General features: G+C 36.8%; 1 protein-coding gene across 1 annotated transcript; it reads left to right on the forward strand.

Annotated features, from left to right (window-relative positions):
• Positions 1–22,618: 22,618 nt before the first annotated feature.
• Positions 22,619–426,019, forward strand: KCNH8 (potassium voltage-gated channel subfamily H member 8). Its single transcript, XM_033212772.1, has 16 exons — positions 22,619–22,960; positions 137,834–138,067; positions 165,668–165,799; positions 231,124–231,251; positions 236,263–236,503; positions 277,939–278,096; positions 282,680–282,887; positions 332,484–332,681; positions 344,558–344,757; positions 345,911–346,160; positions 351,487–351,701; positions 400,081–400,119; positions 404,643–404,998; positions 407,004–407,110; positions 409,662–409,738; positions 423,767–426,019. The coding sequence occupies exons 1-16, from the start codon at positions 22,885–22,887 to the stop codon at positions 424,469–424,471; spliced, it is 3,324 nt and encodes a 1,107-aa protein (XP_033068663.1). The 5' UTR covers positions 22,619–22,884; the 3' UTR covers positions 424,472–426,019.
• The last annotated feature ends 150,697 nt before the right edge of the window (positions 426,020–576,716 follow it).

A 576,716-nucleotide genomic window follows, 5' to 3' on the forward strand; every position in this document is an offset into this window, starting at 1 on the left:
CCTGTATTAGTCCCTTTTCACACTGATATAAAGAAATACCAAAGACCGGGTAATTTATAAAGCAAAGAGATTTAATTGACTCACAGTTCCACAGAGTTGGGGAGGCCTCAGGACACTTCATGGTGGAAGGTGAAGGGGAAGCAAAGACCTTCTTCACATGGCAGCAGGAGACAGAAGTAAAATTAGGGAAAATGACAAACACTTATAAAACCATCAGATCTCATGAGAACTCACTATCATGAGAACAGCATGGGGGAAATGGCCTTCATGATCCAATCACCTCCTTCCTTCAAAACATGGGGATTACAATTTGAGATGACATTTGGGTGGGGACACAGATCCAACCATATCAGGGCCATTAACTTTCTTCCTCTTCTGTCCTGTTGCATAGGTGGACAAAGGGTTTTGGAGACCAAAAATGCCCTCAGGCAAAGACATGCAGGTGCTAGCAGTTGGAATTCAGGCCCAAGAGCTCTGATACTTTTGATAATATGGGAATTAACAAGCCTGCCATACTTGGTAAATAAAAGAATTTATCATTTGTGATTGCTTTCCTTGCATCCATTTCCTATCTTTTTATTCTTGTACAAGAATTTCCTATTACTTTTAGGGACCAAAGGGTGGATCGGGCAACTTATGCTGGTCCAAAAAGAGTTATATGTTAACATTTTCTGGATCTCTGGGAGAAGTCCCCACTTTATCCTGATGAATGTAGAAAAAGAAGCCTGTAGCCCCAGCAACTGTTGGAGTCATGTTGACATTATAAAAGAAGATAAACTGAAGATGAAGCTCATAAAGTGGAAGATAGAATGGGAACACAAAACCAGTTTCTCAATGACATTATTAATCCCTGGCTGAAGACTTACCCGAAACAACCTGAAAAACTTGACTTTATGATTAAGTAAAATAATTGATTCCCTTTGGTGTTTAAGCAAGTTGGAATCTCTTATGTTTTCACTTACAGTGAAACAATTCTAACACAAAATATATGTAATCTAAAATAGTGTTCATTTAAAGAAGCATTATCATTTTATATACTACTGAGGAAAAAATACTTCCAATTAAACTAAGAATCAGTGACTTACAATCCCTAAGGTTTTGAAAATTTTTTACTTTTTGAAAGATCTCTGTTAGACATTTTTAGATGTAGATTTTTAAAATGTAAGTTTTGGGGGTATTCATCAGAAAGAGTATATGGGTGAGAGTCAAATATGCTAGTTAAGAGAATCCTACAATGTGTTTCCATTCAGAGTCCAACTCTTCTCAAATCATTTCAATCGTGAGCATCATCAGTGCTCATATGTTCTTAGTGCACCTTCCTTGGCAACATAGCTTTTCTTAAATTGAAAAACAGGAAACCGATCTGTTTTCTGTTATTACAGAAATCTAGAAATGTTGAAATTCTAGCATTTAATATAAATGGAATAATAATACACTATGTACTCTGGTTTCTTTATGTACATTTCTAAGATGTTCCATGTTGTCACATGTAGCAGTAATTCATTTTTTTTTTTTATTACTGAGTAGTACTATATTGTATGTTTATAGTTTTCTATCCATTCATCCAGTTTGGAGCTCTTGTGATTATACCCACTATAAGCATTTGTGTACAAGATTTTGTGTAGACATGTATTTTATCTCTATTAGGTAAATATCTAGGGATGGAACTGATACGTCATATAGGAAGTATATGCTTAACTTCAACATTACTGCAAAATTTATTCCAAAGTGCTTATATATTGCCACTAGTGTGTATGAGACTTTTAGTTGCCCAATTTTCTTCCCAACATGTGATCTTTTAAAAAACAATTTTGCCTTTCAGGTGAGTGTATAGTTATATCTCATTATTTTATTATGTGTGTTCCTGATAATTAATAATGTGCTTATTAGTTGTTTATATGTCTTATTTTGTGAAATGTCTGTTCAAATATTTTGCCCATCTTTTTTTAATTGGGTGCTTGCCTTTCTATTATTGAGTAATGAAAGTTTTAATGTTTACTGGAGATTTCTCTCTATCAGATATTTGTACTGTATTTTTTTTTCCAATTAGTGGCTTTTCTTTTGCTTCCATATTAACGCCTTTCAAAGAAGTTTCTTTTTTTATTTTGATTATATTTAATTTATAATTTTTTCTTATATTGTTGGTACTTTTGTAACCTATCTAAGAAATCTTCTTTTTAACTCTATATTAACAAAGATTTTCTCTTTGTTGCCTTTAAGAAATTTTGTAGTATCAGCTTTTATGTTTAGGTCTATGGTCCATTTTGCATTATTTTTGTGTGTGGTGTGCAATAAAGGTAAAGACTTTTTTTTTTTTCCCAAAGAAATTTCCAGTTTCAGAATTGTTAGTAAAAGATTATACTCTCCCTGTTGAAATATTTAGGTACTTGTATTAGTCAGGGTTCTCTAGAGGAACAGGACTAATATGATAGATGTATATAGGGAGTTTATTAAGAAGTATCGACTCACACGATCACACGGTGAAGTCCCACAATAGGCCATCTGCAAGCTGAGGGGCAAGGACGCCAGTCTGAGTCCCCAAACCTCAAAAGTAGAGAAGCTGACAGTGCAGCCTTCAGTCTGTGGCTGAAGACATGAGATCCCCTGGCAAACCACTGGTGTAGGCCCAACAGTCCTAAACTCTGAAGAACTTGGAGTCTAGTGTTTAAGGGCAGGAAGCATCCAGCACGGGAAAAGATGGAGGCCAGAAGACTTAGTCTAGTCCTTCCACATCCTTCTGCCTGCTTTTATCTTAGCTGCACTGGCAGCTGATTAAATTGTGCCCACCTAGATTGAGGGAGAATCTGCCTCTTCTAGTCCACTGACTCAAATGTTAGTGTCCTTTGGCAACACCCTCACAGACACACCCAGGAACAGTACTTTAAATTCTTCAATCCATTCGAGGTGACATTCAGTATTAACTATCACAGTACTATAAACCAAAAATTAAATGAATGTCCTCCAACCTCTGGATGGACTTCCTCCTCAGCTAGGGCTCTTTTAAAATTTAACTTGAGAGATTGGTTCAAGGCATGACAGAAGTGGGGGTTGGACATGCCTCTTTATACCTCTCCGGCATTAACGTCAACACAGACTTTAAGTCTGATAAGAGACATTTTACAACCTGTTCTCTGAAGCCTGTTACATGGAGGCTTCATCTGCAATGATAAAACTTTGGTCTCCAGGGCCTCTTATCTCAACTCAGACATACCTTTCTATTGATCCCAGGTCTTTGGATAAACTAAATCAATTGTCAACCAGAAAATGTTTAAATCTACCTATAAGCTGGACCCCACTCCCCTTCAAGTTGTCCCACCTTTCTGGATCAAACCAATGTTTTTCTTAAATGTAGTTGATTTAAGTCCTACGCCTCCCTAAAATGTATAAAACCATCCTGAATTCCCAACCGCCTTCGCACAAGTTCTCAGGACCTCCTGTGTCACAGGCCATGGATCATATTTGGCTCAGAATAAATTTCTCCAGATATTTTACAGAGTTTGATGCCTTTCATGGACAGTACAAATATTAGAATTTAATTAACCTTATATAAATGGTTCTATTTCAGTAGTCTGTATTTTGTTTCTTTCATTTTTATGTCTGCCTTTACATCAGCTTTATACTGGATTATTGGAACCATATACCCTTGGGAGGGGTCCTGGGTGATGGGCCATATCCATATGATAGCTTCCATTTAAAATGCCTTGAAGAGCTAAGATTTAAAAATCCTTGAATAACTAATGTGAAGGTACTCTGCAATACATAAGGGACTGTATTTTGAAGAAAAACAGAATTTAGTTTAGAGTTACCGAAGTTTACATGTAGGATACAAAATGTATACTTAGTATACAAAAGAGAGACTGTGTGGTCTCTTTTTTGCCATCTAGTGGAAAGCTACTGTGATTCACTTCTATTTGAGGTCTGTATTTGAAAACTGGAAGGAATCTCAGTTACTCTGTAGTAAAGCAGTTCTCAAACCTGGGTTTGCATTGCCTAGGGAAGTATATATTTCCCAATAATCAGGCATTCTCCACCATTTAAACATATTTTTTACTTTATTATTACCTATCATATTTATACTAATAATGTGTATAGCCTTTTAAAAATCAATTTAAAAAGTTATAGGTAGGTAGATAGACATGAGCGGGGCAGGAGTGGTCTCTCCCCTCACCCACTAGAAACATCAGGTGATGGTTCAGCAGTTAATCTCATTGCCTCTCTAAAAGTGATAAATTGGCAGCCAGTGCCAGGGAGAGGCCATTTCCTGATGATTCATACCTGTGAACATTAAAGTGTTAATTAAAGGCAGACCCCAGGGAGAAGCAACTTCCTGGGCATGCACATTAGAGACAAAATGGCGAAGTACAATCTTCTGGGTACTCTCCACTGGAAAAAGGGAAGAAAGCCTCAGATGGGCATGTATGTAACTCCCTAAACTCACTGAGTATGTTCAGTTCCCAAGGGTAGGAGAGCACTGCACATGAGGAAAGCTGACCCTAAGAGACGAATCATGGGAAAGAGGTGAGCCTAAGAAGTCCTAGGATCAAAGGTTAAACATTCTTCTTTTTTCTCTCTTGGGCCTCGGTGCCCATTTGGATCTCTTCCAAGAGTTCTTTCCTCTCTTTCCTGTTCTAAAGCCTTTTTAATAAATTTCCACTTCTGCTCTGGAACTTGTCTTAGTCTCTTTTTCTGCTTTATGCCCCTCAGTGAAATTCTTTCTTCTGAGGAGGCAAAAATCGAAGTTGCTGCAATACCTACAGATTCGTCCCTAGTAACTTGGGGTAACTCAGATCTCTTCTACCGCTAACAAAAGAATGTAAACATTAAATAATATTTTAATCATTAATAAAATAGGAAAATATTTTTCTAATATGTATTTTAATAATGGATAAATGTTAAATAATGTCATCTTGATATAACCTGAACTCATCCTCCAAACAACTCATAGTATCATACTCTGAAAAATACTGCACTAGAGACCTATAAAACTATGTTGCATGTCCTTACGGGAAATTACCACAGAAAAGTGAGCAATATTGAATCTAGTCAGTAAGTTTCTTTTTGGATATCAAAGATTTTGAATGTTTATGATATGATTTACGTGTCCTAAGAGTTCAAGACTTGGACTGAAAGTCAAGTCCCTTGATTCCAAGTCCAGTGATTTTCCAATTATACATTGGAAAAGGTTCCAATGTTTGGAAACCTCTTTTCTCTGTTTACCTTCTGAAACACGTATATTCAAATTATTATACATAGTTTGTATAAGAAGGGAGCCATTATCCATACTAATATAATAGTGTGAAAAAATCCAATTGTAAGTTATGTTTTTGGTTTTGTAAATTTATAATCCGCAAAAATCAGCAAACTTTGTTTATTTTTGTCATGTTTCAGGAAGCAATTAAATGAAACTTGAAACTTTGTATAAGACAAAATAAATTTTTAACTTAATGACTAATTAAAATATTAATTTAATTATTAGCTTTTAACTTCTAATTTTACCTGAATGCAATCAATGTGACTAAGTACTATTTATCCTTTAAATATATTAATATACATTTAAGTAAGCCATTCAAGGGCTTATTTTTAAAAGACCTAATCCTTTTAAAAAAATTAAAAAGGATAGGAAATAGTGGTGATTCTAGCTACTGTCCCCAAAACTCTTCTGCATATGCTTAAATAACCATTTAACAGCAATTAGAATAAAACTGATAGTTGTTCTTTTTTTTTTTGTTTTATATATATATATGTATGTGTGTGTGTGTGTTTATTTGTTTTTGGCAAAGAAGAATGAGTAAGCTTACAAAATGCTATCAAGGGAAGTGTTTAACTGTTGAAACTGAACTTAATATAAAGGATCTACACTGTGGGCTTGTTGATAAAAAAAAAAATCTTTATTTCCAAAATTCAAATAAACTCACACTTCTGCACCATACTCTACAGAAGCAAATAACACATTGAGTCAAAGGACCAGCTGCTTCATCAAGCAGTACTTGACTCCACTCCTTCATTCATTCATACATTCACTCATTCCTCATTGAGGCAATCACATCTCTGTGGTACCTGAATAATTTCATGAATTGTTTTAATTTTGAATTATTTTGTACATTAAGCATACCCGTGATATTGATCTTTGTGTACTTTTTAATGGAAAGAATAAGCCATTACATCCTCACCCTATCAAATATATTTTAGTATTTCCAATGATTTGTATAAGTTGTTTCTTTGGATCTACTCTCTCACTTCCCAAAAATCATTGTTACTGTCACATAAAATGATCAGCTAAAAGAAAGAAAGGACTAGTGAAAAGTTAACTGTGAATTATATTCTTTTAAAATGTATCACTATTTTGGAAAATAATGTCTCTAAAATCTCTTCCCTATAATGTGAAAGTGTTGACTTTTTTATTTTTAAAAAATCCATAAGCTTAAAGAAAAAAATTCTAATAATTTTATTATTTCATTGACTTCATTATTTGAATGTTTTCGTTTTTCCTTTTGAGTAAAACTCAAATGTGATTGATTTATCTTTAATGTTATATTTTATGTGTGTCTCTCTTAGAAAGAATAAGACAGCATACAGAATCAGATAATTGTATAATAGAATGATCAATTAATGTGCATGTAGAAGCTACTGAGCTTTTAATTCTTGTTCTTATTACAAACTATGTGCATAATAGGCTTTATTGAACTTTCCATCTGTTTTCTCTCACATCTGTAACTTAAAATGAAAGCTTTTGTTAAAGAAACCCAGAATTGTTCTTTTCTAATTTTTCTTAGAGCTTAAAATATTATCAAAGTGTTGTAACTTCTAAATTCCTTGATACTATTTTGTCATATCTGGATTTGCATATTTCCTAAGGCAGAATCTTCGAATCCTCCAACTTTACAGTCTCAATAACTCTTTGTCATCCTTACTATATATTCTACATTTAACAGGCAACAAGTATGTATATGCTCCATACTTAGTTAAATGGTAGGTGACACAAATAATAAGATTGATAGAAAGTGAAGGTTAAACAACAGGTTATGTAATAACCCCAGGTAGTTTTATAAACTGATGTTGCAGATACTCTGCAATTCACTAGATATTGTAACATTCTCTACTTCAATTTTTCTTCTTGAGTTCTGCTAACCTCAAGGTAGCCTGAATGCATATACCAGGGAGAATGATCTGAAGTGACAGCCATAACTTTGAATTTTTAAAAAATTCCTTTATTAAAAGGAATATATCACCATACTTTAATACAAAAATGAAGTTTCCGGAATATGTGCCTTATCTTGTATCTTTAGAAATAACTTTACCACATACCATGAATTATCAAAGGCACATATATGCCAGTTTGAGAAGCACTGAAGGTGGTCTACCAAAGATTAACTGCCATAAATATTTTATCAGAATAATTTAACTCAAAAGAAAAGAAGGAAATTAACCTTCCATGGGCACATTAGAGATTGTGCATCAAGAAGTACACCATGTTAATAGTCTCAAAAATATTGATCCAGGAAAAAGAGCTACAAAAGCAAAGTCACAAGAGTATTCTACTAAGACAATTTAGATCTAAGTACTCTCTCTTTACTTGGCTGCTCGACTTTGGAAAAGTCACAGTCTTTTTTAGTGTCCCATCCCTCCCCTGCTGGAGTCATTGCATAGCTTCTACAGTCTTCTCTAGTTTTGTCATCCTGTGAGTCTAAAATGTACTGAATTTCTTATCATTTTACAACATTTCACTGTGAATTAACAAACACAGTAGAGTGGCAATGTTCCCTAACTGCCAACCTCATCACCAGAAAGTGTTTTGGCAGTGTAATTTTAAAACACGTTTTGACTGCCTGCTATTTTGAGGCTGCTGCAAAGAGAAGAAAACAGCATTTATTGAGCTACTATCATTTGCCACTCACTGTATACTCAGCAATAAAAAAGAAATGACCCAAGACTGCTCCTTCCACTTTATTTAGAAGCAGTATTTTTAGGGGGAAATTAGAAACATTTCAAGATGGCAGCAACAAAGGAAACACTAAATATTCAAGATTTAAGTCATTTCAAGTTAAAGTGATGTTCAAAGTGGAAAAAAATTAAATGTAGAAGACTTTTTTTTTTTTTTTTGAGATGGAGTCTCGCTCTGTTGCCCAGGGTGGAGTGCAATGGTGAGATCTCGGCTCACTGCAAGCTCCACTTCCCAGGTTCACGCCACTCTCCTGCCTCAGCCTCCCGAGTAGCTAGGACTACAGATGCCCGCCACCACGCCTGGCTAATTTTTTGTATTTTCAGTAGAGACGGGGTTTCACGGTGTTAGCCAGGATGGCCTTGATCTCCTGACCTTGTGATCTGCCCGCCTCGGCCTCCCAAAGCACTAGGATTACAGATGTGAGCCACCACGCTTGGCCTAAAAGTAGAAGATTTTTAAAGCAGGTGAATTTTCGCAAAATCTGGAAAAGAAGATGGTAGCTAAATAATAAAAAGAAGAAAAGAAAGAAGGGATTGAGTTGAAGAAGTAACAAAAAATGTAGTTGAAATGAATCTGCAGTTCAAAGATTTTCAATTAAATATTAGAATGAAGAAAGTGGCAATATGGAGGCCCTAGCTAAGTTCACCTCATCAATACACACTACCTAAGTAACCCAGCATGTGCAGAGAATACAAGTCTGTATTGAAAACCTATAAAGAACACTGGTTCAGGACAGGTACTATGAAAGGTAGAAAGAATCTAAAATGTAATCCTTGCCCTAAGTTAGCTCTGGTCTAGTAGGAGACCTAACATGTGCAGCATTGGAAAATAATGAAACTATATTTTACAGAATGAAGTCAAGACATCAAAAGAAGATATGCCTTGATATTGCATGAGACATTACCAGACAGAGAATTTGGGTAGTGCTACTATAATTCTGAAAAGAAAGAGATCATTGAGCTAGTACCATGAGTTAATAAAAAAGAAGTGGATAGCATGATGTCTGACCACTAAGAACTTACAGTTTTTAAACATCTACTTCATCAACACTTAGAACTGCTCACATTCCCTCCCCTTGATTTCTTTTTTCTTTTAGCTGAGTGATGACGGCATTGCCATTTACATCAGCACTGAGTATCTATTCTCGTCTTCTGCTAAAACATTTGGTTTAAATACATACAAAGGAGCAGCAGGAGACTTAGAAAAGACTGACTTTATATATATATATATATATTGCTTGTGTGAAAGTCTAAAAACAGAAACCGGGGTAGAATCTAGGGAAGAAAAGGAGAGTATGAGAGTCACTCTTTTAATCTTTAATGCACTAGGAAAAACTCTGAATTGTCTTTATCTGTATGTGAGCAAAGAGATACAGTTTTTCTTTGAAGTTCTCAAGGTCAGCAAGGATTATTGCTGGGGTTCAATTTTCAAATGAAACGAAGTAGCTCCCAATCTTATTTTGAAAATTTCTATCTGGACATGGATCATATTATATTAAAGCCAAAGGGACTTTAGAAATCTGAACTTACTCTTCTGTCTTTCTTCCTCCATATGAATTTCTGAAATGTTAAGTGATTTGTTTAAGGTCTCAAAATTAGTTAACAATATGCTTGGAGTAGAGAACTTGAGTTTTCATGTCTGGTATTTTGCTATTTCAATAAAAACAAGTGAGAGTTTTTTCTTGAAACTTACTACCAGGAAATGTTTTGATCTCATCCAAATAATCAAGATGCTAATTTTAACTAGACCATTTTTCTTCCTTTTTTTTTTCCTGAGATGGAGTCTTGCTCAGTCGCCCAGGCTGGAGTGCAGTGGTGCGATCTCGGCTCACTGCAGCCTCTGCCTCCCGGGTTCAAGAGATTCTCCTGTCTCAGCCTCCAGAGTAGCTGGGATTACAGGCGCCCGCCACCAAGCCTGGCTAATTTTTGTATTTTTGGTAGAGACAGGGTTTCACCACGTTGGCCAGGCTGGTCTCGAACTGCTGACCTTGTGATCTGCCTGCCTCAGCCTCCCAAAGTGCTGGGATTACAGGCATGAGCCACCACGTCCGGCCATCACTAGGCCATTTTTTACTCTCTATTTAGGTGAGAGCTTAATTTAATACTCAGGTGAGTAAACCACATTCCTTGTACAATAAATTGTTCCTGCCTTTATACTTCCTGATTTTTTCTGTTTTTTTCCAATGTATTTTGAATTTCATTTTTAAAATAATGTATACTCATTATAGAAAATTTGCACAACATGTCCGAATATAAATAAGTAAAAATGTCTTATAATCTTATCAGTTCATATTACTTTACTTGAAATAATTTCTATATATGTTTTGATTGTAAGCTGCCTTGAAATAGTTTACGAAATAGAAAGAGGTTACTTTACAGATAAATTGATTTTCTTCAGCAGAACTTACATCACCTCACTTTTCACAAATATCCATCCATTTATTAATATGCATAGTTCATTTAGCTTAACAGGCATCCAACAAATGGGGGCCTTTTGAAAAATACATTTATATTGGGTCAGATGCAGTGGCTCATGCCTGTAATGCCAGCATTTTGGGAGGCCAAGGTGGGAGGATTGTTTGACCCCAAGAGTTCAAGATCAGCCTGGGCAACATAGTAAGATTCTGTCTCTATAAAAACAAAATCAAAGAATTAGCCAGGCATGGTGGCATACACCTATAGTCCCACCTACTCAGAAGGTTAAGGTGGAAGGATCACTTGAGCCTGGGAGGTTGAGGGTGCAGTGAGCTATGACTGCCGCTGCACTCCAACCTGGGCAAAAGAGCAAGACCGTGTTTCTTAAAACAAACGAACAAACAACAACAACAACAACAACAAATATATATATATATATACACATATATATATATATACACACACACACATATATATATATATATATATATGTCATGATGAGGTTGAAGCCCCAGTACAGGACATGGGCATGGGAGCTTGGACTCATAGTGAATAGTTGCAGATTTAAGAAAGATTCTATAGCGTTAAAATGTTGTGATTTAAAGAACACACATTAATAGAAAGTGCCTAATTTGAATGAGGAAGTTTGGATCATATACCAACTCCTTGATGCATTTTTTTTGCATGTAAATGATCAACTCAGCAGTATGGGGAAAAATGGTTGAGATATTATTTTAATTTCACATTCGCATGATTCATAAATCAATAAGTAAAATTTACACACCTTCACATGTACATATACTCCTACATTCAGGGTATCAATAAACCAAGGGAAAAAGAGATTGTATAGAAAAGAGAATTGTAATAAAAGAGACATAAAGCCAATGTTGACACTTGCTCCAGAATAAGACATGCTGTAGATTAATTCTATTATTCTATATATTTGTTTCTAATTCATTAAACATTGTCTAATACATCCTGTGTTGTAGATAACCTTAAGTAAAGGTTGGACAGGATAAGATAATAAACCATATGAAGTTCAGGGAGATAAGCTAATAAATATAAAGCAATGTGGTGGTGAAATGATTGAGATAATAATTATGTTAACTAACTTTTTTTAAACAAATATTTATGTGCCTACAATGTACCAGGGATTATGTTAGCCACTGGGGATACAATGGTGAACAAACAGTGGATACTGTACTAATCATTTTATCTACATTATTTCATTTATCCCTCACAGCTGCCCTGTGAAATGTGTGTTATTATAATCCCTATGAAACTAAGAAAAGGCTTGCCTAAAACTGCACAGATAAAACTAGGTCAGAAGATATACAACATCTATTATGAAAGCAAATGCTTCTATTTTGAGTGGCATTCAAATTAGGCTGAAGTGGAAAGTGGCTATGTGTGTGTTAGTCATGCAAAGAAGGTCTGGGAAGCACTTTCTGTGAAGTGAGGCTATCATAATCAAAGTCATAGTCTCTAGAGGAGCACTGTGTATTTTGGGAACTTCTAGGAATTGTGTTTTACTTGAGTATAAATTTTGAGGATGGTGAGAAATGAGCCATGGTAGATAAGAAGGGCTCATAATTCCAGAGGCAAAATGAAGGGTGACATACTCAGATTTGCCTTTTATTAAGATCATGCTAGCTACATTGTAAAGAAAGGCTTAGAGGCCAAGCAAGGTGGTTCACACCTGTACTCTCAGTGATTTGGGAGGCCAACGCAGGAGGATCATTTGAGGGCAGGAGTTTAAGACCAGAATAGGTAATATATCAAAGATTCTCTCTCTCTCTCTTAATATATATATATTAAGATATATATATATTATATACATATTATATATATATATATAATAGCTAGGTGTGTGGTGCATGCTTGTAGTCCTAGCTACTTAGCAAGCTAAGGTGGGAGGATCACCTGAGCTCAGGAGTTAGAGGTTACAGGGAGCTATGATTGCACCACTGCACTCCAGTCTGGGCAACAGACTGGAGCAAAATATGGCTCTTAGATATAAGAATAAGGACTACTTGGAATCTCACATAGATTACTTGGTGGTATACACAGGAGTTTATGTAAAATAAACAGTTCAGGAGTAATATCAAGAGCACAATTAGGTATTGTCAGAAGCTTAGAGGGTTTCAGATAAAGATCAGGAAAATGTTCTCAGAGAGGAAATATTTAAAATATGACAGTAACTGAGATGTAGAGTTTAGTGGCCCAGTTTATGGAGTTTTGAGGGAGACTAGAATATAAAGATTGGCTAAGGGAAGAGGGTTTTTTATTCTTTTTTCAAAGATACCCGACCACTCAACAGAAAAAGACTCTTTCTGTTAAAAACAATAAAGTTTTCTATTTCAGAAATTTAGGAAGTTTTAAGAAGGAATTGACAGAGTCAAAGAAAACAAAAAATTAGGAATATATGGATTGAAAATGTCCATTGTTTTAGAAAATTAAGTCATTATTGACTTTGATAAGAGACATCTTTTCAGAATGGTTGAAGAAGCAACAAGATCAGAATAATTTTAGATGGATTTTCAGGAACTTTACACATAAAAGAAATGTGAAAGATCAGATAGATCAGGAAATATATGTCTCACGATTAGAATAGCTGGAATATTTATATGTTGAGATAACAAACAAGTAGAGGCCGGGCGCGGTGGCTCAAGCCTGTAATCCCAGCACTTTGGGAGGCCGAGACGGGCGGATCGCGAGGTCAGGAGATCGAGACCATCCTGGCTAACACGGTGAAACCCCGTCTCTACTAAAAATACAAAAACTAGCCGGGCGAGATGGCAGGCGCCTGTAGTCCCAGCTACTCGGGAGGCTGAGGCAGGAGAATGGCGTAAACCCGGGAGGCGGAGCTTGCAGTGAGCTGAGATCCGGCCACTGTACTCCAGTCTGGGCAACAGAGCGAGACTCCGCCTCAAAAAAAAAAAAAAAAAAAAAAAAAAAGTAGAGAGAGAAAAAGAGACAGAAATAAAGATATAGAAGAGAAGGGGAGGACAAATGGAACATGATTCTGGAAACAGACGATGAAAATTTCAGGTGGCTGTGTATTACTTTTGGAGAGAACACCTAATCTTCTGGAAGAAAAGAAAGTAGGATGAGTAGGATGGACATAGTTATAAATACACTGGTAGAGGAGAGAACAAAAATGGAAGGTATTTACCATTAAGGTCTGATGAGACTGGGATTCCAATGTTTGTGTGAGAAGCCTATTGAAAATTGGATAGGCACTGAGGCACATTTGTTTCCTGTGACAGGACATTTTCAAAGCAAGAGAAAGATGGTGAGATTAAATAAATAAATAAGCAGTATTCTCTCCACTTTTCACCTTCCACCCTTCCAAAGAGGCTCAGATTCACTGAATGACAGTAAGATATGGAATGTATTCCTCATTATGTAACTTGACCACTGTGAAAATTTGCCAAGAGTTGAGAATACTATTGGTTGAAGCCATGTACCTCTTGGAATCTACTACTCAACTATTGCCCAAGGTCTGTTGCACTGACCTGAATTCTGAAGGTGGGAGTATATGCAGAATTACCTAAAATAGTAACACCTCGCATTTATTGAGCTATTACTGTAATGTGGTCATTATTCTGTCTGTTTTATATTATTCACTCATTTAACCAACACAAAAAGTCTGAGTTGGTGGTATTGTCATTTATTTTTATAGAGGGGATTTGGCAGAGTACTTTCAGGGTGCTCTTTCTCATAGGTGAGTAAAAGCACATGAGTAATTCTGGTCAGTAAGCATTAGGAAGAGGTGATTTGTATAATTTCTGGGTTGAATCAAAGGATAAGCAGGTGAGTTTTCTGTCCAATGATCACGATGGAGGCCTCCGTTTCTGGATGTACAACTATAACATGGATGAGTATCCACCAGCCTGAGTACCCTGAGTAATTGCGTAAAGTAAGGGCTCCCTCTGTTGCTCTATAAGTGATAATTACATTTTGGTGGTTAATTTACTTAAACTTGAGGTGACAATATAATCTAACATAGTCTGACTAACAAGTGATCAAAATGAGAGACATAGCACGTATCACAGGATAAGTAAGTACTTCTTCACTTTCCTCTGAAATGGAGAGATGGGGACAAATATGGTTCTTAAGAATCTGCTACACAGCTAACAGCTCCAGGTCTACTGCAGTGATCTGAATCCCTAAGATTTTCCACTATGCCCATGGTAGACATTACCAATTGTTCTTCAACTGTCTCTTGATAAGTCTGGGAGTCATCTAGGAATTATTTTCAATACAGAAAGCCAAGTAGTTTCTGTTAATTTTTAGAATTGAAGTGTATATAAAACCTGCATGTCATCCATATTACGGACATTTGTTTATGTCACACCTTGTTTATAACTGCCTTTGAATTTTTTTTTTTTTTTTTTTGAGACGGCGTCTCACTCTGTCGCCCAAGCTGGATTGCAGTGGCACGATCTCAGTTCACTGGCTCACTGCAAGCTCTGCCTCCCGGGTTTACGCCATTCTCCTGCCTCAGCCTCCCTAGTAGCTGGGACTACAGGCGCCCGCCGCCACCACGCCCTGCTAACTTTTGTATTTTTAGTAGAGACGGGGTTTCACCGTATTAGCCAGGATGGTCTCGATCTCCTGACCTCATGATCCGCCCGCCTCGGCCTCCCAAAGTGCTGGGATTACAGGCTTGAGCCACCACGCCCAGCCCACACTCACTCTTAAACTGTTAGACCTTGCTTGCTTCTTTTATAAATCCTGGGTAATTAAGTTAACTAATCACTTCCACATTCTTTTTGTAGTTAAAGACGTCTCTATTGCACAGTGTTAGCTAATGAGAAATGGCAGAAATGTTCTGAGAGGCAAGGAGTTTTTCCCAAGGAAGTTTTAACTTTTCGTAATAAAAAGAGCTGGTTTCAGCCAGCATTACCTGCTCCTCACTTCTGATAGCAAGCCAAAGAAGTACTGGATGGAACTTCAGCAGTCATCTTGCAACTATGAGGAAAAGGTCAAGATAAACAGAAATAATGATTGATATTGTTGCGCTTTTGAATTTATATCTGCAGCTAACCACCCCATGACCACTTATTTTAGAGAAGAAGAACCCTGTTTGTTTAAGCCACTCTTACCCACTTTAAGGCAAGTATTCTGTTACTAGCAGACAAGCAGAATGCTAGTTAATATAAGGCACTTATGTAGATATTCAGGCACATACCTGTGCCTGCAAAGTAAGGGTTATAACAGAGGCATACACGAGTTACTATAGGGACACAAAATGAGTACTTAAGTTGATTAGAAAATTCAAAGGTTTCGGCCGGGCGCGGTGGCTCAAGCCTGTAATCCCAGCACTTTGGGAGGCCGAGACGGGTGGATCACGAGGTCAGGAGATCGAGACCATCCTGGGTAACACGGTGAAACCCCGTCTCTACTAAAAAATACAAAAAACTAGCCGGGCAAGATGGCGGGCGCCTGTAGTCCCAGCTACTCGGGAGGCTGAGGCAGGAGAATGGCGTAAACCCGGTAGGCGGAGCTTGCAGTGAGCTGAGATCCGGCCACTGCACTCCAGCCTGGGCGACACAGCGAGACTCCGTCTCAAAAAAAAAAAAAAGAAAAGAAAAAGAAAATTCAAAGGTTTCACTGGAAGTGATGTTAAAGATAATCTTTGAGTCATGAGTTCAACTGGTGAGGAAAGTTAGCAAGTATGAGATAGTCATTTGAAATAAGGGTGACAGCGTTAAAGAGATGGAGGCCTGAAAGAAGACATCATGTTCTGGGAATTGTACATAATTGAGTAAGTGTCAAATATAAAATGATGGAGGAGTTAATTTGCTATGTACATAAAAAATAAGGCTGGAGGGCTATGTAGAGGCCAGTTCTTGAATGGCTTTAATTGATAGGTGATATACTTTTGCTCTGTCCTCAAAGATACAAAGATTTTAAGGAAGGAGTACATGATTAATTTATATTACAGAAAAACACCATGCTGGCTGCAGTATAAAGGATGAATTCAAGAAGAATGGTTTGTGGCAGGAAGACCAGTTAAGAAAAATAGTTATAGTAAGAAATAATAAGTATATCGATTAAAAGTGTGACAGCAGAACATGGAAAAAGGACAGACTCTACAGATTTTATGAAGTTAGAGGTAATAGAAACTAGGGATAGATGATGTATTTTAATGTAAGAAGAGGATAATCAAGATTGGTTACCAGATTGTATTTTGGGCTAGTGGCGAATCACGGATGAAAAATAGGCAGCAAAGGAAAAGGACGTGCTGGAGTGAAGGCAACGAAGACATATGTGAGGTGTTTTTTGTTTGTTTATTTGTTTTCAAGATTCTTTATTAGCTGTAGAATTTAGTAAATGGGCTCATGGTTCTTTCCTCTCAGAAAACCTCCCTGATACGCCAGGGTCAATCTGGATCCTCCATCAAGCAGACACCAAGACAGAAGTAGATACTGAAGAAAGAGCATGTGAAGGATAAAGGTAGGCAGAGGGGCAGGAAGAGTTTTCAAACTGTGATCCAGAGTTGACACCTGGGAAGGAGAGGGAAGGAACAGTGGGTAGGAAGAATGGTGCACTACTGAGAAAGTCTTTGTCAAGCTAATGAGGAATCCTGGCACAGAGATTACCTATTAGAAGAGCCCCACACAGGATAGAAAGGGCTGAGCTTTACTATTGGCATCACGTTTAGCCATCGGCTGGCATGGACAGTGTGGCAGATTTGAAGATGTGGCAGCTGAAGACTGTCATCAGCAACACTTCTCCCACCAGGTTCTCTTGACATGAGATCCGAACAGTGTACCTCCATTGCTACCAAATGTCAGTTCTTGAATATTCCAGAGTTCCTTTTCTTTGAGGGCAAGCTTTGGATTGTATTTGACCACCTCTTTAAAATTAGGATGGCCATATGACTTATTTTGGTCATTAAGTTGTAAGTGGAAGTTTGATAAAATAGCATATGCTTTGCCAGATTATCTTTTTCTCTTCAAAGAAAATACCTTTTGAGCAGAACTTCCATCAATCTGGGCCCTAATAATGAGCAGGCTCTTGCCAACTCAGGTGGGACATGTAGACTGAGCGAGAAATAGCATTATTGTAATAAACCATTGAGATATTATGTTTTTTATTGAGGCATAACCTAGATTACTCTGACTGAAACCATAGCTTTGGAGATTGCGCTGGAGTATTTTAGTTTCTACATACACTGCGAAATAGGCAGTGACCATTGGGGAACAGGAGGCAGTGAACGCTGGGGAGCAGGAGGCAGAGAGCATACCACTGGAAACCAGCTTGGTTGGATATTAGAGCAGAATGATTTGAAAGCATTAGTCAAAGAAATGAACTAGCTTGATTTTCCTTCTGAGCTTCTAAAGTCATTCAGATTTGGAAGGAAAAGCTCACAAATCATAGGCTGTAACAAATTATTAATACATAAATGTGTTTTAACAGGACCATAAATTGTAATAGTTGGTCAACAATATTTATTGTGGATAAACAACTTGTATTAGATATGTTAGGACACAAAAAAAGAGAACGATGATTATTATCATCTGTTTTATTGTATACCACATATTATGAGATTCAAAGGCTTTCACAAATATTTTCTTCTACTCAGTGGAGGAAGTAGGGAAAATATTATTATTCCAGTTTTACAGTTAAGGAAATGGAAACTCACAAAGTTTAAATGAAAAGGGGATAAGTGGTTGAAACAAAATTGGAACTCAATACGTCTGAGTAGATGCCTGTAAATTAAAATATTTCCTTATGAAGGCTAAAATTCTTGCTGCCAGAAAAAGTTTAAGAATATGTTCAGTGCCTACAGTCAAATACATATGCATCAATAGGTATTTGCAGCTATTTTGTGTCATGGTATTGGATGAATGCTATAATTAGAAAATACACATGAAGTGGACCTAAAACCATCACACTAATATGGAGAGCCCTGAAACTCTTTCCAGTTCCATTCAGTCTGAAAAGACAACATCAAATGCTAATGAGTCAGTCTTAAAGAAAATAATAATAAAAATTGTTTTATCTGTGGCTTATAACTCTTAAATGAATTTAATGTGTATTTTCTCTTTTGTGTATTATACTTTCCCTATAAGGAATTATAGAGTTGAACCCAGATCTTGTACCCTTAAATCTCAAATGCTTATGGAGACATAAAGAATAGGTAAAAATGGATTTTTAATCACATTAACGAATGCTACTATGATGTAATTTCCTTTGAAACTCGAAATACTAACAAATTGATGGGAAGATTTTAAAACATGGCTCCATTTTATCTGATACTTGTTCCATCTAAAGGTTGGACTTTTCACCCTTTCTGATTAACCTGGGTTCTGTGCCTGCTTTCAATCTGGCCGTTTCTACATCAGGCCTTAAGAAACTGGCAGTTCCTACTTCCTGTCTTTTCAGACACTCTCGAAACCACCATGCTGTGAGGAAGCCCAAGTAGTTCCTGGAGCGATCCACACCAATAACTGAAGTCCCAAGGCTCTAGCACTGGCTGAGCTCCCAGCTGACAGCCAGCACCAAATTTCCATCACTTCGAGTGAACCTATCTTAGAAGAGTATTTTCCAGTTCCAGGTTAAGTGTACTCAGAAATAACCTGCCACATTGATCCCTGTAAAAACTGGAGATCTGAAAGCAAAATACAATATTGTCATTTTAAGTCAATAGGGTTTGGGGTGGTTTATTATATAAGTGAACTTTGCTTAGGTTGGTTTTACCTAAAGAGGTCTTCTGTAGTACATAATAGAGTACCTTGGTCTGGATATAGGGATTTTGTGCCTTCCTTTACATTTTAAAGTCAAAGAAAATGATCTTTTCTGTGCACATGAATTTTTTTTTTTTTTTTTTGAGACGGAGTCTCGCTGTGTTGCCCAGGCTGGAGTGCAGTGGCACCATCTCAGCTCACTGCAAGCTCCGCCTCCCAGGTTCCCGCCATTCTCCTGCCTCAGCCTCCTGAGTAGCTGGGACTACAGGAGCCCACAACCACGCCCAGCTAATTTTTTGTATTTTTAGTAGAGGCAGGGTTTCACAGTGTTAGCCAGGATGGTCTCGATCTCCCGACCTCATGATCTGCCCTCCTTGGCCTCCCAAAGTGCTGGGATTACAGGCGTGAGCCACCGTGCCCGGCCAAGAATTTTTTATTATTAGGGTACATGTGCACAATGTGTAGGTTTGTTACATCGGTATACATGTGCCATGTTGGTTTGCTGCACCCATCGACATTAGGTATTTCTCCTAATACTATCCCTCCAAAGCCCCCAAAATATTCATGTTAAAAACATCAATTTTTTAATGAGGGCAGTAAGTTTACTCTATTATGTGGTTATCCTATATTCTTGTAGCATTGTCTGGTTTAGGCCATAGAGAAAGATCACATCCCTGTAGTGGAGAAGGAATCTGCAATAAAATGAGTTGGGGTTTTTTTGTGTCAATAAGTGGGGACAGTGGGCAAATTTCCTCTAAGGAAAGCCCATGAGATTTGGTGATTTGGGGCAGATGACAGTGAAAACTCTAGACTCCCATGGTGCTTCTTTCATGGCCTTTGATTTCTAGGTGGCAAAACATGTTTAAAGGGATTTAATATACTTAAACTTGGATGGAGGTCATGTTCTGATGGTACAATTTAGCCTCATCGATGCCACAAACCCTCAAGATGAACGTTAGGTTTTCCGGCCAGAGCTTAAAGAGGGCCTGGAACTCAAGACCAGAGTAGTGATGGCAGTCTTCATTAAGAAAGATTTCTTGAGCCGGGCGCGGTGGCTCAAGCCTGTAATCCCAGAACTTTGGGAGGCCGAGACGGGCGGACCACGAGGTCAAGAGTTCGAGACCATCCTGGCTAACACGGTGAAACCCCGTCTCTACTAAAAAAACAATACAAAAAGCTAGCCGGGCGAGGTGGCTGGCGCCTGTAGTCCCAGCTACTCGGGAGGCTGAGGCAGGAGAATGGCGTAAACCCGGGAGGCGGAGCTTGCAGTGAGCTGAGATCCGGCCACTGCACTCCAGGCCGGGCGACAGAGCGAGACTCCGTCTCAAAAAAAAAAAAAAAAAAGAAAGATTTCTTGGTGGGCAAAGGATATAAGAGATAGTGAGGTCCATCTACTGCAGTTCAGTAGGAATTTAGGGCAGGGATCTTGCCATGCCTAGCATAGTTTCTGACACATAATAGGTGTTGGAGGGGAGACAGTGAATGATAAATGCCAGGCTCCTTTTGCCATGAAACTGGGGCTTTCTTTTGAGTTGTCATCTTTAATCCCCTCTGTGGCTTGCTTCTTGCAGTGATTTCATACATTAGGCAACATAGACCGGGGCCACAAGGAAACAATTTTTACACACACGGCGCTACAGTGCAAACTGTATGAACCCGAGTCATGGCTCACAACTAATGCATTTCATCCTGAACTTCAAGCCAATTCACGGGTGGCGTTTATCTCCGTTTTACATCGGCAGTAACAGCCTGAATTTTCTGGGACACGATGCACCACCCAAACACCAGGGACTCCCTCATCTTTTTCTCCCCAGCTCCGCCCCAGACGGAGCCACATAGCCACCCGCAGTTGTGATCGGCTCGCCGCGTGGGGGACTTCACCCGCGTGAGTTCGGTTTCCGAAAAGCGAAGCTGGGTTGGGACACAAGGATTGAGGGGAGGACAGGGATGGACCTGCGGCAGAAACAGGGTCCAGCTGGGCGAGGAACCCCACGTTGATGGCTCCTCTTCTGGGATGGCCGTCCCGCGCCGCCCACTCCGGAATCCCCTCCCCTCTCCGGCGCGCCCCCGCGCAGCTAGCCCAGAGCCTCTGCCGGATCTTCTCGAATTTCAACACAAAGGGAATCCTCGGCCGCAGGAAGTGCATCACGAGAAAGGGGGCCTGGGGGCGGGGAGACGGAGATGCCGCCTCTCTCTCTCCACCCCCTCCCTCCCGGAGCCCAGGGCAGACGTGATGAAACCCGCGGGGTCCCCCCCGAAGCCCCAACGGCCGAGGGAATTGAAACAAGAAACCCCCTTACCCACAGTAAAGGGGGGTGGGCGCTCGCTCCCTCCTGTCACGCTCGAGTCCCTGGAGATCAGAGCTGCCCTCTCCGCGGCTCTGACACCTGTTTGCTTTCCCCCTCCTTTCCTTCCGGGTGCACTAGCACCTGGGCTTAACGTTTGTTTTTCTACCCTGGGGCTCTCAACTTCCCGTCCACACCCCGCCTCCCTTGCAGAGTTTTCTGTAAAGTTCAGGCTTGGGGTGTCCTCTTGCACTCCCCACAGGGCTGTGCCGCAGGCTTGGGCGACTTTCCTCGCAGAACGTCTGCCAAGAGGGAGTACCTGCGGGGGCCAGGGGAGAGGACTGGGAGAGACCACTTTGGTTTTCTGAGACGCCTTCAGTTCCTGGCCGACCGCCAGGCTTTCTTCTTGGAGGTGTCAGTCTTGGGGAGTGGGGCCTGGGGAAAGGGGGACAGGCTAGGGGATTTGTGTTTGAAACTATTTTTGGAAGGCAGCCTTACTGTTTTTACTTACGTGGTATTTTGCAAATTAATTAAAAATAGCAAACTTTTCTAGAAATGCTTTATTCACATTTTACCGGAGAATGAGAAACCATCCATTGTTCGTTTAAAAGGCTTTTTTTTTTTTTTTTTTTTAAAGTTTGGGATGGCTTGGGGAGGCCAATGGCAATTTGGGGAGAAGGGCTGAAGCACCCCTTTTTGGAGCTCGGGGCCAGTTTCCCGGACTAAAAGACCCTGGTGACTGGGGATGGGCCTCACAACTAACTCGGGTTGCCCTGCCCCTGTCGCGTGGGCTCTCAATGGCAGGTGCTCCGGAAGGGGGCCACCTCCCCGTGGGGCTCCTGGCTGCCTCTGCTCCCTTGGACACCACTGGGGGGCCTCCCCCTCCTAAGTTGTAGGCTGAGGCCGGCTACCTGCCCCGACCTGTCTCCTCCCTTTCTCCAATACCACACCCACGGGACTCCAGTCTCCCCGGGAGTGGGACGGAGAGGGAACAAAGGGGTCTTTGTTCACTGGCTCCCGGGGGGTGGGAGTTGCGCTAGCTCTCATTTCCTGGCGCCCCTTGGAGACCGGGAGGCTCAGAGCCTCTCCCAGCTCTCAGCGCTGCCCTCCCAGACCCCAGAGACGTCGGTCAGGGCGCGGCGCCCCGGGCCACTGCCGGCTCTTTCCGGGCGGGCGAGGTGGGGGGCGAGGCACCGCGCGGCGGCGCCTGGCGGGCACTGTTGCCCGCGGAGGGACTGTGGGGGGGTTTCAGCAGCTGGCGGGGGTGGAGGGGGCGGGAGAGGGAGCCTGCGCCGGGCTGAGCCTGGAGGTGCGGGGCGGGCTCGGGGAGCGCTCTCGGGGCTGCTCTTGCCACAGCCAGGGCGGCTGGAACTCTCTCCTTCTCTCCTTCCATCCTTCCACTTCCCCTGGTCGGCCCCGCCGTCAGGCCGGGTCCCCCTTCCCTGCCGTCATCAGGTTCCCCTTCTCCCTTCTTGGCACTTTCCTTTCGAACCATCCTTCTGGACAAACTTTGATGGAGAATTTCACACCACGCTGGAAAAATGCCGGTTATGAAAGGATTACTGGCGCCGCAAAACACCTTCCTGGACACCATCGCCACCCGTTTTGACGGAACACGTAAGTCTTACACTTGGACGAGTGGTATGTCATTTTCTGAGACTGATTTTTCTGGTACACATTACTTTTGCTCCCACCTTCCCTTTTGCACCAGCAGAGTGAATTTTCTTCTGTTCTTGCCAAGGTATCTTTTGTGGAGAGAAATTTGTACCCTCATGGTTTGGTGTAGTATTAACACTTCGTATTGGTGTAATAGTTGGCTGTCTTGAGTTCTTGGGTTTGTAAGAACTGAAACGTAGCCTGAGGAAAGACCGACGCCCGTATTCACTATGGGACCTGCATTTTGGTGTATCTTTAGGGAATTGGTTGTAATTTTCTGAGGTGAAAATGGGAATATCGATGTACCTTACCTTTCTAGAGTTTAAGTCTCCCTAGATTGAAAGGAGAGCTTGGCGTGCTCTTTTTTGGAGCTTCATTCCGTGATATCTTTCGGATAGGTATGATTTACTGAGTTTAAGAAATGCAGGATTGCCAAGTGTGAGCTTTCTGTAGAATTTTAAGTGTTGTGAGTTTGTCAGAACCTTGATTCCTGCTTTTGAGCTAAAATAGCGTATCTCTTAATCTTGAAATGAGCCTAACACTCAAGCAGAGGCTGTTCAGGAAGGACATGAATAAAGACTGATTTGGTGATAAAAGAAAGTTTTTAGTTTTTTTGAGGACGAATATTATTGGACATTTAGCTCATTTAAGCTACAGTAGGAAAAAAACACATAGGATGTTGTGTGGTTGCTAGCAGACGGTTCAGTATCATCTGCAAGTTGTTCTCTTTCAGGACCACGGTCAGGTCCCCACTCCTTCTCAGGCTTCTCAAGCTCTCTGCTTGACCCTGTGGATCTTCCCAGCTGGCTTTAACCCTGTAATTAGGAGTCTGCACTACCAAGCCTAACAAATACTCTCAGTTGGTTTCACTACGAATATCCTCATCTTTTTTTCTAGATTATCCTGCCTCTGTGCACTGTCTTCCATTTTTCTGTTATTTGAGACTCAGAGAAACTCATTTATCCTAAAGTCCTTCTTAGTGGTTCCAGTGTCATTGTTTTTATTCTGTATATTTCTTGGAGCTGATATGGGAGAGTAATGCTAATATCATTTCCTCTCCAGTAGTCTAAATACACAATCTTATCTTTGGGTGGGAACCAAGTCTTGGACTTTTATTTTTCAGAGATAGTTGGAAAAGTTTACATGAGAGAGAAATGAATCACTTACTTTAGTTTTGTTCAGTTTTTATTTTTGACATCTAGCCTAATCATGGTAGCTGGTGTGGGTATTTGGTCACTTCTTAAGTGTTTTATCTTTACATCTAGCCATTCTTTCTTTCCCCTTTTATATTCTAAATGTGTTAGATGTTATGTATGAGGTGTAATGTTGTTACTTATGTCTTTTTTAGATGATAGTAATTAATGTTGTAGGAAAACTTCAAGTCCCTGCCATTGCCACTACCACACCACTGAAGCTCCACACAAAATCACCACTGCTGTGTTTCACCCTGCATGATTGTGGGTACTACTATTCATTACCTGAGCTACTGATCAGTTTCATGTGGATGTTTTTTCTTGAAGTTGAACATCCAAAACTAAAAGGCTGTAGACATTGACCCTGAATGTGTCTATTGAAAATGGGGTAATTGGCAAATGGTAATTGTTTATCTCATTGCCATTTAAAGTTGAATGAGGTGTAATGTGTAGCGAATCATCCCAGCACAGTAATTCCCCCCCCCCACCGCCCGTGGGAATTACTACAGTGTTACATTCAGATACCAATTGCAAATGAGAGGGGCTTTAAATAATCAGCATGGAAATATCTTGGCCTCTGACTCTGACTACAGTGATATGCATGATAAGCAGGAGGGCATGTAGGTAGAGATGGATGTACTTGTGAATAGTTCATTTTCTGTGTTGGCTACACATTAATGTTAATAAGATAGGTAAGATACTTTAAACCCTTATTTTAGAAGACCATCCTGACATACTTGTATTTAGTATAGTAAGAATCAAAAAGTCTTTTGGAGACCATGCTTGGTCTGTGCTCCACAGCGTCTGGGGGATTCCAGGAGGGAACCAGTTTGCATGAAATCTGACAATCAGAGAAGGAAATTTGAAGGTGATAAGTAATGTAAAGGTTGACTTTGGCAAGATTTTGTTTACAACATTTGGTGAACACCTCTCCTCCCAAGAAACCCCACTCAATTCAAGAGGGTTTTCTTTTCTCATTTTATTTTCCTTTTTTTTTTTTTTTTTTCTTTTTGAATTTCAGGATGACTTGAATAATCTGAAACTTAAAATACCTTAAACAAAATTTTAGCCACAAATTTTGGTATATCTAGAATCATGGGCATACCATTTTTCCAGCTAGCTATTTACTTTATCTTCTTATGCCATCGTTTCTTGTTGATAAAGTTTTGTAATTACTATATCTGAAACTATTTTCCTATGATAATCCTTCCTACTCTTGATTTTTAGAGCTGGTGTCATTTATTTTCTTTTGCAGAGTAAAACTATTTACAAATTTTAAATTTACAAAATTGCCACCTACTCAAAAACTGCTGGAAAATGAATAATGTTAATTATACTCAATATGTAATATACTGAGTTGGTATAATTTTTACCTCATTTGTGAAATATGTTTTACAGTCATCCTAATTTCTTATTTTATTTTGGACAATTTTTATGAAAAAAATTAGAGAGCAAACAACAACCCTGGCAAACTGCCTTGCTAACGTACCCAACATGCAGTATTATTATTAGCCTTATTGATTTATTTTATTGTAAAATAATAAAACAATGTAAGACATCATCTGAAAATCCTCCCAGGAAAAATAAATATATGACAACATAAAACTCTATAATATACTCCTACTATTTATCAGTTGAGATATTATCACAAGGCAACATAACAGGAGTTAATAATACATATTATAACTTAGTGACACTTTATGATTTTACATATTATAATATTTCTTCTCTTTAATATTTAAAAAGGGAGCTCTGTCAGGATTGAAAGACATTTGTGGATTATTAATTGAAGCTATTTTTTCTGATATGCAATGTAATTTGCAACCATTATTGAAAAATAAAAATATTTTTATATAAAATTACCACTAAATATATTTACTCTTGAAATATATTCTATGGTTTGTATTTAACTGAAGTGTAATGAGACTTAGAAAAACTAAGAACCTTAGAAATCTTAAAAACGTACACCCTATTTAGGGGGAAAAAGTAAAAGTAACTCCAAAGAATATCTTTGAATTATTACATATAGCAAAAACCACTCACTTATACCACTTAAGACATACACACACACACATATACACTACACACACACTCCTAATGATATGGCCTGCAACTAGTTCACTTCTACATAGTTTTTTTTTTTTTTTTTTAACATATTTACTGTAATTTAAGAAATCTTTTCTGTTTAGACTTTTGCTTTAAGTAAATAAATATTAATTTGGACAAAGTATGATAAGGGAACACATTGGCATATATTTGAAAAAAATACCAATATATTTATATTTGAAAAAAATAGTGCTTTTAGTACAGTTGTTTGTCGCAGGATACCATTTGAGAAAAACAGCTTTTTAAAAAAGATACAAAACTTTCAGAGGGAAGTATCCATTTTCAAACATAATGGTGGATTAGCCTACATTTTCTAGGCGTATCAAAATATGGCCAGACTACTTCTTCCCTTTTGGGTTACTAAGACACAAATTTAAGTTTTAAAAGAAGTTTGTAGCCCCATGGACTCCATCAAGAAGATTCCAATCAAAGTATTCAAAGTAATAGTTGTTTAGAAACTCATTAATATTTGCATATATTTTATGCACTTGTATATAGCCTGTTTGAAATGGTCCAAAGAAATTTGTTAAAATTGATGCTGGGCGCAATGGCTCACTCTTGCAGTCCTAGCATTTTGGGAGGCTGAAGCGGGCAGATCACTTGAGGCTAGCAGTTTGAGACCAGCCTGGCAGACATGGTGAAATCCCATTTCTACTAAAAATACAAAAATTAGCCGGTGCGGTGGCATGCGCCTGTAATCCCAGCTACTTGGGAGGCTGAGGCAGGAGAATCCCTTGAGCCCAGGAGGCAGAGGCTGCAGTGAGTTGAGATCATGTCACTGCACTCCAGCCTGGGTGACAGAGTGAGACTCTGTCTCAAAGAAAAAAAAAAGAAAAAAGAAATTTGTTAAAATTGAGATACTTCCTCTACAGAGGAAATTCTCAGTGGTTTTTGTCTTTTTATCTTTTTACTTTCATCAAGGTACATAGACCTCTTAATGTTAGAAGCATAGGGAGAAGGATAATGTACCCATTATCATACTCTTGACTTTGTAGATGAATTTTGTGCCTTCTAAAGGACTTATCATAGGGGTTCTCATAACTTCACTACAATGAAGAAAGTGTTCGAATTACAGGAATTGGATTTATGTCTTTACCGAAATGATTTTCTTTTGCTTCGTGAGATACACAAATAATAAGAAAAGTTGTATTGCATAGTCTTAAAAGCTAACATCAGATGATTTTGGCATTATTATATAGAGAAAATGGATATGTAATATGCTGAAAATTGAAATTATGTCCATGATATATTATTTCTAGGCTCTAACATTTTTCATTACTTTCATTCCAAAGGCTGTGGCATGAGACCTCTTCTGGCCAATGAGACTGGCAAAGGACAAAAAGTCTTTACAGAAGCATATTGAGGATCCTGAGTTACTAGTTTCTGAGATATCCTAGACTCAACATACTTCTGGAAGAGGCACAGTCTCTCTAAAGAAATGTGTACTTTATTCATTCATTCAATCATGTTCCTTTTTCTTTTCTTTTTTTTTTTTTTAAGACGAGTCTCGCTCTGTCGCCCAGGCTGGAGTGTAGTGGCGCGATCTCGGCTCACTGAAACCTCTGCCTCCTGGGTTCAAGCAATTCTCTGTCTCAGCCTCCTGAGTGGCTGGGATTACAGACGCCCGCCACCACGCCTGCCTAATTTTTGTGCATTTTTAGTAGAGACGGGGTTTCACCACCTTGGCCAGGCTGGTCTTGAACTCCTGACCTCGTGATCCACCTGCCTTAGCCTCCCAAAGTGCTGCGATTACAGGCGTGAGCCACTGCACCTGGCCCAATCATCTTTCTAATAATATTCAATGAATACTGACTATACACAAAGCCATTATGCTAGGATCTTTGGAATAAATCAGGACTATCTTTTTCTTAAATGGGGCAATGTAACATGCACGAATTACCATAATATAGATTAGAGAAAGATAAGTGTAATTTGGAAGGTGCAGACAAAGGGCTATGCACATTTGGGTGAGGGAGGAATAGTTTCTATGCAGGAATCATCTGAAAGGGCTTCATATAATAAATAACTTTGGGTGGGAATGATCGTGTCATATATGATAGGTGCAAAAACAATATTCTATTTAATTTGCCAGTTTGTACAGTAGTTGTCATGGAGGCTAGAAAGAGCCTTTAGTGAGAATAACAGGCATTTTAAAGGGTGTTAAGGGGTCAATGTAGAGGTAAGAGGGCAATGGAAAGTAGGTTAGACCAGCCATAAAAGATCTTTAAACCCAGAGTGTTTGGTCATAATAAGCCATTGGAAGTGATAGATCAATATTTTGGTAAAAAACTATGGTGCCATCTATGTCTGGTTAAAAAACTCCCCAAACGCTCAACCTTCCCATGTTCTACAGTCTAAAGCACACTACAGTAGATGTCAACTTTAGACTTGGAATGTTTCTTTTCACTATTTCTTCTAATGATGCTTTTTAAAATAAAGGTTCCATAGAATGCAGTGGAGTTGATGTATTCATTTTCTTAGGAATGTTTCTTTCTCCCAGGGAGTTAACTTTCTGTTAGGGAAGTGATAGATTTATTTCTCACCACATAGCTGACCACTCTGCTCCTTCAGGACAGTTTACCCCTGTGTTACTCTAGAGTTATGCCTGTGGTCAAGAAAAAGAATTGAGGGTTTGCTGGAATTAGTGCCGGTGAAGTTGGTTGGAGAAATCCCAACAGTAAAAGGTAAAGAGTTGAAACTGCTGCAAAGATAGTATACTTCATCCTGGCAATGTATATTTGCTGATCTTGTCTAAATGCTGTGTTTAAAATCCAAAATCCAAACATCAAAGATGAGACTTCAACTTTACCTATGACATAGTTCATATTTAGCAACTGGAGCAATTGAAGAGCTTTCTCAGTAAACAGTCAAATATAGTTATTGTATTATAAATTCCCTGAAAGATATATTTTGCTTTCCTTTATGATTGTTAATACAACCATCTTTGTCACATAAACCCTTCAAACTCCACATGCCCCCAAATGAACTAATAATCTTTTCTAGCCTTTGAAACCTATTTGTTTTCTTACATTTTCCAGCCTCATTATTGGCATCACCACCCATCCAGTTCTTCAAGCTGGAAATCTGAATTGGCCTTGACGGCCTACACATCTAATTAATTATCAAATTTTTAATATTTTACTGCAGAAATGCTCTAATTTGGTCTAATATATAAATAAAATTTTCATATTTTAATACTCAACCATGAACTCCTTGAAGCCTCAATTCCCTCTTTATTGCTTCTGTTTTAATTTTGATCCTCTTTTTCTTATCTCCACAATTGCAGCCTTTCTCTACCTAGACCACTGTGACCATCAGTCCCTTCTTCCACTGCCACTTGTTCAGTTTCCATTGTTCCCAGAGTGATTTCCATTAAAAACAATATTACCACTTAATCATGTAACACTCCTGCTTAGAGCCATCCATTGGCTCCCTGCTACCTTTTGGATAATGTCCAATGTCCTTAGCATCATCTGACCCCAAGATGATTCTGCGGAATCTTTTCCAACCACTGTCTCCTAGACTACACATACACTCATTCTAAATTACCTGCTCTTTCATGGTTTTGGGACTCTGCTTTTCACTTGAAGAACAAGATGTTTTTTGTTCGAGATCCATCCTAAAGATTACATTCTATCAAACTCCTTCTCTGAGGTTCCCAGCAAAGTTACATGACATTTCCTCTATACTTCCACATGGCCTTGCCCATTCCTGTAATCAGCTTTTATATGTGGTATAATTATATGCTTTCATATTTTAATACTCAACCATGAACTCCTTGAAGCCTTAACTATGTCATTATTCCCATTGCTTAGACTTATAGCTGAAATGGTCTTTGCTCAATAAATATTTCTTTGAGTAAAAGAATTTCAACTTCTTTGAAGGCCAGGGCTGTATATTAATTATCTTTATCTCCCGTTAGTGGTACCTGGTGTTCCTTTTATTCACTATTGCATGATTACCTTTAGTTTGAGAGATAATATGGACTGTCTTCCACCCTCTTATTTTCACGTGGTTCAAGCACAACTTTCTTTTACAAACTCTAGTGATAGTAGTGTCTATCATCTTGAACATGTCTACATGCATACTGTGTACGGTGCTGGTCCTTTTTCTGTTCCTATGACAACGCAATAACCCAGCAAGGTGGAAGGCAACACCCACTTTTTGAGTCAAAGATGACAAAATTCAAACTCAGAATTCTACTATATCCTATTAGCCCATGATTTTTCTGCTATATCATACTGCCTCTAAAATGTGCTTCTATAGCAAGTGTAAACAGACTAGGGTGGTTTGTGGTATTGTTTCTAGTTTCTAGCTCTTGCAAAGAAGAAGAAATTTATTTAAATATTTTAGCCATTTCTAGTTTATATGCTGTTTGTTCCCCTTTGGATGTATTATGCTTTAAATACTTGTCATTTAAATGAAGTTTTAAAATTGGTATTTAAGACTCATAACTGGAACTATTAAATGCATTCACTGTGCAAAGCAGTTTTGCTCATCAAAGAAAATCTACTGTCCTTTTTTTTAAAAAAGGAAATCCATTTTCTTTGAGATTTTTCTGCTTAGAATTTGCTGACTTTATTACTCTCTTGTGATTTCTTTTTGCTGTGAGGTTAATCTCTCTGTGAAAATATTCTAATTCTCATAGCTATTACAGTGATGTCATTTTGGATATTTACCTTGTTAGGGTCATATAGAGGACATTCTTCCATGTATTTTGAGTCTGCTTTTATTGGAAGAATATATTTTCCAGTGTCAGGTACTGTTGACGTCTTTTAACAGGAATAGTTTACCTTTTCTCCCCAATGAACTTACAGGAAGAAGTAAGGGTAGTTAGCCCTCCAGCTCTCAAGTCTTTTAAAGCCTTTTTTCTTTTTTTATAAAGAGATTTTCTTTTGTTCTATTAAGTGTTTTGGACAGACATCTTTATTGTATTTGTCAGTCCAAATGAATCTCTTATTCCAGTTATTGAACTAAAGGGAACAGAGACCAGAGCACTTACCAGTCTTACTATGTTTTATTTGATTTTCTGGAAAAAAGGATCCACATGAGAAGTTCAGATTTTATTGAAATGTCAAATATCCAGTTTGACAAGAAGTAGATGGCTCTTACCCGTGGTATTCTGGCTATTCCTTCAATGGAGGGAATAAAGTAGAAGGTAAAATTGGGCAAGGCTTTTACCTTAACGTCTGGATAAATGTTTTTCTGTGATTCGATGAGTTATGGAAAAGAAGGAGGATATTGGGCCTGGGGCAATGAGAAGGAGCTTTTGTGTTGTATTAATTTGGTACAATTTTGGTTAGGCTACATCTCAGTCATCTGAAAATGAGCCTGTCCTTCTCTCTCAACAAATGTGTAGTTTTAGGTTTTAGGATACATCATTGATAAAAACCTAGGCCTCTTGTTTATCTGTACAGTACTCATATTATATGTTATATTACTGGTTCTAGCAAGTCAAAAGTTATACAATTATTTGGTAGATATTAATAATGACTAATATTTGTATAGCTTTTCAGCATTCTTTATGTCATCACTTGAATTGTTTTTAAATTAATGGATGAAAAGTGGTTTCTTGTGATTGTTAATGTACATTTGTTTACTATAATTGAAGTTTAGAATTGTTTAATATGTTTAAGAGATATTTAAGTGCTTTATTGAGCATTACTTATTTATATTTATTGTCTCTTGTTAATTGACAAGAGACAATGAATTGTTTTTCCCTTTTTTGACATATTTGAGCCATTTATATAGTTTTAAAAATGGAACACTTTATTAGTAATATGAATTGTATAAATTTTCCCAGTTTTGGTTGGTCTTTTGATTTTTATATAGATGAATTAATAAATTTCTCTGTTATGATATTTAGATTTTGTGTCATACTTAGAGAGGCATTCCCTATTTTGAAATTACTATTATTATTTCTAGTTTTTCATTTTTGTGAGTACATAGTAGGTGTATAATTTTTAAAACATATCCTATATGTTCTACTATAGTTTTATTTTAAGTATTCAATTTTTTTTCTTCCATTAATAAGTTCTGTAATTTAATCTCCTGAGTGTAATACAGGGATCAAAATTATATTAGTTTCAAATTCCTATCCTAAGAGTTTATAGACTTGAGAGTTGGACAGATTTCCTAACAGTGTTATTCAGCAATTCATTTTCTTTATGTTAATTTGAAATGTCTAGTTTATCATGTTTTATATTCTCTATGTAATTCTATTTCTTGACTTTCTATCCTATTATATTAACTGATCTTTTTCTGTCTATTTTAGTACCACAATTTTAATTATAGAATATTTGTGATATGTTCTTAAAATTCTTATTCCATTATTTGTTCTCAGAATTTTACTTGACTAATTGTACTTATTTGGAAGTCTATATGACTTTAAGTATCAAATTTTCTAGTTGAAAAAAATCCTGATGGTATTTTTAATGGACTAATCTATAGCAAATATAATATTTTTTTGATGTTGAAAATTCATATTCTAAAACTTACTAGGTAGTTTTATTGTTTACACCTTTTGAGAGAGTTCTCAGTAAAACATTTTGTACTTATAATATTCCTAGTAATTTTATCTTTGCAAATTCTATGTAAAATAGAAAGTTTTCTTTCACTGTTTTGCTTTTTCTAATTCAATCATATTTGTTTATTTGAAGGAAATTAACTCCTATATGTTACTAATTTTTTTAACCAGCCAACTTACTGACATTCTCCTATCCTTTGTAGTAATTTTAGTGTTGGATTATTGAAGTTTTCAGATAAGAAATAATACTGGTCTTAAATAATAAAAATTTTGCCTTTTGTTTCTAATTTTTGCAACTCTTACTTTTTCCCTTTTGTTTAATTGTTTTGGCATTTTTAGATCAACGTTAAAACATGGTGGCCATAAAGAAAACCCTTCTCCTTCTTAACTTTAAGGGGAATTATTTTATTGTTTTTCTAATGAGTGTTGTCTGGCTTGTCATTTGAGAGGTAAATATTTTATTATATATTTGTGCTTTATTAAAAGACTTCGTAATGTATTCTTATTTCGTTAAGTCTTTTTAATCAATTGCCTTTTTTATTTTCTATCAAGGCTATTCTTTCTGTGTTATTGAATCAATTAATATAATGAATTCAACAGGTTTTATAATATTGAACTATCTTTGCATCCTTTCAATAAAAGTTACTTGGTATGTTGCTGGACTTTCCCTCCATTAATAGGACTTTTATGCTGAATATATATAGAGAGAGATATATGTAAAAATATATGTACACACAACTATAATATAGTGTATATATAATATGGTATATATGTATATATATGTGATATGATGTGCATATGTGTATCATATTGGAATTTATATTCTTTTCTTGGACGTGTATATTATTTGACTTTGGTAGGGAAACTACACACCCATATTTGTGCCAATTATAAGGTAATTCTATCTGGTTTAGCATTTGTGCAGATTTTTCATATTGTAATAAGGCATTATTATTCATTGTTGCATGAAAACAGAGCCAAGATTGGTTGGCTTATAGTTTTGGCTATGGCCTTATCTAATAGTGTCTCAGATGTTTGTGTAGTGAATATAGTTTTTACTTCAATGTGTGTTTAAATCTGAAATACGCCCAGCAATATCACATATTTTTCAGATACAAAACATTTGTACCTGAACAATTTTCAGTTACAAAACATATGTATCTATATCTGTATCTATATCTATCATCTCCTTTCCTATAACAACATGCACATTGTACACGAACTAGTAATGTCTCATAGTTTGTGAGAGGCCTAAGGTTACCAGCCCACAAGTTAGTGGAGTCAGATGGAAATATGGGAAATTATAGTATATGTATACATGCAATATATTTAGAATTTATCAGTATCTTTGGTATTAAAAAAATCCTACAATAAACCTTTTTGGCCTCAATGACCTCACAAAGATGAAAAATAAGTTTAATGAATTATTGCATTCTCGTTTCTAAGAAAATTGATGATGCATAGATAACTGGGAGAAAATGCTGACATTTACATTTGTCATGGGTGCCCACATTGACTAGATTAAAATCACTTGACTACATTAAAATCAGAATGCATAAATCTGCTGAATAAGCATCAGCATTTTTTTAAAAACTAGTAATCGATTTAAGAAAACTGAACCGAAAAATTATGATTCATTCTGTAGAAGGTATCTTGGACATATTTTGTGAAGCATGACTTTTCATTTAGATCAAAGGACTGCTCTTCCAAATGAATTTCATTTATTCATTTTTTTTGGTAAGGGTTTGTAATCATATAATTTACATATATTAAATCACTCCTTTTAAGTGTACAGTTCATTGAATTTTGCAAAATATATGCAATCAGGTAACCACTTTTCATTTAGATCAAAGGACTGCTCTTCCAAATGAATTTCATTTATTCATTTTTTTGGTAAAGGTTTGTAATCATATAATTTACATATATTAAATCACTCCTTTTAAGTGTACAGTGCATTGAATTTTGCAAAATATATGCAGTCATGTAACCACCACCACAGTCAAGATTTAGAACAGCGTCCTCAGCCCCAAAGGTCAATACCCTCCTCCCACTTCCAGTACATAGCAGCTACTAATCTATTTTTATGCCTACAATTTTCCTTTTTTTAATATGTAGTATTAATGAAATCATACAGTACCTGACCCCTTAATAAGCAGCTTTGCTTTCCATGATTTCAATTATGTTCAGTGAGCTTAGTCCCAAAAATATTAAATGGAAAATTCCACAAATAAACAATTCATAAGATTTAAATTGCACACCCTTCTGAGTAGGGTGATGATATCTCATGCTATCCCACTCCATCCCACCCAGGATGTGAAGTATCTCTTTATGCAGAGTATCCATGCTGTACAGGCTACCTGTCCATTAGTCACATAGTAGGCATTTGGGTTATCTCATCAACCGTTGCAGTTTCACAGTGCTTGTATTCAAGTAAACCTTATTTTACTTAATAATGGACCTAAAGCACAAGAGTGGTGATGCTGGTGATTAGGCATCACCAAAAAGAAGTCATAAAGTGCTTCCTTTAAGTAAAAAAGTGAAAGTTCCCAACATAATGAGAAGAGGAAAAAAATATGCTGGGGTTGCTAAGATCCACAGTATGAATAAACCTATCTGTGAAATTGTGAAGGAAAAAAAAATTGTGCTAGTTTTGCTGTCACACCTCAAACTGCACAAGTTACAGCCACAATGCATAAGTGATTAGTTAAGATGAAAAAGGCATTACATCTGTGGGTAGAATACATGAACAGAAACATATTCCAATTGAGGGCAATTGGATTTGGTACTACTGTCGGTTTTAGGCATCCACCAGGTGGTCTTGGAACATATCCCTCTCAGGTAAAGGGGGATTACTGTATGTAGCATTATTTGTCTGCCTTCTTTCACTTAGATAAATGATTTTGCAATTTATTCCTCTTTTTGAGGGAAGCAGTAGTTTGTTCTGTTTTATTGTTGAAAATTTTGTTCATTTTGATTCCAAGTTTTCTTCTGTGTGTAGAAAAAAATGAAGCACCAGTGATTAATGTGTTGTTATTAGTAAAAGCACTTGGCAAGTATTCATGTCATGAGGGTTTCCAATGGAAAACCAGTTAACTTTAATAATGGTTGAGTTTTTGTATCTAATTGAATTGAAGTAAAGCTTTTCAAAGTTTGTTCTGTAGGTGAATTATATTTCTCTGTAAATGTTGTTGTAAATTCAGTTTAAAAGGTCATTAAAGATAAAGTTATTAATTTTATGGTGACAAAGCAAATGTAAATTTTGGTACATTAATTTCTAAATAAAATGTATGAAGCATAAATGTTCTTGGACTTGATGTAGTGTACACATAATTCACTTTTGTGTTAATCACTATAGAAGTTGGATTGGTCAAAATTACCACGTTTTTATATGTGGAGAATTAGGTACAGTAATTATACTATGTGATTAGATACATTAAATACAGAAAAACTATTTGACATGACACTACATGATTTCTTTTTTTAATGCTTGTTGTCAGAGTTTTGAAATATCTGAGTCTTTGAATTATTACTTGTAAACAGTCTAAGTGTTCAACAAAGTTATTAGTCTTTTCTAAATGAGCCTTTTATATTTTCTTTTCATTTTGTTTGAAATCACTTGAGAATATTTAACCAAGGTTTTTAATTAAAACACTAAAAACTTCAGCTTTTAAACATTTTAACAAATAGCAACTTTTTAAAAACAAAACTTGCAGATAGAAGTACATTGAAATGTATTACTGAAGGCTGGGTGTGGTGGCTCACACCTACAATCCCAGCACTTTGGGATACCAAAGCGGGTGGATTGCTTGAGGCCAGGAGTTCGAGACCAGCCTGGGCAACATGGTGAAAACCCATCTCTACTAAAAATACAAAAAAAAAAAGAAAAAAGTTTAGCTGGGCATGGTGGTGCATGTCTGTGACTGAGGCATGGGAATCACTTGAACCTGGGAGGCGGAGGTTGCAGTGAGCCAAGATCACGCCACTGCACTCCAGCCTGGGCGACAGAGTGAGACTCCTTCTCAAAGAAAAACAAAAAGAAAAAAATAAATATATTACTAGATAAGGGAAAAATATTAAACATTGAGAGCTCAAACTATTTACTAGACTTAAAGTTATTTAGTTTTTCTTTGAGATATTTTAACTTAGAAAATATTTTGGTGGAATTTGTTTTTAATTAGATAAATTTGTGTTCTGTACTGATTTTGCAATCTCTGTATCTGGAACAATATTACAAAGAATCATACAGACACCTATTATGATAAATTTTTATATTACAAAAATGTTTTTGAAGGTAAAAACAAAAACATGAGGTAAAATAAGAGGTAATATCTGGACTGAAATGTTTGAACTTTCCAATATAAAAAAATATATAATTCAGAATATTCTTAGTATAGCAAAATTTAGGGGAAAATTAGAATTTAAAATATCCTCTATTTAGCAAAATTTGCTGTATGCCTACAGGTTATTTTAGCAACCACAGATAATATTTTTTCAATTAAAATTTTTATGGTCTGTTGTGAATAGTTAATTGGAGATGTCAACAATTTCAAATTTATTAACTGTGAAATGCACCTTTGAGGAAAATTACAGGCAATTTTATGAAAAAAATAAAAATAATGACACTACATAGAGGAAAAGCAAAAACATAGTCTTCAGAATAACACCAACAACTTGGCATAAGAGACAGATACGGCTAAATACATGGTTTAAATATGAAAAAATACAATAAAATATTATTGTGTTTAGTGTACTGTTTTATTTTGTGATAATGTATATATATATAACAGAAATAATTTTATGTTTTAAAATATTTTTGCAAAAAATAAATTTTATAGGTTTATCAATATAATAAAACTAGTCAAAACTAAAACCAAATGCTTATACAATTACATTATTTTATTTTTTAATTCTTACTTTCACTCTAAAGCAGTCCCTAACTTATACCTTATGTTATACTCACTTCATAAAATCATTTTCAAAGCCATTTGAACTAGGCAGGGGTTTTGGGTGTGCCTCAGATTGCCAAGCACAAATTTCCAAAAAGTAGACTTTTAAAATAATTTAATTTTTATATTATCTTCTGAGGTAGATTGATGAAATTGGAAACAATTATTCCACAATTTTAATTGTTAATACACAGTTGACTGTTGAACAACAGAGGTCTGAATTGCATGACTCCACTTAGACAAGGATTTTCTTCCACCTCTGCCTCCTCCCATGAGACAAGACCAACCCCTCCTCTTCCTGTTCTTCCTCCAGTCTACTCAGTGTGAAGATAAGGATGAAGACCTTTATGATTATCCACTTCCATTAAATGAATAGTAAATCTATTGTCCCTTCTTTATAACTTTCGTATTAACATTTTCTTTTCTCTAGCTTAGTGTATTGTAAGAATACAGTGTATAGTACATATAACACACAAAATACAGCAGGCTACTAGTAGTTAAGTTTTGGGAGAGTCAAAAGTTATATGCAGATTTTCTACTGGAGGGAGGTGCCCCTAGTTCAAGGGTCAGCAGTAAATATTAAATATTCAACAATTGATATAACACTGATATCTCTTTAATTTTTATATGCTAGAAACATTGACATGCAGATGACATGTGTCTCCTTTGGCCTGTCATTGCTCCTAGACATGTTTATTGTGCTCACTTTAGAGACAAGGAGCCAGAGAACCCTAAAGAGGCTAAGTACTTTTGTCTCAAAGCTAGAACAGGAGAAGACTTGGCTGTTATTCTCCTCTTAATTGCAAACCCATGCTCTTCCTTCAACTTTATTTTGCTTTTAGTTTGAAAAGAAGAAAAGGGAAGAGAACTGACATTTAATAAGCAAATTTGGACCTAATGCTGTACTTAGTATTTTCACCTTCGTTAGTTAATTTAATCTCAACAACAATGCAAGTTAGATGTTTCTGTTCTGACTTCATGGATTGGGAAACTGAAGCCTAGACAGGTTTGATAAATTGTCAAAAGTCACGCATTTTATAAGTAGTGAAGCTGGAATCTATACACATGGTTTTGACAATAGCAGACCGTGCTTAATAAAAGGCAAAAATTGGATCTCAAGTGTAAGGCATTAAATTTATGATTAAGAACTTGATGATCATACGTGACTTCACTGTGAGATACTTACAAGCTATTTTTATGCTTTTTAAGAAGTCATTATCTGGGAACCTCAACCCATAAAGTTGCCAACTGGCAATGTTTTATAAACAGTATTTAGTGGGTTACTCAGGAATTTACCTTTCTTGTTAGAATAAAGTACCCAGAAGGCTGTTTTTACCTCAGGAGTGATAACCCACTGGTGTTGGAGACTTGAGAGCTCTGCCATAAGTCCAGAGCTTGTTAATATTATAATATATTCAGAATTATCTGTAAAACAATGTCACACTAACTTGAATTTTAAAATGCTTCTGGCTCATCAGTGGTTCTTTAGGGGTGGGGGTCAGGGTCAAGAGTGGTAGAATTATAAAAAGACGTGAGGAAACTTTTGGGGGTGATGGATAGGGTCACTGTCTTGATTGTGGTGATGTTTTGGGCGTATACATCCGTTAAAGTTATCAAATTGTACACTCTGTGCAATTTATTGTACATGAATTGTACTTCAAAAATGCTGTTAAAAATGATTTCTGGGGTGGGAGAGAGATGGGTAGAGTTAAAACTACAGCACTATTAGATTGGTGCAAAAGTAATGGCAAAAACAGCAATTACTTTCACACCAACCTAACAGAATGACACGTCCTCTGCATTCAATTTTCTCAACTCTGATGAGCAGCCATTTCTGGAATACTATTGTTTGTGCGGATACAAACTATTGAATATATAAGACTTGAGAAACAAATAATGTTAGCAATGAACATAGTCAAATTAATAATACAAACTTATTCTAACAGTAAAATTAGATTAAAGTTAGTGTTGATTTTTTTTCGTCAATACTGTAGACTTGTTTTCTATATTAGTTACCTACTCACTTGTTTATGAGTTGACTGGGGAGTAATCTAATCCAAGCTGGGCTTAGCTGGGTTGCTCTGGGATCTTGGCTGAACTCACTCATGTGTATGTAGATTGTCTACAGGCTCTGCTCCTGTGTGGGCTTGGCTGGGGAACCTTAACTAGGGCATTTCTCCTCCAGATGTCGCTCCTGAAATGCTGAGCATGACCCTGTGGGCAGAAGTAGAACAAAGCCAGCCCAGTAACACAAATGATTTTCAAGATTTTGCTTGTGTAATGTTTGTTAATATCCCATTGGCTAAAGTAAGTCACATGGACAAGCATAGGCATGGGAATGATGCCCTCCCACAGTTAGTGGGCACTGAAAGTTATGTTTCAAAGGATAATTGGAGTACATAATAAAATCCATCATATTTGCCTTATTATTATTATCTTTGGGGAAAAAACACGTTTCAAAAACTAAAAGCTATTTTAAAAAAGGTTAGACAACTCTTTTTTTGTAAAATGAGAGTTTTGTATCTTAAAATGGCTTTTTTATTTCCTCACATACATGTGCAGTTAATGTTTAAAATGAATGCCATGGAATACAAAATCTATGATGCTACCTGAGATACATAAAAATGTTATCAAAAAGGAGAGAGTTCTAATATTTTAATATGATTAAAAACTGCACATGCAAAAAATATACACTTTTGCATAATGCTTTGCACAGTCAGCCTACTTTTACAAGAATGTAAGCTAAAAAGGATGGCAGTCACCTCAATCCTGTTGACAGTGTATGCCTTGCCCCCAGCATTGTTGGTAGTACACAGTCCAAACTTCAAATATGTGTTGGATGACTGAATTTGTAAAATATGAAAAAAAAAAAAAATCTGCCTGCCTCATTGGAAGCTTTCATGAAGTGAAGAACTTTTCTAGTTACATGGAGCCAAATTTGATCAAATTGTTGGAATGCTATCCAAAAATGGAAAGTAGACTTGAGGACAACAATAAGAAAATCAGTAGATTATTTGAAAGTCAAATCAAGGATAGTGATGGTATGTTATCTTAAATTCTATGCTGAACTATAAAGCAACAGGGATATCTAGTACCCTTAAAGCAAGTTTTACAGATTTGTCCACTGAATAATAAATTTTTAATGTTCTTTGACAAAAGTCGTCAATGTGGCCGGGCGTGGTGGCTCAAGCCTGTAATCCCAGCACTTTGGGAGGCCGAGACGGGCGGATCACAAGGTCAGGAGATCGAGACCATCCTGGCTAACACGGTGAAACCCCGTCTCTATTAAAAATATAAAAAACTAGCCGGGCGAGGTGGCGGCGCCTGTAGTCCCAGCTACTCGGGAGGCTGAGGCAGGAGAATGGCGTAAACCCGGGAGGCGGAGCTTGCAGTGAGCTGAGATCCGGCCACTGCACTCCAGCCTGGGTGACAGAGCGAGACTCCGTCTCAAAAAAAAAAAAAAAAAAAAAAAAAAAAAGTCGTCAATGTGAGCTATTTGACCCAAGGTGACGAGACCACTAATGGTTAGTATGCTAGGATTGCAGTTCTGTTTAAAGCATCTCAGTTGCGGTGCTGGAATGTCTGCTGTTAATAACTAGCTGAGATGATATCCAGCCTCTTGCATGTATTAGATATTGTGGTATGTTTGCATACTATTTCCAAATGTTCTGTGTTATAAGTGTCTCTTTTATTTGTTCTTCATAGCAAAATGAGAGAGACATGGAAGATATTTTATCCCCATTCTACAGATGAGGAAATTCAACCTTATTTGGTTTATAGTCATTAGCAGGTAAACGACACAGACAACACTGGGGCCAGTTGTCCTAATTGTCAGGCCTGTGTTTTAAGTTGTATCATATTGCTACCAAAAAGGGTTGATAAGGGAATTGAAAAGATTTAAATAATTGAAATCTTATAGGCATTGAAGCAATGTTGGTTTTGCTAACATAGATGTGTCGTAGTTTATTCAAAACGTTTCTTCTTGTAAATCCAAACTTTTGTAAGATTTCCCCCATTTAGATGTGAATCATTTTATAAAATGAAGATTCCTCTTTCAATTTATAAACTGAAAATTTATCAATAGGAAGATTATCTATTGAATCATATTTTTTTGTAAATCTGAGACCAAGGAATATGATTCTACTTTCCCTCTCAAAATAAGGTATTCCTGCATAGTTTTTTAGTACTTTTTACAAGTCAATATCTTCTTATTAATGAAAATACTTAAGGCACAAGAATCTTAAAAGCGAGTGGCAATCCAGTTACTGTACACAGATTCTGGTATTTTTCTATTCTACTTTTTATAGATAACTATAGATTCACATACAGTTGTAAGAAATAGAAATTACAGATGCCCTGCATCCAGTGTCTTCCAGGGTATTCAATTGTAACACAGTATCACAACCAGAAATTTAACATTGAAACAATTCACCTACCTTATTCAGATTTCACCAGTTTTACATGGAATCATTTGTATGTGTTTGTGTGTGAGTGTATGTGTTTGTATTTAGTTCTGTGTCATTTTATTATATGTGTAGTTTTGTGGAGTAACTGCCAAGGTCAAGAACAATTTCATGACAAGAATCCCTCTCTCCACTTCTTTTTTTTTTTTCAGATGGAGTTTCGCTATTGTCGCCCAGGCTGGAGTGCAGTGGCACAATCTTGGCTCACTGCAACCTCTGCCTCCAGGGTTCAAGCGATTCTCCTTTGTCAGCCTCCCAAGTAGCCGGAATTACAGGTGCCTGCCGCCACGCCCAGCTAACTTTTAAAAAATTTTTTATTTATTTTTTGTATTTTTAGTACAGACGGGGTTTCGTTATGTTGGGTAGGCTGGTCACTAACTCCTGGCCTCAGGTGATCTGCTGGCCTCAGCCTCCCAAAGTGCTGGGATTACAGGTGTGAGCCACCGCGCCGGGCCCTCTGTTCTCCACTTCCATAATTCTGTCATTTCAAGAACATCATATAAATGGAATCATATAGTAAGTAGTTTTTGAAGTTGACTTTTCCACTAAACATCGTTTCCTTGAGATTCATCCAAGTTGATATGTGCCTATGTCAATAGTTAATTGCTGAGTTGTATTCTATCCATTCATTTTTATCTCCAGTTTCGTCCTCTGTAAATTGTATGGAATGGGCTGTCAGGACTTGCAGGTCTCGAGGGCTAAGATGATTTGTCTGAGCAAATGGTGATGCACCCCAAAAGAGCCAACAGACTTGGGTAAATGTGAGCAGCTATAAACCTTAGAATGAGGGCATGTGCCACCTGAGTGTTTGAATGTCTTCCCAGTGGTGTAACTATCATTTTCGAATATGAAAGATGAAGAATAACAGCTTTCAGGAAGTGTTTAAAGGATTAAAAGTGTTTAAAGTACTAAAGTTCATTATGAAATATCCTCAGAAAAATCTGTGGAACTACTGAATTTTCATCACTCCAATAAAAAAATTAAAATATAATTATGAATCCAAAAGCCTAGGTGTTGAAGACATTATCTCAGGGTCAGTTTTCAAACTATCCTTCAGTGTCCTTAGGGGCCTGCCACATACCTCCCCTGATTTTCCTCCTCACCATCCCTCCCCAAACAGGAGTAAGGCTGGGATCATTAGTTTTCCTTTGAGGAAGGAGTTCTGTGGCTGAAATTTCAAAACATCGAATCTGTCACCTAAACATTATATAATTGTAACTGTTTTATTAAATGAGCACCCAATGACCCAACTGTCTGCTCAAACTCATTTTTATGGAGCCAGTCCTTTCCTTCTACTTGGATGACATCTAGGCCAAGTTTCATGACCTGCCTCTTAGAAACTCCAGCCTAAATCTCTGAATCTCACTCTTTTCTCGTTCTTTCTCTCTCTTTCCTTTGCTTCATTTTTTTTTTAGACGGAGTCTCCCTCTGTTGCCCAGCCTGGAGTGCAGTGGAGCGATCTCCGCTCACTGCAAGCTCCAGCCCAAGGCAAGCTCCGCTTCCCGGGTTCACGCCATTCTCCTGCCGCAGCCTCTAGAGTAGCTGGGACTACCGGCATCCACCACCACGCTCGGCTAATTTTTTGTATTTTTAGTAGAGATGGGGTTTCATCGTGTTAGCCAGGATGCCTTCGATTTCCTGACCTCGTGATCCACCCGCCCCGGCCTCCCAAAGTGCTGGGATTACAAGAGTGAGCCACCATGCCCGGCCTAATCTCACTCTTTTCTAACATTGGAATGAAAGAAGCATTAAGAGAATGCATAACTGGGCCGGGCGCGGTGGCTCAAACCTGTAATCCCAGCACTTTGGGAGGCCGAGACGGGCGGATCACAAGGTCAGGAGATCGAGACCATCCTGGCTAACACGGTGAAACCCCGTCTCTACTAAAAATACAAAAAACTAGCCGGACGAGGTGGCGGGCGCCTGTAGTCCCAGCTACTCAGGAGGCTGAGCCAGGAGAATGGCGGGAACCCGGGAGGCGGGGCTTGCAGTGAGCTGAGATCCGCCCACTGCACTCGAGGTGGAGGGCGCCTGTAGTCCCAGCTACTCGGGAGGCTGAGCCAGGAGAATGGCGGGAACCCGGGAGGCGGGGCTTGCAGTGAGCTGAGATCCGGCCACTGCACTCCAGCCTGGGTGACAGAGCGAGACTCCGTCTCAAAAAAAAAAAAAGGTATGCATAATTGGTTTTTGTTTACCTCATCTGAAAATCCTGTGTGTTATTTCTCACCTCCCTTTGGACCCTGGAGGCGTTAGCACCTAGTGTTTTCAGACCTCAACAAAAATGGAAACTGAAATAGATACATTATATTATCCTGTTTTATAACAAAGATAACCTAGCATATAATTGTCCCTGAATAAATGGATAGCTCCAGCCAAAGTGAATTTTTTGAAACCTATCAAGGATCCATACATATTCTTCTAATGACTGAGAAGTTGTATATCATATTTTTTTGTTTTGTTTTCAAGGATCTCAACATGATTTTATTATCAGTAAGATTACATTCAACGCTTTGTTACAAAAAAAGAAACCACTTATTATCTTATTTATTTTTCACAAGTACCGACTCGTTTGGGAAGGAATCATATATGTTCCCATTTGAGATCTATGGAGGAGATCCGCATCCCTGTGTTCCAGCCTTATATCCTTCATTCTTCCCTTATTTCACTTTATGTTAATAGTTCATGCTATCAAATTTTTGTGACACATTTAAAGAAATGGCATCATTCACATTTTACACATGTGAATATTGAGGAAAAGAGCATTCTAAGTATGTCTCTAAAATTGTCCTAAGTAAATTTATTGTTTTGTTTTTCACGTCCTATATTTACCCCTTTCTTAACAGTTCCATAAGCTCTATGTTTAACACACACGAATGTATACATACACTTGCACATGTATCCACACATGCACACAGCTATATAAAACATATTACTACTTCAATTGAATGTTCATTGCACCCGAAGTGTTATATGTGATGTAATAGTGTCTCAAGCTTACAGAATTTAGAACATTTTACAGTATCAGAGAGTTACATAGGGAAGAGATTTGGGGCACAATGTGAGACTGATCATGAGTGTTCCTTACACAGGCTTAAGGATTTTCGAACTTCAGTGTTCAGCCTTCCTTAAGTAAGTGCCCAACTTCTTGGGGCATATATTTTAAGTAAAGATAATATCCTTGGTCACATAGTCTCTTTCTTATTCTTACTTGCTCTTATTTCCTCATTTATGTATCTTTTAAAATTATATATATTTTGTGAGCAATATGAGTAATTTCTTTTCTGGAACAATTAATCATATAAATAAACATACGTTTTAAAAAATCAATTTTTCTACTTTCTGAAAAACGTTCTCACTTGCCGAGTTTTCTAGGTTAAATTAGGTTCCTTGGAGAATACAGCTTATATTTTTGCTCCTATTCATTTATCTCTCTATATCTATTTATTGCTCAGTGACTGGAGGTATAAAAACTAAGATTCAGAAAAAATGAATGATCTGTGCTTACAATCCATTTTTTCAACTTGTCTTCTGTTAAGGGTTGATGCACATGGTAGAAGTATGTGGCTTTTCTTCAATTCTTCAGTTTTCGAGTAGATATTCATTAGCTCGACTCTATAAATAAGTTTGCCTACCAAGACCAAGATGCTGTGAATGACAGCTCTGCTCCTCTGATTACTAGATCCACTTAAATGGTCTCACGTATACTTTTAAAATTAGTATCTGTGACATTTTTGAAGGGAGCAAGGAAACATACTAATTACCTTCACTTCTAAGTTTATAGATAAAATGAAAACTATCTCATTAATCCAGAGTGAGACATGGCCCTGGGTTGACGATATAAGGTGAGAAACTGAGATTAGTTTTGAAAACAAGTCACATGCAATTTTACTATATTGGTGTTGGTTCGCTTGTTAGGTTTTCTTTGCTTACTCAGTTGTCAAGGATCTTCATTTTGAATGAGGATAAGAACTTGACAGTGTTTGCATTCATTGTGTGACAATGGGGTAATCTCATCTGAGTACAGTGAATCCCTTTCTCAATCATGTAGGAGGGAGTGCAAAAGACTCCCACTGTGTAGATAGTTGCTGTCTGTCAGTGGATTTTCTGGGCAAAAATGTCTTTTTCTTCTGACATGTTACTTCCCAATAATGGGAATACTTTGACTACCTTCCTGGGTTGTGCAAGTAATAAAAGAGCAAATATTATTGTAAATTTTGCTACCTCTTAGTATCTAGGTTATCTTTACAAAAATTGCACTTGGAACTATATATACCTCAGAGAAAGAGGAGGGCCTTGTTTGTACTCATTATGGCATTACTTTGGTATTATTATTTTTACTTATATACCTCTCTTCTCCATAAGAATTACATACCCCTTAAAGACAATCTTGTCTTTTTAATGATTTTTTTTCTCCAATGCCTTGCAGAGTGTCAAAACACAGTAGACATAAAAAAATAAGTTTTTAACCTGATAAGTGTGAAAGAAGAATGATAGAAAGTGTTTTTCTATTTAACTACCTAGAGTTTATAAAACTCCTTGATCGCTTACATTCAGGAGTCATCATTACCAGCATTGTTGTTTTCATCACTGTTGTCATCTTTGTCATCATCTCACTTCCCATTTATTGGTCTCTAATTAAGTACCAGTCTCTCTGTTAAGCAAGTTTTATACATAACCTCATTTAATCCACACAACAGTCTTATGAGATACTGACCTCAGCTCCATTTTAAAAGTGAAGAAACTGAGGTATGGAGAAGGCAAGCAATTTGTCACAGCTGAACAAGTAGCAGAGTCATGATTTAAACTGTGTACTTGTCTTATTTTAGGTTCAAACTCTTATCTACCTTGTGCTTGTGGTAAAGTTACCTTTCCCCTTCCCCCCACCAGTCTTCTTGATTGTACAATAAAGTTTTTGTTAGTGTTTTAATTGCTTTAATGCCATCTCCTGCTATCTGCTTACCTACATGCCTCCTTGGATGTATGCTATTGAAAAGAAAAAAAAAAAAATCTGAGTTAGGTTAATTAAAGGAATAAAAGTATGTGTGTGTATATATATATATACAATCCTAGATATGGAGATTCATTTCATTCTAGGTGACTCTCAACTCAGGCTACATGTCAGAATTGCTTAATAAGTTTTTGAAAACTGCAGATTCCCAGGCTCTGTCCAAAAACTGCTGAGTCAGAATCCCTTAGGAGAGATCCTGGCGTCTCATTAAAACAAAAACAAATGCCATGCTGTATTTCTTATGTGTAGCCTGGTTAGCAAATCAGGGCTTAGGTCTGTGAGACAGTGACTTGAAGAAGTGATTTCTCCCTGGGCACTGGACCATCAATGTGAGTGCCTTGGGCAATGGTGGTGGTGCCTTGAGCAAGGGATGCCTGGACAGTGCCCAGATTTTTCCTAGTTGTTTTTTTCAATAAATATTTATTGAGTATCTACTATGTGCCATACAATGTGCAAGAGCTTACACTTCTGCAAGTGTAAAAACAGGAAATAATTCAACCAATATAACTATTTAATTTTTCTTTATAATTAAAATTTTGAAGTATATCCACTTTGTTCACAACATGCTCAGCTCTAATGTCTTAGTTCGGTGCCCAGTTTGTAGGTTTCATAGAGTAAGGGATTTAGAGAAGTCAGTGCAAGAGAGAAAGGCATAAAACTACACACACACACACACACACACACACACACACACAAATAAAACAGAGAACACACTAAATCATTAATACAAGCTACTCATAATTTATTATTTATGAGAAAAATGAGAGAACATTTAGACCACAATTTAAATAAATTCACATAAGAACAAAGGAGTTATGACTATGATTCTCTTGCTCATTGCATATTCTACGTCTTCATATTTATCCTCAAAGTAAATAATTATCTTTGTGTCCCCAGGTCTCATCCAAGCATAAATTCTTGGTAACTGTGCTTATCAGGTTTGACTTTGACATCTGACTGTTCTCACAGGTGTCTTTATAGATTTTTTAAATCTGTTCTAGTGTCTAGTATCTGTGTGTTATAATCACATTCCTTTTTTTCTCCCCTACTACCACTCTGACCTTGCCTCCCCAGCTCACCACCCCCAGCACTTGGCCACTCCTACTCTACACCACTTCATTCTGTCTTTTGACTCCTTTACTGCTAAAAAAAAGTAAGAAAAAGATACCCTGTGGCAGGGAACGTTTTCCCCCTTGCTCTTCCTGCAGCTCACCACTAAGCCCCATATCTACATGAAATGGGCTTCTTCCCTTTTTTCGGTAATGTTCTGGCATCTGTACTTCTTACATTAGCTCCAGGCCTTGGCGAGCAACTGTATTTTTAGGGATTTCATTTTTCTGAATATTTTCAAATACATTTGAATAAAATAAAAATTTCAAACACAAATATGGTAGTTTCCTCTAAAATAGTATTAAAAATGTCTCCAAAGGATCATAGGGACCTTAAGAATTATGTTTATGCAGTTGTCTTGACAAGTCCACAAATCTTAGTATTCTGTCTCTTTAGGAAAATGGAAAAATAAATAGAATGGGGTCAAGCAAGCTAGTGAATAGTCAAGGATTCATTTTTAAAGTTCTAACTTGGACCTCATTCAAGTTAAGAATGAATATTAATTATATTTTACATTCTCAATCTTAAGAACTAAATTAAAACTGAACTTCCATGTTTTTAGTGAGATTATTTTCGCATTGTGTCTGAAAACATGTTCTTTATTCAGTTAGTCTGACATCTACTACATGCTTTTGGATATAATTATAAAAGTAAAAAATAAATAGTCACTATTCTCCTAGTGGTGTCTAGCATAGGAGATGGATGTGACTGTTAAAGTCTGGAGGGTTAAAAAGAAGAAATATATACAATTTAAAGTATTTTTATTTCTGAATAGTTAATAGTATGTGCCTGTTTTGTTTCAGAAAAGGAATACTTGAGTCCATCCATAGTTGTTTTGTTTCTATTAATGAAAATCATTGCAAATGAAAGGAAGAAATATGCCCTTTTGAATTAGGCACTAATAATTTTGTTTTATTATGCAAAATCTCTGACCAATTAGTCAGAATATAAGGTATTTTTTAATTAATGAATTTGGCCTCTTAACCTTGGATGAAGTGGCATGAGTTTTAGAGGATAGTTTCACACCAGAAACCAGTATTTTCTGAGTCCAGACTTTTACTAATAGTTTGCCTTTGTCTAAATATAGTAATATAGAGATACTCTGTTTATATTTACACATTTCTCTAAGAAGTTGTTGACTTGAAACCTGCACAATAACTGTTTTGTAATTTTATGGGTCATGCTTTTTTGTACTCTTTCATTTCAAATTGCTCCAGTTCTTATACACTTCCTTGTATGTTTCTTCTGGAAATACTGTCAAATCACTTCCTTTTCACAGCTTCTAAAATGCAATTTGATTTGTCATCTTGATTCTTCTGTTGATCATATATTTATTCAATTAAGTGTAAAGGCTGAATATAAACTGGGTCTCCTAATACTCTCTCTGACATTTCAGAGGGGCTAAAAAAAATCCGTGAGCTATTTATATTTAGATTTGAATGCAAGTCCAAATTCCCGTAGGCACTCAGATTTCACATTTTCGTCAAGTAATAAATTTCCAGTAGCTGTATGGGAGTTTAGGATCAATTTAGCTACACTAGCTTGTTAGAAATAATGCATACCAAAATGATAAAAATTCAAATTATGATGCCAGTACTGTCTCTAGACTTATATCCTGTTGTTAGAATTTTCTCAGAAAATAGGTCCAGCTGAGTTTGAGGTGAAATATTTGTTCACCTCTTGTCCTTTAATATTTTACTCCAGTTTTACTCTCAAGTAGATTCAGGATGCATTTTTTGCTAACACTCTGAAAGAGACTTGAATAATTACCTTATTCAGCTTCTTATTTGAAGGTAAGGAAACTGGAGGCTTAGGGAGGCACAGCTGTTTAGGATAGAGGCCATTGTCTATATTGTGCCCTTACTCTACTGAAAATATTCAGATAAAGAGTATGAGGCTCTATAAACATAAGGTAAGAGTATTCTCATTCAACGGAGACCTTTCTAGTTTAAGTAAGAACATTACCCAGATGGAAAGTGTTGGAAATATCTGAAAATGCTATGAGAGTGTGGTTAGTAGTGCATTCAGCATAATTTTAATATGGAAGACACATTCTTTTTTTCCTAAGATTCTTTTAAGACTATATTTCATCTTTAAAATTATCACAGAAGTTAATAGAAATATTTTCTTCCTTTAACTGAGAATATATACTCAGTTCGACCAGAAAATTGATTTTGAGCAGGCAGTGTTATATAGTTGAAAAAAGTAGTTTTTCTGGCCGGGCGCGGTGGCTCAAGCCTGTAATCCCAGCACTTTGGGAGGCCGAGACGGGCGGATCACGAGGTCAGGAGATCGAGACCATACTGGCTAACATGGTGAAACCCCGTCTCTACTAAAAAATACAAAAAAAAAAAAAAAAACTAGCCGGGCGAGGTGGTGGGCGCCTGTAGTCCCAGCTACTCGGGAGGCTGAGGCAGGAGAATGGCGTAAACCCGGGAGGCGGAGCTTGCAGTGAGCTGAGATCGGTCACTGCACTCCAGCCTGGGCGACAGAGCGAGACTCCGTCTCAAAAAAAAAAAAAAAATAGTTTTTCTGACATTACCTATCTTTTGATTAATTTCATAACTTTTTATCAGAATATTCTATTGCATGTATGGTTTTGTGTGTATATGATATACAGTTGATTCTCATTATTTGTGTTATGCACTATAAAATTGTATAAACACTGAATTAGCAAATACTTGACCATTTCTCCTAAAGGAGATATAGGAGTTAAGTTCTTGTGAGCTTCTGGTCACAATAATTTTGTGAAACAATCAATATATAACATTGTTTTATGTGTATTTCTATTTAAGGCAACTTTAATATATATTTTTGATTTATTACCAGTGAACTTACAACCAATGGCACTATAACTCATGCCTGAACGAAGCTTATCTAACATATGTGCTTTCTCCATAAGTCACATCACAGTCTTGCTCTTAGCAACGCTAGACAGTACTTCAGCATTATACTTCTGAGCCAATTTAAAAAAGAAAATTACCAACAAAAAGCACAAAAATGCAAAAAACGCAGCACTAAATAGAACACAAAAAAAGACATTTGTTTTTACAGTATGAAAGCTAAACCAAGAAGGCAGAGCATCACTTTGTTCAGCCACAGGTGGGAATGTGTCAGGTAATTCAAGTATTTTAATGCTTTGTGTGCGTCTGCAAATAATTGTAGAAGATTCATAAGTACTGATTTTGTGGTTATAAATACATTTTAATGAGTAGCCAAATTCACAAATAAGGCACCCAGAAATAATGATTATCATGCATCTATGACATGTTTTGGTTAATATACAATAAGAATTATTTTCTATTATGTTTTATCTTTTCATTCAAAACACTTGGTAGACAGCAGACTCCCCCATTCTGTGCTTCTACTTATTATTGGTTTTAGGGAAATATCTCTTTGTGTAATATTTATTATCTTTTAAATATATATGTATTAAAACTTGAGTATTTAAATGCATGTATATCTAAATACATGTGTATTATTTTTTATACATCTACAGAGACAAAGTGAGAAAGAAAGAAGGAGAGAGAACAAGGATGTGTTGATGTGCAAAAGAAAGTCATTTTTTTTTTTTTTGAGACGGAGTCTTGCTCTGCCACCCAGGCTGGAGTGCAGTGGCCGGATCTCAGCTCACTGCAAGCTCCGCCTCCCGGGTTTACGCCATTCTCCTGCCTCAGCCTCCCGAGTAGCTGGGACTACAGGCGCCCGCCTCGTCGCCCGGCTAGTTTTTTGTATTTTTTTAAGTAGAGACAGGGTTTCACCGTATTAGCCAGGATGGTCTCGATCTCCTGACCTCGTGATCCGCCCGTCTCGGCCTCCCAAAGTGCTGGGATTACAGGCTTGAGCCACCGCGCCCGGCCAGAAAGTCATTTTAAAGAATCATGAATGAACTAATTATTCATGTGTCAGTGTAGCAGCCTGCTTAAAAATTACTTGATGTACATAAAATTGACTTAACCTGTTCTGTTTATAGACAATTAAAATGAAAAGCCTTCATAATTAATTCAGTTTTAACACTATTTTAAAATGCAGTTAATGGGAAGTCATCCATCTTTTGACATAATTCAGTTTTTGCCACACTTCTAGCTACTAAATTTGAAAGTGTCATTATATATTAGAAGGTGATGCTTTGCTTCACTTTTTTTTTCTTAATATTAAAGTCAGTGGAACATTTGTTTAGTATATTACCAACTCAGTTCTTCATTCATTTATCAAAATTAATTTATGCCTTCTGGCAACACTGAATAGCACAGGGAAGCAAATGCAGTAATTGGGTTGCCAATTCCAGAAAATTCTGCATTTGATTGTTAATAAGATTTAGAATTGAGGCTTCTGAAATTAAAAAAAAAAAGTACTGATTTGTTTTATATTTTGTACCTGGAGATTTTTTTTATTGCTCTGTCTTTGGAGAACAGAAATCATTAGTCATTTTAACTTTTTGTTCATTAAAAAAATTGTGAATAGGAAATAAAGGGTTAGTGCTCTCTTTCAGTCTCTTAATCTTCAGGCCCTAACTCAGTACTGAAAACGTAAGTTCAAAAATTACTCTGCAAATCATTGTGTTACATATTGCTAAGGGAGCTGCTTCAATAGAAGGATGAATATTTCTTTTCCTCAAGATGCACTACAGAAAGAGAGGGAAGACTGGCATTACTATAATACAGTGTCAAATGGAAAGGTTATACAAAAACTAACAGCAAAGAATATGAGTGGGGCAAATGGAAAGCCTGCTTCATAAGGAGAATAGGGAAAGGAGAATTTAGACTGAGATTTGAATTCCAAGTAGAATCTGTTGGCTAGAAGGGAAGTGTGGTCATTCAGCAGGTTTTACTGGAGCAGGAAATTCTTGAAGACAAACATAGGGAGGCAAATTTCAGGAAGGCTGGAATGGTAATTTGGACTTGTGGTTCAGGTCTTGCATGTTAAGTAATATGGTTAGATTTTAATAAATAGATAACTGGAGCTATTACAAAATATTGAACTGGCAGGGAGTCTTGCTTTTAAGAAGAAGTTGTGTGTTGGCTGAGCATTCTGTTCTCAGGCTCACTTCTGAGGCAGGAGGCTGTGCATTAGATGGATTAGGTAAGATGCAACATTAAAAGCAAAGAAGCAAGTTAGGAATTGTGTTCGTAGTATTGCTGAACCAGAGTGGGAAATTTGAATTAGGAAGTTGGGGATAAATTTGAGTTACATTGTTGAGAAAGGATATATTTTTAGTGTAATAAACATTTTTTTCTTGGCTGAGAGATTATTTACCCAAAACTAGAATTCTTTAGTTTTTGCAGATAATTTACTCCTGCTAAATTATTGTTTTTGTTGTTGATCTGGTTTTATTTGGGGTATGAGGATGTTTATTATTTGTTTCTCTAACGTTTGCCAAACACACATATCTGTGGTAATAGTAAAATACCATATATAAATGATCCATTTTGAGTAATAAAGACAAAATATTTGGCTTAATCCTAAAAATCTAAGTTGATTAATATTTAATCTTTATTGGTCATTTGAAAGATAATTAATATCATGGGCCTTACTGTCAACATTAAGAATATCAGTTATGGTATGTTTTTGTTGTGGTTATTTCTCTCCAAGATGAATGTTAACAGGGACAATTAAAATACTTCTGGCAGATATTTTAGTTAAAAGTAGAAACATTCTAACTCATCTCAGGGGCTTGAAAGATTTGGTGGTATTTCAGAACAAATTTTGTAAGAAAGATTTAAAATATACGTATTTTTTAATAAGATTTGCAGAAAGTTTAACAGAGTGAAATAACAGTAACAGCTACAATAAAATCATTCTCTTTATTGCTTCCAGTGAAATACAATAATAGATAGTGTTATTTAAGTAAAGTCATAGGGGAAACAGGGTATTAATGCTTGTTGAAAGATGCTGAAACTCTAGGTAGAGGAGAAGTGTGTATACATACACGTTGGACTCTGTATTCTTGCTCTAATCTCAGCAGGGAAGATTATAAAGATGGAAATTATGTAAATGACATTCATGGTGGTTTTGCAGTAGAGTTGGTAAGTAGGAAGAGAAGGACTTTTTGAAAAGACACCTTAGTAAAAGTATGATTATTTAATAAAATACAGAAGGGCAGGTCTTCTGATGTAAGATTGATGCTTTTAAACATGGCCAGAATGAGAGTACACAGGAAAAACAGAGAAGCTTTCGTAATAAGAAGTTTTCTTAAATTTGTACTGATTACTAAAGATTGAAACCTAAAAACATTTAAAAGTCAAAATCATGCTTCAGAATCAACATTTTCTGATGAAAAGTTTAGAGAGAATAGGCTAGGATAGCCTAGAATGTATTATAAAACTATTTCAACACTTTACCTACTTTGAGAGTTTTGTGAAGGCGATCTGGCATGACCTACATTTGTTCACAGGGCCAAGACAGACTTTTCCAACCAGAGCTGAAGGAATTTTGAAGTATTTATTTCAAAGTATTCACAGAGACATGCTTCTTGTTGAAACAATTATGAAAGTTACTATTGAACTGCCTCATATTTATCATGGAATAAACAGAAGGCTGTCAAAATGGAAGATTAGCTTTAACTTTAGGAATATTACACGTTTGGAGATTAGCAATTGCCAACATTATAAGAAGAATAAGCCATTAGCAATTTCATTAAGTTTGACTCTTCTAAAGGTTGCCTTATTTTGGGCGGGTTCATGTATTTTCTGAACTTGACTTGAGGCATTCAAAATTGCTATTGTGGCTTTACAATCTGGTTCATTATACTTACAAAGCAAATCAGTACAAAGTTGTACGGTTTTGTTCGTTTAATTTTTGTTTGGTTTGATCTTTTAAATCTCCCCCAAAAGACTATTTGATAGGCTATGAGGATATACTCTGTAAAATATTTCTTTTTTTTTTTTTTTGAGACGGAGTCTCGCTCTGTCGCCCGGGCTGGAGTGCAGTGGCCGGATCTCAGCTCACTGCAAGCTCCGCCTCCCAGGTTTATGCCATTCTCCTGCCTCAGCCTCCCGAGTAGCTGGGACTACAGGCACCCGCCACCTTGCCCGGCTAGTTTTTTGTATTTTTTAGTAGAGACGGGGTTTCACCGTGTTAGCCAGGATGGTCTCGATTTCCTGACCTCGTGATCCGCCCATCTCGGCCTCCCAAAGTGCTGGGATTACAGGCTTGAGCCACCGCGCCCGGCCTACTCTGTAAAATATTTCAGTGAGAGCATATTTTTAGATGATTACACAAAGTTTAAAAAAATATATTCCATCTGATAATTCTGCTGACAAGTAATTGTTATATCTAATTGCATAAGGTGATCACAGAGAAAGGATATTGGTCAGAGGAAATAAAATAAAATAGAAATTAAGTTATTTTGGTAGAATAGAGACACAAATATAACATGGTAATATAAAAAAGCATGCAATTTTCAAGATGGCCTGAATATTATCATAACAAATATAAACTGTTTTAGAGAGGATTAACATTTTTATGAAGTTGCATTTCTTTCCAGTAACATGATACATTTTTGTCAAAGCTTATTTTTGTGGCAAGACATTTTTAGTCATACTAATACTGAAAGAGTTTATCCCCAATAAACATTCAGAAAATAATTTTTAAAAGATATACTTTATCAAGAGGAAAACTGAGCCCAGAAGGGTTGTGTGCTGGTCTTTGCAGTTTCCTCTCAGATCTATTCCTTGCCCTTCTGCTGCTTTGTTCTATATTTCATTTCACTCCAGAAGTTAGAAAAAGAAAAATGGAATAAAATTAAATAAAGTAGTAGAAAGAAAGGAGGAGGAACAAAGATAGATCAGAAATGTTCAATATAAGGGAAAGAAAGAGATGAACGACAAAACAAGTTTGAGTTTCTGAATAAATTAATGATATGTAAATATCTGTCAAGATTAACATAAAAAAGAGGAAAGAGATAAAGAAATGAATTTGTAATAAAAAGGGGAACAGATATTTTTAACACCCTATGATTACCGTGAGCAAATTTAAGCCAGTATAATAACTTATATGTAATAGATGAATATCTATAAAATTATAAATTTCCAAAATTGACTCAAAAAATAGAAAAGTTGAATAAGCAAATAGCAAACAAATGAATTTTGAAAAATCAATCAACTCAAAAATGTTTGTAGTTTGTCCTCATTGTCCCCTGTCTTGCACAGACAACAGAAAGATGAGCACTCATATTCAATGAACTGATGATTCCTTATCTGGGCTGACAGTTTCAGCAAACAGAGAAAGAGTGAAATATCCTTGATCTAGAAATCTTGTTACGAAACTAGACAAGAATAGTAATAAAAATAAAATCAGGGGCCAATCCTTTTTGCATATACAAACATATATAATACTAAGAAAGTGAATTCACTGTTGTGTGTGACATTTGTATAGAAAAGAAAATGACCAAATTCCTGGGTATCTGTAACATACCCAGGACCATACTGTAAAGTATGGTTTCTCATCAGAAAAAAAAAAAAAAAAAAAAAAAACCAAAAACCGTTTTTATATACTATACTAAAAAAGAGACTGGATTGTGAGTAGAGGGCATATATTCTTTGTTATTCCCATCAAGAGATGGAATCTGCTTCTCTATGCCTTGAATCTGGATTCAGCTGTGTGACTTGCTTTGGCCAATGGAACACTAGCAAATCTTACTAAAGAAGAGGATTGGGACCAGGCGCGGTGGCTCACGCCTGTAATCCCAGCACTTTGGGAGGCTGAGGCGGGCGGATCACGAGGTCAGGAGATCGAGACCATCCTGGCCAATATGGTGAAACTCCGTCTCTACTAAAAATACAAGAAGTTAGCCAGGCGTGGTGGCGGGCGCCTGTAGTCCCAGCTACTCGGGAAGGGTGAGGCAGGAGAATGGCATGAACCTGGGAGGCGGAGCTTGCAGTGAGCTGAGATTGCTCCACTGCCCTCCAGCCTGGGCGACAGAGCGAGACTCCGTCTCAAACAAAACAAACAAAAAAAAGGGATTGGCTGGGTGCGGTGGCTCACGCCTGTAATCCCAGCACTGTGGGAGGCCGAGGCGGGCGGATCACGAGGTCAGGAGCTCTAGACTATCTTGGCTAACATGGTGAAACCCCGTCTCTACTAAAAAAAGTAAAAATAAAAAATAAATTAGCCAGTCGTGGTAGCAGGCGCCTGTAGTCCCAGCTACTCGAGAGGTTGACGCAGGGGAATGGCATGAACCCGGGAGGAGGAGCTTGCAGTGAGCTAAGATCGCGCCACTGCAGCCTGGGCAACACAGCGAGACTCTGTCTCAAAAGAAAAAAAAAGAAAGAAAGAAAAGAAAAGAAGAGGCTTAAAAAGTGGTTGTGCATCAAGCTTTCTGCTTTTTTTCTGCCCAGAGCCCTGATATAATCCTGTGAAAAAGCATGGACTAGACTCTAGCACGGTGAAAAGACAAATAGGGAAAAGAGGCCCCAGTAGTACTAGCTGAGTCCTAGTAGGCCTGTTTACTGAATATATTCTGCCTTTTGAGTGAGCGTAAGTGAGAACAGAATGCTCGACCAACACACAACTATTTTTTTTCGTGAGAAATGCATTTGAAAAATACTAAGAAAAAAATAATCGTTTTAAGCCACAACTGTCTTGGGCATTTTGTTACATTTAGCAAAGGCTAAATGACACATTAATGAATGATCTTGGATACAGAAAACATTTAAATAGTTTTCAATGCTTCTTCATTATAAAACATCATAGCAAAATAATAGAAGTGTCTCAACCTGATTAAAGGTATTTTAACTGTAAAATGTACAATTAATATATTTAGTAGTGAAACTTCAGGCATTCCCATTAAAATTTGGGAGCAGTGAAGAATTCTGCTATTACCTCTCCTATTTAATGTTGTACTGGAAGTTCTAACCAATGTGATATAATAATAAAAAAGGAAATGAGATATACAAATCAGAAAAAAATAGTATTCTTGTTTGTAGATGATATCATTGTCTATGTAGAAAGCCCTGGAGAATGTAAATGCTGTTAGAACAAAAAAACACTCTAAAGATAATGTTAAAGAATAACAAGGTGTGGAGACCAACTCTACCAGATGGCAAGATTTATTACACATTAAATTACAATAAGTAGATAATAAGGTATCATGCATGCATGGAACAATGACAATGGAATAGAATATAGAGCCAATAAACAGAATTATATATTTATAAAAACTGATATGGGGAGAGTTAACTTTACAAATGAGTTGGGAAAAGATGAAATAGCTATTCCGAGTCGACTAAAGACTTAAATAAACAAACAACTTTAAAAGTTGACAAACTATAAAGGAAAGATTTACAAATGCCATTAAATCATAATTTTAAAAGTATTTAACAACCACAACAATACCTGTGATAAACGTATTTGAAATGGAAGATGCAGACTGGAAGTAGATATTTGTCACACATGCGGCTGACAAAAGATGGCATACAGAATTTTAAAAGAACTTCTGGTTAGTCTAAAAGAGAAACGGACAAAGGCAAATCACAGAGGAGGAAACTCTAATGGTAAATCAGCATAAGAAAGAAACAGAAAGATGCTCAGCCTCATTAGCAACCAGGGAAATGCATATTAAAACATTTCACATTTATATGGCCAATGTGTTTTTAAAAGTTTCAACATAACATTTACAGTATTGGCAAGAATTTAGAGAAACGGATTTTAAACATGCTTATGTTCATATGAATTGAAACAGCCACTCTGGGAGAGCAATTTGTCAAGTTACAGTAAACTTGAACATAAGCATGCTCTTTGACAGAACAATTCTGCTTTTAGAAACACGTTCTAGAAATCCATCCACTACAAGTACACAAGAAGATATGTTCATAGTGCTTGTTGCATCATTATTTATGCAAATTTTACTATAAATTGGATAAGTAAATTATCAATATAATCATATAATTAAATACTAAGCCCTTATGAAAGGGCTATAACATGGCACCTATAACATGGCAGAATCTCAAAAACATAATTTTGAGAGAAAAATACAAGTATGTCACTGCTTAGCTAAAGTTTTAGAGCATATTAAAAGCACTGTATACTATTTATAGACATAGCTATGTGATAACAGTATAAAAAGAAGCATAGTAATAATAAACACCAGCTTAGGATAGTGGATCAGCTGGAAAAAAGGATGAAATTTTGATACATAAGCATTTCAAATGTATATGTAATATTTCTAATTTAAAATATAAAGAAAAACTGAAAAATCAACATTTAATAAGGCTGGCTGACAAATAAAAATACATTCTTTATAACTTTATGGATGATAATGAGATTTCGTTTTAAAATAGTGTTAAAATTAAATTCTATTGTAGCTGATGTTGGATTTCTCAGACCTTAGGATGCACTGTGACTCTCTAAAAGGTAAAAGTAGTATTTGGCATTTTTCAAATGCATTTGATCAGGGAATGAATTTTGAGGATATCTATGGAGACACTAGATTATTGCAGAACAAGTGGGAGAAATGCAAATCTAGAAATAAAAAAAGATGTGAAATTATTTTTTAATGCAAGTGCCTGAGGTCTAGACCATCATCTTTTCTGAATACTTCATACATAGAGAATCATACAATATGTAGTCTTTTATATCTAGTTTATTTCATGTAACATAACATTTTGAAGTTCTTCCATGTTGTAGGATGTATCAATATTTTGTTATTTTATATTGGCAAATATGCATTATACGGATATACCATATTTGGTTTATCCATATGCCAGTTGTTGATTATTTGAATTGCTCACAATTTTTGGCTACTATGAATAATGCTGCTATGAACATTTTTTGTAGAAGACTTTTGTAGAGAGGTGTTTTTTATTTCTCTTGGGTGGATTCATAGAAGTGAAATTGTTGGATCATTGTAAGCTCATGTTTAACTTTCTGAAGTCCTGCCAAATTATTTTTTAGAGTGGCAATACAATTTTACATTTCTACCAGTAATATTTTCAGTTTCTCTACCTCCTTGCCAAAACTTTTCATCATCTATGTTTTGATTATAGTCATTCAGGTGCGTGTATAGTGTTATTTCATTGTGGTTTTAATATGCATTCTTCTAAAGATAAATGATGTTGAACACTTTTCATGTTCTTATTAGCTCTTTGATGTCTTCTTTGATGAAATGTTTGTTCAAGTCTTTTGCCATATTTTAAACTGGATGATGATGATGATGATGATTTACTGAGTTATGAGAGTTCTAATCTGAATGAGTCCTTTACCAAATGTAGGATTTGCAAATATTTTCTTCCTGTAAGAAATAATAAAATTTTAAGTGGGGCTTGATTTTCATGTATTTCATATCTCTCACATGATATTACTTTGGACAGAAAGTACTGCTGTGAAGATGATTTACAAGAGGACCATTTATCACTGTAATTGATAATTTAGGTAGTTAGCATGCTTATGCTCCTATGATTTATTTGCTGGGGATTTAAATCTTATGAAAAATGCTAATTCAAATGTATTAGAATTCCTACATTCTAATTACTGGTAATTCTGTCAAAGCAGTGGTCTTATATTTACTTTCCACATTTGTTCCCCTAAAGTAAATATTGTTTAAAACATTCTTTAAAGTTTTCTTCGTGATTTGTATTCTGAGTGAGTGGTAAACCTGTGCATTCAATGCACATACACACATGCACACACATTCATTTTCTCTGCCTCAAAATATGAGTTAATATTTTGCCAGTTGCAGATGTTACCCTCATAGTTGTTGGACAGACTTTAGTTGGTAAGATTAGTGTCTCATGGAAAATAGGGATTTAGTTAAAAAACAATAAAAATTATTACTAAGTATGCTTTTGAAAACAGCAGTAAGAAACAATTTTAAAAGTCAAATGCTTCCACGGGAACTAGATTAATCAGCATTAAAACCTTCTAGAATAGGTAAGTCTTCTGAATCACTTCTCTGATTGTCTAGGAGACATTGCTGCAATGCACAATTCACCGGAGTTCATTCTTCCATAGCTTTATTTTATGTGGAATGCTCCTCTTTAAAAAATGTAAAAAAAATTGCAACCCACCCTTAGCTTGAAATGAATGTCCTTTACACTTGCATATGCTTTTTGTTTCATTTTCAAAAGTCTTTCCAAAAGAAAACCTTGTTTAAACACCTGGCATTTCACAAATTATTGTGCTGCTTAAGGGCTCTTTTTCTGGCCCTTGTCTTTTATTCATATATTGAAAGGACAGAGCATAAACAGATCACCTTTCTGTGCTCTGCCCTCACATGATATAAGAGGTGGAGGCAGGGAGAATAAGACATGTTCTTTGATGTGTTTCTTTGTTTTGTTGAGAGACAAATTTTAAAAAAGAAAAATCATAACTTTCTTACAGATATAAAATAAGCATGTTAAAGATTTTGTTTAATTCATTATTAAAAAGGGAACTAGGCCGATGTTACAAAGTTCAAAGGAGAAGCGAATGAATCCCAAGTTTTTGTGGAGCAAAGTAATGTAATCAGTGTACAAAAGGAGATAAAACTGACTTTTCCATTAGAGAGAGGGGTGAAGGAGGACAATGTGTAGTTTTTCACTGGAGACACCTAGTAATGTTTTCTCCTTCTCAAGCAAGGATTGTCAAACATTTTCTGTAACATGCCAGATAGCAAATATTTTAGGTTTTGTGGGCTTTATGGTCTCCCATTCAATTCAGCTGTTGTAGCATGAAAGCAGCCACAGATAATGCATAAACAAATGGGCATAATTCTGTCTGAATAAAACTTTATTTATGGACATTGAAATTCAAGTTTCATATTATTTTCATGTTACAAAATATTCTTTTTGTTTTTTGTTTTTCAAACATTTAAAAATCTAAGACTAGTCCTTGCTGTGAACCATACAAAAACAGCCTGCAAGGCATATTTGATTAACATTTAATCAACAGAGAATATACTGAAAAACTCATAACTAAAATCAGCACAGATTTGCAAAGTATAAGATTTATAGAAATAAGTAGTCATACATAATAAATGTAATATTGTTACATATGTACATAGTAAATATGCATAGATATATATACTTATGTACATACATATCTATCTGTGCATATATATAATATAAATAAATAATTGTCATAAAATAACAATAACAGAGCCTATGCTAAAAATGTTGGAAAAACCAAGGTTGTCTAAGTAGAGATTACCATACCTTGTTAACGTGTATCACTGGGATTATATACCTCAGCTGATCACCCACTTTACTCATAAGACTAACCCGACCTGATGGAGTAAAAAATACTATTTTGTGATCAGTTACCCAGAAGTATTCTCTTTCACAATTGGTTTACCAAACGCATATGGAATTCCAAGCATATTTGAAACAGACAGCTTTCCTTGAGTGCATGAGGAGCATAAGAAAACTTACAACCTGGGTGTTAACAAATGCATAAGATATAGAGCCTCTTTATATAAGTAAACTATGTAAATATGAGTATTTTCATTTTATTAAATATGTTTTAAATTGTACATATAATGTAATAGTTTTCCAGATAGCTTTAAAAAGTCCTTGTGAACAAACTTTTATTAGCCGTCATGTACTTGTTGGCTGAATACATTGGTAAGATTTCATGAATTGGGTACAGGTACAAAATTATCTCTTTAATATTTTTATTGTTATATTACTTATTACTGTGTTTTGTAACCACTATACATGTACCAGGGTCATCAGATATATTCTTAGGGTCCATGAGCACTCTAAGGTCTTCAAATGTGCATTTTTATTTTTATGAATTAACTGGACGTAATCAACCCATCACATGATTTTGCTAATAAAGTTTTCCTGGAAAATAGCCCTACTCATTTGTTTACATATTGTCTATGGATTCCCACTTTATGACCAAATATTGCTGAACAATTTTTGTTTTTGTAATTGTGTTCCTTTAGTGGGCTTTAGATGAGCTTTAAAATGTAACTTTTATGATAATATTTGTCTACCTGTGATAGTTGGCCTCTTGTTCTAGAGTATGCAAATATATTCTAAAGCAGAGATATTGACAATCTTTCTGTAAATTACCAGAAAGTAAATATTCTAGCCTTTGCAGGCCATAGAATTCAATCATAACCACGCAACTCGGCAGTTGTAGCATGAAAGCAGCCATAGACAATATGTAAACAAATGAATGTGGTTAGTTTGCAATAAAACTTTATTAACAAAAACATATGGTGGGGTGATTATGTCCAGAGGGCCTTAGTTTGCTAACTCTTGTTGTAGAACGTCTGATAATTCTCAAAAATTTAATGCAAATCAATTTATAAATATATACTATTTAACAAATGATTCTATAAAGCATCACATTTGCAGAGGTCAATTAGGAAGCCATTATTTGCTTAGCTATATAATCCTTCCATTATACAAATACAATATAAAATTACATTATTATGAATGTTTTATGTTAAAGAACTAGGTTTTTAAAGTTTTTCAAAAACTAAATAGCATATTCTTGAAGAAAACCAGACTGTATTCTACACGTGTTTGTTTGTTTGTTTGATTTTGTTTTTAGAGACGGGGTCTTGCTATGTTGCCCAGACTGGATTCAAACTCCTGGGTTCAAGTGATACTCCCACTTCATTCTCCCAAGTAGCTGACTGCAGACATGCATCACTGCTTCCAGCTCACAAGTTTTGTTTTGTTTTTTAACACAAATTATGGGTAGTTTTCCTTTTTGACTTATAGCCATAACCCATATACGTATTTGAGTTACTAAATAAACTGCTTCTAAAACCCTAGATATTGGTCAGAACTTTTCATCTTCATCTTACAAGTGCAGGATTTTTAGATGTCAGCTAAATCAAAGGTGTCTGGTCGAAGAAACTACAACAGTTAAAATACAATGATAAATCATTCTCTGACAGGCCAGAAAGGAAGTTTAAAAACTGATGAGCAAAACTCTAATTGTTCTTGAACATATTCAATGAATATTCAATACTGAGTTAATTTTTATGAATACATTTATAAATGTATTGTTTTGTTTAGTATTTTAAGTGAATCTTACAAATGTTTCATATGAGAATTGGTATATAGTGATCTCTTTCAAATTCTTTTAAAAGTCGAGTAACATTGATTAGGTTTATTGTAATTATTTATAATTATATAGCAGTTCATATTGTGGGACTAAATTAATGGTTTCTTAAAATTTCTGTAAGTTTCAATGTTTTGGTCTTTTTGGTCTTCATAGCAATATTTTAAATAATTAGTTTTTTGAAAGAGAATTTTTAGAAGGTCATAGTATGACAGTTTTCTTAGGAAAAATTTCTCACTTAATATTCAGAAATATGTGATTCATTTTCAGTAACCAAAATTTAGAATAAGATTTAGCATCCCAAATCTGACCTATAATCACCTTCAGAAACATAGCTTTATCTAGAAACACATTAATATCAAATGTTAATGATCTTCCTATTAATTACAAAATTATGACTGATATGCCATTTGGTGAAATGATGACAAACTTATATGAAATAGTAAAGAATGTGTGCAAACTGAAAACAGCCCAAAACAATTCCATCACATATCAATTGCTGAGACTTTACATTTTAATTGCTATAAATACAAAAATAAAGCTGATGCAACTTAAATAGATTCATTAAAAATATATAGCTATTGACTATAATTTAAAAATTCATTGACATACTGCTTATGAGTTGATACATTTGGTAAATGTTGGTGATTATTTGATCAATTGATTTTGGGCAAAATTGATCTAGTGCTAGCAGAGATGGTCTAGTTAAGGGAGACAGAATACCTTTGCTTGCTGAGGGGGAATACTTAAGGTGTGACATCACAATCAATATGTTTCTAAAGTCCAGTAGTTAAGTAAACGTGTTAAAACTGGTATTCACAGGTTTTCCATTGATTCAAGAAACTATGGAAACTGATAAACGATTTCTTTCATTTTTGTTCACTTAACAGAAGTTCTAAGAGAAAAATTTTATTAACTGCCTTTTTATTGTATCAGCAGCTGTTCCTGGTAACAAAACAACTTCCCTTTAGTTCTCTGAGGAGATCCAAGGTCTTGCCAAGAGCAGAAGTTGAACAGATGCCTCACTAAATGTAGTTCTATTCTTGGTTAGTCAAGGTCACTTGTCTTCAGCAGATTGAGTTTTTTATTGTTTTTGTATTTTATTTTATCCTAGAAATATTTTGAAAGCTGTGAACAGCCCAGGTGAAATTAATTTGACTGTTGATGAGTTATAAGGAATAAAATATATAAACCTGCCTCCTTTGATGGAATATTTTTCCTATAATAGTTTTGTGGGAATAATATATGTCCAGTGTATTTATAGGCAAAGAAAAATTAGCTGCATGGACAAGAAGCCTGATGGATTTAATGTCAAAGAAAATAGGATGCTGTTGGAAGTTAGCTAATTTACTAAAGCAACAAGTGGGATTGACAACGTGGCAATAAATTGGCTTTCACGATATGTAATGGATGGTAGAGTTTAGGACTGTGCACAGGAAGAAGTATTTATTTGTAGCTTCCTGTCTCAGACTTCCACTTAAAATCCCTCAAACATGAATCTCACGAAGGTAGAGTAGCTTCTATAAGTTTGCATGGCCTTATTTCAAGTATGCTGTGTTAGTTTCCTTTTAAAGGAAATGAACATATGTAATACTGCTTTTGATATGTATTACTGTAGTAAAGTGTTGGTCACATACTTTAATTGTTCTTAATTTTGTAAGATTACTTTCATCAACCTTTTGAACTAGATTATTTTGAGGAATTGACTTTAAGATGCTTAACGTCAGTTTAAGATGATCACATCTTAAAACTTTCAAAGAAACTTTTATCTTTTTTGTTTTAAAAAATGCTGCCATAAACCTATGTTTATACATTGTAGAATATGTGTGTACTTCCACAAGATAGAGCCCTACAAATGGAGTCGATGGGTCAAAATATATTCACAATTAATATTTTAATACATTCTTTAACTTTCCTGCTAAATTAATCATTATCCCACTCTAGCTGTGTGAGAACATCTATTCCCCATAAGCTTGTCAGCGTTGCATTTTATCAACCTTCTAAATATTTGTTAATATTATGAACAAAAAATGATATGTTGTTATGATTTTGATATATCTGATTAGTAATGAAATTTAACATCTTTCACATGTTAATTGTGTAATTAGCCTAGTTCTTATCAGTTTAAGAATTAACTAATGGGCAGATTTTGTCTCTTTATTTGTATGCATGAATTTTATTTTATAGAGGCTAAGGCTTAGGGAAATTTTCCTTTTTGTTTGTTTACTATGATTATTTCTTTTTCTCTGTTACCTCTCTCTAGAACTCCTATTAGATGCATGTTAGCTTTTCAATATCTAATCAATACACCTTTTGACTTTGCTCTCTCACACTGTTAAACTTTTTGTCCTCTACTGTCCAACCCTAGTCCACTGTTTTGACTGGGGAGGTCCCAATGCTCTGTCTTCCAGATTCCCAGTTTTTATCAAGGTTCATCCTGCTATTTAGCTCTTGATGTATTTTGTTTTAATTTTAGTTTTGGTGTTTATGATTTTTATAATAACCTATTTATGTGGTTGTATAATTTTTGGTTTTTTGTTTATTCTCACTATCCTCTTGGATATTCATGATTAGGGCCTTAGTTCTACCCATTTTTAATCTTTCTTTTAATTTTTTTTTGGTCTGTTTATTCAAATTTCCTTGGGGTAGATCAGTACCTCCTTTACGAGTTGATGGTTTCCTCCACTGGTCTCAGGTTATACAGTCTTAGTAGCTTCAGTATAGTTCCACAGACTGGTTGATATGCCTTATTTGACAGCAAATGCAAGTTCTAAAGACAGGAATTTTCCCTCTTATTATTGTTTGGGGGGAACAATAACCTTCAACTAGTTTATAGTTTTCTTGCATGTCCTAGAAAATGTGTTACCTAGGATTTTGTCTCATATTTCTGGCACTTTTGCCCACTCTTAAAGTCTCTCATGTAAGAAGTCTTGCTTTGATAGAATGTACTAATGTTTGTTTTCTTTTTTTTTTTTTTTTTTTTGAGACGGAGTCTCGCTCTGTCGCCCAGGCTGGAGTGCAGTGGCCGGATCTCAGCTCACTGCAAGCTCCGCCTCCCGGGTTCACGCCATTCTCCTGCCTCAGCCTCCGGAGTAGCTGGGACTACAGGCGCCCACCACCTCGCCCGGCTAGTTTTTTTGTATTTTTTAGTAGAGACGGGGTTTCACCGTGTTAGCCAGGATGGTCTCGATCTCCTGACCTCGTGATCCGCCCGTCTCGGCCTCCCAAAGTGCTGGGATTACAGGCTTGAGCCACCGCGCCCGGCCTTGTTTTCATTTTTTGAGGTAGCAAACATAATAATTACCAATCTTAAGAGTAAGCTACTCTCACTGGGGTTCCAACATGCTTTTATTTTTCTCTTGACTGATTGTCATCCAATCTTTCTCCAAGGAATGCCTTTATCTTGGGATTAAGGCCTTCTCTGACTGAGATAGTCTTAATTCAATTGAATTTTGATATTAGTCTATTTCCATCTGCTTTATATCTTCCAGGAAATTCACAGTTGTCCCATATTACCAGTGCTCTTTTGTATTTACTTTTGTTTTTTCACTTGTCCCTTTCAAAGGTATTTGGGAAGTCAGGATATTTGCTCAGTCAGTAATCTTCTATTTGAACTAAGAAGACCACAGTTCTTTTATTACTGACATAAAATGTCTCTAGTTAAACAAATAGTATTGTCATTTTGAGTAACTGATTATATTTTTTTCAAGTTATTCCTTTTAAGCTTCCTATGGAGTTAGCTTGAATTTGTGTTTAAATTTGATCCCATTATATTTATTTTCACTCAGTCTGATTCCAGTAAAAGAGATGACTACTTATCTTGCTTCTTTGAAATTCTTGTAGCAGGTATATTTAGAAAAGGTCTACAAACTTACTGGAAATTTAACCCAATCAAATATTACTAGAAGCATTAGTCTTCTTTTAAGTGCAGGATTGTCAGCGATTTAACATTTTTGCATAAATTTTTAGAAAGATTCATTTATAGATGCATTGAAACTTTCTTATTTTAAAACATCAGTAATGAGAGAGTTTAATTTGAAAGCTGAAACTGATCCCATCCAAAGATTATTTACATTTTTTATTAGACTTAAGTTCTAGATTTTCAAATATATGCCATTAAAAAATATTAAAGTAAACATTTTTTATTGCCAATATTTAATAAGTTCTTTCTTTCTATAACCTGTAATTTGGTGTGTAAGAATTAACTATGAATGTAAGTTAGCAAAGTTTCTGCATAGATAAAATAAGAACAATCTTCTTATTTCCATGGACACTAATATTTCCTTGTCTTTCAGTCATACCGTTCTCTCCCTTTTCTCCTTGCCTCTCTTCATTTTGTTCTTTTATGTTTAATTTAACAAACATTTATGCAGTATTTTATATGTGCCTGGCACTGTGTTAGACCCAAGAGATACAATGGATAAGACATGATGAATAGATAAGACATGATTTTTACCTCATATTTTCACCTTTGTTTCTGTGCAGAGATCAAATGAGAAAGGTATAAAAATATTCTGTAAAATTGTCTTATAATAGAAGATGTTGTAAAAGGTACAGGCAGATATACAATATCAATTTAAATTTTGAATAGGGGAAAATGCTATAAAATTAGGCTTAAAAACTTTCAGATTGTTGTCTTAAGTACAAGTGTTAAATTGGAGGTAATATATTGCCGAAGGAGACTCCTCAAAGCAAGCATTGTTTCACAGAAGAAATTTCTTTTTAACTTGAAAGCTTCAAACATCTTGGGAAGCTGATTAAGTATTAGCACTTCTCTCTTGTAGTTTTTGTTTGTGTGTGTGCAAAAATAAATGAGACAGTAGGTATGAATGTTTTTTTGTAAACCGCAAAGTACTTCATAAATATAAGGTGCCATTATTGTGAAGGGAGGTGATATTGAGAGACTATGAAACCATTTTGATAAAGTGTAGAACAGAGCATATTTGGAAAGGAAAAGACAGTAAATTTTAAGCAAAATTATAACTACCTAAATGATGTATTTTGAAGCATGCTCGAATGGACTTCATTTCCAGAAATATCTTCTGTCTACAAGTTGTTATGGCATTTAAAATTCTGCTAGAGAAACTGCTTTTGTTTGATGCTAATAGTAGGTAATAGTATGCATTCAAAAATAGTATTTTTTAAAATGCAGTAGTTTCACATTTGAAAGTACTTTGCTGTATTTTTATTGGCTCTTGATAACATGTTGTGCTAGCTGTTGGTGATGGTATTGTTATCTTCATCATCTTTATTCCTTTTCTTTATTTGAGCAAGTGTTAGTAGATATTGTTCCTTTTTTATTGGCGAGGAAGTAAGGATCAAAGAGTTGTATGAATTATTTATCCAATTTCCAATGAGTGACAGGCTTAACCCACACTATCTTACTTTTGTTTTCTTTCTACTCTACCATGATTAAATTCTTAATGAAAGAAGTGTTTATTAGGCACCTATTATAGGGCTGGGATATTTCAAAGTCAGATAGTACAATTTCTCCATAGGGCACACAAGTTAATTGGAGATATAAATCTTACGGGTTAGAAACAATAGACAATGGGGACTATTACAGGGGGAAGAGAAGGAGGGGGTAGGGGTTGAAAACTACTTATTGGGTATTAGGTTCATTACCTGGGTGATGGGATCAATCTTACCCCAAACTTCAGCATCATACAATATATTCGTGTAACAAATCTGCACATATATCCTCTGAATCTAAAATATAAGCTAAAAAATGAGAGAAGGTCATAATACAGTGTTTCACTTTAAATACTAAGTGGTGTGATAAAAGCTTTGATTATTTAGACAATGGAGGAAACAATATGGGTTGATTTAGGTCTAGGAATGGTTTGTTAAGAGGTGGAATTGCCCAATTATCTAAAAGCTACAAAATATAGTTAGATAAGGAGTAGAAAGCCCTCTCAGGGTAGGTTAAAAGCATTATGAGCAAGACATCATAACTGAAGTGACAGAAAAAAATGATTAATAAGACATGATATGTTTTAGGGGAAAATACCAATAACTTCTACAATCACATGTTTCCCTGAGCCTTAGCTATAGTATAGGAACACTTGAAAAAAATCTCTTTTGCCAGCTTGAGGCTTGCCGGGAGTCTCATAACCCCATTTTTCTGCTGTCATTATCTACATCTGTGCCTTAATCCCTGTTCCACTCATGAGCTTTGCCTGGGCTTCCTGAGGTTCCAAGATGCCAGTGTGTTCATTCCCCTTGCTGGTTGTCAGATTCTTCCTGTCTGTATTCTATTCTGACTTTTTAGAAGGGATCACACAGCAGAAATTCTTGGCTCTGGTATCATAGGCTTTTCATTTTCTTGATTCACATAGCCCCTTTTTCCCCTCACAGTATATTCATGTTGACAGGGGAGATGAATCAGAGAGGAATACATGTCTCATCTCTCCATACCCAACAGATAACTTCTTGGGTCTCAACACCTGACAGTTCTGGATATCTGCTTTATCACTTAACAATGGAACATCTTTTACTCCCTTTATATTTTAGCAGAATTTGGCCCTGTGTATAGGATTGGCATGCTGAAGTTTTTCGCCTGTCACTACGAAAGCAGAGGAGAAGATATTCCATCAACTTGATAATTACCCAGGAGTCAGAGCAAGGCCTGTGACCCAACCTCAGCCAATCAGATGTTTCATCCTGGAACTGATTCTAAAGCAAGTGACTCAAGAAATAAAGATCAGTTAGAAGCTATTGGTAGTGAATGATGTAGCTTCGATGTCAGTGGTTTCTAGTACTGGTCCTTTCTTTCAGAATCATCAGTCTTGTAACTGGATATTCCTGTTCCTTGGTCCTCCAGCTAACATCTTTCCTGTGTCCTGGTCTTTTTTCAGTTTGCATCTTCTTCTAGCCTTCTTGCAGATTCTGCGAATCTAATATCTGTCTATCAACTTCCTGAGTGTGTTTTGTTCATTTGCTTTTTCAAAAAAATTAAAATAGCCCAAGTTAGTTTATTTTTCTTACAAGAAAGTACTTTGTCTGAAGCTCAAAACCCTGTTGCCAAGTCTGGCTTATTAGTCCAGGCCCGATGTCTCTTTTCTTGTGCCAGATTCTCCTTAAGAGACTCAAGCCTCTCCTTTGTTCAGTTATTGTCTTCCTCTACCGCTCCGAAAGTGGCCAGGATACTTGCATATGCCTAAACCTCATAAAAGAAATAGCTCTACTCTTTTTCTGAATCTTCTAGTTCACATATATATTGATAAAATGATTAGGTACTATTTAAGAGGTGAGGAGAGGAAAAGTGACATCTAATCCCATGTGTTAGAAAGTTTCAAATTTCTGCTCTAATTCAGTATCACTGATATTATCAGTTAATGCTCAGCACCAATATAATGAGATGGGTACTTTTACCCAGTGAAAGACTGAAAAAAAAAAAAAAAAAGATGTTTGGCTCTGGTGGAAAGCTAGGTTTTCTTTAGCACATCCTTCCTGGTTATGTTTATATGGAGGTCTCTGTACTGTTTATTGTCTTTAAAATAATTACATCTCTGTAAATGTGGAAAGTGGATAGAAGTACACACGATTATTGTCTGTGGATATGTGAATACATCCTGCTTGGTGGAGGCTAAATTGACTTCCTTTCTCGGCCGTGGAGGAACGCAGTTTTTAGTCTATTTGTGTGGTTCTCTGGATTCTCCTTGGAGAATCCAAAAGAATTCAGCTAGTTGACTGATTATCTTATGAATTAATAAGTTAAATAAAATGTTTGATACCTACATGCTTTATGTTTGTTTGAGAGATTTTATCTTTTTAAAAAATTATCCTTTAACAACTTGATTTTACCAAATAGGAAATATTACACTTTTAGTGTCCAGTAACGTAAACGGAGCTAATGAATAGCAGAGGTGGAATTTAAATACAGATTTTCCAACTTCAAATTCAGAATTTTCTGAATTCAAATTTACATAGGAAAGAAGTGATAGGTAAAACAGGAGTCCTATTACTTCTGTCCAACTCTGTACGTTAGTGTTCAAGTGAGCTCATTTTCTCCAATCTGTTGCCTTTGATTTTTGCTTTACAAGTTACTGAGAGATTATTATTCTGATAAAATGCTTTATTTCTCTTTGTCCTTCCCCTCAGTGACTTCCATAGTCAGTTAAAAATATTTTGAACTATTGATTCCAGAATTTAATCCACCCACAACAATTTTGCTCTCTGTACCCTCCAATATTATCTCATAAGCAACACACATTATTCTTACTCATCTTTGTTTTCTCAGATTTAATTTTCTTGTTATGAGGCCTTCTTGTACTCTGATTTGCTGAACCTAATAAACCCTGAAAAATCAATTTCAGTGAATTTTGTACCTCTTCCATAAAGTTTCCCCAAATCTATCTGGTATTGGAGCCATTGTTGCCTCCTCTAAAAGTTAGCCCGTGTCTGTTTAGACATTTAGCAGTTAATCTTAACAATTGTTTTTGGGGTATGTAAGCATTTTGTGCATCATGTCCTTAAAGGCAATTTAGTTCAGTAGTTAAGAATATAGGTTTTGGAGCTGGACTTCCTGGCTTCAGATCCCAGCTTTGCCACTTCCTTTCTCTGTAACCTTGGGCAAGTTATATAAATTCTCGGTGGTTTGGTTTCTTTATCTCTAGCAGGACCATGAGAGTTCCTATGTAACTGAATTGTTGTTGGAATTACGTAAGTTAATACATGTCAAGTCCTTACAGATATATTTGTTTCAAAGTTGTATAAAATTTTACTGTTACTATGGATATTATTTCTATTTTACTATTTCTTGGCTTACTGTTTTCCAACTAAATTTTAAGTTAGTTGTGGAAAGAAATAATTTTTTAAAATTTGTGCGGTACTTTTTACAAATCTGATGCTTAGTCATTGGGTAAAGAGGAGCTACTGACAAATGCTTTTGAGCAGGGTTTTGTGTATCAAAGGTAGTGTTTAAACAGTTTGCAGCAAGGTATGGGAAAGGTTTTTGGAAAGGTTGGATTAAGGACTGCTGCAATAATTCTAACATGTTATTTTTTTTAAATTTAAGTTCTAGGGTACATGTGCACGATGTGCAGGTTTGTTACATATGTATACATGTGCCATGTTGGTGTGCTGCACCCATTAACCTGTCCTTTACATTAGGTGTATCTCCTAATGCTATCTCTCTCCCCTCCCCACAATAGGACCCGGTGTGTGATGTTCCCCTTCCTGTGTCCAAGTGATCTCATTGTTCAATTCCCACCTATGAGTGAGAACATGCGGTATTTGGTTTTCTGTTCTTGCGATAGTTTGCTGAGAATGATGGTCTCCAGCTGCATCCATGTCCCTACAAAGGACATGAACTCATCCTTTTTTATGGCTGTGTAGTATTCCATGGTGTATATGTGCCTCATTTGCTTAATCCAATCTGTCACTTATGGGCATTTGGGTTGATTCCAAGTCTTTGCTATTGTGAATAGTGCCACAATCAACATACGTGTGCATGTGTCTCTATAGCAGCATGACTTATAATCCTTATATCCCCAGTAATGGGATGACTGGGTCAAATGATATTTCTAGTTCTAGATCCTTGAGGAATCGCCACACAGTTTTCCACAATGGTTGAACTAGTTTACAGTCCCACCAACAGTGTAAAAGTGTTACTGTTTCTCCACATCCTCTCCAGCAACTGTTGTTTCCTGATTTTTTAATGATTGCCATTCTAACTGGTGTGAGATGGTATCTCATTGTGGTTTTGATTTGCATTTCTCTGATGGCGAGTGATGATGAGCATTTTTTCATGTGTCTGTTGGCCATATGAATGTCTTCTTTTGACAAGTGTCTGTTCATATCCTTTGCCCACTTTTTGATGATTTTTTTTTTGGTTTTTTTCTTGTAAATTTGATTGAGTTCTTTATAGGTTCTGGATATTAGCCCTTTGTCAGATGAGTAGATTGCAAAAATTTTCTCCGATTCTGTAGGTTGCCTGTTCACTCTGATGGTAGTTTCTTTTGCTGTGCAGAAGCTATTTAGTTTAATTAGATCCTATTTGCCAATTTTGGCTTTTGTTGCCATTGCTTTTGGTGTTTTAGACATGAAGTCCTTGCCCATGCCTATGTCCTGAATGGTATTACCTAGGTTTTCTTCTAGGGTTTTTATGGTTTTAGGTCTAACATTTAAGTCTCTCATCCATCTTGAATTTGCAAACATTTATTGAGTATTCGTCATCTGCCTGACATAGAGATAAAACCTGTTGATTCATAATGGACAAATAACCATTCCAATCTTCAGAGCATTTAACACCCAGTACAGAAAAATTAATAAATGAATTAAGAGGGGCAATCAATTGCTGAACTTTATGTATAGGGACAGGATGCAGAGGGAGAGTAAGATAGTGGTGGTTTCTTGTAGGAAGTAATGCTTAACTGGAGAAATTGGGAGGTAAAAATGGGGTACTGTTCCAACCAAGCGAGTAGAGCAAACAAGGTGGAACCAACATTGCAGTGCAAGACAACTGAATGGGTTCAGGTTTGGCTGTGGCACAAAATAAAGCTGGAGAAGTCACAGAAGTCCATCCTGCCATTAAAAAAAAAAAAAAAAAAGATTTGGACTCTTTCCTACAGTTAATAGAGAATGTGTGCAGATTTGAGTTTCTAAAATAAGTCATCAATAATGTTTTCAGACTATTGTGATTCTGTTTTGATTCATTTTAATATTAATAGAAGTAAGGATATATTTTGCATGGACACAATTAATGTGATAGTGACTCTTCCTTACCGCAAGAACAAATAAATTTTCCAAACAACAATTATAACAACCAATGCCAATACCCATTCCCCATTGATGTTTTCAAATTTTTCTTAATACAAAGGAGTACACTATATTTAGTTTCTAGGGTATCTCTTAGAATGTTGAATTCCATTAAGTATGCCACAGCTTTTGAGATGAATTAGCTGTCTTACTAAGAACAGGATCTGCAGAAACGAGATACATGTTAGTAAATATAGAAAGAGGATAGATGAGAAAAGAGGGGTTTCAAACAAGGCCACTGCCTGGAAGAGCCACAAACTAACCAGAGCCTCAAACAGTGGCAGGCGTCAGGTGAACAGATGATAAAGACTGACTGGCTGGCCAAGAAGTGCCCATATCAGCTTCATGTTTATGGAAGAACATTGTAAAATAGAAAATACGCTGTGAGAAGAGATAGCTTGATATTTTCAAAGCTGTTTTTAGCTTCCCCTCAAATATTTAACGTTTACCATGCTGCATATTATCACGCTCATAGCACTGTGTCATCCTACTAATATATAAAGTCTGATAGTTATTTGTGACTAATCACATTTAAATAAATCATGATATGTGTTGAACTGAACTTAATTCTACCCTTTGTTTTTCATCTCACATGGTGCTTTTAGAACAGTAAGTTCCACAAAAGTCAGAGCACAAACTTTCATTATAGAAGCTATTCGCTAATGTTACATAAATTGTAATCAGAAACAAAGGCCATCATGTCCTAAGAGGCATCCTTTTAAATCATGTAACAAAATGATTTTAATCATGTAACAAAATGATTACCCTCGATTTGTAAATATGTATTTCATCTTGTAATACCAGAAATTCTTGTAGTGACAAAAACTGCTGGACAAAAACTGCTATTCATGTAATTCATGCAGCAGAAATGTACTTTGATCACTAATTGCTAGAATCAATTCATATATAATCATTATATATTTAAATTTTATATAAATAAAAATATATGATGTATTATATATTTTTGTTATGTACATATAAATATATATGTACATAATGATATATGTTTTTAAATGTCTTAGCAATGAGTACCTAAATTTTCTTTTCTTTTTTTTTTTTTTTTGACGGAGTTTTGCTCTGTCACCCAGGATGGAGTGCAATGGCAGGATCTTGACTCACTGCAACCTCCGCCTCCTTAGTTCAAGCGATTCTCCTGCCTCAGCCTCCCGAGTAGCTGGGATTACAGGTGTGCATCACCACTGCTGGCTAATTTTTGTATTTTTAGTAGAGATGGGGTTTCACTATGTTGGTCAGGCGGGTTTCACCATGTTGGTCAGGCTGGTCTTGAACTCCTGACCTTGTGATCCACCCACCTCTGTCTCCCAAAGTGCTGGGATTACAGGTGTGAGCCACCGTGCCTGGCTGAGTACCTAAATTTTCTAATTATAAGGGACTGTCTCTTATCCTTATAAACAAGATGTTTCTTTTGGATATATTGAGTAAAATATGTAAATCACTGAGAATTATATTGATAAATGGTAGATGATGTTACTGAAACACGGTAATATGTGACATAAATATTACTGTTTTAGTTTAAAAAGTGAGTTGTCCTTTCTATCCATATGACCTGGGTTTTATTCAGCAAATTTCCTGATCTAATGCCACAGTTCATTATGAAGAAGTTCATAGTAGGATTTCTTTTTAAACTGCTCTGATATAGATTCCCATGTGACGTGAATATCTTGGTATAAGTTTTTATTGTGATACTGAAGCATATAATACCTTGTTCAATGAATTCTTAAGCCTGGCATTATAAAAAAAATTTTAAGTAAATTAATCAAATTATTGTTCACATCATTCCAGAAACTGATATGAGGCAGCTTTCCAAGATACAAATAAGTGATTAAATATAAAATTTACTTTTATTAAATGATTAAAAATAAAATTTGATTTTTATGTGATTAAATTTTTTTCTACAAAAAAATAAAACGAGAAAAAATGAGTGGAAGTAAGAGTGGTGAAAAACGTAAAGTTAAAAAATAAGATGAGTTCCAAGACAATGTTGACATAAAAGATGATCTTGGGAAGTTGCTAAATGTGGTTGACAATGTATTCAGACCAAAACATAAGCATAAATAACTGGTAGTTTATTTTTATGTCTGTTTTTAAAGAGAATTTAAAAATAACTAATAATAGTCTATTAAATGAATAATTAAAGTTTATAAAATTTTATATTGTAAAACAAAATTGGCATGTCTTTAAAATTTACTGAAAGTCCTGAATATTATGCCACCCAACCAAAATTGTGAAGCTCTTACTACATAGACAGTTGGATTTCCACCTTTTTTTTTCCTGGCACAATGTTTTATTATCAGGGCATAAGCAGTGTGATCTTTAACTAACTATGGTTTTCAATTTTACCTATTTTTAAAAAAATCTTTTAAATGAACATTAGTTCAGCTTCATCTTTATTAACTAATTTTTGTAAAGATTTGATACCTTCCTATGGTATATACTATTGTCAGTTTATAGCAGTGGTAGCTTTGACCTATGAATCTCCCAAAATCAGACTTTGATCAAACTTTAATACATGAAGTTCTCCCAAACCATTACTTTTACTGTGAGAGTTCATTAGTAAATTTCTGTCCTTAAAGTTGTGCTGTTTTGTTAATTTTGAATGTATTCTCAGGATAAGCATACTAAATCATTGGGATATTTTCAAGCATGTAAAGAAATTATATATAAGCAGTTATTCTCTTAAAATTATAGTAAATACGGCCGGGCGCCGTGGCTCATACCTGTAATCCCAGCACTTTGGGAGGCCGAGATGGGCGGATCACCTGAGGTCAGGAGTTAGTGACCAGCCTGGCCAACATGGTGAAACCCTGTCTCTGCTAAAGATACAAAAATTAGCTGGGCATGGGGGCGGGCACCTGTTATCCCAGCTACTAGGAAGGCTGAGGCATGAGAATCCTTTGAACCTGGAAGGTGGAGGTTGCAGTGAGCTGAGATCACACCATTACACTCCAGCCTGGGTGAAGTAGCAAGACTGCCTCAAAAAAAAAAAACAGAAAAAAAAAAAAAAAGAAAAGAAAAAGAAATTACAGTAAATACTCATATATGCTGCTAACATTTTTATCACAACATGTTTATTTTGTTTCTTTTTAAGTTTTTGTTTTCATCTAGTTATTTTTTAACATTCAAAAAATTTAACAGATGTTTTTAAAAGGTCAATTATGTGCCATTGTGCCATTTAATCTCACAGTCTTCTCTCTTCCAAGGATGCTGTATGTCTGTTTTACACATAAGAAAATTGTGGTTTAGCAATGAGAAAGGATCATAGTAAGTGACAGAGTGGGGGTACTTGAACATACTTTTTTTGACTTTTTTAATATTCTACTCCACCAACTGCTACACAGCTCAGTGCCCCTTAGCTATGACCTTAATGAATGCCCTATTTAAATCTGATTTTTTTCTGTCACTAACCTGGGCCCCTTACCCTTATTTAATAATCTCCTGGGTACCTTGAAGAGCTACCCATACTGGCATTATCCATTGAATTATCAGTCCAAGACAGAATAAGTACGTGGTATCTCAGTTCACTCACATGAAGACATGAGTTTTTGCTTTACTAAGTTCCATTCTAATTTATCTTTAAATGTTTTATTAATACTTATGTTATTACTAGGCAGATAATAAGTTGATGGCTTTCACATTTCAGATCGAAACCATTAGATGTTAATTTCTACTGTTCTGAAAACAATGTACTAATTTCCTTTTCATTCTAAAAACAAAATAACACTAAAAAGTAAAACATAAGGTCAATTGATTGAGTTTGGCAGATATCTCACTTATTTTAGAAATAAAATCCAACAGCATCACTTCATAAATGTATTTGCAGCACCAAATTAGTTGAGTTAGGAGAGTTAGGTTTAAAAATGTCCCTCTTAAGTTAGGGCTGGCAGTGCAAAGGGACTTCATGAGGAGTATAATCATATGCCCTGGTTTGCTTAGGCCAGTCCTGGCTTATGCCTTATTATCCCAGCATTTTATCTGGTTTAGCAAGTATTTGAAGTTTTTGGTTTTTAAGGACAAGTTATTATTATTTATTTTATTAAGATGAACTGGGTTGAGTTTGATATATTTCTACTTTGTTTGCATCTCCTGCCGTAATTTGAACTAGTAGTTTGTGATTCCCATGTGCAATGAAGACATTTCTAATTTTAACATGCGGTTAAATCTGATAGACAATGCCCAGCCTGTCCCTCTATTCTCAACCCTTTCCAACTCCAGTCTCCCTTCAAAGACTATGTGAATTGTGTTTGCCGATAATACAAAGACCTCTCAGTCCTCAGGGGCTGAGAACAGCCAACTCCTGTGCCAGATGCACAAAGCTGCCAAGCTTCCAATGATTGCAGTTATGAAGAAATATGAGAAATTATGCTTTTGGTATGGGAAATATGTATGGAAAAGAGAGGATGCATGGTCCTGTTCTATAGAGAGTAGTCTGTAACTTTTTGTTATTACTTGTATGTTTAAGTCTACAACTATATTGCATTGTTTGGAAAACCTTTTTTATTTTGGAATCGACCCTTTTGGCTTCAATAACAACAACAACAAAAAAGAAATGTGTTTATTGAAATGTTAGGTACTAATTTTATAGTTATTAAAAAATGTTGATGACAACATGTAACATGCGCAAAAAGTTTGTTGACATTTACCACCCATTATGGGGACTATACACTTATCACAAACCACCTGACCACCAGAAGATACAAATTTGCTGAAGAAGCATCAGTGTCTACTTCAAATACTGTATGCGTTTTGTTCAAAATGAGTTAGAAATTTAGGACTAAAGTATTCAAATAATGGAGTAGCAATATAGTCGTATTTTGAATATGTAATAAGCTATAATTATTGTGAACAATTCATGCAAATAAGAGCATATTAAAATGGATCATTACAAAAGGAGAAGCTAAGCAAATAAATAATGAGAGCCCCACTTGTGTAGAAGACTTAATTTGAAAGTCTATAATTGCACTTTAAAATATCTTGAGTTATGGGTAGGATGTTTTTTTAGAGCTCCCTTCTTTCATTGAGTTACTCATATATTTGAAGCACTTAAATTTGGCTAAAGATTCAAAATAATCAGAATAGAGACAAATTGTTGATGCTTTTTTTGTTATAGAATGTTTGTCAAAGGAAGTTATTCTAAATAAAAGTAAAAAAGTCTATAAGAATATTTACATATTTGAATATAGAAATATTAAAATTGAGAATATATTTTATGTAGCATAATTTGCTTTTTGCTTACCAGACAACTCAAAGAAAACATACTTTTTCAGTTAAAAATTTTATGGTTTACAAAAAATGTAAATTGAAAATGTTCACAATTTCTAATATGTTATTCATAAAAATGCATTTTTGAAGAAGTTTGCAGGTAGTTTTATAAAAAAGCAAACATAATATCACCAATTGAAATAACATATAAATAATATTGGTAACATGGTAGTAGGGATAGAAATAGATAAACTCTTCAAAATACATAAAGGTATGCAAAAATGTTTCCTCTGTTTATGTTTTTTCTAGGCTAATTTCTTACACTGTATTTTAAAAGGCTTTACAATGCTTTTCAATATTTTCTAAATATTTTAGCATTCTTAAACTCTAAAATATCTTTGATAAAATCAATGCAATTACTAGAAGCAGAAAGTGACTACTATGCTATATTTATTGTTCAGATAAGATTTCAGAAGTATTTTAATGTTAGTGTACTATGTAAAATAAGTACCAATTTTATTTTTAGAAAGAATATCATTTTGAGAATAGGTATGGAATAGTACATTTTATTGCTTCACCAATATATTTTAAACCAAAATTTTCAATTTTTAATCATTTCAAAAATTATACCGTTTATTTGCATTGCTCACATTCACTGTTAAATATCATCTGATTTGGATGATAAATCACATGGCCTTCCTGCTCATAATGGCTTGGACCAGGAACTTGATTCTACTGTCAACTGAAGCTACTACTTTCTGTCTTTGTCTTTCCTCTGTCATAAGCATGTGTGATCTTGGGAATGAATTACATAGACTAATGTGTCTGTGAGAGCCCATTTCTCTATAATGGAATGGTTCTTAGAGGTGGCTGGATAAGAACCCCTACACAGCTGTCTACTGCTAATTGATTTGAAGATGAAAATAATAGCTTTAAACTATGGTACTCTCTCTTGCTGGGGGTGGGGGGTGGGGAGAGAGAGAGAGAGAGAGAGAGAGAGAGAATCTGTGTGTGTGTGTTCTGAACGCGATTTAAAAATAAACAGACCTGGGCCGGGCGCGGTGGCTCAAGCCTGTAATCCCAGCACTTTGGGAGGCCGAGACGGGCGGATCACGAGGTCAGGAGATCGAGACCATCCTGGCTAACACGGTGAAACCCCGTCTCTACTAAAAGAATACAAAAAAAAAAAAAAAAAACTAGCCGGGCGAGGTGGCCTGCGCCTGTAGTCCCAGCTACTCGGGAGGCTGAGGCAGGAGAATGGCGTGAACCCAGGAGGCGGAGCTTGCAGTGAGCTGAGATCCGGCCACTGCACTCCAGCCTGGGCGACAGAGCGAGACTCCGTCTCAAAAAATAAAAATAAAAATAAACAGACCTGGTTTCAGGTAGGTGGTTATCAGTTTTTCTTTCCTTCTAAGATTCATATTTTAGCCAAAATAGTTTTTTAAAAGCATATAACAAAAACATTTTAAACAAGTTGAGAGAAAAAAATATCAAGGTTGGGGAGGGAACCATAACATATTGTAAATGAAGGACCTAAAGAGATCTTAGCTCCATTCATTATAAATGAAATCAAGATGCTTTTAATGAACTCTAAACATTGAAGTATTCATTCAGATGTTCTCAGCAATCTTTGCGCTTGATCTTTCTGAGTCTTGTCAACATGGAGGACAAATACATAGACAAGGATGTCAAATAAAGAAGTACAAAGAGTGTTTCGTATACCTATTAGGTGGCAGATGGTCATAAAAAAGAAACCAAAATAGAGATCAAAAGAATACAGTGTTTATGCTATCTATTTGCTCATTCATCCACCCACCCACCTACCAAACCAGTCATCTATTTACCTACTCATTCAACTACCCATCCACCCACCCAACTATCTGTTTACCTATCCATCCACTCACTCTTTCGTATATCTAACTAATAGTTGATAAATGCGTAGTTTTAATATATTTCAATGGCAAAAAAATGAGAACGAGGCCCTGATCTTAAGTCATTTATAGTCTCATGTAGAGATTTGATACCAAAAAATGTATTTCAATATAGCTAGATTTCTGCTTGTATTCCAATGCTTTGGGCAAGATGAGTTCTTTTCCGAGAATTTAGAAAATATCTTAGAGTTACTCTTTATGCTAATAAAGTTCTGATCCTCAGGTGTATATAGTTCGTCAAACTCTACTTAACTATTCCAGTTAATTTTAACAAATATTTATTGAATACTTATAAGCCAGGCACTGGGATACGGAGAAAACTGATAAAACACCACCCTTACACTCAAGCAAGGGGGTATAGGTACATATGGATTTGTTGAAAACCACCCCACTGATTTTCTGATAGAAACATGCTCAGTGTACTATAGGAATACATAGAAGTGGCATCCACCTTCATCTGAGGTGGTGGGGAGCAGTAATAGTATCAAGGAAGATCTCTGTGAAAAGTCTGAAAATATGTATGAAATTAACCAAATAGAAGGGAGGGAAGGGCATTCCAGGAGGCACAAAAAGTATGAGCAGAGGCATAAAGGTGACAGGCATTCCAGGAGGCACAAAAATATGACTAGAGGCCTAAAGGTGACAAACAGCGTGATGGGAAATTATTATTAATTGTTTTTATTTCCATAGGTTTTGGGGGAACAGGAGGTATTTGGTAACTTGAGTAAGTTCTTTCGTGGTGATTTGTGAGATATTTATTGCACCTAGTACCTAAGCAGTATGCACTGAATTATCTGTCACCCCCTTTCCACCCTTTCCTCTGAGTCCCCGTAGTCCATTGTGTAATTCTTATGCCTTTGCATCCTCATAGCTTAGCTCCCACTTAGGAGTGAGAACATAGGATGTTTGGTTTGCCATTCCTGAGTTACTTCACTTAGGATAATAGTCTCCAGTCCGATCCAGATTGCTGTGAATGTGTGAATGTCATGAATTCATTCCTTTTTATGGCTGAGTAGTATTCCATCATATATATATATATATATATGATGTATATATGATGTATATGATATATGATGTATATGATGTATATACGATATATATGATGTGTATATGATATATATATATGATGTATATACGATGTATATATACACATACACACACACATATACATACACACACACACACACGCACACATATGTTTCTTTATCCTCTCATTGATTCATGGGCATTTGGGCTGCTTCCACATTTTTGCATTTGCAAATTGTGCTGCTATAAACATGTGTGTGCAGGTATCTGGGCTGCAAAGGCATAAGTGGAAAGGCATCCTGGGCAGTAGATGAACTGGAGTGGAAAGCTGGGATCTATCATGCAAGGACTTTTATGAAATTTCAAGAAGCTTGAAAGACCACTGAAATGGTTTTAAGTGGTGGGGATGACAATGACATGGTTAGTTTTTATTCTAGATAAGGTTTTTCAACCTTAGCCCTATTGACCAGATAATTATTTGTCATCTTTTGGGGGCTGGGGTGTTATCCTGTATATTATAGGATTTTGAGCAATATTTCCAGTCTATACCCTGTAGATAAGAGTAGCATTACCCAGTTGTGACATTCAAAAATGTCCTGGACATTGTCATTGTCCCCTGAGGAGCAAAATTGCCCTAAGTTGAGAACCGGTGTTTTGGATGAATCACCCAGGGGATGAATTGAAGAAAGAAAGACAAGTGGTGAAATCAGAACCAAATGCAGAAAGAATTTAGAGATTAAAGCCCGCCAGATATGGCAGATAATTTGAGAGATACTGAGATGGAAAATATCAGAAGAAGAGAAAGAGCAAGGCAAAGACAGGGAGACTGGAAGAAATCATGGGTTTGGTTTTTGAACTTGAAAATTCAGGGTGCCTGAGTTACCTCCAGGCAAATGGGTCTGGCAATCAGTGGAGTATACATACCTGAAACTCCATGAAGTTTGATCTTGAAAAAAAAGATTTAGATGTTGTTAATAAAAGTAAGGAAGGAGGTGTATAGAAAAGCAAAACAAGTGGGCTGGCAATTGAACTTTTGGGAACATAAGTAGAAGAGCATACAGCAGGAGAGAAACTTATCAAAGACAACGAAGGGTCAGGGGTAAGAAAAGAGCTGGGAGTATTATCTCAAGCTTTTTGGGAAGGAAGTGTCTTAGTAACAATCGTAAAGAAAGGGGTATTCAAATAGGAAATAAAAAATATTTTTGGAGAGAGCAGTTTGAGCGGAAAATACAAAGCTAAATGAAGACTTATTTTCTTTTGTAGATTTGGTGGCTGACACATAGTGTGTATTCAAAAAATGTTTGCTAGATGAATGAAAGAATAAATAAATGAATCATAATGAATTATACTGAATAAAGGACCTCTTTTAAGAAAATAAAAGTGGGCCTGTGGGCATGGATTATTCAGTAGTCTTTGATTATATTATATCAATACCATACCTAAGGAAATGGACATAATTAATGCTTCTTTTTTGATCACTTTGTGATAATACAAAATAATCTGTTAATATATATGAAGTCTTTTGAGACTCTCACACATAGACATTCCAGGGATATATTTTTATGATGTTCCTTTTCATAGCAGTATGCACAAATAGATAGCTGAATTAAGCCACTGACAAAATAAGTGCAATGTGTAATTGGACTCATTTAATTTATAAATGATCATTTGTGTGTCTTGAAATATGCCAAGTTGTGTCTGGAAGACTGTGAACAGCTGTCTCATACAGTTTATGGCTTTTCTCACCAAAAATGTAAAACATGGGTATTATATTCATCACCAACAGGATGTATTCTGGATATCAAAGAGGGAAAAAATGTTTTCTTGTGTGAAATTTTAATGTAATTGGTATGGATTTCAAGATTTTTTAAAAAATGTATATCAGGGTGCTCAGTTTAGTTAGTATCGATTGGCAATTCTACTAAGAATTATTAAAATAAGGTGCTAGTTTCAGTTGAATTAATAAAACTCTAGTACTTATAGCCTTTGCCTGTTTATCTGCTTATTCCACAAGTTGAGAGTGTCGAATGCTAAATACTACAGAAATTCATTTCCCAAGATTCAAGCACAATTTAAAGAAATTAGTCATGTACTCCTCTTGTCTTTGTTGGGAAAAAGGAGCTAAGCAAAATGTTGGCAATTTGCAAAATACTGCATTATGTTTTATTCATAAGAAGACATTTATTATTTGTATTTACTATCAGAAAGTACACATTTAACATTTCAAATGTTATTATGTTTATTTCTATTGTACATCTTCAATATATAATAAAATATATGTAATCTGTTCAGAAGTTGTCTGGGTCTTATCAAAGAATAAATTCACTCTTTTTTGTAATTAAATTAACATCCTAACTCCATTTGGATATATGTTTTCAACAACTTAAAAAATTGAAAAGAGTGGTGTGTGATTCTCAATCAAACTAGTATGATTTGATACTATTAATCAAATAATATTAATACACCACCGGCTACCATAAGGCACAAATAACAAAGTATAGTCCTTATGCTCAGATATTTCCAAGCCTGTTGGTGAGAAGGTGCCCTATATAAATTAATAAGAGGACAAGTAAATGCTGAGCACCATTAAGTTCAGTGCAGATGTGGAAAGCATTTAAGGAAAGGAGAGATCCATGGGAATTAAGGAAGCCAAAAGAGACTTATGGCAGATATGGTCTTCTTTCAATTTTTTTTGATGTTGTTAATACTCCAAAGAGAAATTTTTCCTCTTTATGGGTAGGAAAGAGAGGAAAAGGGGAATTGAACTTCCCTTTCAGAGTAGCCCAGTGTTATAGCAAGGGGTGAGGAGATGTCAGGTCTTTAATATTTCTGGATCCCAGGGATATTTTTCATACTTTCCTTATTCAGTCAACAAAATCACAAGGCTATATCTGTATCTATCAGTATCTATCTCTCCTCTATCTATATATAGTATATAAATATAGAATACACACTTCACATATATATTCATATTATTATATTCATAAATTTATGTGTGCAAAGTATAAATAATATAGGTATAGCTGTAAAGGAGTAAATAAACACATAAAATATATATTACACCTTCTCAATTCCTATCCTTAGCTGCTTTTAAAGCCATATGCATTTTTTACTTAAAAAGATTCACTATGATTGCCCTCACATGCAAACCATATCTTTTTAATGCTTAGAAGTTACTAGTGAAAATGAATCACTGAAACATGCTTTCCTCATTTAGGAAAATAATTTCTACTTCTTGGGGAAAATGTTATTTTACTTTCTGAGGCCAAGGAGGTATGTTTATCTAGAAAGTAATGCTGATAAATTTAAGAAAATACCTGGATCATTTTAAAATAAAGTAGGTTCTTCTAAACAAAGCTAATTTAGTCTTTGGGATTTTTGTAGGGTTTCTAACACTTACTCAGAGATTGACTATTACATTGCAAAGCATTCAAACTAGTCATGTGGACTACCTTATATTATCCAAGGTATTTGAATTCCCCTGCAGAATTAAGCAAATGATTGTGCCTTCACATCTGCTATGAATACACAGCACAGCTCCCTTTACTGGATTCTGAACAAAAATCAGCTTTGCATATAGGGAGGTGTATTGTCAATGGTAGCATGAAACTTAACAAGGAGGCACTGCCTGTTCACTCCATTTGCCAAGAAGAGAAGTCGGACAGGATTCATGTGCTTTTTAAAGATCTGGCAGGACCATTCCTGGGAGAGTTATAGGTACCTGTTGAGTTATCCTTCATCAGTGTATGTGTAGTCCCTAGGTAAGCCCTCAGGTGGGCTTCGGGAAGAGATTTTTTTCTTTTTTTTTTTTTTTACGGCGGAGATACTGCATAAACCAAGGCTAGCTATTTGGTTTGAGAGGCCTGCATTTCAGAGCTCCCTTTGCCAAAATTGTCTAAGTGATCTTAGACAATTTATGTACTCTTTTCTGGTCTTTTCTTCGTACAATGTGAAGTTTAAGTTAGGCAATCTCCAAGATCTCTTCCCATTCTAATAAAAGGTTATTTAGAATTTCTTATTTATTTCTAGGAAAGCCTTTTAATTTCCATTTATTTCTAGGAAACATTTTGTGAGTGAAGAGATTTGCCATCACGTTTTAAAATTAAGAGAGAAAGGTCAGAGATGGACCAGCAGCACAAAGCTCTCAATGATGTTTTTTTTTCTTCTCCCTTTTTTCTTTTTCAATTACGTGATTCTCTCCGAAGTGATATTACCCAAATTCACAAAATGAAATTGTATCCTTTAAATTGTATACCTAGCTGTGGGATGATTAACATCCTAATTATTACATAGGGCTTAGTAAGAAAATAACACAAAAACCCTACTACCAGGATGAATAAGGTCTTCTTTTTGGTGCTTCAATCTCATTTGAAGTGTAAGATGTAAGAGAATTCATTTTCATATTTTATCTTCTTCTGTATCACACTTTGAGTGCCCATTTAAAAAAAAATACTGCTTTCATCAAGATTGTCCTTTTACTCCTGAAATTCTGCTGTGGAGGGTTCTGACACGTTGTAAAATGGTTGCTTTAGTGCCATAGCAGGTTAAGTTTCATAAACCTATCAGTAAAAAAATTTTTTTGATTAGAAAAACTGGGCTGTCACATATATTCAAATAGGAGTCATTCATATTTCCTCGTGGGTCAAATGAGAGATAAAAATGAAGGATGATGGCGAGAATACAAAGTAGATTCCTCTGACAGCACCATCTGGGCAGAGTCCTGTTAATATTGGACCCTGAAAGTATGATGACCTTTTTGCATTAGTGCTGACAGCTTCCTTCTTCACATCCATATGAAACTGAAATTAGGTCAGGAAGATGTTTCCATACTACCCAATATTCAAATATTTTTATTTCAATAATGCCTAGTTGATGCCACTATCCTTAGCCTTCATCTAGATCGTTTCAGTTCTCCAATACAGTCATAAATACATGATGTCCTATTGACCACATATTTTCATTAGTTTTCTACATATGTTTATTATATGCTTATCATTTTTTAAAGTACATGAGAGAAAGGTATTGTGGGTGAAAAGAAAAGACATAGTTTCCGCCTATAATGACTTACACTGGGGAGGCAGAAGAAAAACATAGACAATGATAAAAATGCAAGAGCAAAGTGTGAGTACCACAGACAAAGAACAGATGCCATGTAGAAGTGCATGATTTATTTCCAAATAGGTTTGCTAAACACCAAGTACTTTGATTTAAAAGAATGGAGAGCCTATTGTTTGTTGATTGGAATAGTCATGGCAGGCTTCATGAAAGAAGTGGGGCTGGGAGAAACATTGAAAGATGTGAAGGATTGGGATAAACTAAGGAGGCAGGATGGTGTGAATCAAGGCAGTATTTCTCAAAGCATAGTCTCTGTACCATTGCTGATATGCACAGTAGACAGATGTAACACTAAATAATGTTGAACCTTTAGTGAGAAAGTTTTCTCTTTCCAATTGTCTTCAAAACTTCTTTTACTCAGGAAAAAAATAGACCTCAGTCTGATATTTTAACTCCTTGCATTACTTGCTAGCTAGCCAGTTCCTCCTCATTCCCCCTATTCTTTAACACATAGCCAGCAGGCCTCAGGCTCCAAGACTGTGTCAAACAACAGTAACTACAATAAAATTGATTTCAGATTGCATTTGTTTTTTAGTTCTCTTAATCTTATAGAAAGTCATGCTGGATTTCCATTTAAAATTGTGATATGAAATGTTTTAATCAAATAAATGTGTTTAAGGAAAACCTTAGGCAACTTAAGGAAAAGTAGAGACAAATAATAGTACTAGTGTTAGGAGAAAATTTGTTTGGGTGGTATGTTAATGACTGAATTTGGGAGAACACTGAGGATGGCAGGTAGCTCCATGCGATAACAAGGAGAGTCATGATGGAAAGTAGCCAGAATAAGATTAGAAAGATTGGTTGGTTGTGAATAGGTCAGAATATCAGGGAATGCTAGACTCATGAGCTTTATTCATGGTTTTCTTTCTCTTGGGATTATATTATCAGCTCTTTTATCCAGATAGTAATAGCTGTGGTTTATTGATTCCTTCTCAGATTCCATATATTTATTAAGCAGCTTAAATATAATTATTACATGTTTCATCACAACTACTTTAAGAGAAAGGTATTAGCTTGATTTTAAGAGTGAATAATCTCACCAAAGGTCTCACAGCTAATAGAATAGAGCTGGGTTTGGAACCCAGACCCACTTGACTCCTAAACTATTCTCCATCATACCTGGCAACCTTCTTTATCTTCAAGTCCCAACGTGAATACCAGCTTTTTCTGTGTGAGCCCCGCTTTCCAGCGGATGGTTGATGTCCTTTTTGGCCTTCATGCAGCCAGCACTATGTATTTCTGGGTAGTAATTTATTCTTCTCTTCATTAGAATTTACCTGGCCATCTACTGACTGGTTATAAATCCTGAAAAGGCCTGTTCAGATGTCTCAAGGCATTTAGCACTGTACTTGTCTCATGGTTGGGGCTCATATTGTTTGAATTGAGCTAAATTTTCTTCTTTTACCTTAGCTTATCACAGAAGTACAGCTGCACCACCTCGGAGTGGAAGTGGGAACAGGAGCTCTGGCACAGATAATTCAGGAACTACCTGGAAAGGATTTGCCTTTGTCAGACTCCAATAATCTAATTAATTAATTTTGAGCATATCAGCAATTCTTCAGTTAAGTCACTTTGTATTTTTTCTATAGCTGGGTTTTGTAACATCTGGGTTAAGTAGCACAAAAATGGATGCCTAATAATTATAGACTTTTGGGTCTCACAAGAGAATCTGAAAGAATATCTCATCCAACTCCTTCATTTTTTCAACGAGAAAACTGAAGACTAAGGGAGTTTCATAATTTGATAAAGCCACAGAGCAAGTTTAGGGCAGGTTTTTAATTAAAAGTATCTCAATTTCTCATCAATTATCTTCTATATTGATGACTTTGAGCATGGAGATCACAGACTCCTTCTTTATACCCAATGTAGGAATCTCTACAGCATCCTTTACTGATGTCAACAGGTGCTGCTTGTGCACATGGAACAGGAACTCATTGCCTTTACGAGTAATATATTTCTCTTAAATTAAAGAGGGTATTTCCTCTGTTAAACCCAGGAGAACATTGCAATACTATGTGTTTTAATAGAGGTATTCTAGGACTGTTTTTGAACTTCTCCCCTTTTCCATCCATATGCACCTCATTCTGTGATCCCATCAGTCTCAAGCCTTTACATCTCTAAACTGAGGACTTTGAAATTTGTATCTCTGGAACAGCCTCTTCTCTTTTGAACTCGAGACCCATGTATAATGGCCCATGTACAACTCGAGGCCCCCCTAGAATGTCTAGTAGGTATTTCTGATTAATATCAAAAAGCAAAGCCTTGATTTCTCTTTCCCACCAAAATGCTTCCCCCATACCCCAGTTTTCTTCAGCTCTTGAATTGAGACTTTAGTTTTTCTAGTTGTTTGGACCAAAAAGCAGAAGTCATCTTGATGTGTCTTTATTGGCCCGGGGTACTATTTCAGTCATCTGTTTATTTCATCTCAGCTCAAAATGCACTCCTCACTATATGCTCAGTGATAATGGAATTCCTTTAAGTCTTTTTCCCCTTTAAAGAGAGCATAATGTTAGTCGTTCTCAGTAGAGGGTGCTAGAGGGACACTAGAGGAGGAAAAGGCTTTGCTGCCTTTTTCAGAATGGTCCTGGTATTGGCCATGTGGGTAGGAGGACATCTAGTGAAGTCCACTCCAGTATCAAGCTCAAAACACAGTCCCTCTGCAAGCCTGTGGCTTCAGCATGGCCATAGCCTTTCTTCTGCCTTCTTGACACAGAAACCAGAGGTAGGCATGGCTAGCTCCCACTGAAGTGTTCCTATTGCTGACAGCACCTGGGCTTCTACCACCCACGCCTGTCTGTGGAATTATTTGTTGATCATCTGCTCTGCGCTGGCACTCAGCACTCTAGAGGGTGATAGCCTATTGCTGGCCCAGCAACTCCAGACCACCTCTGGCCTGGCCATACCTATGTAATTCTCTATGATGTTGGGAGCTGAACTGCACTTTCTCTAAGTTTTCCCTTCCTTGGATTTTTTCCCTGAATTCTAGGATAATATATAGCTACTCTTTTATCAGAGTTAATAATTCTCTATATTAAATTTTGTCTGCTTAATTTACCATGTGATATCTTTATCCGGATTGGATCCAGATTTCTATAGGACCATCCCATAGCTGCTAGGAGCATTGGCCACAAAACACATAGCTGTCCCCTTCCTTGGATAATTGCCCTTCATTAGTGGGAGCTGCCAAGCTCAGGAGGTTAGCCACCTTTTCCTCCTCCCCCACCTATGGGCCAGAGCCAATGACTAACCGTTAAAAGCCAGCTCCTTTGACTTAAGGCAAGGACAATTCTGTGGGTACACTTTGCCTCCCAGAGTTCTCTTGTGGATCAGGCCAAGGCTAAACTTTGCCAGAAACCATGTCTTTTCTCAGTTCTCTCTCCCCTTCTCAATCCTACTTCCCTTATTCTCTTATGTGTCTTTCCTGAGAGTATTCACTCAATAAACTGTGTATATCCTAGTCTTTGCCTCAGACTCTGCATTTGGGGAACCTGACCTTAGACATGTACCAAGAACACAGTGCTAGAAGATAGTGAAGTTAGTAATTATACTAGATCCATCTAACTCCACATCTTGTGCTCTCTAACCAGCATTGTCTCATAGTTGAGGTAATCTTGCACCTTCAACATGTTCTCCCTAATCCAGTATGTTTTCCATGCTGAGCCACCTTGGCCTGGAGAAAGTTCTGCCATTAGATCAGACTGAAATGTGTGATTATTGATGCAACAATATCTAAGGCCTGTGCCCACTGTTGCCGTAGGTCCGCATGCCCATTATCTATTTCGTGGAGGCTTACACATCCCCTGCTGTTAGTGGATTAGGCCCATATCTCTTCCCTAGAATGTGGGCCAGCATTCTAATTGGAACTCTGCCTTCCCAGTTCCTTGAAGTGAGTATACATGTCTAGCTAAATCACACTGCTGTTCTCCAGTCAGGTTTATTTGGAGTAGACTAGTCTCCATTTCCTGGTAATTGTGCACTGGCATTTACTAAGGTACAGAAACTAAGATGATATCTTGACACTTGAATGCCTTTTAGGTAAATAATCTATGAGTGGGGGCCGTAACAGTGGGTGTATTTATGATTTCTGGCACCATACACTAGCACTTATCGGGGAACGGGGTGGAGGCAATTGAAGCATTGCTCAGGGACCTGGGAGAACCATGAAGACCTAGATTTATGAGAGATTGAAAGATAATTGGTCCAACACTATGTGAGAACAGCTTCTTTCAACCCATTCTATTTTCAGATGCTCTAAAATACAGTGAAAGATTCAGCAGACAAGTCAACAGGTCTTGGATCTAATTGTCTCTTTTCCATGATCCCAGCTTATATTTTGATTTTGTGGTTTGTTTTTGACTGTTGCATGCAAATCCCTTTGGGGATTTCTTAGCCTAGTCAATGCTGCCTACTAGAGTATGACTCCAAATTTCCCATATGACTCCAATTACTTGACAGCCCACAACTTTTTTTCTCCCTTTCTCAAAAAACAAGCAAACCCATAAATGAAAAGCTGGTATTCTTGCTAGTAAGCTCTCCTTTCTGCAGAGAGACTATTTACCCATGTCATAAAGGTGATTACACTCTCTTCAGCATTGCCATGCTTTCTTTGTGGCTGGATGAAGTACATCTGTAGCTAATTCAGTCATAGTTTTAGTGTCCAACACTTTTTTTTTTTTTTGAGACGGAGTCTGGCTCTGTCGCCCAGGCTGGAGTGCGGTGGCCGGATCTCAGCTCACTGCAAGCTCCGCCTCCCAGGTTCACGCCATTCTCCTGCCTCCGCCTCCCAAGTAGCTGGGACTACAGGCGCCCGCCTCGTCGCCCGGCTAGTTTTTTGTATTCTTTAGTAGAGACGGGGTTTCACCGTATTAGCCAGGATGGTCTCGATCTCCTGACCTTGTGATCCGCCCGTCTCGGCCTCCCAAAGTGCTGGGATTACAGGCTTGAGCCACTGCGCCCGGCCGTGTCCAACACTTAGATGAAATTATTAGCCATTTCTACAGTGTCGGCAACTGCAAATAGAAACGTGCCTTTGAAGGCAACTAGATCCAACTGGGAACTGAAAAATTAATAGGAATTTAGAAAAAATGGGCATGTTTGCAATGAACCATTTATGGATTCAAGAAACCTAGTTCCTCTGGTAATTTGAATAGGCAGTTTTGCTAACAAAGTTTGTCTATTAAGTGAACCTGCTGGATGTACCTGTCATTCACAAACAACTCGAATTATCACTTTCCAATTAAATTTTACCCTTTCCCCTTAGCTTGCTGGTTTGTGAAGTTGATTCTCTCCATTCTAGGCAGGGAATGGAGAGAGAGAAAAAATAGAAACAACTTACACTGCTAGCAGAGGCAGGCTGGCCTACATCTCCATCAGGGACGAAGAGTGTTTGTGTTACACACGTAAGTTTGGATGAAATTCATGTATATTGTGCAGGTAACTTTGGACAAAATTCAAGTGGTGCCACATTTATTTGAAATGGCAGATATTCTCAATAGAAATTCTCAGTTACGATCAATATCTACTAGTAGTTCTTGATCCCTCTTCTTAATAGATCTCCTATCATGATTCCCACCCCTCTGAGCATAATGGATTTTAACTTCAGGAAAATAAGCAGGTGTCACCAGCAGCTTCAAAATGTTTGTAATCAAAATGATTCCTCATACTAGTAAAATGTGTTACAGTGTCCTTGCCACCTTTATTTATGTGATTTTAGTCCCTTCGATGTAACTTCCTTTTCCCCAGTGGAAATGTGTGTCCCTCAAGGAAATTCAGTGTGCTGCTCACTTATTGATACATCAGGAACCCCTTTTATGTTCTCTTCAGTTTTGTAGCAGTTAGAGCACTGTTCTCAAGGAGACAGTTATCAACAGGATTGATGTTTCCATTTCACTCTGAGATTGCAGCAGTATGGCAACAGACCAGATCCAGGGTGCTGATGCTTGCCAGGAAGGGTGAGGAAGGAGCCAGGGATCTCAGAGATCAGGTTGAGCAATCTGAGAGCATGACTTTAGTGCAAATGAAGCAGCATACATTTTAGCTGGTGTGAAGGTAGAGAAGATATTTAACCTCTTTGAGATTGTTTCTTCATCTTTCTATAGAGGATGATAACAAGATCCACCTCATGAGGTTATTGGAAGGATTAACGGAGGCATTCATGTGAAGTCTGAGCACAGTCCCTGTGCAAGACTAACATTTTTGGTTGCATACACTGATCATCACTGCTAATTCAAGTTGAGGAGAAAGCCATCTGTTTTGCTTGGAAAGTGTTCTATTTCAGTTTATTTAGATACATGGCTTAAGAAATTTCACCTTACATTTCTACAGTTTATAAAAATCTGTTATGTCCAAACTTTCAAAGTAGGTGACCCATTGTGTGAGCAGGTGCACATACAGGCATAGTTATGAGTAGTTATGATTAGCATACATATTGTTTTCTGGAGGCAAACATTTTAAGAACCTGAAAAGTTTGTCTTTAATATATGAAGTTTCTTCCTTTTTAGCCATTTTTATATTTTTTATTTGCTCATCAATACCCTTTCCTAGGAAATATGTAATTATGCCTTCAACAAACACCTACATAATATTTACAGAGTGCCAAGCATTTCTTAGGCCTATTACAAATATTAATTAATGTAATCCTTATGAAGTTGGTTCTATTATTATTCCTGTGGTTACAGATATGTAAACTGAGGAACAAAGTAATTAAGTAAGTTGCTCAAGATCTCATAGATAGTAAACTGTCCAGCCAGGATTCTAATCCAGGCCAGCTGGCTTCAGAGTCTGTACTTACAGGTATGAGGCTAGATCAATCTAGCCCATTTGTATGGTGGCAGCTTTTGAATAACTGGATTTGGGATTATTTAACTTGTTCTGTGTGTCAGTACGTCTAGGCTTTCTGAGTTAACTTAGAGTTACCTTATTTAGTTTGTTTGGGACTGTGGTACTAACTATAAATTTCCCTTTTGCATAAGTCATACAGGTAAGGAGTTTAGGGATGCAGGGGGATGCCAGGGAGTGGTGTTAAGGACTTCCTCTAAAGGAACTGTGTCACATAAACTAGGCGCCATGGATTTGACTGACTTAAACTCTTTTCTCAATCCAAACTAGATTCTGAGACCGCCATCATTTTAAATTATCTTAGGAATCCCTTCTTAGTAATTCAAAGTAGTTCTATTCAGCACAAATAGAAGACCTATGCACTGAGACCAGAATTTTTATTATTTTTTTATTTTCTTGCGAATAAATTAACTCTTAATGTTAAGACATTTTAAAACTCCACTAACCATAATGAACCCTATGAATTTAAGAAATTTTTTAAATTTTTCAACTAGTTTGTGTTTGCTTTTGAAGAAGTTAGTGACTTGTTTGATTTCCCTCTTAGTACTTGTCCCTGATCCACCAGCGGTGGTCTGCTTTTATAATACCAACTGACCATATTTTTAGTTTGAAAAACACCATGAGCGAGCGTTCTTTGCTGTACATGCTCCTGGTTTCCTGCCACATCGCTGGTAGCTCCTTTGCCATGTCCACCTATGTTCTGCGACTTCATAAAGTCAAACTGCTCCAGAACTCAGACTTTAGTCAGATCATAACACTCCTTCACTCAAAATGCTGTAATGACTTCTTGTTTAAAGTCCCTGTAGTAAGACTCTTTAGCATCTAGTCCTTCACTCTCTCTCTGGCCTGATTGCCTATTCATTACTTTGCTATCACTGCTGGAACAATGTACCACAAACTTAAATGGTTTAAACAACAAAAAATTGTCTCACGGTTCCAGAAGCTGAAGTCTGAGATCAAGGTGTCAGCAGGCCTTGCTCCCTCTGTCGGTGCTAGGGAAGGGCCTGTTCCTAGCTCCTCTCCTAGCTTCTGGTAGCTCCTTGACTGGCAGAACAACTTCAGTCTTCATATGGAATTCTCCTTGTGAGCATGTCTATCTCTGTGTCCAAATTTCCTCTTTTTATAAGGACACAGTCATATTGGATTAGGGGCCCACCTTATTCCAGTATAACCTCATTTTAACTAATGGCATCTTCAATTACTCTATTTCCAAATCAGGTCACATTCTGCAGTACTAGGGGTTGGGACTTCAACATATGAATTTGGGACGCAATTCATTCTATAACACCTACTATGCTTCTTCCTGCTAACTGTGGGGTAGCCATACTACTTTCTTTGAGGTTTTTTGAGTACTTGAATGTGCTCCTGCCTTAAAGTCTTTGCCTTATCTGTTCCCTCTGCCTAGAACACTCCCAGCCTCACCACCACTGTCCTCATGGATTACAAACTCCTTTCTTTAAGTATGTCTTCAAATATGCCCTCCTCAGTAATGCCTGCCCAGATCACCCTCTTTAAAATCTTACCCCAGCTCCTCCTCATGTCCCTCAGACCCTCTTGCCTGTTCCTTTTCTTTTTTCCATAGTATTTCTAACCTTATAACTAAAATATTTTTTGTTTGTCTTCTGATCCTGATACTGGAGTGTAAGCCCACTGAGGGGCCTGTGTCTTTTTTTATTCGATGTAATCCAAGCACCTAGAACTGAAATTGTGTGTAGCACTCCCATTTTTCTTTGTTGGTTTAGTTTGAGAGATGAAACCCTTTAATATATTGGAGTAAGGCAGGCGGGAGAAAAGCAAAACATATCTGAAACAAGTTTCTTGCACACTGTGACATGGCTTTTCCATGGCATACATTCAAGGCTTTTAGCTAAATGCCATCTTCATGATGACTGCAAATCGTTGTGGGTGCTTGCCATGGCTCCCTTCTGAGAGCTCAAAGCATTCTCTTCCTACAGAGAGGAATCAAACTCTTCCAGAGATGGGAGAGGCCTCATTTGACTTGCTTCTGCCATCATTTAGCATATGGAGAAGCAATCACTGAGGCTTCTAGAAGGGACCTATTGCTGAAGTCAGGAACTCAGGCATCATGACTTGCTGTCATTTTCCCACTGACATCAAAAGCAAAAAGCTCCTGAAGTAACCACAAAGTACTCTGAGAGACATTTCTCTGGCTTCACTGGAGTAGATAAGGTTTAAAGGGCCACAGATGTTACATCCACTTGCCTTAATAATCACATCAAGGTCTCTCATGGTTCTCTGGTAGCCAGTGTAAGGAGAGATTCCCAGCAGAACTGCTAAGCTAGCCAAGCCAACATTTTATGTTAAAATTGTCTATTTGTTATTAGCTTCTACCTCATAGAATGTGGAGTATAATGAGGGCAAGCATGTCTTGCCTATTGTTGATTTTCATCCTGGCGCCCAGCATAGATACTGTATATAGAAAATGCTTGGAAAATCCTTCTTAAACGCCAGCTGAAGTACAGTCTCAGAGCTCAGCCCACACAATCTCATGGAGGTTGCATCACCACCCAGCTACCTGGGTTAGGTATCACGGTGGCATGGTCCATGCCTTTGTTCTTTGGTTTAGTTTCTCGTTAAACTCATGAATAACTTGCAAAAATAAATTCTGAAACACTGCTTAAGGAGTTCTTCTTGCAGGGGTAAGATTGGTGACCTGTAGGAGAGCCTGAAAGGGTGTTCTGAGGTCATGTGGCCCAGGTGGTGAAACCTGTCAACAGTGCATCTAAAATGAATGAGTCTTCAAAGAGGAAGAACTGCCTATACAGATGTGGGAAACGTGACATTGATTTTTTTTTCAGCCATGCTCTTTCAGGGATGGCAACATTATCCATGACTAACCATAAAACAGGAGTGGTATCAAGAGTCATCATTGACCAAAGCAGCACATTTGATCCCTCAATCCACAGGTAATAAACCCATCTTATTCCTTATTTGGCCATACATCGTATACTTCCTGAACATTGGCAGCTTTTGTTTTTTTTTTTTTTCTCGTCCTATCGGTGCTATCTACATTAAATCCATTTAAAAGAAAAGGCTAGGCATGTTTTAGTGCAGAGGTAGTTCCTTTTGATGAGGATGGATTCTTTCTGCAGACAAAGCTTTATCAAGAACCTAATGAAGCCTATGCTTTGGGGCCTTCTACTTCCCCTAGTGGGAGCCTTACCATGTGCCACAATCAGTTTTGTTTGTAAAATTTTCAAAAGGAATGTATTTTAAACACAATAGGTTTGTTGTACTTTCTCTCACCATTCTGATTTCCCTTCTGCCACACTTATCTTCATATGGCTGCAGGCAATTTTGAGGTTCAGCTAAAAGGGAATGTTGAATTGAGAATGCATTTATTTAGGTTAGATTGAGCAGAATATATTTACATAGTTTGCACTAATTTCTTTTTCTTAATTTTTTATTATACTTTAAGTTCTAGGGTACATGTGCACAATGTGCAGGTTTGTTACATATGTATACATGTGCCATGTCGGTGTGCTGCACCCATTAACTTGTCATTTACATTAGGTATATCTCCTAATGCTCTCTCTCCCACCTCTCTCCACCCCATGACATGCCCCAGTGTGTGATGTTCCCCTTCCTGTGACCAAGTGTCCTCGTTGTTCAATTCCCGCCTGAGTGAGAACATGTGGTGTTTGGTTTTCTGTTCTTGTGATAGTTTGCTGAGAATGATAGTTTCCAGCTGTATCCATGTCCCTACAAAGGACATGAACTCATCCTTTTCGATGGCTGCATGGTATTCCATGGTGTATATGTGCAACATTTTCTTAGTCTGTCATTGATGGACATTTGGGTGGGTTCCAAGTCTTTGCTATTGTGAATAGTGCCGCAATAAACATACGTGTGCATGTGTCTTTATAGCAGCATGACTTATAATCCTTTGGTTATATATAGTGGGATGGCTGGGTCAAATGGTACATCTAGTTCTAGATTCTTGAGGAATCGCCACACTGTCTTTCACAATGGTTGAACTAGTTTACAATCCCACCAACAGTGTAAAAGTGTTCCTATTTCTCCACATCCTCTCCAGCACCTGTTGTTTCCTGACTTTTTAATGATTGCCATTCTAACTGGTGTGAGATGGTATCTCATTGTGGTTTTGATTTGCATTTCTCTGATAACCAGTGATGATGAGCATTTTTTCATGTGTCTGTTGGCTGTATGAATATCTTCTTTTGAGAAATGTCTGTTCATATCCTTTCCCCACTTTTTGATGGGATTTTTTGTTTTTTTCTTGTAAATTTGTTTGAGTTCTTTGTAGGTTCTGGATATTAGCCCTTTGTCAGATGAGTAGATTGCAAAAATTTTCTCCCATTCTGTAGGCTGCCTATTCACTCTGACGGTAGTTTCTTTTGCTGTGCAGAAGCTCTTTAGTTTAACTAGATCCCATTTATCAATTTTGGCTTTTGTTGCTGTTGCTTTTGGTGTTTTAGACATAAAGTCCTTGCCCATGCCTATGTCCTGAATGGTATTGCCTCGGTTTTCTTCTAGGGTTTTTATGGTTTTAGGTCTAACATTTAAGTCTCTCATCCATCTTGAATTAATTTTCATATAAGGTGTAAGGAAGAGATCCAGTTTCAGCTTTCTACATATGGCTAGCCAGTTTTTCCAGCACCATTTATTACATAGGGAATCCTTTCCCTATTTCTTGTTTTTGTCAGTTTTGTCAAAGATCAGATGGTTGTAGATGTGTGGTAACATTTCTGGGGGCTCTGTTCTGTTCCGTTGGTCTATATCTCTGTTTTGGTACCAGGACCATGCTGTTTTGGTTACTGTCACCTTGAAGTATAGTTTGAAGTCAGGTAGCATGATGCCTCCAGCTTTGTTCTTCTGGCTTAGGATTGTTTTGGCAATAGGGCTCTTTTTTGGTTCCATATGAACTTTAAAGTAGTTTTTTTTTTCCAATTCTGTGAAGAAAGTCATTGGTAGCTTGATGGGGATGGCATTGAATCTGTAAATTACCTTGGGCAGTATGGTCATTTTCACGATATTGATTCTTCATATTCATGAGGATGGAATGTTCTTCCATTTGTTTGTGTCCTCTTTTATTTCACTGAGCAGTGGTTTGTAGTTCTCTGTGAAGAGGTCCTTCACATCCCTTGTAAGTTGGATTCCTAGGTATTTTATTCTCTTTGAAGCAGTTGTGAATGGGAGTCCACTCTTGATTGGGCTCTTCGTTTGTCTGTTATTGCTGTAGAAGAATACTTGTGATTTTTGCACATTGATTTTGTATCCTGAGACTTTGCTGAAGTTGCTTATCAGCTTAAAAAGATTTTTAGCTGAGATGATGGGGTTTTCTAAATATAAAATCATGTCATCTGCAAACAGGGACAATTTGACTTCCTCTCTTCCTAATTGAATGCCCTTTATTTCTTTCTCCTGCCTGATTGCCCTGGCCAGAACTTCCAACACTATGTTGAATAGGAGTGGTGAGAGAGGACATCCGTGTCTTGTGCCAGTTTTCAAAGGGAATACTTCCAGTTTTTGCCCATTCAGTATGATATTGGCTGTGGGTTTGTCATAAATAGCTCTTATTATTTTGAGATACATCCCATCAATACCTAGTTTATTGAGAGTTTTTAGCATGAAGGGCTGTTGAATTTTGTCAAAAGCCTTTTCTGCATCTATTGAGATAATCATGTGGTTTTTGTCTTTGGTTCTGTTTATCTGCTGGATTACATTTATTGATTTGCATATATTGAACCAGCCTTGCATCCTAAGCATGAAGCCAACTTGATCATGGTGGGTAAGCTTTTTGATGTGCTGTTGGATTCGGTTTGCCAGTATTTTATTGAGGATTTTTGCATTGATGTTCATCAGGGATATTGGTCTAAAATTCTCTTTTTTTTGTTGTGTCTCTGCCAGGCTTTGGTATCAGGATGATGTTGGCCTCATAAAATGAGTTAGTTAGGAATCTTTCTTTTTCTATTGATTGGAATGGTTTCAGAAGGAATGGTACCAGCTCCTCTTTGTACCTCTGGTAGAATTCGGCTGTGAATCCGTCTGGTCCTGGACTTTTTTTGGTTGGTAGGCTATTAATTATTGCCTCAATTTCAGAGCGTGTTATTGGTCTATTCAGGGATTCAGCTTCCTCCTGGTTTAGCCTTGGGTGAGTGTATGTGTCCAGGAATTTATCCATTTCTTCTAGGTTTTCTGGTTTATTTGTGTAGAGGTCTTTATAGTTTTCTCTGATGGTAGTTCGTATTTCTGTGGAGTCGGTGGTGATATCCCCTTTATCATTTTTTATTGCATCTATTTGATTCTTCTCTCATCTTTATTAGTCTTGCTAGTGGTCTATCAATTTTGTTGATCTTTTCAAGAAACCAGTTCCTGGATTCATTTATTTATTGAAGGGTTTTTTGTGTCTCTATCTCCTTCAGTTCTGTTCTGATCTTAGTTATTTCTTGCCTTCTGCTAGCTTTTGAATGTGTTTGCTCTTGCTTCTCTAGTTCTTTTAATTGTGATGTTAGGGTGTCAATTTTTAGATCTTCCCTGCTTTCTCTTGTGGGCATTTAGTGCTATAAATTTCCCTCTACACACTGCTTTAAATGTGTCCCAGAGATTCTGGTATGTTGTATCTTTGTTCTCACTGATTTCAAAGAACATCTTTATTTCTGCCTTTATTTTATTATGTACCCAGTAGTCATTCAGGAGCAGGTTGTTCAGTTTCCATGTAGTTGAGTGGTTTTGAGTGAGTTTCTTAATCCTGAGTTCTAGTTTGATTGCACTGTAGTCTGAGAGATAGTTTGTTTTAATTTCTGTTCTTTTACATTTGCTGAGGAATGCTTTATTTCCAACTATGTGGTCAATTTTGGAGTAAATGTGATGTGGTGATGAGAAGAATGTATATTCTGTTGATTTGGGGTGGAGAGTTCTGTAGATATTTCTTAGGTCCGGTTGGTGCAGAGCTGAGTTCAATTCCTGGATATCCTTTTTAACTTTCTGTCTCATTGATGTAATTTTGACAGTGGGGTGTTAAAGTCTCCCATTATTATTGTGTTGGAGTCTAAATCTCTTTGTAAGTCTCTAATAACTTGCTTTATGAATCTGGGTGTTCCTGTATTGGGTGTATGTATATTTAGGATAGTTAGCTCTTATTGTTGAATTGATTCCTTTACTATTACGTAATGGCCTTCTTTGTCTCTTTTGATCTCTGTTGCTTTAAAGTCTGTTTTATCAGAGACTAGGATTGCAACCCCTGCCTCTTTTTGTTTTCCATTTACTTGGTAGATCTTCCTCCATCCCTTTTTTTGAACCTATGTGTGTCTCTGCGCATGAGATGGGTCTCCTGAACACAGCACACTGATGGGTCTTGACTCTTTATCCAATTTGCCAGTCTTTGTTTTTTAATTGGAGCATTTAGCCCATTTGCATTTAAGGTTAATATTGTTATGTGTGAATTTGATCCTGTCATTATGATGTTAGCTGGTTATTTTGCTCATTAGTTGATCCAGTTTCTTCCTAGTATTGACGGTTTTTACATTTTGGCATGTGTTTGCAGTGGCTGGTACCGTTTGTTCCTTTCCATGTTTAGTGCTTCCTTCAGGATCTCTTGTAGGGCAGGCCTGGTGGTGACAAAATCTCTCAGCATTTGCTTGTCTGTAAATGATTTTATTTCTCCTTCACTTATGAAGTTTAGTTTGGCTGGATATGAAATTCTAGGTTGAAAATTGTTTTCTTTAACAATGTTGAATATTGGCCCCCACTCTCTTCTGGCCTGTAGAGTTTCTGCCGAGAGATCCGCTCTTAGTCTGATGGGCTTCCCTTTGTGGGTAATCCGACCTTTCTCTCTGGCTGTCCTTAACATTTTTTCCTTCATTTCAACTTTAGTGAATCTGACAATTATGTGTCTTGGAGTTGCTCTTCTCGAGGAGTATCTTTGTGGCATTTTCTGTATTTACTGAATTTGAATGTTGGCCTGCCTTGCGAGGTTGGGGAAGTTCTCCTGGATAATATCCTACAGAGTGTTTTCCAACTTGGTTCCATTCTCCCCGTCACTTTCAGGTACACCAGTCAGACATAGATTTGGTCTTTTCACATAGTCCCATATTTCTTGGAGGCTTTGTTCATTTCTTTTTACTCTTTTTTCTCTACACTTCTCTTCTCGCTTCATTTCGTTCATTTGATCTTCAGTTACTGATACCCTTTCTTCCAGTTGATCGAATCGGTTACTGAAGCTTGTGCATGCGTCACGTAGTTCTCGTGCCATGGTTTTCAGCTCTGTCAGGTCATTTAAGGACTTCTCTATATTGGTTATTCTAATTAGCCATTCATCTAAGCTTTTTTCAAGGTTCTTAGTTTCTTTGCGATGGGTTCGAATATCCTCCTTTAGCTCGGAGAAGTTTGATTGTCAAGCCTTCTCTCAACTCGTCGAAGTCACTCTCTGTCCAACTTTGTTCCATTGCTGGAGAGGAGCTGCATTCCTTTGTTGGGGGAGAGGTGCTCTGATTTTTAGAATTTTCAGCTTTTCTGCTCTGTTTTTTCCCCATCTTTGTGGTTTTATCTATCTTTGGTCTTTGATGATGGTGACGTACAGATGGGGTTTTGGTGTGGATGTCCTGTCTGTTTGTTAGTTTTCCTTCTAACCGTCAGGACCCTCAGCTGTAAGTTTGTTGGAGTTTGCTCGAGGTTCACTCCAGACCCTGTTTGCCTGGGTATCAGCAGCGGAGGCTGCAGAAGAGTGAATATTGCTGAACAGCAAATGTTGCTGCCTGATTGTTCCTCTGGAAGCTTCGTCTCATAGGGGTACCCGGCCGTGTGAGGTGTGAGGTATCAGTCTGCTCTACTGGGGGGTGCCTCCCAGTTAAGCTACTAGCAGGTCAGGGACCCACCGGAGGAGGCAGTCTGCCCGTTCTCAGATCTCAAACTCTATGCTGGGAGAACCACTATTCTCTTCAAAACTGTCAGACAGGGACATTTAAATCTGCAGAGGTTTCTGTTGCCTTTGGTTTGGCTATGCCTGGTCCCCAGAAGTGGAGTCTACAGAGGAAAGCAGGCCTCCTTGAGTTGTGGTGAGCTCCACCCAGTTCAAGCTTCCAGGCTGCTTTGTTTACCTACTCAAGCCTCAGCAATGATGGGCTCTCCTCCCCCAGCCTCACTGCCACCTTGCAGTTAGATCTCAGACTGCTGTGCTAGCCATGAGGGAGGCCCTATGGGCGTGGGACCCTCTAAGCCAAGGTGCAGGATATAATCTTCTGGTATGCCATTTGCTAAGACCCTTGGAAAAGCACAGTATTAGAGTGGGAGTGACCCGATTTTCCACGTGCTCTATCTCACAGTTTCCCTTATCTAGGAAAAGGAATTCCTTACCCTTGTGCTTCCTGGGTGAGGCAATGCCTCGCCCTGTTTCACTTCTCACTCAGTGGGCTGCACCCACTGTCCTGTACCCACTGTCCGACACGTCCCAGTGACATGAACCCAGTACCTCAGTTGGAAATGCAGAAATCACCCATCTTCTGTGTTGCTCACGCTGAGAGCCGTAGCCTGGAGCTGTTCCTATTCGGCCATCTTGGAACTGCGGCACCAATTTCCAAGTATAGCTGTTGCTAGTCATCCTGGTATAGGAATACATGGGCTTGCAGGAATACTTGAGTTACCTGCTCCATGACTCACTGAGTGTTAGGACACTACGGTGCAGGGCCTGACATCTTGTGCTAGGATGGATAGCTCCTACAGTGCATTACACCAGAATTGTGCGAATGGGGAAGTTGAAAGAAGGCCTGAAATAGCCAAAAACAGATCTGTGGAAAAGTATTATAAGAGATACATTTGGCAGTCAGTGATTAATAAAGCCATCGTGTTATTTTTCTGGATTTCTTGTGTTTGTCGCCTTTTTGTAATTTGTCACTTGGGTGATTTTTTTCTCATCTTAAATGAATATTCATCTTTACTCCTAATTTGTTTGTAATTTTTTTCTTATAGCACTTTTCTTATTTTAAAAAAAGCATTAAGACTTCCAAAACATGGATCGTCCCTTCTATGGCCTTATCAATTTTCTTTAATTTGTTAAATTTTGACAGGTTCTCTGGGTCCTAATGTATGAAAATGTCATATAAAGTTTAATGTCATTTGGTGGTTATTATTAGTAATTTGACTGCCCTCAACAACTTCTAAAACATGCAGATATTAGATAACTAGTCCTTATCAAGTCTCTAAGTGCAAGAAAAAAATAACACTAGCATCCTTTTTTTTTTTTTTTCTTGAGGCAGAGTCTCATTCTGTTGCCCAGGCTGGAGTGCAATGGCATGATGTTGGCTCAATGCAACCTCTGCCTTCCAGGTTCAAGTGATTCTCCTGCCTCAGCCTTCTGAGTATCTGGGACTACAGGCACATGCCACCATGCCAGGCTAATTTTTAAAAATATTTTTAGTAGAGATGGAGTTTCACCATGTTAGCCAGGATAGTCTTGATCTCCTGACCTCGTGATCCTCCCACCTCAGCCTCCCAAAATGCTGGGATTACAGGTGTGAGCCACCGTGCCCAGCCTAGCATCCTATTTTTATAGAATAGTGGAGTTCTGCAATATGAGTAGATTTTCATAGCTAAAAACCTCTATGAATTACCCAGAGTTTTTGTCTTTTTGCCTTCTACATAAGGCTATGCCCTTCTAAATAAAACATGTTTTCTTTTTCCTAATTATTTGCAGATAGTTTGAGAGAATTCCTAAATGTTATTTTTGCTGAATGCTTTTATTCTACATATATAATACATACTTCAGTGAAAAATGAATGTTTTAGGTAGCCACAATGTTCTCAAATTTTGTGTGAGGAAAGATGGTAATGAAACGTTTAAGCATTTCTACTTGAACTAGAGTTGACTAATTAGAACAGGTCAAAGCATGTGCATTTGTGTACAGCGGATAATTTTGTTTGGCGTTTCCAGTCATCAATCTAACTGCAGTAATGGATTTAGAAGATATCAGTAAAGCTTTGAAACCTGTAGTGTGACAAATAATACAAGCTCACCCTTTAAATAAATTGTACCACCAAGAAATAGAGTGATAATAAGTTTTGATAAAAGTAATTCAAAACTTTCCAGATCGAGTGTAAGCCAGTTGTAGAGCCTTTGAAATCTTCGGAATTTCTGTTTTGACCACAGATAAATCACTAATATCTGGTTCATTTCAGGATATTTTTTAGGACGAAGCCTATAGGAGAAGTGAAAGAAAGCCTCTACATCGTACTTTACTAGTGAAGAAGTATTTGCATTTCCTGTCCTTAGAGATGTACCAAGTACTCTAAGGTGCCGAATCCCATGCTAAATGTAGACCTTGACCAAATCCTTTAAGTCCTTTAGAGCTCAGTTGCCTTATTTTATATATTTTGAGCTCTCGCAGAAATATTCTGTGGTGTTTTGTCTTTATTCATATATTAAGTGGGTCAGATTCATAATAGAGTAGAAGAGTAATTAGCACTCTAGGTATAACAGAGTACTATGGGAGTTGACGATATCACTGAAGCCCTTAGGATTCCACTGAGTTATTGCTTAATACTTGGGCAAGAGTTACTAGAGGGGATAATTCTGGTGTGAGGTCAGCAACTCTAAATTTGGGCATTCGAACAGAGTCATGCATTATTCAACAACTCTGTACTAAAGTCTCAACATAAAATTAAATTTGCATATGGTCAAAATTACCTACCACTCTCCTTTATGAAGTAAGTCTGTTGCAGACTGACATTTTTGTCTTTCGTTAATGCAGTCAGATTTTCCCTAGTATTGAATAGGTAACTAACTCTTGAATTCAGCCTCTAATTAAATAGTTGCCCTATGTTTTGGAGACATATTATATATTTTTAAAAATAAAGTTTATCTTTAAACCATTCCAACGATTTTCCTCTCTTTTTAATTATTTGCTTACTTATCTATGTGTTCATGCTGAGCTTGTATATTAAGTTTGTGTAAGTTAAATGTGCTTATTTGGGCCTGGATTCCACTGTGCTTTCAGGGTTTACTGCTAATAATGAAGATTTCTCTCAGACATTCATTACTAAATCACATTACTAGAGTGGACCATTTCTGTGACATCGTCTTTGTCTCCTCTTCTTATTTTACCATTTGAGACTGTAAAACCACTAACTTCTGGCCCAATTCCTCAGTGCTTTATCATTGACTCCACTTGCCATTTTCTTCTATTTTGGGGGGAAAATTTAAAAAGTAATAGCTGCCTTTTTAAAGGTCATATAGATATTTTGCTTTCTAATTTTATCTTAAAGATTTTAATTTTTAATATGTTTTTCTGAGATAAAAATGTATTCAATGTCAGGGAGGGAAAGATGTAAAATAAGTTATTTGAAATCATATTTGGTATGTACAGAGGAATAAATACAGACAGATTAAGATCTATAGTGACACATCTTATATTGATTTGTGCTTCCCTATAAGAGAATGCATGTGCATCTTAAAAGACAGAGCCAAGATTTCTGTTAAGATTAATTGGCATGGACTGGTTTTTCTCTTAGTGATTTCAAAGTAAAGTTTTTTTTCCTATTTTTGGCATATGAAATAGAGTAGCCTAACTCAAACAGATCAACTTTTCTTGAACATTAAATAAAGACAAATTCTGACATTTTAAAATAATGAGTACATTGCATGTTCCAACTTAGAAAATATTTAACCTTATTTCAGTCATTAGGTTTTTTGGAGCACTTGAAAATGTAATGTATTAAAACTTGCCATGGAGCCTGTGAAAAATTAGTCTAGTGATGGTTATTTTGTTTACCTAAACCATACTTGCTTTGAAAATTATGAAACCTAAATAGTCTATGTTTGAAGAGAAATAAACCATTTTTAATGATTTGAAGTTTCATTTATTTCTCCCTCCTTTCCAATAATGTATTCCTACAACGTTGAGAGGAACTGACTTTTGTTAAGAAGGATGTACTTTGTTTTGAACTCTTTTTTTTTTTTTTTTTTTTTTTGAGATGGGCTGGAGTGCAGTGGCATGATTGTAGCTTACTGTAACCTCGAACTCCTGGGCTCAAACCATCTTCCCACTTTGATCTCCCAAAGCGCTGGAATTACAGGCATGAGCCACCTCACCCAGCCTGATTTGGTTTTTGATGAAATGTGTCATTGATTAAACTGGAATCAGGTCTTTTGCTGTTTTCTGTTACCAAGAGTAGAATTACCAGTAATTCCCAAGGATATATTTTGGATCAGGTGTTAATGAATACTGTACAAACAGATGACACCTTGCATAAAGCCCAGCCTCTAATATGTAGGGGCTTGTAGTAACAACAGACATACAGAATTCTAACACAGAGATGACTTTGGCAGATGCTAGAATGAATAAAACACTTGAGTTGAAGAAGAGGAAAGAAAAACAAAGGCAACCATGATGAAGACTGACAAAGAAAAAGGACATGAATGGGGATGTTGATATGGTTTCAGGAATAGAATGAGTTAAAAATTAAGACAAAGGTTGTAGTCAAAACATGGGATACATTGAATACTAACCTGAGGGATTTAGACTTTGTTCTCAATACCTGAAATCTAAGCTAATATGAAGGAAGACTTGTAGAGACATAATAGAGTAACAATACTGTAATATGGATTGGGTTTTTATGGACCCACAAAAATCAGAACTCTACTATGGAAGGATCCATAGAAGTCCAATCCATTATTTTACACATAAGGAAACTGAGGCACAGAAGTGACTTTTGGAAGTGAGTTACCAAAGGTTGCATACATTATCAGTAGCTTAGTTGGACCAAAAACCCAAACCTGCTGACTTCCAGCCTAGAAATCTTTTGATCACATTAGGCTATACTGGGCTATTCAAGGTCAAAGTCCTCAGCAGTTATTACTTCTAAAATATGTAGAGATAGGCCTAGTTGTCATTGTTTTTTAATAGCTGTTCTTCTCCTATGAGCTTCTAAGAATGAGAACTTTCTCCTGGACATATGAATGTGGTGTGTATGCTAATATATTTGGCCTTCATATAAAAATTCTTATAATTCTCCTTTTTAGAAAATTATTGACTCACTCCATGACTTGTGGAAGGTGGTGCGTTTTGTTCATGTGAACTTGACAGTTTCTTGTAACATTTATTCTTTAGAACTTGGCTTTTCTATCTACTCTGGGAGTTATTTTATTTCTTGGTTTCTCTCATTCATAGATGGCTGATTTGGATAATGTTTTTGTCCACAATATGGGTCTAAAATTTGCAAAAATTAAATGTATTCATTTAGAATATTAGTCAGTGATATTTTCCTCCATAAGCTATTTTGGCTGGTGTGCTAGGTCAGGTATACATACATGCCAGTGATTTCAGAAGTAAGTCTTATATTTTTAGGTGTTTATTATGAATGTAGTGTTTATGAAAAGTGATATCATTAGCAGAGCACATTGTTAGGAACTGAAAATATGTATTTTGAAGTAATTCTTTTGATATGAAGTTCCTCTTGACCATATGGGCCTTACCCCAGTCTTAGATGTATATTCCAATAGAATAAATATTGAATGCTTGTCTTGTAAGGCATAATTTGAAAAATGTTCAGGCCTTTATGTTGAGAATACAAATTCTATTGAGCAGTGCTTCAACTGCCAGCAGGGTTGGCAAAATAGCTTTGAGCAATAGCAGTGTCTACTATAGTTAGCTATTTTATATGATGTCCACACATATTTGATATAATTATATATGTTTGTATGTGTTTACATGTGGATAAAATTTTCCATTCTGAGCCCTACAAAAGGTAGTTTTGATCATTAGTAGTAGTAGTTAATAGAGATTCTCTTCCGTGAACCCTACAAGGGCATGCTTGGTATTTCCTGAATGATAAACAAGGTCATTAGAAGAAAGTGTGGTTTCTATAATCCTTGTCATGGTAAGGTCTTGACACTAAGAGATGGAGTTACGTTTTGCAGGCATCATACTTCTTTGGCATCAAAGTATTTGCTCTACCATCTCTCTCTCTCTCTTAGTCTCTCTCTCTCTCTCTCTCTCTGTCTCTCTGTCTCTCTTTCACACACACATACACACACACACACACACACACACACACGGGAAAATTCACTCTGCAGGAAAGGCAGCTGTTAACTTACTGATGTTTAGGCTATTCAGGCTGTGCTCTGCAAAGCTCAGTTGGGTGCCATTCACAAAAGACCCCCTAGGATATGGTGCCTATAGTTGGAATTGGTGCCTTCTGGGGCTCTGCAGTGCTCTTCAAGAGCAGGACATGTCTTAAAATATTTCCAAAAGATTTTCAATAATAGGAAAAAACACCCATATACATTAGATCTATGGTTTGTGTACAATTCTGGAAATCCACAATTTCCCAGTCTCTTATCTCTGACTAGTCCACTAGACCTCAAGACTTAGGGTCTATTTTTGGAGCTGTGTCCCAAGTCTTCACCTGGATTCTTCACTGGACTTCTTTTGCCTGGGTAGGTCCAGTGACACTTTCATATCACTGCAATCACTGGAATTTGTTGTTTATATTCAGGCATAAGTATGGGAAATATCATTGTTACTCTCTAGAGCCAACATTACTCTTTGGGCACCTCAACCTGGTTTTCCTTTTAATCTTGAAAACCAGACAAGACATCTGCTTCCCTCTGTGCTTTCTTCTTTAGCAAGTCAGTTGTCCTTAATCCCTCCTTTCACTCATTTCTTTCCACCTTGGGCCAAGTTGCTATTTTCCATAGTGTTATTAATCTGTACATCAAATGAGCCAGTAGTTTATCCTATTCAGATATCTCAGAGAAGCGGGATGATGGGGAGTAAGATAGTAATACATGACATTTTTCTCTTATTGAGAACTTTTATTCCTCGAGGTGACCCATTGGCTAGATCAAAGATCAAAATATACAAGAGAACTCAAGAATTCCCAACATCACTGTGGATTATATTTGAATATTGGTGCTTTCTCTCTGTGAAAGTGTTCTCAGTCCAGAGCTCAGGAAGGAGTATATACACACAGAGGGACACATAGGTCATAAATGATACAAAGATGTAAGACATATCAACTACCTATGCCCTATGAAGAATAAGAAAACGAGTTTAGTACAAAACAAAAATAACCAGAATTTTTGAACATCTTGTTTATGCTATAGATTCAGGGAAACACTTAGTATCTGTTATGAACCAGGCTGTCACAGCAATTGTGAAGTACAGATAATGTTGTAGGCCAAGTGAGCGGCAACAAGGCTCAAAGTTGGTGGTCATGATTTGGGTGCAAGTCTATCTAACTTCAAGGATCTTGTGTTTCCACTATACATGATGCCTGTGAAAATAAAGATGTTTCCAGGGGAAAGGAACCACCCTTTTGGTGGTTATACATGTGCTCTTCATGTATAATGTTATGCACTTTCATATATTCCTCACTGAGACCACATAATAATCATGTAAGTGAGGTATAGGTTATCTTTCCTACTTAGATTCCAGAGCCGAGAGAGGAGGCAGGATCGCATAACCACAAAGGCATAAACCAGAATTGGAATACAAACAGTACGACTCTAGGGCTGTACCCTGTGCATACCCTGTGGGCCCTACCTGGCTCACCTCCTGTTTTTTTGAACAGTTGAGCTAAGAACAATAGTTATATTAATAAATGTTGAAAAGAATAATATTATTATTTAATGACAATAATTGTTTATATATTTTCTGTGGCTGCTTTCATACTATGAACATTGAGTATTTGTGACAGACAGTATTTGTGACAGGTACAGGCATTGGGTCAATACAGCCATTCCAAATGGGAGAAATTGACCAAAACAAAGGGATTACATGGCCCATGCAAGTCCAAAATCTGGTGGGGCAGTCAAATTCTAAAGTTCCAAAATGATCTCCATTGACTCCATGTCTTACATCCAGGTCAAGCTGATGCAAGAAGTGGGTTCCCATGGTCTTGGGCAGCTCTGCCCCTGTGGCTTTGCAGGGTACAGCCTCCCTCCAGCTGTTTTCATGGGCTGGTGTTGAGTGTCTGCAGCTTTGCCAGGTGCACGGTGCAAGCTGTTCGTGGATCTGCCATTCTGGGGTCTGGAGGACAGTGGCCCTCTTCTCACAGCTCCACTAGGTGGTGCCCCAGTAGGGACTCTGTTGGGGGGATCCAACACCGAATTTCCCTTCCATGCCCTAGCAGAAGTTCTCCATGAGTGCCCTAGCCCCGCAGTAAGCTTCTGCCTGGCCGTCCACGCATTTCCATATATCTTCTGAAACCTACGCAGAGGTTCCCAAACCTCAATTCTTGACTTCTGTGCACTTACAAGCTCAGCATCACATGGAAGCTGCCAAGGCTAGGGGCTTGCACCCTCTGAAGCCAGGGCTCGAGATCTACATTGGCTCCTTTCAGCCACTGCTGGATCAGCTGGGACACAGGGCACCAAGTCCCTAGGCTGCACACAGCATTCAGACCCTGGGCCCAGCCCAAGAATCGTTTTCTCCTAGGCCTCTGGGCTGTGATGGGAGGGGCTGTGACATGCCCTGGAGACATTTTCCCCGTTGTTTTAGGATTAACATTCAGCTCCTCATTACTTATGCAGATTTCTGCAGCAGGCTTGAATTTCTACTCAAAAAAGGGATTTTTATTTTCTATCGCATTGTCAGGCTGCAAATTTTTCAAATATTTATGCTGTTTCTTTTTTAAAACTGAATGCTTTTAACAGCACCCAAGTCACATCTTGAATGCTTAGAATTTTTTTCCACCACTTACCCTAAATCATCTTTCTCAAGTTCAAAGTTCCACAAATCTCTAGGGCAGTGGCAAAATGCTGTCAGTCTCTTTGCTAAAACATGACAAGAGTCACATTTTCTCCAGTTCCCAACAAGTTCCTCATCTCCATCTGAGACCACCTCAGCCTGGATCTTATTGTTCATATCACTGTCAGCATTTTTGTCAAAGCAATACAAGTTTCTAGGAAGTTCCCAATTTTCCCACATTTTCCTGCCTTCTTCTGAGCCCTTCAAACTGTTCCAACCTCTGCCTGTTACCCAGTTCCAAAGTTGCCTCCACATTTTTGGGTATTTTTTCAGCAATGCCCCACTCTACTGGTACCAATTTACTGTATTAGCCAATTTTCATGCTGCTGATAAAGACATACCTGAGACTGGGAAGAAAAAGAAGTTTAATTGGACTTAACAGTTCCACATAGTTGGGGAGGCCTCAGAATCATGGCAGAAGGTGAAAGGCACTTCTTACATGGTGGCAGCAAGAGAAAATGAGGACGATGCAAAAACGGAAACCCCTGATAAGACCGTCAGAGCTCATGAGACTTATTCACTACCACAATAAGAGTATGGGAAAAATACCCCCATGATTCAGATTATCTCAGGGTAATTATGGGAGTGGTAATTATAGGAGTACAACTCAAGATGAAACTTGGTTGGGGACACAAAGCCAAACCATGTCAGATGTTAAGCAAAAATAACTTGTTTTAATAATTCAAGGGTTTCAATAAATCGTATTCCAAGTTTATATAAAAGTTGGAGAGATGACTTTCTTAATTTCCAACCACTCATTTTTTGGTGGTTATCTAGATTTTACAGTTGCGAACAGTAAACATAGAAGTTTAATAAAATCTAAATAAGCAGCAGACTCTTTTGTCTTGCTCAGAACCAGATAGCATAAATACCAGACTTGATAATAAGAGAAGATAAAGATCTGCTACTATGCTATCTTGAAAGATAGTTTTAGATATTTGTGATAAATGGTTATAGGGAAAATGCATACTATGTCATTGGTTACATAATACCAAAGCTGTACCATAAAAAACTTTGAAATAGGTATTTTTTACATTAAGGCAAAATCAGTTATCATCTTTAACTCTTTATGTACTGTAAACATTTATTCACTTGTTCTCAAGAAAAAACATATTGTTTGCACTTAGAAAACTTACAAACTGAAGAAAACAAGGACAGTGTGATTTATGAATGTGTACTTGTGTATCTTTCATAAGGTTCCATCCCTGGTGGGCATGGAATTTGGCACAATGCTTTTGTTCTTTGGAACGCAAATTTGCAATATGTGCCAAGAGTTTTGGAAATGTTCTTAACATTTGAATCAAAACTTTTAACTTCTAGGAATTTGCCTTAAGGAAGATGTAAAGTACATTCATCATCATGTTAGATATGAGTGAAAAATTTTAAATAATCTGAACAAATAAGTGTAAGAAAATGGCTAACATGCTATATCCAATTATGTTACTATAGTATAGTAATTATAGTATATCCAAGTTGTGGGCTATTTTGCAATCAGTAACATGATGTTAAAATGTATATCTGCTATCTTGGGGGAACATATTACATTAACTGAAAAAGAGGAACTATTTTCTTAAAAATTTGATTATATTAATATATAGCATATATACCTCTATACCTCTATGACAACACTGATTAAAATGTATTACATTTTCCTTTTTATTTATGCATGTTCCCCACTACACCAAAGAAATCCAAGGAAAGGATTGTGTCATTTACTGGTGTAGTGTCCTTGTTGTGCATAATGCTCAGTATGTTGTAGATAAACTGTAACTTCTTTGGAATAAATAAGAACGGAGAGAAAATCTGGTGGTCTTTATATAATAGAATTATACTTTTTTATATTTTATATTTTATTTAGTACTTTCTTATTTATATAATCAGAACAGACAATTTAAAAAGTAATAGTAAATTTACATATTGAAAAAGAGAGATGGTATCTTTTCTCCAAAACTGCTGGCTTAGATATATAGTGTTGAAATGGTTCTTTCTAATTTGGCTCTAGTTTAAATAACCCTCTCTTAATGGGCCAACCTACAAGATCATATCTGTTGCTTGGCTTCCTTTCTACCCTGTGGTATTCTTTTGCAGAATGAAGTATCCAACAGTGCAATGCTTAATCATTATTAGCTCTAATTTGGGAAATTGAGCCTTGAAGTAATAAGTGTTTGGGGTCTGAATCTGTGAATGCTACTCACTCTCAGCTTTCCTTTCATCAAAGGAGCTTGTCTTCATTTGCAAACATTTCTTTTCTCTTCAAAACATCTTCCACAGTGCCTTTGCCAGGTAAATACATTCCTCCCTGAAATATTAAATCAATACATCAAATTAATTGCCACGAGTTTTGAGACCTGACACCAAAAGAGAATACACAGCCTCTAGCTCAGTTCAGAGGTCACTATACTGAATTGCTTTTACAATCTTTGAATTATGCATTTGAAATGCTTGCTGCTGTATCTTGATTGGAATGTATTTTTAGTGTGAAAATAATTGACAGGAATTAGTGGTTTTTTTCCTTTTCAAAGAAAAATCCAGGGTCAAATGGAAGCCTCTTGCACGATCAACAAACAAGACACACCTTCCAGATTTATTTACTTCGATCAATAGATCGCAAATGTCCTAATGTAACTTGAATACGTCATCTCTGTTTGGTTGCCAAGAAGATAATCTGACTCTTAGTTTTATTTCCTCAACCATATCCTTCACTGAGAATCTGGAGAAAATCCCTCAACATTTTCATCAAAGGGATGTTTGATGTAGAAAATCTGAGCTATGAGAAAACCAAGGATCCAAGACAACAAAGGAGAGTTTCTATTTGCACGTATTACAGAGGTTCAGCCCACTGTTTTCTTACCCAGCTAATCTTATACTTTAATTGTCCAAGCTTGTATAGAATTCAAAAAAAGATCAGCAATTAGCCTATAGGATGCTTTTGTAAAAATTAGAAAAGGACACTCCTGGTGGACAGATCAGTTAGGAAAAAGAACCTCCTTGGATGAATCCTGGGGTGCAAGGTTAGTCACCGGCACCCTGTTTCCCGTTTGGCTTAGATTCTTTGTGAAATACACAAATGCACAACCCAGGATAGCAGCCCTTGGTTAAAGGATGAGTGAATGAGAATTGTATGAAGCATCTGAGAGGTATGGTATGAAAGATGCCCTATAGCACCTGGGAACACATCCAAATCTCAGTTGGCATGGGTCACGTGTAGTGGTGGCTACAGGTCTCAGAAATAGTTCTTGGCCATTTCAGAGAATACCGTTCATGCTATTGCCAAATTCAAAGCATGAGGAACAGCTGATTTTTATATATTGCTGATGTTTGACACACAAAATGGCAATTTTCTATGATTCAACCTAAATAAGTCTCCTATTAGTAGTGCTTGGCCATTTTCCAATGTTTTGATTAAAATACTATTTGTCTCTTATTCTTACATCTCAATGTCTTGATATTCTTCCCCCTCCACCACTACATAAACTGAACTATTATCTTAAATGGGAGCCATCTCTGTATGAAGCTGTTAACTCTTGATAATGTTGAAAATAACTTTGATTTGATCTTATTGCTACTGTCAGCACACTGAGGGGGTGCCAGTTTCAGGACACAATAGTAGGTTAGGGACTTTTTAATCAATGAAAAGTTTGTAGCGGAAGAATCACTAGTACTGCTTGTTAAATATGCCTAGAAACATGAAACAATTGGAATTGTTTCTGGACAAATATTCTACAAAATGCATGTAGTGTTTTTGTAGGTTATAATGCTTATAGTGAGCTTCAAGAAATTCTAGAACTTATGCTTCTGTGTTTTGCTGCTTTGTTTATTATAGGGAAAGAAAAGGAAGGAAGGAAAGAAGTTAAATATTCTTTCATGAATGGATAAAATGTGGTATATGCCTACAGCTGAGTAGTTCAAATGGAGCAAATAGATGTACAGCATATCCTTGAATAATATTGTTTCATTCAAGTCATTTATTATAACATTGATGAGAAAAAAACATCGGTTCCCAGCGTGGGCCACTGTCTGTGTGGAGTTGGCATGTTCCCTTGTGTGGATTTTCTCTGGGTACCCTGGTTTCCTCTCACATGTCAAAGATGTATACACTAGGTGATTTGACCTGCATACATGGTCCCAGTCTGAGTGAGTGTGGGTATGTGTGAATGCACCCTGCAATAGAATGATACCCTGTCCAACACGGGTTTCTGCCTTGCACCCTAAACTTCTGGAATAGGTTCACTCTGGCCAGTCTATGACACTGAACTTAAGTAACTGGGTAAATAATTATCTTCCTTGTTTTTATTAACCTTTCTTAAATGTATGTATAGTTTTCACTTATCTCAGTGTTTAATATTAGAAGTGTGTTGGATTTTATTTAGAAGTTTGGTGACATTAGGAGAAATATGCCATGGGAACTTAACTCTTGTTTATATCAATTAGTCTATGGTAAAATTGGTTTTATTATACCTTGCTTTGCTTAAAGTCACAGCTTCCAAGAACCTATCAATGACGTTAGGTGAGTCTTACTATATAGTTATCAATGTGATAGATTTCAAAAACAAAGTTCATTGGGAGGGATTAACTTCAAAATAATCCATATAGAATGATACAATTTATGTAAATTTTACAAACACATAAAACATTGTAAAATGCTGTTTATATACACAAAAATATGATGAAAGTTTAAAACAAAGGTGAGTAGATTACGTGTGCACTCCAGAATTATGTGTGCCTCTGGGGCATACATATGTATCCTCTGGGGAAAGATGAGAGGGACTAAAATTGAGGAAACAATGTTGGCTGCATCTGGAATATTATCAAATTAGAAATAAATATGGAAATATGTTAATATTTGTTAATTCTGGACAATAGGCCGTGATTGTTGGTCACATTACTTCCTTCAATTTTTATGTTTGAATACTTAAGAATAAAGATATAACAATGATCATCTGTGTAAGTCTGTTTTACGTGGAAAATTTAAATATTAACAAATTAGTGGATTTTTCTTTAAAAATGCAGATGCTGTTACCTTTTTAATGCCATCAGAGGGTATCAGGCACTTCAGATTCACAGAGTTACAGCGATCTAAGGTTCTGAGTGAAAGACATCCTCGTTGAAATGACTTGATTTTCTTAAACAATTATTTTAGAAAAATGGCCAAAATTGAAATCAGGAAAACTGACTTTCAGCATAGATTTGATTATCCTTACTTGGAAAACAGCCATTGCATATTTGTTTGATAAAACAGATTTCAACGTAGGGCCTTGTAGTTAGATATAATTTTTAGGTAATGTCATTGAATAAATGATAGTTTTACATAACTGTGTATATATAGTTTTATGAGATTGGGGAAGGCAGGCAAAAGCTTGGTAGTATAGTCTCAGACCTTTAAATAGTATGTAAAAGGCTCCACAGATTCATCTCCATTGCTCCACAGTACCAATAACCAGTGCAGAATGCCAGGGCTGAAAGAAACTTCATTGAAGTTGTTAGTCTGTCTTTGAATCCTGGAAGAAGTCTTCATTTGAGTCTTTGAAAAAGTCTTCATCTGAGTCTTCCCCTGTGTGGAGATAGGTACATGCAGCTTTTTGGTTAACAACAGAAACAACAAAAATGTGGACAGTCATTATCTAGATAAATTATATACTCTCTCTTCTCTTCTTACGTCGTCGTGTACTGCCTCCCTTCTTCAACCTGTTCATATGCTTGAGATGAATGACTCCAGTGTCTTTCACGGGGAGGGAGGTAAGCAGGAAAACCCTGGTATGTACACTGCGTGGTGTATATTTTTGAGAGTTGAAGGTGGAGTAAGAGGGCACTGGTTCAAATATTAAAATTTGTTATTCTTGTACTATTAGGTGGAACTGTGACACTCTAACCATTTTATATACCCTTTCCTCAGAATCTGGCAAAGGAAGATGTGATATAAGTTTAAGATGAAACAAGGCATAAAATTATTCACTCAAGTTGCAGCCTTAGAATGGTATAGAGTCCAATAGTAGACATCCATGTAGGACATGTGTGAATGAAGATATCTAAGACAAGAAAAATAAAAGATGAAGGAGTAGATTTTAAACACAGGAATTATTAACACCTTTCTGTAATACTCTAGGTTTCAACATCCTATGTGCCATACATATATTATGCTAAAATATTTTAATGCCATTGTCAAAAACATTAGTTGGTTAAAAAACCCATTTGAACTTGACTTTATTATTCTGTTTTGACCTAATTCCTTTGGAAGTCACTTAGTTTATTTATATGTTAATGTTTTTATCTGTAGTATAAAATGGTATGAGATTGTAGGAGGTAAATACAGTTCTCATGGTCAAATTAAATGGCAATACATGTTAATGCAGCAACAAACAGCATAAACTTTTTTGCTTTTTTTCTTTTTGAACTTCGTATTTATAAATCCCTTAGGAAGAACCACTTGATAGGAGGTCACAGGTAGCATCTGTAGATGTTTCTAATTGGTGTTTTCGTTGTTGAGTAATGGAAGAGTCTTCAGATATTATTCAGTCAGTCTGTTGTTCTCAGAGCTGCCCATGGTCTGTGTGGGAATTAGACAAAGGCATCTTTCCTTCAGTGGACATGGCCCAGTGTTAGGGCTCATGGCTTGGTGAATGAGTGCAGGCTGGATTTCAGTCCTCATTCAGCCCTTTAGCTGGGCACTCTTGTTCAAAATAGGACCTACTCAAATGTACGTGCCAGCCCTGGTGGTGGTTCTCCAAAATCCGTGGTGGTTTCTAAAACCCTCTCTTCACATTAGTACAGGGAATACACACCTGAGTATTAAAGGGCAACTGCAGTGGGCACATGCATTGAATATTAGTGTGTTCCTTGAGTTCAGTGATTTACCGTAATCTGTACAGAGGCAAACACAAATGAATAATTAGGATCACGTAAATGTAGACAGTGAAGACCCTGTGCTTTACACACTGAACTTGGAGCAAGTGAAAATGGCAAGACTGAGAAATCTGTGCAATTGTATATCAGCTCTGATTCACTAAAGTATATGAACCACTGAGGGACCAGAACAGAATCAAAGGATAATGTATATGCAGGGCACACATGTGCACAAGCATGTGTATGTCTTTTGTTTCAAAGCAATTTTTATCCAAATTGCATATCCATTGCTCAAGAAAAAATGTGATTCAAAGGTTCGTTTTGAAACTATTGGCTAAGGGATAAATATACTTATATAAAATTTATATATGTCCTATAAATTTTATGAAGAGATGTTTAGCAGTTGGATTTGGAGTATATTTCAAAATAAAGATCTTCAGAATTTAGGGCTTGGTTTGGGGACACAACCCAAAAAGCATGGCAAGATTATTTCTTAGATTTTTCAAATGGCCTCAGAAGTCATGTAGGCCGTTTCTGCACCTCATGGTAGTCTGCTTTCAGTTGCATTTGTGCGAGTCATCCACGCTAGTGTTAGTTCTTTTGGTAACAGGGATATCACCATATTTAAGGTAGTTTGTGACCTTTTGGATAGCCTTAGTTACTAGACAGAGTTATATGGTCATACTGAGATCTTTTCCTTATAATGTCCATCAGTGGGCTCTACTTCTGTTTCCTGGACAAACCTAGAATAAGACTGCTCTCTCTTCTATGTGACAACGCTGCAGCTATATGAAATGGTATAATTTCCTTGTCTCAAGACTGAGAAAATAGTAGACTAGACAATAGTAAAACAAACTGAAAAAGAAAAAAGTATCCAGGAAGTGGTGGAGAGATTATTCCAAGTCTTTGTTTTTGCAGACACTTGCAGCCCTTGATGAGAATTTATTGGTATAGAACAATAACTCTCTTTTTGTGATTTAATAACCACATGCTGAGGAAATACATTTTGCTTTCCAAATTGTGGATGAATAACAATGCCAGAAGAGCATTTACAAAGGCAAAAGAACCAATTACTTGTCCTCCTTGCTTCTAATATTGCAGTCTCATACAAAGTAGAGGGGAATAAATGGAGCTTACTACGATGTTACTTCTTAGCATGTGTTAGCATACGTTTATATCATAAAGTACACGTTTTGGGTTTTTTTCCTCGATGAGCTTTTGTTGAAAATTTTAGAATTTGGTACAAGTCTTCAAGGTCATTTGGTACCAAGTGTCTAGCAGTGAGCAGGAGAAACGTATCTTACAGTCTTTTTAATTCCAGAGGATGTTCCAAATACTAGCTTTAATTTTTACTCACACTAAAATTTTAAAGGAGCAAACCTAGAAAGTTCCCAGAAAACATATGTAATTATTAGAATACAGGACTAGCTAAGTAATTTTTGATATATTGATTCTTACATCACCATTCAAATTGTAGTTATAAAGACAGGAATAAATAGGGAAATACTCATGATATTGTGTGTTTCAGTTAGGAACGCTTTCAGCTTAAAATACCAGAGAACCCAAATATCAGTGGTTTAAACAAATAGGACTTTTTTTTTTCACCTAATAAAACATCTGGCTATAGGCTTTTGCTGGCCTATTTTACTATTAAATGATATTATCAAAAATCCAGGATTTTTTCCATCCTTTGGTTATGCCATATCCAGGCATGTCTCCTCAAGGTCACAAGATAACTAGTACAGGCCTGGACACCACAATCACATTACAAGGCAGGCATGAGGGGCAGAAAAGGTAGAAGAGCACAATGGCCTGGATGGTGAGAACATTTCTCTTCTCATAGCTCTCTTTTAATAGAAATGAAAATATTTTAACCTAGATACTTTCAAACCTACTTATGCAAATATCTCACTGGACAGCACTTGTTAACTTGACCACATAATGGCAAGTGAAAATATCAGTTTCACAATTATGGCTATGCTATGATAATATGTATTTAAAATATTAATGGGGAAAAATTTTAGAAACTAGTCTAAAATGATTACCAGTAGCTGAGAAATGTAGCATGATGGGATCTAACCATCTACCTACCTACCTACCTACCTAAGCTGTCTATCTAATCTAGTTTCCTAATGCTTTATAATGTGGCTACCTTAGGTAACTAAATCACGCATTTATAATAAAATTAAATGTATTTAACCTTAAAGATATTAGACTTCAACTTGACCGATTCATTGCTTTATCAAGTATCTCATATGACATCACATCCACACATCTATACTTAACCAAAGCAGGGAAAGGAGCAGGGAAGCCATGCTGGTATCTTTTAGCTAGAGCACATTCAGTATCATAACCAATGCCTTCCCCAGTGTTTATGGACTCAAAACATGATTACATTGATTTCTTTAAAAATCTATACTGCAAATCATATTTAAACATAAAATATACTTAGTATTGGCATGGAAACATTGCGATTAGTTTCATCTAGTTTCATGAGCTCCCTCTTTACTCACTTTCTGCTTTCTTGGCTACTCTTTTCAGGCTCATTTGATGGTTTCTCCTGATTTTTTTCAACCTTTGACAGTTGAAGTTTTCTGGATTCAGTATTCAGACTTTATTTTTGCTCTGTTTTTACTTACTCTCTAAATTATCCAATTTCTCCTAACTCCAAATTTCTGTCTAAGCATAGCTATCATCCTTAAACTTCAGACACTAGGCCAGGCGCAGTGGCTCATGCCTGTAATCCCATCACTTTGGGAGGCTGAGGTGGGCGGATCACCTGAGGTCGGGAGTTCAAGAGGAGCCTGACCAACATGGAGAAACCCTGTCTCTATTAAAAATACAAAATTAACCGGGCGTGGTGGCATGCGCCTGTAACCCCAGCTACTCGGGAGGCTGAGGCGGAAGAATTGCTTGAATCATGGAGGTGGAGGTTGCAGTGGGCCGAGATCGCGCCACTCTACTCCAGCCTGGGCAACAAGAGCGAAACTCTGTCTCAAAAAACAAACAAACAAAAAAACTTCAGACTCTATTCAACATCATACTTTATATCTCCTCTTGGATGCTATATATAAACAGCATATAGAAGACCAAACTGTCCCAAAATTACCCAGACCTGCCAGGTTTTTGTTCCACCTCATAAAATACACCTCTACCTTTCTAGTTATTAAGGCAAAAGCATTGACATCGTTCTTGAATTCCTTTTTTTTTTTTTTTTTATCTCCAACTGCAGTGGAATCCATAGGCAAATTTTTCAGCTCTTCTAAAAATGTCTCAGATATGACTGCTTCTCACCACGTTCATTGATATCGCTCTGGTCCAAAATCACCTCATATTTTTTGTGGACTGTCATGATAACCCTCTACTGGTCTTCCCAGTCTGGCCTTTGTTCTTCTATAGCCCATCCTATTTTGTTGAGTGGAAGAAATTTAGGGTTGACATATTTCATGCTAATTAAGATGCTTCTGCTGGATGTTAATATTCAAGCTGTTTTCCTTTTGTCTGTTTGTATTTGTCTTTTTTCTTTCTTTCCTCTCTCCCTCTCTTCTTTTCTTCCTTCCTTTTATTCTTAAGATTAAAACTGTATGCAGTTTTTACATTGTTCATTATAGTCATTAAGTTCTAGTCACTGTTCACACATAACTGTTTTGTTTTTTCTGAGACCACCAGATCGGGCGCTAAGGAACCAGCGACTAGGCAAGGGTAGGAGCAAAACTGCAAGTTTATTTTGGTCACCTAAGGTGTGGGGAAGAGGTCTGTCGGCCTCCGGCAAAGAAGGCCGACAGAGTGCCCCCGTGGGGCTCTCGGACGGCGTTCCTGGAGTCCTGACATCCCGATAGGAGTAAAGGACTGAGGAAGGCCGCGGGTGGCACTCCTCCAGAGCGGCTTTTCTGGGAGTGGGAGGGCGATAGGCGGGGCACGGGCGTGTCCGGGGGCGTTCCGCAGGTGCAACCAGGTAAATCTTGGTCTCTTCAGATTGACGTCACCTGGCGCATGCCCAGTTGGTCTGCACCTTCCCGGGCGTCGGCTGCATTTTCGCGCGCCCGGGAAAAGTTGGGGGGGATGAAGAACCCGGAAGTGCGCCATCTTGCCTCCGTTCGTCCAAACAGTCCAACCTTTTATTGGTAATAGTGATAAAGGGGCGCCGTGGTCTGTCTGGCTACTTCCTGCTGTTAAGGGGCGTCGTTAAGGTCGGGGCCCATGGTTGGCATTTGGACGTACGGATGAAGAATAAAATAAGGCACAGTATTAGTATAGGAACGAGGTATGGAAGCATTTGTCGGAATATGGGCAAAACCCAGAAGGAAGGTCCCGGCAAGGTTGGGGTGTTAAGGTTTTGTATCTCAGTTTTTTATTTTATTGAGGGTTTGAATGTTAGTGTCTACTAGGCCTGACTTGCTAACATAATAGCACTCTTCTCCAAGGAAGAGACAAGTGCCTCCTTTTTCAGCTGTAAGCAAGTCTAGGGCTCGCCTGTTTTGGGCAGCTACTTAGGCTATTGAGGTAGTTCGGGGCTGCAGGGAGGCCAGGCTTTCAGCTGATTCCAATAACTAGAGGGAGGAAAACAGCCCGTTTTTTTTTTAGGGGGGTGGCGTAGTGGCATGGAAAGTTGCTGGAAAAGCTCTGCTACTTCTGCCTGGCTGTATAAAGTTAGACTGGGGACCAAGGACACGGGGACATAGAGGGATCAGTTAATGGCTGTATGGTTAAGAGTTTTAGAGAGAGATCAGTTGCACGAGAAATAGCCTTCAATGGGGGCTGTGTGGCCTCCATTGGGTGCCTGAGTATGATTACCTCAGGATGAATTTGGAGTTGAATAACGGAAAGGAAGAATTGGGCAGTTTGGACGAGAAATAGCCTTCAATGGGGGCTGTGTGGCCTCCATTGGGTGCCTGAGTATGATTACCTCAGGATGAATTTGGAGTTGAGTAACGGAAAGGAAGAATTGGGCAGTTTGGATTTCTGGTATAGTGGCGCCTGGAGTGTAAGTGAATTGTGGGATGTTTGACCAGTTGTGTTGAAGGCCATGGGCAGGGGGCTGCCACTAGGTGGGGGCCTTCTAAAGCCTCACAGAGGAAACAGTGGGAGAGATTGGTTATATTCACAGTGTAGGTTAAGTCTAGCCTTTGGCAGATAAGTGCGAGCCATGCGAAAGGGGTCTCTATTGTGTGGAGAGAAGTTTGATAGCCTTAAGGAAGACAACTGGCAAAACTATGTACTACTGAGTGTGTTCGGCAAAACTGCAAGTTTATTTTGGTCACCTAAGGTGTGGGGAAGAGGTCTGTCGGCCTCCGGCAAAGAAGGCCGACAGAGTCCCCCCGTGGGGCTCTCGGACGGCGTTCCTGGAGTCCTGACATCCCGATAGGAGTAAAGGACTGAGGAAGGCCGCGCGTGGCACTCCTCCAGAGCGGCTTTTCTGGGAGTGGGAGGGCGATAGGCGGGGCACGGGCGTGTCCGGGGGCGTTCCGCAGGTGCGACCAGGTAAATCTTGGTCTCTTCAGATTGACGTCACCTGGCGCATGCCCAGTTGGTCTGCACCTTCCCGGGCGTCGGCTGCATTTTCGCGCGGGGGAAAAGTTGGGGGGGGGATGAAGAACCCAGAAGTGCGCCATCTTGCCTCCGTTCGTCCAAACAATAACCACTGTATCCATATGGGAAGTATCCATAATTCATTGACTCACCACCTGTTTGAGATAGAAAGGATCTTGGAGATCATATGATACAACTACCTCACCTTACACATGAGACAGGTAAGATCCAGAGAGGGGAGGTGACTTTAGCATGATCATACAGTTTTTTATTGACTGAATTGAAACCCAATTCTAAGATATCTCATGTGTAGACTAGTGTTTTTCCAAAGTAGAAAATATCTACTAGATATAGTATATCTAATATGTAAACCTCCTCATGACTTACGTCTAAAAGGTGCTCACTCCACAATCTTATCAGCAACAGAAATGAGTTTTCTCATGAAAACACAATCTTGTAAATTGCAGATTAGGTGGCTGCCATGGTGTCATATCAGCATAACTCAGGTGTATTGACAGCATTGCCTTGGAAAAATGTGTGTATGTGTGTCTCAGGTAATATTCAGTTATAAAAATACACACACACACACGCATGCTTGATAGAAGAGAAACCATTCGTGATGGAGCAAGTATATAGTTGAGTGTGCCTTTATAATTTTGTGTATAAGGGACTCAGGTATGTGTGGCTAACAAATCATAAATAACTTAACTACAATGTTGAAAATTGTAATAGTCTTAATTAAAAAATAGGCCATGATGATAGAGAATAGTTGAGGGAGGGACCTACTTAGAGAAGATGATCAGGGAAGGACTCTGAGAAGTGTACATTTAATCCACGACCTGAAGTGTGTAAAACGGGGAGAAGAAACTGCATGGGCAAAAGCCTTGAAAGTGGAAAGAGCTGGGAAGAACATTCTTGAGTGTAAGATATCAGGTGTGAGGACTGAGTGAAGTTTTAGGCAGGGTATTCCAAGCCATGAAAGAGGTAGTTTAGATCTCATTCCAAGTGCAATGGAAAATCTTTAAAGAATATAAAACAGGAGGGTGATATGCGTGATTTTTCTGCAAAGATTTCTAGGTAGTAAAACCAAAAGCAGGTGTTAAATCCACATGTGGGTTAGGTGAGTACCCTTCACAGTCATACCATAGACATCACTAATGAGAGAGTGAGAACCCCATCACTAGGGTACTGGTGCAGAGGAGGCTGGGCAACCACTTTATGGGAATATGATAGAGGGGGATTAAAGGATTATAGGTGCATGAAGTTATGTATTGACCTTTATGATCCTCTCCAAACTTTAAGCTTCTATAGTTCTATCAACTAAGCTAATTATTGAAAATTTCTTTTTAAGAATAAAAGAAAACCATAAGATCAAAGGGGTTATTCTTCAGAAGGGAATTCCCACCCTCCCCCCAAACCATAGAAATCAAGTTTATACTTATCTAGAAAGGTGGTATCCCCCTTCCTACATTGGAGCTGTGGAATATAATCTGAACCCCCTTCCATTAGAGCAGGTCTTATTTTTGTGTGTGATATCTCTCACTGAGTAATCTTGTTTAAAATGAAGATCACCAGGTCCTATACCCTGGAGATTCTGTTTCAGTAGACCTGAGGTAAGGTTTGTGAAACTGCAAATGTAATAAGCAAACCAGGAGATTCCAATAGATGAGGTGGATGAAGTGAACAAGGACTGTACTTTGAGAAACAGTGGGCTTCGTGACAACAAAAGAAAAAACAAAACAAAACCCATTTAGACCCTAGCTGTAGTTCACCTCTAGCCATCCTCCACTGAACTCAGGAGTATTACAGCTGTAAGGATAGTTTAACTTGCATTGTTAGGTTATGCAACCTTTCTGAGCCAAAGTTTCTTCATCTGTAATGACACTTACCGTAATATGCTATTGTGAGGGCCACAGATTCAAAATACAGAATGCTGACCTGAGCATCTGGCACATCACAGCTGCTTAATAAACAAAAGCTATTATCTGCTTTATTTCAGCCTAATTTATTTAGCTTCCTTCTTACTACTCATCTCTATTCTGTCATGCAGAGTCAGCATCCACCTGTGTTGGTTTGTTTCTCAACTATTGCCTTCTTCTTGCCTTGACCTCTCTTGCAGACTCCTAGAGGCTTGCCTTAAGCAAGTATCACCTTAATTAAAGTTTTTTTTCCATCTCTGCATTATTATAATGACTCTAGAAGAAAACTCCGATGTTACAGCCATGGAATAGCTATGACCATCAAATTAGTTTAGTCTTGTGTTTCCTGTTACTTAACTTACAATTATCTCTTGTAAATCTACTCATCTTTCCTGTTTAATCTAACGTGAGTACTGCAAAGCAGAAAAAACTATGCAGGAGATAGATGAGGTTCTGGAAAATGCTACCAAATTATGGAAAACATTTGAATACCATTATCTTTTGCAGAATATAAACAAAACTTAAATGGAGAAAGGTCGGTCCACTCTGATGGATTGGGCATACTAATTTGCATATGTTGTCTTCAAAAATTCAAATTTAAAAGACCTATAAGGGTAAAAGTAATAAAACGACTAAAACATGGCTGAATTAACCATTTTTTTTCCTCAAAGCCTCATGTATGCTTGAAGTAAAGAGGCTGTTCCAGTCTATTTGAAATTAAAAATAAATATTCTTTGAATTAAATATAATTGCAAGTAAAGTCTAGACTGTGTTTCGGGAGAATCAGGGGACAAGTTAAATTAAATGTTTTGGGAATCTTAGTATTCATAGAATATGGCTAGTTTCATTTGCTAGATTCCACTTAACTTGCCTTTCAGTAGGCCAAAAAAGATGTCAAGATAAATAACTATGTTTTTCCAGTAAAAATATTGTCTTGTGGTCTTATTTTGTTTTTAAATAAACTTCTAAAAGAAATTTTTTAAAAGGTATACAATTAAAGTCCCACTTAGCCACATAAACCTATGTTTATTTAAGAGAATAAAATTTCAGTAAATGAAAATTGTCCTAGAAAATCCAGGCCCTGTCATTTTCTCCTTAACTCTTCACCTTTCCTTTACCTCTGGGTTGGGAAGTTACAATTTTTATCTACTATTCATTTGTGTATGTTGAAAGGGGGAAGCTATGGTGAAGAATAAGCTTTCTCCTTCTTGCTCTCTGCAAAGGCAGGGGAAAAGTTTGACCACATTTTCTTTACCCAGTCTACCATAGATGGGCCCCTAGGTTGATTCCGTGTCTTTGCTATAGTGCATAGCACTGTGATGAACATATGAGTGCATGGGGTTTTTTTTTGTTTTTTGTGGGGTTTTTTTGTTATAATGATCTATTTTCCTTTGTGTATACACCCAGTAATGGGATTGCTGGGTTGAATGGTAGTTCTGTTTTATATTCTTTGAGAAATCTCCAAACTGCTTTCCACAGTGGCTGAGCTAATCTACATTCCAACCAACAATGTATAAGCATTCCCTTTTCTTCACAGCTTAACCAGCATCTGTTATTTGACTTTTTAATAGTAGCCACTCTGACCAGTTTGAGATGATATCTCGTTGTGGGTTTTGATTTGCATTTCTCTGATGATTAGTGATGATGAATATTTTTTCATATTTTTATTGGCCACTTGTATGTCTTCTTTTGAGAAGTGTCTGTTCGTGTCCTTTGCCCATTTGTAATAGGGTTTTTTGTTTGTTTGTTTGTTGATTTGTTTAAGTTTCACATAGATTCTGAATATTAGATTTTGTCAGATGCATAGTTTGAAAATATCTTCTTTCATTCTGCAGGTTGTCTGTTTACTCTAGTTTATTTTGCTCCGGAAAAGCTTTTTAGTTCAATTACATCCCACTTGTCAATTTTTATTTTTGTTGTAATTCCTTTTGGGGACTTAGCCAGAAATTCTTTGCCAAGGCCAATGTTGAGAAGGCTATTCCCTAAGTTTTCTTCAGGATTTTTATAGTGTGAAGTCTTACATTTAAATCTTGAATCCATCTTGAGTTAACTTTTGTATATGGTGACTGGTAGGGGTACAATTTCATTCTTCTGCATATGGCTAAACAGTTATCTTAGCACCATTTATTAAATAGGGGAGTCCCTTTCCCATTGCTTGTTTTTGTTGATCTTGTCAAATATCATATGGTTGTAAGTGTGTGGCTTTATTTCTGAGTTTTCTATTCTGTTCCATTGGTTTATGTGTCTGTTTTTGTACCAGTACTGTGCTGTTTTAGTTACTGTAGGCTCATAGCATACTTTGAAGTTGGGTAGTGTGATACCCCTGGCTTTGTTCTTTATGCTTAAGATTGTTTTGGTTATTTGAGCTATATTTTGATTCCATATGAATTCTAGAATATTTTATTCTAATTCTGTGAAGGATGATGCTGGTATTTTCATCCGAATAGTGTTGAATCTGTAAATTCTTTTTGATGGTATGGAGAGATACTGATTTTTTCAATCCATAAGCATGGACTGTTTTTCCATTTATTTATATCATCTCTGATTTCTTTCAGCCATGTTTTATGGTAGAGTTTTTTTTTTTAACTCTTTGGTTAGCTGTATTCATAGGTGTTTTATTTTCTTTGTGGCTATTGTAAATGGGATTATGTTCTTGATTTGACAGTCAGCCTGGACATTGGTGTATAGAAATGTTACTCATTTTTGTACATCTATTTTGTATCCCGAAACCATACTGAAAGTGTTTATCAGTTCTAGCAGCCTTTTGGCAGAGTCTTTAGGGTTTTCTAGGTATAGAGTAATATCATTAGCAAAGGAGATAGTTTGACTTATTTTCCCATTTGAATAACTCTTTATGTTTCTCTTCCATTATTTTCCAATATGAAACTTATTTATTGAACTCTAAGAGACAATAAACCTGACAAAAATTAGTACAATTCAACAGTAAAGCTCATACAGGTAGAAAAGTGAAATTTACAAAATTTGTTGATGATTTTGCTAATTCTAAATTATGAAAGAGTATATAAATTTGCTTCAAGTTTGTTTATCTTAATGAGCTTTCACCTTTGTTTAGTGAAAGTTTTAAAATTTGTTAATATAGGGTTTTTTCTTCAATAAGATTGCTGTTTTTAAAATTATTTTTATTAAGCCATTCAAATGAATGATTACATAACTTTAAGAATATTTTGTTTTGTTTTGTTTTGCTTTTTTGTTTTGTTTTTTTTCTTTTAGATGGAGTCTCACTCTGTCGCCAGGCTGGAGTGCAGTGGTGCGATCTCAGCTCACTGCAACCTCTGCCTCCCAGGTTCAAGCGATTCTCCTGCCTCAGCCTCCTGAGTAGCTGGGACTACAGGCACACACCACCATGCCCAGCTAATTTTTGTATTTTTAATAGAGACAGAGCTTCACTGTGTTGGCCAGGATGGTCTCGATCTCTTGATCTCATGATCCGCCTGACTCGGCCTCCCAAAGTGCTGAGATTACAGGCATGAGTCACTGTACCTGGCCAAGAAGATATTTTTGAGTACGTATGACATGCATATGACAGAAAATTCAAAAGTTAAAGTGGGTATACAATGAAAATAAGTCTCTCATTTTTTTTATCTTCAGCCATATAGTTACTTCCCTTTAATCATTTACTGTCACTAGGTTCTTGTAGATCTTTCCAGTGCTATTATAAAGAATCATCTCAAACTTTAATGTGTACATGAATCTTGTTAAAATGTGGGTTAAGATTCAGTGGGTCTGGAGTGAAGCTTAAGATTCTGAATTTCCACCTCCTGAAGCTGATGTTGCTGGCCCAGGACTATGCACCCAATGGCAAGGTTGTGAAGGACATTTGTTTCTATTTGTCTCTCTGTTTGTTTGTTTATTGGACTGAAGGGAGCAAGATAGTCTCATAAACAGATGCAGTTTTCTGCTTTCTACTACTACCTCAGCACTAGAGTTCCAGCTTTGAGCTTTACATTGTTACAAAGCTTTCTTCCAATCTTTGTCTTAAGTGATAATCTATACAGTATTTAAAAAATCAAAGCGTAATTGAAGAATGAAACATAGCAATATGAAGCCTGATACTGGATGATGTATAAATTACAAGGACTATGAGAAATCTTTTTTACAAATTTTTAATCTACTATTTAAACAAGGTTAGAAAAGTTACCAAATGAAGATAACCTCCTAAATTTTGGCAGAAGGTATGCTGTAAACTTTAGCTTGGAGCCTGTACTATTAATCTAATAAAGATGCTATCATACTTGGAAATGATGCAGTTAAGCTCCCTGAAATCAATATAAAGTACAAAGATCATTTAAATATTTTAAAGTCATAAACATTAATATTCTATCTTCCTATACAAAGTAGTCTCCAGAAATGACTGTATTCAATATCACAAGGGATACAAACGTTGTCTTTGAAAGGTAATTCTGAAAGCATGGGGGGCAACTCCCAAAACAATGTCAAAAGTTCCTGTTTGTTTCTTGCTCTGTGCAGGAAAGTGAAGAATGGAGGACTTACATTTGTCCACCTTCCTTGTCAACAGCGCATGTTACTATGAGTACTTGCTAACCCAATACAAGGTTTCTTTTTACAAAGAGAACCAATATCAAAGATACTCTTCAGAAATAAAGATTTGAACTATAAATGTCTCAATTTCTGCATAATTGGCAGAAAGAGCCAGGAGAATACAGGTTTCTGTATGATGCCAAGTCAGTGTGTATCAATGACCCCATTGCTTTGAATGACTCCAGGGATCTGCCATATGGAGAGTTATTTCGCTCGGTGCTGAGATGGTTATTTTTAAATATTTGAGGCTACAAAGGGAGAATGGTTTGTATCTACTTAATCTTCTTGAGCACACACTATTCTACTTAGAGTTGTGATTCTCAAACCTAAATTATGTAGTGGTATACTAAATGATATGCACAAGTCATAGTAGAAACAGCACAACCTTTCAAAGTTTCAATTGAATTAAACGTTTTACAGGCCCATATCAAAACAAAATAACACTACAACAAGCGATAATTTATGAAAGGGTATAATGAAAAATTCTGATGAACTTTTAAGTTAAACGTAAGATTTGAAAATAATATCAGGCGTAGGAGTATGCTTTTAGTCCCTGTGGAATACAGATTTATTGGCCAGTAGGAGGATATGTCAGTGGGAAACTTTTTGAAGTACTGAGAAATACATTAAAAGCATGTGAGATTAGAGACCAGATTATTTGAGTAGAAACGACATTTCTGTGCTGCCTATGAGACTCCAGAGTGGCTGTATGCAAAACATTTTGAGACCACAGAAGTTACTGTCCTATTTCTGCAATACTGATTTTCTGCATGAAATTAGGAAGTGACATAGAGTTTGCTAACACATCCAGACTGGCTTAGGAGATGTCATCAATGAATTTTTAACGTATAATCTGTACAGAGAAAAATCCGTGTCTTTGGGTTTTATGGAGACTGAAATAGGTAAAAACATTTTTCTACAATTTGCCCATTTCTCCTGCTAGTAGGGAGCAAGTCACTTCTTTACAGAATGCGTGGCATAGTAAAATAAGTCACATAGACTGAGTTTTAATCTTCAGCATTGGATCTTAGACAGGAAACTAAAGTTCTCTAGGTCTGTGTTCTCTGAAAAGTGGGACAAGTACAAAGATGAAAGAAGCTAATAGTGGATCAATGTTTATGTTCTTCTCTCTTTTTTATTTTCATCTTTTATACCTTCCCATTCCTACCCCCTTCTCTTTGGGCTTAAGAAGTTAACAATAAACAGTACATCTTCATTTGAAAGGGAAAGTGGTGCTCTGTATTAGGAGATCAGACTCAGTGACCTGGGTGTTTACCAATCATGAGATTCTCTCTGAAGATTCATGAAAGCTTTTTGCTAAGAAAGCATTTAGAGAAATAGTCAACTACCTAGTGTATAAGTACATTTATATCTTACTGTTTACCGTCACTTTCAAACTGAATATATATACAAAAGTGACCTAGAAACAAGCAGAGAAAAGCCATGTGGCATTTAGATGCATATCGCATATGCATAATTGATTTCTTAAAAGGTTAAATACCCTTAGCATATGTGTGGATAGTGATATACCCATGATGAGCCCGTAAGTATTATGGCAGTGGCTTTGTTTTACATAATTCTAAAGTAAATGTCATGTTTCTTCTTCAGGGATTCCAGGACTGGGATTCAGAAAAGCATATGTTTCCAAGTAGATAGCTGGGCAAGAGAGGCTGCTTTCCCAAATATAAGGACCATTCATGTAGCTAGTACACTGAGATTTATGAAGCTCAGGCTGCCACTAAATTCTCTTTAGAATTGAAATGCAATTACATATCGAGGACAAGTGCTAAATATAAACAGAAAAGACCAAATACATGCCTTTATTTTTTCCTTTGTTTTTGCAGTATATTTGCAGAAAGAATTAACCACCTCAAAGACACTGTAATCCTTAATTGAAACACACAGATCAGTCAACTTGGTGAATCCTTCAGCATCTTTTGTCGAAAGTTTGTAGCAGCTCTGAAGGACTGGTCTTTTCTTATATTCATAAATAATTATAAAGATGCTAAGGAAATTAATAAATGAAGCAAGTAACTAAGAAGTATACCAAATGAAGTATCATTAAATATGTCCTGAATTTTAAAAACAGGCACTATGTTGCATGAGGATACATAAGTAAGGGGTGAAAACTACATAAATGTGAGTGATTGTTACAAAAATTCAAATTATGAGCTTCTTCTTTGGGGAAGGAAGGAAATACAATTTGTATGGTATACACAGGGGTTTTCACTGCATGCATGATCTACATGTATTTATTATTGTTTAATAATATTATACAATCTTTACGGGGTATCCCATATTTCCTAATTTTTTAAAGTGGCAAAAGCAAGCTGGGTATGGTGTCTCAGGCCTGTAAACCAGCAAGGCCAAGGTGAGTGAATCACTTGAGCTCAGGATACAAGACCAGGCTGGGCAACATGACAAAACCTCATCTCTACAAAAATTAGCCAAGTGTGAATTTTTAATGTATAATCTGTATAGAGAAAATTCTGTGTGGTAGTGTGTGCCTTTAATCCCAGCTACTCTAGTGGTTGAGGTGGGAGGATCGATCAATCAATTGAGGCTGCAGCGAGCTGTGATTGTGTTACTGCACTCCAACCTTTCTTTCAAAAAAAGAAAAATAGAAAAGACAAAATGACAAAACATAGTGAAGAGAATGCAAAAATTAAGTTGGTAAAAAAATCCAATGTAATATAATTATAATAATAAAAGTAAATATATGAATCTTAGGTTGAAGAATGTATTTTTCTATTATACTTAAAAAAAACTTGATATATGCCATGTGCAAGATACAACTAAAACATAAGTCCCTGAAAATAGGAATATAGGAAAAGATATGCTAGACAAATATTAACAAAGAAAGCTGTTGTATCTATATAAATAGTTTAAGAACTGGACTTTAGGATAAAATGCAATGTTTATTCTCCCTGCAATTCTTTTTTCCTTATTCATTCTCTGAGCCTACTTCATCCAAGCATCTGCTTCTAACATTCTAGGACTTATGATAGGCCATCTTAATGTATTTTTGTCTTATTCCAACCTAATCATTTCAAAGCCCAAGATGTTTGATCTCTCAACTCTAGTAGTACCTATTATTTGTGTACCACTGATTTGGTACTTATATGATGTGTTTTAGTGTTATTTATGTACATGCATTTCTTTAATTAAATTACAATATCTTAGAGCTAGAGATCATGCTTATTCTTCTTTAAACACCTCCTGTCACCTCACCCCAGGACTTGCCATCTGGTAAAATTGTGTTATCTGGTATTATCGTATAATAGAAAGTTAATAAACATATCAGCAGTCAACTGAAAAATGGCTTCTGAAAGTGCATTAAAAGCTTTTTTTAGGACGTTTAGTACTTTGTCAATGCTATGTATTTACATTTTCTAAGTAATCTTCCAGCCAAAATTTCAAAATGGAGTTGAGGAGAGACACACACTATTGTTAAAGTGACCCAAAGCTGTGCCGAGTTGATGAGACTGAGACTATCCCCTAGTAGGAGGGTACCCCCGTGTGGAGACTCCCACAGGTTTATGACTATGTGATTGTTAAGGACTGGGACCACATCTAATGACCTTTTTACATCCACATCTGAAACAAAGTCCAACATACAATGTATAGTCAATAAGTGATTCAGCAAGGTGTGAAAGAATTAATTATGAGTCTAGGGTAATGTAATTCACTCCTGTGGCTTCAAAACAATGTATAATGGGAGTTTCTCAGTGTGTGTCTCTAGCTCATGCTTTCAGAGGGAGAGAGTGGCTGGGAAGGCGGAAAAGCCAGCTGGGTGAAGGTGGGATGCTGATGCTTACACTACAGTTGGTACTCTGGGGTTAGGCACTGATTGGAGCAAAGCTGAGTAGAGTGGATTTGATTTTGCCAGCCGATGGTGGACCATGTTTGGAAACAAACAACAAAAGCTTAAAAGGAAATGGAGAAACAAATGGAAAAGATTTTCAGTGCTTCTCCTGCTGGCCATCAAGAAGTAGCTGGAGTACCTTCTTCCGCATGGCAGGAAAGATAGTCTGTCCGCTGCAAACCTTGTTTAAACTTACTGTTTTGTGAATAGGCAATATATAAAGCATGTGGGATGAAATTCAAAAGGTACAGTAGGGTGTATGGGAAAATAAGTGTTTTCCTACCTCTGCCTATAGTTGCTCTGTCTAGAGACAACAGAATTACTAGATTCCATTTATTTTTAGGTATACAAAAGCATTTCATGTTTGGTATGCATGCACATGTGCATATATATATATTTATTTCAGATAAATAGCTCATATAATAACATACTATACTGAATCTTGCTTTTTAACAAATTAACAGCTTATACTGTAGTTTTTCCATTTTTATCTTTATCTTTAAAATCCCCGTCTCTAACACTGTTGGTATACCAGTGTCCAACATTTGTTTCATGTATGAATGATTAATTTGATAATAGTATCTAATTCATTCATAGTGAACTTAAAAGTCACCCACCAACACATTTTATGAATGCCTTATCTTAAACCCCATCTCCAACATGCATCTTTTCTTTTCTCCCTGTTGACATTATATTCGAATTAAATCTCAAAAAATTTATCCCATGGAAACCTTCTCTGAATATTGACTGTCTCTCCCCCCGGAGTTATTTCTAAGCACTTAATAATAGTTTACTCTTACTGATTACTTAATAGTTTACTATTTTGATTGTCCTCTAAGTCTTTTGTGTTAATATTATAACCATAAATATGTGAATAGCACTCTTTTTTTTTTTTCTTTTTGAGATAGAATTTCACTCTTGTTGCCCAGGCTGGAGTGCAGTGGCACAATGTTGACTCACTGCAACCTTCACCTTCCAGTTTCAAGCGATTCTCCTGTCTCAGCCTCCCAAGTATCTGGGATTACAGGGGCCCATGACCATGCTTGGCTGATTTTTGTATTTTTAGTAGAGATGGGGTTTCACCATGTTGGCCAGGCTGGTTTCGAACTCCTGACCTCATGATCCACCTACCACGGCCTCCCAAAGTGCTGGAATTACAGGTGTGAGCCACCACGCCTAGCCTGAATAGCACTCTTAACAATAATTTTTTATTAAGTAGTTGTTTGTGCCAGACACTTCACTAAGCACATAATATGCATGATCTCATTAATTCCTACAACTCACCTATGAAGTAAATAACATTATTATTATTGTAGCATACCGGTCATTGCCCTGCCAATGTCACCTTGACTCACTTGGTGATCGTATCCAGACCATTTCTTTATATGCCACTGTTTTCTGGCATCTTTCTGCCAGAGTGATCTCTGGAGAGTGCACTTAGCTCAAGTGGGTAGGTCAGAAGTGCCAACATATTGACATCCCAGGAGTGAACTTTAACCAATTATGTGTGGACATTAGTGGGTAAATACTTCTGCTTTCTCTCCTCTTTGTGTGACAACCTTTAGTTGTACTCCTCACAATTATTTCAGGACCCATATATTTTGTATTTTGCCTACAGCAGTGAACCCCTTTTTAACTTACTCTTTATTTTCTTTCATCTCTTCCCTATCTCAATTTACTACTTGCTTTCTTCCTGGAATCACCTCCCAAATAAACTAATTATGCTCAAATCTTAGTCTCAGGATTTGCTTTTGGGGAAAGCAGATCTAAGGAAATTGAGGTTTAGAGTTCTTGAGTAACTTTTTCAAGTTCACCTATACATTACATGGCAGATTCAGTATATGAAGCCAGAAGCCATGATCAAAAGCATCATCGCTTACTGCCAACTAGATGGTAGGTGCCACAAAGCAGACCAGTGAACACGTATGTTTCTTCCACAGTGTGTTTCGAAATGCAAGCCTAAGTCAGAACTTAATGCATACTTCTGCTGGTCAAGTCCATTTTATGTTTTGGAGTGTCTCTTTTCCACTGCTGCACATCAGAACGTGCCTTTTGGCAGTTAGCTAAACACATATGCTGGTAATTTATACAGGAATTGTATATAAATTCTCATACTTATCTAGTTGCTGAGTATCTTCTCCTTGTTTTTCTACAGATAGCAACTTCATCCTCGCCAATGCCCAGGTGGCTAAGGGTTTCCCTATAGTCTACTGTTCTGATGGCTTCTGCGAGCTTGCGGGATTTGCCCGAACTGAAGTCATGCAGAAGAGTTGTAGCTGCAAGTTCTTATTTGGGGTTGAAACCAATGAGCAACTGATGCTTCAAATAGAAAAGTCACTGGAGGAGAAAACAGAATTCAAAGGAGAAATTATATTCTACAAGAAAAATGGTGAGTTGGCTTTCTTTGGTGCTCACTGGAGAGTAGTGAAAGGCTGTCTTCTTTCAACCTAGTAATTGCTCCACAACTCCATTAAGGCTTAATGGCATTTCATATACATGCAGCCTGTTATAGAAGTTTCACAAATGACTTGGATGATAGCCTTGTTTTTACCATTAGTAGCATAAACTGCCTAGAAATTTTGAATTAGAATTATAGCTATTCAATGTCAATGAATAGTTAACGTATATTAACTGAGTTAATATATGTTAAAATAAAGTATGTTACTATTATATTTTGGTAATTCTTAAAATATATGTTATGTATAATAGTTATTTGTATATTAACAACTTTTATCCAGAAGTTTTTCCCAAATTTTATGCCTTAAAGAGCTACATCTCAATTACAGTCATTAAAGACAGAGATCCGCGTGTTCCCTGCAAAAAAGGAAGTCAGTTAAAAAAAAAAAATCGGCATATGCATTTTCTTTTCCAGTTACCTAGCCACAGAGCCTTTCTCACTATTCTCTTAAATTCTAAACACAAAACAGGAGACACATAGCATCTCATGTTAGAGTAAATTTTCCTGGGCTCCAAACTGCCCCTGGGAAATACTAGGTATTTTCTCTTTTTTTTTTTTTTTTTTTTTGAAACGGAGTCTTGCTCTGTCCCCCAGGCTGGAGTGCAGTGGCCAGATCTCAGCTCACTGCAAGCTCTGCCTCCCAGGTTTACGCCATTCTCCTGCCTCAGCCTCCCCAGTAGCTGGGACTATAGGCGCCCGCCAGCTCACCCGGCTAGTTTTTTGTATTTTTTGAGTAGAGACGGGGTTTCATCGGGTTAGCCAGGAAGGTCTCGATCTCCTGACCTCGTGATCCGCCCGTCTCGGCCTCCCAAAGTGCTGGAATTATAGGCTTGAGCCACCGCGCCCGGCCAATACTAGGTATTTTCTTGTGGCTTTTAAATGAAAGAGGATCTAGGGGTGTGTAAGGCGTCTGCAGTCCTTGGGTTCTATGTAGGAATACATATCATTAGCAAATGGGCCCTGGTACTTCGGGTAAATTAAAGAGAGAGAAATGGGAGAAATGCTAGATCAAAAATTAGAACAAACTAATATTTTATCAATATCCAAAATTCTCATTTTTTCTTTAATAGCTTTCCTTTTCCCTTGTAGTAACATAATCCTCTGAGTTTTAGCTAGTGCATGGCTACCAAACTAGAAAAAATATTTCCCAGTCTTATTTGTAATTGGGTTGCGCTTCTGACTCAGTTTTAGGCCAAGATATATGAGAAGGAATATTTTGTGCAATCTCTGGGTAAAATACCTGAAAGGGAAATTGTTTGTTCTCTAATTTATCTCCTTTCCCTTTCCCATGTTGTGGACAGAACTGTGCTCTAGAAAGTACATATATTGAAGTCATAACCCCAAAATGATTGTATTTGGAGATAGGGCCTTTAAAAAGATAATTAGTGTTAAATGAGGCCGTAAAAGTGGGGACCTAATCCAATATGACTAGAGTCCTCATAGGAAGCAGAAGAGGCACTGAGGGTGTGCACACACAAAAGAAAGACCACATGAAAATGCAGCAGGAAGGCAGCTATCTGCAAGCCAAGAAGAGAGGCCTCAGAAGAAACCAAACTGTCAGCCCCGTGATCTTGGACATCTAGCTTCCAGAGCTGTGATAAAATAAATTTCTATTGTTTAAGCTACCTAGTCCATGTTATTTTCTTATGGCAGCCCAAGCAAACTAATATGCATATGCTAAAAAGTTAAGACAGCTTAAGAAACTTTTGGGCTGAGACAATGGGATTTTCTAGATATAGGGTCATGTCACGTGCAAACAGAGGCAGGTTGACGTCCTTTTTTCCTGTTTGAATACCCTGTATTTCTTTCTCTTGCCTGATTGCCCTGGCCAGAACTTCCAATATTATGTTGAATAGGAGTGGTAAGAGAGGGCATCCTTGTCTTGTGCTGGTGTTCAAGAGGAATGCTTCACTGATAGGTGCAGCAAACCACCATGGCACACGTTTACCTATGTAACAAACCTGCACATCCTGCACATGTATCCTGGAACTTAAAATGAAATAAACTTAAATTAAAAGAAGAAAAGGAATTGTATATTTGAAATAGAAACAATAATGGCTAAGATGTTGCTAAAGTTTATTTACTGGCTCTAAAAAAAAAAAGGTAGTTCCACCTTTTATTCATTATAACAATATTACAATAATGTTTACTCCTTCCCTTCAAAAGAAAAAGTTAAGACAAGGCTGGAAAGCCAGTTTCAATCATTTGACAAGGACAATAACATAATGAAATGCCGAGCAACAAGACAGAAGGAACCTGGGTATGTTTACAGATCCACTTTCCACTCCAGACAACAAAATTTCTATCTTGCTTTGTTGCATTTCTATCTTGTTTGAGTCACTTATTTTGGGGTCTTTGTGTAACAATATTTAAATTGTACTCTAAATCAGGGTTTCTCAGACTTGCCACTGTTGACATTTTGGGCCAGTAATTCTTGTGGTAGAAGGCTGTCCTGTGCAGTGTAGACGCTTAGCACCATCCCTGGCTTCTATATCTTACTCTCATTACTTTGAGGTATTGAGATCAATGTCAAGAAGAGCCTGCATATGGAAATTTCATCCCCTTTTGTAAGTTATTTTTCCTTGGAGGATATTCCCTGATGATGTGAATTTTGGATATACAGTAGTTATGAAGTATTGGAGACTATCTCTTTGGGACAGGATACCTCAATTCTTTGGCACTGGTAACACAGTTCAGACCATTGTGTCCTTCCCAGTGTCAATACATGAGGCCTACATAGCAAATATGATAAAACAAAAGGATTCCAGCTCTATGTAATTATACCATAATCATTGAAAGGAGGCCTGAGATAAAAGAAAATGGAGGATGTTGCTGAGAATGCAGACTGGCAGGGAGTGATAAAGCTGCCATCCGGTGGAACAAAGAGGAAAGGATTTCCTTTGTCTGAAATATCCGCTGACTGCAGACTTGTCCTTCTTAAGATAGGCGCCTTGTGTAGGTCACTCCAAATCCATATGAGTATTTTCCTTTTTAAGCCTCTTCACAATATCCAAATCTAGGTGTCAGGACCAAACAATGGAGACTTATAGGCTAGATAGGTAGAAAGTATGGCGTACAGGATGGGAGCAAGAATTTCTTGAGCCCAGTTTTTTAATAAGATGTCTCTGCAACCTTAGACACACTTGGGTAGAAATCATTAAAGGCACCAATTCCCTTTAAGCTAGTCACCATGGGGAATTGTCTGACATTCCAAGAAAACTAATTGATCCAGTTACTAGACTGAAAATTGCCATCTACCCTAGGCTAATCATACTGCATTATAACTATTTATATAAATTTCTGTCTGTAAATGCAGTTGTGAGCTTTTGAAGGCACACTTCTACATACCCAGTGCCTGGAGCCTGGGGTTTCAGCATTCTTCAGATGGTAGTTTCTTAGCAAATACTTGCTGAAGGGAATTGAAATTGATTATTAACCTATGGGTACTTTAAAATATGTCTGGATTTCTGGTTTTAAAAAATATGCTTATGACTTAAAGTGTCCTCCTTCCTTTTTTCAAGGATCATTTTCTTTTAATATGCTTTAGAAAGCAGATGCTTATCTTATCCTACCCAGATACATTTTGACATTCTGTGATTGTGCTGCCTTGCCTATTTGTTCCTTAATGCTATGATTGCTCTCCTGACCTTACAGAAAAAGTGATAGGGAAAAGCTATCCAACACAATTTCTCAGTGCTTCAGAGCTATAAAACCACATAGTGGGAGATCATCTCTGGTTTTCCCTGTTCTTTCTTGTTATCCTTCAAGCTGAGAATGGACACGCTGAGATGTCATGTCCTATTTGTTTTCTTCCTCACTCTAGCTTGTTGGCAGAACTTTAATATCAACGAGTTGTGTCTTCTCTAATAGCATGAAAGACCGTCATGATTGGACCTACCAGCCTTAGCTTTTATATGTTTATCTTAACATATCTATCCTCTCTACAGAAAGCTTATTTTTTCTAATCTATTTGCATATTAGTAGGTCCAATATCATCAGTTTCCTGGAAAGAAAAACGTAGAGAACAAAGATTTAAGGTGGTTATTTAAAGATTTAAGGTTGTTCTTAGGATAATATTGCCAATTTTGCAAAAATATTATTGTGGTGTATTAGTTTGTTAGGATTACCATTATAAAGTACCACAAACTGAGTGACTTAAACAACAGAAATCTGTTATCTCATAGTTCTGGAAGCTAGTAGCCCATCTAGATGTTAGCTGGGTTGGTTTCTTCTGAGGGATATGACGAAGAATCTGTCCCATGCCTCTCACTTCGCTGCTGGTGGTTTGCTGGAAACCTTTCGTGATCCTTGGCCTGTAGAGTGTCACCCAGATCTCTGCCTTCACCTTTACATACAGGTCTCCCTATGTGATGGTCTGTGTCTAAATTTTCCCTTTTAAATGAGGACATCAGCCACATTGGATTTGGTCCTACTCTAATGACCTCCTTTTAACTTACCTCTATAAAGACCCTATCCTCAAAAAGATCCCATTTTGAGGTACTGGGGATTAGACTGCAACATATCTTTTGGGGAAGACAAAATTCAACCTAAAACGTCTAGTTACATTTATATTGAATAGATTAGGAATTAAGTCATTTGCCCAAGATTACAAACTAGTAAATAAAAAAGCCCAAATGCATAAACATTCTTGCTTGACTTCAAGGTCCTTGCTCTTAAGCCACTGATTCTCTGTGGAGGCGGAAATGCTGCCATCTCCCAGGAGAAGTTTGCAAATCTCTGGAGGTTTTTGACTCAGTAATTAGGAGAATGCTTTTGTCATTTATTGGGCAAGATTGAGTTGCTAAATATACTGTAATGTGTGGAATGATCTTGCAATTGAAGAATTGTCCAGTTTCTTGCATAACTGTCTAATGCCCAGTCAGACTTTCCAGGAGGTGAAACACTGGTTTCTAATTACCTGAATCCTGAACTTAACATACAGAGTGCTTTTTGAAAGGATTTATTTCCCACTGAATTTTCAAGAATGAAACCGTAGTGTAAGTGAGTGAAGACTGAATTTTATCACGTTCAGAATTTCACCATGTAAGAAAATCTTATTAGTGGCTCACAGCACTTGTTGGTCTGATGGAGCAGATATTTAGGTGTTCTGCACTCAGAGGCATAGCATTTGCAGTGATTCTACATACTGGTCCAATTATGCAACTGTTTTATTGTATCTTCTGCTCTAGTTGGTCATACCTGAGCATTTCTTGTTGAGATATATATTATCAGAGTAAATAACTTCATTATTATTTTCTGTTTCTCTCTCTCTCTCTCTTTTTCTGTGTGTGTGTGTGTGTGTGTGTGTGTGTGTGTGTATCTGAAAATAATGTGTGTGGGTAGGCAAGTTTTATTATGATGATTTTTATTTCTAGATAGTAAAAAGGGAAATACAGCTATTTAAAAGAGAATCTTGGGTTTTGATAAGGTTGTGGATAACTCTTTACTCACAAACGCTTGCATTCTCACGTCACCATCAAGGTTTGCCATTTCTGTGTGTATACCTCCTGAGCTATTGCTTATTTGATGTTTGTCTTTATTCTGATTCACTGTTTTATTTTACTTAAATAAATTGTAAGCAAAAGAAAACTAAGCCCCTACCCTGAATACAAAACCAGGATCACTAATTTCAAATAGAAGGCAAACACAAATAAATATTAAATGAAAACACTGGTTTTAAGCTTTTTAAAATCAGAAAAGTAAAAAGTATACTGGAAATCCAAGTAATAATAGACCTAATCAATTTTATTATGCCAACCAGCATGTATGTTATTTTATTTAATTTTCCCAGTAACCCTTCAAATAAATATAGGTTATTTCCCATTTACAGATGAGGAAACTATGATGTAGAAAATGGCTTAAACACAGGTCTAAATGTTATGTCATGAACAGGTCCCAATTTGTTGCTCCAGTCATTGTTCCTTATTTTATTTACAGATTGATTTATTTACAAATTGATGCACTTCAATTTATTTATTTTTACATTTTAAAATTTAATTATCTGAGGACATAGTAAAATGCCCCAAAAAGCCCATTCTTTTTAACATGTTAGGTTTTCAATTGTTTGTGATATATGGATACGTATACATATACATATATATAGTATGTATATATATGCCCATATGTATGTGTGTTTACACATGCACACGTAAACACACACACACTTGTTAAAACAAAAACAATTCTTTTATAATTAATTGCTTTTTTTTAAAGGGAGAATGTTTCCAAAGAGGGAACCTCTGTTTACAAGCAAATTTCAAGCTGAACTAAGCTGTTGAATAAACAAAAACTGGTGTATGGAAATAGGGAAGGCTGAAGAGGCTTCTTTAGCATGGGGATGGGTAGAGGAAAAGAAGGAGGAATCGCGACAGATAGGAAGAAAAGAGGAGAAAAGGGGAGCGAGCAAGGGAAATAAATGGGGAAACATCTGGTGATCTGGTGGTATTTTATCCACCAACATGTCTAAAGGTAAGTTTTATATGCTAGCTGCATAGTTTAGCTTCAAATACACATTTTCACTAATACGTACATATTCAAATGTAAGATATTTATGTTTTCCACTTAAAACAATCTTGTGTACCACCAGAAGTATTCATACTGCTCTTTGGGCAACATGCTGTGTTCACGCAAGCATACACATAAGCTGTCTGAATCAGGTATATTCACAGTCTTACGATTTCAGATCGTGATAAAAGTGAAAAGGAAGCAATTTTCTTCATGACCTCCCTCTTTTACAATGAGCTATTCATGACAAACAATTACAGTAAGAAACATTACTTAAAAAAATTATTGTGTATATTTAATATATATATGACACTATAGGATATGTGTATATATAGTAAAATGGTTACTGGGTGGAACAGGTTAACATATCCATTATCTCACATAGTTATCCACTTCCACCCCTGTGGCAAGAGCAGCTATAATCTACTTATTTAGCAAAAATCCCAAGTACAACACACTATTATTAACTATAGTCTTCTTGTTGTACATTAGATCTTTCAACTTGTTCATGCTGCATATTTGCTGTTTTCTATCCTTTGAACTACATCTCCCCAAATTCTTCTCCCCACCCCAATGTTAACCACTGTTTTATTCTTTGTCTTTATGTGTTTGATCTGTTTTTCACCTTATGATTCCATATATAAGTGAGATAATGCAAGTTTTCTTTCTGTGTCTGGCTTATTTCTCTTAGTATCATATTCTCCAAGTCACATCTGTGTTGTGACAAATGGCAGGATGTCCTCCTTTTTTAAGGCTGAATAATATTCATATATGTGTTTGTGTGTGTGTGTGTGTGTGTGTGTGTGTGTGTATTTCTGGGTCATATGGCAGTTCTATTTTTAATTTATTTAGGAACCCCCATACTGTTTTTCATAATGGCTTCACCAATCTACATTCCTGCCAACAGTTTGCAAGGGTTCCCTTTTCTCTGCACCCCTGCCAACACTTGTTATCTCCTGTCTTTTTGATAGTAACTGTCCTAATGGTGTGAGATGATATTCCATAGTGGTTTTAATTTGCATTTCCCTGATGATTAGTGATGTGGCACACCATTTTATATATCTATTGGTCATTTTTATGTCACCTTTGGAGAAGTATTTATTCAAGTCCTTTGCTTATTTTTTATTTGTGTTATATATTTTCTTGACATTGAGTTGTACATGTGCTTTATCAATCTTGGATATTGACCTCTTATCCGATGTATGGTTTGCAATTCTTTTTTTCTCAATTTGTAGGTTACCTTTTCATTTTGTTGACTGTTTCCCTTGCTATGCAGAAGGTTTTTAGTTTGATGTAGTCCTGTTTATTTAATTTTTGCTTTTGTAGACTGAACTTTTGGTGTGAGATTCAAGAAATCATTGCCAAGACCAATGTCTTGGAGAGGAGCTTTTCCTCCTCTATGTTTTCTTCTAAGCGTTTTACAGTTTCAGGTCTTATGTTTAGTTTTTTTATTGATTTTGAGTTGAATTTTGTGTATGGTATATGATATGGATCCAATTTTATTCTTTGGAATGTGGAAGTCCAGTTTTTTTCCCAGTACCATTTATTGAAGAAATTTTCCTTATCCTGTTGTGTCTTTTTGACGTCCTTGTCAAAATTAGGTTCACTGTATATGTTTGGATTTATATCTGGACTTTCTATTCTGTCTCTCTGTTCTTTGTCTGTTTTTAATGCCTACATTATTACTTTTTTGTTACTATAGCTTTATAATATAATTTTAAGTCAGGAAGTCAGATGCTTGCAACCTTTTTTTTTTCCTTTAATCAGAATCATTTTGACTATTTTGGGTCTTTGGTGGTTCCATATGAATTTTAGGATTATTTTTCGTCTGTAAATTGTCATTGAGATTTTAATAGGAATTGCATTGAATCTATATATTGTGTTGGGTAGTGTGGACCTTTTAACAATATTAATTCTTCCAATCCATGAGCATGGACTATCTTTCCATTATTTGTCTCCTCTTCAGTGTCTTTCGTCAGTGTTGTATAGCTTTAAGTGTAGATATCTTTCTCATCCATTATTTTGCTTCTAACACTAAGAAGATATTCTCAATGAGTTCTTTTACACTTAGTTATTCAATATGACTCTGGAGGATTTTTAGAATATTTGATTATGTCATCTAGTTATTTCAGAATTGGAACTCAAAATAGGAAAAGAGACAATGATTTGGGCTGTAAAATTTCAGAGTATTGCCATAATAACAATTTTAAATTTGAAGCACATATGACTTCCCCATTTGGCTGTTAAGTAGTGGGTTTGTAGCATAGAATATGGAATGTTTTCATGTAACATACAAATTTCAGAGCAAAAGATGTCATGCCCACCCATTTAATAAATGAACAACAGCAAGAATGTACTTTTAAATAGAATGTGTTGTATCCAAATGAATGTTTTTGTGAATACCAGAGTTCCCAGCATGGACAACACTTGTAGTTGCTTTAGAATTTCACCACGTCTAAAGAACCAATAATTATTTTATCAAAAGCTAGTGAAACCAGGCTTGAGATCACACAAAAATAAAAAGATAGTTTATTCTAAGATTGAGTGAGACCTGGGGAGAAAGGAAAGATCATTCTGAGCAAAACAAAATTATCTTCTCACCTAGCCCTCCCATTGATTCAAACCACAGTCCAAGATGAGGGAAAGGCAATACAACAGCACAAGTGCAATATTTTTTTATAAAGTTCTCCTCAGGCTGTTGAGAATCTTAAAGTCATTAGCACCGTGGGCATTAGGCTTATATAAATGGTAGCCTTGGCAGCAACTGAAAGCATCCAAGTGAGCCTGGAGGACAGTATAAAACTTAGATTCTTACTTCTTTGGAAGCCAAGAGGACTGGATTATAAGGACTTTTCCTCTGAGTGTTAGAAGTATTTGTGAAGATCCCCAAGGAGACTTGGTTTCCTGAATGTGAGACCTTGTAATATTTTTCCTGTGTAATATATATGACCATATTTTTACTCACTGAGTTGTAGAGTCAAGGAAACTCAAAACAGTTTGTCTAGTGTTCCAGTTATGACAAACTACATTAGGACCTAGCAACTTAAAATAACAATAACTATATCCTACAATTTTGTGGGTCAGGAATTTAAGTTGGCCATGGGTGGCTAATTCTCCTTCCATGTGGAGTCAGCAGAGGTTGGAATTTGGTGGTGTTCAGTGGGGAAATGTACTTGTTTGGAAGGTATAAGATGGCTTCACTCATGTATGGCATCTTGAAAGGCTGAGACCAGTTGAGACCATGAACCAAAGTGCCTGCCAATGTCCTCTTCAGCATAGTGGGTTTGGGTAGTCACTAGTCTGGTAGTCTAGTGTTTCATGAACCAGGCAGAAACTGCAAGAATTTTTGTGATCTCATCTAAGAAGTTACATAGCATAACTTCTGCCATACCATATTGAGTGGAGCAGCCACAGGTCCACTCAGATTCATGGAAAGGAGATCAAAATTCTACCTCTTGATAAGAAGAGTGTCAAAGAATGTGCAGTTGTGTTGTACAACTTCAATGTCTAGTTTCATAGAAACACATTTGGGGATGAGTGTGTGTATAGCAACAGGCAAGAGAGCATTTGGTTCTGACGCTTGTAAAATTTGCAGTTTTTGTAAAGTCTATGGGGCCACCAAACAGTTACCATGCTTCCTTCAACTAAGTGTATTTGAAAACATTGGGTCAGATTATTGTGACTGTTCTGAGTTGCTTTCTCCAGCTTGATTCATCTGAAGCCTTACTGAGACTTTGCATGCCCTCAAATAGAAAGCATGCATTGTTCTTTATGTTTTGGCAAAAGATTTTATGAAGATTCTCCAATATATCTTTTCAGTCTTGATAAGAGATTAATATTTTATATTTGCCTCTTAGGCCTTTTGTATTCAAGAGGTGAATCTCACAAATGCATTTATGGAAGACAACTTCAAAGTCATGGTAGAAGGAAGACAAAGGGTTCAGAAAGTATGTGCACTGAAGGTAGCACATGCAGCTTGTATGGAGAGTCTGCCTTGCAGTTTATCTTTCTGTTTGCACATCAGCTTTGTATTTGTAAATGTAGGCAGTCTTTCTTTTCCTCTTTTCATTTATCTGAACAAGCTACTCTGAGAGAGCCTGTTCTTTTTCTATGGTCATGACTAAAGTTGCATTGTTTAATCAATGAGCAGGGGTTTTATGTAAGTCCAGTTTTTGAAATGTTCTTCACTGACCCACACTCTGCAGCCAGAATGATGAGAAGAAAGTGAGACAAACGTAGAGATCAGGTTGCAGTGCATTCATCAGAAACTGCTTAGCTTAGCTTGTTCTGCTTAGATTTAGTGTTCAGCGATACTACCTAACTAGATTCCTCCATACTTTCACTTCTTCAGAGTCAGCCTCAGCACCTTCCTGACTTAGCACAGACAACTTCATAAAATAGGAACAGCTGACATTTACTGAGCGTTCACTGTGGGCCAAGTTCTGTGCTCTGCTCTTTGCCTGTGTTGTTGCTTCAATTTAATCCTCTCCTCAACCCTTTGAGGTATATCCTATTACTATCGTATTTCACAGTTAAAGATACTGATTCACAGAGAAGTTAAGTGGGAGGGCTGGGATCCAAGTCCTGGCAGTTCTGACTCCTGACCCCTTGTACTCTGAAATACTAAGTCATGCTCATGCACCTGGCAAACCTAAGCTTTCCACCTAGGAAGCCCTTAGTCTATGGCAGTGGATGGTAGGCATGCCAGGCACTATACATACCCCTTGGGGTAAGTGACTGACAAACTATCAAGGAAGGACTAGCTCAATAATAGCTAGAATCAGAAAGTTTTGGAGTAGAATCTCAGCCCTCTACCATTCAGTAAGTATGTATTGTAGTTCAGTGACTTTGCTTGTTTGAGCCTCAGCTTGATCTTCTCTAAAATAGAGATCCAGTATCATCCTCATAGATGTCTTATGAATGACCAAATGAGATAACCACTTTTCATCGCACATTATCAGGAACAGCCACATAATGTGCAGGGACCATTGCAAAATGAAAGTGCAGGTGCCTTTGTTAAAAATTTGCTAAAAATTTCAAGACAGCACCAGCAGAGCGTTAAATGAAAGCATGGGGCCCTTCTAAGCATGGGGTCTATGTGACTGCGCAGACCACATGCCCATGAGGGTGGCCTTGTACATCATAGCCATTTAATGAATATTCTTTCCACCCCTGACATTCTTCCCACCAGAAGAACCTGCCTACTCCCATTTCCCAGAGTTCTAGATCCTCAGAACTTCACATTAAGGAGCCTGGAATCTAATGCTTGGCCCTTGGCTAACTCTGCACCCTGGCCTGTGGGCTGGTTTCTAGTTTTCCCTTACCTTATCAGAAAGCCATGAATATCTGTCCATCTTCAACGAGATCCCACAAAATTTCTGTGAGGTCTTAGCCAAGAGGATCTATGTCTCTTGAGTTGAACAGGAATTATAAAATCAACACAAAAAGTTACATCATTTACACATGCTTAAACTATGCTAGCAGCATGGATAATTATATAATATTGACTGGCTACAATTATATTAAAATAGTGCTTTATTTTTCAGTGATGAGCCTTTACTCTACGTCATCCATCAAATTTACACAATCACTGGCACCAGAAATCCATCCTTCCTGACACTGTCTTAGGTCAGACCCTCACAATTTTGGTACAGAGCTATAATAACTCCTCCCAATCTGTAGACCCACCTCCAGTTCTGCACCCTCAAGTCTTTTCTCCTCACTGTCTCCAAAGTTGTCTTGCTAAAGTGTGTCCTGCAATCCCCAAGTGTGCCTCTCCACAAAACACATGCTACTGTCTTATGACAGAGCCTTCAGGGGGTCCTCATTGCCTTTCAGGATAAATAAAAACTCTTCACTCTGGCATATAAAGCCGCTCATGAACTAGTCCCAGCGTATAATATCTTTAAACTCATCCTTCCCTTTTTCTATCCTCCCTGTTCCCTTCATTTCTCATCATTCCCATGTCAGCATATCCCAGACTTCAGCCTAATTATTTTATAGTTTTGTTTTTTAAAAGATCTTCCATATCCTAACTTGCCTTGTGCCTTTGTACTCAGTGTTCCCCCTGCCAGGAGTGCTACTCCCCACTCCCAAATTCCATCCTCATATTAAGCTAATAAAACTATGAGATTCAATTCAAGCCTGTTTCATCTGTGAGGCTTTCAACTATGACCTTCTGTTTCACACGATGTTTCCATGCATCACAGTAGGCACCACCTTGTGTTATAACTTTCTCTTTGTACATCTCTGTTTCATTATGCATGTTTGAGGGTGACATTGGTACCATATTAATCTTGTTATCTACAGTGCCTAGAATAGTTCCTGATATATAGTAAATGCTATTTGCTGAATGGGCAAATGAATAAATAGTTTTTCTTGCTGTTTCAATTGAAGCCCTATACTGCTTCCATGTTAGAATAGCCTTGAGATGTTGTGTACAGCTCTCTATATTCTCACATAAACTCATTTTGCTTTTCTGTTTCAACTTTACAGTTACCTTTCCTCCCAAGAAAGACTTCTGACGTCACCCTTCACTTTTCTTTCTGTTTCTAGACATTAATTCCTTTGCTGGAATATTTTCTTTTTCTCTACTTAGAAAACATATTTCAATTCTCTGTCTTACACAGAGAGAGGGATTGGTGTTCTGGAGTTTTCTGCTGGGTTGATAAATTAACATCTGTTTGCATGGGAAGTGACCGGGTTGTTCTATGGCATTTTAATTCCGGCATGAGGACGGCGGTCTGAAGAGTTATTCATTGACATCTCTCTGCTCTGCCTCAGTCCTGGCTGTCACAGCTGCCTCTGGGAGGTTGGGCCAATAAAGTCAGAGAGGAGGTAAACAAAAAAGGCAGCTGAGAGAAGTGAGTGTGTCCCCTGAGCATGCTGGCAAGAAAAGGCCAGGGGAAAGCACCTGAGAAGACAGCCGATAGAATGCAGCTGATGCCAGCAACTTGCACACAACTCAGAAATCCCCGTGCCTGATGACGGAGACAATGGGACCTCTCTGAATGTGAAAAGAATAAGTATTTTACTCTACCTAGAAACTTTGGCGTGTAAATATCTCTGAAGGCTGAAAGAGCTCTCTAAGAAGTAGTCCAATGTTGGCCTTCAGCAACTTTGCAGGATGTTTGAAGGAATTCACATTTTCAGAGGCATATTTGAGAAGAAAAATGTAGTAAAAATTATCTTAGAAAGCATTTTTTACCATTTCTAGCCGGTTAGATTGGAAAAAATTATGACCTTTGTGTGCGAAGACTCGAGTTTGAGTCCTTGTACAGTCACCAAGGTGCTGTAGGTGATCTTAGCCAAGCTGTTTAACCCTACAATATCTAATCTTGCCTGTAAGAGGCAAGCAGAAATATTTAGCTCTTAAAAGCATTCAAGAGAATCAGATAAAGAAAGTAAACTATAGAAAATATAAAGAAACCCATAAATGCTTGTTGTATTGACTCTCAGAGTCTGCATTCATATCTACCAGACCAAAAGGCTTCTGTCCCTTATGAACTATGTAATGTTGAGCAATTAACTTCAACTTCCCGGGCCTCAGTTTTCTCTTCTTTAATATGGCAATAACAGTAATATCATCTGTTTCATAGGCTTAAGTGAAGTGTAAAGTGCCTTGCACAGTGTCTGACACATAATATGTGCTCAGTAAATTTTAAATGTCACTCTTGTAACCAATAGCATTACTGTTGCAAAGTTTGAATTCATCTTACAGTAATTTAGTTCAGTATCTGAACACAGAGTTTAGAGTACCTGTTATGTTTGGGTCAGGCCGTCTGTTTTGCACATAAGAGAGTACAAGAAAAGGGAAAATATAAACCTTGCGGTCCTGTACCTTATAGTCTATTAACAGAGAAGGGCTAATCAAATAATCACACAAACATATTCAGTAGTTTGAAGGCAAGTTGCAGGCTGCTGTGGTAGACAATAACAGGGGGATCTGACCAAATATGAAGTTCAAGGAAACCTTCAGCAAGGAAATGATATTTGAGTTGACTTTTCCAGGATGAGTAGAAATTGACTACATGGAGGAAAGAATGAAAGCATTATAGTCAAAGAGAGCCATGTATGCAAAGTTCTTGGGAGAGAGAGACTGTCTTTTTTGAGACGTGGAGAGAAGGCCAGTTTAGCTGGAGGGCAGATAGCTGTGTATCACATAGGAGAAGGTAGGTAAACCAAGTTAGATCACTTGGGATTTTGTCAACTATGCTCAGGCTATTGAGAGTCAACTTAGTGCAGTCAAGGTGTTTTAAGCAGGAAAGTCACATGATGAAAATATCATTTAACAAAGAAAATTTTTGCTCCATATAAGTAATCCACATAAGAGATGATGGTCATTAAGGCAGGTCCTACTCAAAGTGTGATCTGAAGACCAGCAGCATCAGCATACCCTGGAATTTATTGAGTGCCACCCAGACCTACAAATCAAATCTGGAAATGGGGCCCAGCACTCAAGTGTTTTCACAAGCACTCCAGGTGATTCTGATGCTCACTAAAGGTTGAGAAGCTCTGGCTTGGTCTAGGGTGTAGCCAGTGAAGACCGAAGAGTGAATGCATTTAAAACCAATTTTAGAGGTTTAGCTACTAGAATTGAAAAGATTTGACAACATCTTTACTTTGGGGAATGAGAAAGAAGGAAGCATGAAGAATGACTCTAAATTGTGCATCTAAAGAAACCATCTAATCTGACTTTTTATACTTTGTTGTGTGTGTAGCTATATCTGTTTTGAGATTAGAGAAGATAAAGGACTAGGGTGTGGATTTTGGTTTACATGTGTTTGTTTGTTTAAGCATGTGCTAATCCACAGAGCACTGTTGATAAGATATAAGAAGCATCATTATAAAAAATGACTTTAGGTGAAAAAAATAACTTATAACTTGGACCATCTTAACCAATTGGCAATATAAGCAAGTTATCACTGGAGAGCTGATATCCTCTATGATAAGGAGAGCTATTTTTCTTGAAGTCTTTACTTTCCCAAAATTTCGCAATTTTGAGTCCCCTAGATTATTTTTTGAAACATCATGTTCCACTATTTAAAAAAAAAATACCTTTTCAGAACTACACTAGGAGTGAAACAGTGAAAGAAATCTTGTTAAAAATGCTACTAAGATAATATACTATTGAAAGGAGAAACATTAAACTCAGAATGTGTTTTGAGGTTAAAAAAATCGCTGACCGCCTAAGATTGTTACACTCTGTATAACGTCTGCAATGATTTTTTAAAAGTACCTATTCTTTTTCACGCATATAAGAGATAGCCAGAGTGGACATTTCTCACGTTTTTAACATTCTAGTTGCTTTGATCTGACTCTGGATAGACTCAGACCAATATCTCCATTTCACTTCTTTAGACTCCTGATTTACATATCTTTGCTTTGTAATGCAGCTCAGAAAGCTCCTACTCAGTGCCATAATTCCCAAAACAGCTTCCACTCATGAATTTCGAAGTAAAAGCCTTATCAGAGATCCCTCTAGGCCATTGATGGCCAACGCTATTTTTCAAGTGAAGGATAGTTACTTACATGCTCAATATCAAATTGGAAAGCAAATGACTAGCCTTTATGTAGGAAAACAGTGTTGTCTGATTGGACGATCTTTTACAAGACACCACTATGACATAGTCTAGGCTCCTTCTCAAGAAAAACTGTCTATATGATTTTTACACTAACAAATAGTGCTTCTTTAATACTTTGGTAGTATACAGTCTTCTTAAATCTCTGAAGAATCAAGAATTAACTCCCAGCATACAGTAATCTTTAGGCTTCTACATCAAATATTGGCAAATTATGACCTGTATCTGGCAGGATGCCTGCTTTTCTAAATGAAGTTTTACTGGTAAACAGCCATGCTCATTTTTTAATGTATTGTCTGTTACTCCAAAAGCAAAGTTGAGTAGTTGAGATAGAGACCATATGCGCTGTAAAACCAAAAATATTTACTCTCTGGTCCTTTATAGAACAAGTTTGCTGACCTTTGAAGATGAGTAACCAAATCTGTTAGGTTGCATACCCAATTGGAACCCTCACAGTTTAGAAGGATTCTGAATTTTCATTTCTTAATGGCACATATGGTCTCAAAATGTATTTTTTTTCTGTTGTAGAAAAATGCCTATAATCATATGGGAAAATATTTTGCACAAATTTATTTTTCACAAAATGATTTCTGTGTTCGAGCAGATATCCGGTGAGTAATGCAAGGATAAGCTTATTGGTGCTGATACCTCACCTAAGTAGTCTGAGTACAGTGACGCCTACCTGGGCACCGGGTTTTGGCCTCATGTTCTGGTGAGGTGTCCACTTTATTTTGGGAGAGAAGCAGTAAGTTGAGGAAGATGTCTGTTTTGCTTCACATGTCTGCCAAGTTGTGACTCAGGGCAATCTGGCACAGTGTTCACAAGTCTTCGTTAAGAGTTGAGTTTGCACAATGGAAGAAATGTTCAGTATGTTTGTTGTCTGCATATTCTTGGAAAGTGCTAAATTGCCACCTAAAACTGTAATCATATATTTATACACTGGAGAATTGTCATGAGATCCTTAACCATTTCTTTTACTTCTTTTCCTATTTCCAAATTCTCATCTCAGTGTTTCTGCTTTCTTACATAGGATGTATTTTTCATTCATTTCAGTGTATTTGTCTAATCTTTTAAACACAAATTCTAATGCTGAAACTAATTTCTTAAAAAGGACTTGATCAAAGTTGAATTTGTTACATGTCCTAGCTTATGCTATCAATAAAATAATAGCAATATATAGAAGTATAGTTTTTCCTTTTTAATATATCAAAAATAGATAATTCACTCCTGTGATAATGATTCCTTTGGTAATTTCTTTTAACATATGTTGAAATGCACTGTGTTTTCACAAGAAAGCTTGTGAAACTGGGAGTCATATGATTTTAGGTCTAGTCCCAACTCTTACAACAATTAACATCTTTGACTTCAGTTTACTGGGACACTCTGAACTCATGATTTTCATCTTTATAATAAACAGTTCCATCTCATCATCTTTAAGATCTTTTTTAACTCAAGCAATCTGAAATACCTTTGTATGTTTCAACTTAGTATTATATTAGATGTTCAAAGAAACACTGAATTCTCCATTTTTAAAGTGTATATATGATATGGGTTTCCTTCATTTAACAATGAAATGTTTCATACATACACAAAAGAGAAATTATTGCAACAAATATCCACTTTACATTGCCACCTAACTTTAAGATATATTAAAACTAAGCCATAATTGTCCATGATTGTTTTTATGGTTAAATAAATAAAGCATTACATATACAGGTAAAGCCCTTACTTTATATAACTATTTAAAATGCATATAATACTTCAAAGCTCTTAACCCCAACCTCCTCAGAGCTCTTAACCATGAGAGTTAGCCATATATCCAGTATGCAGATGTGGTATGAACAGGTGTAAAATTATACCTGAGAATATTCAGCAAGTAAATGGCAAAGTAACTGTTATTTCCAGTCTTAGAAGATGAATCCAGGGACTTGACCATGTGCAACGCCATCTAAATCCTGCATGTTCCTGTTACATCTTGACTCTTCTTTTCTAAAGATACAGTTTTGTATATAGTGTTCTTTGGAAGTAACACAAATTGGTTCTGATCATATTAAGCAAAAATAATAATTTAATGAAAAATATATGCCATAACTTATTGAATCAAAGAAGTTAATGAGAATCTAAGCCTTGAAAAAGACAAAAAGCAGTAGTTCTGTAAGGTCTAGGTAGCAAAAATAATTGGAAAGCTTTTTCCAGGCTTCATTATTGAATGAACATAATTTCTTCATTTTTGATTTTGGATTCATGAAATCAAGATTAAAATTACCAGAAGAGAAAGACTGATTGCTTCATTTTGGATGATTTGCCCATTCCTCCAGTGAGGGTTTGCAGAGCATCAGATGGTTCTACCAAGGCTGCAAGCAGAAAGGAGGTTTGGCTCCCAGTAAAATTTCAAGGTGCAATGACAAGAGGAAGGGGGCACAGATGATATTCTGCCAAAAATATGAGAGGTAAACTATACTAATTGTGTCAACTCAGAATGTGCCTCAGGTGTCTCTGATTACAGGAGAGTAATTGGCTGATGGCCCCAGCTGCGGTGCTCTGAAACACATCACCTGATCAGCCAAAGTTTTATTGGACTGCTTCCAGCCAATGACTGAAAGAGGCAGGGTTGCTAAGACAGGTCTGTTCCTGGGCAATGAGGAACTGCTTAGAACTGTGCTGCAATCTAGACACTTCCTTTCATCCAGTTTTTCTTCCTTCTTCTCTCCTTCACTTGACATCAAAACCACACCATGGTCTTCTCATAGTTTGCTTCTAAGAAGACCTGGAATAACACACAAATAGTTCATTAATATTCAAAAGCAACATTAAGTAGCATTTTCATGAATAATTCTTTAAGAATGTCATGCTGCAATTCTACAGCCTGATCTCCCACACTTTCCTACATTTCTCCTTTTACCCTGCTCTCCTTTTTCTTTTTTCCTATAGCATTTAAGACCTTCTAATAAACTATGCAATCTGCTTATATATTGCATTTATAATTTATTGTTTTTCACTCCAATTAGAATATCAGTTCTTTCAGGGATAAGACAGAGATCTATTCTGTTTTGTTCACTGATATATCCAAACAGTTAACAACAGTGCCTGCCATTGCAGGCACTCAATAAATATCCACTGAATAAATGAATAACTTTATTTCCAATTGCTTGCAATATAATTTCCAAATGTTTTCTTTTGGATCCTAAACTAGATAATCCCAGAGTCCCAGATCCTCATAATACTGCTGAGTTCATACAGACATTATGTTTATTGGCACCAACAATTATTCTCATTGCTCTGCAAAAGCCATAGATTTCTCTGACTAAAGCCTTGTGCCATTAGAGAGGGTTAACTCAATCCTCAAATTCTCATTTAAAGCAAGTTCTTTCTCACTGAACAATTGCAAGTTTGAAGAAATCTTAAATTGCTTTTCTTAAAGAAAAGTATCAAGAGAGTGGGTTTGGGTTTCAGTGCCTTGTTCTCACAAAGAAGTGGCTTACAAGTAGCAATCATGAAACCAAACCTGTCAGATGAGACATTTTTCTGCTCACTACCAATTGTCCATCACATGTGGCCTTCTTTTCTCCAAAGGATCATTGAAAAGATAGAGCCATGACTCAGATGTTAATTGGGGCTCAGTTCTCTTTACTATTTCCAGTCTTAGCAGATGAATCCAGGGGATATTGCTCTGCATCCTATACAGAAGTGCCATGGTATACAGATCACCATTTCTGAAACTTCCCAAGACGGCAAGAAGCCAAAACATACTGGAAGGCAGAAGCATGCAGAAGCTTTGTGAATGAGGTCAGAATATGGTGCCTTGTGTGTTAGCAACTTAGGTAACTATACTTAGATACTGTAATCACAAAGCTTGTATAAGTACATTTTCTCTGTCTCAACCTGGGACTGGCAGCAGCACCAATGGTGTTTTTCTGATCCCAGTCTCATTGGATACTCAAGCAAATTTAAAAATTAACACCACATATACCTTAATGAAGGATGTTTTTCAGTCTTGAACTAAAATAGCTGAATCTTGTTTTAAATAGTGGTTCTACTCTTATTCTTGGTTTGAGAGTGAAATTCTTTTTATTATAAAGAGACTTTACTGCACTTTTTTCACTTAAAATAGGATATTTTTTAGAGCATATGTGTAATCATGTCCTATAGTATGTGTAGAACAGGGAATTAAATTGACTCCAAACTCAATGTTTAAAACATTGTCCATAGAAGAGGATCATTCCCAGAATATTACATTAATAGTAAGGCAAAATTAGAAAATCAAACTGAGACTTGTGTTTAAATTCCAGTTCTTCACAGGACTGTTTTGTGACCTAAAGAAAATGCTACACATCTCAGTCTCATAATTGTAAAATATAGCTCAGTGCAGTAAAATGTTGATCAGGTTGATCAGTGGGAAATTCGGATATAATACATGCAAGACGTGTTGCACAATGTTAGCACATAATACACTCTTCACAGAATACAGCAACCACCAGGTCCTTGCTGTGTGTGTTGTTTTCAGGGCCTCTTTATCTCCATTTCTCATTGGACTATACCCAGTTTTTCCATTTCCTACTATAAAACTATTGCTGCTGAATCTGTGTTTAACTGTACATGGAAACTCCTTTCAATTGTAGGTAAGAATTATCTGTGTTTACCATGGGAACAAATTTGGTTTTCTTAAAGCAAGTATTAGTTCTACTGGTCAATAACCCCAGTTAATTTATTGAGCAAGGATGTTGGACATATTGACTAAATCATGTCTAGGGGATATTTTTGTACCTGGAGTTTCCAGGCTCCTCTTGCTCCTAATTATTAGAGATTTCTGAGCAGTGGCTATACATACACCTGGGAAATGAATAAAGTACTTTTATTTAAGGAGAAAGGTAACTTGGATCAAAATTGGCACATTTAACTCTGTTAGGCATAACTTGATTTCCCTTCCCTTCCCTTCCCTTCCCTTCCCTTCCCTTCCCTTCCCTTCCCTTCCCTTCCCTTCCCTTCCCCTCTCTCTCTGTCAGATATTCTGACTCAACATAGCACTCTTCTCAAAAGTTTGAAATGGAAGTATCCATTAAAACTTGTTTTTGAAATTATCAATATATGAAAAATTATTCCCCAGAAATATGACCTCATCATTCTTATTACCCCAGTCTTGAACTGTTTACATCTCTACCTCAAATCACTGGAGTTGACAGAATCCCACTATATATTTCTTCATGCTTATTCTAGAATACCTGAAAATAAAGATGCTGAGAAGAAAAGGAAATTAAACCATAATTCACAATCCACCATTGTAGATTTTACGTGTATTCTGCCAGTCTTTTTTCAACTCAGTATTGTATGTGCATTCTACCCATCTTTTCTTTAACACAAAAAGAAATTTAAAACCCATTGTGTTTTATTTTTCATTAAACATTGAAATGAAGGGTGTCCTTAGCCACCGCCCAGTTCAGGGAGCTCTCCAGCTGTCTCAGTTCATCTCCTGTCTACCCCCAAGCTGCCCTCCACTGTTACACAAGAGGTCAGGGCACCGGTGCCATTTACTTTGGCTCACTAGTATCCTAGGGCATTTGGAGGAGGGGTATTGACTCAACATAAATTCAGTGAGGACTGAGCAGAGACTTACAGCCTATGTGGGCTGCACTGTAAATAGATGGTCCCTGGAAGAAATATTCACTGCAGATAAGGTGAAGCTTTTACCTCATATTTTCTAAAGAACCATTACTTTCATCTCTTAATGTAGTACAAACATCAGGAAGAGCTGGTGAGGATGCTGTAGAGACTTATTTGCCAAGCAGCTTTGTGTATTCCAGGAAACATTCCCCTCCTTTTTAACATGACACCTTTTTTTAGTTTACCTCTTTGCACTGTCCATCACATTCCTGTATTTTCTATTCCCTTGAAATACACTTTCCATATAGATTAGAGTCTGGAATGTGTGCTGATTTGAGCATAGTGAAAAGCTGTCAGGTGTTTTTAATCAGGATCCTGTGTTTTCAAAGGTTGTTGGCAGTAGCATGGGAGGAAGACTAGAGGCAGAAAGAGTACTTTGGAAAAGTGGGCAGGAGATGACTGAAACCAGAACAAAACAGTAGCAAATATGATAAAGAGGAGGGGCAACTTGGAGCTTTCTGGTAGATTCAGTTAGGACTGAATTACTGCCCAACTCTTTCTGCTGAAGAAATGAGTGTCCCTTCACCCAGCCACAATTCATAGCAGCCTTGTTTACTCAACTGCAGCTCTTCCCCACTCCCACCCCAATATGTATATGTATATGTGTGTGTGTGTGTATATATGTGTATATATGTATCTATATATGTGTATATATTTTATATATTTATGTGTGTATATATATAATACATATATATATATGTATTTTCTCTGGACTAATTTCTAAAAACTGGCAAGCCTGTTATTTTATCATTAAGTAGCACTGAGACAATTGTTGTAGAGAATAAGATTCATCAGACTTTATGTGAACTAGGAGGAATGCCTGAAAATGTTTAGGTCACATAACGCTGATGCTCTTAACCCTTGGGATATTATATTGTTCCTATAATTTCAAAAAATAAAGATGTTATGTATTTATCATTAAAAATTTATTCAAAATCCTGCTTCATATTAGAAAAAAGAGAACATCAAATGTGTCCATATCTCACTTTGACCTACTGTGTTATATTGAGCAATGCAGTTATTTCCCATCATGACAGCACAGTCACTAAAGAGAATGGGACCACTCGCAACTCAATTTTCCTTATACCTGCTTGTATTAAGTTACTAGGTTATTATTATTATTATTATTATTATTTTTGAGACGGAGTCTTGCTCTGCTGCCCAGGCTGGAGTGCAGTGGCCTGATCTCAGCTCACTGCAAGCTCCGCCTCCTGGGTTCACCCCATTCTCCTGTCTCAGCCTCCCGAGTAGCTGGGACTACAGGCGCCCGCCACCGCGCCCGGCTAGTTTTTTGTATTTTTTAGTAGAGATGGTGTTTCACCGTGTTAGCCAGGTTGGTCTCGATCTCCTGACCTCGTGATCCGCCCGTCTCGGCCTCCCAAAGTGCTGGGATTATAGGCAAGTTACTAGGTTATTAAGTTACTAAACCATGAACCCATACTAGAAACATTATTTTTAGTTAGCTATTATCAGTTTTTATCTGTGGTCAAGTATATTTCAGTGGCGTCTGGAAAGCATATGAGTTCTCTAATACTTATAAATATTAGCAAAAATTGGTATAGCCACTATGAAGAAAAGTATGGAATGGTCCTCAAAAACCCACAGATAAAACTTCCATGTAATCCAGCAATTCCATTACCAGGTATATATCAAAAAGAAAGGAAATCAATATATGAAAGATATCTGCACTGCTGTATTTGTTGCAGCACTACTCACAATATCCAAGTTATGGAATCAACCCAAGTGCCCACCAAGGGATGGATAGATAAAGTGTGGTATATATACATAATGGAATATTATCTGGCCATATAAAAGAATGAATTTCTGTCATTTGCAGAAACATTGATGGAACTGGAGGCCCTTATGTTGAGTGACAGAAGCCAAGCACAGAAAGACAAATATTGCATGTTCTCATTCATATTTGAGAACTAAAAAAGTGTATCTTATGAAGACAGAGAGTAGATTGTTGGTTACCCTAGACTAGGAAGGGGAGGCAGGGGGGTGAAGGGAAAAATATCTATAAAGATATTTATTACCACTGAACTGTACATTTAAAAATGGTAAAGATGGGCTGCACATGGTGGCTTATGCCTGTAATTCAAGCGCTTTGAGAGGCCAAGGTGGGAGGATCCCTTGAGGCCCGGAGTTTAAGACCAGCCTGGGAAACATAGTGAGACCCCCATCTCTACAAAAAAATTTAAAACTAGCCAGGCATGGTGGTTCACATCTGTAGTCCTAGCTGCTTGGAAGGTGGCAGGATTGTTTGACTCTAAAGTAGGCTGTGATCATGCCACTGCACTCCTACCTGTGTGACAGAGTAAGAGTTTCTCTTAAAAAACACGAAGGCACAGGTGGTAAACTATGTATGTATGTTTTACCTCAATAAAAAGAAATAAACAACAAAAATATTAGCAAGTCAAGTTATCCTGCATCCTTGTTTCCCAATGAAGAAAAAGAAAGTACCAAAATGGAGACAAGGGACATTCCACCGGATTTGAGCTTTTGTGTAACTATTCAGTTCCAAAAGTAGATTTTCCCATATAAGGTAAAAACCTTGTTTTCTCTCCATGATTGTATTTATCCATAGAAATTAAAGGTGTCATTAACCTAAATCCTGTCAGAGTCTCATCTGTGTTGGCACTCTCCAACCCACATGGTAATTACTGCTGCTATATAAAGAAGGAGTTGAAATTTTCATGAAGTGTCTGCCCTCTAACTCTGCTCTTATAAATCGTTTACATCTCTGAATTTGAGGCTGAGGGACTTGCAGCCTCCCACCTTAACCTTAAGAGAGATTTGTTACACTGGGCTTGAATTGCTCTTGACTGAGAGAGTTGATCATCATTGTGCCCACAGGTAAGAGAGGAAGAGCCAGATCCTGGAGAATAGCCTTGAATTATTGCATTCATAAGAGATAGAAAGTGTCATTAGAAATCCAGGGTGGAGTACTTGCTTGAAAGATTTAGGAAAGCAGAGAAGCAGAGAATAAGAGAGCATGCTCAGTATAAAGGGTCTTGCATTGAACATGAGTGGGAGAAGGAAGGAAGGGAGCGAGGGAGGAAGGGAGGAAGGAAGGGAGGGAGGGAGGGAGGAAGGAAGGGAGGGAGGGAGGGAGGGAGGGAGGAAGGAAACAGTTTTTATGCCCTTTACACTGTTTCCTTCATAAGCTTTTCTGTCATATAGGCACTGGGAAGGTAGACGTCAGCCTAGTTTATGTAAAATCATTCCAAAACTTGAATTTAGAAAGATCTGAATTAATGAAGTTTTCTTGAATTTATAAAATGTCAGTGATATTTAAGTTATCACTTAAATACCAAAATATCAAAATATTAAAATATTAAATGTAAGTTAAAAGACAAATCTCAAAGTAAGCTTTCAGTTCTTCTAGAATATAATGTGAAATGATGGCTGTGCCTCAAAGGCTGATCAGTGAATATTGCTATATTAACAGCTATTTCCTTGGCTTTCACCTCATGCTGTGGTTTTGGCTCTCTCCAAAATACTTTGGTGCATGTATGCAAAGGCTCTTTGGAGACAGTAATGATACTTGTCTGAGTACACAGATAAAATATTCTCAGGAAAATTAACAGCCTTGGTTATGATTTGGTGATGTTCTTGCAAGAGAGAGGTGTAATTGAGAGAGAGGTGCTTTAAAATTTCAACCACAATGTCAGATTCATACCATTCTTTGTATTCCCACTATTACTTTCTCTAAGATCTGATTATTAGTTTAGCCCGATGGTCTTTTTGTTTCTATCATAGCTACAGCATTGAAAAAGGCTCCCAATCTGAAATGGTGACCACGGATAAAATTTCAATTAAGAACCATTCTGGGATGATGAGGATAGCAGTGTTTGGCTATGGGTATGGTTTATTTTTGAGGCTTCTCCATGAATCACAAACACTTGAGTTGATTTATTGTCTCAGCATTTTTGGGGTCACTGTATTCACTACTGGAGTGAAGGATGTGAGAATGTTACAATGAAGGGAACCAAGTTCCAGATGGGTTAATTGACTTCCCTATCGTTTCATGGCTAGTGTTAGAACCATGGTTAGATCCCAGGTCTTCTAGAGCCTGGTGATGAGCTGTTGAAATGAGATTGCCATGGCATAGACACTGGGGCAGATGAATGAAATGGGATACCATAGGGAAAAAAAAAAAAAAGGAGGAAATCATGACTCAAACTATTGGAAGAATATAGAAGAGCAAGCATATTTTATTATATTTCATGTGTAACTTATGAGAGCAGCACATCATACATAATCCAACCATTCTTTTAAACAAATACAGCAGCAGCTACAATAAAATAGACTTTTATATCAGATGGCTCCTAAATATAAATTAATGGCTTCACCTGGTGTTTAACTGCAGAAAAGAATGATAGATCCCAAGGCTGGATGAATACATCAGCTGTGTTGGAAATTATGAGATCTAATACAGTGTATGCAAAACAACTCAAAATATCAAGGATATTTCTGACCCTCTTATATTTTTGTCTTGTACCCTGACTTTGAAATCAACACCCAAATAAGATGAGAATTCAGAGAATTGAAGTCTTTTTCCCCTCATGAAAAGATGATGAAGGAAAATTATTTATAAATAGATTAATTGTTTAGTTTTTAAGCAACAACAACTTTATCATCATTTTCAAATATCCCTGTCCAAAATGCCTTTCAGTAGGAAACAGTGCCAAGATTTTTTACGTATTTCTAAAATACATATTTTAAAATATATTTAAAACTTGAAAATATAAACTTTAGGCAATACCATTTGGTTACTATATTTTGAACTTGAATCTTAATGATATTTCTCATGGTTTTTTGCTCAAAAATTGAATTGAATTTGATTATTTCTTCTTCAAATATTTTTTGAAATGTAACATACTTACTGAAAAATACATGTAAGCATTTGAGAACTGAACACGCCTATGTAAACAACATAAAGATCATGTAACAAAACTTGACCAGCATCCTACAACTCCCAGACCTGAATGCCTTTCTAATCACAATTTCCCTAAAGTAACCATAAACCTGACGTTTAACATCATAAATTAGTTCTGCCTGTTTTTGTACTTAATGTAAACAAATTCTTACTGCATTCTACTCATTTGTGTTTAGGTATTTTACTCAACATTATATTAGTGATACTCATCCATTTGGTTTCAAATGATTGTAAGTCCTACTCATTCACGCTGATGTATAATGTAGTATTGTGAGATTAAATTTTAATACTACCTGTGTTTAAAGTGGATGTATTAATTTGCAACCAGCCAGCAATGTATGAGAGTTTAAGTGGCTATGCATGCTTCCCCAAACTTGGTATTTTTCATTTTTTTATTTTAGCATTCTGTTGTACAAGCTTTGATTTTTAAATTGACTATATAAACCTCTGGCAAACTCATACCAAACAAAAGTCTTTGTTGAAGAAAACTGTGTGCTGGGGGTGGAAAGGGGCAATCTCTCATAAAGTGGAATGCTTCAACATCAACAAGTCCAAAGAAGAAATGCAGTTTGAATAATGTAAGCAGAAATGTCTCAGCACAGACAAGTATTTTTGTTTAAAATACTTCTTTATTTTCAGAAAAAGCATTTCCTTTGGAATGAAGAGAGATGCATATAGGATAGAAATTTATGGAATCTGAAAACTGACATTTTTAAGATGGAGGGAGTTGTGGGATTGAAGAAAACACTAAGGGCTTTATTTTTATTAATGATTGAGATTTCCATAGAAATAACACAAGGCAATGGTTGATTTGTATTTTTTGTTTTTTTGTTTTTACTGTTGCAGGGTCTCCATTTTGGTGCCTACTGGATATTGTTCCCATAAAGAATGAAAAAGGAGATGTAGTACTTTTTCTGGCCTCATTCAAAGATATAACAGATACAAAAGTGAAGATTACTCCAGAAGATAAAAAAGAAGGTTTGTACCGTTTTCAGAAAACATTGACAGATGGAGTAACATTTTGAAATTGTTTACTTCAAAACTCTTGGAGAAAAAAATGCATTTTTAATAACAGCAACTGATAAATATTCATAACTGTTAGCAGTCAGTATTTGGTGCATATTCCAAAATCACAGAGACTCACATGCATTTACATTCTATCATCTTTATAATAAAGACTCACTTGACAGGAACTAAAAGTCCATATTCCTATGTTAATAGGATGAGGATGAGAAAACAGTTTATCACAATGTAAGGATTAACACCACTTCATTGTATTAGTCAAAAATTAATGGATGGGATAAGTAACGTTAGGAGGATGTGATTAAAAATACATCTCTCCATTTCCTCTAGATTGCTGTAGCTCAAACTTAGATGTGCAAAGTGTAATTATGTACAAAGGTAAGAAGTCTAGCTTAGTGGTTGTTAGAATAGAATGTTGCAAACAAATGTGAATCCTGTACCTTATTGTATATAAAAATATAATACTTTGTTTTAAGACATAAACAAGCTTTTCAGTTATCTTTAAAGGAGTCTAAGAATTTGTGTTGTTTACCTTGTATCTTCTGATTATAATTTATTTAGAAATTCTTTGCATATTATATAAGCTGACATAAGTTAACACTGAAACCTGCTGATATTATTTGTTTTAAACAGCAGTAGGATTCTAGTCACCAGAGAAAAAGCAATTATCCTTTGTGGATTTCCTATGTAGTAAGTTCTTTTTTAGAATCAGCTACTTGACATTTCAACAGCTATGTCTTTTTAAGAATGGACTCTTTTATTCCAGTTCTTTTCAAAAATGTGTGTGATTGTTTTCAATACATTATGTCTCTTGAAATAACAACCCAAATGAACAGACATCATAGTTTGGTGCTCTCACTTCCAGCATTTGAAAGCCTTGCAAATGCATGTCTGTTTTGTTGTATATTGGCATAACTAAATTCTGTGGTTTATTTTACATATGCAAGGGAAGAGACATCTTAAAATTAAAGTTACTTGAATTTTAGAGCAAGTGTAGTACCTGTCCAATGTAAGTTCCACAAAGTATGGAAATTGGTGTGTACAGTTTTTGCTTTTAATATTTTCTTTGTAAGATAGAAACACAAAGGGTAAGGATCCTTTGAATAAAATTATTCAAACATATAAATATATATTGATATTATGTACATTCACAAATATGTGTGGATAAATAGAAATATAACACAATCCTTAGAAAGAAATACATGACTTTTTTTTTTGCTTGAAAGAAGGTAGTTTTATTAACCTTTAACTGACTTGTTTTGAATATGAGGACCATGCCTAATGGTATTATACAAATTCCTTAATTATCTTTGTCTTATGTTCCTTATGTCTCTTGATAGGGGAGAAATCCCCATCTTGGTGGACTGCAATGAATAAAAGCGGTGAAGTATACTTTTTCATTTGGAGTTTGAGAGAGCTGGCCGGGCGCGGTGGCTTAAGCCTGTAATCCCAGCACTTTGGGAGGCCGAGACGGGCGGATCACGAGGTCAGGAGATCGAGACCATCCTGGCTAACACGGTGAAACCCCGTCTCTACTAAAAATACAAAATCTAGCCGGGCGAGGTGGCAGGCGCCTGTAGTCCCAGCTACTCGGGAGGCTGAGGCAGGAGAATGGTGTGAACCCGGGAGGCGGAGCTTGCAGTGAGCTGAGATCCGGCCACCGCACTCCAGTCCGGGCGACAGAGCGAGACTCCGCCTCAAAAAAAAAAAAAAAAAAAAAAAGAGAGAGAGAGAGCTCAATAAAAATACTCACTTTTGCCATCCACGTTCTGAATCAACTGAAAAAGAAAAATGAGAAATGAGTAGATTGGAAACCAAATGTCACCTCTATTTCTGATGACACTAATAAAGGAAAACACGAAATATCTCTACCTCCAAGTGGGCTTCCTTCTAGTGAGCTCTAGTTTTAGGCAAAGTTGCCCCTCAGTCACAAAGCTGGACTGAGGCCAAAGCAGAGCCTCTCACTATGTAACTTAATGTCTGGAGAACCAGAGCAGAATAGTTGGTCCCTAAAGAGAGGGAAGACAAAGGGGCTATCCTATACACGTCCATATCACCTTCCCAACTTAATCGAATTGTATTCTTCTTCTTTCCCTTGAAATAGCTAAGTTAAGGAGCAGAGAGAGACTAACATGTCACACTAGTAGAGCTGCTGGCACTTGAAAGATTACATCTGTCGTTTGGAAGTGAAGGACATCCATTTGAACACTGTCAATCAGTAACAAACTTATCCAAAGTTCTATCTTAAAAATGAGTTTTACATTTGTATTTAAATACATATATTAAATTGTGCTCAATAATATTCTCATTTTGTTTAGGGAACATGTGCAATATAAATACCATCTCTTGCAAGATTTAAATAAAAAATAGCAAAACACTTTTAACATTAATTATATTATGCAAAATATGATTTAATTTTTTGAAATATTTGTTAGTAAGTCCCTAGATATTTTTATCTCAACATTATCTCATATGAAAATATTACTTCTAATATATGCTGAACATTCAAGAACAGTTTTTTCTATTGCTACCTTATTATAAATGTCCCATAAAAGTATGTAGTATTTTTAGAAAGACAGAGTAACTATTGTAAGTAACCATGGTTATAAAATGATAATTTAAAAATAACCAACAATCTGGGAGGCCAAGACAAGAGGACTGCTTGAGACCAGAAGTTTGATAGCAGCTTGGGCAGCATAGGAAGACTCTGTCTTTACCAAAAATAAAAAATAATAAAGAATAAATTAAAAATCACCCAGGTCATGGTGGTGCACACTTGTAGTCCCAGCTATTTGGGAGGTTGAGGTGGAAGGATTGCTTGAGCCCAGGAGGTGAATGCTGCAGTGACTGGTGATCACACTCCTGCACTGTAGCCTGGGTGACAGAGTGAGATCCTGTCTCAAAAAGAAAAAGAAAAAGAAAAAGAAAAAGAAAATATTTTTATCTGCACTTAATGGAGTAAAACACATTGAAATTCAGCAATTGATGGCATGTCTTGCAGGAAAGGCACACCTTAACATATGATATTTTTAAAACTTCCAAATAAGTGTTTGATTATTAAAATGTCACCATGTAACTGTAGCAGTATTGTGTCATAACATTAAAAAAACTAAATGAGTGCATGACATGACCCAGTGTTGCATCTTCTGCAAATGCATCACTGAAGTTCATCTAAGTTGTAGAAATAAGGTTCATATTAATTAAATTAATTAATACTGAGGTTCATATGATGGGTTTCATTTAAGAGATATAAATGGCATGGACTTCTATTAAAAGTACTTTAATTATTTATCTATGTTTTGAGGGAGTTTATTTAAATGAGGAAGAACCTGTTTTATAGAAGAGGCTAACAAGGTGTGGAATATAATGTAGGCCTTTTGTCAATGAACAGCATTAGTAGAAGATGAGCACAAAATTCAAACTACTATTTGTATGTACAGTAGCTTTCAGCTGGTGCATCTGCTGGTGTGTGTGTGTGTGTGTGTGTCTGAGAGAGAGAGAGAGAGGGAGAGAGAGAGCGCGCGAGCCTTCAGCAGAAATCTGATGATTTTTGTCACCTTTAAAACTACCTTCCTTTTTGGCACATATTTTACTTCTATTCCAAAAATAATGTGTACACCACTTACTTCTGTGTTCATGTCAAGCGTTACTTATGGAGTGAATTTAATACGAGGCCCTGTTTATGTCTTTCTGTATCAGTTAGACATACTTTGATATAAAATTTGGATTTATATGTCAATCAGCTTGGCAATTGAGGTTCTTTTGTTGCTGATCAAAAATCTTGGCTGGCAGTTAAATATGTCCTTTTTATTAAAAAAAAGGAAAGAAAAGGAAAGAAAGGAAGGAAGGAAGGAAAAGAAAGAAAGAAAAGAAAGAAAGAAAGAAGAAAGAAAGAAAAGAAAGAAAGAAAGAACGAAAAGGAGGAAGAGGAGGAGGAGGAGGAGGAGGGAGGGGAGGGAAGAGGAGGGAAGGGGAGGAGAGGAGAGGGAATGTCTGCTTAGTACAATAAGCCAGGGTAGGCAAAGTCTTTTTGGACACCAGGTCCTCAATGGTGGGAAAGGATTAGGAAAAACATTTACAAGACTGAGAACAGAGGGCCTTTGGATGGAGTGGTTCAGAGGGAATTGTTTCCTTTGAGTGAAGGAAAATAGCCTCAGCAGGAGGCTTTAATTTTTTTAGTTAATTAAAATCAAATTAATTTAATTAAATTAGTTTTTAAAATTATATTTAAAATTTAATGTAAATTTAAAAGTGGATTAATAATGTATTAAGTCATTTAAAAAATATTCATTGAGCACCCACTCTGACCCCAGCATTGCATTAGCATTTGGAGATGTCAAAATGGAGACAATATGCTTGGAAACATCTTAAGCCTCAGCTTAAATCCTTTCCACTAAATTTTAGCTATTAGTCCTTCCAGAAGCTGCTTACTGTCTCAGGAACTGAGTTTCTTCATCTATAAAAGGAGGTACTCATACGTTATCTCCTACATTTGTTATAGGTTTATAATAGATAATATATGCAATTCGCATAGCACAGGGCATATAGAATATGCTCAATAAAAGATGTGGTCATGGTTGTTATATTCTATAGGTTTTATAAAAATAGCTAGCTCTCATTGAGTCTCTGCTTCATGCTAAGTGCTTCACATAGATGACTTCATTTACTTCTCATAACTCTGTGAAATAAGTATTATTCCTATTCCCATTTATTGATGAATTTAAGTGACTTGACAAAATTGACATAGTTTAAAAAAAAAAAAAAAAAGGTAACCTAGGATTTACATTCATGCAGCCAAACCTCAGAGCCTACATTATGTTTTTTCTCCCTCACTTGCCCTCTGCAAAGTGCTCATAATCTTCTGGTGGACACAGATCCAATTTTGTAATATAGTATGTTCAGCGATAGTAGAATGACAGAAATAATAAATTCTTCTCAGACAAGGAAACAAGATAGAGTGGGTCAGCAAGAGGTAGAGCAGAGTCAAGAAGAACTTCACAGGAGAAATAATATTGAAGCAAATCTTGAAAGATGATTTGTGTGTAGAGTAAGACTGAAAGGAAAGAATGTTAATTTTAGGTGATGAAACAGCAAGCAGTTGACCTTTTTTCATAAGAAAAGCCATGAAGTTGAAGTTCAACCCTAAGGAGTTTAGGTGGTATGCAGATATATTTCAGAGTTAGAACAGGTTGGCCTTGACATAAGAGATAAAGGAAAAGGAGATCTTTTGGAATCCTCTTTCTGGTTTAAGGGCTGTTATGAACTGATTCATGTCACTCACAAATTTATATGTTGAAGCCTTAACTGTATTTGGAGATGAGGCTTTTGAATAATTAAGTTAAAATGAAGTTGTTAGGGTTGCCCCTAATCCACTCTGACTCTTATAAGAAGAGATTAGAACAGACACCAGGGGTGTGAATGCACAGAGGGACTGCTGACCATGGAAACAGAGCAGCCATATGCAAACCAAGGAGAGTCCTCAGGAAACCAACTTGCCAAACCAACCTTAATCTTGAATCTCTAGGCTCCAGAACTGTAAGAAAATACATTTCTGTTGTTTAAGCCACTCAGTCTGAGGCACAGTCTCCCTTGGTGTCATTGGATTGGTTCCACTACATCCTGAGGATACCATAATCCACTGATGCTTAAGTTCCTCATATAAAATGATGTAATATTCTGCACATCCTCCCATATGCTTTAAAAAAATCTCTAGATTACTTATGATGCCCAATGCAATATTAATGCTATGAAAATGGTTTTTGTGTTGTATTGTTTAGGGAATAATGACAAGAAAAAAGCCTATACATGTTTAGTGCAAATGAACCCATCCATTATTTTTCTGAATATTTTTGATCCACACGTAGTTGAATCCGTGGATGTGGAACCTGCACATACAGAGGGCTGACTGCAGTTTGTTGTAGTAGCCCTAGAAAATATGATTAATGACTTTAATCCAGATGGTAAATGCAGAAGAGAAATAAGTGTCTGAGGAATATTAATGAACTCAGTATCGGGTCTACTGTTTGATGTTTCTATGCATGTCTTGTAGGCACATAGACATGAGGGTCAGGTGATCAAGACAGCGTTATGGACTGAAGGCATAGATTTGACAGCCATCAATATATTGATGGTAATGTAAAAAAAAAAAAGATCATAGGTGAGATTCTTTAGGAATACTAAAGAGAGCTTCAACAGGAGGGAGGAAAGAAGTATGTCAAGGGTAGGACCCTGGATCATACTAACATTTGAGGAACCAGGAGGAGAGTATCAGTAAAGGAGATAGATTAATAATGGTGAGACATTAGAGAAAAACGGAGCCAGACGTCATAGAGAAATTAAGTCAGATGAGGACAGAGATGTGCCCATTGGGTTTTTTAATTGAAAGATTATAGGATTGCTGCTAAAAGCAGTTTCAATTGAGAGCTGGCAGAGAAAGCCAATAATGAGAATCTTACTAACTTACCAACACTTTGGGCCATCACATTATTAAAATTAAGGAGACACAATTGTAGCACTTTCTTATATGCTCTTAGCTCATGTAAGTAGATTTTAGTTCAAATTACTTAAGAATCAGCTTATTAAGCTCCCCACAGTCCACTTTATTTTTTTCTTTCTTTTTTTTTTTTGAAACGGAGTCTCACTGTGTTGCCAGGCTGGAGTGCAGTGGCATAATCTCGGCTCACTGCAGCCTCCACCTCCCGGGTTCAAGTGATTCTCCTGCCTCAGCCTCCTGAGTAACTGGGACTACAGGGATGCGCCACCACGCCCAGCTAATTTTTGTATTTTTAGTAGAGATGGGGTTTCACCATGTTGGCCAGGATGGTCTCGATCTTGTGACCTCGTGATCCACCTGCCTCGGCCTCCCGAAGTGTTAGAATTACAAGCGTGAGCCACCACACCTGGCCCCACACTCCACTTACTAGCTACCATTTCACCTTCTAACTTTTTTGAAACTTGGGGACAAGTCAAGCTGGCCTGTTCATTTTCAGCTCACACTCTTATTTCTCCTTACCCAGGAGAATTTTCCCTCACTTGGAATGTATCTTTGTCACCTTATTAATCATGAAAATCCCACTTGTTTTCTGTATAGTCAGATTTTCCCTATCTACTTTAGCTCATAGTAAGTGTCCTTCCCTTAAAATACTCTCTTCCTTGCTGCTGGAGTCATCTTTCTAAACCTTCTGGCACCGGTGTATCAAACTTCTGTTATCTTGTCATTCCCAAATCATTATGGGCCTTGAAATTGGCCTACAGCTTCATTCTTTGCATTTCCTACATTGCCTTAAACATAATAGAAACTGAGTAAATACTTGCTTATTAATTTATTGTATTCAATGGCCCTCACCTGTGTGACAATGGTAAATGTCTTTTAAAAGTGCCTTTCCTCTACACTGAGTTGCATTTGTGTCAGTTTTCCAAACATTTTTCACAGCATTTCATTCATTATATTAATTTGGTTTTCCATTCAAACCAGTTGAGTATAATACTACATGCCTTGTTTTTCCAGGCACAGAGCCCAGTGAAATTATTTTTGTTTATTTCTTGTTCAGTGTCCCAGATTTGCTTTGGAATGTTGGTTGATGCTGGCTTATTCATTATGTGGTAACAACATCAGTTATCATAGAATGAGGGGATTTCAATTATAATTTCTAAAAAATGAGCACTTCAAATTTGTTTTGAGAATTTAGGGGTTGATGTGTGAAGCCTTTCACGTTATCTTTAGTGGTAATACAAATCAAGATTCCAATGCAGTGGCATTTCTTGGTAGTCTAAGTGGCAAGCTGCAGCAGGTTGGCATTGTTAATTACACTGACAAAAGTTTTGTGTTGCACATACCATTGCCCATTACTAAGTGACTTCAGAAGAAATAAAATAATAAACAGCTATTCTAAACAATTAGATATGCATTGCCTTTAGCTACAAGAATGTGCAAACCTAACTAACACAAGATTAAACAGCAAAGGCTTATTTTCCTCATATTTCAAAGAGCATGGGACTGAGCAGCCCGTGTCTCATATTTCAAAGAGACACTATAATACTGGTGGGCACTCAGGCTCTTTTGGCCTTTCTGTTCTGCTGTCCTTTATGTGCTGTTTTTCTTCATCTTGCTTATCACCTGATGGTTGCAAGATGCATGCTGCACCTTTAGAACTCATTTTTGTGGTGCAGACAATAAGAAGAGTGATGGACAAAAGGCAAGTGCCTCTTTCTATGAGGATTCTCCTTTGTTTGTAGGAAGGAATGTCTTTCCCCTTGCCTCTCTCTCCTGCCAGGGATTTCTGTCAACACGTCATTTACCGTAACTTTGTCACATGGCCATGGCCCATTTCTAGCTCCAAGGAATGCCAATAAATCAAGGTTTGGGGTTTTTTTTCTAAGCTTTTATATCTCAAAAATAGAAATAGTCAAAAGAGAAAGAGTCTTGGAATGAGACTGGGTCAGGCATCCTAGAGTGTCTATCAAAGTATCATTTACTGATTATTTTCTATATGCCAGACATATTATCCCAGGATCCTACAGTGTAGAAGAATGAGACTTAGAGTGAAAAGTGAACTGCCCAAGGCCTCAGTGCTGTGAAGAGGTGGAGATAGGGTAAAGCCCAGGACCATCTGGTCTCAGAGCTTATATATTTCCACTAACAAGGGGACCGCCAATGAAACAAGTGAGAGGAAACTGGAAATGAGGTGGAAAGAAAGCTGGACTTATCTCAGTTTCTTCCCCAAACCCCTACAAGTAATTATTATTGAAATGGAGCTCCTGTCTCAATTATTTTTACCATTCTCATTTCTTATTTAAAATCCTTAGTATTCAAAGTGTAGTCTGAGGGACTGACACATCAGCATCACCTGGGAGCTCGTTGGAAATGCAGAATCTCTGGTCCTAGGTTAGACCTTTTGATCAGAATCTGCATTTCAGTGAGCTCAGGTGACTCACATGCCTATCCAAGTTTGAGAAGCCCTGTGACGTACACATTTCTTAGAAGGCTTCCCCGACCATCCATATTAAACTAATCCATCTTCAGCCATTCCATTACATTGTTTTATAGCAACATTATTTTATAGCATGTATGCCTATCTGACACAATATTACTCAAAAGGTGGTTTTAATTGTAAGTGTTTTCTCTTCTACTAAAATTTAGGTTTCGTCAGGGAATAGACTTTGCTTTTGTTGAGGATCTTCTCTCTAACACTTACAGATAGATTGTCTGACACATAGTAAGCGCTCAATAGATATTTGATAGATGAATGATAAGTATATGAATTCATAAATGATGTTTAATTTAGGATACTTGGCTCTTCAGAGATAGATAACAACATAGCATTCTTGCTGTTTCAAAATAAACAGATCATAATTACCAAAGCTGCATGTCTCAGGTGCACATTCTGATCACTGTATTGTTTGGCTTTGTTCTGCTTGATTTAATTCAAAGACGATTTTTCATGTATTTACCTTAGTCTTAACTTCTCTAAATGTGTTCTTACTGCTGATATTGAATAGCCCTTTGGCTTTGAATAGAATCTCTGTTGTTGGTTGATTTTTTGTTCTCGTTAACTCTTCTGTTGTTAAGTTTCCAAGAATCTCAATTTGGTCAACATTTTGAAGATAATTGAAGTTATTTGTTATAAAAAATAAAAAGTTACCAAAAGGAAAGACATTAAGCGACTGATCAGATGTTAATTAAATCTAAGATGGTTGTTATGTACCTCGAATATTTTAATTTTCAATGTGGAACATTGCAATAATGTTCCTTCCACTTGCTGAAGTATTCTGCCTGATTTTCTTTTGTTTGCATAATGGAGAAAACACACGCAAAATTTCTAATAAAGAGAAGTTGCCTGATGAGAGAATTATTATAAAAATTGATACTTTATCCCAGGAAATAGATTTCTGCCTCAGGGACATCTATACCAACTCTTTATCAGATATGTGATGACATTGGAACTGAAGAGCTCATATAGATGCTTGAAGTGATTTAAAAATTTTAAGCACATCTATATTTTATTTTATTACCTGTGTTTAAAAAATGATCTTTGGAGTTTCTACACATATTCGCTAATGTCTTTTTTCTCCCAAAACCTTTTAAAGACAAATAATGCAAACTAGGGTTCATAAATTAGGTTGCCTTTAGAGACCATGGTATGATGTAATGAGAAAGATATTGCCACAGTCTGTGGTAAGGACTAGGCGTAATAGTCATGGCATGCTTCACCAAGTCATTCCATTTGAAAGAAAAATTTAAAATATCTGCAGCCACCAAAATAGTCTCGTGGATTGCATTTGTTCTGATGGTGAGTAGTTTGTGATCCTTGGACAAAACTTTCTGAAGCTATTATCTCATTAACCTTATTTTTTATACAGTATATTTCTAGTTTTATTACTTTAAGATTAAAACATGGTTTTTGCCCCTTTTTGGAATTTAATATTAAAAAACATTTTGCAATTAAATGATCAATTCATTGAAACACGAGGCAAATATGGTATGAAGAAGATTAAGGCAGTGACTTACACCTGTAATCCCACTTTGGGTGGCTGAGGCAGGAGGATTGCTTGAGCCTAGGATTAGCCTGGGGAAGACAGGGAGACACTATCTCTACAAAAACATGGAAAAAAAAAATTTAACCTGGTGTGGTGGTGCATACCTGTGGTCCCAGTTCCTCAGGGAGCTGAGGTGGGATAATTGCTTGAGTTCAGGAGGTAGAGGCTGCAGTGACCTGTGAGCGTGCCACTGTGCTCCAACCTGGGTGACATAGAGAGATCCTGTCTCAAATAAATAAATAAATAATAAATAAGTTCAGGCTGAGAGCTACAACAGTCAGAGCCGTATAACTTGACCCCCTGTATGGGTATACATTCTTGACGATGTTCACTATATCCAGCAGTATTTGCCTAGACATTGTTATTAAGGAATATTCCCAGTTTGGGGATTACAGCTGTCATGATACCATCCTGGATGATAACAGTGTCACTGAGGACAGGCTGGAGACCTACAGAAAGGTCTATAGGTAACGTTTATTTGGCCTCCTGGCATTTTCTTTTTTTTTTTCCAGAAAGTTTTTTGATTTATTCAGATTTTCTACATATACAATCATATTATCTGCAAATAAAGACAGTTTTATTGCTTTCTTCCCAATATGTATACCTTTTATTTTTTTCTTGTCTAATTGCGTTAGCTAGGACATTCAATAAGATGTTGAAAAGGAGTGGTGTGAGGGGAACATTCTTTTTTTATTATTATTATCATTATTATTATTATTATTATACTTTAAGTTCTAGGGTACATGTGCATGACATGCAGGTTTGTTACATATGTATCCTTGTGCCATATTGGTGTGCTGCACCCATCAACTCACCAGTACCCATCCACTCGTCATTTACATCAGGTATAACTCTCAATTGAATCCCTACCCCCTACCCCCTCCCTATGATAGGCCCCAGTGTGTGATGTTCACCCTTCCCAAGTCCAAGCGATCTCATTGTTCAGTTCCCACCTATGAGTGAGAACATGCAGTGTTTGGTTTTCTGTTCTTGCAATAGTTTGCCGAGAATGATGGTTTCCAGCTGCATCCATGTCCCTACAAAGGAAACAAACTCATCCTTTTTTATGGCTGCATAGTATTCCATGATGTATAAGTGCCACATTTTCTTAATCCAGTCTGTCACTGATGGACATTTGGGTTGATTCCAAGTCTTTGCTATTGTGAATAGTGCCGCAATAAACATATGTGTGCGTGTGTCTTTATAGCAGCATGATTTATAATCTTTTGGGTATATAGCCAGTAATGGGATGGCTGGGTCATATGGTACTTCTAGTTCTAGATCCTTGAGGAATCACCACACTGTCTTCCACAATTGTTGAACTAGTTTACAGTCCCACCAACAGTGTAAAAGTGTTCCTATTTCTCCACATCCTCTCCAGCACCTGTTGTTTCCTGACTTTTTAATGATTGACATTCTAACTGGTGTGAGATGGTACTTCAATATGGTTTTGATTTGCATTTCTCTGATGGCGAGTGATGATGAGCATTTTTTCATGTGTCTGTTGGCTGTATGAATGTCTTCTTTTGAGAAATGTCTGTTCATATCCTTTGCCCACTTTTTGATGGGTTTTTTTTTTTTTTTTTTTTTTTTTTTTTTTTTTTTTTTGAGACGGAGTCTCGCTCTGTCACCCAAGCTGGAGTGCACTGGCCAGATCTCAGCTCACTGCAAGCTCCGCCTCCTGGTTCACGCCATTCTCCTGCCTCAGCCTCCCGAGTAGCTGGGACTACAGGCGCCCGCCACCTCGCCCGGCTAGTTTTTTGTATTTTTTAGTAGAGACGGGGTTTCACCGTGTTAGCCAGGATGGTCTCGATCTCCTGACCTTGTGATCCGCCCGCCTCGGCCTCCCAAAGTGCTGGGATTACAGGCTTGAGCCACCGCGCCCGGCCATTTGTTTTTTTCTCGTAAATTTGTTTGAGTTCTTTGTAGGTTCTGGATATTAGCCCTTTGTCAGATGAGTAGATTGCAAAAATTTTCTCCCATTCTGTAGGTTGCCTGTTCACTCTGATGGTAGTTTCTTTTGCTGTGCAGAAGCTCTTTAGTTTAATTAGATCCCATTTGTCAATTTTGGCTTTTGTTGCCATTGCTTTTGGTGTTTTAGACATGAAGTCCTTGCCCATGCCTATGTCCTGAATGGTATTACCTAGGTTTTCTTCTAGAGTTTTTATGGTATTAGGTCTGACATTTAAGTCTCTAATCCATCTTGAATTAATTTTCGTATAAGGAGTAAGGAAAGGATCCAGTTTCAGCTTTCTACTTATGGCTAGCCAATTTTCCCAGCACCATTTATTAAATAGGGAATCCTTTCCCCATTTCTTGTTTTTGTCAGTTTTGTCAAAGATCAGATGGCTGTAGATGTGTGGTATTATTTCTGAGGACTCTGTTCTGTTCCATTGGTCTATATATCTGCTTTGGTACCACTACCATGCTGTTTTCGTTACTGTAGCCTTGTAGTATAGTTTGAAGTCAGGTAGTGTGATGCCTCCAGCTTTGTTCTTTTGACTTAGGATTGTCTTCGCAATGCAGGGTCTTTTTTGGTTCCATATGAACTTTAAAGCAGTTTTTTCCAATTCTGTGAAGAAAGTCATTGGTAGCTTGATGGGGATGGCATTGAATCTATAAATTACCTTGGGCAGTATGGCCATTTTCACAATACTGATTCTTCCTATCCATGAGCATGGTATGTTCTTCCATTTGTTTGTGTCCTCTTTTATTTCACTGAGCAGTGGTTTGTAGTTCTCCTTGAAGAGGTCCTTTACATCCCTTCTAAGTTGGATTCCTAGGTATTTTATTCTCTTTGAAGCTATTGTGAATGGGAGTTCATTCATGATTTGGCTCTCTGTTTGTCTGTTAATGGTGTATAAGAATGCTTGTGATTTTTGCACATTAATTTTGTATCCTGAGACTTTGCTGAAGTTGCTTATCAGCTTAAGGAGATTTTGGACTGAGACAATGAGGTTTTCTAAATATACGATCATGTCATCTGCAAACAGGGACAATTTGACTTCTTCTTTTCCTAACTGAATACCCTTTATTTTTGTCTCTTTCCTGATTGCCCTAGCCAGAATTCCAAAACTATATTGAATAGGAGTGGTGAGAGAGGGCATCCCTGTCTTGCGCCAGTTTTCAAAGGGAATTCTTCCAGTTTTTGCCCATTCAGTTTGATATTGGCTGTGGGTTTGTCATAAATAGCTCTTATTATTTTGAGATACGTTCCATCAATACTGAATTTATTGAGCGTTTTTAGCATGAAGGGCTGTTGAATTTTGTCAAAGGCCTTTTCTGCATCTATTGAGATAATCATGTGGTTTTTGTCTTTGGTTCTGTTTATATGCTGGATTACGTTTATTGATTTGCGAATGTTGAACCAGCCTTGCATCCCAGGGATGAAGCCCACTTGATCATGGTGGATAAGCTTTTTGATGTGCTGCTGGATCCGGTTTGCCAGTATTTTTTTTTTTTTTTTTTGAGACGGAGTCTCGCGCTGTCACCCAGGCTGGAGTGCTGTGGCCGGATCTCAGCTCACTGCAAGCTCCGCCTCCCGGGTTCACGCCATTCTCCTGCCTCAGCCTCCCGAGTAGCTGGGACTACAGGCGCCGCCACCTCGCCCGGCTAGTTTTTTGTAGTTTTTAGTAGAGACGGGGTTTCACCGTGTTAGTCAGGATGGTCTCGATCTCCTGACCTCGTGATCCGCCCGTCTCGGCCTCCCAAAGTGCTAGGATTACAGGCTTGAGCCACCGCGCCCGGCCCGGTTTGCCAATATTTTATTGAGGATTTTTGCATCAATGTTCATCAGGGATATTGGTCTAAAATTCTCTTTTTCTGTTGTGTCTGTGCGAGGCTTTGGTATCAGGGTGATGTTGGCCTCATAAAATGAGTTAGGGAGGATTCCCTCTTTTTCTATTGATTGGAATATTTTCAGAAGGAATGGTACCAGCTCCTCCTTGTACCTCCGGTACAATTCAGCTGTGAATCCATCTGGTCCTGTACTTTTTTTGGTGGGTAGGCTATTAATTGTTGCCTCAATTTCAGAGCCTGCTATTGGTCTATTCAGGGATTCAGCTTCTTCCTGGTTTAGTCTTGGGAGAGTGTAAGTGCCCAGGAAATTTTCCATTTCTTCTAGATTTTCCAGTTGATTTGCGTAGAGGTGTTTATAGTATTCTCTGATGGTAGTTTGTATTTCTGTGGGTTGAGTGGTGATATCCCCTTTATCATTTTTTATTGCATCTATTTGATTCTTCTCTCTTTTCTTCTTTATTAGTCTTGCTAGCGGTCTATCAATTTTTTTGATCTTTTCAAAAAACCAACTCCTGGATTCATTGATCTTTTGGAGGGTTTTTTGTGTCTCTATCTCCTTCAGTTCTGCTCTGATCTTAGTTATTTCTTTCCTTCTGCTAGCTTTTGAATGTGTTTGCTTTTGCTTCTCTAGTTCTTTTAATTGTGATGTTAGAGTGTCCATTTTAGATCTTTCCAACTTTCTCTTGTGGGCATTTGGTGCTATAAATTTCCCTCTACACACTGCTTTAAATGTTTCCCAGAGATTCTGGTATATTGTATCTTTGTTCTCATTTGTTTCAAAGAACATCTTTATTTCTGCCTTCATTTCGTTAGGTACCCAGTAGTCATTCAGGAGCAGGTTATTCAGTTTCCATGTAGTTGAGCGGTTTTGACTGAGTTTCTCAGTCCTGAGTTCTAGTTTGATTTCACTGTGGTCTGAGAGACAGTTTGTTATAATTTCTGTTCTTTTACATTTGCTGAGGAGTGCTTTACTTCCAATTATGTGGTCAATTTTGGAACAAGTGTGATGTGGTGCTGAGAAGAATATATATTCTGTTGATTTGGGGTGGAGAGTTCTGTAGATGTCTATTAGGTCTGCTTGCTGCAGAGTTGAGTTCAATTTCTGGATATCCTTGTTAACTTTCTGTCTCATTGATCTGTCTAATGTTGACAGTGGGGTGTTGAAATCTCCCATTATTATTGTATGGGAGTCTAAGTCTCTTTTTAAGTCTCTGAGGACCTGCTTTATGAATCTGGGTGCTCCTGTATTGGGTGCATATATATTTAGGATAGTTAGTTCTTCCTGTTGAATTGATCCCTTTACCATTATGTAATGGCCTTCTTTGTCTCTTTTGAGCTTTGATGGTTTAAAGTCTGTTTTATCAGAGACTAGGATTGCAACCCCTGCTTTTTTTTTGTTGTCCATTTGCTTGGTAGATCTTCCTCCATCCCTTTATTTTGAGCCTATGTGTGTCTCTGCATGCGAGATGGGTCTCCTGAATACAGCAAACTGATGGATCTTGACTCTTTATCCAGTTTGCCAATCTGTGTCTTTTAATTGGACCATTTAGTCCATTTACATTTAAGGTTGATATTGTTATGTGTGAACTTGATCCTGCCATTATGATATTAACTGGTTATTTTGCTCGTTAGTTGATGCAGTTTCTTCCTAGCATTGATGGTCTTTACATTTTGGCATGTTTTTGCAGTGGCTGGTACCAGTTGTTCCTCTCCATGTTTAGTGCTTCCTTCAGGATCTCTTGTAAGGCAGGCCTGGTGGTGACAAAATTTCTAAGCATTTGCTTATCTGTAAAGGATTTTATTTCTCCTTCACTGATGAAACTTAGTTTGGCTGGATATGAAATTCTGGGTTTAAAATTATTTTCTTTAAGAATGTTGAATATTGGCCCCCACTCTCTTCTGGCTTGTAAAGTTTCTGCCGAGAGATCTGCTGTTAGTCTGATGGGCTTCCTTTTGTGGGTAACCCGACCTTTCTCTCTGGCTGCCCTTAGGATTTTTTCCTTCATTTCAACTTTGGTGAATCTGGCAATTATGTGTCTTGGAATTGCTCTTCTGGAGGAGTATCTTTGTGGCGTTCTCTGTATTTCCTGAATTTGAATGTTGGCCTGCCCTACTAGGTTGGGGAAGTTCTCCTGGATGATATCCTGAAGAGTGTTTTCCAACTTGTTTCCATTTTCCCCTCACTTTCAGGCACCCCAATCAGACGTAGATTTGGTCTTTTTACATAATCCCATACTTCTTGCAGGCTCTGTTCATTTCTTTTTCTTCTTTTTTCTTTAGTTTTCTCTTCTCACTTCATTTCATTCATTTGATCCTCAATCACTGATACTCTTTCTTCCAGTTGATTGAGTCAGTTACTGAAGCTTGTGCATTTGTCACGTATTTCTTGTGTCATGGTTTTCTTCTCTGTCAGTTCGTTTATGGCCTTCTCTGCGTTAATTATTCTAGTTATCAATTCTTCCACTCTTTTTTCAAGATTTTTAGTTTCTTTGCACTGGATATGTAATTCCTCCTTTTAGCTCTGAGAAGTTTGATGGACAGAAGCCTTCTTCTCTCATCTCGTCAAAGTCATTCTCTGTCCAGCTTTGATCTGTTGCTGGCGATGAGCTTCGCTCCTTTGCAGGGGAGATGTGCTCTTATTTTTTGAATTTCCAGCTTTTCTGCCCTGCTTTTTCCCCATCTTTGTGGTTTTATCTGCCTCTGGTCTTTGATGATGGTGACGTACTGATGGGGTTTTGGTGTGGGTGTCCTTCCTGTTTGATAGTTTTCCTTCTAACAGTCAGGACCCTCAGCTCAGCTGTAGGACTGTTGGAGATTGCTTGAGGTCCACTCCAGACCCTGTTTGCCTGGGTATCAGCAGCAGAGGCTGCAGAAGATAGAATATTGCTGAACAGCGAGTGTACCTGTCTGATTCTTCCTTTGGAAGCTTCCTCTCAGGGGTGTACTCCACTGTGTGAGGTGTGTGTGTCGGTCTGCCCCTAGTGGGGGATGTCTCCCAGTTAGGCTACTCAGGGGTCAGGGACCCACTTGAGCAGGCAGTCTGTCCATTCTCAGATCTCAACCTCCGTGTTGGGAGATCCACTGCTCTCTTCAAAGTTGTCAGACAGAGTCGTTTGCATCTGCAGAGGTTTCTGCTCCTTTGTTGTTGTTGTTGTTGTTGTTGTTGTTTAGCTGTGCCCTGTCCCCAGAGGTGGAGTCTACAGAGACAGGCAGGCCTCCTTGAGCTGCTGTGAGCTCCACCCAGTTAGAGCTTCTGAGGGGCTTTGTTTACCTACTTAAGCCTCAGCAATGGCAGGCGCCCCTCCCCCAGCCTGGCTGCCTCCTTGCCCTTAGATCGCAGACTGCTGTGTTAGCAATGAGGGAGGCTCCGTGGGCGTGTGACCCTCCTGGCCAGGTGTGGGATATAATCTCCTGGTGTGCCCGTTTGCTAAGACCCTTGGTAAAGCACAGTATTGGGGTGGGAGTTACCCGATTTTCCAGGTGTTGTGTGTCTAGTTCCTCTGGCTAGGAAAAGGGATTCCCTTCTCCCTTGCGCTTCCCAGGTGAGGCAATGCCTCGCCCTGCTTCAGCTCTAGTTGGTTGGGCTGCAGCCGCTGACCAGCAGGGATTGTCCGGCACTCCCTAGTAAGATGAACCTAATACCTCAGTTGAAAATGCAGAAATCACCTGTCTTCTGTGTTGCTCGCGCTGGGAGCTGGCGACTGGAGCTGTTTTATTCGGCCATCTTGCTCCCAGAATCCCTCCTGGCATTTTCTGTGGAAACATTCTGGGGAATGGCAGAAAATATTGTGGGTTTGTACTTCAATGAGTGGTATAGCTAGTGTGGAGCTTTTTCCTTTTTTGCCAAGTTTTTATATGGGGTTATTGAGGTAGTGACTTTGCCAGTGAGAAAAAAACAGACTATTTGGTACCAAGAGCATAGGTGCCAATTATTTGGAGAAGTGACTGGGAAACACTCGGTGCCCTGAATGGGAAATATAGGGTTCCCAGTTTTGGGGGATTTTGAGTCTAGTTTCTGCTCCATGCTTCAGTAAAAATAAGCTTTGCATCCCAGTTTGCTTGTTTTCATACAGTAGGAAAAAATGTCCAGGAGTCACTATGTGTCAATCCTGCTTACCTCCCCAGTGAGCCTCTCCAAAATTCCATGATGTTTTACATATATTTATACATATATGTATTTGACGCTTTGTGTGGGGGAACAATTTGACTCATGGATAATATAGAAGCTTCAAAGGCAAATGTCTACTGAAATGTTCACATAGTTTCTTCAATCTTTTAATATTATATAGCAATTCAGTTTTATTTGATCTACTTCAAAAATACATCTTCGCATTCATGAGAAAAACTACATGCAAACATAATTAGGAGACTGCTCCCCAATTTGGAGAATGAAAATTTTGCCCAAGTATTAATTTCTCAAAGCAGACATTCATGTTAAGAATGCTTATGCAATGTGGGAGGTAAGCTGAGCAAATGTTAAGTAGAAAGCTGCTAAAATGACTGATTGCACTGATGAAAACTTCAGAACTTATAAATGGTGCTTATGAGCACACTGGTTTGTGCTGTAGTTTTTTCATGTGTTCCTTTCCTCTTCTAGACTATCAGCTCTGTGAAAACAGATGTCATGTCTGATTCACTTTTGATCCCAGTAATTTAGGCTAAGATGTGAGGAGTTAATTGAGTGGCATTAAAAGATTCAGAAGTCTTGTGGTTATTTGTAATAAACTATGAGAATGCAAAAGCATTAAAATGATATAATGAACTTTGGGGACTTGGAGGAAAGGGTAGGAAGAGAGTGAGGGATAAAAGACTACAAATTGGGTACAGTGTATACTACTCAGGTGATGGGTGCACCAAAATCTCACAAGTCGCCACTAAAGAACTTATTCATGTAACCAGACACCACCTGTTACCCCAAAACCTATGAAAATTAAATGTATATTTTTCTTAAAAAAAAAGACATGAAAAGGAACAGCTTCTACTAACTACAAATGAAGAAAAGTAGTGAGTTTATTTTAAAAATTAGAAATGGAATATTCCAATTATACAGATACAAAACATATTATTTATTAATTCCATCTTAGTGCAAAGGTGGAAAAACATACATATGCAGATGGAATATGAAAGCAAATACATGAGACTACAGTATGAGGTAGACGCTTGAGAGTATCAAACTCTCAATAAAATGGTTCAAAATAATGTAAGCATTAAGAAATGTGCTCAAGGACGTGGAAAAAAAAACACTGAGATACCCAGATAAAAGGGAAGAATAGGGTAAAGTTCTTACTACACTGGAGCACAGTTTTGAGAAGCAGTCATTAAAATGGCTGAGAATCCTGATACGACTTTTTAAGTACATGTTCCCTCGCGTGGTCAGACTGCTATAATACGAGCTTAAGGAAGTAGTTAAATGATAAAGCCCAAATGGTACTACAACTGTATTTCATCTTACAATAGGATTCAGCAATACCTAGATGATACATTGATGACAACGTAAGTTATTTAACAGCTTGTGGAGTACAGAAAATTAAGCTATGCCATTAGATGATGACTTCCTGAATAGATAGTTCAGCTTTTTATTGTAAGAGGGATTGATTGGCCAAATTGAAGCTTTAGTGAAATGTATTCCTATTAGTGTTCTGTCACTGCATTCTGTAAAGGAATATGACTTCAGATAAGCTCAAACCTGAGTCTGCTGAGGGTATGGCACACCTGGAAAATTGATTTTCAATTTTCTAATTTATCTACAAACCTCTCAGAAGTATGCTGGCTACTGGTGAGAGGAAAAGGGCTGGAAGGTATCTACAACTTCACACATAACCAAAAACAGAGAATTGGTGAAGTGGTGAAAGGAGTTTCTCAAAGCCTCTCTTCAATCAAGTGATTTCATTGGCAGCAATGGGCCAATATGATAACTTGAAAGCCGCAGATGCTTATCAAGCTCTCCAGAAGCACTGCTGGCTAGCTATTTCATTCTGTGTAACATTTTCTAGATTTATAGATAGACGTTTTATTAATCACCTATGTTAAATAAAAGTGTGGCGTGTCTTTTGCTGGTATTTTTTTGTGTCTCTCCATGGTGATTATCACTCTTGTGCAATTGTACATCACCATTAGAGTCAAAAGATAAAGTTTTAATAGGTGAGAATAATAAATAATAGTGCTGAGAAGAAAAATACAGTGAATTTAATTAGCTAAACAGGGATGGCAAAAAAGAGTTACTAGATTACCTAATGTCATGTGACTGGTAATGACTACCTAGAATTTTACATTGAAAACCTTTCTAAGGTAACATCTTATCTCATAGGAGAAAGGTGTTATGATCAGTTATTGAAGTCTGCCAGGTCACAGTGATGGAAGAATAGAAGGTAATAGTCACAAGCAAAGCAGATATTTGCCATACCTGCAGTTAAGGAAAGCAGTGTCATTCTTATAACAAGTAGAATGTTGGAGACCTCAAACCTTCTCTTGTGGGGTTAACTCATAAATACAAAATAGTATATCTTTCATATAGTTTTGAAATGAAACTAATCCATCCACTATGGGTTACAGTTGAGTTATCAAAACTCTGTAATTACAAAGAAATCAATTGTGAAAGTAAAAATCATGTGATGAGCTGGGGGTGCAGAAAAGACATACTGATACAGAATTCTTAAAGTTGCTACATAAAATAAAAATTTTACAGTGTGGCTGTGCTCATGGTAAAGTAAGAGAAACAATTAGATTTGAGGGGGAAAAAGTTATAAATAAGGGGGGTGCTTTGGAGTTGGTGAAGAAGAGACAAAGCCTATTTTTTGAGCAGAGTGGGAGGTCAAATTGAAGACACCAGCATAAATCTGGGACAAGTGAAAGGTGACACTGACAGTGTCACTTGGCGTAGGGATGTAGGGATGTCCCAAAAGAGACTTGCTTATTTAAACTCTGGTTCTGGGTAGTGCATGAGAAAATAAAAAGAACAATTTCCTTAAGAATTTCTAATTGCAATCTTACAGTTGTTTAAGTTTGGGACCTGAATTCATAATACATGTGGAATATGGAGTAATCCTAGCTGAAAATTTTATTTAAAGTGATTCTGACCAGATGCAGTGGCTGATGTGCTCCTCAAAATTTCCATTCTAAATCAGGAAGAGTGGCTCCTGCCTGTAATCCCAGCCACCCAGGAGGGTGAGCTGGGAGGATTGCTTGAGTCCAGAAGTTCGAGTACAGATTGGGCAACATAGTGAGACCCCCATCTCCCAAAAAAAGAAAACAACAGCAACAAAAAATGTCTCTTCTTTTTCATTTAATAAGGAAATATAATTTTCATTTCCAAATTAGAGATGATTATTCACATTTTTAAATCTCTACAACAAACCCCCATGACACAGTTTACCTATGTAACATACCTGCACTTGTATCCCTGAACTTAAAAAAAATTAAAACAAACAAAAATAAAAATAAAAAATAAAAAAGTTTTAATGTGACTATGTATGTCAAAGTATAATTTTCTATTCCAATATTTTCCAAAGAGTAGGTAGAAGTCATGAATATTGCTGGTGGTATACCAGTAGTGATTTTGGATGACACATCAATAACTTTATAAAGATAAAAACCTATTTTAATATGCATTAGAAAGGATCATCAGTGCATGAATATTAGTAAAATGATCTAAATAAAATAAAGAAGTGATTTGGAAGTACATATAAAAGAAAATATGGGTCAGTCATGGTAGTTTATGCCTGTAATCCCAGCCCTTTGGGTGGCTGAGGCAGGTGGATCACCTGAGGTCAGGAGATCAAGACCAGCCTGGCCAACATGGCAAAACTCCATCTCTACTGAAAATACAAAAATTAGTCGGGCATGGTAGCATGCGCCTGTAGTCCCAGCTCCTCAGGAGGCTAAGGCAGGAGAATCACTTGAACCTGGGAGGAAGAGGTTGCAGTAAGCCAAGATTGCACCACTGCACTCCAGCCTGAGTGACAAAGCAAGACTCTGTCTCAAAAAACAAAAAAGGAAAAAAAAAAAGAAAAGAAAATATGAACAGGTGTTATATAAGTATGGCAAAATAAGGAAGCTAGTATTTGAATGACTAATTTGGGACGCATTTGTCAATTATAGGAAGACTCACCATGGGGCAAGTTGATGAATACCAAAAGAAGACAGAGAAACATAGTTAACTTCAAAAGCATTAGAGCTCTGTCTAGCTGTTGATCTGTTTACCTATAACTCAGTGGGGCATATATAAGCTCCTGCTTTGGAGTATTTTTATCATATAGCTGTGCTTGATCTCTGTAGTTTAGAAAACAAAATATAAGCTTAAGGAAACCTAGACCCCTAGGTGCTCAATATTTAGAAATTTAACTTTCAAGGTACTTAAGAGTGGAGATTACATAACATTTTACACTTTCTAATAAATAAGTTATATATCCCAATGATTCCTTTGTGAGAGCCCTAGGGAAACATTTAGGTCAGGATATGACTTTTGGTTGGTGGTTTTAAAATTTATAGGCATTTAGATGTTATATCCAACCATGTTTTCTTCTTTTCAATTGAGAGCTAGAAATTTTATATTTATTAAGTAATATTAGTTTTTAAAATATTAAATTTTTAACTCCTTTTAGCTTTATTTCATTATTTTCTACCTTTTGCCTAAATCCTTTTTCTTATTTTTTAAAGCCTTTATAATACATTTTTTAAGCTACCTGAAATGCTTTAGGGATAACAAATAATATCTAACATGTATTGAGTGCTTATAAGATATTCTTCTAAATATTTTTTATATATTTATTAATATAATCCTCTCAATAACCCTGTGATATGAGCAATATTATTATCAGTGTTTCCCAAGGTTAAGTAACATTCCCAAGGTCACAAAACTGAAAAGTGGCAAAGCTAGGACTTGAACCCAAGTCCTATTAAGCTTGAGTCTCATCTCCTACAATCTTTACCCTATAAGGTCTCTATATCACAGTGTAAAATAATATATATGTAATATCAAGTTGCAATTAAAAATAAAAATAGTGACAATTTGTATCCATTTTTAAAATGTTACATGGTCATTTATGTAAAATTAGGGAAATATAAAGAAAATACAAATATATATTTTATATTTATAAAATAAATATATAATATTTATTTACATGAGTATAAATATATATAATTTTGTATTGACATAAATTTAAAATTAGAAATATAAAGAAAAATTGAAGAACTAAGGAAATCCATCATTAATAGGCTTATAAAGGAAAACCATCTTTCACATAATTTTTTCTTTCCAAAAAAGAAAATATTGTGTCTCTACTCATAGAACACTTCTAACACCAAATGTGTGTTTTTTTCCATGTCAAGCAATTCTCCAGTTCTCTGTGGACACCAAGTGAGTGTCCTATAATTTAATTCAGTTCTGACTCTAACTACCTGAAGTTAGTGGTTGAGGGCTTAGTCCCATAAAACTGTGCCTACCTCAGATGCCACCCACGAGTAGCAAGTCTCAGGTTACACATCCTTCTGCTCAGCTTGGCTACAAATGGGGTTACTACAACTACTCCAACCCCCCTCTGCAGGTTTGATAATTTGCTATAGCTACTCGGAGAACTCAGGGACACACTTTATTTACATTTACCAGTTTATTATAAAAGATACTGTAAAGGATGCAAATGAACAGACAAATTAAAAGGTCCAGAAGGGTCCTGAGCACAGGAGCTTCTGTCACTGTGAACAAGGTGCACTAGACTTGTGGCACATGGATATGTTCAGCAACCCAGAAGGTCTCCAAACCCTCGCATTTACGGTTTTGATAGAGGTTCCGTTATGTAACTATGATTGATTGAAACATCAGCCATTGGTGATTAACTCAGTCTCCAATCCCTCTTCTTTTGGGGGTGTGGGACTGAAGGTTCCAACCGTCCAATCGGGTAGTGGTTCCTCTGGAAGCCAACTTCCATTTTTCAGGAGTCACCTCATTAGCATAAATATAAATATGGTTGAAAGAGGCTTATTATGAATAACAAAAGATACTCCTCTCACTCCATCCCTTTGGAAATTCCAAAAATACTAGGAACCTCTATGCCAGGAACCAGAGAGGAAGACCAAATATATATTTCTTATTAAAATATGCATCCATTATTTTTTCTTTGTAAATTTTAGTAAACTTTAAGGCAATAAACCAATTCTGTAATAATCTTGGCTTCTAGGAAATTCTTATTTAAAGCTTTATTTCTTCATGTTGAAATTAAAGACCATTTCATCATGCTTGAATTCTTCGTGAAGAAAACATTAAACGTCCTACTATCAATAAGGTACTTTCCCTCACCAATCGTCCCATTAGATTTTCTCAGAAAAAGCACTTAGGAAGGTGTAAAAGAGTGAATATTTCTTTACATCCTTTAGAGCCATTTCTCTTCTGAATAAACTGCAGGCTTTTCTGCTTCCTATATAGACTCTCTTCATCCCCAACCCTTTAACATATTTGTTATTTTCCTTTTAGCCCTTTTGAAGTTCATTCTGTTTCTCTTGAGTCTAGAACAGTACAAGCTAATGCATATTACGTCTCGTCACTACTGAGTTTAATCAAAGAATAGCTTTTAAATGTCTCTATTTTATGTATTCTACCCCATCAGAATGACTCTTAAAAATAATTATGACTGTCATTCAAGTCACGAGCCACTCTAATCCTTGGGATACTGTCCACTTTATGGTTTATAGTCAGTCTCTTATATCATCTTATGATTGCAAAACCTGTAATAACTCCATCCATACCGAACCTCAATCTGATAGCTTCTGACCACTTACTTCCTCATGGATATATCAAATTTCAAGATATACAACCCCCCTTCTACTCACTTTTCTTTCTTGGATTAGTGCAATCAGAAAGCTTTAATGATGAATATTTCTATTTACTATACGATATGGCCTGCAAATAAAAATGTCAGTTTTAAATGCAGAGTGAAGTTTGTATGTGGAAACTGGCAGATTAAATGCATGGATTTCCAAAACATCACTAAAATAACAATGATGAAATTTTTAAAAAGACATAAACTCACAGGTTAAAAGTAATAGAAAAGAGAGAACAAAATTTTAGAAGCTGAAAAGCAAACAGATGAGTGTGAATTGACTTAATAGATCTGAAAAACCTAAATCCTAACCAGCAGTGGAAAGAGCTAACAAGCAATGCGATTTTCACTGTAGGCCCCTCCAAAAGTTCACAAATTGGTACCTTTGGAAGTGGTTATGACAGTAAGACTAAAACTAGAAAGATAAATTGAAAGTATGTTTAAGGAGTGTCTATATTTATAGATTTAACCCCCTGATATGTGCATTGAGACTATCCTTCCAAAGCTGTCACGTTCCCTGGAAAGCAAAATTAGCGGGATCAGCATCGTGTGGTGAAGGAGGAAAGCAGTGCTAAGCAGAAGTCATTGGGTTCTCATATAGTCACAAAAAAAGCCTCCCTGCCAGGATGACCTTTCAGAAAACTCTTGAGATGAGTGAAGGGCCTGGAAATTTGTAGACAGTCACACTGAACAATCATTGTAGGCAAGCTGACCTTACAAATGGTACATGATCATGGGCAAGGTGATCCTCTTCAACCAAGGGCACTCCCAAGAGCTGGGGAAATAGACCCTTGATTTTGAGGGTGGATACAGGGGGACTGCAAACTATCCAATACATCATTTTTTTGCAGAAAAGTTGAGGCCTATTCTTTTGTGAAGGTAAAATAGAAAGTCTCTGGACTGAAGAAAATCAGACAGTACTAAAAAAGGAGAAAATAAGCAAAAGTTTATATCCCAAATGTTAAGACCCCCAGTCCTCTTCCTCAACTTGGCTCCTATAATTCTAGCAGTGAAGAAGTCTATACCCTCTCAATAAGACTTTGGAAGAAGATTTTCAAAATAACCTGGACAGCCCATGAGGAAAATTTTCAATATACTGACATCAAACCTTGTCCATCCATATCACTCTATAGCAAAGAACAAATTTGACACATTCCACACATGTGCTCAGACTTTCTATTCAGATTTATCTTGCTTCAGTCTTAAATATGAGCAGACGCAAAAAACTGCCACGACTTCTACAGGGAACTTCTTATGGAAAAGGTATAAAATCAAAATAAACAAAGAGAAAAAAATTCCATTAAATAAAAAGAAACTAACAAAAAATAGCAAAGCTAAATATTTAATATCTCTAAATAGATAAGAATAAATATGATATTATGAAATAAATATAGGATATAACGAAGTAAAGAAGCATACAAACTATAAAATGTAAAGAAAAACTTGTGAAGGTTAAAAGATAATGACGGAATTTTTTAGCAGTTGAGAGATTAGAAAATTAAGTTGAGGAATCTTTCAGAAATTAGAGCAAAGTGACAAATATGTGAAAAGTAAAAAGAAATAATTAGAAATTTAGAGGGCTATCAAGGACTATACCGCCCTAGAATTTTCAGTGACGACAGAGATGTTCTGTGTTTGTGCTGTCCAATACAGTAACGACTAGCTGCATGTGGCTATTGAGCACTTGAAATGTGGCTAGGGTTACTAAGACAGTTAGTTTTAAAAATTTATTTTATATCTATCAATTTAAAAGCAAATGTGAAAAGCCACATGTTGCTAGCTGCTACTGTATTGGAAAGCATAGATCTAGGAGGCTAAGGAACTAAATTAAAAAGAGTACCAAAAATAAAGAAAAATAGAGAGAATGAAACTGGTTGAAAAGGAGGAGTCCATTATGCCAGCTAAGTTCCCAGATCTAAAAAACATGAGTTTCCAGACTTAAGCTTCATGACACTGTTAACTGAAATCAAAAAGACAATTATTTTGACTTCCAGAAAAAAGGAAGAAAAAAAAACAGTATTATACAAAGAATCAAGAACCAGAATGACTTTGGACTTCTCAAGAGGAATACTGGGAGCTAGAAGACAGTAGAGCAATGTCTTAAAAGTTCTAAATGAGTATGATTTCCAATCCAGAATCTATATCCAGCATAATTGGCAATAAAGTCAAACGCAGAAAAAACACATTTTCAGACATGAAATGTCTCTAAAATGTATCTCCCTTTCATGTACCTTGTCTTAGCTATCTACTAGAAGATGTGGTGCATCAAAAGAAGGCAATAAGCTGAGAAAATGTAAACATTAGATTAAGGAAATGAAGACAGAATTCAAGACAGTACTATATGGTGCTGCTGGAATGATGACCAAGGGTCAGCTGAGGGTGAGAGCTATGAACTAGGTTCGTCAGCCATCCTGCCCAGAGCAGGCAGAGGCTCTGGGAGTTTTCAAGATTAGTTAATATTCCACTGGATGTATCAAAACCTATTGAGAGAAAATTCACACACAATTGGGGAAGACTTTGGATTTTTATTAGTAATAATAAAAAACATATTAGAGTAGTATCAGTAGCAATAAGCATATAGAAAACAAAGCAAACCAAAAAAAAAAAAAAATTCCAGATAATTGTTAACTCCAAAGAAAACAAAAGCTTGTGTAGAAAACAAATATTTATCAGACACCAATGGCTCAGTTGTCACAATATGGTAAACACTGAATATTGATTTAAGCAAAGTAACAATCTTACCTTGCTGCAAAACGAAGCGATGGAAAGAGGGTATGTGTGGTTAGGGGATGGGATATAAGTGAGCCAAAGTCTCATCTGTTATATGGGAAACTAATTGGTAATGCCTTGAAAACCAAAAAATAAAAAATAAAAAATGGCAACATAGGTATGTTAGTTGTAAGAAAGTGATTACTAAAAATAAATGGATAAAACGCTTGAAAAGTTTTGTTTCTGGTGTGAAAGAAATGGGAGGAGAGGATCTGGGAACTTCTGGTTTTCCATGAACGATTGGACAAGTTATGCCACATGTATGTATAACTTTTATTTATCAAAGAAAAATGTTCAGGTCAAATGAATAGCACCAGTTGCATTCAGAATTCACCACAGTTAGGATGGCTATTATCAAACTTGTCCTAATGTATTAGTGAGTGATAATACATTCCCTAAAATCTTATAAAAACATAAACTAAACTAAATACAAATCATACGTCTCCTTTATATCAGGTACTTAAATTGATGAGGTAGCCCTTCATCATATTAGAAAAAACAACCTATTACTCAAAAGGGAAAATAGCATTTAAAGTAGACTTCGTATAAGGAAAACAAATGAGTGAAGAGGGTCAATGGTCTTAGTAGGATCAGGAGTTCTCTGCAGAGAAAGAGTCGATGTTCAATTCTTACTGTATGCCAGGCAATATGCTGGTTGGACATTATATTAAGTGAAATAAGTGAAATAAGCCAGGAATATAAAGTTAAACACTGTGTTCTCACTCATCTGTGGAAGCTAAAAAAAGTTGATCTGACAAAAGTAAAAAGTAGAACAGAGTATACTAGGTGTTGGTAAGGGTAGGTGAAAGGGAGGAACAGGAAAAGATTTGCCAAAGAATACAAAATTTTAACTGGATAAGAGGAATAAGTTCTAGTGTTCTGTACCACTGTAGGGTGACTATAGTTAACAATAATATATTTTGTGATTTTAAATAGCTAGAAAGACGACCTGGAATGTTCCAAACACAGAAAAACGATAAATGTGTAAGATGATGAATATGCTACTCTGATCTGATTGCTATATGTTATATGTATTGAAACAGCACTGTGTGCTCTATGAATATGTACAATTATTGTCAATTTAAATAAATTAAATTTTAAAGAATTGCTGCTTATTAAAGGTCTAGACTCTAAAGTTTGTAAATTTTCTAAGACACAAAACAGGGAATTTTTCCCTCACTAAAAAAAAGAAAAAGGTGATGATTAGAATTCATATGGCCTACTATCAGTAGACCTCAAACTAATCAGTGCATAGTACCTTTAAATTGACAGCTTCTACCTAACCTAAGCCCTGAGTAGTTATATTTCCTGACTGAAGCCTAATCAGTTACCTTGGGAAGAAGGATATTTCAAGGTTTGCCAATTCGAAAAAATAAAACTTTTGATGATTCCCCACAATCTTCCACATAATAATTTGGTGAAATCCAGAATGTCACATTAAATTCAATTCCACCACAGCAGAAGTGTTCAAATACTAAAAGTTTCCAAATTTTTTTTTTTAATTCCAACGAGCGCACACATGAAAAGACCCTGTGAATGTTGCGGTTTTGTCTATAAGAAGGTCAAGATATCAGTGAGTTGATTTTTCAGCCTTACTTTCCAGTACAATTTTTCTGCACGAATATGACTCATGTAGACATGACATGAAGTTTCTGCATTGCATGAGGTTTTTATTTACATTTCAATAGGGAGTTGTGGTCCTACATTGGCCTTTGGGTGATCAGATAGATTGTATCTTAAGGGAATCTTTTCAAGACAAGAATTGTCAAACATCAAAGCCCTGTGCTAACTGCTGATATAATGCATCCTCCTTCATTTTCAAATATCTTCCAATTTTGAGTAGAAATTAGTCACTCTACAAAGAAGGTGATTTTGTTTCTAAGTTTATTGGAAAAAGCAGAGATGATTACTTTCAGTTTTAAATCTGTAATAATTGACACACAGAAGTAATTTCAGAAGAAATAACATTAGGCGACAAATTTGCACCACCTTTTCATATGAAAAGTATGAATATCTGTAATTTCATAAATGAGCATTGAAACATCTTTTTCTTCTGAAGACTAGTTATAGCTTATAAAAATAAAAACAAATCAAACAATAAAATAAGAAACAAAATCACTTCAAATATCTCTAGATAGAATAACTTTTTTTTGTGTGTGTGAATCAGGGTCTTGCTGTGTCTTCTATGCTGGAGTGAAGCAGCACAATTACAGCTCACTGTAACCTCGACTTCTCAGGCTCAATCCATCCTCCCACCTCAGCCTCCCAAATAGCTGGGACTACAGGCACAAGTCACCATGTCCAGCTAATTTTTTTTGTTGTTGTTTTGGTAGAGGTGGGGTTTTCCCATGTTGCTCAGGCTTAGAATAACTGTTTTCAAGGAATTTTTTAGATAAGAAAAGATGGAGCTGGGCATGATGGCTTGTGCCTGTAGTGCCAACTACTGAGGATGAGACAGGAGGATTCCTTTAGCCAAGGTCAACCTGGGCAAGATAGCAAGACTCTAGCTTTTACTTAAAGAAAAAAAAAAAAAGACCAGCTTGGGCAACATAAAGACATCTTTTCTCTACAAAATATTATAAAATATTAGCCACACATGGTGACACAGACCTGTAATCCCAGCTACTTGAGAGACTGAGGCAGTCTCTGAGAGACTCAGGGGGTCGAAGCTGTAGTGAATCATGATCATGCCACTTCACTCCAGTCTGGGTGACAGAGTGAGACTCTGTCTCATAAAAAAAAAAAAAGAGGAAAAGAAAAGAAGGAAGGAAGGAAAAAATGGAATATTCAAATTACTAATTTGTTGATCCTCAGTGATCTTTACAACTGCCATCTCTTGAACACAAGGTTTTGACAGAAAACAATTATTTAAAATGATACCTTTTTTTAATGCTGTTCAGTTACCTAGGTCACTCTGTTATGCTACCAGTCTTCTTCAGGACAGAACTTATTCCCCAGCTTCTGCAAGAGTTGCTGGCTGACAGCTATGAGCTATTAGTCCTCTACAGGAATTACCTGGGCTGAAAAGAGGAGCTCTCCATGGTCACATTGCTTTCCTAGCAACTTTCATGCAGTGGCTAGTCAATATTAGGTGCGGGAGTTGCAGGTGGGAAAGCTGAGGAGTCTACAAGTATAAAGGCACAATACTGTTCTTCAACTTGAGCATTTCTGAAGGAGCCTCCTAACTCCAGAACGCCCCAAGGAACTGGGAGGGGTTTTTGTTAAGATGGCACAGCTCTATTTTTCCCTTTACCCAATCCTGCTTTGTTCTTTTCCCTAAAAGATTTTGACCCTGAGGGCACTCTCTAAAGCTCTGCCTGCAAGCACCTCTTTTCTTTAGTTGGCTTTCTAGGGAGCTCAACCTATACCAGCAATTTCTCTCTCTCTCTCTCTCTCTCTCTCTCTCTGTCTCCCTCTTTCTCAGAGCAAATTTTATTTTCATTACCATGCAAACCGAGGATTAAATTTAATCTGTTTTTAAGGGAGCAGGCTACACTGTCTTAATGTAAATTCCAGTGATGCTAACACACACCAATTATTAAGGAGAACAACAGCTTCAGTCCTGGAAATAACACCAAATCACAACTCTGTAGTGCTCAAGTGGAATCAGAGTGTGACAATAAGATTAAAACTTTATACTAGCCAAATCCTTATTTTCTAGTATTTTTCTTTTTGTAGATGTAACATGCTTGGTGGACTTTTGATTATTATTAATTTGAGTTCAGTGGTTTCCCTTTTTCATCCACTGGTGTCCTGTTTTCTTTCCCAGAGGCCCCAACAGCAAGTGCTGCCACTGTCTAAGAGAGACTGGGGTTTCCCTGTAGCTAAAAGAAGAGACGGATGTTCCCTCAAAATGCTAGTTAACTTCCATTTATGTAAATTACCGAGGGATGGAGAAGAACTGCCTGAATATCAAACTTGACTCAGTGGAAAATTTATTTGGAGGTTTTATGGTGTTTCATAAAGTCTGAGAGCACATCTTCATAGACATACTATTTAGAAGGTTAAAATTTAGCTGAAGTAGTATGCGTAGATTCATTGTTGCACTCATTCATTCAGCAGAGCCACCAAACATCTAGACACAGAAAGGTGAAAAAGGAAAATTGTTACCTTTACATAATACCACTGTCAATTGGAGAGTGATAGTGTCTCATAACTAACATATATTATTCTATATAGTAAGGTAGGGCTGTGGAAAAAGTGTTTTAAGAAAGCGATGATTATTTCTGAGTAGTAATGGAGGAGGATGAGGGAAATGAAGGAAAGAATTTTCAAAGGAATTTATAGTTTCAGAAGGAAAATATTTGGATAGATACAGCTGCGGCAAAACATGAACCCAAAATCCCATTCTTGCAACCATCAGTCATGTCCTTTTTGAAACCACTTAATGTAATAGTTGAATCAGAAACTATGTGAAAATCTGTCATCCAAATAGAGATGCAACAGGACAATTTGCTTTGGCACAAGGCTCAATTCCTTGGTGGGTCAAGTGTCTCCCCTCTCCCGTTATCTCTGTGTTTCTTGGACCTTGCTTGTTCAGCTTTTTGGATCTTCTACATGCAGGAAGCTCCTGGGAGGAAAAGAAATAGGAACTCTGCATCCCAAAAATATTGAAATATTTATGAGGCAGGTCTATGCCTTTGCATTCTTGCTCCTAGCATTGTACCTGAATATAGTAGTTATGTCTATTTAAAAGGGGAGAAGAAAACAAAACATGTTTTGAATGCATGAATATGTGAACAATCAGCATACTGATTACCATGGTATTTGAGATGGAAGAATTTTCCTTTTATTTATTTTTTATCCAAGTAAAATTTCAGTGTTGCCTTACATAAGTGACTAATATAAAAGTTTTTCATTGTATTCATTAGATCTGTTCAAAGATTTTTTTACTACTTGTTAAAGAATAATGCCTTATTTAATATAAAGCAACTTACAAAAATAATTACCCAATGTGGTGCAGAATTCTTACCCTTTAGCAAAAGTTGCTGAATCCTATCCAGGGACAGATATAACATATCATGAAATGTCAATATATAGGATGTGATTTTCTTTTTGTGTTATTTATGGATTTTCATAACTTGAGAATCACAACAACATTGTTTTTATGAAGTCTCTGAGGAAAGACTGTGAGAAAGACGTTAGCAGATCTGGAGGAGGTGAGAGCTATCAGTAAGTTATGAGGCTTTTAAAATGAGAATAATAATCCTTAGATTAACATTCTTGTTGGCAAGATAGCTATTCTTGGGTTCAAAGGGGTGAGTTGTTACAATCTGTTTCTTAACAGAATAATTTTATGAATATGTCATAAAAATAATATAATGGTGCCTGCAAAGCTATTTTTAGTGAATGAATTAAATAAAACAGAAGATTATAACTATTCATAATAAAAGATGATAAACCTAAGGTGAAAAAATACAATTTCTAATAATACTTCAGGATCACAACCTGGGAGAATTATCCATGCACAGTATTTTTGAAAAAAGGATAGCACTTACAACCCTGTTACATTTTTCCTCTTCACTCTATGAAATTGATTGCTCTACTGTGACTTTTGCTCTTTATACTGCTACACTTTGGCATAGAGTGTTCCTAGCAACCAGAAGGTCACCTCCTTTCCCGTCTGCTTATCACAGTTACCCATTCTTCACCATTGAATGCAGGTTCACAGATCAACCTACTCAAACTCCCTTTATAAGTGCTCTTTCCCTGATTTTTTACAGTCCTTATATTTGCCTCTCATGTCTAATAATGATAATAATGACAACTAACGTTGATTGAGTGGTTACCATGGATCAGGCACTATTCTAAGCACTTTATGGTTTTTTTTTTTTTTTACCACATTTAATTATCAAAAAATACCTCTAAATAGGTATTCTTATTAACACCATTTTTAGAGATGAATAAACTGAAGCCAAAAGAGGTTAAGTAATTTGCCCTAGTGGCTAGCAAGTGGTGGAGTGACGACTTGAACCTGTACAGTCCGGTTGCAGAGCTATTAACTACTATAGCTATTTACTCTGCAGCTTTGCCTTTTAGTTGACTTTTAATGCAATATATAAAATTTAATTATTTTTACTGTGTGTATGTCATAGACATTTTGTGCCTCTTGGCCATCTTGTATTAATTTGTCCTACACCCAGAAACATATTTGAGAGGGAAGGATCCACTATTTCCTCACTCTCAGGTGTAGTTTTGGTGGTGTGCCGTTTATCCCTCACAGACTCCAGGAGTGTTATCTGATACAGACTAGGCCAAACAGAGCTGTACACTCCTCTGACATAGAAACTGGTTCAAGATTAGACACACAACCCCACCAGAGCCAAAGAGACATTATGAGATGCAGACATACATACTTTTGACTACATTTGAAACTGAGATGATGCACATCCTTGGAGTTCTCTTTCTGAGAACTGAGTTAACACAGAGTCATGACCAAAATTCCTGTTTTCTCTTTTTTAAACAGTGGGAAATTTTCAAGATTTTTCTGTTAATTGCTGTATAAAGTATCCTAATTGATATAAGGCTGACAGATTCTCCCATATTAAATGGTAAAATTTTAGACATACGGATTGCCTTTCTCAAACTCTTTCTTCTGCGGTGTTTTGCACTTATATATTATGTAATATTGATTGAATCCATTTTGAAGATCCGTTGAATTAATATATTAACCCAAAATTCATGCCAGGTATACTGCAGCTTACATACAGACTTTAACTTTGTTGTGAATTTGATTTAAACTTCATTCAAAATTATAATTCTAAAAATGCAAATGTGTATGGGCCAATCAATGACATAAAAAGGAACTAAATTACTTTTATCTTTATCCCTTCTATTTTTCCTTATTATTTCTTTCTTCATTTCGGAACATGAGGAAAACAGGGTTATGCGATCAGTTTGCTATGAAACTTTCCATGCTGTGAAATAGTGTACTATAGTCAAAAGGACGCCAACTTAGAAATGGGAAACTTGGCAAGCCGTATAAGCTTGGGTAGACCTTTAATACTCTCTCAGTCTTGCGCTTGAGCTTCCTCATACGTACTTGGAATATATTGGATTATATGACTTCTTGACATTTAAAAGAATGGTAACTCTGACCATCTGAATGCTTCTGAACCATCAATCACTTCTCAGAAGTTCTTCAGAGCTCCTCAGTGGCCAATCACAGCTTCTGGTCATGTGATATTAGTACATATTATTCTAAATAAAATCTAGATTAAGAGTGTATGATCTTGATCTATATGGCTCTTATTAGTATTATGATGAATAAAATATTTTTCCTAGGTCTTATACAAAATTAAAATTTGCTCAAAGAGCTTGCTCCTTCACTGCTTTTACGGATCATAACTTTGAAACTGTGGAAATCACTGGGTTAGATGTTCCACAAGATTTCTTCCAATACCACCTTCCTGTGAAAAGACACAGGACATTTCCTGGAATAAATCTGAGAGTACCTTGTGTAGTCAAGATGGGCCCATTTAAAAGGATGACTCCCTCTTGTTCTAGATACCTATTATTTCAGAATTGGAGAAGTTCTAGTGTCCAGGATTTTCTGAAGATAATAGTTTTCTCCATAACTGCTACTGGCCGCTTTGAATTTCATGGAGATGTCCTGGCCTGTGAGTTGCTCTAGAATTCCAAAAATATGAGTGGTTGCATTGAATGGGGAACACGTAGGTAATTTAGGCTTCCAACTGTGGGTTGTGCTAAGCAGTTTAGTCTTTATTCTTTATTAAGTGGTGTGTGAGTCCTGCCAAGTCAGGCACTCAGAAGGGGATTTAGGATTATTTATGGTTGTCTGAGGACAGCATTTCTCTATTTCATCACTTTATTTGAGACAAATCTACTTGGTAGCTCTGTAGTATAGTAAACAAATCCCAGGAGTTACAAGTTCAAGTCCTGTCTCTGCCACTAGTTAGTACTGGGATCTTAGGCCAGGCATTTTTGCCTCCCTAACTGCAGTTTCTCCAGCTACAACATAAAATAATTGGAATATAACATTTCTAAGACTTCTTTTATTGTAAGAATCTAAAATTATATAATCACACTACATGACACAAAAGCATGACCACATAGAACCATACTTACAGATCATGAACTAATGACCCTGTTTTCCAAATCTCCCATCTCAACTCACCAGAGCCAGTGAACATTCAGTGTGTTTGTCACATGCAGTATTACCAACCAGAAAACACTCTTGTTCTAGCCTACATTCTTGAAATTGAAGTGTACATTATTTTCCTGATGCTCCCTCAGATTCAATTGGAAAAAAAAAAAAAACTTCATAACTGTAAATGAAGAAACACTTTCTAAGAAGTGTCATGCATAAGATTATAGATGGTCATACAAAGCTTCCATGGGTCCCTGGTTACCTTAAGGTCCTATTCAGGAGAAAGATAAAAGTAGATGTTAGTATTCTCGGTGAATTAAGTGGGAATTTGCATTTCAATGCCAGTCCTTAAATGATTTGATTTTCATAAACCCTATATATTATAGAGTGTTTGATGTTACATAATGGTGAAATGAATAGAAATGAGAAATATTTGAACTTCAAATGTACTTGCAAATGTTCTCCCCCCACCCCTTTAAACCACCTACATATAAAAACCTAGAATCAATTACATGAAGTTTAATTTCTGAAAGTTTTGATAAAGCTGGGTCATCATACTTTCTCCTCCAAAAATTTGATTCTCAAATAGGAATATATTTAGAAAAATTGTTTGGATTTTTGCTCTATAATCTAAGTTTAGAAAATGGCAAACTTTTTATGTAAAAGATATGATAGTAAATATTTTGGGCTTTGTGGACCGTATAATGTCTATTGATACTACAGTACTTGACCAGGCACAAAGGAGTCCAGCACTGTAATCCCAGCACTTTTGGAGGCCAAGTAGGGATGATAGCTTGGGGCCAGGAGATTGAGAGCATGGACAACATAGGGAGACACTGATTCTACAAAAACTTAAACAATTAGACTGACATGGTGGTGAGCACCTATAGTCTTAGCTCCTCAGGAGGATAAGGCAGTAGGATTGCCTGAGTCCAGAACGTCGATGCTACAGTGAGCCATGGTCATGACATAGCAGTCTGGCCTGTGCTACAGAAGAAGACCCTGTGTCTAAACAAACAAACAAACAACAACAACAACGACAACCCCACAGTACTTAACTCACCGGCTGTAGCAGGAAAGCTGCCATAGACAATCTATAAACAAATGCATATGGCTATGTTCCATACAACTTTATTTACTGAAACAGGTGATCCATTGGTGAGCAAAACCTGGCAGATACTTGATCTAGGTAATTAACAAGTGATTTCTCCTTCAATTCTCTCCCAATCCCAGATCATTCCATATTGAAAATAGCATTGGACTGAATAGCTGGCTCCCAATTATAGCTTTTCTAATTACTGGACATTGGCTATACATAATCCCATTGAAATTCTCATTGATATGGAGCTTATTTCAGTCTTCATATCCAGTTCTTAAATTGTATTAGCTAAGAGTTAGTAAGACTGCTGTTGTGGTATTGCTTTATGTCTGGTGTAATACTTTAATATCAAGTCTCAGGAACTTCTGTACCATTAAATGAAGATCAGGTTAGGATTCTGATAAATTGGGCCATATTTCTGATCTGGAGGGGAAAGAGGTAAGAAAAGAGTTCATCCATTCTCATCAAAAATGATCATGTTCTAGAATCATAACAAGCATGACCCAGGATTGTGCAGACTTGAAACTGGGGAATGAAGTGTCAGAACCAGAACTGGTAAGGAAAATGAAAGTTTTATTTCTCTTCCAAGAGGTAGGATCACAGAGCATCCAAGTCTATGCAGGTGGTCCAAGGATACCCTACAGTCAAAAAAGCAAAGTATTAGGAGCCCAAGAAACTAGGGAACACAACTAAGGTAATGAGAAAGGAAAGCTTGCCTGCACTCTCTGTGATAGCTCTACAAATCCTGATCAGCTTTTACCTTATCCAAGAGTTTATTTTAATGAACTGAGGGTCTTTTTTTGCTGGCTATTGTTTCATAAAACATAAAGGCACCGAGGTACTTCCTGCTACCCAACATATAGTAGATAGAGGTAGAACCATAAATACTGACTTTCAGACATCATTTGTAGATCAGACATCCTTTGTAGATCTATTTAGATGACTTTAAAAATGTGCTAATAGTCTATTAGTAGTTGGCTACTATGTTAGCCCAATCTGAAATGCTTAAGTATTCCCCAAAATAGTTCTTTTGTGCACTTAAAATACATCCCCTGACCTATATGAACTATCAAAGTTAGTTCAGCCAGGGCATTTCATCTTAGATATTACTGAGATTATTATAGATTCATAATTTGGATGCAAGTGGTTGAGGCACTATAATTTTTCTTTTAAGGAAAAAATCAGGAGAATATTTTATAGTTGGCCACTCGTATATAAGAATTGCTTCAAAAAACTCTCTAAATATGTTAGAAATTTAGATCATTATTTGGTGACTTGACAAACATGACTAGAGAAAGATGAATCAATTGAAAGTTAACTGTCCTTGAATTGAATTATGTCTGATTATTACTCCATTTATTGTGTGTGACCTAAGGATTTAAAAGAAATTAAGTCATGTATTAATTTCAAGTCATTTCATTATTTTGGAAAAAAATAAACAAACCTGAAAATATTTTTAGGAGTAGTTCATCTTTTGTGTGTGTATGATTGATTGCATAATTTTTGGTTGAATTTTATGGAAAGGTTTTTAAGTTCATGTAAAATTGGTATTCAGTAGGTTTTCTTAACCTTGGAACTACTGACATTTTGAGTTGGATAATTATTTGTTGTGGGGGACTGTCTTGTGCATTGCAAGATTTTTAGCAGCATCCCTGTTCTCCACCCGCTAAATGCCAGTAGTACCCATACACAAGTTTAAACAACCAAAACTGTCTCCAAACATTGTCAGAAATCTCCTTAGGGGTAAAATCTCCCCTGGTTGGTATACAGCAACCAGGCCATAACTCTATAACATATAGGGTTAAGGAATAGAAGCGTATCTTATTAGTAATACAAGTCTTTAAGAATTGAATTTTGGTATTGAAATGAATTTATTTATGTTATTTTGTATTTTTGAGTGATGCATTATTACACAAGACTTTCTAAGGAAACTTAATATTTGGAAATAAAGCAATCCTCCATAAAGGGCTATCTCTGTGCTCCTCTAGCTCTTACATATCATGTTGTCAATATCATGCTAAGATTGTATTATGGATCCTGCTCTTCAACCAGAGATTGCATGCAGAGCAGCAATGGTGAAGTTACATCTCAGAATAGAAAATGAATTGGACCTTATCTTGGAAACTCTGTGAATTGGCTGAGTTACCTCCAAGCCTCTCAACACACTTTTTGTCTGGATAAATCAGATTGCCTTATTTTCCTTAAGGTCAAGACATATGATATATTTATCGCTGTCTTTCCAACTCCATTGCTGGCACAAGATAAATAGATGCTTTGAAATTGGATGAACAGGTGGAATCTATTCGTTGATCTTACAGACGAAGAGTCAGCATGTTTTCATCTTCTGTTTTTCCTTCTTCCTCCTGTAGTCCTATATTCATTCCTGACTACTACTTCTTGGTGGCTTGATTTATTCATAGATAATCTGTTCGATTCTTTCATACTCAAGATATGGCCAAGATTTTGTTGCTTTAACTTCTATCAGCAAAAGGTGGGCCCAGAACCAAAAAGTATTAAGGAGTTTTATGTGAGTCATTGGAGAATACTAGTGGGAAAATACTGTATTATTTCAGTACCTACCATCACTGTAACAAAATTGTTACTGCTACAAATTATTAAGGCTGACTTAAAATTTTTAAGTTAATTTTCACACTAGAATTCTTATAAACTTGCTTTTCATTTTAATTATTTTAATGTATTTTGTAACTCCAAAACATGGACCAATTTTATATAGAAGTTAATATTTTTCAAAATCTGTTACCAATACTTTTCTTTCAGAACTGCGTGATAAAGACAAAGAGAAAATGCTTTAGAACTGGGAAGAACTAGGTATTAATTGTCATGTGCACTCTTGTAAACATTAATTTGGACATGCTATTTAAACCTAATGAACTTCAATGTTATTGTCTTTAAAATGGGCCAATGTCTACCTCAGAGTATAACTATGAGAATAGAGAATATTAAATGTGATCCAAGAAATATTTGCATTAAGTAGGTAGTTGTAAGTCAATCATAATCATAATAAATGTCATATGCAAATCAGTAAATATGATTCATCACATAAACAGAACTAAAGACAAAAACCACATGATTATCTCAATAGATGCAGAAAAGACTTAAGATTAAATTCAACATCCCTTCATGTTAAAATCTCTCAATAGACTAGGTATTGGAGGAACATACCTCAAAATAATAAGAGCCATATATGATAAACCCACAGTCAATGTCATACTAAATGGGCAAAAGCTGAACACATTCCCCTTGAAAACGGGCACAAGACTAGGATGCCCTCTCTCACCAATCCTATTCAACAGAGTATTAGAAGTTCTGACGAGGGCAATCAGGCAAGAAAGAGAAATAAAGCGTATTCAAATAGGAATAGAGGAAGTCAAACTATCTCTGTTTACAGATGACATAATCCTATATCTGGAAATTTCCATCGTATCAACCCCCAAGCTTCTTAAGCTAATAAGCAACTTCAGCAGTCTCAGGATACAAAACAAATGTGCAAAAGTTGCTAGCATTTCTGTACACCAACACCAGGCAAGCAGAGAGCCCAATCACAAACTGTATTAGTTCATTTTCACATTGCTATAAAGAAATACCTGAGACTGGGCAATTAATTTATTTTATTTTGTTTATTTCCATAGGTTTTGGGGGAACAAGTGGTGTTTGGTTCATAAATAAGTTCTTTAGTTGTGATTTCTGAGATTTTGATGCACCTATCACCAGAGTAGTATACACTGTACCCAAGGTGTAGTCTTTTATCCCTCACCCCCACACCCTGTCCCTCAAGTCCCTGAAGTCTATTGTATCATTCTTATGCCTTTGCGTCCTCATAGCTTAGCTTCCACTTATGAGTAAAAACATACAATTATTAGTTTTCCATTCCTGAGTTACTTCACTAAAAATAATGGTCTCCAATTCCATCCAGGTTGCTGCAAATACCATTATTTTGTTCCTTTTTATGGTTGAGTAGAAGTATGTATACACACACACACACACACACGGTGGGTACATATACCTACACATACACATCATGGAATACATACACACACACACACACACACATATATATCACATTTTCTTTATTCACTTGTTGATTGATGGGCATTTGGGCTAGTTCCATGTTTTTGCAGTTGCGAATTCTGGTGCTATAAACATGCATGTGCAAGTGTCTTTTTCATATAATTACTTCTTTATCTCTGGGTACATACCCAGGAGTGGGATTGCTGGATCAAACGGTAGATCTACTTTTATTTCTTTAAGGAGTCTCCACACTGTTTTCCATAGTGGTTGTAGTGGTTTACATTCTCACCAACAGTGTAAAGGTGTTCCCTTTTCACCACATCCATGCCAACATCTGTCACTTTATGATTTTTTTATTGCCATTCTTGCAGGATTGAGGTGGTATTGCATTGTGGTTTTGACTTGCATTTCCCTGATACATAGTAATGTTGAGCATTTTTCCATATGCGTGTTGTCATTTGTATATCTTCTTTTGAGACTTTTCTATTCGTGCCCTTAGCCCACTTTTTGATGGGATTATTTGTTTATTTATTATTTTATGTTTGCTGATTTATTTGATTTCTTGGTAGGTCCTGGATATTAGTACTTTGTCAGATGTGTAGATTGTGAAGATTTTCTCCCACTGTGTGGGTTGTCTGTTAACTCTGCTGTTTATTTCTTTTGCTCTGCAGAAGCTTTTTAGTTTCATTAAGTCCCATCTATTGGTCTTTGTTTTTGTTGCATTTGCTTTTGGGTTCTTGGTCATGAAGTCTTTGTCTAAGCCAATGTCTAGAAGAGTTTTTCTGATGTTATCTTCTAGAATCTTTATGGTTTCAGGTCTTACATTTAAGTATTTGCACCATCTTGAATTGATTTTTGTATAAGGTAAGAGAAGAGGATCCAGTTTCATTCTTCTACACGTGGCTAGCCAATTATCCCAGCACCATATGTGGAATAGGGTGTCCTTTCCCTACTTTATGTTTTTGTTTGCTTTGTTGAAGATCAGTTGGCTGTAAGTATTTGGGTTTATTTCTGGGTTCTCAATTGTTTTCCATTGGTCCATATGCCTATTTTTATACCAGTATCAAGCTATTTTGGTGAATGTGGCCTTATAGTATAAAGTTGGGTAATGTAATGTTTCCAGATTTGTTCTTTTTGCTTAGTCTTGCTTTGGCTAGACAGGCTCTTTACTTGGTTCCATATCAATTTCAGGACTGTTTTTTCTACTTCTGTGGAGAATGATGGTGGAATTTTTATGGGAATTGCATTGAATTTGCAGATTGCTTTTGGCAGCATGGTCATTGTCACTATATTGATTCTCCTCATCCATGAGCATGCGATATGTTTCCATTTGTTTGTGTTTTCTATAATTTCTTTCATCAGTGTTTTGTACTTTATCTTGTAGAGGCCTTTCACCTCTTTGGTTAAGTATATTCCTAAGTATTTTAATTTTTTTGTAGCTATTGTAAAAGGGGTTGAGTTCTTGATTTGATTCTCAGCCTGGTCACTCTTAGTGTATAGCAGAGATACTGATTTGTGTACATTAATTTTGTATTCTAAAATTTTACTGAATTCATTTGCCTGTTCTGGGAGTTTTCTGGGTGAATCTTTGAGGTTTTCTATGTATACGTTCATGTCATCAGCAAACAGCAACAGTTTGACTTGCTCTTTACTGATTTTGATGCCCTTAATTTCTTTCTCTTGTCTGATTGGTCTGGCTGGGACTTCCAGTACTATGTTGAATATAAGTGGTGAAAGTGGGCATCTCTGTCTTGATCCAGTTCTCAGGGGAAATGCTTTCAACTTTTCCACATTCAGTATAATGTTGGCTGTGGGTTTCTCAGAGGTGGCGTTTATTACCTTAAGGTATGACTCTTCCATGCCGATTTTGCTGAGGGTCTTAATCATAAAGGGATGCTGGATTTTGTTGAACACTTTTTCTGCATCTATCGAGATGATCATATGATTTTTGTTTTTAATTCTGCTTATGTGGTGTATCATATCTATTTACCTATGTATCGTTAATGTATACATACCTCTGAATGTATCCCTACATTCCTGGTATGAAACCCACTCAATCATGGTGGATTATCTCTTTGATATGCTGTTGGGTTTGGTTCACTAGTACTTTTTTCTTCTTTTTTGAGGATTTTTGCATCTGTGTTCATCAGGGATATCAATCTATAGCTTTCTTTTTTTGTTAGGCCCTTTCCTGATTTTGGTGTTAGCGTGCTATTGGCTTCATAGAATGATTTAGGGAGGATTCCCTCTTCCTCTGTCTTTTGGAATAGTGTCAATATGATAGGTACCAATTCTTCTTTGAATGTCTAATAGAATTCAGCTGTGAATCTGTCTGGTTCTGGAATTTTTTTTGTTGTTGATAACTTTAAAATTACCATTTCAATCTCGCTGCTTTTTATTGGTCTATTCAGAGTTTATATTTCTTCCTGGTTTAATCTAGGAGGGTTGTATATTTCCAGGAATTTATTCGTCTCCTCCAGGTTTTCTAGTTGATGCATGTAAAGTTATTCATAGTAGCCTTGAATGATCTTATGAATTTCTGTGATATCTGTTGCAGTATCTTCCATTTTGTTTCTAATTGAGCTTATTTGGATCTTCTCTTTTCTTTTTGGCTTAATCTTGCTGATGGTCTATCAATTTTATTTATCTTTTCAAAGAACCAGGTTTTTAGTTCATTTAATTTTTGTGTTTGTTTTTGTTTTAATTTTATTTAGTTCTGCCCTGATCTTTGTTGTTTCTTTTCTTCTGCTGGGTTTGGGTTTGGTTTGTTTCTCCAGTTCTTCGAGATGTGACCTTAGATTGTCTATTTTTGCTCTTTCAAACTTTTTGATGTGGACATTTAATGGTATGAACTTTTCTCTTAGCACGGTCTTTGCTGTATCCCAGAGGTATTGATATGTTGTGTCACTATTATTCAGTTCAAAGAATTTTTGAATTTACACCTTGATTTCATGTGGACCTAATGATCATTCAAGAGCAGGTTATTTAATTTCTATGTATTTGCCTGGTGTTGAGGGTTTCTACTGGAGTTGATTTCCAATTTTATTCCACTGTGGTCTGAGACAGTACTTGATATAATTTCTTTTTTTGTTGCTGTTGTTTTTTTTTTTTTTTTTTTTTTGAGACGGAGTCTCGCTCTGTCGCCCAGGCTGGAGTGCAGTGGCCGGATCTCAGCTCACTGCAAGCTCCGCCTCCCGGGTTTACGCCATTCTCCTGCCTCAGCCTCCTGAGTAGCTGCACCTATATTGAGACTTGTTGTGACTTATCATATGGTCTATCTTGGAGAATGTTCCATGTGCTGATGAATAGAATGTATATTCTGCAGTTGTTGGGTAGAATGTTCTGTAAATATCTGTTAAGTCCATTTGTTCTAGAGTATAGTTTAAGTCCATTGCTTCTTTGTTGACTTTCTGTCGTGATGACCTGTCTAGTGCTGTCAGTGGGGTATTGAAGTCCCCCACTATTATTATGTTGCTATCTATCTGATTTCTTAGGTCTAGTAGTAATTATTTTATAAATTTGGGAGCTCCAGTGTTAGGTGCATATATATTTAGGATTGTGATATTTTCCTGTTGGACTGGTCCTTTTATCATTATATAATGTCCTTCTTTGTCTTTTTTAACTGCTGTCACTTTAAAGTTTTTTTTTGTTTTTTTTTTTTTTGTCTGATGTAAGAGTAGCTACTACTACTCTTCTTTGGTGTCCATTTTTGTGGAATTTCTTTTTCCACCCCTTCACGTTAAGTTTATGTTAGTCCTTACGTGTCAGGTGAATCTCTTGAGTCTCTTGAAGACAGCGGATACTTAGTTCCTGAATTCTTATCCATTCTGCCATTCTTATCTTTTAACTGGAGGACTTAGGCCATTTTCATTAAATGTTAGTATTGAGATATGAGGTACTATTCTATTTATCATGCTATTTGTTACCTGAATACCTTTTTTTCATTCTGTTATTGTTTTATAAGTCCTGTGAGATTTATGCTTTAAGAATAATCTATTTTGGTGTATTTTGAGAATTTGTTTCAAAATTTAAAGCTCCTTTTAGAAGTTCTTATAGTGCTGGCTTGGTAGTGGTGAATTCTTTCAGCATTTTGTGTGTGTGTCTGGAAAAGACTTTATCTTTCCTTCTTTTATGAAGTTTAGTTTCAGTGCATACAAAATTCTTGGCTGATAATTGTTTTGTTTTAGGAGGCTAAAGATTGGACCCCAATCCCTTCTTGTTTGTAAGGTTTCTGTTAAAAGATTTGCTGTTAATCTGATAGGTTTTCTTTTATAGGTTGTCTGATGCTTTTACCTCACAGCTCTTAAGATTCTTTCCCTTGTCTTGACTTTAGATAACCCGATGACTATGTGCCTAGGCAATGATCTTTTTATGATGAATTTCCTTGATGTTCTTTGAAAATCTTGTATTTGGATGTCTAGATCTCTAGCAAGGCCAGGGAAGCTTTCCTTGATTATTCCCTCTAACATGTTTTCCAAATTTTTAGATTTCTCTTCTTCGGGAACACCAGTTATTCTTAGTTTTGGTCTTTTGACATAATCCCAAACTTCTTGGAGGCTTTGTTAATTTTTTTTTTTATTCTTTTTGCTTTGTCTTTATTGACTTGGGTTAATTCAAATGCCTTGTCTTCGAGCTCTGAAGTTCTTTCTTCTACTTGTTCAATTCTGTTGCTGAGACTTTCCCATGCACACTGCAGTTCTCTAAGTGTGTCCTTCATTTCCAGAAATTGTGATTGTTTTTTACGTGTACTATCTATTTCATTGCAGTTTTTTCCATTCATATCCTGTATTTCTTTAAGTGGATTTTACCTTTCTCTGGTGCCCCCTTGATTGGCTTAATAATTGGCTTCTGGACTGGGTGCAGTGACTCACACCTGTAATCCCAGCACTTTGGGAGGCCAAGGCAGGTGGATCATGAAGTCAGGAGATTGAGACTATCCTGGCTAACACAGTGAAACCCCGTCTCTACTAAAAAATACAAAAAATTAGCCAGGCATGGTGGTGGGTGCCTGTAGTCTCTGCTACTCAGGAGGCCAAGGCAGGAGAATGGCGTGAACCCAGGAGGCAGAGCTTGCAGTGAGCCGAGACGCCACTGCACTCCAGCCTGGGCTCCGTCTCAAAAAAATAAAAATAAAATAAAAAATAATTGGCTTCTGAGTTCTTTTTCTGGCAATTCAGAGGTTTTGTCTTGGTTTGGATTCATTGCTGGTGAGCTAGTGTGATCTTTTCGGGTATTTAAGAACCTTGTTTTGTCATATTACCAGAATTGATTTTCTGGTTCCTTGTCATTTGGGTATACTATGTCACAGGGAAGATCTGGGACTCTTGGTTGCTGTTCAGATTTTTTTTGTCCCACAGGGTGCTTCCTTGATGTGGTGCTCTTCCCTTTCCCCTAAGGATGGGGCTTCCTGAGATCCGAACTGCAATGATTGTTATTTCTTTTCCGGATCTAGCCACCCAGTGGAGCAACTGGGCTCTAGGCCATTACTGGAGAGTGTCTGCAAAGAGTCCTATGATGTGATTCGTCTTCAGGTCTCTCAGCCATGGACACCATCACCTGCTCCAGTGGAGGTAGCAGGAGAGTGAAGTGGACCCTGTGAAGGTTCTTGGTTGTATTTTTGTTAAGTGCACTGGTTTTGTATTGGTTGGCCTTCAGCCAGGTGGTGGCATTTTCAAGAGCACATCAGCTGTAGTAGTATAGGATCAGGCACTGGGTGGAGCCATAGCACTCCCAAGAGATTATGTCCTTTGTCTTCAGCTACCAGAGTGAGTAGAGAAAGACCATTCAATGGGGCAGGGTTAGATGTGTCTGAGCTCATACTTTTTTGGGGGCGGGGCTTGGTGTGGTTGCTGTGGGCAATGGGAGTGTGGTTTCCAGGCAAATGGAGTTATGACAGAGACTGGGCAATTTGTAAAGGAAAACGACTTAATTGACTCACAGTTCCACATGGCTGGGGAGACCTTGGGAAACTTACAATCATGGCAGAAGGTAAAGAAGAAGCAAGTACCTTCTTCACAAGGCAGCAGGAAAGAAAAGAGTAGAGGAGGGACTTCCAAACACTTATAAAACCATCAGATCTCATGAGAACTCACTCACTGTCACAGGAACAGCATGGGGAAAACCACTTCCATGATTCAGCCACCTTTCACCAGGTCCCTTCCTCAACATGTGGGAACTATATGAATTACAACTGGAGATGAGATTTGGGTGGGAACACAGAATCAAACCATACCATGAAAGAATTGTCACTCACAGTTGCTATAAAACAATAAAATACCTAGGAATACAGCTAACCAGGAGGGTGAAAGGTCTCCACAGGGAGTACTACAGACCACTACACAAAGAAATCAGAGATCACACAATTGGAAAAACATTCCATGCTCATGAATAGGAAGAGTCAATATCATTAAAATGGCCGTACTGCCCAAAGCAGTTTATAAATTCAATGCTGTTCCCATTAAACTACTGTTGACATTCTTCACAGAACTAGAAGAAAAAATACTTTAAAATTCATGTGGAACCAAAAAAGGGCCCGAACAGCCAAGGCAATTTTAAGCAAAAAGAACAAAGCTGGAGGCATCAGGCTACCTGATTTCAAACTGTACTGCAGGAGTACAGTAACCAGAAGAGCATGATACTGATTTAAGAACAGACAAATAGACCAATGGGACAGCACAGACAACGCAGAAATAAGACTGCATGCCTACAGCTATGTGATCTTCAACAAACCTGACAGAAACAAGCAATAGGGAAAGGACTCCCTATTCAATAAATGGTGCTGGGATAACTGGCTAGCCATATGCAGAAGATTGAAACTGGACTGCTTCCTTACACCATATTAAAAAATTAACTCAGGATGAATTAAAGACTTAAATGTAAAACTCAAAACCATAAAAACCCTGGAAGACATCCTAGGCAATACCATTTAGGGCATAGGCATGGGCAAAGATTTCATGATGAAGACACAAAAAGAAATTGCAACAAAAACAAAAATTGACAAATGGGATCTAATTAAAGAGCTCTACACAGCAAAAGACACTATCAATAGAGTAGAAAGATAACCCAAAGAATGGGAGAAAAGTTTTCCCAAATTATGCATCTGACAAAGGTCTAATATCCAGCATCTATAAGGAACTTAAACATATTAACAAGAAAAAAACAACCCCACTAAAAAATGGGCAAGGGACATGAACAGACACCTCTCAAAAGAAGACATACATGCGGACAACAGTCATGAATAAAAGCTCAACAGCACTCATCATTAGAGAAATGCAAATCAAAACCACAATGAGATAGCATCTCACACCAGTCAGAATGGCCAGTGTGAAATGTCGAAAAATAACAGATGTTGGTGATGTTATGGAGTAAAATGAATGCTAATACACTTTTGGTAGGAGTGTAAATCAGTTCAACCATTGTGGAAGACAGTTTGGCAATTCCTCAAAGACCTGAAGATAGAAATACCATTAGACCCAACAATCACCTTACTGAGTACATACCCAAAGAACTGTAAATCGTTTGGTAATATTATAAAGACATGCACATGTATGTTCATTGAAGCATTATTCACAAAAGCAAAGACATGAAATCAACCTAAATGTCCATCGATGATAGACTGAACAAAGAAAATGTACATATGCATCACAAAATACTATGCACCCATAAAAAAGAACAAGATCATGCCTTTTGCAGGGACATTGGGGAGGCTCGAGGCCATTATCCTTAGCAAACTAATGCAGGAACACAAAACCAAATACCACATGTTCTTATTTATAAGTGGGAGCCAAATGATGAGAACTCATAGATACATAGAGTGGAACAATACACACTGGGGCCTATAGGAGGGTGGAGGATGTGAGGAGGGAGAAGATCCGGAAAAATAACTAACGGATACTAGGCTTAATACCTGGATGATGAGATAATCTGCACAACAACCCCCGCCCCCACCTGCCATGACACACGTTCACACGTTTACCTATGTAACAAGCCTGCACAGGTATCCCTGAACTTAAAATAAAAGTTAAAAATATATATATAATAAATGATTTTGATTTATTGTGGAGGTAATGGTGTTGATATTAACTAGACATGACCAGAGTCAAGGCTCTGCAAAATCATGAAGTGTCTCTGAACTTTTTAAACTCCTTTTTCTGAGTCAGGCATAGGTAAAAGCATTCCCTTCATCCTGTGCCAAATGTTGGTGTTCTATTGATTGTCAACTAATTACTGCTAATCAGCTATTTCTTCCAGAGAGTATTTATATTTTAATAGAAGTAGCTGTTAATATCAGATATAGGCTCAAGGATTTGAATAAAGATAGACTAAGGTGGCACTACTCTCCTGCTATGCCTGATTTTCCTGATGACTTGTTTTCTCCATTTCAAGATCCCAAACTCGTTGTACCAGTTAGTCTTTGCTGCATAGCAAATTTCCCCAAAACTTGAAAAATTGAAAACAAAAATAGTTTTTATATTTTATGATTCTGTGGGTTAGCTACATGGTTCTTCTGTTTCAAATGGTATTGGCTGGAGTCATTCATGTAGTTACTATCAGCTTGGAACTTGGCTGGGGCCAGAATATTCTGAAGGACTTCGTTCATATGTCTGGTATCTTAGCAGGGCCCTTAACTGAGGAGGGTAGAATCACTGGGGGTCATTCCATTGTCTAAGATGTCTGGTTCTCTCTCTCTGGCTTGCTTTCTCTTCTTATTCAGCAGTTGAGCTTTGAGACTTTACATAATGGTTGGATCTCAAGAGGGCAAATATGGAAGCTGCATAAGTCCAGAAATCACACAGTCTTTTCTGCCATACTTCAGTGGTCAAAGAAAGCCACAGGACCAGCTCAAATTCAAGGGGAGAGAAAACAACCTTTATCTATTGGTAGGAAGAAAAGCACATATGAATAAGAATGTGATGGCTAATTGCTGGCCATATTTACTTATTTAGTTTTGAGACAGGGTCTCACTCTGTCACCCAGGCTGGAGTGCAGTGGTGTGATCTAGGCTCACTGCAGCCTGCATCTCCTAGGTTCAAGCAATTCTCCTGTCTCAGCCTCTCAAGTCGCTGGGATAACAGGCACTCACCACCATGTCTGGCTAATTTTTGTATTTCTAGTAGAGACGGAGTTTCACCATGTTGGCTGGGCTGGTCTTGAACTTCTGACCTCAAGCAGTCTGCCAGTCTCAGCCTCTCAAAGTGCTGGGATTACAGGTATGAGCCACCACGCCTGGCCCCATGGCCATATTTACAGACAATCTAACATTTTATTACACCTTCCACCTTTTTCTCCTGTCTTTCCTTGTTCATTTTTCATGTCTCTCCTGACAATATCAGTGATGTCACTGGTTTCTCAGGTTATATGGAGTGAATGTTGTCATTATTATTTCTAATTCAGTATGCCTAGTAGAAAATACACAGGTTTTAGAAACATACAGACCTCCAAATGGATGCCAGGTCTACTTATTTCTAGTAATATGACACTGAGCAAAATATGCAAGCTCTTTTACCTCAAGTCTTCTCATCTACTAACTAATAAAGGGGACAAAACTTACCTCAAAGGGTTAATATTAGATTTATATTAATATAGTTTATGTATAGTGATTAACTGAAACTTAAGAGGTGCTCAATAAGTGTTACTTTATTTCTTCCTGTTTCTACATGTCTCTCTCTCTGTCTCAGTTTTTTTCTATCCCATTACCTTTTCCTAGAAGAAAAACATTTTTGAAAATTTCTAACCACTGTTCATAACAATCAAACATATTTGTCATAAACCTACTGATATTGTTCAACAAATTCTTCAAGATTTATTAAGCATTTTGACAACTATTATTCTCTTATGCTGGGTGCATTATTCTTTCCTGAGTTTTCCATGTTATTGCTACTGCTAACTAAGCCTTGGCTCATACTTCCCTTTTGCCAAATAAACTATCATTGCCTATTCCTAAATCCATACGAAATCTTTTCTTTTTCAGAAACATTGTCTAATGTTTCTGGTGCTTATTAATAATATTTGTAACCTTGTATTTTAATCTATTTGTTTCCAAACCATTTCCATCAGTTTTATGCTCCATGATGAATTTGGGGGTATTTTAAACCATGTGTCCCCTGACTACTCACTTTAAATTTCACACACTGTAAATAGAACTAAACAATTGGCAACTTTTCAATAACAACGTGTTGAATTGCACAACCAGAAAAGCAGTAAAAATTTGCTTTTAGGGCCATTTTATCTATGAAAGATTCCAGATACAGCATTAGTCAATATCTTCACAAATTCTGTGGAAAAAATATATAAATAGAAAGTAATAGCAATGATTAGGGACAATTGAGTGATTGCAATTTTTGAAAAGAAAAATCAAGAAAAGCACATTATCTTTCTTGATTCATATGTTATTTTGTGTGATTAGAATTTCCATAAAAGAAACTCCTAACCAATATTTGACTAAGCGTTAAAATAAAATAGTGAATAAAAGAATCCTGTCTCTATCATATTATTATACTTGCTATAGATACAATATGCAGGCACTTTTTTTCTTTTGGTGAGTGTTGCTGGATGATTTCTTTATTTATGTCCTTGATAAATACTATCAGAAATATGTTCTAATAAAGTAAATAACCGAAGGATAATTCTTACCAATCCATTAGAGTTTTTATAGCTAGCACCATTTGTTTGGTCTTTCTACTTCTAAAACCTTTCTTTAATAAATACATCACTCCAAATCCAAAAGCAGAAGTCAGATCACATCTTCCTCTCTAGATAACCCCAATATTTCTTTTAAGAGTTAGGATTCCAATGTGCCAGAACCAGAAGGGCATTCCGAGGTTTCCCCACATTTCCTCTTTATGGAGACAGCTGTTTCACTAACTTGCAGCACTTGTAAATGCTTTGAAAGCTGATCACATACTGTATTCTTGACTTCATACTTTGGTAAGCCTGGATATGTATCTTTCTATAAACCTCACCTAATCTTTGATGTTACTATAACCTTATCTTTGCTTGGACAGCACACTCAGAAGGCTTCATCACCAAGATCTGGGGAGAGTAAAGCTAAGTATAGTTGATGTAACGTTGTAGAAGCAGCATAGGAACAATAAGAACAATAGATAAAGCTATAATTATAACAATATTAAAAGCTTATATTTAGAAATGACTGCATTTGATATTTTAGGATATTTTTCTAGGTTTTTTCCTTTCATTTTATTCTCTTCTAGTTTTGACATTTTATGGTAAATTTGTTCTCTAGAAGGGAACGTCTTTATTTAGGAGGATAAAAACTTAGGAGGGTCTTAGCATTCACTTTTGCTATTCCGATCTACAATTGGAAGATACATAAAAGTGCTTTGCGTTGCAAATTTGGGATAACTTCAAAAAGCCCATGGTTGATGTTAGGGATAGCACTAAGCATTTCAGTTCCAGAAGAATAAAAGAAATTCCTATTTGAAATGAATTCCTCATTTGGAGGAAAAAAAAAACATGCATTCTGGCACAACAAGATCAAATTATGGAATACAAAAGTAGCTCCTTCCCGTGTGCAGTCCCTGTCCCTCCTCCAGTCCTTTGCACACCCAAACTGTTTCTGATTGGATTTTACCTTTTAGTTTGTTGCTTTTTTTTTTTTCCCCCTTCTAACACTTGTATTTGGAAACTCTTCTGTGATACTGAGAAGTATACTCTTGAGTGTTTAATAATGTTTTTTTCCAAAAGAAAAAAAAAGAGTTAGGATTAAATTATTTAGCCTATTATTCAAGATCTCTAATGAATTTTGCTGAAAGTTTACTCTCAATTTTGTCTCCCACAGCATCCATTACACACCACCACGCATAATGTATGTAATCTTTTTCTCAAATGATAAAATATTCTAACATATTTTTGTTCAAGCATTCTCGGTCTAGAATTGCCTTTCTTCCATAAGCTTGGCCAAAGTATGTTTTCTAGGCTCAAACCAGAGACCAGTTTCTCTATTGATTTTTTTATTGTTCTTATTCTCCCTTGCAAACGTCTTCCTTATATTCCACAAATACTTCCATTTAGTGCTCATGTGTGCCACCATATCCTCAATTATGTCTCTTTTTCTGACCATATATGATCTCAACGAAGTCAGAAATTGTTTATATGAGCTTGGTATCTCATAACATCTTCCTTATAACTGATGGGGTTATAAGAAGACAATGAATTTCCAACACTTACTGTGAAACTGTTGTGGGAGTCATATTTATTTTTGACCTTTAAGTTGAATTGAAGTTATTTTAATATTGGGAGCATCAAGTTATCCTGAAATTGTGCCATTTGGGGACATTACAAACACAAGATTTGGAAAATACTATCAGGAAGTTAATGCAAGGAATAGGAAAACCAAAATATTCCTTTTATTCTTAACCACTAATAGGGAAATTTTGGGGTTTGTTTTGGTATCATATAGTACAAACATAGGAGTGTCTTCCCATAGTCAGGACTTCCTAGCAAATGTTATGATATTTTTGTAAGGAGGAAAACTCTCATTTCTTCGTAACTTATTTAACTTTAGAGGATCACCTATAGGCAAAGGATAATCATATATTGTGAGGTGCTTAGCTTTTTGAACTACCTTTCAAAGCTGAATTCCATCAGACATTTTCTCAATTTTTTCTTAAAATGTCATATTCTCTACTGAAGAAGTAAGATTCAAAATTGCAGTATCTGCCATCTTCCCAGAAGGACATAAATCTCCAACCAATGATACCAAATAATAATCAGTTCACTGAAGGCAGACTATTTGTTGCAAGGTAGTATAAATAAAGTTTTTTAAAAATCAAAATTCATACTTTGTATCATTTTCTAATACTGTGGGGAAGTTTTTTTGAGATTTTTTCTTATAATCTAAGATTCTGGCTTTCTGATGTTGGTAACAGTAATAGCTACATGTTGACTTTGAGAAGATTTAGATTTTGAGATGGACTTCTTTCTTTAATTATTTTATTTACTTATTATCATTATTATTATCATTATTATTTTGAGACAGAGTCTCGCTCTGTTGCCAGACTGGAGTTCAATGGCTCAATCTCGGCTCACCGCAACCTCTACCTCCGAGGTTTGAGTGATTCTCCTGCCTCAGCCTCCTGAGTACCTGGGTCTATAGGTGTGTGCCACCACGCCTGGCTAATTTTTTGTATTTTTAATAGAGACGGGGTTTCACCTTCTTGGCCAGGATGATCATGACCTCTTGACCTCATAATCTGTCCGCCTTGGCCTCCCAAAGTGCTGGGATTACAGGCTTGAGCCACCTTGCAGGCCAATTATTTTTAATTTTTATGAGTACATAATAGATTTAGGTATTTATGGGATGCATAAGATATTTTGGTACAGGCATACAATGCATAATAGTCACATCAGGGTAAATGGAACATCCATCCCCTCAAGCATTTATCATTTCTTTGTGTTACAAACATTCCAGTTATACCCTTTTAGTTTTTGTAAAATGTACAACAAATTACTATTGATTGTTATCACTCTGTTGTGCCATTAAATACTAGCTCCTATTTATTCTAATTATATTTGTGTAACACGGTGAGTCTTCTATCATGATGAAACTAAGTCTAAGTCAAATACAATGAAATACCCAGACTCTGAACCATTTTACTTGTGAAGATCCATACTCAAAATGGCCAATATCAGATTATTTGGTAAGAGAAATTTTTTTTTTAAGTATTAGTACTTTAAGGATGTATATATCACCTATTTTTGCATTATATTACTTTTATTTCACATACGTTTCACATGTGTGACTAAACTGACTCAAGATTTCAGGCCTATTTCCTTATATTGGGCAGTTTCAGGTTCATTTACAGTCCTCCAGCCCAGCAACAAACATTGCTTTGCTTTTGTTCAAACTTCTATCACTACAAAAATCTCCCTCTTGCTACCCTTTTACAGTCATACCAACCCCATCACCCTCTACCATCCCTAATCCCTGACTACTGCTAGTCTGTTCTCTATCTACAACATTTAGAGAAGGCTATAATGGAATAATGCAATGTGTAACTTCTTGAAATTAGCTTTCTCCACTCAACTTAATGCCCTGGAGATCAATTCAAGTTGCTGCCCACTTCCATTGTTTATTCTTTTTTATGTCTGAATTGTATTTCATGGTATAGATAGACCAGTTTACTTAACAATTGTACACAGGGCTTCATGAGGACATGCCTCCATTTCTCTGGAATAATTCTCCAACAGTGCAATTGCTCACTTGTATGGTAAGTATATGTTTAAGGCTTTTTTCTTCAAGAAATTTCCAACCTATTTTTTAGATTAACTGCTTTTCTTTTTATTTATTTTTTCCATTGTTTTGAGACAGAGTCTCCCTCTGTCCCCTAGGCTGAGACAGTGGCACGATCTCGACTCACTGCAACTTGTGCCTCCCAGGTTTGGGTGATTCTCATGCCTCAGCCTCCTAAGTAGCTACAGGTGTGTGCCACCACACCCAGCTAATTTTTGTATTTTTAGTAGAGACGGGGTTTCATCATGTTGAACAGGCTGGTCTTGAACTCCTGACCTCAAGTGATCCACCCGCCTTGGCCTCCCAAAGTGCTGGGATTACAGGGGTGAGCCATTGAGCCCGGCATAGAGTGACTGTCTTACTTCTCATTTCCACCAGCAATGTGTGAGAGATCCAGTTTCTGCACATCTTCACCAGAATTTGATACTGTAACTATTTTTTATTTTAGCTATTGTGTATTGATATCTCATATGGTGTCTACTGATATCTCATTGTAGTCTCAATTTGCATGCCCCTAATGGTTAGTGTTTTTAAACATCTTTTCATGTGGTGATTTGCTATTCTTATATCCTCTAGTGAAATGTCTTTTGCTTATTTTCTAATTGGATTGTTTGGTTTTCTTATTGTTGAGTATTCAGAGTTCTTTATATATTCTACATCTAAGTCCTTTGTCAGATGAGTGGTTTAGAAATATTTTTCCCAGGATGTAATTTGTATTATAAATGTGCTAATTCAAAGCTTCCATATACTATTAAAATTTAACAGTAACCATGCAATTGTTTTGAACCTAAATCAACAAAAGAATTTTTGTTTAGAATTGCAAACGCATGGTAAGAATACAAAACTGACCAAATGTAGTTGGATTTATTATTGTTTTTAAATTTCTGCAGACAGCACTTCCCCTGTTGCCTACAGAGGTTTGGAGTGCTTTCTCTGCCCTGACCCTGGCAGTATGCTATTGCTCTTGCTAGACCTAGAGATTAGCAGATTTTTGTAACACTCTCACGGTAACAAAATTCACGATAGACTGTTGTACAATTCAGTACACAGAAAATGATAAAATACATAATCCGTATACTTTTCTTTTAAAAATGACAATGTATTCCAGCCAACAGAAATGATTCACAATTATAAATTTAAGAATGTGGAAGATACAAATTTATGTCCTTCCTTAACAAATTTGGACCAGTTATATATTAATCCAGAAGGATTCTTCTGTTCATAGTGTAAACGACACCCTTCATCAATTCCCTACATGATTCCTCTTTCACTTGTAGTCATTTTTGTGTATCAGCAACTAGTTTTACTGGGGCACATTTTTTCCCCACAGTTCATAACGGAAATTTTTTTAGCAGCACTTACGGGATAAAAGTTTAAATAAAGGAATAAAAGGAAGAAGAGTGGGCAGAGGGACAAGCTGGGCTGCAATGCAGTTCTATAAGATATTTGCTGACTCCAAGTTCACCAGCAGCTAAAACTGGTGGGTGCTCTGCAGAGTTGTCTCGAATTGGGCAGGGACCCCTCATTACAGTCCCATATGGACCGTCGTTGAATGCAGGATGTTCTGGGAAGAGCCACTCACTTCACCTGAGGGAAATTCATAAGTGGACTGAGGCCTAAGAAGTGATGGTTCTGGACAGGTACACTCCCAGCAGCTATAGACTTCAGGCTTTTAGTCCTGAGCAGGCATCTGGCCAGTGTAGCATAACATGTACTACAACTCAGCAAGTAGAACCTGTCTTTTTATTTCCCATCACGAAAGCAAAGCTTCAGGAGTTCGAGGCTGTAGCTTGCAATGACTGCACCTGGGAGTAGCCACTGTACTCCAGCCTGGGCCACACAGCAAGACCTCATCTCTAAAAAACAAACCAAAGCAGGGCTTAATTTGTGGCCAAATGGCCATTTGCATTTCAAACATTTTAATAATGATTACATATATATATATATGATGTATATATTCAAAATTTATATTGAATAAACTGAGTCACAGGCTTTTTTTTTAATTGAGCAAAACTAAAAGTCCAGTCTCGTGTACTTTGGCAGATATTTTCCCCTTAAATCTTCTTTATATCTAGGGTCTATAACTATTCCTGTATTAGTTATGTTTAAGATTAATTTATATGAGGTCAGTGATATTAAAAAAAAAAAGGAAAAGAAAGCCTAGAACAAAGCCAAAAAATAAGTCCACCAAAATGTTAAATTATTACTGGGAGATGGTATTATGAAAGAGATTCATTTCCTGCTTTACATTGTTTTTCACTTCTAAATTTAGTAAAATACACGTGTATTATTTTTAATATTCAAGGAAGAAATGTGTATGTACTATTTAATTGTATTTGAGCTTATAAAAAATAAATGCAATAAAAATTTGGAAGGAAATGCTTGAAATTCTTGCTATTGAAGCCAATCAGGCATTCTTTCTTTTTTGTTTTTCTGCATTTCCCAATTTTCCATAATGAATTTAAATTACCTTCATTCTCTCTCTCTCTACATATATTTTTTCTGTGTTTTCCCAATTTTCCATAATGAGTTTAAATTACATTTATTCTCTGTCTCTAAAATTTGTATAGTTTTTAGATTTCAGCTCTTTTATAAGTTACAAAAACTGCCACCCCACTAAATAAGACTGTTCCCTTCGTTACAGTTGAATATTTTTAAAGAAGAGTCCTTCTATTGCATTTTATAAAGAATTTTTTTTAAAAAACACAAATGTTTACTGAGTTATATATAAAATTTGGTATTTACAGAGATGGTCATGTGTTTTTTTTTATTTACAGATCTGCTGAATTATATTGATTCCCTAAAAGGGAATGACCCGTAGCATAAATCCTACATGAGATTGATATATTTTTCTTTTACTCTATTTCTGTATTCAGTTAACTATTGTTTTATTTAGGATTTTTGCATCTGTAAGTGAAAGTGATATATATATATACACACACACACACACACACACACACATAGTTTTGGTACCAAGTTTTCCAGAGTTGTAGGTGTATTCAGAATTTTTTTGGCTCTTTTATTCTTGAAGTTGTGAAAATAATTATCTGTTCTTTTAAAGTTTGATAACTTTGACTTTAAAACCCTCTGAAATAGGCCTCAGAGAGGGGTGGTAAGTGACATGAGATAGTCTCTTTCTCTGCTTCTTTCCACATTACTGGTCTATTCAAAATTTTACTACTGTTTGGAACTATTTTGGTAATTGACTCCTGCCCTCAAAGTATTCATTAAATCTAAAAAACTGTGAAAATATAATTTTCTGCAAAGTAATTTCTAAAGTCTTCCAAATTCATGATCTTGTTTTTACTCTGAATAGTATTTGTGTTGGTCTTATTTCTTTTCCTTGAATACAACTGCCAGAAGTTTAATTCTCTTATCTTCTTTCCATTTAATTGGCCACATTTTTAAAAACATTTTGTTTTCTGTTTCATTTTTTTTGTTTCTGTAACCTAGTTTACTCTTATTTGTTGTTTTCCTATTACATTATTATATTTATTTGGTGTCTTAAAGTTCTACATATTTAACATGTTAAATATGTAGTTTGTTTCATGTATTAGATATTTTTCTATGATATATTTTGTAATAGGTACATTTTAAGTATTAATTTTTCTCATTATTCTGATTACATCCATTGAATTTGGATATCGAATATGCTTATTAACATTATTTCTTTTTAAAAAGTCTTTTATTTCCAAAAGTCTACAAATTTGCTTACTAATTTCTCTTAATATAAAAAATTATACAGAAATTTAATAAATCAAAATAGAGTTTGAGCCATTATATGGAGAATTGTTTTCATACACATGACTTCTATTTTTTGGAATATTTTTGAAATTGTGTTTGCAGAACAAAATCAACTGCTATGAATGTTCCATGAGCATAGAAAAGAAAATAAATTCTTTCTTTGGTAGATACCATAGATATTCATTAATTATAGATAATTATTAGCATTAACATTATTAATGTATTAGCCGTAATAACTTGTAAATCAGTGTATTAACATTCCCTGTAATTTTATTTATTTGTTGCCACCACAGCTATCAGTTTCTGAGACAGATGAAGTTACTTCACTGTGATTTTGGATTTTCAGATTTCCTGTGTTTTTAATGTTTTTCAATGCTATGTAATTTAGAATGTAAAAATTTATAATTTTATTGTAATTTTTTTAAAAGGTCTTTTCCTTTGCATCTTGAACTATAAGTTTCTGCATTGATATTTAAATGGGAACAAGTGCTGTATTTTTTTAAAAACCACGTTATAAAGTAGTTTACAATGTAAACGTAGGGATATGAGAGAAAGTGGAAAGGAAATAAAACCTAAAATGACAACTGGAGAGAGAGTACATTTCAGCGTATGTCCTTTTTAGTGCAAGAAAGAGAGCAAAATAAGAGAAGACCCTGTCTAGCAGAGAAAGTAACTCCTGCCTAGAAGAGATCCATTTTGACCCAACACGATAACACAGATAAGTAAAAAAATTGGACAGACTCACAGCTCAGTGATCTATTATTTACTATGGTGAGTTGGAAAGAACATGTGATTTCAAGCAAGTTCATTGAGAATTCAAATATCAGCCCTCCCACTTACTGTGTGAATTTGGACAAGTACACAATTTTCATGATCTTTAGGTTTGTTTTATGCTTTTTTCCCCCTTCAGTTAATAGAAAAACTAATGCCTAACAAAGTGAGAATTAAAAAAGAACCAAGACAAAGTTCCTGGCATAATGCCTAGAACATGATGGAATATTGGGAATATTGCTAATACATGATGTTTTGTTCAGAAGTCCTAACTTAGTGGAGTCTAATCATAACTTTAATTTTTTTCCCGGAAATTTTCATCTCTCAGTGTTGCTTAGTAACTAAATGGCTTATTTAATTATGCTGCTTACTGACCACTACCTCCTGCTCTTGTATTTTACTCATTTACCTTCATTGACCTGATGGCAATTGAAATCTTCACCTTTTCATCACTGAAAGAAAAAGGGAAGGCCTACATTTTCTCCTTTTACTCCAAACACTCTTACTAGATAATTTCATAATCAACTAATTGACAAAGCCAGGCAACTTTTATCTCTACACGTATTTCAAATGTGCCAGCTTTGCTCCACGTCTACTGCTAGCTACCACTTTAGTCTTACCATGTTTTTACTGATCTACTAAAACAGGCTCCTGAGTAATCTCCTATCAACTTCTGTTGTCTCTTTCTAATAAAATCACCCATTACAAGTCAATTTGTTCTTTTGAAAACTCAAATGTTCTCATGTCATTTGAAGGTTTAAAATCTTACTGTTGCTTCATGTGCTCCAGCACTGTAGCTTGCTAATCTCTGCTCTGTTATAGGAAACAAGAAGAGAATGAGGGAGACAGAAAACACACACACACACACACACACACACACACACACATACAGAAAGAGAGAGAGAGAGAGAGAAAGAGAGAGAGAGAGGAGAGGGAGATAGAGGAGAAAGAGAGAGTTACCTTCTTATTCAAGTAGCTGCAAATATATATTTTAGGTTTTTTTAAAAAATAATTTAGGCTTTTTTATTTGTTTGTTTCCTAACTAATACTTTTATCTTGCACTTATAGTCAAGAGCAAAAATTCTAATGTGGCTTCAAAGGCGCTGAATGAGCTGTCTGACTTCTGCCTACCTTCTAGTTCCCCTTTTTACTGCTCTTCCTTCCTTTCACCATATACTAACTCTTCTGGACTTTGTTCAGTTCTTCAAAGATACTGAACTCCTTTCTGCCTGAGATCCTCACACCTTATCTTTGCTCCTCTGACCCTATCTTATTAACAACTATTGGTTCTTCAGATTTTAACCCTGGGTCATCCATCTCAAGCAGTTTGTTCCCTACCACCACCACCACTACCACCGCCACTCTGTATAATTTTATCAGGTTTCATTGTTAAATGGTTTGATATCACTTTATTGTTGTTCTTTTTGTGGTGAAATAATTTTACATTAAAAATATATATGAAGTATAAAATATTATTACAAATCATTATATACCCCCAATCCAGTTTAAGAAATACAACTATACTAATACCATTTAGTAACGTATGGTGGTCAACTGGAGATTCTGTTTTCTAGCCTCTTGTGCAGCTGGTTGTAGTCATGTGATTACATACAGTTTTACAGCAGTTGTACATTTCTCTAAACAGTATATTATTTAGTTTTACACATCTGTGAATATTGTTAAAATGTTGCCATTTTTTCTCTTTCATTTTTTGCTTTTGTACTCAATATTATGTTTTTGAGATATTTCTCTGTTAATAGGAAGACACTGTTTCATTCATTTCCCATTTATTTCCTACATAAGTTCAGTTTGATGGAATTATGATATTCTATGTCATTACTATGCCTGTATGCATTGTTTTATTTGTGGACATTTGGCTTATTTCTAGTTATACACACACACACACCCATATGTTATGTGTATATATATATATACATACTGATGTGTTTGTGGTTTGTGTAGATATGCAGATTAGAAATATTGCTGTCATGAATATTATAGTAAAGTAGAATGATTTTCAACCCAATCTTGCATGAGGGTTCAATTGTGACTAAATATTTGCACAGAAAACTTTTTTTCTTCCATTTAGAGTCAAGATTATCACAAATTATTCTTTGACACTTCCCTTTGACGGGACCTTTTCTAAGATGGTAAAATTGCTATCGTTTGATTTGGAAAATCTCAGTTATTAATTAGATTTCACCACTGAGAAGGGAATTGGCTTATTGACGGTTGTGAATATCTGATCTGGTTCATTTTGTAGTTAGCATTGTAATTCCACCTGACATTTTGAAGCCAATTGATATTGTATAAGCAGCCTGTTGGCCATTCCTACCAAATTTCTGTAGAGATTGTCTGAAAACTCTGGCTGTTTTCAAATTTAAATATATTTAAAATTACTCCTTGCTGGAGTAATAATTCCATTTTCAAATGTAATTTACAAAGATTCTATGTAGATCAAAAAATTTAACACACAAAGATATGATCTTAACTTTTAGCAGTAACCATGAAATGTGCTTTGCTCAGCCACAAGTTTTTAAAAAGTGTCCTTTTTGATATTATTCTGGGTGTTTTAAAATCTATTTTTAGTGATGCAAGTCTATAGTAATGTAGCAAATTTGATTTTCAATATTTTTTCAAGTATGCAGCAAAAGGTGAATGCTTTTTTTAAAAGTAACATTCAATTAGACTTCTGCGGTGAATCAAACACCCCATTTGCTGGTCATTAAAGCATCCCAGAGTGGTGTGGGAATTTTGGAGGTAGGGGTAATTAAAGTCCATGAAAGACTTGGAGTGAGGTCTCAGATGGGCAGGAATTATAATACCTGTTACTCTATGTGAAAGTCGATAAAAAGCAGCAGTCCCGAACACTAATTGAAGTCACTAAGGGATTTGGTTCTGTGTGTGGAAAGAAGAGAGACTTGAGACCAATCTGACTTCACATACTGACTCTACTCCTGTTACGAGATGTGTGACCATCCAATGTGTTTTTAGACCTTCAGTTTTCTCATCCGTAAATGGCGAATAATAATACTTATTTCATAGGATACTTACGAGGATCAATTTTAATAATAAATTTGGAAGATCTAGAACAGAGCCTGGCACACAGTAGGCATCAACAGCAGTCATATGGCTTCCATGACATAGCAACTAAACCAAATTTTTTTTATGAAGGAGAGATATCAAAGAGCTTTTATAATAGTAGAGAGATTTTATGATGAACTTAAATAAATAGACTTTAATGTTTTTATATTTTGCAATAATTGTAACATAGATACAATTTATTTAGGGTGAAATTTGATCAAATAATGACTAAATATTTCTTAATGTAACATAACCACTTTATTTTTCTTGAACAGTAGCCCTTTAGAAAGAAAACAATATAGCTAGATCCTTACTTTGTTTTACTAAAATATAGTCCAATTGGATTAAAGATTTAAATGTTAAAACTTTTTAAAGTAAGGGCAAAATATATTGGAATAAACTTGCGTATATTTTTGTGTGACAATAGTTTGGGTATGCAGGGCATAATGTCTAGACACCAGAAATAGAAAGATAAGTCTGACTGAAACCAGTGGCAAATCCATATAGGTCTGCAGCAAACTTGATGCTTGCCTTCTTGGAGGAAAGAATTCAGCCAAGGGGCAGAAGTAGGTTTAAGGCAGAGGGAGAGACCAAGGCAAGTTTTAAGATTGAGAGTTTATTTAAAATGCTTTAGAGCAGGAATGAAAGGAAGCAATGTACACTTGGAAGTGGGCCAAGCACATGACTTGAGAGATCCAGGTTCCCTGTTCAGCCTTTGACTTGGGGTTTTACACGTTAGCATGGTTCTAGGGTTTCCATTTCTCTTTTCTTGACTCTTCTCTTGAGGTGGGCTGTCCACATGCGCAGTGGCCTGCCAGCACTAGGGAGGGGCTGCATGCACAGTGTGTTTACTGAAGCTGTGCACATGTTCACTTGAGGTGCTTTCCCTTACCAGTAGTGCGTTCCCAGAGAAAGTTTATGTACCGGTTAAACACCACCATTTTGCCTCTTAGTGCGCATGCTTGAGCCCACTCGTTCAACTCCTAACATCACCAGCTCAGGTGTTTTCTACCTATGGGGATACTGTCTTTCGCTGGCACTGGCTGCAGCCAATTATCATTTCAGAGTGATGGTTTAGCAACCACCAGACCATCAACTAATGTTTGCTTGACATTCCTGGGGAGATGGTCCTCTCCTGCACTGTTCATGTCTGACTAACTACCTACTCTAACGTGACAACAGGTATTTTAGAACTTATAAACTGCACAAACGAATTCCAAAGTCAAGAACAAACTGGGAACATTTTTGGTGGCAAATATGATGAGAAAATGGCCATTACTCTAGTATAAAAAGAGCTACTGCAAATAAATTTAAAAACACTACTTCGATTTCAAAATTGACAAAACTGAATAGACCAGAAAAATCAATACAAACAAAAAATAAATATTTAAAGCATGCTCATCCACACTCATGATTTTTATAATATAAATTAATATGGCGTTTTTCAACTATCCAAATATTAGCCAATACTCATTTAATAGTTTATAGTTTTGGCATGTGTGTGGTGAAGCAGGCACATCTATTCACTTGCTGGTACTGTAAATTGCTGGAATGAAATATGGAATATGTATACCAAAATTTAAAATGTACATACTTCTGCCAGTAATTTATTTACTTAATAAACTCAAAGCTGTATGCATTTAAGAATTTTCTTTGCAGGATTGGCCACACAGATTTTGACAAAAAAATCTTAGGTAAATCTGAATCTTCATGATAGAGAAATAGTAAAATTAATAAAATTAGTTATATCCTCAACATAGTGTGCTATTAGCCATTTTAAAAAATGGAGAGAACTATAATATGCAAATATTGAATGATTTACAAGTATTTTAATGTGAAAAAAGTAATAAGTAAACAGTTTTTACTGTAAACATTTATGCAGAGAAAAAATAATTATAAGTGTGGATATAGGGTACATATTAGAAATTTTTCTGGAAAGAATGTTTTTAAATGTTGAGAGTAGAATTAGCGATTTCAGTGTGTTTTAGCAGGAAGGAAGGAATAATACCCATTAATGATTTCCTGAACTATTTGAAAGTTCTCCTCTGTTCATGTATGTTTTACTCTAATTTTTAAAAATTAATGCAGTCAATATGATGATAAAAATGTACAAATTATAAAGGACTAAAATTAAATTAAATGTCATTAGGATCCAGCAGATTATTTTAGGTATTGGAAAACATGTACAATATGCTCTTGAAAGGGAACTGTCAAAACGACATTCTGGAGGTGAAATGATGCATGCATTTGTATCTAATGAGCTTTGTTTTCCCCTAGACAAAGTCAAAGGAAGATCAAGAGCAGGGACCCACTTTGACTCAGCCCGGAGACGGAGTCGAGCAGTCTTTTATCACATCTCTGGGCACCTGCAAAGAAGAGAAAAGAACAAATTGAAAATAAATAACGTAGGTGGTATGTGTGCACAGGACGAATGCTAGTGTTTCCCCTGGTGGCAATGTTTGACTCGTTAAAGAAAGGCCTCAATTACCCATTTACTGGCTTGCCTGAATTTTTTTTTCCACTTTGGTTTGTGCTTTTCTATATAGAACAAACTGGAAAAGGTCAGCAGTCATGAGGCATTTCTATAATAAAAGTGCTTAATCATAGTGTTATCACAGCATAGAGATTAGAATATTATTGCAGTGAAGTAAATATGGTACTAGGGACACTGCAAATGGGGACACACTGGTTACATTTTATGAAACAAAAATGATGCAGCAAGTCATATTATACATTCATAGTTTTTTGGTTAAAATTTCTCAAATTTAATTTTAGTTCCATCGTTTTGCACATTATCTAGTTCTACAAATGCTTTTATCCAGGAGAAACATGACCAAATCAAAGCCATTACTCCACTAAAAAACTTTCATTTTATATAAAACACAGTTGAAAATTTCACAGTAAAACACTGGATTTACAATTGCATACCATACATTAAACAATTTTGGAAAGTCACACTTTTAGTAAATTACAATAGAGTTGCTTTCTGAAATATGGTGTCTCTCTGTCAAAGCCACCACAAATAACTATGCCTGTATAAGGTGATTCTTTCCAATTTTACATGACATATATCCTCCAGGATTTCACATGGAATTTTGTAACTGGTTCTTAGCACTAAGAGACTTCACTGAGAAACCTAGAACAATGTCTATTTAGTTGTAGATAGTCAGAGTTTTAAAATGATGTTAATGTCATTAATTTGCCTTATGGAATCATCAAAACATATATGGGGGGTTGTGTGACCATAGGTGGCAGATTAAATACCAGCATCTAACTTGCCAATGACAAGAAAAAGTCACATGAAATGACCAGATCTATTTTGGAATTGATTTAAGATCCAGAAGTTCTGGGAGTTAACGACAGAGGGGGGATCCTTTGGCATTTTATTTTTAACATAGCAGCTAGCTCAAGGACTACCTAATCTGACATACACATACACATGCTTTGATAAAACAGGACCATTCATCAGACAGACAAAGTATTCATTTCTCTGATTGTAGTGAACAAAGAAAGATGTATGAACCCAGGGTGAGGAGCGAGATTTGACATGAAAGTGCTGCAAACCTGGCTCTACCTCAGTGCAACTTTCTGGAAGCCAAAACAAGATGTTTTGAATCATTTGTCCTCCCAGGACCATCAACCATGTCCGTGCTGGTCTGCCATGTACCACTGTGGAGGGTCACATTTTGATTTTTTTTTTTTTTTTGGTCCTAATTCAATATAAAGGTTCTCTAGGGATACGTGTGCTCTAGTGTTATATTGATTTCCTGGGAATCCAGGGAGAGGCTTGAAACAGTACACACCACTTGATCTATGGATCCTTCCACTGGTGCCTATTTGCATCCCCTTTCAGTTACCACGTCAGCCTTAGTGACATAAGCAAGTTATAGGAAGAAACAAAGGGAACTACATCTGGGCTTGATTCCAGGCAAACCAACCAGCAAAGCACCTAAACAAATATTATCCACAGATTCTGTAAGGCTGAAAGCTGACACTATCTAGCTTTTAGTGGAGAATTTAAACATAGTAAGAATTAGTGCTTTAAAATGCATTTGCTGGGCATGCTATTTTTCCCTTTAGATTTAACAAAGTACAAAGCAGTACTTAAAAATATGATTTCAAAAAAAGTATAACTCCCACTACTTAGCTAATTTGCTTAATTGCCATTCATTTAAGAAATACAAACATCAGGGTAGAGTATTAAAATAATACATAATAATTTAAGATGCCTAATCAGCACTGTGACTCTAATACTACAGGTAATATCTTTTTCCTGAAGCAAAGTATGGAATCAGGATTTGCCCTGTTCACCTGTTCACCATCTCCTTTCAGGGATAACAGAGTAGAATGGCTAAATGGAAGATAGAAGGAAGACAGAAGGGAGAAGAGGAAATGACTTGTATAGTTTATTAAATAAACAAATTTTCTGGAAATTCTGGCTGTAATAACATTTGCACACACAAAAAATAATTCTTAACATTTTATAGTCGTTTGCTATTTGCAAATTCCTTTTACTTAAATCATATTATTTGATTCTTATAGAAGCCAGTACTAGGTCTGATTTTTATTAGTCCCATTTTAATGATGGAAAAAAACCAACTTATTAGAAACAGCAGTTGTGGCACCCAACCTTTAATCTTCTAATTCAAAGCCACCGTGCTTCTGACTCTTACCTTGCTGTTTCTCAGATACAGTTCTGTGGAACAGGAATATATGCTTCAGCCATAGTCAAATGAACTCACCAGGTCATTAGCAGGTTTGGGAATCAGGATGCAACATATTTTAGTCTGGCTCTAACTTTGCCTGGTATACCTTGAAAAAGGTGTTTTCAAATTCTGCCTTCCTCTGTTATTCTGTCAATCAAATGAGAATGAGATGATGTAAATGTTTCCAACACAAAGAAATGTTAAAGATCACACTAGAGCCTTGGACGCTTGAAAGGAGAGTGCTACAAATGCGTATTTCCGGCAGGGAACAGTGGTGATCATCAAAGGCATACACTGGCTTTAGATTACTCACTGAAGTGACTGTAGAAATATTTTCACATTCTCTTGCTCATTCAGATGATAGCTTCAAAGGAACTATTGCAAAAATAGTTTAGGAAACAATTACCTTAATTAGGCACTGGAGTTAACTATTTTGTTGGTTTCATAGGTTAGAGGTTAAACATCTAAAACACCATTGGTACTAAAGAAATATGATTGAAGATTAATAAATAAGATACACCTAACGTCTAGACTAGGCAAACTCCATGTTTGACAGTTACAAATAACATGTCTTCTTCCCTACTTCCTGCTAAAAAGCATAATTTTACAACTGTGTACAATTTTTTTTTTACAATTTTAAGTATTTTTTTCATTTGAAAGGATTTGGATAAAACGTTACAAAAACTGGTGGAAGAAGAGGAGCATCTATTTTTTTTCACTCAGGTGATTAAAGATGTTTGCAGGATTTGAGTTAACAACATTTCAAAATTTAAATCTAATCTCAAATGTATTGAATTCTCAGTATCTTTTTAAAATATTTTAAAAATTTGTTCTAAGTAGCTTACAAAATGAAACCATGTGATTTATTTTCTGATTTGTACAGAAAAGTGATATATTGCTGAACTTTTGTGACAGAATCACTAATGCTTCATTATCAGCATAATCAAAAACAAAAACAAAAATTTCACTTTTTAATTTTCCCAAATCATTACCCCTAGATATCGATGTTCCCTCAAACACTGTAAAATTTTAATTTCTGTAATATGATAAGAAAAAGTTATGTGGATAGAAAATGAGATATTTCCCAAGGCTTCTGATAACTCTTTATTGTAGTAAATATTCAGGGAAAAGTTGGATTAGAATCAATCATGTTGTTATAACTAGAAGTGTTTATCAATGGTGGGAAGATTAATGGTTACAGACCTCAATTCCCTCTTCCAATGTAACAGACTGAATTTTTGTGAGAAGCCCAACAGGACTACTTAGTCTCCTCTTCTCTGTTTTATGCCAGAGTCTACCTTTGGAACTGTTTTCTTCAAACCAGAGAATGAGGCAAAGGAGACAGGATGAATATTAGGGAATTGTATGAAACATAGATGCAGTGGCAGATGGGCGTCTAAGGACCATCTGGAAATAGTTTAACAGTGACCCACCATGAAGTGCTGACATTATGAGATGCCTGTGTGGGTTGAGTGAGAATATTAACAGGAAGTGGAAACATGGGTTGAAAATACCTACCAAAGAGAAATGCCAGACAGGGGTGCATTAATATCAAGGTAGCAGAACTATTCAATCACTGACAGTCACCACTTAGAGCTAAATGTTCCTGATGTTTCTGAACCTTTCTTGAATCCTCAGGTACTTCAGGATCCCCCAACACTTCACATTAATCTGCCCTTCCCTCAATGAGTGAGACAAGAACACAGCATTGTGACCTACAAGTAATATGTGTCCTGGAATTTTTAACTGCTCTGTTAATTCAACTAAACTTTCAAATATAAGTTTCCATTACCTAGCTTGTATTTCTCATTAATTGAGGTCAAAGCAAGGTCTGCAAGTATCTGGTCACAGGCTTGTCAAATTTCCACACATGCTATTGTTGGGCCTCCCTTTGTCTTCTAGCAAGAAGGGAATTGTTCATCAATTTCAACTGCATTCAAAGTGAAGTGCTTTTACAGTTATCAAAAACTCCAGCTATTCTGCATTTAGTCAACTGCACAGTGAACACTGGCTTTCCCCTCCCCTGACTTGAATAATAACTCTTAAGTAACTGTTTCTTACTTTACCATCTGAACAATGTCTGGCGCATGTCAGACTGCATCTGTGTCTATCAAGGTAATGAGGTTTGGGTTCCCAACTTCACCAACAGCCACAATGCAAAAAATGAAAGTAGTTAGCATGACTTAGCTATATTTGGAAAGAAATGTAAACTGTTTACAATATATTATTGGTCATATATCTATTCTTTTTGGAAAGAAAGATACCATTGCTGTCATGAGTAAAATACCAAGTCAAATGTAGTCTTTAGATAATGACTGTCATCAGAAATCTGTAAGTATACAGAATGTTCTCATGACAATAGGAATGTAAATAAAGCTTTGTGTTTATAATGTGTATAGGATTACATGTAACTGTGAATTTTTTTGATGACATCTTAGGTAATGGTCTTTTTTATTTTTTAATGAGCAAAATTCGGGTTACTCACTTAGCTTCATGACTAAACTCTGCATATTCCTGTTCCTTATAACAAAGATCTCTGCTCAGTTTTAGATGTTTAGATGTTTTGCATCACCAACTTTTAAAAGTCACTTGTAAGATATTGCATTGTGTAGTGAATGATCCTCCTCACAAAAGTGTATGTTTCAAACTATGTAATCCTTGCTTCTAATGTTGTGTTTCTCCTTTCTCTCCTTTTTGTCTTCATCCACAGAATGTTTTTGTAGATAAACCAGCATTTCCGGAGTATAAAGTTTCTGATGCAAAAAAGTCCAAATTCATACTTTTGCATTTTAGCACTTTTAAAGCTGGCTGGGACTGGCTTATTTTGTTGGCAACGTTTTATGTTGCTGTGACTGTACCTTACAACGTTTGCTTTATTGGCAATGACGACCTATCCACAACTCGGAGCACAACTGTCAGTGACATTGCAGTGGAGATCCTTTTTATTATAGGTAAGAACAAACAGCTGCTTTCCTAGGATATTTGCATATGGGAAGTGAAGTGTGTTCCAGATTTTTCTGACATGAATTTGAACTAAGATCCATTTGCATGGGCGTGATTCAGCCTCTGATGCAAATTTTGGAGAAGCACATACTGTATTTGGATTTCTGAAAATTGCCTCTTCCAACTTTTCCTGTCCCTTTATTCAAACAGATCTAAACTGATCTCCTGTGTTTCTATACTTATTTCATCCAAAATGGGCTAAAAAAGATTTAACAGCTGTTTTGTTTGTGCTCTCACATCCTTCATGATCTTCAACTTGTAGGGTCAGAGATGGGATTTGGCAGAAACCCACCAGTGGTGTTGTGACAGTGGTCCACTCCTTGACGTGGTTCTTTCTCCATGCCCTTCCATGCCCTTTCAGCATGTTGGTGGTTTCAATAGGTGACCTGGTTGCAGAAACAAAGCGTTACATAAGCCTTGCAGTAAATCTGGAGAAGCAGTGAGTATCTGATTTTAATTAAAGAAAAGGCCCCAAAGGATGTTTGTCAAGAGAATTTATCACTAGAATATTGGGTACCTCAGTGGAAGCTGCATCTGTGCCAATCTTGTAAGCCTTTTCCTATTTTCCTGTCCTTTAAATCTTCATCTTGTTTAGACCAAAGCCTAGCTTTAGCTTGCTCATTCTAGGACAGATTCCGGGTCTTTAAGTCCCTGACTTAAAGTCAACAGGGACTTAAACTTAACTTAAAGTCTGTTAAGTCAACAGATTGACTCCCTGTTGAATTATTGACTGTCATTAGCAGCTGATACCTGCTTCTTTCCTTGGTCATGTTGATAGAGGGCTATATTCTTAACTGTAAAGATGAGAGAATGTTTGGAAACATTACTATGCAGGTAGGTGAACACAGGAGTAAGAAATGGATCTTAAAATTTCAAAGAAAAGTAAATAAGTAAGTGAGGCACATCAAAACCTTGGTTCAATGGTGGTGGTAGTTGGGTTTTTTTTGTTTTTTTTTTTGGGTTTTTTTTTCTCAGTGAAGCTGTTACATCTTTGAGGTTAGAGTGGGTTTTCTTGTTGAATGTCAGCACGTTTGCTTTGGATGAGTTTGTGTGATCTTGGTATGGCTTGCCATCATTATTAACATTGTATCTACTGGGCACATCCTTCAGAGCCTTGATAGGACCCCTGCTGTCACCCCAGAAGTGGTAGCTGTAGTGTGTTTAGGCCACTAGATGGCAATGTTGTCTAGTTAGGCAGATGGCAAATTTATTTTTAATTTTTTAATTTTAAAATATAGCTATCGTTTATTAGAAAGTTGTAACCATAAAGGGATCTATTAAATAATGGTTAAATGGAAAATAACATTCCAGTTTGAACAAGAATTTAAAATGAAAATGGTAGACAGATTGGGTGTGTCTATGGTTTTGTATCCTTTTACTTTGCCAACATCTGACGTCTCCTCCCACCCACCCATGATGCACACATAAATTAACATCCTAAAAACACTCTCCATGACCTGGTCAAAATTCTCAAGAATTTGGGCAGTCACTCAACATGTCTAAGCCTTCATTTTGTGTAGTAACGATTGCATAGGGTTTCATGAAATGATAGATGTAAGTATCTGCTTAACAAATACTTCATCATCTTATCGTTGTTATTTACAACTTTGTTATTAGGTCAAGTTATATCTTCAACTTTCCTTTCCATTCTTCCTGGTTCTTAGATATTTGAAATTCTTTGGCCTTAGAAGCCACTTCTGTTACTGTGTGTTCATTAACAGATGATGACTTATTTACTCCCATAAAAACTCATACCTTTGACAGAGATATTTTAAAAGTTTTTGTTTATTTCGTTTTAAGGCTGCTTTTCTCTACTAAACCAATGGAGACTCTTTTGCTCCCCTGATAGCAACCCCTAAATTCTTCTGTGTTTTTTATTACTGTCATTTCTACTGTTCTTCAGGCAGCAAGATGGTTCTCCCAGTAGGCAATATCCATCCCTTACTAGCTACATGACAAAGGAATGAAAACCCATTCCAATTTTTTTGCAGTTTACTTTCTGCAAAGATTCATTTAGGATTTGAAACTTTGGTCTGCAAGCAGTTCTAGTGTGACTCCTGCCTGAAATCCCTTCTTGACGGACTTATTTTTGTAAGCAGTAAAAACTTTCCTGTTCTTTCCTGGTGTTATCTGCTTGCTCTTTCTTTTGAATGAGTTTAAGCATATCTACAATTATAGCATATTTAGAAAAATGACTTGCATTAATATTTCTCTGTTTCCCCCAAACTTTTATTCTATAAAATATTTCAAAAAGGTGGCCTAAAAGTGATCGTTGACAAATAAGTTAAAATACTGGGGACAAAATAGTTGCCTGTAATATTGTATCTTTACAATGTGAAGGTGGTGTTCATATCATTTAATATTTGTTAAATTACTGCAGACTTAAACTTCCCTGACAGCTTTGAAGAGAGTAATCTTTCTCCTAGCATGGAGTTTGAGATCTGAGAATGAACAGACTGCCTCCTCAAGTGGGTCCCTGATCCCGGAGTAGCCTAAAATAGGAGACACCTCCCAGTAGGGGCTGACTGACACCTCATATGGCCGGGTACCCCTCTGAGACGAAGCTTCCAGAGGAAGGATCAAGCAGAAACATTTGCCATTCTTCAATATTTGTGTTCTGCAGCCTCTGCTGGTGATACCCAGGCAAACAGGATCTGGAGTGGACCACCAGAAAACTCCAACAGGCCGGCAGCGTAGGATCCTGACTGTTAGAAGGAAAACTAACAAACAGAAAGGACATCCACACCAAAACCCCATCTGTACTTCACCATCGTCAAACACCAAAGGCAGATAAAACCACAAAGATGGGGAAAAAACAGAGCAGAAAAGTTGAAAATTCTAAAAATCAGAGCATCTCTTCTCCTCCAAAGGAACACAACTCCTTGCCAGCAATGGAACAAACCTGGATGGAGAATGACTTTGACAAGTTGAGAGAAGAAGGCTTCAGACAATTGTTATTAACAAACTTCTCTGAGCTAAAGGAGGATGTTTAAACCCATCGCAAAGCCACTAGAAACCCTTGAAAAAAGATTAGATGAATGGCTAACTAGAATAAACAGCTTAGAGAAGACCATAAATGACCTGATGGAGCTGAAACCATGGCACAAGAACTATGTGCTGCATGCACAAGCTTACAGTAGTCGATTCAATCAACTGGAAGAAAGGGTATCAGTGATTGAAAATCAAATGAATGAAATGATGCAAGAAGAGAAGTTTAGAGAAAAAAGAGGTAAAAGAAATGAACAAAGCCTCCAAGAAAGATGGGACTATATGAAAAGACCAAATCTATGCCTGATTGGCGTACCTGGAAGTAACGGGGAGAATGGAACCGAGTTGGAAAACACTCTTCAGGATATTATCTAGGAGAACTTCCTCAACGTAGCAAGGCAGGCCAACATTCAAATTTACGAAATACAGAGAATGCCTACAAAGATACTCCTCAAGAAAAGCAACTCCAAGACATATAATTATCAATTCACCAAAGTTGAAATGAAGAAAAAAATGTTAAGAACAGCCAGAGAGAAAGGTCGGGTTACCCACAAAAGGAAGCCCCTCAGACTAACAGCAGACCTCTTGGCAGAAACACTACAGGCCAGAAGAGAGTGGGGGCCAATATTCAACATTCTTAAACAAAAGAATTTACAACCCAGAATTTCATATCCAGCCAAACTAAGCTTCATCAGCGAAGGAGAAATAAAATCATTTACAGACAAGCAAATGCTGAGAGATTTTGTCACCACCAGGCCTGCCTTACAAGAGCTCCTGAAGGAAGCACTAAAAACATGGAAAGGAACAACTGGAACCAGCCACTGCAAACACATGCCAAATTGTAAAGACCATCAATGCTAGGTGGAAACAGTATCAACTAACGAGCAAAATAACCAGCTAACATCCTAATTACACGATCAAATTCACACATAACAATATTAGCCTTAAATATAACTGGGCTAAATGCTCCAATTAAAAGACACAGACTGGCAAATTGGATAAAGAGTCAAGACCCATCAGTGTGCTGTATTCAGGAGACCCATCTCATGTGCAGAAGACACACATAGGCTCAAAATAAAGGGATGGAGGAAGATCTACCAAGCAAATGGAAAACAAAAAAAGGCCGGGGTTGCAATCCTAGTCTCTGATAAAACAGACTTTAAACCAACAAAGATCAAAAAAGACAGAGAAGGGCATTACATAATGGTAAAAGGATCAATTCAACAAGAAGAGCTAACTATCCTACATATATATGCACCCAATACAAGAGCACCGAGATTCATAAAGCAAGTCCTTAGAGACTTAAAAAGAGACTTAGACTCTGACATAATAATAATGGGAGATTTTAACACACCACTGTCAACATTAGATCAATGAAACAGAAAGTTAAAAAGGATATCCAGGAATTGAACTCAGCTCTGCACCAAATGGACCTAATAGACATCTACAGAACTCTCCACCCCAAATCAACAGAATATACATTCTTCTCAGCACCACATCACACTTATTCAAAAATTGACCACATAGTTGGAAGTAAGGCACTCCTCAGTAAATGTAAAAGAAGAGAAATTATAACAAGCTGTCTTTCAGTCCACAGTGCAATCAAATTAGAACTCAGGATTAAGAAACTCAATCAAAACTGCTCAACTACACAGGTACTGAACAACCTGGTCCTGAATGACTACTGGGTACATAACGAAATGAAGGCAGAAATAAAGATGTTCTTTGAAACCAATGAGAACAAAGATACAACATACCAGAATCTCTGGGATACATTTAAAGCAGTGTGTAGAGGGAAATTTATAGCACTAAATGCCCACAAGAGAAGGCAGGAAAGATCTAAAATTGACACCCCAATATCACTATTAAAAGAACTAGAGAAGCAAGAGCAAACACATTCAAAAGCTAGCAGAAGGCAAGAAATAACTAAGATCAGAGCAGAACTGAAGGAGATAGAGACACAAAAAACCCTTCAAAAAAATCAATGAATCCAGGAACTGGTTTTTTGAAAAGATCAACAAAATTGATAGACTGCTAGCAAGAGTAATAAAGAAGAAAAGGGAGAAGAATCAAATAGATGCAATGAAAAATGATAAAGGGGATATCAATACAGAGAATACTGTAAAAACTTCTATGCAAATAAACTAGAAAATCTAGAAGAAATGGATAAATTCCTGGACACATACACCCTCCCAAGACTAAACCAGGAAGAAGTTGAATCCCTGAATAGACCAATAACGGGCTATGAAATTCAGGCAATAATGAATACCCTACCAGCCAAAAAAAGTCCAGGACCAGACGGATTCACAACCAAATTCTACCAGAGGTACGAAGATGAGCTGGTACCATTCCATCTGAAACTATTCCAATCAACAGACAAACAGGGAATCCTCCCTGACTCACGAAGCCAAGCATCATCCTGATACCAAAGCCTGGCAGAGACACAACAAAAAAAGAGAATTTTAGACTAATATCCCTGCTGAACATCAATGCAAAAATTCTCAATAAAATACTGGCAAACCAAATCCAGCAGCACATCAAAAACCTTATCCACCACGATCAAGTGGGCTTCCTCCCTGGGATGCAAGGCTGGTTCAACATATGCAAATCAATAAACATAATCCATCACATAAACAGAACAAATGACAAAAACCACATGAATATCTCAATAGATGAAGAAAAGGCCTTCAACAAAACTCAACAGCCCTTCATGCTAAAAGCTCTCAATAAACTAGGTATTGATAGGACATATCTCAAAAAAAAAAAAAAGAGCTATTTATGACAAACCCACCCCCAATATCATACTGAATGGGCAAAAACTGGAAGCATTCCCCCTCTCTCACCACTCCTATTCAACATAGTGTTGGAAGTTCTGGCCAGGACAATGAGGCAGGAGAAAGAAATAAAGGGTACTCAATTAGGAAAAGAAGCAGTCAAACTGTCCCTGTTTGCAGATGACATGATTGTATATTTAGAAAACCCCATCGTCTCAGCCCCAAATCTCCTTAAACTGATAAGCAACTTCAGCAAAGTCTCCAGATACAAAATCAATGTGCAAAAATTGCAAGCATTCCTATACACCAATAACAGAAAAACAGAGAGCCAAATCATGATTGAACTCCCATTCACAATTGCTTCAAAGAGAATAAAATACCTAGGAATCCAACTTACAAGGGATGTAAAGGACATCTTCAAGGAGAACTACAAATCACTGCTCAACGAAATAAAAGAGGACACAAACAAATGGAAGAACATTCCATGCTCATGGATAGGAACAATCAATATTGTGAAAATGGCCATACTGCCCAAGGTAATTTATAGATTCAGTGCCATCCCCATCAAGCTACCAATGACTTTCTTCACAGAATTGGAAAACAACTACTTTAAAGTTCACGTGTAACCAAAAAAGAGCCTGCATTGTCACGACAATCCTAAACCAAAAGAACAAAGCTGGAGGCATCATGCCACCTGACTTGAAACTATACTACAAGGCCTACAGTAACTAAAACAGAGGGGTACTGGTACCAAAACAGAGATATAGACCAATGGAACAGAACAGAGCCCTCAGAAATAATACCACACATCTACAACCATCTGATATTTGACAAACTTGACAAAAACAAGAGATGGGAAAAGGATTCCCCATTTAATAAATGGTGCTGGGAAAACTGGCTAGCCATATGCAGAAAGTGGAAACTGGATTCCTTCCTTACACCTTATACAAAAAATTAATTCAAGATGGATTAAATACTTAAATGTTAGACATAAAACCATAAAAACCCTAGAAGAAAACCTAGGCAATATCATTCAGGCCATAGGCATGGGCAAGACTTCATGACTAAAATACCAAAGCAATTGCAACAAAAGCCAAAATTGACAAATGAGATTTAATTAAACTAAAGAACTTCTGCACAGCAAAATAAACTATCATCAGAGTGAATAGGCAACCTACAGAATGGGAGAAAAAATTTACAATCTACCCTTCTGACAAAGGGCTAATATCCAGAATCTACAAACAACTCAAACAAATTTACAAGAAAAAATCAAACAACCCCATCAAAAAGTGGGCAAAGGATATGAAAAGACACTTCTCAAAAGAAGGCATTTATGCAGCCCACAAACACATGAAAAAATTCACATCATCACTGGCCATCAGAGAAATGCAAATCAAAACCACATTGAAGTACCATCTCACACCAGTTAGAATGTCAATCATTAAAAAGTCAGGAAACAACAGGTGCTGGAGAGGATGTGGAGAAATAGGAACACTTTTACACTGTTGGTGGGACTGTAAACTAGTTCAACAATTGTGGAAGACAGTGTGGTGATTCCTCAAAGATCTAGAACTAGAAATACCATATGACCCAGCCATCTCATTAGTGGGTATATACCCAAAAGATTATAAATCATGCTGCTATAAAGACACATGCACACACATATGTTTATTGTGGCACTATTCACAATAACAAAGACTTGGAACCAACCCAAATGTCTATCAATGATAGACTGGATTAAGAAAATGTGGCACATAAACACCATGGAATACGATGCAGCCATCAAAAAACGATGAGTTCGTGTCCTTTGTTGGGACATGGATGAAGCTGGAAACCATCATTCTTAGCAAACTATCTCAAGGATAGAAAACCAAACACCACATGTTCTCACTTATAGGTGGGAATTGAACAATGAGAACACTTGGACACGGGGTGGGGAACATCACACACCAGGGCCTGTCGTGGGGTGAGGAGAAGGGTGAGGGATAGGATTAAGTGATATACCTAATGTAAATGACGAGTTAATGCATGCGGCACACCAACATGGCACATGTATACATATTTAACAAACATGAACATTGTGCACATGTACCCTAGAAATTAAAGTATAATAAAAATATATGTATTTATTAAATTAATACGTGTGCTAAAATTTACATGTATATTTATATACTGTTTATTTTCTATTTCTGGAATAGTATTATTAATTTGGCATCTTACAATCAATTAGGGCAGAATTGTTAAAACGTAGTGCAAAAAAGGTCTGGGAAGCAAAGGTGTTCATAGAACTACAAGAGGATGTTTTAAAAAATATTTTGGAATTTATGTCAACTCCATACAAAAATATAAGGCAATATGATTACTTTAAATTGGGAAATAATTCAAATGTTTCATGAAGAAAGGACCCACAGTCAAATTTGGGAGATGATATATCTCTTTGGGAGAGTCACAATACACTTTGGCATTGTAGGTCTTCTAAGAAGTTTATGATAAAGAAATTTATTTAAATATGATTAATCTGGCCTCTCTCAAATTTATTTTTATCTCAGAACTCATTCTTCCCCAGACCACTTAGTAATGCTCTTTTGGGAAGATAGATTCAGAAACATTCTTCCCATATAGATTCACCATCGAGCAAGTGTCTGATTGTAAATTATGCTAGTCAAAACGTAAATATGAATGGTGAATCTGCAATTCTGTGAAGAAAGTCACTGGTAGCTTAATGGGGATGGCATTGAATCTATAAATTACCGTGGGCAGTATGGCCATTTTCACAATATTGATTGTTCCTATCCATGAGCATGGAATGTTCTTCCATTTGTTTGTGTCCTCTTTTATTTTGTTAAGCAGTGGTTTGTAGTTCTCCTTGAAGAGGTCCTTCACATCCCTTGTAAGTTGGATTCCTAGGTATTTTATTCTCTTTGAAGCAATTGTGAATGGGAGTTCAATCATGATTTGGCTCTCTGTTTTTCTGTTATTGGTGTATAGGAATGCTTGCAATTTTTGCACATTGATTTTGTATCTGGAGACTTTGCTGAAGTTGCTTATCAGTTTAAGGAGATTTGGGGCTGAGACGATGGGGTTTTCTAAATATACAATCATGTCATCTGCAAACAGGGACAGTTTGACTGCTTCTTTTCCTAATTGAGTACCCTTTATTTCTTTCTCTTGCCTGGTGGCGCTGGCCAGAACTTCCAACACTATGTTGAATAGGAGTGGTGAGAGAGGGCATCCCTGTCTTGTGCCCATTTTTAAGGGGAATGCTTCCAGTTTTTGCCCAGTTAGTATGATATTGGCTGTGGGTTTGTCATAAATAGCTCTTATTATTTTGAGATACGTTCTGTCAGTAGCAAATTTATTGAGAGTTTTAAGCATGAAGGGCTGTTGAATTTTGTCAAAGGCCTTTTCTGCATCTATTGAGATAATCTTGTGGGTTTTGTCTTTGGTTCTGTTTATATGCTGGATTACGTTTATTGATTTGCATATGTTGAACCAACCTTGCATCCCAAGGATGAAGCCCACTTGATCCATGGTGGATAAGGTTTTTGATGTGCTGCTGGATTTGGTTTGCCAGTATTTTATTGAGGATTTTTGCATTGATGTTCAGCAGGGATATTAGTCTAAAATTCTCTTTCTTTGTTGTCTCTGCCAGGCTTTGGTATCAGAAAGATGTTGGCATCATAAAATAAGTTAGGGATGATTCCCTCTTTTTCTATTCATTGGAATAATTTCAGATGGAATGGTACCAGCTCCTCCTTGTGCCTCTGGTAGAATTTGGCTGTGAATCCGTCTGATCCTGGACTCTTTTTGGTTGGTAGGCTATTAATTGTTGCCTCAATTTCAAAGCCTGCTATTGGTCTATTCAGGAATTCACCCTCTTCCTGGTTTAGTCTTGGGAGAGTGTAAGTGTCCAGGAAATTATCCATTTCTTCTAGATTTTCTAGTTTATTTGCATATAGGTGTTTATAGTATTCTCTGATGGTAGTTTGTATTTCTGTGGGTTCGGTGGTGATATGCCCTTTATCATTTTTTATTGCATCTATTTGATTCCTCTCTCTTTTCTTCTTTATTACTCTTGCTATCAGTCTATCAATTTTGTTGATCTTTTCAAAAAACCAGCTCCTGGATTCATTGATTTTTTGAAGGGTTTTTTGTGTCTCTATCTCCTTCAGTTGTACTCTGATCTTAGTTATTTCTTGCCTTCTGCTAGCTTTTGAATGTGTTTGCTCTTGCTTCTCTAGTTCTTTTAATTGTGATATTAGGGTGTCAATTTTAGATTTTCCTGCTTTCTCTTGTGGGCATTTAGTGCTATAAATTTCCCTCTACACAGTGCTTTAAATGTATCCCAGAGATTCTGGTATGTTGTATCTTTGTTCTCATTGGTTTCAAAGAACATCTTTATTTCTGCCTTCATTTCGTTATGTACCCAGTAGTCATTCAGGAGCAGGTTGTTCAGTTTCCATGTAGTTGAGCGGTTTTGATTGAGTTTCTTAATCCTGAGTTCTAGTTTGATTGCCCTGTGGTCTGAGAGACAGTTTGTCATAATTTCTGTTCTTGTACATTTGCTGAGGAGTGCTTTACTTCCAATTATGTGGTCAACTTTGGACTAAGTGCAATGTGTTGCTAAGAAGAATGTATATTCTGTTGATTTGGGGTGGAGAGTTCTGTAGATGTCTATTAGGTCTGCTTGCTGCAGAGTTGAGTTCAATTCCTGAATATCCTTGTTAACTTTCTGTCTCGTTGATCTGTCTAATGTTGACGGTGGGGTGTTAAAGTCTCCCATTATTATTGTGTCGGAGTATAAGTCTCTTTTTAAGTCTCTAAGGACTTGCTTTATGAATCTGGGTGCTCCTGTATTGGATGCATATATATGTAGGATAGTTAGCTCTTCTTGTTGAATTGATCCCTTTACCATCATGTAATGGCCTTCTTTGTCTCCTTTGATCTTTGTTGGTTTAAAGTCTGTTTTATCAGAGACTAGGTTTGCAATGCCTGCCTTTTTTGGTTTTCCATTTGCTTGGTAGATCTTCCTCCATCCCTTTATTTTGAGCCTATGTGTGTCTCTGCATGTGAGATGGGTCTCCTGAATACAGCAAACTGATGGGTCTTGACTCTTTATCCAATTTGCCAGTGTGTCTTTTAATTGGAGCATTTAGCCCATTTACATTTAAGCTCAATATTATTATGTGTGAACTTGATCCTGTCATTATGATGTTAGCTGGTTATTTTGCTTGCTAGTTGATGTAGTTTCTTCCTAGCAATGATGGTCTTTACATTTTGGCATATTTTTGCAGTGGCTGCTACCGGTTGTTCCTTTCCATGTTTAGTGCTTCCTTCAGGAGCTCTTGTAGGGCAGGCCTGTTGGTGACAAAATCTCTCAGCATTTGCTTGTCTGTAAATGATTTTATTTCTCCTTCACTGATGAAGCTTAGTTTGGCTGGATGTGAAATTCTGGGCTGAAAATTCTTTTGTTTAAGAATGTTGAATATTGGCCCCCACTCTCTTCTGGCCTGTAGTGTTTCTGCCGAGAGGTCTGCTGTTAGTCTGATGGGCTTCCCTTTGTGGGTAACCTGACCTTTCTCTCTGGCTGCCCTTAAGATTTTTTCCTTCATTTCAACTTTGGTGAATCCGACAATTCTGTGTCTTGGAGTTGCTCTTCTCGAGGAGTATCTTTGTGGTGTTCTCTGTATTTCCTGAATTTGAATGTTGGCCTGCCTTGCTAGGTTGGGGAAGTTCTCCTGGATAATATCCTGAAGAGTGTTTTCCAACTTGGTTCCATTCTCCCCGTCATTTTGAGGCACACCAATCAGATGTAGATTTGGTCTTTTCTCATAATCCCATATTTCTTGGAGTCTTTGTTCATTTCTTTTCACTCTTTTTTCTCTAAACTTCTCTTCTCACTTCATTTCATTCATTTGATCTTCAATCACTGATAGTCTTTCTTCCAGTTGATTGAGTTGGTTCCTGAAGCTTGTGCATTTGTCACACAGTTCTCATGTCATGGTTTTCATCTCTATCAGGTCATTTATTGATTCTCTGCATTGGGTATTCTAGTTATCCATTTGTCAAATCTTTTTTCAAGGTTTTTAGTTTATTTGTGCTGGGTTTATAGTTCCTCCTTTAGCTCTCAGAAGTTTGATCTACTGAAGCCTTCTTCTCTCCACTCGTCAAAGTCATTCTCCATCCAGATTTGTTCCGTTGCTGGCGAGTAGCTGCATTCCTTTGGAGAGGGAGATGCACTCTGATTTTCTGAATTTTCAGCTTTTCTGCACTGCTTTTTCCCCATCTTTGTGGTTTTATCTACCTTTGGTCTTTGATCATTGTGACATACAGATGGGGTTTTGGTGTGGATGTCCTTTCTGTTTGTTAATTTTCCTTCTAACAGTCAGGACCCTCAGCTACAGGTCTGTTGGGGTTTGCTTGAGGTCCACTCCACACCCTGTTTGCCTGCGTATCAGCAGCTGAGGCTGCAGAAGAGAGAATGTTGCTGAACAGCAAGTGTTGCTGTTGGATTGTTCCTCTGGAAGCTTCGTCTCAGGTGTACCCGGCCATGTGACATGTGAGGTGTCTGTCTGCCCCTAGTGGGGGACGTCTCCGAGTTAGGCTACTCAGGGGTCAGGGACCCACTTCAGCAGGCAGTCTGTCCATTCTTAGATCTCAAACTCTGTGCTGGGAGAACCACTACTCTCCTCAAAGCTGTCAGACAGGGACTTTTACATCTGCAGAGGTTTCTGCTGCTTGTTGTTTAGCTATGCTCTGTCCGCAGAGGTGGAGTCTACAGAGGCAGGCAGGCCTCCTTCAGCTGCACTGGGCTCCACCAAGTTCGAGCTTCCTGGCTGCTTTGTTTACCTACTTAAGCCTGAGCAGTGGCAGGCGCCCCTCCCCCAGCCTAGCTGCCGCCTTGCAGTTAGGTTTCAGACTGCTGTGCTAGCAAATGAGGGAGGCTCCATGGGCGTGGGACCCTCCAAGCCAGGCGCCAGATATAATCTCCTGGTGTGCTGTTTTCTAAGACCCTTGGTAAACTGCAGTGTTAGGGAGGGAGTGACCGGATTTTCCAAGTGTTGTGTGTCACGGTTTCCCTTGGCTATGAAAGGCAATTCCCTGACCCCTTGTGCTTCCTGGGTGAGGAGATGCCTCACCCTGCTTCAGCTCTCACTCGTTGGGCTGCACCCACTGTCCCGCACTGACTGTCCAACATGCTACAGTGAGATGAACCCAGTACCTCAGTTGGAAATGCAGAAATCACCCATCTTCTGTGTCGCTCATGCTGGGAGCTGGAGGTTGAAGCTGTTCCTATTTGGCCATCTTCTGAATGGTAAATCTCTACTAGGTTGTACTCTGACTCTTAAATTAAATTCCTTTGTAAGCCACATTAATTATTTGGGATCAACAGGGTGCAAGGTTGCCTATTAGTTACAAAGTTTGGCTATAGAGTTACCTTTAGTTTGAAAATCATCCCATATAATTAAGCTGCTGATTCACAGCCTTATAGAAACTTAAAATGAGAAGTGACTGTATAGCAATTAATTGAATCCAATCTTTCTTCCACCACAGTTGGAGAACTGTGCATTAGTGATTTGCCCAAGGCGCTATAACTAACTGATGGCAGATTCAGGCCTTCTGGTTGCTGGATCAGGTTTTTTGCTCGAGTTTACAGTCAATAAGTTTCAATTTTCTGAAAAAATTTCACTCAACTTGCTTTTCTTTATTTATGGCAATGAGGCAGAAAATGAGAAAAAGAAAGGCTACCTCCCTTTCTTTCTTCCATGAATATGGAAATTAATAGTTTGAATTTGTAATCTTGGTGGTGACAACTGCTGGGTATCCGTAGGTTCAACAGTTATCTCTCCCATTTTCTTACTGAAAAATAAAAAAAAAAGCAATTTTATGTGGGCAGCAGTATGCCCAGACTCAGGGAATAAATTATGACTGTTCTAAACCAGTGCTAATTTCATTCCCTTTATCTCACTTTCTGGTGTGAAGGTCAGTATGTGACCAAGTTTATCCAATAAGATATAAAGAGATTGTTTTGGTGGGGAGAGGGGAGCTTCTTGGAGATAATTCTTTTCCCTGATAAAAGAAGAAAGACATGCAAGGGAAAAATATTTGCATCCCCATTCCTTCATTTCCACTGGGATGTGTAGATAGAAGGAGATTGAAACCACTGTAGCTGTCTTGTTATCATTCAGAGAGATATGGCAAAGAAGATGTGGATGGCCAAGCAGAAAGTTGAGACAATGCATCTCCAGACCCCTTTTTGGATGATATAAAATGTTCCTATTATTGGAGCCACTCTTAACTGGGTATTTTGTTACTAATCATTATATCATTCTTAAAATACAAAAACAAAATCACTTAATTGTTTGTGGCCCCTTGTACTGGGCCATTTCAAAGGTTTTAAGTTATATTCTTTCAAAGGAAACAGAATGTTCTTTTTTACATCTTGTCATTTTACTGTGAGACTAAGAAGTGATCTGCACATTCTTACTAACTACTATTATAACCACAAAGGCTAAGAGTCATTTATTTATGCCATAAAATTGTATCTTTGATGGCTTTGGTCTCTCTAAGAACTCCTCAGAAAGCTAACTGTCAAAGTAACATGATATGCAAGTATGCTTTCTGTTTATATTTACCTTAGTCAAAAAATCACTGAGTTATGTAATAGGACATCTGAAAAAACAGAATAGAGTAATAAGGAATATATAAATAAAGGTATAAAGCTGAGAAGCTTTCATAATGGAAGGAATATATATATAAATCCTGAGACCAAAAGGGCACTTTAGGAACTGAATGGGATAAAAATATATATACTCCATACCGAAACATGTTACAGTGCAGATGATAAAGGATTGAAAAGAAAATCTTCAGAGCTTCTGAAAGAGAAAATTTACTTACCAAGGGATAATAATTAGACTGAAATCAGATTTCTCAGCAATAGTAGAGGCCAAAAGGCAATGAACAATACCTGGCTTCCTAGAAAAAAATACTGACTTGCCTTCCTGCCTGCCTGCCTGCCTTCCTTCCTTCCTTCCTTCCTTCCTTCCTTCCTTCCTTCTTCCTTCCTTCCTTTTCTTTCTTTCTTTCCCTTTCTTTCCCTTTCTTTCTTCTTTCCTTCTTTCCTTTTCTCTTTCTTCTCTTTCTCCTCCCTCCCTTCCTTCTTCTCCCTTCCTTTCTTTTCTTTCTCTTTTTTCTTTCATTTCTTTCTCTTGGTTCATTCTTTTTGAGGAAAGGGTGCACAGTAAAGATATTTTCACAAAAAAATAAAACAAAACGATTGTACCACCCACCGATTCTCACTGAAAGAACTACTAAAATATGTTCTTTAGCAGGAAGAAAAGTGAAGCCAGAAGGAAGGAGTGGATCAAAGATAAAACAAAATTTAAAATGAAAATTGATAAAAATATGTTGACAAATTAGATTAACCATTGGGTGATGATAAACAATATTATTTTGACGGACTGAATGAAAACGAGTTATAACAGATACTGCTAAAACATGTTGATAGATTTAATTAACTATTGACTGAAAATATATTAAGGAGTTTTATGTTTTTTAAGTAGGTAGAAACCAAAATTCTAAACAATGATGACCATATGGAAGTGATGGTAGGTGGCTAAAAAGCAGTATGTCACCTTTTAACATGTTCAGAGTAAATACATTAGAACCTAGAAAATATTGTTAGAAAACTTTGTAATTAGTTGTGTATATTAAAATTTTTAAAGTAACTGTGCAAAAAGAAAAAAGAGAACTATTAATGGACCCAGTGATTTCAAAACAACCAGAAAAGAAAACCTAAGGGAAACATGAAATATTACCAATCCACAAGGAAAAGGAAAGGAGAAAAACAAATGAGGAAGAAAAATATGGGGAATAGAAGATGAAAAATAACAGCAGTAAATCAAGATACATGACAAATATTCAAATGTAAACATTTAATGGGTAGTAAATCACCTGCTAAAATAAGTAATAGTCAATAGATGTTTTTAAATTCAAAAATATGCCAGTTATAGAATTAAATCTAATACAAAACTACTAGAGGAATTGGAAAAAAGATCTGTTATGTAAATACTAACCAAAAGAAAAGTGGTGCAAAAATATAAATAGTTGAGATACAAAATTTAAGACGAAGATACTAATAGGACTAGTAAGTAATATTACATGTTAAGAGAAGAAACTATTAAGAAGATATAACCATAGTAAATATATGTACTTATATATACATATGTATTTGTGTTGTGTGTGCATGTTTATATACATAGAGAGAGAGAGAGAGAAACTTATTTTAGAAAATAAAAATAGCTATTATAACACACAGTATCAGAAACTGATAAACTAGCACATCAAAATTTTTAGACTATAGGAGATTTGAAAAACGCAATTGACACCTGATACAATATCGTTTAAGTACAGTTCCTCAACCTTGGGACTATTGAAATTTGGGGCTGGATAATCATTAGTTATGGAGGCTGCCCTGTACATTGTAAGATGTTTAGCAGCATCTCTGATCTCTACCCACTAGATGCCAGTAGCACCCACTGCCTAGTTGTGACAATCAAAATTGCCTCTAGACATTGCCAATTTATGCATTTATTACAATTTCCAAGACATATTGTGAAATGAAATAAACAAGATTAATTTTGTATGTATAGTATGCTACCATTTATATACAGAAGAGGTGGGGAAAGAGTATGTGTGTATATATTTACTTGACAATGCTTAGGTTGTCTTTGGAGATTTAAATAAGATATTGCTGAGCTTATTTGCTTCCAGAGAGAACCACAAGGGGTACTGAGCACAGAAAAGGGAAGATTTGACTGGATACCTTCCGTGAACTTTTGAGTTTTGAGCAATATAGTTGTAATGCCAAATAAAGAATAAACAAAATTAAAGTAAAAAACATAAACATGAAAGTTAAGTGATTACTCCAGAATTTTTAAAAAGCATGGGAAAAAGCCTAAAGGAGGTCATAAAGATAAGGACAGAAATTCTACTCTAGAAAGCAAACAAAAATAAGAACAATGTGGCAAGAATCAATCAAATTTGAAATGCACATATCCTAGCATTCAGCATTTTTTTTCAGGTGGAGAATCATTTGCAGACATGTGCAAAATGTTTGCTGGGTTATTGTTTACAGAAACAAAACAATGGAAACAAAGTCTGTATTCACTGAGAGTAGAGTATAAATCAAGTGTGGTGGATGGGTGGACATATATAATGAAAAACTACACAATAGAGAAAAAAGAATATAGAGCAGGGATTGTCAAACCAAGTGTCAGGCAAAATCCTTCTGCCTGGTTTTACAGATAAAACTTATTGTTAACACAGTTACTCATAGTCTTTTGTATGTGTTTTATTGTTGCATTCTCACTGTATCAGCAGAGTTGAGTAGTTGCAACAGAGACTATGTGGCCAACAGAGCCTAAAATCTTCACAATCGGTCCTTTAAACAAAAAGTTTGCCAACCCCTGATCTAGAACAATGTTTTCTAACCCAACATTGCCTTTTCCATAACAAATATTTTATAATGCCTTCTTATTCTCTACCTATTCACCTTAAAAATTAAATTGATACAATAACTGTAATATCAGAGAGAACATGAAGGAAATCATTTATAATAATTTCTTGTGTATTTCAACTCATAAGGGCTGTAGCGTTAGGATACTAAAATGCATAATGATATAAATACTTGCAATTAGTTATAATGAACAAATTTAGATTTACAACAATTCCATCAAAGTAGTACAGGCAAATTAAAAGAGTAGAGGTACAAGTGGACATAGAACAAGAACTAGTATTATGATGAGTATTCATTTAAGCAGACATTAATATATGACAACAGAAATTGAAAAATAGCTAACTCAAGTAGGGATAGCATGCTAAGACAAATTTCAGTCTATGAAAATAGAAAAAATGAGGAAACTGAGTCTTCTGGCAAATTTGTTGGACCTTATCCCTATATGTAGTATTCCAACAGTTCCTATGCTCAGAGCTGTAGTGAGATAGTGGTGAAATCAAAATAAATAATAACAGAAGAAACAATTGAGTGGAGAAAAACAACAAGAAAAAGAAGTCATGAAATTAAATTTTCCTAATGTTTTTTCAATAGAATCATGGATTTTTTCTCTCATTTAAATAAGTATTTCTTCATTAATTAAAATAAAGGAGATCCCACATTTTTCTGCCCAAACAGTTGGAAGTCATGTGGAGTAAAGGGCTATCACATTGGGTAGATGATCCTCTCCAGGCCAGAACATCTCATGTCCTTGCCCACTACACACCATTAATGTTCCCAGTCATTATAACTCAAAATAATCCATACATATTTGGCATTTATTTTCAATGCTGTATTTTAAGGTTATTTCCTGCATCAACTTCCATAGTTCTAGTTTGCTGAGTCTCAGAAGGGCAATACCAACCATGGGAGATACTTTAGAAATACATGGGTTTGACTTTAATTCACCAATCAGCATTACTATTATTTGGTATAGAATTTGTGCTTGTAATCCCAATTTACATATTTGCAAATGGGGTAAAAATTAAACAAATGAGTACAATATTTCTTATAAGCATATATACACATTTTGATTGTAATTTTGTTTTTCTCCTTTTGTTTAAAATGCTTTATTAACCAATACTTCTATGAACTTACAAATGTCCAAATTTTTCTATCTCAGAATCTTTATTTCTGAATATCATTTAATTTTTAGTGTAACTTTGTGACATAATTAGGGCAGGTATATATTTGTATACATAGGGAGAAAGGGAGGGAAAGTAAGAAGTTTATACAAGATCTAGTGAATTACTGACGAAGCTAGAGCTAAAACCCTAAATGTTTCTTTTGTAAATGGGCAAAGAGGTAGCATAATTGTGAGGATTTGGTGAAGTAATTATATCAAGAAATAAGTTCACTCATTGTTCAATCAATAATGATGATTATCGTCAATAATGTAGGGGAAGAAAATCTTCCTTCTGTCTTCTTAGGTTCTGTGGCTGAGAATTAAATTAATGTAAGACAGACTAACAGGAAAAAAAAGAATACAAATTTTATTGAATACTTTTCCATACACACAGGAGTCTTCATAAAGAAAATAAAAATCCAAAGAAGCTATTAGGCCCAAAAGCCTAAATACCTTTTTTTAAAAATGTGTTAAACATTGTGAGGATGTAACAAGACAGGGGAAGTAAATTGTGGGGCAGTGATGAGGAAATATATGGGGGAAATTAATGGAAGATGGGTTGTTTTAGTAGATTGGTTTGTCCAGATTCGTCTCAGCTTCAACTCCCAGTCTCCAGTGATAAGAATGTTCTCTTCTTTCTGATATGGGCAAAGCACCTGTCTCATGGGAAACTTTATGATTTGCATTTAGAAGAAGGTCAGGGAGGCTATCCTGCACCTGCTGTTTCTCAAATGCCTTCAGCTAGAAATAATCAATATAACAAAGCAGCACATCTTGAGGTGGCATGTTCAAGGTCATCAAGCCTGTATTTCCTCAATATTTGTTTTTGTTTTTGTTTGTTGTTTGTTTGAGACAAGGTCTCACTCTGTCACCCAGGCTGGAGTGCAATGGTGCAATCACAGCTCACTGCAGCCTCAATCTCCCAGGCTCAGGTGATCCTCCCAAGTAGCTGGGATTATAGGCATGTGCTACCATGACTGGCTAATTTTGTTGTTTTTTTTGGAAATGGGGTTTCCCCATGTTGCCTAGGCTGGTTTCCTGAGCTCAAGTGATCCTCCCTTCTTAGCCTCCCAAAGTGCTAGGATTACAGGCATGAGCCACTGCACCCAGCCTCCTCAGTTTGTTTTAATATCTACTGTTTTTAGAAAATCAACATCCTTTGAAACATACTTAATAATCCAGCTAATCTTGAGACTAAGATATACCAGAAGATTGCACAACTCAAAGCTTTCAGGAACACAAGTGTCTGAGGATTCATTTACTACTTAAAGGAGCGGAGTCTTTTTCAGGTACTTATGCAGACTTGGCTCAGCATCTTTCTGAAAAACCAAGAGAAGATCTCTTAAAGACCATCATCTTATGTCTACCTAACTCAGGCGTCCTTTATCTGCAGTACTCTAGGGAGTGACGTGCATTGAATGATGTCAAACATTAGAAGTAATCGTTCCAGTATCTTCTCCCTTCCAATCTTCCCTCAGCACTTCTAAGAACAAGGAAATGAGCTGATCAGCATTTCAGCTCCTCCTCCTTTTTTCCTGAACAGCTCTGATGAGGCCTGAAAGGCACAACTGGGACTTCCGGTAACACAGTGTAGAAGGAAGTCATTAGCTAAAAGCTTAATCACCAACTTGAGTATTCAAGAGGTCCCTTTCCAACAGCTTCATAATTTTGCTGGATCTGAGTTCAATATTTAGTAGCAATTTACAAATACATATTTGCTTCAAAAAACTTTTCTCCAAATCCCCTCTTTATTGTGCATAACCTATATTATCTCAGTTTCATGTTAAATGGAACTAAAGGGTAGTGCTCTTGTACCATTGAACTCTACTCATATCAATGCTTGTTACACTAGTAGCCCCCAAAAAGGTACTTTAATTCTAGGATTCTTGGATGTCTTTTTCTATCAGGGTAAAATACATAAACATCAGTGGGCCCTGAAAGGGTATAGATATTTTAATGTTATTTCATTGTGTAAGTAAATCCCAATTTATGGTATAGTCATTTTCCTGAAAACTGCAAAGATGTCATTTCCTCCTTAGGTAAAATGGCTAAAATTACAGATACTGACTTGGATACTAAAGGCAAAGACATCTAATAATAAATAAAGTTGAAGTTTTATGATGAGGAGAAAATTAAATAAATTTTATCCCTGAATTGCTTGGACATTCTGGTATACCCTGACTACATAGTTATGCTTTGATTAGTTAACATCCATTCGTCTCTTAGTGTTTGGCTCCCTCTCTCCCTTCCTCTCTTCCTCTTTAAATCTCATTTTTCCTCCTCCCCTACTACTAACATACTCACATTCTCCCACCTATTCCTAGTCCACCTTTTAGATATAAGGTGGCAGTGGAGGTCTGTATACCCGTATACCCCCACATCTTCATGCCCACACCTCCACAACACAAAGCCTTAAGCATGTTGAGGAGACTCCTTCCAGTTACTCTGTTTAGCCATTCACACTAGTCTAGGATTGAGTAATAGGGTCTCTCACTAACAATAACTCAATACGGCATTCATGGCTTGGATTTGACCTTTGTCCCACAAAGCTATTTATAACGCAGCTCTGAGAATATTTACAGTGTCTATATGCCAAGATAATGTATTTGGAATATTTAATAAAAGGAATGTATTGTATTGAGCATTAATCTTTGACTAGAAATGAACCAGTGCCCACTTGGCTACTGGCCAGCTATTCTTTGGTGAATAAATCTAAGCCTGAGTATATATCAATAATTATACAAAAAAAACAGAAAACTACACTACCACTTCAGATTCCCAGTGAGGTGTAAGGTAGTTAAGTGTCTTATCTAAAAAATGTAACGATTTTATGTGTCAGAATACCTTGGTGGGAAAAGACAGTGCATTGAAAAGTAAGGTACTGTTTTCATCGTTCTTATTAAGAGCTCTCAAATTAGGTGACTTTAAAGTACCTACTTAAGCACTTAAGCAAAGATCAAAATTGCATTTATTTTGCAAATCAACTATCAGTTCAAGTATTGCTTCATTAGGCTTTTCGGAATTCACTATGGGAAGATGAAACGCTATCATAAATTAACTATTGAACGGATACCCAAGATGTGTAACCACTACATTTTCCTTAACCATATGAAACTGCAGAGCAGACAGTTTTTCATTTGATTGTTTCAAACATAGCAATTGATGTTTCCTTGGGCAAGATGTAATACACTTATGTTTAATTATAAGAATGACTTTATTCACCATTACTTTCTATTAGGCAGACATCGATTTTTGGAAATAATTCCACCATTCTTTACTATAAGCAGAATCACACTCAAGAACCATGTTCTCTGTAAACCTACAAATTACATTTTAAGGTATTTTCTTGTGATTTGTTTAATTTTCCTCTGTGCATATACTGTGCTAATTATCTGAACTTTACAATAGAAACAGTAGAGAAAAACAAATGTCTGTCAATTACAGCCATTCCAAAACCACCTCTGCTTCCATGTAAAATCTTTCTGTTTGTTGTTTTCTCTACCTGTTTTAATGTAGTTGTGCTGGTATTCTATGCAAATTTGGGAAATATTTTTTCTCATAACATCTTAATAGAATTATTTTTCTGTGTTTTATAAATATTTATAAACATTTAATATTTGCATAATATTCCATCATATAATGAATTATTTAGTTTATATAGCCGCATCTTAATTGTTACACATTTAAGATGATTTTGATTTTCTGCCACTTAAATATAAAAAATTGTAATGAACATCTCTATGAAAAATATATTTATTTACTAACTAAGCAAATATGTACTGAGTGCCTATCATTTGCCATGTACTCTTCTAGATGCTGGAGATAGGCGAGTGAAGCAAATAGACACAGGTTTTTGCCTTCATATGATTTACATCCTGATAGGAGACAAACAGTAAACAAAACAATCAATTTAAATATGTGACATGCTTGATAGTGGCAAGTTGCACATAGAAAAATAAAGCAGAGAAGGGGGAAGGAATGGGCTGCAATTTTAAATCAGTGGTCACGGGAAGTATAATTGAGAATATGACATTTAAATAAAGACAGAAGAGAAATGAAGACGCAATCAACTGTATGTCTTGATGAAGAACATTCCAAGCAAAGGGGACAGCAAGATGCTTTACTCCCATATTTGGAGTTCTTATAAGAAGGAGTGGAATTATTGGGCCAAAGAATGTTAATATATACAGCTTATAACACATCTTTTAAAAAAAAAATTACGTTATCCTTCAAGCATTTTATTGGTCAGTAAAGCTCTAGTTGAAATGCCATTTGTCCATGGTAATATTTTCATAGTAATAGTTACTGTGAAATATTATAAGTTGCATGCTGCGTTCTGAATTTTTTTTAATAGTTAAAGTCACTTAATTTGATGGAGTAATTCAGATACTATGATATTAATATTGCATTATTGTTACTTATTCCTATTTTTTCCTTAGGTTTAATGCTTACAAGGAAAATGAAGTATTTGTCTGATGGATTCAAAACTTATTTCACAGTGTACCTAAATGTTAAAATTTGAAATATTTGAGAGATGGCAAATATGAAGGAAAATTGTCTTAGCATGTATCCGAGAATGATTCTGCCTTATGACATATATTACTGTAAATAGACTATGAGACGGGCATGTGCTCATAAAATATGAAATAGTGGTGCTTGTTTTGAACAAGGCAGGGATATTAAGAATGGAATGTTACTAAATTTAGAAACCCAGGAGAAAATTGTGAGTTCTTGATTTAGAAACTTAATGTAATGAGAGGGTTTTTTCCCGTCTTACCAAACATGAGTTCTGCTATGTCATTCTCTCTTCTTTCCACTTTTCGAGTATGTTTTCTTAAAGTTTTTAAAAAATATAAAATTCTACCCTCAAAATAGAAAAGGCATTATTCACGTGGTTTGTATTTTCCATCTCAGTCCATGGTGTTAGCATTTGCTATTGGAATTACCTCCTCTTCTCATCACTCCAATAGTTTTTAAGATCAGTAAATACATAAATAATAAACAATAAAAACAAATATATATTGAATATAGTGAAAAGTTATTTAAATATTTTTAGATGACAGAAAACATCCTGGCTATCTGTGTCTAGATGTAATTTTTATGTAGTCAATGTATTAAATATTTGTTGAGGACCATTATGATGTCACCCAAGCATAGAAGACCCTTCATGGTCTGGGCTCCTTATTTCTATCCTTTTTTCTATCACCACTTGCTCCTCCTCCTTGTGGCTCCAGCCATACTGACCATTTGCACTTCTTCAGCTGTGTCATTCTTTTCACCTCGTTTCATGATCTTTGCACTTTCTACTCCCAGAAAATAAAAATGGCAAGACCTCTCCTTAGTTCCCCTTTACCCAAATACATTTTTCTTATCCTTGAAGCATCATCTGTGAACTCTTCTGTAAAGCCGTCTTTATCCCTTATTACCCCGATTACCATGAGTCTGGGTTAGGTTTCCATCACGCACTATTTAACTTATTTCCTTCCTCCACTCTTTAACCGCATATTATAGTAGTGGGCATACACTATTATCTGGGGGGTGTGTGTGTGTGTGTGTGTGTGTGTGTGTGTGTGTATAGATAGATAGATAGATAGATAGATAGATAGATAGATAGATACCAGAAATAAACTTTGAGCTCTCAGAGAACATGGACCAGGCAATGCATTTATTTTTCAAATTCCACCAACAAATACAGTATTTAACCCATAGTAGCATTAAACAAATGTCTCCTGACTAGCATAGTTCAGATAAACAAAATATAACATGTAGCTCATTGAGTTGAACAACAGCCTTATTTCCAAAGGTAGGCTTGCATGTTTGTTTGTTTCATGTGGCCTCACAGGTAACTGTGTGTGTGTGTGTGTGTGTGTGTGTGTGTGTGTTTCTTACTCTGTCAATTTTATTTACACTCAAACACCCTCTAGGTGGAATTTTGACATGTTATTGGTAAATCATTCTTCATTTTTAAAAAATTGTACTTTAAGTTCTAGGGTATATGTGCACAACGTGCAGGTTTGTTACAGATGTATACATGTGCCATGTTGGTGTGCTGCACCCATTAACTCATCTTACATTAGGTGTATCTCCTAATGCTATCCCTCCACCCTCCCCCACCCCACGACAGGCCCCAGTGTGTGATGTGTTTTTTAAAATTTTTAAACAGCACAGCCTACTTTAAAGTTGCTAATTCTTAACAAGTCATGTATCATTAAACAAAGAGCAGGTAACTTGGGAAATCCTACAGATTTTGGCACTAGGCCCAGACCCTTGCAAACACATCAAGGTCTTGTCAAGGACCCCTTAGCGTTGGCTTACCAGAGAGCGTGGGATTAACCCAGCAAATCTAAATGCTAGGTGTTAGGATATCATCCTTTCCTGGATGACAACCCTAAAAGGGAGACTTATGACCATACAGAGGACGAAGGAGATGCTACAATCTCAACTCAGCTAGACATACTGGCCACCAGGCAATTAAAAATCTTTCTTATCAAATAACTAATAAGAATTACCTCATCATTGCTAAATACTTTAATTATATCAGGCCTGATATAAAGCTGATGCCATGCTTTGGGTTATGAAAAGCATATTGAAGAAGTTGAAGACACTCTCCCTGTGTTCAACAAGCCTATACAATGATTAGGGAAATTTGTCTAAGCATGGAAAACGCTTAGTGAATAGTAAAGGAGAAGAGTGGAAACTTTGTTCAAGTTGTGTAGTGTAATTCCATAAGTGTAGGAAAAATATCTGTGGTGTATTTTGAAATTGATTTAGGGCCGGTCCATACTAGTCACTGAATTTGAAGGTATGATCAGAGAAGAGAAATGGATAGGACAGTGTGATGAGAGACTATGAGTACTGAGCACCTGGAATGAGAAGGAACTTACCAAGGTGGCAACAAGAAAGAAGCTGTATTTGTGATTATTTCCCCATTTGTAATTATATCTAAGCCTAGCTTTACTACAGACTAAAGGAAATCCATGGCTGGAGTGGAGTGTTTCAAGAGACCTTTCTCAAATAAGGCCATTGAATAAAGATTATATACTTAGAAGCATGACTGAGCATAAACATGCTAGATATCTAGTATCTGCAATATAATAGCTGGTCGGTAATTTTATGCTGCGCATTTGAAAGTTATTGTGTCTTGGAATTGACTGCAATAGTAAATAAGACCGTGATTCCCTTGGGATGATCATAATATTGGCCTAGATGAAACAGATGGTCTCATCAAGAAAAATGTGAGATACTGTCTAATTTTAAAAATTTATTGTACTTTATAGCCACAAAAATTCAAAATATTTGAAGTTTAGTTACTTATATTTTCTCATTTGAAACATACAAAAACTCTGAAAAGACTCCCTTCTGGCTTTTCTATCTCTTAATATTTGTAAGACTGACGTTTCCTACTATAGTATAATTAAGAGCCAAATTGCATGTTAATATTCATCTCAGTTTATGGATACAGAAAGTAAAACTCAGAGTTTAAATCACTTTTTTTAAAATGAAATATGTTTGGAAATTAAGTATAAACATATTTTGAACAGTGGAGGTAACAGTATTTTTATATTCATTATTTCCTTTAATGATTGTAACAAGGATACAGTAGAGTGTTCAGTCACTTGTAGCCTGTAGCCTCTTGTTTGTCAAGGAGTGCTTGGTAGTCTTTATGTGACTAGACCTCTTTCCATATTTGATACTAGTGACCCCTCCTCTCTTCCTTGGCTTCCATTGTATACTGTGTTCTCCTGATTTTCCTTCTCCTTGCTGGATGTTTCTATTCAGTCTCTTTTATGAGCTCCTGTACCCTAAATGATACTCCTCCCCTGAGTATTAACCTTGATTCTCTCCTTTCTCTCCGTTGTATCACACACTCATCATGGGAGACTGTTTTGCCACCTCGCATTTCAATGTTGGTGGCCCCCAAAACAATATCTTGAGCCTGATGCATTCACTAAATTTATGCAAGTGAATTCAACTGTCTATAGGATATCATTCCAATGAAACATAGCTACTTAAAATACCATAAGTTGGAAAGTGAACTCATCATTTTTTCTCACTAAACCACAACCTGTTTCCTTCCTGGATTTCCCCATATTTGTGAATGATCTAGTAAGTCATAAGTTTAGGGCCCTTTGCAGATGTCTGTCTGTCCCTCCATCCCTTGATAAAATCAAACTCGAAACTCTGTATGGTCCACCTCCTAACCACTCATTTTTGCACTCTCCCTTATTATTCTTGTCAGTGCTTCTTTAGTTTTGGTCACCATCAGCTCTGTCTAGACTACTACAATCCCTGACTAACTTCCTTCTCTACCTACAGTCTTGAGATTCATTTACTATTCTGTAAATAGGTTTTTGTTGTTGTTTTAATAAAGTATATGTCTGATCATATCATGTCTCTGCTTAAATCCCTTCCATCACTTGCTACTCTTTAAATAAATGCACACTTGCTGCCTCCACCTTCTTCCCCTTTGCCTTGATAACTCTTATGATTCCTTTAGGATATAGTTTGCTTGTTATCTCTTGCCTGCCTGCCTCAAGCTTCACCTCCCAAGTCTGTATTAGCTATTTTTTTTTTTTTGGCATTCCCATAACATTCATCACATGACTTTACAATTTCCTAATTGCTTGTCTGTATCCTCTACTAAACTACAATTCCTTTTAATGCAGAAACAGAGTGTTTGTACTCCCAGAATTCAGCTAAACATGTACATATTAGGTACTTCATAAATACTGGTTGAGTAAACAATTGAAGGGCAACCATTATTCATTTCATTATACTTAAGTGAAAATTGGAACTTAGGAAAGATAACTAACTTTCCATAGGACACACTGCTACTAAGTGAAAGAGCTGGATTAGGACATATTTTATTTTATAAATGTTTTATTTTATATTTTATTTTAAAGCTAATATTCATCTCATGGCATTTTATCATATAATCATATTATTACTAAGCTAAGATTATAATTTTAAAGAATAAAATACAAAGGATGTATACATATTTTAAATTTGCTAATGTATTGCCCACAGCCTGATGATTATTGTGGTCTCCATGGAAATCGGTAATTTTGGTGATATTTCTTTGGAGGAAACTTTGAACATTTTAAATTTACATTGGATAATCCAAAAAGTGCAATGGGAAGTGTGAAGACACTCAAAATACACTGGCATGGGACAAAAGTTTGAGATACTAGACAAGAAGCAACTCTCATTCCCATTTTTGGGAGACCAATAGTGAACAAAGAGGAGATGTCCAAAATTACTGACTTAAAAAATTATGAAGACATAAAAAGGTCATTCGATGGGTACACAGCAATACTGTGCACAGGTAAGGCAGAGAATGAGATTGCACAGCCGTAAACATACATGGAAGAAGGTAAACAGAATGTCCCTTATTGTGTATAAGTTGTCAATAGGAACAAATGTCTAGAATACAATGGGAATCTAGAATGTAAGTTGTATATATTTGCTATGCTAGGCAGTGATGAATCCCAGAAGAAATAGCAGGAAGGTTAACAGCTGTAGCAGCCAACAAAAATATTGTTTTCAAAGAACTAGGATAAAAGATATTAGTGACAAGGAGACAAATGAAAAGATGATATTTTCTGTTGGTTGCTGAAATACATTTCTGCTGTACAGGATCCACATCAGGACCCATCTAGTGATAAACACACACTTTTTTAAGGTTCCTGATCAGGGCATTGAGTGAATTTGTGCATATTTGTTGGAGAGGTGAGAATATGTGGTCAATTTCAGGTAATCTCGATGTATTCTGAGATGATTAAGGGTCCAAGGGTGGTTATAGCCATTTAAATCAGACGTAGCGACATTTTCCTTTTATTCAATATATTTATGCTAAAGAATGATCTGGTTTTTCCTGAAGTTCAAAGTTCCACAGCTATCCTATATTTTATTAGCTAAATCTGGCAAGTATACAGCAGTGACCTCAATGGATCATACTAATGCCCTGGTTTTAGCAAGCGACACTAAGAGGTCCAGTGCCCAGGAGGAGCTGCAAGAGTGGTATATATTGAGATGATGCTGATCAACATTTGACTGGGCATTGAAAAAGAAAAACTTATTTATGAGTGCTGTCATCCATGGTAGATGGTGGAGAACTGTGTGAATTCCTTGTTCATAATGATAAAAGGTCGCATTTTAATTGAATTTTCAAGACCAACCATCAAAAGACTATTCTCAAAAGGCTGAGAACCATTAAAATGCTGTTAGTGAAAGGAAGAGGGCAGTGGTTTTTGCTTTGTTAGTGTTAATAAGCTGTTTGAACAAGTGCTCAACAATAATTCAGTGCATTATGGGATATGAAAATGTATTTATCTTTATTTTATTTCTTGCCTAATGTTCTGGGTAGTGTATTGAGATGGGAGAGGTGTATGTGTGGCAGGGAGGTGTGCGTGTTGGGGGTGGTTCTCTTAGATAATCATTCAGCAACTGAGACTGACAGTGGTTCTACCATCTTTAATGAGTGGCTAGTAATGTCACTCTATTTTTCTTCATTCCAGCCAACAAAAGAGCGTGGAAAAGCAAATGTCCACAATTTTATGAGCAAACCATAAAATTTGCACATATAGATTTCATTACAAGAGCTCAGTCATGTGACCATAATTAGTTGCAAAGATGGCTGGAAAGTGTCATTCCAGCTACAATCTTATTGCTCTGGAGAAAGCAGAAGTGAATTTGATGGTCAGTTTTTTTTTGACACTGTGTTTTTCATCGTACAATACAGTTGCATTACGGGACTTTTAGATAGAAGGAAAGTAGACAAGGAAAGCAAGGGACTGTTTGAAGTATTAGAAGCAATCTTTCCCATCATTTTGACTCAAAGAAAATGTGGGGTAAAATGTGAGATAGGTGAGCACACTCTGCCATGCTCTGTAGTGTTCTTAGTTTCTTTGTTTCTCCCATAGAGTGGGAATGTTGTGATTTGAATGTGATTTTAGTATTTTAAGGAATATAACAACATGACCACTGGATGTAAGTCAACCACTTCATCTATTATTTAACTGAAGATATCACGATCTATTTTAACACTGAAGAAAAAGGTGATATATTGGATTTAATGAGAAATGATACGTTATGATGATATACTTTATGGTGACAAGTTCTTTGGGGCACAATTTTGACTCTACGTGAATTATCCTTTACTCGAAACTTCAGAACCTAATATCAACACAAAAAAATTCTCCTTGCAAAATAAATAAATATACGCTATTTCTTCACAGTCCCTAGAGTTTAGCTGTTGCATGTTTTAAATGTATTTCAAGTCTCATGCATCACAGACACCCAGACAGTTCTTCCCAAGTAGTGAGGTCTGTAGGTACACAAAGGCAAGTAATTTACATGTTCCTTAAAGGTGCCACATAAAAGTAAGAAGAAAAATATTAAGCAGCTTTGGAGGGTGTATTTGATCAGATCAAGTACTATCTTGGGCAATTTTATTAAAATAATACAAATTAATCTTTACTTATCACGAAGAAGGTATTTCATAACAGATTGAAAATCTGAATTGACCATACACATGAAAAGCCTCATTACAATTTAAATATAGAGTACATGACTAGTAGCAATCCTTTTAAACAAGTTAAGAGGAAATTATGTTTGAATCTCTTGAATGGCAAGGGAGATAGTCTTGCCTGTATTTAAATAAGTATTTAGCATAGCATTAGTACTGACAAGTGTTCGAATGCTAAATAAGAAGGCTGGGCGCAGTGGCTCACGCCTGTAATCCCAGCACTTTGGGAGGCCATGGCAGGCAGATCATGAGGCCAGGAGATCGAGGCCATCCTGGCCAACATGGTGAAACCCCGTCTCTACTAAAATACAAAAAATTAGTCAGGCGTGGTGGCATGCACCTGTAGTCCCAGCTACTTGGGAGGTTGAGGCAAGAGAACTGCTTGAACCTGGGAGGTGGAGGTTGCAGTGAGTGCAGATTGTGCCACTGCACTCCAGTCTGGTGACAGAGCAACACTCTGTCTCAAAAGAAAAAAAGAAAAAAGAAAAGAAAACAACATTAACGTGAGTAGCAGAATTCATCAAAGCCACCCCAAGTCAAGCAACATACCAGTGACAGCCAAATATCACGTTTGCGTTACTCAATGTTTGGAGCTATGCCTCAGAAAACAATTACTTGGAATAAAGCCTTAGGCGTATAGTTTGTGGCAGTGTTCAGTCCTGAGTAACCTGAATATTGTAGCACTTTCTGACTCTAACCCCAATAAAGACACTTTGGTTTCATCCATATTGCTAGGGGAAAAAACAAACAAAAAAAAAGCAGTAAAACTATGTCAGTGTAATAAAAGGTTATTTTGAGGATAAGAACTTTCCTGAGTATATGGGTAGATCATTTCTAACAAACAGCTGTGTCTGTGTAAAGTTTTGCTTATTAACCCTTATATCAACAACCTATACCCTATGAAGAATAAGTACAGAAACACACAGCATTGGTAAGTTTTGAGAGTTATGTTTTGCTGCCTCTGGAATATCACTGAGAAACTCTAGATACCATATTTATATAAACAGATACAGGAACAGTGTCTTTCCTTCCCTCCTGAAATAATATTCAAAAAGAGGATAAACTATGTAAGAATCTAAAAACAAAACTTTAAACATGAAATATGAACAAATAAAAATGACTGGCAACTTCACATTTTTGGAGATTCTGGCTCTAATTGGAAACTCTTTTGATAGTATACATTTCCAACCCATAGATCTTACCTCCTGAGGCATGTTTTCAACCCTAATTCTGACTATAGGCCAGGTGTACTTCAGCACTAACAGGTTCTGTAATTCCTCCTAGCCCACTGAATTCTTGTTCTTTCTTATTGAGTTCTGTGGCTCTTTGGATTTTGAATTCTGTTTGTGTTGTTTATCTTTTTGGCTTTGGTGATCGAGCTACCACAATGAAATTCTTGGCTCTTAAATACCTAGTGATATTGACTTGACTGGTCATTAGGCTATACCCTCTACTCAAGTAACTCTGGGAGAGAATTAATAAAATGTAATCCCATTTTGCTTCCCATCTTGCCTTTTGGTTTCAGTGACCTGGATTACAACACAGCTAGAGTGAAGAGCACTTAGTGCCAAGTTTGGCATTATTGCTTGAGCTCATACATTACCGAAATCACGTGGGTGTGGCTTGATGCTATTGATCTTTTTGTGATTTTACTGTTCACAGTTACTAAAAATAGAGTGAATTATTGTAACCACAAGTAGAAATGAAATTCTAGCATAACACAAAAATATGAGCAATTTCTACTGATGGCGTTCATAAAAATAACTATGAAATCATAATGTGCTTAAGTGAGAATCTATTTTTCTCTTAATTGAGCATAGTTCTGTTATTTCAAATATAGAACATTTTATTCTATTTCACTTTTAATAGAACACCTCGTATTGATGACTAAATCTTATTTAAATTTTACTTTTAAAGTTAAATATATTAGTTATGTTTTAAATGTTCTTGAGAGTCCTTAAAAAATAGTTTGTAAACACTTCTATTTCTGACTGTGCTGGAAATGTGGAAAAACTAGCATCTGACAAATAAGCCATTGGAACAAAATACAGAGATCATAAATGAATCTGCACATATATGATCATGAACACCTGATTTATGTCAAAGGTGCCACTGCAACTTTTTGGAGAAATCATGTCTTCAAAAATAGTGCTGGATCAATTGGATATCTGTCTGGAAAATGTAAATCTTGACTCTTGCATCACACCATACACAAAATCAATTGTAGTTGTGTTGTAGACAAATTATAAAAGTTAAAAAATAAAGCTTTTATAAGACATCACAGTGGAATATCTTAATGACCTTGGAGTAGGCAGAAATTACCTGAACATGACACAATTTATATGAAAATGTAGCACAACTCCTGCAAATGAGAAAGAATGCTGAGGGTGGGGGAGATTTTCCTTAGACAAAAGTTCTGAATTGATACTCATAAATAAGAATATATAAATGTGAAAGTAGTTTGTGCTCAACATTATTAATCATAAGGAAAATTAAAATAACTTCACTACCACCAGAATGGCTAAAAGGGAAAAAAAGGAAAAAAAAATCAGAAATTGCCAAGGATTGGAGGAATATAAAGAGCAATATGAAATTTCATACACTGCATATAAGAATGTGAATTAGTATAGTATTCCTATTAAACTCTTTGCCAGTGTCTATTAAACTAGAATATATACATACTTGCTGACCCAACAATTGGATTAATAGAATCAATGGACATACACACCATACTGATTTAAACGAAATTAATCTATGAGATTCAGGACAATTGTTATGTTTTGAAAGTTAATGGCTAGACAGGATCATAAAGGAGGCTTCTGGAGTTCTGGTTCCAGTTATATCTCTATCCATTGTTGACTACAAAGATGGTTAGCTTTGGGAAATTCTTTAAACTGTCCCTTTAATATTAGTGCATTTTACAGTATATATGCTATTCTTGGAATACAACATTTTTTAAAATGTTGAGCAATTTTGTACATGGAAACCTATAGTTTAAATGCTAAATATTATCTGTATGTGATTGTAAAAATTAACTAAGTTTCAAAAAACTTAGATATTACTAAAAGAATCTCTTTCCTGAGCTGGAAGGAGGGTAAGAATTATAGTAAATAATGTTTTGGTGGCAGTATACAGACAGACTCTTAAAGTATAATTTTAACTCTTCCACTGCCCAGTTGGGTAACCTTCAGCAAGTTAATTGTCCGAGTGTTTAATGTATCATTAAATAGACATATTGCCTACTTTAAAGTGACTACACGACGACCAAAATACTTAATATATAGAAAGTACTTAAACAATTCCTGTCACAAAGTAGAAATTTAATACATGCTAGCTATATTACTTTGATTATTATTACTATTTTGTTGGCACTTCAACACCACTACATTAGGTCTGTAAAGTAACAATGAAAATATTACTATTAATATGTTATGCAATCTTAGATTAAGTCATTCATTAACCCTGTTCCTCAGTTTTGAAGCCTCTAGAGTAGTAGTAATAGCAGTAGTAATAGTAATAATAATGACAACACCTGCCCAGTGATCCACAACCTAGGGAGATGGACTCCAGATTCTACACTGTTAGCCACTCTGCTCTATGGCTTTACAAAAACACCTGTTAGTCAGGATGGGCTAGGGTGTGCTACAGTAACAAGCAATCTCAGTGTCTCAGTGGGATATAATGTAAAGTTTTATGTCTCACTCGTGCTATGTACAATGGGCTCTGCCCATTGTAACCTCTCAGGCACCTAGGCTGACAGAAGATCCACATCTTGCCATATGCTCCCATAATTATTAAGGCAAGGAAAATAAAATGTAAGAAATGCCCTGGTTCTTTACCCCTGTTCTTACAAGTTTGGCCAAAGCAAATCAAGGGATGCACTTAATCTCTTCAGATGGTAAGGAACTATAATCTTTCCAGGAAATAAGGAACCATAATATTTGGTAAACAGCACTAAAAACCTACCACAAATACTGAGAGTATTATTTTCCTCAAATGTGAAAATGAACATAATAGTTATAATTAAAATGCAAAGAGCTATGTTACTATAAGAGATATTATTTAATCTAAATTTATTTTTGTCTCTAATGAGCATACATGTGGGATTTCATTTTGGGACAAACATCAATTATATTAACACATTTTTTATTACTCAGTGTTCGTTAATTTTTTTTAATATTCCTCATTTATTGTCTACAACTAATTATTTGTGTTATATTGGTCATGTGCTTTTATTTTGTTGTATAAGTTTACCATATCAAAAGACTTCCACGTAACATGCCCACTGGTATATGTACAGACTGTCTATTTTGACTCCCTATATTCACTTTTCCAGTGATGTGTAACTCACTGTGTCTCCCAGCCTGGACTGCAGTGGCACAATCCCAGGGCGTACCGCAGCCTTGGCCTCCAAGCAATTCTTCTGCCTCAGCCTCCCAAGCAGCTGGGACTACAGGTGCCTGCCACTACACCCTGCTGGCTTATGTATTTTTTAATAGAGACAGGGCTTCACCATGTTGGTCAGGCTGGTGTCAAACTCCTGATCTCATGTGATCCACCCGCCTTGACGTCTCAAAGAGCTGGGATTACAGGTGTGAGCCACCACACCCAGCCAAGTGTTCATTAGTTCTAAGCTTTGTAACTTGAATAATTAATATTTACTTCAAATGAAACTCATAAACCCCATTGTTAATTTTTTAATTGCATAATTGAATATTATAAATTAGATAGTTCTTATATTTTCTGTTTTTACTTAAACTTGGAAACTTTGCCACCTAATAACTACACCTATAAACAGAATGTGTCAAAACTTTATATAATTAAGACTGATTAAATAAGATTTTTTCAGTATGTTTATGTTTAATCATTAAATTCTTTTTATTAAAAATGATTAAATGTTTCCAAAGTTCAATATCTAATTTGGAGTTACACATCACTGAAAAAGTGAATATAGGGAGTCAAAATAGTCTGTACACATGCCAGTGGGCATGTTACATGGAAGTCTTTTGATATGGTAAGCTTATATAACAAAATAAAAGCACAAGACCAATATAACACAAATAATTAGTTGTAGACGATAAATGAGGAATATTAAAGATCCACTGGTAGTGTGCACTGTCTCCTCTGACCTGCAAGCAAGATCACAGATAGTGTGTGTTTATGCATCTACAGCTGGAATGATTGCAGATTAATAAAATTATGAAATCCTGTGGTTACCAGAAAAAGGCATGCTTCTCTTGGATGCCTTGTTCATCTTTGAGTGCCAGGGGCTCTGCACAAAGCAAAGAACACAAGTCCTCAATAGCAGTATTTTGTGATACTTAAGTATATTGAAAAGCTGAAAGATATATCTATGCTTTAGCTCTTCCAGTAAGAACCCAAGCAGTCTATTAGGACCAATATGTATGAAAAACAATAGCATTTGGGACTTTAAGTTGGCAAAAGTTCACTTCAGTATATAGTAATAAAAGGGTTTTTTTAAACAATGATAATTTAATAAGGCTGCATTACTAGAATTATTAAAACTAATTCTAAACACTACTAAAATTATTATTATCCCACTCAATAGACAAAATATTTTTAAATTTTATAACATCAAGTGTTAGCAAGGCTGTAGAGTAACAAGAACTCTGAAAACAATGCTGGTGGGAATTGGGGATATTTGCCCCTGTCTCCCACACTGGCCAGACCACTTCTGGGATGGTAAATTTAATTCCAAGTACCTTACAAGAGCGGTTTTGCTTTTCTTTTCTTTATTGTATTAAAGACTTGAAAATTCCTTTTCAAAATCAAAATTGACGAGGAGGCTTACTATGTAAAATGAATAAAAGCTCAGCCTGAAAATTGGAAAGGCTGGGTGGGTGGAGGTAGAACCCAAATCCTTCCTTTCTTCCATGAGGCTTTTGTGAAAACCACCAAACTAGAGAGTATCATCAAGCTTCTGAAGAGGAAACCGTATCAGTAAGAGATGGTTGAAAGAAATGAAGATATTCAACCTGAGAACTGAGAGATGAACTTGACGGCTGATCTCAGATATTTATAGAAAGAGCTTTGGGCTGGGAGAGGACAATGTATTCTGTGCTGCTGCTGAGAACAAAACTAGAATAAAGGAAAGGAAGTTATGAGAAAGAAGACATTTCCTCTGACTTGAGAAAAGTAGGAAAGTGATGGATACTCCACTGACATTGATTTGATCTTTATAAATTATATGAATGTATTAAACTATATGCACCCCCAAAAGATGTACATTGGTCATATATCAATAGAAAAAAGAAAATTTTTCTAAAACATGAAAAAATAACTACCTAATGATGGACATCACCAACTAATGTAACTATGAATAATTGGCCCTACAGATACAAAGCAAAAGCCAATACCAGCATCAACTACACCTCAATCTACCTGAGTGCCCTTTGTCAGCTTCATTTTTTCTCCTAAATGTAGTTGTTCTTAAATGCTGTTTCTCACTGGGCCTGCTGCTCTTTCTATTCCATTAATCTTTCACTTCAGGTAAGCAAGAGGGACAAATCTGACAAGACGAGCAATGGTCAAGTGATATGAAACTCTCATCCACTAATATTGGCAATCAATTGCAATTATTCTTAGGACTGTTAGTCCCTCAAGCCTCTCTTCATTAATCAGCTCTCTATTCATTCGTCCCACACCTTCTAGCTCAAATTTGCTGTGATATTGTACTGTGAAAGAGTGCCTCATAAGCAATGAAAAAAACAGAGTATCCTTAAATATTAGTTGGCAGCTGGTTTAATTAAATATCTCTCCACCCACACTGTACTACATTGATTAATTTTTAAAGAAATGGCTAAATGAAGACATTAATTATTTGTATGTGGTGCATATGCTTTCATGCACACTATTGTATTTTAATTTACTTTTTAACAAGTAAGCCAATATGATTTTACAATAATTTCCCATCTGTCATGCATGCTAATAAAGTAAAGAACCCTACTAATTTATGCCATATTAAATTTAGCCTCTTTTTTTGTGCTTTTTAGTTACATAGTTCTTCAGGAAATCAAACTAGAAAAAATGGATTTAACCTTTCTGCTTTTTAGTCCACATAAATAGACATTTAGTGTGGGATATAAGTGAAATACTCACTTTTGGCTGCCTTAACAGTATGGAATAGAATATGTACACACTTTTCTCTTGATTATTTGTCTCTTATTAATCATTCTGTGTAAAACTCAAATATAATAAGGCAAACTGATCACTCTGCAAAATAATTAACTGTCATCTGGAGCATTAGATAATTAAATTATATTCTGCTTCTTTTGGGTGGGTATATTAGGATGAGTTTTTTGGAAATTCTATAAACCGCATAGAGTATGTATGGTAATTCTCTATTACCCTGCTTATTTATTCATTTGTGCCATAAAGGATCGTTTATGCATATGTAAGCACATGGAGACATTAAGGTTTCTAAGTGAAAAATCCTTTTGTGTTAATTTGTTATGGATTTTGAAATTTCTTAAAAATTTAAACTGCGTGTATATGTGTGTGTGTTTTGTACTTATAGACAATTGTGCAAATTGATCATAAATTATATTAACAAGAAAATTACACATAAAACTGTAGATATTAGTGAATACACGTCTATGTATTTTTTCAACGTAAGGCTGAAAAACATTATACTTATGCTTCTAGACTCTCAAAAATGAAAGTTATACTGCTGCTTTTCAGATGGGCTATGGATTGTCTGGAGATCACACTCTTATTGTAATATTTAAATAAATCATTGATTTAATTAGCCAAAAAAACAAAAATCTTAAAGGGAGTGAAACAGCTACAGGGGGAGGAGTAGCTGCATTCAGTGTTTGTGAAGCTCCACTCTGTTTCTATGATTCTGTCATGAAGGACACCAGATCTAGAAAGCTCTTCCTCATCACAATCTTTTTATTCTGTGCTTCCTTCACTTTCAAAGAAGAATCTGTACTTACCATCTCTACAGTTCTCTTAAATGGAAGGAAATATTTATAAACACTGAGTTATCCTAGTTCGTGAACACCACCACCACATCCTCACCACTGGATAGAAAACAGAGCGACTTCTCTGTTATCCCTGAACAAAAGCTTAGCCCTTGTACTTCCAGAATCAAAGACAGTTCATCTCACCACATTTAATTCTGTGACCCTAATTTAATATTATTTTACCTGGGTAGTGCTGATGCTGAATTTGATCGAAGGACTACAATCAGAAATGCATTTCCTTGCACTGACCTATTGTTATTTCCTCTAAAATATATTTAGAAGTGCATTCCATTATCTAATCATTTAGATAATGGAAAGAAAATGGGATTGAATGTCAAAAGACATCCTCTGTCTCTGTTGCTTACTATCTGCATGACTTCAAACAATTTACTTAAATCTCCTGTGTCATTGTTAAAATGCAAGTGATAGCAGTCCACCTGAGAGGATGGCATGGGAAATATTCAAATTAATTAATGTGAAAAAGTGTTTTGTAAATATACTAGAACTATGTCTGTTCTTATGAGTATGACAAAAGTAGTTGTTTGCTTTGAAATCAGCTACCAAAAAATAATATTGATTGGATAAACATACAGTCTTTGCAAGTGTACCATAGACCTAGAAATCTTAGAAAATAATATATATCTAAGTTTTCCCCTGAAAATAAACCAAAAAGTTTTCAAGTGTGTCAAACATAGATTTGTATAGATGTTTTAAAATCTTTTATTCTTTTACTATTATCTCTTTGTGTATAAAAGTCTTATAATTACTTCTTTTTAAACCTAAATTTAGCATATTTATTTTCATTCCATTAACTCAATTGAATAATAAATTGTTTTTTAAAAAGCTCTTTAAACTAATATTCTGTAATGACCTATCCAAGAAAATACCTGTTTTTTTTTTCAGAAGCCTCAACCACTATTTTGTTCTTTAGTCAAACACGTAACTAACCACATAGCTTTAAAAATGTTGCTGTATCAATCAACCATAGGTCATTCACTTCATTCATTCTTCCATTCATGGGAGTGCCGCTGGTATGTATATGGACGATGGCAATGGGTTTTCTGTGAAAACTGTGGTAGATCTCATGACCACTTATTCAAGGAATTTATTCCCTTTAATTTTATAACGAACTTATGGGCTTGCCTTAGCCTATATTGCAGAAACCAAACATCACTAATGGGCTCAATAAACAACTCTGGGTTTTCTTACTCATGAGAATTTAAATGCTTCACCTGTGCTTCCTTTTAGAAAACATGAAATTGAAATCTTTGCTTTATTTCAAAGTGGGTGGTCTGAGGTACTAAATTGCATTGCTAATGCGGAAGTACATGAGCCTAGAAAGATACAGAGGAAGAATGAAGGTTCACGTGCTACTCTTACAGTCTGACGGCATTCCACTGACCTGTCTCCTTCACGGTGGCCATGCTTCCATGGTCCGGTGGTGCTTTGCCACCATAGCGTTTTAACTGTGCAGTGGAATTCACCTGGGATTGTTCTTATCCTATGTGAGTGCTTTAGTAATTAGCTTCATTCTTTCATATTCTCAATATTAACAATAAAATTACCTAGATATTTTTATTTTTTGACAAAAAAGTCCCTTTTAATAATTCAGTTTTTAAAAGTTATATCATTCACAATAGACTAGAACAAGGATTGTTTGCTTTTTGGGTCACCCAGAACTTGCCTCCAGGGATCTGTGATAAGACTAGTCTCTGTGAAGATACCACAACCCCAAGTCCTGAACTGGAATTCAGGAGACTTGGATTTGGGTCTTGCTCTTTCACTAACTTGTTGGAAGATGTAATCCTGTGCTTCAGTTTTATCAGATGTATCACCCAGGGCAAGTCACTTGACCTCTTTTATGCCTCAATTTCCTCATCTGTAAAAGGAGATAATAGAAATGACTACCTCTTAGCGTTGTTGTAAGGCATCATTGAGATTATGATGATAAGGGACTTAGAACTGTGCTGGGCTCATACTAAGAACCTATATGTTATCTACATTAATACTAATCTGCCTTGTCATAACTCCTGTGTATTTCACCTCACAAGGCTATCCTGAGAATCAAATGACGTAAGTATTGTGTTAGTTTTTATTGCTGCATAGCAAACTTACCAACTTAAAACAACATCCATTTACTATCTCACAGTTGCTATATGTCAGAAGTCCCGGGATGGCTTAGTTGGATCCTCCAATCAGGAATTCAAAAGGCTGACATCAAAGTGTCAGCTGAGTTGTGTTCCTTTCTGGTGCTCAGGGTCTTCTTTCAAGCTCATATGGCTGTTGGAAGCTCATAGGGATGTCATTTGATCAGCACTCAGGAGACCTCATATATTGTAAAACACTCGGTAACAGGGAAAGATTGAAAGCAATTACATCTTTCATTAAAATAGAATTTAACCTAGAAATTCACACAAGAAACTACCAGTACTTTGTTAATAGGAGTGCCTTCAGGGCAAGGCTGAATTCCATATCAACACAGAGATTAGTAAAACTTTTATACATGGAAATAAGTAATATTATATAAAATAAGGAATACAGACTTAAGATTATATTTAGTGGGTGTTTTTGTTTTTGTTTTTGAAACAGGGTCTCAATCTGTTGCCCAGGCTGGAGTGCCATGGTGCAATCATGGCTCACTGAAGCCTCAACTTCCTGGGCTCAAGTGATTCTCCCACCTCAATCTCTGGAGTAACTGGGACTACAGACATGTGCCAGTATGCTCAGCTATTTTTTTTGAATTTTAGTAGAGATGAGGTCTCGTTTTGTTGCCCAGGCTCATCTGGAACTTCTGAGCTCAGGCAGTTCTCTTGCCTCGTCCTCCCAAAGTGCTGGGATTACAGGCATGAGCCACCATGCCCGGCCTGTATCTGTATTAAAACTTGACTCTGCCACTCTTGGCAATATTCTTCTGGATTAATTACTTTTTCTTCCTGAGACTTGATTTCTGACTCTTAAATCAGAGTAACACTCACTGTTTACTTCAGGAGATGTACTGAGGAATAAGTGAAATACCCTATGCCAAGCTATTAGAACAGTATGGGGTACATAGTGAACATTTAGTAAGTGATGACTATTGTTGCTATTGCTGTCATTATTTATTTTAATAATCTTAACATGTGGTTTAATGTCTGGAACATCTTATGTGCTCAGAAAATATTACTTCTTTCACCCTTCTTCAGTATCTGTTGAGTTGAACTGGATCTGTAGAGGAGAATATTTTGGATATTATCAATCTGAACTAGGCTAAGTGGTTGCCATTTGCCTAATTTTATTTTAATTTTCTACAATTTTCTTCCTCCCTTCCTTCCTGCTTGCTTGCCTGCCTGTCTCCCCTTCCTTTCTTCTTTCTTTCATTGTCTTTCCTACCTTCTTTCTTCTTCTCTGTCTCTTCCTTTTATTTCTCCATCTTTTTTTCCCAAGCAGATATTATTTTAAATTTCCGAACAACTTATGTCAGCAAGTCTGGCCAAGTTATCTTTGAAGCAAGATCAATTTGCATCCACTATGTCACAACCTGGTTCATCATTGATTTAATCGCTGCCCTGCCTTTTGATCTCCTGTATGCTTTCAACGTCACAGTGGTGAGTAAAGAGCTCCCCGCCACATGGCCTTTAAGGTTGATTTATTTTTCCCATGTTTAGGTTTTAAATGGTTGTGGCGATTTATGCTTCCAGGGTTTTGTACCTTCTACAATAAAGATGCCCTGATGCCCAGTGATATGCAGGCCAGGTTCTTCAGTTGATGAAGTTATTTCCTTTTGACATTCGTATTACCTGTTCTTGCTTTTATAAATACCCAGAGCCAAGAAACACAGAAATGCTGAATTTATCATAAATATTGACTCACTAAACAAATTCTTTTTTTTTGAATTCCATAAGGATTTAATTGGAATTGCTTTATATTTACGGATTTATCTGAGGATTAATAGATTTCTTCCCATATTACATTTACTTATACAAGAATATAGAAAATGCTATACAGACTTGAAGGAAATCATCTGTAGGAATTTAAGCATCACTTTATATTACCTAGGCAGATACTTGTTTCAAGAATTTGCTGGAGAGTTTGAAGATTTTTTTTTCTGCTTTTATGACCCTTAACTCTCTATTTCTTTAGTATTTTGTTACTCATTGGCAAAACCGATTGAAGACTGATCAAGATAGAGAGGACTGTTGAATTTAAATGAAGGAATTCAACCACTTCTTAGAAGTCCTTGTAAAACTGTTGGATGTAGCAAAAACCTAAATGATATGACTAATGTAAAACTTGAGAGTTCTCTCAAATTTGCATGAATCTTGGTACCTTCTTTTTCTTGCTCTAAATCCCTTACCCTTATGTAGCCTCACAGGACAGAAAGCATATCACTTGTAGTAGTAGTCATTTTTATAATATGATGATTGATATTCTTAAAAGTATTAAATGCTCCCTTATAAAGAAACTTTTAGGGAGGCCATTTGTGAAGCAGTAATGCAATTTTCTGCTAGAGTAACCAATTATGGCATGTAAAAATTTATTAAACATTAGTTCAAATTAAGCAGATATTCTATTCAATTGACAGTGCTTCTTAGAAATCATATTCTCTTTCAAAAATTTAAAGGCATAGTTTTAAATATTGCACACAATAATCACAGTTTCAAATACATTTATTATTAACTTCAGAATGAATATAGAATTGTGATCCCGACTTGATAGTGCAGACTTGTGCATTTGTTAATTGCCTGTACAATAGTTTCTTTTTATTCTTTTTCTTTTTAAGTTGGGAAGTTGATAGTGCCAACATCTTTAAAACATTTATGACTCAACTGGAAGGAAAGCTCCCAGGAAAAATCTAGTATATATCAATCACTGCTACATTGAATTGTTATCCAGGCTTTCTACAGTGCTTTTTAAGATTGAATTTGACTAGATAAGTGTACTATCATGAAACAGTAATGGCTTAAAACCACGTTTTTGCAAGACTGCAGAATAAGCATATAATTCACAAAAGGTTAAAAAAAATTCCAAATTCCCCTGGCAAATTGTTTTAAATTGTTCATTAATTATTTAATACAATTCCATTTTAAATTAATTTGCTCCTTTGCTACTAAAAATGAATACATTTTTTATGTCCCATTTTTATTTGAGTACTGAGCAAATAAGGTATTTTAAATATGTATATGTAATATATAATTATATTATAGGTATATATAACATACATTTTTATATCATTAGCATTCTCATTCCCCAAAATTAATATGGATGAAGAAATGTCTTAAAGTCTAATTCGCATGTTTGACGAATTTTAAATATTTATATACTTTCACTACACTTCTGCTCTCTTTTCATCAATCTTATGTAATCTAACACAAATGCTTTATAAATAATACAAGGTATAGAGCAACATCTGTGTCAAAAAAAAAAAGAAAAAGGGAAACGAAGAAATCTGTTTTCAGTGATACTTGTTCTGCTTTTCACAGGAGTGAGTATGAGCATTGAAAAAGCTGGCACCTAAATTCATTATCCCTCTTAAACAAGTTAGTCAGGACAAAATATTCTGTAATATTTGAACAGAAAAGCTTGTTCAGGGTATTATGTCTTCTTCTCAGGCAAATGTAAGTTATGAGGAATAACTTATGGGTTATGCTCTTTTACAACAAAGACTTAAAAAAGGAAACAAATAAATAACAAAAGGTGTTTGTCTCCCAAATCTGAAATGTGTCCAGTTAATGCATCTCCATAGGTGACATTCAGAACTGCATACGCTTTGGCTTTGGCTCTGCTCACAATTGCTCATGGCAGTTCTTTTAAGTAGAGATCACATGCTTTTTGAAAACTAGTATGTATATCACTGTAAAAGGCACTTATAAGAGATAAAATCATGAATAAGACATAGGAAGGTTGATAGAGTAGAAAGGGCAGGAGTATGAATCCAAGTTCTGTCACTTACCATCTGAGTAACTTACTTGGGGAAGTTAACACTAAAATATCCATAAAATAGGCATAATATAATTCCTATAGAGTTTTTGACCAGACTAAAAATGCCACATATCTATACAATGCTTTTCTAAAGGTCTAAAACCTAGGAAGACCTGACAACATGTTAGTTAACGTCCTCTCTCTCTCTTTCTCCCTTCTGGATGATAGCTAGGAGGTGATCATATCCATTTGGTAAAAGGGGAAACTCCCATTTGATAGGGGGATTTGATGAATGCACCTGTCTATGAGTAGCTTACAATTCTCATCAGTGACAAATTTGGAACAGCATCCAAAGAGTCAAAAAAATCTTCTCCCTTTTTCAGACACATACTTCTATCTAAGTCAAATATGCTGCTTTCTCCTATCATTCTTCAAGAGGCAACATTAAAACTTTAGCAAGAAGCTATTGACTCTGATGGGAGCAAGCATAATTTTTTTAATGCCAGTTTTTATTGACTTAAGAATGAACATAGAACTATCTGGGTCATCTGGACACCAAGGTTCATGTTCCTAATATTTGCAAATGGCTATTGTCCTCATGTACAAGCAGCTCCACATTCTTTGCTCAAACATCCCCTGTCTGGTCACAGAAAATGGGGAGACTGTATCCAAATTATATGTGCAGATGCCTGCCTCCATTTGGGACTTCCGTTCCAGTTTCATTTCACTTCCAAATTGTCACCTAACCATCAAATTCATCTACCTGTAAAATAAACTCCATCCCCAGTAATATATTTAAATAACAGAATAGAGATTACAAATCTTGACCTCCGACCATCTAGCTAACCACCAGCTTGAGAAATGATAGATGAGAACTTAGCTATAAAGGAGAAGAAAGTAAAACTTGACACAGGAGAATGACAAAAAGAAATAAAAGAGCACAGCTAGCTGTTAAGTTCTTCAAGTGCCCTTAAGAGTTTACTGTATTTGAGTATAGAATAATTCACAAGATTATAACTGAATATAATTTTGTTGAGTATCAATTTCTATGCTGAGCTTGGCGTGTTTGCATCTTAACTTGATAATTTATTCATTCACTCATTTAATAAATATTTATTAAGCATTTTCTATGTGTCAGGCACTGTTCTAGGTTTGTTTTTCTTAGAGATAAGAGAATATGGCTATCAGAGGACAGAATTAGAAGTCAATTGACTTTAGATAAATACAAAAGCAAACTCCCAATGCTGACCTTGTGGCTGATTAAGTTTTGTAAAGGAAAGAGTGCAGTTAGTTAAAGCCATAAAAAGTCACTCCTTCTCTACTTATGCTTTCCCCAAAGAAATTAGGTGACATCAAGAAATCTGTCAAACTGCATTTCCATATGATTTAATGTTTTATTTGTTGTTTCTATTTTAGAATGTTCTTTGAAGGTATGAAAAGAATGTGTGTTATGTACACCCCTTATTAATGATGATATTGACCATTCTGGTCCACACCAATGATGCACATTTTTCAGTTGGACCCTGAAGTCAATAAAATAACCCCTCAGATACAAGTCTACTGCTATAGTGGATGCAAAGGCACTAGGAGACTCTTCAGAAATTCTTGTCCCTTTCATTTTAATTCCCTAATCATGTTTAAGAGAGCACTGAGAGAGAGAGAGAGAGAGAGAGGGCTTCAGGCAAATGTTTTCTCTCTCCATTGATAATGTTGGAAGTATAGTACATGAGGCAGAAGATGCTACTGGTACTTTTGAGCAGAACTTACTCAAGTTTTATGGGTCTACCTATTTTAAAAAATAAACTCTAAGGTATTTTTATTATCACTTTCTATGCATTTACTTCAATTTGTCTGAATTATTATTATAAAGTAATTTCCTTACACAGGGAAGGGAATGTGGGGTTGAAAGAAAATATGTGTAGGGGATTCGAGATATGTACGATTCTGATACCATAATGTGTTTCAGTTGTGTATAAGAATGTAAACTACAGTATGAAATCAGACAGGGAGTGAAAAAACGATAATCCCTAATTAAGAAAGATATTTACTCAAAGAAATTAAATTATCCTTCCTATCCTGTCCTTTATTCCAGCCTCTTTAATTCTATCACTTTCTGATATAATATGTCAAGAACAAAGACAATTCATAAAAATAATAATATTAAAATAATTCTACTTCATTTCCAGAATTTTTAGAATGGCTCCAAGTTAATGTTGTGGTATGACTTTAACACATGCACCAAGTTGTGCTGCTCTGTCTCCTACCACAGGTGTCTCTTGTGCATCTTCTAAAGACGGTGCGACTCTTGCGTCTTTTGCGTCTGCTGCAGAAGTTAGACCGCTATTCCCAACACAGTACTATCGTCCTGACTCTGCTCATGTCCATGTTTGCACTCCTTGCACACTGGATGGCGTGTATCTGGTATGTCATTGGAAAAATGGAGAGGGAAGACAACAGCCTTCTGAAGTGGGAAGTTGGTAAGGGCTTACATTTGTCACATTTTCCATTTTTAAATTAAAAAAAAGAGTATCAAGAACTTGGAGGAAGTGAAAGACAAGTCTATAAATATATTTCTTCTTACTGTCAGTTTGTCTAATTAATTTCTGTTTTTGAATCCATGATACAAGTAATTTATTTCAATAAGGTTTTCTGGAACAACCTTACATTTTTTTTGAAAATTAATGAGTTAAACTAATAAATTTTATATATAATCAAAATGACCAGTTTGGCTGTAGAAGTGTTTAGACAAATAATGTTCAATCTTATCTTGAAATGTTCCTATGCAGGGCTAGTAATAGTAAATCACTTGGAAACTGGCCTATGGCCTATCTCTACAATATCTTAACTAATAAGAAAATGATCACTTATATTTGAGGTGGTATATTAATAGAAAAGATATCCTACCATCCTTCCCTTTAAAAAGAGAGAGTGAGAGTGAAAGTAATCATAATAACACACTCTCCACATTTAGCACACTTTGAGAATTTGTGATGGTAGAAAGGACTGGATATTTACAAGCATAATTTGTAGTTGTGAGTCCCCATAATACATGGGAATTTAAGGGAGATTTTTAGAGTGTTACATAATCTGCATACATGAATCTGAAACATTATGCACATGAACACATTTTTAAACTTATGCCAACCATAGTAAATTTATAGAAAATGAAAATTCTCAAAACTGTAACTCTATCCCAAAATATCTGCATTTTTCTCACAGTCATACCCTTTAGAGAATTGTCACAGTACCTTATGTAGAATTTTTTTTATTAATCTGACATTTAATCAAAAGAATCTGCTTCTTAGTTGGCTAGAAAATCCTTCACTTTTCTTCTCCACCAAAAATCAATCTTGAACTTTTGGAAGAAGTTCACACCTTTGCATAGGAGACTCCCAAGAGAGAAAAATGCCCAAACTTTTCATACCAGCACTAAATGGCTGGACATATTTGGAACATCCCTGTGTTGGCCCTCATAAATGGCAGTCTCTCAGCAAAGGACATATACAAAGCCTTCAAACGCAGCACTGGAGGAAGAGCTGGAGACCTTACGAAAGCAGGTGGAAGGGAATAATCTCCTGTCCAGGTTATTAAAAATACCTCTTCACATCCCAATTTTATTTCTGAGCTACACAAAACAACTGATGTGTTCTTATAATTGTTATCTTAGAGTGATTTTCTTATCTTCTTTATCAAAGCACTTTTAAATGTCTTGTTGTGGGTCCTCAATTCTAGGAAACAAAGAAAATGGGGAAATGGAACTGCTGAGTGAAAGCAAAAATATCTTCGGTAAAAATAAGATCCAATAAGAAAGAGAAGGAGAAAGAGAGAGAGAGAAGAGTTGGTTAAAATGAGGATCAGGGTCTGAATTGTATGTGGATTAAAACATTTTCCATCTTTCAATATTGTTTTCTTCTCTATAACTTTGTCTTGAAGGCTTCCTCATCACATCATATGTCATCATCCTAATGGTGTTCAGTAAATTACAGCATTAGATCTCTGCCCTTTGTTTTGAATTCATATTAAAATTCTGACTTGTGGTCAGCACCTGATTCCTTTTTAGACCTGACCTAATTTTTCTCAGGCCCCAGACCTATACACTCATATTAATTTGTAAGTCTTGTCTAGTCTGAGAGTCTGCAGATGGGGAAATTTAGCTTTTTCACACTCTCAAATTTAGTTATATGAAGAAAGCCTTTTGTTTCATTTCCAACATGCCAGGCTTGCTGCAGACTTACAATCTAGCTGCTGTTTTTCTTCCCACAACATATAGATGTATTTGTTTATCAATAAAAAAAAAAAAACCTGAATTGCTTCTGTATTTACCCCATTATTTGTATTCTTGGTCCTTGTATTATGGTTCAATGTGATGAGTAGGAGATTGTAAGCCGGAACACAATCTCACAGACAGAGCATTGTCATGAAGTAGTGGCAAGAACAGTATTGGACTGGGGGCAATAGATCTCTCCTGTCATCATGGTTCCATTGCTAATCAGCTGTCAGATTTGCCATATTTTTTTTTCACCTGTCTGGGCCTCAGTTTCCTCATCTACAATGTGAAAAAGCTCACCATATAATTTGAAAGTCTATTTCTGGTTTCATGAGTAATGATTATCATGGATAAACAAACCCCAAAATGTGTGCTTCATGTATGTGTGTGTGTGTATATATATACACACACACACATATATATATATATGTTTCTTATTATGGGTCAGTGTCCACATAAACCACCAGAGGATATATTAGAAAGTACATCCTATGATCATGGCATGTCAAATAATTGATAATCTTACTCATTTATGATAAAAATGACTGAAAATATATCTTTAGAGAACTAGATTTCCTGTCCAAACACCTATTGGGATATGACTAGCACGATAGTATGCTAATTAAGTGTGTAAATATTGGGTTTATAGGCTTGTCTACAAAGACTTTCCCTTCTGCTAGAATTATTTGCATCATTTAAATGTTCATTTAAAACATTCCCCGGTTGAGATTTGAACACAAATTAAATAATTATGACCTGCCCTATCTAACTTTATAATGAAGTAGCTGAGAGTCTAGGCTACTTCAGCTTTTACCCTGTAATTTTTGCACTAATAGTAAATTTTACGTTTTTGGGTCCAATTATCATTAATCCAAAAATTTATCATACTAATAACATTTGATGAGAGAACATGTTGTTCCTTATGTTTGTGTTTAACATTAGATGTATAAAAATAGATTCATTTTCCCAAAGGATAAAATTTCTTTCTAATTACTGTTAATTTCCATAAAATGAAATTTTTAAGTGCCCATTACATACTTGGTTCTGTGTTAGACACTGGGGATACCAAAACAAATAATAGAGATTAAAATCTAGTGGGAAAAGTAGACAAAGATTTAATGGATATATTACAGTGTGGTGTATTTTATAAAAGGAATATGTATAGAAGGGTGGCACTAAATCTAACTAGAATATCATCAAAGGCTTTTCACAGATGACCTGAGTTTTAAAGGGTGAATAGGTCTTGTCTGTATAGATGTTGAAGAAAGGGCATTTGTGACAGCAGGGTTATTAATATATTAAGCAATTCACTCTCACAGAAGGTGAATGGAGGTATGGTAGAAAGGGAATGAGGCTAAAGAGATAGGTAGGTAGAGACCAGATCTTTAAAGACTCTGCTAAGCTTTAGAGTGTGGACTTCGTCATAAGATACAGCAAGGGCTAAAGCTCTCTTTTGAACAGAGATCCTTTGAACATAGAGCACCACCAAAGAGTGGGAGATGTTTCACTGTGCTTCATTTTCAATGACTATAAACTGACAATAATAATAGTGCCAACTTCAGTGGGGTTACCAGTATTAAATTAAGCAAGATATATAAAGCATTTAGATTGGTACCTAGTAACTGCTCAGTAAGTAACAGCTAGTATAATTCTCATTATCATTGTATTATGACAATTACTTCTAATGAAAGAAGGTACCATGAACTATGACTAGTGAATATTTATCATTTTATGTATGAAAGTTATTAAGAAATAGCTTTAAAAGTATTGCCTTCATGGTTTAGTTTGGTGCTGGACAAAAAATTATATGCTTTTGCATATCTTTAAAGTAATTTACCTGTACCTCCTTTCAATTGGAAACTCATTCTCTGAAAAATTTTTACATAGGCTCACAATTGCACATACGTAGGAGATTTTTTCTTTCAGGTTCATTTAGAAGGCAAGTCCTACATCAACCTTATAAGCTTGTTAGGATATATCAATTTTTTATGGAATTTAGATATAGTGCTTCAAGGGTAAGATTAAACACTGTATTAAAGACACATGTCACAACTGAATCAGAGAGTGCTTTTTACAGTTTAATTTTTGGGAGGCTGCAAAGAAATGTTTCAAAAGGATCTCTTTGCAGGGAGTGGAGGATGTTTTATTTGTTTACTATAAGAGGATATCAATAAATACCCAGCTAAAAATGTACAAGTAGACCTTGCATGTTTTCTTACGTATCAATTAATATATGTATATATTATTTCAGCTCCTATCACTTTTAAAGTTCAATCAATGATATTGAATTAGTCTCTGAAGAACTCTGTTAGCATCCTAATATGAGTTCTGATTTGCAGCTAAAAAGGTTCAGGTCTGAATCCTGCTTCAGGAATGTGAGTTTGAATCAGGCATGTGATTTTGACCAAAATGACCTCAATGTGTGGTTTTTCATTAAATAATCTCAGATTTGTCATCTATGAGCGTGGCAATACTGACTCTCGTGAGTACTCACTTCACATAGTATCTGGTACATAGTGTGTGCTTGTAGTTGGTACCTGCCACCATTATCACCACCACCTCTGCTCTTATTGTTAATTGAAGCCATCTGAAACTCCAGCAACCTGTTCAAACTTACATCAATGAGCAATGTAGAACTGAAATAGCAATACTCTTAACGTCTAGTAAAGAGATGATATTTTTGTATCAGTCATGATTCTTGATTGCAAGTAAAAACAAAAAAGGAATTCATTCGCAGGACATGTAGACTCAGAATTAGAAGGACACAAAACAAGACTAGGAAGACACCGTGAGCTAAGGCAGCCCCACATTGCCAATGCAAGAAGTTCCATTGTGACATTTCACAAGGATGGCCTGAACATGTTTCTGTCTGTAGATCCTGTGCAGGAGTCCTAACCTCCTCTGCACCTCTGATTCACAGTGCCTGAGGGAAGAATTCAATTGGCCAAGCTTAAATCACATGCTCAGACACAGACTGCCAGGACAGGGAGACTCTTTCCATCTTACCCTTCCATGATGGAAAGTGGAGCCCTGTGTCTCTCCATTACTATATACAAGGAAGAACCCACCCACACCCCTGCCAGATAGGATGTTAGCCAGCAAAAAAAATTAAAAAGCATCATAATGTCAGACAGAATTAGCTGAAATATGGGGAAGTGGTATTTTTGATGCATCTTGCTCACTGTAACAAATCTGTGTTCCTTATGTGAGTCTAACCATGGAATCCTAATTACCAATCTGTGTTTCCTCATCTATAATAGATTGTGTCTTGGTCAGTAGCTCCTGTTTTATAGCTAAAATGTTACCTTATGTTCTTTTTCAAAAGTACCTCTAAGACAATGACAATCTGAACTTTAAAATACATAATCTACTTCAAAGTTCAAAGAGTATTTTGTAATAGAGAGGAAGCTCTTTTATCTCTTATCCTTTGGCTGGAGCAGGCGTATCCATTGCAGATGCCTATAAGTGTATCTGTATCATGCAGGGAAGGGCGGAAAGGCCAAGAATCTAGAATGGGAAAAAAAGGATTAAGTCAGACATCATTTTCAAATTTTCATTGACAATTTTAATCCTAAATCTCCTGATCCTCGTTGGATAAAACCTCTTAAAAGCAAATTGATTTGAAGTGCTCTCTAGTTATTAACTACTTAGCATTTACAAGCCTTATGTAAGAAAAAATAATTAACAGGCTTATGATGTTGTGAGCTGATTACTTCATTAACCGCATCGGTTTTCCTAAAGAAGGTTGAATTTACTAACCCTACTTTTTCAGGGTTTACATAAAGAATTATAAAAACTTTTAAAGATAACCCTTACTTGTAAATTCTCATTCTTAAGAATGCATGAGATAAAGAAAAGAGGAAAAAATCTAAAATGAAGTTTTCCAGCCATTAAAGTGGACACTAGTGAAGGACTCCTGGATTTATTTTTTTAAAACAAAAACCAATCAGTACCTTAAGCCTTAATGTGCACTGTAATGAACCGAGGATCTCCTTTAATATAAATTCTAATTCAGGAAGTTAAGACCCTTCTTTTTTAAACAAACTCCAAAGTGATGCTGGTCCTGCACATCACACCGTGGGTGGCGAGGTTTTTAAAATGTCTTAAACTTTTGAGGAAGTTAATACTCCCAGTTGTAAACAGCGCTAACCAGTAACAATTCAGTCCTTTCTATCCTTTTCCACCGTCCTATATTTTTTTCAATCCCCAACACATCTGCAAATTTATTTGGACATAGTTTATTTCTAATGGACAAAGGTGGTCTATCTAAAAGCAATTAACCTCAATACTGAAGTAGTACAACACAGTACTTAAAAATGTCGTCACAAACAATGTGTATTACTGTTAGTTCCAGAAAACTCAAATCAAATACCATCCGTTTAAAAAGTTTTGTCAATGCTCTGTTCTATTTTCATAAGGGCTTCTAGAAAACAGAAAATATTTCCATGTTTTAGAAGTAAGATTTTACTCTTTCGTTATAAGAAGCAAATGGTATATTTTAAAAACTCAAATTTTTTATATTTTAAGTATAGCAATAAACTTTGCTTATTATAAAAATTGTGGAAATAAAGTATATATAGCAATGTCCAGTTATGTAGTTGCATTATCTCTGCAGTCTGATCTTGTATTTAAGATTATTTGGGCATTTAGATAGTAAGAAATACAAAAGTTTGCATTTAATTGCATAATATTCACAGTCCTTTGAAAGGGAATTTCTGGGTTTCAGGTAGCAGGGAGTTAATATGATTTCAAGTTGCTACGGTTGCTTAAGAGGAGAAAATACTTATACCTAGAAAGAAATGAAGCTACAATATACTCAGAATCTTTGCACCGCTGTTTCCAAATGTGTTCACACTTCCTACCAAACACTCCAAGCAACAAAGATTCTGTTATCATGTAAGTTTCAGAGATGTAGCACACTGCATCCCTGTTCTAAAAGACTAACAAGGTATATTAGCAGCATATATACGCTCAGAGAAATTCTGAAGAAATTGATTAAACTTTATTTAAAAGAAATGTTGCATAAATTTATTTTATATCATAATCTTTTTCTTTTTTGTACATATTATTAATACTCTATTAACATCTTATCCTATGAGTTTGAAGTTTTAAAAACACACCTTAGGAAAAGTTACTAAAACCAATATCATAGTAGGAAGAATAATCATGGTTTTAATCTTTTAAAAATATAGGATATCACATGTATCATCCCACGGTAAATCTACAAAAATAGAGAGCGAGATTATTCTCGCTACAAAATGGAGATTAAAATGCCTACCTAGAAAATCATTGGTGAGCTTAAATAAGAATGTATATGAAAGGCCGGGCACAGTGGCTCAAGCCTGTAATCCCAGCACTTTGGGAGGCCGAGGCGGGCGGATCACAGGGTCAGGAGATCGAGACCATCCTGGCTAACACGGTGAAACCTCGTCTCTACTAAAAATACAAAGAAAATTAGCCTCGCGTGGTGGCGGGCGCCTGTAGTCCCAGCTACTGGGAGGCTGAGGCAGGAGAATGGCCTAAACCCGGGAGGCGGAGCTTGCAGTGAGCCGAGATGGCGCCACTGCACGCCAGCCTGGGCGACAGAGCAAGACTCCCTCTCAAGAAAAAAAAAAAAAAAAAGAATGTGTATGAAAGCAGTTTGCAAATCTAAAAGTGCTATAGAATTGTGATGTGTTATTTTTGGGTCATAGTTAACAGTATACACACAGATATACATGCATGTGTATATGTATATGTATATGTATGCATATATAAGAAAAACAGGAATGTGTATACACTATACCACAAATTCCTGTCTTCGTGTTCTCCACGATACTGATCCTAGCTTGTATGTAGAGAGTATATGCACAATACATGTATTTGAGTGAATGGATGCAGAAGTAAGTGGGTGAACAACAAATAAGGATTCCGTACTTTATTATTAAGTCACCCTTTAGCTTAAAAGAGAAAGACATGCTGAAATCAGTCTTCCTTCAGTGTTTGGAAGTTACACTTGTTTCATACTTCCTTATAGTATCTCATTATTTATACTGTACTATTATAGACCACATTCTCATTAGTCATTTGGTTAAAACTGATTTGCCTAAAATGTAGGCAATAAAGTTATAGGAAACCAAAAGTCAGGATTCTATTTCTATTGAATCGTCTATTATTTTGGATATTTTGACTCCCCAAATACTGAAGTCCCTTAGTATTCAGATTACACTTGAGGAGAAATTGTTTTAGTTTTCTCTCAAAAGATCTTATAATACTGGACGATTATTAAGATAAGTTTTATTAAGCATTTATAAGTATCACAAATTAATCCATTTGGGGTTTGGTTTTCTGATTTATAAAACATTATCCAAGTGTACCTTGCCCCTAGATTTCCTTGCTTTTTTTTGAAAATCTTTGACATGTTTTACAATAATTAATTTGCAATCTATACTCTACATATTCCTCACATCTACTGACAATCTTGTACAAACAATTGCTCATTTTCTTCTGTTTCCCCCCCTAAGAAATACATATGTAAGGAGTATATATATAAAATCTTTCTGTTTATGGTATTACTAAAGAACAGTCTTTAACTATTATCCCCATCAAAGAAGAACATATTGTAAACTCTAAATCATTGGTCTATTTATAATTTTATTGTGAAAAATAATTACTAGATTAATAAGTCTATGAGCACTGACTGCAGCTATAAAAATTAAATACTAAGTCTAAGTCACTGATTTGAAATATAAAGTGTGAAATTTCAGTGTGCTTGTAGAAAAGCACAGGTTTTGAACCACTCACACTAATATATTTTTAACCAAAACAAACAGACAAGTTAGCTTTGATGATGAAAATAAAAATCAGAACCACAGTGTCATCATACTCCTAAGGATAAAAAAGTGTTAAGCAGCTAATACTTTGTGACTGAGGTTAATTGTCATTCTGTAGCAATGATGCTAATCACTATGTAATTTTTATTATCTGGACTTTGTAAAGTACCTAGTATATATTTTATTGAAACCTGTGTAGTATGTTTTATATTATGCCCCATAAAACATTTTAATATGTAGGTTTTAGAGGCCCTATTCCTCATCAGATGTCCTGAAATTTGTGTGAGGTTGCAGTGCATCAGTCAATTGTAAATGTATTTTGAATTTCTTACTGTATGGCAGTGTCATAAAGGAAATGATAAGCAATGATTTCAGTTTTACAGAACTTTAATTTCACCAAGTTGTAAGAGAAAACTAATCATTTCAACTGCTCTTCACTCCCTACCCTGTTGCTTTTTCTGTATTTTCTGTCTCAGTAAATGGCTCAAGCATGCTTCCATCTTATAGCTGGAGATAAATTTAGATTGGCACTGCTTACAGCTCTTGTTGGATCCAGAATCCCTCCAAAGAGCTCTTGCTTTCTAGTCCCATCTTTCTAGTCTCATTTTGGTATCTTAGCTTTCAAGGAATACTCTTGGCTCTTAAACATCTTAGGCTGTGCCTTGGACCTAGATTTTAAAAGAGTGAGTCTTTTTTGAGTATTTTCTCCAAGGAGTCTTTGTTATAAGGTGATAGTTTGCTGACCATTCATTGGCTTCTCTGCTTCTCTGAAAGGATCCTATGACTTCAATCACTGTTTTTCTATCCTACTGGATTTTCCTGAGTTGTGTAGTTGTTAAGATCATGGACAAGTAATATGCTTCTGGCTCTGGGAGTATCATGGGCTTCTATATTTAAATGAGTTCAGTGTTGAAGACATGTCTCACACAAGAACTACTAATCTTAGAGTGGCCTAAAAGGTAATAGGAACATTCAAAGAATAAAATGAAAAGAGATTTATTTTTGGTAATGGGAGCAATGTGATCTACTGACTTGAGGTTTGGATCTAAACTAACTAACTAATTAATTAATTTTCTAAGCACCTACTCAGTTTCCTAGTATCATTTATCAAATAATCCATTTATTTCCACTAATTACAGTGTTTTAATCAGGCTTAATTATGCATACTTATGGCTCTTACTAGGCTTCATTTTTCTTCTGTTGACAGTCTAATTTTACAAAAATATTACATAGTTTGGATTATTGTACTTTAAAATTTGGGGTATAGAAGGTAGAATAGAGGACATTTTGACTCATTTACTTATTTAGATAAATATCAGAAAAAAAAAATCCCTTCCCCAAAAAAGTCTAACTGGCATTTTAATTGGAGTTAATTTTAGAAATTAAATTAGGGAAAGTAATACTTTGAGAACATTGAGGTTTTTTTTGTCCAATTCATGGTATTTAATCTCCATTTATTTAAAATATTATTCTGTATAATTAAGTGAAATTGTGTAATTCTCTTTACACAGGTTACACATATTTCTTAAGTATATTTTTAAGTATTATGCATTTTTGTGCTTCTATGAATGGGATCTATTTTTCACTGATTTTTGTTTCAGTCATTACTGTATAAGAAAATCTAGTCACTTCGAAATATTTTGTAGAAATCTCAAATAATATGTATCTAATAATGTTTCACAAGTTTTATATTTTCTGAGTTTTTTAGAAAGACAATCGTATAATATATATACATACGAATAAATTTCTCCCTGACTTCTAATATCCATAGTCTTTTTAGCTACTAGCTTGAGAAAATGACGTATTTTATGAAATATGTACTGTAACTTCACTAAGAGATTTTGATGAAAAGATGTTTTCTAAATCACTAACAGGCATTATCATCGATGTTTGATATACATTGATACTTGATAAAGTCTGTGATATACCACAGTGATATACCACAGAACTTTATATTGTGGTTCTCAAAAATGTATTTCATAAAAGAACATGACATAATAGAACAATTCTTAGCCCAGAGGTTGGGAATCCTTTATTCTAATCAAGCCCTGACATTAATTAGCTGTTTGACCTAGGACATTTTATCAAACCATATTTGTCTCAATTATTTCTCTTAAAATGAGATATTTGATTGGTTCTTACTGAGTTTCAATCCTTCTTGAAACCCTTTTGGAAAATGAATGGAAGCTGTAGATATCCAATGATAAATTAATATATCCTATATAAATGGTATTTGCATTAAAGTATAGTTTTATGTTTCATTAGATTATTTCATAGGATCCTGGTAAACAAAACACACAAAAACATCTGAGAGCTAGTTGATCTCTAAAGTTTTTAACTTAAGTAATATTTGGCTACATTACCTTTAAGAAATGTGTCTTGCTTATGAATTTTAGGTCTGTCGAACAACTAATGCCTTAGTCTACTGACATATCTTTAGTCGTAAATGAAAACTACGTAACAGTTGCCATAACTCACTAGTAAAACATGTTAGCCTTTATATTCTTTCAGGTTTTATACCATTAAAGTATAATTGTATTCTGCATAGTAATATGCTTTTGTGAAATCCCTCTCATTTAATCCATTTCTTCCTAAAGTTCTTAACCTTTGGAGACTTTTAGCTACAGATGTGAACTTTCAATTTTGCTATTCAAACAAGCTTAATAAACAGTTTCACTTTATATGCAACTTTTCAGAAATGTAGTAATTTCTTAAATTGAGAGAAACCAACCACTCTTCAGGTTGGATATAAAAATAACATGTTTTAAAATGCTCAAAATTTCATCTCTGGTTTAGTTTCTAAAGGGTAGTAAGAAGCAAAGGAGATTCCTAGTATTTTAAGACTTCCATCATTTAGACAATGTTCTAATTAGCCCAGATGTTGTGAGAGCCTTCACAACATAGTCTCTAACTGCTGTATTTTTTTCAACCCCCATACTCAATAACCTTATGCAACTGAGTTGGCTCCAGGTGAGTTACTCTTTTATTTAAGCCAACTGTAACCCATAGAGTCACAGGATGTTAGTTTAAGAAGAGACTTTAGAGATAATATATTCTAAATCCCTAATTCTACTTGATTATTTCTCTTTGATGAGGCCTCATAATGTAGTGGGGAGAACATGGATTGAGTGTTATAAAATTAAGGATCTCTCCTGGCCCTACACCTCAGATTTCTTCTCTGTAAAATGACCTAGTCAGATCAAATGAGCTCCAAGATCTTTAGAATATCAACTTCTCTTATTTGCATGAGAAGAATAGTGGAACAAAAGCTCTTTTAGTAGAGTTATTCTACTCCAAAAAATTTCTGAAGATAGAAATATATTTTTCTACTTCCAAAAATCCATGAAATAAATGGCTTTTATGACTTCTGACCCTTGTTCCAAAGAAGGAGTAAGTTTGACCTGATATATGTCTTTCTAAAAATTACTTTATAGTCTAAATGCTTCTATTATTAAGTCCAAACAAAGTATTTTTTAATTTGAAGCATTTAAAATTAACGATAATATTTACAACAAGTAATAGAAAATAAGGTGTGATATTAATGGAAATATAATCTAAGTGTAGTTTTTTTCTTAAGTTCATATCTTCCTTATCTTTCTATGCCTGTTCCTGCTAAATTTACAGATGTTGTTTTCAGATAAGAGTTTATCTGCTAGAGGGATTTGGAGCCCCCAGTTACCTGGTTCAGCAACCTGAGCTGCCCCACCCTACCTAGACACAGATTATGGTGCAGAGTGAATCCCTCTGCTCCACACCTAAGCAGATCTCCAGTAACTTGGAACATCTGTTCACTTGGATCAGCAGCCTGAGTTGTCCCACCCCTCCTGTGCAGAGATCTTGAGGTGACCCTTTCTGCTCCATGGTCAGGTAGATCTCCACACATTTGGAATGCCCACTTGTCTGATTCAACAACCCAACTTGCCCCACCATTCCTAGACATAGATAGTGGTGCAGTGAAACCCTCTCTGCTTCATGTCCAGGCAGATCCTGAGGCATTCAGAGCACCTGTTTCCCTGGTTCAGCATCCTGAGTCACACCCCCCTCCATGCAGAGATCTTGGTGCAGGGGTGCTGTCTCTGTCCTATGCTTAGGCAGATCTCCAGGCATCTAGAGCACCCACACTCCTAGATTGAGCTTCAGCTGCGCCCATTACCATACAGAGATCTTGAAGCCAAGGTTTCTCAGCTCCACGTGTAGGCACACATAGAATTTATACAAAATAATAATAATAACACTATAGGGAAAGAAAGAAAAAGAAAAAATCCTACCTGTATGAACATAATTATAAGAATTAGAAGTGTCAGCATCTCCATATGAGAAGGAACCAAAACAAGAATGCTGGCACCATGAAAAATCTGAATGTAGTGACACCACTAAAGGACTGCACTAGCTCTCCAGCAGTGGTCACTATCCAAAATAGAAACTCAGAAGTAACAGATAAATAATTCAAAACATGGATTGCAAGGAAGTTCACTGAGAGACCCAAGACAGGGTGGAAAATCAACACAAAAAAAATTTCTAAAGCAATTCAGTAAATGAAGAAAGAGATAAATGTCCTAAAAAGAAAATCAATCAGAACTTCAGGAATTGAAAAACTCACTTAAGGAACCTCAAAATACAATTGAAAATCTTATCAGTAGACTGGATCAAGTAGAAGAAAGAAGCTCAGAGCCAGAAAGCCAGTATTTTCAACTAACCCAGTCTGACAAAAATTAAGAAAAAAAGAATTTTAAAAAATGATGAAAATCTTTGAGAAATATGAGCTCATGTAAACTGATCAAGCCTACAAATTACTGGCATTCCTTGGAGAGAAGGAGGAAAAGCAAATAACCTGGAAAACACATTTGAGGGACTCATTCAAGAAAATGTCCCTAATGTTGCTGGAGAGATAGAAATTCAAATATAAGAAATTCAGAGAACACCTGTGAAACACTATACAAAACAAATATCACCAAGACATATAGCCACTAGACTATCCAAGGTCAGCACTATAGAAAAAACTTAAAGGCAACTAGAGGAAAAGGGAAAATAACATACAAAGGGAACCCCATCAAGCTAACAACAGACTTGTCAGAAAAAGGCTTACAAACCAAGAGAGATTGGGGGTCTATTTTTAACAGTTAAAGAAAAGAAATTCCAATCAATAATTTTATATCCTGCCAAGCTGAACTCATAAATGAAGGAGAAATAAAATCTTTTACAGACAAGCAAGCTCTAAGGGAATTTGTTACCATTACACGTGCCTTACACGAGATTCTTAAGGAGTTCTACACATGAAAACAAAAGAATAATAACTGCTGCTACAAAAACACACTTAAGTATACAGCTCACAGACCCCATAAAACCAAAATACAATAGCAACTACACAGCAAACAGCTAACAACTTCACGATAAGATCAAAACCTCACATATCAATATTAACCTTGAAAGTAAATGGTCTAAATGATCCACCTAAAAGTCACAGAGTAGTAAGTTAGATAAGAAAACAAGACCCATTCATCTGCTCTCTTTTAGGGATCTGTTTCACACTTACTGACACCCATAGGCTTACAGGGTTGGAGAAAAATATACCATGCAAACAGAAAACAAAAAACATAGAGTCGAGTTACTATTCTCATATCAGATGAAACAGACTTTAAAGCAACAACAGTAAAAAATGACAAGAAGCACATTACATAATGATAAATTGTTCAAGTCAACAAGAAGACTTAACTATCATAAATATGTACACACCAAACACGGGAGCACCCAAATTCATAAAACAAGAACTTCTAGAACTACAAAAAGACTTAGACAGCCACACAATAATAGTAGGGGTATTCAAGACCCCACCAATAGCATTAGACAGATCGTCATGGCAGAAAACCAACCAAGAAATTCTGGACTTACACTCAGAACTTGACCAACTGGACCTAATAAACATCTGTAAAATACACCACCCATCAACTACAGAATATATGCTCTTCGCATCTGGACATCTGGACATGGAACATACTCCAAGAAATCATGTGCTAATAAATTAAAAAATAAATAAATCTCAATAATATTTTTAAAAAACTAAAAATCATACAAACTATAGTCTCAGACCACAGTGGAATATAATAGAAATCAATACAAAGAGGCCTCTCAAAAACCACACAATTATAGGGAAATTAAACAACTTGCTCCTGAATGACTTTTGGGTAAACAAAAAAGGCAGAAATTTAAAAATTATTTTAAATAAATGGAAACAGAAACACAACATACCAAAATCTCTGGGATGTAGCCAAAGCAGTGTTAAGAGGAAAGTTTATAGCACTAAACGCCTACCTCAAAAAGTTTAAAAGATCTCATATTAACAATCTAACCTAACATCTAGAAGAACTAGGAAAACAAGAACAAAGTAACCTTAAAGCTAACAGGAGTAAAGAAATAACTAAAATCAGAGTGGAAGTGAATAAAATTAAAACCTAATAATCCATTTAAAAAATCAACCAAACCAAAAATCAGTTTCTTAAAAGATAAACAAGCTCAATAGACCACAAGATTATCAAAGAAAAAAAAAAGAGAGAGAAAGTCCAAATAAGTACAATCAGAAACAGCAAAGGTGACAATGCTATTGATCCCACAGAAATATAAAAGATTATCAGAGAGTGTTATGAACACCTGTATGGACACAAACTAAAAATCTAGAGGAAATGAATAAATTCTTGGAAAGACAAAATTTCCCAAGATTGAATCAGGAAGAAAATGAAACACTGAACAGACCAATATCGAGTTCCAAAATTGAATCAGTAATAAAAAGCCTACCAAGCAAAAAAAAAGCGCCCTGAACCAGTTGAATTTACCATTGAATAATACCAGAAGTACAGAGAAAGTCAGGTACCAATTCCACTAGAACTAATTTCAAAAACTTGAGGTGAAGGGATTCTCCCTGACTCATTCTATGAATCTAGCAGACCCTAACACCAAAACCTGGTAAGAATATAGTGAAAAAATCAAACTACAGGCCAATGTCCCCGATGAACATAGAAACAACAATTCTCAACAAAATATAGCAAACCAAACTCAACAGCACATCAAAAAGTTAATTCACCATGATCAACTAGACTTCATTCCTGGGATGCAAGGTTTGTTCCACATGTACAAAACAATAAATGTGGTTTACTGCATAGACAGAATTGAAAGCAGAAACCATAAGATCATCTCAATAGACACAGAAAAAGATTTTGATAAAGTCAAACATCCCTTTGTTACAAAACCTCTGAAGAACAGGCATAAACTGAAAACTTTCCCCTTAAGAATTAGAACAAGGCAAGGATATCCATTGTCCCACCTTCTATTCAACATAGCACTGGAAGTCCTAGAGAGCAATCAGTCGAGAGAAAGAAATAAAAATCATCCAAACAGGAAAAGAGTCAAACTCTCTTTTGGGGAGATATGATTCTACACCTTGAAAACCCTAAAGACTCTGCCAAAAGACTCCTGAAACTGATAAACAACTTCAGCAAAGTTTCAGGATGGAAAATCAATGCACAAAAATCAGTAGTGTGCATTCACACCAGTAATATTCAACCTGAAAACCAAATCAAGAACACAATCCTATTAACCATAGCCATAAAAAGTAATAAATAAGTAACTACGAATACATCAAACCAAGGAGATGAAAGATATCTGCAAGGAGAAATACAAAACACTACTAAATGAAACCATAGATGACACACACAAATGGAAAGACATTCTATGCTCAAGGATTGGAAGAATCAATATCATTAAAATGTTCGTACTGCCCAAAGCAATCTACAGACTCAGCACTATTTCTATTAAACTACCAACGTATTCTTTTAGAATTAGAAAAAAAAATAGAATTAGAAGAAAAATTCTAAAATTTACATGGAACCAAAAAAGAGCACAGACAGCCAAAACAATCTTAAGCAAAAAGAAAAAAGCCAAAGGCATCACATTACCTGACTTCAAACTATACTACAAGGTTACCATAGCCAAAACATCATGATACTGATTTAAAAACAGACACATAAACCAATGGGAAAGAATAGAGAACCTAGAAATAAAGCCATACGCCCACAACCATCTAATCTTTGATGAAGTCAACAGAAATAAGCAATGGGTCAAAAGACTCCCTATTCAGTAAAATGGTGCTGGGATGCTTAGATAGCCATATGCAGAAGAATGAAACTGGACCAACTACTTTTCACTATATACAAAAGCTCAAGGTGGATTAAAGAGTTAAATGTAACACCTCAAACTATAATAATTCTAGAAGAAAACCTAGAACACACCATTCCAGACATGGGCCTTGGGAAAGAATTTGTGACTAAATAGTCAAAAGCAATCACAACAAAAGCAAAAATTGACAAGTGGGACCCCATAAAGAGCTTCTGCACAGCAAAAGAAACTACCAACAGAATAAAAAGACAACCTACCGAATGGGAGAAAATATTAGCAAACTATGCATCCAACAAAGTCTAATGTCCGAGATATGTAAGAAAGTTAAACAATTCAACAAGCAAAAAACAATTAACTTAAAAAAAAATGAGCAAAAGACATGAAAAGGCACTTCTGAAGAGAAGACATACACATGGCCAACAAACATTTTTTTAAAATGCTCAATATCACTAATCATAAGAGAAATGCAAGTTAAAACCATGAGATGTCATCTTACACCAGTCAGAATGGCTGTTATTACAATGTAAAAAAAAATAGGTGCTGGTGAGGCTGTGGAGAAAAAGGAACACTTACACACCGTTGGTGGCAATGTAAACTAGCTTAGCCACTGTGGTAAGCAGTTTGGAAATTTCTCAAAGAATTTAAAACAGAACTACCATTTGACCCAGCAATCTCATTACTGGATATATATCCAAAAGAAAACAAATCATTTCTATTAAAAATACATATGCACTCACATGTTTGTCACAGCACTATTCAAATACAATAGCAAAGATATAGATTCAATATGGGTGCCCATCAGCAGTGGATTGGATAAAGAAAATGTAGTAAATAAGCACCATGGAATACCACATGGGCAAAAAGAAAAAAAAGGAATGAAATTATGCCCCTTGCAGCAACATGGATGGAGCTGGAGGCCATTATTCTAATTAAATTCGTGCAAGGACAGAACACCAAATATTACATGTTCTCACTCACAAGTAGGAACAAGACATCAGGTGCTCATGGGCATAAATATGGGAACAATAGCAACTGGGAACTACTAGAGAAGGGAAGGAAGGAGGGAGGAGTTCAAGAGTTGAAAAACTAACTGTTGGGTACTATGCTCACTATGTGGGTCATGGGATTATTCATACCTCAAACCTCAGCATCGTGGGTAACATTTTTTACCCATGTAACAAACCTGCACATATACCTCCTGAACCTAAAATAAAAGTTGAAAAAGGAAACAAAGAAGAGATTAGAACAGAGACAATATACATGGCTAGAAGACCCTGTGAAGACACAATGAGAAAATAGCCATTGACAAGCCAAGGAGAGAAGCTTTAGAGGAAACCAATCCTGCTGGCACTTTGATCTTGGACTTCCAGCCTCTAGCACTTGGAGGAAATAAATTTGCTTTTTGAGCCAGTTAATCTGTTATATTTTTTATAGAAGCCCTAGACAACTAATATAGTGCCCTCTTCTGTTTTAAAAACAAAAGAGTTCATCTGGAAGACAACTCTTGTTGCAGCCTCTGACATTTTCACTTTAAAATTAATATGAAGGCCAGGATGAAGACATAATATGACATCTTAATCATCAGTAAAAGTTAAGTATCAACCACTGATATGTTGTAAGAAAGTAGAGGAATTTTCACTAAAAGCCAAGCAAATAGGATTAGATTTAAAAAATATAAACAACAGATCGTTTGAGTTTTTTGTGATACCTATTCTTTTTTTTTTAAATTATACTTTAAGTTCTAGGGTACATGTGCACAACGTGCAGATTTGTTACATATGTATACATGTGTCATGTTGGTGTGCTGCACCCAGTAACTCGTCATTTACATTAGGTATATCTCCTAATGCTATCCCTCCCCCCTGCCCTCACCCCATGACAGGTCCTGGTATGTGATGTTCCCCTTCCTGTGTCGAAGTGTTCTCATTGTTCAATTCCCACCTATGAGTGAGAACATGCCGTGTTTGATTTTCTGTCCTTGCGATAGTTTGCTCAGAATGAGCAAACTTCCAACTTCATCTCTGTCCCTACAAAGGACATGAACTCATCCTTTTTTATGGCTGCATAGTATTCCATGGTGTGTATGTGCCACATTTTCTTAATCCAGTCTATCATTGATGGACATTTGGGTTGGTTCCAAGTCTTTGCTATTGTTTATTGTGCTGTAATAAACATATGTGTGCATGTGTCTTTATAGCAGCATGATTTATAATCCTTTGGGTATATACCCAGTAGTGGGATTGCTGGGTCAAATGGTATTTCTAGTTCTAGATCCTTGAGGAATTGCCACACTGTCTTCCACAATGGTTGAACTAGTTTACAATCCCACCAACAGTGTAAAAGTGTTCCTATTTCTACACATCCCCTCCAGCACCTGTTGTTTCCTGACTTTTTAATGATCGCCATTCTAACCGGTGTGAGATGGTATCTCATTGTGGTTTTGATTTGCATTTCTCTGATGGTCAGTGATGATGAGCATTTTTTCATGTGTCTGTTGGCTGCATAAATGCCTTCTTTTGAGAAGTGTCTGTTCATATCCTTTACCCACTTTTTGATGGGATTGTTTGTTTTTTTTCTTGTAAATTTGTTTGAGTTCTTTGTAGATTCTGGATATTAGCCCTTTGTCAGATGAGTAGATTGCAAAAATTTTCTCCCATTCTGTAGGTTGCCTGTTCACTCTGATGGTAGTTTCTTTTGCTGTGCAGAAGCTCTTTAATTAGATACCATTTGTCAATTTTGGCATTGTTGCCATTGCTTTTGGTGTTTTAGACATGAAGTCCTTGCCTGTTTAAAGTTCATATGGAACCAAAAAAGATCCCGCATTCCCAAGACAATCCTAAGTCAAAAGAACAAAGCTGGAGGCATCATGCTACCTGACTTCAAATTATACTACAAGGCTACAGTAACCAAAACAGCATGGTACTGGTACCAAAACAGTGATATAGACCAATGGAACAGAACAGAGCCCTCAGAAATAATACCACATATCTACAACCATCTGATCTTTGACAAACCTGACAAAAACAAGAAATGGAGGAAAGAGTCCCTATTTAATAAATGGTGCTGGGAAAACTGGCTAGCCATATGTAGAAAACTGATACTGTATCCCTTCCTTACACCTTATACAAACATTTATTCAAGAGGGATTGAATACTTAAATGTTAGACCCAAAACCATAAAAACCCTAGAAGAAAACCTAGGCAATACCATTGAGATACCTATTCTAATGGGAAATCCTTCACCCCATGCTCACACTCTGCCCCCTGATTCAGAGAGCTGAGGTCTCCAAGAAAATGGGACAATCGTCCCTCTACTGCTTAGACATTGCTTTAAAACATAACAGTCACTCTGCTAGGCCCAGTAGCTTTTTCATTCAATTCAAAAGTAAAAGAAACATTAAAGTTTACAAAATGTCCCAACTAGAGTCTGGAGCAGGGAAGGAGATACTCAAATGTTGAAGTGTCAATATTTACTGATAAGTAGGAAAATATAGATATAACGGGATTTTGCAAAATTAAAAGTCACCACTAAATAAAATTTAAAATAGAAAACATACAAATCAAACAAACCTTGAAACATATGGAAAAAGATTGAAAAAAAAGAAATACCAAGAAAACACAAATGTAAGAAATAATAGGTCATAAACACCATGATTTTAAAGAATGTTTAAAGCATAGGAAACAGTTCAGGTTATTTCATGTGAAGAACTCAGGAAACAGATTATTACATATTACATGATTCTTATTTGGGATAAAAAAGGAAATAAACACACACACACAAGAATTGAAAATAAATCCAATGAGTAGTAAAATTATTTGGAAGTTTTCCTTTTTAATCATTAAAAAATAATTGATTTATATCAAATTAATATTGTGCTTACATTTATTGATCACAAACTATTGCATGGAAGAGTGTGTAATACATTCTTGTACATTATTTCATCTGATCTTTATTGCAATCCCATGAGGCAGATAATTTCAAGCTGATTTTATAAGAAAAAAACTAAAACTTGAAAAGCTTGAGATTTCCTGGATATCCTTTAAAATTAGGAAATATCTTAACATGAAAAAATTTATGACTAATGTAATAGAAGCCTGCCAGAAATTATTGTCTTAACATTTTGCCATAATTGCTTAATTTCTATTGTTAAATTTAATAAAATGTTACGGATAAAGCCCTTCAATTCTCACTTGCCCCCTCTTTCTCTCCTCTACTATTATAAACTTGGTGCATAAGATTTTTTAGCTACTATTTTTACTACACAAATGAGTTAGCAAACCAATATGTGGCATTATTTTGTCTCATTAACTTCTTTGTGAATCATCACAAATGAAAGAAATGATGGTAATAATAATAATAGCAGACATACATGAGGTTTCCTCAGTACCAGGCAGTGTTCTAGGCACCTACATGGGTTAACTCATTTAATATTGGCACAATTCTATGAGCCCAATACTATTATTATTCGCATTTACAGGTAAGAAAACACACCATAGACTAAATAACTTGTCCTAAATCACAATCACACAGATAGTATACCTGAGAGATGGGATTTCTGTCTTCCTTTTCGGATTTTTACCTTCTCACAGAGCATTTACCCATGGTAACAGATGTAAATCTTATATGTTTATTTATTTATGTTTATTATTCTACAATCAACTGTTGATTTATCCATCTCCTTACTGAAGCACAATTACTTGTTTTGCACTTATTAATAAAAGTAGAGAGCAATGAGCAATCAAATATGAGTTCCCTTGTATACATGCAAGAATTTCTCTAGGTAAGATATGTACAAGTGCACTTGCTCAGTCCAAATGCTCATGCATCTGCAAAGTTAACATATTAGGTTGGTGCAAAAGTAATTTTGCCATTTCTTTAATGTAATGTAAAAACAACAATTACTTTTGCAGCAAACTAATATATTGCTAAATTCTTGTCTGAAGTAGTTGTGCCAATTTATTGTCTGGTAGTTTTCTGTGTTCTTTCCCCAGATCTTCACTAGCAATTGTTACCAGTGTTTTTCAATTTGTAAAAATCTGGGTGGTATGAAATAGTGCTTAATTCTTATTTTCATTTCCATTTCCCTGAGTAGGTAAGGTGGAATACTTTTTCATATATTTTTTGACCAGTACTGTTTCTCTTTGATGAATTAGACACTTAACTCATTAACTTGCAGGTTATCTTCTTTCCTAAGTAATCTATCTAATGCTATATATTTTAAGTGTAAAATTTTTTAAATTATCATTTAAATTATGTGGGACATTTGAAGTTGACTCTTATTACTGATTTCTAATTATGTGCATTGGTCATCACAGAATTTGATTTACATGATACTGATTCTTCAGTATTTGCTGAGGCTCAGCTTGTACATAATCTTTGTGTACTTGGATAGAATATGCATTAATTCTTAGTGTTTTATATATTTCCATTAGATCAAGCTTTTGAGTTTAATTATACACATATTATAGGACCTTATTAATTATTTTCTAGTCAAATACATAGAGAAATTTTATTTGGTGCTTTTTCAGGTTTTGATTCACTTTCTACAGTGTTCAGTTTGTGTTTTATAGTTCAAATATTTTTATTAGGTCAAGCTTCTGAATTGAAGTTAAATATTTAAAACATACTACCTTCCTGTATTCCCCATTTTTGTTTCATTAGTTCAAATTCATTGTGTTCTAAGTTTCTGTTCTGCTAACCTTGTGAATGGTAAATTATTCCCTCACGTGTTTTGTAATTTTTTAAAAATTCTTATTCTGAGCTTGTCTTCAATAGCACTCTTTCTGTAGAAATCCTGTGCACACTGAGCTGTGAAAATATACAGCATTTCGGTGGTGATTGTTTATGTCTTTGCTTCTCTCAATGACGCCAGTATTATCACCTGCCCTGGGATCAAATTTTTAAAAACTTCTTAGCATCAAAATTCCTGTGCCTCATAGATAGTGTGCTTCCAAAGCACAGGGCTGAATTTTTAAATTTGCTTAAAAGAGACCACTTTTTAAAACTCAAGTTTCTTTGTCATTCCCATAAGCTGGTAGGTAAATTATTTCTGTCTTTCTCCCTGCATGTTTCACCCTTTCACTAACCCAGTTTTACAAAAGGTGTAAGTTCCAGTGTTGGTAGGCTTTAAGAGTTATCTCCTGTGCCTTGCAATGGCATGAAACTCAGGCCCACTGACATCATTACCACTGATTAGCTTCCCATCTCTTCCCCTATCAGCATCACCACCATAGTGTCAGCTAACTAACTTCCTACTCTTTATTTTTAATATGGAAATTTCACTTACAAAATATTATATATATTTGGAAGATATATATATAATCTAATATATATTAAATTAGATATTTTTGAAGAATATATTCATATATGTATATGGGTGTGTGTGTATATATATATATATTTCCAGTATTTATAGGTATTTCCATCAGAAGGGCTTGCACATTAACTAAGTTTATGATCTTGCCAGAAACACAGTATTAATTGCTGCCAAAAGAATAGAGCCTAAATTCCAGTACGATTTTGTTATATATTTTGTTTGAATGGTTGTTATCTGCCCATAAGAGGCCAACTGAATAAGGGTTAATTACTCTGGACCTTATTCTTGCTTGGAATAAATAAGATTATTACATGATTATTTTACTTGTTAGTAATCTTATAAGTAAGATTTCCCACATAAAGATTTCCCTTTATGTGGGAAAATCATTTAAATGTAAGACCTCAAATCTTCAGTCCTTCAAACAGAATTTTTCAGTTAGCAGGAATATAAATTATGCTTCTGAATTGAAAAGAGATCATAAAATATGCTTAATATACAATTATTTTTTTCTAACTGCTACTTTAATCATAGTAATTCCTTTGGAATGCATGACAAGTTAATATACTGCAGATTATGTGTCTAAGAGACTACAGATATGAAAAAAGACAAAACAGAAAAGAACCAAGGCTTTGAGACTGTGACAGTTAAATCCGATAAGGTTTTCAGTATTTACTATAACATAAATAATTATTGATTACCTAAGAGCCACATACTGTTGTGAATAATATTAAGAATTGAAAAATAGAGTCTGCCTCCTTTAAATGTATTCTCATTAGAAAATCAAGGTGGGGGGGGCGGAGCAAGATGGCCGAATAGGAACAGCTCCAGTCTCCAACTCCCAGCGCGAGCGACACAGAAGACCGGTGGTTTCTGCATTTTCAACTGAGGTACTGGGGTCATCTCTCTAGGGAGTGCTGGACAATCGGTGCTGGTCAGCTGCTGCAGCCTGACCAGCGTGAGCTGAACCAGGGCGAGGCATCGCCTCACCTGGAAGCGCAAGGGGGAAGGGAATCCCTTTTCCTAGCCAGGGGAACTGAGACACACAACACCTGGAAAATCGGGTAACTCCCACCCCAATACTGCGCTTTAAGGAAACAGGCACACCAGGAGAATATATCCCATACCTGGCCGGGAGGGTCCCACGCCCACGGAGCCTCCCTCACTGCTAACACAGCCATCTGCGGCGAACTATACGCAAGGCAGCAGCGAGGCTGGGGGAGGGGCGCCCGCCATTGCTGAGGCTTAAGTAGGTAAACAAAGCCGCTGGGAAGCTCGAACTGGGTGGAGCTCACAGCAGCTCAAGGAAGCCTGCCTGTCTCTGTAGACTTTACCTCTGCGGACAGCGCACAGCTGCAGTCCAATAGGGGAAAGAGTGGGGCCGTTGCAGACGTGAATGACTCTGTCTGACAGCTTTGGGGAGAGCCGTGGATCTCCTAACGCGGAGGTTGAGATCTGAGAACGGACAGACTGCCTGCTCAGGTGGGTCCCTGACCCCTGAGTAGCCTAGCTGGGAGACATCCCCCACTAGGGGCAGTCTGACACCCCACACCTCACAGGGTGGAGTCACCCCTGAGAGGAAACTTCCAAAGAAAGAATCAGACAGGTACACTCGCTGTTCAGCAATATTCTATCTTCGGCAACCTCTGCTGCTGACACCCAGGCAAACAGGGTCTGGAGTGGACCTCAAGCAATCTCTAACAGACCAACAGACAGTCCTTCTGACTGTCAGACGGAAAACTATCAAACAGGAAGGACATCTATACCAAAACCCCATCAGTACGTCACCATCATCAAAGACCAGAGACAGATAAAACCACAAAGATGGGGAAGAAGCAGGGCAGAAAAGCTGGAAATTCAAAAAATAAGAGCGCATCTCCCCCTGCAAAGGAGCGCAGCCCATCGCCAGCAACGGATCAAAGCTGGTCAGAGAATGACTTTGACGAGATGAGAGAAGAAGGCTTCAGTCCATCAAACCTCTCAGAGCTAAAGGAGGAATTATGTACCCAGCGCAAAGAAACTAAAAATCTTGAAAAAAAAGTGGAAGAATTGACAGCTAGACTAATTAATGCAGAGAAGATCATAAACGAAATGAGAGAGATGAAAACCATGACACGAGAAATACGTGACAAATGCACAAGCTTCAGTAACTGACTCGATCAACTGGAAGAAAGAGTATCAGCGATTGAGGATCAAATGAATGAAATGAAGCGAGAAGAGAAACCAAAAGAAAAAAGAAGAAAAAGAAATGAACAAAGCCTGCAAGAAGTATGGGATTATGTAAAAAGACCAAATCTACGTCTGATTGGGGTGCCTGAAAGTGAGGGGGAAAATGGAACCAAGTTGGAAAACACTCTTCAGGATATCATCCAGGAGAACTTCCCCAACCTAGTAGGGCAGGCCAACATTCAAATTCAGGAAATACAGAGAACGCCACAAAGATACTCCTCCAGAAGAGCAACTCCAAGACACATAATTGCCAGATTCACCAAAGTTGAAATGAAGGAAAAAATCTTAAGGGCAGCCAGAGAGAAAGGTCGGGTTACCCACAAAGGGAAGCCCATCAGACTAACAGCAGACCTCTCATCAGAAACTCTACAAGCCAGAAGAGAGTGGGGGCCAATATTCAATGTTCTTAAAGAAAAGAATTTTCAACCCAGAATTTCATATCCAGCCAAACTAAGTTTCATCAGTGAAGGAGAAATAAAATCCTTTACAGATAAGCAAATGCTTAGAGATTTTGTCACCACCAGGCCTGCCTTACAAGAGACCCTGAAGGAAGCCCTAAACATGGAAAGGAACAACCAGTACCAGCCATTGCAAAAACATGCCAAAATGTAAAGAACATCGAGGCTAGGAAGAAGTTGCATCAACTAACGAGCAAAATAACCAGTTAATATCATAATGACAGGATCAAGTTCACACATAACAATATTAACCTTAAATGTCAATGGACTAAATGCTCCAATTAAAAGACACAGACTGGCAAACTGGATCAAGAGTCAAGACCCATCAGTCTGCTGTATTCAGGAGACCCATCTCACATGCAGAGACATACATAGGCTCAAAATAAAGGGATGGAGGAAGATCTACCAAGCAAATGGAGAACAAAAAAAAGCAGGGGTTGCAATCCTAGTCTCTGATAAAACAGACTTTAAACCATCAAAGATCAAAAGAGACAAAGAAGGCCATTACATAATGGTAAAGGGATCAATTCAACAGGAAGAGCTAACTCTCCTAAATATCTATGCACCCAATACAGGAGCACCCAGATTCATAAAGCAAGTCCTTAGAGACCTACAAAGAGACTTAGACTCCCATACAATAATAATGGGAGACTTCAACACTCCACTGTCAACATTAGACAGATCAATGAGACAGAAAGTTAACAAGGATATCCAGGAATTGAACTCATCTCTGAACCAAGCGGACCTAAGAGACATCTATAGAACTCTCCACCCCAAATCAACAGAATATACATTCTTCTCAGCACCACATCGCACTTATTCCAAAATTGACCACATAATTGGAAGTAAAGCACTCCTCAGCAAATGTACAAGAACAGAAATTATAACAAACTGTCTCTCAAACCACAGTGCAATCAAACTAGAACTCAGGACTAAGAAACTCAATCAAAACCGCTCAACTACATGGAAACTGAACAACCTGCTCCTGAATGACTACTGGGTACATAACGAAATGAAAGCAGAAATAAAGATGTTCTTTGAAACCAATGAGAACAAAGATACAACATACCAGAATCTCTGGGACACATTTAAAGCAGTGTGTAGAGGGAAATTTATAGCACTAAATGCCCACAAGAGAAAGCAGGAGAGATCTAAAATTGACACTCTAACATCACAATTAAAAGAACTAGAGAGGCAAGAGCAAACACATTCAAAAGCTAGCAGAAGGCAAGAAATAACTAAGATCAGAGCAGAACGGAAGGAGATAGAGACACAAAAAACCGTCCAAAAAATCAATGAATCCAGGAGTTGGTTTTTTGAAAAGATCAACAAAATTGACAGACCGCTAGCAAGACTAATAAAGAAGAAAAGAGAGAGGAATCAAATAGTCGCAATAAAAAATGATAAAGGGGATATCACCACCGACCCCACAGAAATACAAACAACCATCAGAGAATACTATAAATGCCTCTATGCAAATCAACTAGAAAATCTAGAAGAAATGGATAATTTCCTGGACACTTACACTCTCCAAGACTAAACCAGGAAGAAGTTGAATCCCTGAATAGACCAATAGCAGGCTCTGAAATTGAGGCAACAATTAATAGCCTACCCACCAAAAAAAGTCCAGGACCAGATGGATTCACAGCTGAATTCTACCAGAGGTACAAGGAGGAGCTGGTACCATTCCTTCTGAAACTATTTCAATCAATAGAAAAAGAGGGAATCCTCCCTAACTCTTTTTATGAGGCCAACATCATCCTGATACCAAAGCCTGGCAGAGACACAACAAAAAAAGAGAATTTTAGACCAATATCCCTGATGAACATCGATGCAAAAATCCTCAATAAAATACTGGCAAACCGGATTCAGCAGCACATCAAAAAGCTTATCCACCATGATCAAGTGGGCTTCATCCCTGGGATGCAAGGCTGGTTCAACATTCGCAAATCAATAAACGTAATCCAGCATATAAACAGAACCAAAGACAAAACCACATGATTATCTCAATAGATGCAGAAAAGGCTTTTGACAAAATTCAACAGCCCTTTATGCTAAAAACGCTCAATAAATTCGGTATTGATGGAACGTACCTCAAAATAATAAGAGCTATTTATGACAAACCCACAGCTAATATCATACTGAATGGGCAAAAACTGGAAAAATTCCCTTTGAAAACTGGCACAAGACAGGGATGCCCTCTCTCACCACTCCTATTCAACATAGTGTTGGAAGTTCTGGCTAGGGCAATCAGGCAAGAGAAAGAAATCAAGGGTATCCAGTTAGGAAAAGAAGAAGTCAAATTGTCCCTGTTTGCAGATGACATGATTGTATATTTAGAAAACCCCATTGTCTCAGCCCAAAATCTCCTTAAGCTGATAAGCAACTTCAGCAGAGTCTCAGGATACAAAATTAATGTGCAAAAATCCCAAGCATTCTTATACACCAGTAACAGACAACCAGAGAGCCAAATCAGGAATGAACTTCCATTCACAATTGCTTCAAAGAGAATAAAATACCTAGGAATCCAGCTTACAAGGGATGTAAAGGACCTCTTCAAGGAGAACTACAAACCACTGCTCAGTGAAATCAAAGAGGACACAAACAAATGGAAGAACATACCATGCTCATGGATAGGAAGAATCAATATCATGAAAATGGCCATACTGCCCAAGGTGATTTATAGATTCAATGCCATCCCCATCAAGCTACCAATGACTTTCTTCACAGAATTGGAAAAAACGGCTTTAAAGTTCATATGGAACCAAAAAAGAGCCTGCATTGCCAAGACAATCCTAAGTCAAAAGGACAAAGCTGGAGGCGTCACGCTACCTGACTTCAAACTATACTACAAGGCTACAGTAACCAAAACAGCATGGTACTGGTACCACAACAGAGATATAGACCAATGGAACAGAACAGAGTCCTCAGAAATAATACCACACATCTACAGCCATCTGATCTTTGACAAACCTGAGAGAAACAAGAAATGGGGAAAGGATTCCCTATTTAATAAATGGTGCTGGGAAAATTGGCTAGCCATAAGTAGAAAGCTGAAACTGGATCCTTTCCTTACCCCGTATATGAAAATTAATTCAAGATGGATCAGAGACTTAAATGTTAGACCTAATACCATAAAACCCTAGAAGAAAATCTAGGTAGTACCATTCAGGACATAGGCATGGGCAAGGACTTCATGTCTAAAACACCAAAAGCAATGGCAGCAAAAGCCAAAATTGACACATGGGATCTAATTAAACTAAAGAGCTTTTGCACAGCAAAAGAAACTACCATCAGAGTGAACAGGCAACCTACAGAATGGGAGAAAATTTTTGCAACCTACTCATCTGACAAAGGGCTAATATCCAGAATCTACAAAGAACTCAAACAAATATACAAGAAAAAAACAAACAACCCCATCAAAAAGTGGGGAAAGGATATGAACAGACATTTCTCAAAAGAAGACATCCATACAGCCAACAGACACATGAAAAAATGCTCATCATCACTCGCCATCAGAGAAATGCAAGTCAAAACCACAATGAGATACCATCTTACACCAGTTAGAATGGCAATCATTAAGAAGTCAGGAAACAACAGGTGTTGGAGAGGATGTGGAGAAATAGGAACACTTTTACACTGTTGGTGGGATTGTAAACTAGTTCAACCATTATGGAAAACAGTATGGCGATTCCTCAAGGATCTAGAACTAGATGTACCATATGACCCAGCCATCCCACTACTGGGTATATACCCAAAGGATTATAAATTACTCTACTACAAAGACACATGCACACGTATGTTTATTGCGGCCCTATTCACAATAGCAAAGACTTGGAATCAACCCAAATGTCCATCTGTGACAGACTGGATTAAGAAAATGTGGCACATATACACCATGGAATACTATGCAGCCATAAAAAAGGATGAGTTTGCGTCCTTTGTAGGGACATGGATGCAGCTGGAAACCATCATTCTTAGCAAACTATCACAAGAAGAGAAACCAAACACCGCATGTTCTCACTCATAGGTGGGAACTGAACAATGAGATCACTTGGACTCGGGAAGGGGAACATCACACACTGGGGCCTATCATGGGGGGGAGGAGGGAGGGATTGCATTGGGGAGTTATACATGATATAAATGTCATGCACATGTACCCTAGAACTTAAAGTATAATAAAAAAATAAATAAATAAATAAAATCAAGGTGGACACAAAAATATTGTAAAAAGTAAAATAAAATGTAAAAAGACAAAAATGTTAGTTTGGTGTGTGTTTGCACAAGTAGAAATTTCCTTAAAAGTTCAGAAAGACACAGAAATAACTCTGAATCTCTCTGAAGGTGGTATTTGAACTGGGCTTCAAAAGGTGAATATTATTTTCGAGGATTCATCAGAGAGCATTTCAGGTGAGAGGCTCAGTGTGAGTAAATGCATAAAAGTAGGAAATCTCACAGTGTATTTGAGGAATTGTGAGTGGATCAGTTGGCTTATAGTAGAAAATGAATAGCTGAATTTGCAAGATAAAAAAAAACCTAAAGTTAAAGAGACATAGTGTACATGGATGAACCAGGCTGGATACTAAACTAAAGGTTAATGAAATTAAGTTCTACAAAAGGTGGAGAACGTAAGTCTCATCTGAAAGAACTAATCATGACCTAACTCCAGCACCAATATAGCTTAAGTTTGGCCACATCTGAGTTTTCTAGAAAATTTGAGAATCAGGATTTTTTTTTATAAATCTCTGATATTTAAACATTGGCAAATACTTCAGAACTTGAAAACATCGTATAAAGCGCAAACAAAATATCTGTGGGTCTGATCAAGCCCATTGGTCACTAATTTGCCATCCCAGACACAAAGAAAGTGAAATAAATGGATAATACCAAAATGATAGGTTGGACTTTTAGCTGAGGTGTCTTGAGTATGACCCCTAAGACATACCCAGACAGAGAGCAAGAGAAGATGTAACTAGGTTTCTTGATTGATATAATAATTTAAAAATATTAATGCAAACGAGAGAAACACTGAAAGTGATTTTCTTCACAATATTTGCCAAATGATTTTCATCCAGCTGCACATTCTTGTGAAAAGAAATACCAATGCTGTTTTTAGGTAAAGGTCTCGTGGTCTCTATACTTGCACTAATGAAAAGGTATTCTATTATATTAATTGTGGGAATATTTCCATAACAGCGTTTTGGCATTTATAAAGAATTTCCACCAGAATACATTCCCCATATGCAACCATGAACATAACTCATAGACACATGATAGGAAATGAAAGATAAACATTTTATCTAAACTAGTTAGACATCTGGAATAAAATTGTAATACCTCTTCTCTGTTTTTCATCATGCATGTATATGTGGCTGTTTGCTTTGTATTTAGGGTTTTTCCATCTAGTCACAAAAAGAAGTAATTAAAATGTGTTATGCGGCCTTCGGCCCTAAAGAAGGTACTGCCAAAATATCTATGCTGACATGGCCTTTACTTGGACATGAGAGTCCTTGGGTTTTTTCTTATTTTTTTATTGAAATTAGCCAGAAAAGATAGAAACAAAACCCAATTTTAATTTCTTAGAAACTCAGAGCCCAGAACCTTATTCAAGATAGAAAATATTTACAAAGGCACCCATTTTAAAAACCGGTGGATTCACATCCTACTATATTTATCCATACTCCTATCCTTTACACCAAACTCAAGCAGAAATGGGATACCGGAAGGTTCAGTCGATTGAAATACTAAAGGCAAAAATAAAAATTAACTGCTATTTAGCTTTATGTAGCTTTCAACATCTCTAAATTCATTTTCTATTATAATGATACTTAAAATTCACCTTTGGCTTGACAGTTCTCAGTGAACCTGTGTTTAGGATAAAATGTCATATGACAATTTTTAAGAATATATGTTCTAAATTCAGACTCCAAAGCCTAGACCCTGTACTTACTATCATTGAAAATTTATGAGATACTTACATTTTATAGGCTGTCTAAGGTACAGCCTGTAAAATAGCAACAGCGTTAGCTACTTTATATGGTTGTTATGAGGATTAAGTGATGTAGAGTGATTAAATGCTCAATATATGTTCATTACTACTGCTGCCACTGCTGCTGTGGTTGTTTTAACTATCATTGCTATTATTAACATGATGACATTTTATTTAAATGACTATGGTAGCTTATTTTGTTCCCAATAAACTTTATGTAACTTTTTTGCTATATCGAAGCCAGTGCCTGAACTGCTCGCAGTCTCTACCAAAAACCTGCTGCTGATGGTCAGGGATTAAAGGCTTATTTTTAGCAATCTTTCTAGCCTGAAATGGAATTCTGTCAAGGTTGGCTTTTTTTACTGTGACGCACAGAGGGAGGGCGGTATTTCTAATTTTATCATCTGCCCATAAAATCATGTTTTAGTGCTAGCTAATTTCATTAATTTTTAAAACCTAATGGCTTAGGTTTACAGATTGAAAAGCTATTTTGTGACTGAAATGGTATATTTTGGAATATGTCGTGACTCTGTGACCCACTCAGGAGTAATCCATAAAAATGATTTCAAAGAGTTGATTCGTGTCTGATTTACAAGTGACAGCACATGATTGTAGCACATGATTCTAGTCTCCAATACAGTGCTTTATATGTTTCATACAAAAATGTGCATAGTAATACAAATATATCTGCCAAAATCCAAAAAATAATACCATGGTACATCAGGATTCAGAAGAGTTAGAGATACTTAAATGAAAATCTAGTATTATTTTGTTGGCAGCTGAGGATATGTGACTGTGATTTCTCCATCAACCCTTAGTGAATGGTATAAGAAAGCCATCTTATGGTGGTAATTCTTTACAAATATCATGACCATATTGACTGTGGGTGTGTGTACACATGCACACATGTGTGTGTAAGAGAGAAGGAGGGAGAAAAGAAAGAAGAACTGCAATTCATTATCACTGCCAAGTTATAGAATTGGTAGAATTTGACACTTTTTAAAAAATTGGTGCAACAACTACTTTTTATTCTTTAGAAAGGACATATTACATCTTTGGGTAATGAGCTAAATAGGATTATTTTAATAAAATGCTCTCTTTCATATAAGTCAATAATTACTTTCAGAGGTACAAATTGGATAATTTTTTTTAAATCTTTATTTGACCAAATACTCAATACATTTTAATAAGTATAGGATATATTCTACCATTTTGAACCTCCCATTTTCAGCTGTTTTTATCTCTACTGTCTTGATCCCTAAGGACATTTCTATTGTGTGTTTCTTAATATAGACATTCTCATTAGAATGATAGTAACCTGGATGACTTTTATGTAAAGTGTACTTTCTACAATTTCATTAAACTAAGTTAATTTTTAAATCAAATTCTTATACAGTAGAGTTAAACAATTCCTTTATATTTCCTTTTTGATTTTATTGAAATTATTTTTTATTAAGTTCTTTTGGTATAAACTTTACTACCAAAGATTTAATTCACTAATCAATTTTTAAAAGTTCATATCTGATACATTGATTTTTTTTAGTAACATTTCTACAATGCCCAATTTTTGTCAATTTAAGTTTTAGTGAGCTAATTTCCACCAAGAAAATGTTATTCTGTCATCAATTTTGGATCAGTTACAAGTTTTAATCTGTGCATTTTTAGCCAATGTTAATTTTATTTTTTATTATTTCTACTAAGTCTAATTTTTAAAAAATCAATGCTTGCTGTCTTTAATGTTCCTAAAGAATGTATAATCCCAGTCAGGTCTTTTTGTTTTGTTTTGTTTGGAGGACTAATCAATTTTACCATACTCTGTTTTAAACATATTCAACTGCGTTTGCCTCATTGCTGCCACTTGTGTTTACTAATTGGATATAATAATTAAAATATGTGTTTATTTCTTTGGTCAAGATGCAAAGAACATGAGATAGTACAAATGATGGTAACTAGGTGGAGATGGAGGTCAAATGTCATTACAATCCAAACAGTTGGGTCAAAATATCCTCCTTCAGATATTAGACATCTCAGTGGAACAAATCAGAAAGTATATCGTTTTGCTATATGATACTGATGTCTTAGAAATAGTCATTATATCTTAGTTTCTATCTACATTTACAGATCATGGTATTTTAACATTTGAATTTCCCAACTGGCACATGTTTATTTGTAGATATATACATAGTTTATAATGAAAATTGTCAACTAATCTTCCAAATCAGAAAGCTAACTTATTTTTAAATAATACAGTTTTTCTGTGACAAAGTAATAGAAGACTACAGAAAAGGTGAAGAAAGAATTGTCATTTTAAGCAGGAACAATACACTATGCACCGTGCCAGATGTTTTACAAAATTATTTTCTTAAATGCTCTCAGCAAACAAGAAGGCATTTTTAGTTCCATATTTTAGCTGAAAAAGCTGAAACTTAGAGAATTCGTTTACCTAAAGATAAATTATTACGTATTGGTGGGGGTTGCAGTTCAAACCATTCTGTAAACCCAAATCCTGTTTTATATGCAAAGCAAGAGTATCTATTCTGTGGTGTTTACAATTTAGAAATACATTTTTTATCATTTAACAAATATTAATCGAGTGCATATTAGGTGCCTCATCCTGAGCTAGGCTTGGGAATCAAGTGTGTAAGAGAGACCATAATCCCTATGTTCACAAAGCAGTCAGCCTAGTATTACCTGTAGGCAGATAACCAGAAATTAAAGTGTGTTGAGACCTCCTGTGGGGTGGGAGGTGTAAGGAAGATAGGGCCAAGAGATTGATCAGTTTAAGCAATTGAATAAAAAATGGATTACCTAGTTTACTGAAAAGTGAAAGGGGATAAAAATACTCTAAATGAAATCACTGCAGGTGAAAGAATTTTGCAATATCCTGAAAGATCTTTAACAGTATTTATAATTGTTGCGTCATAGTGATGATGATCCACAATGATCAGAAATTATTATCTCAACACCAGCATAAGGATTGAATGCCAGCAACTTGAAATCTTGAGTATAATCTTCTCTAAAGATTGAAAAGCTTTGTCATGATTGTACATTTATTGAGTCAGACTGCATGACCCTAAGATAAATCCTAAAATAAATTCCAAGAGATTTCTACCACAGTATCTCAAAGCCTCAGTATCTTTTTCCCTATTATTTCTCTTAAAATTATTTTTATGTTTATTTTTATTTTATTTCAATAATTTCTGGGGGAAAGGTGGGTTTTGGTTACATGAATAAGTTCTTTGGTAGTGATTTCTAAGATTTTGGTGCATCTGTCACCAAGCAGTGTATAGCATACCTATTGTGTAATCTTTTCTCCCTCACCCTCCTTCCACCTTTCCCCCTGAGTCCCCAAAGTCCATTATATCATTCTTATGCCTTTGCATCCTCATAGCTTGGCTCTCACTTATAAGTGAGAACATAAAATATTTCATTTTCCATTCCTGAGTTACTTCACTTAGAATAGTGGTCTACAGTTCCATTCCAGATTGCTGCAAATGCCATTATTTCATTCCTTTTGGTGACTAATATTCCATTGTGCATGTGAGTGTGTGTGTGGTGTGTGTGTCACATTTTCTGTGTCCATGCATTGGTTAATGGGCATTTAGGCTGGTTTCATATTTTTGCAATTGCAAATTGTGCTGCTATAAACATTTGTGTGCAAGTGTCTTTTTCATATAATGACTTCTTTTCCTCTGAGTAGATACCCAGTAGTGGGATTCCTGGATCAAACAGTAGTTCTACTTTTAGTTCTTTAAGGAATCTCCATACTGTTTTCCATAGTGGTTGTACTAGTTTATATTCCCACCAACAGTGTAAAACTAGTCCCTTTTCATGACATTTGTGCCAGCATATATTATTTTTTGATTTTTTAATTATGGCCATTTTTGCAGGAGTAAGGTGGTATCTCATTATAAAATCAGTATTAGGAAAATGATCATATTGCCAAAAGCAATCTACAGATTCGATGCAATTCCCATCAAAATACCATCATTATTCTTCAAAGAACTAGAAAAACACAATTCTAAAATTCATATGGAACCAAAAAGGTTCCGTAGCCAACACAAGACTGAGCAAAAAGAACAAATCTGAAGGTATCACATTACCTGATATGCTACAAGGCTATACAACAGGCTATAGATACCAAAACAGCATGGTACTATTATAAAAATAGGCACACAGACCATGGAACAGACTTGAGATGTCAGAAATAAACCCAAATACTTACAGCTAACTGATCTTCAACAAAGCAAACAAAAATATAATATTCAACAAATGGTGCTGGGATAACTGGCAAGCCACATGTAGAAGAAGGAAACTGGATCCTCCTCTCTCACCTTATTCAAAAATCAATTCAAGATGGATCAAAGACTTAAATCTAAGACTTGAAACCATAAAAATTCTAGAATATAACATCAGAAAAACTCATCTAGACATTGGCTTAGGCAAAGAGTTCATGACCAAGAACTCAAAAGCAAACACAACAAAACAAAAAGGAAGTAGATTAGACCTAATTAAACTAAAAAGAAAGAAGTGATCAGAAGAGTAAACTGATGACCCACAGAGTGAGAGAAAACATTCTCTAGCTATGCATCTGACAAAGGACTAATATCCAGAATCTACAAGGAACTCAAGCAAATCAGCAAGAAAAAAATAAATAATCCCATAAAAATGTGGGCAAAGGACATGAATAGACAGTTCTCAAAAGAAGATATACAAATAGCCAAAAAATATATGAAAAAGTCTCTTAAAATTATTTCTAAAATTTAAAATGTGCATTATTTTTTGCATTATGAGTATTTCAAAATAAAGTTGAATGAACTCGCTGATTCTAGGAAGAATTATACTAAATCCATCCCCACATCATTTGTGGTTTCCCTGTTACATACACACACACACACACACACACAGAGGAAGAGAATGAGCCATTATATTAAATATCAGTCCAAACCAAGCTTTTCTTATGGGTTCTGATTTTGATACCTTGGAAGAAAATGAAAACATTTAAAGTTTGAAAACTTGTAAGTTAAGTATACTTTACATGACTTCCTGTTCTGTACTGTTAATTTGAGCCAATTCACATGAATTTCTTTCCCCATAAATGCTTTATATTTACCTGGCCTTGTGATTATTATTCATGTCCTTTCAACTGTCCTAAATGTACTTTTTCTCCATCTCTGTTCATCCAGTTCTACTCATTCTGTACAGTACAATTTGAATATTTTCCTCCTTCTTTAAACTCTTTCTGGTTGATCCAGCTAGGAGGACTTAGTAGAGTCAACCTTATATTGCCTTATTTACACTTGTATTAGAGTTTCACCAATAGACTGCAAGATAATAAAGACTTTTCTCCCTTATTTTTGTATCTCATGCAACAGCCTGAACATTGTGCATGGTCACTAAATATTTTTTAATGGAGAGAATTTTTAATTAGCTAATTAAGGGCAAGAGACTATCTGATAGATGGACTCAATGAAGTAATGTTGTAGTCTCCTGGCTCAAGGTAAGTCTCCCCTTCAATAGTAGTGGATGGAAATGCAAAGGGAACTGGTCTGAAAGTAAACTTGACTGGGGACAGGATGTGAGAACAGAATATTTAGGAATCAAATCTTGTCATGAAGGGGCAATTGCTGGTAAAAACAAATGAAGAAAAAACAACGTTGACTGTGTTCAGTTCAGTTCTAGTACAAAATATCAAAGATAGACTTTGACAATCTGCAGAATGTTCAGAAAAGGAAAAGCAGGCGCAGGAAGTGGTGTCATATGACCTTGAAAAAGACTACCATATAGAGCGGATGAAGTTGGAGCTGAGGTGTTGACAATTTTATTTTTAAACATTGAAAATTGCTGTAATATTACTTAAGAGAGTAGAAATAGGGCCAGAGAGTGGAGAAGCAATGGAGGCAGATTTGGACTCAACACTAGATTTTAAATGTGCCAGGGCTGTGACAGCAAAGAGAATCATGTGTTCCTGGATTCTTATCTCTTGTGGAAACCGGAGCCAAACTCTGCCTTCCACCAAGGCCTGAAATAGCCAGAGCCCTGGCTTCTTAGCTTCTCCCTGAGAATCCCTGATGCTGTTCCCTTGGTCCTGCTGGGCTATGCTCCTGCTGTGCTCTGGTGTTCTTGGACTTCCCTTTTCCCATTGTTGCTGTGCCTCTTGCCACTTCTGGTACCTGGCCAAAGTTGGAGAGCTCTGTCCCTGAAGGACACCTGTAAAATTTGCCACATGGAAATTAAAACATGCTTCCCAAAATTGGAGTTTCTGGAAAATACCACCCAATGACATATAATGGAGACATTTTTCCAAATTGGTAGGTCAAGATTTAGGCAATTGTGCAAATTAAATTTCTGTTGGCTTGTATGGTTTTGATATTCCCAAACCACTCAGGTAGATATGTATATTAGGGCCCCTGATGTTCCCTGCACCAGAAATAACTTTCTAATAATCAGAATTGTCCCAAAATTGATATGACATACAAGATATGAAGTAAATTTGGTTTTTCCATAGATGGCCAGGGGCTAGGTGTTATTTGACTGAATGTTGTAAGTTTAAATATTAGAGTGGATAGCCGCTGAATTTGCTGTTAGCCTCATGACTAAGTGATATGATATAGTCTTGAACAACAGAGGAGGTTGAACACCCAAAACTGTGACTTTGCTTCTTAGCAATCAGCCACTTTAGTCCTGTTCTTCTTTCCACTTTTGCCTACTTTTGAATCAAAAAATATCATTGTTCTTGATCCTGTGGCATTTGTCCCTTTCGCCCTTTCGCTCTATAGTCAATAAATATTTCCTTCTTCGTGCGATGTGTATCTTTCTCCTTTCTCAAATCTCCTTTCCTTTCCCTTTTGTCTTGAGTTGGTGATTCAGATTTAGCCATGGTTTTGATTAATAAAATGTCTCATCTCATATAATATCGTGAGTGTCACAGGGCAAAGCACCAAAGGGTACCAATGGACAAGGCCAGGAACAGGAACACAAAAATTAATGCAATAGGGGTAAGCAGCCTCTATCTTCAAAGGAAGATGGGGAGTTAGATCTAGATATCGACTAGTCATATCCTTCAATGTTTAAAGGATATTGGCCCATTGTTCTCACAGTGCTTTTAAAAAAAAACCACTGTCAATTCTAGTTAGGTTTATTTATTTAAAACCAGATACTGCACTTTGGTTATAATGTGAATTAAACCAGCTTTTGTGTGCCATGCTGGAGGCTAAACCACTTTTTGTCCTTCTTTCCATTGTTTCAAATCCATTGAAAAGGCATTATAGTTGCCAAACAATGGATTTCTAAACAGATAGTTGGTGTCTGTAAGTGAAATTAGAAGTCAAATGTCAATAATTTGTATGGTTAAAATGTGATTTGAAGTTCTTAGTTTATTCAGTATTTTTGATAAGGTCCAAGAAATTACATAGAAAAATGGGTTCTTATAAACAAAAGCTATGAGGTTATAAATTTCTTCACAGCATAGGTATGACCTATATCAATATCTTGCAAAGTTCATAGGACAGTAACCAAAGAGTTCTATTCCTAGAAAATGAGTCATTGGGAAGTTGCTGAGAGTTCAGTCTGTGGTTCCAAAAAGGTCTTATGTTACCAAAATCTTTGCATACACAGAGCATTAAAACACCCTCCCACCAGCTGCCTTTGGAATAATAGCTAGGTTTTCTGGGAGAAGGGCTGGGGAAGTGTTCAGAAAAGTTTTCATATTCAACATAAAAATAATACAAGGTCTGCAGACCACATGTCCTAGATGATGGAGACAGTAAGTAGACAGTAGACAACGTGAGAAATTCCTATTTGCAGGTGGAAGGAAAGAGCACTTATGGAGAAAAATCTACTGGGATAGCTATTTCTATGAAAGAGATGAAGTCTATCAGAAGTTCATTAATATCAAAACCTTGACTAACAAGAAGGATCAGGAGATAGGAGCATATTAAAAAGTGTAATGACTTTCAATTCAGACAAACCCAGATTCAAAACCTGGTCCTTCTCCCTAACAGATGTCCACCCTTGGTTGTTTTGCTTTAACCTTCTTAAGTACCAATATTTTAACATCAACATTTTAGATTGTAATACATAGTTCTTAGAGTTATAAGAAATTAAATTATGTGATGTAGGATTAAATTAAATAATATATAAAGTACTTAGCACATTAAATCATGATCTCCTACACAAACAGAAAAAAGATCATTACAACATACTATTTTTGTCATAGGGAATCAAATAACAGCAAAACAAATCAATGCCAGAAAATATTCTGAGTCTATGTCTTATTTAATGTCTTCGGTACCTCATAATGGAAAGTGTCATTTGTAAATATGAATGTTACAACATCTTTGATTTCTGAGAATGATGCAATTGTGTACATTATTTTCTACCTATGAGACTAGGATGCTGAATTAATATTTTATATAGGTTTTCAATAATGAAGGATTTTTGAAGTCTGCATAATTTTCAGTAAAACAGAAATCCCATATTTAAAACAACAGCACCAGCACTAATAAAAGCCTTACACTGAGTGCTTGCAACATGTAATACTGCATTCTGCTAAATACTTTATGTGAATCGTGTCACTTAACCTTACAATAGCCTATGAAGTGAGTTACTATTGTGTTCTCCATTTTAGTGAGAAGAAGACTGACAGAAGAAGAATAAGTAAACTTGCATTACATAACCACTAAGAGGCAGAACTAAGACATAAAAAAATCAGGCAACATAATTGCAAGACAAGATCACGTATGCACTTTTATATGCTGCATTGCTTGCCTTCTGGGTTATCAAGGTTTACTGCATTACCGGGGTCTGACACATCTCTCTCTACTCATGTTTCTCTTCTGCATTTCACTGCATTTCTTGTTCTCCTGCGTGGTGTCTCTCTGCATTCTATCTACTTCTCATTTTTCAAAATGACTGTGCCCCACTTTAGGTCTCTCCAAGACAACGTCATTGCCCTGTGTTTACTTCAAGGCCAATTGCTTCACCACACACTGGCTGAAAACTTATTTTGGAATTTTCAGGCAAACTCCCACTACTTACTCTTTTTCACACCTGTCAAGCCATGAAACAAAGTTACTTATATGTTTTTAAATGCATATGAGTCAGAATCCACTCTTCTAACAAAGGCTGACACCTAAAACTTGGTGTTTCCTTTTGAGACTTGGACATTTCCTAGAAACATGAAGGAAAGTCCTTTAGAACAGTTTCTTTTTTTAACTTTTAAGTTTAGAGGTACAAACACAGGTTTGTTACTAGGTAAACCTGTTTCATGCGAGTTTTTGTACAGATTATTTCATCACCCAGGTATCAAGCCTAATACCCATTAGTTGATTTTCCTGATCTTCTCCTCCTCCCACCCTCTACCCTCTGAAAGGCTCCAGTGTGTGGTGTTCTCCTCTCTGTGTCCATGTGTTCTCATCATTTAGCTCCCACTTGTAAGTGAGAACATGCAGCATTTGGTTTTCTGTTCCTGCGTTAGTTTGCTGAAGATAATAGCCTGCAAAGCTCCTTCCATAGTCCCACAAAAGACTTGATGTTGTTTTTTTATGACTGCATAGTATTCCATGTTGTGTATCTACCAGATTTTCTTTATCCAGTCTGTCATTAATGGACATTTAGGTTGATTCCATGTCTTTGCTCTTGTGAATAGTGCTGCAATGAACGTACACATGCATGTCTTTATAATAGAATGATTTATGTACCTCTGGGTATATACCCAGTAATGGGATTGCTGGGACAAATGGTATTCCTATCTTTAATCTATCTTTAATCCATCTAGAGTTAGTTATTGTATATGGTGTAAGGAAGCAGTCCAGTTTCGATCTTCTTCATATGGCTAGCCTGTTATCCCAGCACCATTTATTAAATAGGGAATCCTTTCCCCATTGCTTGTTTTTGTCATGTTTGTCACAGATCAGACAGTTGTAGGTGTGTGATCTTATTTCTGGATTTCCTATCCTGTTCCATTGGTCTATGTGCCTATACTTGTACTAGTACCATGCTCTTTTGGTTACTGTAGCCTGGTAGTATAGTTTGAAGTTGGGTAGCATGATGCCTCCAGCTTTGTTTTTTTTTTGTTTTTGCTTTGTTTGTTTTGCTTAGGATTATCTTGACTATTCAGGCCCTTTTTTGGTTCCATATGAATTTAAAAATAGTTTTCTTCTAGAAGAATGTCAATGGTAGTTTAATAGGAGTAGCATTGACTCTATAAATTGTTTTGGGCAGTAAGGCCATGTTAATAATATTAATTCCTCCTATGCATGAGCATAGAATGTTTTTCTATTTGTTTGTGTCATCTCTGATTTTCTTGAGACGTGTTTTTGTAGTTCTCTTAGTAGAAATACAAAATCTCTCATCTCCCTAGTTAGCTGTATTCCTAGGTATTTTATTGCTTTTTTTTTGGCAATTGTGAATGGGAGTTCATTTGTGATTTGACTCTCAGCTTGACCATTATTGATGTACAGAAATGCTAGGGATTTTTGCACATTGATTTTGTATCCTGAGGCTTTGCTGAAGTTGTGTATCCGCTTAAGAAGCTTTTGGGCTGAGACAATGGAATTTTCTATATATAGAATCATGTCATCTGCAAACAGAGACAGTTTGATTTTCTCTCTATTTGAATACGCTTTATTTCTTTCTCTTGTCTGAACTTCCAATAATATGTTAAATAGGAGTGGTGAGAGAGGGCATCATTGTCTTTTGCAGTTTTCAAGGGGAATGGTTCCAGCTTTTGCCCATTTAGCCTGATGTTGGCTGTGGGTTTGTCATATATGGCTCTTTTTACTTTGAGGTATGTTCCTTCAATACTTATTGAGAGTTTTTAACATGAAGGGATATTGATATTTATCAAAAGACTTCTCTGTATCTATTGAGATAATCATCTGGTTTTTGTCTTTAGTTCCGTTTATGTAATGTATCATATTTATTGATTTGTGTATGTTGAACCAACCTTGCATCTCTGGCATGAAGCCTACTCGATTGTGGTGGATAAGCTTTTTGATGTGCTGCTGGATTTGGTCTGCTGGTATTTTGAGGGTTTTTGCATCAATGTTCATCAAGGATATTGACCTGAAGTTTCCTTTCTTTGTTGTACTTCTGCCAGGTTTTGGAATCAGGATAATGCTGGCCTCATAGAATGAGTTAGGAAGTAGTCCCTCCTTCCCTCCTTTTCAGGTTTTTGGAATAGTTTCAGTAGTAATAGTACCAGCTCTTCTTTGTACATCTGGTAGACTTTAGCCAGAAATCTGTGTGGTCGTGGAATTTTTTTTTTTTTTTTTTGATTGGTAGGCTATTTATTGCTGCCTCAATTTCAGAGCTAGTTATTCATCTGTTTAGGGATTCAATTTCTTTCTGGTTCAACCTTGGGAGGGTGTATGTATCCAGGAATTTATCCATTTCTTCTAGATTTTCTAGTTTATGTGAACAGAGGTGTTTGTAATATTATCTCATGGTTCTTTGTTTTTTCTTGGGGTCGGTGGTAATATCACCCTTATCATTTCTGGTTATGGTTATTTGAATCTTCTCTCTTTTCTTCTTTATTAATCTAGCTGGTGGTCTATTTTATTAATTTTTTCAAAAAACAAGCTCTGGGATTTGTTGATCTTTTGAATGGTTTTTCATGTCTCTATCTCCTTCAGTTCGGCTCTGATTTTTGTTATTTTTTAACTTCTGCTAGTTTTGGGATTTGTTTGCTCTCGGTAGAACAGTTTCAATACCAAGCTAAGGTAAACAAAATCCAGTGAGCTCTCTAACAGGATTTTTGTATACAATATTCAAGCATATTATATGGTCTAATTTATTTTACATTTACTTTTATGATTGAGATGTTAGAAAATGCATCCCCCTCCAATGTTTTTGGAAAAAAACATAATCAGAATTTTCTTTTGAAGTTTTGCAAACCAGGGAAACTTGAGATTCGTTTTCAATAGATGCAAAACCCTATCCTTTTAAGTAAAATGGCTGCCAGGAAACTACCAAAAACAGTTGAGAAATGATGTGCAAATTTGAGAGGAGACCTGTCACTTCATTTTTCCTCTCCAGCTTTTCACCAGCCTGAAACCTCGAGAAAAAAGAGAGGACAAGAAGGAAATTTGAGGCAGATAATTAATATAAACTTTAGCGTATCAATAATAAAATAATTTGGCTGGACTTACTTATTTTTATCCCAAATTGCCTTCCTAAAACATGTTTTTGTCCTGGTGTAATGCAAGTGATGAGTACTTTCAGTTAAGATTTTCTTACTGAGTAAACAGTTTCCATTGTAAATGATACTCTGAGCTCAGGCACAAATGTATGTCCCACAAACCCATTTAAGCCACAAGAAATACTAGAGCAACTGCCCATGAAATAAATGCCCATGTTGGGGCACAGATCTGAAAGCATTGTGAGTTGTAAGTACTTCATGTAGGAAGGTTAAATGCAACAGTTCATAGTTTATATTCTGCCAACTTAACCATGAGCCTAATCTTTGTTACACTTTTTTCTATTATTAGCTGAGATTTAAGAGGCATTTGGAAGTGCCCCAGTTAGCTGGAAACAGATGGCCTGTTCTTTCTCTTCTTAGAATCAACCAGAGAGCTCTACAGTAGCTGCTCAACTGTGGCTTCAGATTGCTTAGGGGTTTTCTTGTTTGTTTGCTTGTCTTTTGTTTTCTTGTGATTTTTGTGTTTTTTTGTTTTGTTTTGTTTTGTTTTTTTGTACATGTGATGATGGCCTATTTTGGCAATTTACAATACAGTACAATCTTTCAATTAATCATTGCTTAAGTGAAATGCTGTACTTTAGTAATCAGTGTTCAAAAACTTCCTATCATACAAACTTTTCAACTTTCATGTAGACTATTATGAACTGGCAACCTCTGGACTAGTTTAATACAAGTGCCACATTTTTTTCTTGACAGTACTAACAATGTATAATATTGCTTATTCTGGAAGGTTGTTGAGCATGGAAATAGATCACAAGTGATACATACATGAGAATGTGAAAATCTGCCATCTTTATCCCATCAATATTTGCTGATGGATCTTCCCTCAAATAATTAAAACAAATGAAAGATAAATTCAAAAAGTCATACTTTTTACACAGAATTTTGCCTTTAAAAAAGGTCAGTCATTTGTGAAGAAGCTTTGCAGAATATTGTTTCACAAAATCTTAGATGTGAAAGGGAACCTAGAGATTACTCAATCCAATCACTTCATATTTAAGTTTATAAAATGGAATTCTATGAAGGATCACAGAGCTACCCAATTAGTAGCAAGACCAAGCATAGGACCCCAATTTCCTGACTCAAAGTCCAGTCTTTACTATTTTATGATTACTTACTTTTGTTTCAGATGTTTATCTCAAAAGTAGATTGTACTAATTCAGAAATGTAAGACACTTCTTATTTTGTGTGACTCAAAGTCTGACATTAGTGGGAATTCCAAGTAGTAACTGCTTTCCTGCCAAATTGGGACCTAAATTTACTGGTGCCTTCTGAGTAAAACAACAAATCAACACTAAATGCCGTTACAGCTTTGTGCTGTTCTAGCCTTATCCTTGATCACATCTCATGAAACGGAAAAGGGGTGAAGGATTCAGAGTGAGCTTTGGGATCCAAGTCTCTAACCTCTTTGACTCTGTTTCTGAAATTAAAATGTGAAAAATTTATAGTTTAGTTAATAGTAATGTACCAATGTTAATTTTATAGTTTTTACAAATGTGCTGTGATAACATAAGATATCAGCACTGGAGGAAACTAGTGAAAGATGTGGGCTATACAGGTGCTCTCCGTACACTTTGAACTTTTGTGTAAATCTAAAATTATCTCATAGCAAAAAGTGTTTTTAAAGCAAAACAACAACAAAAACACCCAAAAATTATAGTCATGGGCACTAGATTAACCTTGAAGCACAGAGACAGATATGTAAGTATGTTTCTTTTCAATGATGTTTGTAATCAATGCTATGAAGTATAGATATTTTAAGAGCAATAGAGATGAAATCTCAAGCTTTTCTCTGATATTTGCTCTTATTCAGTATTTGTAGCAGTAATAAATACTTCACCAATGACCATCTCACTCCATTTCCCTTTACACAGACATAAAGACACACACACACTTAGACTTCTGAAACTTATCCTGATATCTCTCAGTCACTTCTGCAGCTGAGTAGTCCCATGCTTCAGGCCCTTGCTTATGAGGCTGAAGAGGGTGGAGAAGCTCCCATGTTGTGCCCCATCATAATCATTTTCTTCCAATGCTCTGCCTCTCCCAGCAAACCACCTGCCACCTTTTGCATCAAACATCACAGTGCTTTTCCACCTCTCATCCTAATGAAGTCCATGAGGTTGATTAACTGGACCTTCAGAATTGTGGAGAGAGGGGAAGCATATGTTAGTAAGAGTATTTTTAAATTCTTGGAATTTGCATTTGACACTTCTTAATTACTGTTAAAGTAATATCCAGATTCTAAATACCAAGGCATACTATGTTTATATCGTAGACTGCATTTGGATAATTCTATTTTCTCTGGTATGCGGTTATGCTTTTGGGACACATTTCCCCACTAAAGTGGGAAGTGCAAACTTATTTAATAATGATCTCAACATAGCACAATTTAAAATGATAATTTGAAATGATATTTTGTACAGCATCACGAGATAACTATACAAATGAACTCTTGTAAGGTTAATAATGTATTTAAAGCTTGAAAACTGCTACGAATAAATCTTAAATGTTCTCACCACACACAAAAAAAGATAACGTGAGTTGATGGATATGTTACTGGGCTTGATTGTGGTAATCATTTCATAACATATATGTATATCAAAACATGTTGTATACTATAAATACATACAATTTTTATTTATCAATTATACATCAATAAAACTGAAGAAAAAAGAATCAAAATATGCCCAAAAGACAACTGGAGAAAAAAAAATACAACAAAATGATTACCTCTGGGTTAAAATTCTGATAATGCCACTTTGAACAAGTTATTTAATGTCCCTGAGCCATATTTTTCACATCTTTAAAATAGAGATAACAATTTCTAAGTCTTTGTGATTATTAATGAAATAATGAACCAAAATGTGGACTGTAATTTACCTATTCCATAGAGTTAGTGCACGTAAATGAGATGGGATGTACCATTTTAGCAGAGTATCTAGAGCACAGGCAGCACTTAGTAAAATGTTGACCATGTACTAACCTGCTAACAAGGAAACCCTCACATGTGCCCCATTCTTGCTGCTAGCTAACTTCTTTTACAACATGGCTCATTCATACCAAATTAAGTAGAACACCATTTTGAATTATAGGTGTGATTAAGTACTTGCTGATTATTTTTCCCCTTTCTCTCCACACACATATCGTTTAGCAAACATCTAAATCTGATTTAACAAGCTTATCTTTTACTGGGTGGTTTTTCATGTTACTGAAGTATTTTATATAACCACAGAGATTCTCTATAGGTTTTCCTTAAATAAGGAATGCTCACATTCCTTATATTAAACCTAAAACATGTTAATTTACCATATGCTAACATAAATCGGAGGTTTTAGGAACACATCTGTTGTATAAAACAGATCACACCTGTACACATTGTGAATGCACACATATAAATAGTAAACCAAAGTATACTGTTGTAGGAAATCTGAAGAGTAAAATAATAAACTCCTGTTTAGAATTAAAAGTATGTAATTAAGCAAAATACTGGGTCCATGGTAAGTATTCAATGAAAAATACACCGACTGAATTATCATGCTAATGATAAACTCTTCTAGGAATGACTCTTAAGAGTCGTTCTGTCTTTGAAATTGATTATTTATTTCATAAACCTATTGTATTCATGGAATCAATTTTACTAATTATGAGATTATTTTATGATATCTTTTGTTTTTATCATAAGTCACTGCACTCAGTATATTTAGATTCTACTTTATGTTGTGTATGCTGTTTCCTTCAAAATGTTCTTTAGGAAAAAAATATTTGAGCAGCAGAAACAGGCTGTTCTAGGACATCCTTTCCTTTAAAGACATGAGTTTCTCCAGCATAAAAAATGATTGGATTCCAAATTGGTTAAATTGCTTCTTCTGTAACAGTTCAGTCACATGTTGTCTTGTTACAGTGGAACATGTGCTCTCATTTCAGAAGAGCCATTCTGTGAGAAAGTTTTATTTGGCCCACATAGCCAATCCCCGGATTTGTGGGTGTTACCTCCTTTCTGTGTTACCAGTTTTTTTCATCATCATTATTGCTTCTGCTTCATCAGCTGTAACACAGTTTAGGGCAGTCCTTTTAAAGAATGAGATGTTTTTCAAAATAGACAAAACAGTTGGCTAGACAGAAAAGAGCTATCAACAAAATTAGGTCAGTTGTTTGTGTGTTGCTCCCTGAACCACTTCAGAGACACACCATCTCACACATGTGTAAATTAACAGACATTAAGCAAGCATGTCATCTGTGCATTCCAACACACATTTTTATCCTGTTTTATTAAGGAAAGTAAATGATATGCAAAGTGATTTCATTCAGAGAATACAGGACCAAAACAACCAAATAAATGCTTGGTTTGGACCCTCTTTAGCAAGCCCTCTAGGTGTTGCTGATGCAAGCTAAAGGTTGAAAAACACTCTGTGGCAACACGGAAGGAATAAGGCACAGTACTTGCCCCTAAGCACTTCTCCTTGGTCTCAAGGAGTTCCCAGCTGCTTCAAATTTGCATTTTAATTACCTAGCACAGTTTTATCATATATAAGCTCAGTTGATAATGATAATATTATTGCTACTTAAGAGTGTAATGGTTTTTCATCTCTTCTTGAGCAGCCATTCAATGAAGTATTTATTAGAAAGTAGTAGTTAGTATCCATTACAAAAAGCCTTGTGAATCTTATGAGTTGAGCTGCATTGTTATTGCTTGTTACAACACACACACATAGAGAGAGAAAGAGAGAATTATAAAGTAAAAAATCTTAAGGGACAAATATTTTCAATAAATAATTTTAAAGTGATTTTTGTGTTGTGTTTAAATTCTAGATAATATTATTAAGTTTATACTTGCTATCTTCTCATGTTTATTAATATAGGTTGTTTACAGCTTTCTGACAACATAATTAATAAACAATTAACTATATATATTTATAAAGCATTTAATTTGATAAATTTTGACACATATATGCATAGTATCATAAAACATTTTGTAGAGGGGCTTTCAGTTCTGATAGATTACAGGTATTCATTACTTGTGCAAGTTTTCCCCCTTTCAACTCTGATTTTAAAATGGGACTGCAGAGAACACTTCCTGAGTAAAGTAACATGAGCTAAGATTTGTAAGATGAGTGGATACCTCCCCAAGTGAATACAAAGAAGAGTTTTACAGAATGGAAATAAAGTCTATCTCACCTAGACTTCTAGACTTCTCACCTCTGACATCTAGACTCATGGCTGTTGTAATTTATCATCATTTTGGGTTTTGAAATATTTACTCAACTCTTAGTTTCTTCTTATAATTTCAAATGAGATGAGCTTCACAGGGCAAGTGAAATAAGCAACACTGCTTCTGAGAGTAGCCATCCCTGCAGTTTGTTTCTTGCATTAGAGTAACTTGTTTAGCTTTGTCCATCAATCCACTCTGGAATTCATGTTTATATGCTGTGTGTATTATAGAGAATAGCATGAGGAAAATTACATTTTCACTTTTAAAGAATGAAATCTAATAACTTGCCTTTAATTTCCTTTTTACCTTCTTCTTCCCCCGAGCAAATTATTACCTCCCCAAATATTTATTTATCATTACTCCCATGTGTTAATACTGAGACTTTACTTCTTGTTCTCTCATTTGCATTGTTTCCTCCATTGCAGGTTGGCTTCATGAGTTGGGAAAGAGACTGGAATCTCCGTACTATGGCAACAATACCTTGGGGGGCCCGTCGATCCGAAGTGCCTATATTGCTGCTCTGTACTTCACGCTGAGCAGCCTCACCAGCGTGGGTTTTGGGAACGTCTCTGCTAATACAGATGCAGAAAAGATCTTCTCCATCTGCACCATGCTGATTGGTGGTAAGAGAGCATCTTCTTTTATACCAAGAAGAGGAACTATGCCTGCCTAACTATCACTGCCTGTTTGTTCCGTCCTGAAATACAATAGAGATAAGCTGATTAACACTGGAAGATTCTAAAAGCACTAATTAGAGAATCTAGATGCAAAGCTGTAGTTGTCTCTGTGGTTTCATATAAAAAGAGACTTGAGAGATTAACACACTAGAGCGTGCATTTAAGAAGAATGGAGCAAGATTAACACATGGGGCTCCCCTTATGTAGAATCATGACCTCATCCAGCTTACTGTTTTAGCCTGCAAAGGTAAGACGAAGTAAGAGGTGGCTATGTAGGCAAACTTATAATACACATTTGCCCTGCCCACTAGGATGTGTACTCTGGACAGTGGCTTAGACCCTTTCCTAGATCCTAGACTTTTCCTAGATCCTCCAACTTACTTTTACATATGCCCTCTTTCTGGTCCACATTGTGGCCTTGAAACTATGGGTCAAGTCCGTTTCAGACTCTTCACTCAGTTTCTTCATCTTTCAAGTGATGTATTAGGCAAGATGCAACTGTGGTTCTTTGTATCTCTGATGTAATGTTATATGACCATAAATAACATAGAAATTGCTTTCTATAAAACAAGGGTATTAGTAAGATCCAGCAGTACTTCTCCCAATAAAAAAACAAATTTAATTTAGATGGTCTTCACACTTCTCTCCCTAGGCAACTCTTTTATAAGAGACTCAGTGAAAGAGGGTGGTTGATTCAGCAAACATCTATCCCCACTCCTGGAATGAAAGCCCCAAGTACACTTACTTTGGAAAGCTCAAAATATTAAAAAATTAGGAAATTTGCCCAAAACACTCTCTAGAGAATTTTATGACAATCAAAAACAGGAATAAATATTTCTTATATGAACATAATGAAACAGTCTGCATTTTATACTTCTCTTCAAAGAAATCACATTTTTAAAGCATTAAGAATATTTTTAAAGCCAGTAAGTTCAATATTCAGTTAAACTAAGAGACAGCTATAATTCATAAATATACATAAAGTCTGCAAAAACTGAGACTGATAGATGGCAAATGCGAGGAGAGATGGGAAGACGTGACAAGAGGGTCTGGCATGTCAAATCTCAGAAAGCATCAGCAAAAATACACTTCCTAAGTGTGAGGTTCATAACCTAACGTGCAAAAGCTATCACCCTCCTTTATTACAAGTAAGAGCAACAAGTGAGCAAGTTGGTGGAGAAGTAGAGAAGGCTCAACTCACAAAGAATCACACCAACTGTTCATATTTGCAGAGATCATGCTAACAACAGACAATAATTCAAAATATATTAATAAAGCTATTGCTGTTATTAAAGAAGACCACAAACAAAAACTAAGTATCTTAGAAAAGATACAACAAAAGAGGTTAAAGATAAGATGAAGTATCTAAGCAAAGATATCAAAGAAAAAAGCAAAGCCATCTTATGCACAAAGATAAAATTGAAGGAAAAAAGGGAATAGATATTGCAAAGAATATAATGAGTCATAAAGGATAAAAAGAAGGAAAGCAAAAGAAACTGAAGGGAAGGAAGAAAAAGCAGAGAGAAAAAACAAAAAGAGACAGAGGGAGGAGAGAGAGAGAGCTCAAAGATGGAAGGCAGGCAGGCAAAAGAAAGAAAGAAAAAGAGTGAGTGACAAAGACAGAAAGAAACAAACTTAAAAAGAGTAGAGAAAACCCTAACAGTAGAAAGCAGGCTAAGGAGAGCCAGCATATGTATATTGCTTATTAATGCATAAATAAATTTTAATAAGAATCAGCAGATTCAAAGGAAGACTTTTCACTATATAGCATTTTACATAATTTTTTAGAAAATGTTTGATATATCGCATGTAATTTTTTTAAGCAGGAAGAAGAGAACAAGCTAGATAGCGGCACAATAGAAAGGAAGGAAAATAACAGGGTTGATTCAACCATTTATGTATTCAAATATTGTATTAGTTCATTCTCACTCTGCTAATAAAGACGTACCCAAGACTGGGCAATTTATAAAGAAAAAGAGGTTAAATGGATTCATGGTTCCACATGGCTGGGGAGGCCTCACAATCATGGCAGAAGGCAATGGAGGAGCACAAGCACATTTTACATGGCAGCAGGCAAGAGAGCACGTGCAGGGGAACTGCCCTTTATAAAACCATCAGATCTTGTGAGACTTATTTACTATCAGCAGAACAGCACAGGAAAAACCTGTCCCCATGATTCAATTACCTCCCACCAGGTCCCTCCCCACAACATGTGGGGATTATGGGAGCTACAATTCAAAATGAGATTTGGGTCGGGGACACAACCATATCAAGTGTGTAACCAAATACTTACTGAATATCTATTATATGACAACACCAATACAATAATAAATAGTGAACATTCATTAGTTGTTTTTATGTTCCATTCTCTGTTTTAAGTGTTGTAACACAATACAATAATTTTTTAAGCAAATCTATGGGGTTGGCACTATTATTATTTTTTCTTATAACAAATAGACTATTATACTATTTTCTCTGGACTCCAAACCCACCTTTATTTGTTTTGCTTTGTAATGCTGGGGTTTGTACTCAGCAAAACTCACTCTTCTTTGCCAGCTGACCTCAGTTGCTTTTTCTTATAGGAGGAACCAAGGGAAGACTGGCAGGCAGGAGGAGGGGAGAAGGGACTGCCTGCTGTGGTGTGCATGCTGTTCCCTCAGTATAGGCGGGCACTTCAGCAGCAGCAGATGGTTTCAGCCTTCATTCCAGAACCAAACTCACTGGACCTCCTCAGACAATTTTGCATCAGTCAGGGGTGCTATCTTGTCCAAAGACAGAACCCTGGCTCACTGACACTCCTCACAACTCCTGCTCTGTGTTTCTATGTTCTGATAACTGCACTTCTTCCCTCTGTGTATCCAGCCCTAAGGATTAAGCCTTCTACATTTGCTATGTCTGTGTTACCTCTATTTTTCCTTTTTGTTTATTCAGCCTTCAAACCCCATGAAAACCAATTCTCTATACTGAATTACTGCTGCTGTTGAAGTATTTAGTATAATTTCTTTCTTCTAAACTTCCAACTGATGCAGATTGATATTATCCACAGTTTTCAGATAACAAATCTAAAGTATGGAGAATTAAAGTAACTTTCCAATGCCACACAACCAGTTAGTAAAGTCGCAAGGTTTGAACCCAGGTGAATACTTACTTCTCTCCTTAAACATGTAAAGGGAAACTTCACTGAACATAAGACTGCTGTGATGGAGTATTAGGAGATGTTGGAGTCTACCTGGATCAACTAAGCGTTCTTTTTAGGCTAGAGTTCTGTTAATATTTTCTGCCCCACAATATTCCCCTCAAAACCTGTTTTACCATGTCCTCTTAATGACCTTAATTCAAGATATCACTTTGAGTTTTGAACCTTATAATAGGAGATGGCTCCTACAGGCTTCCTTGCATGAGAGATGTGATATGAGTGTGTGGGTCTTAAGCAATTGGTCACCCAGCATGTAGTGAAATCAAATAAGTATAAAAACAAACGTTCCCTGAAAGAGCTTATGATCCAGTTTGGAGGAGATAGGCTGAAACATGTGGAAAGAGTTTTACTGATACCAGGCAGTAAATGCTAAGTGCCATATCAGCTAGGAAGTTCAGAAGCAGTGAGAGTTTCTTGGAAAGACAGTGCCATGAGGCAGTTGTTGAAGTAGCATGCTGGGGCTGCAGCAGCTGTAACAAGCTCTTGGCTGATGTAGAGCAGTGACAGCCTAGGGAGCAGAGAACAGGAATTCTCATTTTCTGAAGAGCTACAGTGTGCCAGGCCCTGTGGTGACTGTTTCATATCCAACATTATGACTTTTTATAATTTCCATTATCTGTGATAGCCCATATTTCAGCCAAGCAAAATCACAAGCATTTTGCAGATAAACACAGTCTATACTTATTTAATATTTGCCCATGTTTCTTCTACTCCTGATGATAATTTTGGGAAATGCTCACAGCTTAATTCTACTAATTTGACATTTCAAAAAATCCATAAGATAATTGAGCTTATTCTCTATTATCCACTTACTGTATTGTGAGTAGTACTGAATCAAAAATTGTTAATGCACAAACTATTCCCCGCTGTTCTCTGTAGGTAGGTGCAACACTGATCACAAAGGCCAAAATGTACATGAAATAATCTGATAATGTCACTTTGTTTCTTGTTTGTTGAATGTTTATTGAGCAAATGTCCCAGTGCAAAATCAGTGCTCATTGGTAAGTGGCATTAAAAAATTTAGGTGACCTGAGCAGCACTTAGCAAACCATTCATTTGAAACTCAAATGGCATCTAAGTGACTTGAATTTATTAGTTAAAGCTTTTCATATTTGTGTTTGTGGGGAAATAATTTTATATTATTGTGAAAATTACCCTGGCTAGGAAAAATGATGCCTGCATTTTAATATTTCCTAATTAACTAATTACTTGTAAACTGTTGAGAACTAATCATAAGAGCTCACACTATTGAGCACTTTGTTCATTTAATTCTTATAATACTGTGAGATAGAGATTATTAATACCCCAATTTAGACATAAGGCAGAAAGATTTAGTGAGTTTAAATCCAGGACTCACTAAGACCTGGCAAACTTCTTCTAAAATATTCATTTTATTATGTACTATAAATTTATTTTATTTACTTAATTTTGATAAATATAAACAGATAATTTATTTTTAAAAAGAAAAACCTAAAATCTGTGTTACCATAGACTTAAGTCTAGGGTATCTCACTAGAAATCCCCCACACAAGGCTGATGAAATTGCTAGTGGCAAGGATGCAATATACTAGAAAAATAAACAGTAGCAATATTAAATGAGAAAGGGGACTGGCAAAACTCCAGATAATTATCAAGGACAGAGATAATATTGCTCAGTGAGAAGAAACGGATGAAAAAATGCTGAATGGATCCACCTGGGAGTCCTCTGGGAACCCATCAGAATTTCCACAGGAGTTGTACAGGTTTTATTTTATATGTCTATATATAGATATATATAGATTTTCTGAAGCGGTACAGTGTGAGCTACAGTGAAGAGCTAAGAAAGTTCATAGGCAAAGCTTATATATATAGCTATATAGAGAGATATATAGCTATATATAGATATATAGATATATAGAGATATATAGAGATATATAGACATATACATACACACATATGTACACATATATGTGTGTATATGTATATAAGCATAAACTTTATATGTATGTGTATATATATATATATAAAGTTTTCATTTAAGATGCCATATAAACTTCCATATAAGCATCTGTAATTACGGAGTGTACAAACCACTAATATATGGGAGGAATATTTAAAACTGTAAATCAGAGAGATCTAAAGCAAAAATAATTTCTAAAAATTATACATAGACAAAACTATGTGAACTTTGAGAACACTCAAAACAAATAAGTAATCCTAATAGCTTCAGATGAATATTAGAATTAATGAGTGAATTCAGTAAGGTTTATGGACACAAGATCAATATGCAAAAAATCAATTGTATTTCTATATACTAGTAACAAATTAGAAATAAAATATAAAAATTATTACAAATAATTAAATGTTTATGAATAATTATAACTAAAAATTTGTAAGACTTCCATACAGAAAATTACAAAACATTAGTGAGAAAATAATGGAAGGATATACAATGGTGATGGTTGCTAACAATGGACTCAGCATTGTGAAAATACTAGTTGTACTCAAAGTAATCTAAAGATTCAATGCAATCCCAATAAAAATTCCAGTAGATGTGTGTTTGTGTGTGTGTGTGTTTGAAAATTGACAATTTGTTTCTAAAAATCAGTGGAAAAGAGCAAAAACCAGTCAAAGCTATCATGAAACAAAATTGGAAGATGTGTGCTACAGATATCAAAATGTATGTCAAAGTTACAGTAATTAAGAGTGTATGGTGTTTGTCCAATAATAGACCAATAGGCCAATGAAGTAGAAGAGAGTTCAGAACTGTTTCTGAACTCATATATTGTCACACATATATTGTCACTTCATTTGTGATATGGATGCAACTTTCAGTAAATGTTGTTGGGTCAAATCTACCTGTCGGAAGACAACCTTGGTCCCTCTTAAAACTGTACATAAAAATTAATTCCAGGTGGATTTTGATCTAAATTTAGGAGGGAAAACAATAAAACTTCTAAAAGATAATACAGGAGAATATTTTTATGACCTTTGATTTGGCAGAGATTTCCTAATCATGACACAAAAGGCCCTAGCCATAAAGGAAAAGAATGATAAATTGAACTGCAGAACTTCTTTTGTATCAAAAGACCTTATTATAAATGTGAAGAGGGAAGTTACAGGATAGGAGAAGATATTTTCAAATGTTTATCTGACAAAGGACTCTCATCTACTGTATATAAAGAACTGTTAAATCGATGAGAAAAAGATCAATCAACTCCCTGAAATGGGCAAAAGCTTGAAAAAAAACCTGAAAAGTAGATTTCCAATACCGGAGTAGATGACAAACATATAAAAAAGTGCTCAACATCATTAATCAGAAACAAGCAGATTAAAACCAAAATTAGATACCATTTTATGTTCACCAAAATGATATGTTTAAAAACACCGCAACCCTAACTGTTTGAGAGGATAATGGAAAACCTTGACCTCTCCTACACTGTTGATGAGCATGTCAGTCGATACAACTTTGTCAACATCTACCATATCTGAATATACCTCTACTCTGATTCAACAGTTCCACTTCTGAATATATAACCAGTGGAAATGCATACATGTATACTTCAGGATATATACATAGATGTCTATAAAAGCCTTTTTGTAAGAATCTCAAACTGGAAATGTCCATTAATAGGAGAATAAATAAGTAAATTTTGAAATACCTATTCAAGAGCGCATTATATACTAAAAGTAAATGAACTACTATGTCATGGAACCTTGTAGACAAATCTTACAAACTCAATGCTCAGCAGAGAAGCCAGAGAGAAAAAAGTACTGTATGATTTTGTTTAGAGAAAATTCATAGATAGGCAAAGCTTATTAATTGTAATATAATTGGTAACTGTGGTTACCTTCGGTGAAGGGATTGGTTAGTGATTGTGAAGGGGATACAGGGAAGCCTCCAGAATACTATTATTTGGTTTATTCATCTGGGGTGGTGGGAGGTAGTGATTCTATAGTTATGTTTACTTTGAAAAATCTCAATGAGCTTCACATTTAGCAAGTGGGTAACTTGTTCTATATCTATCTTTGATTTTAATTTTACCTTGTAAAATGTTAATAGATGAGCTAAAAATAATATATACAGTGTGAGTTAAGAAGCGGGGTAATAGTGAGCTAAGTTCTTGCCTTTCATACCAGGTTGTTCTTGGGTTTGTCTTAACAATAATGAGTCAAGCAATGGAGTACAATTATATTGTCCAACATTTTGGTGATAACTGCAAAAATACCCCAAAAAAATCATTTTAAAAGGTTGATTTTGGCGAGTGAGATGGGGATGAAGAGATGAGTTTGGGGCTGGACTATTTATCATAGATTTTCTAAACCATTTGCTTACAATTATAAAACTTTTTAAAGAAAGTATCAAACTACCAGAGGCACATTTCAGTTCCATAAATATTTATGGCATACTTAAATTATGCCAAGAGCTGTGCTAGATGCAGGGGAAACAAAGATGACTAAGATATGATACTTTCTTTCAAGGAGTTCACAGTTTAATAATGGAAATAGGTACTTAAGCAGAGGATGTTCTCTCTTTTTTATTTCTATTTTTTTCTATTCTAATGCACATTTAGAAAAAATTGGAAAACAAACAAAAATAAAATTACACATAGTCTCATTATCAAAAGACAGTTTTCCAGAATTTCCATACATATGTAATTATTTTTTGAAATATGTGTGTATAACTATTCGTATTTTTTGCAACCAGACAAAATATACAGAAAAGATTTTCTAATGTCTTTAAAAATTCTATTACACTAAACAGTGACTGCCTATAGTCACCTAATGAGTTTGCCCCAGTTGATAGAGTCATCAGCACAGCCTTGGAGGTTGGATAAAGCTTCCTAACAAAGATCATTCATCACTGAGAACATATTCAGTTTCAATGAAGCATTATTATCACAAAGTAATCAAGGCTTCCCTCGGGTCCCCCCCGCAACTGAATACACACACACTACCCTGACATAGTTTTATTGGACCCATATGATGAGCTATTGTGTTCACAAATTCAGGCTGTTCTTAAGATGTCTTTGCACTGCCATTTAAATTCATCATTTAGGAAATTTTTCTCATCTCTATTCTCTCTGCCATCTGCCATCCACAAGCCAGTGTACTTATAACCAAGAATGGAAATTTCCAGGGCAATGAGGAGGTGGGAAAGAGAAGGAGGGCAGCTAAGATTACCCGAAACCTGAGCTCTGGCCTCCTTTTATATCAGTAGAAAACGCCCCCTACTTAGCCTCCAAAGCCACTGCAAAGTAGTTGGCTAAAGTAATTAGCAATGATGTTATACTCCTGGAGATAAGTGTTGTCCAAAATTCAGGAAAAGAAAGAGGAGGGGAAAGAAAAAGGAGAAGGGAAGTGAAAAGGGAAAGGAAAAGACAAAGGGAAAGAGAAAGAGAAAGAAAAGGCCAGGCAGTTCTACAGAAGCGCTTCTTTCATTTGAGAACCACTTACTTTCTTCTTAGATGCCAATTGTTGAAGTTCCTTCCAGGACCTGATACTGAGATGAAATTTTACAAAATGCATTTTATGCAAAACTCCTACACACAAAAAAAGAGACGCCCACACACTCAGCAGGTCGAACACGCAAGAATTATATACATCAAATTTGCTAGAAATAAAGGAAAAGTAAGTAATAATTTCCATACTGACCTGGATATAGAAGTTCTTGAGTCAAACTTTCATAGCAGGTGGAATGATTTCTCCTGACAGTTACACACACTCTTTGCCAGGGTGAAACGATAACCAGTGACAGAATGGTCATAATAACTTTGGAAAATGAAAGGCTATGAGGACCAGAATTTTATTTTGTTAACTACTTAAATTAGAAATAGTTATCTATGCTGAAATGAGACTTTGAAATTGTGATGACTCAGACATAGACTAGTACTTTTCAATAACACTTATGAATGCTATAATTAATCCAGTAATTCATTTTACTAATAAAATACAACTAGGATGTTAAATAATCTGAACATATTACTTCTCTTACTTTAAGTGCTTTACACATTATAATTAAGCAAAGCAAGGTTAAAATCATACACATAATTAAGGAAAGCAGTGTTAAAATAAATGAAACAGAATTGTTCACTGTACTCGATTTAATCTCCATGAAAAGACGATTACATAGTGTTAAAGATGGTAGGGCTTCCAAACACTTAGCCCATAAGTATATTAAGGGAGCCTGAAATCAATGTTTAATTTCTTTGACTTGGAGCAGAATCAGTTCTTTTCTTTGAGTGTTTATTGTAAGTAGAGCTCTTATCTTCCAGATAAAAGACTTAAGCATCAGAACTGCTGTGCTTCTAAAACAATACAGAAGAATGAACCTCTATTTAGAATCTACAAAGAACAAATCCAACATTTAGTTGCTACATGATATATATTTTTCATGGAATACTTTTGACCTGTTGGGACACATCTTATTTTTGAATATTTAGGAATAATACATACTTACACATTCTTGCATGTATCAAGCATTTATTGAGTATGTTTTGAATTTCTTTTATCAGTAAGTTATGTCTACTAAGAGCCACTCTTTACTATTTATGAGGTTGCAGGAAAACCTTAAATCTGAGTCATTTTCCCCAAATTTAATTGCATTGAGCATGCTGAAAATTCATAAAACTTTTCACTTTCATAAGGAAAATTAACATAAATTGAGCAAATACTGTTTTTCATACATAGACTAGGGACTTTTTAAAACATACATAGGTCTTTAAATCTTGAAATAGCTCTATGAGTAAGGGCTATTTAACATAATGACTATGCCCACTTAACATGAATCTGTTTAAAGGAGTTATGTAACTTACCAAGCTGACACAATTAAAAAGTAGCAAAATCAGTATTCAAATCCAGATCTGTCTGATTCTGAAGTTCATATTCTCTCTGCAACATTACATTGCTTCTTGTATATAGACCCTAAGTTTAACCCTATTCTAGTAATTTTTCCAAAATACTGAGGTCTTGTTATGAAGGGAGTAATTTTATAGACATAGTGACCATTATTCCATAGAGAAATTATGTATTACCTGGTAAAGAATTTTAATTCCACTTTGAGATTAGAATTAGGTTAGTATGCCAGTGTTTGGTAATTTCTGATAAATGTAGGGACACAAGATTTGAATTGGGGAGGTCCTGATGTAGGAAGATAAAAGTAATAATATGTTGACATATTTGCACTAATGTATCCATTATGATGCTAAGAAATTTTCAACATAGCTCCTTGGGCACTGAGGTTTTGATACGTGTACATTTTGATAGATCCTAATAGACAAGCTGCTAAATGTTTAGTCTTTTCTTAAGCCCCAAATTACTGAAACAGATGATTTTACCCAACTAATAAGCTTCATGCCTCATTCCTAATCCTGTCCCAGAATAAGGATCAGGGATAAAATCTGAATATTACTTAGAGTTGACTTCTCCATAAATATGCATGTGCTTGGCCCTCATATCTCTCTCAGTTTCACAGTTCTAGGTATGTCCAAGGCCTTCTTGGATTATCTGCTGGTTTCTGTTTAGAAACCATTTCAGTTTCGTTCTGCTAATGACTAGTGAGTGCAAAATCCTGTCATGCCTTCTATGTCTTGACGATACCTAGTTGCTTCCCAAAGTGGGTAATTCCTGGAAAATGAGGTCCATCCTTTCACTCTACTGTTCTCCAGAAGAAATACCCACCCTAAATATCCATATGCCCTCAAATTCTGGTGAACAAAATTTTTCATGTCGTTACACTTTGATGGTAGGTTTGAGACAGGCTCAAAGGGCAGGCTTAGCAAGTAAGTGGAGGTTAAATACTATCTGGCTGACAAACCTCATTGAAACAAGAGCCATATATATATATTATATATATATATATATATACACCCTGCTGGTGCATCTCATGGTGGCAACAATGACTCTATGCAGAATATGTCTTTTTCTCTGTGAATTCATTTGTTTCTTGAATGGTCTCAGATTTTCCGATATCTCCCTCAAAATTAAAGTAACTGCAGAGCTGGGGTTGGAGTGGGTATTGGAGCTTCACACTGCTCAAGAAATCCTCAATTACATTTTTTACAACTTCCTTCATATCTGCATTAATATAAATTTATCATATTTAATATTCTAAAGCGAAGTTTACATGACGGCTTTTTGAGGGGGTGAGACTAAAGTTCCCACAAAGGCTAACTAAAGTAGACTTACTTCAAAAATTTATTTCATTCATTACCATAATAAAAGTAATTATTAAACTATAACTTTATAGCTTATTCTATCAAACTATGAAAACTATTTTATTGTAACTATTAAACTATACATAACTATTAAAATAATATAGATGTAAATCAAGTTCAAATAAAAGTTTATCATAACCAGAATGGCAACTAACAGATTAAATGTAAATCAAAGAGGCCTATTTTGCATATCATTGAGTATTTTTAAAGATATTTTTACTCTGATCAAGCCATATGGAATCAAAGTGATTGCTTCAGGATGTACCCCGTGATACAGTGTCTATACCAAAATGCTTGTACCAAAATAGCTGTATCAACACGGCCATATAAGCACATTCTGCTCTGATCCAGGATAGACTGTAAATTAGATTTAAGTGGTGGGCCCCACTGTCATATTTCTCTTCCATTGTATACTGTGATGTTCTTTCTAGCCTTGATGCACGCCTTGGTGTTTGGAAACGTGACAGCAATCATACAGAGGATGTACTCCAGATGGTCCCTCTATCACACTAGAACTAAGGATCTGAAAGATTTCATCCGTGTCCATCACCTGCCCCAACAACTCAAGCAGAGGATGCTCGAATATTTTCAAACAACCTGGTCAGTCAACAATGGAATAGATTCAAATGAGGTAATGTTCATTTCTCATGTTGTTTTCAGGCAGAAAGCACATACTCTAAGGTAAAAGCAAGATGCTCTAATGCAGGTATCAGAAGTGAAAAGCATACTAACTTCTTTATTCCTTTATTCTTTTAATTATTCATGAATCCCAATCCATCTTCTTTCGCTTGCTTTGGCTTGTGTTTTCACAATGCCAATTTGGATTGACCAAAGTTTTATATTAACTTGCTGCTTGTTCAATCAGGTGGACTTACTTTCCTTCTTATCATCTCTTTTCGAAGGAATCAATTCTTACGACAATTTAATGGTGTAATCTGGGATAATTATATGAATCAAGTTTCTGTTTCCGTTTAACATCAATAAAGTTAAAAAATTCCATCAAAGGGGTTATGTTTATACTTCCAGAAACACCCCAGACTGCCACTATAAAAAAGGTATTATATATATCTCACGCCTGTAATCCCAGCACTTTGGGAGGCCCAGGCGGGCGAATCATGAGGTCAGGAGATGGAGACCATCTGGCTAACACGGTGAAACTCAGTCTCTACTAAAAATACAAAAAATTAGCTGGGCGTGGTGGCGGGCGCCTGTAGTCCCAGCTACTCGGGAGGCTGAGGCAGGAGAGTGGGGTGAAACCGGGAGGTGGAGCTTGCAGTGAGCCGAGATCACACCACTGCACTCCAGCCTGGGTGACGAGCGAGACTCCATCTCAAAAAAAAAAAAAAAAAGATATTATATAAATCAAGCAACCATTTCATCAACTCACCAACCAAACCTGTAACCAACATTTTAGTAGTGATTAATTGGTTTCTCCTCTCTTCGTATAATCACCAGTGGATCCAAATTCCATATCTTATGTCCTGACTAGGACTCTGTGAGAAGCAAGTCACAATGAGTCATTATATGTTTTCCTGCTAGAGCAGTTTTCTTAATTTGTTCTCTTTCTCCAGACTTCTTATCAGCTGATTATTTAGTAGCAAATAATTGAAATCACAGTCACTGAAAAATCTCTCCAGGATTATACATACTTAGATTTCCTCTTCTGTATGCTGGATGGCCAAACAGCAGGAGACAGTAGGAAGAGCATCCCTGCAGTCTTGCAAAGTAAATCAGTTAGACTACACTTACCCCAATTTGATTTCCTCCTTCATCTTCTCTGACAGCTTTTGAAAGACTTTCCAGATGAACTGCGTTCTGACATCACTATGCACTTGAACAAGGAGATCTTACAGTTGTCCCTTTTTGAATGTGCCAGCCGGGGCTGCCTCAGGTCTCTGTCTCTACACATCAAAACCTCTTTCTGTGCTCCGGGGGAGTATCTGCTGCGTCAAGGGGATGCTTTGCAGGCCATCTACTTTGTATGCTCGGGCTCCATGGAAGTTCTTAAAGACAGCATGGTGCTGGCTATTCTTGGTAGGTCCAAATTGAAAAACTTGTATGAAGTTTGACTCTGGAGCATAAATTAAGAAGATGAAATGGGGAAAAACTGCTATTGAGAGTAGGAAAAGAATAGATGAAGACGTGAACTCAGGAGTATTCTTCATATGAGTTTAGTTTGCCTAAGTGTTATATCCAACATATTATTTAATTCTTGTTAAAAAAAAAAAAGTAGTATAAATATGATCTCCATTTTAGACATGAATAACTAGTTCTTGAGTTAACAAGCCCAGATCACCTAGTAAGAAAATAAGCTCAGTTATTTTTTATTCCTAAAGCCAAATTATTAATCATGATGGATACTCCCTTCTGGTGAAATAGCTTCTCCGTTTTAAGAGGGCATTTATTTTTGTGGAAAATTAATTCAGAGAACACAAAAACTAAATTGTGTCTGTGCTAGAAATAGAGCAAAGGTGACTGTGTTTCAAGAATAAGCTCTCATAGCCATCATTAACCTAATACTGTCAAGGTAACTATAGGCTCTTTTTACTTCCTTAAAGAAAACTTACAAGATATGTTGTGAAAATTTTGTGCCACGGAGCTGACTCTCAATATTAATACGTAATTGGTCTTCATTGAAATACAAAGGGCAGTTGACAAAAACGGCATGCAGAGTTAATGTATACAAAATCCTGTTTACAATTTTATGTGGGGCTATTTTAAAGGTCACTCTGGGCTGGGCACGGTGACTCATGCCTGTAATCCTAGCACTTTTGGAGACGAGGCAGGTGCATTGCTTGAGCCCATGAGTTCAAAACCAGCCTGGGAAACATGGACAGACCCTGTCTCTACTAAAAGTACAAATAATTACCTGGCCATGGTGGCAGGATCCTGTAGTTTCAGCTACCTGGGAGGCTGAGATGGGAGGATCGCTTGAGTCTGAGAGGTGGAGGGTGCAGTAAGCCAAGATAGCGCCACTGCCTCCAACCTAAGTGCAGAGAGAGAGAGACAGTGTCTCAAAAAAAAAAAAAAAAAACCTGTAATTTTTGTTTGTTTATTCACCTAATGTTTATTGAGGGCCTATGAATGAATCCAGTATCGGTCTAAACACTGATAATGCAGCAAAAAAGAAAATGGTCAAAATCCTTGCCTACATGAAAATTAAACTGAAGTGAAGGATATGATGGGGTCTGAGACCAGCCAAGGTGGTAGTAATGATGGTGAGAGGCAGGTGAATTCAGGATATATTTCAAACACCAATATAAAACACAAATATTTAGAGTTTGTGCTAATAAAAGGGGAGTAAATTCAGTACCTTTTTGTTTTTAATTTTTAAGAACCTTATATTTGTAAACAACTACTTGCAAAGTGTGTTCACACACAAGGTCTCATTTAAGCCTTTACAACACAGAAAGACAGATGGCGAAGGTATTTTCTCTGATTTTTCTAAAGTCAAGGCTAACCTAAGACATTGGATTCTGTATTCAACATTCCTTCTGTGTCTAAACAATATCTATTTTTCTAATTAAAAAAAAAAAAACCTGCACTCATTTGTTTACCACAGCACTATTTATGATAGCAACAATATGGAATCAACCTAAGTGTTCATCAATGGATGAATGGATTAAAAATATGGTACATATATGCAATGGAATACTATTCAGCCATAAAGAAGAATGAAATCATGTAGTTTGCAGCAATGTGGATTGAACTGGATACCATTATCTTAAGTAAAATAACTCAGAAAAAGAAAGTCAAATATTACATGTTCTCACTTATAATTGGGAGGTAAATAAAGTGTACAGATGGACGTAGAGTGTGGAATAATAGACACTGGAGACTAGAAAAAGTGGAAGACTGGGGGAGGGGGGTGAGGGATGAAAATAAATTAATGGATACAGGGTACACCATTCAAGTGATGGTTACACTCAAAGTCCAGACTTCACCACTAGGCAATACATCTATGTAACAAAACTGCACTTGTATTCCTTAAATTTATGCAAATTTAAAAAAAGACATTATTCTATATAATCATTGTAGGCCTTCTATCAATGGATGCTGGCTAGTAAGCTTTAAAATAGATTATATTTTGGAAGAGAAAAAGAAAACTAATATGTATTGAATCCCTCATATGATCTGGGTGTTTATGCCCATTATTGAATTTAAATCTTGCAACCTTATTATTTGTGGGTTATGATCTGAATGTCTGCCTCCCCCGAAAATTGATATGTCAAAACCTAATCCCCAATATGATGGTATTAGGGGTGGGGCCTTGAAGAGGTGAATAGGTGATGAGGGCACAGCCCTCGTGAATGGGATTAGTGTCTTTATAATGGAGGCTCAGGAGAGCTACCCTGCCTTTTCTCCCACATGTGGACACAACGAAAAGGTGCCATCTGTGAATCACAAAGTGAGCCCTTACCAGACACCAGCTTCTAGAACTATGAGAAATAATTTTTTTGTTTATAAGCTGTCCAGTATACAGTATGGCAACCTGTATAGACTAAGACAGTATGATTATTTCCAAGATTAAAGGTGAAGAGATAGACACTAGTGAATGATGCAAGACCCATATGCTTTTCACTGCTTCATGTTGACTTGTTTACCACTTAGAGTAAAGGTAGGGTTTGTCTTTCAAATTTGTGACTCTGTTCTTTTCTCATCCTCTTATGTTTTTCTCCTTAATAGAAAGTCATGGAATGGCAACTCAGAGTTTACTATTAATGTGGTCATCTCTTTATCAATATTAGAGTAAAGCTCAATACTAGAGTAACTCGATATTAGAGCAAGGCTCCCTGTGTGTGTGTGTGTGTGTGTGTGTGTGTGTGTGTGTTCCTTCTTAAGGGGAGAATTTAACACTCTTCCTGGCCTCTTCTCAACTTTGTGAAGTTAAAGGCCAGTCACCCTATCATCTTGTTATTCTAAATTAGAATTAACAGTTATTCTTAATTTGCTTCAAAAACTTAACCTTAATCATAAAATATTTTTTATTGATTTTTCTTTAGTACCACGAAATGTTTTATAGCCTGCCTAAGGATTCAGCCTGTTTTTAAGAGGGCATCTAGACTTTTTCCTTAGAATCTTATTTCATTCTAAACAGATATAATGTGGATTTTTCTATAATTGTGGTGTATTTTAAATATTGGTAGCTATCAACAGTTTTAGGAATAGGATATGAAGGCATCATCTATGACACTAGAACACAATAAGTACAAATTTAGTGGCTTCTGTGTAACTTCCATCGCTAGTCAAATATGATTCATTTGGCTATTTCTTGTTACATTTTTTTAAAAACTACTTATGGCTGAAAGATTTAATTCATTATCTTTTGCTCCTGGCCCCAAGTTTCTCCATAAAATGTGATTAACATGGGTAACATTTTCACATCTTTGCCTCTCCCATGTATACATCAAAAGTGCACATTGCTGCATGACCATTCTAAACACTGGTATATGGTACTGGGGCTAAACTCAAACAAAGACAATAAAAGATTAATATTTACTTTCTGTGATTAACATTATTTCAATAAAGATTGAGTATTTTACTTTCCCTATGGCAATATTGCTTTATAGGGCTAATTCCAATCAATACTACTTTGATAAACTTAGCAAGTACATGACATTATACTTGAACTGTAGATATTTAGCACATGTTCACTCTGCCAATGAAAAAAATTAATGTTCTTCTTCACAACAACAGCTGTCCAAGCATAAACTTATTCTACCAACTTTCTTGTCCAGTCAATACATGCAGACATTTCTTAATCTGATACCTGGAAAGGGTAGGGGCAGGAATTTGTTATGGGGCTAGAATTCGTTTGCCTTGTATGCCTTGATTTCATGTCCAGGTAATAGTGTCTCCCCGACCAATTTCTTCATTGTTTTAAAAGAAAATGGCAGAGCATGAATAAATGTACTCTCAACAGAACATTAGTCTGCCTAATTATAACTAAACGTAAGTTATAGCTCTAACCTGGGTGGTTTGCAGATGCATCCTATCACCTTATGTGTTTCAATGAAAGAGTAACTGATTAGCAAAGATCAATAGTATAATGCTGAAAAATGGAGCCCACAAGGAAATCTTTCTCATCTTTTAGAAATAAGGATACTGAGACCCAAAGTTACTTAAAAACTTAACTAAAGGTCCTAAATCTAGACAATAAGAAGTCCACAAGACTGTAAAATTAGTGAGGTAGTTTTAGGTAATGAGGTGAATACCAACATAGTATTCATCAGTACCTGCTTGCCAGGACTCAATACAAGGTCCAGCACACGTTGTCAGTTCCCCATAAATATTCATTGAACGAATAAATAAAGTGGAATTCTTTCTAGGATGCCAAGATTGGCAGGATGTTGGTGCTGTTTTTATAGCTAGTGTCATTGTGACTGAAATAGCCATACCATGGCAACCCAAAGTATGAAAGTATGATGACCCTGAAGTTATTGCAGACACTAGTTGCTTCACAGAGAATGTGAATGTTTATTGTGCAAGACACCGCATCAAGATAAATTCTCCTCAAATATACAAAATTTAAAAATTTGCCGTATTCAAAACATCCTGGCTATATTTACATCCTACATCAGTACCCAACTTTGAGTTTTGAGCAGCAAGTTAGATTTCTAATGAAATACACAAGAAACAAAATTTCCAAGTTTAGCAATATTGACAACAATAAATCAGACTTAAATTCTTCCATACCATGTGGCTATGTATTATTCCTAGTGTCTATAAATATAGATTTTAGTCTATTTTTTCTTCTACCAAAATAGGCTAAATTTCAAGGTTTAAGTCCAGTGTTAACTTGAAGATAATACCTAGTTTTAATATAATAATTTTAAAACTATTTTTTGTTCGACGTGCATATTTATTAAAAACTCAGGTATTCATAGTCAATTTGACATGTTTCCTTTTACTGTCAAATCTGATAAAACAGACTTGTATTGAAGCCTGCTACATACCAGGGACTTGGCTTCCACAAATGCTGGGCACAATAAAAAATAAAAATTTTAAACAACGCTGGGTGCAATAAAAAATTTAAAAGTTAAAAAAAATTATTGAATGGGAAGTAGAGGCCATTTGTCCTAATAACATTCCAACGATACAGCTTGCTTGCTGCTTGTTGTTGTTAGTTAAAATTTGTTAGTTGTTGGTTCTTTATGAAATGGAGCATAATGGCCATAAAACAAATAAAAGCTAAAGCCCAGGTATGATGCTATTGTATGCCAAAGTTGAAAAGCCCTGACCCAAGGTAAACGTTTTTCTCTTTTCAGTGTAATCTCACTGAAAAATGAAGGCTGTGAGTCAAATGAGGTTATCAGTCCTGAGCTTGCTTTTTCTGAAAGTGATCTCTCTCTCTTTCTAGGGAAAGGGGATTTAATTGGAGCAAATCTATCAATTAAGGACCAAGTGATCAAGACCAATGCAGATGTAAAGGCTTTAACCTACTGTGATCTCCAGTGCATCATCCTCAAAGGACTCTTTGAAGTGCTAGACCTTTACCCTGAATATGCTCACAAATTCGTGGAAGACATTCAGCATGACCTCACATACAACCTTCGAGAAGGTCATGAGAGTGATGTAAGTCTCATTTCTAATTAGTGCTGAAACCTAATAACATTGGGCCTGGAGATCATTTATAACAGCAAAGGCAGATGTCACGACCTCACCTTAAAAACTCTCTGAATATCTAAGATATGAGTATTCAGCCACCAGTTAAGCAGTTAAATAATTAGCTAGAAGCCAAAGCTAGAGTCTGTTATTAACATCTAGGAAAATATTTTTCATGAATGACTTCTCAACTCAGTTTCTTTCTTGGTTATTTTCATATGCTTATAACTACAATTGATTTCAATTATATATAACATTAGGTAGAGATGTGTGATTTCTCCAGAATTTAAAGATTTCCAGATGAAGTATATGATTCAGTTTGCTGTGTTTGTAATTGTTCACTACTCCAATTGCTAGACATAGATTTTGCTTAAAAATAATCTTTTATTTAATGGTACACAAAACAGTCTATCTTAAAGTGAACAAATATGCATAAAAGGATTCAAGCCAAGGATTGTCCCACTGAAAGCATAATCAACATTTTGTGCAATTATATATTTGCTGCAAGTTTCATATTAGACAAACAGCTTTCCTGTCAAAATATGTACTATACTGCATCCTGTGATTAAGCCGATCGTGAACATGACTTCATTAGATGTCTCAGAGAGATACATGATTTAATAGGAATGATTGTTGAAAGGCAAGCCAAGGCATGTATAGCATTGTGTAACAACAAGCCTTTATGTGCTGTCTTGAGCTTTGTCCCGGATATTTGTAACTCTGGATTTTTTTCCTGTGTACCTAAGAAGCTATTGTTTTGACCAACCCATACTGTGCAGATACTCATGTCAATCATTAATATTCTCTGCTGTGAAAGGTAGAAAGAAAACTTAAATTGTGTATTATTTTATCTTGGTTGGGGCTATCTAATGACAGTAAATACGTAGATAATATCCCATTCTGAGGTTCAAGATTACCAGTTTTGCATATATGCTTCTCTCCATTGTTGATAGCAAACAACAGAGGAGGTACCAACATTTACTGGCTACGTTTTATGTGTTAAGCACCCTACCTATGTAAAGCATCTCATTTATTGCTTAAGACAAATCTTTAAGGTAAGTCTTGATCTGTTTTTATGGAAAAGAAAACAAATTCAGAATGGTTAAGTCATGTGTAAGTTCACACAAACTTGCAGGTGGCTGGGTCAGAGTTTCAACATAGGTGTCAGAGTTTAAAACATGTATTGTTTCTGTTAAATATGTTGCCTCTTCTTGAAATCATGTTCATGTCTTTTAAAAAAAAATCAGTAGATTGAATTTTAAAACTACAGTTGTCTTCTGTCCTCTCCATGACAGCATAAAATCACAACTGTTTTGAAAATTGAGGGTGAGTTAGGGGGTGGAAGTAATAAAAAAGAAGAAGAAGTTAGCAAAGAGAGAAAAATCGCTAATATTCCTCAGCATAGAAAGTGGGAAATATTGGATCTCAATCTCTATTTTATTTCATTTGACTTATTAAGGATCCTTATCTTTTAAAAAAATTGTGGCATATAAAATGATGTTTTGAAATATGTATAGATTTTGGAATGGCTAAATCACACTAATTAATGTATGCATTTCCTCACATGTTTATCATTTATTTGTGGTGAGAACACTTGAAATCTCCTCCCTTAGCAATTTTCAAGTGTATAATACATCATTGTTGTCTAGAGTCACCATGTTGTACAACAGATCTCTTGAACTTATTTCTCCTAACTTGAACTCTGTGTCCTTTAAGCCACATCTTTCTAATCGCTCCTGGATCTCCAGCCCCAGCTCCTGGTAACCCTCATTGTACTCTCTGCTTCTTTGAGTTCAAGGTATTTTAGATTCAGTATATAACTGAGATCATGTAGTATTTGTCTTTCTATACCTGGCTTATTTCACTAAGCATAATGACCTCCAGTTTCTTCCATGTTGCTGCAAATGACAGGATTTGCTTCTTTTTTAAGGCTGAATAGTATTCCATTGTGTATATATACCACATTTTCTTTATTCATTTTTCTGTTGTTGGACACTTAGGTTAATTCTGTATTTTGGCTGTTATGAATAATGCTGCAATGAAAATGGGAGTGCATATATCTCTTTAAGATACTGATTTCATTCCTTTGGATATATACCCAGTATTAGGACTTCCAGATCATATGGTACTTTTATTTTTAATTTTTTAAAAGAACTTCCCTGCTGTTTTCCATAGTGGCTATACTGATTTACATTTGCACCAACAGTGTGCAAAGGTTCCTTTTTCTTCACATCCTTGCCAAAATTTATCTTTGGTTTTTTTTTAAATAGCCCTTCTAAGAGGTGTGGTTTTAATTTGTGTTTTCCTAATGGTTAGCAATATTGAGCATATTTTCATATAACTGTTGGCCTTTTGCGTGTCTTTTTCTGAGAAAAGTTCATTCTGGTCATTTGTCTATTTTAAAAATCAGGTGTTTTTTTTGTTGTTGTTATTCAGTTGTTTGAGTTTTTGAGTTGTTGAGTTTCTTATGTATTTTGCATATGAGCTCCTTATCAGATATATGATTTGCAAATATTTTCTCCTATTCTGTAGATTGTCTCTTGATTCTGTTGATTGTTTCCTTTTCTGTGCAGAGCTTTTTAATTGGATATAATTCAATTTGTCTGTTTTTGTTTTTGTTGCCTGTGCTTTGGAGTCATATCCAAAAACATCATTGTCCAGACCAATGTCATGGAGCTTTCCCCTATGCTTTCTTTTAGAGTTACGTAATTTCAGTTCTTAAATTTAAGTCTTTATTCATTTTGAATTTATGTTTGTGTATGGTGTAACATAAAGATCTAATTTTATTCTTCTGTATGTGGAAAAGGAATTTTTATCTTAGATAAAATTTTCATGATTCTTTTTCTGTTTTCTAGAACATTAATTATAGTAATTTAAAAATCCCTGTATACCTGAATTATCTGTGGAATTACTTCCATTGTCTGTTATTTTTCTCTTTTTCTGTCTCTCTCTCTCAGTCATTTGTTCTTCTTTGGTCATTTAGTTCTCTTTCTAAAAAAGGAAAAGCAGGTATCAGAATTTTGTTTAACTATAGATGTTGATTACTAAAGATTGTTCATGTCATTTTCCTCAAAATAAGGTTTTCTTTTCACAGGCAGATAGAGTATCAGCAAACCAACTTGCACTGCCCATAGTTTATTTTAGGCTTTGTTAACCTGGCAAATTTCAATTTTGCCCTCAATCCTCAGGTCTAGCCTTTACTCCTAAAACAGCTTTTCTGGAGTCTCAGTTCAAACCATAGTATGTTTACCAAGGCTCTTCCTATTTAGCAGAGCTTGAGCTCCAGCCTCCATCTCCCCAACACCACATGACTGCTGAAATCTCTATCCTGCAATTTAGCCTTCTACGTGCTATTTTTAATCTGTTTCTTAGAGTACTACCTCTTGCTATTCAAGTTAGGAGTTGACTAATGCCTTAAAGGGAACATCAATGCAGTTTACTTCTCTCTGGTATTATATTCCTCAAATCCTTTATGCTTTGGTTTACCTGAACTTCTCTGTCTCCTTAGTTGCTAAGGATATTCCTTTCCATCTCTTCTATTCCACTTTACAATGAAATAGCAAATGCCTGTAGAAAAATACCTAGCCAAATGTGATGCTCTCATTGGTGCAGTTCTCTTTTCTTAGGGATCACAGTCCTTTAAGTCTTATCCGAGTTGATTCCTCTCAAATTCCTTCAAGCAGTGTGATATGGGTTGACTGTGTATCTCATCTTGAATTGTAGTCCCTATAATCCCCACATATTATGGGAGGAACCAGGTGGAGACAATTGAATCATGGGGGTAGTTTCCCCCATCCTGTTCTTGTGATAGTGAGTTAATTCTCGTAAGAGCTGATGGTTTCATAAGGGGCTTCCCCTTTCACGGGACACTCATTCTTCTTCTTCCTGCTGCCATGTAAAGAACGACGTGTTTGCTTCCCCTTCTGCCATGATTGTAAGTTTCCTGAGACCTTACTTAATTAAACCTCATTCCTTTATAAATTACCCAGTCTCAGGTATGTTTTTATTAGTGGCACGAGAACAGACTAATGCACAATTATTTTATTAATTTTGTCCAGTTTGATCATTACTTTTGATTGGGTTAGTTCAATATAAGTTACTTCATTATGACTGGAACCAAAAGTATTACTTCTTTTCAAAGGGGACTCCATATGAGTTACATTTTAAAGGCAGATGGGACCTTCATTGTTTTATACTTCCTGATGTTTTATCTCTCAAAACTTCTATTATATATAACTGAGAGTCTAGGGGATACCATGCCATCTAAGGGCTAGATTAAGTTTGGACTTCTCTTTCTATAACTTTGTACCTGGCGGAACAGTCTTGTGCCCTCCCCAAGCATACTGTGACTTTCAGGGGAACTTGTATCCTAATGATTACCTTATGGACCCCTGTTCCCTACTCTGGTGTCAGAATAAATGTAGAACCAAATGAAAATCAACCTTTCCTTGATTTTCACAGACAAAACCAAAAATATCCAGTCACACAGGATTTTCTATGGTTAAAGCCTTTGTGGAAATTTAAGTGATTAACTCATCCTCTTTTATGGCTGCATAGTATTCCATGGTGTATATGTGCCACATTTTCTTAATCCAGTCTATCATTGATGGACATTTGGGTTGGTTCCAAGTCTTTACTATTGTGAATAGTGCCGCAATAAGCATACGTGTGCATGTGTCTTTATAGTAGCATGATTTGTAATCCTTTGGGTATGTACCTAGTAATGGGATTGCTGGGTCAAATGGTATTTCTAGTTCTAGATCCTTGAGGAATCGCCACTGTCTTCCACAATGATTGAACTAGTTTATACTCCTACCAACAGTGTAAAAGTATTCCTGTTTCTCCACATCCTCTCCAACATCTGTTGTTTCCTGACTTTTTAATGATTGCCATTCTAACTGGTGTGAGATGGTTTCTCATTGTGGTTTTGATTTGCGTTTCTCTGATGACCAGTGATGATGAGCATTTCTTCCTGTGTCTGTTGGCTGCATAAATGTCTTCTTTTGAGAAGTGTTTATTCATGTCCTTTGCCCACTTTTTGATGGGGTTGTTTTTTTCTTGTAAATTTGTTTAAGTTCTTTGTAGACGCTGGATATTAGCCCTATGTCAGAAGGGTAGATTGCAAAAATTTTCTCCCATTCTGTAGGGTGCCTGTTCACTCTGATGGTAGTTTCTTTTGCTGTGCAGAAGCTCTTTAGTTCAATTAGATCCCATTTGTCTATGTTGGCTTTTGTTGTAATTGCTTTTGGTGTATTAGTCATGAAGTCTTTGTCCATGCGTCCATGCCTATGTCCTGAATGATATTGCCTAGGTTTTCTTCTAGGGTTTTTATGGCTTTAGGTCTAACATTTAAGTATTTAACCCATCTTGAATTAATTTTTGTATAAAATGTAAGGAAGGGATCCAGTTTCAGCTTTCTACATATGGCTAGCCAGTTTTCCCCGCACCATTTAATAAACAGGGAATCCTTTTCCCATTTCTTGTTTTTGTCAGGTTTGTCAAAGATCAGATGGTTGTAGATGTGTGGGATTCAACCAATCACCAATCAAAATCATCCAAAACTGGTGTCTGTACTAAATATATACACACTTTTTTTCTTACCATAAGTACCTAAACAATACAGTATAACAACTATTTACATAGAATTTACATTGTATTAGGTATTACACGTAATCTAGAGATGATTTAGAGTATACAGGAGGATATGCATAGGTTATATGCAAATACTATGCCATTTTATATCAGGGCTTAGAGCATCTGAGGATTTTAGTATCTGCAGGACATCCTGGAACCAGTCTCTCAAATACTAAGGGACCACTGTACCTATATAATGATAATTCATTGCAAAAGTTTCAGAGTAGTCCTATATATGATGTTAACACAAATATAAATAGACATAATTGAATGCAAAAGTTTCATACTAGTAGTATGCATAAAATTAATAGAGGACACAATGGAAGAATATATCCATAATGTCTAAACCCATAAGGGTTTGGTCAAAAAGTAAAAAGTATTACTATTAGAAATATTGGCAAAATACATGTACAGGCACTGTATAGATGAAGAAACACAAAAGACAACAAGCACATAAAAATATACTCAAAAACATTAGAAATATAAAAATGAAAATAAAAAATAATGATGTAAAGTTTTAAATTCCTAGAACACCAACCTTATGGAGGAGGTTAATAAAAGTGTATAGGAACGGGGCGGAGCAAGATGGCCGAATAGGAACAGCTCCAGTCTCCAACTCCCAGCGCGAGCGACACAGAAGACCGGTGATTTCTGCATTTTCAACTGAGGTACTGGGGTCATCTCTCTAGGGAGTGCCGGACAATCGGTGCGGGTCAGCTGCTGCAGCCTGACCAGCGTGAGCTGAAGCAGGGCGAGGCATCGCCTCACCTGGAAGCGCAAGGGGGAAGGAAATCCCTTTTCCTAGCCAGGGGAACTGAGACACACACCACCTGGAAAATCGGGTAACTCCCACCCCAATACTGCGCTTTAAGGAAACAGGCACACCAGGAGAATATATCCCACACCTGGCCGGGAGGGTCCCACGCCCACGGAGCCTCCCTCACTGCTAACACAGCCGTCTGCTGCGATCTATCCGCAAGGCAGCAGCGAGGCTGGGGGAGGGGGCGCCGCCATTGCTGAGGCTTAAGTAGGTAAACAAAGCTGCTGGGAAGCTCGAACTGGGTGGAGCTCACAGCAGCTCAAGGAAGCCTGCCTGTCTCTGTAGACTCTACCGCTGCGGACAGCGCACAGCTGCAGTCCATTAGGGGAAAGAGCGGGGCCGCTGCAGACCGAACGACTCTGTCTGACAGCTTTGAGGAGAGCCGTGGATCTCCTAACGCGGAGGTTGAGATCTGAGAACGGACAGACTGCCTGCTCAGGTGGGTCCCTGACCCCTGAGTAGCCTAGCTGGGAGACATCCCCCACTAGGGGCAGTCTGATACCCCACACCTCACAGGGTGGCGTCACCCCTGAGAGGAAACTTCCAAAGAAAGAATCAGACAGGTACACTCGCTGTTCAGCAATATTCTATCTTCGGCAACCTCTGCTGCTGATACCCAGGCAAACAGGGTCTGGAGTGGACCTCAAGCAATCTCTAACAGACCAACAGACAGTCCTTCTGACTGTCAGACGGAAAACTATCAAACAGGAAGGACACCTATACCAAAACCCCATCAGTACGTCACCATCATCAAAGTCCAGAGACAGATAAAACCACAAAGATGGGGAAGAAGCAGGGCAGAAAAGCTGGAAATTCAAAAAATAAGAGCGCATCTCCCCCTGCAAAGGAGCGCAGCCCATCGCCAGCAACGGATCAAAGCTGGTCAGAGAATGACTTTGACGAGATGAGAGAAGAAGGCTTCAGTCCATCAAACCTCTCAGAGCTAAGGGAGGAATTACGTACCCAGCGCAAAGAAACTAAAAATCTTGAAAAAAAAGTGGAAGAATTGACAGCTAGACTAATTAATGCAGAGAAGATCATAAACGAAATGACAGAGATGAAAACCATGACACGAGAAATACGTGACAAATGCACAAGCTTCGGTAACCGACTCGTATCAGCGATTGAGGATCAAATGAATGAAATGAAGCGAGAAGAGAAACCAAAAGAAAAAAGAAGAAAAAGAAATGAACAAAGCCTGCAAGAAGTATGGGATTATGTAAAAAGACCAAATCTACGTCTGATTGGGGTGCCTGAAAGTGAGGGGGATAATGGAACCAAGTTGGAAAACACTCTTCAGGATATCATCCAGGAGAACTTCCCCAACCTAGTAGGGCAGGCCAACATTCAAATTCAGGAAATACAGAGAACGCCACAAAGATACTCCTCCAGAAGAGCAACTCCAAGACACATAATTGCCAGATTCACCAAAGTTGAAATGAAGGAAAAAATCTTAAGGGCAGCCAGAGAGAAAGGTCGGGTTACCCACAAAGGGAAGCCCATCAGAATAACAGCAGACCTCTTGGCAGAAACTCTACAAGCCAGAAGAGAGTGGGGGCCAATATTCAACGTTCTTAAAGAAAAGAATTTTCAACCCAGAATTTCATATCCAGCCAAACTAAGCTTCATCAGTGAAGGAGAAATAAAATCCTTTACAGATAAGCAAATGCTTAGAGATTTTGTCACCACCAGGCCTGCCTTACAAGAGACCCTGAAGGAAGCCCTAAACATGGAAAGGAACAACCGGTACCAGCCATTGCAAAAACATGCCAAAATGTAAAGACCATCGAGGCTAGGAAGAAACTGCATCAACTAACGAGCAAAATAACCAGTTAATATCATAATGACAGGATCAAGTTCACACATAACAATATTAACCTTAAATGTCAATGGACTAAATGCTCCAATTAAAAGACACAGACTGGCAAACTGGATCAAGAGTCAAGACCCATCAGTCTGCTGTATTCAGGAGACCCATCTCACATGCAGAGACATACATAGGCTCAAAATAAAGGGATGGAGGAAGATCTACCAAGCAAATGGAGAACAAAAAAAAGCAGGGGTTGCAATCCTAGTCTCTGATAAAACAGACTTTAAACCATCAAAGATCAAAAGAGACAAAGAAGGCCATTACATAATGGTAAAGGGATCAATTCAACAGGAAGAGCTAACTCTCCTAAATATATATGCACCCAATACAGGAGCACCCAGATTCATAAAGCAAGTCCTTAGAGACCTACAAAGAGACTTAGACTCCCATACAATAATAATGGGAGACTTCAACACTCCACTGTCAACATTAGACAGATCAACGAGACAGAAAGTTAACAAGGATATCCAGGAATTGAACTCATCTCTGCACCAAGCGGACCTAATAGACATCTATAGAACTCTCCACCCCAAATCAACAGAATATACATTCTTCTCAGCACCACATCGCACTTATTCAAAATTGACCACATAATTGGAAGTAAAGCACTCCTCAGCAAATGTACAAGAACTGAAATTATAACAAACTGTCTCTCAGACCACAGTGCAATCAAACTAGAACTCAGGACTAAGAAACTCAATCAAAACCGCTCAACTACATGGAAACTGAACAACCTGCTCCTGAATGACTACTGGGTACATAACGAAATGAAAGCAGAAATAAAGATGTTCTTTGAAACCAATGAGAACAAAGATACAACATACCAGAATCTCTGGGACACATTTAAAGCAGTGTAGAGGGAAATTTATAGCACTAAATGCCCACAAGAGAAAGCAGGAGAGATCTAAAATTGACACTCTAACATCACAATTAAAAGAACTAGAGAGCAAGAGCAAACACATTCAAAAGCTAGCAGAAGGCAAGAAATAACTAAGATCAGAGCAGAACTGAAGGAGATAGAGACACAAAAAACCCTCCAAAAAATCAATGAATCCAGGAGTTGGTTTTTTGAAAAGATAAACAAAATTGACAGACCGCTAGCTAGACTAATAAAGAAGAAAAGAGAGAAGAATCAAATAGACGCAATAAAAAATGATAAAGGGGATATCACCACCGACCCCACAGAAATACAAACAACCATCAGAGAATACTATAAATGCCTCTATGCAAATCAACTAGAAAATCTAGAAGAAATGGATAATTTCCTGGACACTTACACTCTCCCAAGACTAAACCAGGAAGAAGTTGAATCCCTGAATAGACCAATAGCAGGCTCTGAAATTGAGGCAACAATTAATAGCCTACCCACCAAAAAAAGTCCAGGACCAGATGGATTCACAGCTGAATTCTACCAGAGGTACAAGGAGGAGCTGGTACCATTCCTTCTGAAACTATTTCAATCAATAGAAAAAGAGGGAATCCTCCCTAACTCTTTTTATGAGGCCAACATCATCCTGATACCAAAGCCTGGCAGAGACACAACAAAAAAAGAGAATTTTAGACCAATATCCCTGATGAACATCGATGCAAAAATCCTCAATAAAATACTGGCAAACCGGATTCAGCAGCACATCAAAAAGCTTATCCACCATGATCAAGTGGGCTTCATCCCTGGGATGCAAGGCTGGTTCAACATTCGCAAATCAATAAACGTAATCCAGCATATAAACAGAACCAAAGACAAGAACCACATAATTATCTCAATAGATGCAGAAAAGGCTTTTGACAAAATTCAACAGCCCTTTATGCTAAAAACGCTCAATAAATTTGGTATTATGGAACGTACCTCAAAATAATAAGAGCTATTTATGACAAACCCACAGCTAATATCATACTGAATGGGCAAAAACTGGAAAAATTCCCTTTGAAAACTGGCACAAGACAGGGATGCCCTCTCTCACCACTCCTATTCAACATAGTGTTGGAAGTTCTGGCTAGGGCAATCAGGCAAGAGAAAGAAATCAAGGGTATCCAGTTAGGAAAAGAAGAAGTCAAATTGTCCCTGTTTGCAGATGACATGATTGTATATTTAGAAAACCCCATCGTCTCAGCCCAAAATCTCCTTAAGCTGATAAGCAACTTCAGCAAAGTCTCAGGATACAAAATTAATGTGCAAAAATCCCAAGCATTCTTATACACCAGTAACAGACAAGCAGAGAGCCAAATCAGGAATGAACTTCCATTCACAATTGCTTCAAAGAGAATAAAATACCTAGGAATCCAGCTTACAAGGGATGTAAAGGACCTCTTCAAGGAGAACTACAAACCACTGCTCAGTGAAATCAAAGAGGACACAAACAAATGGAAGAACATACCATGCTCATGGATAGGAAGAATCAATATCGTGAAAATGGCCATACTGCCCAAGGTGATTTATAGATTCAATGCCATCCCCATCAAGCTACCAATGACTTTCTTCACAGAATTGGAAAAAAAACGGCTTTAAAGTTCATATGGAACCAAAAAAGAGCCCGCATTGCCAAGACAATCCTAAGTCAAAAGGACAAAGCTGGAGGCGTCACGCTACCTGACTTCAAACTATACTACAAGGCTACAGTAACCAAAACAGCATGGTACTGGTACCACAACAGAGATATAGACCAATGGAACAGAACAGAGTCCTCAGAAATAATACCACACATCTACAGCCATCTGATCTTTGACAAACCTGAGAGAAACAAGAAATGGGGAAAGGATTCCCTATTTAATAAATGGTGCTGGGAAAATTGGCTAGCCATAAGTAGAAAGCTGAAACTGGATCCTTTCCTTACCCCTTATACGAAAATTAATTCAAGATGGATTAGAGACTTAAATGTTAGACCTAATACCATAAAAACCCTAGAAGAAAATCTAGGTAGTACCATTCAGGACATAGGCATGGGCAAGGACTTCATGTCTAAAACACCAAAAGCAACGGCAGCAAAAGCAAAAATTGACACATGGGATCTAATTAAACTAAAGAGCTTTTGCACAGCTAAAGAAACTACCATCAGAGTGAACAGGCAACCTACAGAATGGGAAAAAATTTTTGCAACCTACTCATCTGACAAAGGGCTAATATCCAGAATCTACAAAGAACTCAAACAAATATACAAGAAAAAAACAAACAACCCCATCAAAAAGTGGGGAAAGGATATGAACAGACATTTCTCAAAAGAAGACATCAATACAGCCAACAGACACATGAAAAAATGCTCATCATCATTCGCCATCAGAGAAATGCAAATCAAAACTACAATGAGATACCATCTCACACCAGTTAGAATGGCAATCATTAAGAAGTCAGGAAACAACTGGTGTTGGAGAGGATGTGGAGAAATAGGAACACTTTTACACTGTTGGTGGGATTGTAAACTAGTTCAACCATTATGGAAAACAGTATGGCGATTCCTCAAGGATCTAGAACTAGATGTACCATATGACCCAGCCATCCCACTACTGGGTATATACCCAAAGGATTATAAATTACTCTACTACAAAGACACATGCACACGTATGTTTATTGCGGCACTATTCACAATTGCAAAGACTTGGAATCAACCCAAATGTCCATCTGTGACAGACTGGATTAAGAAAATGTGGCACATATACACCATGGAATACTATGCAGCCATCAAAAAGGATGAGTTTGCATCCTTTGTAGGGACATGGATGCAGCTGGAAACCATCATTCTTAGCAAACTATCACAAGAAGAGAAAACCAAACACCACATGTTCTCACTCATAGGTGGAACTGAACAATGAGATCACTTGGACTCGGGAAGGGGAACATCACACACTGGGGCCTATCATGGGGAGGGGGGAGGAGGGAGGGATTGCATTGGGGAGTTATACATGATATAAAAGTCATGCACATGTACCCTAGAACTTAAAGTATAATAAAAAAAAAAAAAAGTGTATAGGAACTTATGCAGTTATTGGTGGGGAATATAGTCTTTGTACCCATTTAGCAGAAAAAATATGTCACTACTTAGTCCATTTAAATATATATACAGCCTATGACCTCTCAATTACAAAATGTATCCAAAATTTTTTCATACAGGTCTATAAACGGGATTGTATGGGGATGTTCATTGTAACTCTACTTATTGTGGACAAGAGCTAAAAGCAACCTGGGTATTCATCACTGGAAGAGCAGGTTCAATAAAATATGGTGCATCTATAACAGAATTCTATATAGCAGTGACAATATATATAAATATGTAAAATGTAGGATTTATTGACAAGAAACAATGATATCTAAAACAATACCACTTGAATAAATTAAAATGTACTCAAATAAATCAATGTACAGTTTTATAATCTAATTATAAACTTAAATACCAGTGGAATTTCTATACATTGAAATACCAAAGACTGTCAATACTTCAGGCAGTTCAGAAGAAGAACAAAATTTGAGGATTTATGCTGTCACATTAACACAACTTTAGAAACTAAACCTACAGTAATTCAACCAGTGAGGTATGAGTGCAAGGTTGTACAATTTCACTAGAACAGACTCCACAAACAGGCCCACACGTTATGGTCACCTGATTTATCACAAGTTGCTATAGTGAAAAAAAAATGACAGTTTAAACTATCAGTTAATGATTATGTATTAATGTAAAGCTTATATGAAAGAAAAGAAACCTTGGCCTAAAAGTTGGCCCATGAGATACCTAAAACTCAATTCCAGATGGACTGTAGACCTAAATGAAAGAAAAAACAATAAAGTTTCTAGAAGAAAACATTGCGGAGTATCATTATGACCTTGTAATAGCAAGTATTTCTCAAGGAGGACATGGACTGTTATAACAATAAAGGAAAGAGACATTTATTAAAATGAAGAACTTCTATTCATCAAAAGACACCAGTAACAGAATAAAAAGGGAAACTGCAGAACGGGAGAATATATTTGCATCACATGTATTTGAAAAAGAAAGAATATCCAGAATGTATTAAAACTCCTAAAAATAAGTAAGAAAAAGACATATACTTCAGTTTTTAAAATGAGGAAAACAGGATCAGCACTTTACAAATGGCTGATATCCAAATGGCATATCCAAATGGCCAATAAAGTTTGATCATTTACTTCTTGTACACCTCTTCCCTCCTCGGTCTTTCCTCTAAGTTAGTAAATGACACCATCATCTACTCTATTATTCATAGCAAAAGAATTTTAAAAATTATAGTGAGAATGATATGATTAGTATCAAGATAAGTAATTGAGATTAGCAGAAATAGCACCCAAAATGATAAAATAATTAAAAAGAAATATAAATAGGTAACCCAAAAAGTTTTGAAGGCGTTACTTAGAAGACTTTCTTTTCTTTATTCTGCTTCTCCATATTTCGGTAATGCTGGAGAAATCTTTAGCAATCCATACATTTCACTTGTCAATTTAAGGAAGAAGATACCATCTAGGAATTTCTTAGCTAGAGAAGAGAAGTCAGTGCCTGGCTTCAGATCTTCAAAGGACAGACTGACTCTCATTAGGAGCTAATGTAGCTGGTGACTTTAAGTTGAGGCTAATGCTCATTTGTCATTCCAAAACTCCTAGGGCACTTAAGAAGTATGCTAAATCTTTTCTGCCTGTACTCTATAAATGGAACAACAAAACCTATATGATAGTACATCTGTTTACAGCATGGTTTACTGAATATTTTAAGCCCACCGTTGAGACCTAGTGCTCAGAATAAAGGATTCCTCTCAAAATATTACTGCTCATTCATCGACAGTGTACCTTGTTACCCAAGAGCTCTGATGGAGATATGCAAGGATATCAATGCAGTTTTCATGCCTGCTAACACGACATCTATTCTGTAGTCCATAGATCAGGTGTAATTTCAACTTTCAAGTCTCATTATTAAAGAAAAACATTTGGTAAAGCTATAGCTGCCATAGATAGTGATTTCTTTGATGGATCTGGGTGAATTAAGTTGAAAACACTCTGGAAAAATTTTAGCATTCTAGATGCGATTCAGTATATGTGTGATTCCTGGGAGGAGGTCCAACTATCAACATTAACAGGAGATGGAAGAAGTTGACTTCAATCCTTATGGATGACTGAGGAGTTCCAAACTTAAATGAAGGAAGTCAGTGCAGATTTGGTGGAAATAGCAAAAGAACTAGAATTAGAAGTGGAGCCTGAAGATGTGACTGAATTGCTGCAATTTTATGATAAAACCTTAACATATAAGAAGTTGCTTCTTTCTTTTTTATTTTATTTATTTATTTATTTATTTTTTGAGGTAGAACCTCACTCTGTTGCTCAGGCTGGAGTGCGGTGGCATGATCACAGCTCATTGGAGCCTTGACCTCCTGGGCCCAAGAGATCCTCCAACCTCAGCCTCCCATTCACAGGCATGCACAACCACACCTGGCTAATTCTTTTCTATATTTGTAGAGATGGGGTCTCCCTATGTTCCTAGGCTGGTCTCAAACTCCTGGGCTCAAGCAATCCTCCTGCCTCAGCCTCCCAAAGTGTTGGGATTACAGGTGTTAGCCACCATACCCAGCCAGGAGTTGCTTCTTATGAATGAGCGAAGTGGTTTCTTGAGATGATATTTATTCATGGTGAAGGTGCAGCTAACATTGTTGAAATGACAACAAAGGATTTAGAATATTACATGAACTTAGTTTATAAAGCAGTGGCAGGGCTTGAAAGTCTTGACTCCAGTTTCAAAAGAAGTTCTACTGTGGGTAAAATGCTATCAAACTGTACCGTATGGTACAAAGAAATCACTCATGAAAGGAATAGTCCAATTGATGTCACAAACTTCATTGTTGCTTTAGTTTCAGAAATTACCACAGCTACCCCAGCCTTCAGCAGCCGCCACCCTGATTAGTCAGCAGCCATCAACATCAAAGCAAAACCCTCCACCAACAAAGAGATTACAACATATCGCAGACTCAGATGATTGTTAACATTTTGTAACAATACATTTTTATTTTTGTTTTTGTTTTTTTTAGATGAAGTCTCACTCTTGCTGCCCAGGCTGGAGTGCAATGGTGCGATCTCGGCTTACCGAGATCCACCTCCCTGGTTCAAGTGATTCTCCTGCCTCAGCCTGCTGAGTAGCTGGGATTACAGGCATGTGCCACCACGCCTGGCTAATTTTGTACTTTTAGTAGAGACGGGGTTTCTCCATGTTGGCCAAGCTGGTCTCGAACTCCCTACCTCAGGTGATCTGCCTGCCTCAGCCTCCCAAAGTACTGGGATTACAGGAGTGAGCCACCACGCCCGGCCAATAAAATTTTTTTAATTAAGAGATGTATGTTGTTTTTAGACATAATTCTGTTGCACACTTAATAGACTACAGTGTAATGTAAACATGACTTTTATATTCACTGGAAAACAAAAATTTCATATGACTCACTTTATTGAGAAATTCCTTTATTGTAGTGGTTTGGAAGTGGTCTGAGGTATGCCTGTATCATGACTCAGTTTCAGGGGATTCATTGACCCTTTCAATATCATATAGGGAGTCCATAAAATTCCAATTAAAAATATACATGTTAAAATATCCTGAGCGAAATATAGTGACCCTTGTCTCCTTTAGCAGATTCATGTATAGGTAGACACACACACACACACACACACACACACATGCACACACACAAATATATAACCTAGCAACCTGCAAAGAATGCATGGGATAAACATCATTAAAAGTTGTCATTTCTGATTGCTTTCTCTGTGATAGATGCTGTGTATGCATTATCTGGTGAAATCTTTATGACAGTCATGCAACTTGGGTACAGTTATATTCACCAGCTCTACAAAGTATGTGTATCCTTTGTCAGGAATAAGCTGAACTCTAATGTGTGAGTCAACTTGCCTTCAGTAGCCCATGGGGCAGGGAAGAATGTGTTTGTGGGAGCACGGGGGCGTGGTGGGAGTGGGAGCTGAAACATACCTACTGGACTATGACAAATGAGAGTCAATATAGTGATTCTCCCTGCCTCCACTTGTATCCTCTTATGACCCCAAGGCTACAGGAGCAATATTTGTAAAGTATAAATCAAATTGTGTCATTTTGCTGCTTGAAATAGACCCCCATGGGCTGGTAGTAACATCCAGACTTCTTATCGTAACTTTCAAGGTTCTTTGCCTTCCTTCCCCAGTCTGCCTTTCAAAGTCATCTGATGCCATCTTGCCTCCAGCATTACACTCCAACAAACGGGCCTGCTTTCCCTTCCTTAGGGAAGCAGGCTCCTCCCACCTCCCTCCCTCCCCTTCTCCCCACCTCTGCTGCCTCAGGGCCTTTGCATTTGATCTCTCTTCCTGCTGTGCTACTCCTCTACCCTTACCTGACAGTCTGCTCTGGAGTTTGCCCTCTCCCAGTTATCCTCTGTTATATCACCTTGTTTATCTTTTTCATGGCATTTAGCAGGATCTAGTATTATTTTAATTTGTATATTTTCTTGCTCATGATCAGTTTCTCCTACCAAAATCTATTTTATGAAAACTTTGTCTTGTTCTATACTATAGCCCCAGTGCCTAGGTCAGAGCCTAATGCAGAGTCAACATTTACTATGTATTAAATGAATGAATGAACAAATGTCAATAAGTTTACTTTGGTGCGTGGAACTAATGTTAAGTTTTAAGAAAATGAAGAAAGTCTCAAAGACAGCTGCCTCTATGGCCAGTAAGTAAAGTCTAAAATGAGAAGCAAAAAGCAGTTTAGGATTATATCTGTTAGATATAGCAAAGCTAAAAAAAGTATCAATACTGGGATTTGAAAGAACAGCTAAATTGAATAACAGCATTTTTCATTTCCCCTAAGTTCAGGAAAAGAGATTTTCAAAAGCAACATGAGGAATTTAAGCTGAATAATAGGGGAGAAATAAAGCTTGCAATCAGAGTAATATTTCTCCAGGTGGTTTGGTGTAGTAAGTAGGGTTAAAATAAAAGATTTGCCTTCAAATCTCAACCAATGCACCCATTTTCTACATCTAATTTCCATGAACTATTGAGTTACGTCTGCTTGAACCTCTTGGCACTGGGCAATTTCTTTGTAATTAAGCTGTGCTGTATCCATGAGATTCAACTTCATGATTCCTTCCTTAGATAAAAACAAGCCTGACTAGATCTTTCGTATAAAGTTTTTGATTTGCAAACATCTCTTTGACACCTATGTGACTATATTACAATTTAATTCAATTTAAGAATGTTCTGAAAAGGGCTCTATTCCAAAGAAGAGACTTATTGTAAATTTAGTCCCCATTTCAGTCTGAAATAAAATTGGGCTGCTTAGAAGCAATTTTCCTGAAAATGATTTATCGAATATTAATGACTTTTTAAAAATCGTATCTGACAGCCCAGATACTTAATTCTTCAAAAGTAGCCTGTGTGTAGGTGTGCATCTGCTAGCAGAGTCCTGCATAATAAGAGAACATAATTAATTCTTCACTTTTCTGAGATAATTGTTCTTAGAAAATTGCATACTGAAGGACTCACATGTCATTTTATCATGTCAGCTTTCCTTGTTATCTCAGGCCCAACAAGTGTTTTGTCAGTTGTGTACTTTAAAATACTCTCCCTCAGGAAGCAAAAACACTTCCATGAAATATCTTGCAGTGAACTGTTTTACATTTTTATGCCTAAGAAAATGTTAGATAGGAAAAGCTCATTAAATAATGGCCTGGGAATTGTACTTGGATCCAGTATGTTTTTTTGTTGTTGCTGTTGTTCTTTGTTTTTTGTTTTTTGGGTTTTTTTTTTGAGACGGAGTCTCTCAGGGTCGCCCGGGCTGGAGTGCAGTGGCATGATCTCGGCTCACTGCAACCTCCGCCTCCGGGGTTCAAGCAGTTCTCCTGCCTCAGCCTCCCAAGTAGCTGGGATTACAGGTGCCCGTCACAGTATGTTTTTTATATTCTGAAACTTTCCTCCTACTGATGTCTTTCAGTAGACTCAGAAGTGATTGTGGCAAACATAGTATCTTGAAGGAAGAGATCGTGTTTTTGATTAGCATCTCCAGAGTCTAGTTTTGTGTTTATGTTCATGGTATTGAGGAAATAAAGATCAATTTGGACTTCTTGCATCTATTAATACATCCTACTTCCTCTGCAGCAAAATGGCTCTCAGTGCCCCTTCTCTTCTTAGTGATTGCCTAAGATGACAGCTTCGTTCCCTTTATTATTATTCACCTTCTTCCCATCTTCATTGTTTTCTCAGTGAGGACTGGACTCTACTGGACTCCACTGGAGTCCAAGGTCATGTTCCCTTCTAATCCTGAAGTTCTAGACTCCTACCTCAGAGAGATGAAAGCTTGATACTCTGTAAATCAAAGGAAAGAAGTAACTCTCACCCTTTCTCAAATTATATGTAATTTTTTTTAATTCTTATTTTAGAATAGAACTAGTATGGGACATTGCAAATGGGCCATCCTGGGAATCCTGTTAAGTTTGGGGCTAATTCAGAATGAGGACATTGATTGTAAACAATAGAAATTCAACTCAAATATAGCGCTAAAAGAAGGGGAGATTTAATGTAAGAATTCCAAGTACCCGATGGGATCAAATAAAACACATGCACACATACCACACATACCCCCTGGATCTCAGGAACTCTTATAGTCAGGCTCTCAAACTCTAACATTATCTCTCCGTTTCTTACTTTTCCTTTTCTCTGCATTTCCTCTTCATTCTTCTCTCCTTCAGTAGACTTACTGTCTTATTTTCCTCTTCCAAATGGCAGAAATATGGTGTCAGACAGCAGCTCTTCAATTTAAATAGGAGCAGAGTAAGGTGGACTTTCTTAGCTGATTCTAGATTCTTGTGGAAAGATTCTGAGTGGGTCAGCTTTAAGTCATGTGCCCATCCAGCTTTCATTAATTATTGTGAGTGGCAGAGTGAGCAGCGGCTTCAAGGATAAAGAGAGATTGCCCTGTAGGAGCATGGTGGTTTCCATGGAATCCCTGAGGGCTGAAGAGTTGAGAAAAGAGACAAGAGCAAGAAAGAGCGTGGGTAGGCAGAGGTAGCTGCTGGACACATAAAGCAAAGATAGAAATTGTATGAATTGGGCCTCCTTTGTGCTGTGGCATTATAGTTTGTCTCCATGCAGTCATATCTCAGCAACATTTTCATAGAAACCCAATCCCTTATAAAAATATATTAAAATAAGAGCATATTAAATAGGGAGCACATAAAAAGCTTTAAAACATGCTGCAGTGGTTCATGCTTCATCTTTCCTGGGTTCTCTCCTGTGTGGCCTCTTGTTAGTCAAAGAGCACAACATATACCCTGCAAAGAGATCAACCACATTTTTAGTGTCATCTGGATATTTCAACTTATGTTTGCAAGTTGAACGATTTTTAAGTTTGTTTACAGGGAAGGGGAGTTTAGTTGGGTTGGCAAAGGGAGAGAAAGAAAAGGCCACCTGCCGTACCCTAAACAAGACAAAAAAGTTTCTTTCCTTTCTTCCCTGGTTGCTTCCATCGTGCAGAGAACAGCAGATTTACAGTCTTAAATAAAGTGTTAAATTTGCATATACACACACATACCCACAAACAGACATGGCTCCATTTACATGTATTCCTTGAGAATGAAAACAACCTACTGCTGCATCCACCAGGAATCCTCATACCTGCTCTGCAGTTACTTGGCAGGAAGAGGGGGATGTGGATCAAGGGCCATCTATTCCATGCTACTTTCTGGGTAGTTGTTTAGGCCTATGAAGTGCAGTGTTTGCCCTCTGTAGAGTTCTTCTGCAGGCTGGGTTAACAAAGCCTCACACGTATGACAAAGGCTCTACGAAAAGATGATATATATACTGTTGATAATATAGTAGCTCCTAGGAGCCAAGCTGCATGCTAAGCACTTTACAAACATTGACTTATTTTATTCTCACAACAACTTTAGAAATAAGTTGTATAAGTTTATGCTCTATATAAGGAGACTAATTCAGGATGAAAGAGGGGGAAAAAAAGCTGGTCCAGAATCCTTTAGCAAGTAAGCAAGGGAGATCAAGGGAATTTAAGTCCCAAACCACCTGACTTCAAAACCCAGTTGAAACTTAGTGTAAGTTTATCCATCAAAACAAAGTTATTGATTCATGGTCAGTTGCCTAATCCTATGATTACTGAATGCCAGCTAAGTTAATGGAGCATTCATAGAAAACACGTTTCCATGGGAAAATCAGCTTCACGAGCCAAATACATAAGTGAAAAATGAAGAACACTTTTTGATAATTTATTAAGCTGTACACTTTTGATTTATGCACTTTTTTCTGTATGCTATACTTCAATTAGAAAGTTTTTAAAAAGTGAATTATAAGAATTCCACCAAGTTACAAGTGAATAATTCAGTTGTGCATATATGATTTCCTTGAGAACAATTACTATATTTTAATTCATTTTTGCAATCCTTTTTTTAATGGAATTGCTGGTACAAAGTATGTGCTTGATGAATGCTTATTGGAATTTAATCAGTTCATTTGTGTGTGTGTGTGTGTGTCTGTGTGTGTGTGTCTGTGTGTGTTTATGTGTGTGTTAATGTCCACAGAATAACAGAATGTTAGAACACAAAGGCACTTTATATACCATCTGGTAAAGCTTTTTCTTTGGTGATATGGTTTGGATCTGTGTCTCTACTGAAATGTCATGTTGTAGTTCTCATAATTCCCACTGTTGTGGGAGGGACCAAATGGGAGATAATTGAATCATGAGGGCAGGTCTTTCCTGTGCTGTTCTTATGATAGTGAATGAGTTTCATGAGACCTGATTGTTTTATAAGAAGGAGTTTCCTGCACAAGCTCTCTTTGCCTGCTGCCATCCATGTAAGATGTGACTTGCTCCTCCTCGCCTTCCACCATGATTGTGAGGCCTCCCCAGCCATGTAGGAATGTAAGTCCATTAAACTTCTTTTTTTGTAAATTGCCCAGTCTCAGGTATGTCTTTTTCAGAAGCATGAAAATGGACTAATACAATTGGATTACAAGTGGCATAAAAATTAAGTCATTGGTTAGATATATAATATAAGTGAATTACATACCTACGTTAATCAGAATATATCCTTTGCAGAGAGGACTTTCACATTTGGATACATCTCCCATGGACATCAAGCATGTGGTTCAAATATGATTTAGTCAAAAAAACAAAATACACCTCATCTTTTTTTGCTTTATCTTGTTAACTGAATGTTTAGTAGCATACCTACGTGCTACATAGAGGTAAGAATGTCAATGTTATTAAGTATTATGAGCAAGGCAATTTGTTTATATTACCTTATTTAATTTAACTTTTAATCCTTGCATTGTCTGTGGGAGTTTGGATTATGTTTAGGCTTCCAAGACAAGGGAACAGAGTATTCACGTAGTTTACTGCCTGAGATTACAAAATTAGTGAAAGAATCAAACAGGATAAAATCAAGTCAAACTCCTGGTCTTCTGCATACAAGCCTAATACATTTGTCCACTAACATAATCTGCCACAAATCAGAGAGAAATGGGTTAGTGTTCTTCTGATTTATAGCATATGCTATACTGAATTTCTGGAATAACATTCACTTTAATTTCTTTAACTTAATTCTATTGCTCGTCATATCTCATCAGAAACCAACTGGTACAAAACATTTTAGGAAAGACATCTGATTAGCAAGAAGACAAATAAGGTGACAAAACATCCATACTTTGACCATTTGACTTGCCCACTCCCCTTGTATTTGTGCTCTTATTTGTTCATAAATCCATCCATTTATTAAATAACCCTATCCTCACCGACTGGCTCTGGGAGAATTTCTTCCAACTCAAGTATACGTTTTTCAGTCTGCTCTTTACATGATTGTTCTTCATCCTTCCCTTGCTCCATCTTTAAGAGTAAATTTGTGAAATCATCACTCCACTATCATTTCAAATGTACAAAATAGCATTTTACTTTCTTCCCAGATTGTTTCTTTCTTGTAACAAGACGCAGGTCTTCTTATTATTGGAAATAAATGAAAATCTCTTTGGAGTGTGAATATATCGTATTTGCCAACCAGCAACACATTCTGAGAACTTCTTGTATACACTCACAAACTCGTGCACACACATACATTTATGTAGAGGGATTGAGAACATAAGTGAAAGAAGCGATACCTTTAATTTAGACTTTTGTTCACATTTCTCCATCAACCTGCAAATACTTTACCTGTGGATATGTTAGGACTTTTTAAAACATAATTCTATCACACTTTCTGTCCAAGAAGTACGCTTTTTGTCCAGGATTTTCAGAATAATCCTGAATGTTTCATCATGGTAAATATTTCACTGTTTGAGGCTGTGCCAGGATAATAACATTTCATAGGTCATCCTTAGGCATGTGGGGCATTTCTTCTGTTGGCCCTCTAAATCCCAAACCAGTTAGCCCTTTAACCCCAATTCCCAAACTCAACTGTTGGATTTAGTGCATGGTATGATTAAAACTGTGTACATGAGCTAAGTTGATGGAAATTAAATTTAAATTTAAAACAAATTGCAAAATCCCAGGATAAACATATTTAATACTGTTTTTCCCACAAAATTCCCCAAAAGGGTGTAGACAGCAGAGAGGATAACATATGGTGGAGGCAGTCTACTTACAAGGCAGCACAGACTGTGCTCAGCAGGCAGATCTGGAGACCTCCAGTTTGATCAGATTCAAGGCATCTATTTGCTCACCATTTAAACCCAGCATGCCAGGATGCCAAAAGAGTGGCAGCTTTGAGTGGAGGAAACAGCAGCCAAACTGTCAGAAATACAAAGCAAGCTGAATGCCAAATTAAGGGGAAAACTGAAGTACCTCGAAATTATGAATGTGAAGGCCAGTGTGTGGCAACTCTGTGAGGGTGGGGGGACCCAGGAAGATGCATTTCTGTCAAATAAATTGGGATTCAGAGGGTTTGGTTTCCATGTCATTGAAAAAACTAGTTAAGGAAAATTCTGATATGAATGTATACAACATGCTAAACGTTTAATGATGTGGTAACTCCACTTGTATTTTCCACTGTTAAAATTAATGTCTTTGTTTTTTTTTTTTTAAATTAATGTCTTTGAAAGCAGAACATATGATGACTGATTTGTGTCACTGCACTTTGCCAACATTCATAAACAGTCCCGAGTCTGATTATTGCTAATGAAGCATATTTATATCCTAGGTTATACAGTTTACATTTTCCTTTGAGGCTATTAGTCACTCTTCCATCTTGATAGTACAAAATGTTAGCATCATATATAGAGAACAACGAAATAAGATTCTATCAAAAAGAGCGATGAAGAGGATCCAGAAATCTTGACTATTAGACTTAATACACATACAACTCAGGCCAGAATTGTTCCTCCAAAGAATCTAAAGTTGTGAGTTTCTTGCAACCCCCAAAGAAACAACTAAACAGGCACATTTTGATCCAAAAGTTTGGAAGCGTAAAGGGGCAGAGTTGCACAAATTTTTGTAAATATTCATTGAGGCATCATCCTTCCAATGGGGTCTCTTGTCCATATTTTGCTACATGAAAATAATAGTCTTAAGGGAGAGAAAAGCTTGCTCTGAAAAGAGGCTTCATGTATATAGCTACACGAATGATGACTTTGTACAGAATCTATAAATAGCCAAATTAGGTAGTTCTGTATATTCAGAAGTTATGCCCATTCTAAGTGAATATGTTCACCGTTCACATTTTTACAGAGAAGCTCCTCATATCCCTATGATTTTTCCCAAATTTGGAAATGCTGACTTTGTGACTAGGTTGCCATGTGATAACTCTAAATGCTTTTCAAAATAGTACAATTTCAGGAAAAGAACCATTGATTCACCCTTCTTCCCACAAACCTTGTCCCTAATTTCCTCCTCAAAAGGTTAAGAAAATGTCTATCCTATGATGAAAGCTCAGGTTCAAAATATAAACTCACTTTAAAAATTAATATAAAATACACCAGACCATGTAAATAACTGGAGAATAATTTCTTCCCCAAGGAAAACATGCTCCACGTGGAAACATTCTTAGAAAGAGACCCAGAAAAGGAAACTGGAGCTTTATCAGACATATTTTATTTATGACATAATTCTTGTTCCAGGAAATTCCTTCTTCAGGAGAACTATTGTGGGAGCAAAAGTGTCAAATCAGATTTGTTTTATTCTAAATTTCAGTGGCTTGTAATCCCATTGTGAATTATCTCAAAGACTTGTTTTTAGTCAATATATAACTAGCCAGTAATATCTTCTTTTTGATGCTCCACACAGCAACTTTGAGTACAATACGGTAACGTAGGAAGATTGGCCTCATGTCTACTAACTGTGAGAATATCTCCCTCACCTGAAAATGATTATTTGGTAAAAGTGCTAATACTATGATGAATAATATTCTTCAAGCTTGAGTTTTCAAAGATTTCTTTCAGTAAAAAATTTATGCATTTAGTCATGTGGAGGATGCCTATCATCCCACTATCATGACCCTCTATCAGCCCTCTTCTTATTTTGTGGCTAATTGAGCTTAACCGAGGCATTATATTTCAAATCAGCAAAACAGTTTGTTTCAGTTTGCTGGTTCAAATGCTATCTTCGACAGACAAGGAGGTTCAACTTTTTTGTTGCAGCATATAATTGACAATGGGCTTCAACTTTTTTGTTGCAGTGTGTAATTGACAATGGGCTTCCTAGGCAGCAAATTAGGCATTTCGCATTAACCCTGAAAGTGCCATAGGGAGTTGTGCTGCACAAACTTCTCACACCAAAGTGAGCATCTTTCTTAACCGACCTGGTTTGAAACCTAAATACTCAGTGGGTATTCTGAAAATCTTATGAAACCGTCTATTGTGTTTCTTTACAATTACACAGTAGCTGACTTTACAAGCTAAGTAGGAGCCATTGTACCCTAATCCGAAGCGGGTCACTGGGGGGCATGGGATCTCAGCTTAATATAACGAATTTAAACAGTATAAATTCTTTTCACACAGATTACCCTGCTGAATTCCCAAATCATTGATTTGGGGCATAGTTTCTTGAGCTTGAAATCTTTAAAACTCTTACATCATTGCTGAGCGATTTCTAGTCAGTTTTCTTCACATAATAGTGTATATTTTTCTCCTTTTTCCTTCTAGAATGATATGAGCCATGTATTAGTAAATAACCCTCTCTCCCTCAAAATCATCCTGCATTTTCCAAGCTTTTAAATAGGTATCAAGAAACTTCTTTGGATTTTCTTTGAATTTCAAAGCCTTGTAGTTTAGGTAATTGCATCCAAAGACAATCATTCTTGAGTTGATTTGTGTGTATTGTCAATGTTTATTGACTGTATTCACACCCATGAACAGTCTTACTTTATTTAAGTAAAGCACATGAAGGGATTGAGAAAGAAAAATATAGAATGCCTGGCCATTTCTTTATATAAAGTATTCTTCCTAGTGTTGTGCAAAGAAAAGTGTGTTCTGTGGCATGGCATGATAGCCCTTTTGCCGGGAGAACAATTTTAGGAAAACTGGTATTTAAATATATGGCCTATTTATTAAGACTTTGTACATATTTATGAATTGCAAGTGGGACAGACCCACCATGTGAATGTTAAGATAATCATGACCTAACTAAATGATTGATGTAAAATGTCGTAATGCTCCATTCCCAACGTGAATTCAATTCAAAGAAAACTTTTATTCATAATCAACATATCAATAAAATATAATTAATATCTATAAACAAGAATTACTCTTGATGCCAGACACTGGACCGAGAACTTAACAAATAATGTGAGGATTTTTTTGGTTTTTATTTTTTACCGTAATTTCTATGTGAGAATTCTTTGTGGATAGGGGACCCTGAAGTTGAAGGGATATGAGGCTTACACTGCCCAACAGGCTCCAAATGCTTTCTCTCTGGAGAAACGAGAGGCCTGGAAGGCATGACACTATCACCTCTAGCATGACACTAATATCTCTAACAGGAAAGCTTAGAATTATTGCCAGGGGAAAGCAATAAACAAGGAATCCAGAGAGAGTTTCAGTGAGAGAATTGAGAGAAATGCATGATTATTACGGCTAATAAAATAAAAAAGGAGGGCTAATCTTAAGATGTCTTACTATGAGTTATCAAATATATCCCCTTCTTTAAATCTATTTATTTGTTATTTACATTTAGGAAATACAAGTGCAGATTGCTTACATTCATATATTGTATAGTGGTGAACTCTGGGCTATTCGTGTAGCCATCACCTGAATAGTGAACATTGTACTCAATAAATAATTTTTCAACCCTCACCCACTCGCACCCTTTTTTCATCTCCAATATGTATTATTCCACTCTATACGTCCATGTGTACCCATTGTTTAGCTTCCAAGCGAAAACATGCAAGTATTTGACTTTCTGTTTCTGAGTCACTTCAGGTAGGGTAATGGCCTCTAGTTACACCCATGTTACTGCAGAAAACATAATTTTATTTTTTATGGCCAACTAGTATTCCATGGTATATATACACAGTTTGGAATTCATAGGCCCATTTTCTCTTATCCGATCCTCCACTAATGGGCCTATGAATTCTAGATTGATTCCATATCTTTGCTATTGTGAATAGTGCTGCAATAAACTTATGAATGCAGGTATCATTTTGATATAATGATTTACTTCCCTCTCGGTATATACCCAGTAGTGGGATTGCTGGATTGAATGGTAGTACTATTTCTAGTCTTTGAGAAATCTCCATACTGTTTTTCATAAAGCTTGTACTAGTTTACATTCCCACCAACAATGTATAAGCATTCCTTTTCCTCCACATCCTCAACATCTATTGTTCTTTGACTTTTATTAATAGCCATTCTCACTAATGTAAGATGGTATCTCATTGTAGTTTTAATTTGAAATGCATGCCTTTTAAGGGTCTTGAAAGGCATGCATTTCAAGACCCTTAAAAGGGATCTTGAAATCCCTTTTATGGGATTTCACACACACACAAATTAGAATTACATACACACACACAAATTAGAATTACCTTTTAATTACATTTGGTTTGTATACTGCATTTCTCTTAAATGTAACACAATGCCAGAGGTGGCCAACTGGATCTCCATTCAGTTATCACATATAAATTTCATTTAATTCTCAAAACAACTCCAGTTATTGTCATCACTTTTTGAGAAGAGGAAATGAATGTTCCCAGAATTTGACTGTAAGACTACTTCTGGCCATTAAAATGTGAATAGAAGTGATGTGTCACACTAGGCTGGGGTAGTCATGTGCCCAGTATGCCTTCCCCATAGTGTCTCCTGAGCTGCCCATTGGATAATACCAGAAAAATCCTGAGACCACAAAATAGAAGAAGCCTAGGTACCTGAATCACCTAAGGATTACGTTAGAGGAGAACTGCTGGACATATAACACTGTAAATGACTGAGAAATAAAGTTCTTTCGTGTAAAATTTAGAACATTATTGTTAATCCAGCATTACCTACTCTTTCATAATGAATATGTTTCTTAAGATTATATAGCTAATAATTGACAGGACTAGAAAAATCTTAATCATTATGCTAGCCGACCTCCTAAGTGAGTTCCATCCCCTGGCACACAGACCTTTTACTCTAATATACAGCAATAGAGAGTTTGTGGGGTGCTTCCTACACTATGAACTCAGTAGCTGATTCTCCAGCTCTCGTCCATAAACTCTAAATTCGGAGCTCCACTACTTAACTTGTACTTCTGTATTAGAAGTGATACCATCTACCTAGCAGAAAATAATTATCCTCTAAGTCTTAATAGTTAATCTTGATCTCAAAGCTCAGTGTGAAATTGGAAAATGTTAAAATATCATCAGTTCTTTCATTAAAAATGTCATTTCTAAGTTACACAACAAGCAAAGGAAATATAGTAGAGACTGTGTTACTCACTTAGAGTTTCAGGCCATCCTCAAAAAATCTCTTCTTTAGATTAGATGGTGGTGAAATGTCAGATTTGTTTACTTGTACATTAGTGCTCCCTTATTCAAAGCCTATCCTTTCTCTGGAGGTTTCCATTTCCTGTTCCCATTACACCTGCCATGGGTGTTATTTACTATTTATGGGCACCTCCAGATGAGTCTACAAGAGGAAGAAACAGATCAGAAATGAAAAAGGGACCTGCTGATTTGTTATGTCTCTATTATATGACATTTATTATGATTTTGCAGGAGTGGACATTTTAACTATGAGAGTCATGGATTTATTTGTGAGTACGCTTCGTTCATATTCTCCTTATCCCAAACAGTCACCACTACTTATGTTGCCGTCCGGTGAATAAGATAAAATATGGAATGATCTCTTTTTCTGAATGGGAACACATGTTCCTCTGTTATTATTGAGGCAGAGCAGAAGATATCACGAATCAGTCAGAAAGAAGAATCTTATAATACACGTTGCATTTCCCAGTTGAGCATTCAACTGTAGATAACATTCCTACTGGAGCATTTAGTGTCTTATGAGATTCCTTACTGAGAGGACATTTTCAGACTCAAACAAGGGCTTGTAAATTCTGACCTATGCACCACGTAAACACTGCAAATAGATTTCCTCTCTTCCCTGGGCCACTGTCCTACTAGATTACAGTTTAGGTTTCATAGGCCCAGGCTGTGGGTTCTGCAATGCTTGCTTCTTTTTTTTTTTTTTTTTTTTGAGACGGAGTCTTGCTCTGTCACCCAGGCTGGAGTGCAGTGGCCGGGTATCAGCTCACTGCAACCTCCGCCTCCCAGGTTCACGCCATTCTCCTGCCTCAGCCTCCCGAGTAGCTGGGACTACAGGCGCCCGCCACCTCGCCCGGCTAATTTTTTGTATTTTTAGTAGAGACGGGGTTTCACCGTGTTAGCCAGGATGGTCTCGATCTCCTGACCTCGTGATCCGCCCGTCTCGGCCTCCCAAAGTGCTGGGATTACAGGCTTGAGCCACCGCGCCCGGCCTGCAATGCTTGCTTCTTTCCTTGCTTCACAGTAGTCAACTTCTTGGTGGTTCAGCCTCCGGAAAGAAGCTTGAGAGTAAACGTCCTTCTGCCTCAACAGGACTGAAAAAACCACTTAAAATCCTTTCAAAGGTGAAGCATTATCATCCCACAAAAGTCTGGGTCCCAAACATTGTGTGTTACCATAGTACCATCTGTCAGGATTCAGAGGCATTTAATGAGTTAGAGAAATAGATTAAATAAATCAAAGAATTGCCTTCCCAACTACAGTAATTAGTGAAAATTCTATTAGGAACATTTACCATTGAGGAATTTAAGAATTTAAGGCAAATATATGTTGAATAGCCAAAGTCAAGTATGAGCCTATGAGAGCTCTTATAGAAATGTCTTCATTCAGTGGAATAAAGACAACATTAGATAATACAATAGCACTTTTCACCTGTAAAATTGCTATCCATGTGCCTGGTATGCTTGATTTCATTTGCAATTCAAGCTCAATAGTAGAATGTTGAGGCCTTCTCTCCACAGTTTAAGAAAAAAAAAAAGTTGTGAATTTGTTTTGCTTTTTTTGTTACAGATAGTATGAGTACTAAGAAACTATATTTTCTCTGTCTGGTTCTTCATGCCAAAAAAACAATTATCTTTCCAATTTAAGAGTCCTCCCTCTCAGTTCCCACTGTATTCACAAAGTGATAGAGCAATTTAGGTGGTTAGGATTGGGAGAGAAAGGAGAAGAAAAGCTATGTGGAAACTTCTTAAATCAGCTGACTGTGGCTGAGATTATATCTCTTTCCCACTCTACAAGGTTATAGAGCCTTGCCACTGTTCATTATGCCAAGACCAGTGTTTCTTGCCCACATTTGGTTCACAATTCTAAGGTTTCAGTAGGCTAACCCTCAGTCTTTATCTCTCCCAAGACTTCATTGATTTTGTTTTTTATTTCTATAAATTTATGGGGTACAAGTTTAATTTTGTTACATAGATATACTGCCTAGGGAGAATCACTGCTTTTAATGTATTTATCACCTAAATAATATATTCATAAGTACTGTCTTATCCTCCCCAAAGGCTTCATTGCAATGAGCTCCATTTATTCTCTTTTGTTTAATTTACTTCCTTTTTGTTTCTCCAACCTCTAGAAGTCTAGTCTTTTTTTTTAAGTTATCCCCAGTAGAGATTAGAGATGACAAGAAGTTCTTCATGTTGTGTAAAAGATGTAAAAATTTTATGTAGAAGGGACTCAAAATTGGATAAGACTGCCCTCTTCAAAACATTTGAAATTTCTGAGTCCTCTTCTAGATGTTAGAACAAGAAAATTGGGGTCAATAAAGTTTTTCTGTTCAAAGTTTGTATTCATGCATTTTTTCCTGAGGAGAGAATGTCTGTAATGCATCGCATTTCCAGAAAAATCTATGACCCAGAAAAGGTTAAAGCAGTGCTTGAGCAACCTCGCATCATGAGCTATTTGGGTCGGCTTTATGGAAATCATCAAAACCCTGTGCTGGATTAAATTCTGCAGTACATCAGGCATTTATTTCAGCCCAAGTAACAGCATTAACTGCTGGAGAAAGTACCTGAGAAAACTTATGGTTGGAACACCGAGAGTCAGGACGCATGGCCTATGATAGACATTCTGTTCTTAACTTGATGGATGAAGTTGTAGCAGGACGAGCCACAGACAAGAACCCCTCAGACACTGAATTGTAGAACGAAAGGGCTTTATTCAGCTGGAAGCCTCGGCAGACTCACATCTCCAAAAACCAAGCTCCCCGAGTGGGCAATTCCTGTCCCTTTCAAGGGCTTACAACTCTAAGGCGGTCCATGTGAGAGGATTGTGATTGATTGAGCAAGCAGGGAGTACGTGACCGGGAGCTGCATGCACCTGAACTGGTCATTAGAATGGAACAGAACAGGACAGAGATTTTCACAGTGCTTTTCCATACAACGTCTGTAATCTACAGATAATGTAACCAATTAGGTCAGGGGTGGATCTTTAACTACCAGGCCCCAGGGTGTGGCACAGGGCGGTTTGCCTGTGGATTTCATTTTTGCATTTTAGTTTTCACTTCTTCTTTCTTTGGAGGCAGAAATTGGGCATAAGACAATATGAGGGGTGGTCTCCCCCCTTAAAGTGAGCAAGTAATCTCATCTCCCTGAGCAATAGTATACATGTTTCTAAAGTGAGAGAGTTGGACTAACTGGTTTCACATCTAACCTGGAGACTTGTGGAAAACTCTGGATCACTGGGTTCCATCCACTACCAACTTTAAGAGACTCACTGTAGTGAGCACAGTGGATTTTTTTTTTTTAAGAAAGCTACTCAAGTTCTAGCGTACGTGTGCACAACATGCAGGTTTGTTACATATGTATACATGAGCCATGTTGGTGTGCTGCACCCATTAACTCATCATTTACAATAGGTATATCTCTTAACGCTATCCCTCCCCTTTCCCCCCTCCCCACAATAGGACCCAGTGTGTGATGTTCCCCTTCCTGTGTCCAAGTGATCTCATTGTTCAGTTCCCATCTATGAGTGAGAACATGTGGTATTCGGTTTTCTGTTCTTGCGATAGTTTGCTGAGAATGATGGTTTCCAGCTGCATCCATGTCCCTACAAAGGACATAAACTCATCCTTTTTTATGGCTGCATAGTATTCCATGGTGTATATGTGCCACATTTTCTTAATCCAGTCTGTCACTGATGGATATTTGGGTTGATTCCAAGTCTTTGCTATTGTGAATAGTGCCGCAATAAACATACATGTGCATGTGTCTTTATAGCAGCATGACTTATAATCCTTTGGGTATATCCCCAGTAATGGGATGGCTGGGTCAAATGATATTTCTAGTTCAAGATCCTTGAGGAATTGCCACACTGTTTTCCACGATGGTTGAACTAGTTTACAATCCCACCAACAGTGTAAAAGTGTTCCTGTTTCTACACATCCTCTCCAACACCTGTTGTTTCCTGACTTTTTAATGATTGCCATTCTAACTGATGTGAGATGGTATCTCATTGTGATTTTGATTTGCATTTCTCTAATGACCAGTGATGATGAGCATTTTTTCATGTGTCTGTTGGCTGTATGAATGTCTTCTTTTGCAAAGGATATGTGTCTGTTCATATCCTTTGCCCACTTTTTGATGGGGTTGTTGGTTTATTTCTTATAAATTTGATTGAGTTCTTTATAGGTTCTGGATATTAGCCCTTTGTCAGATGAGTAGATTGCAAAAATTTTCTCCCATTCTGTAGGTTGCCTGTTCACTCTGATGGTAGTTTATTTTGCTGTGCAGAAGCTCTTTAGTTTAATTAGATCCCATTTGTCAATTTTGGCTTTTGTTGCCATTGCTTTTGGTGTTTTAGACATGAAGTCCTTGCCCATGCCTATGTCCTGAATGGTATTACCTAGGTTTTCTTCTAGGGTTTTTATGGTTTTAGGTCTAACATTTAAGTCTCTAATCCATCTTGAATTAATTTTCGTATAAGGAGTAAGGAAAGGATCCAGTTTCAGCTTTCTACTTATGGCTAGCCAATTTTTCCAGCACCATTTATTAAATAGGGAATCCTTTCCCCATTTCTTGTTTTTGTCAGGTTTGTCAAAGATCAGATGGCTGTAGATGTGTGGTATTATTTCTGAGGGCTCTGTTTTGTTCCATTGGTCTACATCTCTGTTTTGGTACCAGTACCATGCTGTTTTGGTTACTGTAGCCTTGTAGTATAGTTTGAAGTCAGGTAGCATGATGCCTCCAGCTTTGTTCTTTTAGCTTAGGATTGTCTTGGCAGGGCTCTTTTTTGGTTCCATAAGAACTTCAAAGCAGTTTTTTCCAATTCTGTGAAGAAAGTCATTCATAGCTTAATGGGAATGGAATTGAATCTATAAATTACCTTGGGCAGTATGGCCATTTTTACAATATTGATTCTTCCTATCCATGAGCATGGTATGCTCTTCCATTTGTTTGTGTCCTCTTTTATTTCACTGAGCAGTGGTTTGTAGTTCTCCTTGAAGAGGTCCTTTACATTCCTTGTAAGCTGGATACCTAGGTATTTTATTCTCTTTGAAGCCATTGTGAATGGGAATTCATTCATGATTTGGCTCTCTGTTGGTCTGTTACTAGTGTATAAGAATGCTTGTGATTTTTGCACATTGATTTTGTATCCTGAGACTTTGCTGAAGTTGCTTATCAGCTTAAGGAGATTTTGGGCTGAGACGATGGGGTTTTCTAAATATACCATCATGTCATCTGCAAACAGGGACAATTTGACTTCTTCTTTTCCTAACTGAATACCCTTGATTTCTTTCTCTTGCCTGATTGCCCTAGCCAGAACTTCCAACACTATGTTGAATAGGAGTGGTGAGAGAGGGCATCCCTGTCTTGTGCCAGTTTTCAAAGGGAATTTTTCCAGTTTTTGCCCATTCAATATGATATTGGCTGTGGGTTTGTCACAAATAGCTTTTATTATTTTGAGATACGTTCCATCAATACCGAATTTATTGAGCGTTTTTAGCATGAAGGGCTGTTGAATTTTGTCAAAGGCCTTTTCTGCATCTATTGAGATAATCATGTGGTTTTTGTCTTTGGTTCTGTTTATATGCTGGATTACGTTTATTGATTTGCGTATGTTCAACCAGCCTTGCATCCCAGGGATGAAGCCCACTTGATCATGGTGGATAAGCTTTTCGATATGCTGCTGGATTCGGTTTGCCAGTATTTTATTGAGGATTTTTGCATTGATGTTCATCAGGGATATTGGTCTAAAATTCTCTTTTTTTGTTGTGTCTCTGTCAGGCTTTGGTATCAGGATGATGTTGGCCTCGTAAAATGAGTTAGGGAGGATTCCCTCTTTTTCTATTGATTGGAATAGTTTCAGAAGGAATGGTACCAACTCCTCCTTGTACCTCTGGTAGAATTTGGCTGTGAATCCGTCTCATCCTGAACTGTTTTTGGTTGGTAGGCTATTAATTATTGCCTCCATTTCAGAGCCTGCTATTGGTCTATTCAGGGATTCAGGTGTAAGTTTGAAGACCATGTCACTTTTTCTAAACAATATTTAAATTTACATTTAATCTTATGTTTAGAAACTATTCTCAACCTTCAGTTTTATCACAAGAAAAGGTTTTTAACTGCTATATTCGTTTGAATAAACTTTTGAATAAATAAAAAAAAGAAAGCTACTCAAGACATTCAAGTAAAGAAATCATTTCAGCAGACAGTCTGCAGTCACTTCTAGCTTTAAAATGCTGAGTTTCCAATAAAAAAATTCCCGTCAGAATCTGGATTGGTATGAAGTGTTAATCGTCTGAATAAATATATCATAGTGCTCTTTCATAGCATAAGTGATTAATACTACATGTAAATGAAATTATTCAGAGAGTCTCTCAGATTGGTGGAAAATTACTGATTATATGCATATATATGTGTGAGTGCGTGTGTGAATGAAGTACACTTGATTATGCCTCACACTTTTTAAAAAATGTTCAGCCCTTATTTTAGATATACAGGGTACATGGGCAGGTTTATTACATGGGGATATTGTACCAAGGTAGTTAGCATAGTACCCAACATGTAGATTTTCAACCCATACCCCCCCACTCTCTCTAGCAGTTCCCAGTGTTTATTATTCCTATGTTTATGTACATGTGTACTCATTGTTTAGTTCCCATTTGTAAATGAGAACATGTGGTATTTGGTTTTCTGTCCCTGCATTAGCTTACTGAGGATTCTTGCCTCCAGATTCATCCATGTTGCTGTGAAAGACATGATTTCATTCTATTTTATGACTGTATTACTATGGTAATTTATTACTGTGGTGGATATATACCACATTTTCTTTATCCAGTCCACCACTGATGGTCACCCAGGCTGATTCTATGTCTTCGCTATAGTGAGTAGTACAGCAATGAATATATGAGTGAACATTTCTTTTTGATATAGTGATCTATTTTCCTTTGGGTATGCACCCAGTAATGGAATTGCTGGGTCAAATAATTGCTGGGTCTTCATTTTTTGCAAAATCTCCAAACTGCTTTCCGCAGTGACTGACCTAATTTACATTCCCAGCAACAGCGTTTCCTTTTCTCCACAGCTTTGCCAGCATCTGTTGTTTTTTGACTTTTTAATAATAGCCATTCTGACTAGTGTGAAATGGTATCTCATTGTGATTTTGATTTGCATTTCTCTGATGATTAGTGATGATAGCTTTTTTCATATGTTTGTTGGCCACTTGTGTGTCTTCTTTTGAGAGGAATCTGTTCATGTCTTTTTGCCCACTTTTTAATAGAGTTGTTTGGGTTTTGCTTGTAAATTTACTTTTCTTATAGATTCTGGATAATCGGACCTTTTTCAGATGTGTAGTTGGTAAATATTTTATCCCATTCTGTCGGTTGTCTGTTTTCTCTCTTGATAGTTTCTTTTGTTATGCAGAAGCTCTTTATTTTAATTAGATAGTACTTGTCATTTTTTGTTTTCACTGCCATTGCTTTTGGGGACTTGGCAAAAAAATCCTTTGCCAACACTAACGTCAAGAAGAGTACTGCCTAGGATTTCATCTAAGATATTTATAATTTTAGGTCTTATACTTCTATCTTTCATCCATCTTGAGTTAATTTTTGGATGTGGTGACAGATAGGGGTCTAGTTTCATTCTTATGCATATGGCTATCCATTTATTGAATAGGGATTCCTTTCCCATTGCTTATTTTTGTCAATCTTGTGGAAGATCAGAGGTTTTAAACATGTGGCTTCATTTCTGAGTCTTCTATTCTGTTCCATTGGTCTGTGTGTCTGTTTTTGTACCGGTACCATGCTGCTTGATCATTATAACCTTATGGTGTAGTTACAAGTCAGGTAGTGTGATGCCTCCAGGTTCATTTTTGTTGTTGTTGTTTAGAATTGCTTTTGCTGTTTGGGTTCTTTTTTGGTTTCATATGAATTTTAGAATAGTTTGCTCTAATTTTTTGAAGAATGATATTGGTAGTTCAATAGGAGTAGCATTGAATCTGTAAGTTGCTTTGGCCAGCATGGTCATTTTCATGACACTGGTTCTTCTAGTCCTTAAGCATGGAATGTTTTTTCGTGTGTGTGTGTGTGTGATTTCTGACTTTTGTGATTTTCCTCGTACAAATCCTGCACCTCTTTGATTAGCTGTTTTTCTAGGTATTTCATTTTCATTGTGGCTATTGTAAATGAGATTGTGTTCTTGATTTAACTCTTAGCCTTGATATTATTGGTGTATAGAAATGCTACTGATTTTTGTATATTGATTTTTGTATCCTAAAACCTTACTAACATTGTTTATCAATTCTCGTAGCCTCTTGGCAGAGTCTTTAGGGATTTCTAGATATACAGTAATATCATCACAAAGAGAGACAGTTTGACCTCTTGTCTTCCTGTTTGGATGCCTTTTATTTCTTTCTCTTTCTTAACTGTTGTGGCTGGGACTTTCAGTACTATGTTGAACAGGAACAGTGAGAGCGGGCATCTTATATGGTTAGGTTTTGTGTCCCCACCCAATTCTTATCTTGAATTGTAATCCCCAGGTGTTTAGGGGTAGACCTGGTGGGAAGTGATTGGATTATGGGGCAGTTTTCTCCATGCTGCTCTCGTGATAGTGAGTGAATTAGATCTGATGGTTTTGCAAATGGCAGAGAGAATCACACACTTGCTTGTCTCTCATGCCTGCCGCCATGTAAGATGTACCTGCTTCCCCTTCTGCCATGATTGTAGGTTTTCTGAGGCCTCCCCAGCCATGCAGAACTGTGAGTCAATTAAACCCCTTTTCTTTATAAATTACCCAGTCTTAGGTAGTATCTTTATAGCAGTGTGAAAATTGGCAAATACAGCATCTTTCTCTTGTTCCAGTTTTCAAGGGGAATGGTTTTAGCTTTTGCTCATTCCATGTGATATTGACTGTGGCTTTATTATTGATGAGTCTTATTATTATTTTTCCTGCTCTACACGGCATTATTCTTCTTATGTTATTTATATTACAAATTACATTTTTACATGTTGAACCATTAATATAGCTTGTTTTATTATAACTTTTATTTTAGGTTCAGGGGTACATGCGCAGGTTTGCTATATACATAAACTGTGTATCACAGAGTTTTGGTATATAGATTATTTCATCAGCCATGTACTAGCCTAGTACCCAATAGATATTTTTTCTGATCCTTTGCCTACTGTCACTCTTCACCCTCAAGTAGGCCCCAGTGTCTGTTGTTCTCTTCTTTGTTTTCTTGTTTTTAGTGCCACTTATAAGTGAGAACATGCAGTATTTGATTTTCTGTTCCTGTGTTAGTTTGCTTAGGATAATTGCCTCCAGCTCCACCCATGTTGCTGCAAAGGGCAGGATCTCATTCTCTTTTGTGGCTGCATAGTATTCCATAGTGTATATGTACCACATTTACTTTATCCAGTGATATGTGTCCCCACCCAAATCTCGTCCTGTAGCTCCCACAATTCCCATGTGTTGTCGGAGGGACCCAGTGAGAGATGATTGAATCATGGGGGTGGGCCTTTCCCTTGCTGTTCTCTTGATGGTAAATGGATCTCATGAGAGCCAATGACTTTAAAAACAGGAGTTTCCCTACACAAGCTCTCTCTTTGCCTGCTGTCATCCATATAAGATGTGACTTGCTCCTCTTTGCCTTCTGCCATGATTGTGAGTCCTCTTAAGCCATGTGGAACTGTAAGTCCAATAAACCTCTTTCTTTTGTATATTGCCCAGTCTTGGGTATATCTTTATCAGCAGCATGAAAACGAACTAATACATTCAGTCTTCTATTTATGACCATTTAGGTTGACTCCATGTCTTTGCTATTGTGAACAGTGCTGCAGTGAACATATGCATGCATGTGTCTTTATGGTAAAATAATGTATATTCCTTTGGCTATATACCTGCTAATGGGATTGCTGGATCAATTGGTAGTTCTGTTTTTAGCTCTTTGAGGAATCACCTCACTTCTTTCCACAATAGTTGAACTAATGTATACTCTTACCAACAGTATGTAAGTGCTCCTTTTCCCCCGTAACCTCACTAGCATTTATTTTTCAAATTTAATAATGGCCATTCTGACTGCTGTGAAATACTATCTCATCATGGATTTGATTTGCACTTCTCTAATGGTTAGTAATGATGAGCATTTTTTCATATGTTTTCTAGTCACTTGTATGTCTTCTTCTGAAAAGTGGCTGTTCCTATCCTTTGCCCACTTTTTTATGGGGTTGTTTGTTTTTGCTTATAAATTTGTGTGAGTTCCTTATAGATTCTGGATATTACACTTTTGTTGGATGCACACTTTGCAAATATTTTCTCCCATTCTGTAAGCTGTCTTTTTACTCTTTTGATAGTTTCCTTTGCTATGCAGAAGCTCCATACTTTAATTAGTTCCCACTTGTCAATTACTGCCTTTGTTGCAATTGCTTTTGGCATCTTTTTCATGAAATCTTTGCCAGGTCCTATGTCCACAGTGGTATTGCCTAGGTTGTCTTCCAGAGTTTTTATAGTTTTGAGTTTCACATTTAAGTCTTTAATTCATCTTGAGTTAACTTTTGTTTATGGTGTAAGGAAGGGGTCCAGTTTTAATCTTCTTCATGTGGCTAGCCAGCTATCCCAGCACCATTTACACCACTTATTGAATAGGGAGTCCTTTCTCTGTTGCTGGTTTTTCTGGCTTTGTTGAAGATCGGATGGTTATAGGTGTGTAGCCTTATTTCTGAGATCTCTATTCTGTTCCATTGGTCTATGTGTCTGGTTTTGTACCAGGACTCTGCTATTTTGGTTACTGTAGCCTTGTAATATAGCTTGAAGTCAGGTAACATGATACCTCAGCTTTGTCCTTTTGCTTAGGATTGCCTTTGCTATTCAGGCTCTTTTTCAGTTTTGCACAAATTTTAAAATATTTTTTAAATTGCATGAAGAATGTCATTGGCAGTTTCATAGGAATAGCATCTGTAAATTACTCCTGTGCAGTATGGCCATTTTAATGATATTGATTCTTCCTAATCATGAGCATGGAGTGTTTTTCCATGTGTTTGTGTCATCTATGATTTCCTTGAGCAATGTTTTATAATTCTCATTGTAGAGATCTTTCACCTCTCTGGTTAGCTGTATTCCTTGGTATTTTACCCTTTTTGTGTCAATTGCAAATGAGATTACATTCTTGATTTGCCTCTTAGATTGGATATTATTAGTATACAGGAATGCTACTGATTTTGTACATTGATTTTGTACCTGAAACTTTGCTGAAATTATTTATCAGATTACAGAGCTTTTGGGCAGAGACTATGGGGTTTTCTAGATATAAAATGATGTCATCTGCACACAGGGATAGTTTGATTTTCTCTCTTATTTGGAAGCCTTTTATTTGTTTCTCTTGCCTTATTACCCTGGCCAAGACTTCCAGTACTGTGTTGAATAGGAGTCGTGATTGAGGGCATCCCTGTCTTGTTCTGGTTTTCAACAGAATGCTTCTAGCTTTTGCCCATTTAGTATTATATTGGCTGTGGATTTGTTATAGATGGCTCTTATTATTTTAAAATATATCCCTTCAATGACTAGTTTATTGAGGGTTTTTTACATGAAGCGATGTTGAATTTTACCAAACACCTTTTCTGCATCTATTGAGATAATCATGGGTTTTTTACTTTAATTCTCTTTACGTGATGAATCACATTTATTTATTGGTATATGTTGAACCAACTTTGCATCCCAGGGATAAAGCGTACTTGATCATGGTGAATTAGCTTTACGATGTGCTGCTGGTTTCAGTTTGCTAGTATTTTGATGAGGGTTTTTGTCTGTGTTCATCAAGGATATTGACCTGAAGTTTTCTTTTTTTGTTGTGTCTCTGCCAGGTTTTGGTATCAGGATGATGCTGGCCTCATAGAATGAGTTAGGAAGGAGCCTATCCTTCTCAAATTTTTGGAACACTTTCAGTCAGAATGGTATCAGCTCTTCTTTATACATCTGGCATAATTTGGTTGTGAATCTGTCTAGTCCTGCACCTTTTTTTGGTTGGTTGGCTTTTGATTACTGATTCAATTTTGGAATTCATTATTGGTCTGTTCAGGGATTTAATTTCCTCCTGGCTCAGTTTTAGGAGGTTGTATGTGTCCAGGAATTTATCAGTTTCTTCTGGATTTTCTAGTTTTTGTGCATAGAGGTGTTTGTAGTAGTCTCTGAGGGTTTTTTTGTATTCTTGTAGGGTTAGTGGTAACATTCCCTTTTTATTTCTAATTGTGTTTATTTGGCTTTTCTCTCTTCTTTCCTTTGTTAGTCTAGCTAATGGTCTGTCTTATTAATTTTTTTAAAAACCAACTATTGGATTCATTAATCTTTTGTATGATTTTTCATGTCTTAATTTCCTTCAGTTTAGCTCTAATTTTGGTTATTTCTTATCTCCTGGTATATTTGGGGTTGGTTTGCTTTTGCTTCTCTAGTTCCTCTAGTTGTGATGTTAGGTTGTTAATCTGAGATCTTTTTAACTTTTTGATGTGGTTGTTTAGTGCTATAAACTTCCTCTTAACACTGCCTTAGATGTGTCCCAAAGAGTCTGGTATGTTGTGTCTTTGTTCTCATTAGTTTCAAATAACTTTTAGATTTCTGCCTTAGCTTATTTACATAAGACTCATTCAGGAGCAGTTTGTTTAATTTCCATGTAATTGTATGGTTTTGAGAGATTTTCTTAATGATGATTTCTGTTTTTATGCATTGTGGTCCAAGAATGTAGTTGGTATGATTTCAGTTTCTTTGAATTTACTGAGGATTATTTTATGTCTAATTTTGTGATTGATTTTAGAATATGTGCCACGTGGCAATGAGAAGAATGTATATTCTGTTGTTTTGTATATTTGGGTGGAGAGTTTTGTAGACACTTAACAAGTCCATTTATTCAAGTGTTGAATTCAGGTCTTGAATATCTTTGTTAATTTTCTGCCTGAACAATCTGTCTAATACTCTCAGTGGGATATTGAAGCCTCCCACTATTATTATGTGGGAATCAAAGTCTCTGTGTAGGTCTCTAAGAACTTTCTTTATGAATTGGGTGCTCCTCTCTTGAAGGCATATCTATATATTTAGGATAGTTAGGTCTTCTTGTTGAATTAGACTCTTTATTTAATGTCCTACTCTATCTTTTTTGGTCTTTGTTGGTTTAAAGTCTGTTTTGTCTGAAATTATGATAGCAACCACTGCCTTTTTCTGTTTTCCATGTGTTTGGTAGATTTTTCTTTATCCCTTTATTTTGAGCCTGTGATTGTCATTGCATGTGAGATGGATCTCTTGAAGATGGCATACCAGGGGGTATTGCTTCTTTCTCCACGTTGACACTCTGTTACTTTTAAATGGAACATTTAGCCCATCTGCATTCCAAGTTAATATTTATATGTGTGGATTTCATCCTCTTATGTTGTTAGCTGGCTATTATATAGATTTGTTTGTATGGTTGCTTTATAGTGTCTGTGTACTTAAGCGTGTTTTTGTAGTGGCTGGTATGTTTGTTTGTTGTTTGTTTTTCTTTCCATGTTTAGTGCTCCTTTCAGGACCTCTTGTAAGGCAGGCCTAGTGGTCATGAATTCCCTCAGCGTTTACTTATCTGAAAAGGATCTTATTTCTCCTCCACTTATGAAGCTTAGTTTGACTGGATATAAAATCCTGGGTTGAAAATTATTTTCTTTAAGAATGCTGAGGTACTGGTACAAAAACAGACATATAGGTCAATGGAACAGAATTGAGAGTCCAGAAATAAGGCCACACACCTACAACCATCTGATCTTCAACAAATCTGACAAAAACCAGCAATGGGGAAAGAACTCCTTATTCAATAAATAGTTCTGGGATAACTGGCTAGCCATATGCAAAAGATTGAAACTGGACCCCTTTCTTTCACCATATATAAAAGTCAACTCAAGATGGATTAAAGACTTATATGTAAAACCCACAACTATAAAAACCCTGGAAGGCAATTCAGGCAAATACCATTCTGGACATAGGACCTGGCAAAGATTTCATGACAAAGATGCTGAAAGCAATTGCAACAAAAGCAAAAATTAACTAGTGGGATCTAATTATTAAAGTAAAGAGCTTCTGCACAACAAAAGACACTATCAACAAACAGCCTACAGAGTGGTAGAAAATTTATGCAAACCATGCATCTGAAAAAGGTCTAATATTCAGCATCCATAAAGAACTTAAACAAATTTACAAGCAAAAAAAAAAAAAAACAACTCCACTAAAAAGTGGGTAAAGGCCATGAACAGACACTTTTCAAAAAAAAGACATACAAGTGGCGAACAGTCATATGGAAAAAAACTCAATATCACTGATCATTAGAGAAATGCAAATCAAAACCATGAGATACCATCTCACATCAGTTAGATATCTATTATTAAAAAGTCAGAAAATAATAGATGCTGGAAAGATTGCAGAGAAAAAGGAAGAATGCACTGTTGGTGGGAATGTAAATTAGTTCAACTGCTGTGAAAAGCAGTGAGCAGATTCCTCAAAGAGCTAAAAGCACAACTACCATTCAACTCAGCAATCACATTACTGGGTATATACCCAAATGAATATACATTGTTCTACCATAGAGACACATGCACACATATGTTCACTGCAGCACTATTCACAATAGCAAAGATACGGAATCAGTCTACAAGCCCATCGATGATAGACTGGATAAAATAAAATATGAGATGTATTATATATATGTATGTGTATATATATACACATATATAGTGTGTGTATGTATGTGTATATGTGTGTATATAGTGTGTATATATGTATATATACGTATATATGTGTATATATGTATATATACACATACATACATACACACACACACACCATGGAATACTACACCACCATAAAAGAGAATGAGATCCTGTTCTCTAAATGAACATGGATGGAGCTGGCGGCCATTATCCTAAGCAAACTAATGCAGGAACAGAAAACCAAATGCCACATTTTCTCACTTGTAAGTGGGAACTAGATGATGAAAACACATGGACACCAAGAGGGGAGCAACAGACACTGGGACCTACCAGAGGGTGAAGGGTTGGAGGAGGGAGAGGATCAGAAAATATGAGTAACAGGTACTAGGCTTAGTACATGGGCGATGAAATAATCTGTACATCAAACCCCAGTGACACAAATTTACCTATAGAATAAATGTGCACATGTACCCCTGAACTTAAGATAAACTTTTTTTAAAAAAAGAGAATGTTGATACAGGCCCCCAATTTCTTCTGGTTTGTTGAGTTTCTACTGAAAACTCTGCTGTTAGCCTCATGGGGTTCCCATTGTAGCTGACCTATCCCTTCTCTCTAACTGCCTTTAACATCTTTTCTTACATTTTGACCTTGGAAAATCTGATGACTGTTTTTCTTGAGGATGTCTTCCTTTGTAGTATCTCACAGGAGTTCTCTGCATTTTCTGAATTTGAATGTTGGCCTGTCTAGTGAGGATGGGAAGCTTTGCCTGGATGATATTCTGAGATATGTTTTCCAAGTTGCTTGCTTTCTCCCTAGCTCTTTCAGGAACCCAGTGATTCATAGATTTTGGTCTCTTTACGTAACCTCATATTTCTCAGAGGTTTTGTTCATTCTTTTTTATTCTTTTTTATGTATTTTCTGTCTTACTGAGTTATTTCAGAGAGCCAGTTTTCGAATTCTGAGATTCTTTCCTCAGCTTGGTTTATTCTGCTGTTAATACTTGAGGTTGCATTGTAAAATTCTTGTAGTGTGTTTTTCAGCTCTTTGCTTCTGTTTTATAATGGCTATTTCATCCATCAGTTCATGAATCATTTTATGGTACTCATTAGATTCTTTGTATTGGGTGCTGACTTTCTCCTCAATCTCGATGGTGTATGTTCCCATCCATATTCTGAATTCTATCTCTGGCATTTCAGCTATTTCAACCCAGTTAGGAACCCTTGCTGGGGAACTAGCGTGGTTGTTTGGAGGAAAGAGGCCACTCTGGCTTTTTGAGCTCCCAGAGTTCTTACGCTGATTCTTTCTCATCTGTGTGGGCTGGTGTTCCTCTAACTGTGGTGTAATTTGGGTATAATCAGTAGGTTTCATTTCTGGATGTTTTCAGAGGGCCGAAGCTTTGTGCAGGGACTTTATTTTTAGCTGAGTTCTTGTCTTTGGTTTCACAGAGGAGCCTATTACCAAAAGTATTTTTGGTGTTGAAGGTTGTGCTGTGATCCAGTAGGTGGTGCTTAAGTGAAATGGCCAGTAGGTAGGCACTTGCTTGGCCATGTGGCTCCTCTGTATTTCCTCATGATTGAAGCTGTGCTCCCTCTCAGCACTCTGACAGTGTGAGCTCCTCTCCCACTTGAGTGCTGGCTGCAGATCTCAGTTTGACTCTCCTGGGCTGCACACTGCAACTCTGGGGTGGGAGCTCAGGCTTTATGTGGCCTCCTCAGCTTGGAGGCAGCAAGGCCAGGGACCTTAGCAGTGGCTGTGACAGAGGGCCTTTCTCTTGTCTCTGGGGGCTCCACTCCAGAGAAATGCAGAGTTGCTACCAATCAGTATAATCAGCCAAGGTTGGGGTGGCTGGACTGGGGGCCCAAGCTGGGGGCGCCCTACCTAATAACAAGCAGGGAGAGTGAGTAAGTCATAGGGTAGACAGACTGGCGTCTTCTCCTGAGGGCAACTGCAGCTTCCTAGAAGTGTGGTTAAAGCACTCAGGATCTTTGTGCCTTTCCCAGTCCGAGGGCAGCAAGAGCAGTACCACTTTGCAAGAGCAGTGGCCGTGGGAGTGGGCCTTCAGTTGTCTCTGGGACCTGTGTCTCAGAGAAACACAGAGCCCCTGCCATTGGAAATGTTCAGTCAGGGGATGAGACAAATGCACTGCTGGCCTGAGCTGGCGGCCCTGCTTGGTGAAGAATGGAGGTTGGAGAGCTTATAGGGAGAAGAGACTGAGCTTCTCCCTGTATGGTGGCTGTGGTGTACTCAGAGCACATGTGAAGCCCTCAGACTGTTTCTTCCCTATACCAAGGGCAGCAGGAGCAGAACCACTGCTGTGGCAACAAGAGAGGCTGTTGATTGCCTCTGGGAGCCCTCACCAGGGAGCCTCAGAGCCAGTACCAGTGGGTGTGCTCTGCTGTGATGAAGAGGCTGATCTGTGGTCCGGAGCCAGAGGCCCTGCCTCATGAAGAGTGGGGAGCCTGGGCTCACAGGGAAGAGGGTCTGGATTCCTCGCCTTATGGTGTGTAGTGTGCTGAAGGTGCCAGCATAGTGACTAGGCCCTTTGTTCCTTCCCCACCTCCCGAGCGGTTAGGGCGGTACCACTGCAGCTGCAATAGCAGAGGGATTGTGGGTTTTCTCTGGGAGTTCCTGCTCTGAGAACTGCAGAGCCACCTCCAACTGACAACTTCAGGTGGGGACAGGGTAGTTGTGTTGGAGTCCCAGGTCACAAGGGCCGCCCCATAAGGAGAAACAGGATCGGAGACCTGTGTGGAAAAAGGTCTGGCTGCTTTTTCCACAGGGCAGCTGAATTGTGCTGGGGATCTGCACCAGTCCCTTGTCACCACGCACCCTCTGGAAGCCTGAAGGCAACAGGGGCGAGGGCTGCAAGACAGCAAAAATGGCGGCTTGCCTCTGTGGGCCCACCGTCCCAGGAAAACACCGAGCTGCTACCTGGCCAAGAGATGGCTCTCACTATTTTCGAGTATATTCCTCTGACGACTAATCTGGGTTATTATCATGAAGGCAAGTTGATTTTATTTGCATCTGTTGAGATGATCATTCGGGTTTTGCTTTTAATTCTGTTTATGCAGTGAATCACATTTATTGAATTGTGTATGTCAAAACAGCCTTGAGTCCCAGGAATAAAGCCTTCTTGATCATGCTGTATGAACTTTTTGATGTGCTGCTGGATTCGGTTTGCTGGCATTTTGTTGAGGATTTTTATGTCTATATTCATCAGGGATATTGGCCTGAAGTTTTTCTCTTTTCATTGTGTCTATGCCAGATTTTTTGGTACTAGGCTTATTCTGCTTGACTCTTGACCATCAGTACATTTGGTGAAAGATGAGATAAGGTTACCTTGGGTAATCAAAGATACCAAAAGGTAGGAGGAAGAAAAATATATTGCATGCCGAGCACTTAAAAATAGTATTGCATTTGACCTTAATAAGAGCCAATCTGGTGTTCATTTCTCTGCTTAGTCAGTTATTACTTTGCAGCCATCACCAAATCACTTAACTCTAATTTGGTCCTTTTATTTCCTCTTCTGCAGAATAGAGACTAAAAATACCTATATTGTAGGATCACAGTGGGAATTAATGTGGATAATGTCTGGGAAACACATTAATTATCACAAAATAATGTGATAAGGGCTCTTATCACATGATGTATAAATAACTGATAGGAAATAGGATGATAATAACTGTAATGTTGGTCATAAGCTCTTACTACTCAAAATGTGTCTCCAGGGCCAGCAGCACCAGTATTACCTGGGAGCTAACTAGAAATTAGGAATTTCAGGCCCCACCTCAGACCTCCCATGTCAGAATCTGCATTTTAAGGAGATCCCTAAGTAATTCATGTGCACATAATATGTTTGAAAAGCACTAGTATAGAAAAATGACTCTGGGATTCAGCAACTTGGCAGAACTCATCTAGTGGTAAACCAGACAGCTGGAAGCTGCTAAGGCCAGCATCTTTCTCTTATATCTCTAAGGGTATCTGTGATTGGAGGTGTTCAGGCTTCCTGAATCCCATTGTGATGTTCTTCTGTAATCCAAGCTATAAATGAAAGGCTTTTTACAAGCATGTTTTCATGTCTACCACAGTAGCAAGAACACCATAATTTTGTTTTATTTTTCACATTTTTAACTATTCAGCTGTTTTATTTGTCACCATTTAGTTAGGGAATTATCACAAAACTTATGTCTAAAATGCATCTGATTAATGCATATTTAGGCAGCTAAGCAGATGTAGAATTGGTTGACTGCTATCATAAAATTAAACACTGATGAAACATACATTTGCACAGCAATAATGATCCTGGCATTTGTATAAATATAACAGATCTATTTCCCTAATCATCTAGGGAAAAAAATGAGGGGAGAGTGACAGAACTACCAGATATGTCTGGCTTTTTAGGCAGATCATTTTCAAGTACAAATTTTTTTCATGTGAATAAAATCATGTTAATTAATAGCATCTATTACCACATTAAAATGAAATAATATATTTGAGCAAAAACAATGTAGATAATATCAGAAGCATGTTTCCAGGTCATGTTATAATTTCCAGAGCTTCTTTGTACATCGTGGAAGGTGCATGTTTTTAATATACTCCTCTATAGTGCCATAGTTTGATTTTATACAAAATATGTCCTGAGATTCAAGCCTAAGTGAGTAAGATATACATATTTTTCCCCACATTTTAGCATCTCTGAAATTTAAATCTGTCTTACAATTGATGGTACATCAACACTGTTTGGCAGCAGTTTTTCTTCTTTTTTTGTAATCAATGGAATAGTTGATTCAATTAGGGGATTAGGATTCCCAGTAAACTGAAACCTAGTCCACAGGGATTACCGCAGTGAGATAGTGGAAAACAAGTGGAACAGGATAGATAGCTCATGCCTATGAGCGTTCAGGCAAAAAGAGAGGCCAATAAATAGAAGTAATGAAATTAAGTAAGAAACGATTTCATAGATTTCTATTTCCACAGAGACGGAAAGAAAAATCAAGGAAAATAAGCAAATTTAGCAAAATAGCAAGAAAGAAAAATAGGGAGCTATAGAAAAAAACAGGAAAGAGAACGAAGCATCAAGGTGGAAAACACAGCCAATAAGCCCACCATTGTGGTCATTATTTCCTAGGTGTGGCATCCTGTGGTAGACATTCAACTTGGTGCTCCTTTTCTCATTACACACACCTGATCAGTAGTGGTCCTAGAAGGTAGGATGAGGCAGTTGTTTTTGGCACATTGTAGAAGGTGTTTTCTCTTATCTAGCCTGCACAGGTAGATCCACATCCCTTCCTGTGCTCCTGCCCTCCTGCAAACTCTGTACATACTTCTCTTTCCTCTGCCTGCTGCGTTTCCCCCAGCCCCAAACCACCAGAAGACGTACAATGATTAACACTTCTGTTTGTTCTTTCAGGTGATATCAAGACTATCAAACAAATCTACAGTCTCACAGGTATGGCTTTTGTTAAAGAGCAAAATATTTATCTAAAATCTGGAGGATTACCAATAAATCTTTCTCTTCAGAATTTCATGTATTTATTTTTTACTTTCCCTACTTGACTTCCCAATGAGAGATGTGGCAACTGACTTGCTTGAGTTTGAGTGCAGAGGAGAATTGAAACTCATATTTCTATGGAAGCATTTTATAGTTATCATTATAAAGCAGTTTGTTACCAAAACATGCCAAATGTAAAGTCCTAAGGTGTTAATCTTAAAAGTACTTTCATTGCATTTAAAATTGGTAGTCAAACTTTTTCTTGTAAATGTCAATAATGCTAAAAATATAGTTGAGAGATATTCTGGAACCCTGTTTTATGATTCAATGAACTTTTAAAACAGTTTCAACTTTTAAGAACTCTCTAATTTCAAGAAAAGTTTCCCGAAAAAACTGATTTGTTAAGATTATTAGCTAGACTTTTATTACCAATAATCCTGTGACACAGAGGCACGCAAATAGATCAAATTACATAATGCATTATGAAGACATTAAGAATTTACTGAAGATGATGGTGGAGAAGGGTCAAATAGGGTTAATTTTTTTTTTTAATTATACTAAGTTCTGGGTTACATGTGCAGAACATGCAGTTTTGTTACATAGGTATACATGTGCCCTGGTGGTTTGCTGCACCCATCGACCCATCACCTACATTAGGTATTTCTCCTAATGTCATCCCTCCGTTAGCCCCCCACCCCCGAAAGCCAGCGGTGTGTGATGTTCCCCTCCCTGTGTCCATGTGCTCTCATTGTTCAACTCCTACTTATGAGTGAGAACATGTGGTGTTTGGTTTTCTGATCTTGTGATAGTTTGCTGAGAATGATAGTTTCCAGCTTCATCCTTGTCCCTGCAAAGTCATCCTTATTTATGGCTGCATAGTATTCCATGGTATATATGTGCCACATTATCTTAATCCAATCTATCATTGATGAGCATTTGGATTGATTCCAAGTCTTTGCTCTTGTGGATAGCGCCACAATAAACATATGTGTGCATGTGTCTTTATCATAGAATGAGTCTCCCTCTGTTGCACAGGCTAGATTGCAGTGCGTGATCTCGGCTCACTGCAACCTCTGCCTCCTGGGTTCAAGTGACTTCCCTGCCTCCACCTCCCAAGTAGCTGGGATTACAGGCATGCACCACCACACACCACAAATTTTTTTTTTTTTTTTTGGTATTTTTTAGTAGAAACGGGTTTCAACGTGTTGGCCAACTTGGTTTTGAACTGCTGACCTCAAGTGATCTGCCTGCCTCAACCTCCCAAAGTGCTAGGATTACAGGCCCACTTTTAATATTACATTGGGAAACTTCTCAGAAGCTCTTAAAGCATTTCAGTGCTTTCTTTCAAGTTTTTCCTGGCACTAGTTGTCTTTTCTCTCTCATTTCTACAAAATCCTCCTCAGCAACAAGCAAAAAGGCCTTTATGTTCCATAAATGTCTTTATGTCTTAACTCTTCTCATCAGACAGCTTTTCCTTTCTACTGCACTGCTTTCACCCCAGACCTTTCTATATTCCCTTTCTTATGGAAAAAAAGAGACATTTTTGTATTTTTCAATTTGAATTCCTCTGCCTTTCATAGAACTCTGAAAATGAAGATCTGTCCCAAGACTACAACATCCTACACTTTAAACAACAACAAAATCCTCCTATATAATTTAGGCTGAAGTTTATTTGTTATGTTAAAACCACCAGAATAACAGGTGTTGTTTCCCTCTCGTAGACAAGTCCAGAAATGGAAAATATAAAAGCTCCCATGTGTCAATAAGGTGCCAGGATGTATTATTTATTATTTTTGCATTATCATTCTCAAAATATGGTTTCCTTCTCCAAGATCTCCTCATTCTCCCTGGGGGCTGCTGAGCATACATTCACTTAATCCAGAGTACAAACAAAAGAAATGTGCAAGAGTAAGATAGAGGTTACAGTGTTTCTATGAGCCTTTCTAAAAATTTCTTAAAACCTGTTCACTTATATGCTACCATCTCATAACTTAGTCTCATGGCCAAACCAAGTGGCAAGGGAACCTGAGAAAGGTAATCTTTGTGGAGGGTGCATTGCTGAGAGTTCTGTTATCTAAGAAAGAAGGGAGGATATTGCATAAAAGGAAGCAACCAGAACCCTTTGTAGCACTTGCCAGAGTATAAATGTTTTCATTTTCTTTATGATCATCAGCATCGTATAGGCAAGCATTTATTAAACTCATTGCACATTGCTAAGTGCTTGATTTTCATTATCTAATATCTAGTGTTTTCCTCACACCATTCCTAATTTACACATGAAGAAACCAATAATTTAATAATTATATTGTTTGACCGAGGTTACAGCTAATAAGTCACAGGACTTTTTTTTTTTTTTAGGACTGTGTAACTGAAAGTTCATGCATTTCAACCACTAGACTTTGTTCTGTTTCCCCTTTAGTCAGGACAGGTTTGATGGAATCTAGTCATTTGTAACTTTGAAGTGGCTGTCCCAGCAAAGTATCATGAGCCAAATTCTACATTTGTTTAACTATGAGTATAAAAACCCTAGTGCCTTCATGGAAGCATTTTCCAGGAAGAAAATGAAAAGATACATCAGTTGAGAAGGAAGAGTTCTGTGGTTGAACTTTATGGCAGTGTATAACAGGTGAATCCAGCTACATGCAGAAAGCAGCTGTTTTTATATAGATGGCCTGAAGAAAGTAACTGATACTCCTGCACGGAGGCTAGTGTGAGGCTGAATATTTAATAATATAATAAACTTAGGTCCTGCCTGCAATGATGGCAGGTGGGATAATTGATTATTGGTATAAGTAATGTCCGCTGCCCTGATTGTGAGTCAGTATCTAAGCAACTTGTCCAAGACACCAAGTCTCCATGACAAAATGGAGGTATGAAATTTCCACAGACTTGTAGAAGTACAAATACTTGACAGGTTATTAGTCAGAGAATTCAATTAGAGCCAATAGAGGCTTCTTGAAACAAAGGAATGATTAACTTGCCAATACAAATGTAAACAGAATTCTAATTAGAGAATGCACTCATTGTTTCTCATTTCTTAGATTAAGTTTGCCCTGTTGTGTCTTTAGCTGGGTAAACTAATTTTTCTGTCCAACAATGCTAGTGTACAAATGTTCCCCTGTAATTCCATGTAGGCCCAATTTTTGTTAAAAACACAGAGTTTTAAATGCTGTGAAAAACAAACAAGAGTAACATCATGACTATCCCAGCAAAACAAACAAACAAAAAGTATGGCCTCATCATTAATTAAAATAACCATACGTATTTGGAAAGATGAGTCTAAGAATGCCATTTCTTCAAGAAATTTTGAGCTAATGAGATTAAAGTACAAGAACTTCATGAGTAAACTATACATTTCACTCAGCATCGATGGCCTACACTGAATGGGCTATTGCCTACAAGTCACTGCAATGTTAGATCTGTTATTATACCTGTAATATATACAGCAAAATCCCTATACACCAAAAGAACAACTATTCCTTTAAGTCAATAACCATGACAGCCCAGAGTTTGAATAGTAATCTTAGAGATTTTCAGTTCTTTGCCTTATTTTTATTATAAATTATTGATGATCGGGTATAAGGGAATCAATTTTCAAAAAAGACGGAGGCACAGAAAAGTGAGCAGAGAAGCCATGTCTGGGGCAAAGCAAAATGCACACACTATTACAGTGCCTCTGTTGAGGGCCACTAGTTAGCCTTTGCTGTGTTTACTGCCCTGGCCCTTCCATCATCACCTCAATTGTCTTTTCCCACACTCTTTCTTTCCTCTTCTTAGTCTACAAAGTTGAATGATCCCAGTCAAGAGTCCAGTAGTTACAGGATGGGTTTTGGCAAGACTATTTTTCCTTCCTTTTCCAAGGCTCTTCAAAGGAAGCAGACCAGGTGGTTTGCTTCTTTTCTTGCTAGTGACTGCAAAGAACAAGGAGAGCAGGAAGCAGAGTAGCTGAGAATACTTCTGATCTTCTTCCATTCATGTGATCCAAAATAGGAAAGCTTTTTTTATTCTCAAGAATAATGGAATTTTGCTGGTTAATCTCCATGTAAAGTTCCAATAAAGATCCTGTAATTTTAAATAACAAGGCCTAAGACCATCCATTAAAATGGAAAATGTCTTTATTTCTAAGAGTATGCCATCATCTACTATTACAAATGACAGGCTGAATTAAAATCTAGTTGCAAACCTGGTATAATGCACCTTTCACATGGCTCCCCATGAAGACAGTTTAAAAGACCAAGAGGAGGGTTAAAATCAGGGGCTAAAATCAAGAAAGCATAGAGGGTAAACCTGGAGAAGAGCAGAAGTGGGAAGACCTTTAGCACCTGATAAAATAATAACAAAATCTGCAAAGACTTCAGTTTTTAATGAAAAGTAAGTCTCTAAGAGATTTGACTTTGTTCAAATGAGAACTCCAGCATTAATGAGATACCTTTTCTGCGATCTTTGTAGTCTGTACTAATTCATATTATCCACTAATTTAGTCAGAGCCCAAGGGAAACGGCAGCATCAACAAGCGACTCCCATCCATTGTGGAAGATGAGGAAGAGGAGGAGGAGGGGGAGGAAGAGGAGACAGCCTCTCTCTCTCCCATCTGCACAAGGGGATCTTCTTCACGCAACAAGAAGGTTGGAAGCAGTAAAACCTACCTGGGCTTAAGCTTAAAGCAACTGGCCTCGGGAACGGTGCCCTTTCACTCACCTATCAGAGTCTCCAGGTCAAATTCCCCCAAAACCAAGCAGGAAATTGACCCCCCCAACCATAATAAAAGGAAAGAGAAGAACTTGAAATTGCAACTTTCAACTTTGAATAATGCTGGACCCCCAGACCTCAGTCCAAGGTAAGAGTTCATATCATATTACTTTCTCACATGATCGTGGCTGCCTTTTACACAGAGTAGTACCTGCCTTCAGCCTTCTGAGCCTTTCTACTCCACAGATTCCTATCCTGGAATCCTCAGCTTTTCTGAGTTTTGTGGGCAGTTTTTCGAGTATATGTGCAAGTGTGTGTGCATGCAGGATGGGCAAAATAGCTTTAGTCATGTTCTCAAAATACTAAATGTTCAGAAATCCTTCTTTACTCCTTTTATTCATTTTGCACTACCTATTATGTTAAATGTATATTCCTACATTGTGATTTTATGATTTATAATGAAAATAAAAGAAATGGAACAAACTCCATCAATGTTAACCCCTCAGTGCTCGATCTTACCAAAAGTTTCATAAGCAACGAGTTGAAATTAGGAAGAAAATGAAATGCAGATTTTTATTTTTCATACTATTCTTGCCTTATTATCAAGGATGGCTAAAACTTAGTTTTATTTCTGGTCTCTTCAATAAGTAACATAGCATGGTTCTATTTTTAATTTCTTATAAATCATTTTAGAATCCACTAAAGGTGATTGAAAGCATGAAAAATCCTGATTCCGAAGATGTTCAGGGGTAGGCCATGGTGTAGAAAAGCAACAGCCATCATCAAAATCACATAACAGCAGAAGAATTAAAAAAAGCATGAACAAAATATGTATTACTTTTTATGTTTCATGTACCTTGCTAGGTAATTTCACATTCACAGTTGCATTTAATCTTCTCAGAACCCTATAGTTTGTGTTATCTCTATTATAAAGTTGTAAGAAGTGAAACTCAAAGGGTAAATATTTTATCCAAGATCTCAGAGATATTAAGTACTGAAAGGTGGATTAAAAGTTTGTTTTTCTGCTTATAAAGCAAGTGATCTTTCTCAAATACTATAGTTTTATTATTTATTTGAACAACATTCTTATTCATTAATATAAAATATTAAGGAAAAGATAAACAAAATAGGTTTAGTGAAAAGTAGGCGGATGATACATTTTCAAGAATTCAGTTGGAGATGGTAATTTGAAAATATTGTTTAACTCTCCTTCTAAGGTTATACTAAAATTAAACATAATAAATTATAAATAGGAAGAGACTGTATCAGAGCTGAGAAAGAAAGGTTTATATACAATATGATCTTACATTTATGAAAAGAATATATGTTCCTTTAGAGAGAAAATAATATTTTGAGAACATACATCAAAATATTGACTGTAGTAGTAGATTACAGGTGATTTTTATTTTCTGTTTTTTTGTTACCTTTATGTTTAAATTTTCTACAATCGACTTGTATTTTTTTTAAATAATGAGTGGATTAGATACTATTTACCATGAAAAGAAGACTAAATACTGATTTAAATATAATTCTTTAACTCTTACATTTAAAATTTTCTGTAAGTCTAGAGTAGAGGTGTAATGATATTTATTTTCTGTGATGCTAAGGGTGAAAACTTGGAGAGTCATGATTTAACATGAATTTAGGTAAGAGGACTTTTGTACCATACCTTAAAGTTTTGAATCTGAGAATAAGTAAAAGAACCTCTGTCTACAACATCAGTGTGTGATAAAAAACATAATGTGATATAAAATTGTGAGCTACATATATAATTTAAAATTTTCTAACAGCTGCATTTTTAAGCGTGATAAAAGTGAAATTAATTTTAATAATATATTTTATTTTACTGAATATGTTCCAAATATTATTTTAAATTTGAATAATATAAAAATACTCAGTGAAATAATTTACATTTTTTCAACACATTCTTCAAAATCCAATGTGTATTTTATTGTTACAGCACATCTCAATTTGCACAAACCACATTTCAGGTACTCAATAGCAACATAAGGCTAATGGTTACTATATCGAATAGTTCAGTTCTAGAGTATCTAGAATTTAGAAATTTAACATAATATCTTTTAACTCTTTTAAAAATACTGGAATCCATGAATATGAATCCATAACCAGTCAATTTCCTTTATTTTAAGTAGGATTGTTGATGGAATTGAAGATGGAAACAGCAGTGAAGAAAGTCAGACTTTTGATTTTGGCTCTGAACGAATCAGATCAGAGCCCAGAATTTCTCCTCCTCTTGGAGGTAAGATCTATATTTACTCTTTTCCTAAGGTACAGTATTTCTTATTAACTCGTAATGTTTGCTATGGACTTTTTTTTTTTTTTTTTTTTTTTTTTTTTGCTTTCCTGTCCTTAGAATATTCTCCCTGTCATAGACCCTTACCAATACCATTGAATAATTTGACATGAGTTTATGCCATTTCCAAGTTAAAATGTCCTTTGTGATCATTTCTCTGTCCAGATTGGATGAGCTGCCCTTTAGCAGCCAAGGTAATTGGTATGCCAGGAGACTCAAATTTCTGCTATACATCAGAGGATAACCATGTTTTACTATTACACATTTAGATTAATCCACAAAAGCATTATCTAGAGGAAATGCCATGTTGATTGTGCACTGAAGGAACATTGGTTATATTTAAGCAATTTGTTCAGTGTGAGGTTATATATTGCAGTTTTCCAGAGGAAAAACAACTTCAGAAAGATATAAGCATGTTGGAAATGATGGAGAACTATGTGATGTGCTAACCTTCAGTGATGGTGAATTAATGTGAGGGTACTCCAACTCTAACCCTAATCCCTGTCTTTACTTTTCAATCTTGAGCTTGTTGCTCCTAAGAGGGATTCTGTCAACAAGACAAATAAAATGACAAACTCTAAAGAAGACACACCTGTGTTTGATAAAAAGAGAATAGTGAACATGTGTTGAATAGGCAGAGACAATCCAAAACAATTACCAGCAAACTACCTTATTCAAGGCCAGCAATTCTCACCCAGCCTCCCCTTTCCTTCCCACCAAGTTCTAAAATTCTTGTGTTAGAATGTCCTGGTAATTAACAAATCCCTTTATGAACAAAGCCAAGCCCAAGAAAGACATTTGAATGTACAGTTCTGGAGATGTTTCTCTGGTAGAATACAAGCATTTCATCTGAATCAGTAATTCTTTCCAGCACTCATCTTGGGAAACTAAAGGATACTTGTGAAATTCCTTGATTGGGGGTGTGAAGTGAGGAGAATGCAAAAGGATAAGGGGTACAGTCTTGATTTATTGATTTAGTTGACTTACATATGTTGATATTACTGTGCTTGGACCAAGGATCAAAGAAATCATAGTTATCATCAAACTGGTATATTTGCAATGAAAGCCTGTTGACGCCTTAATTGGATATTTATCTTTTTGGTTCAACTAGAGACAATGCACAGAAACTCACCATTTCATTCACATATTTCGAGTCCTACCACTCTTTTAGCTTCTTCCTCTTCCTTAGCCTATCACCTACCCCTATGCTTATGCATTCAAGCAACAAGCTTTCTAGAAGCAACTTCCGAAATATCTCTTAGTTCTCTCTAAGACTTTCTATCATTACTGCTACCACTCTTTCTCTAGCTACATGTATCTCTTGCTTGCATTACTACCAAAGTCTTTTCTTTGACTTCACACCGTTTTCCATGCAAAGTGAATTTTATTAATTCAAATTTATTTGTATTACTCTATTCCTATGCTTAAAACCCTAATATGGCTTTTTGTTGCCCTTTGTATGAAATTCAAACCTATTGCATAATTACTTTATGTAAGTTATTTTACTTTTTTTGTAGAGATGAGATCTCCCTGTGTTGCCCAGGTTAGTCTTGAACTCCTGGGCCCAAGCAATCCTCCTGTTTCAACCTCACAAAATGCTGGGATTACAAGCATGAGCCACCATGCCTGGCCTACTTTTTAAATGTTTATTTTTCCTGCTCGATTCTAAACTCCATGAGCGTCAACAGTATTTTCTTTATTGGTTGCTATCTCCTCTAAAAGAGGGCTGGCCTATTGTATATGACCTTCAATCATTCGTTGAATGAATGGATTATCTCTGCAAGATATATCTGCAAAACAATTTCTTATTACTCTGTTTGAGTTACTTTTCTTCCCCTACCAACAAGTGTTCTCCTCATAATTGACCAGAATTAGGATGGTTATATCTGTCAAATCTTTTCCACTCAAGTTGGCACTGACTCACCTGTACTCTTGTCCCTGACAAAAATAAATATATTTGGAAGAGCAAAGTAGAGAAAAAGTGGAGAAGAAGAACTAAAAGCTGGGAGAAATTACCCTTTAGAGTGATGCAGGAAGAGAAAGGCAATCTGCAGTGGATATTAGTATCTGATATATATGTGGGAGGAAAATGTGCTCATGGGCACAGGAATCAATGTTTAGAATGGAACGAGAGGAGACAAATAATATCCCTTTTCTATGGCTTGAGCACTGACTATGATACAGTTTTAAACAATGGTCAAAGAAAAGGAAACGTGCCGTCTTGGAACATGGTGGTGACTGTACTCGAGGAAATGGGGTATTTGCAATGGATACATCCAGTCACTGTAGGTGCAATCACCACCATGATGTGTATATCTGGTGCCATCCAGAGGAATACAAAAACACTTGCTTGATCCCCAAAAGACAGTACAGTGCACAAACATCAGAAAAGATTAAAAGTGATAGCGTGGGCTTTCTTCCATATTCTAATTGCCTCAGTCCTCAAATATGAGGTTTATTCCTAAAGGACTCATTCTGTGTGTGTGTCACTTTTCAGATCCAGAGATTGGAACTGCTGTTCTCTTCATCAAAGCAGAGGAGACCAAGCAGCAGATAAACAAACTCAACAGTGAGGTATGGAGCTCTTTCTTTGGTCATGCTTAAATGGTAAGAGGAGATATAGATCCTAGTTACTCACAGAAGCAGTGTAATATAGTAGTTATAAGCATGCATTCCAGAGTGAGACCACCATGGGTGAATCCCTACTCTGCCTCATATAAGCTGTGTGACCTCTGACAGGTCACGTACCTTCTCTCAAGCTCCACTACTCCATGTGTAAGAAGGGAAGAATAATAATACCTGCCTTATGGCCCTTTGTGAAATTAAATAAAATAATCTAGGCAAATTGTTTAGCATAAAGTAGGCAGTAAATAAATTATTATTATAATTAATATCATAGATATATGCATATTTGGTTTAATTGGTACATTTTAAACTTTTTCGTGACCTTCCATTTTTAATGCGTTAAAGCAAGGTCACTAGTTCACAGAAGAATGCTGTTTCTCAGTGTAGTCAAATGGCCTGAACTCTGTCCTTTCCTCTGACTTGTATTTGCTTGTGTCACCTTGGGTACTTTACCTCTCTAAATCTTACTATCTGTTCATTTTTAACAGTTTTATTGAGGTATATTTATATATCATAAAATTTGTCCATTTCACCAATACAATCCAGTGAGTTTTAGTAACTTTATTGAATCCATCATGTATAAATCAGTTTTAGGATATATTTTATTCCCACAATAAGATCTCTCATGCTCATTTTACAGTTAATCTCTATTCTTATGTCCAGCCCTAGGCAACTACTTATCTACTTTCTATTTCTATAAATCTGCCTTTTCTGGCAATTGTATAGACATAAATATAAAAATAAGATAGTTTCTTGATTACCATCTTAATTGGGGTCTCTCTCATAAAAAGTAAAATAAAACAAGTTCTGAGATGATATGGGTGCAAATAGTTTATTTGGAAGGTGATATGGGAAGTATAATTAAAGAATAGAGAAGTAAGACAGAAAATGAAGGAAAGCAAAACAGAAGTGTTAGTGAGATAGTTAAACTTGTAAACAACTGGGGCTCAATCCCACTGGAGGCCTCTGAGAGACTATGTAGAACGACTCAAAATTATTCAACCAAGAAGCAAGGAAAAGTGGAGTTGAGGCTCTTCAGGCAGCCCTGAAGAAAAAAAAATTCCTCACGCGAGACTATGTAGCAAAACCTATGCCTGTCTTTGGTGACCTTCAGGGTAGACCCAGGCAAGAGTATGTGAGCAGGGATAGACAGTGCACTAGAATCCTTTTCTAGGAGTAAAGTCTTATTAATAGGTGATTTGATGACACCTTGGGGAAAATGTAATCACGTGATGGTATTGATGAGATTTACGAAAAATGAAGTTCATATAATCAACTTCCAGTTATCTGTAATAAGTGTGGACTAAATAGCTCGTCATAAAATCTGCAGGTTTCTCCTAAACCTGTGCTTCTTCGGCTTTATGGAGATTTATGTTTTACTGCCATCTTCCTTCTGCACCTGCCCTCTCTGCAGCTGAGATTGTTGCTAATAAGAAGTAAGAGAGCCAAAGGGCAGACTAACAAAGCAGAAAAGGAAAACTAGATGGTCCACTAACTGGCTTGAAAATACTTAAATCAAAAAGACTCAGCCATGCGCTGGATCGCCCAAATAACCTCTTGTTAAAAACAAAAAACAAAACAAAAAAAAACACTGAAACCCAAAACAAAACTAATGCAACTCCCTGTTGGAGAACTGGATGTTAACCTTCTGTTGAACAGTTTCTCTTCAGATACTGCTCTTAGCTAAAACCACCCATGAATATCATTTGAATTCTTTCCTCTCATATTTGAGAAAAACATTTAATAAGTTTAAGAACTGACTGATCTGTATCTTAGTTCAAATATTAGAGCTAGTGATTCTTCTGAGAAAAAATGTCTATATGTTCACCTTTAGGAATGTAGATAATTTTTCCAAGTTAGGGCTGTAAATCCACACAGTTTGTTATTTTCCTTTGACAATGTGAATCAGGGGTAGATCCGTTAACAAAACAAAAAAAAAATTACCATTTGGAAAACAAAATATCTTCCCAGTATGATCCTGTATTCACGATTTCTTTTCTTTTTTTTTTTTTAATCATACTTTAAGTTCTGTGGTACATGTGCATAACATGTAGGTTTGTTACATAGGTATACACGTGCCATAGTGGTTTGCTGCCCCCATCCACCCGTCATCTACATTAGGTATTTATCCTGATGCTATCCCTCCCCTAGCCCTCCAAGATAACATACATCTTTTTATCTTGTCAGACATTTAAATAAAAAGGGCAAGATAAAATATCAAGGTCCAACTATTCTTTCCCAAAGAATTAGGTTTTCCATAAAGGAAAATATCTGATTTATTCACGGTTGAAGCTTATCCTTCACCCATAATTTAATGTATACACAGTTTTGACCCTTTGGATAGTGCATTAAAACCCACTAAGACAGGCAGAATAAAAAATACAAATGGACTTCAAACTGTAAAATTATCCCTCTTCTAACCTATTTTTCTTTTCCTCATCTTTCCTGTAAAATGATAGTTTGTATAGAAAAAAAAACTTTTTGAAAGTCCAAACCTGATTTTACCATTTTGCCTATTTTCTATTACTAACATGTGTCATCATTTGATTGCTTTATTCTTTGTTTTTGCTATTATTTGGTTAATAGCAAGCAAGAGAAGAATTGATAACAAATGTGGGATGTACTGCATGATAAAAACTCAGCCACCAAAAGGACGACCTAAAATACGTGTGACACATGCCAGGCAGACTGTGGGGCACTGTGTGAGGTGTCAGAGCACTGCAGAATCTCTATTCTAAGATTTGTTCAAAGATTTAAGACATAAAGAAACTGTTCAGCAGTGTGTACATTTCATAATCATAATCTGCAAGCTAAATACAGAACAAAAGTCTGAAAAGGAATAATATTGGTAATTACCTACATTCACAGAATAGTTAGGAGAGTTTAAAAGATGTGGGGCAGCTGCTAATATTAGAACACTTTGACCATTGCCATTGCTTTACAGCATAGTATGAAATAGTGCGACTCTAAGGAAACTCTTTGAAAATTACAAAAATGTCATGATAGGGGCTTTGGGCTGTGTAAGTCAAATGCTCCACTTCTGAAAAGGTTTGTAGGTGAAGGTTAGAGTGCATTCTCATTTCTGAAATCTGTCTGACCCAGAAAGATACAGGCCATAGCTTACCAACGGAGACTGTGTGCTCTGGCACAGCAGGCATAAGGCATAAAACACACTATGGAAGAAAGAGAAAGAGACAAATATTTAGATTCCTGTTCTGTGATTTCAACAAGGTGTTTACCTTCCCTATGTACTATTGTCCTAAAGCTTTAGAGAAATTATTTTATATCATCACTGTGACCTAAAAGTTAGATTTCAAATTTAATTTTGTAACATCAAGATCTTTTAGCTTTATTTTCTCATTTTCAACTCCTCGAAAAGTCCAGTTACTGTTTCTAACATTTTGAAGAGTCCCACCATTATCAGATAAGCACTGTTATAAATTATACTGAGGTAACAAACTCCAAAGTGATTAAAATTTTTTTCTCGTTCAAGCAAAATGCCTAACACAGGTCAGTAGAAGTGGCTGCACCATCTGGAATGTCACTGATGGGCTGTTTTCCATTTGACGTGTGAGCATAATTGTTTGGTTTGAAGGATAAACACATCATTTCTGCCGGTATTTTATTCACCAGAACTAATTCCATGGGTACAGTTAATTTCAATGTGAGAAGAAAGTGTAAGCTTTTGTATATCCCAAAAGAAATAGAAAACTGGATACTGGGCCAGGCACAGTGGCTTACAGCTGTAATCCCAGCACTTTGGGAGGCCGAGGCAGGCGGATCACAAGGTCAGGAGATCGAGACCATCCTGGCTAACGTGGTGAAATCCCGTCTCTACTAAAAATACAAAAAAAAAATTAGCCGGGCGTGGTGGCGGGCGCCTGTAATCCCAGCTACTTGGGAGGCTGAGGCAGGAGAATGGCGTGAACCCGGGAGGTGGAGCTTGCAGTGAGCCGAGATAGAGCCACTGCACTCCAGGCTGGGCGACAGAGTGAGACTCCATCTCAAAAAAAAAGGAAAAAGGAAAAGAAAACTGGATACTGGCAAACCCTCATAGTATCTACCATAGCACCTAAAAGCTAATAGGAAAATTTTGTCCCTCATTTAATTTTGCTCAAAATTCAATTCCAAATATCCCCCAATTAAATGTATTATGTATTATTAAAGTAAAAAAAAACCCAGCAATGAAAGACCTTCCACTGGAAAACAGACAAAGAATCTCAGTTGTTTTCTAGGTTATACTTGACAAAGCTAATAGATTAATGAAATCTCCTTGAGTCAAAGAGATGGAATAATAAGAGAGGCTGTTTTTCATTCAAAAGTTGCTTTACTACTTTTGTAAATGCCTACAAAAACAGAATATTATCAATAATTCACATAAGGGAACCTACATGAGTAATATATTTTAGTAAAGTTGATTCCTTAGTCCTCTGAATTAGTGTTGCCATTGTATCTTTTCATTGACAAATGAGTCAACTGAAACACACTGACAGAATTGTCAGGTCATTCCAAGATTTGTCTATATAGGCTTTTTCCTTCTTCATCCTGATCATATATAGTTATTGTTCATCAATTTTCAAAGCAAAATATAAACAAAGACTGTACATTCACTTTTTGACTTAGAACGACAAAATTCATTTAACTCCTGGCAAAACCAACAGTTTTTATTTTATTTTATTTTATTTTATTTTATTTTTTTTTTTGAGGCGGAGTCTCGCTCTGTCACCCGGACTAGACTGCAGTGGCCAGATCTCAGCTCACTGCAAGCTCCGCCTCCCGGGTTTATGCCATTCTCCTGCCTCAGCCTCCCGAATAGCTGGGACTACAGGCGCCCGCCACCTCGCCCGGTTAGTTTTTTTTGTATTTTTAGTAGAGATGGGGTTTCACCGTGTTAGCCAGGATGGTCTCGATCTCCTGACCTCGTGATCCGCCCGTCTCGGCCTCCCAAAGTGCTGGGATTACAGGCTTGAGCCACCGCGCCCGGCCAACAGTTTTTCTTTTAATGTTTAGCTACGTGTTATTGATGTTACTACTACGTTTTGTGGACATCGGTTTTTAACCGGGAATGTTTCCAACTAATTTATGCTCTTTTGGGTTATTTTCCAGTTCTCAAGCCTATATAAATAGGCAGATTTGTAACTCTCATGAGAATGTCACTGCTTTTTAAACATTCTAAATAACAATGTGGATCTCTCAAAAGAAAAAAAAATATGTGTGCCATTCAGAAAACTTCTCCTGTGAGGTGTGGATTTAAAATGCATGTAACTTTTGGAGACTGGTTGTTTTCTTCCTCTTTGCCTGTGATTGCTTATAGATAGGACTCTTCTCATCTTTGAATAGAAGATGGATATATCAGGAAGGGCCCAAGTAAAAACCAATGCCACACTCCCAATGGGCAATTTTAGCAATGTTGAATTAAAAGGTTATTTACAAAGAAGTTAGTAGAGTATAGGGAAACCACAAGGGGTAGAACCACCCCTCTTGATAATAACAACGGAAGGTCACCACAACTCCTAGGTCAGAAGGGGCCAGAGTAGAGAGCAGTTACAGAATCATGAGTCAGAGAAGGCTTGGTGGAAAAAGTCAGTTGTCAGAAGCTGTGCTCTTTTGTTTTTCAGTGACATAGTGACTACAGTTAATAACAATGTATTGTATATCTGAAAATTGCTAAAAGAGTAGATCTTAAATGTTCTCACCATAGAAAAAGTGGTAAGGATGTGAGGTAATAGATATGCTAATAAGCTTAACTTAGTCATTCCACAAGGTATACATATATCAAAACATCAAGTTATGTAGCATAAATATATATATATGATTTTTGTCAATTTAAAAAATCAGAATAAAAAAGAAATTTCTAAATATATTGGGGCTAAGGATCTGTCTGTAGAGCATGAACTAGCAGCATTGGCATCAACTTGAGCTTATTAGAAATGCAGACTCTCAGGCTCTGCCCCAGACCTACTGCATCTGAGTATACCCTTTGTCTAAATCCCCAGATGATTCCTATACACATTAAAGTTTGGCAAGCACTGTTCTATACAACCAGTATTCTGAGAGCAGACAAACTTTCATTTGGTGTTTACTGCTAGCAGTAAAGATCCCTTAGCCAGAGAGCAATTTGAACACTAATCAAACTTTGCCACAGAAACCAGGAAAACAGATGACAAAAGCAGTCAAAGGGTTGATAAATAATAGATTACCATGGTACAGCTGAAGTAATGTCCAAAGGCCTGAGCTTGCAGAAACTCAACTAAGCCATTGAATCACTTTCAGGACTATAATTGGTCATTTTGTATTGGTAATGCTGGACTTGTAAATCTTCCCTAATTATAATTTAAGAGACATCGGCTGCACCTGCAGAAGTAAAACCCTGGTTAGTAGTCCTGTGTGACCTAGAACAAGCCACTTCACCTTCCAACATTCTAGTCTCTCCAGCTGTAGACAAAGATTTACAACTTTTATTAGTAATGGGATTGAGGTCATCTGAGGTCATCATTTGGATGAAATGTATGCACATGTTGAGGTGATTATTATTTTAGCTGACAGATAAAAAGACTATCACTTGTTTTGAATGCTTTGTAAAGCAAAAGACACAAGAATGAAATTATGCCAATCGTCTTTTTTGTTTTGCCTGTTTATGGAGTTTGTTTGAACATGTCTAAATCCTATGATAAATATGCAACATAACAAAGGATTAAATGAAAAACCATTTACTTTCCCCTAATCAGAGCTTGTAAAAATGTATATGTATTTGTAGTGGGGCAGAGAATGACTGGTATAATTAGTACCCCTTAGGAGAATTGTGTCTAGTAGGCAAATGTGTACATGTTTGGCAAAAATTGAGTGACAGGTCAAGAACTCTTCAAGCTAAGAAGATTATGTCAACAGATGCATACCCCATCTGCTCACTGAATGCACAAAAATGGAAATCACATTTTTTTCTCTGCCTATCAATGGAAGTTCCAGTTATACTTAAAGCCCAATAAGTATGTCACACCAATAGCCAAGATGGAGAAATATAAAACATATGTAAAATGAAGTAAAGCTATTTTATATGATTTTATATGTCATTTTATGTGAAATGAAAGGTATTGTCAAAGACACTTTTTCTCTGGTCCACATTAGTAACTCATACTTTTATTCCCAAAAGGCAAACGACACACCAGAACAGTAAATCTGTGTTTACACCAAAAAACACACAATCTAACTGTGGACACTGACAATGCATATAGGTCACCAGTACTGCAGATAGATTATTTAAGCCGTTTAATAACATGATGTTTTGAAAGCTCCCATTTTGAAGTGGTGGGGACTTCCATGAGACACGGATCTTATATGAAACATTCTTACCTGCTAGAGGTATACTGACACTTCTTTATCATTCAACTGATGAAAGTGAGTTACTGAAGTTCAATTGAAAATAACAAAAAGTCATAAGAAATTCACCATGAAATTCACTATCCATTGAATTATTCATGAATCAGCAAAGATTTGTAGAGTTCTGTTATGTGGCAGGATTTTCACAGGAGCTCAACTACTGTAAAGAGCAGTAAATATATGTAGTAGCTGCCCTACCTGCCCCCCAGCTCCACATTGGTCCTTATTCAATTCTGATCAAAACCAGGCTGCATATCCTTACATTTTGGCTCACACATCCTTTATAGAGAATTTTTAATCCATCTGAATGCAGTTGCTCAAACTTTGTACTTGAAATACAGGACCTTAATCTACATTTTCCAATGGCATCAATTATTGCTGTTTCTACTTGCTACTGCAAAGATACATGCAAGGCAATACTAAAAATTCGAGACTTTTTCTTCTGATATTAATTATGTAAAATTGTTACCAGGAATGGCTTATCTCTCCATGCTAAGGCAGAAGAAGAGTTATAGAGATAACTGTAGTTTCTATTTTCTTTAAGCTAAATACTTTCTGGATTAGGATTCCCCCCTCTCCTTGCAGAAGTTCTCTACCAAGCTTAGTGCCTGTGTCACAAATCCACTATCAAATTGAGCCACCTGGAATTCTGACATGATACCAGTCATATAGGGACTAAAGTTTTATATCTATTATATTATTTAATCCTCACAACAGGGCCCTTATGGAACTATGACACAGAGTAGCATTACACCAATAAAACTGATTAAACATGAGAGGAGTAAACCAGATACTCTGGAAATGTAGGGCAACAATGACTATTTCCAAACCAACAGAAGTTCTGAGGAAACCTGGATACAACAGAAACAGAAAAACTGTGGTAGCCAGTGATTCCCTTCTTAGGGGTATGGAAGGATCAGTGGGTGGATTATCATGGCCAGTTGGCAAGTCAGTTGTCACATAGGTTTTTATTCATGGCAGGAGATGTTGTTTAACAAGAGCAAATGCATTGCCTGCAAAACGTCTAATGATTTGTGTGGTTAATGCATGAAGCTGGGAGAACAGACAAGGGAGGAATCTTTAGGTGCTTCAAAGTTTTGGATACAAAACTGTACCACTTGGAAGCACAGATGGTGTTTTCATCACTTCTTTTTTTTAACAGTTGGGATTTTGGAAGGGATAGAGGAATCTTGGATGTGAACAATTGGCTATGCAGATGGTGATGGTAAACTGGTTTGGCCAACAGTTTTAAATTCCAGGCTGATGGATTCTTATCCATGGAAGAATAAGAAGGAGAAGGGGGAAGAAGAAAAAAAGAGGAAGAGGGGAAAATGGACAAAGAAAATGTAAATTAATAAACAAGTAAGAATGTATATTGTTATGTTTCCTTTATGCAGTCTCTTTATAAAGAGAATCTGAAGGCCACATCTACAATAGCCATCCAGAGTAGCAATCAGGGTTGCAAGATGTTTGCCAAATTTCAGTTGATAAACAACTCTTAATAACTTAATTGAATTCATCACTTGGCATTCATAATGTAGTCATGAGATGTAAGAATCAGTCACTGGGGGAAATTTCCCAGAGAATTAGAACTACCCATGGAAATCAAGTTTATGCTGGGACAGGTGACAAAGCAATAAGACAAGTGAAATCCAGCAGAAACCTTGGCCAATGGAGACATATTTCTACAATTATGAAGGAAACACAATAAGGGAAAAGGGATTCTTAACCGTAGAAATACCACCTGCACTTAAAATAATAGTCAAGGCTTTGGTTTAGGAAAGTTATATATATGAATTCTAACAGTCATACCTACTTTTAGTATATATACTTGCAATGAAGATGGCCAGTTACAGTTTTTCCAATACAATTTTGCATCAGGCAACTTTCCCCTAAAATATTTATGGTAAAATCATGAGATAAAATAATATCAGAATCAAAGGCAATATAACAATCAAAAGTCCTTCAAAATGGAGGTGTTGTATCTATTTTTACATTCAAGATTTGCTGAGTGCATGTTGTGTTCTAGGCATTGCCTTGAGACCAGGAGATACTGAGATAACAGTTTTACCCTCAAGGAACTCAAAGACTAGTTGGTACAGTCTTGTGTGATGCAAATTGGGCAGGGCTGAAACTGCTATGTGAGTGTCAGTAAGTCAAGGAAATGCTCTGCTGAGAAAATTAAGTATTAAAAGAAGTTTGAAGGAGAAGATTTTCTTGCCACACAGAGAAGGGCAGAGGAGAAGAGCCCACAGTCAGAAGGAACAGCACGCACCAGGGCAGTGAAGAGTAAAGCTCACTGTATCTGATGGTGTGCAAGGGAGAAGACGCAGGACATGGAGCCGTTAAAAACTAAGTGGGGCTTGTGAAGGGCTTTGTATTTCCTGCTCAAAAAGATTGCATTTTCTAATATGAGTGTCAGAAACATTTAAATATTTTATGCTGCTGTTGAGGTAAGTGGGAAAACTTAGGCTCATTTGATCAGAAGGATTTTGTTTGTTTTAATTGACATATCTCTTTGCAGTTAAGTTGTATTTTGAAGACATATCTCTTTTTTTATTAATTATACTTTAAGTTCTAGGGTACATGTGCACAACATGCAGGTTTGTTACATATGTATACATGTCTTCTTAAGTGGATAGAGTTTTGTTCACAAAGTAGCCCCATCAATCCTTTTTTAGCAAATGAGTGTCTTCTTACCATGCTATAAAGAAGCACTTGCACCACCACCCTCAGATAGTAGCAACACTGCATTCTTTGCCTTCAACATTTGATCAAGACTGAGATCTTTCCTGTTTTAGAATAAATTTTGATAGCAAGCACAGCAGGAAGCGGTAAACAAAAATGCAGTAAAACTTTATGGCATTTTCTGTGGCAGTCTGTTGTCACCTTTACTGTCACCACAGTCTCTACTTCTAGGAAATGCCATCTCTCCTTGTGACAGCTGGCTTTGTCATGGTAAAAAGAGAGATCCCTTACTTAACACAATTAATTCCCTCATGCAACTTTAATAAGGTTCAAGGGTGTATCCCCAGAGACACAGTGACAGGAATCTTCCCTAACATAAATTGATTATTTCCCTCTAGAGTTAAAGAAATCTGTTTCCTTGAGTTACTTGCTCCTTTTAGTTCAAGCTAGAAGAGCAATTTGTTTTCTGAAAATGTTAGTGCTTGTTTATGTTCCTGGATCCTGTCAAGACTCTGGATTCCCATTCAAAGTTCATGGCCTCAAAGTTGTGCAAACGCATGGTAAGCCAGGCACAGAAAGACAAATATTGCATGTCCTCACTCGTTTGTGGGAGCTAGAAAAATGTATCTCATAGAGGTAGAGAGTAGAATGATGATTACCAGAGGCTGAGAAGGGAGAGGTGAGGAGGAAGAGAGGTTAGTTAATGGGCACAGAAGAACAGTTAAATAAAAGGAGTAAGTGCCATTGTTTGACAGCATAGTAGGGTGACTATAATTAACAATAATTTATTGTATATTTCAAAATATCTAGAAGAAAATATTTGAAATATTCCCAACACAAATAAATGATAAATGTTTGAGATAGTGGTTATGCTAATTATCCTGAATTGATCATTGCACACTGTATTCATATATAAAATATCACATGCATCCTATAAATATATATGATTATTATATATCTGTAAAGAAAAGAATGTGTCTATGCAAAGGTATTTCAATCATGGAAAAATATCTGTTTATTTTGAAAACTAGAAAAATAGTTCATCAGAAATATGTCTATTAACATATCTGTTTCCAGTTCTTACCCTGAGGAAACTATTTTTGCATTCATATAGTTTGCTATGAAGATATTTTACTGTGTTTAATCAGTCTCCTATTTTTTTTAGAGATGACGCTATTTACTTAATGTTGAATTAACATTTCACACAGCTTTTTACTCATGAGGCTACCTTTCTGTGTCATTGTGCTCTTTACATGTTCTGTAAAGACACATTAGGAAAAAATCTCTCAACCCTTTCTTAAGCAATATTTCTTTTTCCACATGATAACATTCTATAACAGAATGAATACCAAACTTAGAAGTCCTAAATTCTAGACTGAAGACTGTCATTCATGAAATAAGTGACCTTAAAAATGTCCTTTCACCTCTAAGTCTTATTGCTCCCATTTTACAAGTTGAGAAATAATAATACATCCCTGCCTGTCTCAGCACTGTTTGTAGATCCAATAGGGAAAATGTACCTGAAAGCACATTGTATAAATTTACAGACATACAAACATTTGTTGAATAACATAATTGTTGATGTGCCTAAAAATCAAAATTGTTCTTCAGAGACTGTGCCTTTATTTAATTCTCAATAGAAGGTCAATTCAAAGCATTTTTATTGGGAAGTGAACTAATGTAGCCCTGGTGAGCTTCATACAGGAATTTAGCTTGGACAACCTATATGAATGGATGGCTAATGTGCCTCTGTAACCATCTCATTTAGTGGCAGCCTTGTCTTCTGAAATTATGATATAGGAGTTAATCAGTTTAAGATGGAACCCTTGTGAATGTAGGTAGTGCAAAGATCCTGGGGTAATGATTTAAGTGTGATTCGTGTGCTTTAGAATTGAAGCTTGACAGGTCATGAAGTTGACAACCTGTAGTAAAGATTTCAAAGCTTATTGAATTTTTCTCATATTCATTGTTTCACTTCTCAAATGTGGGACTGAGAGATGTTGTTGTCTTCAGAAGTTTTAGATTTGCTGAAAAGCCTAGACAAGTATTCAGTTGAATTCCTTGAGTTTCAGGCCAGCAGAAGGGCAGCAATAGTTTTGGCCTGGCAATTTCAAGACAGGTGTTACCAGTTGGTTGCCCGAACCATGGAAAAACCTCCTTCTGGCCTTTTTTAAAATGCCTGACTTTGAGCAGTGTTACCTCCTGATGGACCTGCCAGGGAGAATTAGTTTCAGAATGCACTCACAGTAAGTAGACTGAATTAAGTTGCTGGATGAATTAGGAATATGTACTTAGATGTTGAAGAATGTCTGCCCAAAACAGCGTCTTGAATGAATCTTCAGTTCAATGAAGTTGAACTACCTCTTTTTGTTTCCTGATTATATTTAGCCCATAGGTTCATTTGCTTCTATTAGCGTTTTGTGGTTCATGACAGTACAATAAAGTTATAGAAAGTCCTTTATAAAATACAAAGTATTGTAGCAATGAAGGCAAAATATTACATTATGTTAGTATTATGAATATAACCAAAGACTAGAAAATATATGTGTGTGTCCTGCTTTCTGAAATATGTTTTCCTCAATTTGAAGAATACATATCTTTTAGAAAAGCCAAGTTTAAGTGAAATTCAATTTTCTGGTGTTCTTCCATGATTCAAATACTGATGTGGCCATTAGGAAAATAAATTATCTGATGAATTTTATTATGCGTTTTCAGTGTAAAACGAAGACTCTTCAATGGTTCTTAAGTGTTTGGGGGCCATGAAAGCTAAATGTCTCACCTGGAAAACAGAATGAAGTACATACAACACAATTTGTTGTTCTATAATTCCATGGGGTTTCAGGTTCGCTGATGGGTTCTGGGACTCTCAGACGCTCTGCAGTGCTTATCTCTACTTATCCGCATTGCAGGTCTTTTTATTTCTTTCCAACTCGCATTCCATAGCTTTCCCTTTTTCTGCAAGCTTTCTCTGTAGCAAATCTGGTGTGAGTTCTTCTGTAGCATCCTCACCGTCACTGAAGGCCACTTTGTCTCTGGCCTATAATAAGCATAGGCTTCAACCAGAAATGGCAAGAGTGAGACCTACCATTCACTAGGTGTCTGCTCCAAATAAGTAGTATGCTTAGTGTGCTGAGTGCTTTACATGCAATTTCTGCCACTCCACATTGTTTTGAAGTGTCTGATGATTTTTGTGCACTGTCGTGCATCCCATTCACCCAGAGTGAGCAAAGATATCATCAGTACTTAAGAGAGGATGGATCCATATCTCTCATTCTGTTTAAGAATCCCAAATCACTGATTAAGATCCCCAGACTACTTATGCCCCTCTAGGATCTTTCAGAATGAGGACGTCTTTAGATCAGGATGTATGTTCATTCAGATGCCTAACCTACCCATTCACCCGTTGGGCTTGGTTGGAGTTGGAGCAGCTTTTCAGGCTTTCTTATTAAGAAATTTCTTTTTCATGGCTCACACCTGTAATCCCAGCACTTTCGGAGGCCGAGGTGGGCTGATCACAAGGTCAGGAGATCGAGAGCATCCTGGCTAACATGGTGAAACCCCGTCTCTATGAAAAATACAAAAAATTAGCCAGGTGTTGTGGCAGGTGCCTAGAGTCCCAGCTACTCGGGAGGCCGAGGCAGGAGAATGGCATGAACCTGGGAGGCGGGGGTTGCAGTGAGCCAAGATCGCTCCACTGGACTCCAGCCTGGGCGACAGTGCGAGACTCCGTCCCCCCAAAAAAAAAGAAAAGAAATTTCTTTTTCACCAAGCAAATGCTAAAATGTTTAAGAATAAATAAGTAGGAATAAAAGTAAACCAAAAGAAATATCACTTCCCTGCTTCATTTCTCTGAAATGTGGTCACTACTTTGCACCTTTAACTGTTGCCTTTCACTTTGCTCTATCCACATAGGTAACAACATTGACTCAGGAAGTTTCTCAGTTGGGTAAAGACATGAGAAATGTGATCCAGCTTCTGGAAAACGTTCTGTCACCTCAGCAGCCATCACGGTTTTGTTCTCTGCACAGCACCTCTGTGTGTCCCTCCAGGGAGAGCTTACAGACCAGAATGAGCTGGAGTGTGCACCAGCCCTGCCTACACTTGCAAACAGGTGGAGCTGCTTATACCCAAGCACAACTTTGTAGCAGTAATATCACCTCAGACATTTGGAGTGTGGATCCCTCCTCTGTGGGGAGCAGCCCCCAACGAACTGGAGCTCAAGAGCAAACTCCTGCAGACAGTGAACTTTATCATTCTCCAAGCCTTGATTATTCACCTTCCCACTACCAGGTTGTCCAAGAAGGTCATTTGCAATTTTTAAGGTGCATCTCTCCACATTCAGATTCTACGCTGACACCTCTGCAGTCCATTTCAGCAACTCTCTCATCCTCTGTCTGCTCCTCTTCGGAGACATCTTTGCACCTAGTTCTCCCAAGCAGATCAGAGGAGGGCAGCTTCAGTCAGGGAACTGTGAGTTCCTTCAGTCTGGAAAACTTACCAGGATCTTGGAACCAGGAAGGAATGGCATCAGCGTCTACAAAACCTTTGGAGAACTTTCCACTGGAAGTTGTCACAAGCACAGCAGAAGTGAAAGATAACAAAGCCATAAATGTATGATATTAGTGCCCATGAAGCAGCTGCTAATTTCAAACCTACCACTGCATGACAGTTTTAGTTTGCCTTTTTTGCCTCTGGTGGGTAGGAAGACTGAGCAAAGCTGGGAATCCTGCAGAAAAGAGTGTGAGGAGCCAGGGAAAGACAGAACCACCTCCATGCTGTAGCAAACAACTTCTAGATACTAGAAGCATAATAGAAACATTTTTCTGTACAGGTATTAAACTTCTGGTCTGTTTGACAGACATTGGTAACAATCCAAAGACCCTGAGGGTCTGAGCAGCTAGAAGTCCTAGACAAAGAATTTGTGGATGACTTTTGTCCCGGGTGGCTTTTGTGAAGTGTGGCAAAGGTTTTTCATGAGTGCCTGATTGTCATTCCTGAACAATATCCATAGCACTGTTGGCCTCAGGAGTGCACAGCTCCTACTGATCTATTTTTCTTTTTGTGAAGGCAAAGGGACAATTATCACTGCATGTCATCTCCTAGACAATCAGTCAAATAGAACGGGTGGCCAGTGGTTAGCTATTCGCACGTTATTTGCCATGTAAATGAAAACGTCTTTATTTATCAAAAAAACACAGAGGCTATTTTTATATCCTTGGTATGAAATATGTATTTAAACTATTTAAATATTTATAAAGAAATGAATGTTTTCTTTTCATTTTGGTAAAAAAAAAAAGCTTGCTGTTTTAACAAGAAATGCACTACTGTTGTGTATAGTAGATCAAAAATTATTTATTACTAAGAGGATGTAGTTTCCAAAGGAATCCCCCATTTTTTCTGCATGTAGTTTGCAACAAATGTATTCTCATGCTTCTGGATTATAAAAGAAAAGTGAAGTCATATTTTGTTGATGAAATAAAAACATGGACTGTGTGTCAACTACATGAGCTTTGGCATGGGGGTAGAGAGGCTCCATCTAGGCTCTGCCGACTCATGTCAATGACCTGATTTAAGGTCGTTGTGCCAGCAGAAAGGTCTGTCCTCTAGGCATCATATTTTGTGGCTCAAGAATCCAACATGGGTCTATGGACATAGGGCAATTTTGGGCTCAAAGTGACGGAGAAAACCTGGGTGTGTCCTTTCCCAGTGCTTTTCTTTTACAAGAGGTAGTAGACCAGTGGAAATCCCCAAATGGAGCCAAAACTTCTGAGCTGTAACTTGTGGGAGTAATACCAGCTTACAGTGGGTCAGCACTTTACCTTTTTTCTTTAAGGCTCCACAACGCTATGCAGTGCAGTTGTTCTCATTCCTATTTTTAATAAATCTCAGGGGAAGCCCCAGAGATTACACAGTTAGGAATGCTGACACAGTCTAGAATCCATAGTGTTCCCTACATCTCACATTAACAGGCAAATTCAGATGCTGGGATTGGCAATGATTTAAGCACCTTCACTTAAGTTTTATTTTATGTTTTAGAACAGTTATGGTCTAATGGTCTTGGACATTTTGGGAAGACATATTGGGTTCACATTCTGGAGTTCTCTATTTTCCACCACAAAGAATAAACAATCTGAGAATTGTATCATTAAAAGTATCTAAACACACCAAGACTTCTGATGTTGTGTGAATCTTGCACCTTAAAACTGGATAGAGCAGCAGAGAGAAAATATATCTTTTCTAAGAAAAATGAACACAGGACATGTTTATAAGGCAGGTCACTCAGGACTCAATGCCTTCTACTTTCCCCCCTCTCTAAAATTCAGTCTTTCCCTAAGTTAAGGTGAAAAGTGAGACAAAGGCAACATTCTAGATTTCATGTATTCATTTACATTCTCCCTCCTGCTCTTCTTGACCTATGTAATCATTTTAAGTGCAGTTCAAAAAGAGTTAACTGCTGTTGGCTCACAAGTGTTCTTCTGGCAAATTACACTGCTATTACTAATGCTAACAAGAATAACTGGCATTCTGTTTCTTGAGTACTGACTTTGTACCAGTCAGTTTTTAGGAATTAATAGACATTATGCTTCCTCGTGTATTAATCAAACACTGCTAACAGTTACTTATTTGTTATTATTATCCCTATTTTACAAGTGAATAATTGAGACACAGATTTTTTTTTTAACTTGCCCAGTCACATTATTTTAAATGATTGATAGACTCATGGCTGCTCTAGTACCCCTCTCTTCATGTTCACATGCATGCTTGTTGATCTTTGAAACTTTACTAATAATTACAATTGACCACTGAACAATGAGAGGCAAGGGGGCTGGCCCCACACACAGTTAAAAATTCATATATAACTTTCGACTCTCCAAAAATTTAACTTCTAATAGCCTATTGTTGACTGGAAGACTTACTGATAACATAAACAGTTGCTTTACATATATTTTGTATATTATATGTATTATATACTGTATTCTCACAATAAAAAAGCTAGAGAAAAGAAAATTGTATTAAGAAAATCACGAAGAGCAAATATGTTTACTCTTCATTAACTGGAAGTGAATCATCATAAAGGTGTTCATTGTCATAGTCTTCACATTGAATAGGCTGAAGAGAAGGAGGAAGAGGAGGAGTCTTGCTGTCTCAGGGGTGGCAGAAGCTGAAGAAAATCCGCATATGAGTGGATCATGCAGTTCAAACCCATGTTCAAGGGTCAACTACAACTTTTTTCAAAATCAGTGAATAAAATATTTGAGTTATTTTTACAATGCAAGTAAACAAATAGGATTAATTAGCGAAGTTCTTGGGATTTGAGGATGTTCCGTGAATTGGCTGGAAACAAGCCCATATTTTCCATCCAATCACCTTCTCTGTATTTACTCAACATCTGACTTTAGCAGGCATGAGAACCAGCTGCCTGACCTGCATGGAGCTGCAGCTGGACAAAAGTGAGCAAGCACCTGGGAGGAGAGAGGGCTCCCATGCATTTCTTCCATGAGGACCTCTGCCTCATCCAAATCAACCCCATTTTATTGCTTATCGACACTTTCCCCCATCTACTCTGACAAATAGGACTCTCCCATATCCAGGGCAACTCGGGATGATACAATTTAGTTCTATTTTGTTTAAGTATGTGCTAATAATATTCTAGAAAGTGAGATTTCAAGTTTTCCTAGATGTTTCATTGTCCAAGCATTGTAGCTGCACAAATAGCAAAGGCCCTTGTTTTCTTATCAGGGATGCATTTTTGAGCCCCTCCATTTTCTTCACCAACTCACCCTCTGCTGAAGGAACATCCCAGGAACCCAGAGGCAACAAAAGCAGTTACTTTCTTGGTCAAGGTAATTTTTTTTTAATTATGTTGAGAATAAATATCTTCTATGCAATTCTAATTAAAACCAGAGAGATTATGCAAAACTTCATATTAATTCAATATAAGAAGACATTTCTGATAATTCCAGCTACTTACAAATGGAGTTTATTGTTTATCCCCAATAAAGTGTCCTCTCAGAGGCTGCATGAGTATTTGATAGGAACAGTTTTTCCAGAAGGGCTGTGCATTGGATGTGAAGTTAGCAGAATGCCTACATCACAACCACAGGGAGTATATATTTGAAATGCAGACAATCTAGCTTCAAGCTAACTGCTTTGGATGGGTCCTGAAACTCTACCATTTAGTAAACTTCCTGCATGACTCAAATACACTAAAGGCTGAGAAGTACTGGTCTAGAATCTATAGAAGTACAAGTCTGAATCCTAGCTAATCTGTATGTAAGTAGACAACTATTGAAATTCTATTAAGGACAGCCCAGAGTCTGTAATTGTATGATAAAGAAAGCTGATTAACTCCTAAATCAGTAGTCCTCCAACTTTAGTTCAAATAATGTATTTCTGAAGGATCTTATTAAAAGAGAGATTTCACGGCTCCAACTCCTCAGACATGAGCTAAGTCCCCAAGTGATTCTAATATGTAAGTTCCAAGAAATAAATTCTGAAAACATTGTCCTAAGAAGTACAACCATTCCTTTTACAATGAGCTGGTTCTGTGAGAAGATGGACCATCTAGAATCAAACCAATTAAAACCGATAAGTTTCTTTCTGTACAGTTCCAAATACATCAATGACTTTTTTTAATCAAAGTAACTGATATCTTTTCTCCAACAGAGCTTTGAACATGCATCAATTACTTCAATGAAAAATGATTGTCTACTATGTGTCTTGCACCACTTATACCTCTTGATTTGTTGTAGATCTTTGTTTTCTGGTTTCATTTAGATTTTCTAGAAGAAAAAAGAAAAGTGAAAATACCTTCTGAAGTTTCACAAATGGGTCAGTTATCTGATAGGAATCATATTTGTATGTGAAGCAAGATAACTATTTGGTCAGCAGATGACAGTTGCTGTGGATGTCCCCTATGTGAAATGGAATTGCCATGTTAAGATTGTGATTTTATTCATAACAATGAAAACAGCCTGCCCCAAATAGTTCTTGCTAAAGCTACTTATTCTCATGGCATATATAGCTCATTTTCTAAGGTCATCTTTTTAAGACATTGCTTTTATGTCTTCTTTTTTAAGTATATAGTGCTTCAAATGTAGTCTTCTCTTAGACACCATCATCACTGAAAATAGAACTTGGGTACATATGCAGGCACAGGCCTTATTAAAGCCTCTTCCAAAAGGCTTTCCTTTGCCTATTTATTTCACTTGATACAAAGGCAAATGGTCCAAATAAATATTAAGCTGAGAAAGGAGCAGGAGTTTTGGAAGAACACAAAGGAGTGTTTGCCTCCAACCATTTTTTCTTGCTCTGTGATCTGGACAGTTATTTAAGACATCTGAGCCTCAATTTCTTCATCTAAAACTTGAAGAATAAAATATATCCAGTTTTCAGAGTCTTCGTGAGAGTTAATGAAGGAATTTCTGTGAAGGCACACTACCCGACGTACAATAAACGCTAAACAAATGTCCATTTGTCTTCCTGACCTTTCATCCCCTGGTTCCTAACCTATTTCCCCCTCCTCCCCTCATCTCCTTCTGCCCTCTCCTTCATGATTTTTTCACCTTTCCTTGCCCCCACCCTCCTCTTCCCCAACTTCTTCCTGGCTCTCCCTTTATCTCCAGCCTCCTCCCACTTACATCTTTTCTGTTATCTCTTTCCTGCTCCCTCCTCTCCCCTTGGCCCTTCCTCACGCTTCCTCCTTTGCCCTCTCCCTCAGTGTTCTGGCCACTTTCTGGAAAATGAGTCATCTCTTTGACATTTTCTCTGCTTAGGTCACAAACTAGCTTTCATAATATGTCCCCTACAGTCTATTCATCACAGTGTTAGCAATCAAGTCAACATTTACCTTTTTTAAAAAAGTTGTTAAAGAGCCACCAGGGCAGAAAAACGTGCTGTTTCTGCCCCCAGCCACCTTATCCCCAACCCGTGTGGCTTCTAATATGTCTATGTGAATTTCAGTGAAGTTTTATTTTGAACTCTTTAATTACAGAAAGATACAGGAAGTTTATTCACTAACACAAATATATTCTACAAACACACACCATGTTTTCCCCCATAAAGTTTTTCTGTAGAGATTTGCTGTTGCTTCAGAAATCACACACATATATGTCACACCCACCACCCCTGGCGACAGAAGACCTGAGCACTATCAGCCGAAAGCCTCAGAGCTTTCTCTGTGGCAAATGTTGTTGCCTTCTTACCCACAGTTCCTCTGGCTAGAAGCAGAACTTATGAAATATCTGCCACTACACACAGATGCCTTCAAAGCTTCCCTTAGGAAGCCCATCGTGTGAGTAGGTCTCATCAGAGGAAATAAGCCAAATGTTACCTCCTGCAGCTTGTGTCCTGAAAGAACCTATTCCTTGGGTTGTGTCGTTCAACAGAGCCCTGAATAAACAGTATAAAAGACATGAGGGCAGCACAGTAAGGCAGAGATAGACCAGCACTTCCACACCTGTCATTGCAGGTAATTAAATAAGCTGTACATTCCAGAAAAAAAACAACTGGTGGGAAAAAATGTGTCCGAAGGGCAAAACTATGCCTTCTTAGGCTACTTCCTTTTAATGTGGGTTTTTCCCTTATGGAGATAAGAAGCTGGAAATGGGATGGAATTTGATGCTGAAGCTAAGCTTCTGGGTCTTTTTCACAGTTGGCTTGATAAAAATAGAACATACATATATGATATATTTAAGTACAACAAAGAATTAAATAAGAGGAAGTGAGACTTAAAAGTGTGCCTGTGCTTTTTATTTTTGTAAAGAACTAATATACTAAGTTGAAAGGACCATTTTCATTTAAGAATTTCCTCCAGGGTAAAGAGTACCCCATTGCTTTGGCACTTTTACTTGCAATGGTGATGTTTTTTTAACCAGTGCTGACTTCTGAACTTTACACTACTCCTGTAGCTTTATTCTTCACTATGGTTTATTTGTCCTGAGAGAGAATTATTTCTGAACTCTGCATGGGGGTCAGTATTAAATGCTACTAAGGAAGGAGCTCAAACTCAGCCGCATCTTTCGGGGAACACAGAGCCCTCCGGGTAGCTGCAGCCACGTGGGCGACACTCAGCATCTTCGGGGCCCCTTGCTATGATTGGCAGTGATGTCCAGAAGCCCTCAGATGGAAACACAGATTTCCAAAAGCTGCCATGATAACTTATTGACCAAAATGAGTCATAAGAGTTCCTCCTGCTCTAATCAGACAACCTGTGGAACCAAATCTAATTGTCAACTCTGGCTTCTAGTACCCCAAAGGTATTTGAGCCCTGGGCTTAGATCACTTAGCATATCTCTTGTTAACTTACACAAAAATCACGTCTACAGAAAGGGGGTAAAGAAGACAAAATTTCTGACTTTTGGTTCCCAAGGTGTGATTTGCGGGACAGTAGCAGCAGCTTCATCTGGAAGCTTGTTAAAAATGCAAAATCTTGGACCCCATCCCAGAGCAGTGAATCAAGATCTACATTTTGACAAGATTCTCAGGTAATTTGTGCACATGTTAAAGGCTTAGAAATACACAGACAAGGCCGGGTGCAGTGGCTCATGCCTCTAGTCCCGGCACTTTGGGAGGCTGAGGTGGGCAGATCACAAGGTCAAGAGATGGAGACCATCCTGGCTAACATGCTGAAATCCCGTCTCTACTAAAAATACAAAAATTAAACAGGTGTGGTGGTGGTCGCCTGTAGTCCCACCTACTCGGGAGGCTGAGTCAGGAGAATCGCTTGAACCCGGGAGGTGGAGATTGCAGTGAGCAGAGATCATGCCACTGCACTCCAGCCTGGTGGCACAGCAAGACTCCATCAAAAAAGGGGAGGGGAGGGGAGGGGAGAAGAGAGAAGAGAAGAGAAGGGAAAGAAGAGAAGAGAAGGGAAGAGAAGAGAAGAGAAGAGAAGAGAAAGAGAAGAGAAGAAAAAGAAAAAGAAAAAGAAATACCCTGACGAACATTGGTGCTTGACTCTGGCTACCCATTGGAATTACCTATGTCACTTTTAAGAAACAGATTCCTGGCCTTAACCACAAAGAGTTTGATTTAGTTTGCTTGGGTAGTACCTAAGTATTGGTAATGTTTACATTACTTCAGTATATACCCAGGGTTGAAGAAAACACTGCTTTAGAACGGTAGTTTTCAAAATGTGGTGGCTTAACCAGCAGCGACCAGCATCACCAGGAACTTGTTAGACATGCAAATTCACACTCCACCCCAGACATATAGAATCAGAAACTCTGGGGGTAGGGCCCACCAACCTGTGGTGCTTCAGATACCAGCTAAAGTTCAAGAACTACTGCTCTAGTCTAGATGACAAAGGACCCAGCCTCGGCTGAAGTAGGGTTTAAGCAGGAAAGAATGTGCATATAGTTATAAGGTGTATAACAAGATGTGTATCAGTATCAACCTTCCTCTTGGAGACTCATCATCTTCTTTCCGCTTCAAATACTCCTCTGTGTTTTAAAACCATAGTAGTAGATGGACATATCACTTTCTGATTAGAATAGGCTCCCCATAATGCCATCTATTCTATCATTTCTAGTTTAGCTTAAAGATATCATTGTGAAGGATTTTATTCCTCTGATATCATTGGCACATCTCAGTTTTATGAGTCTGAGCTTGGGAAAAGAATAATTGTTGGTTACAAGAGTAGATCACAATCGTAGGTCTTGTGAACCATGAGCTGAGACAGAAGTTCCTCCCTCAAGACTACAGGCAGTGTGTCCCATGGAAAAACAACCTAATGTTTTTTCTCATTTTGAGTAAAGATGGTTGTTGTGTTCAGAAATCAGAGCTTTATATTGCAACACAAAACCAGCTCCATATATCAGCCGTAAGAGCAGCACCGTGTTGTTTTAACCACATTCACAAAAAATAACTAATAGCCTACTATCTGACTGTGAAGAGGTGGTATCTACTGACAGTAAAATATCGTATATGAAATAATGAGAATGGAAAGTTTTCTGTTATTACAAACTGTTTCTATATCTTAATGCTGCTGCCTACATGGCTGATGTGGCAACCTTTTACAGAGTTTCACTTTTAAACAAGTTAAATTTATTTTTATATGTACAGCACTTATACTCCAGGGTTTATGTGTTTAGACTACAATAATAGGTCTGCATTTATCGAACACGTAGTTAACACTGTCTTTATAAAAAGACATTTTCTGAAGTAAATATAAAGAATTAGACTTGGGCTGAGATAAATTGAGTTCTTTTTTTTTTTTTTTTTTTTTTTTTTTTGAGATGCGGTCTCGCTCTGTCGCCCAGGCTGGAGTGCAGTGGGGCGATCTCCTCTCACTGCAAGCTCCGCCCCCCGGGTTCAGGCCATTCTCCTGCCTCAGCCTCCCGAGTAGCTGGGACTACAGACGCCCGCCACCTAGCCTGGCTAATTTTTTGCGTTTTTAGTAGAGATGGGGTTTCATCGTGTTAGCCAGGATGGTCTCGATCTCCTGACCCCGTGATCCGTCCGCCTCAGCCTCCCAAAGTGCTGGGATTACAGGCGTGAGCCCCCGTGCCCGGCCTAAACTGAGTTCTTTACTGATTAACTATTTGGCTTTGAACCAAACAAATTCTCAGACTCTTCACTCCCTTTTCTCTGAGATTGGGTTATTTCCATATGACTTCTCCTAGAAGCATATTCTGATATAAATATTTTGGTGAAACAGTTTATTTGGAGGATGAATTCAGGAAGCACTGATTAGGGAATGGGAAAATGAGACTGAAAGAAGGAAGCTAGAAAGTGATATCTTATTGAGCAGGTAACCATTGTAAGCAACTGAGGTTCAATCACTCTAAGGAGCTCCAGACGACATTATAGAACATGACTTATGAGTTGCACGGCCTAACAAGGAAGAAGCTGGATTATTCATCCTCCAAGTCCCATCTGTCAATGGCTAAAGGCTGCACCCAGAGATATTAACTATACATTGGGCCTGTCCCTATGCAAATATAAAGACAAAACATTAGCAGAGAGTCCCAGGAGTTTGCAGTAGAATGCCTTAAGCAGAGCCTGGAACCGTGAGTGCACAGTGTATGTGAGAAGAGCACAAGAGCATCTGCTACATGAGTTGTGTATGTATCAGGTCCAGTCAAAAGGCAGAAACCACACAGTAACTTGAACAGGAAATGCTTAGAATAAATAATTATTATTATGGAAGATAGGTTTCTAAGAAAAGATGAAAGAACATCCGTGGTGGCGAGAGGGTACCCAAGGAGGGAATAAATTTGGAAAGTTTCCAAGACTGGGATAGAGACTTTCTGAAAAAGGGGTAGACGTAGCCCAATGAGAGATTTGCTGGGTTGCCTGGATAAGAAGTGGTCCATTGTCCCTGGACTGAGGTCAGAGGGAAATGCATGCTGGGCAAACAGCAAATCCATCCGGAGGTTCAAGTGGACCAAGGCTAGTGTGAGAAATGACTCTGGTGTTCAATACACCACTGGTCACCCTGTGACATAGGAACCAACAAAAGAAGCAGGACACAGAACCCACGAAAACAGCCCTTTCCTCTGCAGTGTCTCTCCAGCACCCTCTACTGACAAAGAGGAAATACTTACAAGATCCAGTTAGTATCACAAGCAGTATCACAAGCACAGCAATGAAGGGCAGATTCTGACCACTGACACAGGAAATGCTATTTACATAAGATCATTCGATATGAAGTAAATGGAATAACATGTATTAAAATTACTTTTTAAACCGTAAAGTTCTCTGTGTTCGTCTGTTTAGTGTTTCTGTGACAGAATATCTGAAGCTGAGTAATTTATAAAGAAAGTAAGTCTATCTTGTGATTTTGCAAGTGGGAAATACAATAAGCATGGCAGTGGCATTCTCCCAATTTCTGCTGGAGGCTTTTCTGCTGCCTCATAACATGGGAGAAGGTCAAAGGGGAAGCAGAGAAGCAAAGATGCATAACCTGAGGGCTGGCACATCCTGGCTTTATTACAACCCACTCTGCAGGAACTAAGGAATTCCCATGAGAACGAATCTGAATCCCATCTTGCCTGAGTGACAACTCACCAAACCATTTATGAGGGATCCACCCCTCTGACCCAAACACTTCCCACTAAGCCCCACCTCCAATGCCACCACACTGGGAACCAAAAATTTCAACATCAGTTTTGGTGGGGACAAACTCAAGCTATATCCAAACCGCAGCATTCTCCTTGGTGTGAAAGTAATTGCGGTTTTAAAAGACATTACTTTTAATGTAAAAAAACGCAATTACTTTTGCACTAACCTAATAGTATTTTTTAAATGAGTGTTTGTATGCAAAAACATCATCAGCATTACTATTTATAATAAAACTATGTTTTTCACTAATATGGTTGATTTATTATATTTTTTAAACTATCTTTAGCATATGGTCTTTTAAACAAGGTTTTCTTCTCTGTAAAAATGTCGTAAATTGACTCCCATGTCCATATACATTTTTCATGGCCTAAAATTCCTTTAATGGGAATCAAGTCTTTCTTCTACAGTTAATGATAAGTGCAATATATTTATTTTAATCCACAGAATACAAAGGCTTTAGCGTATTTTTATTTCTTTTACAGAAAATTTTGACAGACAATGGAAAAAGTGAGGAAAATGGTCTATGTACAACATGAAAAAGCTATTACTGGGCAGTTAGATTGTCCTTGCTTCTCTCCCTCAAAACCCTTCAGGAAACCGCATCTTTTTCTCTCACCCTAGTGAGCACAGAGTCAGATCAGTGCAAAAAAAGAAAAAAAATTGTGAAGCTGGAAACCACCATTCTCAGCAAACTATCACAAGGACAGAAAACCAAACACCGCATGCTCTCCCTCATAGGTGGGAATTGAACAATGAGAACACTTGGACACAGGATGGGGAACATCACACACCGGGGCCTGTCGGGTGGTGGGGGCTGGGGGAGGGATAGCATTAGGAGAAATACCTAATGTAAATGACGAAATGATGGGTGCAGCAAACCAACAAGGCATGTGTATACCTATGTAACAAACCTGCACATCGTGCATATGTACCCTAGAACTTTAAGTATAATAATAAACAAATTATTTGGGAAATTATGAAAAAAAAAAACATTGAGTTGAAATCCTCCAATTTATCACACTCTTCTCTCTTATTCTCCTCACTAGTGATATGTCAATTAAAATATCTCCTTGAGAGGTCTTTATCACATACGTATCCAATTAACCTTTCCTCTAAATGAATTAATCTCTTGACTCATCAATGTGCTTCTGGCTGTTAATTTATTGTTTCCTTTCAATTACCATTGATGTTCATAGTCACTTATAACTCTTAGAAATAGAAAACCAATCTGTCGTCAGGTCTGCTGATAGGTCAGAACATCCTTTATTCTCCCTTCTCTTTATTTCATGAAGTTTCAAGTGCTGTCAAAGGGATGTAATAGTACAGCATAACAGACAGACACAGAAAGCAAAAGACAAGAGGTAACCATGGATAGAAACACAATTTCTGTTTTGAGAGTTGTGTACATGTCAAAATAATTGGCATTTTAAAGGGAACTGTAACAAAATGGTCAAAGATGGCTAGATAAACATTGGTCAAGTTCTTTGTGGAGGTGATGCATGGGATGAATTACATTCGGCCAGGTGGTTTCTGAAACGTTTTCTGGCTTGAGATGCTCAAGCATTGGGGAAAGGAGAGAGGCAAGTCTAAGAAAACCTTTTATGTATGACTTGGACTATACTCAGATGCAACTAAAATTAAAACTGGTCATCCATACAAGCAGAGAAGATGATTATCTAGTCACAAAAGTGAGAAACCATTTGGATAGTAAATAGTCAAGTAGCTCATGCCCCAACTCACGAAGCTAAAAGAAACCCAGCATCTAGAACTAACAAAGAGAAAAGTTGAATCCCTACGTCCTTCCCTCAGTCCTAGTCCTGATACTAGGACTGATTCTGGATCAGTTACTTCACCTGACTCTTTCTGGTGTTAAACAGAAGGGCTGTGGAAGAGACAGCAGGCAGATAAAAGGTAAATAGAGATGAAAAGTAGTATACTTGAGAAGTATGTCCACCCCATGCACCCAGGATGTCCACAGCTCTGGGGAGGTGTGAGCTGAACCATCAGGGTTTGTGGGAATGGGCCTCTATGTTGGGGTTCAATGATCTTCCTCCATGGTCTTCCATATTTTACCTTTTCCTCCTCTTTTCATATCAAAATAGGAGGATGTTTATTGACTGTCTACTGTATGCCAGGTACTTTAAATATGTGGTCTCATTTCATCTTCCCAACAACTCCATAAAAAATGCTTTGTTATCACTTTGTCATGAATGAGAAAGCAGAGGCTGAGAAACTATGCAGTTTTCCACAGCAAATAGGAAGCACAGTGCCTTTAGATTCCAAAAACCATACTCGGCACAACTCCACGGTGTCACTAGATCTCTCTCAGACTCTCCTGGATGTTTGCAAGTACATACTCTACCCTGCCCTGAACCCAAACTTGGTAAATAAATCTTGAAAAAGCATACACATCTGCAAAGTGCCTTAAAAGTGTGAGTGCTTTTATTTATCTCCTGATACACCCATAGTATTATCAGAGGATAAAATATAAAATGAGGCTTATTCTATAGAGGAGGATATTAATGTAAGATTAAACAAAGAGTCTAAACTGGAAAGACATGAAAATAGCTAACATTTAATGGGTACTTATAAAGTAACAGGCACTATACTCGAAACTTTAGATATCAACTCATTTTGTTCTAACAATAATCCTGTTGGGTAGTTACTGCTATTATATTCATTTCATAGCTGAGGAAACTGAGAATAAAATAAATTAAATAATATATCCAAACCCATACTCTTAGTAAGTATCTGAGTTAGAATTCTAACCCAATTATATTTGTTTCAGAACTCTTGCTCTTAGCCCTGTACTGTATTCCAGTTTTATGCTTATCTATTGCTCATGTGCCTCTTTAGGTTATAGGGCTTTCCAAGATGGCCAAAGTCTTTCAATAGATTTCTAATCCCCAAACAACAACCAGGACAGAGGCTGATGCAAAATGGCTGGTAGGCCATAAAATCTAGACAATTACCATTATTTATATGGAGATTAATAAAAGACTTGCCATTGTAAAGCTTCCCATAACACAATAAGCATTTAAACTAAATAACTAAAATGGAACTCAAATTAACCACTCCAAAAGATCTACTTTTGTGCTTCCAAATCTTCCACCAACTGTGGAATGAAAATCTGTGCAATATCTGTGTTTCAAACTGGTACCCAAAGACAAGCAGAATCTCTACTTGGCATCTCTTTAACCATTATGAACCCCTTTCCTTAACATAGCCCTCTCTGAAGAAGCTTCTGAGCATTTGTATACCTTAGAGTGTGAATCATCTAGCAAACAAATAACCTGAGTACATAGCATTACTGTCCTTATTTTTCAAAACAAAAATGAAGTCAAAGGAAATGGCATCTTTTCTTAAGGCTTAAGGTCTCTGAATGCTTAAAGTCAATAGCTCTGACTATTGACTGCTGGTGATAAATAGAAGAAAAAAACCACACACACACAAAAGGCTGTATTCCTCTGTCTAAGCCAAAATGGCAAGGCATTCACAGACAAACATTCAAGACAGGCAGACCCCTTTCTCCTCAGTCTCTCATTAAAGCAAGAACAGGTTAAATGTGACTCTTATTGTCCCCACTTGAACTATTTCTGGTTTAAACATAAATTTTTTATTGAGGTCCCAAATTCTTAGGTTTGCCACTGAAGCTTTCTTTTAGAACAAAACCCTTGTTATTTATAAAGCTTGAGACTAAACAGAAAATTTCTCTGCCCTTCTTTGCCACCCCTCCTCCCATTCCTTCCTTGTTGCCCTTTTCCCCTTCTCTCTCCAATTCATGCCTATACTTGAAATATCAACACAAAGGAGTTGGCTTAAATGTGAGATAAAATATTTCCATCATCTACTCAAGAGACTTCTGCCAAATATCAAGGTTGTTGACTTACATGGAGTGTAAATATACTCTAAAAACCATATGTCAAGGGACCTTGGCTTACATTATTCACTTGGGTCTGCTTAGAACTAGGCTACTCAAAGAGAGGGCTGTATCAGACACCACAGTAAAAGCAAAGGTATAGTGTGATTGCTTTTTTATTGCTCTGAATGAAATCAGAAGGGGTGATTCACTTGCTATGTTACATTTATTGAGAAACACACAGCTCAATTTTGCATTTACAGAGAGGGTATTTGACAGAGTAAAGGGGGCTTCAGATTTTTTTCTAAGTAACCATCTTCATTAGTTTCAATAGTCATGACTCTTCCCTTCTCTACAACAGTTGTAGATAGCTAAGTGTGATAAGCCGCTTCTGGCATAGCCCCAGTGATCCTTACTTCCTGGTGTGCACACTTGTGAAATCCTCTCCCCTTGAGTATAGGCTGAACCTAATGACTTTCTTCTCACAAATAGAATACAGCAAACATAATGTGATATCACTTCCATTATTAGGTAACAAAGACTGTGACTTCTCTCCTGCTGGTATTTTCTCTCTCAGGTTCTTCTCAGTTACTGTGATAGAAAGCACCACAAGGCAAAGAACTGAGGACAGCCTCTGGCCAACATCCACTAAGGAACTGAGGCCTTCATCCCAATAGACAGAAGAGAATTGAATCTTATCAACAACTACTGAGTGAGCCTGGGGCTGATCCTTTTCCAGTTGGTCCTTGAGTTCAACCTTGAAGCCATTGACTATATATTTTTTTAATTTTTAAAGTCGATACATAAAAGCTCTACATATTTGTGGTATACAACATATTTTGAAACATGTGGCCGGGCGCGGTGGCTCAAGCCTGTAATCCCAGCACTTTGGGAGGCCGAGACGGGCGGATCACAAGGTCAGGAGATCGAGACCATCCTGGCTAACACGGTGAAACCCCGTCTCTACTAAAAAATATAAAAAACTAGCCGGGCGAGGTGGTGGGTGCCTGTAGTCCCAGCTACTCGGGAGGCTGAGGCAGGAGAATGGCGTGAACCCGGGAGGTGGAGCTTGCAGTGAGCTGAGATCCGGCCACTGCACTCTAGCCTGGGCGACAGAGCGAGACTCCGTCTCAAAAAAAAAAAAAAAAAAAAAAAAAAAAAAAGAACATGTACACACTGTAGAATGACTAATTAACATATGTATTACCTCAAATATGTTTTATTTGAGGTTAGAACACTTGAAATCTACTCTATTAACAAATTTCAAGACTATAATACATTGTTATTAACTCTAGTCACAAGCTGTGCAATAAAGTCCCTGCTTGTATCTTAATGGCAGCCTGTGAAACCCTGACAGATGATCTAGTCAAGCTGTACTCAAATTCTAGACCCACACAATCTGTAAAATAATAAACATATGTTGTTTTATGTTGCTAAATTTCAGTATAATTTGTTACACAGCAGGTAGATAACTAATACAGTAAGAATGGTGGGGATATGCCCTTAAATTGAGCAGAAATCAAAACATACCTTCTCAGCATAAAAGTAGCACAAAACAAAAAACAAGCAAAGAAGAAGAAGAAGAAAAAAAAAACTTTATGGGTGTAGGATTGCTTGGTGAGCATGACATAGGTAAAAAGGAATACAGTGACCTTGACAGATATGTTGTCCAGAGTGGAACAGCTCTTAGTCTAAGAAAAGACTAAAAAGCAGTGTTCCCTCCGACAAACAGGACTGGAAAACATTTCTGACTTTTTTTTTTTTTTTTTTTTGCCCTTTTCAGTCACGCCATCCTATTACAATACAATTGACTAGATTTCTATTTCTCATAGTTATCTCTCAGTATCTGCGGCCCTCCAACCACCCTGATTGGTTTGCATGGTTTCCAAGCCTCTTGCAAATGGTTCCACTGTCCATCTTACACTGATCTCATACTTTCCATCTCGTTTTTACTCCAGCAACTACAGTATTATTCGCTCCACTTTATTCATAAGGAAGACTGAGGGAAGTCATATGACATACAAGTGGAAGAACCAACAATAGAATCCAGGATCAAGGGATCTTCCCTTGGATCACTCAACTTCAATACCATTCCTTCTCAATTCTTTGTAGAAATATAAAATAAACTTCAAGACATACATTGAATTGTGCTCATAGCTCCTGTTTCTACCAATTTCTGCACTAATATCTTGTACTTAATATTTATCTCTTATCTTCTTGGGTTTATGGTCCCTGACCCACCAGAAATTCCTTCTGATCTCTTACCCTACCATGTTAAAATATCTGAATCCAGTACCTGAGAATCTTTCCCAAACATTGCTTCTTGACTTTTTTTAAATCTTAGAAAGGCATGGATTTTGAAATCTAACATACCTGGGTTCCAAACCTGGTTCTATGATTCAGTATGATACTAGCTGTGGGTCTGTCATATATGGCTTTTATTATGTGGTATTATGTTTCTTCTATACTCAATTTTTCAAAGGTTTCTTTTTGTTATCAAGAAGTATGTTGAATTTTATCAAGTGCTTTTTCAGCATCCATTAAAATGATTGTATGATTTTTGTCCTCCATTCTGTTGATATGATGTATCACATTGAAAGATTCACATATTTTGAACCATCCTTGTGTTCCTGGGATAAATCCCATTTGGTCATGTTGAATGACCCATTTAATGTATCATTTAATGCAGTTTCCTACTATTTTGTTGAGGATTCTTGCATGACTATTAATCAAATATATTGGCCTGTAGTTTCCTTTTGTGATGTGTTTTTGTGTGGTTTTGGTGTCAGGATAATACTGACCTCATAAAACGTGTTTGGAAGTACTCCCCCCTCTATTTCTCAGAATAGTTTGAGTAGGATTTATATTAGGTTTTTTTGTTTTGTTTTGTTTTGAGACAGGATCTTACTCTTTCACCCAAGCTGGAGTGCAGTGGTGCAGTCATGGCTCACTGCAACCTCAAACTCCCTGTCTCAAGCAATCTCTCCACCCCAGCCTTCCCAGTAGCTAGGACAACAGGCATGTACCACCGTGCCTGGCGAATTTTTGTACTTTTTGTAGAGATGGCCATGGTCTTGCCATGTAACCCAGACTGGTCTCAAATTCCTGGATTCAAGTGATCCTCCTGCCTCAGCTTCCCAAATTTTGGGGATTACAGGTGAGTTATTTAAAGGTTTGGTAGAATTCAGTGGTGGGGCAGTTGGGTCCCAGGTATCTGTTTACTGGACACTTTATACGACAATTTTGATCTTGTTACTTGTTATTGGTCTGTTAAGGTTTTGGATCTCTTCATGTTTTAAACTTGGTAGGTTGTGTCTAGGAATTCATTTCCCCTAGATTTTCCAATTTCTTGTCATACAGCTGCTCACTTATGATCCTTTGAACTTCTGTGATATCAGTTGTAATGTCCCTTTATTCATTTTTATCTGAATCTTCTCCCTTTTTTTCTTCATCTGTCTTCATCTGTCAATTTTGTTTGTCTTTTCAAAAAAAAACAGCTTTTGGTTTCATTGATCTTTTGCTTATTTTTCTTCATTTCAAATTCATTTATTTGTGCCTGATCCTTATTATTTCTTTTTTCTACTAATTTTTGGTTTAGTTAGCTCTTGCTTTTCTAGTTCTTTTTTTTGTATTTTTATTATTATTATTATACTTTAAGTTCTAGGGTACATGTGCATAAGCTTTCCTAATTCTTTAAGATGTATCATTAAATTGTTTACTTAATGTTTTTCCTCTTTTTATATGTAGGCACTTATAGCTATAAACTTCTCTCTGAGTACTGTTTTTGCTGCATCCCACAGGTTTCGGTATGCTGTGTTTCCATTATCATTTGTTTCAAGAAATTTTTCAATTTCCTTCTTATTTTCTTCAATAACCTGCTAATCATTCAGACACACAATGTTTAATTTGCAGGTGCTTTTATAGTTTCCAAAATTCCTCTTGTTATTGGTTTCTAGTCTTATTCCATTGTGGTCAAAGATGCTTGATATTATTTCAATTTTTTGGAACATTTTAAGAGTTGTTTTCTGACCTAACATATGGTCTATCCTTGAGAATGATCTTTGTGTGAAAAAATGTGTATTTTGCAGCCACTTGATGAAATGTTCTGTAAATATTGATTAGGTCCATTTGGTGTATAGTACACATTAAGTCTGATGTTTCTTTGTTGATTTTCTATCTGGGAGATGTATCCAATGTGAAAGTGGAATCTTGAAGTCTCCAGCTATTATTGTATTGAGGTCTATCTCTTTCTTTAGCTTTAATGATATTTCCTTTACATATCTGGGTGCTTCAATGTTGGGTACACATAGATTTACAATCATTGTAGCCTCTTGTTAAATTGACCCCTTTATCATTATAAAATAAACTTCTTTGTCTCTTCTTACAGTTTTTGTCTTACTCCTGCTCTTTTTTGGCTTTCATTGGCCCATGGAATATCTTTTTTAATACCTTTATTTTCAGTCTATGTGCATCTTTATAGGTAAAGTGTGTTTCTTGTAGGCAACAGATCACTGTATTTACACAATTACCAAAGAATTATAGCCCGTTTCTCAAAGTCTGTGTTTTTAATAGTGATCAATAGATTATTGAGACAGTCGTATTAACTCTCACAGTCCAATATGTTCCTAGTGGAAACACTGAAAGATACCTGGTGTTTATATTTAATATAAGTTTCTATCTTTTATCTGTCAGGGGAAATTGAATGAGAACACTGTGTTTTAGAATATCTCAAAATTTCTTAGCTGTAGCTCAGTATACAGATATAATTAATGGTGGGAATGAAAATTCCCCGCACTGGGAATTCTAGCTTTATTGCTATTAAATCCTCTGCACAGAGGTTGAGCCAGAGGTCTTGGGACCACATATTTTACTTCCCTCCTTCTATCTTGTTCCCATTTCTGTGACTGAGTGTCATTTCTCAGTTTTAGTTCTCCTCAGTTTTCTTTTCTCTGAGAATAAACTTATCAGATGTAAATGGCACCTGTCACCACAGCAGCTAAAATATTCAGTTCTACCTTTCTCTTCTAAAAGGGACCTTGATGTATTCAGTGTCCTTCTCTGGGTTAGAACAAAAGTTAGGAGCTAGGCTAGAATTGACCTCAGATATTCTTACAACCACTGAGATACAGCATATGTGTGAATTTATTGACTGTTGATATTCCAAATCATTGTAAAATCACCTGTGTCATGAGAAAAAGAAGCAATCATATGATTGATCAATGGTTCCAAATTAACCCCATCTGTCTAGGGGCTCTTCTAAGAGTTCTATAGCAAGAGAGAACAAAGTACACTAATGGAGCCTGAACCATCTGTGGCTTAGAAAGTTGGTTCCATTTCAAGTTGGATTCACGTCTGATCCCCTGCAGTTTAATTTAGCAAGCAATACCCCATTAAGATTGGTTCTCCCTCTGATTGAATCAGATAATTACTTGCTTATACTTCCAAGCTCTCACATTCTTTCCAATTTCTTTTGTTTTCTCAATGGAACTACTGTCTGCTTGGTTAGTTGAAAGGATTAAAACCTAACTGAAAGAAAAGTAGGAGTCTTTGAAGTGGCTGCTCTGTCTCTATTACAGAAACAGGAAAGGCAGGAAGTCCTACAAAAACTATCACCACATTTATTGCCAAGTTTGTTCATGTCTGTACATTTTAAGGGATGGCTCTCTAAAGTCATGGAAAATTAAGTGGGGAGATGGATTCTAAAGAAGGAACATATGTCAAACAAAAAAATATGTCCACATATAAAAATTGTATACAAATGTTCATCACAGTCTCAAACTGGGAATATCCTCATGCCCATCAACAGAAGAATGCATGAACAAAAAATACTGCTCAGCAATAAAAGAAATAATCTATTAATATATGCAGTAACATAGATGGATCTCAAAAGCATTATGCTGAGTGAAAGAAGTATACCATGTGATGACACTTAAATAAAACTCTAGAAAAAAACAAATCTAATCTATAAAGACAAAAAGCAGATCAGTGATTGCCTGGAACCAAGATAAAGAGAGGAGGGGACTGGCTAGGGACAAACACAAGGGACTTTTGTGGAATGATAAAATGTTCTGTATATTGATTGCAACGGTGTTTATAATGAGAATGAATTTACCAAAATTTATCAAAATACTTAAAAGGATTGTACTTTATTGTATATCAATTATATCTCAATAAATATGATGTTTAAAATAATATATATTACATTAAATATACACAATGTGAATATATATATATATATACACACACACACTCTTAATTTCTTACTACTGAATCCTGTCAACACAGAGACTATCTTTTACCCTGGACTTCACTTTCAAATTGGGAAACAGATTCAACATTAAAAAAAAATTATCAATTTCCCTAGTATATGGTTCCTCAGATAGATGCTATTTACCTATAGTTGGTAGGATAATATCCTCAAACTTGCCACATCTCATCCCAGGAAGTTGTAAATGGAAAAAGGATATTTGCAGTTGTGATTAAGGGTCTTATCCTGGACTATTCAGGTGGGACCTAAAATGCAATAAAAGTCCTTACAAAAAAGGGGAAAAACAAGATTACACACAGAAAATGTGAAGGCAGAGGCAGACAGAGACTGGAGTGATGCAGCCACAAGTCAAGGAATGCTGGCAACCACAGAAGCTGGAAGCAGTAAGAAAAGTATTCTCCCCTAGGGCCTCCAGAAAGAGTGCAACCCAGTTTTATTTGGGGCTACTGATACTGATTTTGGACTTCTGGCTTCAATTTCTCTTCTTTTAAGTCACCAAGTTTGTGGTAATTTATTACAGTAGTCACAGACACTAGTAAAATAGTTTTAACTAAATCCCAAACATTTAAAATTTTATAAATTCCACTCAATCAAAGATTTTTTTTAGTTAGTATTATGAACAAGGCCATGGGGAAAACCTAGCTTAAGTCATTCATACTCAAAGGAAGGAAGCAGATGCTGGAACACAGATCAGTAAAGATTGGAACTATGTGATAACAGAGAAACTACAGTGGTGATGAGAAAGGTGGGAGGAGGGAATGGTGATGTTATCTGAGCAAAAGGATCAGTGAATCCTTCAGGAAAAAGCTGGCTTCAAATTTGACCTTGAAAGACTTGTAAGACTTCAACAAAATGTGACAGGATACCTGAATATATCTGAGAGTCACCTGTACAAATTCATTCACTATAAAGCTTATTTGGCACTCTTGATATCGTGAATACAGCTAGCTTGTAGTTCATACAAAGCACCATGAAATCATAGAACCACGCTCAGTCAGTGTAAAAAGCCTCTAATATGTGTGCTGTTCTTATATCCCAACATAGCCATGGGCATTCCTTAGTATCCCCTCCTCTACGGGAAAAATCTTGATACTCATATGAATTCTAAAAATATAGCTTTTCTTGACTCTAGCTTTTTAAATTTGTGTCTCAGAGCAGGGATCTGAGGTTATCTAGTTGAGAGCACTCCCAATATCCCAGCAACTCATTTTCCAAAAGGGGTAATAGTCACACCATGTTGTAATAAGAAAGAAGAGGCAAAACAACATTTGAGGTGTGCCATCACAAAAGATGTTTAGGGACTAGTTACCAAAAGCAGCCCTTTTCAAAATGAAAACTAGGTTTTAGGATTTAAAGTTTACTGTACGATAAAACTCTCTTCAGATTTTACTAAGGCCCTACCTCATCTCCCATATGCATGCATGTTATCAACAATGAATGAGAATGAGCTCTGCCAGGTATGAAAGCACATGATAGCCATTAAAGCAGCTTGGTACTGCAGATGTAATATACAGCTTGATGATATAAAATAAGCGAGATTTATAAACAAATATGGGTGAAAATTAGATATAAGCTAGTGTTTCATATCAACGGACAATAAATAATACTAAAACAACCACCTTTTAAAAAGTAAGTTGGATTCTAACTCACCTCTTCAATGAAGATACAAATCCCAGAAGAATCAAAGATGTAGATAGGAAACACACACACACACACTGTCTCTCTCTCCATTCTCTCTCTCTCTAATAAAATCCTTGAGTAAATAATTTTTTTTCAGACGGAGTGTCACTCTGTCACCCAGGCGGGAGTGCAATGGCACAATCTCGGCTCACTGCAACCTCGGCCTCCCAGGTTGACACAAGTCTCGTTCTCATGTCTCAGCCTCCTGAGTAGGTGGAATTACAGGCATGTACTACCATACCCAGATAATTTTTTTGTAGAGATGGGGTTTTGCCATGTTGCCCAGGCTGCTCTTGAATTCCTGACCTCAAATGATCCACCTGCCTCAGCCTCCCAAAGTGCTGGGATTACAGGCAGGAGCCACCACACCTGGCCCAATAATTTTATTCCAATCAGAACACAAAAACCTAATACCTTAAAAATTAAAAAAGATTGAAACCATAAAGAGATTCATAAAACTGAACTAAAAAGAATATCCTTAACAAAGTCAACAGTCTGGAGAATATGAGCAACCAAGGACAAAGTGCTAACTTCCTTAATGTATGAAAAAAATGTATAAATATTCATTAAAGTAAGAGATAAGTAATTCCATGGAAAATTTGACAAAGAACAAGGGTAAGTGGTTCATGTAGCTGATAAACATCTGTCGGTCTATGTTAAATTGATATCACCTTCTTAAAGGGCAATTTGGCAACATCTGGCAAATGTTAAAATGCATACAAACATAATCTGACAAAGATTTTACTTCTACAAATATTCTCAGCCAAGTACATATAAGCATTTTTTTTTTTTTTGCTTAACCATTTCTTTGTATTTTTATTGACATTTTAAAAAAATTTCTGCCCAGTTATGACAAGGAAGTGGGAAACCACAATTACAATTCACAAACTGTGGCGTGAAAAACAACACACACCCCATAAGGAATTACACCAAACCCTTTTCTTTCTGTTCATTCAAGAGAGTGCAACACACAAGTGTCAAATATAAGCACTGTATTTTTTTTTCTTAAAAGGTTATGTACAAGAATATATTTTATACGTAACAACTTTATGGTATCCTATTGGCATGTAAAATTGTTTCATCAAATTTGCTCATTAAATGAGAGCCTTCATTGTTCATTATGGATGGGTATTTAATGTCTCTCTATGGAAAGAATCATGTGCTTGTTGAAAAGATTTATGATTATTCTATCTTGAAAAGTTTTTATTGGAAAAAAGTCACCAAGAATATACTATGTGAGTGTGTACATATATATATTCTTAATTTCTTACTACTGAAACACTGAGACTATCTTTTACCCTGGACTTCAGGGTAAAATATGCTAGGAATGTGCTAGGAAGAGGAAGAGGCAACCTATACCTACAAGTTAGTTAATATCATTTTACTTTAAAGAGAAGGGCAATAGAATTTCAAAACATATGTGAAGCTTGAGGTACAGATATCTTCTAGGACTACAGCAATGCTGAAACCCATTAAAGTCAGTCACCTTCATTTCCTAAAATTTCCAGCCAATCACTTTAAAAATGTTTCTCACTCCACAAGCAAATAAGTGAGAAAAAGTGATGTGGCAGAAGTTGTTTAGGTAGTTTTCTCTCAAATGATTGATAAGCCAGTTATAATGGCATACTCATCTCCCAAGTTATTAATAACAAAAGAGATTCATTAGAGTAGTCTAACCTGAAACAAAGGCAATCATACGGGGAACTTTTTACAACTCACGAAAAAAAGATGCCACTTTCAACTGTCCAGTTATCAAGAAACAGCTTTTATAAATGTTCAGAATTAAAAATACATGCTATACTCCAGAAAACAAACATCTTCAGCAGCTATAACAGCTTGAGAGGATTGCTCAAGTTTCTCTAGGCACACAGAGGATAGACAGCTGCATGAGAAATGAAAAATCCTTGATTGGCTTTCACCTGTGCTCTAAACCGTCGGTAACTCAGGGAATACAGCCTTTGTTCTACTGATTATCTAGCTAGAAATCCTGTTAAAATATCCACCGAAGCCTGTAAAAATCAGCACCAACCATATGAACCCCTTTGCCAGTTCATGGAAGGGTTAATTCTCCTAGGAATTCTAATTTAGAGCAATAGTGGAGTCAAGAAGAGGTGTGTTAAAACATCACAGGTGGAGGCACAACCTTAAGATTTAACCTCAGGTGACTTCAGGGACAAATCCAGCCACAAATAAGAGACATCAGATTCTGGGATTTGTTGCAGTCTTTCCCTGATCATCATGCCGGTTCCTGTAATGAGAGAAACCCTTATCTGCATTATTTAATTTCTAATTCTGAGAAATTAAATAATTTACACAAACATATACAGCTATAAAGATGCAAATATTCCAAATACACAAGACCATTCTTACGTGCTGCCATGCCTGCCTTCCTTTGTTATATTCTCTGTTTGATCAAATAATTATTTGCTCTGTGGCAGCTTTATACATACTAATAAAGACTTCAAATAAAGCTATAACCCACTCTCTCAGGTAAATAAAAAATACTGATATATTTGTTGTCCATTTACAAATTTATTTTTCAATGATTAAACTCTCAGAAAAGGCGGTATTTTTGAGATGTAAGGAACACCTACTGTCAACCCAATTGCTTTACTTTTAAATTAAACTGTTTCAACTTAAAATATACATAGCAATTTTACTCCAACTTTATCAGCACAGGAAACTATCAATTTTTGTAATTTTCTGTTTAATATTGCTCTATTTGGAATTTTTATCACTTGACAGTATGAACAATTTCATGTTATCATTTTCCAATTGCATTTCCCCTATTGAATTGTCAGCTCATGTCACTTGCCTGCTTATCTTCTGTAGTCTCAATATTTTTCTCATAACTTGAGTGCATCCTTAATATCTTATAAATATTAAATCAAAATGTATCATACTTGATGTAAATATATGTGGTTGATCTTATTTCATTACTATTTTCATCATAAGGATATTTTAAACTTGTATATATGAACATATTTTCATTCTTCCGATTAATACTTAGATGTTGAAAAAGTTGTTTCTCCATAGATTAAACTATTTTATCTTCTGCCAGTTCTTCTATAATTTGGCATTTTATAATTAACCCTCCAATTTGATGTGATCTAGACCTTTCATTCTCCTTCAGCACATAAGCAGAAACAGACAAATTACAATTCCCACTCTCAATGGTATAATAGCTATAAAGCTACTCCTTTTACTTACACCTAGTGAAGAATACAGCATCATTCTGCAAACAACACTTATTATTACTCCACACCTTACCATCCACTCTCCCACCCACCTCCACCCAAATGGCAATCACTGCATGATACGGTTTGGTCTGTGTCCCTGCCCAAATCTCATTTGGAATTGCAATCTCCACCTTTGGAAGTGAGGCTTGCTGAAAGGTGATTGGATCGTGAGAGTGGACTTCTCACGAATGGTTAAGCACCATCCTGTTGGTGCTACTCTCTTGATAGTCAATGAGTTCTTAGATCTGGTTGTTTAACAATGTGTAGCACTCCCCTCCTCACCTTCTTTCTTGCTCCTGCCCTAGTCATGTGACATACTTGCTCCCTATTTGCCTTCTGCCATTATTGTAAACTTCCTGAGGCCTCCTCAGAAGCCAGGGAGATGACGGTACCATGTTTCCTGTACAACCTGCAGAAGCGTGAGCCAATCAAACTGCTTTTCTTTATAAATTCTTTAGTCTTTAGTATTTTCTTATAGCAACACAAGAACAGACTAATATATTGCCCTTATTCAAATGGAGTATATTTTGGTGATTAGTATAATGTGATTTAAATATAATGCGATTTAAAATGCTAACCAATTATTCCAAAGTGAGATAGTTAACAATTTTTCCTTTTCCCTCCCATGTTTAGTAAATGTATTCATCTTTGTGAGGTTTATTTATATCTACTTGATGCTACCCCATTATTTTTTTATTTTTTACCAATATCAAAATATCTTAAATATTATTGCTTTATTATCTTTCAATATATAGCAGGTATTTTTCTCTATTGCTGTTCTTTAATGCACTTGTCTTTATTTCTTTTTTACCTGTTCACTTTTCCAGTGATTTAGAAGTTTTTTAATAAAATTCCTAAAACTTCTTCTGAGATTTTGATGGAAATACTTTCAAATATACTTTTTAAAACTTGGATGCCACAATGTATGAATATTTCAAAACAACATGTTGTGTACAATAAATACATACAATTTTTGTCAATTAAAAATAAGTTAAAACTTGGAGAACTTACAATCCGTACGGCACATTGAGTTACTATGCAAAACTGACTGCTGTGCTTCAAACATTTAGAAAAGCTAGACAATATAATAACTATATTAAAATAAATACTTAATCAGCTCCTAACCAGAAAATCAGGAGTAAATAAGATAATAAAATTTGTAGGAATAAATCTAAGATATCAGAAAAACTTAACTGTCATTGGAAAAATTATAGCATCATCTAGAATACTATGTACAAAAAATGGAGAAATTTAAAAATACTTTTTTACAAGTAATTATATGTCAGTTATTCTTTTCCTACATCATTCCTTTTCTGATTTTTAAATTAATGGACTTTATCAGTGCAATTTTAGTTTGACATAAAAGTGAATAGAAAGTACAGGGAATTTTCATGTCCTCTTTCCTTTCCCCTCTCTCCCAACATACAGTTTCACCTGTTAGCAACATCTTGCATTACTGTGGCACATTTGGTACAATTAATGAACCAATATTTACACAATGTTATTAACTAAAGTCCATCATTTACATCAGGGCTCATTGTATTATACAGTTCTATAGATTTTGAGAAACGCATAATGTCATGTATCTACCAACACAGTTTAATACAAAACGGTTTTGTGTCCAGAACTGGTTCCTTCCAGTGGGTTCTTCTTCTCGCTGACTTCAAGAATGAAGCCACAGACACTTGCAGTGAGTGTTACAGTTCTTAAAGATGGTGTGTCCGGAGTTTGTTCCTTCAGATGTTAAGATGTGTCCAGAGTTTCTTCCTTTGGGTGGGTTCGTGGTCTCACTGACTTCAGGAGTGAAGCTGCAGAGCTTCCTGGTCAGTGTTAGAGCTCATACAGTCCGCACGTCCGGAGTTGTTTGCTCCTCCCGGTGTTTGTGGTCTCGCTGGCTTCAGGAGTGAAGCTGCAAACTTTCCCGGTGAGTATTACAGCTCAAAAATGCATGGACCCAGAGAGTGAGCAGCAGCAAGATTTATTGCAAAGAGCGAAAGCACAAAGCTTCCACCTATGGAAGGGCACCCGAGTGGGTTGCTCCTGGCATGGGTGGCCTGCTTTTATTGCCTTATTTGGCCCTACCCACATCCCACTGATTGGTCCATTTTACAGAGCGCTGACCGGTCTGTTTTACAGAGTGCTGATTGGTCCGTTTTTACAGAGTAGTGATTGGTGCATTTACAAACCTTTAGCTAGACACAGAGTGCTGATTGGTGCATTTACAATCCTTCAGCCAGACAGAAAAGTTCTCCAAGTACCTGAGGGAGAAACTCAGCCGGCTTCACCTCTCAGTTTCACTACTCTAAAAATCCCCCACACTCCACCTATTCATCTATCACTCCCTCCCTCTCCTCAAACCCCTGGCACCTACTGATCATTTATTGCCTCTGTAGTCTTGCTTTTTCCAAAATGTGATATAGTTGGACTCACACAGTATGAATACGTCGCCGTTTCGATTGGTTTCTTTCACTTTGCAATATGCTTTTAACGTTCCTTCATGTGTTTCAGTGGCTTAATAGCTCATTGTTTGTTGGTTTGTTTTTTCCTTTTTTTTTTTTTTTTTTTTTTTGAGACGGAGTCTCACTTTATCACCCAGGCTGGAGTGCAGTGGTGCAATCTTGGCTCACTGCAAGCTCCACCTCCCGGGTTCACACCATTCTCCTGCCTCAGCCTCCCGAGTAGCTGGGACTACAGGCACCTGCCACCAAACCCGGCTAATTTTTTGTATTTTTAGTAGAGATGGGGTTTCACCCTGTTAGCCAGGATGGTCTCGATCTTCTGACCTCGTGATCCACCCACCTCGGCCTCCCAAAGTGCTGGGATTACAGGTGTGAGCCACCTTGCCCCTCCTGTGTTCTGTTTTTTTTTTTGTTAAGATGGAGTCTAGCTCTGTTGCCCAGGCTAGAGTACAGGGGCACGATCTTGGCTCACTGCAACCTCTGCCTCCCAGGTTCAAGCATTGCCAGCTAATTTTTGTATTTTTTAGTAGAGACAAGGTTTCACCATGTTGGCCAAGCTGGTCTTGAACATTTTTATTTTATTTTATTTTATTTTTTTTGAGACGGAGTCTCAAAAGCCTATATAGCCCTAGCTCCTCAGGAGGCTAAGGCGGGAAGATTGCTTGAGGCTGAGCTTGAAGTTGCAGTGAGCTGTGATTGCACCACTGCACTCTAGTCTGGGTGACAGAGCAAGACCTTGTCTCTGAACAAAACAACAACAACAACAGCAACAAAAAAAAAAAACACCAGCAGAGTGCGGTGACTCAGGCCTGTAGTCCTAGCATTTTGGGAGGCCAAGGCGGGCGGATCATGAGGTCAGTAGATCCAGACCATCCTGGCTAATACCATGAAACCCCATCTCTACTAAAAATACAAAAAATTAGCCGGACGTGGTGTCGGGCACCTGTAGTCACAGCTACTCGAGAGGCTGAGGCAGGCGAATGGCGTGAAACCAGGAGGTGGAGCTTGCAGTGAGCTGAGATAGCACCACTGCACTCCAGCCCAGGGGACAGAGCAAGACTCCATCTCAAAAAAAAAAACAAAAAACAAAAAAAACCCAACGAATTAGTTGCTTCTAATTTGGTGCAGCCTTTTCAGACCTTTTCTCTGTTTTTAGCATAAAATGCAGTTGTAAATAGGAAAAGTGATAGCATATATCATTATTATTTTGTTCTTGAATTTAAAAAGAATGTCTATACTTCACCCACATACAAATGTTGGCTTTGTGCATATGAGTGTTAACCATCATTCTTCACACTTTTCTGTATTCTTAAAACTGCATACAGTCAAAAAATACATAATATATGTTGTTAAAGATCAAGGAGGGGAGAGTCCCAGGAGCCAGCTGTATTTCTTTATTCAAATCTTTTAAATATGTCAAAAAACTTCATTTCCTTTTCAAAGATTCTACATAATTTACCTCTTTGAACAATACTCATTTTTACATATTTGCATTTTATGTTTTCTTTTACCATTTCACATATTTGTTATTTTTTTAAAAAGAACTTTAAATGCTTATCAGAGCAAGGTGATGCACAAATTCATGTTTTTCACTGTGACTTTGTAAGGTATCTAGTTTTCATTGTTATTGAACATAATTGATTTTTGTGTGTATATAATGTATTTACATGTATATCTGTGTGTATATTTATACTTATATTCATGCAAAATTTTTCTAGTCACTTTCTCAAGTATTTCCATTAATTCTACATGCCCCCCCTTTTAATTCCTGTACCATGATATATATCTGGTTAGAAACCTGATAGCACATTTTCTCTATAGAAAATATATTTTTAGAAGCTTCAAGTTGCCAAAATGATCTATATAACATTATCTTTTACTTTGCTTAATGTAATGTTTATTTTTCCATGTATTTAATTTTTTCTATTAAGTGTGTAATACATTAATTAAGGTGAGTTAAAAATCTTCTAGCTTTTTCTTTTCTGTGTATTTCACATCATTTTTGTTGCTGTTATTTTGTACATACAAGATTATCAGTGTTATATACTCATTATAATTTATGCATTTTATCATATTGTCATGATCCTCTTCACTCATACTACCTTTTCTTTTAATTTCACTCTGCCATTTTTGCTAACTCATTTTACCTTTTGGTCTATTTTCAGCAGATATCCTCAGAGCAATAAATCACTAGACCTTTTAAATAAAAAACAGTCTAAGATTCTGTGTGTTTTATGTATGAATATCAAATATTTATGTTACTTGCTGCATCTGTCTTATGCCTTCTTTGAAGAAGTACATTTCCTTTTTCTTTTTCTGTTTCCATTGTCTTTTGTATTTTTATAATTAGAAAAAGCAAATATCTTCTTTCTACCCTTATTCCTAATTGTACCACTCTTATTTTGTAATCGAATTCACAGGATTATCTACTTATTTGTAAATTGGGTAAGTGATTTCAATATTCTTTGTATTTTTTCCACAATAACTACAAAATTCAACCTTTTTAAAAAATTAATTAATGATTGAAAATGTAAATATCATCATCACTAAAGGTAAAATTTTTGGAAAACAAATCTGAAATATACTAGGCTGTATTTCACATAGTGACAGCATTTCAACTGGGTGTGACATAGCTGCATCACACCTTCTTCTTAGGGAACATTTCAAATACTGCTCTACTATCTTTTGACTGTGATAGTATGATAAAGAAATAGGAGCTATCCAGATTTTAATTCCTTTGATAATTTATCTTTAATTTTGAGATGGGAAGAGCAAAATAAAATTTGTACACTATGAAAGATATAAAATAGCCAGAGTATATCTTATAGAGTGTTTTTGCTTTTTTTATTTATCTGAAATAAAGTGAGACATTGTTATCTCCTACCTCAGCTATTTTTCACCATCTGTATTTCTTTATCTTGTATGCCATTATTAACAGTCTGTTTTTTTATTCAGAAACTTCTATTTTCCATGTCTGCCCTGATATCTCTCACATTTTCTTTCATCTTTCAGTTCTTTTCTGATGTCCCACCATGTTCCACCAGTCTGACTTTCTGCAGCATTGAATTTGCTGTCTACTGTTTTCAGAAATTATGTGAATTGATCAACAGCAGAATTCTACCTTTTTCTTCCACAACTCTCATATTCTCTTTTATCAATGAAAATAGATAGCTGTTATTTTCTGAAAACCATTATGGGTCTCTCCTGCACAAAATCCATTTCAAGTCAGTCTCTCCCGCACAAAATCCATTTCAAGTCTTGTTATCTATTAGGAAAATTATCTCAGGAAATAGAAGGAAACAAAAAAAAAGTCAGTTATCTCGTTCCAGTCGTAAGTAAATACAAATGAGAAAGGAAAAGAGGAAAATAAGCAAACAAAGAGGCTGACCATTTTCTCTTGTATACATCTTGTATGCATTATTATAAGGTTAGTATTTTTAATTCAATTAAATTTAGTTCATTGGGTATGTCACTGAAGGATAGGCATACTCTCAGTGCTGAAAATCAAGTCTAAGTCCTAACCACTTGTAGATTTTATCCACAGATTAAGCATTGGAATGATTTATTCCATCCCATCATTGCAATACCAGGTTTATACACAGAAGTTCAGAACCAGAGTTTTGATGGGCCTCCCCTCAATTCTTGCTCCATTGAGGAAGAAGTAGTGTGTTTGTTTGATATTTCACAATTATTCACTGTCCCACCATATTTCCTATAAGAAGTTTCCACGTCCTTGCCATTGCCATGTGACTCACTTTGGCCAATGAAATGTGCTCAGTGACTCACATACACCATGACTGGGCAGAAGTTGTAAAAGGCCTTATAAGTCTCTACCATTCCCTCACTTCTGCTGTCCACCATGAGAATGGTACATCCCAGACAGGTGCTGCTCCTTCAGTCTGGGATCCAGAAGAACACATGTGGAACAGAACTACAGCCAGGTGCAGAGAACTGCCTGGAGCCACTGAGATCTAGGTGTGTGTGTTAGCAGGGCAAAGCTGACTAGCACTGTTGGATTTGGAGTTGTATTCATTTGCTAGGGTTTACATAAAAGGTTCCACAAACTGGGTGACTTAAACAACAAAAAATCATTTCTCACTGTTCTAGATGCCAGAAATCTGAGATCAATGTATCAGCAGGATTGATTCCTTTTGAAAACTGTGAAGGAAAACTGTTCCGTGCCTCTTCCTTAGCTCCTGGTGGTTTGCTAGAAAGTTTTGACTGCCTTGGCTTGTAGATGTATCACCCTGAGCTCTGCTTTCATATTCACCTGGAATTCTGTGTGCATGTCTATCTCTATGTTCAATTTTCCCTTTTATTAGGACAACGGTCCTATTGGACTAGAGTCCACCTTGACTTCATCTTAACTTGATCATCTTCAAGGATCCTATTTCTAAGTAAGGTCACATTCACAGGTACAAAATGTTAGGATTTCAACATCCTTTTAAAGGATATAATTCAACTCCCAGCACAGGAGGACACCAGATTAACAAGAGGTCAAGTAAGGATCTTCAACTTCAGCCAGCAGCAGTGTTCTCATATATGTGTTTTAGTCAAGCAGTACCAAGTTTGGGGCTGGAGAGCAGCAGATTAGCTATTGCAAATATTTTTACCAGTGGAGTAATTTCTTTCTAGATAAATGATTGCCTATGCTTTTCCTCGAGAAATTAGAAGGGAAAATCTACTGGTGCTTTTCCTAATTCAACTATCTTTCTAGACATCATCCAATAGAGAGATTATTGTCAGGAACAATTTTCTGTCAACATCAATCAAATTAAAAAGAAGTAATAGCAAACATAATGGTATAATTTCTACTTTCAAATATCTAGTAGGACTGTTTAAGACAGCCATCAATGATCATTATGAAATAACTTTTAGTAACTGAGGCAACATTTCATAATGCCCTACATTCATTCATGTATGCACACACACACACACACACACACACACACACAGAAACAGAGTCATTGAATTAGTGGTGGTAGTCGACTCAAATTAAGTAGAAGTCTGTATTTACCTATAGCTTTGGTGTCAGCTGAAGGTAATAATAATAGAAACCCTCAAAGTTATCAATTTTCTGTTTCATTTTTATTTGGCATGGATTCTTTATTTTCTGCCTGCATTTCCAAAGTTTCGTTACATTAGACTCATATTTAATAAGACTGAAATTTTAGTGGTTGTAGAAGCAAATGGTTGTAGAGTAGTAAGTGAATAAATTGATATAAGATCAGTTTTCTAAAGCATGTGATTTTCAGCTTAATCAATTATTATTCTCCATGTCCACATTAATTTCTAGGCCCATTATTATTAAAATACTCCTGATTAAATAAATTGAGCTGATACTTATACAAATACTAGCTATGGTTTAAGCCAAATTTATACCAACATTTCTACTGGGTTTACACATACTACATTATATGGAATATTCTGACATCAAATTTGTATTCTACTATTAAATTTAACTCAATTTTAAAATACTTTTCACTGGTCTGAAATCATAGGAATTCTTACCTCTGCCATGGTTAAGTGAAATGTATTATGCCATTTACATGATTTCCACAGCTATGGGACCTAGAAGGTAATTAGGTGGTAGAAAAAAATCAGAGACTTAGTTCCAAGGCTCCTCTTCTACTGTGCAAAAAGATTGGCAGCACCAGGTCCATTAGCCAGAGCCCACATTAAGTCTGAAATTTCAAATGCAGTCAGGGTGGCTGTGTCTCCAGTAGTTGTAAATGGTCATTGACATTTAGATAGATAGTCATATTTTTAACATTTCTTTTCTTTTCTTTATTCTTTACTTTCAATATGACTATCATTGCTGAAAGCATCTAGGAAAACAAAAGGGATGAGGATAAAGAGTGATAATGCTTTAGCAAGAATGAAGGCTGAGAAATCACAGGATGACTATACATAATATCTAAAAGGTTATAATACAGTTATCTTTCAGAATTATTTTCTGTATAGACCAAATTGATTGTCATGTCATTGAGTAGAGTTTTCATTTATTTTATTATTTTTTCTCAAGCTGCTACATGAACCCAATATTTCATATCCATCTTATAACCTGGAGATAATTTCATTTGTCAGGGATAGTATAAGAAATAAAAGATGGATAAAGATTCAGAAGCAAAATAAAAAAGAAAGGAAAATGAAAACAAACTCAGGATTCAGAATCCTGGCATTGCACACCAATATAAAGGAGATTGTGGGGGTGATCATGAGGGCAAATACTGGAACTCAATCAGAGACAAAACTTCCTCATATGCCTTCTGGAGATCCAAATACAATCTGTCAGAATTATATTATTAAAATGAGATAAATGCCTTATGTAAACAGGATGAAAGTGGCTCATACAAATGGGGAATGCAAAGCAGAGAATGGCACACAGTATCTTGGTCAATGTCCTCTGTCTCCGGGATGATGTCATGGCTATAAAATAAAATTTATTGTGATACTGTTTCGATGAGATTAAGGAGTCTAGCGTGAGTTCAGAGCACCCTCTGGCCTGCTGAGTTTGTCTATAACATATGGTTAAGAGTCATACAATTTGCAATGTTAGAGCTATCATGTTGGTTGTGAACCATCAAAAGTTTCTGTGGATTATATTAATGTTGAATGGATAGACATACCTCTTTGGGTTGGCAGCAACAAAACTATAGCAATGAAGGAAGAAGCCTGTCCGTGTACATGTCTCCTAAGACCATCTCTATGTGACTCTGAATCTTAGTCAGGCACTGGTATTCATGAGCACCTGGATGAATGCTCACTAAGAGACCTTCCTGGGCAAGACTGCCAAACTCATTCCCAAATAATGCAGCCTGGGAAACAAGACACCTAAGTGGTTATTTCAGGAACCCATCAAATCCAGATGCTCCTCAACTTACAATGGAGTTAAGTTGTGATAAACTCACTGTAGTTCGTGATAAACTCATTGGAAATTGAAAATGATGTAGGCTGAAAATGCATTTAATATGCCTAACCTACCAAGCATCATAACTCAGCCTTGCCTACCTTAAACGTGCTCAGAACACTTACATTTCCTACAGTTGGGCAAAACCATCCAGCACAAAGCTTATTTTATAATGGAGTATTGAGTGATCTTGTGTAATTTACTGAGTATTATACTGAAAGTAAAAAACAGGATGGTTGTAGGATGGTTGGAATACAGTTTCTAATAAATATATATCACTTTCACACCATCATAAAGTCAAAAAGTTGTAAGTCGAGCCATCATAAGTCAGGGACCATCTGTGTGCAATACAGAACACTCAAAAACTTCCAGTACCTTTTTGGCATCATGCAGACAAGTTGAATAGACTGAACATGGACTAGGTATTTCATTTTTTGGCATACAAAGTTAATTTCTCAAGGTTGATATCCCGGTAGTTCTATCATACTTGCTACAGAGATACTCAAACCAGAGGTCTACATGAAGTTGCATTTATCATGTTCATGAGAATATTATCAATATGGAGGATAGTTGGGCTTAATTTCCTTTATTCGTTACCCACTGGGAGATTGTAGAGTCACTGTGTAGGCCAAAAATAATAATACTTCGTGACTAGACTTGTCTCCATTTGGAGGAAACTTCTTTACTTCAGGATCACTGGACTACATAGAAAAGGCTTTATTTACTCACACTCCTGATCTAGTTTCATGAAGTCATTTGTTCCATCAAGTTTGTCAACAAGCTTGATAGTAGATTTCTTGAATGATGATTGAAATGAGGCTGGCATAATCTCAACATATTTAGTCCATCATTCTTCCAGTTAATATGTTTGCATGTTTATATCTATGGAATTTTGGGAACTTAGATGTAGTTTCAGAAAATGGGGACTTGGTGAGATCTTGGGCTCTATAACTTCAGTTATGGAATTTATTGGCATTTATCTTACAAGTAGAACATTTGTTCAGGGTACCAGCCTGAGACATGGTTCTACTGCAGGGCAGACAGGTGGACAGGTATAGGTAACGTAGGCAGCAAAACTGAACACAAGAACAACGCATGGGTCTTCTAAATAATAATGAGATAGTATACCAGCAAGCAAAAGCTCTGTGAGTGAGAGGTAACATGTCAGTAGACGTTGAGCAGCAAGAGCTTATCGATGTGATAGAGGGTCACTTGTGTTATATTTTGGGTAATGATTCCAGCAAGAGATCTGCAGTGTCATCTTTTACAGAAGAGGCTTTGAACATGGGAGCAGGTAGACATGCTAATGTCCCTCCTTAGGAGTTAGTACAACTACCCTGCAAATGTACAAAAATGGCTCCAGGTGGTGGAAGAGTGGGATTGCAGAATGAGCTCTAGACTAGACCAGTTCTGCACTGGGTGGAATTTTTTTTTTTTTTTTTGTACTGAGGGAAGTACCTCTTGAACCATACAATCTGCCTTACCACAAATTGCACATGGTTGTCCTCCCGTGATTTGCCATAATTTGCAGTGGGCATACCTTATAAATGCCAACAGGGAGGAGGAATGTGTGTTCTACTCCATCTCCCTTGGATAGGAATTTGCCACACCTTCATGTTCCTGGCAACCAAACCACACATCCCTGACTGTCCTTCACAGGAGAGCGGGCAGTCCCTATCCAGGCTCCCATCTAGCTTCTCAAATTCCTGTCAGTTCATAAAATCTGGAGGTTAATAATGATAGCAGTAAGAGCAATATTTATAATAAAAGCAACGCCTGTTATTGGAAGCTTACTATGTACCGTACCAATCACTGTGCTAAGAGCTTCACATATATTTTCTTACTTACTGATCACAAAAATATTTCATGAATTAAATACAATTGCAATCTCAGGAATATGAGACTTAGTGAAACAACTTCCCTGAAGCCTCACATCTAGTAGATGGTAGGAAAGAATCAAAACTCAGTTCTGTCAGATGCCAAAGACTACAGTCTCCAACATGCTCAGGTGATATACACACATGAACATACATTTCTGCATATACATATATACAGACACAGATGAGAGAGAGATTATTCTTAGAAAAGGGATTTTGCACGGCTCTCTAATTACCTACTTAATGTCAAATCTCCCCTTCTCCTTTATTAACCAAAAACCTTGATTTTGGTGGAGTGCCAATTTGTCCAACTAAAAATCTTCATTTTTCCAGCCATTCCTGGAGCTGTAGATGATTCTGTGACCCAGTTCTGACAAAGAGAACACAACTGGGAATCTAGTAGAAATTTCTTCATGAGTTTTTCACACTCCTATAAAGTTTCTGCCCCTTCCTCTTTCCTGTTTCTATTTTCATTCAGGCTAGGATATGAACCTGATGCTTGGAGGTACAGAGCCATTCAGAGACCCACACACTAAGGATAGTGGAGTAGGAAAACGGAAGAAATCTGAGTCTTAATGATACCACAGCATCGCTGAATTTTTGTCTATTTATGGCTGAGTACATTCCTTACTGATATGAATATTAATAAATACTAGTTATGTATCTTATAGTTCAAATTTTGTGAATTAAAAGCTCTTCTCTCTTAATTCGTATTATACTGGGGTCATCTTTGGTAGTGGGCACTTCTAGAATACACAGTAGCCCTCACAAACTTCAAAACGTTTCTATCTAGGTCTCACTGCAGTGAAAACACCCACACAATTACACACCAAAGACTTCCATGTCCCAAGCACTTAACAGCATTGGTGCTACAACTTGATTAGTTTAAGTAAATTATGGAGGTGGGAAGATTATGATAGCTTCTACTGCATTCCAGCCAATTTTCACATTTTCCTAGAATTATTTTCAATGTTGTTATCACCCAAACACCTGCTGCTATGTAGGCAGGGAAACAAGCCAAAAACAAGTGAGGAAGCTAAACATAATAAATTAAAAACAAATGTGCACAATCCCTAAATACGGGATACAAATCATAGCTTTTAAATTTGAAGGGTGGTACACTTGGTTACTAACCAGCCTCTGAGTCTCTATAAGTACTCAGACCCAGATGAGAAGAAAAAATAATCCTTATAGTTTCTGTATTGCTTTCTCTTCTTTTCACTCTATGCTTTCTATAGAATGAAAGAAAACATTTTAAAGTGTCCATTCTTATTGCCTTTCTTCTTTTTAAACTCAGTTGTGACTGACTTTACAGCCAAAATTTTGCCCAAAACATCTATTAAGCTTCTTTACTCAAAAGCAACACGAATACAAAATCACAGTGTATTAGCCTGTTATCATGCTACTATAAAGAACTGCCGGAGACCAGGTAATTTATAAAGGAAAGGGGTTTAGTTTACTCAGAGTTCTGCATGGCTGGGAAGGCATCAGGAAACTAGTAATCATGGTGGAAGGGGAAGCAAACATGTCCTTCTTCACATGGCAGCAGAATAGAGAAGGAGTGCCAGCAGGCAAAAATAAAACCACCAAATCTCATGAGAACTCACTTGCTATCACAAAGGCATGGGGGAAACCCAGCTCCATGATTCAATTAGCTCCCACCAGGTCCCTCCCACAACATGTGAGGATTATGGGGATTATAATTCAAGATGAGACTTTCACTGCAGACACAGCCAAACCATATCACATAGGTAGTAAGGAAAAAATGATATTAAATATAACTTTATGTGATTTGAACATTAAAAATTGATTTTTAAAAATTTGATGATTCAATGGATGGAGGTGGGAAGTGGGGAGAGCAACTTAGAGCTTTCAACATGAAGAATTTAAGGCTGGTTCTTAGAATACATATCACATCTCCAAAGCCCTTTTGTAACTCCTAACACTGGCCACTTTCTTCTTATTTGAGTTTGGAAGAAAGGAACCAAAAGAGAAAGAAATCAAAATCCAAACTTCAGTGTCTTAATGACCGCCCTTTAAATAGTGATAGCAAATTTTATTAGTTACTGTTCCAAGGGCAAGTTGGTGCCTGATTACCTCAAAAAGGCCAGCAGAGGAGGGAATGGGACCATCTTCTCAAAAGCCACACACAGCTATTCCAGGAGGTTGTGTTGCATGTGGTATGCACCTGGGGAAGAGGAAGTCAGTAGGATGCTTGGAGGTGCTGATGGGGCAATAAGAATGAAAGTAAAGGTAGAATGTTTTCAGCTGTTGCCATAAGCAGAAAAAACACACACAAGGACAGACAATCATCTACAGAGTATTTTTTTTAATTTTTATTATCTATTTATAGAATGCTTGTTGTATTGGATAAAAATGCTATAGTGCCCCTTGAACCCACAATAAATATTGACACTATTCTTTAAAGTGTATAATAGTGGGAAGATATTTTTGAATGAAACATGACTCATCAGGTGGCTGGGATTCTATTGGTTATATATTGATGGCTACTGTGCAGGTTGTATGAACTTAGGCACGGAATTTGTCTGTGCTGTGAAGAAAGCAATAACAAAAATCCAAGCCCAGTAGAGTTGCACCCTCCATGCCAAGCAGAATGGTGTCAATGAGTCACAAGTCACCAAATGGGGTTCTTTGAATATCATTGCAAACCCAGAGGGACAAGTTGGGGAAGAATACCACTATAAATTGTACGCTCTAGGCAGAAAATCAGATGTAGGTAGCAGTATATAAATTCTCTAAATTTAGGAAATCTAAAAACTTGCTCATGAAATCACCTCCTGGAAATTGCTTTTTAACCTAGATGTAATGATCTCTCTATTACTTAAGATTTGGGTTTAGTTTTGTTTTTCTGGAAGAATTGAGGGAGTAAGTGCAGATATACTGGGACTGGATCCAAACCTTTACCCTTCGGAGCATACTAAGACCTGATATTTTGAACTTGATTTTTATTTGCAATTAAGGAGACTTTTGAATTACATATCCAGTCTACTGTCTACCAGAAATTAGAGAAAAACACTTTGAGGCATGGTTAGAAGATGTCATAGGGCCAATAACAGCCCCATGATTCCTGCTTTCTTTGTACCCTTATGTAATGTTCTCTCCTTGAGTGTGGACTGAGCCTAGGGACTCCCTTCTACTAAATAGAATATGGTAAAGTAAGGTGATGTCAGTTTTGAAGTTGGGTTACAAAAAGACAATGGCTTCTATCTTGGGAAGCCTCTCTTACTCTTGTGTTCACTTGCTCTATGGAAAGCCAGCTGCCATTTTATGAACAGCTTTATGATTAGTCCTACATGATAAGGAATTGCTGTCTCCAGTCAACATCCGGCGAAGACCAGAGGTCTGCCCGTAGTCATGTGAGAAGGTTGAGAAACAGATTTTCCTCCACTTAAGCCTAAGCATTGCAGCTTGGCTGACACCTGATTGCAGCTCAAAGGCGGATGCTAAGTCAGAGGCACCTAGGTAAGCTACACTTGACTCCCAGACCTTGGAAAATGTGACATAATAAATGTTGTTTTAAGCTGCTCAGTTTTCCGGTAAGTTGTCATGCAATAAAAGGTAACTAATACAATTTTTATGGATTCAAAGCCTCAAAGGCTGACATATGCTACAGAGAAGATAAGATTATACATAGTCCAAATTCAGAGTTAATTACGGACTCAAATCTACACACTTGGTCTTCCAGTTCACTAGTGAGTTATATCTCCACCCTGAAGAATATACGCTACAAGGAAATAGTAGGGATTCAAGTCAAGCAGCAATTAGAGCTGATTTGTCTTCAGTTCCTATATAGTTCCTTTGGTAGTGAGTTCTCTATCAGGAACATAGAACGTGGCTTACAGAATGAGAGGTGCATGGTTCAAGTTTAGGAACAAAGGTTAGTAGCTGGCTATAACTGGTTTGGAGAGTCTACTATGAATATTTCTCCCACCCTCATACTCAGTATAGTGAAGTTGGTAGCTTGAAATTGGCTATGATGAAAGCATTTACACCAAGAAAACTGGCAAATGCTATAAATCAATTTTTTTTTCAGAATCAACTATTGAACGTTTACCAGCACACCACGATTTATAACCAAGAACTACTGATTTTCTTAAACATTATCAAAGACCCAAGGAACTACCCAAATTTTATTTCTGGCAAAACGAATCAGGACTAAGGAAAAGAAAAAGGTGATCATGGTTGCCCTATGGAAAAGGGCAAAATGAGTAGTTGAGTTGGGATTGAACACATCAGTGCAGACTTGGGGAGCCTAAGTTGATGCAAGTATACCTCAAACTCTTGAACTTAGAGTCATATGAGCAAGATCCTAGTAGCTACTGTTATAACCAATCAGTAGACATGGAAGGTAAGTACTAGTTCATCGCAGCTCCGGGAGAAAGAAAGAGAGAATAATTCATCTTTCCTTTGTTTTTATTCTAGCTCGCAGCCAATTATATGATGCCCCCACACACTGAGAGAAAATCTCCCTTAGTATAATCAGATTCACATGCCAATCTCCACTGGAAACGTCCTCACAGACACACCAGAAAATAATGCTTTATCAGTTCTCTAGGTATTTCTTAATCCAGTCAAGCTGACACCTAAAATTAACCAACACAATGGCTAAGGTAAAAGATTCATTACTAAAACTGGGGAGACATCTGGGGACAAAATGAAGCAAAAATTAGAGAACTCCATTCAAGATGTTTTATAGGAGCAATTGTAAAGCCCACTGCACAGGAAGTAAGCTATACAAAATAACTCAACACAACGTGTCTAATGTCTTTATATTTCTATTTCCTGGAAGTAAGAATGTAACACAATGTCACATTCATCTCTGAGGCCATCAGAATCTGGAACACATTTTCTAAGGTTCATGGTTCCCATAATTTGGGGTCCTCACTAGTGAATTTGCATGAGGCAACAGTGATGCACAAACTAAACAAACATAAGGCTACTTTTTAAAACTCAAATTGTCCAGAAAACAATATTCAAAACCAAGTACTAGGCAAACATTAAGTAAGATCTGAGGGTCCTACTAACTTGAAGGCAAAATAAAATAAAATAAAATACAAAAAATATCAGATAGTATTTGGCCTTTCTAGTTGCACTGTAACTATGGATTAAGAATAGTTATCTAATCTCAACCTAATGACCAAAGAAATACATATAATGTACGAGCAAAAATCAAGATTTCCAGAGATAGCTAAATGAGAGAGTAAGCTGCCTGGGTGGCTTGCTGAAGAGAGAAAAGCTGAAGACAAAGGGATCCAGATGCTATTTTGCACAGAAAGTACCAGATACCCCATAAGCAACCTTACCTAAAAAAAAGTATTTGCTAAAACAAAGAAAATCAGATGTCATAAGAAGACACCAAAAAAAAAAAAAAAATGATAAAGCTTTATCCGATCAGATAAAACATAGGCGAATGTTTTTCTTCAGGGCCACTACTGACCTCAGAAACAGACTAGAAAATGCTTAGTCTGTGTGAAAGCCCGTTCCAGGAGTTAGATGATCTGTATGACTTTAAAATCTTTTCACAAGAGCATCTGTGGCTGAATATCTCATTAGGTTTTTATTTCTTGCTAGATTCTACCCTGTAACAGTTTTAGATTCTTGTGAGACAAAGAATGAAAAGGTTACAGGATAAGGGTCTTTTGAGAGCACTGATATAGGGATTTTATATTTTTTAGAGAACATATTTAAAAGACGTGGTACGCTTGTTAGAAGTTATATAAAACAATAAACATCCCATAATCACTACTCCTGGAGAGAATAATAGTAGCAAAGGGTATGAAGGGGTTTCTGGAGGTACGAGCTATGCTTCTTTTAAGTCTGGGCTTGCTACATGGATATTTTCCAATTTGTGAGACTACATAGAGCTGTATAGTTATAATTTGTGCACTCTTCTGTGTGTACATTATATTTCAATAAAAGCAAACAAGTAAATGATAACTGCCCGAAATCACTATTCCACCTGTTTTGGGAAGACTAATCTAACAGAACATATTTATGATGCACTAAATAAGAGAAGAGGGCTGTGATGGGTGCTATACGACAGAATCTCCCTCCTCCAGGAGCTTTCCATTCAATAAAAGAGAGAGGAAGGACTCACAACCAATTAATGCACACTGCATTGTAAATAAATAACGGAGTAATAAGTGGCAAGTATTACAGAAGTAACACAGACGCAGCACCGTTGTTACAGAAGCTGGAGGGAGGGAAAATCATTTTTGATGGTAAAAACCATAGTATGAAAATTCTATTACTATCCCCTCAACACCTCATCCAGAATCCTGAAACACCTTGCATATGCTGGGCATTAACTCGATCAATGGAAGCAGATCAAAAAATAGCAAAGGCTTTGTAAACAGTGACAGGCAGAACTGGTTTTAATCCCAGTTCCATCATTTACAGAGTGTGTGAGACCTTGAATAATTTACCCAGATTAATCAAGTATAGGTTTTGTTTTCCCAGCCCTTCTACTCTTTTCAAATTGAAATTATTAAGGGGAGTGAGGAGATCCTTTCTCTTCTCAGTTGAAACTTGATACTCTAGGGGAGGCAACCCGTGTTCATACCCAATTCCCCACTTTTCAGTGGTCCAGGAGTGGGCATATGGCACATACCAGACTACTCAGAGTTATTGCCTATGTCTCTTGGATTGCAAAACTGTGAGAGAAGGAGCTTCCAGGGACCATGTGTCCAGCCATATGGCAAAAGGAATGAAAAGGAATGAAAATGATATGCAGAAAAATGCAAGGAGAGCCAGTAAGAGAATGGGGACAGTTATCACTTCTCTTCCGTTTCAGAAAACTCTGATACAAGAGTTGTCCCTTTCCTCTCCATGACTTGGGTGTCATGGAAACCAAGTATGCTTTGTCATGAAAACCAATTGTTATGGCAACCAGTTCCCCATCTTGCCTAAATAAGTTCAAGCTGAGTTTTGGTCACATAAATCAAAAAAGCCATGACTAACACATTTCCCCCCATGGAGCCATGGTTTTTTTATCTGCAAAATTGACAATACAAATATTTAATACATAAGTTTGTAGTAAAGATGAAATACTTCATGCAAAGTACAGTTGCTCAATACTAATTTCTTACCATGTACTACCAATGTGAGGATTCCCATCACCCATACAAGAATTCGCCAAATGATGGAGATTTCTCAAAGAACTTAAAAAAATATCATTCAACCCAGCAGTCCCTCTACTGGGTATATGTCCAAAACAAAAAGATGTCTTTCTACCAAAAAGACACACGCATTTGCATGTTCATTGCAGCACTGTTCACATAGAAAAGACATGGAGTCAACCTAGTTGCCCATCAATGGTGGACTGGATACATAAAATGTGGTGCATATACACAAAGGAATACTAGGCAGCCATAAAAAAGAACAAAGTCATGTCCTTTGAAGCAACATGAATGCAGCTGGAGACCATTTATCTTAAGTGAATAGGAAAAGAAAACCAAATGCCAAGTGTTCTCACTCACAAATGAGAGCTAAATACTGTGTACTCATAGACATAAAGATGGCAACAGTAGACATGGGGGACTACTAGAGGGAGGAGGGAGGGGGACAAGGGTTAAAAACTAACTATTGGGTACTATGCTTAGTACCTGGGTGATGAGATCATTTGTACTCCAAACCTCAGCACTATGCAATATACCCAGGTAACAAACCTGCATGTGTTACCTCCTGAATCTAAAATAAAAGGTGAAAAAAAAAAAAAAAGACTTATCCAAACTAGTTTCAATTTACATTGCCTCTACTATACTGCCTCTACCTCCAAAGCACCTGGACAATTGACAAATCATACACTATCATCCAATAAAGGCAAAAGATAGACTGCTCTCAGATATTTTCTGCACACCCTCCTTTCTTTTTCCCCAATCAATTCTCCTTTCAAAGCCACCACTGCCTGATTCACTAGATTGTTCGCCATCTCAAATTTGATCCTGCCTCTGGCCTATTGGACTAGGATTTCATGCTTGTTTTCCACAGCACTTTACTTTCTAATATTCCTGAAGATTTTTTGGTCATTTGACACACCCTCAAACTCTTCTTCCTGAAGGCAAATTTAGTTAAGGAAGTTCTTAATTTGGTCTCCCAAATTTTAACCTCTGGCAGTAGCTGTGTGGTTAACACTTCTGGTCTATTAACTAGATTGATCTTCACCCCTTTCCAAGGAGTAAGTCCAACCAGCCTGAAATTATTTCCAAAATATCAGAAAACTTAATAATTATAAAATTTAATGAGCATGTACTATGTATCAGGCTCTGTGCTACTCTGAATATTTCTTTATTTCATTTAATCTTCACTGCAACACTGGAAAGTAGGTACTGTTACTTTCCCTGATTGGTAGACAAGGAATCTGAGTCACAGAACATTTAAATAACTTTTTACTATATAAAATGTTTAAAATCTTATAGATACTAAGTTGGAAAGTTCACATTTAAACTCAGGCAATATGACAATACAAACTAGTTTTTTTTTACGGGATCTTGCTCTGTCACCCAGGCTGGACTGCAGTGGCACAATCATGGCTCACTGCAGCCTCGACCACCTGGGCTCAAGTCATCCTCCCACCTCAGCTTCCTGAGCAGCTGAGACTACAGGCATGTGCCACCAAGCTGAGCTAATTGTTGTATGTTTTGTAGAGACGGAGTTTTACCATGTTGCCCAGGCTGGTCTCAATTTAAATACTGTAAAGGGATATGCAATAAACCAAACATTTCAGATTTCATCCTGGTCCCATCCTTCCTCCTCGTACCCCCACCAAATTCATGTTAGAATATGAATTCCCTAGACTGCATCTGCTTATGGATTATATATTGTCAGTAGACAAATTTGCATTCCATTTTGTGATATATGGGCTCAACATAAACGAAAAACACTACTATAATTTTACTTCTCCCACTATCATGAGCATTTCCCTCCTAGGAAACACAAATATATATTGGTATGAGATGAAGACTCAGAGATCAAAGCATTTAGAAAAGAGACTTACTTTCAAAAATGTTGGCAGGGGAGTCAGACTTCAGAAAGAGTAGCTTGTCAAATAAAAAACACAACATAAATTTAAGGGGAAAAAACTGTGAAATTACCAAGGTTACATAGTTTACACCAATCTATTTGTAGTGGATGAACAACAACTTTCTCACGTAATTATCATATCCACAAAGGATGTTACATATCTTTAGAAATCAACTCTGCAAAAGTCTGGGTTATAGTCATTCTGCTAGAGATTAAGTGATGTAGATGAAGTGCCCAAGGTTTTATTTATTTTAGGGAGCAGAATTAGACCAGGTGACCCTGTTATTTTTGGTTTATCTCATTCTAAGACATAATATGCATCTTTATTTATGATGGGGGCAGGACAAAGTGTTCATTTTGCTTCCATATTGGCCATTTTTTACATGGCTATGATGGCATTAGACAACAGTCAGGTCATCTGGGCAACCTGAAAAATAAAAATACTTTGTGGCTGACTCAAACCATGTCGTTGCTAAAATAGTAATTACCATTAGCACTTCATGGAAGGAAATGTTTAGGAAAGGCATTTTAATGAGCTGAGACAGCTCTGATTTCCCACAATTTAAAGAAAACAACATAATCCTGCTGAAAGAACACAGATGCAGAAACAGTGGACTTGAGTCCTAGCTACATAAATTACCAGGGCTGTGACTCCAACAAAGTCACTGTTTTGCGAGTGATATGGAGCACAATGATTACATTCCTTTCGTTAATGGGGTATTGTATAAAGACACATGGAGAATAATTATATCACTCAAAGAACAATCAGAGAAGCAGACCTCCTAGGAGACATACATAATAAGAGATTTATTATAAAGATTTGACCTTACACAATTATGAGGCTAAACAACAGCAGGAAAATTTTAACTCTTCAACTTTCCAACTAAATTCAGAAGTATATAATAGAATAATTCATTGTGTCAAGGTAGGATTTCACATAGAAATATGAAGAAGGGATAAATTAGAAAATGTATTATAATTTATTATATTAACAAATTAACCAAAAATATTAATTATATCAATACATGAAAAAGTACATTAAATAAAATATAACACTCATTTATTATAACTTTAACAAATGTAATCAAGAATACATCCAATCAAAAGCTACTTCACTTGATGAAATTTTAGGACAATGCTCATTAAGTTGGCATCCATAAAAGGGTGTCCGACATCAAGTGTTAGTGCTACTATTCAATATTGTAGTTGAGCTTTTGCCTAATATAATAAGGCAAGAAAATAAATAATAAGGACAAAGAGAGAAAAGATAATCAAAGGACTTTATTGGTCCTTTCCTTAAGTTTTTATAGTGAGGACATATTCACATTACTTACATACTAAAATTAAAATAAGTTTAAAATTTATATCTCAGACCAAATTTATTTTTTCCAATCTTTATTTTGGATCCAGAGGATACATGTGTAGGTTTTTACATGAGTATATTGAGTTACATGGTTTGCTGAGGCATAGAGCACAGATGATCCCTTAACCCAGGTAGTGAGCATAATACGTAATAGGTAGTTTTCCAGCCCATGCCCCTTCCCTTTCTTTCTCCTCTAGTAGACCTCAGTGTCTATTGTTGCCATCTTTACTGCTATGTGCACTCAGTTTTTAGCTCCCACTTATGAATGAGAACATGAAGCATTTGGTTTTCTGTTTCTATGTTAATTTTCTTAGGATAATAGCCTCCAGCTGCATCCATGTTGCTGCAAAGGACATGATTTTGTTCTTTTTCATGGCTGTGTAGTATTCCATGGTGTATAGCTACCACATTTTCTGATTCCAATCCACTGTTGATGGGCAGCTAGGTTTACTCTATGTCTTTGCTATTGTGAATAGTGCTGTGATGAACATGTAAGAGCATGTGTCTTTTTGGGTAGAATGATTTATATTCCTTTGGGTATATAGTCAGTAATGGGATTTCTGGGTTGAATAGTAGTTCTTTTTTAAGTTCTTTGAGAAGTTTCCAGATTGCTTTCCACAGTGGCTGAACTAATTTGCATTCCCACTCACAGAGTATAAGCATTTCCTTTTCTCTACAGCCTTCCCAGCATCTGTTATTTTTTGACTTCTTAATGATTGTCATTCTGAGTAGTGTGAGATGTATCTCTCATTGTGGTTTCGATTTGCATTTCTCTAATGATTTATGACGGTGAACACTTTTTCATATGTTTGTTGGCTGCTCCTATGTCTTATTTTTAAAAGTGTCTGCTCATGTCCTTTGCCCATTTTTAATTGGATATTATTTGGTTTTTGCTTGTTGATTTAGGTTTCTTATGCATTCTGGATATCAGACCTTTGTCAGATTCATAGTTTGCAAATATTTTTTTTCCATTCTGTAGGTTGTCTGTTTACTCGTTCACAATTTCTTTGGCTGTGCAGAAGCTCTTTAATTTAATTAGGCCCCATTCTCAATTTTTGTTTTTGTTGCAATTGCTTTTGGGGACTTTGTCACAAAATATTTGCCAAAGCCAATGTTGAAGAGGGTATTTCCTAGATTTTCTTCTAGGATTTTTTTGTTTGAGACCCTGCATTTAAGGTGTTAGTTGATCCTGAGTTAATTTTTGTATATGGTGAAAGATAGGTTTCATTCTTCTGCATGTGACTAGCCAGTTATCCCAGCACCATTTATTGACTAGGGAAACTTTTCCCCTTTGCTTATTTTTGTTGACTTTGTCAAAGATCAGATGACTGTAGGTGTGTGGCTTTATTTTTCTGTTCTCTATTCTGTTCCATTGATCTATGTGTTTGTTTTTGTACCAGTACTATGCTGTTTTGGTTACTGTAGCCTTGTAGTATAATTTGATATCAAATAATACGATGTCTCTGGTCTCATTGTTTTTGCTTAGGATTACCTTGGCTATTCAGATTCTTTTTTGGTTCTATACAAAATTTAGAATAGTTTTTTCTAGTTCTGTGAAAAATGATGCTGGTAGTTTGACAGGAATAGTGTTGGATCTAAATTGATTTGCACAGTCTGGCCATGTTAACAGTATTGAGTCTTCCAATCCATGAGCATGGGATATTTTTCCATTTATTTGTGTAATCTCTGATTTCTTTCAGCAGTGTTTTGCAGTTTTCCTTGTAAAGAGCTCTCGGCTTCCTGATTAGCTGCATTCTTAGGTACTTCATTTTTTGTGGCTATTATAAATGTGATTGTGTTCTTGATTTGGCTGTCAGCTAGAACCTTTTTGTGTAAAGAAATGCTACTAATTTTTGTAGATTGCTTTTGTATCCTGAAACCTTACTGAAGTAGTTTTTCAGTTCTAGGAGCCTTTTGGCAGAGTCTTGAGGTTTTAGGTATAGAATTATATCATCGGCAAACAGAGATAGTTTGACTTCTTCTTTTCCTAACTGGATGCCTTTATTTCTTTCTCTTGACTGATTGCTCTGGCTAGAACTTCCAGTACTATGTTGAATAGAAGTGGTGAGAGTAGGCTTCCTCGTGTTGTTCCAGTTCTCAAAGTGAACGGCTTTAGCTTTTGCCCAGGCAGTATGATGTTGGATCAGACCAAATTTCTAAAAGACATATTTACAAGATCAATTACACTCTATTAAATTCTATTAAATTAAATTCTATTAAATTAGATGTTGAGCATGTACTCTATGCAGGGTGGCAGAATAATGTATTAACATAAAATTAATGTAATTTTCTCTCCCTGCTCCAGGATTATACCCATACCTCGATGGAGGTTTGTATTATAGAGCAGAAAGTAGGCATTTAGCACCAAGAAATGTTTACTAAATGTTATGCTACTTCATGATTCCTACATTGTAGTAGTAAGAGATGAGCCAAGAGATGGAAACCAAGCAATCTGGAGACCTACTACTTAAGGTTAGCCTAAAAGGAAAAAAAAAGTGGCACACAAAGTAAACCCACATCTAGGTTACATTTTTCACTGCAAATATATAAAAAAGCAATTATGGAAACACTAGGAAGAGAAAAAGACAACACTGAAGACTGAAGATACGGCATTTGAAATAAGAGGATGGATGAGATTTCAACTTGTAAAAATGGTGAGAGAGAGAGAGAGAAAGATACACACAGTAAATATGGGTTATATTAGAGACATGCCTCAAAGATACTTTCAGTTTAACTCCAGACTACTACAATAAAACGAATTTTGTAATAAAACAAGTCACACAAGTTTTTGGGTTTCCCGGTGCACATAAAAGTTATGTTTATATTATACTATGGTCTATTAAGTGTAAAATAGCATTATGTCTAAAAAACAATGTATATGTCTTAATTAAAAATACTTTATTACTAAAGAAGGTTTTGCTTCTATGTTGATGTCTGCTGACAGATCAAGGTGAGTAGCTGCTGAAGATTAGGGTGGCTGGGGCAATTTCTTAAAGTAAGACAACAATGCCACATCACCAAAAGAGCAGAATAGAAAGTAACCTGTTCATATCCCTTTATAAAAACAAGAACTCTGCAGCCATCTACCGTAAAAAATGTCTCTCTACAAGCCTCGGGATTCAAGTAGGAGTTTGTGAAACTCCAGTGAAGCCTAAGACCACGGAGTGTCATTTTGAGAGTGCAAACTGAAACCTAGTTGGTTGATTCACTGAGCTTTCTCTGGGTTCAAGCCCAGAAAAGGCCCAGTCCTACAAGAGGCTTGGTTATAGCCCTGTTTGGCCCTGAGCCTGTAACCAAAACCATCTGCCAAGAGGTGCAGAAAGAACTGTGCACACTAGTACTTTGGCAGAAAGGCTCATTTGCCCACTACCATTGGTCTCAGCAGTGAACCTGAAAGTTGCCCTATAGCTTGGCGTCAGCCCTCTCAACTGGGGTCCCAGCTCAGAACTGCTCACACAAGAATCCAGAGGAAGATTCACCCATATCTTGCAGCCTTGGAGTCTGAGACTCTCTAATGAGCTTGCTGATCTCTGTTCCAAAGCAGATCCAGAGGGGGCCCTACAATTAATGTAATTTTACCTGCAGTAAACTCATTTTTGACAAAGGTGTCAAGAGCATGCATTGGGGAAAAGACAGTGTCTTCAATAAACGATGCCAGAAAAACTGAATATTCATATACAGAGGAATAAACCTAGATCCCTATCTCTCACCATATAGTAAAATCAAAATCAAAATGGATTAAAGACTTAAAACTAAGACGAAAAATGATGAAACTATTACAAGAAAACATTGGGGAAACTCTGCAGGACACTGGGCTAGAAAAAGATTTCCTTGAGTCATGTCCCACAAGCACAGGCCACCAAAGCAAAAATGGACAAAGGGAATCACATCAAGTTAAAAAGCTTCTGCACAGGAAAGGAAACAACCAACAAAGTGAAGAAATAACCCACACAATGGGAGAAAATATGTGCAAACTGTCCATCTGATAAGGGATTAATAATCAGTACATATAAGGAACTCAAACAAATGTATAGGAAAAAAATCTAATAATCTGATTATAAAAATGGGCAAAAGATTTGAATAGATATTTCTCAAAAGAAGACATATAAATGGGAAGCAGGTATATTAATAGTTGCTCAACATCACTGATCATGAAATAAATGCAAATCAAAACTACAATGAGATATCATCTTATTCCAGATAAAATGTCCTTCATCCAAAAGTCAGGGAATAATAAATGTTGGTGAGGATGTGAAGAAAAGGAAAAATTTGTACACTGTTAATAAGAATGTAAATTAGTACAACTAATATGGAGAACAATTTGGAGATTCCTCAAAAACATAAAAATAAAGCTACCCTATGATTTAGTAATCCCACTGCTAGGTATATACCCAAAAGAAAGGAGGTCATGGTCAAGTGCGGTGGCTCACACCTGTAACTCCAGCCCTTTGGGAGGCTAAGGTGGGTGGATCACAAGATCAGGAGATCGAGACTATGCTGGCCAACATGGTGAAATCCCACCTGTACTAAAAATACAAAAATTAGCTGGGCGTGGGGGCACATGCCTGTAATCCCAGCTATTTGGGAGGCTGAAGCAGGAGAGTGACTTGAAGCAGGGAGCTGGTGGTTGAAGTGAGCCAAGATCGTGCCACTGCACTCCAGCCTGGCAACAGAGTGAGACTCTGTCTCAAAAAGAAGAAAAGAAAGTCATTATATCAAAGAGATATCTGCACTCTTATGTTTGTTGCAGCACTGTTCACAATAGCTAAGATTTGGAAGCCACCTAAGTGTCCATCAATAGATGAATGGATAAAGAAAATGTGGTACATATACACAGTGGAGTACTATTCAGTCATAAAAAGAATAAGATACTGTCATTTACAAAAACATGGATAGAACTGGAAGTCTTTATGTTAATCAAAATAAACCAGGCACAGAAAGGCAAACATCACATGTTCTCACTTACTTTGATCTAAAAATCAAAACAATTGAACTCATGGAGACAGAGAATAGAAGGATGGTTACCAGAGGCTGGGAAGGGTAGTGGGAGGTGGAGGAAAGTGGAGATGGTTAACGGATACAAAAATAATAGTCAGGAGAAAGGATACAATCTAGTATTTGACAGCACCACAGGTGGACTATAGTCAATAATAATCTATTGTGCATTTTAAAATAACTAAAAGAGTATAATTGCATTATTTGTAACAGCAAGGATAAATGCTTGACCAGATGGATATCCAGTTTTCCATGATGTGATTATTATGCATTGCATACACATACCAAAATATCTCATGTAACCCATAAATATATACACCTACTATGTATCCATGAAAAATGAAAATAAACATATTTTTTAAAAAAGAAAGCAAGAAAGCAAGCCCACTTATAATAGTGACAAAGAAACAAAATAAAATACTTAAGACTTAATTTAACCAAAGGAGTAAAATGTCTCTACAAGAAAAATTATAAAACACTCCTGAAGAAAATTGAAGAACAAAATAAATGGAAAGATATATCATTTTCATGAATTGGATGAATTGATATTGTTAAATGTCCATACTACCACAAGTGATCTATAGGTTCAATGCAATGTTTATCAAAATACCAACGACATTCTTCACAGAAATAGAAAAGAAATCTTAAAATTTATATGGAAACACAAAAGACCTCAAATAGCTAAAGCAATCCTAAGCCAAAAAACAAAACTGAAGCTGTCCATTACACTGCCTGATTTCAAATTATACTACAAAACTACAGTAATCAAAACAGCATAATAATGGCATAAAAAACAGACCAATGAAACAGAATAAATAACCCAAAAGTAAATTTACTCACTTACATCTAACTCATTTTTCACAAAGGTGCCAAGAACATACAGTGGGGAAAGGACAGTCTCTTTAATAAATGGCGCTGGGTAACTGGATATCCATACACAAAAGAATGAAAGGAGATCCTTGTCTTTCACCACATACAAAAATACATGTAGAATGGATTAAAGACAAATGTAAGACTTGCAGCTATGAAGCTACTAAAAGAAAACATTAGGGAAATGCTATAGGACATTGGTCTGGGCAAAGATATTTTAGGAAAGACCTCAAAAGCACAGGCAACAAAATCAAAAACAGACAAACAGAATTACATTAAGCTAGAAACTTTCTATATAGCAAAAGAAACAATCAGCAAACTGAAGAGACAACCTATCGAATGGGAGAAAATATTTGCGAACTGTCCATCCAACAAGGGATTAATCACCAGAACGCTTAAGGAATTCAGACAACTCAATAGAAATAAATAAATAATCTGATTTTAAAATGACAAAAGGCTTCAATCGACATTTCTCAAAAGAATACATATGAAGGGCTAATAGGTATATGAAAAAAATGTTCAACACATTTAATCATCAAGGAAATGCCAGTCAAAACCACGATGCGATATCATCTCATTCCAGTTACAGTGGCCATTATAAAAAATACAAAAAATAACAAATGTTGGCAAGGATGCAGAGAAAGGGGAAGACTCAGACATTGTTGACAGGGATGTAAAATATTACAGCCATTATGGAAAACAGTATGGAGGTTCCTTGATAAACTAAAATTAGAGCTACCGTATAATTAAGCAATCTCACTGAGGAGTGTATATCCAAAAGAAAGAAAATCAGTATATCGAAGAGATATCTGCACTCCCATGTTTATTGCAGCACTATTCACAGTAGCCAAAATATGGAATCAGCCAAGCATCTATCAATGAATGAAGGGCCAAAGAAAATGTGACAGGGAAGGGTAATGGCGTGGAGAGCAGGTGGGGATGGTTAATGGGTACCAAAAAAAATCATTAGAAAGAATGAGTAAGACCTACTATTTGATAGAACAACAGGATGACTATAGTCAATAATAATTTAAAGGTATATTTTGAAATAACTAAAAGAGAATAATTGGATTGTTTGTAACACAAGGATAAATGCTTGAAGGGATGGATACCCCATTCTCCAGGGTGTGATCATTACGCATTGTATGCCTGTATCAAAACATCTCATGTACATTATAAATATATACACCTACTATGTATCCACAAAAATTAAAAATTAAAAACTTTTATGAAAAAAGAAAACGTGACAGATATACAGAATGGAAGACTATTCAGCCACAAAAGGAATAAAATCCTGTCATTTTTAGCAACACAGATGGAACTAGACTAGAGATTATTATACTAAGATATTCCAGCGACAGAAAGACGAATATTGCATGTTCTCACACATGAGAACTAGAAAGTGGACCTCATGGAGGTAGACAGTAGAATGACATTTACCAGAGGCTGGGAAGGGAAAGCGATGAGGATTGGGGGATGAAGATAAGTTGGTTAAGGGGTACAAAAACACAGTAAAATAGAAGGAATAAGTGCTAGTGTTCTATATTACAGTAGGGAAATTATAGCTAATAATTTACTGTATATTTCAAAAGAGTTAGAAGATTAGTAATGTTCCTCACACACATACAAAAAATAAAACTTTGAGTTGATGGATTTCCCAGTTACGCTGATTTGATCATTACACATGATTTTGCTACATGTGTCAAAATATTTTGGTACACAAGTGTCAGAATATCACATGTTCTCCCAAAATAAATGCAAATAAGATATATATCAATTTTCAAAAACACAATAATGAAATTTGCCGCACTGATTGATTCCTTTCATGAAAGATTTCTTTATAGCATGTGATGCTGTTTGATAGCATTTTATCCACAGCAGAACTTCTTTCCAAATTGTAGTCAACCCTCTCATACCCTGCCACTTCCTTTCAAACTAAGTTTAATAATACTCCAAATCATTTGCTGTCATTTTACCAATATTCACAGCACCTTCATCAGGAGTAGATTTCACCTCCAGAAACCACAATGTTCATCGATAAGGAGCAACTCCTCATAGGTTAAAGTTTTACTATGAGATTATAGAAACTTAACCACATCTTCGAGCTCTACTTCTAATTGTAGTTCTCTTGCTATTTCCACCAAGTTATCTGCAGTGACTTCCTTTGCTGAAGCCTTGAACTCCTTAAAGTCATCCCCGTGGGTTGGAATAAACTTCTTCCAAAGTCCTGTTAATGTCGATGTTTGGACCTCTTCCCAAGAATCACACGTATCCTTAGTGGCCTCTAGAATGTTGAAATTTTCCCAGAAAGTTTCCATTTAATTTGCCCAGATTCATCAGAGGAATTAGTATCTACAGCAGCTATAGCCTTACTAAATATATTTCTTCAGTAATAGGACTTGAAATTCTGAAGTACTTCTCGATCCATAGCTGCAGAATGAATGTTGTGCTAGCAAGCATCAAAGCAACATTAATCTCCATGTACATTTCCATCAGAGCTCTTGGGGGACCATGTTCATTGTCAGTGAACAGTAATATTTTGAAAGGAGTCTTTTTTTCTGAGCAGCAGGAATCAATAGTGGGCTTAAAATATTCAGTAAATCATACTGTAAACAAATGTTCTGTCACCCATGTTTTCTTGTTCTGCTGATAGAGAATAGGCATAGTGGATTTGGCATACTTCTTAAGAGCTCTAGGATTTTCAGAATGGAAAATAAGCACTGGCTTCCATTTAAAGTCACCAGCTACATTAGCCTGTAACAAGAGTCAGCCTGTCTTTTTAAGCTTTGAAGCCAGACATTGACTTCTCCTCTGTAGTTAGGAAAGTTGTAGTTGGCATGTTTTCCCAATGGAAGGTCATTTATTTTATTTTTTTTTATTATACTTTAAGTTCTAGGGTACATGTGCATAACGTGCAGGTTTGTTACATATGTATACTTGTGCCATGTTGGTGTGCTGCACCCATCAACTCGTCAGCACCCATCAATTCGTCATTTATATCAAGTATAACTCCCAGTGCAATCCCTCCCCTCTCCCCCCTCCCCATGATAGGACCCAGTGTGTGATGTTCCCCTTCCCGAGTCCAAGTGATCTCATTGTTCAGTTCCCACCTATGAGTAAGAACATGCGGTGTTTGGTTTTCTGTTCTTGTGATAGTTTGCTAAGAATGATGGTTTCCAGCTGCATCCATGTCCCTACAAAGGACACAAACTCATCCTTTTCTTATGGCTGCATAGTATTCCATGGTGTATATGTGCCACATTTTCTTAATCCAGTCTGTCACAGATGGACATTTGGGTTGATTCCAAGTCTTTGCTATTGTGAATAGTGCCGCAATAAACATACGTGTGCGTGTGTCTTTATAGCAGCATGATTTATAATCCTTTGGGTATATACCCAGTAGTGGGATGGCTGGGTCATATGGTACATCTAGTTCTAGATCCTTGAGGAATTGCCATACTGTTTTCCATAATGGTTGAACTAGTTTACAATCCCACCAACAGTGTAAAAGTGTTCCTATTTCTCCACATCCTCTCCAGCACCTGTTGTTTCCTGACTTTTTAATGATTGCCATTCTAACTGGTGTGAGATGGTATCTCCTTAAGCTGATAAGCAACTTCAGCAAAGTCTCAGGATACAAAATTAATGTGCAAAAATCACAAGCATTCTTATACACCAGTAACAGACAAACAGAGAGCCAAATCAGGAATGAACTTCCATTCACAATTGCTTCAAAGAGGATAAAATACCTAGGAATCCAACTTACAAGGGATGTAAAGGACCTCTTCAAGGAGAACTAGAAACCACTGCTCAGTGAAATAAAAGAGGACACAAACAAATGGAAGAACATACCATGCTCATGGATAGGAAGAATCAATATCGTGAAAATGGCCATACTGCCCAAGGTTATTTATAGATTCAATGCCATCCCCATCAAGCTACCAATGAGTTTCTTCACAGAATTGGAAAAAACTGCTTTAAAGTTCATATGGAACCAAAAAAGAGCCCGCATTGCCAAGACAATCCTAAGTCAAAAGAACAAAGCTGGAGGCATCACGCTACCTGACTTCAAACTATACTACAAGGAAGGCCATTTCATTTCAGGGAATAACTGTCGTTTAGCCATCTCCATCACGAGCTTAGCTAGATCTTCTGAATAACTTACTGCAGCTTCTCCATCAGCACTTGCTGCTTCACCTAGAGCTTTAATGTTATGAAGACAGCTTCTTTCTTTAAACCTCATGAACCAGCTTCTGCCAGCTTCCAACTTTTCCTCTGCCACTTTCTCACCTCTCTGAGCCTTCATAGAATTAAAGAGAGTTAGGAACTTATTCTGGATTAGGCTTTGGTTTAAGGGAATGTTTTGACTTGTTTGATCTTCTATCCAGACTACTAAATATTTCTCTCTATCAGCAATAGGGGTTTTATGCTTATCATTTATGTATTCGCTGGAATAACACTTTTAATTTCTTTTAAGAACTTTAATTTTACATTCATAATTTGGCTACCTGTTTGGTGCAAAAGACCTAGCTTTCCACCTCTCTTGACTTCCAACATGCCTTACTCACTAAGTTTCATTATTTCTAGCTTTTGATTTAAAGTGACAAATACACGACTCTTCCTTTCACTTGAAGAGTTGGAGCCCATCGTAGGTTGATTTACTGGCCTACTTTCAATATTGTTACGTCTCAGGGAATAGGAAGGCCTGAAGAGATGGAGGGAGATTAGCAAACTGCCAATCAGTGGAGCAGTGAGAACGCACACAACCTTTATCAGTTACATTCACCGTCATTGTCATGCTTCATGACACCCCAAAATAATTCCAATAGTAACATCAAAGATCACTGATCACAGATTACCATAGTAAATATAATAATAATAATAAAGTTTGAAATGCAGTGAGAATTACCAAGATGAGACAAAGAGACACAAAATGAGCAAACGCTGTTGGAAAAATGGCACTGACAGACTTGCTCAATTCATAGTTGCGGCAAACCTTCAATTTGTTTAAAAAAAAAAAAAAACAGTATCTGTGAAACACAATAAAGCAAAGTGCAATGAAGTGCAATAAAATAAGAATGAGGTATGTCTGTATATCTCTCCTCATATCCTGCCACATAGACAATTTACTCAATACAGATTAAAAGTATTGATTGTGTAGGTAGGCTGTCTAGGTCCTAATCCTGACTTTGTAACTTATTGGTTTTATGTCCTAATCCTGACTTTGTAATTTATTGGTTTTGTCTGGGCCTTTAAAATCCTGCTTCTGCCAGGAGCGGTAGCTCACGCCTGTAATTCCAGCACTTTGGGAGGCCAAGGTGAGTGAATTACTTGAGGTCAGAAGTTCGAGACCAGCCTGGCCAACATGGTGAAACCCTGCCTCTATTAAAAATACAAAAATCAGCCAGACGTGGTGGCAGGCGCCTGTAGTCGCAGCTACTCGGGAGGCTGAGGCAGGAGAATCACTTGAACCTGGGAAACGGAGGTTGCAGTGAGCTAAGATTGTGCTACTGCACTTCAGCCTTGATGACAGAGCGAGACTCCATCTCAAAAAAAAAAAAGAAAAGAAAATCCTGCTTTTTCATCTCTGAAAAGGATGTACCAGTAGTAGATGCTTCATAGTGTTTGTTGAAGAATTAAATAAGACAATATCTGTTTAATGCTTAGAGTAGTACATTACCTATTGAATATATAGCAAATAATCAATGCTACCTATTTTTATTAATTTTGCAGCAGTACAATAACATCTTTTTTTTTTTTTTTTTTTTTTTTTTTTTTTGAGGCGGAGTCTCGCTCTGTCGCCCGGACTGGAGTGCAGTGGCCAGATCTCAGCTCACTGCAAGCTCCGCCTCCCGGGTTCCCGCCATTCTCCTGCCTCAGCCTCCCGAGTAGCTGGGACTACAGGCGCCCGCCGCCTTGCCCGGCTAGTTTTTGTATTTTTAGTAGAGACGGGGTTTCACCGTGTTAGCCAGGATGGTCTCGATCTCCTGACCTCGTGATCCGCCCGTCTCGGGCTCCCAAAGTGCTGGGATTACAGGCTTGAGCCACCGCGCCCGGCCATACAATAACATCTTAATTGAAAGCTGGAGCTCACAAATAACATGCATGTCTCCATATGTAGTGCCTGAATTATTCAAAATCAATCTGATAGTGTGCTAAACATAAGCATAGCCCTTTGCCATAACTTTGTTCATTACTTTGACTTTTAGTAACCCATTAGCACTAATATTCATGAGCATTCAAAGAAATTCTCAACAGAAAGATATTAAATATTCTCCAAAATTTATACTTTAATGAAATGTCCAATATGTGTGGAATCATTTTGATTTCCAGATAACTCATTTCCAAGCAACATCGTTTTTTAGTCATTGTCAATGGCTAAAGACATGGGGTAGAGTTTGTATTACACTTTTACGTGCAGATCACTTTGCGTAGTAAAGAAATGTCTGAATAATAATATCCCCTTGATTTACATTGTAATTTCAAAAACTTGAAACCATTACTAATGGCTTGTTGTTTATGACTTTTGAAAATCCGAATATTCATTTTAAGTTTGGGTCTTTCTGAGACGGTCATTTTAAAAGATGGCTTATTCAGGTTTGAGTTTTTGTGTAGGTTTTTTTTTTTTTTTTTAAGAGCACATTTGTACCCTATTTTTGGCTTTGTTTTCCATTCCAGGTTGGTAATGGCTCCACAGTAGGGGTCCAATGTAGGGATCATTTCACACCACATGGAAATGCAACTGCTGAACTGAACTACTTCAAGTCCAAGGGAAGTTGAAAGGACTTTCCAAATCCCACAAGCTGTAATTTCCCAAGGGGAATTTAGTCAGGGCGGTGAAGTTCACGGATTTGAAGGCAACTTAGAGAAACTTTAATGGCGATCAACACCCTCAACTTTAACATCTCATTTTAAGGCCAGGAACAAAGTTATGAAAAGGCTCCATCAGGGCAAGCAGAGTCAATGCTAAAAAAAAAAAAAAGGGTTGGTAGAATTGTCTATTTACACCTCCAGGGTATTCTTGAACAGCAGTTCTCAAACTTTTTGGCCTTTGGCTTCTTTGCACCTAAAATTATTGAGGAAATTCTAAAAAACTTCTTTTTTTAGGTTATATCTATCCATATTTACAGTAGCACAAATTAAAACAGAAATATTTAACATATTTTCATTTAAAAATATATTTATTGCATGTTAGCATAAAAAACATATTTTACAGAAATAACTATATTTCCCCCCAAAAAGAGACAAGTAGTATCATTTTGCATTTTTGTAAATTCCTTTAACATCCAGTTTAATAAGAAACACTGAATTCTTATATTGGCTTCTACATTCAATCAAATGTTATGTGTTTTTTCGGTTGAAGGATATGAAGAAAATCAGGGCTCACACAAATATGTAGTAGGAAAGGAAAGAGTGTTTTAATAGCATTTTTATATATTTGTGGATTTCTTCCTTTGACACTACGTCAAAACTCAAACGGTAGTTTCATAAAGCTAAGTTGCAATAAGTAATCTGAAAACACATCAATTAATTTTGCATACTCTGTAACATTAAAATCCATTGGGCTTTTCTTGCACCCTAAATGGATCTTTTACACATGAATGATTTTGTAACATCATGCGATGATCATTTAGAAAACACTGCTTCACTGAGCTATGCAGATCTTCAAAATGTTGGCAGATTTTATTATATAATATCAAAAAATATCACCACTGATCTCATCATAAAAGTCTAATGAGTATTGGAAAAATCAAGATCACATATCTGATGCGAGTTTTTAAAAATTCTTTTAATTTTCACTTGAAAGCTTGAGTGACAACTCATTTAATTTGTTTTTGAGAAAATATCTGTCAAATATCCAAGTTTGAAGAACCACAGTTTGTCAGTTGATCTTTCAAAATGGAAATTTTAAATTTCACGAAAAGGTGGCTATGTTACTAGGTTCGTGCAAAAGTAATCGTGGTTTTTGCCATTACTTTTAATGGCAAAAGTAATGGTATTAAAAGTAATGGCAAAATCTGCAATAACTTTTACACCAACATATAGCTTTCAACTCAAAGCACACACAAATGCTTTAAACATCACTCCATCCCATTTTGTTACTCCAAATATCTATAAAGGTGTACTATAGGATGAGTTAACAAAACTAGAATTTTACTCTTTCATAAGGAACATTCCTAAGTAAAACTGACATTTTTGAAAATGTGTGATTGTATTAGTCTGTTCTCACGCTGATAAAGCTGGAAACCATCATTCTCAGCAAACTGTCGCAAGAACAAAAAACCAAACACCGCATGTTCTCACTCATAGGTGGGAATTGAACAATGAGATCACTTGGACACAGGAAGGGGAACATCACACACCGGGGCCTGTCGTGGGGCGGCGGGAGGAGGGAGGGATAGCATTAGGAGATATACCTAACGTAAATGACAAGTTAATGGGTGCAGCACACCAACATGGTATACATATGTAACAAACCTGCATGTTGAGCACATGTACCCTAGAACTTAAAGTATAAAAAAAAAAAACAGACATACCCAAGACTAGGTAATTTATAAAGGAAAGAGGTTTAGTTGACTCACAGTTCCACATGACTGGGGAGTCCTCACAATCACGGCAGAAGGCATGAGGAGCAAAGTCACATCTTACATGGCAGCAGGCAAGTGAGCTTGTGCAGGGGAACTCACATTTACTATCAGATAGTTGGGCGCTGTGGCTCACGCCTGTAATCCCTGCACTTTGGGAAGCTGAGGCGGGCTGATCACGAGGTCAGGAGTTCTAGACCAGCCTGACCAACATGGTGAAACCCTGTCTCTACTAAAAACACAAAAATTAGCTGAGCGTGGTGACGCATGCCTGTAATCCCAGCTACTCAGGAGACTTGAGACAGGAGAACCACTTGAACCTGGGAGGCGGAGGTTGCAGTGAGATGAGATCGTGCCACTGCACTCCAGCCTGGGCGACAGAATAAGACTCTGTCTCTAAAATAAAATAAAATCAAATAAAATAAAACAAAACCATCGGATCTGATAAGTCTTATTCACTACCAGGAGAACTTATGGAGGAAACAGCTCCCATGATTAAATTACCTCCTACCAGATTCATCCTGTGACACGGGGGGGTTATTACAATTCAAGGTAAAATTTGGCTGGTGACACAGAGTCAAACCATATCAGCAGCAATGAAGAATACCATACCTACTAATTGAGTTAGTGAAACTGCCTTGATTCATGTGCCAGAAGTGTTACACACCACAGCTGTCACACCATCAGGACAAATGTAAACACAATGCAAAAGATAAATATCACCTCAATATTATTATACTGTAAAAAATAGTTATGACTTCTTAGACATCCTAAAAGGGTCTTGAGTACCCCAGGAATCCATGAACCACATTTTGAGAATTGCTATTCTAGAGAATTCCAGTGCTACTTAGTTGGACCACTCTGAAGGAGGAAAAAAAAACTATGGCCTCTTTAGAAGAGATGAATGTCTTCTGTTTCAGCTTTCCTTGCAGGATCTAGCTTAGGACTGGAAATTGGGGTTCCCTACTTGACTGACACTATGAGGAATATTATCAAAATATAGAAAAAACAAATAAGACAAATTTAGCTCCCTTTTTTCTAAAACAAAACAACAGAGTAGCCCTTATTTTTCTGAACCCCTAAAGCTCCAATAGTGTTCTAACAAATTCTATGTCACTCTGTACAAAGTTCTATACACAGTGAAATAATTAAATAAGAAAAAATCAAAATAATGACGTAATTTAGAAAATTGTTCATCGTAACAAACCATGAACTTTGATCTATCTTTTTGAACTTGCCTAAGCATATTCACTATTTTTCTACAAAATGTTATGTACATATACCTTAAATGTTCTGAAAAATACCTTATTTTACAGATAACATAAACTGAAGCTCAAGGAATTTCTATTTAAATATTATAATTTTAGAACTGAAACAGTCCTTCAGTTCACCTAGTTCAACCTTCCTCCTAAGTAAACTTCATGCTCCTTACATGGTCTTCCTGACTTGCCTTGAACCCCACCAAAAGCAGGTAGCTCCCTTCCTCTAGAGGTGTTATTGCATTCCATACTGGACATCACCAGCAATTCCGATCTTTCTCTTTAGATTGAGATAAAGCACGTCCTAGATATACTTTCCGATTCAGCATAATATTTCTGTTTCCTAGAAATATGTTAGCTTTTCCACAGTCAAAACATAATATTAGCTTGTAGTGACCAGGTGACTTGTAAAACCCATAAGTCTTTCACATGAATTGTCAAGTCTACCCTAGGCCACCTTTGGATTATACTGCTGATAGTTTCCCCTAATGTTAAGGTTTTTTGGTTTGTTTGTTGTTTTTTATGTTTAATAATTTCATATCAAGTTACATAATGATTTGTATTAATCATTAATGGTAACGTTTTAAAATTAAATTTCATGTAGCTCACCTTGGCCCATAGTCTAATGTCTTGTGATCGTTTCAATTTTTGATTTATTCAACACTGATAGTACCTACACACAATTTATATCATCAGCAATGTTGGTTTAGAGGCCAAACATATCTTCATCTAATTTTCTTTCTAATAGCAGTAATAACAGGGAGGAGAACATAGGACTGTGGCTGTGACATGAGACTAGAGATACTCATTTGTTAAATCACTTTTGTTACAATTTCACAGTAGTGTGCTAGGCCATTAGCATAAGTACACTAATCTATACACATTGAGCTTGAAGGATTCAACCACCAACAATCCCATGTAATTCAATCATACTAAAAGCTCTATTAGCAACATTATTCTTATGGCTATTACTATTATGCTTCTTATTAAATATTTTTTCAGAGAGTCAGTACTGGAATGTTTTTCTCCTCAATCCTATTTCAGAGGCTTTCTCATAATATCACAATGACTTTTGAGGACAGAAGCCAATGAGCTATCTCTTGAATTCTTACATGGTCTACAAATGCTGAATTGATATCAGTCAAGGGAAGATATCAGGAAATGTGTTTCTATGTTTTATCTTTATTTATAGCAAGGCATCTGTAGCAAGGATCTGTAGGTAGAGACAGATCCATTTCTGAATTCCAGCTCAACCAACCAGTATCTTTCAATCTACTAAATTGTCATGAACTTCAAAAGTTATGGTGAGAATTTAATATGAAGTATTCAGTACCTAATACAGTGCCTGACACATAGTAGGCACTCAATGAATGGTGATGTTTATTACTCAATGTTTATATTTATTATTCAATTGTATAGAAATATTTGAAAACTAAATAATGAAAATGGAAATAAAATAAATATCTAAATCATGTTTTTTAAATAAAAAGGAGAGAGAAAGTTTGAAAACTAAAGTGTTTGCAATTTCTTTCTATTTGTATATATTCAAAACTAATTGATGATATTTCATCGGTAAGCAAAAGAATTTCCAAAACTAATCTCACGCACAAGAAGTCAAGCTTTGATATGTATAATTTGTAGACCTATAGGAAAAGAATTGACCAAATAATATTAAGACCAGCAGGAGAAATTTTCTACAGAAATTTTTTTTACCTACAGTCTGAAGCTGTAGGCCAAAAAATCTGAAAAGCCCAGATGTCCTTTATGTGATGTATAATGATGTCAATATAGAATACAAAATGAACCCTAGTAGCACAGAATGAGGAGCCTCTCTATTTATAGTCACATTTGCTGGCATATGTTATCTGTAATTCCACAGGCTGAAATTCAGGAAGATGAAATAGATGTCATTATTACTTATATGAAAATCACTCATTCTTCCCCCCAAAACATGAATTCTGTATTTGAGATGTATGGCTGTCATATTTAGAGTAAAATGGGATCTGTTATTTCCTGACATTTGGATTCTCTATCCATAAGCTACCTTTACAATTTATTCTCTATTCTTTGTGTACTAGGGTCTCTGTAACTATCCCTAAATTTGAATACGTGGTTTTCTCCCTGATTAATTTTATTCATGTATCTATTCATGTATTCATCACTTCATTCATTTATACGTCCATCCAATTATTCACTGAGTGATTGCCATATGCTTGTCTGTGGAGACACCAAGTATAATACAGAAACTCACTTTATATTGAATTTTTTTAAGAAAAGGGAAGCCAATATTTTTTCAAATACTTAAATAAAAGACTGAAATGAAAATATACCAAAATGTTAATTGTGATTGTCTTGAGTAGTATTTTTACTAAACTTTTCTGATCTATCTATATTTTCTACCAAAACACAATGATTTGAAATTTTCTAGTTTAAAAGGAGATTCATTTTTCAATCAAGTCATATAACAATAAATACTATGATGAGATGAAAGTTATACATATGAGAAAATATACTTCAATAATAAGTAGTACAGTGGGCTGGATAACCAGTTTCCCAATGGTTCAACAAGTTCATTGATCATCTTGCAGATCAGGTATGTTTTGTCCTTCTTCCATATTAACAGCATAATATTCTTTTATTTTCTTCATGTAATTTATAATGACCATATGTCTGAGTAGTGATCTGTGCTCACCTCTACTATAAATACTTGATTTCATAGTCCCATATAGAAATCAGCACTCATCAGATCATGTGATATGATTTGGGGTTCAAAACATGTGTCCCCTAAGGGATGTAAATTGGATTAGCTTTCCTGGGAACTTGATTCCATATCCCAGTGAGAGAGGTGGAAGATGGTAAAAAAAAAAAAAAAAAATGTGGATGAAAACCAACATAAGGCTTCCACCAAGTTCTCTAGTCTTAATTTCATATTCATTTGAGAAGTGAAAACTGACTGTGAATCCCTTAGTAGTACTATAGGGAGATGCCAGAGCATTCCCTAGCCAGGAACTGAAGTCAGGAAGAACTATCAGGTTAAGAACATAATGCTGTGTGGAATCATCTGATCTTATACAACTGGGAAGGGCTGAAGGTGCCACAAGGGGAATCAGCAGGTATCATGTGGTGAACTACCTTTTTATTTCTATCGTCATATTTTTCTCTTTTGCTGCAATTTGCTAGATTAATGAACTTTAGGATACTTCCTTTCCCTGTGCCCTTCCACTGGAGAAAAGTAGGGGTTACTCTTAAATTTTCTAATATACTTATTTGGGTCTTTGTTTTTCTAAGTTTGAAGCAATTTGAGATTCCTTTCTTCCTCCTGAAAATGACGTTGGTCTTATTACCAGTTAACTCTCCACAGAACAAAGTACCCATGTTGTCACTGTGACCTACATTGTACCCATGGTGTCACTGTGACCTATGATATTAGTCTTTTCATTTTATTCATACATATTTCTTCTGCATTATTTTTACATCCAGTAGTTAATTAAAACTATTATATTTTGTAGATTTAGTTTCTGTACCATATATACCTGTATTAGTCTGTTCTCATGCTGCTATAAGCGCATACCTGAGACTAGGTAATTTATAAAGGAAAAAGGTTTAATTGACTCACAGTTCTGCATTGCTGAGGAGGCCTCAGGAAACCTACAATTATGATGGAAAGGAAAGTAAACACATCCTTCTTCATATGGCAGCAGAAGAGAGAAGAATGAGATCCTAGCAAAGAGGGAAATCCCTTATAAAACCATCATATCGGCCGGGCACGGTGGCTCAAGCCTGTAATCCCAGTACTTTGGGAGGCCAAGGTGGGCGGATCACGAGATCAGGAGATCGAGACCATCCTGGCTAACACAGTGAAACCCCGTCTCTACTAAAAAAAATACAAAAAACTAGCCGGGTGAGGTGGCGGGCGCCTGTAGTCCCAGCTACTCGGGAGGCTGAGGCAGGAGAATGGCATGAACTCGGGAGGCGGAGCTTGCAGTGAGCTGAGATCCGGCCACTGCACTCCAGCCCGGGCGACAGAGCGAGGCTCCGTCTCAGAAAAAAAAGAAGAAAAAAAAAAACCATCATATCTGGTGAAAACTTACTCATTATCATGAAAATAGCATGAGGGAAACTGCACCTGTGATTCAATGACGTTAAACTGGGTCCCTCCCACCACATGTGAGGATTATGGGAACTACAATTCAGGAAGAGATTTGGGTGGAGACACAGTCAAATTGTATCATTCCACCCCGGCTCCTCCCAAATATCATAGTTTCACATGTCAAAAAACAAACGTGCGTTTCCAACAGTCCCCCAAATTCTTAGCTCATTCCAGCATTAACCCAAAAGTCCAAGTCCAAAGTCTGATTTGAGACAAGGCAAGTCCTTTCTGTCTATGAGCCTGTAAAATCAAAAGCAAATTAGTTACTTCCCAAATACAATGAGGGTACAGGCATTTGGTAAATACATCCATTCCAAATGGAAGAAGTTGGCCAAAACAAAGGGGCTACGGGCCCCGTGCAGGTACAAAATCAATGAGCCAGTAATTAAATCTTAAAGCTCTGAAATGAACTCCTTTAACTCCATATCTCACATCCAGGTCACAATGATGTAAGAGGTGGGCTCTCATGGTCTTGGGCAGCTTCACCCTTGTGGCTTTGCAGGGTACAGCCTCCCTCCCAGTTGTTTTCAGGAGTTGGCATTGAGTGTCTGTGGCTTTTCCAGGCACACAGTGCAAACTGTTATTGTAGCTACCATTCTGGAGTCTGAAAGATAGTAGCCCTCTTCTCAAAGCTCCACTAGGCAGTGCTCCACTGGGGACTCTACATGGGGGCTCCCACCCCACATTTCCCTTTCACACTGCCCTAGCAGAGGTGCTTCATGAGGGCCCTGCCCCTGCAGCAAATTTCTGCCTGGACATCCATGCATTTCCATACATCCTCTGAAATCTAGGCAGAGGTTCCCAAACCTCAATTCTTGACTTCTGTGTACCTGCAGGCTCAACACCACATGGAAGCTGCCAAGGTTTAGGCTTGCCCCCTCTGAAGCAACCACCCAAGCTGTATGTTGGCCCCTTTTAGTCACAGCTGGAGTTGCTGGGTTGCAGGGCACAAAGTCCTTAGGCTGCACACAGCAGAGGAGCCCTGGGCCCAGTACATGAAACCAGTTTTTCCTCCTGGGCCTCTGGGCCTGTGATAGGAGGGGCTGCTGTGAAGGTGTCTGACATGCCCTGGAGATATTTTCCCCATTGTCTTGGTGATTAACAGTGGGCTCCTCCTTACTTACATAAATTTCTGCAGCCAGCTTGAATCTCTCCCCAGAAAATGGGTTTTTGTTTTCTATTATATTGTCAGCCTGCAAAATTTTCAAATTTTTTTGTTTGTTTGTTTTGTTTTGTTTTGTTTTTAATTTTTTTTTATTATACTTTAAGTTCTAGGGTACATGTGCATAACGTGCAGGTTTGTTACATATGTATACTTGTGCCATGTTGGTGTGCTGCACCCATCAACTCGTCAGCACCCATCAATTCATCATTTATATCAGGTATAACTCCCAGTGCAATCCCTTCCCCCTTCCCCTCCCCATGATAGGCCCCGGTGTGTGATGTTCCCCTCCCCGAGTCCAAGTGATCTCATTGTTCAGTTCCCACCTATGAGTGAGAACATGCGGTGTTTGGTTTTCTCTTCTTGTGATAGTTTGCTAAGAATGATGGTTTCCAGCTGCATCCCTGTCCCTACAAAGGACGCAAACTCATCCTTTTTGATGGCTGCATAGTATTCCATGGTGTATATGTGCCACGTTTTCTTAATCCAGTCTGTCACAGATGGACATTTGGGTTGATTCCAAGTCTTTGCTATTGTGAATAGTGCCACAATAAACATACGTGTGCATGTGTCTTTATAGCAGCATGATTTATAATCCTTTGGGTATATACCCAGTAGTGGGATGGCTGGGTCATATGGTACATCTAGTTCTAGATCCAAAGGATATGAACAGACATTTCTCAAAAGAAGACATTCATACAGCCAACAGACACATGAAAAAATGCTCATCATCACTCGCCATCAGAGAAATGCAAATCAAAACCACAATGAGATACCATCTCACACCAGTTAGAATGGCAATCATTAAAAAGTCAGGAAGCAACAGGTATTGGAGAGGATGTGGAGAAATAGGAACACTTTTACACTGTTGGTGGGATTGTAAACTAGTTCAACCATTATGGAAAATTTTCAAATTTCTATGCTCTGCTTCCCGTTGAATACTTGACACTTAGAAATATCTCCCACCACATCCCTTAAATCATCTATTTGAAGTTCAAAATTCCACAGTTCTACAGGGCAGGATGCTGGCAGTCTCTTTGGTAAAGCATAGCAAGAATAACCCTTATTCCAGTTTCTAACAAGTTCCTCATCTCCATCTAAGACCAACTCAGCCTAGACTTCATTGTCCATATCACTATCAGCATTTTAGTCAAAGCCATTTGTTCCAAACTTTTCCACATCTTCCTGTCTTCTGAGCCCTCCAAATCTCTAGGAAGTTCCAAATTTTCCCACATTTTCCTATCTTCTTCTGAGCCCTCCAAACTGTTCCAGCCTCTGCCTGTTATCCAGCTCCAAAGTCACTTCCACATTTTTGGGTATCCTCATAGCAGCACCCCACTCCCTGCAGTACCAATTTACTGTATTAATCTATTCTCACACTGCTAGAAGGACATACTCAAGACAAGGTAATTTACAAAGAAAAGAGATTTAATTGACTCACAGTTCTGCATGGCTTGGGAGGCCTCAGAAAACTTAAAATCATGGTGAAAGGGAAAGCAAACACATCCTTCTTCACATGGTGGCAGGAAAAGGAAGAATGAGAGCTGAGCAAAGGGGAAAGCTCTTTATAAAACCATCATATCTTGTGAGAACTTACTATCACAAGAATAGCATGGGGGAAACTGTACCCATGTTTCAATTACCTCCCACCAGCTCCCTCCCATGACACATGGGAATTATGGGAACTACAATTCAAGATAAGATTTGTGTGGGGACTATTCAAACCATATCAATATTCAATTCCTTGTAGCTCCCTTTAGTGATTATTTTTCTTCTTGATAAAGAAAACTATTCAATACAGTAGTCCCTCCTTATGTGTGAGGCACAAGTTTCAAGACCTCCAGTGAATGCCCGAAACCATAGGTGGTACCAAACCCTATATATACTATAGTTTCCCCAGAAAGTACATAGCAATGTTAGAATTTAATTTATAAATTGGGCACAGTAAGAGATTTAAAACAATAACTACTAATAAAATAGAAAAACTGTAATAATATTCTGTGATAAAAGTTACGTGATTGTGGTCTCTTTCTCTCTCTTTTGCTCTCAAAACATTGTATTATTGTGTACCCAGGTATTTTCCAACTGCATTTGACCTTGGGTAACTGAAACAGTGGAAAGCAAAACTGCAGGTAAATGGTGAACACTGCATCTTTTTAAATGAAAAACTGTGGTTAGTAAACTCTCTTAGTCTTTGTATGTTGGAAATGTCTTTTTTTAACCCTCTCTTCCCTCTTTCATGATAATCTAGATGGATATAAAAATTTAAGCCATAAGTTATTTTCCTTCACTATTTTGAAGATATTTTATCATTGTTTTTGACATCTCTTGTTCATAATCCTGTTCATAACGGGTCTGTTGTCTCATTCATTGACATTCTAGGTAGTCCATCTATTCTCTGAGGCAGCTTTTAAGAACTTCTTTTTAATTATTTATGTTCTGAAGTTCCACTACCAAACATTTAGTATGGGGTATTTAACTGGCCAGAATTTAGCGTGTCTTTCCTTTCTTTTTTCTTTTTAATTTTTATGGGTACATAGTAGTTATATATATTTATGTGGTATATGGGATATTTTGATATAGACATGCAATATTAAAGAATCACATCATAAAGAATGTGGCATCCATCCCCTAAAGCATGCAAATAATCCAATTACACTCTTTTAGTTATTTTAAAATGTGCAGTTAAGTTATTGACTATAGCACCCTGTTGTGCTATCAAATAGTAGGTCTTGTTCATTCTTTCTATTTTTTGGTACACATTAACCATCTCCACTTCCCTCCTCCAAGCCTGCCACTACCCTTCCCAGCCAGTGGTAGCCATCCTCCTACTCTCTGTGTCCATGAATTCAATTGTTTTGATTTTTACATCCCACAGGTAAGTGAGAATATGTGATGCTTTTCTTTCTCTTCCTAGCTTATTTCACTTAACATAATGATCTCCTGTTCCATCTATGTTGTTGCAAATGACAGAATCTCATTCTTTTTATGGCTGTGTAAATGTACCACATTTTCTTTATTCATTCATCTGTTGATGGACACTTAGGTGCCTTCCAAATCTTAGCTGTTATGAACAGTGCTGCCACAAACATAAAAGAACAGATATCTCTTTGATATAATGATTTCCATTCTTTTGGTTATATACCCAGCAGTGGGATTGCTAGATCATATGGTAGCTCTACTTTTAGTTTTTTGAAGAATCTCCAAACTTTTTTCCATAACGACTTTACTAATTTACAATCCCACCAACAGTGTACAAAGGTTTGTTCCTTTTTTGGCACATTCTTGCCAGCATTTGTTAATGCCTGAATTTTTTATAAAAGCCATTTTAATAGGGTATAATGATATCCCATTGTAGTTTTTATTTGCATTTTTTAGATAATGATGGTGAACACCTTTTCATATGTCTATTTCCCATTTTCATGTCTTCTTTTGAGAAATGTCTATTCAGATATTTTATCCATTTTTAAATGGTATTCTTAGATTTATTTCCTATAGATTTGTTGGTACTCCTTATATATTCTGGTTATTACTCCCTTGTCAGATGGGTAGTGTATTAGTCTGTTCTCATACTGCTATAAAGAACTGCCTGAGACAGGGTAATTTATAGAGGAAAGAAGTATAATTGACTCACAGTTCAGCATGGCTGGGAAGGCCTCAGGAAACTTACAATCATGGTGGAAGGTGAAGGGGAAGCAAGGCAGCTTCTTCACAAGCTGGCAGGAAGGAGAAGTGCTGGGCGAAGGGAGAAGAGCCCCTTATAAAATCATCAGAGCTCATGAGAACTCCCCCACTATCATGAAAACAGCATGGGAGAAACTGCCCCCACGAATCAATTATTTACACCTGGTCTCTCCCTTGACACATGGGGACTATGGGGATAATGGGGAATACAATTCAAGATGAGATTAGGGTGGGGACACAAAACCTAACCATATCTTTCTGCCCCTGACCCCTCCCAAATCTCATGTCCATTTTACATTTCAAAACCAATCATGCCTTCCCAAGAGTCCCCCAAAGTCTTAATTCATTCTAGCATAATCCAAAGTCCAAGTCCAAAGTCTCATCTGAAATAAGGCAAGTCCCTTCTGCCCATGAGCCTGTAAAATCGAAATCAAGTTAATTACTTCCTAGATACATTGGGGGTACAGGCATTGGATAAATACCCCTGTTCCAAATGGGAGAAATTGGCCAAAATTAGAGGGCTACAGGCCCCATGAAAATCTGGAATTCAGCAGGGCAATCAAATCTTACAGTCACTAAATGACTTCCTTTGACTTCATGTCTCGAATCCAGGTCACACTGATACAAAGGGTAGGCTCCCATGGTCTTGGGCAGCTCTGCCTTTGTGGCTTTGCAGGGTATAGCCCCCGTCCCAGGTGCTTTCGTGGGCTGGCATTGAGTGATTGTGGCTTTTCCAGGCATGCAGTGCAAGCTGTTGGTGGATCTGTCATTTTGGGGGCTGGAGGATGGTGGCCCTCTTCTCACAGCTCCACTAGGCAGTGCCCCAATGGCAATCCTATGTGCGGACTTCAACCCCACATTCTGAGCTGTATGGTCCCTTTCAGCCATAGCTGGGATGCAGGGCACCAAGTCCCAAGCAGCACCCAAGCAGGGCACCTGCACAAAGCAGAAAGGCCATTTTGTAGTTTGCAAATATTTTCTCCCACTCTGTGGGTTGTCTCTTCACTTTGTTGGTGTATCTTTTGCTGCACAGAAGCTTTTTAACTTGATGTGATACCATTTTTCTATTTTCGCTTTGGTTGCCAGTGCTTGTGGGGTATTGTTCAAGAATTTTTTTGCCCAGACCAATGTCCTGGAGATTTTCCCTAATATCTTCTTCTAGTATTTTCATAGTTTGAAGTTTACACTATGAAAGACTCAGTTAAAGACTAAGTTAGAATTAAGACTATGGTAAAGTTAGATAAAGATTAGATTAGTTATGTTTAAGGTTTTAAGATTTACATCATTAACTTGGATTAATATTGGCATAAATAAAGCATTTAATTTAAAAGACTTAGATTTAAGACTTTAATCCATTTTTATTTTATTTTTATATATGGCAAGAGATAGGGGTCTAGTTTCATTCTTCAGCATATGGATATCCAGTTTTCCCAGCACCATTATTGAAGAGACTATCTTTTTCCTAGTGTATGCTCTCAGCAATTTTGTAGAAAATGAGTTCACTATAGGTTTGTGGATTTGTTTCTGGGTTCTCTATGTTATTCCGTTGTTCTATGTGTCTGCTTTTATGCAGGTACCATGTTTTTTGTTTACTATAGCTCTGTAATGTGACCTGAAGTCAGGTAGTTTGACTTCTTCCATTCCAATTTGGATGTCCTTTATTTTTTTCTCTTGTTTGATTGCTCTAGTTAGGACTTCCAGTACTATGTTGAATAACAGTGGTGACAGTGGACATTCTTGTCTTCTTCGACATCCTTGGAGGAAAGATTTTCAGTTTTTCCCCAGTCATTAGGATACTAGCTGTAGTATCCTAATGGTCATATATGGCTTTCATTATGTTGAGATATGTTCCTTCTATACACAGTTTTTTAGGGGTTTATTATGAAGGGGTGTTGAATTTTATCAAATGCTTTTTCAACATCCAAAATGATTATATAGTTTTTATCCTTTATGCTGTTGATATGATGTATCACACTGATTGATTTGTGTATGATGAATTATCCTTCCATCTTAGGAATAAATCCCACTTGGTCATGTTAAATGATCTTTCTAACGTATTTTCCAATTAAGTTTGCTAGTATTTTCTTGAGAATTTTTCATCAATATTGACTGGAGATGTTGGCCTGTAGTTTTTGGGTTTTGTGTGTTTTTTTAATGTGCCTTTGTGTGGTTTTGGTATCAAGGTAAGACTGGCCTCATAGAGAGAGTTTCAAAGTATTATCTTTGCCTCTATATTTTGAAATAGTGTGAGTAGGATTAGTATTAGTTCTTTAAATGTTTGGTAGAATTCAGCAGTGAAGCCATCAAGTCCCAAGCCTTTCTTTACTGGGAGAGTTATTATTATAGCTTCTTTATTGCTATTTGTTATTGCTCTGTTCAGGTTTTGGACTTCTTCCTGGTTCAGTCTTGGTAGGTTGTATGTGTCTAGAAATTTTTTCATTTCTGCTAGATTTTCCAATTTATTGACATACAGATGTTTATAGTAGCCACTAATGATCCTTTGAATTTCTGCAATATCAGTTGGAGTGCCTCCTTTTTCATTTCTGATTTTATTTTGATCTTCCCTCTTTTTTCTTATTTGGTCTGGATAAAGGTTTGTCAATTTGTTTCACTTTTCAAAAAAAAAAAAACTTTTTACCTCATTGATCTTTTGTATTTTGTTTCACTTCAATTTCATTTATTTGTTTTCTGATCTTTATTATTTGTTATGTTTTACTAATTTGGGTTTGGTTTGCTCTTGCTTTTCCAATTCTTTAAGATGCATCTTTAGATTGTTTACTTGAAATTTTTCTTCTTTTTTAATGTAGGCATTTATAGCTATAAACTTCCCTTTGAATACTGCTTTTGCTCTATTCCATAGTTTTGGGTATGTTGTGTTTCCATTAACATTTTTTTAAGAAATTTTTCAATTTTTTTCTTAATGTCTCCATTGTCCCATTGGTCATTCAGGAGCATATTGTTTACTTTCCACGCATTTGTATAGTTTCTTAAATTCCTCTTGTTATTAGTTTCTAATTTTACTCCATAGTGGTCAGAGAAGATGCTTGATATTGTTTCAATTTTTGAATGTTTTAAGACTTGTTTTGTGACCTAACAGATGGTTTACCCTTGTGAGTGATCCATGTGCTGACGAGAAGAGTCTGTATTCTATAGCCATTGGATGAAATGTTCTGTAAATATCTATTAGGTCCATTAGGTCTAGATTAAGTCTAATGATTCTTTGTTGATTTTCTGTCTGAAAGATCTGTCCAGTCCTGAAAGTCATTTTGAAGTCTCCAGCTATTATCGTATTGGGAATTATTTCTCTCTTTGGGCTCTAATATTTGTTTTATATATCTTGGTGTCTAGTGTTGGGTGCATATATATTTATTTATAATTGTTATATCCTCTTAATGAATTGACATCTTTATTATTGTATAGTGACCTTCTTTGTCTCTTCTTAGTGTTTGTCTCAAAATCTATTTTGTCTGATATAAGTATAGCTACTCCTGGTGTTTTTTGGTTTCTACTGGCATGGAATATCTTGTTCCATCCCTTTATCTTTAGTCTGTGAGTTTCTTTATAGGTGAAGTGCATTTCTTATAGGCAACAGATCAAAGGATCTTATTTTTTCACCTAGTCAGCCTTGTGTGTCTTTTGATTGAAGAGTTTAGTCCATTTACATTCAATGTTATTGTTGATAAGTGAGGACTTCTGCCATTTTGTTATTTGTTTTCTGGTTGTTTTGTGGTCTTCTCTTCCTTCTTTCCTTCCTGTCTTCCTTTAGTGAGGGTTATTTTCTCTGGTGATATGATTTAGTATCTTGCTTTTAATTTTTATGTATCCATTGTATTTTTTTTTTTTTTTTGGTTCAAGATTACTATGAGGCTTGCAAATACTATCTTTCAACCCATCATCTTAACCTGATAACAAATTAACACTTTTTGTCTAAACAAACAAACATGCAAAAAGAAAACTAATAAAAAGCCTACACCTTAATTTGGTTCCTCCCCAACTTTTTAACTTTTTATTATTTCTACTTATATTTTATTGTACTGTCTATGTCTTGGAAAGTTGTTGTAGTTATTATTTCTTTTACTGGTTTATCATTTAGTTTTATTTAGGATAAGAGTAGTTTACACATCACAGTTATAGTGTTATGATATTCTGTGTTTTTCTGTGTACTTACTATTATCAATGAGTTTTTTATGTTTAGGAGATTGCTTATTGCTTGACAATGTCCTTTTCTTTCTCGCAGAAGTACTCCCAAGGACTCTTCAGTTAGCAGGGATAATTGTTGCCAGAAGTGGGTCCTCTCCTTCAAGGCAGTGGGTTCGCTTCTGGCTCAGGGTGCATCTAGAAATGTTGTGCAGGAGACAGGGCCTGGAACAAGGGCCTCATGACTCTAACCAATGCTCTATCCTGCTGTGGCTGAGCTGGTGTGCAAGATGCAAGACAAAGTCTTTCCCACTCTTTCCTCCCCTCTCCTCAAACAGAAGGAAGGGATCTCTTTTGTAGCCATAAGCTGTGCAGCCTTGAGTTAGGAAACGGGTGATGGTAGTGCTCAATAAGCCACCCGAGCTGGTGTCTCAGTAGATTTCATATCCCCCCAGTCCACTGTCTCTGGGCCCAGCTTAGCACTAGGATTTACCTAAGAGTTGCAATCCTGGTGGCCTAGACTGCCTTTCAAGTTTATTTAGAGACCCAAAGAAAGTTAGCCTATGGTGCTGAGGTTTGCAGGAACTCTAGTTCTGACTGCTATGATTAATGGTTCCCCTCTGTCTAAGGCTGGCTTAAATGCTACCTCCACAGGTGAGCATCAGCTGAGTTTGGTTAATTTTTTTCTTTCTGCTTTAACAGTACAGTACTGAGTTCAATGCCTCACAATTGCTGTGCTCTCCTCTTCTAGTGCCCAGAGCTGCTCTTCATACTACAGCTGCTGTAAGGTGGAGGAGGGGTGGCATTGGCAATTTAAGACTGTTTTTTCTTTTAATTTCTTCAGTGCTTCTTATAGTGATATGATGTTAAAACCAGGTATTAAGAGGGTTCACCTGGTTGTTGGTTCTTATGAAGGTGCTTTTTTCTGTGTAGATAGTTGCTAAATTGGTATCCTTGCTAGGAGGATGGCCAGTGAGTGGAGTGTTCCATTCCACCATCTTGCTCTGCCCACCAAGTGAGTTTCTTCCTAAATATTTGTATCTGTCTTCAATTCTTTCATTAGTGCTTCAAATCTTATTTATCTAAAACTTTCTTCATTCTCTCCAGAATCCTAGTAGGCATATGTTGAAAGTTCTCAATTTATTTTCTATATCTTTCAACTGCTCTTTCATACATGATATCTGCCTCTCTCTATTGCATTCAAAGTGAAACACTCAGAACTCCTTTCTATTTCTATAATTCTTTATCTGTGTTCAGTCTAGAGTTTGTTTGATTGATTGAGTTTATTTTTAACTTTTACTAATTCCTTTTCTATATATGTAATTCTCTTTCATATTATCTGTGATTTCTTGTCTTTTTAATTGAAGGACCTCATCACAATAAATATACAAATTTTAATGTCTTATCACATAGATCTGTAACATTAATTTTTACCTAGAATTAGCAAATGTTTTTATTATTGGCAATTTTTCTTTATAACAAGGTTAATAATAGTACATTCCAGAAAATAGACATGTGTTTATTATTATTTCTTCTCTAGCACTTTTCTGATAAAATAGTTTTTTCACTCATTAACAAGGAAGTCAGAACTGCTCTCATTCAAAAGAATAAAGACAAAACCTGAGGTGACATAGACGGTTTCTTCCAGATGAAATAACATTCTCCTTAATTTATCCTTGTCTTAAGTTTTGTTTTTTCTGATGAAGTCTACATTGCTAAAATAAATGAAATGAGAAGTTAGAGCCACTACAGCTGTGAATAATCTCACACAACGTTGATGTCTATGAAAACTATTAAAAATAAGATTCCTGCTATAGGAAGAATCACACATTTGATCTGAAACCATTTATCCCATAATCTCCATTACATTGATCACTCTCTTCTTTTTTCTGTGGTAAACACCACATTGTTTATATTTTGCCAGGTACTCTGGTATAAAGGCAAACTCTGGGAGTATAAACACTGTCAGAAGTCATCCTGGTGAAACTAAACTGTTTTCATAATAAATAATGATTCCTCTACCAGGTACCATACAACCTCATAAATTCAAGGGAAGCATTGTGATTACCATAATCATTAAAAAATACTGATCAAATATTTCAGGCAGCAGATTTTTCTATTCAGCTCTGCAGCCAAAGTAAACTGCCATATCACTTACTTTAAAAATTTCCACAATTAAGAGTATTGCCATTCTGTGTTTTTGTCTATAACGGGTGTATCTGTAAGTAATGCCATAATAGGTAAGTCTACTGGTTCAGCAAACAAAATATTCCTATAACTATAGTATTAAGAAAAGTTGTAAATGGATATTGTAGCTTCTCTCTTTAAAATCAGTTAAAAGTATTGGACAGATGTTTTGAAGATCTTGACTTTCCCTGGAAAACATGCTGTGGATTTATAACTAATTAGTTTATCCAAACATTTTGTAAAATTTTTTTCAGGTAGATTAATCGGTTGCTGATCACACATTCTATAAAATAAATAGAAATTTTTTTAATTCCAAAATTGCCAAGGTACACTTTTATATTTGCCAGTTTTGTCAATTATATTATGCATGAATAGCTACATAGCTACTTGGATTAACTTTGCTGTTGCTAGTCAATCTGATAGATAATTTTTAGATTATTCACACAACAAATATTTATTTATCATTTACTATGTAGTGGACACTGTCTCTGCTGTTGCTAGATCTTTCAGATTCCCTTCACAGTTTCTGTGCAGTACTCTTCCAACATCTGTGTGCTTGATTTTTATGTCTTGCCCCTGCTACCCTCTTCAGAAAACTTTACTGTGCTACCAGAGCCACTTTACCTGCTTTCCCTGCAAGGTGTAAGAGTTTATGTCTCCCAGGAATGGCTCATTTCTAATGACTGAGCAGTGGATTGCTAACTCCCTTGACTTCAACTGGGAACAACTCAGGGGCATAAGACTCCAGAGCTCTGAATGGGATCAGGGTGAGGCTGGGACATGACCTGAAACTGCACGTTTGCTTGGCTTCCTTCCCCTGCCTTTCCTGATCCCCCAGCTCTCTTTCCCCTGCAAACACTTTCTTGGGAAATCATCTACACATGTTTCCTCATCCTGGTGTCTGCTCCTGGAGCAGAAGACACACCATGTGTCAGACTTGGGCTGGATGCTAAGAATATAAAGAAAAACAAATCAGACACAGACAGTGCTGCTTAAAACTCACAGTCCAAGGAAGAAGATGAAAATCGAATGAACATTAATGTAAAACATGAGAAGCACTCTCTCAGGAGACAAACTGCTTTGGGAGAAAAAGTACCTAATCCTTTAGGGTAGTAGTGGTCAAAAAAGGTTTACTGGAGGATATGGCTGAGACCTGAAGGCTAAACAGGGCGTATGCAGTCAAAGGAAACATGGAAAAGTGTGAAGAGAATGCAGGAGAGAGTACACAGTGAGATCATTTAGTGCGGAAATCTATACACAGACTGTGTGTTATTGTATTTTACTGTAAATTCAAGAATGAATTATAAGTAAGAGTTAATGCAATGAAACCTTCTAGAATGGTCTTTCTTGCCTTCACCAAATGCATTTGTGTAATTCTGTTTCAGTACTTCATGTACTTTACAATGTAACAGGAGAGTCTTGGCAAGAACTATATTAATTAGTACCTATTGAAGTCAACAAGTCAAGACCTCAAAGAAGTTCAATACAATAAAGAACCACTTTGGACTACAGTGGTCCAGATATGGTTCAGTCATTTAGCCCAACATAGGTAGGATGTTAACTGATAGGGAGAAGTGAAGACCACATTCCAGATGGTAAGCCCAAGAGGAGGAAATGACAAGATCATACTCAAAGAATGGAGAGATAGATTCCAGCCCAACTTCAACACCCTTCTCTGTGGGCATGTTCCCAGACTCATCCAAGTAGCTAATAACCCTTTCTTGATACACATCTATGCACACGTTTTTTTCCTGCAACCCCTTTTTGAACTCTGACTTCTTCAATAGACTATGCGTTCTTCACAAAGGAAGAGATACTTATCTTTAATAAACCCAATCATCAGCACATAGAATGTGTTCAACAATGTCGATTGGATGAAATACCTCAAATATGAAATTAATGTTTTTCTTTAAAAATGATCAAACAAAACTCTAAGTGTAGACTTTCCAATCCGAGATCTTACTAAGAAGAAAGATAGTTTCAGGCACAATTATTTAGATGAGAGTTTCTCAATAGCAACACTATTGACATTTTGGTGGATAATTCCTGATTGTGTGCTGTCCTGTGTATTGTAGGGTGTTTAGCAGCACTCTTGGCCCCTACTAATTAGATGCCTGTAGCAACCCTCTTCCCCAGCTGTGACATCAAAGATATCTCCAGACATTGCCAAATGTCTCTGGGGAGAGGGTAGAAGGATAATTGCCTCAGTTGAAAATAACTAAATTAGATTATCCCTTTCCACTCTGGGAACCAAGAGTGTTTAGGCTCCAGCAGTCTGGTGGTCAGAGAGGCAGGTCTCATGAAGACTTATCTCCAAGAGAATTAAAATGCCACAGATGAAACCTTATATCACAAGTGGCTTCTTCTGGAATTTCTCCTTGCCAGGACTTCACTGATCTGCCAAGAAAATCCACACTTTCTCATCTATGGCTATTTTAGGATACTAGATTTGGATTGCTTGGTTTTTGTTCAGGCGGTTTACTAGAGAAAGTCTTTTCCTGGCTTTTTCTCTCACATTTCCTATAGAAGTCCAAGATATCTTGTTTGCAAGCATTAGGATTTGATTCTGTATAAATAAAAAATAATTTGTTGGAAGATGATCAGGAAAGTTATTAGGAAGAGAGCACACAGTCAATGGGAAGACAGAAAAACCAGACAGAAAATAGTTTAAAACTATTTTAAGAACTAAGGGAGATTTCTTTTCAGGCTAATACTGCATTATAGGAACAGTCTGATTAGAATGAAGCTGTTGGGGTCACAATTATTGCACACTTTTGTTTCCCCCGGATACTTAACCCCAGATTGTGAATATTTTCCTATCTCATTGTGATTTCCCATCATTCCCTCACTGCAGGCTGTCATAGATTTGACTTGCGCTTACTAGCACTTGCATGTAGGATACAGGAAGCCTTGGACATAGTCAGATTACCCTTGATTTATTCTCAGATGACCCTTGATCCATTCTTCTGTCTTTTTAAGTCTTTCTCCTAGTGGCTAAACTGATTCATTGTAATAGCATTGCACTGCTATAGGCCTGTAGTCCATTCATTCACTCAAAAAACATGTACTGAGTGTTCATCATGCTAAGCTCAGCGCCAAACACTACAGAAGCAAAGTGAGTAAACCCAGCCCCTGTACTTGTGCAGCATGTAGTCTGGCAAGAAAGACAGACATTAATCAAATAATCACAGAAAGTAATATTAAATTGTATAAAGGAAAAATAAAGAATACATATCATGTGAAATCCTGTACTTAGAAGGCTTATCATAAATAATAGTCAGGAAGTCAGTGAAAGTTTCTCTGAGGGAGTAGTACCTGAGGGGACCGAAGAGATGAAGCAGTAGAAGAAGATAAGAGCGAGCAGTTCACAAATAATAAACAACCTGTTCAAAGCTCCAGTGGCAGGAAGAAATGTGGCAAATTCAAGAGAATAAAAAAGGGAGGCCAAAAGAGAGCATACGCATTTACTCTCTGAATCACTAGCTTTGCTCAATCAAATGTATGTCAAGGCAAGAGTACTAATTAACTAAGAAAAAAAGTCATTTTGACTGGTTATAAAGAAATCATTGAAACATACATGAGGAGGTGGCCAACTGGAAGATTCTTGCTGAACTCAGTCACAATTTAAATCTCATTGCTGGTTCATGAACTGATTCCTTTGGTCATTTATGGAAAAGCAAGACTTTAGTATACCCACACCATGCAAACAAACTTCCTTCTAAATTCAGTTGCTATGACTAGTTGATTTCCACTTACTTCACGAGAGAAAGGGGACTCAGTAGAGCTAGGATGTTCTACCAGGTATAAATATGTAGGTTTACTATATGTAAATCTGATGCCAGGATCATGCATGCTGAATTGAAACTGGAAAAATTTTGTCTCTACAGAAATCTCTCTAAAATTTCAAACAGCCCTTAGAGAAACAGAGTAAGCCTTTCACTTGAACGCCTGTGACTGGCTCTTGTGACCGAGTGAAGAATGATTTAAAGCAAAGTAGTTTGTCTCAGGTAAGACGAAAGCTCAGTTTCTTCACAGCTGAGCATCTGAAAGCAAGGCTGAAAGAATACAAGGCACAGCCAATGTTTTGTCTTCATTTTCACCTCCTCAGCCCAGCTGTCTTCCCCCGTGGTGCTGGTGTGATGGTACAGCCAGACTCATCTCCCTGAATGCTTGGCTCTCTACCTCTTCCGGCCTAAGAAGAGCCAGCTCCATGGAAACTGAAATAAGCAGGTGTTTGAGTCTCATTTAAAGCAGGAAATTCCACTTTGATGCTACCAACGTATTTTCTAAGATTTTTTTAAAAAGGGAATGAGAAAAGGAAAGCTGCCACCAGCGGCTCCTGCTGCAAAAGGTCAATGACTTTATAAGTGGCCTTACCGTGATGCTTTTACGAAAGATTTTCATAGTTGGAAGCAGCTGCCACTCACCTCTCCAACCTGGCTCTATCCGTTGGAAAGAGGAAAAGCCTGAAAATGTCTGATAAAGAAACAATTGGAAAATTAAGGCCAATGTGTCACATCTTTTGCTATATCAGTTTTGTGGATTCTAAATCCCTGTTTGGAGGAAACAGTTAATCAAAGACAGATCAACAGAGCTAGAAATTAGTGAAGCAGAGTTAAGTGAGAGAGAAAAAAAGAAAGTGAAAGGAAGGTAAAGGCAGTTCAGTGGGTGATGAAGGCACAGTGTAAGAAAAGGAATGAGGAGACCAGAGATATAAAGATGAAGGCAGAAACAGAGTGAGAAAGAGTCCAAGGCAAACAGGGATGGAGAGGGGCAAAGACAGAGTTGAAAAACAAAACGAAACAGATAGAGCTAGAAAGGAAAGGAACACTTGTAATGGGCAAGAGGTAAATATGAAAGAATATTTCTTCAACAAGGATCTATTCAGCAGATTCGATGTGAGGTCTGTGCATTAGCAGGCACTTGGACTGTAAAGATAAATCAATTAAATAAGCCATTTCAATGAATAGTAGTGATATGAAAATTGAGTACTCTCTGGGAAGAAGGTCAGAGCAGGAATTCCCAGCTTAGTATATATAAGTTATCTGGTACCCTTTGAGAAAAGATATATAGATCTTTTCTTTTAATAAGTGTATAAGAAAAGGCAGCTCAGCAGTTTCAAAACAATGGGTTCATTTGTACTACTAAAACTCAGTTTTTAAGCTGTATAGTATCTGATTTGCAGCCTTCCTAGATACTCTTCTTTGAACTCCTATTTCTTTTCATCCAAGTTGTCACTAGCCCACACCGCAACTGTGCAAATTAAAAGACAAACAAACAAAACACTTCCTTTCTTCAAGGCAATTTACTTCCATCTATTGGAAAATCGTCAGAACAAGCTGACTTTCTTAGAGTGAAATATTTTACTGCTATCTGTCAAAAAATTGGTAAATATAAACACCTTTTGTGTGTAATGTGAATGATGACTCATGATGTGTGCTCCTTATGCAATGCCAGTCTATGCAACCATCAACAGTCTATGCAACCAACAACAACTACCTTGAATGCTCTCCCTTAGGCCAGGGCTTCAGAATAAAAATAAAGGAAAAGTTTCTGCATTATGCTTGTTCAGGACTTCTAAATCAGAAGTCTAAAGGTGGATGTGCCCCATAACTATGCTTGCTTTTGTCTGAAACTTCGAAAAATCAGAGTAATTGAGCTAAAAATCCAAATTTCTAGCTTCTTTTGAAATATGAGCTCTAATTATACTGTCTTTGTTTTCTCATTGAAATAAAAGGCTGGAGCAGAGTAGCTCTACACCTTGTAGCTAAGGCATATCCTGTAAAGAATACCCTCTCCTCACATTCTCCACTATTCCTTATCATCTCTGAAACACTGAAGTCTAAGAGTCAGTACCATTTATCATAACTCTTTCACTGCCGACTTGTTTACATTTCATCTGCTTTTCATATTTTCATGTCCTACAGAGCTCCTGTAGGCAACTGAATTTGGAAACTTTGATCTAAAGCTCTACTGTCCTTTACAGTAACTACCAGCCACATGTAGCTATTCAAACTTAAAGTAATATGAAGTAGAATTTAAATTTTCATTCCTCAGTTGCACCAGTCACATTGCAAGTGCTCAGTGTTACCTGTAGCTAGTGGTTACCATATTGGACAACATACATATAGAACATTTTCATCACTGCAGAAAGCTCTATTGGAGAGTTATAATTTAGAGAAGAAAGATGGGTTGAGATTAGCATTCTCCTCAAATATTGTCCTCCAGGACACTAGATCCAGGAGACACTAGAAGGGGATATTACGGCCACTAGTGGTGATAGTACCACATACTAGATACTAGGAAGAGGCCTCTATAAGCTCAAAAAAGCAAAAACATGATTTTCCAATATTTTCCAAAAGTTATATAACTTTGAAAAATATTGTGTATATTAACGTTGTATGGCTACTGTAACAAATTACTACAAACTTGATGGCTTAAAACAACACAAATTTATCATTTTACAATTCTCATAGTCAGAAGTCAGAATCGAGTTGCTCTGGGTTAAAAATAAAGATATCTTAAATAGCTCTTATTATTTTGAGATACGTCCCATCAATACCTAGTTTATTGAGAGTTTTTAGCATGAAGGGCTGTTGAATTTTGTCAAAGGCCTTTTCTGCATCTATGGAGATAATCATGTGGTTTTTGTCTTTGGTTCTCTTTATGTGATGGATTATGTTTATTGATTTGCATGTGTTGAACCAGCCTTGCATCCCAGAGATGAAGCCAACTTGATCGTGGTGGATAAGCCTTTTGATGTGCTACTGAATTCGGTTTGCCAGTATTTTATTGAAGATATTATCATCGATGTTCATCAGGGATATCGATCTAAAATTCTCTTTTTTGTTGTGTCTCTGCCAGGCTTTGGTATCAGGATGATGCTGGCCTCATAAAATGAGATAGGGAGGATTCTGTCTTTTTCTACTGATTGGAATAGTTTCAGAAGGAATGGTACCAGCTCCTCCTTGTACCTCTGGTAGGATTCGGCTGTGAATCCATCTGCTCCTGGACATTTTTTTGTTGGTAGGCTATTAATTGTTGCCTCAATTTCAGAGCCTGCTATTGGTCTATTCAGGGATTCAACTTCTTCCTGGTTTAGTCTTGGAAGAGTGTAAGTGTCCAGGAAATTATCCATTTCTTCTAGATTTTCTAGTTGATTTGCGTAGAGGTGTTTATAGTATTCTCTGATGGTAGTTTGTATTTCTGTGGGTTTGGTGGTGATATCCCCTTTATCATTTTTTTTTGTGTCTATTTGATTCTTCTCTCTTTTCTTCTTTATTAGTCTTGCTAGCGGTCTGTCAATTTTGTTGATCTTTTCAAAAAACCAACTCCTGGATTCATTGATTTTTTGGAGGTTTTTTGTGTCTCTATCTCCTTCAGTTCTGCTCTGATCTTAGTTATTTCTTGCCTTCTGCTAGCTTTTGAATGTGTTTGCTCTTGCTTCTCCAGTTCTTTTCATTGTGATGTTAGAGTGTCAATTTTAGATCTTTCCTGCTTTCTCTTGTGGGCATTTAGTGCTATAAATTTCCCTCTACACACTGCTTTAAATGTGTCCCATAGATTCTGGTACATTGTATCTTTGTTCTCATTGGTTTCAAAGAATATCTTTATTTCTGCCTTCATTTTGTTATTTACCCAGTAGTCATTCAGGAGCAAGTTGTTCAGTATCCATGTAGTTGTGTGATTTTGAGTGAGTTTCTTAATCCTGAGTTCTAATTTGATTGCACTGTGGTCTGAGAGACAGTTTGTTGTGATTTCTGTTCTTTTTCATTTGCTGAGGAGTGCTTTACTTCCAACTCTGTTATCAATTTTGGAATAAGTGCGATGTGGTGCTGAGAAGAATGTATATTCTGTTGATTTGGGGTGGAGATTTCTGTAGATGTCTATTAGGTCCACTTGGTGCAGAGCTGAGTTCAAGTCCTGGATATCCTTGTTAATCTTCTGTCTTGGTGATCTGTCTAATATTGACAGTGGGGTGTTAAAGTCTCCCATTATTATTGTGTGAGAGTCTAAGTCTCTTTGTAGGTCTCTAAGGACTTGCTTTATGATTCTGGGTGCTCCTGTGTTTGTGCATATATATTTAGGATAGTTAACTCTTCTTATTGAGTTGATCCCTATACTACTATGTAAAGGCCTTCTTTGTCTCACAGCCAATATCATACTGAATGGGCCAAAACTGGCAGCATTCCCTTTGAAAACTGGCACAAGACAAGTATGCCCTCTCTCACCACTTGAATTCAACATAGCATTGGAAGTTCTGGCCAGGGCAATTGGGCAAGAGAAAGAAATAAAGGTATTCAGTTAAGAAAAGAGGAAGTGAAATTGTCCCTGTTTGCAGATGACATGATTGTATATTTAGAAAACTCCATCGTCTCAGCCCAAAATCTCCTATCCTTAAGCTGATAAGCAACTTCAGCAAAGTCTCTGGTTACAAAATCAATGTGCAAAAATCACAAGCATTCCTATACACCAAGAAAAGACAAACAGAGAACCAAGTCATGAGTGGACTCCCATTCACAATTGCTACAAAGAGAATAAAATACCTAGGAATCCAACTTACAGGGGATGTGAAGGACCTCTTCAAGGAGAAGTACAAACCATTGCTCAACAAAATAAAAGAGGACACAAGCAAATGGAAGAACATTCCATGCTCATGGATAGGAAGAATCAACATCGTGAAAATGGCCATACTGCCCAAGTTAATTTATAGTTTCAATGCCATCCCCATCAAGCTACCAATGACTTTCTTCACAGAATTGGCAAAAACTACTTTAAAGTTCATATGGAACCAAAGAAGAGCCCACGTTGCCAACACATTCCTAAGCAAAAAGAACAAAGCTGGGGGCATCACGCTACCTGACTTCAAACTATACTACAAGGCTACAGTAATCAAAACAGCATGGTACTGCTACAAAAACAGAGATACAGACCAATGGAACAGAACAAAGGCCTCAGAAATAACACCATACATATACAACCATTTGATCTTTGACAAACCTGACAAAAACAAGAAATGGTGAAAGGATTCCCTATTTAATAAATGGTGCTGGGAAAACTGGCTAATCATATGTAGAAAGCTGAAACTGGATCCCTTCCTTACACCTTATACAAAAATTAATTAGAGATGGATAGAGACTTAAATGTTAGATCTAAAACCATAAAAACCCAAGAAGAAAACCTAAGCAATATCATTCGGGACATAGGCATGGGCAAGGACTTCATGACTAAAACACCACAGCAATGGTAACAAAAGCCAAAATAGACAAATGGGATGTAATTAAACTAAAGAGCTTCTGCACAGCAAAAGAAACTACCATCAGAGTGAACAGGCAATCAACAGAATGGGAGAACATTTTTGCAATCTACCTATCTGACAAAGGGCTAATATCCAGAATCTACAAAGAACTTAAACAAATTTACAAGAAAAAATCAAACAACCCCATCAAAAAGTGGACAAAGGATATGAACAGACACTTCTCAAAAGAAGACATTTATGCAGCCAACAGACACATGAAACAATGCTCATCATCACTGGTCATTAGAGAAATGCAAATCAAAACCACAATGAGATACCATCTCACACCAGTTAGAATGGTGATCATTAAAAAGCCAGGAAACAACAGGTGCTGGGGAGGATGTGGAAAAATAGGAACACTTTTACACTGCTGGTAGGAGATAAACTAGTTCAATCATTGTGGAAGACAGTGTGGCAATTCCTCTAGGATCTAGAACTTGAAATACCATTCGACCCAGTCATCCCCTTACTAAACATATACCCAAAGGATTATAAATCATGCTACTATAAAGACACATGCACATGTATAAACATACAAGAGCAAAGACTTGGAACCAACCCAAATGTCCATCAATGATAGGCTGGATTAAGAAAATGTGGCACATATAAACCATGGAATACTATGCAGCCATAAAAAAGGATGAGTTCATGTCCTTTGTAAGGACATGGATGAAGTGGAAACCATCATTCTGAGCAAACTATCGCAGGAGCAGAAAACCAAACACCGCATTTTCTCACTCATAGGTGGGAATTGAACAATGAGAACACTTGGACACAGGATGGGGAACATCACACACCGGGGCCTGTTGTAAGGTGGGGTAGGGTGGAGGGATAGCATTAGGAGAAATACCTAATGTAAATGACGAGTTAATGGGTGCAGCACACCAACATGGCACATGTATACATATGTAACAAACCTGCACGTTGTGCACATGTACCCTAGAGCTTAAAGTATAATAAAAAATAAAATAAGATACTAAAACTGAAAAAAGTAAAAAAATAAAGATGTCAGAAGGGCTGCATTCCTTTCTGGAGGCATCTAGGGAGGAATCACTTTCTTGTCTTTTTCAGCTTCTAGAGGACTTCTCTTTCTGTCTTCAAAGTCAGCAACAGCCAGTCAAGTTTATCTCTGTCCAGCTCTAAAACTGACTCTTCTGCTTCCTTCTTCTGCTTTTAAAGACTCTTGTGATTACATTGGCTCCACCAGATAATCCAGGATAATCTCTCCTTCTCAAGGTCAGTTGATTAGTAATCTTAATTCTATCTGCAACTTAGTTCCCCTTGTCATATAACATAGCATATTCACAGGTTCTGAGGATTAGAACATAGGCACCTTTGGGAACTCTTTTGCCTACTGTGCTATTTTAAACAAAATTAAACAGGGATCTCATCAGCAGAACTTCAGTTACCTTCTAGTATCTAAAGAACAATGTGAATTGCCAAGGCAATCACAGGATATGGGGTCTGTGAAATCTATTTCATTACAGATTTTTTTTTTTAAATGAGGAACATTTGTTAATGATGTTTCAAGGGATAAAATCTGAAAAATGCCACTGTTTGAAGTCAGCAAGAATGACTCAGAAACGAGTAATCGTTCCAATTAAATACCAAGACTATACTAGAATGATCTCTAAATAACATACATAAATCGTTTTGCAGGTACTTAGCAGAATCCTGATGAGTCCTTATTCTTCTATGGGAATACATGGAGGAGGTGGAAATGAGCTAACCACATAGAAAGATTATTGATCCTACTTGCTGTGTATAGTATATGTATCTGCAGACGTGCCTCTGACAGGCTTCCATAGTCCAAACTCATTATTAGAATAGGCATGAGATATAATTATAAGGGAACTTTGAGGGAGTCTAATCTAAAGACCTGGGGTATTAGTTCATCCTGTGTCATGCAGTTAATATGCATCAAAGGACAGTCTAGATTTCCATATTCCAAGCTTAGAAAGCTGCATCTTCCCAAAATGTAGAAAGCCTGGTCATCTAAGTTGTTTGTAACTGAACATCTAAGATACGATTTTTGTCCTTTCCAGAGATTAAGAACTAAAGGCTTTTATTAGAAAAAAAGTGTAACATTGTGTTGTTTGTTCCCTCCCTCAGAAATTTCCATGTAATTCACATGAAGACTTCAGAGAATTTGCCTTTCTTGCTCACCTAGACTTTCTAACAAAAAAGATGATTAGGTCCCTTCCTGACTGCTGTAGTTTGAATGTGTCTCCCAAAAGTTCATGTATTAGAAACTTAATTGCCATTGTAACACTATTAAGAGGTGGGAACTTTAAGAGGTGATTAGGCCGTGAAGGCTCCACCCTCATGAATAAATTAATGCCACTATCTTGGAGGTAGGTTAGTTATTATAAAAATGAGCTCCTGATAAAAGGATAAGTTTGGCCTCATTTCGCTCTGTCTCATGTGCTCACTTGCCCTTCTGCCAGTTACTACACAGCAAGGAGGTCCTTACCAATGCAGTCCCTTGATCTTGGACTTCTCAACCTCTAGAACTATAAGCCAAATAAATCTCTTTTTTTAAATAGATTACTCAGTCTGTGGTATTCTGTTATAGCAGCAGAAAACAGATTAAGATACTGACTTTCCCACCAGAGTTCTTTTATTGGACCTGTCCTTCATAAAGCAAGGAACGAAAAGGCCATTACAAAAAGAATGAGATTAGACAGAGTTGATGATGTGGGAAGTTTATACATGAAAAAATGTGAATAAGAGGACCATTTATTTCTGAGGATGAGAGGAAAGGATAAATGACTTTGTTCACTGCTTCCTGGGTTTAAGTGGAAAATCAATCTGCTGTTGATGTCAAAATATATCTGTACAATGTGTGCTGCAAGAATGAGGCCATCCTCATTTACTTCCTAACAAAGATTTTGTGGTGGATTTGAAATCTTTTAATGTTGCTAACAAATTAACCCGTTATTTTAACAATATATTGTTCAGGTCTATAATCTGTGTTATTGGTTGCAGCTGATAAGCAGATCCTTTATAAGAGAAAAAGATTCAATGTAATATTAATGTTTACATTGGAACTAAAAGGTGGAATATTCAGAAAGTAATATCCATTTGGAAATTGAGGGAAATAGTTAATTCTTGGTTCATTTTTACTTTTAGAATCATAAAAATACTCAAAATATTCTATTCTTTGAGTGTTTTTTGATAAACTGACAAATGAAACTAATACAGACTTTGTGAAATATCCCACACTCATTCACATTAATTTTACAGAATTTATAGTTTGTGTAAATAGGTTACATATATCTATGTAGGGGAATTGGTCTACTTTGTAAACCTGGTGTGAATTCTCCCTTCACTAACCAAAGCCAAGGCAGCAGTGATCTTTCACAAGATTCCAGGAGAGGGGATGACTCCAATGAAGTTGGTGGATAAAGGATACAGTAGTGAAAAGACTCCCAGACAATACAGTAAATGTGGCCCTTGAGTCATTATCTGTCTCTAACCTTAGTAAACACCTCTAAAAACATGATTTATCATTGATAAAATAATGGAGCTAAAGTAATTAACCTCTAAAATCTCTACCTGTGTGAAATGGAAGAAGTGTTGATAAGGAAAAGAAGAAAATCAAAGATAACTCCTCTAATAGATTTCCAACCTCCCCTTCAAATAGCTCACCTCAATAATGCATGAGTAGCCAAAAGAAAAGGACAGGAGGTAAACGAGGGATTCAAGATACCTCCTGTGTCTTGGCTAATAACTGAGAACAGAGAAAGGACTAAATGTGATGTGCTAGCAGTGTAGATGGCATCTAGTGATTTCACGATGGTAAAAACCTCAACTCAAAGTAGTTTAAGAACAGAGAGAGAGAGAGAAAGAATTTGGTTCATAAAACTGAGAAGGCCATTCATGCAGTAGACAGGGATGGTAAGACTTGGGAATGACAAGGAAGGATTCGTAATGACCCAATTCTTAATGTGACCAAGCCGTAAGACTGTGACAAAGGAAAATAGATGCTGTGAATGGCCAGGCTTAGTACATGCCCCACACTCAGTGGCCAGGAGCTGCAGAATACTGTTATTGGTGTCCCCTCCAGGATTAGAAAGAAAGGAACAGTTTACCAAAGAACAAAGAGAAGAGGTGGGGGATTCTGGAGAAACAAAAACAACAGGTGCTCAGTTGTGCATAGGACAGAAGAATTCAGGGATTGGGCAGAGAAAGAATTCCAGTGCCCTGAGCACTCCTCAGTGTGCATCTTTGGGGGCATCTTTTCCCCTTTGAGCAAAGCACCTATGTTTGTAGCAGAGAGTGCAGGATAGGAACCTTAAGGCTTGAGTTTGCTCCTGGCTCTGAACCTGACAAGTCATGTAGAAATAATCTAAACTTTGTGAGTCTTATTTATAATTTTAGGGGATTAGTCAAGATCTCTTCCAGCAGGGGCACTCCATGAGTTTCTGATTTAGCCTGATATCAAATGTGTAAAACTGCATATATGCTGAGTAGCCCCCATTCCACAATTACCTTGAAATAGCTCTGTCCGTAAGTGTACCATGCTCCTGTTTGATACTGGTATAGAGGTGGTGGTAGCGATAGTAGTGGTCATGATGGTTTTTTGCATTTACTGCAAGTTTGCTAAGCACCAAGCATTGCACTATGCATTTTAAGTACATTTTCTCCAATTCTTATATCTTTGAAAATTACATAGCATTGAAGTTTTGCAGTTGAGAAAACTGATTCTCAGAAAAGCTAAGTAATTATCTAATGTAACATCATTGCTATGAATATATATTCATATTCTTCCTTTACCCAGTCCATTGTCCTGCTATAGTGCCCAGGAGTCCTCTTTAAATGATAGAAGGCAATTGTCTACTGTTTAATAACCTAATTTTTAAACTTGATGTTTTCTGAGTGTCTTTCTATGTCAATAAACATACTGACATCATTTCAAAGGCTAAATAGACTTCTAGTGTATAAATATATCAGATTACTTAATCACTTATTTTAAAATGTTTGCAAATTTCCACTCTTATAAACAATACTAAAATAAATATTTTAGTCATTAAAATGTTTTCTTTGGGTACTTTTCAATTATTTCTTTAGGTTGAATTCCAGAAAGTGAAATCACTATAATGAAGAGTATATACTTTGATGCACACTGCTAAGTTGGCACCCCTGCAAAAAAGACCACCAACTGAGATCCCTATTAGCAATGCATGAAAGGGTTTATTTTTCCACATTTATACTAACACTGGATATTAGGATCTTTTATACTATTTATCAATTTTGTGGCTGTTACCTTTATTAAAAATTGTATTACTTTGATTATTCACGAAGCTAATAATTTTTCATACGCTTTTAGGCTATTTCTGTTACTTCCTGTGGGTTGCTTATTCATATTCTTAGCCCAAGTGTCACAAATTTTAAACCTTGGCTTTTATTTATATTCACATTGCAAACTGAAGAATTCAATCAAAGGCATTTTTTTTTCTAAAATTTGAGCTAAGATTTTAGTGTTGAAACCTTTGGAAGTTACATTAACATAAGAATAAATGGCTCTGGGTGCCACTGAATACTGCCAACTTTCCAGAAATTTAGAAGGCATATGAGAGTTGACGCAAGCAGTAATCACATAGGGTATAAACACGGAAGAGGAGGTAAAAAATTCCAGTTTAGTTGGTGTTTTAGATGCTGTTGGGGGCACTCTCTGTTACATTTACTGGGTTGCAGCTGCTGTAAGTTTCAGCTGCAAAGAGCTCACAAATACCCCTGTGAAGTAAACAAAATTTCAAGACCCTCTAAATTTATTATGTCAAAGGGGAAGTTAAGTCCTGGCGACTAAGTCACATAGCATGTTTGCAATTCTGGTTCTTATAGTTCAACTTTCTTTCTCATTATTGTTCTTCTGTAAATGACAAGGAAAGACCAGACCTTCCTGTTTTCAATCACTGGTCTTTGTCATTGATTAACTGCCTCCTTCCTTGTGTTATGTCTAACTCAGACAAGATGGCACACAACACTCCATGACAATGACATCTTCCACGTGGAACATTAAATATACCTTTTCCAAAAGACAAAGACCACCTTGACTAATCACACTAGTTGCAACTGTGCATCAAGACTTACATACAAAGATATTGAAATTCTGTGAAACTTACCTAAGTTTTGTCTATATAAGCAATCCCAAACATCTACACTTTGGAACACTGATTTCCATTCCTTGAAATCTGTGCTTTCCAGGTGATCCTCTCCTCAACCTTTGTACTTTAATAAGTTCTCTTTAAGCTAGATTCTGACCTTTTTGATTATTTTAAGTTGACACCCCTTTATTGAAAAGATAGTCCTCTACTGATGAGAGCCACATGGCTGGGAAGTTTATGAATCAACCACCAACTCAGTCCATAGTCAGGACTAGTTGATGTGGGGGTACAAAAGACTGGACCCCTTGTCTTATAGACAGAAAGTTTTGTGGTGCGGTTTATGCTCTAGAGGCAGCCATCCACCATCAGTGGGTCGGGTCAAGGTGTGACTTTTCCTAAGATAGAAATCTTGCTGGGCTCTTTCCCCTTTACCGCCTGAGATGGTTTGGCTCTGTGTCCCCCCCCGCCCAAATCTTGTGTAGAACTGTAATTCCCAATGCTGGGGGGAGGGACCTGGTGGGAAGTGATTGGATTATGGGGACGGATTTCCCCCTTGCTGTTCTGTTGCTGTGATGTGAATGAGTTCTCACAAAATCTGGTTGTTAAAGTGTGTAGCACTTCCCCCTTCACTTTCTCTCTCCTGTTCCGCCATGTGAAGATTGTGCTGCTTCCCCTTCACCTTCTGCCATGATTGTAACTTTTTTGAGGCCTCCCCAGCTATGCTTCCTGTACAGCGTGTGGAACTGTGAGGTAATTAAACCTCTTTTCTTTATAAATTACCAGTCTCAGGCAGTTCTTTATAGCAAAGTGATAACGGACTAATACACCATCCTACTCTCCTCACTCACTTATGGGTTCCTTCTAAGAGCACCTCTACCATAAATCATGTGCACCTGGATTTCTGCCTCAGGCTGTACTTCTAGTAAACCCAGTGTAAATAGCAGGGGGTAGCAAGGTGTGGGTGTGCCCTAAGTCACCCTAAGCATGACTTCTTCATGCATTTAATGTCCCATAGGTGAAAAAGCTGGGAGCATTTAATGTTGGTAGAATGGGGAAAAGAAGACTCTGAAGCATTCTTGGGAACAATCATACAATTCTATCATTTCAGTGTCTTAATGTACTGGAGTATAATAAACCTGGAGGATCAGAGAAGAAGTAATCCTCAGACATAAAAAGGATTTAAGATGACCAGTTAGGAGGCTAAGGTAGTAGTCTCATTTAGGATTGACAAGTGCCTGGGCTTCAGCAGTAATAGCCATAATCCAGCCCCCTAACAACGCTTCAGCAATTAACATTGACTCATGGGAAACTATGTACATTACTGAATAAAAATAGACTAAATGTGGTTAAATATGTTTTGTATGGTGTAGAAAAAGACCATAGGTTCATATTTCCGCTTAAAAACACTCTAATGAGCAGTAAAACCACATGATTCATCACTAGAACCAAATGACTAGTCAAAAAGACAAAGCATAAAATGAAAGTGAGGAAGAAGAAGGACCTGCCAACTCAGCAAGACTTGACAGGTGTTCAAGAATTTAGGCTCATTAATTGACCACATGGTTAATGAATTCAGACAGTATCCATGTTTGGAATGAAGTGCACTTGCTGTCCAAGTTATAGGGGTTGGTGTGAGAAGGAAGAGGGAAACATAATTCCATTGAGATAAAAAGTAATGAAAAGCACTAGGAAAAGAAAAAAAAATTAAAGAGAGTAATAAGCAAATGGGAAACAAAGTAATTTACATGACCATCCCACAAAATAAAATAAGAATCTAAGATCTGGATGCCTTATATGTCTGGCAAAAAAAATGCATGAACTTCAACTCTTTTAAAGAAAACTATTTTTAAAATGACTATGAAAGCTGGTAGCTAATGGACTGAAGATACATTTACCACCCACCACACCCTAAGCAAGTACTCTGAGATAAGCCCTACTTTTAGAAGTCAAAAATATTCATATTTTCCAAGGAAAGGTTATTACTTTAATAATATAAATACCCTCTATTAAGTTTACTAAAATACTCTGATAATGGACAGCAGAATGCAGGGAGGAACATCTAGCTCAGGAAGCTTGGGACACAGTAAATCCAATTTGCAGAAGTCTTGTACTTCCTCAGCCTGTATAGATAAGCTAAAATAAAAATAAGTCTATCGTTTCAGTTTTTGAAAAGGTGAGATAGTGCAAAGGAAAATTAAACCCTAGTCCTGGCTATGTTTTAATCACTAACTGTCTTACCTTGCAAAAATTGTAACATTCCTGGACCTATGTTCTCTTACCTGTGAAATTAAAGAAGCTGCAAAAGAGACTAAATCCAACCCTAAAATACTATTTCTTTATTTTGAAACCTACAGCAATCATTCTAAACACCAAAGTGACAAAGTAGGATGACTCAATATGTACTGAATAGCAATCAGCTCTATTGATTGCTATGTCAACTGGTTTGCCTTGAAAGTATTTCACATAAGCATAGTTTCTATTGCTACAGAGGACTACATCTTTCTTTTTGGATCTGACTTGAGATTGGCACCATTGATGATGGAGCATGACATTTTTTTCTCCAATTATTAAGTAATAAGATAACTCCTAAGTCTGTGTGATCCAATGGAAAGGTCATGGCATTGTGGATCAGAGGTTCTGACATCCAATTCCTGCCTTATTCATATTGAATTTTATGGACTTTGGAAAAGTTACTTAACTCTGAGTGGACAGCAACCATAATTGACTCCTCTTAATAATATTATCAGGGTTCAATGATAAGAGAGAACTATTCAAAAGTGCTATATGGAGTACACATAAATCTTAGAGCATAATCTGAGATTTGCCAGGATACAGCTTAATTTTTCTTTCACAACTAAATTTAATTTTCATTTTGAGTTCCCGTTGCCCTAGGTGTGAAAACTTAATCTCAGTTGATTCAGGTTTTCCCCCCACTTCAGTTTCTTTTGTGCCCATAGTCCCAGAAGGGCTACATTGTGCCAAGGTGTTGGGGTTATCATCATTGCCCTGCTGACATCCAGCATGACTGCCCTCCCAACTGGTCTCTGGTCATCGGTTCCAAGTCACTGCTGCATTTTTCTCTTCACAATTGCGAGGCCTCTGCAGTTCTTGCAAAACTTGCAAAGAAGTAACAAAAAAAGCCACAGAGGTAAAATAAATTACTTCAAGAAATGTTATGGAAGACAAGGGAGGAGAAAATGCCAAGGAAATAGTGGCCAGTGGCTTTAAATGACTCAGAGGCATCTAAGAGTAAAGGAAAACAAAAATGGAGTTACAGATAGCTTTTACAAAAACAGTTTTCACTGAATGGTAGATATGCAATCTTAAAGAAGTGAAGAAGAAATACTAGCAGTGAATATGACAATTTTTTAAAGAAGATTTTTTTCTTAGAAAATATTGTGATTATTTTGACTTTGGAGAAGTGTGACAGTTACACTCAGCTCTAATTTAGGATACAATAATTTGAGTAAATAAAAAGAGATAACTATTTGTACTGGCTAGTGAAACTAGCCCATAAGAGTGATTAAATTCCAATATTATCAAATCTTGTTTCTCCCCTTAAGTAAAGTTAAATATTTAAGCCCACAATAATTAGGCCACCACTTCTCTGACATATTCTTAGGAATAAATAGCCAACGAAAATTAAATCCCTTCTTCTGCTGTAACAACCTGAGACAATGAGTCACCAGTGAGTAATGAAATAGGTACTAGTTTAGATGGAAGAGAGAGGAGAGAAGGTCATTAAAATTATGTTTGCCACAACTTTCTACTTTGCATGAGCCCATGAGACCAACCTGACTCTTTTAAATATAAAGATTATCATGCAGAATCAACTTTATAACCTAGGAGTAATCACTATCAGATCATTCAACACCAGTCATGTACATCTTGGAGAATGTCCAAACTATGGGAATATGTCACCCTAAATTATTCTCCAAGAATTGTGAGATGAAGAAGAAAATAAGCAGGTATTATTGTGACTCTCTACTCTTTCTATTTCAACCCACTAATCCCAATAAACATACATTTTTAAAATTTTGAACATTTAATGCTAAGAGTATTCAATTCAGCTAAATTATGGAATGGATTAAGAAAAACTTTGGTAAGTCTTCCCTTTGCACCACACTCATCTTCTGCTAATTCTTCTGTCTCAGATCAGTCATTCCAAATAAGAAGGAAAGAAGATATGCCTTGACAACTTAGGCCATATTGGCTCAGTTATAGACTCACAGAATAAGTAAGCATCAAATGATCTTAGACATCATCTAGACCCACTGCATTATTTTCAGATGGATAAAATAAGGCTCAGGAAAGTTGTGTGTCTTATCTAAGATATCACAATGAGTAGAATAGAGCCTGAAATAGAACTCAGATTTTCTAACGTTAAGGCCAGTAGTCAACAAACATTTACTGAGTTCTTAGTCTATACTAGACAATGTCCTCACCACTGACGATTAAAAGCTTTTCCATTTGTTTGTGTCCTCTTTTATTGCCTCGAGCAGTGATTTGTAGTTCACATGTATCCCAGAACTTAAAGTATAATTTTTAAAAATATCAATTAATTAAAAAATATAAAGTGCCAACTCAAAAAAAAAATTGTATCCAGAATATGTAAAGAACTCTCAAAACTCAATAATCAAAAAGCAAACAACCTAATTAAAGGTAAATAGAAGTGTGGTGTCAGCCACTTGGCAGAATAGGAGGCTCCTGGCTCTCTCTCCACTCAAGGACACACTGAATAAACATCTATTTATGAATCAATTTCCTCTGTGAGAAAGTCAGAAAAACAGTAAAGAGACTCCCACCTGCTGAGCAACTGAGAAAATATCCACACTGAATGGGTAGGAATTGCTGAGGCACACTCAGGCATAGACCCCCTCCCCGGGCACTGCACCATAAAACTAAGAAGGAATCCTCCTCACCCAACTTCTCTCTGTGGAGAGAAGGGTTTTGGCCACATATACAGTTCCCTAACTCTAAGATAATGCACAGTTTGGCTGTTAATTCACCAATGGGAGCAGAGGGGATTTGCATACCTGAGTCTCTGTAGCAATTTTATGTGGGCATGCAAGTACATCTAGGGGCTTCATCACCTGGGACTAGTACAGAGAAGGGGCTTGAAAATGCAGCTTGCTGTTTATTTTCAAGTGGGTACATGATGACCTGGCTTCTGACTAACTTACATTGGAGAGTCAAAGGTGCACACAAACAGCCTGCTGGCAACTGAAATGCAGATTGGCACTTCCCAAGCTTTTTCCCCCCAGCTCACCCCAGGATGCCAGTTCTACTAATCCCTCCTGAAAGGAATTTGTCCATACATTGAAAGTCACAACTTTTGTAGCTTTAACCTGAAGAGATGCATTCTAAACTTCTAGCTCTGGAAGTAGAGAGGATTAGGCATATGCCTGTCTCCCTAGATCACAGAAAAAAGAGGTGGTTTTAAGTAAGTGTCCAAATACAGCTACAGACCACACCATCTGGGAGTAGTTCAGAAAAGAGACTGCAATAGAGAACTTCCATTTTCACTCTGGAAGAGGTTTACTGCATAATCTTCCAGTGGCTACTTTATGGCCTGGCTTTTAACTAACTTGCATTAGGGAGTTAACAGAGACAGACAAACAGTAGACATCCAGCAGCCTAAGCATGAGCTTGGCATTTCCCAAGCCTTTCCTCTGGCTCACCCCAGGGATAAATCCAGGTCTACCTATTTTTCTTGTAAGAAAGTTTGTTTATGCACCAAGTCCCACAACTTCTATAGCTCCCATCTATAGTTCCCATCTCCTTAAAAACCTAGCTCTAGGAGTTGATGGGGTTTTGCATTCCTGCATCTCCAAGGACCACAGAAAACAAATAAGAAGACATACAATGGATTCACTTCTGGAAGCTATCTCTTCAGGATCAGAGGCTGCAATCTGAACGGGAGTGCAGTCACTTGCCACAAATTCCTAGCTTAGTGCAGAGACAGTAGGAGAGAAATTCCTGTAATCAGCCTTACTATTAGACTAGAATAAACTAGAACAAACATGTGACACCCTCATATTTCTAGCTCCATCTGGAGGGTCTGGCTTCAGCCTTACCAGTCTCAGGGCACTGACAGGACATGGCATGTTCTAATCTCCAGAGAGCCACTAAAAACAGAGACAGTAGTTTGGACAAACAAAAATTTGAGAGGCACCTAAAAATGTCTGGCTGCAGGTACTGGTGAGATCCTTCTTTTGAGAAAGACCAGTCTGATAAAACTGGGAGAGGCAGTAGTCTTATGAAATGCACAGAAACCAACACAGAGAGTCAAGAAAAGTGAAGAAACGAGGAAATATATTCCAAATTGTATTAGTCCATTTTCACACTGCAGTGAAGAATACCTGAGACTAGGTAATTTATAAAGGAAAGAAGTCTAATTGACTCACAGTTCTGCATGTCTCGATAGGCCTCAGGAAACACAGTCATGATGGAAGGTGAAGGAGAAGCAAGTACCTTCTTCACAAGGTGGCAGAAGAGAGAGTAAAGGGGGAAGTGCCACTTTTAAACCACCACATCTCATGAGAACTCACTTGCTGTTATGAGAAAAGCATGGGGGAAACCGCTTCATGATCCAATCACCTCCCATCGGGTTTCTCCCTCAACACATGGGAATTACAATTCAAGATGAGATTTGGGTGGGGGCACAGAGCCAACCATATTATTCCACCTAAGAACCCTCCCAAATCTCATGTTCTTTCCACATTTAAAAACTAATCACACCTTCCCAACAGTCTCCCAACGTCATAACTCATTCTAGTATTAATTCAAAAGTCTAAGTCCAAAGTCCCATCTGAGACAAGGCAAGTCCCTTCCACCCAGGAGTCTGTAAAATCCAAAGTAAGCTTGTTATTTCCAAGATACAATCTGGGGCTGGGCGCGGTGGTTCATGCCTATAATCCCAGCACTTTGGGAGGCTGAGGTGGGTGGATTACCAGAAGTTAGGAGTTCAAGACCAGCCTGGCCAACATGGTGAAACCCTGTCTCTACCAAAACTACAAAAATAAAATAAAATAAAATTAGCCATGGTGGGGATACAAGCATTGAGTAAATGTTCCCATTCCAAATGGGAGAAATTGGCCAAAACAAAGGGGCCACAGGCCCCATGCAAGTTTAAAACCCAGCAGGGCACTCATTAAATCTTAAAGTACCAAAATAATTTCCTTTGATTCTATGTCTCACATCCAAGGCATGCTGATGCAAAAGGTGGGCTTCCAAGGCACTGGACAAGTCCACTCCTGTGACACTGCAGGGTACAGGCCCCATGGCTGTTTTCACAGGCAGGCTTTGAGTGCCTGTGACTTTTCCAGGTGCACAGTGTAAGCTGTCAGTGGATCTACCTTTCCAGGGTCTGAAGGACAATGGCCCTCTTCTCACCACTCCACTAGGCAATGCCCCAGTGGGGGAACTCTGTGCGGAGGCTCCATTTCTTCTACACTTCCCTAGTAGAGGTTCTCCATGAGGGCTCCATCCCTGCAGCTGACTTCTGTGTGGAAACCCAGGCATTTTCATACATCCTCTGAAATCTAGGCAAAGATTCCCAAACCTCAATTCTTGCCTTCTGTACACTGCAGGTCCAACACCACATGGAAGCTGCCAAGGCTTGGGACTTGCAAGCTCTGAGGCCATGGCCTGAGCTATACTTCAGCTCCTTTTAGCCATGGCTGGAGCTGGAGTGGCTGGGACACAGGGCACCATGTCCCGAGGCTGTACAGAGCAGCGGGGCCCTGAGCAGGGCCCAAAAAATCATTTTTCCCTTCTAGGCCTCTGGGCCTGTGATAGGAGGGGCTGCCTTAAAGATCTCTGAAATGCCCTGGAGACATTTTCCTCATTGTCTTGGTAATTAACATTCAGCTCCTTGTTACTTATGCAAATTTCTATAGCTGGCTTGAATTTCTCTCCAGTAAAATGGGTGTTTCTTTTCTACCACGTGGCCAGGCTGCAAATTTTCCAAATTTCTTTGCTCTGCTTCCCCTTTAAACGTAAGTTCCAATTTCAAAGCATCTCTTTTTGAGTACATATCATTGTACAATTTCAGGAAAAGCCAGGTCACCTCTCAAATGCTTTGTTGCTTAGAAATTTCTTCTGCCAGATACCCTAAATCATCTCTCTCAAGTTCAAAGACCACAGATCTCTGGGACGGGGCAAAATGCCACAAGTTGCTTTGCTAAAGCATAGCAAGAGTGACCTTTGCTTCAGTTCCCATTAAGTTCTTCATTCCCATCTGAGACTACCTCAGCCTGAACTTCATTGTCCATATCACTATCTGCATTTTGGTCAAAATCATTTAACAAGTCTCTAGAAAGTTCCAAACTTTCCCACATTTTCCTGTCTTCTTCTGAGGCCTCCAAACTGTTCACCCTCTGCCCATTACCCAGTTTGAAAGTCACTTCTACTTTTCAGGTCATCTTTATAGCAGTACCCCACCCATCTCATGTCAATTCTCTGTATTAGTACATTTGCACACTGCTATAAAGATACAACTTGAGACTGGGTAGTTTTTAAAGAAAAAATATTTAATTGACTCATAATTCTGCATGGCTATAGAGACCTCAGAAAACTTAACAATCATTGCAGAAGATGAAGGGGAAACAAGGCACTTCTTACATGGCAGCAGAAGAGACAGAGAGCATAGGAGAAACTGTCATTTTTAAATGATCTGATCTCATGAGAACTCACTCACTATCATGAGTAGAGCATGAGGGAGACTGTCCCCATCATCCAATCACCTTTCACCATGTTCCTCCCTCAACATATGGGGATTATAATTCAAGATGAGGTTTGGGTGGGAACACAGAGCCAAACTGTATCACCAAATAAAAGAACAAAAATCTCCAGAAACCAATCCTAGTGAAATGGAGATATATGACTTACCCTACAGACCTCAAAATAATGGTTATAAAAATGCTCACTTTATGAGAATTTAATGACGTCAAGAAAGCAATGCAAGAACAAAACGAAATTTTAAACAAAGAGGTAGAAAGTATATAAAAGCACCAAACAGAAATCATAGAGCTGAAGAATACTATAACCAAACTGAAAAGTGTAATAGGGGGAGTTCTTCAAAGTGAAGGAAGAGGATACAAATTAGTAACACGAAAACACACAAACATATGAAATTCACTGGTAAAAGTAAGTACATTGTCAAATCCAAAACACTAATGCTGTAATGGTAGTGGGTAAATAAATTATATCTCTACTATACATGTTAAAAGGAAAAACTGTTAAAAACAATGAAAGCTATAATAATTTGTTAGGAATACAAATTATAAAAAGATGTAAATTATGACATCAAAAACATAAAATGTGAGAGGAGAGTAAAAGCATAGAGTTTGTGTATGCCATCAAAATTAAGCATTTATCAGCTTAAAATAACCTGTTATAATATGCTTTATTTAAGCCTCATAGTAACCACAAAGCCAAAGTCAATAATAGACCCACAAAAGATAAAAAATAAAATCTAAAACATAAAACTACAGAAAACCATCAAACCACAAAGAAAGAAATCAAGAGAGGAAGAAAGGACTTGAAAAACAATGAGTAAATAATGAATAAAATGGCAATGGTAAGTTCTTACCTATTAATAATCACTTTAAATGTAAATGGATTAAATTCTCCAATCAAAAACCATATAGAGGTTGAATGAATAAAAAAACAAAATCCAGCTATACGCTGCCTGTAAAAGACTTAACCTTAAAGGACACTCATAGACTCAAAGTCAAGGGATAGAAAAAGATATTTCATGCAAATGGAAATCAAAAGTGAGCAGGCGTAGCTATATTTATATTAGGCAAAATAAACCTTAGGTAAAAAACTGTAAGAAGAGAAAAAGAATATCACATAGTGATAAGGGGGTCAATTCATCAGGAGGATATAACATTGTAAATATATACCCAACCCTGGAGTAGCTAAATGTATAAACAAACATTAAAATATCTAAGGAGAGACATAGACTGCAGCACAATAATAACAGGGGATTTCAATACTTGACTTTCAGTAAGAGACAGATCATGCAGGCAGAAAACTAATAAGGAAATACTGAACTTCAACTACACTCTAGACCAAATAGACCTACCAAACACATGTATTAATAGAATATTTTATCCAACCACAAAAGAATACACATTCTTCTCAAGTGCATAGAAACCAGTATCCATAATAGATTATATGTTAGGCCACAAAACAAGTCTTAACAAATTTTGAAAGAATTTTAAAATAATATCGAGTATATTTTCTAATCACAATGGTACAAAATTAGAAATTGTTACAAGAGGTATAGAAAATTAACAAATGTGTAGAAATTAAGCAATATGTTCTTGAATAATTATAGGGTCAAAGAAGAAATTTTTTAAACTTAAAAAATGTCTTGAGACAAAGGAAAATAAAACACAGCATACAAAAAGTTACGGGATCCAGCAATAGCAGTTTTAAGAGGAAATTTTATACAACATAAATGCTTATATCAAAAAAGAATAGAGATCTTAAATAAACACCTAACATTACACCCTTAAGAACCAGAACAAAAAGTAATCCCAAAGCTAGCAAAAGGAAGGAAATAACAATTAAATTTATTTCAAAGCAGAAACGTAAGAGTTGAGAAAAACTATAGAAAAAAAATCAAACAAACAGTTATTTCTTTAAAAAGCTAAACAAAATTTACAAGCCCTTAGTTAGACTAACCACTTTGGTTTAAATATTTGTCCCCTCCAAAACTTACATTAAATGGAATCCTCAGTGTGCAGTATTCAGAGAGAGTACCCTTAAACAGTAATTGGATCCTAAAGCAAAGCCATTCATGTATTAATGAAAGAATAGATTAATGGATTATCATGGAGTAGAACTGATAGCTTTATAAGAAGAGAAAGAGACCTGAGCCAGCATTCTCAGCCCCTCTGCCATGTAATGGCCTGCATTGCCTTGGGAATCTGCAGAGTCCCCACCAGCAAGAAGGCTCAAAAAGGAATGAGCTCATATCCTTTGCAGGGACACGGATGGAACTGGAAGCCATTATCCTCAGCAAACTAACACAGGAACAGAAACCCAAAGACTGCCTGTTCTCACTTACAAGTGGGAACTGAATGATGAGAACACGTGGACACATGGGTGGAAGGAACAACACACACTGGGGGCTACTGTGAGGCACACAGGGAGGGAGAGCCTCCGGAAGAATAGCTAATGGATGCCGGGCTTCATACCTGGGTGATGGGTTGTTGCGTGCAGCAAACCACCATGGCACACATTAACCTAAGTACCAAACCTACACATCGTGCACTGTACCCTGGAACTTAAAATAAAACTTGAAGAAAAAGAAAGAAATCAAAAATGGACAAAACTAATCTATGGTGATGGAATATTTTTTAAGTTGAGAAAAGAGCTGCATGGAATTGAGATGGTAATAATTTGGAGGGATGGTGACATGAATGTATTTAACTATGAAACCTCCAGAATTTTGAGTATGATCATTGCATCCCAGTAAATTAAATTGATATTGCACTTTTTAAAAGTGGACAGACACCAACTTCTAGAAAATTTGCAGGAAAACACGTTCACTCACACATTACTGGTGGAAATGCAAAATACCACCATGCTCTAAAAAATAGCTCAGCAGTTTCTTTGGAAACTAAACATACACTTACTATATTACCCAGCAATCACATTTCTGTGCATTTGTACTAAGGAAATGAAATTTGTATTTACACACAAAAAAACTATACAATAAAGTTCATAGCAGCTTTATTCATAATAGTCAAAAATGGGAAACAATCCAAATGTCCTTCAATGAATAAAATGCTTAAATAAAATGTAGTACATTCATACCACAGAATACTACTCAGCAATATAAAGGAAAGAACGATAGATGCATGCAACCACTTGGGTGGATCTCAAAGGAATTATGTGGAGTGAAAAAGTCAATCTCAAAATGTTACACACTATATAATTTCATTTATACAGCCTAATGATACAATAACTTTGATGATTTTAAGAGAATTATGATGAGTGGAGAAAAAAAAGCCAATGTCTTTCCCCACAAGACTCTCAGAACTTTTGTCTCCTGCCTGGGTAGTAAATGCAGAAAACTACACTGGCTTTTTTCACTCTACGTAATTCCTTTGAAATCCCACAAAGTGGTCTCATGCATCTATAGCTCACTCCTTTATATTGCTGAGTGGTATTCTGTGGTATGGATGTACCTTTTATTTGGGCATTTTACTCATTGAAGAACATTTGGATTGTTTCCAGTTTTTGACTATCATGAATAAAGCTGCTATGAACTTTAATGTGTAGTTTTTTGTGTAAATAAAAAATGCTGAAACTGCATTTGCTACCCAGGCAGAAAACTGAAAAATCTCTATAGAATCTGAGAGTCTAGGTGAAAAAGCAAAGGTACTCATATTATGAGCTTCCCAAGAAACTTCCAACTGTATTACTGCATATTGCAGTGTACAATCAACAAGGCCTACATATGTCTTCAGAGCATCTAATCAGTATTTTTGTCCCTGACACCTAATAAGTGTTGGCAAACAAAAATCTGAGGAAAGTCTCTAACACAAAAGATAAGGATTACAACAAATAAATAGAAAACAAAAGAAAATTCAAGAAAAACATAACTGCTGAGAGAAGAAAGCTTCTCACGCATATACATACCAATATACTCTAAGAGAGAATAAATTGAACACATGAAATAAGAACAGGATGCTATTAGGTTGGTGCAAAAGTAATTGCATTTTTTGCCATTATTTTTAATAGTAAAAGGTAGCATTTCGGGAATAAGAAAGAAATCTCGGGGTGAAAAAGATGATAGCAGAAATTAAAAAGTCAAGAGAGAGTTTGAAATATAATGTCAAGGACATTATGTTAAAAGACAAAGAAACAGAAATAGAAAATAGGGGAGAAAAGAGAAGACATTAAATCATCAATCCATCCAATATGTCCAGAAAAAAAGATTACAGAAAATGGAGAGCAGGAAACCACCAATGAAATAATTCAAGAAGGCAAACATATCCTGACCAGGTGCAGCAGCTCACACCTGGAATCCCAGCATTTGGGGAAGCCAAGGCAGGAGGATCTTTTGAGCCCAGAAACTCAAGACCAGCCTGGGTGATACAGGGAGATCCCATCTTTAAAAAAAAAAAAAATAAGAACACAAACATATCTTTATTGTGACATTTTCATAACATGTTCTCAAAGAAATAAACATCTATGAGAAGAATTTGTGAGAAGCACATCACGAAAAACAATGTATCTTTTGAGCATATTAAGGTAACAAAATACACCCTTTCATTTCTTGGAAATGCACTGTCATTGCTGTCACTCCAGGATTGTTGGGGAAGAAGAGGAAGATTCTTCTTCTCCTATCAATTTTATACTTTCTTTTTTTTTTTAATTAAAGCAGGTCTGCTTCAGGTTTTAATCATACTTTTAATTTCAAGGAACTGGACAAGTTATAATAGTGAAACTGACAATTGGTTGTAGCATTTTATCTTATTACAAATGTCTACATTTTTCTTTCTTTTTTGAGACAGAGTTTCGCTGTTGTTGTCCAGGCTGGAGGGCAGTGGCACAATCTCAGCTCACTGCAACCTCCACCTCCCAGGTTCAAGTGATTCTCCTGCCTCAGCCTCCCAAGTAGCTGGGATTACAGGTGTCCACCACTACGCCAGTTAATATTTTGTGTTTTTAGTAGAGATAGGGGTTCACCATTCTGGCCAGGCTGGTTTCAAACTCAGGTGATCCACCCACCTTGGCCTGCCAAAGTGCTGGGATTATAGGCATGAACCACCGTGCCCTGCCTACAAAGGTCTATTTTTAAGGAAAAAAAGTACTATCCCACTTTCAGCTTGAAAATATACATCAGGCTGCCCATAGTTGTGTTTGTTTTGAAGGGTTTCTGTTGCTCTTCATTCCAAAAAAGGATAGTTTTTTTTTTTTTAATATTCAGAATTCTTACAGTGAGTCTGTTGGCACCTGTAGGCACTCTGCTATCTGAGGTGACTACAGGGACACAACAATGTGTAGATGCCATTTCAGCACCTTCTCTTCTCTCCCCATCCCATAGTTGATGGTCTCACCAAGTGAGACAGAGCTATCCATTATGATGAAGAGATGTGAGTTGACATAAAAGGCTAGGAAGATCCTGGCCTTAATATGAAAGCTCCTATAAATGTCTTCATTTTACCACATAGAAAAACATTTAGATCTGATTTCTAGAAACAAATTGTTCGTATGCAGTCAAGAGTCTGTTCTGTCTTATGTTCTGAATTACTTTTCTTGAAGAAACATTCCCAGAAAATAAATGCACAGCTTTTCCTGTTTGAAGAGGAAGAATGAACATAGAGAAAAACCCAAGAAAAGCAGCTAAACTGATTGATGGTGGGCTTAGGGTTTAAAATGACAGATTTGTGTCATGCTCCCTCTTCAAACCACTTTGTCTTCAATTTTTTTCTCTGCCTTTTCCTGGTTCTGTTTCCTCTCTGTCTCCCCAAGCACAACCGGACTGCTTCTCTTGAATGTTGCATATATAATAATTAACAGATGTAGTAAATATTTACTCATCAAAAATACAATTTCTATACTGCATGCCATGCACTGTGATGGGAGATGAAAGTACAATGTTAATGAAAAAAAATAGTCTTTGTGGGGTTTATAACCTAATATGGTAAACCTGAAATTCCTATGTTATGCTAAGTCCCCTCCACCTGTGCCTATATCACTTTCCTCTGCATACATATTTATCACCTATCATCCTCTCCTGTCACATATACACAGAGTGCTGACATAGCAACCAATAAAATTTTAATTGACAGACTTAGAAATCAGTAATGCAGAAGCTGTCAAAATGCTAAATGTAGATGTTAAGGCTCCCCATTCACAGCCAACAACAACAAAAAGAAAAGAAAATATTTAAGATTATCAAACCAATCAAGAGTTCATTTAAGCACCCAAGTTGATTATCAGATTGGTTATGAATGGAGTTAAGGAAAAGATATGCAAAACACCTGTTCAAACTCTTTTGCACCTATGTTTCCTTAGGCTCTACAAGTTTGGGAGTGACAGGAGTCCTATTTATAGAAACACAGTAGTTTCCTAATTCTTCTCTCACTTATTATTGAATATCTTCCAGATGCTCTTTAAAATTTCCTGCAAGCATTCCTGCATGTCCCCTGAAGAGATCCCTCTGGTATTGATGTGTGAGGCTGTCTTAGCGACCACTTCCTCCATTCCTGTGGTTACTTCATCTCTGGCTCCACATGAGCTGTATCTCAATCTCTGTGAAGCCTGATAAATGTGCAATTTCACTGATGCTGCCTCTGATGAGGTCTTTTGTCAAGGTCTGTTGAAGTCATGCCGTGCTCATGTGGTGCTTTGCTGAAGCTGCCAAAACTCCAATATGGCTGGTGCCCTCCCCTGCTGATAGCCCAGTGCCCTCAATAGAGCACTGGCATTCTAAATTCTCAGCTGCAGTCACAGTGTAGGAAACAAAAGGTCTCACCTGTGTAGTTCTCAGCTAAACATACCTCGTTAGCAGTTATGAGTGCTGCAACACATGCAAGACAAATAAAAAATAAAGTATTGGTCTATTTATATGGGAATCTCCAAAATCCTGGGCCTTTGGATAAGCATGGTTGGAAAGTATAGTTGGAAAGCAAGATGAGGGACCCAAGCTGAGCTCCTACCTCCTATTCTACACATAACTCTTAGAGCCTGCATGCTGAGGTATGCACACAGAGGCATAAACAGCATCTTCAAACCTGACTCCATATCACTTACACAAACAGGCCTGCCTTATGCACCCAGTTACATGCAGAACAGAGAGAGCTTGAAGAATGATGATGTGAAGCTAATTCTGACAGACTGCTGAATGAAAGCTTTTCCCAAAGATATAGCAAGAAATAAACTGAGAGAGTCTGTATGTATAGCAAATCAAAACATTCGTTTTAGGTAGTTTGACTTGTCCATCTCCCTCCTACCCTGCCCTTCGCTTACCTGGAGATTCTTTACTAAGACAAAACTTCAGCTATGCTTTCATGAGGATCAGGGATGCATTAGGGAGCTTCCTTTATGTGTATCTTTAGGCATCCTTAATATCATGTATCTTTTTTATGTTACTTGCTGAGACCATAGTAAATCAAAGTAACAGTAATGTTGGACCAATTAAAGAAGTAGTCTCTCCTAATCCCAAATCTAGATCCCCTTTTGTGTCTGGTCGAGCACACAAGACCTTCTTCAGAAGACAGGCTGTGGGCCCTTCCCAGGCTAAGCACAAGGAGACAAAAAGTGCTAGTAACTGGAAGAGTAGAGAAGCCACGTCATATGTGAACACCCTTCCCTCTAATAGACAAATCCCAGTGAACAAAATCCTGCCTAATAAATTAGCTACTTTACCTAACCATTCCCACCTTAGCAGGAGTAAGTAAACCCAGTATTTCTCTACATTTCCAAAAGGGCTTGAGGAACAAAAGTTCACTCAGTCCTTAAACTCATTATGTATTGAACCAGGAACTTGAGGAATGAGGCACAAATGTTTACCCCTACATGTTTGAAAAGAGTAAATACCTGTGCTTTCAATGTCACTTAGAATCGTGGGAAACTACAAAAGAAATAAAATACCTAGAACTATATCTAACTCAGAAGGTGAAAGATCTCTACAAGGAGAACTACAGAACAGTGTTAAAAGAAATTATAGACGACATAAACAAATGGAAAAACATTCCATTCTCATGGATTTGAAAAATCAATATCATTAAAATAGTCATACTGCCCAAAGCAATCTACAGACTCAACACTATTCTTATAAATTACCAATGTTATTTTTCACAGAATTTGAAAAAAAACTATTCTAAAATTTATATCCAACCATGAAAGAGTCCAAATAGCCAAATCAACCCTAAGCAAAAAGAACAAAGCTGGAGGCATCACATTATATAACTTCAAACTTTAGTATAAAGCTACAGTAACTAAAACAGCATAGTACCGGTACAACAAACAGATACATAGACCAACAGAACAGAATGTATAACCTAGAAATAAAGCCACACACCTACAGCCATCTGGTCTTTGACAAAGACAACACAAATAGGCAACGGGGAAAGGACTCCCTCTATTTAATAGGGAGTCCTTCTGGGATAGCTGGCTAGCAATATGCAGAAGAATAAAACTGGACCCCTACTGATATGGTTTGGCTGTGTCCCTATCCAAAAACGTATCATGAATTGTAATCCCCATAATTCCCACGTTTCAAGAAAGAGACAAGGTGGAGGTAATAGAATCATGGGGACAGTTTCCCCCATGCTGTTCTCATGATAGTTAGTGAGTTCTCACGAGATATGATGGTTTTATAATTGGATGGTAGTTCCTCCTGCTTTCATTCTCCTTCCTGATGCCTTGTGAAGAGGGCACCTTGCTTCTCCTTCACCTTCCCCCGTGATTGTACGTTTCCTAAAGCCTCTCCAGCCACACTAAACTGTGGGTCAATTTAAACCTCTTTCTTTTATTAGTTACCCAGATTCAGGCAGTTCTTCATAGTAATGTGAGAATGGACGAATATACCTACCTTTAATCATATACAAAAATTAATTCAAGATGCATTAAAGACTTAAATGTAAGACCTAAAATTATAAGAATTCTAAAAGAAAAGCTAGGAAATACCACTCTGGATATCAGCCAGAATCATGAGAGAAGTGCAAATCAAAACCACAATGAACTACCCTCCCACACCAGTCAGCATGACAATTATTAAAAAGTCAACAGATCCTGGGGAGGCTGCAGAAAAAAGGGAATGGTTATACATTGTGGTTGGAGTATAAATTAGTTCAGCCACTGTGGAAAGCAGTTTGGAGATTTCTCAAACTGTCAAAGAACTTAAACAGAACTATTATACAACCCATAAATCCCATTACTAGGTATATACACAAAGAAATATAAATCTGTCTACCAAAAAGACATATGCACTCACATGTCCTTGCAGTTCTATTCACAGTAGCAAAGACTAGAACCAACCTAGGTGCCCATCAAAAGTAGAGTGGATAAAGAAAATGTGTTACATATACACACCATGGAATACTATGCAGACATAAAAAAAAATGAAATCATGTCCTTTGCAGAAACACGGATACTGCTGGAGACCATTATGCTAAGCAATTAACACAGGAACAGAAAACTGCTTATAAGTGGAAGCTAAATATCATGTACACATAGACATAAAGATGTCAACAATAGACACTAGGTACTACTAGAAAGGTGAGGGAGGAGAAAGGGGGACAAGGATTGAAAAGCAAACTACTGGATACTGTTTATTACCTGGGTGATGGGATTAATCATACTCCAAACCTCAGCATCACACAATATACCCACGTAACAAACTTGCTTATGTACCCCCTGAATCTAAAATAAAAGTTGAAATTTAAAAAAAAAGGATTTAGAATGCGATCTAAAAAAGAAGCTTGGGGAAACTTAACTTTCAGTCTCATTAGTAGCCCCTGCCTCTGAGACTCAACCCAATATACGCAGATGGTACCTGAGGATTCTAAATCGTCTTCTCCTTGCTAATGCTTGGGGATTGTTATCGTAGCAACGTACATTTTTTCTCAACATGCTGTACCTTTCCAGAAAGATTCTTCCCCAGGAGTACTATTATTATTCATACAAACAGGCTCCTGGTAAGCCCCTTCTCTGCCCTTCCAGGAAGCCCTGAACACATCTTAATTTAGAGTGAGCATAACCTTGGTTCTGCTGCAAAGTCAAGATCTGTCATAAACTAGCTCTTACTGACCTAGTTTATGTTTAAACTATGTTTATCTTTTTGTCCAGCTTACCAAATTATTTACATTGCCCTAGACATGCATATATAGATTGGATAGATAGAGGATAGATACAGATAAATAGATAGATGACAGATGGATAGATATAGAAAATGTGATATCCATATACACCAATGTGATACATATACACACACACAGACACACACACACAAAATACACACACTGAGAGAGATATATACAGATATATAGACAAAGGAATATAGATGTGTGTGCGTGTGTGTGTGTATATATGTGTGTGTGTATGTATATATATACACATATATATATATAGAGAGAGAGAGTGTGTGTAAATTTTTCTGCCACAAAACAAAAAACCAAAGCACCTGGACCATGGATTTTATAAAAATAGAAACACTGGCATATGCAGCCCCTTGTTCTCTTTCACTAGGAAGTTTACTCTGGGGTTGTTAGAGTTCATATAACTGTCAGCGAGGAAAATTCTTCCTGTGAATCTAGTGCTAAATTCTGGACTGCTACTTTAAAATATTTTTAGTTGTTTTTGGCTTTTATGATGTAATTAATGAAGTTTAGTGAAGACCCAGGTGTGTTGCCTCTCAGCTGCAATATTCGTACAGTTTAATGTGTCTGTAATTATTGTATTTGTATATTTCTAAAATTACAAAGTCTTATTTACACGTACCAAAGTGAGATCAAAGAAATAAAGCATTTTGAACAGCATTCTTTGCAAAAGAATAAAAATACTCTAGAATTAAAGGTTTTTTCCTAACTTGCTTATGATGAAGTAGGTACAGTTTCAGAATGCAGTAGGAAAATAAAATTCTAAATGTCTCGCAGAGGACACCAACTTTGGTAAATACTTTGCAAAGAAATATCACCATTGGGTTTAAATAGAAAACTGAGAAAGTTAATTATATTAAATAATCTTGGATCAGACAGTCTTTATGGTAGATAGCATTGTTAGCCCCAGTTCTTCACATTTGCCCCGTATAGCCACACATTTTGCCACGTGACTTTACAGTTACTTGAACTAAAAATGTAACTTGCTTTGGTTAGTAGATAAATTAGATAAAAATAGAATTTCATTTCATTTCCAGCCTAAGTCTTAAAACACCTTGCGTTTTTCTGTTTGCATTATTGTGTTCCTGCCATCTCTGTGAAAAATTTATGCCTGAGTTTGCCCACTAGCCCCAAGAGATGAAGAACACGTGAAGCAAATCCACTTAGTCAAGCTGCTCCAATCAACCAGCCTAGATCAATAGACCAGCACCCACAGACACATGAGTGAGTCCAGTGAAGATCCACAAAGCAAGCTGGTCAACCCCAGCCTGAATCATCAGCTGACTCCTATACTCCCAGCTAATTTGCAGGTGCATTAGAAAAATAATGCTAGTTATTGGACACTGAGATTTTGTGGTTATTTTTATGCAACAACAGTTAACTGATATAATCTAATAGAATGTATAAACATTAGGATTATATGCTTAAATTTCACTTATGAATTAAATTTCATTCATTTTCAATATTTTCAATGAAAATACTGTATTTTCATAAAGTATTTCATAAAGTATTTCCTTGCTTAGTTTTAAATTAATTGTTGTAGACTCAGCTGTGTGCAGCTTATTGCGAAATTAAATCTTTATGAATATAAAATAAATGTACAAGAATAAAAGATGAGAGAGGGGCAGAACAAGATGGCCAAATAGAGGGCTCCACCGATCATCCCCCCAAGCAGGAACACCAATTTTACAATTGTCTATACAAAGGGAGCACCTTCATAGGAACTAAAAATCAGGCAAGCACTCACAGTGCCTGGCTTGAATTCATATCACTAAAAGGGGGACTGAAGAGGGTAGGAAATACAGTCTTGAATTACTGATACCACCCCTTCCTTGTCCCCTGGCAATGGCCATATGGCATGAAGAATCTGTGCACTTGGGAAAGGCAAAGAGCAGTGATTTCAAAGGAAGACTTTGCCCCACCTTACCAACCATTCCATAGACCTCCAAATCAGGAAGTGATAATTCATGTCCTAATTGTGTAGTCCAGGCGAACTTTTTAGAAGGCAAACATGTAGTAATAGCAACTTGACAGCTACCTTTAACAATTTACCTGAGTATCATATTAATCTGGCCACCTACCCAAATATAGATTCAGTAAGAGATAGACAAGTCAATGTCTTAGCATTGAATTCAGTGCTGCCCTGTTACAATACAAAGCAAAACAAGGCTGAATGCAGCTAATGCCCACCCATGGAGGGAACATTTGGACAAGCTCTAGCCAGAGTGCCATCCCTGTGGGGAGCTTAGTTCCAGCAAGCCTCACCACTTTGGACTGAAGGGTTCTGAGGTCCTAATTGAACTTGAGGGGAAGTCTAGGCTGCAAGGACTACAATTCCTAGGCAAGCTGAAGTACTGAGCTGGGCTCAAAGCCAGTGGACTTTTGGGGCACTCGAGCTACTGAGATATCAGCAGAGACAGCTAAGGGAATGCTTGGACCACCCATCCCCTAACCTGAAGTTGTACAACTTGCAGCTCCAAAATAGACCCCTTCCTTCTGTTTGAGGAGAGGAAAATGAGGAGTAAAGAGAATTTTCTCTTCTATCACGGATATCAGCTCAGCCACAGAAGTATAGGACACCAGTCAGGAACATGAGGCTCCCATTCAAGGACCTAAGCTCCTGGACAGCATTTCTAGACAAACTCTGAGACAGAAAGCAACCCGCTGCCTTGAAGGGAAGGACCCATCCTGGTAGAGTTTATCACCTACTGACTAAAGAGCCGCTAGGCCCTAAGAACCAGCAGTGATACTGAAGTAGTATGCTATGGGCTTTGGGTGAGATTCTGAGACATGTTGGCTTCAAGTAAGAACCAACACATTCCCATACTTCCATACTCTGATGGCTGCAGACAGGGACTCCTTCTGCTTGAGGAAAACAGAGAGAAAACTAAAGGGGACTTTGTCTTGCACCACAGGTACCAGTTGGGCCACAATGGAGGAGAGCACCAAGCAGGCTCTTGGAGTCCCTGATTCCAGGCTTTGACTCTTGGATAGCATTTCTGGACCTGCCCTGGGTGAGAGGGGAGCCCACTGCCCTGAAGGGTGAGTCCCAGGCCTGGCAGCAATAATCATAAGCTGACTGAAGAGCCCTTGGGCCTTAAGTGAATATTGGAAGTAGTCTGACAGTACCCCTCACGGACCTGTAATGGTGGTGACCATAGGGTAAGAGTCTTCTGCCTATGGAGAGAGCAAGAAAGACTGGGAAGAATTGTGTCATGTGGTTTGAATGCAAGCTCAGCTACAGTAGAATAAAATATCAGTTAGGTCTCTAGGTTTTCTGATTCCTGGATGGCATCTCTGGACCTGCCCAGGGACTGGGGGAACTCACCACCCTGAAGAGAAGGATACAAGCCTGATGTGCTTCACTACCTTCTGATTATAGAGCCCTAGGTCCTTGAGCAAACATAGACAGTAACCAGGTAGTGGTTAAAGTGAGCCTTGGGTGACGCCCAGTTCTGTGCTGGCTTCAGGTCTGACCCAGCACAGCTCAGTGGTGGTAGCCACAGAGCTACTTGTGTCATGCCACTCCCAGCTCCAAGTGATTCAGCACAGAGACAGAGAGACTTCATTTGTCTGGGGAAAAGAACAAGTGTCTCTGCCCGGTAATCCAGATAATTCTTCTGAATCTTATCTGAGACTCTACAAGAACCACAGCATTACTGGGCTTGGTGTGCCCCCTAATGCAGCTACAGCTTAGATCACAACACTAAAGCCCTCTTGAATACCTGGAAAGCCTTCACATGGAGGATGGGTGCAAAGAAGTGCAGACAGTGAAGACTACAATAAATGCCTAATTCTTCAATGCTCAGACACTGATGAATATCTACAAGCATCAAGACCATCCAGAAAACCAAAACTTTGCCAAATGAACTAGATAGGGTTACTAGGGACCAAATCTGGTGAAATGGAGCTATGTGACTTTTCAGATAGAGAGTTCAAAATAACTTCTTTGAGGAAACTCAAAGAAATTCAAGATAACACAGAGAATGAATTAGGAATTCTATTAGATAAATTTAACAAAGAGATTGAAATAACTAAAAAGAATCAAGCAGAAATTCTGGAGCTAAAAAATGCAATGGACATACTGAAGAATGCATCAGAGTCTCTTAATTATAGAATGAATCACAAGCAGAAGAAAGAATTAGTGAGCTTGAAGATGGGCTATTTAAAAATATACAGTCAGAGGAAAATAAAAAATGAAAAGGAATGAAGCATGACTACGAGATCTAGAAAACAGCATCAGAATTCCAAAAGGTCAAGGATAAGTAGGACTCCTAAAAGCAGCGAGAGAAAATAAACAAATAATATACAATAGAGTTCCAATGCCTTTTGCAGCAGAAATTTCAGTGGAAACCTTACAGGCCAAGAGAGAGTGACATAGTCCAAGTATTTAAGGGAAAAAAATGTTTACCCTAGAATAGTATATCCAGGCAGAAATTCTTCAAAAAGGAAGAAGAAATAAGGACTTTCTCAGGAAAAAAAAAAAAACTGAAAAGTTTCCTCAACTCCAGACCTATCAGACAAGAAATGCTAATGGGAGAACTTCGACCAAAAAGAAAAGGCTATTAATGAGCAATAAATAATCACCTGAAGGTATAAAACTCACAGAAGTACACAGAAAAACACAGAATATTATAGCACTATAACTGTAGTGTGTAAACTACTACTATCATTTAAAAAGACTAAACAATAAACCAAAGAAAAATAATAATTACAACAACTACTCAAGACATAGACATTACAATAAGCTATAAATAAAAACAACAAAAAGTTAAAAAGTTGACAGATGACAGTACAGAGCAGCAATTTTATCTTTTTTTTTTTTTTTTTTTTTTGCTTGTTTGTTTGTGCAAGCAGTGTGAAGTTGTTATCAGCTTAAAATGAGTTATAAGATAGTATTTGTAGGCTTCATGGTAACCTCAAATAGACATTTCTCTTCATTCATCATGACCAAGTGGGTTTTATCCCTGAAATGGAAGGATGATTCAACATACACAAATCGGTCAATGTGATACATCATTTCAACAGAAAGAATAATAAAAACCATATGATTATTTCAGTGGATGCTGAAAAGCACTTGATAAAATTCAACATCTCTTCAGGATCAAACCCCTCAAAAAACTGAGTATAGATGTATCATATCTCAACAAAATAAAAGTCATGACATGATGACAGACCCACAGCTAGTATCATACGGAATGGGAAAAAACAGAAAGCCTTTCCTCTAAGATCTGGAAAATGAAAAGGATGCCCATTGTCATCACTGTGTTTCAACATAGATCTGGAAGTCCTAGTGTTACGGGATCTTTGGGGTGTTAACTTTTCTGACCTGGAACGTCTGTGTCCGATGGTGCCTTTGCCTGAGTTTTGCTTGGGCCTGCTTGGCTTATTCCACCCTCTCAGTCTGGCAGGTTGCACTCAGCTCATGCTACCAGCCTGGATCCCATGCCTCCAAGGGAGACTGCAAGTCAAGTGTGGAGTGGTGGTGCGGGGTGTGAGTAAGCATGGAGTCCAGCCACTGCATACAGACACATTGGCTGCTGGGTAGGCAGCTCTAGGCGCTGGCATGGGCACTGGCTCTCTGTGGGGCTGTGGCTGGACCAGGTGCACCATAAGTAACTTCCCCAGCGGGCACTGGGGAATTAGTTGGCTCCTGGAAGCTTGAAGATGCCAGGAACCACAAGGCTCCAAAGAGGGAGTCACAGCTCTAGCTCAGGGTAGCTCCAGGTCTGGGCTTCCTGAAGGGCTGCAGCTCTTCTCTCCTCTGTGCCCTCAATGTGATGAGCAAGGGGCATGTTTCAGTCCTGTTTGTGTACAGCTCTTTTAGCTTCGTCATTCAGCAGGTTCCAAGTTCTTATCCTGTGACTGGGAAGAATGAAGTAAGCAGACAAGTGGAGGGTAAGCAAGACAAAGAGGAGTTTTATTGAGCAATAGAACAGCTCAGAGGAGACCAGCAGTGGGCAGTGGGTAGCTCCTCTTAATAGCCAGGGTGTCCCAATGAGTGTTCAGCTCTCAGCAGACAGGGTAGCTGCTCTCTGCAGTTGGTTGTCCCCCCACATCTCTTCAGTTGTTCTGCTTACTATAGCTCTGTAGTATAATTTGAAACAGCATGGTACTGGCATAAACATGACACATAGACCAGTGGAACGGAATAGAGAAGCCCAAAACAAATCCATACATCTACAGTGAACTAATTTTTGACAATGGCACCAAGAACATACATTGGGAAAAGGACAGTTTCTTCAATAAATGGTGCTGGGAAAACTGGAAATCCATATGCAGAAGAATGAGAATAGACTCCTCTCTCTCACCATATAGAAAAATTAAATCAATACAGATTAAAGAATTAAATCTAAGACCTTATTCTGTGAAACTACTACAAGAAATCATTGGGGAAATTCCCCAGGACATTGGAGTGGGCAATAATTTCATTAGTAATACCCCACAAGTACAGGCAACCAAAGTAAAACGAGACAAAGGGGATAATATCAAGTTTAAAAGCTTTTGCATAGCAAAGGAAACAATCAACAAAATGAAGAGACAGCAAACAGAATGGGAGAAAATATTTGCAAACTATCCTTCTGATAGGGGTTTAATAACCAGAATATATAAGGAGCTCAAACAATTCTATTTTCAAAATGTAATAATTTGATTTTTAAATGGGCAAAAGATCTAAATAGACATTTCTCAAAAGAAGACATGCAAATGGCAAACAGGTATATGGAAAAGTGCTCAACATCACTGATCATCATAGAAATGCACACCAAAACTACAGTGAGATATCATTTCACCCCAGTTAAAATGTCTTTTAACCAAAACACAGGAGGACCCAAGCCAGTCTGACGTGGTGTGCATGTTTGTTGCCTCCAATCTCATGTTGAAATATTGGAGGTGGGGCCTGGTAGGAGGTGAATGGATCATGAGGGCAGATCCCTCATGAATGGCTTAGCATCATCCTCTTGATGGTAAGTGAGTTCTCACTCAGTTTCTACAAGCTCTGGTTGTCTGGAATTTCCTCTTTCTCTCTCACTCTTGATCCTGCTCTTGCCATGTGACATGATGGCTCCCCTTCATCTTCCACCATGATTGGAAGCTTCCTGAGACTCTTACCAGAAGCAGATGCTGGCACTATGCCTCATGTACTGTCTGAAGAACTGTAAGCCAATTAAATCTCTTTGCTGAAAATAAATTACCCAGTCTCAGGTATTTCCTCATAGCAATATAAAAATAGACTAAAGCACACTTTGCCTAGAAATCTCCTGAGCTAAATATTCAGCACACTTTGCCTAGAAATCTCCTCAGCTAAATAGTCAGTTTCATCACTCACAGTTTCTACCACACACACAACACTGTAACACAGTTCATTGAAGTTTTTTGTCACTTTATGACAAGAATCACCTTTCCCCAAGTTTCCAATAACATATTCTTCATTTCTTAGACTTCACAAGAGTCACTCTTGATGTTCATATTTCTAGCATGTACCTCAAAACTATTCCACCTGCTAACCATTACTCAGTTTCAAAGCCACCTCCACATGTATTTTTTTACAACAGCACCCCACTTCTCAGTACCAAAATCTGTATTAAGTCAGTTCGGGCTCCCATAACAAAATACCATCAACTGAGTGGCTTAAACAACAGAAGTTTATTTATCACAATTTCAGAGGCTGAAAATCAGATTACAGTGCCAGTATGGTCAGGTCCTTGTGAAGGCTCTCTTCCTGGTTTGCAGATGGCTGCCCTCTCACTGTGTTTTCATATAATAGAGAGAGAGAGACAGCACCCTCTCTGGTGTCTCTTTTTTTATAAGGGCATTAATTCTATCATGAGGTCCCCACACTCATGCCGTCATCTAAACTGAATTATATCTCACAGGTCCCATCTTCAAATACCATCAAATTGGGCAACACTTCTAGTATTTGAGGAAAGTTAGTAGACCCTTCTTTCCTCATCCATTTTTTGAGACTTTGGTATTTTATCAGCCCCTTAGAACAAAGCTCAGTGTAAGTGTTAATGAAGAGCCCTGTATCCAAAATCAGGAAAGCTGATACTTGAGGTTGGCTCCCTCAACATCTATTTCACACTCCTTTTATATTCCTTTCTCAACTACAGTAGATGGAAGGCTAAAAGCTCAACCTTGCAGATTCTCTTGTGGTTAAAGAGGCCATATAGACTCAGTGTTGGCCAATTAAATGTAAGCAGAAGTGTACTATCTCTTCATCCTCCATGAAACTGAAGGTGAACAAGTCTGTTTTTTTGATGGCATCAGGGAACTCCACTCCCAACCCTAAACCATCTGTCTCAAAATTTCTTAGTGTTTTTGGAGGAAAAAAAAACATTTTAATTATACCCTTTATTTTTAAATGCCTATAGATTTCTGTTAAAATGCCATTGAATAGAATCTTGCCTTTAAATCTGTGTTTGAGTCCTAAGTCTGACATTGTCTATATGCATTTAAGCAAGCATGTGTATATTGTCTTTTATCCTTTATGTTAATTGTAGGTGCTGGGTTAGACACTCTAGATCTTTTTCAAGGGCTCATATTTCACACTTGGATTTTCTTATAAAAGCATCTCTTCTAACTAATCTCTTTTTAATCTCAAATAACCCACCTGAAAACCAGACTCATTGCTTTAATTTACCTTTACTCATTTGAATAACATTGTTGGACCTAGCCTACTGTCTTATGCATGGAAAATCCTTAATAGGTAATTGCTGAACTTAATATAGTTAGAAAGGCTACAATAAAATAATATTATTTATCTATGTTATCTCCCTCTGGATTACCCTTCTCTAACCTTCAGCAGCTTGCTAAATAAAACAAGACTTGCAAACAATTACATTATGTCGGCTCTTCAGGTTTTCACACTTGTAGCCTCATTATATCTTCAAGATTCTTTTCCTAGAACATCTTTCCTTGTCACAAATAAGTGCAGTTTAATTATAGCAAGTTTGGATATTAGAGAAATATACCAATTTTGATGTATTTGCAGCCAGAATTTTTTATTCTATATATTACAAACTTGAGATTATGCTGGAAGGGTATTTTTTCAATTTAATATTTTATCATAATATTCTATCTCTTTAAATAGTCTTTGGAACATAATATAAAATGATCAGACTGGGCACAGTGGCTCACACCTGCAATCCCAACACTTCAAGAGGCCAAGGCAGGAGGATCTCTTGAGCCCAGGACTTCAAGACCTGCCTAGGCAACATGGCAAATGCCCTCTACAAAAATACAAAAATTAGTTGGGCATGGTGGTGCATGCCTGTAGTTCCAGCTACTTGGGAAGCTGAGGTGGGAGGATTGCTTCAGCCCAAGAGGTTGAGATTGCAGTGAGCTGTGATTGTGTTACTGCATTTCAGCCTAAGTGACAGAGTAAGATCCTATCTCAAAAATTTTTTTTAATTTTTTTTAAATTAGCAATTATTCCTGAGGAAGATTTTTTTCTCAAGAAAAGTATTTTATTAATGATTTATAGATGTACAATATTAAGCACATAAAAAATTATGATTTTCTGAGGTTATATAGCAAGTTAATATTTAAGATTACTGATTCCTCCTTACCTAACTTATTCCACTGAAATATGAAGTAGATGTCCCCCAAAATAATGATGTTAATGATCAATCATTATGACAAATATCACATAAAACTCAATCTGTCACATCAAATCTCAAACAAATTACAGAGAAAGTATATAGGTAAGAAGTAGATACATAATAAATACGTATGGATGGATAAATGGATGTACGAATTCAACAAGTGGATAGATGGATTTGATGAATCCGAGCCAGGCTGCTTTTTCCATCAGGGAAAATAGCTACAGTTTGCATTAGAAAATGGTATCTGAGAAAAGATTAAAAACCTATTATTTCCTTTATACTTCAGAGCTAAAACAGGGAGATTGATACAGTCGTTAGAATCCATGAATGACTCTTAACAGGAATAGATCTTTTACCAGTCCACAGTTATCCCAGCTGCATTTCACTGGCCTAGTTCATGCTGTTGCAGAAATGCTGTCACCAATACAAGAAGCCACTGCAAAGCTTGATGCAGTACAAATCAATACTCATAGTGATATGTATGCCATTAGGATTTTTACCACATTCTGCCTTCTGCATAATGGTAAACAAAAATATTTGTTCCTTCTAACCCTAACTAACTCTAGATAACCTCATTTCTGGAGAAGCTATTTAGATACAAGTGAAATCAATTACGACATCTGAAACACAGAAGGTTATCCATTAGGAATAAACTTTTGATATTGTAAAGAAAGAGGCATTGAGAAAAGGAATTCAAGAGTATCTACCTTGGTATACCTGGAGGAAGAAACTACAGTTATCTCTAGTGATCTCTTTGTGTCATATATGTTACCTGCTATACTTAGCTTGTGGTGTCAATAAGACATGCTCTCTTACTTCAACAATGTCTCATCATTTCATTCATAAGTATTTAAGTATATAAGTGTTAAATATTTGTGGATTAAATGAGAAAGACTCCTTTAAGAATTGCAATACTATTGTCAAGTTTAAAAATTAACATTTTATGCAGTTATAGAGGCAATAAGAAAGAAAAAGAAATTAGAATTAATTTCTTTTTATTATTATTATACTTTAAATTCTGGAGTAAATGTGCACAATGTGCAGGTTTGTTACATAGATATACATGTGCCATGTTGGTTTGCTGCACCCATCAACTCATCATTTACATTAGGTATTTCTCCTAATGCTATCCCTTCCCCAGCCTCCCACCTCTCAACAGGCCCCAGTGTGTGGAGTTCCCCTCCCTGTGTCCATGTGTTCTCATTGTTCAACTCCCACTTACGAGTGACAACATGCAGTGTTTGGTTTTCTCTTTTTGGTGTTACTTTGCTGAGAATGATGGTTTCCAGTTTCGTCCATGTCCCTGCAAAAGACATGACCTCATCCTTTTTTATGGCTGCATAGTATTCCATGGTGTATATGTGCCACATTTTCTTTATCCAGTCTATCGTTGATGGGCATTTGGGTTGGTTCCAAGACTTTGCTATTGTGAACAGTGCTGCAGTAAACATATGTGTGCATGTCTTTACAGTAGAATGATTTATAATTCTTTGAGTATATACCCAGAATTGAGATTGCTGGGCCAAATGGTATTTCTAGTTCTAGATCCTTGAGGAGTCACCATACTGTGTTTCACAATGGTTGAACTAATGTACACTCCCACCAACAGTGTAAAAGCATACCTATTTCTTCACATCGTCTCCAGCATCTGTTGTTTCCTGACTTTCACGAGGTCAGGAGACCGAGACCATCCTGGCTAACACGGTGAAACCCCGTCTCTACTAAAAAAATACAAAAAACTAGCCGGGCGCGGTGGTGGGCGCCTGTAGTCCCAGCTACTGCGGAGGCTCAGGCAGGAGAATGGCGTAAACCCGGGAGGCGGAGCTTGCAGTGAGCTGAAATCTGGCCACTGCACTCCAGCCCGGGCAATAAAGCGAGACTCCGTCTCAAAAAAAAAAAAAAAAAAAAAAGTTAAGAAACAATTTCATTTGTAAAAGCACCCAAAAGAATAAAATAGGGATAAACCTAACCAAGAAGGTGAAATACTTGTACACTGAAAGCTACAAGACACAAATGGAAAGACATCTCGTGTTCATGGACTAGATTTAATACTGTTAAAAATGCCTATATTATCCAAAACAATCTACAAATTCAATGCAATGTCTGTCAAGATCCTAATAACATTTTTACAGATACATAAAAAACAATTGATTCAAATAGAACCATGAAAGATCACAAATATCCAAAGCAATCTAGAGAAAAAAACAAATTTTAAGGACTTGCACTTTCTGATTTCAAAATGTATTACAAAACTACAATGATTTTAAAAGTATGGTACTGGCATAAAGACAGACATATAAACCAATGGAACAGAATTGAGAGCTCAGAAATAAAATTCACACATATATAGTACTGATCTTCAAAAAGGGTACCAAGAATACACAAGGGGGAAAAACGGTTTCTTCAACAAATGCTTTGGGGAAGACAATATATACTTGCAAAATATGAAATTGGACCTTTATCTTACACCCTATGCAAAAATCAACTGAAAATTGATTAAAAACAAATGTTACAATCTGGGGCTCTAAGACTCCTAGAAAAAAATATAGGAGGAACGCTTTATAACACATTGTTCTTGGCAACGATTTCGTGAATATGTCACCAAATGCACAGGCAACAAAACCAAAAATAAACAAATGGGACTACATCAAACTAAAAGCTGCTACACAACAAAGAAAACAATCAACAGAGTGAAAAGGTAACCTAAGTATAATGGGAGAAAATATTTGTAAACCATATACCTTGATATAGCTTGGATCTGTGTCCCTACCAAATCTCATGTTGAAATGTTATCCCCAGTATTACAGGTAGGACCTGGTGGGAGGTGTTTGGATCATGGAGGCGTATCCCTCATGAATGGCTTAGTGCCTATCCCCTTAGTAATGAGTGAGTGAGCTCTTGTGAGATCTGTTTTCTTTTAAAGTCTGTGGCACCTCGCCCCACACTCTGTCACTTGTTCCTGCTTTTGGCATTTAATGTGTCTGCTCCGCCTTCACCGTCTATCATGATTAGAAGCTCCCTGAGGCTTCACCAGAAGCCAGACAGATGCCAGCACTATGCTTCTTGTTAAGCCTACAGAACCTTGCATGAGTCAATTAAGCTTCTTTTCTTTATAAATTACCCAGTCTCAGGTATTTCTTTATGGCAATGCAAGAATAGCCTAAGACATACGTGATAAAGTGTTAATCTCCAAAATATATAAAGAACCCTTACAATTTAGTAGTAAAAAAAACAACAACCCAACTTAAAAATGGGCTAAGGACTTGAACAGACATTTCTCCAAAGAAGACACACAAATGACCCACAGGTATACGAAAAAAATATTCAACATCACTAATCAGAGAAATGCAAATCAAAGCCATCTCACACCCGTCAGGATGACTCTTATTCTTTCAAAAAGACATCAAGTATAAGTAAGGAAGTGGAGAAATTAGAACCTTGTACACTGTTACTAGGAATGCAAAATGGTACAGCTGCTATAGAAAATAGCATGGAGTTTTCTCCAAAAATTAAAAAATAGAACTGCCATATTATTCAGCAATTCCACTTTTTGATACTTTCCCAAAAGAACTGAAATCAATATCTTGAAGAGATATTAGTACTCCTATGTTCATTGCAGCACTGTTCTCAAAAGTCAGTTGTGGAAACAAGCTCAATGTCCATTGGAATATGAATGAATAAAGAAAATGTGGTGTATACACACATAAAATACTATTCAGATTCTTTTAAAGGAAATTCTGAAATGTGACAAGATGAATGAGCCCTGAGGACATTATGCCAAGTGAAATAGCCCAGTCACAGAAAGACAAATACTGCATGATCTCACTTATATGAGGTATCTAAAATAGTCACATTCATAAAATCCAACTGTGGAATGGTGGTTTCCAGGGACTAGGGGCAGGGATAAATGGCGAGTTACTAGTCGACAGATATGAAGCTTCAGTTAGGCAAGGTGAATAAATTCTAAAGATTGAAAGATGTACAACAACGTAACTATAGTCAACAATACTGTATTGTACATTTAAAAATTTGTTAAGAGAATGGATCTCATGTCAAATGTTCTTATTACAATAACATTAAAAAGGAAAAAATAAAATAAAAACATGTTCTGGTAAGTGATTAGCTGCCTCCATCTATACAATGAAATAGTAGGCAAATCTATCTGATAGACTCAGCCTCAAGATACAGGATTTAATATAATTGTATAGGACCACAGAATTTCATAGAAGGGGTCACAGTAAGTCTAGAAAACTAGTGGTTTTTACCAGGGTTATCTGATGTAATACTTAAAATGTCATTATGAGTTAGGTCTCATCACTCTCATATAATAGATAAGAAAAAAGGCTTAGTAACTTACCCAGGGTCACAACAAAATCTCTGTCTACTATACCACATGATATTTAATCAATGTTCAAATTAGCAATAGTTGTCTAAGAAAAGACAATGACATAAAAAGAACCACATTTCAAAAATCTACATAAGTCTGCCTGTAGACAATATTCATTCTAAGACTGGCACAGCAGGGAAGGAAAGAAATAAAAAGAAAAATTCTGCACACTTAGTTGGGCCTAGAAGATTGGCAGAGCACCCCAGGGGGTAATCTTCTGTTACTAATAGAGATGCAAAGTGCTGGTACAGCAGAGGCAAGACAGTTCGTTCTGTTTTCCAACTCCAAAGCCACAAGCTTATTCCTTGCTAAGGTGTGTATCTATCCTTGCCTCTTTCTCTCATCTGATGTCAGAGTGCTTTTGTGTAAACATCTTTCTTCTTTCTATTCAGCACTATCTTTTTAAATATCAGAGTATACGTAGTGGTAGGGTTTAGTTAAAAACATAGGTTTTCTATATCAATTTGAAAACAAATTGTATTTGATCATCTCTATAACATTTCCAAACACTAAGAGTCTGTTTACTCTATCACCTAGTCCCCAAATGTCTTCTGACTTGTTTAAACCTGAACAACAGGGAGGACCATGAGTCAAGATCTGTAATTTTGTGTGCTTTTAAAATGATTAGAACCATTGCCAAATATTTAGCAGATTCTCCTTAAAAGGACACAGTCTATATAAGCAATGTATGATTGTTGTAATCACCTTTTCCAACCCCATCTTTTTCAAATCAATTTATTCCATCCATCCACTAATTTATCTACTCACTTATGTGACTATCCACTTATTTGTGCATTCATTCATTCATTCATTCAACTATTATCTGTTAAGTCCTTATTTTATATTAGGCACCACTGTTGAATTGTTCCCTACATTTCCCACTCTATCCTCTGCCTTTCTCTCTCCTTTACTTTTTTCTTTTCCCACTCAAATTTCTGAATCCACCTCAAAACTTTTATACCTCTTTTTATCACTTCCAGTGCTTTGCATGAAGTAGGCGTTCAGTATCTATTGGTTGATTGATAAGAAAAGTTTAGAGAACAAAAAGCAGGACATCATGGGTAAACAAACTGAGACAAAGATTAGAAAGCATTTAAGACATGACATGAGAAGATGTTTACCTAACCTGATCAAATTTCTAGGAATAAACATTTGAAAAAATAGTATGTAATTTAGGTCCATGGAATATAAAAGATAGAAAGGGAACATTGATTTTGTGTAAAGATTGGCAGCTTTTCAAAGGCTAAGTTGATGGTGATGACTGTTTTCTAAATAGATGCCTATTCAGAATGATAGAAGTTAGAGCATGTAGTAACTCTTTGATATATGCCAAGTGATATGACTTTTTTAAAGTAGCCCCATCTGGATCCTTGCCGGGATTCACTAGATAGCATATACAAGTTTTAGAATGAGATAGACCTAAGTTCAAGTCCATACTCGAACACTTTCTCCCTATGTGAGCATTGGCAAGTTATTAACCTCTCCAAACCTTTGTTTCCTCGTTAATTTAATATGAATAATAATTCTCTTCTCTACCGAGTTTCAAACATTAAATGAAATACATGTTAAAAAATTTTAACCCTGACCCCAATATATACTAAATGTTTCATTGTAGTAGATGCATATGGTATCGTCATACGGATTTGATATTTCTAATCAGCATTCCTAGGTGTTTTGCCTTCTTTGTTTTTTCATATTTTACTTCTTTTTTTTTTTTTTTTTTTTTTTTTTTGAGATGGAGTCTCGCTCTGTCGCCCAGGCTGGAGTACAGTGGCGCGATCTGGGCTCACTGCAAGCTCCGCCTCCCGGGTTCACGCCATTCTCCTGCCTCAGCCTCCCAAGTAGCTGGGACTACAGGCGCCCGCCACCTCGCCCGGCTAGTTTTTTGTATTTTTAGTAGAGACGGAGTTTCACCGTGTTAGCCAGGATGGTCTCGATTTCCTGACCTCGTGATCCAACCGACTCAGCCTCCGAAAGTGCTGGGATTTATACTTCTGCTTTTCTTAATGCAAAGAGTAATCAAATAAAAAGGTGTACTAGAGTCAATTTGCAAGAATGTATAATGTATCAGATACATATCACCTCTAAAAGAAATCCAAAACTGCTTACTGTATTGATGATGAGTTCTAAATTTAGAAATAGCAGCCAGGAAGAACTAAAATACTCAAAGTAAATAGTACGGAAAATAGTTGATGCTAGGTGATCTGCTTCTGACCAAGTCCATGGGCTTCGTTTATTAAATAATCACTTCTCCCTATTGCCTTTACTGTACAGTGTGCCGTAACCCTGCACAAATTAACCCTGTATGTTGTAATGATAAATTTTTAATGCACAGCTTTTGGCCAAAAGGTAATAAAATGTGAATCAAATAAGATTATGGAGGAGCTCTGCTAATCAAGATAGGAATGTTTTTAAAGTAATCTAGAAGCCAGCTAGGGTCACCCTACCTGTTAAAATCAAGACAAGAACTAAACCTCATGCCCTAGCAGTGGGAAGTTCAAACCCCTTCGAGATTCCTGCAAATGGTCTGGGAGCCTAGGTTCTTACAGTCATCTCGGTCTCCCACTATCTGCTTCTGCAAAAGTAGCTTAATTCATGAATTAATTTTACCATGACACTCATATTCTTACCTTTTTCCAATATTGTATTGATCCAGACTAAAAACTTGGACTCTTCTCTTGATTTCAACAGAGATAAGCTACTGACCAAAAAAAAAAAAAAAAAAAGTGTAGAACTGACTTTACTGAAGCTTTAGAGAGAGGGGCAGAAAAGGAGGTATTAAGTATCACAGTAATACAAAGAAAGTTAAAAATTGATTATGAGGAAAATCTCTTGTGTTGACCTTACTACTATAGATTGCTCACCCTCTGCCATTCTCTAGCTCATGCCCCAGACTCTAACAATTTTTTAAACACCTCTCTTTTCTCTTAGTTCTGTTTCCTCAATCCTTCTTAAAATGCCCCATAATCCAACAATTTTTCTTAGAGTATTTTAGTTCTCTATTTACTTAGCGTATTTTAGTTCTCTCTGGCTACTGTTTCTAAACGTAGTGCCAAGTCTACTTTATGTTGGATGAATCCCTAATTGATCATGAGTTAGACATAACAAATGGCAAGTCTGTTCTCTTGGCAGCATTAAGACTAGTAGAAACCTTAAGGTTTCCTCTACCATGATCCTCTCTCCTGAAAATTTCTAATTTTAAATAGTAATTTCTTCTTGTTAGTCAAGTATATAAATACATAAATTGGAAGTGAACCAAATAAACAAAATGAGGCTAGGAACAGAGAATATTGTAATAGAAGATGATTTTTCAAAAGTTAAGAGAATGATCACAGAAAGTATTCGATGGAATCCTTCATTGAGACTAATGTGGAGAAATTTTTGTGCCTTTCCCCAATCTGTTATTTGCATAAACCAAAAATTGACTGAGACAGACCTCGATTGATTTAGCGGTTTATTTTGCCAAGGTTAAGGATACACACAGGAAAAATAAATACAAGTTACTGTAGGGTCCGTGGCCTGTTTTTCAAAAGAGGGTTTTGAGGACTTTAATACTTAAAGGGAAACAGTGGGCAGGAGGAAAAGGAGAAGGGAAAAAGAAAAGAGTAGAGTAGATGGTGAGGCAAGTGTTACATTCATGTGATGCTATGATTAGTGCCCACTGAATCCACATTTTACGTGTGAAAAGAGAGGAGTGAGGGGAAAAGTCAACATCTAAAATGTAATATACATAGATAAAGTAAGCATGTGAAATTACAGCTATCTGGCAACAAAAGGAAGGCAGTTTTTGCAGATTCAGCTCCTAAGCTTAATTTTCCCTTTGGCATAGTTAGTCTGGGGTCCTGAGATTTTATTTTTCTTTCACACTTGAGATGTGGACATTTTATTGGCTTAAGATACATAAATTTGCTTTCAACTTCTCCTTATACCAATACAAAGCCCTGTGACTTTGAACAACCATCACCACCTCAAAACCTAATGAAAAAATAAAAATCAGTTCCAGCTACATTAGTGAGCTGTTTTGAGGAGCCAGTGAGAGAATCAATGCTTAAGAGCTTTACAAACCTGGAGACATAATTGAAGTCCTTTCTTTGACTTTTTAAAATATGGAGACCCATGAAAGGTACAACAAACTTTTTGAGAAGAACAGAATGGTCAACTCTAAAAATGTGTACTGGATATATGACAATTGCACACTAGTTTTTTGCATCCTGTTAATTCATGTTCAGTCTTCTTGGTACATAACACAAAAACCAGAATGTAAAGGAAGGTAAATATCAAAGTAGAGTAACTACTAGGAGAGTCCGGTGTGCATTAATCAAAAAGAGTGGTGGACAAACAGGATATCAATTACTACATTTACAACAAGGTACATTATTTTTATTCAACCTAGAATATCCAATATAGTATTTATATAATAAGCACATTTTTTTCAATATGCTGAGTTCCACGAAAAAGCAAGTTACAGATAAATGATTCCATGATGAGTGTGGGACCAAGGTAGAGAAATTAACTGTATGATTCTTGCTTTGGTTATTACCAAATTGTAATCCAAAGTATCCATTTTTCACAAAAGGAGCATATATACATTTGGTACCAAGTGGTCATGTTAGTTGCCAAGATATGGTGTTTTGGGTTTTTTTTAACCTAGAGATTATTTGCATGGATACAGTACCTCTTGGACCCTCCTTTCCTAATTAACTAAGTTGACCGGCCACTTCTCTTTGTTACCTTTGTTGAAAATATGCAAACACTTTCAGTCAAGACTCATAACCTATGGGCCATTTAACTTTTTTCTTTTTTCTTTTTCTTTTTTTTTTGGAGACAGAGTCTCGCTCTGTCACTCAGGTTGAGGTACTGTGGCTATCTCAGCTCACTGCAACCTCTGCCTCCAGAGTTCAAGCGATTCTCCCTCATCAGCCTCTGGAATAGCTGGGATTACAGGTGCAGGCTCCATGCCTGGCTAATTTTTGAATTTTTAGTAGAGATAGGGCTTCACCATGTTGGCCAGGTTGGTCTCAAACTCCTGGCTTCAAATGATCTGCCTGCCTCGGCCTCCCAAAGTGCTGGAATTATAGGCGTGAGCCACCACCCCCAACCCATACAATTTTATTAAATTTATTTCACGTATTTCTAGAGGAATCCACTGGGTCACCATCCAGTTATCATTTTACTCTCTCAGGTCTATATATTAGTCCGTTTATTTCTAAGTCATTTGAGAGGCGCTTTACTGTTATGACTCTGCTTCCCATCTCACAGACAAGTCAGTATGTTCAAAAAAGGAAATATAAGTGCGCCTATTACACCACCATCCACTTCCTCTCCAAGGTAGAAATTCACCTACACTTGTCTGTTGAAAAGCCTGAGGGACCTCCCTCAGGCACTGAACAAGGGGACAGAAGAAATAACAATTGTAATAGACGGTGAAAACACTGAAAAGCGAAGAGTGAAAACACTGAAGAGCAAAGAGTAGAGACTTCATCTTCTGCCTACCCTAATCCCTTGGGAAGGCTTTAACCCTCCTCAATAGCAGCAAAGAATAAAGAATACAATCAAGGCAATGGACTTGATTCTTTCCCTGTTCTTATGTTTTCTCCCATCTAGTGATGGCACAAGTTGGAACAGAACAGACAATGAAAATTCACAAACACTTAATTTATTTATCCTGGTTATAACAACAGCAGCAGAAAAAAAAAAATACAAGAGATCTGCAATATTTCTAAAATTTCCCAGTTCACACGCTTTATTCAACCGTTTACTTAACATGAAAGGAACATTTCTCTTTGACTTATACTTTGTGCATTGCGTAAAATCCTCAAAAATTACTTCTGTTAATTACATAGAGCTAATTACAGCATTGCTTTTTCAGCCTCTTATTAGAGTTGTTTGCATTTTGCTTTTCTCAGTATATCATAAAATGAGGAGGACCCAGAGCAACTAGGAGGGAAACCTGTACATTTCAGCCCCTTTTAGACTCTCTGCCCCCTTAGATTGAATGTAGTGCTGCAGTTGGCTCATCTAATGTATAAGGCCACAAAATTGTAAGCACTCAATAATCTTACCCGTATCATCTTTCTTTCTCCAAATGACCACCAAGAATTCACTGATTTAATATATTCTGTTTTAATATCAAATGCAATATGCTTTCTTCCTCTTATATAATAGATTTCTTTTTTGATCAATTCTACTAATGTAAGGGACTGTGGGGAGTGAAGGAAAGACATCTACCCCAGTCCGGAGAGACCCCTCAAAAGAGATGATAGCCAAAATGATTGTGGAAAGATGGGTGGAAGCTAACTAGTTAAGGAGGAAGAGGAAGGGATATCAGACAGAGAGATGACAACAGAGACAAGAAGAATGAGAAAAGGTTATTCCTTCAGGAAAGTACGAGTTCAGTAAAAATGGAGTATCCGGAACATGTGATAGAAGGTCAAAAGAAGAAGATAGAAACAAACCTAGAAGCTAATCGACAAAGAGAACTCAAAACACGTGGTTATATTAATCACCATGAAAGCAATGACTATGTATTGTTTGTCCACTGCTGCAATCCCTAGGACGAGGCACAGCACGTGGTAGGACCTATATGTGATGAATGTGTAAATGAATAAACGAACAAATTAACAAATGAATATAAATAGCAGTCCTTTATAAATAGCAGTCCTATATGTAACATTTCCAATATAGCAGTTCTATCAAGGAAAATGTGAGAAATAATGATAATATATATTCATATAAAATACAGCACTTTGAATAGTCAAAATGCTTCTCACCCGGGCTGGGTACGTAGTTAGATCACAGTTCTACAACATTGGCTGAACACTGAAATCACTTGGGAAGCTCTCCTAACTCTCAAACCCAGTATCTTATTAAAACCGAATCTCTAGGGGTGGAATCCAGCATCAGTTTTTCAAAGTTTCCAGGTGGCTCCATTATGCAGACGCAGCGAAATTTCCTATTGTTTATGCTGCAACATTGTCCGAGGTTTATGCAGCATCCACCTTTATGCAGCATCATCTGTCCGAATCAACGGATGATTTTCTACTTTGGTATACGTGGAAACCACCTGGAGACTTTTTTTCATAACCCACATGTCTAGTCCCAGCTACTGATTCAGTAGGGTAAAGCAGGGCCCCTACCATGTGTCCTGTGAAAAAGCTCACCAGTGGATTCTGATGGATGCCAAAGTTTAAGCACCAAATCTTTCATTATTATTATTATTACACTTTAAGTTCTGGGGTACATGTGCAGATTGTACAGGTTTGTTACATAAGTATACACGTGCTATGGTAGTTTGCTGCACCCATCAACTGGTCATCTACATTAGGTATTTCTCCTACTGCTATCCCTCCCCCAGACCCCACTACCTGACAGGCCCTAGTGTGTGATGCCCACTCCCACCCCTCCCCCGGCCACTGTGTCCATATGTTCTCATTATTCAACTCCCACTTATGAGTGAGAACATGTGGTGTTTGGTTTTCTGTTCTTGTGTTAGTTTTAGTTTGCTGAGAATGATGGTTTCCAGCTTAATTCATGTCCCCACAAAGGACATAACTCATCCTTTTTTATAGCTGCATAGTATTCCATGGTGTATATGTGCCACATTTTCTTTATCCAGTCTATCATTGATGGGCAATTGGGTTCATTCCAAGTCTTTGCTATTGTGAACAGTAAGCACTATATATTTAGAAAGGGGATAGTGAGTTTTGGTCACCTAAAAGCAAAATTTAAAAAAAAAAAAAAAAACTCTCCATTTCTTTCTCTTTTTTTCTTAAGTTTTCAATCATTTTGATTTTTTTTTTCAACTTCTAAGTTCAGGGATACATGTGCAGGATGGGCAGGCAGGTTTGTTACATAGGTAAACATGCGCCATGGTGGTTTAGCGCACAGATTATTCCATCACCCAGGTATTAAGCCCAGCACCCATTAGCTATTCTGCTGTTTCTTTCATCATGAGCCGTGAACTGTCAGAGAGGTGCAGTGATGAAGACATCTGCGGTGATGAAGATAGAAGGTGACATAAGACAAATGATTAAAAGCATCTCTTCATTCAGAGAAGTAGTTACACTTACCTATGTATGTGACTTGTTTCCTGGGAAACACATCAGGAATTGAAGCCACCTGTTGAGCTTCATGCATTAGTCTAATACTTGATCAGCAACTTGACTTATCTATATCTGTGCACAGTGGGTAGTGGTGAGAAGGGCCTCCAAGTCCTACAGTTAGTGTTCCTGGGCAGTATTATTCACATATTACACATCACCTGTTTCTGCATTGCTGACTGTGAGCATTATTCTTTCTTTAATTAAACCCCTTGGGTAAAATGATCTATCTTCCCATTCAGAATAAATTCTGGAATGCTCTGCAGAGGTAAGCAGATTAAAGAGAACAAAAATAGGATCCGCCAATTATTTGATAAGAAGTGGGAAGCAGGAGCTATCATGTACCTCTCTTAAAAAGAACATGAATCAGGGGAGTTTAAAAAAAAAAACTTAATAGTCATCTGCATCGTCTTCTCTAAAAGGCAAAATTTTTTACATTTTTTAAAAACCTTTGAAGACAGAATCAATGAGCTTCATTGCAGCACGGAGACAAGAATTTCTCAGACTCTCAAAAAAAGAAAAGTTAGCATTCATTAGCATTAAACTGAGCATTTTCTCTCATCAAAGTCAGTAGGTATTCACTTGTCTTTATAACACTGTACTTATTAGCTTGTCTACTTCTATTATTAACTAAATGGAAGTGCATACAGATTTAAACATTGTTTTATTTTTACATAATTTGTTCTTAATTTTTCACCTTTTCTCATAGAAAATGAGTCTGGGCCTGGTGTAGTGGCTTACATCTGTAATCCCAGCAATTTGAGAGGCTAAGGCAGGTGGATTACTTGAGGCCAGGAGTTCAAGATCATCCTGGGCAACATGGCAAACCCAGTCTCTACTAAAAATACAAAAAATAGCTGGGCGTGCTGGTGTGCGCTTGTAATTCCCCCTACTCAGGAGACAGAAGCACAAGAATTGCTTGAATCCAGGAGGCAGAGGTTGCAGTGAGCCAAGATCACTCCAGCCTGGGTGACAGATTGACATTCTATCTCAAAAAAAAAAAAACAGAAAAAGAAAAGAAAAGAAAATGAGTCTGGAGTTGAATTATTCTTCTTATTCATAATAATTATTATTAATGAAATTTACCTTTCACATCTGTGTATACAATACCATTTAATCAAATTGTTTTGCCAATTTTAATACAAGTACTTCCATGCTCAAGACTTGTGAGCCTGTCCCATACTAGAACAATTAATAAGTTTATGATACCTGTCATTTGCTCACATTTTCTCAGAAGAAAAAAACTGTATCATGCTGACTGCCCTAATATGCTCTTTTATCTACTTCACAGCCCTTCTACTTCTAATGTCAGTAGTTAATATTTGCCATGCTTAATGAGGATTCATTCGAAGAGGGGCAGCAACCTCTTCAATCCTAAGAACCCCAGGGAAAGTGGCTATAATTACTGTGCTATAGCAAAGTCATAAACAGGGAAAACAGGAAAAAGGCCAAAAAACAAGAGATGCATACTGAATCTGATCCTAAAAACTGCTCAATTTAATATTAATGAGTGTCAAATTATTTCCCTTTTTAACAATCTGAAAAGAAAGTAATATAAGTAGTAAAAGCTACTTATTAAACTAATAACAGATTGTCATATTTCTGTCCTTTACATGGATTACCTTATTCTTAATCTTTTAACAATCTTATAAAGTAGATATCTTAGTCCATTTGTAGTGCCATAACAGACTGTCATAGACTGGGTAACTTATATAAATAACAGAAATTTATTCTCCCAGTTCTGGAGGCTGGGAAAGACAAGATCAAGACACCAGGATCTGATGGCAGCCTTCTTGCTGTGTCCTCACATAGTGGAAGTCAGAAGGGCAAGACAGAAATTCTGCGTCCTCATATGGCAGAATAGTGAAAGAGGAAAGACTTACTTACACAAGCTCCTATTATATCAGCATTAATCCGTTTACGAAGGCAGAACCTCCATGACCTAAACACCTCCCAAAGGCCCCACCTCCCAGCACCACTGCCCTGGGAATCAAATTTCCAACACATGAATTTGGGGGACACATTCAGATCATAGCAGTGTTACCTAGGTAACACAGAAAAGAAAACCGAGGCATACAGAGAGTAACTGGCTTGTCTAAGGTTACACATGATGCAAATGGACAACCTGTAAGTAGAACCACGGCTAGCCCAAAATTTTCATGGTAATATCTTTAAAAATGTTCATGCTTCTCATGAGGAGAGGGGCAGCACCCACTAAAGAATGTACCTTCCCATGCCATATCTCATTTTGGAGAAAGTTAGTGCTGTTGCTAATTGCGTTCTTCAAATATTGAATTTGTTAAGTATTTTCTCTCTGATAAGTGAATTCTGATGTTTAGAAATCAACAAGCAATTGTCCCGTATTGAAAGGTTCTGACATTTAACAGTGGAAACTACGTTTTCTCAAAAGCTGACTTCTCTGGAGTTACTGAGTGTCTGTAAACATTTGATTCTTTTTCTCAACAGGAGTGATCGATCATCAGAAATAAGTTGCAACCATTCTTAGACATTCATGGACAAGCCCCTTTTAATTGCCATGGACTATCACAGATATAGATTCTAATCATATTCTAAACTTAGAGTTGATCTGCTTTTGACGTGGTTAGGGGAAAAAATATTCAGCATCTGATGGCTAGGCTATATCAGTGGAGAATCAACAAAGGTTTGCCAGATACCTGCTCTGTAATTTGAAATGTGATAAATGCAGAAAAAAATATAAGCAAAGGTCCTTGTCTTTGGAAATTTTACAATCTAATTGGTGAAATGAGACACTTATATATGAAATGATTCATAAAGGAGAAAAGTATGTAATAAAATAATTATGTGGAAGAAATAATAGTGTGATGAAGGTGTTAAAAAACAAGCATAGGCAGAATTGTATATTTCTTCAATTGTTGAATATTAATTTACTGCTTCAGTCAGATAATATGATATTTCAAAGACTAATTGGATATGAACTCTGTCCTCTTGACTAGAAGTTTATAATTAGGAAAATAAATACCTATAAACAAAAATAAAACTGTATTACAAAGCAAAATATAATGTGTCTTAAAATATCTAACATGAAAAATTAGAGAAACTTTCATCAAAGAGGTTCTGAAAGAGTTGATTTTGAGGGCTGAGGAGACTTTCAATGGGTCAAAAGTGGGTGGAGAGTTCCAGAACAGAATTATACATGTGAGCCTGCATGTATATACATGCATGCATGCATGCATAATTAAAAATTTTAAAAAGGCACAAAAATGTAACTGGTTACTTATGAGTTGAGAAACTACAGGGGCTTGTTTATTTTCTTAACCTGAGTTTTCTCTCAAAAAGCAGTCTGAGACAGGTAGTTATTTTGGGAAGTGATTCCAAGCAACAGAATTGAAGACCCAGTGAGAGTGAAACAGAAAAGGAGAGAAAGTCAGTGTAAGTGTGCAGTCTTGGCTTGGTCACTGCTGCGGGCACCTAGACCTCAGTCCTGCTGAGATATTCTGAGAAGTCATGTGGAATATGCCTCAGAATTGAACACCTCAGGGACAGAAGAGGAGACATTTATTCCCTAGCTACTCTGCCCATTGATCAAGAGTTACCCCGGGGATGCTAACACCTGTGCACTTGCAGATTATCCTTATGTAAATACTAGGTGAACTCCCACAGCTTCACAGGTAACCAACAGAGTCAGAAGATTCTGCTGAGGAGAGGTTACACTGGCACAAAGCTAGTCACTCCAAAAACAGCTGGGGTAAATTGTGTGCCCAGAGGGTGTGAGGAAGGGTACAAGAAATGTCTACTACACCTGTCAACAAGTATTTCTTTTTTTTTTTTTTTTTGAGACGGAGTCTCGCTCTGTCGCCCAGGCTGGAGTGCAGTGGCCGGATCTCAGCTCACTGCAAGCTCCGCCTCCCGGGTTTACGCCATTCTCTCGCCTCAGCCTCCCGAGTAGCTGGGACTACAGGCGCCCGCCATCTCGCCGGCTAATTTTTTGTATTTTTTTTTAGTAGAGACGGGGTTTCACCGTGTTAGCCAGGATGGTCTCGATCTCCTGACCTCGTGATCCGCCCGTCTCGGCCTCCCAAAGTGCTGGATTACAGGCTTGAGCCACCGCGCCCGGCAACAAGTATTTCAACAGGAGGAGTTCTCATCATTTTTACTTTCAAGAACTTGTTAAATTGTAAATTGTCCATTTGTATTGTTACATTTAACATACTGCCCTATAAACAGAACATTTACATTTTAACAGAAATTAAACCATAAAAAACCTAGGTAGGCAAATTAAGTTTATATTGAGATAGAGAGGAAACTAAAGTGATTTCTCTTTTTCTTTCCTCTGAAAGGAAGTTTAGGAAGAAAGAAAACTTACTTTTACTGATAAATACTAAATGCCATGCCCTGTGCTAGGTACTTTGGAATATTTTCTCTAACCATCAACTCTATGAGAAAAACATTGTAATCTAGATCTGACTTGAGCCTATTTGCACCTCAGAGATTTCAGTTTAAAAGCTTGAAACAGCTCTTTCACAGCCTATGCAAATCTGAGTGCACACTCCAAAACTCCTGTGACTCCCAGCTTTACTTCTTCAAAACCTTAGCTCCTTCGTCTGGGAGTGACACCGCAGTAAGATCTTTTCTTGTAGAGCAGATATAACTTGTCCCTTTAGTAGTTAACACCCAAAAAATTCAGTCACACTCGTGCTTTTGGAAGTTTAGCTTGAGCTTTCAAAGCTTGAGGAATAACGGAAAGAGAGCACACCCATTACCACCCAGCCTTCCTTCTTCTCTAAGTCTCCTCATACCCTACTCCTTTCCAAAAGCCTGCTCCACGTTCACAACCATCCTGATTGCACACAGCCGGCCTCTGGGGCAGCGAGTGTTGTTTCTGGCTCTGGATGTGGCGCTCATGGGGAGCTGCCTGATCCAGCTTGTCAGCCCTCCTTATCTCCCTAGAGTTGAATAAAGTGACCTCATTTCCACAACAGTATTTGTTTAGCCAAGAAAATGTGTATTGACTGTCTATTCTCTTACACATTAAGCTCTGTGCTAAAAACTACAAATTATAGGCACTGACCTTGCCCAGATGGTACTCAGAGTTTTGTGGAAGAGACAGACAATTATAATCATAATTCAGCGTGATACGTTTAGTGGTAAACATTTTCAAGTAACAAAGAGATGATTAACTCTCTCTAAGGCAACCAGCAAAGATTCCAAGAGGAGTTGATGCCTAAGATGTATTTTAAAGGATGAACAGGGGATTGTCCTGTGGAGAAGGGATGGAAGAGTATTCTAAGGGCCACATAATTTACAAAGATACACAAGTAGGCAGCTCCATGCTATATTTGAGAGAAATTAACATAGTTTTAAACCAATAGATAATAAACGTAATGGGAGGAAAGTGTGAAATGAATTTGGATAGGCAGAAGAAGACCAGATGATAAAGTCCAGAGTCATGCTAAGCACCTCAGACATCTCTGGTGGGTGTTGAGGGCTGGAGAAAAATTTGCAACAGCAAAATAACATGGCAAATTTTCTATCACTCTGGTTACCATGCAGAAGAACAGAGACAGTCACAATGGGAGCGGGAAGATCCATTAGACCAATAGCCCAGGTGAATAAGTATTACACCATAAGCCCTGGCAGTGACATTGAAGATGGGTATTTAAAAGAAAAAACAGGTTTTAGAACTAGTTAGAAAATGAAATTGGCTGAATTTGGAGATTTGTGAGATGTAGAGAATAAGGAAAATGTTAGTCAAGAATGATATCCTAATGTCTGGCTGAGTGATGAGTGGTGACTCCATCAACCCTTAAAAGAAATACAGGACAAAGGAACAGGTTTATGGTGAGTGGTAGAAAGGGAGTTTAATTTCAGGCAAGTTAAATTTTAGATGCTGTAAAACATTATATTGGCTAGCTATTGATGCAAAATAAACAACGCCAAAACTCAGTAGTTAAAAAAAAAAAAAAGATTACTTATCATCATTCACATACCTGTGGACTGACTGGAGTTTGGCTGATCTAGTCTGGGTTCAGCTGGGCAACTTTGATTTAGGATGTGATGGGTGGATCTGCTTCTCACCACAAGTCTTGGATTGGATGGGAAGGTTCTGTTCCATGTTTTATTCATCTTCCTTGAACCAATGAGCTATTCAAGACATGTTTGGGGTTTTTTTTCCATAAAGATAGCAGAGGTGGGAGAGATCATGCAGAAACACACAAAGCCTCTTAAAGCTTAGGCTCAAAACTGGTATACTATCACTTCCCTCCATATTCCAATAGCCAAAGCAAGGCACATGGCCAAGTTCAAAGTCAAAGGGTGGGTAAATACCTTTTACCCACAAAGAGACTATGGCAAGGGTGTGGAGGCAGACAAGGGTGAAAAATTGAAGCCAATAATATGTTGGTTCAAATATCCAGGAGAAGATTTGGGTAAGGCAGTTGGATATGTGTAAGACTAAAGCCTGCAGAAAAACTCAGGCATAAAAGTTATAGATTCTTGTTTAATTGAAGTATAGCTCATGAATAAAGTGATGAGGAGATTATATGTAATACATATAGTAATAAGAGGCAGCCCAAAGACACACTGCTAGGAACGACCAACATTTACAGAGCGAAAGATGGGATTCCTTGAAAGAAATTGAAAAAGAATTGGTCACTAGGGTTGTAAGAGGCACAGGAGGGTTTCCTCTTAGGGAAGTCAAGTGATTAGAGCTTTTCGATTATAAAGTGGTTAAAATTATATCACACTACTAGAAAACTAAAATATTTATTGAGTTTCTACTAAAGGCTGAGAATTATACTAAATTCTTTTACATGAATTAATTCACTTAACCTTTATAAGGATGAAATGAAGTGTATAACATTATTATCCCCATTTTATTGAAATGGAAATTGAAGTGAATAGAAATTAAGAAATCAATGCCAATTCATACAGCAATTGAGGCAATATGACTTCAGAACCCATTCCCTGGACCTTGATAAGAGACTGCGTCTTAAGAATGTTAAATGCCAACTTTTCACTCTGTAAGAAATAATACTAAAAATGGCCCATATTTACATTTAAAAAAACATATTCAGAGGATCTATCTAATTTGATTAAAAATCATGCAATTTGCAAGTAGCAGAGGCAGGTTTTGAACCCTGATCATTCAAACTCCAGGGCTCTTATACTGATCACACTACCATCAATGTAGTAGTAATTCTTCAGCACCTCTATTTCACCCAAAACTCTTCTCCAAGAGCATGGGCTTTTCACCAAAGCTTCAGCTAGCAACATTGCTTTTATTCTATCATTTAGTGAATGACAGCTTAAGAAAACAACAAAAAAGTAAAATATATGGATCATGTACAACTTTTCTTTCTGATTGACATGAATTTCAAATAAGACTTGATAAGTAGAAATCAAAATCTGGTAAATATCAGTCAAACTACTGTTACTTTTAGGAGCCTAGGCTTGCTAGAATAGATAACAAATTGAACATACCTTTATCTACTAAATACAGTTCAATTGTACTCTTTATGGATAAGGATAGATCTCTTCACAAAACTAAAGCATTTGACAAATTCATAAATTGAATCTACGTGATATGAGATATTTGAAAGTATTACTTGGAAAGATATTAAATTATATCCTATGCTATAGTTAAAACTACATAAATGACACCGTATAAATGGGCAAAAGTGATAGAGATGATAGAAATTATTGAAAATAAAGATCATTTATTGAAGATAATTTTTCTTTTATAAAATTTCTGTTATTTAATTATAATAATGTTCGTTCAGTAAATTATTTTCTTTTTTCTGAAAGGCTTTGAATCTACTTTATGACCCCTCCTTCCTTTTGAAACGAAACAACAACAACCAAAAAAAAAAGCCTTCTTTTATTTTTTGCTTGATTTATTGTTGTTAGAGACAGGGTCTCATTCTTCTCATAGTTCACTGCAGCCTCAACCTCCTGGGTTCAAGTGATTCCCCACCTCAGCCTCCCAAGAAGCTGGGAATACAGGCCATGCCTCTAGTCCTGGCTAATGTTTTATTTTTTGTAGTGGTGGGGTCTCACTGTGTTGCTTAGGCTGGTCTCGTACTCCTGGCCTCAAGCGTTCCTCCAGCCTCCGCCTCCCAAGTGCTATGATTACGCAGGCTGACCACACCTGGCCTTGACAAAAAACTTATAAAGATAAGAAATGTTCTTATGATTCACTGATATCATGTAAGAAAATTTTTGCCTAAATTATTCCTCAATGTCTTTTTAAAACAGAAAATAACTTATTTAATAAATAAACGACTCAGGTCCCCTCCCCAAATTTTACTTGGATCTCAAGGACACACTTAACATTCACACATCAATCCAATTACTTACCCAGCCTTTTGGGTTTAAGAATAAGCCATTCAACCCAGATTAAAGCTTCTTATAAATCTCTTTCTGTATCAAGTTTGGGAGAATTGCATATATGATTCCAAATTTTAAAGAAAAGAGAATATCCTTTGATGATGAGGCTATGACTTCATGCACCGCATGAGCAGGGCATTCTTTCACTCATTTACCCTTCTGACCTAGCAAGGCTGCACCTCACAGATTTTTTGCTCAGTGGGGGCAAGTTCCCGCTTTACACACTCCCTTCACCCAATCCCAAAGTTTGGTGGAAAAGAACATGATGCACTCCCCCCATACTCTTACTTTATCCCTTAGAACACAGTTAACTATATCATATTAAAACTTATTGTACAAGATCCCATTTCTACTGCAAAACTGAGAGTAATTTGAGAGAAGGAACTTCTTGTATTCATCATTGTAACCACAATGTCTAGAGCAGTGTCTGCTGTCATCAGTAGTTGTTAAATGGGCATAGATAATTGCCAATAGAAACTGTGTGTTGCTAAGGCTCCAACCAGTGACTGGTGATAATAATAAATGCTAATATTTACAGTCTTCCAAGAAAAATGTTAAAATCTTTTATGTGCACCACTTTCTTTAATCATCACTGGAACTCTATGAAGTTGGCACTATTGTTTCCTCAGTTTTGCATATAAGAAAACTGATTCAGAAGCAAATAATCTGTGTAATGCCCTATGAATAGTAAATTGGAAGGTCTAGATTCAAACTCAGACATTTTGACTCCATTTTTTCCCCGTGTTGTAAGCTTCCTATCTTTGGTACTAAGGACAGCATTCTCAAGTGAGAACATGGAATATTCTCTTTCTTCTATATCTAGAAGAGGCACACAAAGCACAAGGAGAAAATATAGTTTCTGTCAGTTCCTGGACTATACCTTTAAGTTCTCTGGGCTTGTCCCATCTTGAAGTCATGGAAAATAGAAAAGAAAGTCCATCCCTGCAGCTTTGAGTTCAGGAAATTCCTCCCTCTTTTACCTTCTTTTCTCCTGCTCTTTGCCAGAATGTATATTGACTCTCCATTCTGACCCATACTTTCCCTATTGCTCCCAATTTAGGCTCAAAAATCCAGTTCCACAGTGCTCCTTCTTTAATGATTTAGAAACCCCATCACCAAGCGCTACTGCCACAGACCCTAGACTGAGGGCCCTATTAAGTCCAAGGCCCTATAAATCACCCCCTCCCCCACCCCAAACCCAGCCAGAAAATACTTCCAGAAAGGGACACCAGCCACTCGGAGTTATTTAGTTTTCTTTGAGAGTAATCATTTATATTTTCTTTGACTCTCTCCAAATTTTATTTCTCACTTTTAAGAATGAATAATAATAATTATTAAACACTAAGCCAATCATAAAAGTGACATACACTTGATCTTTATCATACCAAGTATAATCTGCAGCCCAGGAACTTGGAATATAAATTCTTAATCCCCACCTCAAAAATACGGAATCAGAGTCCTAATTTAGCAAGATCCATAAGTGATTTCTCACACATTTACATTTGGGAAACATTACAGTAGATGACAACCACTCTGCACTGAAATTCTAAAATATTTTCTACTCTTTATTCCTACAAAGTACATAACTCCTGCAGTTCACTCCAACATATTCCATATGTTCCTCTGTGTAACTAGGGAAAAGATCCAGCAACACAAAGCAAAGGCAGTATCATTATTCTAGATACTGACTTCTGTCTATCTTTAAATGTTTATTGATTCAAGGTTGCTATTCTGAGTGTTGTCTGTTACTTTAGAGTTATCATTTTACTTTTCCTTGCAGAGAATCCCTTTGCTCAAGGCAGGGCATTGGTATATAATAATATTACATAATAACATTATTATATTATAATAATAATATTGCATTAATCTATCCCTAGAGGCTACCGCAACATTTAGTACACAGTAGGTGACAAATAGTATGCGAATAAATAAATGAGACCATTTCGTATTGCATATATTCGTTTTTCTAAATTAACTCCATTGTGAGATTGTAGAACCCTTGGAAGTAGGTGGCTTGTCTTACCCATCTTTGCATTTTCTTCCAACATCGAACAGAGTACCTGACATGTAGTATTTGGTTTATAAATGCTTAAGTTGAATTAAATTGGTCATTGGGCATGGAAAACAATAGGTCATTTACCAAATTGGAGGATTTAATCTGAGAGTGAAGTTCAACCTGTTGTCAAGGAAGCAGGGTGGAGAAGGCATTAACAAGAAAAAAGTAATTATTGCCATTAAAATATAATAGGATAAAATCTTACCTAAGGGAAAAGAAAAAAAAAGGACATTAATTTTCTGGTGACCTCGTGGACATTAATTTTTTAGTGACTTACTGAGTTTGGGATTATTTCTTGACTCAGGTGTTTTTTGATGCTTTGTGCAAATGGGAGAAATAACTTATTTAAAAAACATTGTGATGTCATGTAAATGCCACAGGCATTTTCCTTTTGTGTAAAATGGGAACAATGGCAACATGTCTGTTCTACAGATTGTTGTGAGGGTCAAAGAAAACTCTTACAGGTAATGGGCTCAACGCAATTCTTGACACTTACTAGATACTGAATAAATGATAGTTTCTTTCTTCATTGGAGTAAATCAAATGCATTTACTATACCCTGTTCCTTAATTTATTCATTCCACATTTAGTGGATATCTACTCTAGAATCCAGAGAGGTTTCAAGGTATAATGGCAGTTGTTTCAAGCCTTGAAAGATAAAAATGTTAATAAACAGAGGAAAAAAAGAGAATTCAGATTGTAAAACAACATGGATAATAGCACAGTTAGGTGTGTTTAGAATATAAGGTAAGTTGAGGAATAGTAATAGAATTTGAAACTGAAAAACCACAAGAAAATGGATGGCTTTAAATGCCAACATAAATATTTGGATTTTCATTCTGTAGACTTTTGGAAGCCACTCAAGATTTTTGGCATCGCTCATGGCTAACTTCTTATCCTCTTCTCATCTCATTCTACACAGTCTTCTCTAGATGACCTCTATTTACATGGCACTAGACAACTTAGATTACCCAAATCTACATCTCCAACCCACCTTCTTTGAGTTCATACCCATACATGCAACTGCCTAAGAACATCTCCATATGGAAAGCTCACAGATACCTTTCAGCTAACCACATAAAGTTGAACTCATTTTATCTGTCCCAATTGTTCCTATGTCAGATTAATTCCATCGTCATCCACCCAGTTCTTCAAGATCAATAATTGTGATCCATCATTACTTTTATTTCTCCCTTATCTTCTATATCCAATCATAACATTCTCTAGAATCAAAGTCCTAAACATCTCTTGAATTTTTCTATTTCTCTCACTTTAACTGAACCCCTCCTTGCCCAAGCCAATGTTTTATCTCACTCAAATGGGTATAATAGTCTCCTAACTGGTCTTCTGCTTCAGTATTTGCCCTTCTCCAATTCATTCTCAACACAGAAACAAATATTTTTTTTTATGTCAACCTGAGCACATTGTTCCCTTGCTTGAAACCCTTCGGTGGCTTCCCCATTACACATGAAGCAAAATTCCAACTCCTTAAGATGGTTTGCAAAGCCCTACACAATTTGGACCATATTCGTTTTCATGTTCGTTTCCTTCTACTTTCCCCCATGATTGCTACACTTCAGTTAGGCTCTTCTAACATCAGAGTCTTTACACATGCAGTCTCCTGTTCTTAAAAAGCTCACCTTTTCTTTCTCAATTGATGTGACTAACAATACCTCTTGTGCATCAAGTATATAGTGCATTGTGCAATGCCTGCCCTCCTGGGAAGAATGCACAAAACCAATCTTAACTGTCTGTGCCAGTGCCTAGGCAATGCCTGGCAAATGGTAACTGCTCGATAAAGGCACAAATAAAGAGGAGTGATATAACCAGAACTGTGTAGAATCCTTTTGATGTGATATGATAGGTTGTCTTGGACAAGTCGGAAACCAAATTCAGCAAGCTATTGACAAATTAGATGGGACAAATTCAGCAAGCTATTGACAAATTAGATCTAACTCAAGCCTGAGTTAGATAAATAAGGAAAAGATAGATATAGTAAAAACTACTCATGTCCACAGCAATATTCTAGAACTGAAATAAAAACTCACCATCTGATGTCTACACAAAGACATGAAATGAAACTAGAAGTACTACCATACATCTGGACTGCTTAGAAGAAATCTATTACTCTAACAGCTCTTGTTCCTGATTCTATAGCCTTCACCATTCTCCCTTAGAAAGTGGCCTCAAAATGCAGCCTACGTTTTAGGACTTTACAAACCTATTCAGTCTATAATAACTGCTTATAAGTCTATTTCCACTGCCTTAGAAAACAGCCTAGACAGATTTTCAAAGGCATTTTAATCTACCTCAAGAGAAAAACTGTTTACATATCCTTCTAGAACCACTACATTATTTCCTATATTATATTTGATGTGAATAAAACTGGAGGGAAATATCTAGTAATGTAAAATAAACTCAACAATATTGTTCAATATAGCTACTGGTTAATATCTAGTTTCGAAAGTGTATTTTTAGCTGGGCACTGTGGATCACACCTGTAATCCCAGAACTTTGGGAAGCGAAGGTGGGAGGATTGCTTGAGCCCATGACCATGATCATGCCACTGCACTCCAGCCTGGGTGACAGAGAAAGACCATGTGAAAAACGAAAGAAGGAAGGAAGGAAGGAAGGAAGGAAGGAAGGAAGGAAGGAAGGAAGGAAGGAAGGAAGTAAGTTTATACAAATGTCTAGGACTTGGATTAATAATGGTATCTTTGGCGTTTAAATACTTTAATTCTAAAACAACTCAATAATGCATAAAATATGCTTTGAGAATGTAGAATAGATGTTACATTCATACAAGTAATATTTTATAAGTATTACTTGTAAAGTGCTTAACAAAGTACCTGATACAAGGGAAAGATTCAATAAATGGTAGATAATAATCTCTATTTTACAGATGAAGAAATGTAACAAAGAAGGGTCAAATAATTTGCCCAAAATCAGCAGTTAGCACGTGGCAGAAGCTAGATTGAATGCAAAATCTACATTGAAGTTTCAATAAGAAATAAACAAGTTTAAAATGTGTATATTTAGCTTACAAAATCTTTCACTCAATATAAATCTATGAAACAAATGAAGTGAAACATATATCAAATACTTGTAATGTCTCATTAATCAAAACTGTGAGTTTATCTGAAAACGGGGTGAAAGTGTGACATATTATATAAAGTGTTAATTGAATGAATACATTACTAATCAATTTTTGCACTAAAAATCAAAGTTGGTGATGCACACTTATTTCTTTACCCTGCCCCCGCCACCACCCCACACAGACATAAATATCATGGAATAACATAAACAAATAAATGATCGGGAAATTCCTAATGATTTGTGGTATCAGCATCTGCAGAAACTGGAGAAGGAGATGATGCAGCCACACATCAATAAGATTAATGAGTGCTATCAGATTGCTCTTGCATCCCCTTTTTCAAATTTCTTTCAGCTTGTACATTTAGAGTAGCTTTTGCTCTGTACAAATGACCTTTGTTTCATAAAATCCATGAGATTTTTACAACCTGAAATAACTTCTGAATCCTGTGTGAATCCTATTCCCCACTGATGTCTGTAGATTGGATCACCATGATACTGGCAGTAGGTCTCAGTAGCACCAGGGCTCACACCATCTTGACGTTTCTAAATGCCACACATGTAGCAAATCACTATTCAGTTATTACAATGAGATGATGTTTTAAATAATAGTTGTTTAAAAGTTTCCTTGAAGACTAATTCCCTTATTTAAATACTTTAGTATTTAGAGCTCCAAATAAATGATCTTCTACCAAATTAGTTACATTTTAAATAATTAATAGAACTCAGATAGTGTCCCAGTAGCCTTCCAGCAGGTTCACAGAAGACAGTCAACATTTTCAAACTATAATGTTGGAGAAAGAGAACTGTATTTAAAACAAAAAGGTCCTGGACTTGAGTTTAAGGGTCATCAACAGTTTATTTAAGCTTGCTCAGTATCAGTTTTTTTCTGTCAAAATAATCATTTACAGAGTTAGTGAAGTAATTATATGAGATAACATGATCTCTAAGCTATAATGCTCTTTCTAGATGCTTATTATTATTATTAACAAGATATGTTGATCCAGGAAGTCTTCCTTGAGTCTTCAAGACTGGATTAGGTCTTCCTACGTGTTCCTGTATTACCCTGTGCTTATTTTATATAGAAGATCCATTGTAATCCAACCTGCACCCCCTTTGCACCTTCAGTTCCCATACACAGCCCCTGCAACTCTCTGTCTAGAGCTTTCTTTGTCCACAGGAAATGTTGATTAGCTCAAACACAGGGAAAGTTGAGAATTGCCAGGTAGTTATCCCAGGAGTAGCCCTCACTCAGTGACTGACAATGGTAGATAAATATATTAGCTCCCTCCCTACTGAAACAACTCTGGGTGTATTCTTCAGTTTCCAGGAGGAAATCAGGATTCAACCCCAGTTGAATTGCATGGAAATCTGCTTTTAATATAGGTAAGCACATACAACTGGCTGGAGCCCCAAGATTGAACAAAAAGGCAAAGGAAAGGTGAATTTTCTCTCTTTCCAGGAACTGGAACACCCTTCTTCTCCTGCCCTTGAACACTTCAGGCTCCCCAGCCTTTGGACTCTGGAACTTATACCAACACTCCCCCCTCCTAGTCCTTAGACCTTCAATGTTGGACTGAGGCACACCTTCAGCTTCCCTGGTTCTTACGCTTTCAGACTTGGTCTGAGCCACACTACCAGCATCAAACCAGGGTCTCCAGCTTGCAGACTTCTCATGGGCTTTCTCAGCCTCCATAATCACATGAGCCAATTTCCCTAATAAATCCCTTCTCATTCATTCCTATTGGTTCTCTCTCTCTGGAAAACCCGGACTAGTGTCTGTCAGTATATTTCTAAGAATTTATCTATTTCATCTATGTAAGCAGTTTTTTGGTGTATAATTGTTCTTAGTGGTCTCTTATGGTCCTTTTTATTTCTGTGACATCAGTTGTAATGCCTCATCTTTCATTTCTGACTATTTATTTTGAGGCTTCTCTCTTTTTACCTTAGTGTGGCTAACAGTTTGTTAATTTTATTTATGTTTTCAAAAACCAACCCTCAGTCCAATCTTTTTTTTCTATTGTTTTTCTATTTTCTATTTCATTTCTGTTCTAACCTTTGCTCTTTCCTTCCTTTCTTTAACTTTGGACTTAGGTTGTTTATTTGAGATCTTTATCTCTTTCTCTTTTTTTAAATATAGGCATTTTTGCCCTGAACTTCCCTCTTAGTACTACTTTTCTTCCATACCATAAATAATTATATTTTGTGTTTACTTTTTCATTTGTCTCAGATACTTTCTAATTTCTCTTTTGTTTTCTTTCCTGATACATTGGTTTTTCTCAAGAATGGGTTGTTTAATTTCTGCATCTTTGTGTGCTTTCCAGTCTTCCTTCAGTTATTGATTTCTATTTTTATTCAACTGTGGTCAGAATACATGATTTGTATGAAGAAAATCTTTTTTTTAGAGGGAGTTAGACATAGATGATCAGTGTGATATCACCATGTTAACCATTTCTACAAGCATTGCTTCATAGTAAAAATGGAATCACTGGAAATACTTTCATATAGCAATATTTCCCAAAGTGCGGTTTATGAGCTGTATTTAGGTGATTCAGTGACCAAATTAGGTTTTAAAAATTTTGCATCCATTTTAGTATAAATTAGAAAAATGAAACTTTGTATTTGTGGTAGTGATTTTAATTTTCTTGTTAGACAAATATCTTGAGTTTTTAAAGTGACTCATTAAAAACACTAAGTACTTTTGAGTACAGATAGTACAAAAATCATGACGGTAGAAATAGTGGCCTAGAATCTATTAATACTGCATTTTCAGCTGCATCTACCAGAGTCATCACTGATACTGCAAGGTAAAAGAATCATTATGAGAGCTGGACCAAAGCTGTATCTTAGTGTCTACTCAATGTTAATGTAATGCAACTTTAAAACTGATTGTACCCTAGCTAGTTAAAAGAACTCATTCGCTAAGAAAATGCTGGTTGTATTTGGGGGGTGGACTGGTGATCAATCTTAGTTTATATTTATTTCATGAATAGTTAAGTTTTCATGATGATAAACAACAGGAATCTGAGAGTAGGTGGTTCTACAGTTTGTATGGGGACTGTGTGTGACTCCAACCCAGTAAGGATATGAGAGAACAAGCAAAAAGAAAGTACTGGCAGGTGAGGAAACCATTTGGGGCCCACTGTCAGAAAAGGAGAAGTGAAAGAAAACCCAGATACAACTCCAGGCGAGTCCTCTGGCAGGGGAAGTTACTGTATACAACTAGAGGTTTATTCACTAACTAAATGATACTTCAGATGTTTACTAATTATTTCCTGAGCTACTCAATAAAAAACTCAATATGAAATTGGTTGTCAGTGCATTTGGCATGAATTTTTGCTACACTTTGGAAAATGTCAAGTCATATTACAGGCACTGCTTATCATAAATGCAGCCCAGATTTTGACTACTTCAAAATCTAAAAGGAAAAAGATGGGTCACAAAGTCAGAAAAATTCCTGATTCTCTCTCGATATGCGAGAGAGATATGTGGAAAGAGGGAAAAAACGAAAAATCAGACTCGGGATGAATACATAGATAGTACATTTATGAAACTGAACTTTTCTTATAAAAGGTCTCTTGTGCCATTTAAGCTTTGCTATAAAATGGACTGGTGGCCTTCAATGATTCTGATAGATGAGTATGTCTTTTGCCCCTGAGTTCCTACAGTGCTGATTTTGATTTCATCACAGATATGATTTATGTGCAGGTCTATGTAAGGGACTCACCAAGCAGTTTTATTTTCAGATTAGGGAAACAACCTTTTTCTTGCCCCTCAGAATCCCAGGAGCTTCTCCCTCCAACCCAGTTCCTTTTTTCTCTCCAGTTTCTTTCTCTAGTTCTTTCCCTCTCTTATCCCATGTTCCGCATTTTTGATCTCCCTTCCATATCCTTCTCTCTTCTCTTAGTTTGGATTTCCACGGGAGCAGGCACTGAGTCAAAGATTCAAGTACAAATAGTTTATTTGGAAAGTGTAGGAAATGCCTGTATAGAAGCATGGAAGGAGGTCAGGGAAGAGAAGGCAGTCAGTGAAAAGTACTTATTTTATCAAGTTAACATGGTGAGTGACTGGAGTTTAAGCCCACAAGAAAATTCTGGAAAATCATGTGAAATCATAAAATCATATGCTCCAGATTTATCCCAGCTGAGGGTGAACTGGCGTATTTTATACCATCTCTCACCACTCACTGACTGAGGGTTGC

The sequence above is a fragment of the Trachypithecus francoisi genome, unplaced genomic scaffold (assembly GCF_009764315.1).
Source record: "Trachypithecus francoisi isolate TF-2019V2 unplaced genomic scaffold, Tfra_2.0 Lachesis_group0, whole genome shotgun sequence".
NCBI classification, from domain to species: Eukaryota; Metazoa; Chordata; class Mammalia; order Primates; family Cercopithecidae; genus Trachypithecus; species Trachypithecus francoisi.

Excerpts from the sequence above, each read along its gene's own strand:
- KCNH8 (XM_033212772.1), top strand. The coding sequence starts at position 22,885 with ATGCCGGTTATGAAAGGATTACTGGCGCCGCAAAACACCTTCCTGGAC. Across the intron at positions 165,800-231,123 it reads TCCAGAAGATAAAAAAGAAG|ACAAAGTCAAAGGAAGATCA; the intron begins GTTTGTACCGTT and ends GTTTTCCCCTAG. Across the intron at positions 282,888-332,483 it reads CCTTCTGAAGTGGGAAGTTG|GTTGGCTTCATGAGTTGGGA; the intron begins GTAAGGGCTTAC and ends CCTCCATTGCAG.